Here is a 504,491-nt window from a genome sequence, read left to right on the forward strand (position 1 = left end):
AGGCTTGGCTGCTCAACCACAGCTACCTTTAGAGAGCCTGGCTTCTAAACACTGTCTACACTTCACTAAGAGCGGATACCTGAACCTGGTATAAGGTGTAAGTACAATAGGTACTCGCCACACACCGTCTTCTTACATCCACTTAAAGGTTACAGCTGTGAGAACAAGGGGCCCTATTCGTTCTCTTTTCGTTTCTGTAACACGCCAGCTGACTTTCGGTGACGTTTGTAACACAAAGTTGTATTTTTGGGGAAAGCACTGTACTTAAATATCCTGAGAACAAACACAACTGTGTTTTTCACTTAATACTCATGCTGTGACGTTTTTGTTACTAAATTGTAGTAATCGCGCATCCAATAAAATTAGGAGAGTTATCTCTTTGAAGAAAGTAGAAGTTTATTCATGACAAGACCCACGACCTTCTTCTTCTTCCAGCGCACCAGTCTGTCGTCAAATCAAACCCAAACATTCTCTCATGACCTAGTCAGAATTCTATACTCTACATTCCTTAAAGCAACAAACATTAAATAACACTTATGCCCCTATTTACATAAGAAATTCACTTCCACATATTACACATCCCCCTTTCCATAAATCAAATAAGAAATTGAAGCAATAACATAAAATATATATACAAATATACAATAAAAATGCACACAAAATACATCGACTCTAAAACTGATAAAGGAAAATCAAACAGAGGAAATATACATATTTACAAATCATTAATAATATACAAAGTCCCTTGAATGAGTAGGAGCAGATCTCATTCTAGCACTACTCCTGATTGAAGCATCTCCACCACCTGTAGACTGGAAACTAGATGGCGGAGAAGGAACAACTGTATTGTCACTGCTTGAATGAGTAGGAGCAGATCTCATTCCACCTGTAGACTGGAAACTAGATGGCGGAGAAGGAACAACTGTATTATCACTGCTCCCCATACCATCTCCTTGATTCAAATTATCATGCAACTCCCTACTGCGGCCCGCACATGTATGAGCATCTAAATCAAACCAATCCTGTCTTACCTTGCTACCATGTGCCTTCACCCTTTCAAAAATGATGCCAGCTTGCTTAGGAGTAATTTTGACTAAAACATTACAATTCCACCACCCCCTATCTTGCAATAGAACTGCTGTCCTGTTCATCCTTACAACTTTTACAGGTTCAGAGAATTTAGACTGCCCCTTACTAACCCTATGCGTTTTTTTGATAAGGACCCAATCTCCCACACACAACGTTCCCTCCTTAACATGCATCCTGGAATCATAGTTTTTTTTATAACAATCTTGTTTTTCACCGACATGTTCTCTGAGACTTTGTAAGTCTACTTTTTGATAACGTTCCACTTTATCCAATAACCAATTTGGACTAATGGCCGTAATAGGTTTCCTACCTCTCAACAAAATGAAAGGAGCAACATCTGTTGTACTCTGTGGTGTAATATTATAATTCCACACCTTGAACTGTAAGTAATCTCTGACATCAAGGTTATTAGCAATTGCCGTTTGAACACCATCCTTAATTAATCTATTTGCCCTTTCAACTAAACCATTGGAAGAGGGACTATATAAAGGTACCCTTATGTGTTTTACATCATTTTTAACCAGAAAACTGGTGAACAACTCAGAAATAAAATGGGAGCCATTATCCGTCACAATCTCCTTAACTCTCCCCTCTATGTAAAACAGATGTTTCAAAAATGTTATGACAGACGCAGAATCAGCAGACTTAACAAAAGAAAAGTACAACCATTTTGAAAAATAATCAATAGCCACAATCAAAAACTTTTTATCACAACCCAGCATGTTAATAGGGCCCGAAAAATCTAACCCAATTTTTTCCCAAGCATTGTTGGGCCAAGTAACCGGACATAAAGGAACTGTAGAAGTTTTTCAATGCTTGTCTGAACACAAGCATTCCGTGCAAGAATCAACAAACCTTCTAACTTGCCCATCAATACCTGGCCACCAATAGATTTGTTTTATTTTCTTTGACGTTGCCGAAATACCTAAATGTCCCTCATGTGCCAAAGCAATAATTTTCGGACGTAAAACACTGGGAGGAACAAACAAATCTTGTCGAACCAAGATATCATTAACAATCGACATTTCTGAAGCCACCTGATGAAAACATCTCAACTCCATTGACATAGATCTTTCATTGGGCCAACCATCAATTAAAAATTTCTTCACTTGAGTCATACACTCATCTTTATCACAATTCTCAACCCATTCTTTCTCAGAAATCCGAAATTGTTCATTTACATCTCCAATAGTAAACACGTACTCCAATCCTTCCCATTTTTTATCCTTGACATCCACCACCTCATCACATTCAACAGGTAGGCATGACAAACAGTCCGCTCTAACATTTTTCCCACAGGAATGTATTTTATGTCAAAGTTGAATTCCTGTAACCTAGCCAACAATCTAATCAGTCTAGATGAAGCTTTATTCGAACAACTATCTCCCAACATGTATATTAAGGGTTTATGATCCGTATGCAATTCAAATTTGTTCCCCCAAATGTACATTTTAAATTTTTCATAGGCCCAAGAGCACGCTAATGCTTCCCTTTCAATTGTACTATAGTTTTTCTCAGCCACATTCAAGGTACGTGAGGCAAATGCAATGGTACGTTCCTGACCATTAACCATTTGACTGAGGACTGCCCCTAAACCTCTTCCACTGGCATCAACTGTACTTATGCACTTCGCCCCATATATAAATGGCTTAATTGCAGAAGCAGACGTGATTAATTTTTTTACAGCCACAAACGCCTCCTGACAATCCTTGGACCATATGAATTTCTCATTTTTTTTCAAGAGATTCCTTAACGGCTGCACAACTACTGCATAACCTTGCACAAAACGTGCGTAGTACTCACTCAAGCCTAAAAACGCCCTAAGGGAATCTTTGTCACCCGGAACTGCCGCTTCATGTATACCTTTTAACAAAGATTCTTTGGGTCTGATACCATCACCTGAAATGTTGTGTCCTAAATAATTAACCTGTTGTGCTAAAAATTTACATTTTCCAAAATTTACTGTCATAACTCACGCACCCAATCTACCTAAGACCTCTTCTAAAAGTACAATGTGATCATCTAGGCTTTCCGTGTGAACTAAAATATCATCTTGGAAAGTTTGTACACCTCCAAGATCTCCAAACATTTGATCCATCAATCGTTGAAAAATGCTGGCAGCAGACGCCAAGCCAAATGGCATGCGCCTGTACATATATACACCAAAAGGTGTCACAAACGTAGTCAAATGTTGTGAATTTTTAGCCAATGGAATCTGATGGTACGCTGAGCGTAAATCAATTGTAGAAAAATATTTGCTACCACCTAATCTGGCAAGCATTTCATGAATACGTGGGAGGGGATGACAATCAACACGGATATTTCTATTAAGAACTCTTAGATCAGCACACAGGCGTATATCCCCGTTACCTTTTCGTGTGACAACTGCCGCAGAAACCCATTCTGATGCTTCCACACGTTTAATAATGCCTTGATTACACATATCATTAAGTAATTTCTTAAGATCATCTCTGGCTGACAAAGGAACAGGTCTTACTTTTTGTATCACTGGAACCGCATTACTTTTGAGTACAATCTGATGTTCAAAATTTTTAATAACTCCTATCTTGCTAGAAAACACTTGAGGAAATTTATCTTGTAGTATCTTAGTGAAATTGTCACATATGTTTTTTTCTTGAATCATTAAAATGGGCATGTCACCTAAAGTGACTGGCTCCTCATGACCTGGTCGTAACATAATGCCCAACTTAGCTTGGTCCTGCCAACCTAGAATATCCCGTCCGTTAACAGCTACATAAATTTTAGTAAAAATGTTCCTCCCCTTAAACAAAACACTATCCTCAAAGTATCCCCTCATGATTATGTCATACTCCCCAAAAGCCTTGGGATTAATAGTTGTAGATTTCAGTAATTTTTCAGACCAAAATTTGTGAAATGTGTTCTCCGCCAAAATTGTAATTGGAGATCCAGAATCCGCCATCACATTTAAGTCAATTGCTCCAATTTTAACGTCACACATAGGACCTTTACATATTTTTCCACATTCACCTATTGCACTAATTTCTAGTGATGACACCGATACATTGTGAATCGCTTCAGCCAATATGTAATTCTCAACATCAAGTTGACTAACCTTGACTCTTTATTTAACTAGCATGACATACATTATAGAAATGTCCAATTTTCTTGCAATTATTGCATCTCTTGCCTTGAGCTGGACAATTTTGAAAATTCCCTAAATGGAATCTCGACCCACATCTGTAGCATGCTCCACTCACCCTCTTGTCAACATTCCTTCTCACACTACCCTTATGTGTAACCAAATGTATATTAGCCTCATTACTAACAGGTGTGACCTCGACAGCGGAAACTTTAGCAATGTCAGAGGACACACTGATACTAGACTCCGATAAAAAAAATTATGAAACCACAGAACGCTCTATACTTCTTGCTATATCCATAACCTCATCTAAAGATGGATTCTTACACGTTAAGATGCGTTCTTGAATCTTTTTGTTAAAGCAGTTAAAAACTAATTGATCGCGTAAGGCAGTGTCAAGATAATTCCCCAAAACACATTTAGATGCTAATACACGCAAAACAGCCAAATAATCTTCAATAGATTCATCCGCAGATTGTTTGCGTTTAAAAAATGTGTGTCTTTCCACCATTACTGAAGGTTCATCCACGTACTGCCTTCCCATACGTGCCAGTGCTTCCTTATAAACATCCCAAGAGTCTTCTCGAGTAGGTGCAGAAACCACAGGTAAATTATCGTAGACATCTTGTCCCGCATTACCCAAAAGATTAAATAGAATGGCTTTTTAGCGAGCTGGTGAATATTTTAAACCATCAATGGCTTCCACATAATTCTCAAAAATTCTTAGCCATTTATGCCACGGTTTGCTAGGTTTCCCAGGAAGTTCCAAAAAAGGAGGTGGTTGCATGGCATTTGAATTACTATTAATGGCCATCCTTTAATATTTCTTGAACAAATAATAAGAAATGTTTTAAATCTCCTCCTCACTTGTGTGCTTTCTATCGTCTTGGATGCATGCGCGATGAAAAATCATGAAAACACAGTCACTTTCCGTGTACGATCTCCGTGTCTCACTCGCTTTAACTTGTTGCTAGGCAACCTGCACCAACACATCCAAAATGGAGACACGCAGCGTCAACCACCGTGATGACGTACCACGCTATGCACCAGAGCGAGATCGCATGCGTCATTCAGCGCGCTGTGATCCTCACGAAGAGCGTGTTACTGCCTGGAACTCTGCGCCCACTTCGAACAATGCTGCTCCCTTCGTTGATGGTGCAACCGTTGGAGGCCTTCAAGCCCTCACTGCAACACCACAGAGCAAACTGTAAGTCGAGATTTGCACAGAGTCACTGTACTCTCGAAGCAGTTCGCCCAAGCAATATTGCACACTTCCAAACTGAATTCCTCACTTTGACTCGTATATTATTCCGTTTCATCCCTATGTAGTTCCAGCACGAGTCCAACAGGTATACTGACCCCCAGCTGAAAAAACAACACCACGCAGTGCTCAGTGTCTTCAACTCGACACACAGGTCCCAAAACACATGCATGAACGGCGATCAGCACTCTTGACGAGGTTTAAATCTTCACTGTCGGTGGGTCTAAGTTTAAGATCGTCGCCATAAATTGTAGTAATCGCGCATCCAATAAAATTAGGAGAATTATCTCTTTGAAGAAAGTAGAAGTTTATTCATGACAAGACCCACGACCTTCTTCTTCTTCCAGCGCACCAGTCTGTCGTCAAATTAAACCCAAACATTCTCTCATGACCTAGTCAGAATTCTATACTCTACATTCCTTAAAGCAACAAACATTAAATAACACTTATGCCCCTACTTACATAAGAAATTCACTTCCACATATTACAGGACATTACATCATAAGCTTTTCTTTATTGACAATCTAGACACCTGTCACAAATACCCTCTACTGTACAGAGCTAAAGCGAAGGATGGTATGGAAATAGCCGGTAAGAACTTTTGAAGTCCGTTTATTTTAGGCGTCTCGGAAAGCGTAGTTTAAAGTTGGTTTGGCTGGCCAGTTCATTGGCTGTGGGTCTTCGGGTTTTGCACGTGCCACAAATTGAGCAAGCGATCGCAAGTCAGGGAATGTGCCTCAAGCAAGGGGAGCGTAGACAGGCCGATGCATCGTTGGGATAACAGCCGTTGCGTGTAGGTTTGTTTGTGTTTTTGTAAGGACATTACAGCTTTTTGCACGAGCATCCCATTACATGAGTTCAGATTCATTTTTTAGGTACGGGCGATTAAGTGATTTACCAATTATCACAGCATGCTGAGTTAACGCCGAGGTGCATACTGGGTCCCGCAGTTCCAAAGCCGGCCGCTCTGGCGTTTGGCCCCAAATATTTTGTACGATTCCTTTGCGACCCCACGACCGCAAAGCGGGTGTACTATGTCTCACTTAGGCACGCTGGCTTTCCTATAGGTAGGCGTAGACTGACGGGACTCCTCCCAGCAGCAGGTTCCGTAGCTCAGTTTACTGCCGCCAGCCACCCGGACCTTACATTATTGTGTGGTGCGTCACTTCCTGCTGTTTCTTTTGCTTCCTTTCCTGTTCCCGTGTGGGAAGATTTCGGGTTTTCGTACTGGTTGAGACAGTGTGTCTTACTCGCTGCCTTTACTGACTGGACGTTGTGTCCTCAGCCTCCCGACCTGCCATCTAGACAATCTGGTCTATACTCCTCTAACTTCCAATCCTATTTCTCTGCTGCCGCCTGGGTCTTTGAATGCGTTGAATGACTAACCTGCCGACGGGGACTGCCTTCAGCTTCTCGCCCCGCATCGAACTTTCTCTCAACAACATGAGATGTGGCGTGGCTGGTAATATCAGTAAATGCCTTTCGGAAGGCGGGGCAAAGCCTTCCAGTTTGTAACGACCAGGCTCCTGTGAGATTGCTGCTGTGGACATTGCGGTTAGTATTTATCTCTTAGCTAACTACTCTCCCTGGACACGTCACGGTCGCTGTTTTTTCTCATGTTGTGCTATAGGACATAGTTGATGTATGTTAAATGTTTACCTATCCAACCACAAAGGACTACTGAGTAAACAAGTGCATGGTATTTTTTGGGGTATTACAACCGCCTGTTACTTGCGAGCAGCCTTGGTTTCCGTTTTCATGTTTTTTCCTTGTGGAGAGTTGCATAGCGCTGTTTTATTCGCGCACGTGACCTTTCTGATGAAAATGTATCAAGAGAACAATTTGTTATATATTGTTAATTACCTTGTATGGTCAGTGACAGACCTAGACCGCTGCGCATATGTTTAGATTTTCTTATTATCTGTACCCATGTAAATGTCAGGGTACCAGATACGTGTACAGTTGGGCCATCAAGGAAGGGGGGCATTCCCCCTCTACTCCTTATGGGAATAGCATGCAGGGGCCCTTTCTTTCCCAGCACGTCCTACTTTAAACAAAGCACACGCCACGTTTAGCTGTGAATATGACAATGGTCAGATAAATTAACAAGGCAGTTACTTGTTATAAAACGGCTAACGTCACATTTTTTCTTTCTTGACTTGCACCAAAGTGAAATTCCCTTTCAGCATAGTATAACATACATTGATTCCTGATAGAGACGACACAGTGCTGCCCGTTGGTCTGGAATTCAGGTGTAATGTGATCAATGTATGCATATTGTTTAGAGATGTTTGACATTGTGACAGTGTTTTCTGACATAAGTGGTACATATGTCAACATTTTGCCTACACTGTCACTAAGGCCTACCTCTTTGTGCACTGACTGTTCCGACGCTCAGAATGTTACTGCTTTGCTCTCTCACTTGCAAACTGTCTCCCCAAAGCAAACACCCAGTGCCCTGAGACACTCATTCCTCTCCCTGTGGCTTGGCTGCAGAAACTGTCCTAGGATTTAACCAACCCGAAAAAGCGAGACTACCTCGCCATGCTCTCAGTTGTAGTTCTGTGGAAAGTCACCCTGTGGAATTGAAGACCTGAGCGCTGCTCTACTAGAACATCTGCATTGTCCGTCTGATTGGGCATGTAACTACCTCCGGTGCTAGTGACTGGCAGACACACATGCTGCAGACGGAGGTAAGGTGTGCTACCTCTTGGCACCTTAAGCTAGAGGTCATTAAGTTAGCCATTCACGAGCTTTGTTTAAAGGTGTAGTACAGTATGTTAGTACAATTGTTGGGACGCTTCTGTGCACAGTATTTGGTGATTGGTAGTGCTTTGTCTGCAAAAATGTAGTATAATCAGTTCAGTTGCGATGAGTCCCATGCAATACAACACTGGCAATTGACACTATATAGCAGGAGAATGGAGCACTGAAGCTGCGTACTACCAGGCCGACTTACGGCTACTCGCAAATGGCTGTAAAAACCCTCTTCATTGGCTGCATGTACCTACCCTCAAAGGGGAGTGTGAATTTCAGTACAGAGTTAAAACCTTCTTAAAGTATATGCTGTCAACTCTGCTAAGGCTCCATGTCTGAAAATCCCAACGTGGGCTCACTTACACTGGGTGTAACTCACTTAATGGAACTTACAGGACACTACTTGCATAGCTTCCACAAATTCAACATCCTCATACTGTCGCAGTGATCTGTTGTCAGAAGGATGCCCCTCATGTGCTCTTATTGGTCTGCCTTATGTTCTAATAGTCCTTCTATTCTTGCTCAGACCTGTGAGAACAGGAGCACATTCTGCTTTGAACAGTGGTAGCCGCTTCCCAAAGTAGTCTTCCTTCCTTCCATTGGCCTTTGAACATAAGGTTTCTTCAGATGATAATAACGGCAGCATTTGTCAGTGATAATTATGTCATATAATGTGGGGATGAACAACTATCTGAGTAGTCCTTTTCATCCAGTCCGTTCACTTCAACAAGAAAGGGCAAGTTTGAGCACTATTTTTTCTCTGTTGGTTACTCGGTTGCATCCTTCGGGATCCATCGTGTGATATCTTGGCTGGTGTGCAGGGTTGCAGAACACGAAAAGGCTGATCTGCTAATCTAAAGGTTTGAGCTTTTGCTGCCCAGGAATGTAGGTGAGGTCGAGACAAAATATATTTGATCTGCTGCTGGACAAATTATCGCCCCTAATATTTTTTCTATTTGTCCTCATTTGTTGTTTTTAATATTACTCTAGAAAACATTAATACCTTTTGATTTGTCGCTTGAGAGGCATTTTTAAACTCACTCTCGTTCATTACAAAAGATCTCCTTCTAGGAACCTCTTCACACTGTAAAATAAGCAGTGGTGGAGAAGCATCTCGATGATGAAACAGGCAACCTCGGTTGTGGGTTATGGATTGCATCCTTTTTGAGGACACACCACATTATTGGGTTTTTGAGAGGGTGGCCAGAAATGATCTTTAACTCCTTTACTGATTAAATCCAGTGTCCTACTTGGATCGGTACTAGTTACTCCCTCCTACAGTCGCAATATCTTTGTGGAAGTTCATTCTTATAAAGCTAGCTGATGTTTTATTTCCACCTAACTGCGGTCTTGTCTCTTGACAGGTGTACGCTATCGGGACAAGGAATTGGAGGTCTTGCACACAAGCCCTGTTATCTTCTTTCAGTAAACTCCATCAAAGACTTTTTTACAACAACATCAACAAACATCTGCTGCAGTATTGTCCCCTTCTGCCAGTGGCACCAAATTGCATCTCTCATCTCCTTCTACTGTCTGAATTCCCATCTATTTGGAGCAGCTACTTCTAGTAAGTACCTCTTTAGGCTAGTATTGGAGGTGGCAGCAGGTGCACTAAAGACCATCTTTGGGGTACTGCTCTGGTGATTCAAATCTGGTTCAAGATGCTCCCTTGTTTAATTTCTGTGCCTTCGAATGTCGATGTATCCTTTCATACACTTTACAGTTGCTGCAATAAACCATAATAGAGGTATAGGTGTCTTTAGGAAGGTCTGCCATACTACATTTCTAAACCTCAGTTTCTCAATTGTTTTAATTATTTGTAACTTATCACCTGGATACTGGCCTTATTGCATAGTTATCTAACCCCCCCTACTCTCCACTACCCACTCCTAGGACCAGTATACTCAACAACACAAGAGCTTACAAGGACATGATAAAACCCACTGTCTCTTTCTGGCTAATAAACGTGCTGAAGCACGCTGGTCATGCAGGGGCAAGAAGATCATTATTTTCTTCCATTTATCCTAGTTGTTTTTAATATTAACCTAGACCAGTGGTTCCCAACCTTTTGATTTCTGTGGACCCCCACTTTAACATTAATGGAACCCAGGGACCCCCACTGAATCATCATGGAAATCCGGGGACACCTTCCTGAGTCATTACTGGAATCTGGGGACCTAATTTGTCAATATTTGTTAATATGTTTTAATTTTCTAGGCTCTCCCGGACCCTATGAGAAGGCTTTGCGGACACCCAGGGGTCCCCGGACCACAGGTTGGGAACCACTGACCTAGACAACATTATTAAATTCTGATATGTCACTCGGGAGGTAGTTTTAAACTCTCTCCTGTTCAATACAAAATATCTCCCGCTAGGTGCTCCATAGTAGGAGTCACTTTAATCTATAAATTGATGAATGGTGAAAGAGGAGCATAGCTTGTGGGTGAGCACATGCATCTTTTTTTTGTGACACCCCACAGTATTAGGGTTTTTCGATGGAGTGGGCAGAATAGATTGTGCATCACTTTACTGATGAACTCCATTGTCCAAAGCGGACGAGTTGTAGTTACTCCTACCTTTAATCACATTGCCTTTGTGGTAATTAACTCTTATAAAGATATCTAATGGTGTTTTTTTCTTTCTTCCAGCTTTTCAGTTGACTTGTTCATCATTTATTGAACAAAGACATACCAGCTTCAGTCAATGAAGGAAAACAAAGAAAATTCCAGCCCTTCTGTACATACTAGCAACCTGGATCATGCTAAGCCTTGTTGGTACTGGGATAAGAAAGACTTGGCACATACTCCCTCACAGTTAGAGGGCCTTGAACCAGCTACAGAAGCAAGGTATCGTAGAGAAGGAGCACGGTTTATCTTTGACGTCGGAACTCGCTTGGGACTGTATCCTTTAAAAGTAGATTTCCCTACTTGACATATGGAAGCATATTTTTGCATGTCTCTAGATCTCTGTAGCTGGCCACCTTTCCTTCTTCGCTTGCAGCTTCTGAATGTCATCCTGGCCTGACACTTTTCCTCAATTTCCCTATTTCTCTTTGGACCCTGTCCAGATCCATTATTGCTGGGCAATCCGTGCATCTGGTTGGAGGTTCTAAAAATGAGATTTCATTCAGGTTTTATATGAATCGCACACCCTTTTTATTACATTTGATAACTGCAAGAGGCTTATTTTTATGCATCTGCATGGGTGTCATCCACAGAAATTCATTTTCAGGCATTGGCAGTTTCAGGGCAGGTTCTCCTCCCAGGATATAAGAAAATCTACTTTAGAGAGGTTGAAATGAAATATGGAACATTAAAAATAAAATGACAATTTGGCTTTACCTTTTGCCACATCTCTTCTTTTTGACATACTTTGAACACCTTTCAGAAACTGTTTTCTTCTTAGACCACAACAAGTTATATCTTAATCATTGGTATTAAATCCACCCATTCATCGCCTTACTTATCTCAGCAAAGTAATTCATATTTCTCTTAGCTTCTGCAGGCACATTGCTTGTTTTAATAGCTCAGTTTCTTTCACCGTTCTCCCATTGCAAGGTGTGATGCAAATTCTTTCTGGGTCTCGCTTTGACTTGTTTTTCTTGTTCCTACACCCTCTAGCTTAAAATGGTGTAGATGCGTTTCTTTGGGCCCTGAGAGATAGCCAGATGTTATTGGACATTTATTTTGTGATGCATCCTCTCTTACCACCGACATCCCAGGGCAGGTGTTATCCTGTTAGATATCCACATTTCACCATTTGGACATTTTCCTCTTCAAGGAAATCAGAGGAGTTGGTAGGTGGATCAAAGCTCTGCTACATCATGAGACAGAAGGTTACATGCACTAAACTTCTTGCCTTCTCAGAGTTTATCCTCTAAGTAAAGAAGAAGTATTTGTTATGGGTCATTTGTCACAGTCTGGGAAACCAAGTATACAGTTGGATATGGTCTTGGTGATAGCGATTACTGGGGAATAACTTAGCGGGTTTGAGCAAATTGAATGTATCAATATGTGCTTAAAAAAGTGGGAAAATTGTCAGTTGGGTTCCAGGAACAATTTTACAGAATGTTTTGCTGAATTTGTTTTTCTTGGCTTTAAGACTGTGCACTCTACCATTGCCAACCAGTTATGAAGTGCTTTGGCTCTCTCTTAAAACATGGCACAATTGGCTTACATCTAATTGGTCCATTTAATTTACTTGTAAGTCCATAGTAAAATGGTCTATGTGTACCCAAGTCTTGTAAATTAACTGCTACAATTTTACATAAGACGTTGACAGTGCATATCTTCCGTTCTTTTGATTGGATTTCTGCCGTTCAGGGGTTACTTAATTTATTAAAATTTACTTTATTTTTCTAGGTTGGAGGGTTGGTTGTTCTTATGTTGTTTTCACTTAATTACTGTTTGAGTGCTGCCTAAATATTTTGCACATTGCCTCTAAGTCAAGCCTGACTGCTTTTGTGCCAAGCTGTCAGAGGGTTACGCACTGGTTAATTTTGTGACTTCTTGTGTTTCACCCTGACGAGGATTGTGATTGTTGCATGAGAAGGGTTTCACCCTGACGAGGATTGTTGTTGTTCCATGAGAAGGGTTTCACCCCCCTCTGATTAGTTACAGGTATACATTCCCTAGTAGGGAATGTATACCTGTACCTGTATACTTGCAGGCATGTATTATAGGTTGTGGTCAGGAAATTCTAAGTGCACCGGTGTGGTGGTGCTCAAAGGCCCTTAAGCAACAAATGCGTCTGCTTGGTTATGGGTGGAAAATCGTTTTTCAGGGTTTGGGTCTAGGTGCACTCTGTATGCCCCATTCCCTAATGTAGAGCCAAAGTTCTCTTATTAAATGTTTTGTAAAATTACAGAGCATATCCAGTGAACTTACTCCAGTTGCTTAAAAACATAAGCCGGAACAGAATAAATCAAATTAACTGGTAAGGGAGGCACAAATTCTCTTTAACCATGCTAAGACTTATATCTTTACAAGAGATATCTTGAGGACAGTAATCCTTAGAAACGTACGGCCGAATACACAGTGTAGCATAGTGATGCCATATGCACTAGGACTCTTGTGGTTCTGGGCGGACTCTGACTATGAACTACATGATATGCAAGGGAGGTGTCAGGGTGTGCTTCAAGGTTCTGGGAAGTATGACGTAATGTTCATGTAGACATGCGCAACCACAGTTCCTGTGTATGGTGTAATCTAGTTGCCTGCACAAGTGGTGGGTAAAACTATACAACTGGTGATGAGTAGGTGATTTATACCTGTGGAAAACAAGATTGACCCTCTCCCCCCCCCCCCCCCCAACTGAGAGTTTGCAACCGTATGGCAAACTACTCATGCGTGCTGCATGTGCTCAGGGTCGATGCAGAAAGAACAGATGATGTACAGAATGCTGAACAATGCAATCATTCACCCCCAGTCGATAGATCTGGGTTTAATCCATAGTTTTTTTTGCCTACCATGTCACACCAGTTTGGAACTAGCCAGATGCAAATCAGTCTTGACCCTGCTTCCCATGGAAACATTCCAACCCGAACTGCCAGGCCAGGTCCTGCCTGGACTGTAAACAAGCACCCTGGGACCGGTTTTGTGGTATCGCTCATCAGTCAAGCTAGCTTGAATCCAGTGGCGCAGTGAGCATGGGACCCACGTCTGGGCATACCCTTCCCCCTTAGGGTGACAAAGACAAAAGGAACAGAAGGTGGATGGAATGTTAAACAATGTAAACGTTCATCCAGAGTCACAGATATCTGGTTTAATCCATCGTTTTTTGCCTACCATGTCGCACCAGTTTGGAACTAGCCATATGCAAATCAGTCTTGACCTTGCTCCCCATGGGAACAGTCCAGCCCGAGCCTTTTGCCCAGGTCGATGCTAAGCACTTTGCGACCAGCACACATGGAATCAAAGCCGTGCTCCAACTCATACACAGCCGCAGAAGCTATCAAAGGCCCTGCATAGGAGCATATTTGAAACACCAACCAATGCTGCTGGAGAAGTTGTCAGCGGAGACGCTGCACCCCGAACATAGAGCAACAATTCAGACGAAGGAAAACAACCATAACATCAACAAGGTAGAAGAAACGGAGAATGTCCTCACTTTCAGGGGCGATTGAAGCATATTGCGACATTGGCCTCTGCATGCAGCTGATGCTTGCAGAAGTTATTGGAGTCACCCTGCACAGCAAAATCAGTTAAGACATATGCTAATGCAATGGCAGCATGGAATGCAAAATGCAATGCAGCTGTGTTCTTGAAGCCTCCACCGCTGTTTGACACTTCCACAAAACAGAACATTGGTGCCAGGTGGACTGCGTGGATTGACACATGGAATGAGTTAATCGATGCGCTAGAGGAAGGAGATAAAAAAAAAAAAATCATCAAATATTCAAAAAATCTTCCAAATGATGGAGTGAAAGAACCACTGAAGAAAGTTTCACAGACTGACTCAACATCGCACCGAAATGTGAAGCGCTGGAAGCCAAATTCAGTCCGGTGCCAAATGTCCATTGGGAAAGATATCTTCAACAAAGCACAATAACCGACTGGTAAAAACAATGGATGAGTTTGTTGAAAGACATGATACGCTTACTAAACATTGCAAATTCTGTGCCTTAACCGATGAAGCCAGACACCTCAGAATTATCGATGTCTGCCTTTCAGATTCTATTAGAAGGAGCATATAGAGACCGACACTCAGTCTTGAGGAAATGCTGTTTCTACGAGATCAGAGAAAGAAGTAGAATGACAAGCTGCTCACTTGGAAGTAGAGACAGCGCACAGTAAGTCAGCGTTGACCATGAAAAGCAAGCATAGAACAGATGCATGTCAGTTGACGTCGTCGAAGAAAACAAAACTATGGTTTCATTGTGGATTGTCGTTTACACATGAAGGAAAATGTCCAGCCCTAGAATAAATCTGTAAGGGCCATGGGAAAGAGAGCCACTTCATAAGTGTGTGTCGAGCTAAGGAAAAATCGAGTGCGTCACAATGGAAAGAAAAGATGGATGTGAGAATGTACTGGAAACATTCACCCCACGTCCACAAAACCAAAAAGCAACATCAGCAACAACAAGTGGAGACCAAGAAAAATCGTTAGTCATACAAAGGTTCTTCCACGTCACTATTGAGTACCAGCGGAGACAATAGGTGGGTGCTGATGATGTCCACCAAAAGGCGGTGTTCACATGTGGGGTTAGCTGCTGGTGAAGAAGATGAAGTTCAAAAATAGCATGCCAAATAAAGCACAAAACTTCTTTAGAATACTGTCCCAGAATTACTTTGAAGGTAAACGGTCACCCCCATATCGTTCATCATCAACAGTGTCTATTAATATGCCAGTGGAAAAACGTAAGTTTCTCACCAGTGTCACGACTCACTCCTTCAGACAGGTAGATAAACATCTGGGCATCTTCTTAACCTGTGCAAAGCTACGGGTCCTTTGTAGCGGCAATGCAACAAAAAATGTCGTCCGTACGAGCCACCATTAATTTTCTTCAAGGAACCAAATCTAGAGCATGTTTACTCAGTTTTCCCAACGCTGCTAAGGGGTGAATATCTCTCAGTTGCAACCCCTGTGCTCAGCCTGAGATTATGAGCCGATTTCCATCCTTTCATTGTTTTGGAAAACTCCAGAAAATGAAAGCACAGCTTCATATCAACGAAGATGTTCACCCGGTGGCCCAGCGGCACCGCAGAGTTGCTCTTTGTCTACAAGAAGCTGTAGAAAAAGGGTTGGGAACATGTTTGAAAAATGACATCGTTGAACGTTGAATTGCCCCCACAGCATATGTTAGTCCCATAGTAGCTGTACCACAAAAAGGACAGTTGTGTATTGATATGCACCAGCCAAACAGAGCCTATGAGAGTAAGACACCCCCTCGTCCCCATATAACATATGATCATGCACCTGAACGGAGCAAAAGTTGTTTTCCCTCCTGAGCTGAACAAAGGGTATTGCCAGCTCGAGTTAGAAAAGAACTGCAGCTATATTATCACTTTTTCCACTCTTGTTGGTTTGTTCAGATGCAAGAGACTGCGTTTTGGAGTATCTTCTGCTGCCTCAATATTTCAGGATGTTATTCACGGAATAATCCAACCTGCTGCACATGCTTTCAGCCCTCACTCAAATGTGTCAGTTACTTGCTGAAGAAGGTCTCACTTTAAATGCAGCAAAATGTGAATTCCATAAAACCAAACCTGTTTTTGGGCACATATTCTCTGATTGTGGGTGAGGGTACGGTGACTCCAGGTCCACACAAGGTGCAGGCACTCATTACCATCTGCTCCTCCCCGACCTTCCTTGAATGTTCCTTTTCAGTAGTCTACTGAATGCTATCCGTTTCAAAGAAATAAAACCTGCAATTGAGGCTACAACTGCATACTGAGGCACTGGTAGGTGCAAGCCCTGTGGGGATGGAGACGATCCTTGCTCAACACAAAGGCCATCTGAATACTCAGACACCTTTGCCAGCTGCAGCCTGTCTGAAATAGAACATGCCTACTCTCAGCTGCAAAAAAAAGAGTCTGGCTGTGGTGTGGGCCTGTTAACATTTTCATGTATTCCTCTATGGGAAACAATGTATTTTTGTTATGAACCACCAGGCGATGCTTTCTTGTTTTGGAAACCCGAAGGCTAAGATGCCACCTTGCATAGAAAGGTGAGGGTTGAGGCTGCAAGAGTACGGATTCTAAGTTTACACAAACAGGGGAAGGGTTGGAACCTAGCAGATGACTTTTAGCGAGCACTGGTAGATCGTCCTAATTCGACCTCCAAGAAAGCTAAAGAATATCTCAAATTTATTGTAAGGTCCAGCGCACCAATAGCTCTGTCTGCGGACCAAATCATTGTATCAACTAACACAGACCAAGACATGACTATTGTCAAAGAACTCATTGAGACAAACTCATGGAGATGATGCTCACCGCCTTTGGCTGATGATAATGAATTCCAGCAGTTCAAAAACATACTGGATGACTTAGCAGTCACACAAGAAGGCATACATCTCAGAGGCTCGAGAATAGTCCTACCTGAGAGCATACGGCACCGGGTCATTGAGTTGGCCCATGAAGGATATCGTGGCATTGTTGCCACCAAAAGAGCTTTGAGAGACAGTGTGTGGTCCCTCAACTAGATGAGTAAGTAGAAAAGGAATTGAAAGCATGCAACATCTGCAGTTGCCTGCCCCTTAAGATGATGCACCACCTGGTGACTGTCTGTCCTTCTTGCCCATACCTGGAGGAGCGTGTCAGTTGACTTCTTTGGACCATTAGGAGATGCACAGCATCTCATGGTAGTCGTAGATCAATATTCCTGTTTTCCTTTGGTGGGTACACTGTCCTCGCCAATTCATGATTGTCATAGAAAGACTTGATGACATCTTTCCAACTTGGGGTATCCGGCCTTGAAAAATTGACTCGACCACTCGCTATGGCGAACCATTTTTTTTTGTTTTTGTTTTTTAGGACCTACTCGCCCTTTCTGGCAAGTTGACAAAGAACAGGTGTTCTGTTCAGTCAAAGTGAAAAAGATGCCTTTAAATCTTGTTCTTGTTACATTTGCTCTATGTTCAGTGAGAGAGATCAAAAGTCAGCTTGTCTTCTTCCATTCTGACGGCAGAGTTCTAGGATTTTGTTAGGTGATCCATCTGACCAGCTGTAAAAAGAGTGAACCGAAAGGCTGTATGGGTTTTTCTAACACACAACATTTGAATAACTAAGTCAACTGAACATTTCAAAATGCAAGTCAGTAGCTGTTAGTCCATTTTTTTTTGTTCTTCAGTGTGATGAAAAAATATTTAATAGGATGAAAACAAGTAAAAACACCTAGATGATAAATATGTTTACTGAAACCCAGTTTTTACAGATTACTAATACTCTACATAGTTTTAACAGTAAAGCTGCATGTTAGTGAGGAAGTTTAGGGTAATTTCTTGGGCATTTACTGTCTGCAAATAACAGTGTGCTACCACATCATGCTTTAGTAATATATTTAATAAATGTGAGTGTTCAAACATAAAGTGGAAAATACTTTTGCCCTGATGGCAATGCTGTTAGTCACCTAAGACAAGTCACGGATCATGTGTACCCTATATGTGGGCTAGATTCTTATTATACATGGAGCAAACATTTCTTCTAGTTAATCAAACAAGAGGTATTTTGTACAGCAGAAATGCTGAACTCGCATATTTGAAAGAATCGATTAGAGCCCAGATAAGTGGCAGACCCTCTGGGCCTATAGATCAACTCACTCTACAATGGGTGAGAGCCCTGCTACTTTTTTGAGAGAGCTATCAGAACAAAATTACCTCAGTGAACATCAGATCGATCGGTGCACGCTGACAAACTTTGTGACACAGATGCTACTCATAAGAGTAAAACAAAGGCGTCTGCTGATCAGCAACGACATGCCCAGGAAACCGTCTTCGGCAAAGGAGACCGAGTACTGGCAAAGCAGAGACAGAAACTAAAGACAGACACCCCTTTTGCCACTGACCTGTTACAGATGGTGGCTTGTAAGGGACACATGGTGACAGCACATCATCCAGGAAGGCTATCTCTCTGAACACATCACATTTAAACACCTATCTTGACACCTGCCAGCTCGTGCAACTTCGGTGGAGGTGACCCCTCACCCACAGGTCCGACTCCGTTGCCTTATGCAGGTGGACCTCTATCATTGTGGATCACCAGAAACTGGTAGACAAGTATGGGCTCCTCGCACACTGATTGAGATGTAATTTCAAATTATGCTGGCCATCTTTTATTTAACAAAGGTGGAGATGTAGCATATTGATGCTATATGCACTTGGACCCTTGTGGTTCTGGGTGGACTTGGAAATCAAACTATGTGATATCCGGGAGAGGTGTCAGGGTGTGGTCCTGGGAAGTATGACTTAATGCGCAGTGTGTGAATGGATGTTGGAGGGTAAAGACCTGCTTAGCCGCAGCTCCAGTACGTAGCGTAATGTACTTGCATGCTCCAGGAAGGGGGAAGGCGCTACACACAGCAGCCCTTTCAGAGTCTGTCGGGTATTGTTTATTTACATGTAAAGAAGCATATCTGTGTGTTGGGTGGCTTATGCCTTACTTGAACAATTTTCAAACTTGTTGAAATTTGTCTTTGGGTTGTGGCTGTAGCCATGTAATGATAAAATTGATAAATGTGCCGTTGCTGGGAATGGGGAATTTTCTTACAATGATTTGGTATGGAAACACAGGGCTTTATTATGGATTTTATTCAACATCAGGATTAGTGCTTCTTATTGCATAATTATTTTTGTTCTGGTAGGTATGTACACCTTACACATCCTACAGAAAGCTTTGTTGCTGATAAAGAACCTATTAAGGTTTGCTTTCTTTTTTTTAAATTTGAATTCACAACAAGCAAGGCATAATGATGAATCGTGCTTTGAGAAATTCCATGTGCAGTTCATAATACGCACTCTGGGGCTTCCTTCTTTGCTTTTGGAAATTATCTGTGTAAATCTTATTTTGTCATACTTAAAACCATTTTAAGGCAGAGTGTAAATAAATGGCTCCCTGTTGCAGCTACCCCCCACTTTTTGCCTGATACTGATGCTGGGACCCTGCTAACCAGGCCCCAGCACCAGTGTTCTTTCACCTAAAATGTACCATTGTCTCCACAATTGGCACAACCCTGGCATCCAGATAAGTCCCTTGTAACTGGTACCCCTGGTACCAAGGGCCCTGGTGCCAGGGAAGGTCTCTAAGGGCTGCAGCATGTCTTATGCCACCCTAGGGACCCCTCACTCAGCACAGACCCACTGCTTGCCAGCTTGTGTGTGCTGGTGGGGAGAAAATCACTAAGTTGACATTGCACTCCCCTCAGGGTGCCATGCCAACCTCACACTGCCTGTGGCATAGGTAAATCACCCCTCTAGCAGGCCTTACAGCCCTAAGGCAGGGTGCACTATACCACAGGTGAGGGCATATGTGCATGAGCACTATGCCCCTACAATGTCTAAGCAAAACCTTAGACATTGTAAGTGCCGGGTAGCCATAAGAGTATATGGTCTGGGAGTCTATCAACAACGAACTCCACAGCTCCATAATGGCTACACTGAATACTGGGAAGTTTGGTATCCACTGATGCCAGTGTTGTATTTATTAAAAAATGCACACAGAGGGCATCTTAGAGATGCCGCCTGTATTTTACCCAATTGTTCAGTGCAGGACTGACTGGTCTGTGCCAGCCTGCTGCTGAGAGACGAGTTTCTGACCCCATGTGGTGAGGGCCATTGTGCTCTCTGGGGACAGAAACAAAAGCCTGCTCTGGGTGGAGGTGCTTCACACCTCCCCCCTGCAGGAACTGTAACACCTAGCAGTGAGCCTCCAAGGCTCAGGCTTCGTGTTACAATGCCCCAGGGCACTCCAGCTAGTGGAGATGCCCGCCCCCTGGACACAGCCCCCACCTTTAGCGGCAAGTCCAGGAGAGATAATGAGAAAAACAAGGAGGAGTCACTGGCCAGTCAGGACAGCCCCTAAGGTGTCCTGAGGTGACTCTGACTTTTAGAAATCCTCCATCTTGATTTTGGAGGATTCCCTCAATAGGAATAGGGATGTGCCCCCCTCCCCTTGGGAGGAGGCACAAAGAGGGTGTAGCCACCCTCAGGGCTAGTAGCCATTGGCTACTGCCCTCCCAGACCTAAACACACCCCTAAATTCAGTGCTTAGGGGCTCCCCAGAACCTAGGAAACTAGATTCCTGTAACCTAAGAAGAAGAGGACTGCTAAGCTGAAAAACCCTGCAGAGAAGACGGAGACACTAACTGCTTTGGCCCCAGCTCTACCGGCCTGTCTCCCCCCTTCTAAAGACACTGCTCCAGCGACCTCTGAATCCTCAGAGGACTGCCCTGATCTAGAAGGACCAATTAACTCCCGAGGACAGCGGCCCTGTTCACCAAAGACTGCAACTTTGAAACAAAGCAGCAACTTTACAAACAACTTGCGTTTCCCGCCGGAAGCGTGAGACTTGGCACTCTGCACCTGACGCCCCCGGCTCAACTTGTGGAGAACAACCACTTCAGGGAGGACTCCCCGGCGACTGCGAGACCGTGAGTAGCCAGAGTTTCCCCCCTGCACCTCCACAGCGACGCCTACAGAGGGAATCCCGAGGCTCCCCCTGACAGCGACTGCCGGCTTCTAAGAACCCGACGCCTGGTAGGGACACTGCACCCGCAGCCCCCAGGACCTGAAGGATCCGACCTCCAGTGCAGGAGCGACCCCCAGGTGGCCCTCTCCCTTGCCCAGGTGGTGGCTACCCCGAGGAGCCCCCCCTTGCCTGCCTGCATCGCTGAAAACACCCTTTGGTCTCCCATTGCTTTCTATTACAAACCCGACGCTTGTTTGCACACTGCACCTGGCCGCCCCGTGCCGCTGAGGGTGTACTTTCTGTGTGGACTTGTGTCCCCCCGGTGCCCTACAAAACTCCCCTGGTCTGCCCTCCGAAGACGCAGGTACTTACCTGCTGGCAGACTGGAACCGGGGCACCCCCTTCTCCATTGAAGCCTATGCGTTTTGGGCACCACTTTGACCTCTGCACCTGACCAACCCTGAGCTGCTGGTGTGGTAACTTTGGGGTTGCTCTGAACCCCCAACGGTGGGCTACCTTGGACCCAAACTTGAACCCCGTAGGTGGTTTACTTACCTGCAAAACTAACAAACTCTTACTCCCCCTAGGAACTGTTGAAAATTGCACTGTCTAGTTTTAAAATAGCTATATGTCATTTATGTGAAAACTGTATATGCTATTTTGCTAATTCAAAGTTCCTAAAGTACCTACCTGCAATACCTTTCATTTAAAGTATTACATGCAAATCTTGAACCTGTGGTTCTTAAAATAAACTAAGAAAATATATTTTTCTATACAAAAACCTATTGGCCTGGAATTGTCTCTGAGTGTGTGTTCCTCATTTATTGCCTGTGTGTGTACAACAAATGCTTAACACTACTCCTTTGATAAGCCTACTGCTCGACCACACTACCACAAAATAGAGCATTAGTATTATCTCTTTTTGCCTCTATCTTACCTCTAGGGGGAACCCTTGGACTCTGTGCATACTATTCCTTACTTTGAAATAGTGCATACAGAGCCAACTTCCTACACAGAGTTTCACTTGGTTAGAAATCCCATGTTATAATTTTGGATTGTCTTAAAAAAAAGAAAAAAAAGGGGGGGGGGGAGGGGCTCAAAAATTACCTGTATTATATAAGTGGTGTCCAGAAAAATGAAAAGATTTATTAATTTTAAGCCAAACTACTGTGTGGTTTGCATGTGTAAGATTGGGAGAGTTACTTGAGAAGATAGTTGGATGACTTTGTTTTACTTGGTTGATCTTGGTTTTAAAAAATGTCATTGTGCTATTTGCATTGCAACTTTTGTTTTCTTGCTGGACTCTCCTCTTTACCAAACAAGCATGTTTGGTGTTTTTAAAGCTGCACAATGCAATGAAACAAATACCCCTGAATTCATTAAAACGTATTGGAATAAAAAGGATTTATCCACATTAGATGATGCCGTAAGCTCACTATGAACAAATAATATTTCTTGGCTTTTCGTTTGAGAAGTATGAACCTATTTAAGTTTCACCTGCACAGATCCTGCACTGTGCTTGTGAAATCTATTGTATTATTAAATATATCTTTAAAGGGGCTTACATCCTGCTGTCCCTTCTTATTGGTCTGTGTTCTTGTCAATTTTTTTTCTCCTTCTTTCTACTGGTTGTAGGCGTTCTTTTCCTAATGTTCCTTGTGGTTTTTTTTTTTCTCTTATCAGGCTCCGGTGGCCCTTGTACTCATTTGCATCCTCCGCTTGTCACTTTGATGGGTGGAACTTCTTCAATTTGCTTGCTGCACTGAGTTTGATTAACTTTTATTAGCCTTCATGGCTGAACGCAATGCTGGCTAAACTTATTTAAAGGATGCTTTTAAATAGCATTTTCTTTGCTTTGTTGAACGACTGCATGCATTTAAAGCGTCCTTAGTCACAGCATTTTGTTGCCTTTGTCTGATGACGATTGCACACATTTAAAGGATGATTTCACACAGTTGTGGCTCACCCCTTTCAACGAATATTTATCTGCTTTCTTTTGCAGGCGAGTTCTTGTAAATAATGTTCACTTAGTTGAACACATTTAAAGCATGCTTCTGTTTCAGCTACAATTCCTTCTATCTAATTTTATCCTCTCAGCACGCATTGTGAATGTTTTTTTTAGAGCTCTGTAGAATGCTGACTCTTTATGTGGTATGTCAATAACTAGATAAACAGTGTAAAGAGTCCAAGGGTTCCCAAGTGGGTGAACAGGAGCTTGCTATGCAAACCCAGAGTGCTCTATTTGGAGGTAATGTGGTCGAGCAGCCTTGAGCTTAACATAGAGGCGTGCAAGACGTCCACAATAGTCAATAAATGAAAGGAGATCCACACTAATCTATAAAAATAGCAAGTATCTTTATATATATTTTTTATTTTAGGCATCAGAGAAAAATCGTTCTGTTAAGTATGTTTTTAAATAAGAATCAATTATGGCAATATTATATTACAAGCAATTTATGAGTAATGCAATGTTATCCTATTGGTGGAAAACAAGTTCAGCAAACAGGTAGAGTACAGCGACTTACAAGACCAATCTCCAGAAGTTGTTGAGTGGTGGGCAAGGTCCAAGGCAGCACTAGCAATACAGGACCAGCGGCACGGGGGCAGCTGGGTGCACGGCGCAAAACAGAGTCCAGTGCCCAGTGTGTTCCAGTGGAGATCGGTCACTGCAAAAAGAGGATGCAGGCTCAGGCCAGCAAGCCAGTCTGGCTTAACCAACAGCGGGACTCACGATGCTTGGGCACAGGTGATCCTCGTCTCAACGGCTCAAGGGCGACTAGTGCAGAGCTGTCTTCAGGTATCGTGTTTTCCTTACTGGAGAGTTTGTGGTAGAGGGGGGGCTCCGTGCAGGGGCTACAAGTGTTGTTGGGGAGTCAAGGAGGGGTGAAAACACAATGGACTTGGACTCTGGAGGGCTGGGGAACCTTGTTGGCACTGGTAGCCCACTTCAACTCTGGGTAGAGGTGACTGGTGGCTTCAGGTGCAGTGGTGGATTCAGAGTCCTTTCTTGGAGTTTGAGGGAGAAGAGGTCTGCTGTTCATGGAGGTCTTGAGTTTTTATTTAACGCCAGCATTCCTCCCGGGTTTCTGGAGTCACATTTGCAGGGCGATTGCTTCCTCTCCTGTGAGGGGCATTCCAAAGGTAGCAGTTCTTTGAGGCATGCCGCCTTAGGAAGGCTAATCAACGGGCCGTCCTGTGGGAAGGGGTGCTACAGCATCTTCCCGGGCAGACTTTTGTTCTGGGCCTCCTGAGAGCAGAAGGCTTTCACCTTGGGGGTCCAGAATGGTGTCTCGGTGGCAGGCCGGCAGAAACTGGTCAGCGAGCACACCAGAGGCTAGTAGGGTTACGGGGGGCACCTCCTAAGGTGCCCTCTGGGTACATGTATTGGTAAATTCAACAATGACATCAGTGTGGGTTCACCAATGGGAGATGTTTGATACCAAACATCCCTATCGTCGGTGAAGCCTTCATCTAGCTGGGGAACTCATATTGATCAGTGTCCAGACCATACAATTAAAATGGTTTCTCTGGTTACTTAACTATGTCTGGAAATCAACAGACATAGCAGGGGCATACCTGTTTGTGCAGATATGCCCTCACATGTAATTTGTTGCACCCTGAATTAGGACTGTAAGGCCTGCTAGAGGGGTGACTTACATGTATTGTATGCAGTGTTACGGGACATGGCACACAGGCTGTGTGCCGTGTCATGTTTGCACTTAGGGTGGCACAATTTGTGTTGCAGCCCTCGGGCACCCTCCATTGTTCTATAGCAGGGCTATGCCCTAGCTATCTGTGGAACCATTTACTAGGGACTTGGAGAGGGTGCTAAAGATTTTGCCAATTGGGGAAACAACTGTGCTGTTTTGGACAAGAAATCTGGCTCTGGGGACCTGGTTAGCAGGAACCCAGTGCACCCTCAGTCGAAATCACATCAGACACTTGGCAAAATTAGGAAAGTAGCCATGTCAAAAAGAGGCACCTTCCTACAATAACTAATTGAATTTAAGGGATTTCCAAAAATGAATTTTGTAATTCTATGATTTACCAGTGGCAAGGTTTGAGGCCCTTATCTTTGGATCGAGTGTAGTGATTGGTTACTGGGTAATTATACAGGTGTCTTAGGGCCACCTGAACTATTGTACTCCATTTGATAAAGCTGTTACACATTTGGTGAGTTGTCAGTTGAGGGGATTTTGAAACTGAGCATTAAAGCCTTGATGTAGGATGTGGTCAGTATTGCAAGCTCATTTACAGAATATTTCAGTTAACACAATTAATATTTGTCTTGATAGAGGATACTATTTTGTGCTGAAGGTGTTTACATGGTTGCCTGTTTTATTTGTGACACTCGATTGATGGCAACTGGTAATGAGTATGGTGATGTTGCTGTTCCTGTGGCTTGTGATGAGACTGCCTGTGGTATATTGAATACGCGGGTGGGTAGTCACCATCGTGGCGTTCTGTTTTGTAGTTAATAGCACTCGTTGCTGATAAAAGATGCCTAAATATGAGGGTAGTGGCTGCACCCTTCACATTTGACCTGACCCTTCACCTTGGCTAGTTTTCTGGGAAGTCAGCTTCGAAAGTTATATTCTCAATTGTGTGCCATTCTATTCTACAGCACCATTGCTACAGTCACAAAACTGAGTTTTGTGCTGCTAACCCTGCCAACCAATGTAATGTTCTTTGCAGATGCACAAAGCTTAATTAAATACATTTGTATGATGTTAGCCTCCAGTTTTAATGAATCTCTACTAAGTTTTATATTGCTTGTTTCCCACATAGCAAATTTACTTGGTATACTGCTGAATTCCTTAACCGGAGAAAATAGACATTATGATACACTTGCTACTGGAATAATTTATTTCCATCGATTTTACATGTTTCATTCGTTTAAGCAATTTCCAAGATATGTAAGTATACTATGCATTCTTGTGTAAATGTTGAAATTTCTTAATCTAAACGTAATGTTAGGCATTAGTTGTAAACATTTAAATCATGGTTAATTTAATCTAAAAGTGAAATGTATGTTTGCAGATTGAAAGTAAGAGTTATTGTAGTAATTGAGTTGTTTATAAAGTGTCTTTTTTGTAGTATGGAATTTTTCCACATCTTAGCAAGTGATAATGAGAATAACTATGACTTTAGGTCTTGCCAAAGGACCGCTTTTAGTTGTCCGTTTCCCAGGAGACTTATTGTGAAACATACAAAAAACTCACAGTGGGCTTAGAGCTCGCCCTTTGCTTTCAGTCTGGGGACTACTTTTTTCTTTTTCAGTAATCCACAAGAGTGCACCTGTTTTCTGGCTCTTCCCCTTGTGTGCGGTTTCCCCATCTCAAATTTGCTTTGCGTTGCATCTCCTCCTACCAACTCACAGATCATCCATTGCTTTCCCACCCCTATTTTTTTTTTGCTGTTAATTATTTTGTTTTCCACCCCTTTCAGGTTCCTCTTCTGCTTGCCACCTGTCCTTAAAGAACATTTTTTTGTAATTACAATTTTTTCAATGTTCATCTTTCAGAGGGGCTTGCAGCTACCATTTGCTGCTGTCCAATCTACTTCCAAAAGTGGTCTCATGCACATTTAAATGTTTTTGTATTTTTTAATTTACTGCTTCAAATGGCATTCAGTCTTGAAATGGCAAATACAAATAGTGGTGCATCATGCGCATAGGTACATACGTTGTCATGCATGCACACATACACGTCCTACCAACTGTGTAATTTCTTTTTGCTTATGCAGATGGTACAAAAAGAATTGGCAAAGCCAATATAGTCGAAAAGTCAAGTCTCCCTGGCTTTTCCAAATTTTGTATTCTTTTCTCAACAATCTCTTAAAGCAAATACAGAAGCTGCAGCACTTAATCAATACTTTTTGTTTGGGACTACCCAGTGCGCGGTAAACCAAGCCTTTCTGCAGTGCATGTTGCGTATAGTATTCAAACTTTTTGCACAGTGAAGGTCCTATTAGAAAATAAAATGGAAAACATGTTGGAACACAGCACTGTTAACCTACTTTATTAGGAACACCATGTTGAAGACATTTAAAAATGCAGGACAATTCTGAGATTCTTCTAGCCATTTTTAACATATGTTTTCTTGCAAACCTAGTAAAGTACACTGAGTAGCGATAGTGTAAACATGTGACTACAGCATAGTAGATAAAAAACCTCTTTGTGATTGTCACTTGTAACTTTATTTTTTATTTTTTTGACGTAGTCCTAAAAACTCAAGTGCTACAAATTCTCACACAAATGACCACACTGTAAGGTAATTACCCCACTTTATTTCAATCACAAAGATTACCACCTTGTTACTCTTTTTAATCTCCATCCTTGACCAGTTGATTACCGGACTCAGATGAACTATTGAACATTAGAGGTAAGATAGTGGCAAAAAGAGATAATACTAATGCTCTATTTTGTGTTAGTGTGGTCGAGCAGTAGGCTTATCAAAGGAGTAGTGTTGAGTATTTGTTGTACATACACAAGCAATAAATGAGGAACACACACTCAAAGACAATTCCAGGCCAATAGGTTTTTGTATAGAAAAATATATTTTCTTAGTTTATTTTAAGAACCACATGTTCAAATTTTACATGTAATACTTCAAATGAAAGGTATTGCAGGTAAGTACTTTAGGAACTTTAAATAATCAAAATAGCATACACAGTTTTCAAATAAATCCCATATAGCTGTTTTAAAACTAGACAGTGCAATTTTCAACAGTTCCTGGGGGGAGTAAGAGTTAGTTAGTTTTTGCAGGTAAGTAAACCCCCTACCGGGGTTCAAGTTTGGGTCCAAGGTAGCCCACCGTTGGGGGTTCAGAGCAACCCCAAAGTTACCACACTAGCAGCTCAGGGCCAGTCGGGTGCAGAGTTCGAAGTGGTGCCCAAAACGCATAGGCTTCAATGGAGAAGGGGGGTGCCCTGGTTCCAGTCGGCCAGCAGGTAAGTACCCGCGTCTTCGGAGGGCAGACCAGGGGGGTTTTGTAGGGCACCGGGGGGGACACAAGTCAGCACAAAAAATACACCCTCAGCAGCACGGGGGCGGCCGGGTGCAGTGTGCAAACACGCGTCGGGTTTCCAATTGTTTTCAATGAGAGACCAAGGGGTCTCTTCAGCGGTGCAGGCAGGCAAGGGGGGGGGCTCCTCGGGGTAGCCACCACCTGGGCAAGGGAGAGGGCCTCCTGGGGGTCACTCCTGCACTGGAGTTCCGATCCTTCAGGTCCTGGGGGCTGCGGGTGCAGGGTCTTTTCCAGGTGTCGGGATTTCAGAGTCAGGCAGTCGCGGTCAGGGGGAGCCTCGGGATTCCCTCTGCAGGCGTCGCTGTGGGGGCTCAGGGGGGACAACTTTGGTTACTCAGAGTCGCCTGGGGGTCCTCCCTGTAGCGTTGTTTCTTCACCAGTCGAGTCGGGGTCGCCGGGTGCAGTGTTGCAAGTCTCACGCTTCTTGCGGGGATTGCAGGGGTCTTTAAATCTGCTCCTCTGGATACCAAGTTGCAGTCTTTTTTGAACAGGGCCGCTGTTCTCTGGAGTTTCTTGGTCTCTTGGAAGCAGGGCAGTCCTCTGAGGATTCAAAGGTCGCAGGTCCTGTGGAAAGCGTAGCTGGAGCAGGTTTCTTTGGAAGGCAGGAGACAGGCCGGTAGGACTGGGGCCAAAGCAGTTGGTGTCTTTTTTTCTTCTTCTGCAGGGGTTTTTCAGCTCAGCAGTCCTCTTCTTCTGTAAGTTGCAGGAATCTAAATTCTTAGGTTCAGGGGAGCCCTTAAATACTAAATTTAAGGGTGTGTTTAGGTCTGGGGGGTTAGTAGCCAATGGCTACTAGCCCTGAGGGTGGGTACACCCTCTTTGTGCCTCCTCCCAAGGGGAGGGGGTCACAATCCTATCCCTATTGGGGGAATCCTCCATCTGCAAGATGGAGGATTTCTAAAAGTTAGTCACTTCAGCTCAGGACACCTTAGGGGCTGTCCTGACTGGCCAGTGACTCCTCCTTGTTATTCTCATTATTTCCTCCGGCCTTGCCGCCTAAAGTGGGGCCGTGGCCGGAGGGGGCGGGCAACTCCACTAGCTGGAGTGCCCTGCGGTGCTGGAACAAAGGGGGTGAGCCTTTGAGGCTCACCGCCAGGTGTTACAGCTCCTGCCTGGGGGAGGTGTTAGCATCTCCACCCAGTGCAGGCTTTGTTACTGGCCTCATAGTGACAAAGGCACTCTCCCCATGGGGCCAGCAACATGTCTCGAGTGTGGCAGGCTGCTAAAACCAGTCAGCCTACACAGGTAGTTGGTTTAGGTTTCAGGGGGCACCTCTAAGGTGCCCTCTGGGGTGTATTTTACAATAAAATGTACACTGGCATCAGTGTGCATTTATTGTGCTGAGAAGTTTGATACCAAACTTCCCAGTTTTCAGTGTAGCCATTATGGTGCTGTGGAGTTCGTGTTTGACAGACTCCCAGACCATATACTCTTATGGCTACCCTGCACTTACAATGTCTAAGGTTTGGCTTAGACACTGTAGGGGCACAGTGCTCATGCACTGGTGCCCTCACCTATGGTATAGTGCACCCTGCCTTAGGGCTGTAAGGCCTGCTAGAGGGGTTACTTATCTATACTGCATAGGCAGTGTGAGGTTGGCATGGCACCCTGAGGGGAGTGCCATGTCGACTTACTTGTTTTGTCCTCACCAGCACACACAAGCTGGCAAGCAGTGTGTCTGTGCTGAGTGAGGGATCCCCAGGGTGGCATAAGATATGCTGCAGCCCTTAGAAACCTTCCCTGGCATCAGGGCCCTTGGTACCAGGGGTACCAGTTACAAGGGACTTACCTGGTTGCCAGGGTGTGCCAATTGTGGATACAAAAGTACAGGTTAGGGAAAGAACACTGGTGCTGGGGCCTGGTTAGCAGGGTGTAACCATGCCAAGGAGGCATTTCCTTACACTCACTGTAAAGAAATGGCTCCCTGTTGCAGTTACCCCCCACTTTTTGCCTGATACTGATACTGATGCTGACTTGACCGAGAAGAGTGCTGGGACCCTGCTAACCAGGCCCCAGCACCAGTGTTCCTTCACCTAAAATGTACCATTGTATCCACAATTGGCACACCCTGGCATTCAGATAAGTCCCTTGTAACTGGTACTTCTAGTACCAAGGGCCCTGATGCCAAGGAAGGTCTCTAAGGGCTGCAGCATGTCTTATGCCACCCTAGAGACCCCTCACTCAGCACAGACACACTGCTTACAAGCCTGTGTGTGCTAGTGAGAACAAAATGAGTAAGTCGACATGGCACTCCCCTCAGGGTGCCATGCCAGCCTCTCACTGCCTATGCAGTATAGGTAAGACACCCCTCTAGCAGGCCTTACAGCCCTAAGGCAGGGTGCACTATACCATAGGTGAGGGTACCAGTACATGAGCACTGTGCCCCTACAGTGTCTAAACAAAACCTTAGACATTGTAAGTGCAGGGTAGCCATAAGAGTATATGGTCTGGGAGTCTGTTTTACACGAACTCCACAGCACCATAATGGCTACACTGAAAACTGGGAAGTTTGGTATCAAACTTCTCAGCACAATAAATGCACACTGATGCCAGTGTGCATTTTATTGTAAAATACACCCCAGAGGGCACCTTAGAGGTGCCCCCTGAAACTTAACCGACTGTCTGTGTAGGCTGACTAGTTTTACCAGCCTGCCACAAACCGAGACATGTTGCTGGCCCCATGGGGAGAGTGCCTTTGTCACTCTGAGGCCAGTAACAAAGCCTGCACTGGGTGGAGATGCTAACACCTCCCCCAGGCAGGAATTGTCACACCTGGCGGTGCGCCTCAAAGGCTCACCTCCTTTGTGCCAACCCAGCAGGACACTCCAACTAGTGGAGTTGCCCGCCCCCTCCGGCCAGGCCCCACTTTTGGCGGCAAGGCCGGAGAAAATAATGAGAAAAACAAGGAGGAGTCACTGGCCAGTCAGGACAGCCCCTAAGGTGTCTTGAGCTGAAGTGACTCTAACTTTTAGAAATCCTCCATCTTGCAGATGGAGGATTCCCCCAATAGGGTTAGGATTGTGACCCCCTCCCCTTGGGAGGAGGCACAAAGAGGGTGTACCCACCCTCAGGGCTAGTAGCCATTGGCTACTAACCCCCCAGACCTAAACACGCCCTTAAATTTAGTATTTAAGGGCTACCCTGAACCCTAGAAAATTAGATTCCTGCAACTACAAGAAGAAGGACTGCCTAGCTGAAAACCCCTGCAGAGGGAGACCAGAAGACGACAACTGCCTTGGCTCCAGAAACTCACCGGCCTGTCTCCTGCCTTCCAAAGATCCTGCTCCAGCGACGCCTTCCAAAGGGACCAGCGACCTCGACATCCTCTGAGGACTGCCCCTGCTTCGAAAAGACAAGAAACTCCCGAGGACAGCGGACCTGCTCCAAGAAAAGCTGCAACTTTGTTTCCAGCAGCTTTAAAGAACCCTGCAAGCTCCCCGCAAGAAGCGTGAGACTTGCAACACTGCACCCGGCGACCCCGACTCGGCTGGTGGCGATCCAACACCTCAGGAGGGACCCCAGGACTACTCTAAGACTGTGAGTACAAAAACCTGTCCCCCCTGAACCCCCACAGTGCCGCCTGCAGAGGGAATCCCGAGGCTTCCCCTGACCGCGACTCTTTGAATCCTAAGTCCCGACACCTGGGAGAGACCCTGCACCCGCAGCCCCCAGGACCTGAAGGACCGGACTTTCACTGGAGGAGTGACCCCCAGGAGTCCCTCTCCCTTGATCAAGTGGAGGTTTCCCCGAGGAACCCCCCCCTTGCCTGCCTGCAGCGCTGAAGAGATCCCTAGATCTCCCATTGACTTCCATTACAAACCCGACGCTTGTTTCTACACTGCACCCGGCCGCCCCCGCGCTGCTGAGGGTGAAATTTCTGTGTGGGCTTGTGTCCCCCCCGGTGCCCTACAAAACCCCCCTGGTCTGCCCTCCGAAGACGCGGGTACTTACCTGCAAGCAGACCGGAACCGGGGCACCCCCTTCTCTCCATTCTAGCCTATGTGTTTTGGGCACCACTTTGAACTCTGCACCTGACCGGCCCTGAGCTGCTGGTGTGGTGACTTTGGGGTTGCTCTGAACCCCCAACGGTGGGCTACCTTGGACCAAGAACTAAGCCCTGTAAGTGTCTTACTTACCTGGTTAACCTAACAAATACTTACCTCCCCTAGGAACTGTGAAAATTGCACTAAGTGTCCACTTTTAAAACAGCTATTTGTCAATAACTTGAAAAGTATACATGCAATTTTGATGATTTGAAGTTCCTAAAGTACTTACCTGCAATACCTTTCGAATGAGATATTACATGTAGAATTTGAACCTGTGGTTCTTAAAATAAACTAAGAAAAGATATTTTTCTATATAAAAACCTATTGGCTGGATTTGTCTCTGAGTGTGTGTACCTCATTTATTGTCTATGTGTATGTACAACAAATGCTTAACACTACTCCTTGGATAAGCCTACTGCTCGACCACACTACCACAAAATAGAGCATTAGTATTATCTATTTTTACCACTATTTTACCTCTAAGGGGAACCCTTGGACTCTGTGCATGCTATTCCTTACTTTGAAATAGCACATACAGAGCCAACTTCCTACACTCACTATTAGGATTGTCAAATCAATCTAACACAATTTTTCACACATCTTCATTACATGAATACATCTTTGTAAAGTGAGTAATCAAACAATGTTCTGGAATGTAAACCTCAACTCCCTTGTTTGAGTCTGAGCTAATGAAGGGAGTGAATACTACTTTCCAAAATTGAGCTCATCGTTTACAGCTGTGGCAACCACTAATTTCTCCAAGGCCTTTTTTCTAATCCTCTTTTTTTCTTTTTTTTTTCTTTAATGAAATTGTTTTCTTGTACTGGGCTCTGCACCTTATAACATCTGCCTGACTCCTTGGAGTGGCCTTTAGGGCCTGGATAAGATTCACTTGGGCATGTGTACATGATTTATCAAACCATTTAACTGGTTTGATTCAATAATATTGAATTGGTAGAGTTAAATACACCTTTACAGATGCACGGATATCTGCAAAAACTCCCAGAACCTGGGCTCGGGGTGATTCAGTATTTGAACAGTATTCAATGTTTGTCAATTGTTTTGTCAACTACAGAGGATAAGAGAGCCTCGGAGTCCACTTTTTGCCATTTACATAGCATGCCTTTATTCCTATTATATTCAATAGTACATCCAGCTCCCTGCTCACTTCCTTTCTTAAATCCATTATGATTGTAAGAACCAGCAGGTTATGGTCGCTTAGACCACTGGTAGATACCTGAAAGGCACCCATTTTATTCAGCCACAACCTTGACAACATTATATGATTAGTAACTGAGCAACACTCTCTCCCAGTAAAAGTTCTATCAGGGGCAGTGTAATTAATTGAAATATAAATTGTCAATACTAGTTCATACGCTCTCATAAGGTTATTTAACTTATCCCCACAGGGATTATGAGTAAAGTGAGAATAATGCCTACAATCCTCTCAGAATACCCTACAGACCTTATCATCCCCTATAGTGTAGAGGGAAACATTAAAATCCCTGCTCCACACAATTATATAATCCTTATCCATAGAGCAAACCATCTCCTCAATAGCCTTAGTTTGGGACTATATAATCTCAACATTGGATCTCAAAAAATTATTATGATAGAAATTGACTACTAGCATTATCGGACTGCCTTTCAATGGTAATCCCACTAACTGGTAGTAAGGAGGATCAGTTTGATAGTTAATTACTTTATTGCCTGAAGAGAGATTATTCAGAATCAACAGACCCCCACTACTTCACCCTGCAGGCGTCGTCGTAATTGGAAACCATTAATATAAACATCTACATTAGCTCATGTTTCCTGTGGACTACCTGCTTATTTATTTTCATCAGATTATGCCAGTTACTATTTGCATATTTCCCCCAGATACCAGCTGCATTCCAAAATAACATCTGCCAGAGATGAAGATAAATCCCTCCAGCCTCTGCATATTGTGTAATAAAATCTAACCCTTGTATATCAGAGCTCCCACACCCTGATTTCTGCGGGGGTGGATCGACTCAATTTTCCAAGATTTTTTTTCTTCCCCTCCAAACCATCTTTCGTATAACCATTATGTGGGGAGCTACTACAACTAGGCCCATCCACTTTAACACTGGAGGTACAACTCAAATTTGTCAAGTAGGTTGGGGCGGAAAACCCACCCCTCTCCCCCAGTCAATCTACTTCTTCCAAAAGAGTGCCCAAATGGCCACAACGATTCTGAATAGGGATGGATAATTTGAGCATTTCCCCCAGCCGGGTATACTCCACATGATTGGGCTGATGAAAGTATCCCAAGGGAACAGCCTGTATGTTTAAATCTTGGTCCTGCAGGGTTCCAAACTGGTCCAGTATCCATGCTACCTGACAAAGGTTTCTAATATTAACCACCACACTATCACCAGGGAGACATTTCCTACTAGGGCCTACCCACTGGACCCTCCTCACTCCAGTGATGCCATTGCCTCCCCCTACTCATTCCATGTTATCTTTCCTTCCCTAGCCAGTAGGTAAAGACAGAATGGAATAGGATGTTTACAGTTTTAGCCATAGTCTGTAGTCCTGTGGCATTATACAGCCTGTTTCTCTAAACTCATTGGATGTTTTCAGTCCTAATTTGCAATGCCATTTTGTCTAATTTTTTTGAGGATGTTAATGCACTTGAGTCTGAGATACTACTGAAGCATTTCCCATGTGTTGCTTATGCAGTGCTTTTCATTTTTTTTAGGTTACTGGTGCTTGCTGTCTCTTTTTGGCAGGTAAAGTTGAAGAAACTCCCAAAAAATGCAAGGACATAATTAAAACTGCACGCAGTTTACTAACTGATGTGCAATTTGGGCAGTTTGGCGATGATCCCAAGGTAAGACTTTATAATTTGAAATGTATTGGGCTAAGCAATAGTGGATTTATTTGTCTAGCACCTTTCCTTTATCGTGCTGGTAATCTAATGGATCTTAAATAAACCTCTTGGGTATTGATTTGGTTTGTTTGCCTTAAATCATAAAAACTAGTTGCAACTGAGTCTTCCAATACAGTGTGGATAAATTCTTACTGATTTGGATACCTTATTTGTGTTGGGAGTTCCATACTCGAATTGTTTGGTTGGTTTATAGCGAAACATCTATAATTATAGTTGGTTTACCTGCCTTTTTATGGCTTTTCCCAGTAGTCTGCTTACCATGCATACTTCAGAAGAACAGTGTCTGCATAATTGAACTTTACATGATTGGACAATTTTGATCACCAGCACTCGGGATATTCATAAATATTTTGTACTTTTAATGTATTACCCATTGAAGAGTAAGCTTAAGCTGCTAAAGTACACATTATTAACGCTTAATGACTGATGTAGATTGAGAGATTTCCACTTCAGGTGGTAATCTAGGTTTTCTCAAAAAATGTAATGACTTGGACCTTCTAACTTGGGAAAGAGAAGGTTCTGGGTGATATTTTTTGATTCTCTTGTACTCTTTATGCCCTTGAGTTAAAGTAGGGAGCATCTTAATCAGTGTTCTAACTAATCACTTGAAGGAAAGCCCTTCTCTTAGCATAGTCGTCTTCAGACAACAAGAATATGACACGTGTCTTGTATTTGCAGCTATACAGCACTTCCTTCCCAGTTGCACTCTTAACTTGTGTTTTATTTATTTTTATATTTTTGCTATCAAGTTGATTATTTTCAGCAGTATTGATCTGGTGGCTGTTAAGTATTCAAGGAGAATAGGTGAGTTGCTCCTAATAGGTGCTGGAGGTAACCATGATACAGTTGAGTTGGACGGATCATCATCTGCTGAAATTTAAACTCGCCTCAAAGAATGTTGGGGCTGCTAACGTGGAAACGAACAAGGTAGCCAGGTTATGGAAACAGGTTAAAGTAGAGGAATTAGGCCCAGCTTTAGAAGCTGGTTGGGATAAGGCTAAAGCTATGGCCTTGCCCCTGATTGACAGCTTTCTGAAAGGAGTGGAAATGACCATGGAAGAAATGGTACCCCCTGTAATTAGAAGGCCCAATAGTCAGAAGAAACCAGGTCACCCTTGGTTTACAAAAGACCTCAAACTCCTTCAAAGAAAGTATCGACAGCAGGAAAGACCATGGAAACTTAAACCAGTACCTGAGGAAAGGGTGGCCCTTAAGTCCACTCTAAAGGCTTATAAAGCAGCACAAATTTGCGGCCAATAGAACGTCTCCTGTTTTTGGCAAAGATTCTAGAATTTTTTTTTTAACTCTGAATTGATCGAGTTTTTAACAAAAGCGGATGTTCTTGATATCTCCCAATACGGGTTCAGAAAAGGGCATAGTACTGAAACTGCCCTAATCTCATCCTCTGATACTATTCGAAGGATGGTTGATGAAGGCAAGGGGGCCGTTTTGGTTCTTTTAGATTTATCGGCTGCCTTCGACACTATCTCTCCCACACTATTAATGTCCCGTTTGCATCATGTGTTTTTGAGGGACAAGGCGCTTAAATTTTTGAAGTCTTTTCTTACAAATAGATGGACCACAGTTAGCTGTGGTGATTTCAAATCATATCATCATATTTTTAGTGGTGGTAAGTCACTAAAGTGCATAAATCTTGGGCATTGCCTGGCAGCTGGTAAAAAAAAAAAAAAAAATGTAGATCCTTTGTGATGCCTGTAAAGAAATGGCTACTCTGCCTGACAGAACTGCCCTGCTGACCTCTGCCCAGCTGCAGGAAACAAAAACTATCCTCCAGAGCGACTCCAGTGGCTTGCCTCGTTTTCCTCGAGGTTTCGGGGACATCAAAGACATTGAGTGGTGCTCATCCTAACCCCTATGCCGCTCTGCTGAATAATTTCGCTAAAGGAATACCACAATGAACATGGTGCCTAATTGTAGCCCTGTTCTGCTCTGCCAAGGTAGTGTTTGCTGTACAAGGATCCCCAGCCCCCCACGAGTGAGAACACTGACTCCACCCAAGCTTGCGGTGCTCTGCTGAAGTGGTGTTGGCTGTCAAGGAGGAGCCCAGTGTTGAACTTCACCTCAGGACTTCTCTGGGTAAGCGCAGAGCTCTCCTCGTGGTCCTGCCGAAGCGACGTTGGCTGCTGGGAGGCAGCTGCGACATGTGCGAAGGCTTCCCCATTGCCTCCCCCATTCCACCAGGGGGAGCTGTAAAGAAATAGCTCCCTGTTGCAGTTACCCCCCACTTTTTGCCTAAAACTGATGCTGACTTGACTGAGAAGTGTGCTGGGACCCTGCTAACCAGGCCCCAGCACCAGTGTTCTTTCACCTAAAATGTACCATTGTCTCCACAATTGGCACAACCCTGGCACCCAGGTAAGTCCCTTGTAACTGGTACCCCTGGTACCAAGGGCCCTGATGCCAGGGAAGGTCTCTAAGGGCTGCAGCATGTCTTATGCCACCCTAGGGATCCCTCACTCAGCACAGACACACTGCTTGCCAGCTTGTGTGTGCTGGTGGTGAGAAAATGACTAAGTCGACATGGCACTCCCCTCAGGGTGCCATGCCAACCTCACACTGCCTGTGGCATAGGTAAGTCACCCCTCTAGCAGGCCTCACAGCCCTAAGGCAGGGTGCACTATACCACAGGTGAGGGCCTAGGTGCATGAGCACTATGCCCCTACAGTGTCTAAGCAAAACCTTAGACATTGTAAGTGCAGGGTAGCCATAAGAGAATATGGTCTGGGAGTCTGTCAAAAACGAACTCCACAGCTCCATAATGGCTACACTGAATACTGGGAAGTTTGGTACCAAACTTCTCAGAATAATAAACCCACACTGATGCCAGTGTTGGATTTATTAAAAAATGCACGCAGAGGGCATCTTAGAGATGCCCCCTGTATTTTACCCAATTGTTTAGTGCAGGACTGACTGGTCTGTGCCAGCCTGCTGCTGAGAGACGAGTTTCTGACCCCATGCGGTGAGAGCCTTTGTGCTCTCTGAGGACAGAAACAAAGCCTGCTCTGGGTGGAGGTGCTTCACACCTCCCCCCTGCAGGAACTGTAACACCTAGCAGTGAGCTTCAAAGGCTCAAGCTTCGTGTTACAATGCCCCAGGGCACTCCAGCTAGTGGAGATGCCCGCCCCCTGGACACAGCCCCCACTTTTGGCGGCAAGTCCAGGAGAGATAATGAGAAAGTCCTACCGGCCTGTCTCCTGCCTTCTAAAGAAACCTGCTCCAGCGACGCTTTCCCCAGGACCAGCGACCTCTGAATCCTCAGAGAACTGCCCTGCTTCAAGAGGAACAAGAAACTCCCGAGGACAGCGGCCCTGTTCCAAAAAGACTGCAACTTTGTTTCAGAGGAGCAGATTTAAAGACCCCTGCAATCCCCGCAAGAAGCGTGAGACTTGCAACACTGCACCCGGCGACCCCGACTTGACTGGTGGAGAACCAACACCTCAGGGAGGACCCTCCGGCGACTCCGAGACCGTGAGTAACCAAAGTTGTCCCCCCTGAGCCCCCACAGCGACGCCTGCAGAGGGAATCCCGAGGCTCCCCCTGACCGCGACTGCCTGAGTCTAAAATCCCGACGGCTGGAAAAGACCCTGCACCCGCAGCCCCCAGCACCTGAAGGATCGGAACTCCAGTGCAGGAGTGACCCCCAGGAGGCCCTCTCCCTTACCCAGGTGGTGGCTACCCCGAGGAGCCCCCCCCCCCCTTGCCTACCTGCATCGCTAGAGAGACCCCTTGGTCTCCCATTGAAACCTATTGAAAACCCGACGCGTGTTTGCACACTGCACCCGGCCGCCCCAGTGCCGCTGAGGGTGTACTTTCTGTGCTGACTTGTGTCCCCCCCCCGGTACCCTACAAAACCCCCCCTGGTCTGCCCTCCGAAGACGCGGGTACTTACCTGCTGGCAGACCGGAACCGGGGCACCCCCTTCTCTCCATTGAAGCCTATGCGTTTTGGGCACCACTTTGAACTCTGCACCTGACCGGCCCTGAGCTGCTGGTGTGGTGACTTTGGGGTTGCTCTGAACCCCCAACGGTGGGCTACCTTGGACCCCAATTTGAACCCCGTAGGTGGATTACTTACCTGCAAGGACTAACATTACTTTACCTCCACCAGGAACTGTGAAAATTGCACTGTGTCCACTTTTAAAATAGCTATATGTGTTTTATGTAAAAAGTATATATGCTATTGTGATTATTCAAAGTTCCTAAAGTACTTACCTGCAATACCTTTCAAATGAGATATTACATGTAGAATTTGAACCTGTGGTTCTTAAAATAAACTAAGAAAAGATATTTTTCTATAACAAAAACCTATTGGCCTGGAATTGTTTCTGAGTGTGTGTTCCTCATTTATTGCCTGTGTGTAATCTACAACAAATGCTTAACACTACTCCTTTGATAAGCCTACTGCTCGACCACACTACCACAAAATAGAGCATTAGTATTATCTCTTTTTCCCACTATCTTACCTCTAAGGGGAACCCTTGGACTCGGTGCATACTATTCCTTACTTTGAAATAGTGCATACAGAGCCAACTTCCTACAATGCCTGTAGAGCTTGCTAAGATATGATTCTGCAACCAGGTTAAGTATCCATCACAGTATGTTCCCAATGGTGAAACGCACTTCTGAAGTTCAGCCTTTGAACTGGAGATTTTTATTCTATGGTTGTGAATTAGGGAAGAACGTAAAATTCCCTAGCGTGAAATAAGTTACAATTCTATTAGGTACACTGAGGTTTTGCTGCCTCAAGCCTGGAGGGACTTCAAGTCCCAGGCTCCTTTTCCTGCAGCCCCTCACCTGGGGCAACTTGAACGATAATGCGGGCGCTATTAAGCGCATCGCGCATCACAGCTCCTGTTTGCTGCCTCAAGCCTGGAGGGACTTCAAGTCCCAGGCTCCTTTTCCTGCAGCCCCTCACCTGGGGCAACTTGAATTATAACGCAGGCGCTATTAAGCGCACCGCGCATCACCGCCGCTCAGGACGCGCCCAGGCAAGGGCATGCCCGTCCGTGCCCGAAGGAGGCCGGGCTGGGCCAACCCTGGGCCCTAAGGTACGGCGCCAGGCTACTTAGTGCCGGAAATTATTCCAAAAACATTTTTTTTTATATTGTTCTGTAGTCTTATTCTTTAATGGGGAAGCGCACGGCGAAAGGCAGCCCTGCACTGGGCTCTGTCAAACCTAAAATACCTAAAACTAACAAGGCCATGCTACCCCACACCAGTTGTGTTGCTAAGGAAATTGATGACCTGATTGAAGAGGTGGAACAGATCTTAAACAAAAAGGAGATAGTTTGACGAAAGGAGCCGAAAACCGGTACTCTTATTCCGTTTCTAACTTCAGGATCGCCTTCTGCTTCCAATTCGCAAACCGCTCCTTCTCCTTACCAGGTGTTAGCCTCCCAAGGCTCTACTAAAATCGCCAGTTCTCCTACTCTTTGCATCTCATCTTGAATCTGAAGCATCAAAAGCCAATGCAACGAATTTCACAATTCCCTGCTCTAACCGTTTTTCCCCCTTGGCCCCTCAAGACCTGGAAAATCCTCGATTAACTCCCCAGACTTTGTCGCATACGGAGAGTGCTCCCCTGCAAGATGACTTGCTAGCACTGGTGTCTAGCCTCAAGAGCGAAGTAGGCGAGCTGAAATCTTTACTGGTTGAAATCACCACTCTTCTCAAAAGTAAACATCTCCTTACTTGCGAGCCTAAGCCAAATCCTGTGATAATTAAACATCCGCTTGTAAAAGGCGTTTTGTCAACCGGGCCCCTGCCAACGCCAGCAAGTGCAGCAGGCCCTATGGAAAGGCAGTGTCTCCATAGCCGGCATGTGTCCCCTTCTGAAAGTAACACTTCCCTTTATTCTAATCTCCATTTTAAATGGGACACCACAAAAGCTTCTTGTCGGAATCCATATTTAACCAATAATAACTATATATATATATATATATATATATATATATATGTTCGATGGCATGTGTAGCTGCAGATACACATGTATATATGTATATGTATATATATATATAATATAATATAATATAATGTTCCATCTTTGCCTCCAAACATACGGGAAGACAAAGCCTCACTCGTCAACAAGTTCTCTCACTGGTTGAGATACGTTAGAGGCTGTGGCTCAGTTATCCACGATGATATTCTATCTGCAGAACGAGTAATTGGCTTACTTTGTAGCTGGGATTTCATAAAACTTAATCTTAAAAATGCCCATTTGGTAACAGGTCTCCTAGATATGGAAGCACGTAACACAAATAGGAAGTCTTCTGCTATCTTTCTCAGTGATAGCCGCCCTTCTGCTGGTCACATGCAGTGGAATCCTTCCTCCATAACAGCCAATTTGGCCCGAGTCGTTCTGCAGACTATCAAGATTTCAGGCCATTAGGCCACCAGGTTTTCAAAGGCACACCATCCGATCCAGCTCCTACGACTAGCGCCGGTCCTTTTCTCATTGGCCAAACAGCATGCAAACTTGACTTCCAGGGGGCTGCCTCTGACATTGACTGACTGTCTTCCTAACTCTTGTATTTCCATCTTTAGCCCAGATCCACCGGTTACAGGTCCTTTACCTAATTTACCCAGTCCAGGTGTCATACCATCACTGAAATTACAATCTGATATTACTAATAATTTTACAAATTTACCTTCTGTGGAGCTCATTGATAGCCATGCCCCAGATGACATTCTTAGTAAAATTTAAGTTGTTCCACTGCTCAAGCGACATTAAAACTTCTGTCCTGGAACGTGGCTGGCATCAATTGCAAACTTGCTGACATTGAGTGGGGGGCATATGTTGAAAACTTTAATGTCTGTATGTTTCAGGAAACTTGGGCAACACACTGCATGTATAGACAGCGGTTTAGCTCTTTTTTTTTTTTAAACCAGCTAAGCCATCTTTAGCAGGTAGGGCAGCAGGGGGCTTATGTACCTGGGTAAAATCGACAGAGGTGGGAGGAATTAAGGAGGTATATGTAGATTCCCCTGATATCTTGGCCATTGCTATCCAACCAATCTCAGGCTCCCCTGTTCTTTGTATAAATATCTACAGTAGGCCGGGTCCTTCCAACCATTGTTCAATTACTATTAAGCTATTGAATACTTTAATCCCGAACTCCGTTTAAAATACCACATTATAATGGCAGGGGATTTTAATGTCAAACTCGAACTCACTACAGACCTCATAGAGGTTATGCAGCCTGAAGACAGCATATGGAATATTCCCCCCCATCCCATACAACAAACTTCATATAAACCTTGTGTTAGGGCCACGCAGATAATGGACCTTCTGATGCTTCATGGTCTCCGTCTTGGTAATGGCCGCTTTCCAGCTGACACTCCTGCCAGACCAACTTTTTTCAGGGGCTTATATAGTAACAAACTGGATTACATTTCCTTCGAACTAAGAGTTTGGCACCTCCATATCAGATGTGGAAGTGGGTAATCCACATACCAGTGACCACGCCCCCCTTCAGATTACGTATAAGAGATCTCTTTTAGTAGACGCTGTATTTTCTTCTGCTCCTTCTGGTGACATGGAGTTGTCTAGCAATAGGCGTACGGTAAGATGGGACTCCTTCCAGGGATCGAACAAGCTTTGAGATAAACTGTGTGTTTCAATTTCTACCCACCAGTTATTCGACAATAGCCTTATATTTGCCCCATCTGAAGTTACGTCTTTACATTTGGACCTCTTTGCAGTCTTGAAAGAGCTGTTTTCTAAATGTGTTAGGCCATCGACTAACTTTTGTGCCCAACCCTGCAAATGGTTTAACAAGAGGTGTAGAGAGGCTAAAAATACCTTGATAAAGGTGTTAAGGACAAAAGATAGACTAGGAATTATCAACGCTAGGCGCCATTCTGTTTCTACATGTAATAAGAGCAAACATGAGTATGAAGAGGGGCTTTGGAGCGAATTATCTGAGGCAGCTAGGTTCCACGACTCCAAATGGTTCTGGCTTCTGGTCTCTCGTAGCGACCAGAACCGAGCACCCAATCTGGAGTCTCATATTACTCCCGATGTCTGGCTTTCCCATTTCAAGGAACTGTATGGCTCCCCACTGGCCTGTGATGTACCAAGTTTAGGAGAGTTGACAGCATCTTACTCACCTATGTCCTCCCTGACTCCCTTTACATTGAATGAAACTGCGCTGGCCATCACTGCTCAAAAAGCAGCGAAGGCCCCAGGGTTGGATGGGATCCCCTCAGATATGTTCTAAGTGGACCAGAACATCTGGAGTCCGTATATCAATAGGCTTTCTAACGCTATTCTGATTACTAGATCCTACCCTGACTCATGGAAAGAGGCAATCATCGTGCCCATCTACAAGAAAGGAGCGAGGAATTCCCTGGGAAACTATAGACCTATCAGCCTTCTTGATAACCTCCCAAAAATATTTTGCCACCAATTGTTGAGCAGGCTGAGGAAATGGATAGTGGAAAATCAAATCCTAAGCCACCTCGAAGTGGGCTTCAGGGAAAAAGTCAGTACAATAGACCAGATTTTCCGTTTTATTTCCATTAAATGGAAAGTTGTTGATGTGGACTCAGGTCACCTATTCGTAGCATTTATCGAATTAAAATCAGTTTTTGATTTAGTACCCCGCTATAAATTGTGGGAGGTCTTGATCAAACTGGGAGTCCCCTGCTCTATTTTAAATATCATTAGAGATCTCTATACTGGTAATTATGCCAGAATTAGATGGGGTCCGCAAGGTGAATTAACTGAAGAATTTCCCACTGCCCGTGGCGTGAGACAAGGTTGCGTACTCGCCCCTACTTTATTCCTTCTATTTATAAATGCATGCATTCCCTATCTCATGGAGTGTTCCAATGATTCCCCCGGAATAGGAGGGTAGAAGATTCCTTGCCTCCTATTTGCTGATGACACCTTGCTGATATCCCAAACAGCTACAGGCCTTTCAACCCTTCTTTCGAGGTTTTTGGATTTCTGTAATGACCATGGCCTGGAAATCAGTCGATTAAAAACTAAATGTATGGTGTTTGGGGATAAAAAAAAGGCAGGATGCGGCGACCTATTTACCTGGAGGGTGCCACGCTGGAAAGAGTTGGTGATTTCGACTATCTAGGTCTGAAACTAGAAGATTCACATAAGTGGCACTCTCATCCCCAGAAAGCAAACCTCGGCTTGAAACAACGGGTGAGTGGTATCGTAAGATTTGCAGCTAGATCTTCTAGCTTCGCCATGACGCCTGCTATTGAAATATATAAATCACAAGCAAGGGGAGGGGATCCTTTATGGAGCTGAACTGTGGGGCCATTGCAATCTAGACGATTTGACAAGGGTGGAAAACTCTTTCTTAAGGATGTTGTTGAGTTCCCTTCAGTACCCCAACGCTTCCTATTCGAAAGGATCTAAATTTGCCTCCCATTAGCCAGATCGCTGCTCTCAGGCCTCTGTTGTTTTGGATTCGCCTATGGTCACTAGATTCTTACTCCCTACAGATGCGGGCTAGCTAACTTGATGGACAATACCACTAGTTTAAAAATCAAGTGGTGCGCGTATGTAGAACGGACCTTCGTACTACTTGGTTTGGGGTCATACTGGAAGGATCCGTTATCTATTCCAAAAAATGCGACACAGACTCTGAAGGATGCATTTTGGCTTAATGTCCAACTTACACAACTGTCTGCAGTCTCATCATCATCTATGACTGGCAGCTTTCTCAAAATCAAATGCCACTATGAATCTGAGCAATATATGGCACAGTACTTTCTCCACGTGCATTGTATACCAGATTTAGGATCGGTTCTCTTCCTCTGCGCAGCCTAACGTACAAATGGACTAATACTAGTTGCACCTCTAAGATGTGCCCGATGGGTTGTGCCATGGAAGAATCCATAACCCATGTCCTCCTTCAATGTTCTGCATACCATAAACAGAGGGCTCGTTGGATTATTCCATTATGTAGAAAAATGGGTTTTAGGAACTGTCTATTGGCTCTGAGAGGTTTTAAATCTGATTCATCTGTTTTAGTGGCTTGCTGCTTGGCAAAATATTTAGAATCTATTTGGTATTGCAGATTGAATATGCCCCCCAAAAAAGGGGAAAATTTAACAATAGACATTGGGAGTGGTCACTGATGAACTCACTTGTGTATTTCAATGTATGCATTTATCAATTTCTTATTGTTCAATGAATCTTTTATGTTTATATATTCTTATACCTTTTAAATAGAAATGTTTTATTCTTATCTTATTTATTGTGTCTAGCTAGGTATGCATTTGACTCCTGATACCTATCATGAAAATGTTTGCATTTCGCACGATCCCATAATATGGTATGAATTTTTAGAGGGAAAATGTTTATATGTAGTTCAACATTTTACTTCTGAGGATTTTTATACATAGCTTGTTCTTTTGTAAAATTATGAATTTGTGAATTGTGGTGTGCTTTTATGGTATTTATCTTTACCGAAATAAAGCGAACAAACGTTCACTGAGGTGAGTATTATGCATTTCTCCTTTGTTAGCTCAGCATCCCAATCCAACAACTTTAAACAAGGAAATAAAGACTACATTTCCCATGAGTGTTTAGAAAAATTCATAGTCCCATCCACTGATGGCCATGCACCAACAACTATATCAACATCATTATAGAAAAACACTTCCTCTGACTTCGTCTGAAGTGTAACACTCTCTCTCGTGGTTAGAATTCTTGCTTCTGTTCAGCTCCTAAATGAAAATAAACAAGGTTTTAATCCCCCCTTTTCATACCATAAGAGTTCATCAGCATTTTAACATTTGAACACAGTGGAACAGCAGTTTGGGAACGCACTGTAAGCATAACATATTTTAGGAATACTGAGAATTAGTGCTAAAGCGCATGGGCTTCTCCCCTAAACATGGTAACATTGGTATATGCCCAATTGGCACATCTAATTTACCTGTAAGTCCCCTGTAAAGTGGTATACCAGATACCCAGGACCTGGCAATTAAATGCTACTAATGGGCCTCCAGCACTGATTGTGCCACCCACTAAAGAAGACTTGTAAACATATCTCAGACCTGCCACTACAGAGCCTGTGTGTCTCACCGCCACCTCGTCTTGGCTTTCAAAACTTCTTTCCAAGCCTTAAACTCCCCTTATCTTATACATAAGCCACCCCTAAGGTAGGCCCCAGGTAGCCCATAGAGCAGGGTACCATGTAAGTAAAAGGCAGGGCGTGTACTTTTTATGTTTTACATGTCCTGGTAATGAAAAACTCCCAATGTAGTTTTTCATTACTGTCAAGCCTGCCCCTCTTATAGGCCAGCATTGGGGATTCCTTTAAATACTTTAAAGCTATAATTCCTGATCAGAGAGTACCTGCATCATGTTTAGTATAATTGGAATGGTAATGATAAATCCTCTTCACTGGTAAACTCAAATTTATTACTATTCTAGAAATGCCACTTTAAGGAGGTGGACATTTCTCTGCTCTCACTGCCCTGCGTGCCTACAGCCTGTCTCCATGACATATCTGACCTGGGATAGGTGACGGCTACACTTGTGCATTCCCTCCAGACACCCACAATACAGGATACTCAGCTGCATCTGCATTCATCTTCATACGGATGGGTCTTCCTAGGGGAGAGGTTCAGAAGGGCTCACACTTAGATTTCAAAGGGTAGTGGCCACTGTAGGAGGTTGGCTCTGTATGTGCTATTTCAAAGTAAGGAATAGCATGCACAGAGTCCAAGGGTTCCCCTTAGAGGTAAAATAGTGGTAAAAATAGATAATACTAATGCTCTATTTTGTGGTAGTGTGGTCGAGCAGTAGGCTTATCCAAGGAGTAGTGTTAAGCATTTGTTGTACATACACATAGACAATAAATGAGGTACACACACTCAGAGACAAATCCAGCCAATAGGTTTTTGTATAGAAAAATATCTTTTCTTAGTTTATTTTAAGAACCACAGGTTCAAATTCTACATGTAATATCTCATTCGAAAGGTATTGCAGGTAAGTACTTTAGGAACTTTAAATCATAAAAATTGCATGTATACTTTTCAAGTTATTGACAAATAGCTGTTTTAAAAGTGGACACTTAGTGCAATTTTCACAGTTCCTAGGGGAGGTAAGTATTTGTTAGGTTATCCAGGTAAGTAGGACACTTACAGGGCTTAGTTCTTGGTCCAAAGTAGCCCACCGTTGGGGGTTCAGAGCAACCCCAAAGTCACCACACCAGCAGCTCAGGGCCGGTCAGGTGCAGAGTTCAAAGTGGTGCCCAAAACACATAGGCTTCAATGGAGAAGGGGGTGCCCCGGTTCCAGTCTGCCAGCAGGTAAGTACCCGCGTCTTCGGAGGGCAGGCCAGGGGGGTTTTGTAGGGCACCGGGGGGGACACAAGCCCACACAGGAATTTCACCCTCAGCAGCGCGGGGGCGGCCGGGTGCAGTGTAGAAACAAGCGTCGGGTTTGTAGTGTTAGTCTATGAGAGATCAACGGATCTCTTCAGCGCTGCAGGCAGGCAAGGGGGGGGTTCCTCGGGGAAACCTCCACTTGGGCAAGGGAGAGGGACTCCTGGGGGTCACTTCTCCAGTGAAAGTCCGGTCCTTCAGGTCCTGGGGGCTGCGGGTGCAGGGTCTCTCCCAGGCGTCGGGACTTAGGATTCAAAGAGTCGCGGTCAGGGGAAGCCTCGGGATTCCCTCTGCAGGCGGCGCTGTGGGGGCTCAGGGGGGACAGATTTTGGTACTCACAGTATCAGAGTAGTCCTGGGGTCCCTCCTGAGGTGTTGGATCTCCACCAGCCGAGTCGGGGTCGCCGGGTGCAGTGTTGCAAGTCTCACGCTTCTTGCGGGGAGCTTGCAGGGTCGTTTCAAAGCTGCTGGAAACAAAGTTGCAGCCTTTCTTGGAGCAGGTCCGCTGTCCTCGGGAGTTTCTTGTCTTTTCGAAGCAGGGGCAGTCCTCAGAGGATGTCGAGGTCGCTGGTCCCTTTGGAAGGCGTCGCTGGAGCAGGATCTTTGGAAGGCAGGAGACAGGCCGGTGAGTTTCTGGGGCCAAGGCAGTTGTCGTCTTCTGGTCTTCCTCTGCAGGGGTTTTCAGCTAGGCAGTCCTTCTTCTTGTAGTTGCAGGAATCTAATTTTCTAGGGTTCAGGGTAGCCCTTAAATACTAAATTTAAGGGCGTGTTTAGGTCTGGGGGGGTTAGTAGCCAATGGCTACTAGCCCTGAGGGTGGGTACACCCTCTTTGTGCCTCCTCCCAAGGGGAGGGGGTCACAATCCTAACCCTATTGGGGGAATCCTCCATCTGCAAGATGGAGGATTTCTAAAAGTTAGAGTCACTTCAGCTCAGGACACCTTAGGGGCTGTCCTGACTGGTCAGTGGTGACTCCTTGTTGCTTTCTTTGTTCCCTCCAGCCTTGCCGCCAAAAGTGGGGGCCGTGGCCGGAGGGGGCGGGCAACTCCACTAAGCTGGAGTGCCCTGCTGGGCTGTGACAAAGGGGTGAGCCTTTGAGGCTCACCGCCAGGTGTCACAGCTCCTGCCTGGGGGAGGTGTTAGCATCTCCACCCAGTGCAGGCTTTGTTACTGGCCTCAGAGTGACAAAGGCACTCTCCCCATGGGGCCAGCAACATGTCTCTGGTGTGGCAGGCTGCTGGAACTAGTCAGCCTACACAGACAGTCGGTTAAGTTTCAGGGGGCACCTCTAAGGTGCCCTCTGTGGTGTATTTTACAATAAAATTTACACTGGCATCAGTGTGCATTTATTGTGCTGAGAAGTTTGATACCAAACTTCCCAGTTTTCAGTGTAGCCATTATGGTGCTGTGGAGTTCGTGTTTGACAGACTCCCAGACCATATACTCTTATGGCTACCCTGCACTTACAATGTCTAAGGTTTTCTTTAGACACTGTAGGGGTACCATGCTCATGCACTGGTACCCTCACCTATGGTATAGTGCACCCTGCCTTAGGGCTGTAAGGCCTGCTAGAGGGGTGTCTTACCTGTACTGCATAGGCAGTGAGAGGCTGGCATGGCACCCTGAGGGGAGTGCCATGTCGACTTACTCGTTTTGTCCTCACTAGCACACACAAGCTGGCAAGCAGTGTGTCTGTGCTGAGTGAGAGGTCTCCAGGGTGGCATAAGACATGCTGCAGCCCTTAGAGACCTTCCTTGGCATCAGGGCCCTTGGTACTAGAAGTACCAGTTACAAGGGACTTATCTGGATGCCAGGGTCTGCCAATTGTGGATACAAAAGTACAGGTTAGGGAAAGAACACTGGTGCTGGGGCCTGGTTAGCAGGCCTCAGCACACTTTCAATTGTAAACATAGCATCAGCAAAGGCAAAAAGTCAGGGGGCAACCATGCCAAGGAGGCATTTCCTTACAGCCACAGCCTACACAAAGTGGCTGATTACCCGCCACTGATAGTCTGGAGCCAGGGCTGGGCTATAAGGGGGTCCTGTGCACTTCAGAGAAACCTTTTGAAGTCATCCTCCTCATCAAAAGCACTTTCTAGTATAACTACTGGGTCTCTGACCTCCCAAAAAGTCAGTACCCTCTGGACTTAAAAGAATCCAAGCTGGAGTAAAGCCTGCTGTGCAGAAGGACTGCCATCTTGCTGGACTGGACTGTTCCATGGTGCTGCTACTCTGCCTGACAGAACTGCCCTGCTGACCTCTGCCCAGCTGCAGGAAACAAAAACTATCCTCCAGAGCGACTCCAGTGGCTTGCCTCGTTTTCCTCGAGGTTTCGGGGACATCAAAGACATTGAGTGGTGCTCATCCTAACCCCTATGCCGCTCTGCTGAATAATTTCGCTAAAGGAATACCACAATGAACATGGTGCCTAATTGTAGCCCTGTTCTGCTCTGCCAAGGTAGTGTTTGCTGTACAAGGATCCCCAGCCCCCCACGAGTGAGAACACTGACTCCACCCAAGCTTGCGGTGCTCTGCTGAAGTGGTGTTGGCTGTCAAGGAGGAGCCCAGTGTTGAACTTCACCTCAGGACTTCTCTGGGTAAGCGCAGAGCTCTCCTCGTGGTCCTGCCGAAGCGACGTTGGCTGCTGGGAGGCAGCTGCGACATGTGCGAAGGCTTCCCCATTGCCTCCCCCATTCCACCAGGGGGAGCTGTAAAGAAATAGCTCCCTGTTGCAGTTACCCCCCACTTTTTGCCTAAAACTGATGCTGACTTGACTGAGAAGTGTGCTGGGACCCTGCTAACCAGGCCCCAGCACCAGTGTTCTTTCACCTAAAATGTACCATTGTCTCCACAATTGGCACAACCCTGGCACCCAGGTAAGTCCCTTGTAACTGGTACCCCTGGTACCAAGGGCCCTGATGCCAGGGAAGGTCTCTAAGGGCTGCAGCATGTCTTATGCCACCCTAGGGACCCCTCACTCAGCACAGACACACTGCTTGCCAGCTTGTGTGTGCTGGTGGTGAGAAAATGACTAAGTCGACATGGCACTCCCCTCAGGGTGCCATGCCAACCTCACACTGCCTGTGGCATAGGTAAGTCACCCCTCTAGCAGGCCTCACAGCCCTAAGGCAGGGTGCACTATACCACAGGTGAGGGCATAGGTGCATGAGCACTATGCCCCTACAGTGTCTAAGCAAAACCTTAGACATTGTAAGTGCAGGGTAGCCATAAGAGTATATGGCCTGGGAGTCTGTCAAAAACGAACTCCACAGCTCCATAATGGCTACACTGAATACTGGGAAGTTTAGTATCAAACTTCTCAGAATAATAAACCCACACTGATGCCAGTGTTGGATTTATTAAAAAATGCACACAGAGGGCACCTTAGAGATACCCCCTGTATTTTACCCAATTGTTCAGTGCAGGACTGACTGGTCTGTGCCAGCCTGCTGCTGAGAGACGAGTTTCTGACCCCATGCGGTGAGAGCCTTTGTGCTCTCTGAGGACAGAAACAAAGCCTGCTCTGGGTGGAGATGCTTCACACCTCCCCCCTGCAGGAACTGTAACACCTAGCAGTGAGCTTCAAAGGCTCAAGCTTCGTGTTACAATGCCCCAGGGCACTCCAGCTAGTGGAGATGCCCGCCCCCTGGACACAGCCCCCACTTTTGGCGGCAGGTCCAGGAGAGATAATGAGAAAAACAAGGAGTCGTCACTGGCCAGTCAGGACAGCCCCTAAGGTGTCCTGAGCTGAGGTGACTCTGACTTTTAGAAATCCTCCATCTTGCAGATGGAGGATTCCCCCAATAGGGATAGGGATAGGGATGTGACCCCCTCCCCTTGGGAGGAGGCACAAAGAGGGTGTACCCACCCTCAGGGCTAGTAGCCATTGGCTACTAACCCCCCAGACCTAAAAACGCCCTTAAATTTTGTATTTAAGGGCTCCCCTGAACCTAAGAATTTAGATTCCTGAAACTACAAGAAGAAAAGGACTGCTGAGCTGAAAACCCCCTGCAGAAGAAGAACAGAAGACACCAACTGCTTTGGCCCCAGTCTTACCGGCCTGTCTCCTGCCTTCCAAAAAAAACCTGCTCCAGCGACGCTTTCCCCAGGACCAGTGACCTCTGAATCCTCAGAGGACTGCCCTGCTTCAAGAAAGACAAGAAACTCCCGAGGACAGCGGCACTGCTCCAAAAGAACTGCAACTTTGTTACAGAGGAGCAGATTTAAAGACCCCTGCAAATCCCCGCAAGAAGCGTGAGACTTGCAACACTGCACCCGGCGACCCCGACTCGACTGGTGGAGAACCAACACCTCAGGGAGGACCCTCCGGCGACTCCGAGACCATGAGTAACCAAAGTTGTCCCCCCTGAGCCCCCACAGCGACGCCTGCAGAGGGAATCCCGAGGCTCCCCCTGACCGCGACTGCCTGAACCTAAAGTCCCGACGGCTGGAAAAGACCCTGCACCACCCAGCACCTGAAGGAACGGAACTTCTGTGCAGGAGTGACCCCCAGGAGGCCCTCTAACTTGCCCAGGTGGTGGCTACCCCGAGGAGCCCCCCCCCCCCTTGCCTGCCTGCACCGCTGAAGAGACCCCTTGGTCTCCCATTGAAATCTACAGAGAACCCGACGCTTGTTTGCACACTGCACCCGGCCGCCCCCGCGCTGCTGAGGGTGTACTTTCTGTGTGGACTTGTGTCCCCCCCCGGTGCCCTACAAAACCCCCCTGGTCTGCCCTCCGAAGACGCGGGTACTTACCTGCTGGCAGACTGGAACCGGGGCACCCCCTTCTCTCCATTGAAGCCTATGTGTTTTGGGCACCTCTTTGACCTCTGCACCTGACCGGCCCTGAGCTGCTGGTGTGGTGACTGTAAAGAAATGGCTCCCTGTTGCAGTTACCCCCCACTTTTTGCCTGATACTGATGCTGACTTGACTGAGAAGTGTGCTGGGACCCTGCTAACCAGGCCCCAGCACCAGTGTTCCTTCACCTAAAATGTACCATTGTATCCACAATTGGCACACCCTGGCATTCAGATAAGTCCCTTGTAACTGGTACTTCTAGTACCAAGGGCCCTGATGCCAAGAAAGGTCTCTAAGGGCTGCAGCATGTCTTATGCCACCCTAGAGACCCCTCACTCAGCACAGACACACTGCTTACAAGCCTGTGTGTGCTAGTGAGAACAAAATGAGTAAGTCGACATGGCACTCCCCTCAGGGTGCCATGCCAGCCTCTCACTGCCTATGCAGTATAGGTAAGACACCCCTCTAGCAGGCCTTACAGCCCTAAGGCAGGGTGCACTATACATAGGTGAGGGTACCAGTGCATGAGCACTGTGCCCCTACAGTGTCTAAACAAAACCTTAGACATTGTAAGTGCAGGGTAGCCATAAGAGTATATGGTCTGGGAGTCTGTTTTACACGAACTCCACAGCACCATAATGGCTACACTGAAAACTGGGAAGTTTGGTATCAAACTTCTCAGCACAATAAATGCACACTGATGCCAGTGTACATTTTATTGTAAAATACACCACAGAGGGCACCTTAGAGGTGCCCCCTGAAACTTAACCAACTATCTGTGTAGGCTGACTGGTTCCAGCAGCCTGCCACACTAGAGACATGTTGCTGGCCCCATGGGGAGAGTGCCTTTGTCACTCTGAGGCCAGTAACAAAGCCTGCACTGGGTGGAGATGCTAACACCTCCCCCAGGCAGGAGCTGTGACACCTGGCGGTGAGCCTCAAAGGCTCACCCCTTTGTCACAGCCCAGCAGGGCACTCCAGCTTAGTGGAGTTGCCCGCCCCCTCCGGCCACGGCCCCCACTTTTGGCGGCAAGGCTGGAGGGAACAAAGAAAGCAACAAGGAGGAGTCACTGGCCAGTCAGGACAGCCCCTAAGGTGTCCTGAGCTGAAGTGACTCTAACTTTTAGAAATCCTCCATCTTGCAGATGGAGGATTCCCCCAATAGGGTTAGGATTGTGACCCCCTCCCCTTGGGAGGAGGCACAAAGAGGGTGTACCCACCCTCAGGGCTAGTAGCCATTGGCTACTAACCCCCCAGACCTAAACACGCCCTTAAATTTAGTATTTAAGGGCTACCCTGAACCCTAGAAAATTAGATTCCTGCAACAAGAAGAAGGACTGCCCAGCTGAAAACCCCTGCAGCGGAAGACCAGAAGACGACAACTGCCTTGGCTCCAGAAACTCACCGGCCTGTCTCCTGCCTTCCAAAGATCCTGCTCCAGCGACGCCTTCCGAAGGGACCAGCGACCTCGACATCCTCTGAGGACTGCCCCTGCTTCGAAAAGACAAGAAACTCCCGAGGACAGCGGACCTGCTCCAAGAAAAGCTGCAACTTTGTTTCCAGCAGCTTCAAAGAACCCTGCAAGCTCCCCGCAAGAAGCGTGAGACTTGCAACACTGCACCCGGCGACCCCGACTCGGCTGGTGGAGATCCGACACCTCAGGAGGGACCCCAGGACTACTCTGATACTGTGAGTACCAAAACCTGTCCCCCCTGAGCCCCCACAGCGCCGCCTGCAGAGGGAATCTCGAGGCTTCCCCTGACCGCGACTCTTTGAACCTAAAGTCCCGACGCCTGGGAGAGACCCTGCACCCGCAGCCCCCAGGACCTGAAGGACCGGACTTTCACTGGAGAAGTGACCCCCAGGAGTCCCTCTCCCTTGCCCAAGTGGAGGTTTCCCCGAGGAATCCCCCCCTTGCCTGCCTGCAGCGCTGAAGAGATCCCGAGATCTCTCATAGACTAACATTGCGAACCCGACGCTTGTTTCTACACTGCACCCGGCCACCCCCGCGCCGCTGAGGGTGAAATTTCTGTGTGGACTTGTGTCCCCCCCGGTGCCCTACAAAACCCCCCTGGTCTGCCCTCCGAAGACGCGGGTACTTACCTGCCAGCAGACCGGAACCGGGGCACCCCCTTCTATCCATTCTAGCCTATGCGTTTTGGGCACCACTTTGAACTCTGCACCTGACCGGCCCTGAGCTGCTGGTGTGGTGACTTTGGGGTTGCTCTGAACCCCCAACGGTGGGCTACCTTGGACCAAGAACTAAGCCCTGTAAGTGTCTTACTTACCTGGTTAACCTAACAAATACTTACCTCCCCTAGGAACTGTAAAAATTGCACTAAGTGTCCACTTTTAAAACAGCTATTTGTCAATAACTTGAAAAGTATACATGCAATTTTTATGATTTGAAGTTCCTAAAGTACTTACCTGCAATACCTTTCGAAGGAGCTATTACATGTAGAATTTGAACCTGTGGTTCTTAAAATAAACTAAGAAAAGATATTTTTCTATATAAAAACCTATTGGCTGGATTTGTCTCTGAGTGTGTGTACCTCATTTATTGTCTATGTGTATGTACAACAAATGCTTAACACTACTCCTTGGATAAGCCTACTGCTCGACCACACTACCACAAAATAGAGCATTAGTATTATCTATTTTTACCACTATTTTACCTCTAAGGGGAACCCTTGGACTCTGTGCATGCTATTCCTTACTTTGAAATAGCACATACAGAGCCAACTTCCTACAGTGACTTTGGGGTTGCTCTGAACCCCCAACTGTGGGCTACCTTGGACCCAAAACTGAGACCTGTTAGTGATTTACTTACCTGCTAAAAATAACAATACTTTACGTCCCCCGGGAACCGTGAAAATTGCACTGTGTCCACTTTTAAAACAGCTTATTGTGTTTTATGTAAAAAGTATATATGCTACTGTGATTATTCAAAGTTCCTAAAGTACTTACCTGCAATACCTTTCAAATGAGATATTACATGTAGAATTTGAACCTGTGGTTCTTAAAATAAACTAAGAAAATATATTTGTTTCTATAACAAAACCTATTGGCTGGATTTGTCTCTGAGTGCGTGTTCCTCATTTATTGCCAGTGTATATGTACAACAAATGCTTAACACTACTCCTTTGATAAGCCTACTGCTCGACCACACTACCACAAAATAGAGCATTAGTATTATCTCTTTTTGCCACTATCTTACCTCTAAGGGGAACCCTTGGACTCTGTGCATGCTATTCCTTACTTTGAAATAGCACATACAGAGCCAACTTCCTACAGGAGCCATCTTGTGGAACCTGCTTAACCCCCAAAAAGAGTGCTTTTCTCACCTTTTTGTCTCTAAGTGGAGTTGCTGCTGTATGTGCGTGGCAGCGTCTCCCCTTTGTCCACTCCAACAACTGGCATTAACCGGGTCCGTAGTGGCCCACAAAATACCCCAACCGGTTGTGACACCCTGGCCTCCTTTGAAATCGCAGAGGGCCGATGCAGAGCCAACTGGCACACACTGCACCTGTTAACAGACATTACCGTATTCAGAGCACGATTGATTCATACAACACTGCTTCTGAGGTTATTAACTTAATCAATACTGCATAATGTAGTGATTGTTTTTGTCATCTTGGTCTTGATTTACATAGACGAATAACCATTATTTTTCATAAACATGTGTGGAGTCTTTTGTGGTTTTCATTGTGTGTGTGTGTGTGTGTGTGTGTGTGTGTGTCTAACACAAATACTTAACACATTGCCTTTTAATCTAAGCCACACTGCTCTGTGCCAAGCTACCAGAGCGGTGAGCACAGGTTAATTCAGGTTGTGTATCTGACTTACCCTGACTAGGATTGTGGTCTCTACTTGGACACGGTGCATACCTCTACCAACTAGAAATCCAGTTTCTGGCGCTTACCGTTGGCTACTTCTGGGGCATTAGATGGTCCTCTGAAGGCACCCTTGTCGTCTCTACCGCACCTTGTACTGCGGAAGTGGAAAAATCCCCCTAGTCCTGCCACTGAATAGATCTCTTGGTGTGTAGTTTGTGGGGAGCTGTGTTGTAGGACCAGCCGGATGAATCTCCTGCCTCCCCTGGCCCCTCCCAAAATCTTCTGACCAAAGACCTTAAGCACAGATTGCTGCTCTTTGTCCAGGGAAGAGAACTTAATGAATTTTGAGAGTTCTTTAATAAAAGGTTCAGAACAGACTCCCATTTGCCACCTGGCCTTCTTCCGAGGTGGCTAGCTTCCCCAACTTGGAATCTATTTTGATCAAATGTGACCTCTTGCGCTCTGAGGAAAGGGCGCAAATGGCATTCCCAAGTAAGCACCAAGCACGTTGGGCCCACCCTGAGAAGATGGGGGGAGGGGTCAATGAGAATACCAGTTACCTATGCTTCCTCCTCTGTATCAAGTATTTTAGTAAGGGATCCCATGACATCCAGACCTTTCTCCTGACAGAACTTCTAAGAGCAGTCAAGGCCTTTCTTCGGGTCCTTAATGAATTTTGCTATGAATGTGGCCATCTTTGGGTAAGGGCTACCTTCTCCACCAAAGAGGGCCTATTCTCCCCACAAGTCTTGCCCAAACCTCTTTATATAGAGGTTTGCTAATGTGACTGTCCACATATTGAACTAACTTTCCCTCTGGGGTACAGTCCAACGAATGCAGCTGATAGATATTGTCAGGGTTGAACACGCCCAGGGGTGGGGAGGCAGTGCAATTGACACCTCCCTTCCCCACCCTCCCTGTGGTGACAGTTACCTGGAGATTCATACCTGGGATGCTTGGGGCCGCCTTCTGGCTTCCATGGTCTGCTTGATTCTGGTTCATCCTCAGGATCCGCATTGGCTGAGTCTTCCCTGGAATCATCTCCTGTAGGGAGGAAAGAGTTATCGCTTGGGTTAGTCCCAGTATTCTCACCTCCGGGACTATCTTGGGTCTCCACCAGTCTATTCAAGAAGGCTAAGTACACTCTTTGAATGGGTCAGATGGTGGAGGCTTCTCGGAATGATTTGTTTACAACTGGACAAGGGCCAGAGACTTTTTGGGTGCCCAGTGGGGAAAGGTACCCTCTCCTCCTTACTGTAGGTATTCACACTAGTCTTAGCCCCCAGCAACAGTGTTGTTGATTTAATAGGCTCTAGCACGGAAGATACGGCCCTTTGGAAAGAGGCGTCCAAGATTTCCACTAGCCCTTCATTAAGGGGCAAGTATACTTGGTCTTCCTCCATCGTCAGTATTTGCTCTTGGGAATTCTCCATGTTATACACAGGGCGAGTTAGGCCTGTAGGCGTATCTTGTATGGGATTGGCCATGCTTATTTGGTAAAGATCTGCCTCAAGGTAAAAATGGGCCATAATGAAGATTAATCATGGGAACTCCACTGTCTCAGAGAGTCGACAACTGGAGTTAATGAGCACTTACTCAGTAAGAATCTGCATAAGGGAGGAAGTGCAGACCTGCTCTCACTGCTCAGAATGCGTAAGTGCGTACCAGCAAGACGTGCGTCCTCCCCACACACGCCCTCATGTGATTTTCTGGTATCGCATCAGCAGCGCTGCTGTCCCCGGTGGGCTTCAGAGAAAATGCTAAGCAGCACCCCGAGGTAGTAAAACACACCTCCTGCCACACAGAGCTCTGCCTGAGGATACAGGGGTAGATCTCTGCTGTGGCCTGCGAGCTGCAGCCTATACAACATCACTCTTGTGCATAGAAGAGAGGTGCAGGGAGACATGAAAAACTATTGCACTGGTGGGTACAAGGCAATGACCGTTACCAAAATTTAAATCGGACAGCAATATCCTTGAAAGACCAATATCTATACAGTATGTAGGAAGTTGGCTCTGTATGCGCTATTTCAAAGTAAGGAATAGTATGCACAGAGTCCAAGGGTTCCCCTTAGAGGTAAGATAGTGGCAAAAAGAGATAATACTAATGCTCTATTTTGTGGTAGTGTGGTCGAGCAGTAGGCTTATCAAAGGAGTAGTGTTAAGCATTTGTTGTACATACACCCAGGCAATAAATGAGGAACACACACTCAGAAACAATTCCAGGCCAATAGGTTTTTGTTATAGAAAAATATATTTTCTTAGTTTATTTTAAGAACCACAGGTTCAAATTCTACATGTAATATCTCATTTGAAAGGTATTGCAGGTAAGTACTTTAGGAACGTTGAATAATTACAGTAGCATATATACTTTTTACATAAAACACATTTAGCTGTTTTAAAAGTGGACACACTGCAATTTTCACAGTTCCTGGGGGAGGTAAAGTAATGTTAGTTCTTGCAGGTAAGTAAACCACCTACGGGTTCAAATTGGGGTCCAAGGTAGCCCACCGTTGGGGGTTCAGAGCAACCCCAAAGTCACCACACCAGCAGCTCAGGGCCGGTCAGGTGCAGAGTTCAAAGTGGTGCCCAAAACGCATAGGCTTCAATGGAGAGAAGGGGGTGCCCCGGTTCCAGTCTGCCAGCAGGTAAGTACCCGTGTCTTCGGAGGGCAGACCAGGGGGGTTTTGTAGGGCACCGGGGGGGGGGGGGGGGGGACACAAGTCCACACAAAAAGTACACCCTCAGCAGCGCGGGGCGGCCGGGTGCAGTGTGCAAACAAGCGTTGGGTTTCCAATGTAAATCAATGGGAGACCAAGGGGTCTCTTCAGCGGTGCAGGCAAGGGGGGGGGCTCCTCGGGGTAGCCACCACCTGGGCAAGGGAGAGGGCCTCCTGGGGGGTCACTCCTGCACTGGAGTTCTGATCCTTCATGTGCTGGGGGCTGCGGGTGCAGGGTCTTTTCCAGCCTTCGGGATTTTAGTCAGGCAGTCTTGGTCAGGGGGAGCCTGGGGATTCCCTCTGCAGGCGTCGCTGTGGGGGCTCAGGGGGGACAACTTTGGTTACTCAGTCTTTGAGTCGCCTGGGGGTCCTCCATGTAGCGTTGTTTCTTCACCAGTCGAGTCGGGGTCGCCGGGTGCAGTGTTGCAAGTCTCACGCTTCTTGCGGGGATTGCAGGGGTCTTTAAATCTGCTCCTCTGGATACAAAGTTGCAGTCTTTGTTGAACAGGGCCGCTGTTCTCGGGAGTTTCTTGGTCTTTTGGAAGCAGGGCAGTCCTCTGAGGATTCAGAGGTTGCTGGTCCCAGGGAAAGCGTCGCTGGAGCAGTTTTCTTCTGAAGGAGGGAGACAGGCCGGTAGGGCTGGGGCCAAAGCAGTTGGTGTCTTCTTCTCTGCAGGGTTTTTCAGCTCAGCAGTCCTCTTCTTCTTTAAGTTGCAGGAATCTAATTCTTTAGGTTCAGGGAAGCCCTTAAATACTAAATTTAAGGGCGTGTTTAGGTCTGGGTGGTTAGTAGCCAATGGCTACTAGCCCTGAGGGTGGGTACACCCTCTTTGTGCCTCCTCCCAAGGGGAGGGGGTCACAATCCTATCCCTATTGGGGGAATCCTCCATCTGCAAGATGGAGGATTTCTAAAAGTTAGTCACTTCAGCTCAGGACACCTTAGGGGCTGTCCTGACTGGCCAGTGACTCCTCCTTGTTATTATCATTATTTCCTCCGGCCTTGCCGCCTAAAGTGGGGCCGTGGTCGGAGGGGGCGGGCAACTCCACTAGCTGGAGTGCCCTGCGGTGCTGGAACAAAGGGGGTGAGCCTTTGAGGCTCACCGCCAGGTGTTACAGCTCCTGCCTGGGGGAGGTGTTAGCATCTCCACCCAGTGCAGGCTTTGTTACTGGCCTCAGAGTGACAAAGGCACTCTCCCCATGGGGCCAGCAACATGTCTCTAGTGTGGCAGGCTGCTAGAACCAGTCAGCCTACACAGGTAGTTGGTTAAGGTTTCAGGGGGCACCTCTAAGGTGCCCTCTGGGGTGTAGTTTACAATAAAATGTACACTGGCATCAGTGTGCATTTATTGTGCTGAGAAGTTTGATACCAAACTTCCCAGTTTTCAGTGTAGCCATTATGGTGCTGTGGAGTTCGTGTTTGACAGACTCCCAGACCATATACTCTTATGGCTACCCTGCACTTACAATGTCTAAGGTTTGGCTTAGACACTGTAGGGGCGCAGTGCTCATGCACTGGTGCCCTCACCTATGGTATAGTGCACCCTGCCTTAGGGCTGTAAGGCCTGCTAGAGGGGTGACTTATCTATACTGCATAGGCAGTGTGAGGTTGGCATGGCACCCTGAGGGGAGTGCCATGTCGACTTACTTGTTTTGTTCTCACCAGCACACACAAGCTGGCTAGCAGTGTCTGTGCTGAGTGAGGGGTCCCCAGGGTGGCATAAGCTATGCTGCAGCCCTTGGAGACCTTCCCTGGCATCAGGGCCCTTGGTACCAGGGGTACCAGTTACAAGGGACGTACCTGGATGCCAGGGTGTGCCAATTGTGTAAAACAAAAGTACAGGTTAGGGAAAGAACTCTGGTGCTGGGGCCTGGTTAGCAGGCCTCAGCACACTTTCAATTCAAAACATAGCATCAGCAAAGGCAAAAAGTCAGGGGGTAACCATGCCAAGGAGGCATTTCCTTACACAGTACGAATTGACAATCAAGGAAAATCTGTGTTCGATGGCATATGTTGCTGCAGATACACATGTTTGGCACAGTCCGCTGCCTGGTGTTGGGCTCGGAGTATTACAAGTTGTTTTTCTTCGAAGAAGTCTTTTTTGGTCACGGGACCGAAGGACTCCTCCCTCTTCGGCTCCATTGCGCATGGGCGTCGACTCCATCTTAGATTGTTTTTTTCCGCTGTCTGGTTCGGACGTATTCCTTTTCGCTCCGTGTTTCGGTTCGGAAAGTTAGTCAGAATCTCGGAAGAAAGCGTCGGTATTGTTCCGTTCGGTATCGGGATAGTTAGGTACATCGACACCGATCATCGGAAGACTTTGGGGTAGCTTCGATTCCCCCATCGGGGCCTGGTCGGCCCGACCGCGTGCGACATCGAAGCCGATGGAACGGACCCCGTTCCGTTTCTGCCCAAAATGTCACAGTAAGTATCCTTATACAGATCAGCACTTGGTCTGTAACTTGTGCTTGTCCCCCGAGCACAAGGAGGATACCTGTGAGGCCTGTCGAGCCTTCCGGTCCAGAAAAACACTCCGGGACCGAAGAGCCAGGCGTCTACAAATGGCGTCCACGCCGACAAAACAACGTTTCGACGACGAAGAGGAAACATTCTCGGTTCCGGACTCAGAATCCGGAGACTCCGACGTCGAACAACAGCAACAAACTGTGAGTAAGACGTCGAAAAGTAAAACCATCGACAAAACGAAAGCCCAGGGGACGCCACTGCCAACAGGCCATGGCTCGACCCATAAAACAGGCGACCCGTCGAAGGCGCCGAAAAAGGACACGCCCATAGCGAAGACACCCGACTCCGGTCGAGGGACCGCCATGGAGCAACCTCGGAGCCGAGATAGCGGCTCCGAGAGTCAAAAACAAGATACCGGCACCGAAAAACATCGGCACCGAGAATCCATGCCGAAAGGAACAAAAATTCTGTCGGTGCCGAAACCGAAAAAAGATTCTCTCTCTGCGCCGAAAAATACCACACCTTCATCCTACTCAGAGGAACAAGGAATAAGTGGCCAGATGCACAGATTTGGACAAGAGCTCCAAAGTGTAGAATCAGACTACACACAAAAGAGACTGTACATCCAGCAAGACACAGGGAAGATATCAACCCTTCCCCCAATAATGAGGAAAAGAAGGATCAGTCTCCTCAAGGATGACGCACAACCACAAGCCAAAAGTGGTTAAAAAAGTCACGCCTCCGCCCTCTCCACTACAACAGGCATCGCCGGCACAAACACCGCCACAAATGCACTCACCAGCGCAAACTACCATAAGTCAAGATAATCAGGATCAAGACGCTTGAGACCTATACGACACCCCAGTGCCGGACAATGATCCAGATTCATACCCCACAAAGCCGTCACCGCCAGAGGACAGTACCTCATACTCCCAACTGGTGGCTAGAGCTGCAGAATTCCACAATGTCCAACTGCATTCCGATCCTATAGAGGATGATTTTTTATTTAACACCCTCTCGGCTACACATAGCCAATATCAATGTCTCCCAAAGCTACCAGGGATGTTACGGCACGCAAAACAAATTTTTGAAGAGCCCGTAAAATCAAGACCCATCACCCCAAGGGTGGATAAAAAATACAAACCACCACCCACAGATCCAGTGTTTATTACTTCGCAGTTACCACCTGACTCCGTAGTAGTAGGGGCAGCTCGCAAAAGAGCAAATTCCCATACATCTGGCGACGCCCCACCTCCGGACAAAGAAAGCAGAAAATTTGATGCGGCAGGAAAAAGAGTAGCATCACAGGCAGCCAACCAGTGGCGCATCGCAAATTCTCAAGCGCTGCTGGCCAGATATGACCGCGCACACTGGGATGAGATGCAACTTCTCGTAGACCATCTTCCCCAAGAATACCAAAAAAGGGCGCAGCAAATAGTTGAAGAGGGACAAACGATCTCAAACAATCAAATCCGCTCTTCACTGGGCGCAGCCGATACTGCAGCGAGAACAGTCAACACTGCTGTCACCATAAGGAGACACGCTTGGCTCCGCACTTCAGGCTTCAAACCTGAAATCCAGCAGGCTGTCCTTAATATGCCCTTCAACGAAAAACAACTTTTTGGCCCTGAAGTGGACACAGCCATTGAAAAACTTAAAAAGGACACAGACACGGCCAAGGCCATGGGCGCACTCTACTCCCCGCAGAGCAGAGGCTCTTTTAGAAAAACTCCATTTAGAGGGGGGTTTCGTGGCCAACCCACAGACACCACCAGCCAACAAACAAGAACCACACCATATCAGGGTTCCTTCCAAAGGGGAGGTTTCAGGGGATATAGAGGGGGTCAATTCCCAAGGAGTAGGGGAAGATTCCAGACTCCAAAAACACCTCCACCTAAACAGTGACTTTCAAGTCACGCAACCCCTTCACTCAACACCAGTGGGGGGAAGACTAAGCCAATTCTACCAATCTTGGCAACAGATTACAACAGACAATTGGGTATTAGCAATAATCCAACATGGCTATTGCATAGAATTCCACAAATTCCCACCAAACATCCCTCCCAAAACACGCAAAATGTCACCACAACATTTAGAACTTTTAGGACTAGAAGTTCAAGCACTACTGCAAAAGGATGCAATAGAGTTAGTACCAGTACAACAAAAAAACACAGGAGTTTACTCCCTGTACTTTCTAATTCCAAAAAAAGACAAAACATTAAGACCAATATTAGATCTCAGGACACTAAATACCTACATCATATCGGACCATTTTCACATGGTCACACTACAAGACATCATTCCACTGCTCAAACAGCAAGATTACATGACCACATTAGACCTAAAGGATGCGTACTTTCATATACCAATACACCGTTTTCACAGAAAGTACCTACGGTTCGTATTCAAAGGAATACATTACCAATTCAAAGTGTTGCCATTCGGAATAACAACTGCACCAAGATTGTTCACAAAATGTCTAGCAGTAGTAGCAGCACACATCAGGAGACAACAGATACATGTGTTCCCTTACCTAGACGATTGGCTAATCAAGACCAACACAGTAAAAAAATGCGCAAACGACACCACATGTGTCATACAAACCCTTCACAAACTGGGGTTTTCCATCAACTATACAAAATCACACCTAGAACCGTGTCAGACACAACAATATCTAGGAGCAACCATCAACACATCAAAGGGAATTGCCACTCCAAGTCCACAAAGAGTGCAGGCATTCCACAAGGTAATAAGTGCTATGTTTCCAAACCAAAAGATACAAGCAAAATTTGTGCTAAAACTTCTAGGCATGATGTCATCATGCATAGCCATTGTCCCAAACGCAAGACTACACATGCGACCCTTACAACAGTGCCTAGCATCACAATGGTCACAGGCACAGGGTCAACTTCAAGATCTGGTGTTGGTAGACCGCCAAACATACCTCTCGCTTCTATGGTGGAACAGCAAAAATTTAAACAAAGGGCGGACATTTCAGGACCCAGTGCCTCAATACGTTATAACAACAGATGCTTCCATGACAGGGTGGGGAGCACACCTCAATCACCACAGCATTCAAGGACAATGGGATATACACCAAACAAAATTTCATATCAATTACCTAGAACTGTTAGCAGTATTTCTAGCGTTAAAAGCCTTTCAACCCATAATAACACACAAATACATTCTTGTCAAAACAGACAACATGACAACAATGTATTATTTAAACAAACAAGGAGGAACACACTCAACACAATTGTGCCTCCTAACACAAAAAATTTGACAGTGGGCGATTCACAACAACATTCGCCTAATAGCACAATTTATTCCAGGAATACAAAACCAACTAGCAGACAACCTTTCGCGAGACCACCAACAAGTCCACGAATGGGAAATTCACCCCCAAGTTCTGAACAAGTACTTTCAAATTTGGGGAACACCCCAGATAGATTTGTTCGCAACAAAAGAAAACTCAAAATGCCAAAACTTCGCATCCAGGTACCCACACCGCGAATCACAAGGCAATGCTCTATGGATGAGTTGGTCAGGGATATTTGCATACGCTTTTCCCCCTCTCCCTCTCCTTCCATATCTAGTAAACAAGTTGAGTCAAAACCAACTCAAACTCATACTGATAGCACCCACATGGGCAAGACAACCTTGGTATACAACTCTACTAGACCTTTCACTAGTACCGCATGTCAAACTACCCAACAGACCAGATCTGTTAACACAACACAAACAACAGATCAGGCATCCAAACCCAGCATCATTGAATCTGGCAATTTGGCTCCTGAAATCCTAGAATTCGGACACTTAGACCTCACACAAGAATGCATGGAGGTCATAAAACAAGCTAGAAAATCTTCCACTAGACACTGCTATGCATCTAAGTGGAAAAGATTTGTTTACTACTGCCATGCCAATCAAATACAACCATTACATGCCTCTACGAAAGACATAGTAGGATACTTACTACATTTGCAAAAAGCAAATCTCGCTTTTTCATCTATAAAAATACACCTCGCAGCAATATCTGCTTACCTACAAACTACTCATTCATCGTCTCTATTTAGAATACCAGTTATTAAAGCATTCATGGAAGGGCTAAAAAGAATTATACCACCAAGAACACCACCAGTTCCTTCATGGAATCTTAACATCGTCTTAACAAGACTCATGGGTCCACCTTTCGAACCCATGCATTCCTGTGAAATGCAATATCTAACCTGGAAAGTCGCATTTCTCATTGCAATCACATCCCTCAGAAGAGTAAGTGAAATACAGGCATTTACCATACAAGAACCATTTATTCAAATACACAACAATAAAATAGTTCTAAGAACAAATCCAAAATTTCTGCCAAAAGTAATCTCACCATTCCATTTAAATCAAACAGTAGAATTGCCAGTGTTCTTCCCACAACCAAATTCCGTGGCTGAAAGGGCACTACATACATTAGACATCAAAAGAGCACTAATGTACTACATTGACAGAACAAAGCTAATCGGGAAAACAAAACAACTGTTCATAGCTTTTCAAAAACCACACATAGGAAATCCAATCTCTAAACAAGGCATTGCTAGATGGATAGTCAGATGTATTCAAACATGCTATCTTAAAGCCAAAAGAGAATTGCCTATTACACCAAAGGCACACTCAACCAGAAAGAAAGGTGCTACAATGGCCTTTCTAGGAAACATTCCTATGAGCGAAATATGTAAGGCTGCAACCTGGTCTACGCCTCATACGTTTACTAAACACTACTGTGTAGACGTACTAAATGCACAACAAGCTACAGTGGGCCAAGCTGTACTAAGAACATTATTCCAAACTACTTCAACTCCTACAGGCTAAACCACCGCTTTTAGGGGAGGTAACTGCTTTATAGTCTATGCCAAACATGTGTATCTGCAGCAACATATGCCATCGAACTGAAAATGTCACTTACCCAGTGTACATCTGTTCGTGGCATTAGTCGCTGCAGATTCACATGTACCCTCCCACCTCCCCGGGAAGCCTGTAGCCGTTTAGAAGTAGATCATAAATCTTAAACATCTGTACATTTGTAAATAATTATTATAAACTCTTAACGTACATACATATTCACTCCATTGCATGGGCACTATTTATAGCAAACAACTCCATCCTCCCCCCCCCCCCGCGGGAAAACAATCTAAGATGGAGTCGACGCCCATGCGCAATGGAGCCGAAGAGGGAGGAGTCCTTCGGTCCCGTGACCAAAAAAGACTTCTTCGAAGAAAAACAACTTGTAATACTCCGAGCCCAACACCAGGCAGCGGACTGTGCCAAACATGTGAATCTGCAGCGACTAATGCCACGAACAGATGTACACTGGGTAAGTGACATTTTCATTACCAGCTTTGAAGAAAAAGGAAGTGCTTTTCCTTAAGATGTCAATTTAGTTGTTGGTGTATGGCCATTGGTGGATTGGATTATGATTTCTTTTTTCTTTTTTTTTCCAAACACTCTTTGAAAATGTAGTCTTTATTCCTTTGTTTATAGTTGTTGGATGGTGCTGCTGAGCTAAAAAAAAAAAAAAAAAAGAGGAATGAATAATCTGATCCTGACCTAGAATTCTGTATTTGGAGACCGTTCCCTCTGGAGGAATAGTTTTTTACATTTGCTGATATCTTCAATGTAATTTCTAATTTAAAAAAAGTGTTTTCGGAGGAGCTTCAATTTTGCGTGACTGTCACTTTGAACAAGTTTTAGTTGTTTTGTAACTTTTACAGCAGCTGCAAGTGACCATTTTGTTTGAGAACGTGGTTGTGGCACTGTATAGAGCTTGAGTCCACAGCTTCAGGAGGGAATCCATTATAGGAGTTTTTATTAACATATACAGTTTTTTTGCCATAAGGATAAGATTAAAACATTGTATACTGCTTCCTGTTTAATACTAGGGTACATTACATTATTTTTATAATGTGGTTTCTGTAAGTTTCCTTTTGGACACAGATTATAAGAGTTTGTCTGTGAAAAGTAAACATTGATTTCTTTTGCTATGCAGGAAGAAGTTATGGTCCTGGAGAGAATATTATTACAGACAATAAAGTTTGATTTACAAGTTGAACATCCATACCAGTTTTTGCTGAAGTATGCAAAACAGCTTAAAGGTAAAGCAGATTTTCTAATCATGTTAAGTTTGTGTTTTACAGAATGGAAGACATGGTTTATTGTTATCCTTACTACTAACATGTTTAAATGATGGGCTTATGTACAGTCCTAGTTACATTTATGGGGCAAGTAGGATATTCTTCTTCTACTGCAAAGGTAACACGTGAGACGAGCTCAACTCAACATCCTAACATTTGCTAATCCAAAATATTACTTTTCAGTTTATTTATGTGGCCTCTTTTGGCAGTTAAGTACATACAGTGAATTGTTAAAAAAAACCTGTGTTTGAAGGGGCTGCTCCTTTCCATATCTTTGTGTCTGATTCAAATGTAAAATGTTGAAACGCGAATCTCTATATTCTGAAGCCTCGATTTACAGTCAGTAGCCAACGTCTGAAAATGGGAAGGTAATTCAGTATGGCCAAGGCAGGGCTTTTGTCTCTCTTCGGCATGAAGCTGATTTTTCTTTCATGGGGAATCACCATTGATTAACCACTGACACAAGCATGATCGTAGGTATCTATAGTTAGGACCTAGTTTCCATAGGAAACACATTTTTTGTTTTGCCTATAACTTTGGTGCCTTTTAGCTCACTTTAGCTGCTGTCTTAAGTTTCAGGATGATTCGTCAGGAAAAAAAGGGGGTCCTGAAACGTGTTTTCCCCCATGCAATTTCAGAGTAATTAAAGGATTAAAAAATATAGACATCAAAGGACGCAGATCCTTTGCTGACCAACTCGCAAGAGATCAGCAGATCCCGAAGGAGAAGCAATGCCCTGATTGGTTGGTGGCAACCTGACAGGAATTTTACAGCTGCCCTTTTGTTTCTTGGTCTGCACGAATGAGTGAAAAATAACTTGCATATAACCTGTGGTTTTATTTGCTTTCTTCACAGGGGACCCACCCAAGAAACAAAATGGTGGCCACAACTTTCCTCTGAGGTTATAGCCAGTCAATCAGGGCCTTGATTTTTTGCTTGGACCCATGGAAGTTACGCGTTTTTAGATAGCTGTAGTTTTTTTTCCCCCCCTTTAATACATCTAAAACTATCGAACCGATTTACACCACACAAAAAAAAAAATCTGCGAACCAAGATCTACCTTGCTGCCATATTTGGTGTAATTCCGTTCAGCGGTTTGGGCTATAGCCGTGTGCCTAAAGATTGGAACATCCCCTTAGACATAGAACGGAGGAAAACCCATTTTGGGACCCTGTAGGAAAGTCAGTTTTTTTGCATGGTTATCCCCTTATTTCGCCTTGTTTATCAATGTGCTTGGGCTGTTTTCACTAGGATCCAGCTAACCAGGACATCAGGGATTGTGCTCTCTCCTCTAAATTTGGTTGCTTTTGGTACCCTTTACACTCCACAATTGGCATACTGTTGTACCTCTGTAACTCCCAAGTATATGGTACTTGGATACCCAGAGCATTGGTACCCTTGGGCTGCAGCATGTATCATGCCACCCATGGGAGCCCACGCAAACTGTCTGAAAGCCTGCAATTGCAGCCTGCGTGAAAAGGTGCATGCTGGTCACTATACTAGATCACTGTAGGGTCACCCCTATGATAGCCCCTTTCTGCCCAACAGATAAGGGTGCAGGTTCCTGTGTGGGAGGTCATCCCTGCATGAGCAGAGGTGCCCCTTTGAACTCCAGTTCCAATGCACTGGACTTCGTAAGTGCCGGGAAGCCATTTTACCCATGTGCTGCCCACAGGTCGCTCACTACCCGTGTCCAGCTACATAATGGTAACTCTGAACCTATGCATGTTAGGTATCAAACATGTTGGAATCGGACCCGATACTAATGCCAGTACTGGTGGCATGATTCCATTCACTCTGGGGTCTCCTGAAAGGACCCCTCTACCGTCCCCGCCCCGTATTGCTCCCACCAGTCTTTCAGGGTTTGCTGGCAGCCCACGCTGCTGCAGCCCTTAAGACCGGTTTCTTCCCTATTGCTGCTTGACCAGCTCAAGCAGAGAAAGGCAGAACAAAGGATTCCCAGTAGTACAGGGGATGTGTAAGGAAATGCCTCCTTGGCATGGTTACCCCCTGACTTTTTGCCTTGCTGATGCTATGTTTTGATTTGAAAGTGTGCTGAGGCCTGCTAACCAGGCCCCAGCACCAGTGTTCTTTCCCTAACCTGTACTTTTGTTTTCACAATTGGCACACCCTGGCATCCAGGTAAGTCCCTTGTAACTGGTACCCCTGGTACCAAGGGCCCTGATGCCAGGGAAGGTCTATAAGGGCTGCAGCATATCTTATGCCACCCTGGGGACCCCTCACTCAGCACAGACACACTGCTTGCCAGCTTGTGTGTGCTGGTGAGGACAAAACGAGTAAGTCGACATGGCACTCCCCTCAGGGTGCCATGCCAACCTCACACTGCCTATGCAGTATAGATAAGTCACCCCTCTAGCAGGCCTTACAGCCCTAAGGCAGGGTGCACTATACCATAGGTGAGGGCACCAGTGCATGAGCACTGTGCTCCTACAGTGTTTAAGCCAAACCTTAGACATTGTAAGTGCAGGGTAGCCATAAGAGTATATGGTCTGGGAGTCTGTCATACACGAACTCCACAGCACCATAATGGCTACACTGAAAACTGGGAAGTTTGATATCAAACTTCTCAGCACAATAAATGCACACTGATGCCAGTGTACATTTTATTGTAAAATACACCCCAGAGGGCACCTTAGAGGTGCCCCCTGAAACTTTAACCAACTACCTGTGTAGGCTGACTGGTTCTAGCAGCCTGCCACACTCGAGACATGTTGCTGGCCCCATGGGGAGAGTGCCTTTGTCACTCTGAGGCCAGTAACAAAGCCTGCACTGGGTGGAGATGCTTATCACCTCCCCCTTGCAGGAGCTGTAACACCTGGCGGTGAGCCTCAAATTCTCACCCCCTTTGTTCCAGCACCACAGGGCATTCCAGCTAGTGGAGTTGCCCGCCCCCTCCGGCCACGGCCCCACTTTTGGCGGCAAGGCCGGAGGAGATAATGAGAAAAACAAGGAGGAGTCACTGGCCAGTCAGGACAGCCCCTAAGGCAACCTGAGCTGAAGTGACTCTGACTTTTAGGAATCCTCCATCTTGCAGATGGAGGATCCCCCCAATAGGGATAGGAATGTGACCCCCTCCCCTTGGGAGGAGGCACAAAGAGGGTGTAGCCACCCTCAGGGCTAGTAGCCATTGGCTACTGCCCTCCCTGACCTAAACACACCACTAAATTCTGTATTTAGGGGCTCCCCTGAACCTAGGAACTCAGATTCCTGCAACCTAAGAAGAAGAGGACTGCTAAGCTGAAAAACCCTGCAGAGAAGATGGAGACACCAACTGCTTTGGCCCCAGCTCTACCGGTCTGTCTCCCCCCTTCGGAAGAAAACTGCTCCAGCGACGCTTTCTCCAGGACCAGCGACCTCTAAATCCTCAGAGGACTGCCCTGCTCTAAAAGGACCAAGAAACTCCAGAGAACAGCGGCCCTGTTCATCCAAGACGGCAACTTTGTTTCCAAAGAAGCAACTTAAAGACAACAGCATTTCCCGCCAGAAGCGTGAGACTTGCAACACTGCACCTGGCGACCCCAACTCGACTGGTGGAGAAACAACGCTACAGGGAGGACCCCACGGCGACTCCGAGACTGTGAGTAACCAAAGTTGTCCCCCCTGAGTCCCCACAGCGACGCCTGCAGAGGGAATCCCGAGGCTCCCCCTGACCGCGACTGCCTGACTCTGAAATCCCGACGCCTGGAAAAGACCCTGCACACGCATCCCCCAGGACCTGAAGGATCGGAACTCCAGTGCAGGAGTGACCCCCAGGAGGCCCTCTCCCTTGCCCAGGTGGTGCAACGCTGTAGAGACCCCTTGGTCTCCCATTGATTTCTATTACAAACCCGACGCTTGTTTGAACACTGCAGCCGGCCGCCCCTGCGCTGCTGAGGGTGTACTTTTTTGTGGACTTGTGTCCCCCCCCCCCCCCCCCCCTGTGCCCTACAAAACCCCCCTGGTCTGCCCTCCGAAGACGCGGGTACTTACCTGCTGGCAGACTGGAACCGGGGCACCCCCTTCTCCATTGAAGCCTATGTGTTTTGGGCACCACTTTGAACTCTGCACCTGACCGGCCCTGAGCTGCTGGTGTGGTGACTTTGGGGTTGCTCTGAACCCCCAACGGTGGGCTACCTTGGACCCCAATTTGAACCCCGTAGGTGGTTTACTTACCTGCAAGAACTAACAATAACTTACCTCCCCCAGGAACTGTTGAAAATTGCACTGTGTCCACTTTTAAAATAGCTATATGTGTTTTATGTAAAAAGTATATATGCTATTGTGATTATTCAAAGTTCCTAAAGTACTTACCTGCAATACCTTTCAAATGAGATATTACATGTAAAATTTGAACCTGTGGTTCTTAAAATAAACTAAGAAAAGATATTTTTCTATAACAAAAACCTTTTGGCCTGGAATTGTCTCTGTGTGTGTTCCTCATTTATTGCTTGTGTGTGTACAACAAATGCTTAACACTACTCCTTTGATAAGCCTACTGCTCGACCACACTACCACAAAATAGAGCATTAGTATTATCTCTTTTTGCCACTATCTTACCTCTAAGGGGAACCCTTGAACTTTGTGCATACTATTCCTTACTTTGAAATAGTGCATACAGAGCCAACTTCCTACAGGATGTACAGGATGCAACACCCTCTTGATTATGCTATCTTGGAAACAAGGTGTGCAGAGGCCCCTGGGAACATCTGGTTGGTCAGGACAGTTGACTGACCCCTTCTGATAGGGGGTCACCCTGCAGAGTGACCAAGCCCCTTGTTATGGCTATTTACTGACTCCCTTGCGGGTAGGTCCCCAGAATCGGCATGCAAGACTCCACCAGGACTACTCTGCATCGACCTCTTCTGGTCCTGGCACCTGGAACCGCTGCTGGATTTCACAGGAACCAGACTAGCTGCAACTCCTGAGACGAACTTCCTTGCAACATTGTTTCTCCGGCTCCTTCCAGCAGCTACAACATTTCCATGGCTGTGCATCATCTGGTGTCTGCCAAACTTCAGCTGCACCAAAGAAGCAAGAAGGAATCTCCCTTGGAGTGAAGGAGTCACTCCCCTGCATACTCAAGCCTATGTGCTGACCGCTACTGGTAATCTGCTTTCCACTGGAACTGCTTGGTTCCTCCGACACAGGTGGTGGTTCTGAGTGGTCCTCTTAATTCTCTCCGCCTTCTGATCGGCTTGGGAGACAGTGAGCCCTTGCCTTTCCTTGAAGGACAGAACCCCTGTGCACTGTGACTCTTGCAGCAACCAAGGCTTGTTAACTCCTGCGCAAAGAGATCGTCAGGCTCCATGTAGCCCCGGCCTCCAGCACTACATCCTTGCAAGGACAGTCTCCTCTGCTGCTCCTGCGACGTGGGACTCCTATCCAGGTGTACTGACTGGGCCTCACTGCAACTTGCTGTGCCAGCTGCTTGTAGGTTGCCTGTGGGGGTTACATCTGCTAGCTCTCCTGACTGCTGAAGGCCAGGCTGGACTCCCCTCCAAGGGTTGAGTCCCCTGGAACTTTCTGGTCCTCTTTTCCTTTGCAAATCCTCTTCTGCCCAGCAAGGATTGTTGGTGGTCCTCCTGACCACTGACCCGACTGTGACCTGACGACCAGTGTGAGACATCTTTTGCACAACTCCAAGGACCTCTCTGCAGCTCCTGGTCTCCACCGCTGATCTTAATCTTCCATCTTTGACCCGGACCTTCATCCACAGAAGGGTGGGTAGTGGCTCCTGCCCCACCTTGGACACTCCTGCGTGGAGTGGACTCTGGCCCCTTCTTTTGCAGGTCCTCTTTATCCAGAATCTACCATTGTGTTCTCCTGGACTGGTCCTGTTCTTTCAATCTTCCTTCTCCAGATAACCTACCTCTGCTCTTCTGGTCGCTGGGGAGTCATCTAGGTACTTACCTTCAGGGGTCCTAAGGTCTCCCAGCTCCGTCCTAACTATTCCACATCCTTGGGTAGGGGCCTCACTTTGCATTCCACTATTTTAGTTTGTTTTGGCCCTCCTATAGGGCCCTAGCTATTTTCTATTTCTTGCTAATGCGCATGCGTGTACCTTTATTTTTACACTCCTCTTAGATAAGTGGTTGCTGCTCACCACAGCAACCACTAGAGAGCCCTGGCTTCCTAGCCACTGTCTCACTAACTAATAGGGGTTGCCTGGACCTTGTATAAGTTGCAAGCACCATAGGTGTCCACCACACACCAGACCAGCTTCTTACAGACCCTCCACCCTTTTTCTTGCCCCTGCTTGACGAATCACCACAACAATTTCCAGACAGCAGCTAAAGTAACTTGTACACTACTTTTGACAAGATTTGTCAAACAGCACCAAAGTTATTCATAAAACAAAAAGCTTGGTCTAAGGGAAAAGTTGGCCTTAACTATTACTACCTGTAGGAAGTTGGCTCTGTATGTGCTATTTCAAAGTAAGGAATAGCATGCACAGAGTCCAAGGGTTCCCCTTAGAGGTAAAATAGTGGTAAAAATAGATAATACTAATGCTCTATTTTGTGGTAGTGTGGTCGAGCAGTAGGCTTATCCAAGGAGTAGTGTTAAGCATTTGTTGTACATACACATAGACAATAAATGAGGTACACACACTCAGAGACAAATCCAGCCAATAGGTTTTGTTATAGAAAAATATCTTTTCTTAGTTTATTTTAAGAACCACAGGTTCAAATTCTACATGTAATATCTCATTCGAAAGGTATTGCAGGTAAGTACTTTAGGAACTTTAAATCATAAAAATTGCATGTATACTTTTCAAGTTATTGACAAATAGCTGTTTTAAAAGTGGACACTTAGTGCAATTTTCACAGTTCCTAGGGGAGGTAAGTTTTTGTTAGTTTTACCAGGTAAGTAAGACACTTACAAGGTTCAGTTCTTGGTCCAAGGTAGCCCACCGTTGGGGGTTCAGAGCAACCCCAAAGTCACCACACCAGCAGCTCAGGGCCGGTCAGGTGCAGAGTTCAAAGTGGTGCCCAAAACACATAGGCTAGAATGGAGAGAAGGGGGTGCCCCGGTTCCGGTCTGCTTGCAGGTAAGTACCCGCGTCTTCGGAGGGCAGACCAGGGGGGTTTTGTAGGGCACCGGGGGGGACACAAGCCCACACAGAAATTTCACCCTCAGCAGCACGGGGGCGGCCGGGTGCAGTGTAGAAACAAGCGTCGGGTTCGCAATGTTAGTCTATGAGAGATCTCGGGATCTCTTCAGCGCGACAGGCAGGCAAGGGGGGGATTCCACGGGGAAACCTCCACTTGGGCAAGGGAGAGGGACTCCTGGGGGTCACTTCTCCAGTGAAAGTCCGGTCCTTCAGGTCCTGGGGGCTGCGGGTGCAGGGTCTCTCCCAGGCGTCGGGACTTTGGATTCAAAGAGTCGCGGTCAGGGGAAGCCTCGGGATTCCCTCTGCAGGCGGCGCTGTGGGGGCTCAGGGGGGACAGGTTTTGGTACTCACAGTATCAGAGTAGTCCTGGGGTCCCTCCTGAGGTGTTGGATCTCCACCAGCCGAGTCGGGGTCGCCGGGTGCAGTGTTGCAAGTCTCACGCTTCTTGCGGGGAGCTTGCAGGGTTCTTTCAGGGCTGCTGGAAACAAAGTTGCAGCCTTTCTTGGAGCAGGTCCGCTGTCCTCGGGAGTTTCTTGTCTTTTCGAAGCAGGGGCAGTCCTCAGAGGAGGTCGAGGTCACTGGTCCCTTTGGATGGCGTCGCTGGAGCAGGATCTTTGGAAGGCAGGAGACAGGCCGGTGAGTTTCTGGAGCCAAGGCAGTTGTCGTCTTCTGGTCTTCCTCTGCAGGGGTTTTCAGCTAGGCAGTCCTTCTTCTTGTAGTTTGCAGGAATCTAGTTTTCTAGGGTTCAGGGTAGCCCTTAAATACTAAATTTAAGGGCGTGTTTAGGTCTGGGGGGTTAGTAGCCAATGGCTACTAGCCCTGAGGGTGGGTACACCCTCTTTGTGCCTCCTCCCAAGGGGAGGGGGTCACAATCCTAACCCTATTGGGGGAATCCTCCATCTGCAAGATGGAGGATTTCTAAAAGTCAGAGTCACTTCAGCTCAGGACACCTTAGGGGCTGTCCTGATTGGCCAGTGACTCCTCCTTGTTGCTTTCTCTGTTCCCTCCAGCCTTGCCGCCAAAAGTGGGGGCCGTGGCCGGAGGGGGCGGGCAACTCCACTAAGCTGGAGTGCCCTGCTGGGCTGTGACAAAGGGGTGAGCCTTTGAGGCTCGCCGCCAGGTGTTACAGCTCCTGCCTGGGGGAGGTGTTAGCATCTCCACCCAGTGCAGGCTTTGTTACTGGCCTCAGAGTGACAAAGGCACTCTCCCCATGGGGCCAGCAACATGTCTCTAGTGTGGCAGGCTGCTGGAACTAGTCAGCCTACACAGACAGTCGGTTAAGTTTCAGGGGGCACCTCTAAGGTGCCCTCTGGGGTGTATTTTGCAATAAAATGTACACTGGCATCAGTGTGCATTTATTGTGCTGAGAAGTTTGATACCAAACTTCCCAGTTTTCAGTGTAGCCATTATGGTGCTGTGGAGTTCGTGTTTGACAGACTCCCAGACCATATACTCTTATGGCTACCCTGCACTTACAATGTCTAAGGTTTTGTTTAGACACTGTAGGGGTACCATGCTCATGCACTGGTACCCTCACCTATGGTATAGTGCACCCTGCCTTAGGGCTGTGAGGCCTGCTAGAGGGGTGTCTTACCTATACTGCATAGGCAGTGAGAGGCTGGCATGGCACCCTGAGGGGAGTGCCATGTCGACTTACTCGTTTTGTCCTCCCTAGCACACACAAGCTGGCAAGCAGTGTGTCTGTGCTGAGTGAGAGGTCTCCAGGGTGGCATAAGACATGCTGCAGCCCATAGAGACCTTCCTTGGCATCAGGGCCCTTGGTACTAGAAGTACCAGTTACAAGGGACTTATCTGGATGCCAGGGTCTGCCAATTGTGGATACAAAAGTACAGGTTAGGGAAAGAACACTGGTGCTGGGGCCTGGTTAGCAGGCCTCAGCACACTTTCAATTGTAAACATAGCATCAGCAAAGGCAAAAAGTCAGGGGGCAACCATGCCAAGGAGGCATTTCCTTACACAACCCCCCCCCAAACGAAAGAGGATGAGACTAACCTTTCCCAAGAGAGTCTTCATTTTCTAAGTGGAAGAACCTGGAAAGGCCATCTGCATTGGCATGGGCAGTCCCAGGTCTGTGTTCCACTATAAAGTCCATTCCCTGTAGGGAGATGGACCACCTCAACAGTTTAGGATTTTCACCTTTCATTTGCATCAGCCATTTGAGAGGTCTGTGGTCAGTTTGAACTAGGAAGTGAGTCCCAAAGAGGTATGGTCTCAGCTTCTTCAGGGACCAAACCACAGCAAAGGCCTCCCTCTCAATGGCACTCCAACGCTGCTCCCTGGGGAGTAACCTCCTGCTAATGAAAGCAACAGGCTGGTCAAGGCCATCATCATTTGTTTGGGACAAAACTGCCCCTATCCCATGTTCAGAGGCATCTGTCTGCACAATGAACTGCTTAGAATAATCTGGAGCTTTTAGAACTGGTGCTGAGCACATTGCTTGTTTCAGGGTGTCAAAGGCCTGTTGGCATTCCACAGTCCAGTTCACTTTCTTGGGCATTTTCTTGGAGGTGAGTTCAGTGAGGGCTGTCACAATGGATCCATATCCCTTCACAAACCTCCTGTAATACCCAGTCAAGCCAAGGAATGCCCTGACTTGAGTCTGGGTTTTTGGAGCTACCCAGTCCAGAATAGTCTGGATCTTGGGTTGGAGTGGCTGAACTTGGCCTCCACCTACAAGGTGGCCCAAGTAAACCACAGTTCCCTGCCCTATCTGGCATTTGGATGCCTTGATAGAGAGGCCTGCAGATTGCAGAGCCTTCAAAACCTTCTTCAGGTGGACCAGGTGATCCTGCCAGGTGGAGCTAAAGACAGCAATATCATCAAGATAAGCTGTGCTAAAGGACTCCAAGCCAGCAAGGACTTGATTCACCAACCTTTGGAAGGTGGCAGGGGCATTCTTTAAACCAAAGGGCATAACAGTAAACTGATAATGCCCATCAGGTGTGGAGAATGCTGTTTTCTCTTTTGCTCCAGGTGCCATTTTTATTTGCCAGTACCCTGCTGTCAAGTCAAAGGTACTTAAGAATTTGGCAGCACCTAATTTATCTATGAGCTCATCAGCTCTTGGAATTGGATGAGCATCTGTCTTGGTGACAGAATTGAGCCCTCTGTAGTCCACACAAAACCTCATCTCTTTCTTTCCATCTTTGGTGTGAGGTTTGGGGACTAAGACCACTGGGCTAGCCCAGGGGCTGTCAGAGCGCTCAATTACTCCCAGTTCCAGCATCTTGTGGACTTCCACCTTGATGCTTTCCTTAACATGGTCAGACTGTCTAAAGATTTTGTTTTTGACAGGCATGCTGTCTCCTGTGTCCACATCATGGGTACACAGGTGTGTCTGACCAGGGGTTAAGGAGAAGAGTTCAGGAAACTGTTGTAGGACTCTCCTACAATCAGCTTGCTGTTGGCCAGAGAGGGTGTCTGAGTAGATCACTCCATCTACTGTGCCATCTTTTGGGTCTGATGACAGAAGATCAGGGAGAGGTTCACTCTCTGCCTCCTGATCCTCATCTGTTACCATCAACAGATTCACATCAGCCCTGTCATGGAAGAGTTTAAGGCGGTTCACATGGATCACCCTCTTGGGGCTCCTGCTTGTGCCCAGGTCCACCAGGTAGGTGACCTGACTCTTCCTTTCTAGCCCTGGGTAAGGGCCACTCCATTTGTCCTGGAGTGCCCTGGGAGCCACAGGCTCCAGAACCCAGACTTTCTGCCCTGGTTGGAACTCAACCAGTGCAGCCTTTTGGTCATACCAAAACTTCTGGAGCTGTTGGCTGGCCTCAAGGTTTTTGGTTGCCTTTTCCATGTACTCTGCCATTCTAGAGCGAAGGCCAAGTACATAGTCCACTATGTCTTGTTTAGGCTCATGAAGAGGTCTCTCCCAGCCTTCTTTAACAAGAGCAAGTGGTCCCCTTACAGGATGACCAAACAGAAGTTCAAAGGGTGAGAATCCTACTCCCTTCTGTGGCACCTCTCTGTAAGCGAAAAGCAGACATGGCAAGAGGACATCCCATCTCCTTTTGAGTTTTTCTGGGAGTCCCATGATCATGCCTTTTAATGTCTTGTTGAATCTCTCAACCAAGCCATTAGTTTGTGGATGGTAAGGTGTAGTGAATTTATAAGTCACTCCACACTCATTCCACATATGTTTCAGGTATGCTGACATGAAGTTGGTACCTCTGTCAGACACCACCTCCTTAGGGAAACCCACTCTGGTAAAGATACCAATGAGGGCCTTGGCTACTGCAGGGGCAGTAGTCGACCTAAGGGGAATAGCTTCAGGATACCTGGTAGCATGATCCACTACTACCAGGATATACATATTTCCTGAGGCTGTGGGAGGTTCCAGTGGACCAACTATGTCCACACCCACTCTTTCAAAGGGGACCCCCACCACTGGAAGTGGAATGAGGGGGGCCTTTGGGTGCCCACCTGTCTTACCACTGGCTTGACAGGTGGGGCAGGAGAGGCAAAACTCCTTAACCATGTTGGACATATTGGGCCAGTAGAAGTGGTTGACTAGCCTCTCCCACGTCTTGGTTTGTCCCAAATGTCCAGCAAGGGGAATGTCATGGGCCAATGTTAGGATGAACTCTCTGAACAGCTGAGGCACTACCACTCTCCTAGTGGCACCAGGTTTGGGGTCTCTGGCCTCAGTGTACAGGAGTCCATCTTCCCAATAGACCCTATGTGTTCCATTTTTCTTGCCCTTGGACTCTTCAGCAGCTTGCTGCCTAAGGCCTTCAAGAGAGGGACAGGTTTCTTGTCCCTTACACAGCTCCTCCCTTGAGGGTCCCCCTGGGCCTAAGAGCTCAACCTGATAAGGTTCAAGCTCCAAAGGCTCAGTTCCCTCAGAAGGCAGAACTTCTTCCTGAGAAGAGAGGTTCCCTTTCTTTTGCTGTGTTGCAGTTGGTTTCCCAACTGACTTTCCTTTTCTCTTGGTAGGCTGGGCCATTTTTCCAGACTCCAGCTCTACTTTTTCACCCTGTGCCTTGCATTGTGCTCTTGTTTTTACACACACCAGTTCAGGGATACCCAGCATGGCTGCATGGGTTTTTAGTTCTACCTCAGCCCATGCTGAGGACTCCAGGTCATTTCCAAGCAGACAGTCTACTGGGATTTTTGAGGAGACCACCACCTGTTTCAGGCCATTGACCCCTCCCCATTCTAAAGTAACCATTGCCATGGGATGTACTTTTCTCTGATTGTCAGCGTTGGTGACTGTGTAAGTTTTTCCAGTCAGGTATTGGCCAGGGGAAACCAGTTTCTCTGTCACCATGGTGACACTGGCACCTGTATCCCTCAGGCCCTCTATTCTAGTCCCATTAATTAAGAGTTGCTGTCTGTATTTTTGCATGTTAGGCGGCCAGACAGCTAGTGTGGCTAAATCCACCCCACCCTCAGAAACTAGAGTAGCTTCAGTGTGGACCCTGATTTGCTCTGGGCACACTGTTGATCCCACTTGGAGACTAGCCATACCAGTGTTACCTGGATGGGAGTTTGGAGTGGAACCTTTCTTGGGACAGGCCTTGTCTCCAGTTTGGTGTCCATGCTGTTTACAGCTATGACACCAGGCCTTTTTGGGATCAAAGTTTTTACCCTTGTACCCATTGTTTTGTGAAGAGTCTCTGGGCCCACCCTCCTGTGCAGGTTTTTGGGGGCCTGTAGAAGACTCTTTACTATTTTTAGTTTTGGTTGTCTCATCACCCTTCCCCTGGGGAGTCTTTGTGACCCCTTTCTTTTGGTCACCCCCTGTTGAAGTCTTGGACACCCTTGTCTTGACCCAATGGTCCGCCTTCTTTCCCAATTCTTGGGGAGAAATTGGTCCTAGGTCTACCAGATGCTGATGCAGTTTATCATTGAAACAATTACTCAATAGGTGTTCTTTCACAAATAAATTGTACAGCCCATCATAATTACTTACACCACTGCCTTGAATCCAACCATCTAGTGTTTTCACTGAGTAGTCTACAAAGTCAACCCAGGTCTGGCTCGAGGATTTTTGAGCCCCCCTGAATCTAATCCTATACTCCTCAGTGGAGAATCCAAAGCCCTCAATCAGGGTACCCTTCATGAGGTCATAAGATTCTGCATCTTGTCCAGAGAGTGTGAGGAGTCTATCCCTACACTTTCCTGTGAACATTTCCCAAAGGAGAGCACCCCAGTGAGATCTGTTCACTTTTCTGGTTACACAAGCCCTCTCAAAAGCTGTGAACCATTTGGTGATGTCATCACCATCTTCATATTTAGTTACAATCCCTTTAGGGATTTTCAACATGTCAGGAGAATCTCTGACCCTTTTTATGTTGCTGCCACCATTGATGGGTCCTAGGCCCATCTCTTGTCTTTCCCTCTCTATGGCTAGGATCTGTCTTTCCAAAGCCAATCTTTTGGCCATCCTGGCTAACTGGATGTCCTCTTCACTGGGGTTATCCTCAGTGATTTCAGAGGTGTTGGTCTCTCCTGTGAGGGAACCAGCATCTCTGACTATTATTTTTGGAGTCAGGGTTTGAGGGACCCTGTTCTCCCTAGATAGGACTGGTAGGGGGGAATTTTCCTCCAAGTCACTATCCTCTTCCTCTGAGTTGCCACCCTCAGAGGGGTTGGCCTTTTCAAACTCTGCCAAAAGCTCCTGGAGCTGTATTTTGGTAGGTTTGGGGCCCATTGTTATTTTCTTTATTTTACAGAGTGACCTTAGCTCCCTCATCTTAAGATGGAGGTAAGGTGTGGTGTCGAGTTCCACCACAGTCACATCTGTGCTAGACATTTTGCTTCTAAAAGTTGGAATACTTTTTAAGAATCTACAACTGGTTCTAGAATCTAATTCAAACTTTTACAAACTTTTAAACTCTAAAAGAAATGCTAAACAGGATCCAACACAAGGCCCTAGCAGGTCTTTTAAGAATTTAGAAAACTTTTCAAATTGCAAAAATCGATTTCTAATGACAATTTTGGAATTTGTCGTGTGATCAGGTATTGGCTGAGTAGTCCAGCAAATGCAAAGTCTTGTACACCACCGCTGATCCACCAATGTAGGAAGTTGGCTCTGTATGTGCTATTTCAAAGTAAGGAATAGCATGCACAGAGTCCAAGGGTTCCCCTTAGAGGTAAAATAGTGGTAAAAATAGATAATACTAATGCTCTATTTTGTGGTAGTGTGGTCGAGCAGTAGGCTTATCCAAGGAGTAGTGTTAAGCATTTGTTGTACATACACATAGACAATAAATGAGGTACACACACTCCGAGACAAATCCAGCCAATAGGTTTTGTTATAGAAAAATATCTTTTCTTAGTTTATTTTAAGAACCACAGGTTCAAATTCTACATGTAATATCTCATTCGAAAGGTATTGCAGGTAAGTACTTTAGGAACTTTAAATCATAAAAATTGCATGTATACTTTTCAAGTTATTGACAAATAGCTGTTTTAAAAGTGGACACAGTGCAATTTTCACAGTTCCTAGGGGAGGTAAGTTTTTGTTAGTTTTACCAGGTAAGACAGACACTTACAAGGTTCAGTTCTTGGTCCAAGGTAGCCCACCGTTGGGGGTTCAGAGCAACCCCAAAGTCACCACACCAGCAGCTCAGGGCCGGTCAGGTGCAGAGTTCAAAGTGGTGCCCAAAACACATAGGCTAGAATGGAGAGAAGGGGGTGCCCCGGTTCCGGTCTGCTTGCAGGTAAGTACCCGCGTCTTCGGAGGGCAGACCAGGGGGGTTTTGTAGGGCACCGGGGGGGACACAAGCCCACACAGAAATTTCACCCTCAGCAGCACGGGGGCGGCCGGGTGCAGTGTAGAAACAAGCGTCGGGTTCGCAATGTTAGTCTATGAGAGATCTCGGGATCTCTTCAGCGCGACAGGCAGGCAAGGGGGGGATTCCACGGGGAAACCTCCACTTGGGCAAGGGAGAGGGACTCCTGGGGGTCACTTCTCCAGTGAAAGTCCGGTCCTTCAGGTCCTGGGGGCTGCGGGTGCAGGGTCTCTCCCAGGCGTCGGGACTTTGGATTCAAAGAGTCGCGGTCAGGGGAAGCCTCGGGATTCCCTCTGCAGGCGGCGCTGTGGGGGCTCAGGGGGGACAGGTTTTGGTACTCACAGTATCAGAGTAGTCCTGGGGTCCCACCTGAGGTGTTGGATCTCCACCAGCCGAGTCGGGGTCGCCGGGTGCAGTGTTGCAAGTCTCACGCTTCTTGCGGGGAGCTTGCAGGGTTCTTTCAGGGCTGCTGGAAACAAAGTTGCAGCCTTTCTTGGAGCAGGTCCGCTGTCCTCGGGAGTTTCTTGTCTTTTCGAAGCAGGGGCAGTCCTCAGAGGAGGTCGAGGTCGCTGGTCCCTTTGGAAGGCGTCGCTGGAGCAGGATCTTTGGAAGCCAGGAGACAGGCCGGTGAGTTTCTGGAGCCAAGGCAGTTGTCGTCTTCTGGTCTTCCTCTGCAGGGGTTTTCAGCTAGGCAGTCCTTCTTCTTGTAGTTTGCAGGAATCTAGTTTTCTAGGGTTCAGGGTAGCCCTTAAATACTAAATTTAAGGGCGTGTTTAGGTCTGGGGGGTTAGTAGCCAATGGCTACTAGCCCTGAGGGTGGGTACACCCTCTTTGTGCCTCCTCCCAAGGGGAGGGGGTCACAATCCTAACCCTATTGGGGGAATCCTCCATCTGCAAGATGGAGGATTTCTAAAAGTTAGTCACTTCAGCTCAGGACACCTTAGGGGCTGTCCTGACTGGTCAGTGACTCCTCCTTGTTGCTTTCTCTGTTCCCTCCAGCCTTGCCGCCAAAAGTGGGGGCCGTGGCCGGAGGGGGCGGGCAACTCCACTAAGCTGGAGTGCCCTGCTGGGCTGTGACAAAGGGGTGAGCCTTTGAGGCTCACCGCCAGGTGTTACAGCTCCTGCCTGGGGGAGGTGTTAGCATCTCCACCCAGTGCAGGCTTTGTTACTGGCCTCAGAGTGACAAAGGCACTCTCCCCATGGGGCCAGCAACATGTCTCTAGTGTGGCAGGCTGCTGGAACTAGTCAGCCTACACAGACAGTCGGTTAATGTAAGGAAATGCCTCCTTGGCATGGTTGCCCCCTGACTTTTTGCCTTTGCTGATGCTATGTTTACAATTGAAAGTGTGCTGAGGCCTGCTAACCAGGCCCCAGCACCAGTGTTCTTTCCCTAACCTGTACTTTTGTATCCACAATTGACAGACCCTGGCATCCAGATAAGTCCCTTGTAACTGGTACTTCTAGTACCAAGGGCCCTGATGCCAAGGAAGGTCTCTAAGGGCTGCAGCATGTCTTATGCCACCCTGGAGACCTCTCACTCAGCACAGACACACTGCTTGCCAGCTTGTGTGTGCTAGGGAGGACAAAACGAGTAAGTCGACATGGCACTCCCCTCAGGGTGCCATGCCAGCCTCTCACTGCCTATGCAGTATAGGTAAGACACCCCTCTAGCAGGCCTTACAGCCCTAAGGCAGGGTGCACTATACCATAGGTGAGGGTACCAGTGCATGAGCATGGTACCCCTACAGTGTCTAAAGAAAACCTTAGACATTGTAAGTGCAGGGTAGCCATAAGAGTATATGGTCTGGGAGTCTGTCAAACACGAACTCCACAGCACCATAATGGCTACACTGAAAACTGGGAAGTTTGGTATCAAACTTCTCAGCACAATAAATGCACACTGATGCCAGTGTACATTTTATTGTAAAATACACCACAGAGGGCACCTTAGAGGTGCCCCCTGAAACTTAACCGACTGTCTGTGTAGGCTGACTAGTTCCAGCAGCCTGCCACACCAGAGACATGTTGCTGGCCCCATGGGGAGAGTGCCTTTGTCACTCTGAGGCCAGTAACAAAGCCTGCACTGGGTGGAGATGCTAACACCTCCCCCAGGCAGGAGCTGTGACACCTGGCGGTGAGCCTCAAAGGCTCCCCCCTTTGTCACAGCCCAGCAGGGCACTCCAGCTTAGTGGAGTTGCCCGCCCCCTCCGGCCACGGCCCCCACTTTTGGCGGCAAGGCTGGAGGGAACAAAGAAAGCAACAAGGAGGAGTCACTGACCAGTCAGGACAACCCCTAGGGTGTCCTGAGCTGAGGTGACTCTGACTTTTAGAAATCCTCCATCTTGCAGATGGAGGATTCCCCCAATAGGGTTAGGATTGTGACCCCCTCCCCTTGGGAGGAGGCACAAAGAGGGTGTACCCACCCTCAGGGCTAGTAGCCATTGGCTACTAACCCCCCAGACCTAAACACGCCCTTAAATTTAGTATTTAAGGGCTACCCTGAACCCTAGAAAATCAGATTCCTGCAACTACAAGAAGAAGGACTGCCTAGCTGAAAACCCCTGCAGAGGAAAACCAGAAGACGACAACTGCCTTGGCTCCAGAAACTCACCGGCCTGTCTCCTGCCTTCCAAAGATCCTGCTCCAGCGACGCCTTCCAAAGGGACCAGCGACCTCGACATCCTCTGAGGACTGCCCCTGCTTCGAAAAGACAAGAAACTCCCGAGGACAGCGGACCTGCTCCAAGAAAAGCTGCAACTTTGTTTCCAGCAGCTTTAAAGAACCCTGCAAGCTCCCCGCAAGAAGCGTGAGACTTGCAACACTGCACCCGGCGACCCCGACTCGGCTGGTGGCGATCCAACACCTCAGGAGGGACCCCAGGACTACTCTAAGACTGTGAGTACAAAAACCTGTCCCCCCTGAGCCCCCACAGCGCCGCCTGCAGAGGGAATCCCGAGGCTTCCCCTGACCGCGACTCTTTGAATCCTAAGTCCCGACACCTGGGAGAGACCCTGCACCCGCAGCCCCCAGGACCTGAAGGACCGGACTTTCACTGGAGGAGTGACCCCCAGGAGTCCCTCTCCCTTGATCAAGTGGAGGTTTCCCCGAGGAACCCCCCCCTTGCCTGCCTGCCGCGCTGAAGAGATCCCTAGATCTCCCATTGACTTCCATTACAAACCCGACGCTTGTTTCTACACTGCACCCGGCCGCCCCCCGCGCTGCTGAGGGTGAAATTTCTGTGTGGGCTTGTGTCCCCCCCGGTGCCCTACAAAACCCCCCTGGTCTGCCCTCCGAAGATGCGGGTACTTACCTGCAAGCAGACCGGAACCGGGGCACCCCCTTCTCTCCATTCTAGCCTATGTGTTTTGGGCACCACTTTGAACTCTGCACCTGACCGGCCCTGAGCTGCTGGTGTGGTGACTTTGGGGTTGCTCTGAACCCCCAACGGTGGGCTACCTTGGACCAAGAACTAAGCCCTGTAAGTGTCTTACTTACCTGGTTAACCTAACAAATACTTACCTCCCCTAGGAACTGTGAAAATTGCACTAAGTATCCACTTTTAAAACAGCTATTTGTGAATAACTTGAAAAGTATACATGCAATTTTGATGATTTGAAGTTCCTAAAGTACTTACCTGCAATACCTTTCGAATGGGATATTAGATGTAGAATCTGAACCTGTGGTTCTTAAAATAAACTAAGAAAATATATTTTTCTATACAAAAACCTATTGGCTGGATTTGTCTCTGAGTGTGTGTACCTCATTTATTGTCTATGTGTATGTGCAACAAATGCTTAACACTACTCCTTGGATAAGCCTACTGCTCGACCACACTACCACAAAATAGAGCATTAGTATTATCTATTTTTACCACTATTTTACCTCTAAGGGGAACCCTTGGACTCTGTGCATGCTATTCCTTACTTTGAAATAGCACATACAGAGCCAACTTCCTACAGTTAAGTTTCAGGGGGCACCTCTAAGGTGCCCTCTGGGGTGTATTTTGCAATAAAATGTACACTGGCATCAGTGTGCATTTATTGTGCTGAGAAGTTTGATACCAAACTTCCCAGTTTTCAGTGTAGCCATTATGGTGCTGTGGAGTTCGTGTTTGACAGACTCCCAGACCATATACTCTTATGGCTACCCTGCACTTACAATGTCTAAGGTTTTGTTTAGACACTGTAGGGGTACCATGCTCATGCACTGGTACCCTCACCTATGGTATAGTGCACCCTGCCTTAGGGCTGTAAGGCCTGCTAGAAAGGTGTCTTACCTATACTGCATAGGCAGTGAGAGGCTGGCATGGCACCCTGAGGGGAGTGCCATGTCGACTTACTCGTTTTGTCCTCCCTAGCACACACAAGCTGGCAAGCAGTGTGTCTGTGCTGAGTGAGAGGTCTCCAGGGTGGCATAAGACATGCTGCAGCCCTTAGAGACCTTCCTTGGCATCAGGGCCCTTGGTACTAGAAGTACCAGTTACAAGGGACTTATCTGGATGCCAGGGTCTGCCAATTGTGGATACAAAAGTACAGGTTAGGGAAAGAACACTGGTGCTGGGGCCTGGTTAGCAGGCCTCAGCACACTTTCAATTGTAAACATAGCATCAGCAAAGGCAAAAAGTCAGGGGGCAACCATGCCAAGGATGCATTTCCTTACACTACCTACTCGGCTATTGCCAGTAGGTAAAATACATTTCTACAAATATAGATAGACATATAGCTATAGATGGATGTAGATAGATGGATATAGATAGCTATAATATATAGTTATTGGGCAAATTTCCTTTGTTTTTCGGAAAAGGCGCCAATAAAAGAAACTTCAAATATTGTTTTAGAGACTGATAAAATGATACTTCTTAAACAAAACACACAACCTTCAGTAGTAGCACGCCATCGGCACAGCCAGCAGACAAATGTGCACAGGAACAACCCTAAGAAGACATGCTTGACTCGGAATATACTATTTCAAGCCCAAGTTACAGGCCTCCATCATAAACATGCCCTTCACTGCAGAGGCTTTATTTGTGAAGGAGGTGGATGAGTCCTTGCAGCAGATAAAAAATAATAATAATAATAATAAAATAACGAAACAGGGAAGGAAAGGGGGTAGGAAACACCATCAGAGGGCAGGGCGCAAGTATCAAATATGTTCGAATCATACCCCAATACTGTTGCCAGTATTGGTTGTTTGATTCCATGCACTTTGGGGGCTCCTTAGAGGACCCCCAGCATTCTTCTCTGTCTCTTGCATTTGCCAAGGCTTGTTGGTGGTTTTCCAGCACCACTAACCGACTGCATCTTGACCATCGAAGTGGGACATCACTTTCCTCACTCCTGGGACCCTTCTTCAGCTCCTGTGCTGCACTGCTGACCTTCTTTGTCCACCGTTGACCTGGTCCTGCATCCACAGAAGGCTGGGTAGTGGCTCCTGCCACAACCGGACACTCCAACTCGAACTGGACTTGGTCCCCTTCCTTTGCAGGTCCTCTTCTATCAGGATCCACCTTTAGGTTCTTCCAGTCTTGGCTGGGTCTTGCATAATCCTTTTCCAAAGTCCTCCTGTTGGTTTTGGGGAAAACCAGGTACTTACCTCTGCTCTCCTGTTCGCTGGGGTGGTCACTCTGGTACCCATCTCCCGGGTTTTCTAATTCCTCCAGTTCCCTTCTACCGATTCCACTTCCTTGGGTCAGCAACTGGCTTTTTTAGTCCACTTTTTTAGGTAGAGCGCAAGCGTTCGACCTCTTGTATACTTTTTAAGTATACTCGTGTATAGTTTTTAAGTACACTTAAACTCTTTCTCTTTGGGAGCAGTGACCCATTACTGTATAATTACTCTGTTTCCTGTTTATCTCCTTTGTAGGGGATTGATTTTTTTTTTTACACTTTTTGGGCTGTTCATCTTACACTGTTGGTGTGTGTTCCTGAGCAGCCCCACTTCCTCTTCAGGTAAATTATCCTGCCAACCCCCCCCCCCCCCCCCCCCCCCCCCACGGATATGAGGGGAAGGAAAGAAAAAGCATCTGTGCACCTCTGCCGGTCCTACAAAAACACTGCATCTTCGTTGGATAAAGAGCCCTATTTTTTAGTGGACCATCCAAAAACCTGCAGTGTAAAATGTGTAACAGGTGCTAAATTGGTGAATGCATGAGTTAAGGCGAGGTGGGATTCTTGTTTGTTGTGCATAGGGGAGAAAAGTTGAGACACAAGGTGGAGACTCATCCATGGGGGGAAAAGAAAATACATTAATTTCTTAATGCTTACAGATACATAGCACAGTTCTGTGAGGCAGCATGTAGCCAATGGGTACCCGGCAGAACCCATGGACTTGATGCTCCTGACCTGCTCTTAAAATCAGTGCATCTTTGGCACATTATTAGAGGAATTGTCTGAGATCACCCAGTGCACTTAAGAGACAGTGTAAAGAAATGGCTCCCTGTTGCAGTTACCCCCCACTTTTTGCCTGATACTGATGCTGACTTGACTGAGAAGAGTGCTGGGACCCTGCTAACCAGGCCCCAGCACCAGTGTTCCTTCACCTAAAATGTACTTTTGTATCCACAATTGGCAGACCCTGGCATCCAGATAAGTCCCTTGTAACTGGTACTTCTAGTACCAAGGGCCCTGATGCCAAGGAAGGTCTCTAAGGGCTGCAGCATGTCTTATGCCACCCTGGAGACCTCTCACTCAGCACAGACACACTGCTTGCCAGCTTGTGTGTGCTAGTGAGGACAAAACGAGTAAGTCGACATGGCACTCCCCTCAGGGTGCCATGCCAGCCTCTCACTGCCTATGCAGTATAGGTAAGACACCCCTCTAGCAGGCCTTACAGCCCTAAGGCAGGGTGCACTATACCATAGGTGAGGGTACCAGTGCATGAGCATGGTACCCCTACAGTGTCTAAACAAAAACCTTAGACATTGTAAGTACAGGGTAGCCATAAGAGTATATGGTCTGGGAGTCTGTTTTACACGAACTCCACAGCACCATAATGGCTACACTGAAAACTGGGAAGTTTGGTATCAAACTTCTCAGCACAATAAATGCACACTGATGCCAGTGTACATTTTATTGCAAAACACACCCCAGAGGGCACCTTAGAGGTGCCCCCTGAAACTTAACCGACTGTCTGTGTAGGCTGACTAGTTCCAGCAGCCTGCCACACCAGAGACATGTTGCTGGCCCCATGGGGAGAGTGCCTTTGTGTAAAGAAATGGCTCCCTGTTGCAGTTACCCCCCACTTTTTGCCTGATACTGATGCTGACTTGACTGAGAAGTGTGCTGGGACCCTGCTAACCAGGCCCCAGCACCAGTGTTCCTTCCCCTAAAATGTACCATTGTATCCACAATTGGCACACCCTGGCATTCAGATAAGTCCCTTGTAACTGGTACTTCTAGTACCAAGGGCCCTGATGCCAAGAAAGGTCTCCAAGGGCTGCAGCATGTCTTATGCCACCCTAGAGACCCCTCACTCAGCACAGCCACACTGCTTACAAGCCTGTGTGTGCTAGTGAGAACAAAATGAGTAAGTCGACATGGCACTCCCCTCAGGGTGCCATGCCAGCCTCTCACTGCCTATGCAGTATAGGTAGACACCCCTCTAGCAGGCCTTACAGCCCTAAGGCAGGGTGCACTATACCATAGGTGAGGGTACCAGTGCATGAGCACTGTGCCCCTACAGTGTCTAAGCAAAACCTTAGACATTGTAAGTGCAGGGTAGCCATAAGAGTATATGGTCTGGGAGTCTGTTTTACACGAACTCCACAGCACCATAATGGCTACACTGAAAACTGGGAAGTTTGGTATCAAACTTCTCAGCACAATAAATGCACACTGATGCCAGTGTACATTTTATTGCAAAATACACCCCAGAGGGCACCTTAGAGGTGCCCCCTGAAACTTAACCAACTAGCTGTGTAGGCTGACTGGTTCCAGCAGCCTGCCACACTAGAGACATGTTGCTGGCCCCATGGGGAGAGTGCCTTTGTCACTCTGAGGCCAGTAACAAAGCCTGCACTGGGTGGAGATGCTAACACCTCCCCCAGGCAGGAGCTGTGACACCTGGCGGTGAGCCTCAAAGGCTCACCCCTTTGTCACAGCCCAGCAGGGCACTCCAGCTTAGTGGAGTTGCCCGCCCCCTCCGGCCACGGCCCCCACTTTTGGCGGCAAGGCTGGAGGGAACAAAGAAAGCAACAAGGAGGAGTCACTGGCCAGTCAGGACAGCCCCTAAGGTGTCCTGAGCTGAAGTGACTCTAACTTTTAGAAATCCTCCATCTTGCAGATGGAGGATTCCCCCAATAGGGTTAGGATTGTGACCCCCTCCCCTTGGGAGGAGGCACAAAAAGGGTGTACCCACCCTCAGGGCTAGTAGCCATTGGCTACTAACCCCCCAGACCTAAACACGCCCTTAAATTTAGTATTTAAGGGCTACCCTGAACCCTAGAAAATTAGATTCCTGCAACTACAAGAAGAAGGACTGCCTAGCTGAAAAACCCCTGCAGAGGAAGACCAGAAGACGACAACTGCCTTGGCTCCAGAAACTCACCGGCCTGTCTCCTGCCTTCCAAAGATCCTGCTCCCGCGACGCCTTCCGAAGGGACCAGCGACCTCGACATCCTCGGAGGACTGCCCCTGCTTCGAAAAGACAAGAAACTCCCGAGGACAGCGGACCTGCTCCAAGAAAAGCTGCAACTTTGTTTCCAGCAGCTTTAAAGAACCCTGCAAGCTCCCCGCAAGAAGCGTGAGACTTGCAACACTGCACCCGGCGACCCCGACTCGGCTGGTGGAGATCCGACGCCTCAGGAGGGACCCCAGGACTACTCTGATACTGTGAGTACCAAAACCTGTCCCCCCTGAGCCCCCACAGCGCCGCCTGCAGAGGGAATCCCGAGGCTTCCCCTGACCGCGACTCCTTGAATCCAAAGTCCCGACACCTGGGAGAGACCCTGCACCCGCAGCCCCCAGGACCTGAAGGACCGGACTTTCACTGGAGGAGTGACCCCCAGGAGTCCCTCTCCCTTGACCAAGTGGAGGTTTCCCCGAGGAACCCCCCCCTTGCCTGCCTGCAGCGCTGAAGAGATCCCTAGATCTCCCATTGACTTCCATTACAAACCCGACGCTTGTTTCTACACTGCACCCGGCCGCCCCCGCGCCGCTGAGGGTGAAATTTCTGTGTGGACTTGTGTCCCCCCCGGTGCCCTACAAAACCCCCCTGGTCTGCCCTCCGAAGACGCGGGTACTTACCTGCAAGCAGACCGGAACCGGGGCACCCCCTTCTCTCCATTCTAGCCTATGTGTTTTGGGCACCACTTTGAACTCTGCACCTGACCGGCCCTGAGCTGCTGGTGTGGTGACTTTGGGGTTGCTCTGAACCCCCAACGGTGGGCTACCTTGGACCAAGAACTGAACCCTGTAAGTGTCTTACTTACCTGGTAAAACTAACAAATACTTACCTCCCCTAGGAACTGTGAAAATTGCACTAAGTGTCCACTTTTAAAACAGCTATTTGTGAATAACTTGAAAAGTATACATGCAATTTTGATGATTTGAAGTTCCTAAAGTACTTACCTGCAATACCTTTCGAATGAGCTATTACATGTAGAATTTGAACCTGTGGTTCTTAAAATAAACTAAGAAAAGATATTTTTCTATATAAAAACCTATTGGCTGGATTTGTCTCTGAGTGTGTGTACCTCATTTATTGTCTATGTGTATGTACAACAAATGCTTAACACTACTCCTTGGATAAGCCTACTGCTCGACCACACTACCACAAAATAGAGCATTAGTATTATCTATTTTTACCACTATTTTACCTCTAAGGGGAACCCTTGGACTCTGTGCATGCTATTCCTTACTTTGAAATAGCACATACAGAGCCAACTTCCTACATTGGTGGATCAGCGGTGGGGTACAAGACTTTGCATTTGCTGGACTACTCAGCCAATACCTGATCACACGACAAATTCCAAAATTGTCATTAGAAATTGATTTTTGCAATTTGAAAAGTTTTCTAAATTCTTAAAAGACCTGCTAGGGCCTTGTGTTAGATCCTGTTTAGCATTTCTTTTAGAGTTTAAAAGTTTGTAAAAGTTTGAATTAGATTCTAGAACCAGTTGTAGATTCTTAAAAAGTATTCCAACTTTTAGAAGCAAAATGTCTAGCACAGATGTGACTGTGGTGGAACTCGACACCACACCTTACCTCCATCTTAAGATGAGGGAGCTAAGGTCACTCTGTAAAATAAAGAAAATAACAATGGGCCCCAAACCTACCAAAATACAGCTCCAGGAGCTTTTGGCAGAGTTTGAAAAGGCCAACCCCTCTGAGGGTGGCAACTCAGAGGAAGAGGATAGTGACCAGGAGGAAAATTCCCCCCTACCAGTCCTATCTAGGGAGAACAGGGTCCCTCAAACCCTGACTCCAAAAATAATAGTCAGAGATGCTGGTTCCCTCACAGGAGAGACCAACACCTCTGAAATCACTGAGGATAACTCCAGTGAAGATGACCCCCTGTTAGCCAGGATGGTCAAAAGATTGGCTTTGGAAAAGCAGCTCCTAGCCATAGAAAGGGAAAGAAAAGAGATGGGCCTAGGTCCCATCGATGGTGGCAGCAACTTAAATAGGGTCAGAGATTCTCCTGACATCCTAAAAATCCCCAAAGGGATTGTAACAAAATATGAAGATGGTGATGACATCACCAAATGGTTCACAGCTTTTGAGAGGGCTTGTGTAACCAGAAAAGTAAACAGATCTCACTGGGGTGCTCTCCTTTGGGAAATGTTCACTGGAAAGTGTAGGGATAGACTCCTCACACTCTCTGGAAAAGATGCAGAATCTTATGACCTCATGAAGGGTACCCTGATTGAGGGCTTTGGATTCTCCACTGAGGAGTATAGAATTAGATTCAGGGGGGCTCAAAAATCCTCGAGCCAGACCTGGGTTGATTTTGTAGACTACTCAGTCAAAACACTGGATGGTTGGTTAACTGGAAATGAAGTGTGTAACTATGTTGGGCTTTATAATTTGTTTATGAAAGAACACATTTTAAGTAACTGCTTCAATGAAAAGTTGCATCAGTATCTGGTAGACCTAGGTCCAATTTCTCCCCAAGAATTGGGAAAGAAGGCAGACCACTGGGTCAAGACTAGGGTAACCAAAACTTCCACTGGGGGAGACCAAAAGAAAGGGGTTACAAAAACTCCCCAGGAGAAAGTGGGTGACACTAGAAACAAAGAAAAAGAGTCCTCTGTAGGCCCCCAAAAACCAGAACAGGTGGGTGGGCCCCAAGACACAACCCAAAACAAAGGTGGGTACCAGGGTAAGAACTGGGATGCCACTAAGGCATGGTGCCACAACTGTAAACAGTCTGGGCACCACACCAAGGACACTTCTTGTCCCAAAAACAAACCCCAGAACAAGATTCCAGGGGTAACCAGTATAGCCATGGGAGATGACTCTTCAGATGAGGAGGTCTTCATAGCCTTCAACTGGAAACAGGGCCCAACAGGTGAGTTGGAGATTCCAGAGGGAAGTAGACACTTCCACCACCTACTGGTGAATGGAATCCCAACCACTGCCCTGAGAGACACTTGTGCCAGTCACACTATTGTGCATGACAGGCTGGTGCTCTCAAACCAGTACATCCCAGGTGAGACTGCCAGGGTAAGAGTTAGCCTAGACAGGGTCACTAAGAGGCCTGTGGCTTTAGTGCCCATAGAAGTGGGTGGCACTCTTAGCTGGAGAAGGGTAGTAGTCAGTACAGACCTCCCCCTTGATTGTCTCCTTGGAAATGACTACCCAGAGGTTAGTCAGAGCCTAAGAGAAGAACTGGTCCAGGGCCAGTCCTCTCCCAAGGATTCTGGAGTGCCTGCCTCTGCAGTAAATGCAAGCAGACCCCAGAAGAAGAAGAAAAGAAAACAGAGTAGGAAGGGTGGACAACCTTTAGCCAAGGTTACAGCAAGCCAAGGAGATTCTGCTCCAGTAGGGGAGAACTCCAAAAATGGCCCTGATAAAGTCCAACCTGACCCACAAGAAGTCCTGGCCAGTCAGGCAACTGTTAAACCTGAGTGGGTGGCTCCTCAGCTAACAGAAGAAAGAGTGGAAGAAGGGTGTTTACTACAAGATGTGGTAACCCCCCACTCTAATACAGCAGACAGGCAACCTGAACCCAAAGAAGCCTGTAACTTAGCCCCTTCCCTTTTAGGTGAAGAGCTAAAGGTGTGGTTCTGGGCACTGACAGCTGTCAGTGGCCTCTACTGGGTGTTAGCCTTTATGGCTGCACTATCCTTGGCATGGTGGTCTGACCCCATGCCAAATAACAAGTTAGGCCCCCTGACCCTGTTGGTCATGGTGGGGTTACTCCAGCTCTGGGTAACCTCTTTGGGTAAGCTAGGGGTGACCCTGGCTAAGATAAGATTAGCAGAGGTGGATACCTCTGACCTCAAAATAGAGAGAATGGGTGAAGACATAAAAAGCACAGACAAGAGGCAGTTCAGACTAGGTCCTATCACTGTGGAAGTGGGTCAGTTCCCCAGAGGGAATGACCTGAACAGGAGGATGTAAGGCAGAGTAGGCCCTGCAACAAACCAGCCATTTCCTCTACTCTTCCTCGCCTGACAGACTAGGAAGACTCTTCCAGCGTTGGCTGAGTCTCCTGGCCTGTGGGCTGGGGGGGGCTTGTGTAAAGAAATGGCTCCCTGTTGCAGTTACCCCCCACTTTTTGCCTGATACTGATGCTGACTTGACTGAGAAGTGTGCTGGGACCCTGCTAACCAGGCCCCAGCACCAGTGTTCCTTCCCCTAAAATGTACCATTGTATCCACAATTGGCACACCCTGGCATTCAGATAAGTCCCTTGTAACTGGTACTTCTAGTACCAAGGGCCCTGATGCCAAGAAAGGTCTCCAAGGGCTGCAGCATGTCTTATGCCACCCTAGAGACCCCTCACTCAGCACAGCCACACTGCTTACAAGCCTGTGTGTGCTAGTGAGAACAAAATGAGTAAGTCGACATGGCACTCCCCTCAGGGTGCCATGCCAGCCTCTCACTGCCTATGCAGTATAGGTAGACACCCCTCTAGCAGGCCTTACAGCCCTAAGGCAGGGTGCACTATACCATAGGTGAGGGTACCAGTGCATGAGCACTGTGCCCCTACAGTGTCTAAGCAAAACCTTAGACATTGTAAGTGCAGGGTAGCCATAAGAGTATATGGTCTGGGAGTCTGTTTTACACGAACTCCACAGCACCATAATGGCTACACTGAAAACTGGGAAGTTTGGTATCAAACTTCTCAGCACAATAAATGCACACTGATGCCAGTGTACATTTTATTGCAAAATACACCCCAGAGGGCACCTTAGAGGTGCCCCCTGAAACTTAACCAACTAGCTGTGTAGGCTGACTGGTTCCAGCAGCCTGCCACACTAGAGACATGTTGCTGGCCCCATGGGGAGAGTGCCTTTGTCACTCTGAGGCCAGTAACAAAGCCTGCACTGGGTGGAGATGCTAACACCTCCCCCAGGCAGGAGCTGTGACACCTGGCGGTGAGCCTCAAAGGCTCACCCCTTTGTCACAGCCCAGCAGGGCACTCCAGCTTAGTGGAGTTGCCCGCCCCCTCCGGCCACGGCCCCCACTTTTGGCGGCAAGGCTGGAGGGAACAAAGAAAGCAACAAGGAGGAGTCACTGGCCAGTCAGGACAGCCCCTAAGGTGTCCTGAGCTGAAGTGACTCTAACTTTTAGAAATCCTCCATCTTGCAGATGGAGGATTCCCCCAATAGGGTTAGGATTGTGACCCCCTCCCCTTGGGAGGAGGCACAAAAAGGGTGTACCCACCCTCAGGGCTAGTAGCCATTGGCTACTAACCCCCCAGACCTAAACACGCCCTTAAATTTAGTATTTAAGGGCTACCCTGAACCCTAGAAAATTAGATTCCTGCAACTACAAGAAGAAGGACTGCCTAGCTGAAAAACCCCTGCAGAGGAAGACCAGAAGACGACAACTGCCTTGGCTCCAGAAACTCACCGGCCTGTCTCCTGCCTTCCAAAGATCCTGCTCCCGCGACGCCTTCCGAAGGGACCAGCGACCTCGACATCCTCGGAGGACTGCCCCTGCTTCGAAAAGACAAGAAACTCCCGAGGACAGCGGACCTGCTCCAAGAAAAGCTGCAACTTTGTTTCCAGCAGCTTTAAAGAACCCTGCAAGCTCCCCGCAAGAAGCGTGAGACTTGCAACACTGCACCCGGCGACCCCGACTCGGCTGGTGGAGATCCGACGCCTCAGGAGGGACCCCAGGACTACTCTGATACTGTGAGTACCAAAACCTGTCCCCCCTGAGCCCCCACAGCGCCGCCTGCAGAGGGAATCCCGAGGCTTCCCCTGACCGCGACTCCTTGAATCCAAAGTCCCGACACCTGGGAGAGACCCTGCACCCGCAGCCCCCAGGACCTGAAGGACCGGACTTTCACTGGAGGAGTGACCCCCAGGAGTCCCTCTCCCTTGACCAAGTGGAGGTTTCCCCGAGGAACCCCCCCCTTGCCTGCCTGCAGCGCTGAAGAGATCCCTAGATCTCCCATTGACTTCCATTACAAACCCGACGCTTGTTTCTACACTGCACCCGGCCGCCCCCGCGCCGCTGAGGGTGAAATTTCTGTGTGGACTTGTGTCCCCCCCGGTGCCCTACAAAACCCCCCTGGTCTGCCCTCCGAAGACGCGGGTACTTACCTGCAAGCAGACCGGAACCGGGGCACCCCCTTCTCTCCATTCTAGCCTATGTGTTTTGGGCACCACTTTGAACTCTGCACCTGACCGGCCCTGAGCTGCTGGTGTGGTGACTTTGGGGTTGCTCTGAACCCCCAACGGTGGGCTACCTTGGACCAAGAACTGAACCCTGTAAGTGTCTTACTTACCTGGTAAAACTAACAAATACTTACCTCCCCTAGGAACTGTGAAAATTGCACTAAGTGTCCACTTTTAAAACAGCTATTTGTGAATAACTTGAAAAGTATACATGCAATTTTGATGATTTGAAGTTCCTAAAGTACTTACCTGCAATACCTTTCGAATGAGCTATTACATGTAGAATTTGAACCTGTGGTTCTTAAAATAAACTAAGAAAAGATATTTTTCTATATAAAAACCTATTGGCTGGATTTGTCTCTGAGTGTGTGTACCTCATTTATTGTCTATGTGTATGTACAACAAATGCTTAACACTACTCCTTGGATAAGCCTACTGCTCGACCACACTACCACAAAATAGAGCATTAGTATTATCTATTTTTACCACTATTTTACCTCTAAGGGGAACCCTTGGACTCTGTGCATGCTATTCCTTACTTTGAAATAGCACATACAGAGCCAACTTCCTACACTTTGTCACTCTGAGGCCAGTAACAAAGCCTGCACTGGGTGGAGATGCTAACACCTCCCCCAGGCAGGAGCTGTGACACCTGGCGGTGAGCCTCAAAGGCTCACCCCTTTGTCACAGCCCAGCAGGGCACTCCAGCTTAGTGGAGTTGCCCGCCCCCTCCGGCCACGGCCCCCACTTTTGGCGGCAAGGCTGGAGGGAACAAAGAAAGCTACAAGGAGGAGTCACTGACCAGTCAGGACAGCCCCTAAGGTGTCCTGAGCTGAAGTGACTCTAACTTTTAGAAATCCTCCATCTTGCAGATGGAGGATTCCCCCAATAGGGTTAGGATTGTGACCCCCTCCCCTTGGGAGGAGGCACAAAGAGGGTGTACCCACCCTCAGGGCTAGTAGCCATTGGCTACTAACCCCCCAGACCTAAAACACGCCCTTAAATTTAGTATTTAAGGGCTACCCTGAACCCTAGAAAATTAGATTCCTGCAACTACAAGAAGAAGGACTGCCTAGCTGAAAACCCCTGCAGCGGAAGACCAGAAGACGACAACTGCCTTGGCTCCAGAAACTCACCGGCCTGTCTCCTGCCTTCCAAAGATCCTGCTCCAGCGACGCCTTCCAAAGGGACCAGCGACCTCGACATCCTCTGAGGACTGCCCCTGCTTCGAAAAGACAAGAAACTCCCGAGGACAGCGGACCTGCTCCAAGAAAAGCTGCAACTTTGTTTCCAGCAGCTTTAAAGAACCCTGCAAGCTCCCCGCAAGAAGCGTGAGACTTGCAACACTGCACCCGGCGACCCCGACTCGGCTGGTGGCGATCCAACACCTCAGGAGGGACCCCAGGACTACTCTAAGACTGTGAGTACAAAAACCTGTCCCCCCTGAGCCCCCACAGCGCCGCCTGCAGAGGGAATCCCGAGGCTTCCCCTGACCGCGACTCTTTGAATCCAAAGTCCCGACACCTGGGAGAGACCCTGCACCCGCAGCCCCCAGGACCTGAAGGACCGGACTTTCACTGGAGGAGTGACCCCCAGGAGTCCCTCTCCCTTGATCAAGTGGAGGTTTCCCCGAGGAACCCCCCCCTTGCCTGCCTGCAGCGCTGAAGAGATCCCGAGATCTCTCATAGTCTAACATTGCGAACCCGACGCTTGTTTCTACACTGCACCCGGCCGCCCCCGCGCCGCTGAGGGTGAAATTTCTGTGTGGGCTTGTGTCCCCCCCCGGTGCCCTACAAAACCCCCCTGGTCTGCCCTCCGAAGACGCGGGTACTTACCTGCAAGCAGACCGGAACCGGGGCACCCCCTTCTCTCCATTCTAGCCTATGCGTTTTGGGCACCACTTTGAACTCTGCACCTGACCGGCCCTGAGCTGCTGGTGTGGTGACTTTGGGGTTGCTCTGAACCCCCAACGGTGGGCTACCTTGGACCAAGAACTAAGCCTCTAAGTGTCTTACTTACCTGGTTAACCTAACAAATACTTACCTCCCCTAGGAACTGTGAAAATTGCACTAAGTGTCCACTTTTAAAACAGCTATTTGTGAATAACTTGAAAAGTATACATGCAATTTTGATGATTTGAAGTTCCTAAAGTACTTACTTGCAATACCTTTCGAATGAGATATTACATGTAGAATTTGAACCTGTGGTTCTTAAAATAAACTAAGAAAATATATTTTTCTATATAAAAACCTATTGGCTGGATTTGTCTCTGAGTGTGTGTACCTCATTTATTGTCTATGTGTATGTACAACAAATGCTTAACACTACTCCTTGGATAAGCCTACTGCTCGACCACACTACCACAAAATAGAGCATTAGTATTATCTATTTTTACCACTATTTTACCTCTAAGGGGAACCCTTGGACTCTGTGCATGCTATTCCTTACTTTGAAATAGCACATACAGAGCCAACTTCCTACAGACAGTCTTTATTTGTGCTCATTTCGCTTGGTGCCAATGTTGGGAATTTAGCAGCAATGTGTTTGCCACTGAGAAGGTTGCAGCGCTGACAAATGAAATAGTTCCTTTCGCACTGAGGCAGGTGTTTATATTGCATTGCCTTTGCATTTCAGTATCTCTTCATGCCCCTTACGAGGCGTTGAAGTGTATTAGTAGAGGGCTCGCACTTAACAAGATAAGAGCGTCCTTGCTTACCGCAAAAGGTAGTCGTGAAAACCCATCCCCTTCGTGCAGATAACTGATTCTTTGGGAAGGAACATGAAGTTTGTATGGTCTCTTTAAAGAGCTTTAGACCCAGAAGAACTGATGGAAACTGCCCCTTCAATAACGACGCAGGGCAGACATGTAGACCAGTGAACAGTCCTTCCTCTCCAACATGGGGCTCTATGGTTACCGCATTTTACAGGTGTCCGGTATTTCGAGTATGTCCAGTTTTCTTACATTAGTGTCACCCACTAGGTTCTAGAACAGCATGACCGTCCCAAGTCATAGTAACTAACCGTGTTTCTTTCATAATTCCCCTAGATCAGCACTTTCTGACACAGGGAGAACATGGACAGAGGAGTGAGGTGAGGGTAGTGGGTTGTAGCTACTGCCCTTTGGAAAGAATATGTGGCTGATGTGCACATCTGAGAGAGGAGGATTAAACTAGCAATGATGCCATATCCGCCCACTTTTGCCCCTATCCCTTCACCCAACCAGCCACAATATTTGGTGAGGGCACCCTAAAACATCACTTAAACTGGCTGCTTCCCTGGTATCCAGACATTTGGCCTAATGGGGACCCCTAAGTGTTCAGCCAGCAAAGGGAAAAAGATGTGGCGTAACGGCAATAGCTACCGACTTTGGAGCTGGGGAACCATGTTCGAGCCTCTGATTCGGCTCAACATCCTCTGATATTGGGCAAATCACTTAAGTTCCTTGTGCCTACCAAAAATGAATGTGTCATTGTGTAACGTAACTGGTGCTCATGTGAAGGGCTCCAATACCTTCAGGTCGAGTTCTCACTTTATATAATAGCAACAAAAAAAAAACATTACTGCGGAGCATTCCAACTGTGAAATCCCTGCATTTCAACCATAAATCACTGTTCGATGGCATCTGTCGCTGTAGATACGCATGTTCTGCAATAGCTCGCCATCTGGTGTTGGGCCGGAGTGTTACAAGTTGTTTTTCTTCGAAGAAGTCTTTCGAGTCACGGGACCGAGTGACTCCTCCTTTTGTGTCCATTGCGCATGGGCGTCGACTCTATCCTCGATTGTTTTTTTTTCCGCCATCGGGTTCGGACGTGTTCCTGTCGCTCCGAGTTTCGGAACGGAAAATTAGCTAATTTCGGAAGATTTTCGTCGGTATTGTTGCGTTCGGGATCGGCGTACTTAGATTCCACACCGCATCGAAGATCGAAGAGCTCCGGTGCCCTTCGGGGTAGTTTTTCGATCCTCCGTCGGGGCCTGGTCGGCCCGACCGCGTGCTGAAGAACGCCGATGGAACGGACCCCGTTCCGTTTCTGCCCCAAATGCCACAATAAGTACCCTTACACAGACCAACACTTGGTCTGCAACCTGTGCCTGTCACCTGAGCACAGCGAAGACACCTGCGAGGCCTGTCGTGCGTTCCGGTCCCGAAAAACACTCCGAGACCGTCGAGCCAGAAGACTTCAGATGGCGTCCGCACCGACAGCCCAACGGGAGTTCGAGGAACAGGAAGAGGAAGGTACCTTCTCGATCCAAGACTCAGACTCCGAAGGATTCGACGTTACACAAACCGTGAGTAAGACGTCGAAATCCACTCAGAAGAACATTTACAAGGCCCAGGGGACGCCACTGCCACCAGGCCATGGCTCCACCCATAAATTCGGTGACCGCCCGTCGGCACCGAAAAAGGCCCACACAGTGCCGAGATCGTCCGACTCCGGTCGAGACACCGGCACGCAGCCTTCTCGGGACCGAGAAAGTGCTGGAGACAAGCCTCGACACCGAGATGCCGGTGCCGACACGGCTCGACGCCGAGACAGCGGCACCGAAACAGATCGACGCCGAGAGGTTTCGGCCCCGAAAAAGAAAAGAGTCACCTCGGAGCCGAAAAAACACGCAGACAGGGTTTCGATGCCGAAACAAACTGCAAGCGACCCAGCTTCAGGCTCTTATACAGAAGAGCACTCGCTAACCTCCCAAATGCAAAAGCATAGGTTCGAGGAAGAGCTGCAAGCAACTGATGTGGACCATACGCAAAAGCGTATCTTCATTCAGCAGGGGACAGGAAAAATAAGCACCCTTCCCCCCATTAGGAGAAAGAGAAGGTTGGAGTTCCAGACGGAACAAACACCACAACCAAAAGTGGTGAAAAGAGTTACACCACCACCCTCTCCTCCGCCCGTGATTAACGTTTCACCAGCACAAACGCCATCACACTCCCCAGCTCACTCCACCATGAGCCAGGGTGACCAAGATCAGGACGCATGGGACCTATATGACGCCCCAGTGTCAGATAACAGTCCGGAGGCATACCCTACAAAGCCATCTCCACCAGAAGACAGCACCGCGTACTCTCAAGTGGTGGCTAGAGCAGCACAATTTCACCACGTCAGCCTCCACTCAGAACAGGTCGAGGATGATTTCTTATTCAACACACTCTCCTCCACCCACAGCTCATACCAAAGCCTGCCTATGCTCCCTGGTATGCTCCGGCACGCAAAAGACATCTTTAAGGAGCCGGTCAAAAGTAGGGCAATCACACCAAGGGTGGAAAAAAAGTATAAGCCGCCTCCTACGGACCCGGTTTTCATCACTACACAGCTGCCACCAGACTCTGTCGTTGTAGGAGCAGCTAGGAAAAGGGCCAACTCTCACACATCTGGAGATGCACCACCCCCAGATAAAGAGAGCCACAAGTTCGATGCAGCTGGTAAAAGAGTCGCAGCACAAGCTGCAAACCAATGGCGCATCGCGAACTCCCAGGCACTACTTGCGCGCTATGACAGAGCCCACTGGGACGAGATGCAACATCTCATTGAACATCTGCCCAAGGACTTACAAAATAGGGCAAAACAAGTGGTTGAAGAGGGACAGACCATCTCCAACAACCAGATACGCTCCTCCATGGACGCTGCAGATACAGCTGCACGGACAATTAATACATCTGTAACTATCAGAAGGCATGCATGGCTCCGAACGTCTGGATTTAAACCAGAGATTCAACAAGCAGTTCTCAATATGCCTTTTAATGAAAAAGAACTGTTCGGTCCAGAAGTGGACACAGCGATTGAGAAACTCAAAAAAGATACAGACACTGCCAAAGCCATGGGCGCACTCTACTCCCCGCAGAGCAGAGGGAATTACAGCACATTCCGTAAAACGCCCTTTCGAGGGGGGTTTCGGGGTCAAAGCACACAAGCCAGCACCTCACAAGCCACACCGTCCTGTTACCAGGGACAGTATAGAGGAGGTTTTCGGGGACAATATAGAGGAGGGCAATTCCCTAGAAATAGAGGGAGATTTCAAAGCCCCAAAACCCCTACTACTAAACAGTGACTCACATGTCACTCACCCCCTCCACACAACACCAGTGGGGGGAAGAATAGGTCATTATTACAAAGCATGGGAGAAAATCACTACAGACACTTGGGTTCTAGCAATTTTCCAACATGGTTATTGCATAGAATTTCTACAATTCCATCCAAACATACCACCAAAAGCACAAAATCTAACACACCATTCCAATCTCCTGGAGATAGAAGTGCAGGCACTATTGCAAAAGAATGCAATCGAATTAGTGCCAAACACACAAATAAACACAGGGGTTTACTCACTGTACTTTCTGATACCAAAGAAGGACAAAACACTGAGACCAATCCTAGACCTCAGAGTAGTGAACACTTTCATCAAATCAGACCACTTCCACATGGTCACACTACAAGAAGTATTGCCATTGCTAAAACTACACGACTACATGGCAACTTTAGACCTCAAGGATGCTTATTTCCATATACCAATACACCCATCGCACAGGAAATACCTAAGGTTTGTATTCAAAGGAATACATTACCAATTCAAGGTACTGCCTTTCGGATTAACAACCGCACCAAGAGTCTTTACCAAATGTCTAGCGGTAGTCGCTGCACACATAAGAAGGCAGCAAATACATGTGTTCCCATATTTGGACGACTGGCTAATCAAGGCCCATTCGTTCATACAGTGCTCAAATCACACAAATCAGATCATACAAACCCTCTTCAAACTCGGGTTCACCGTCAACTTTACAAAATCCAACATTCTGCCGCGCAAGGTACAACAATACCTAGGAGCCCTAATAGACACATCAAAGGGAGTAGCCACTCCAAGTCCACAAAGAATTCTAAATTTCAACACCATCATACAACGCATGTATCCAACACAAAAGATACAGGCAAGGATGGTATTACAACTCCTAGGCATGATGTCTTCATGCATAGCCATTGTCCCAAACGCAAGACTGCACATGAGGCCCTTACAACAATGCCTAGCATCACAGTGGTCTCAAGCACAGGGTCACCTTCTAGATCTGGTGTTAATAGACCGCCAAACTTACCTCTCGCTTCTGTGGTGGAACAACATAAATTTAAACAAGGGGCGGCCTTTCCAAGACCCAGTGCCACAATACGTAATAACAACAGATGCTTCCATGACAGGGTGGGGAGCACACCTCGATCAACACAGCATACAAGGACAATGGAACGTACATCAAACAAAACTGCATATCAATCACCTAGAACTTCTAGCAGTTTTTCAAGCACTAAAAGCCTTCCAACCAATAATAGTTCACAAATACTTTCTCGTCAAAACAGACAACATGACAACAATGTATTATCTAAACAAGCAGGGGGGGGACGCACTCCACGCAGTTAAGCCTGCTAGCACAAAAAATTTGGCATTGGGCAATTCACAACCAAATTCGCCTAATAGCACAGTTTATACCAGGGATCCAAAATCAACTCGCAGACAATCTCTCTCGAGATCATCAACAGGTCCACGAATGGGAAATTCACCCCCAAATTCTGAACACTTATTTCAAACTCTGGGGAACACCTCAGATAGACTTGTTTGCGACAAGGGAGAACGCAAAATGCCAAAACTTCGCATCCAGATACCCACACAAACAATCCCAAGGCAATGCCCTATGGATGAACTGGTCAGGGATATTTGCTTACGCTTTTCCTCCTCTCCCTCTCCTTCCTTACCTGGTAAACAAACTCAGTCAAAGCAAACTCAAACTCATATTGATAGCACCAACTTGGGCAAGGCAACCCTGGTACACAACGCTGCTAGACCTATCAGTGGTACCCTGCATCAAATTGCCCAACAGGCCAGATCTGTTGACACAGCACAACCAAAAGATCAGACACCCAGATCCAGCATCGCTGAATCTAGCAATCTGGCTCCTGAAATCCTAGAATTCGGGCACTTACATCTTACCCAAGAATGTATGGAAGTCATAAAACAGGCCAGAAGGCCATCCACCAGGCACTGTTATGCAAGTAAATGGAAAAGGTTTGTTTGCTACTGCCATATTAATCAAATAAAACCATTACACACAACTCCAGAACATGTAGTGGGTTACTTGCTTCACTTACAAAAATCTAACCTAGCTTTCTCTTCCATTAAAATACACCTTGCAGCAATTTCTGCATACCTGCAGACTACCTATTCAACTTCCCTATATAAGATACCAGTCATTAAAGCATTCATGGAGGGCCTTAGGAGAATTATACCACCAAGAACCCTACCTGTTCCTTCATGGAACCTAAATGTTGTCCTAACTAGACTTATGGGTCCACCTTTTGAACCCATGCACTCCTGCGACATACAGTTCCTAACCTGGAAGGTGGCATTTCTCATCGCCATTACTTCCCTAAGAAGAGTAAGCGAGATTCAGGCGTTTACAATACAGGAACCTTTTATACAACTACACAAAAATAAAGTCGTCTTAAGGACCAATCCTAAATTTTTGCCAAAGGTTATTTCACCGTTCCATCTAAATCAAACAGTGGAACTTCCAGTGTTCTTTCCACAGCCAGATACCGTAGCTGAAAGGGCGCTACATACATTGGATGTCAAAAGAGCATTGATGTATTACATTGACAGAACAAAAAACATCAGAAAGACTAAACAACTCTTTATTGCATTTCAAAAACCTCATGCAGGAAACCCAATTTCAAAACAAGGTATAGCCAGATGGATAGTTAAATGCATCCAAATCTGCTACCTTAAAGCTAAACGACAGCTGCCCATTACACCAAGGGCACACTCAACCAGAAAGAAAGGTGCTACCATGGCCTTTCTAGGAAACATCCCAATGCAAGAAATATGTAAGGCAGCCACATGGTCTACGCCTCACACATTCACCAAGCACTACTGTGTAGACGTGTTATCCGCACAACAAGCCACAGTAGGTCAAGCTGTATTAAGAACATTATTTCAGACTACTTCCACTCCTACAGGCTGATCCACCGCTTTTGGGGAAATAACTGCTTACTAGTCTATGCAGAACATGCGTATCTACAGCGACAGATGCCATCGAACTGAAAATGTCACTTACCCAGTGTACATCTGTTCGTGGCATCAGTCGCAGTAGATTCGCATGTGCCCACCCGCCTCCCCGGGAGCCTGTAGCAGTTTGGAAGTTACCTTCAATTATTTATATATGTATCATCTCAACCTTAAATAGGTGCATACTTAGTCACTCCATTGCATGGGCACTATTACTACAATACAACTCCTACCTCACCCTCTGCGGGGAAAAACAATCGAGGATAGAGTCGACGCCCATGCGCAATGGACACAAAAGGAGGAGTCACTCGGTCCCGTGACTCGAAAGACTTCTTCGAAGAAAAACAACTTGTAACACTCCGGCCCAACACCAGATGGCGAGCTATTGCAGAACATGCGAATCTACTGCGACTGATGCCACGAACAGATGTACAACTGGGTAAGTGACATTTTCATTATGGATCAAATCTGTTTATTATTCTTTTCAATTATAAACATCACATATGCATTATATCAAACTGGTACAGTTGCCGTAGAATAAGGCATGCTCCATGTATAGTGACAATAAACATAACATTGTTTCCCTGCTACTGGCACATCATACAGCCATCACTCAGACCCAAGCCTTGATCCAAAGTGATCTTGGTCCTACGTATAGATCTCTAATGCTCACTCACTCCCTTTCACTCAAGTCAACTCCAGCACCCTCAGATAGGCCGGACAGGTCAGTTCTGTGAACTCTGGGGATAGTAGTTGTAAGAATGGTTGCATGAGTTCCTTAAATTCGCCACTGCGTTGCTGTGAAGCTAAAGTGAGCTTTTCCATAGCGAGAATGAACCACAACTTGTGGAGCCATGAGGTTACTGTCGGGATCTTGTCAGTCCCCCACACGGCCAACAAAAGCTGCAGTGCCGCGTTCAAGGCCAAGGCCATCTGCCGCCCCTTCAGTGATCTCAGGGGAAAGATAAGCGGGTTAGGCAGGCCCAGCAAAGTATACGCAGGAAATCTGGGGATTTGAGTATCAAACGCCACATCAATAGCATCTATAATATTCTCTCAGTACCGGTGAAGCTTTGGGCTATGCCATAGAAAGTGCACAAGCTACCCTCAACCCCCGCAACCCATCCAGCAAAGGCTAGACTTAGTGGGATCCCAGGCATGAATCCTTGCTGGGGTGTAGTACCAATAGGAGGCCACCTTATAGGCTGTCTCTGTGCCTGCCACACTGTAGGCCGTGTGGTGAGTCCTGTAGAAAATACCCTCCCATTACTAATCAGAAAGCTCTCTCTCCAGTTCCCTCTCCCACCTCAGCTGACCCTTAGTTGAACGGGCTTCACCCGCTTATCGTCCTTTTTTACTAAGATCCATTTTTCAAACGGTGTTAGCGGCCTATCTATTAATGCTCTACTGGCTGGCAACATGGCCCAGTGCCGTATTTGGTAATACATCATCCTGTCTGCCTCCGTTAAGCCATATGCCTCCCTCATCTACTCGAAGAAGATCACCTCCTGCTTGTCGAAAAGGTAACCTACCCTTTTGCAGCCCCCTTCATACCAACGGCGTAGTGCCTCTCGTTGCAGGCCCGGGCCAAAATCAGGGTTCGCACCTAAGGGAGTCATTGGGGATGGGAATGTCGTCAAGCCCAGTCTGCTAGCTACCCCATCCCATACCCTCATCGACACCTCCAGGGACGCATACAACCCCCGTGCTCTGTGGCGGCGGCGGAGCCATGGCTCTTTCCACATATAGGAGCCCGCCACCGCTTGGTCCATGAAACACCAATGTTTCTCGAAAGACGGGCGACTCCATTCTAATAAAAAATGCAATTGTGCAGCCTGAAAGTATTGTAGAAGGCAGGGGACCGCCAGTCCTCCCTCCTGCTTAGGGCGATACAGCACCCAACGCGTTAACTGCGACGCCTTACCTTCCCAAATAAATTTTAGAACCGCTGTTTGGAGGGCTGCTATCGTCCGTGGCGGGGTCGCCACCGGAAGTGCCTGGAACACGTAGAGAACGCGTGGTAAGATAGTCATCTTCACTTCTGCCACCTTGCCTAGCCAAGACAGTTTAAGTCTCCCCCAGGTCTCTAGGTCGCGCTGTACCTCCTGGGTCAGTTTCGTGTAATTCAACGTCGCCGTACGGGCAACAGTAGACCCTAAGTCAATCCCCAAGTATGGGAGTTTTGAGGAAGACCATATAAAGTGAAATCAGGCCTTCAGATCTCTCATGTTCGACACTAATAAACCTGCTCATGGCCTAGGACTTTAACATGTTCATCCGGAATCCCGAGACCCGTCCAAATTCATCCAATATCTCCATTAGTGCAGGTAGTGAGGTCGCAGGCTCCGAGAGGGTAAGAATCACATCATCCGCGTACAATGAAATGATGTGCTCATCTCCCCCGAACTCCACTCCCTTGATCTGAGGGTTATCGCGAAGCCGCTGCGCCATGGGTTCCATATAAAGCGCAAACAGGAGAGGCGAAAGCGGGCACCCCTGCCGGGTCCCTCTTTGAATTGGGAACAGCAACAAAAGCGTCCCGTGGACCTGGATCGCCGCCCGAGGCGCCTGATAGATGCAACGGATCCATGCCATGAAACCTGGGCCCAGTCCAAATTGTTCAAGGACCCTGAACAGATATGGCCAATGAACCCTATCGAACGCCTTTTCGGCATCGATAGAGAGAAAGCGCGCCTCCCTGCGTGAGCGATCAGTTTTATCCAATAGATGGAGCAGTCTCTTAGTGTTATCACTACACTGTCTATGTGGTATAAATCCTGCTTGGTCGGGATCCACAAAGCCCAGCATGTAATAATTGAGACGGTGGGCGAGTACGCCAGTGAACAGTTTGGCATCAATATTCAAGAGGGAAATAGGCCTGTAGGAGGCGCACTCCTCGGGATCCTTCCACGGTTTTGGGATAACCACAATCGTGGCATCCAGCATGCTGGCTGTGAGAGCCCCCGTCTGCCGAAAGGAATTGAAGAGTCACACTAATATCGGTACAAGTTCAACACAAAAGGTCTTATAAAAAGTGCGGAAAACCCATCAGGGCCAGGTGACTTCCCGACCTGCAAACGTGAAATTGCTGATATGACCTCTTCCGCCCTTATGGGTTGATCTAATGAGGTCGCCTCTCTCTCGGTCAAAGAAGTAATTGCTATACCCTCTAGGAAGGCCTCCGGAGATGCATTACCGGGGTCCTCCGCCCCATATAGTCCCCAATAGAATTCCGCAAAGGCCTCCGCAATTTGGTCGCTCGTGCGCGCTTCCGCTCCCGAGGGGGAGCGAACATTTTTATCATTGACGCTGCGCTCGCAACCGATGTGCCAGTAGCCTACCACATCTGTTGCTCCCTATGTAATACTTATGCTTAAGGCGCACTACCGCATACTCTGCCCTGTCCCAATCCAACCACCTCAACTGCTTCCTCACTTTCTCAAGCTCTCGCCAGACTCTCGGAGCACCGGTATGCTTATGTGAACGCTCCAATACTCTCACTCTCTGTTCTAAATCCTCTCTAAGCAATCTCCTTGCTTTATTATCCCTAGCGGACAGCGACATCACCTCACCCCTGAATACCGCCTTCAGTGCCTCCCACAGCATCGCCAAACAAGTGGTCCCATCATCGTTATGGCTAAGGTAATCTATTGTTGCACTACGAATCACCTCTACTGTTGCACCGTTCTGAAGCATCGAGTCCCTGAATCGCCACTCCGATACGCCCACGCACTCCATACTGATGGCAACCTCAACCGTAACCGGAGCGTGATCAGACAGGGCTCGAGGCTCGATCACTGACTTCCTAACCGGGGCAGAAACTCCTGCGAGGCCAAGAAAAGATCAAGCCTAGCATATGTCTTGGTCGCTGCTGAGTAAAAGGAATAGTCCCTTAACGTGGGGTGCGCCCTCCTCCACACATCCTCCAGGCCACACTCATTCGGCTATTGACGACCCGCCGCTGTCATTGCCCCGTCTGCCCATACCGGTGACCTGAGCGATCCAAATCCCCATCCATCACCAGGTTAAAATCACCCCCCACCAGGATAGCAACGTTCGGAGATTGTAACAGCGGGGTCAAAGTCCGTTTTAGGAAGACATCCTGCTGAGAATTAGGCACATATATAGAATCAATAGTGAAGGAAAAAAAACCCAGTCTCAATCTCATGGCTAAAAGCCTACCTTGCAGCTCATGCAATTTTGTCACCACTTCCCCAGGGAATGAGCCCGCCAACAGTATCGCAACCCCTGCATGTTTCGTTGATGCCGAAGACCAGAACTGCCTAGGGAACCACTTAGAGCGCATGCAGTAAATATCTTTTTGGACGAGATGACATATGACTCCCCGACCTCTCTAAGGCAGATAGGATGGCTAGCCTCTTCGTAGGATTAATTTACCCTCGGACATTCAAGCTTGTACATTTAATAATCATACCCTATAATGAGAGAAGCATTCAAAAGGGAAGGGGCCCCACAGGAAGAACACCCCCCGGGGCCGAAGATGAACCATCTGAAACACCAAGACCTGAGGCTATCTCCACACAGAAGCCAGCTTCGCAGGGAAACACAACAACATTCAAACAATGCGCACAACAGGTACTCACAACCGAAAAGTCCTCGCACATCCAACTTCACGAGGAAATGTGTCCACAGGGCCATAGAACCATCCATGTTTGTTAAACCAGGTCCAACGCCCCGCCGCCCGACCCTCCTCAGCGGCCGACAAGCTGTCAGCATTAAGGCCATCCGCAGTTCGGGTATCTCTCAGGGAGGTAACCTCCTCGCAGCTCCTTCACCTCCTGGGATATGTCCCTCCGAAGTTCCTGGATGTCGCTCCGGAGCGAATCAAACGGGGGGGGGGGGGGGGGGGGGGGTCAGAAAGCCCTTCGTGACTGGGGAGCCCTCATCTGACTCCATCTCTGTCCGACTCTCCAGGGGTCTCGTCGCCAGTGCATCCTCCGCCTTTACCCCCGATGCCATGCGGGCCCCTGTCAACATTTATCTCTCTGAGGGTTTCCGCTTGGATTTGGACGCCGCCATGGCTCGCGGGCACGGACTCAGCTCGCTGGGTCACCCCCCCACCCCAAGTCTCTCCAAAAGCTCCGTCCGGAAATAAATCCCCAGGTGTCTCCGTGTCAAAGATTACGCCTGGCCTTCGCACTGTGTAGCCTCCTCCCACGGATCTTTGCCTTTTGTAGCCTCTGCCGCCTCGCACCAGGGCCCGCACTTACTTGTGGTCCATGCTGGTGAGTATGATGACCTCGGGACCAAACAAAGGCCTCTCCTCTATTTGCCCGCGCCTCCAGGTCCCTCCAAGGTCCTGGAGAGATCCAATGGGGAGGGGGGCTCCCCTCCAGCCCCCGACCAGGTCCTTCAAAGGGGGGGTGCCTTCCGCTCCAAGGGCGGCAACTACTCCCGGGGTCTAGGCCCCCTCCATGCCCCTGCAGCTCACGGGGCCCAACGAGATCCCTCTGAGGCTCAGGTGCCTCCAAAAGAGAGCCCAGACAGCCGCCGAAGAAAGGCGCCACCTCGCAGCCCAGTGCACTGCCCAAGCCGCTCCGCGGCTCCGAACACGTTTTGGGTCCGGCAGCTCCTCTTTCCCCAGGAGCAGCGTCGCGCGCTGCTCAGCCTCCATCGGGCTGCCCCCAGCCAAGAGCAGCGCCCGTCGCCTCGGGGTGGGGGGCCTCAGGACACCCCCCCCCTGTCAGGCCAGTCGTCGGTTTTCCGATCCAGGGTGGCGTAGCACGGGCAGGAACGTCCTAGCGCGCCTCTTGGGCCCCCCCCCCCCCCCAGTAAATCACTTTATATTAATTAGGTTGTTCCTTTGCTGCTTTCACTTTTATGTGGGCAGTTCATTTGAGGTATTAGTTTAATAAAAGCACTCATAGACTCTGACGGATGGCAGAACGCTGTACCAAGAAGGTGCCAGTTCAAGAGGTTTATGTGACGTTTTGGAAGAAGGGGAGGGTATGAGTAATTGGGCTGCTGCGATGCATTATCATTCCACTTCACAGCAGAGTGCAGCTAATGTTTAGAAGAGACTGTGCACTCTTCTCAGAAAGGGAATGTGGGACAGGATCACAGAAGTTTAAAACTACTCCAGGTACAGAAGAGCAAAACTGTGAATTAGTGTTTTACGATTTTGTGGATAGCCGACCATTCCAAAGGGAGCCCTAAAGTGTGCACCTCTTCATTTTAATGGAACATCTCTTTGCACTTGAGCGTGCAGATTCCTTCTTATTGGCGCCAAGACGCTGCATGGCTTTGACCACTGCTTTCAACACCACTTCCCCAAAGGCACAGTAATTGCCCCATTCCCCCCCACCCCCCTCCCCACCACCACCCTCCCCACTTCACACTGCATGTTTGGTAGATGGGAATTTGAAGGGTGGGTCTGTAGGTTCTGTTCTCAAGTGAGGAAGTTTCTAGGCAGGGCCTTTCCTTTTACTGCTACAGGAAGGCTGAATAACAGCTGGATGCCGAATCTCATACTTCATTGTGGCTGTGTTGTAGATGCTTCAGACTGGAGACATCCCTGTGCAACCTGCCCTGAGAAGTAATACTTTGGCACCAATTCACAAAAAAGGCTTTTTTAATCCCTTTATCCCATCCTACAGTCGGACGGAAAGGAGAAGAGCATCTCAAGCACAAACATTTAAAATACAACATTCCTGTTTTGTGGGGTTCTTTCATTGGTTTTATGGTAAAATCAACCCATATTCATTTAACTGAGTTTACTTGATGGACGGTGATGATTTGTGTGAAAGATGGGGTTCTCGTGGCGTTCGGTGTTAATGTAACACATGCCAATTTATGTTGTTTCCGTCTACAGTTTTTGTATAGTATCCTAAAAACCCTGCATGAGAAAACAGCCTTAACTTAAAACTTCTGATTGTCAACTCTCCTTTTTAGGTCGAGCGTGCAAGCGCTGTGGCCTGTTGTTATCTATCTGTGGGCTTTTGACCACGGCACGCCCATCCGTATCACTCATTCATAGGCTTGTCTTTCAAAATTCCTTTGTTATCATTAGTAAATTACCTTTGTCCCTCCTTGGGGCAGTTTTATTACCGCCTTGGCCATCGACCCTGTTACAAACATAATTGCACGTTTGCCAATACATTTGACTGCAAGCGAAATTCTTTTACCTTTTGTGTCTCTCCTTCGCGCTCATGGCACCCATGGCGCTTTGAATCGGCTTGCTTATGTCAACTGTTTTACTTTTCATTTTCAATTTATATGGCAAAAAAAGTCCAGCCAGGAATTTACAACTCTAATAGCTCTAACTCCAGCAAACGCAAGACCCATTGCATTGCAAAGGCTTGTTTAGTATATTATTTGGTCCCACCCATGTCCCTCACTATTTGCTATTGTTTCTACCAATGGCTAGTGCTTTCTATGCTATTTACTGATTGCTAATGTTTATATAATAGGGTGTTTACTTAGCTCCAGTTGGGGGATTACCTATTCCGTATTCTAGTATTGGTGTTACTATAATAAAGTACCTTTATTTTTTGTAACACTGTGTGATAGTGCTGTGTGACTATAGTGGTATTGCAAAGCTTTGCATGTCCCCTAGATAAGTCTTGGCTGCTCATCCACAGCTACCTCTAGAGAGCTCTGACACTGCCAACACTCCACTAATAGGGGATAACTGGACCTGGTATAAGATAACACCATAGGTGCTCACCGCACACCAGGCCAGCTTCCTACACTTACCACCACCAAGCCCTCAAAAAAACGAAAGAAATCAGAGAACAGAACTGGTACAACTGAAGAAAGAAGTGAAAACTTGTGCAAACACAAGCAATAGAAAGAGTTCCAAAGAAGGAACTAAACAAGGGAAACCTACTTCCTGGTACCAAAACAAGACCTTGCGCTGAGGCCAGTCCTGTACCTCAGGTTCATCCACACCTAACATTTAAAGATGACTACCCTACAGGTGGTAATTCCACTCCTGCAAACAGGAGACTACATGGCATCCATAGAGCTACAGGATGCCTATTTGCACATACCGAAGAACTAGGCACACAAAAGATACCTCGGATTCGTAGTCGAAGTGGTTCATTGGCAATTCAGAGTCTTGCCCTTTGGAATAACGCTGGCACCAAGGGTTTTCACAAAATGCTTGGCAACAGTCGCAGCATTCCTAAGAAGGAAGAGGATTCATGTATACCCCTTCCTGGATGACTGGTTAATAAAGGCACATACAAATGAAAAATGTCAAAGGTATACCCAAACAGTAATCACAACCCTACAGGGGTTAGGGTTCAGCTTAAATCACAGAAAATCATCCCCAAAACCACATGTAAGGAAATGCCTCCTTGGCATGGTTACCCCCTGACTTTTTGCCTTTGCTGATGCTATGTTTTGAATTGAAAGTGTGCTGAGGCCTGCTAACCAGGCCCCAGCACCAGTGTTCTTTCCCTAACCTGTACTTTTGATTCCACAATTGGCACACCCTGGCATCCAGATAAGTCCCTTGTAACTGGTACCTCTGGTACCAAGGGCCCTGATGCCAGGGAAGGTCTCTAAGGGCTGCAGCATGTATTATGCCACCCTAAGAGACCCCTCACTCAGCACAGACACACTGCTTACCAGCTTGTGTGTGCTAGTGAGAACAAAATGAGTAAGTCGACATGGCACTCCCCTCAGGGTGCCATGCCAGCCTCTCACTGCCTATGCAGTATAGGTAAGACACCCCTCTAGCAGGCCTTACAGCCCTAAGGCAGGGTGCACTATACCATAGGTGAGGGTACCAGTGCATGAGCACTGTGCCCCTACAGTGTCTAAGCAAAACCTTAGACATTGTAAGTGCAGGGTAGCCATAAGAGTATATGGTCTGGGATTCTGTTTTACACGAACTCCACAGCACCATAATGGCTACACTGAAAACTGGGAAGTTTGGTATCAAACTTCTCAGCACAATAAATGCACACTGATGCCAGTGTACATTTTATTGTAAAATACACCACAGAGGGCACCTTAGAGGTGCCCCCTGAAACTTAACCGACTATCTGTGTAGGCTGACTGGTTCCAGCAGCCTGCCACACTAGAGACATGTTGCTGGCCCCATGGGGAGAGTGCCTTTGTCACTCTGAGGCCAGTAACAAAGCCTGCACTGGGTGGAGATGCTAACACCTCCCCCAGGCAGGAGCTGTAACACCTGGCGGCGAGCCTCAAAGGCTCACCCCTTTGTCACAGCCCCGCAGGACACTCCAGCTAGTGGAGTTGCCCGCCCCCTCAGGCCCCGGCCCCCACTTTTGGCGGTAAGGCCGGAGAAAATAATGAGAATAACAAGGAGGAGTCACTGGCCAGTCAGGACAGCCCCTAAGGTGTCCTGAGCTGAGGTGACTCTAACTTTTAGAAATCCCCCAATAGGATTAGGGATGTGACCCCCTCCCCTTGGGAGGAGGCACAAAGAGGGTGTACCCACCCTCAGGGCTAGTAGCCATTGGCTACTAACTCCCCAGACCTAAACACGCCCTTAAATTTAGTATTTAAGGGCTTCCCTGAACCTAAAGATTTAGATTCCTGCAACTACAAGAAGATGGACTGCCGAGCTGAAAGACCCCTGCAGAGGAAGACCAGAAGACACCAACTGCCTTGGCCCCAGACTTACCGGCCTGTCTCCTGCCTTCCAAAGAACCTGCTCCAGCAACGCTTTCCAAGGGACCAGCGACCTCTGAATCCTCTGAGGACTGCCCTGCTTCGAAAAAGACAAGAAACTCCTGAGGACAGCGGCACTGCTCCAAAAGAACTGCAACTTTGTTACAAGGAGCAGATTTAAAGACCCCCTGCAATTCCCCGCAAGAAGCGTGAGACTTGCAACACTGCACCCGGCGACCCCGACTCGACTGGTGGAGAACAACCAACTCCGGGAGGACCCTCCGGCGACTCTACGACTGTGAGTAACCAAAGTTGTCCCCCCCTGAGCCCCCACAGCGACGCCTGCAGAGGGAATCCCCAGGCTCCCCCTGACCGCGACTGTCTGAACTCCATTTCCCGACGGCTGGAAAAGGCCCTGCACCCGCAGCCCCCAGCCCCTAAAGAAACGGAACTTCTGTGCAGGAGTGACCCCCATGAGGCCCTCTCCCTTGCCCAGGTGGTGGCTACCCCGAGGAGCCCCCCCCCTTGCCTGTCTGCATCGCTGAAGAGACCCCTTGGTCTTCCATTGAAACCTGAAGGAAACCCGACGCGTGTTTGCACACTGCACCCGGCCGCCCCCGCGCTGCTGAGGGTGTAATTTCTGTGCTACTTTGTGCCCCCCCCCCCCCCCCCCCCCCGGTGCCCTACAAAACCCCCCTGGTCTGCCCTCCGAAGACGCGGGTACTTACCTGCTGGCAGACTGGAACCGGGGCACCCCCTTCTCTCCATTATAGCCTATGTGTTTTGGGCACCTCTTTGACCTTTGCACCTGACCGGCCCTGAGCTGCTGGTGTGATAACTTTGGGGTTGCTCTGAACCCCCAACGGTGGGCTACCTTGGACCAAAAACTGAGAACTGTAAGTGACTTACTTACCTGTGAAAACTAACAATAACTTACCTCCCCCAGGAACTGTGAAAATTGCACTGTGTCCACTTTTAAAACAGCTTATTGTGTTTTATGACAAAAGTATTCATGCTAGTGTAATGATTCAAAGTTCCTAGAGTACTTACCTGCAATACCTTCCAAACAAGCTATTACATGTGAAATTTGAACCTGTGGTTCTTAAAATAAACTAAGAAAATATATTTTTTCTATAACAAAACCTATTGGCTGGATTTGTCTCGGAGTGTGTGTACCTCATTTATTGTCTATGTGTAGGTACAACAAATGCTTAACACTACTCCTTGGATAAGTCTACTGCTCGACCACACTACCACAAAATAGAGCATTAGTATTATCTCTTTTTGCCACTATCTTACCTCTAAGGGGAACCCTTGGACTCTGTGCATGCTATTCCTTACTTTGAAATAGCACATACAGAGCCAACTTCCTACACCACAGCAGGAGAAGATCTTCATTGGAGCCAGACTGGACCAAAGGAAAGCACACACATACCCTTCCCAGAGGAGAGTACAAGCAATCACAGAGCAAACTAGCTTTTACCAGAAGGGTCGATCTCGGACAGTGAGGACAGTCACTGAAGCTAATGGGCATGGTGACATCATGCATCCCCCTCAAAACCCATTCAAGACTCCACAGTCGACCATTCCAGCAATGGTTATGCAACAACTGGTCACAATCCACCAGGAGTTAGTAGGATCTAGTTGTTGTAACAGAGAAAATACAGAAAGAGACACAGTGGTGGACATCCAAAGACACAACCAGGAGGAAGACCTTCCAAGACAGCAACTCCCTCTGTCACAATAGATGTGTCTCACAAGGAATGGGGAGCACACACAGACAACTTAAGAATTTGAGGGTGTAAGGAAATGCCTCCTTGGCATGGTTACCCCCTGACTTTTTGCCTTTGCTGATGCTATGTTTTGAATTGAAAGTGTGCTGAGGCCTGCTAACCAGGCCCCAGCACCAGTGTTCTTTCCCTAACCTGTACTTTTGTATCCACAATTGGCACACCCTGGCATCCAGGTAAGTCCCTTGTAACTGGTACCCCTGGTACCAAGGGCCCTGATGCCAGGGAAGGTCTCTAAGGGCTGCAGCATATCTTATACCACCCTGGGGACCCCTCACTCAGCACAGACACACTGCTTGCCAGCTTGTGTGTGCTGGGAAGGACAAAACGAGTAAGTCGACATGGCACTCCCCTCTGGGTGCCATGCCAACCTCACACTGCCTATGCAGTATAGATAAGTCACCCCTCTAGCAGGCCTTACAGCCCTAAGGCAGGGTGCACTATACCATAGGTGAGGGCACCAGTGCATGAGCACTGTGCCCCTACAGTGTCTAAGCCAAACCTTAGACATTGTAAGTGCAGGGTAGCCATAAGAGTACATGGTCTGGGAGTCTGTCAAACACGAACTCCACAGCACCATAATGGCTACACTGAAAACTGGGAAGTTTGGTATCAAACTTCTCAGCACAATAAATGCACACTGATGCCAGTGTACATTTTATTGTAAAATACACCCCAGAGGGCACCTTAGAGGTTCCCCCTGAAACCTAAACCAACTACCTGTGTAGGTTGACTGGTTTTAGCAGCCTGCCACACTCGAGACATGTTGCTGGCCCCATGGGGAGAGTGCCTTTGCCACTCTGAGGCCAGTAACAAAGCCTGCACTGGATGGAGATGCCAACACCTCCCCCAGGCAGGAGCTGTAACACCTGGCGGTGAGCCTCAAAGGCTCACCCCCTTTGTTCCAGCACCACAGGGCACTCCAGCTAGTGGAGTTGCCCGCTCCCTCCAGCTAGTGGAGTTGCCCGCTCCCTCCGGCCACGGCCCCACTTTTGGCGGCAAGGCCGGAGGAAATAATGAGAATAACAAGGAGGAGTGACTGGCCAGTAAGGACAGCCCCTAAGGTGTCCTGAGCTGAAGTGGCTCTAACTTTTAGAAATCCTCCATCTTGCAGATGGAGGATTCCCCCAATAGGGATAGGAATGTGACCTCCTCCCCTTGGGAGGAGGCACAAAGAGGGTGTACCCACCCTCAGGGCTAGTAGCCATTGGCCACCGACTGGTGGAGAAACAACGCTACAGGGAGGACCCCACGGCGACTTCGAGACTGTCAGTAACCAAAGTTGTCCCCCCTGAGCCCACACAGCGATGCCTGCAGAGGGAATCCCGAGGCTCCCCCTGACCGCGACTGCTCGACTCTGAAATCCCGACGCCTGGAAAAGACCCTGCACCTGCAGCCCCCAGGACCTGAAGGATCGGAACTCCAGTGCAGGAGTGACCCCCAGGAGGCCCTCTCCCTTGCCCAGGTGGTGGCTACCCCGAGGAGCCCCCCCCTTGCCTGCCTGCACCGCTGAAGAGACCCCTTGGTCTCCCATTGAAACCTATTACAAACCTGACGCTTGTTTACACACTGCACCCGGCCGCCCCCGCGCTGCTGAGGGTGTACTTTTTGTGTGGACTTGTGTCCCCCCCGGTGCCCTACAAAACCCCCCCCTGGTCTGCCCTCCGAAGACGCAGGTACTTACCTGCTGGCAGACTGGAACCGGGGCACCCCCTTACCTCCATTGAAGCCTATGTGTTTTGGGCACCTCTTTGACCTCTGCACCTGACCGGCCCTGAGCTGCTGGTGTGGTGACTTTGGGATTGCTCTGAACCCCCAACGGTGGGCTACCTTGGACCCCAATTTGGACCCCGTAGGTGGTTTACTTACCTGCAAGAACTAACATTACTTTACCTCCCCCAGGAACTGTTGAAAATTGCACTGTCTCCACTTTTAAAATAGCTATATGTGTTTTATGTAAAAAGTATATATGCTATTGTGATTATTCAAAGTTCCTAAAGTACTTACCTGCAATACCTTTCAAATGAGATATTACATGTAGAATTTGAACCTGTGGTTCTTAAAATAAACTAAGAAAATATATTTTTCTATACAAAAACCTATTGGCCTGGAATTGTCTCTGAGTGTGTGTTCCTCATTTATTGCCTGTGTGTATGTACAACAAATGCTTAACACTACTCCTTTGATAAGCCTACTGCTCGACCACACTACCACAAAATAGAGCATTAGTATTATCTCTTTTTGCCACTATCTTACCTCTAAGGGGAACCCTTGGACTCTGTGCATACTATTCCTTACTTTGAAATAGTGCATTACAGAGCCAACTTCCTACAGAGGGCAATGGAACGAGACAAAAGCGATAAAGCACCTCAGTTTTCTAGAGATAAAAACCGTGTTACTGGCCCTGAAAGCTTTTCAAACACAAGTATCGGGGAAAACAGTTAAAAACCAAACACACAATACAACAGCAATGTTCTATCTGAACAAACAAGGGGGCACAAAATAGTTTTATCCTAAGGAAGCTAGCCCAAGAATTATGGAAGTAGGCGATACCACAAGGGATCAACTTACGAACAGTTCACCTACCAGGGAAGGACAACATAGAGGCAGACTGACTAAGCAGACAGGAAAGCAGCGAACACGAATCGGAGATAAAATAAAGGAGCCTAGAAACAATCTTCAAGATCTGGGGCAAACCCAACAATCAACTTATTGGCATCAGCAGAAAACAAAAATGCCAACTTTTTCCCTCCAGGTTTCCACACCACCTGTCAAAGGGTAATGCCTGGCAACAAAACTGGTCAGGGAGATTTGCCTACTCCTTTCTTCTTATTCCCCTGAGACCAAAGGTACTGAAAAAGGCCAGGGATGAACCTCCTACTAATAGCACCTCAGTGGACCAGACAAGCATGGTATTCAAACCTACTCAAACTGTCCAATGGGCAGATGATGAAGCGCAAGGTGGAATGGTAGCTACTCACAAGGCAAAATGGGTGAGTATTCCACTCAGAACCAGCAACACCCAATCTAGCATCATGGCGCCTGAATACATAGAATTCAGACACCTAAGCCTAACATCTAGCACCATGGAGATACTAAAGGAGGCTAAAAAAAAACAAGAAGAAAATGCTCTGAATCAAAATGAAAAAGGTACCACCTATGGTGCACAGTAAATAACACCCTAGATGCAATATCTAGACAAGAAACCGTAATAACCTATCTTACATAACCGCTGGACAGCGGGATCAACTACTCTTCTCTCAAGGTACACTTGGCGGCAATTGTGACCTTTACGGGGGGAGCGGTATGTAAAAGGTTTTTCACAGCACTGGTTATAAAGAGGTTCTTAGAGGGATCCGAAAGAATCACCCCTCCAAGAAGGGCACCAGCCACAATGTGGAGCCTAAACATAGTGTTGGTACAACTGATGACAAAACCATTTGAACCCATGCATAAAGCTGAACTCCAATTTACCACATTGAAAACTGACTTCCTGATAGCTATCACATCGCCACGAAGAAAAAGCGAGATTCAGTTGCTGACAATACAAGAACCATACATGCAAATCCACAAAGATAAGGTAGTTCTAAGAACAAACCCCCAATTCCTACCTAAAGTGATGAGCAAATTCCATGTCGACCAGGCCATCCAGTTTTCTTTAAGAACACTCAAACAGAATTAAAAAATGAAACCTATATACCTTGGATGGAAGGAGGGCACTGATATAATACCTGTAGGAGAACAAGCGGTTTCGTAAAGGGAACCAACTGTGTTTGTTTCACATGCCATATCCAATAAGGGATCACAAAAAGGACTATTGCACGTTGGATCGTGGAGACAATCCAAACATGCTGCGAATCAGCTGGCAAACACCTACGTCACCAACCAAACGCACACTCAACAAGGAGAAAGGGCTTAACACTAGCATTCATAGTATATGTACCCATAGACACTATCTGCTCAGCAGCAATATGGACATCCTCACACACATTCACAAAATGTTTGTGTGGACCTCCAAATGCGTAATGAAGTCCAAGAGGCACAGAAGGTACTACAGCATCTGTTTGCAGCTCATCATTTCACCCCAACCAACCCAAATAAACGAGAAACCACTGCACAGCATGTGAATCCAGAAAATAATTCATGTTGCAAAACAAAATGGGTACTTACTAGTAGGAGTAGTTTTGCAGCCTGAAGAGTTTTCTGGATTCACATGCGACCCACCCACCTCCCCAGAAATTAGAACAGGACAAATAGGTGGGGAAGAGTCTTATGTACAGAAAGCAAAATAAATAAAAAAAATACCAGGAGAAGGGAAAAAAAGAGAAAAGGACACAAGGAAAGAAAGAATCTGAAGACTGCTACTTCGCTCGGGAACTTCTGGTGCGCCGTCTGACGTCATGCAGGGGATGAACCAAACACCAAATGGTGGTTGACTATGCCAATTCCGGAACCAGCCACTAGATGGCAGAATAATGCACTTCATGTAATCCAGAGAACTCTTCAGGCTGCAATACTGCTCCTTCTGGTAAGTAACCATTTCGTTTTTTGCTTTGCTTATTAGTGCTTAGGCCTTGGCCTCAGGCTTAAAGATCCACAAAAGTTTCTCACACTTAACTTATGGGGCATCACACTTTTTGAAACCATGAAACAGTAAGGTGCTAATTACGAGTTCGGTGGTCAAACCACCCGAACTCCAATACGGTGGTGGTGAGGCGCTGTCAAGGCGGCAGCCTCACCACCGTCGTATTACGATGTTTCCACAGGGCTGACCTGTGGAAACGTATAGCAATGTTTCTGCCGGTCCACCCTGTAGAAACAGTGCAGTGGCACTGGCCTTGTCTCCATCAGGGAACCGAGACCAGTGCCGTTGCACATTGCACCCTCGGAATGCAGACTGTCTGCAATAGCAGACAGTGGTGATTCAGAGGCTGCTGGCAGGGTGGCCCCTTAACTCTGCCTTTGACCCAGCCTTTTCATGGCTGGGATCCAGCCATGAAAAGGCTAGCAGAATGGAAAGTCGTGATCAGCACGGATGTGTCAAACTCTTCAGTGCTGTGGCTGACCATGACTTTGACCACCGCCAACCCATCTGGATCCCTGATCCTGGCGATGGCGGTGGTCTCCTAGGGGGTCTGACCATCAGGATCGTACTTTTATGGTCAGATGGCCAAGATTGTGGCAGTCTGAGCACCACCAGGGTTTTGGCAGTCTAAGCACCACCAGGGGTTTGGCAGTCCTAGGACCACCAAACATTTAATGAGGACCCAAGAGTGGATGAAGTCTGAATTAGAGACTTTCCAATCAGTGGCCTTATTAAAAAAATAAATTTAAAAAACCCACTATTAGAAGTCTTACGTTTGCTGTTAAAAAACAGCGTTGTAAACCCCAGAAGCCTCAATAGTAGTGACACTCGCTGAGACAAGTATACCACTAACAGTATAAGCGAACTAGAGGGAGAGATGGTCAGCAACCAACCATGCAAAAGAAGCAGGAAAAAACCTCTACCAGGACACCAGCAGTGGCTCCTTTCTTCACATCTCCGGTTGGTGGTAGCATCACAGTACATCTAAAAGAGAGGCAAGCTATCAATATAATAACAGGGTGCTGAATACTGTAGAAAATAGCTGTTCTCTCAGGCTCAAGACTTCTCTACTGGCAATACATTTGGTTATGGAATTCAACCCAGTACCATCTGAACAGTCTGCAGGTCAACATTTTATTCAGAAGCAAGGTGTGGAATGTGTCCCACCTTCCCCTAGTAAGGAACTGAAATCTATTTCCAATTAGGATTGATTTGCAAGATGGGACCCACACAAGAATTTATGTGGTTTGTTACTGAAAGCAGCAAACAGTTCTATAAGTAGGAAAAAACTCAAGATGCTGGCCCCTCCGACGGATCTGCCCTCCATTGAGAGGATTGGATGTGTGTTCCTTGGCTCTGCTTATTTCCACATTCCGATTACAAGCAAGCACCTAGAGTTCCTGAAGTTTCTGGTGTGTCATAATACCATCATAAAGTTCTTCCCTTTTAATCAGCCTGAAAAGCATTTTCAAATGCATGATATTTAAGGTTGCATGGACACCACCTAACCGAGGATATTACCAAGTGCATCTGCAACTTACTACTGTGGGTGGGTACCTTCCTATAGTAGGTGTCTTTTTTTTTAATTTGTTTTGATAAGACATTTTTAGTTTTCTATAAGTAGCCACCCTTTTTAATCCACTGGAATGGACTACCTTTTAGGGGTGATATCTTATTATTCCTTCTCATTCTAAGGTAATACAGTGACTATTTCCCCATAGGTACCAGCTGTTTCACTATAGGTACCATTGGTCTAGTCTGTATGCTTGTTAATGAGCCCAGTATTATTGTTAAATATAGCACCATTCTTGAAGAGGCTAAAAACTTATAAGGCCATGTCTCATTTTAAGTGTACTATTTTACTTTTTATTTTTGAGTTCATTCAATAGCTGTCTGGGCATTTAAGTTATCTATTGTGTTTCTGTTCCCCTGTACCACATGTAAAAAGCCTTTACCGATTGCCTTCACTACTCTGAGAGATTGTGACATGCCTAAAGAGTATCATGTAGCTGATATGGATAGCAGCAGTAGTGTGGCCCTGGGAAACTAGCGGTCAACAACTTTACCTAGTAAATTTGACTCTTTAAGACCCCAAGAAAAGACCTTATGTGAATTGTTTGTTCCTTCATTATGATTAGTACTTGTGTGACCACATTGATGCCCAACTGTATGAAAGAGTGGTGTTTGGTGTGCTATCCTTGTTCTGTCGATTCTGTTCTTTTGGATGCAGTGTAGTAGTTTCCAGTGGAAGGTTTTGTGCAAAGCAAAAATAGGATGAGTTGAATTTTTGTGCTACAATACTAGTGTACACTTCCGTTGTACTCTTGAATTTGTGTGTTGTTTATTGCTTTGCCTGCTATTGTGATCTGGTTGTTGTGAAATCATAAGGAATAATAGTCTTAGATAAGTGTTTCAAACTACTGTCTGTCTTGTGCTTAATGTTTGATTTGTAGTTGCATTGAGGGCGGAGTGCTGTTCTGAGGAAGGTCAGGCGTATAAAATTATTTTAGAATCTGCTTGCCCGTTGGAGAAATCCATTTGTCTTACTTATTACCTACATTTTAAAAGGGACATCTTTATAGCTTTTTTATGATGACGAAGTCCTGTTTAGGTATGAAATTGTGTACTTTCAAGCTGACTCATTTTAACCCTTTGCTCTGCTGGAATAGAGCTACTTTATTAGGAATGCTAGTACTGATACACAGATAACACTGATCCTGTGTAGTATGTATTTAAACTCAATTATACAGGTGTACTATTGAAACCTGGGGCTAATAACTGAAAAATAATCTCTGCATTAATTATCTCACTAGAGTTGAATTTCGTGACCTACAGCCAAATAAACAAATTCCTCCATTAGGTACATATACACAGTTTTGCAGTGTGAATCTTTTCTGGATTCACATAATATGCATTATTCCACCATCTACTAATTGGGTCTGGAATGCTGCCCTTTTTTTTTTTTTTTTTGTTTCTTCTTATTTTTGTTTGAGTTGTGCTGTTGGCCATTTGCTTGTATGTCCCACCTTCATGATGTCAGACGTAACTCCCAGAATCCTTTATACGTATTAGCCATCTTAAAAATCATTTTTTCTGGCTGTTGGGTCCGAACAATGATGCAGCAAAAATATTACAATTCAGGGGAACCTCTGCCCGATGGAGAAGACCACCCATCAGGGGTGGCCCCCAGACTACATTAGGACACCCTTCCTCCACCCCCCCCCCCAAACAACTCAAAGGACCTCATCTAAATGGCAGTCTACTGACATGCAAAGGCAGCCCTTTAGAGGGGAGCAAGAGGCAGCGGAGGATCAGCCCCAAGAGGGGCAGGGCCCTCTAGCAATTGACTCTGCACTAGGGATCTCCCACATCTAACACAGGTGGGTTACAGGATTCCTCCAGCAGTGGAGTTCCATTTTTTTCAGACAAATGGATCTTAAACACTATTCATTATGGATGTTTAATAGAACTGCTAAAAGAATCTCCAAACATCAAATCAAGATGCAGGCCATTCAACTCCAAGGAACAAAGTTGCCTCAAGAAGGAGGACATATTGTGAAAACAAGCAAGAGAGAGGGTCCCAGAATAGAACAGAGGACAGGCTGTTTACTCTGCCTACTTCCTGGTACAAAAACCAGACCAAACTCTAAGGCCCATCTTAAACCTCAGTACCTTAAACAGATAACTCTCTTAAGAGTTCATACCACACCTGAGGAACAGAGTCTGTATGGCAACCATAGACCTCAAAGATGCACACCATAATTTTAATTAACTGCAAACACAACAGATTCCTGAGATTCATAGTAGACAAAGTTCTCTACCAGTTAAAGGTTCTACCCTTTGGCATAAAATCTGCACTAATAATATTTACAGAATGCCTAGCTGTAGTGGCAGGCTCACCTAAGTAAAAGGGGAATACACATTTATGATTTTATGTAGACGACCAGTTATTAAAAGCAGGATCAGTCAAAAAATGCCAGGGGAGCATAAGCACCATAGTACAAACCATACTTAACCTAGTGTTCTCCATAAATCAAGGAGGGTTAGAGCCATCTCCACAGAAGGAAAATACATTTCTGGCAGCACAAACAAACTCCAGACAAGCAAAAGTATTGCTCATTCAAAAGAGTGTTGACGTGTTTACAGGCCAAATTTGCCCTTCCCAGGAGTGGCAAGCACTGACAGAGAGGTAGCTGTTGGGCATGATGACCTCCTGTATTCCCCTCATTTCCCAACACAAAGCTACATATGAGACCACTACAGGAGTGGCTATAGAGACACAGGCGGCAAGGTTTGGAAAGATCAAGTGGTTGTAACAAAGTACACAAGTAGCTGCGGTAGTGAAACATATCAAACATCACAGTAGGCAAACCTTTTGAATCCAAACTCCTTCAGTCACAAGCACAGTGAATGCCTCTCACAGAGGCTGCAGTGCTCACATGAACAAGCTAAGGATCGGGGCGTATGGAACTCTTGGTGTGGGGTGAAGCACATAAACATTTTGCAACGCAATACCATTTTTCTGCCAATAAAGGCCTTTCAGACACAGACTGTGGCAAAAGTTGGTGAATTACCTCTTCCAATTACCTCTTCTTTTCACCAGAGTTGTGCAAGGCTGGCAGGGAGAGAATCCATCTGTACATAGATTCTGATTCCAGGTCTTTCTTGTCAGTCCCTTGGTGGCAGGGGCCCTCTGCTGTAACCCAGACCATAAGGGAAGGTGATGTCTAGCTCACTGTGGGCTCCTAGAGCTTCTGAAGGTTCATCCTCCCGCTCACCCTGGTGCTACTATATATTCCAACATGTAGTTCTGAGTACTTTAGGCATCCACATCCTGTGGCAAAGGACAGAGGTAAACTGGCCTCTAGGGAAATCAGGAGATACGCACCTCATGGCACCCTATGGTAGAGCTGGGCCATGGTCTGTTGCTTGTCAAATTTCTGCCTGCTGCTTGGCTGTGGTTGTTGAAGCCCCATCCACTTTTAAGAAGCACTGATGGCTTTTATTATATGCTTGACGTGTGAGACTTCTCCATTTCTTCTAAAGTTGTAGGGGCTCCAGTCTGACATGCGTCTCAAAAGCTCTGTGGCCATTCCTATTTTGAGTAATCTGCCTGTGTTTTCCTGATATGTGACTAGCTCTTCCTCAGCTCCGTCATTATGTTACCTTAGGAATCTCCAACGTGTTCATTTGTGAGAGCTACTTCTGATCATTACTACCCATTCTGAGCTAAATGCCTAATATATTGATTAGATAAGGGTGCATAACAGCCAAACAATTTACACTAGGGGTGGCTAACCTTTGCAATAGTGAGAGCTTTTTTGATCAGTGAATCCTACCCTGAAAGTAAGGGTATGAAACAGCTGGACACCTTAAACACTGCCCATTACTACACTTAATCCTGATTAATTGAGCACACATTATTTATGGCATAAGTGTATCTTGTTGCATCCTTGATGAGCTGTGTAACCTTTTACTTTTCTTTATGACTCACTCATGAGAGGTGAGCATCTCACTGCGTTTTGTGGGCTCTTAGTCATGAAATACGTGGGACGATGCAGATCTTGTGAGAGCTAGGGCTCAAAAGACTAATGTTATCTTACTAACTGCCTTAAAGTTCATTGGCCCTACCTCAGTGATTCAAGATTAAGAATGTTTACTAGGGGTTGGATTAATACAAGCATTCTAGACATGGCTGGCCTAAAGGTTTCCCTGCTTTAGGTTAAAAGTCCAAGAACTCCGAAATACCACTCTCATTCTCTAAAGCACTAAGTTATTTATCTGATGGATACTTCTAATCGCAGCTTTCTTACCTTTAGAATATCTCCAGGGACCCGACAGGATCCAGAAGATACTTCTTCAGTATACCAGTAGGTGACAACGTGCAGCACTGCATCAGCCTTTTCTCTCCTCTGAAGTGGCCGTAGGAGCCACATAAGTGTCAACCCAACTATTGATGTTGGCTTCTTGCTTGACACCTACATGCCCTCCGATGCAGAGCTAAATAAATTGTCTGTGAGAGTGTGCATATCTCCATTTTGGGAACCTTTTTAGAAGGAGAAGAGGCTTTTCCATAGAATGCGAGGTGGGTGAATGGTGAGGAATATGCAGTTGTTTGTGGTATCCACCAGCAAGAACATTACTGAAGGTAAGTAACTTGTACTTGTGATGAATACTTCCAATCACAGATTCCTTTCCTTTTAGGATAGATACCTAAGGTGTACCTCACACACTGGTTTGTCTGTGGAAGGCCTCCAATCAGAAAGTAATACAGGACCGTGTGGGCGAAACCATGTCAGACTTAGCTGTCAGAGCAGTATTACTTTGTGGATGTATACTCTGATACCATGTAGTGGTTGACAGATATCCAGGATGGGCACTCTGTGTTCCAACACACGGTAGCAGGCTTGGGCCACAAGGAATTGGGAGTTCAGTCCTTCTGGGGGCTACTTCTTGGCCAGCGAATAGCAGATCTTAATTCAGAGGACGAGCCACCAGGGCAGCATTCTTTGCTGCACTGTCTTCACTTTCTTGCCCAAGATAACCTCACAAAGAGCTGATCATCTGTCTGATCGTCTTTGGTGGGATTAGTGTAAACTCTTGATGCTCTGATGTGATTATACTGATCAGGAAGCCACATGACTACTGAAAAATTCTTGAAATCTAACCTGGTGGATGAGGATTGTCTAAAGGTGAGGAACCTGCAGTTACATTCTCTGCCAGAAAGAGCGTTAAAGAAGGCAAGTCATTTGTTCTTCACAAAAACGTTTCACCGTTAACTATGAACATTTGCAGTATGTATATGCAGACATAGTGCTCCACAGGTAAACATCTGTCTTTTCATTGGAGTATGTGAGGCAAAAATGAAATGTAAATTAATGAAGATTGCATGAGGAAATGAATGCTTCTGAAAGGAAAGAGAAAAAGAAAGTAAGCACAAGAAAGTAAGAAACCGAAGGAATGAAATAAAAAGAAGAATCAGTTGACAGAAAAGAAAGAGAAACGGAATAAATCCGACAAAGGAAGGGGCAGGGAAGAAGACAAAGAGCGAAAGAGGAAGAAAAGACACGATTGAAGGAGAGAAAGAAAAGAAGGAAGGCCAAAACCGAAAGAAGGAACAAAGTAAGAAGGAACAAGAATGATGGAGAGGGAAAGCTTCACTGAAGCTGAGGAGAAAAGAAAATGGGGGGATGAAAGGGGAAATGAGAAGGAAAGGAGAAATGAAGCAGGGATGGAAACTATGAAAAGGAATGCGCATCAGACAGACACAATGAAAGGAAGGCTAGAAAGAGCATGTGGGAGAAAGAAAAATAATTTAAAGCAATAAAGGAACAAAATAAGTTACCAAGGAGGGAAAGAAAAGCAAACACAAATGAGAGGCAATTGAGAGAGGCAGAAGGGAAAGAGGAGAGGAAAATAATATCGAGGAGATACATAAAGAAGAGAGAAATGAGAGCAAGAAGAGGAAAGAAAGAGCAAGAGAAGCAATGGGTAGTGAAAGAAAGGAGAGAAAAATTAGACTGAATAAAGGAAAGAAGTAAAAATATAGGTGAAAGATTGTACAGCTTAGCTAAAAACCATTTTCAAAGACAGCAAGTCCCAAAGTTGAAACCTATTGGCTTTGGCAATGCTTGTTGGTGACAGGGGCTGTAGGGACAGGGGTGTTCACCAGATGGGTACATTATTTATTTATGGTAGATTATTGCACACTGTAAGGAAATGCCTCCTTGGCATGGTTACCCCCTGACTTTTTGCCTTTGCTGATGCTAAGTTTTGATTTGAAAGTGTGCTGAGGCCTGCTAACCAGGCCCCAGCACCAGTGTTCTTTCCCTAAACTGTACTTCTGTTTCCACAATTGGCACACCCTGGCATCCAGGTAAGTCCCATGTAACTGGTACCCCTGGTACCAAGGGCCCTGATGCCAGGGAAGGTCTCTAAGGGTTGCAGCATATCTTATGCCACCCTAGGGACCCCTCACTCAGCACAGACACACTGCTTGCCAGCTTGTGTGTGCTGGTGAGGACAAAACGAGTAAATCGACATGGCACTCCTCTCAGGGTGCCATGCCAACCTCACACTGCCTATGCAGTATAGATATGTCACCCCTCTAGCAGGCCTTACAGCCCTAAGGCAGGGTGCACTATACCATAGGTGAGGGCACCAGTGCATGAGTACTGTGCCCCTACAGTGTCTAAGCAAAACCTTGGACATTGTAAGTGCAGGGTAGCCATAAGAGTATATGGTCTGGGAGTCTGTTTTGCACGAACTCCACAGCACCATAATGTAGGAAAGTACCATCTTGCCTGGCATGTTACCCCATATTTCACTGTAAATATGTTGTTTTAGTTGTATGTGTCACTGGGACCCTGCCAGCCAGGGCCCCAGTGCTCATAAGTGTGCCCTGTATGTGTTACCTGTGTTATGACTAACTGTCTCACTGAGGCTCTGCTATCCAGAACCTCAGTGGTTATGCTCTCTCGTTTTCTTTCCAAATTGTCACTAACAGGCTAGTGACCAATTTCACCAATTTACATTGGCATACTGGAACACCCTTATAATTCCCTAGTATATTGTACTGAGGTACCCAGGGTATTGGGGTTCCAGGAGATCCCTATGGGATGCAGCATTTCTTGTGCCACCCATAGGGAGATCTGATAATTCTTACACAGGCCTGCCAGTGCAGCCTGAGTGAAATAACGTCCACGTTATTTCACAGCCATTTACCACTGCACTTAAGTAACTTATAAGTCACCTATATGTCTAACCTTTACCTGGTAAAGGTTGGGTGCTAAGTTACTTAGTGTGTGGGCACCTTGGCACTAGCCAAGGTGCTCCCACATTGTTCAGGGCAAATTCCCCGGACTTTGTGAGTGCGGGGACACCATTACACGCGTGCACATATGTCCCGACATATGTATAGTGTCACAATGGTAACTCCGAACATGGCCATGTAAAATGTCTAAGATCATGGAATTGTCACACCAATGCCATTCTGGCATTGGGGGAGACAATTCCATGATCCCCCGAGTCTCTAGCTCAGACCCGGGTACTGCCAAACTATCTTTCCCGGTGTTTCACTGCAGCTGCTGCTGCTGCCAACCCCTCAGACAGGTTTCTGCCCTCCTGGGGTCCAGCCAGGCTTGGCCCAGGAAGGCAGAACAAAGGACTTCCTCAGAGAGAGGGTGTTACACCCTCTCCCTTTGGAAAAAGGTGTCGGGGCTGGGGAGGAGTAGCCTCCCCCAGCCTCTGGAAATGCTTTGATGGGCACAGATGGTGCCCATCTCTGCATAAGCCAGTCTACACCGGTTCAGGGATCCCCCAGCCCTGCTCTGGCGCGAAACTGGACAAAGGAAAGGGGAGTGACCACTCCCCTGACCTGCACCTCCCCTGGGAGGTGCCCAGAGCTCCTCCAGTGTGCTCCAGACCTCTGCCATCTTGGAAACAGAGGTGCTGCTGGCACACTGGACTGCTCTGAGTGGCCAGTGCCAGCAGGTGACGTCAGAGACTCCTTCTGATAGGCTATTCCAGGTGTTGCTAGCCTATCCTCTCTCCTAGATAGCCAAACCTCCTTTTCTGGCTATTTAGGGTCTCTGCTTTGGGGAATTCCTTAGATAACGAATGCAAGAGCTCATCAGAGTTCCTCTGCATCTCTCTCTTCACCTTCTGCCAAGGAATCGACTGCTGACTGCACTGGAAGCCTGCAAAACTGCAACAAAGTAGCAAAGACGACTACTGCGACCTTGTAATGCTGATCCTGCCGCCTTCTCAACTGTTTTCCTGGTGGTGCATGCTGTGGGGGTAGTCTGCCTCCTCTCTGCACTAGAAGCTCCGAAGAAATCTCCTGTGGGTCGACGGAATCTTCCCCCTGCAACCGCAGGCACCAAAGAACTGCATCACCGGTCCTCTGGGTCTCCTCTCAGCACGACGAGCGAGGTCACTTGAACTCAGCAACTCTGTCCAAGTGACTCCAACAGTCCAATGACTCGTCAGTCCAAGTTTGGTGGAAGTAAGTCCTTGCCTCCCCATGCTAGACTGGATTGCTGGGAACCGCGTGTTTTGCAGCTACTCCGGCTCCTGTGCACTCTTCCAGGATTTCCTTTGTGCACAGCCAAGCCTGGGTCCCCGGCACTCTAACCTGCAGTGCACGACTTCCTGAGTTGTCCTCCGGCGTCGTGGGACCCTCCTTTGTGACTTTGGGTGAGCTCCGGTTCACTCCACTTCGTAGTGCCTGTTCCGGCACTTCTGCAGGTGCTGCTTGCTTCTGAGTGGGCTCTTTGTCATGCTGGACGCCCCCTCTGTCTCCTCACACAATTGGCGACATCCTGGTCCCTCCTGGGCCACAGCAGCATCCAAAATCCCCTCACCGCGACCCTTGCAGCTCGCAAGGCTTGTTTGCGTTCTTTCTGCACGGAAACACCTCTGCACGACTCTTCACGACGTGAGACATCCATCCTCCAAAGGGGAAGTTTCTAGCCCTTGTCGTTCTTGCAGAATCCACAGCTTCTGCCATCTGATGGCAGCTTCTTTGCACCCACAGCTGGCATTTCCTGGGCATCTGCCCACTCCCGACTTGATCGTGACTCTTGGACTTGGTCCCCTTGTTCCACAGGTACTCTCGTCAGGAAATCCATTGTTGTTGCATTGCTGGTGTTGGTCTTCCTTGCAGAATTCCCCTATCACGACTTCTGTGCTCTTTGGGGAACTTAGGTGCACTTTGCACCCACTTTTCAGGGTCTTGGGTTGGGCTATTTTTCTAACCCTCACTGTTTTCTTACAGTCCCAGCAACCCTCTACAAGGTCACATAGGTTTGAGGTCCATTCGTGGTTCGCATTCCACTTCTAGAGTATATGGTTTGTGTTGCCCCTATCCCTGTGTGCCCCCATTGCATTCTATTGTGACTATACATTATTTGCACTGTTTTCTATTGCTATTACTGCATATTTTGGTATTGTGTACATATATCTTGTGTATATTTGCTATCCTCATACTGAGGGTACTAACTGAGATACTTTGGCATATTGTCATAAAAATAAAGTACCTTTATTTTTAGTATATCTGTGTATTGTGTTTTCTTATGATATTGTGCATATGACACTAGTGGTACTGTAGGAGCGTCACTCGTCTCCTAGTTCAGCTTAAGCTGCTCTGCTAAGCTACCTTTTCTATCAGCCTAAGCTGCTAGACACCCCTCTACACTAATAAGGGATACCTGGGCCTGGTGCAAGGTGTAAGTACCCCTTGGTACTCACTACAAGCCAGTCCAGCCTCCTACACATAATGGCTACACTGAAAACTGGGAAGTTTGGTATCAAACTTCTCAGCACAATAAATGCACACTGATGCCAGTGTACATTTTATTGTAACATACACCCCAGAGGGCACCTTAGAGGTGCCCCCTGAAACCTTAACCAACTACCCCTGTAGGCTGACGAGTTTTAGCAGCCTGCCACACTCGAGACATGTTGCTGGCCACATGGCGGGAGTGCCTTTGTCACTCTGTGGCTAGTAACAAAGCCTGTACTGGGTGGAGATGCTTATCACCTCCCCCTTGCAGGAACTGTAACACCTGGCGGTGAGCCTCAAAGGCTCACCCCCTTTGTTCCAGCACCACAGGGCATTCCAGCTAGTGTAGTTGCCCGCCCCCTCCGGCCATGGCCCCACTTTTGGCGGCAAGGCCGGAGGAGATAATGAGAAAAACAAGGAGTCACCACTGGCCAGTCAGGACAGCCCCTAAGGCAACTTGAGCTGAGGTGACTCTGACTTTTAGAAATCCTCCATCTTGCAATAGGGATAGGAATGTGACCCCCTCCCCTTGGGAGGAGGCACAAGGAGGGTGTAGCCACCCTCAGGGCTAGTAGCCATTGGTTACTGCCCTCCCTGACCTAAACGCACCCCTAAATTCTGTATTTAGGGGCTCCCCAGAACCTAGGAACTCAGATTCCTGCAACCTAAGAAGAAGAGGACTGCTAAGCTGAAAAACCCTGCAGAGAAGACGGAGACACCAACTGCTTTGGCCCCAGCCCTACCGGCCTGTCTCCCCCCCTTCTAAAGACACTGCTCCAGCGACGCTTTCCCCAGGGACCAGCGACCTCTGAATCCTCAGAGGACTGCCCTGCTCTAGAAGGACCAAGAAACTCCAGAGGACAGCGGCCCTGTTCACCAAAGACTGCAACTTTGTTTCAAAGGAGCAACTTTAAAACAACTTGCGTTTCCCGCCGGAAGCGTGAGACTTGCTACTCTGCACCCAACGCCCCCGGCTCGACTTGTGGAGAAACAACACTTCAGGGAGGACTCCCCGGCGACTGCGAGACCGTGAGTAGCCAGAGTTGCCCCCCCTGAGCCCCCACAGCGACACCTGCAGAGGGAATCCCGAGGCTCCCCCTGACCGCGACTGCCTGTCTCCCAGATCCCGACGCCTGGTAAAGACTCTGCACCTGCAGCCCCCAGGATCAGAAAGATCGGAACTCCAGTGTAGGAGTGACCCCCAGGAGGCCCTCTCCCTTGCCCAGGTGGTGGCTACCCCGAGGAGCGCCCCCCCCCTTGCCTGTCTGCATCGCTGAAGAGACCCCTTGGTCTCCCATTGATTTCCATTGAAAACCCGACGCGTGTTTGCACACTGCACCTGGCCGCCCCCGTGCTGCTGCGGGTGTACTTTCTGTGCTAACTTGTGTTTCCCCCCCCCCCCCCCCCCCCCCCCCGGTGCCCTACAAAACCCCCCTGGTCTGCCCTCCGAAGACGCGGGTACTTACCTGCTGGCAGACTGGAACCGGGGCACCCCCTTCTCCATTGAAGCCTATGCGTTTTGGGCACCACTTTGACCTCTGCACCTGACCGGCCCTGAGCTGCTGGTGTGGTAACTTTGAGGTTGCTCTGAACCCCCAACGGTGGCCTACTTTGGACCCAAACTTGAACCCCGTAGGTGGTTTACTTACCTGCAGGAACTAACAAACTCTTACTCCCCCTAGGAACTGTGAAAATTGCACTGTCTAGTTTTAAAATAGCTATGTGTGATTTATTTGAAAAGTGTGTATGCTATTTTGATTATTCCAAGTTCCTAAAGTACCTACCTGCAATACCTTTCATTTGAAGTATTACATGTAAAATTTGAACCTGTGGTTCTTAAAATAAACTAAGAAAAGATATTTTTCTATACAAAAACCTATTGGCCTGGAATTGTCTGAGTGTGTGTTCCTCATTTATTGCTTGTGTGTGTACAACAAATGCTTAACACTACTCCTTTGATAAGCATACTGCTCGACCACACTACCACAAAATAGAGCATTAGTATTATCTCTTTTTGCCACTATCTTACCTCTAAGGGGAACCCTTGGACTCTGTGCATACTATTCCTTACTTTGAAATAGTGCATACAGAGCCAACTTCCTACATCTGGCGTCAGCTTACCAGTACCCTGGGTATTGGTACGGTCTGGCCACCAGAGGGCGCGGTGCCACCAAACTTGGCCCAATTGCAGGGTTTGTCCTGGTGGTCGTAGGTATGTGATCTGGTCCAGTTTCGACTTCCCGTTCGGGAGGTATCATCCGGTCAGTGAAGTGATCCTCATTGGGTTGCTTGTTCTTTGTTGGTTGTAGAGTGGTACCTACACTCAGAAGGGAGATCTTGGGTGATTTGTGAGGTCTGGAGATTCTCTGGATTTCTTGAGGTCAGTCCAGTGTCCAGCTCTTATGCAGCGGCGACTGTTGGGTCCTGGGTGCAGCAGGTCCACAGTTCTCGCGCCTTGGATCTTCTTTGGGCTAGTCTTCTTTTTCCTTTCCAATCTTATTTTTTGGTCCAGGGATGTGCACTAAATACTAAATTTAGTGGCGTTTTAGGGGAAACTTGGTAGTGTCCAATGGGACACTTACCTTTTGGGTGGCTACACCCACTATTGTGACCACTTCCTGTGGCAAGGGTCACTGCCCTAAACCTAATTGGCTATTTTCCTTCCATCCAAGATGGAGGAAAATGAAGTAGAGGTTCCACCTCGCAGACGGCACCTTAGTGGTGGTGCATGCCAGGTGAGGCCACTCCTCCTACCCTTTGTTAGGTTTCCTGCCTTTGCTCCCACCAAAAGTGGGGGTTTGCAAAGGTGGATGCCAGTTTCAAGGGTGGTAAGTCCTTTGAAGCTCACCGCCAGGACAGTGCACATTCCTGATTTGGGGGTGGGGGGGGTTAGCTCCTCCACCCAGGAAGGGCATTATCTTATAAACTGGAGAGGCAGGGATCTCCCCCAAGCTTTGTATATTGGCTGTCTGGAGGTGGAAGCTGGATAGGACCAGTCAGCAACCATGCCAGGATAGTTAGCTTTTGCAGGGGGCACCTCAAAGGTACATTTAGGGATAAATCCAGGACTGGCACCAGTTTGGATTTATCATTCTGAGTTGTTTGAATCCTGGGTTGTTTGGTATCAGAATGGCCATTATGTAGCTGGGAAACTCATGTTGACCAGTGTCTAGCATATATATATGTATATATTAAAATGGCTGCTCTGTACACTCGCTGTGTCCCAGGTTTGGCAAGGACACAGTGGGGCCTGTTGCTCATGCAGCTATGCCCTCAAATAAAATATGGAGTACCCTGCCTTAGGGCTGTAAAGCCTGTCAGAGGGGTGTCTTACTCATAGTAAATGCAGTGTAGGGTACACAAGGCACACAAGTAGTGTGCCATGTCAAGTTTGTGTTTTAGGTTTGCACCAGAACACTCTGCCTGGAAGGGCATTGCTCGGTGCATCTGGATGCATTGCCCAAGAGGGTGGCACAATCAGTGTTGCTGCCCTTGAGGACCTACCCATAGTACCCCATGCCCTGGGCACACAGGTTCCCACTTACTAGGGACTTATAGTGGTATCTAAGGGTGTATCCAACTGTGCTAATGCATCACAACATATTTAGGTAAATAGATCTGTCCCAGGGAACCTGGTTAGCAGGGGCCCTGGGCACTACAATTTCTAGGACGCATCAACATCAGGAAAAAAGTGTGGGGGGGGGGGGAATAACCATGTCAAAAAGCGACCCTCTATCACAGGGTTAACACCCTCTCCCTTTGGAAATAGGTGTTACATGGCTTGGGAGGGGTAGCCTCCCAAAGCCACTGGTATGCTCTGAAGGGCACATTTGGTGCCCTCCTTGCATAAACCAGTCTGCATCGATTCAGGGATCTTCAGTCCCTGGTCTGGCGCAAAACTGGATAATGGAAAGGGGAGTGACCACTTCCCTGTCCATCACCACCCAGGGCTGGTACCCAGAGCTCCTCTAGAGGGTCCTTTGATTCTTCATCTTGAATCCAAGGTGGGCAGAGGCCTCTGGGGCATCTGAGTGACCATGTCTGACAGGGGACGTCAGATCCAGCTCCTGATAAGTTGTCACCTTGCTAGCTGACCAATCCCCCTTCCAGGGCTATGTACTGTCTCCCTTTTGGGTGGGTCCTCCGATTCGACGAGCAAGACTCCAGCAGGATTCCTCTGCATCGTTCACTTCAACTTCTGGCCACTGGAACTGCAACTGGACCCTCCAGGAACCGGCAATCTGCATTAGTGATGAAGACTCTGCATGCAGCATTGTTTCCATGGCTCCTTCCAGCTTCTGCCACATTTCCCCGGCTGTGTATCCTCTGAGGGAGGCAAGTCTTCAGCCTGCATGACAAGGCAGAAGGAATCTCCCTTGGAGTGAAGGAGTCGCTCCCCTGCATCTGCAGGCACCAACTGTAATGACAACTGGCTGTGTGGATATCCTCTGATCTTGAGCTGCATGGATCCTGCATCCCGGGTGATCGTCTGAGAGGTCCCCTTGGTCCTGTCTGTCAGCTATCCAACATTGGTCAAGGCAAGCTCCTGGGTCCTCTTCCAGTGGGTCTCGTGTGGGGACTGCGCCTGCCTCTTCATCTGTGGACTCTCTGCATTGCTGATGATCTCCTGGGACTCCCCTCCCGTGGGCTGAGTCCTCCTGGACCTTGCTGGTCCCTGGCAGCTCTACTTTTCGTCTACCGCGACTCTTGCCTTTCCCATTGCGACATGATTGTTGGTGGCTTTTCCACGCCACAGACAGACTGTAATCTTTCCGTCTGGTGTGGGATATCGACTGCATCCTCCAGGAACTCGTCACTGACTCCAGGGCTTCATTGGTGACCGTCGACCAACTCCTGAAACTACAGACAGGTGGTAGTTGGGAGTAAGTTACTGGTTTTCCATCAAAACACCAAAAGGACTGAAAAGAGGAGTAATGCACCACCAGACTGCAACTTCTGGACTTGATCCTCCTCTTTTTAAGGTTCTCCTCCTTCAGGATTCCATTGCTGGTTTCTTGCAGTCTTGTCTGGGTGGTGCATTACTCCTCTTGTCAGTCCTTTTGGTGGTTTGATGGAAAAACCAGTAACTTAGTCCTTTCTTCCTGGTCGCTGGGAGCCACTGTAGTACTTACTTTTTGTGGTTCCTAGTTCCTCCAGCTCTCCTGTCCAGATTCCCCTTACCTGGGTGGGGTCCTGCATTCACATTCCTTTTTTTCAGTGTATGGTTTGGGCTCCCCCTAGGGTCACTATTGGCTGTTGACATTACACTTACTAGTGTGCATATTTAGTGAGGATTGTCTATCTAGTACTTTTTGGTAATTGTCACTAAAATAAAGTACCTTTATTTTTTTGTAACACTGATTATTTTCTTTCATGCATGTAAGTGCTGTGTGACTACAGTGGTATTGCATGAGCTTTGCATGTCTCCTAGATAACACTTGGCTGCCCATCCACTGCTACCTCTTGAGAGCTGCATGGGGGGAGGTCCCTGTGGACACCAGGCTTCTAGACACTGTCTACACTACACTAATAGGGGATACCAAGACCTTGTATAAGTTGTAAGTACCTTAGGTACCCACCACACACCAAGCCAGCTCCCTATACAATGTGACATTGTAATTTATTGGTTATTTCTTTAGGTTACATATTATTTGTTAAGCTTCTGTATGTGACACTTATGGTTGCTTAACCTCTTAAATGGGGTCCACGCCTTACTCCCATTAGTATGTGTTAACTTTGCCTTGTAGGGCCCTGACCTTGAGACTTTAAAGGTCAGTCTAGTGCCCATTTCACTGCAGTCCTTGCCTTGGCCTCTCTCTCTCTCGCTTGGAGATTCAAGTTATCATGCACATCAAGTTGCTGGCCTCTCTCAGACTAGATCACACATGGGAGTGAGGTGGCACTGGCAGCTTAATTCATACTTATATCATATTTTCCAATCCTTCAGGAGTTTGAAGAGTGGATGCTGGTGGAAGTACTATTCATTCCTGCTGCAGTCGCCCTCACAGATCTGTTCTCTGAGCTGCTAAAATGCTTATGGCGGCTTTGTATTTGAGGATAAAGTTTCCTTACTAATATCTGGGTCGGACAGCCCTTTCAGCTCTTTTTTATTTTCCAATGTGGATACAGTTCCTTATTGCACCCTCTACTGTCCTTTCAGAGCAATCTGCCTGATAAGTGACTGACTCTGCCAGGGCTTAACATGCTTTAAAAGGACATGAGGGCATGACATATGTGTGACCCTGCTCATCCCTAAAAGCCTTTGAGCCATCTACCCGATATGTGCCGGGGTCAGTACTTATCTGCCTGGGACAGATAAGCTCTTGTGCCCCCTCATTTACCAAAGTCATCTAACATCTTATGTTTATTCCTTAGTAGAGGCTAGTCTTTGTTCCTACACTACAGTTGCCATTGGCTTCTTATCTCCACTGCCACCTCGTTACTAAAGTCTGCTGATCTTACCTTTTGTCAGGGCCTCAGATTCAGCCCATCTGTTTTTTTTACCTCTCTAGCGCTCCCTTCCCCTAAGCTTATGGTTGTTTGCATGTATAATTGTACAGTTTGCCTTGTGCGTGGCTGTTGAGCAGTGTGAATGTAGTATACTTCGTATGTCTGCCTCTGTAATTGTTGTTTGAGGGATATGCCTGTGTAAGTGGAGTTGGAGCATGAGATGTGTGCCTTTGTGCATGTGGATTGAGTGATGTACCTATGAGTGTAGGTTGAGCAGCTTGCCAATTCACATGTAGATTGTTGAGAGTTAGGTGAATGATGTACCTATGTGAGGGTAGGGTGAACATTGTGCCTACATGAGAATAGGGTGAGATGTGTGTACCTGTGTGGGATCTGTGCCACTATATGGTGAGCATGATAAGTTAACTAGATTTTTCTAAAAATGCAGAATTCAGTTTTCGACACCCCCTGGCATTAAGGACTCATTCAATGTGCCAACCCAAAGACAAAAAGCCAGTGGTGTTGCCGCCATTCCACAGCCCACTGAGCAATACGAATGACAAACTCAAGAACATATTGAACACAGGATGAATTTCTGAGATTTAAATTAAAATCAAAACTCTTTTGTAGGGCACGCAGTATGAATTGGAACTGCAATAAGGACAACCAAAATGCAACAACATAAGTGTGAATAAAAGGAGAAACTCCAACATGAATGCTGGTCTCCATTTTTAGCAATTCTACCCCCACACTGCTACTCTGATTGTAAGTCTAATTCTACCACACTATAAAATAAAAACCTGTTTTGAGATGGTTCACACCCACATATTTGTAATATAGGAAGGACCGCTATTCTGGTTCTGAGAGGTCAGCCTTGCTTCTAAATTGATTGAGCAAAATATAGGTGTCTCCTTTCCTAGTAGCCTTCAAATAGAATTGGTAAAATGATTCTCCACATCCTTTCCTGTTGCCACCTTGTGTGAAGGTTCCTCTCTAGCCCCTCACTCTCTGTACTCCGCTTTTCTAATACTATTTCATTCTTGTGAAAGCTCAGAATAAGCTATTTGCAAAATGTGCTCTTATGAATAACAATACATGAGGCTCATAGTTCAGTCTTCTAGAAGCTCTTCAGGATTTAATTGCAAATAATGTGAAACAGTCAGCGTTTGGATTAAATACTGTGAATATTTTCAAGCAAATTTCATTGTGTTGCAAAGCGGACTAACACATACTAAATGTGCTTTCTTTTAATTACACATATTCACTGTTGATTAGCACATGCATTTCAAGAAGGGAAATGCCCCGAAGAAAAAGGCCATAATATTCATGACTAGTAGCGTGTCTTTGTGATGGCAGAATGATTGGTGTTCAATGGAAGTGTAGGGTGAGGGGAGAGGCAGTTGCTGTCTATTGCCAGATTTCCACTAACTTGAATATTCACAGGTATTTTTTTATATTTTTTACAAAAGGTGTTTTTTTTTCTTTTTTTCTTTTAATTGAAATTCTTTTTGGAAAAATCCTAAAGCTCTATCATTAGCAGTTTGTGTTTGCAAATAGCTTAGGTTTTGGTTAACTTTTGTCACCAATTCTATAAAAGTCCTCTTGAGGTCGCTTTGGCTCTACCCAGAGGAATAATATTCCCACCACATACATTTGACTGTATTTATCCACCTCTTATTGAGTGCTTGTGTTGCCAACTCTGATGCTGTGCATGATGTACTTTTTGTTTAGTCTTTGCACTGCTGCAAGATTTTTTTTAAATGGCTTAGTCTTGACTCAGAATGCAAGTCAGTCTAATTGGCTTCATCTGGGCTTGTTGTTTTGTCTTTTTTTTTTTTTCAAATTGGAAGTTTGCTGAGTTTCATTTAGTTTCAGTGATTTCCTACAGAGTACATCCGATGTTGCCTAATGAGAGGAGCACACTTTACCTCGGCTAGTGATCTATTTAGGATTTGCACACTTACAATGTTTGAGTTATTCTGCCAATTTGTTCACAGAACGAGTCATAAATTTGGTGGTACTAGCATCAATTCTTGGTGTGACTGAATTCAATGCGATTGTTGCTATGCCATGGATATTAAAGGGCTCAATTTCTGACTTCAGACTTTAAATTACATCATCTATTCCGGTTTCTGACTTCTTGCACACTTTTGTTTGATTGGAAGTGATTATGAACAAGGTTTACTCACTAGCAGCAGAAGGACATGCCTCTGTAGGCACGAAAATTGTTAAGCATGGGGTATTGATTGATTTAGATTTGTGTGCTGAGGTCAGAGATGGAACTACCATCCACAACTGTTCATTTTATCCTTCACGTATATATGGGTACTGCACACTGTAAAAAATAAAAAAAAGTCAATAAAAAAAATGTAACATACAGAATAGAGGTAGAAAGCTACAAGCTTTCATGCACCTCGGGTAATGAGCACACACTGGAGACTGCCTTTTTTGTTTTTAGTAGCATCTGTTGATAGGCTCAACATATTACATTTTGTGTATATCCTGTTCTTAAATTCTCTTCACATATATGCAGGATCATATAGAGATATCGGTACTCTGCTTTAAAGCTTTGAAAATTGGAACTTCAAGTAGTTTTAGATCTCTTCAACTGCTTCTAAACACAGTGATTGATCTCTGCATGGTCATGTTTTTCCATTTCTATGTGGCGTAATGTCTTGCTTCCTGTTATTTTTGAAACCTTGCTTTGCAACTTATTTTTTTTCTTTTCAAGGTGATAAAAACAAAATTCAGAAACTTGTTCAGATGGCCTGGACGTTTGTAAATGACAGGTAAATATTTTTCAGATATGTTGAGTATTTTATTTCAGAAGTATGTGTCTGAGGCTGGCTCTTTATATAATGGACCAAAAAGATCTACACTGAGTAAGGATTCAAAGCAAATCCCAGAGGAATTATAGAGGCACAAATGACACCCCAAATGCTCTCTTTTGTGGAAGTATGGACGAGCAGTTAGTCATATCAGATGGTAGTTGTAAGCATCTATTGTACACTCAAAGGCACTAAGCGAGACACACACACTCTTAAAGAAATCTAACACCAATTTATAAAAATAACAAGTATTTTCATGTAAATGTTGATACTAAGATCATCCGAATCGGGTGAGTACGGTTTTGAACAGTTGACAGTGCAATTTTTGGAGCAGTAATGTTGTCCTATGGGGGAAAACATATACTGCATACGGGTACATAGCAGCGACTTACGGGACCATCTTGTGGAGTTAAGGTAAGTATTGAGCAAGGTCCAAGGTAGCATCAAAAGGTCAGTTCGGTAGGCACTTGGGCGTCTGTAAGCAGAGGTACTTTTCAGCGTTGACCTAATGATATCCTATGAGAAAATAAACATATACTGCATTTGGACACTAAACGACCTACCTCTAGAAGTCTACAGTGGGCGAACTCAAGGTGGGCTTCGTTTCTGGAGGGTCTGAGAACCAGATTGACATTGTTTGCACACTTCAGCTTGGGCTAGGCAGGTCGGGTGCAGTGCTGATGTCTGGCTTTGGTTTTTCGCAGTTCCTGGTCCTTACAGTTCTTCTTTGGTTGCCTGCAGATGTTGGAAAGCAGCTACTCTGTTCCAAGGGAGTTGTTCTTGGCGATTTGCGAAGCACTGGCAGCTCTCCCAGTTTCTTGGAGGCCGCTAAAGCAGCAGAACAAGTAATTTGCTCCCTTTGGGTCGGTGGCAGCAGGCAGGCAGGGTTGGTGCCAAGTCAGTCATGCTCCTCTTTGCTCTGGTCAGCAGGCTTCTTTGTCCACTCCATTTGTGTCCTGCGAAGATCTGAAGTCCTAGTATCAAGGGATCCCCCTAAATACTCAGGTTAGGGGGCGTTAAGGGGAGTAAAGGGTAGTGTCCAATGGGCTCCTTACACTTGGGGTCACTACAGCCGCTAGATGACCACTTCCTTTGGGGAGTGGGCATCACCTCTCCCAGAATTCCTAATTCCACCACACTCAAGATGGTGAAGTTCCTAAGGCTGTGTCCGTTTTGAGGCTGGTCACCCTAGGAGTGTGTCCAGCCTGAAAATGCAACATGCCTCATGCATAGCACATTTTCACTCCTCTCCAGGTGCTGTTGTGAGGGATGTGTCATACCCCTGCCAGAGCAGGCTTTATTTCTGACGTCCAGAGAGCAGAGGCTGTCACCCTTAGGGTTCAAAATCTCATCAGTTGGTGGCAGGCTGGCTAAATTGGTCAGTGAGCCCAACAGCAGTTGGAAGGTTTTCAGGAGGGCACCTCTAAGTATCCCTCTGGGTGCATGATTTAATAAATCCATCACTAGAATAATTTAGTGTTTATTAGTGCGAGATGTTTGACACTTAACATCTCTAGTTTCATTGAAGCCATCTTGTAGATGGGGAACTCGTGTTGACCAGTGTAGGAAGTTGGCTCTGTATGCACTATTTCAAAGTAAGAAATAGCATGCACAGAGTCCAAGGGTTCCCCTTAGAGGTAAGATAGTGGCAAAAAGAGATAATTCTAATGCTCTATTTTGTGGTAGTGTGGTCGAGCAGTAGGCTTATCAGAGGGTAGTGAGAAGCATTTGTTGTACACACACAGGCAATAAATGAGGAATACACACTCAAAGACAATTCCAGGCCAATAGGTTTTTATATAGAAAAATATATTTTCTTAGTTTATTTTAAGAACCACAGGTTCAAGATTTACAAACAATACTTTAAATGAAAGGTATTTCACTCGCGTATCGTAGGAACTTTGAATCATCACAATAGCATGTACAGTTTTGGCAAAAATAGCAATATGCTATTTTAAAATTGGACACAGTGCAAAATTCAACAGTTCCTGGGGGAGGTAAGTAAATGTTAAGTTCACATGTAAGTACAGCACTTACAGGGTTCAAAGTTGGGTCCAAGGTAGCCCACCGTTGGGGGTTCAGGGCAACCCCAAAATTACCACACCAGCAGCTCAGGGCCGGTCGGGTGCAGAGGTCAAAGTGGTGCCCAAAATGCATAGGTTTCAATGGAGAAGGGGGTGCCCCGGTTCCAGTCTGCCAGCAGGTAAGTACCTGCGACTTCGGAGGGCAGACCAGGGGGGTTTTGTAGAGCACCCGGGGGGACACAAGTCAGCACAAAAAGTACACCCTCAGCGGCACAGGGGCGGCCGGGTGCAGAGTTCAAACAGGCGTCGGGTTTGCAATTGATTTCAATGGGAGACCCAGTGGTCTCTTCAGCGAAGCAGACAGGCAAGGGGGAGGGCTCCTCTGGGTAGCCACCACCTGGGCAAGGGAGAGGGCCACCTGGGGGTCGCTCCTGTACTGGAGGTTGGATCCTTCAGGTCCTGGGGGCTGCGGGTGTAGTGTCTTTACCAGGCATCGTGTTCTTTGAAACAGGCAGTCGTGGTCAGGGGGAGCCTCTGGATTCCCTCTGCAGGCGTCGCTGGGGTGGACTCAGGGGGGTCAACTCTGGCTACTCACAGGGTCGCAGTCGCCGGGGAGTCCTCCCTGTAGTGTTTCTCCGCAGGTCGAGCCGGGGTCGTCGGGTGCAGAGTGGAAAGTCTTGGGCTTCCGGTGGGAAACGTGCAGTCCTTTAAAAGTTGTTTCTTTGTTGCAAAGTTGTTTCTTCTTTGGAGCAGAGCCGCTGTCCTCGGGAGTTCTTGGTCCTTTTAGATGCAGGGTAGTCCTCTGAGGCTTCAGAGGTCGCTGGACCCTGGGGAACGCGTCGCTGTTGCAGTTGTTCTTGAAGTGGGGAGACAGGCCGGTAGGGCTGGGGCCAAAGCAGTTGGTGTCTCCGTCTTCTCTGCAGGGCTTTCAGGTCAGCAGTCCTTCTTCGTCTTAGGTTGCAGGAATCTGTCTTCCTCGGTTCTGGGTGCCCCTAAACACTCAATTTAGGGGTGTGTTTAGGTCTGGTGGGTTAGTAGCCAATGGCTACTAGCCCGGAGGGTGGCTACACCCTCTTTGTGCCTCCTCCCTGAGGGGAGGGGGGCACATCCCTAATCCTATTGGGGAAATCCTCCATCTGCAAGATGGAGGATTTCTAAAAGTCAGTCACCTCAGCTCAGGACACCTTAGGGGTTGTCCTGACTGGCCAGTGACGACTCCTTGTTTTTCTTATCTCCCCTGGCCTTGCTGCCAAAAGTGGGGCTGTGGCCGGAGGGGGCGGGTATCTCCACTAGCTTGAGTGCCCTGTGGCGCTGTAACAAAGGGGGTGAGCCTTTGAGGCTCACAGGGGGAGGTGAGAAGCACCTCCACCCAGTACAGGCTTTGTTCCTGGCCTCCCCATGTGGCCAGCAACATGTCTGGTGTGTGGCAGGCTGGTAAAACTAGTCAGCCCACACTGGAAGTCGGGTATGTTTTCAGGGGGCATCTCTAAGATGCCCTCTGGGGTGTATTTCACAATAAAATGTACACTGGCATCAGTGTGCATTTATTGTGCTGAGAAGTTTGATACCAAACTTCCCAGTTTTCAGTGTAGCCATTATGGTGCTGTGGAGTTTGTGCATGACAGACTCCCAGACCATATACTCTTATGGCTACCCTGCACTTAAAATGTCTAAGGTTTTGCTTAGACACTGTAGGGGCATAGTGCTCATGCACCTATGCCCTCACCTATGGTATAGTGCACCCTGCCTTAGGGCTGTAAGGCCTGCTAGAGGCGTGACTTATCTATGCCATAGGCAGTGTGAGGTTGGCATGGCACCCTGAGGGGAGTGCCATGTCGACTTAGTCATTTTCTCCCCACCAGGACACACAAGCTGGCAAGCGTGGGGGCCGTGCTGAGTGAGGGGTCCCCAGGGTGGCATAAGACATGCTGCAGCCCTTAAAGACCTTCCCTGGCATCAGCGCCCTTGGTACCAGGGGTACCAGTTACAAGGGACTTACCTAGATGCCAGGGTGTGCCAATTGTGGAAACAAAGGTACAGGTTTAGGGAAAGGACACTGGTGCTGGGGCCTGGTTAGCAGGCCTCAGTACACTTTCAAATCATAACTTGGCATCAGCAAAGGCAAAAAGTCAGGGGGTAACCATGCCAAGGAGGCATTTCCTTACAACCAGTGTTCAGCACATGTATTTAAAATTGCTTCACTGCACACTTACTATGTCTAAGAATTTACAAAGACATAGCTCTTACAGAAATGCCCACACTCTGCCCTTAGTGCGTATGGGTGACTACAAATATTAAATGCAGTGGTTTAGGGAACATGGCACACAGGCTCTGTACTATGTTGTGTTTTCACTTTTGGGAGCACCTTGTCACGCAGCCTGCAATGGCAGTCTGCATGATGTTGGTGCTGGGTCCCTTAGAGTCCAGGAACAGAGGTTTGAGGAAGAATTATTGGCTCTCTACTTAGCAATGCTTGAAAATTGACAATAACTGTTGTACCAAACAGAAAATTTAATACGAGAAAAAAATCAGTAATCGGCATGTTGTTTTATATGCAAAAAATAGATTATTTTATAAAATCACTATCTAAATAAATTTGAAAGGCAGCCGTCACAGATAAATTATACACTTAAACACACTGGTGTCCACCGGCCCCTCCCCCACCCCCCCCACCCACTTTCACAGAGCATCCTAGCTGGTCAATATTCTCCTGATTAAAGAATATATACCACTGCCCCAATCTTTAGATCAACTCAAAATGTTGAAGGGTAGACTGAAGCAATTAAATGTAGTGAATTTTAGCAGAGGATCTATAGTCGACGTTTTAGTCTCAAACAGAAGTCAACGAGACCATCATCAGGACCCAGTGGCAAAATGGAATAAAACCTGCAAATACTTATGAAATACACTGTATTATCACCACTGCCCAGCATAGTATAAAGGCAAATAAAATGAAACAGCACGCCATCTATAATGTGCATCGCCTGCTCACAAACCACAAAAAGAAAAGATTCATAAACACCACCCCAACCATTTACAAAGTGATCAAGATTTATATGGTGCAAGATGTTCGAGTAAACATCAAAGTGCTCAACACACGTATAATAGAAATCTCAAAGTTGTGTTTGAGCTCTCATGCAAAGCACACCAAAGCTCCGTCCCATATCGGGTAAAAATACCTGCACACACCACTGCCAAACCAGTCATACCATTGAACATGTACAAGTGGCACGGATGTTGAAATATGAATCAGTGCAAATAAACTAAGACAAAAATCCCTGAGACTGCTGAACTCTTACCACTACTTGATGATATGAGGGACAGTTCAACATCAGAAGCTGCAATCTAAAAAATGTATAAAAATACCCTCAGCATTTTAAAATACTCACAATAATCTAAAGGGTCTGAACCACAAAGCTCCAACTTACTTCAATACTCCGTGTCTGAAAAAATCAGCTTGAAAACTTTTATAGAATCTCTTACTCGAGCAGGTAGGCGTCTCAACCCAGATAGAGCTCCTATACAAATATAGAACCCCGATGCACGACTCGAGCCCAGTCTGTAATGAACATGGTCACAGAACACTGATTTAAATAAACTGTGGGGCTCGGACAAGTATAGTGGAACATGCTGAAAAGTGGTGGCAATCTTAAAAGGAGTAAACTATAACGTTTTTACACAAAAATACTTTCATAAACTGATATTAAAGAGCGAGATCAAGGCAAACATCCCAAAATAGAGGAAAAATAAGAAGAATCTCATACTAATAGTTCATCTCATATGTAAACAGAGGCCACTAAAGCACATAAACACAAACCAATGGAATATAGCAAAGACAGCTGAATCCTTTAAAGCCCGATCCCTACTGACAAGTAAAATACAAAGAAGAAATGTGTGAACACTAACGCCACCAGACTCCTCGTAGTGCAATTTGGTACCAATAGAGAAGAAAAAATATGCAAATATCACCTCCCAATTTAACCAAGCATGCGCCAAAAACAACTTGTGTATCAGCCGTAGCACCATGGACCATGACTAATCTATGTACCAACAAAAAAATGAGAATTGGGTTGTACAGTTTCAGAGGAAAATGTATACTGTAAATTCACACTGATCTAAAAGGCACCTGAACCCACTGAGCTAGTAATCAAAAAACGTCATACAGGCTCATAAACTAGTCTGAAAGCTACTGTGTTCTCAATAGTCGCCGATGCTGATCAAGTCTATAGTGTTGCTAAAACGTGCCACTCAACCTGTTGATTCAGTCCCTTCCAAACTGAATTGCCTTGCCAGATACACCTATTGTCACAGCTTGTAAACAGGCAAGCCACATTGTGTCTGTGCTTTGAACGTTTTACTACTTCCAGAACAAACCATTTCATAGCCTGTGGTGTATGTGACATTTCTACATAATGTTCAACCAAAGGAGCATTCTGTACCTTACATTGGATACATGGTTGATGTGTAATTATTGTACGCACTTCTTGAGTCGTTTTAGCAATATACAAAAGAGCACATGGACATTCTATACAATACACTACATTCTAAGAACCACGATTAGAAAGATGTTGCAGGGTCTAACATTTGTTAATCGTGCAAGATCTAACTACTGTAGTAGAGGCACAGGCATTATAGCTACCAAATGGGTAATGTCCCAACACAGGTTCCGATACCCATAGATGTCTCAATGATGTAGACTCTGACTCATTGTGTGCTCTACTCAAATGGTTCCTCAAATTTCTTCCTCTCTTGAACGCAAACAAGGGTTTCTCCTCAGAATTTGTATTATGCAACCAATGCCAATTTTTTAAGATAATCCTTCTGATCCTATTCGATTTTGTACCAAAAGTGGTAACACAGGTTAGCCTATTTTAGGCCTTTCTCTCTTTTACCGTCAACAGGGAGTCATGATCATAGTACAAAACCCTTGTAAGGAAATGCCTCCTTGGCATGGTTACCCCCTGACTTTTTGCCTTTGCTGATGCTATGTTTACAATTGAAAGTGTGCTGAGGCCTGCTAACCAGGCCCCAGCACCAGTGTTCTTTCCCTAACCTGTACTTTTGTATCCACAATTGGCACACCCTGGCATCCAGATAAGTCCCTTGTAAATGGTACCCCTGGTACCAAGGGCCCTGATGCCAAGGAAGGTCTCTAAGGGCTGCAGCATGTCTTATGCCACCCTGGAGACCCCTCACTCAGCACAGACACACTGCTTGCCAGCTTGTGTGTGCTGGTGAGAACAAAACGAGTAAGTCGACATGGCACTCCCCTCAGGGTGCCATGCCAGCCTCTCACTGCCTATGCAGGTGTAGATAAGTCACCCCTCTAGTAGGCCTTACAGCCCTAAGGCAGGGTGCACTATACCATAGGTGAGGGCACCAGTGCATGAGCACTGTGCCCCTACAGTGTCTAAGCAATACCTTAGACATTGTAAGTGCAGGGTAGCCATAAGAGTATATGGTCTGGGATTCTGTTTTACACGAACTCCACAGCACCATAATGGCTACACTGAAAACTGGGAAGTTTGGTATCAAACTTCTCAGCACAATAAATGCACACTGATGCCAGTGTACATTTTATTGTAAAATACACCCCAGAGGGCACCTTAGAGGTGCCCCCTGAAACCTTAACCGACTATCTGTGTAGGCTGACTGGTTCCAGCAGCCTGCCACAACCGAGACATGTTGCTGGGCCCATGGGGAGAGTGCCTTTGTCACTCTGAGGCCAGTAACAAAGCCTGCACTGGGTGGAGATGCTAACACCTCCCCCAGGCAGGAGCTGTCACACCTGGCGGTGAGCCTCAAAGGCTCACCCCTTTGTGCCAGCACCGCAGGACACTCCAGCTAGTGGAGTTGCCCGCCCCCTCCGGCCACGGCCCCCACTTTTGGCGGCAAGGCCGGAGAAAATAATGAGAATAACAAGGAGGAGTCACTGGCCAGTCAGGACAGCCCCTAAGGTGTCCTGAGCTGAAGTGACTCTAACTTTTAGAAATCCTCCATCTTGCAGATGGAGGATTCCCCAATAGGATTAGGGATGTGACCCCCTCCCCTTGGGAGGAGGCACAAAGAGGGTGTATCCACCCTCAGGGCTAGTAACCTTTGGCTACTAACCCCCCAGACCTAAACACGCCCTTAAATTTAGTATTTAAGGGCTTCCCTGAACCTAAAACTTTAGATTCCTGAAACTACAAGAAGAAGAGGAATGCTGAGCTGAAAAACCCCTGCAGAGGAAGAACAGAAGACACCAACTGCTTTGGCCCCAGACTTACCGGCCTGTCTCCTGCCTTCCAAAGAAACCTGCTCCAGCGACGCTGTCCAAGGGACCAGCGACCTCTGAATCCTCTGAGGACTGCCCTGCTTCAAGAAAGACACGAAACTCCAGAGGACAGCGGCACTGCTCCAAAAGAACTGCAACTTTGTTTCAAGGAGCAGATTTAAAGACCCCTGCAACTCCCCGCAAGAAGCGTGAGACTTGCAACACTGCACCCGGCGACCCCGACTCGACTGGTGGAGAACCAACACCTCAGGGAGGACCCTCCGGCGACTCCGAGACCGTGAGTAACCAAAGTTGTCCCCCCTGAGTCCCCACAGCGACGCCTGCAGAGGGAATCCCGAGGCTCCCCCTGACCGCGACTGCCTGAACTCCATTTCCCGACGGCTGGAAAAGACCCTGCACCCGCAGCCCCCAGCACCTAAAGGAACGGAACTCCTGTGCAGGAGTGACCCCCCAGGAGGCCCTCTCTGGTGGCTACCCCGAGGAGCCCCCCCCTTGCCTGCCTGCAACGCTGAAGAGATCCCTTGGTCTCTCATTGATTTACATTGAAAACCCGACGCTTGTTTCTACACTGCACCCGGCCGCCCCAGTGCCGCTGAGGGTGTACTTTTTGTGTGAACTTATGTCCCCCCCGGTGCCCTACAAAACCCCCCTGGTCTGCCCTCCGAAGACGCGGGTACTTAACTGCTGGCAGACTGGAACCGGGGCACCCCCTTCTCTCCATTGAAGCCTATGTGGTTTGGGCACCTCTTTGACCTTTGCACCTGACCGGCCCTGAGCTGCTGGTGTGATAACTTTGGGGTTGCTCTGAACCCCCAACGGTGGGCTACCTTGGACCCAAAACTGAAACCTGTAAGTGACTTACTTACCTGTTAAAACTAACATTACTTTACCTCCCCCAGGAACTGTGAAAATTGCACTGTGTCCACTTTTAAAACAGCTTATTGTGTTTTATGTAAACGGTATACATGCTAATGTAATGATTCAAAGTTCCTAAAGTACTTACCTGCAATACCTTTCAAATGAGATATTACATGTAGAATTTGAACCTGTGGTTCTTAAAATAAACTAAGAAAATATATTTTTCTATAACAAAACCTATTGGCTGGATTTGTCTCTGAGTGTGTGTTCCTCATTTATTACCTGTGTGTATGTACAACAAATGCTTAACACTACTCCTTGGATAAGCCTACTGCTCGACCACACTACCACAAAATAGAGCATTAGTATTATCTCTTTTTGCCACTATCTTACCTCTAAGGGGAACCCTTGGACTCTGTGCATGCTATTCCTTACTTTGAAATAGCCCATACAGAGCCAACTTCCTACAACCCTCTTGAAGGAACACTTCAAAGTTGGTAAGGATGCCCTCTATTTACTAGCTTGGAACATAGGGCCTTCGCCTCAGTGAAATAATTCTCCTTTCTTGAACAGTTTGTGTTCAATAGGCAAAAACTGTCCAAAGGATAAGTTGTCTCTTACGTTTGTAGGACGGTGACTGGTGTATTTCAAAAGAGTATTCCAGGACGTAGGTTTAGTAAACCCTGAAGTACAAATGACCATCTTCATCAAAAATCTTTAAATCTAGGAAATTGATAGAATGACTGTTATACTCCATAGTGAACTGTAAATTGGTATCCTAAATATTCAACCAGTTATGAAATTCACCTAAACAAGTACTCGATCCATGCCAGTTCAAGAAGACGTCATCAATATAACTTAACCACTTTTTCACTTTGGCAAAAAATTAGTTTGTCATTGTAGGGAACCTTCTTCTCAAAATCAGCCTTATAAAGGTTCGCTATATCTGGATCAAAAATAGCGCACGTAGCAACCCCCAGGTTTGCTAAAAAACAAACAACAAAAAAACTCACCATTAAACATGAAATAGTTTCGTTCCAATGCAATTCTAGCACAATTGTATTCAGTCAGTACACAATGGGGTCCGGGCCTAAGATCTAAACTCTTAGTGATCACTTCTAATGCCCCTGACTGTGGGATGTTCGTGTAAGGACTTGTAATATCCATAGTCACTATAATATCAGTATTGGGATCAAACTTTAGGCCCTCAATTTGCGTAATAGCAGCAAGGCTATGTCCTGTATATGATCTAGTGTATGGAACAAAGGGCTTAGTCATGAAAAAATCAACCTACTCAACAAGCGGTTATAGGACCGGCTAAAACTCGCCACAATTGGTCTACCTGGTGGTTTGTTCTCATTTTCTTAATTTTATAGAGAACTGGAATGATTAGTCCTCTTTATTAACCTAGTCTTTACGACTTAACAAAAGACCATTCAGCCCTTTTGTGGTCAATTCCAGTATTTCTTTCCTAATTGACAGGGTAGGTCTACGGTATCATAAAGGATTATCCAACTGCCTCAAAACCTCTTTATCATAATTCTGTTTATTTTGCACAATAATGCAACCCTGGGAGATTGCTTCTTGCTTCTCATGCAGACTGAAGACTTGTCGCCCTCAGAGGATGCACAACTGGGGAAATGTTGCATTTGCTGGAAGGAGCCGTGGAAACAATGTTGCAAGCAGAGCCGTAGCTGTGGGTGCATATTGTCTGTTCCTGGAGGGTCCAGTTGTGGTTCCAGTGGCCAGAAGGTGAAGTAAATGATGCAGAGGAGTCCTGCTGAAATTTTGCATGTCGAATCTGAGGACCCACCCAAGAGGATGACCCTAAGTAGCCCAGGAAGGGGAATTGGTCACCTAGCAGGATGACCACCTATCAGGAGGAGGCTGTGATATCACCTGCATGAAAAGGCCACTCGGATGCTCCCAGGGGCCTCTGCCCACCTTGGATTCAGGATGGCAGAATCAAGTGGCCCCTTGGAGGAGCTCTCGGTACCACCCCTGGATGGTGATGGATAAGGGAGTCGTCACTCCCCTTTCCATTGTTCAGTTTCATGCCAGAGCAGGGACCGTAGGTCCTTGGACTGGTGCAAACCGGTTTATGCAGGGAGGGCACCAAATGTGCTCTTCAAAGCATACCAGTGGCTTAGGGAGGCTAACCCTCCCAAGCCATTTAAAACACCTATTTCTGGAGGGAGAAGATGTTGCCTCGCTCTCCCAAAGGAAATCCTTTGTTCTGCATTCCTGGGCTTAATCAAGCAGCATTCGGGCAGAAACCTGTCTGTAGGATGGCAGCGGCGTGGGCTGCCCGGGCAAATCCTGCAAACTGGTAGGAGCAAAACTGGAGGTCCTCTAAGGAGCCCCAAGAGTGCATAGGACCATACAACCAATAATGGCAACAGTATTTGGGTATGATTCCGAAATGTTTGATACCAAACATGCCCAGGTTTGGAGTTAACATTATGTAGCTGGACACAGGCAGTGAGCGACCTGTGTCAGTACACAGGGTAAAACGGCTTCACCGCACTTACGAAGTCCAGGAAAATGGAGTTGGAGTTTGTAGGGGCACCTCTGCTCATGCAAGGATGCCCTCACACCCAGGTACTTGCACGGTGCCCTCTGGGCTAGAAGGGCCCAGAGTGTAGTGAAAGGGTGCGTGCATCTTTTCACGCAGGCTGCAATGGCAGGCCTGCAGACATATTTTGCATGGGCTCCCAGGCGTGACATGATACATGCTGCAGCCCATGGGGAACCCCTGATGCCCCAGTGCCCTGTTACCATATGCTAGAGACTTACATGGGGGCACCAGTATGCCAGTTGTGGGGTGTACTTGGTCAGGGACCGCCAAATTTAGGTGGAGAGAACACAGTCACTGGGGTCCTGGTTAGCAGGATCCCAGTGAACACAGTCAGAACACAGTGACACCAGGCAAAAAGTGGGGGTACCATGCCAAAAAGAAGGTACTTTTCTACAGTATTGAACACCTTGTCTTAATAAATCCATACTGATGCCAGTATTGAAATTATGGCATGTACCCAGAGGGCACCTTAGAGGTGCCCCCTGAAACCTACCAGTCTTTGTGTGCTGGCTGTCTGGTCTCGGCCAGCCTGGTACCCCACACCTCCACCCCCGGCCCATTCCCTCCCTCCCTCTGACAGATGTGTTTCTGACCCCCTGTAGGTGAGAGAGCTAGAGCTCGCTGAGGTCGAGAAAGGATGCCTTCTCCGGAGAAGATGTTGTCACCTCCTCTAGCAGGATGGCTAGTGAATCTGCAAACCAAGCCCGGGGGCTTCAAAGCCCCTGCCACCTTTGATATACGGCCCTGGCTTCCTCCAGACCTGGAGAATGCCACCCCCTCCCTGAGGCCCATTTGGCACCTCAGCAGGGAGGAAATCAGTTATGTATTAGGTGTGTTGAACCTCCAGGTTAGTCACACTCCTAATGTTGGCTACCTGATGTGCTTCACAAAAGAAGGGGTTCGCCAAAAACTAGCAACTCCGGGTCATAAAAATGCCCACTTCCCACAGGAAGTGGTCATGTAGGGGGTGTAGTCACCCCACAGTTAAGTAGCCCACTGGCTACTACCCCTCACTCCCTTTAAAGTCCCTAAATGTAGTGTTTAGGTGACACCCTGACACCAGGAATTCAGATTTGTCTGACTACAAAAAGAAGAACAAAGAAGAGCCGAAGATGCGTGAACTGTGGACTAGCTCTGTACTTGGCACCAAACCCTGCCTGCTCCTGTCCCAACAGTCGCAAAGACCCGACTTGTCCTGCAGCTGTGCATCCTCCCAAAGCCTTGGAGGGTTTCCAGCCATTTTCCAACCAGCCAGCAACTCCCTTGGAGTGGAGGAGCCACTTCCCTGCACCAGCAGGCACCATCTGCAACTGCCTGGTCCCTTGTCCTGCTGACCATCGGCTCCACCGAAGGACCAGCTCGCCAGGATGAAGATAGTGAGTGTCCAGGAGGTCAGTCCCGTCGACTCGTCCAGTCCTTGTGGCAGTGATCCTGCCCAGAACCTCCCTGCACCAATACCTGGACCAAACACCTATGCACCCGAGCTCCCCAGCCCTAGTCCATTGAAACCAATGGTGTCTCTGTGGACCTGGGACGCTCAGGTGCCGAGCCCCCCTTTTGGGTTCTGCCTGCTGATTCCCCCCCACTCCCCCTTTGCAGCCTTTTTTTTTCTTATAGGTACTTCTCCACATTGGTGTAGAGTTGAAGGCTACCACCTCTAGAAGCACCTCTGCACCCGGACACACCAGGTAAACTTGAACAGTTGGTGCTTTCCAGGACCTTGACCCCCTACTAAACTGAAGTCCAGAAGAACAATCCTGTAAGGTGTTTGCAAGTGACCCTATAAAGTGTATGTTTTTCCCATAGAATAACATTATAGCTTTCAAGGCTCGTGCTTCTTATATGACAGCTTTATGTTCTATATTTTTTTCATAAATATCGCTAACTCAAAGTCCCTACCTGATCTTGGTGTCTAAATTAATATAAAAATCTGTTATTTTTCTAAATTGGTCTTGAGTTTCTTCTCAGTTATTGACTCCATGTGTTTAATAGATGCTTAACACCACCCACAGATAAGCCTAAACTGCTCGCCCACACTACCAGAAAGAGAACCTTTGGGATTATTGATATAAGCGCTATAAGCCAATTGGGCCTCCTGAACTATTTGCATAGTTTACCCTTACATTGGAACTCTACATAGATAGCCAGCTTCCTACAATGTGTGCCTTCTGACCATGACCTTCCATTCTTCAGGTATTGCTTGAAAATGTGGCCCTGGGTCGTATGGGAGTTTGTGGCTCAAGGGCACTAGTGGTGAATGACATGATCTACCGCCGAAACTGCTCACTATCTGTTTTTGTTAAAAATTAATAATCCACAAGTCAGCATTTAACACATTACAAATCTGCTCTTTTTCCCAGGAAAAAAAAGTTAATTTGCCTAGCACATTTAAGTGACCGACGGATCAATGGTGTTAAGGTATTTTACTTGTAGCAGTCCCGTTGGTTTTGTGATGTTAAACACTATCTCTTCTCTTATTTCTAGCCTCTGTACCACTCTGTCTTTGCAATGGGAACCGGAAATAATTGCAGTAGCAGTGATGTACCTTGCTGGTCGCTTGTGCAAGTTTGAGATTCAGGAATGGACATCAAAACCAATGTACAGACGGTGGTGGGAGCAGTTTGTTCAAGATGTGCCTGTTGATGTGCTTGAAGGTAATGTCCACAATTCATGTCAAAGTGTGTGCTTTTTTCCACTAAGGACTATCACATTAAAAAAGTTCGATGGCATCTGTCGCTGTAGATACACATGGTATGCATGAGCTCGCCATCTGGTGTTGGGTCGGAGTGTTACAAGTTGTTTTTCTTCGAAGAAGTGTTTTCGAGTCACGGGACCGAGTGACTCCTCCTTCTGTGCTCATTGCGCATGGGCGTCGACTCCATCTTCGATTGTTTTCTTTCCGCCATCGGGTTCGGACGTGTTCCTGTCGCTCCGGGTTTCGGAACGGAAAGATAGCTGAAAACGGAAGATTTTCGACGGTATCGTTGCGATCCGGTTCGAGATAGACACATACGACGACGCGTTGAACATCGAAGCGCTTCGGTGCCCTTCGGGGTAGATTTCGGCACCCCGTCGGGGCCTAGTCGGCCCGACCGCGTGGAGAACAACGCCGATGGAACGGACCCCGTTTCGATTCTGCCCCGAATGCCACAACAAATATCCTTATACAGACCTACACTCGGTCTGTAACCTGTGCCTGTCACCCGAGCACAGCGAAGAATCCTGTGAGGCCTGTCGGGCGTTCCGGTCCCGAAAAACTCTGCGCGACCGTCGAGCGAGAAGACTGCAGATGGCGTCCACGCCAAAGGAGCGTCGACAGTTCGAGACAGAAGAGGAACAGGAGGAATCCTTTTCCATCCAGGATTCAGACTCCGACGAGCTAGGCTCTACAAAAACTGTGAGTAAGACGTCGAGATCAGAACTTAAAAAAGGAAAGAAGGCCCAGGGGACGCCACTGCCAACCGGCCATGGCTCCACCAAAATTCACGGTGACCAACAATCGGCACCGAAAAAGGCCCATTCAGTGTCGACATCGTCCGACTTCGGTCGAGACACCGGCACGCAGCCTCCTCGGGACCGAGAGAGTGCTAAACAGAAGCATCGACACCGAGAGTTCGGTGTCGACACGGATCGACGCCGAGACAGTGGCGCCGAAGACCATAGAGGCCAAGAATTTTCGGCACAGAAAAAGAGGAAGGTTACCTCGGAGCCGAAAAAACAATCAACAGGGTTTTCGGAGCCGAAAAAAGCGACATCAGACCCTGTTTCAGGCTCCTATACTGAAGAGCATTCTATGTCTTCACAAATGAAGAAACATAGATTTGAACAAGAACTGCAATCCACTGACGTGGATCACACGCAAAAGCGTATCTTTATTCAGCAGGGGACTGGGAAGATCAGTACCCTTCCACCTGTCAAACGAAAGAGAACGCTTCAGTTTACTCCTCAGCAACAAACAGCACAAAAGGTAACACCTCCTCCCTCGCCTCCACCTGTAACTCCGGCTTCACCAACTTACACCCCGTCACATTCGCCAGCTCACACCGCCATGAGCCACGATGACCAAGATCAGGATGCGTGGGACTTGTACGACGCACCTGTGTCTGATAACAGCCCAGACACATACCCAACTAGGCCATCACCACCGGAAGACAGCACAGCCTACTCACAAGTGGTGGCTAGAGCAGCACTATTCCATAATGTGGAACTACACTCTGAACAAGTAGAGGATGATTTTTTATTTAACACCCTCTCTTCAACCCACAGCTCCTACCAAAGCCTGCCGATGCTCCCAGGCATGCTACGCCATGCAAAGGACATTTTCAAGGAGCCAGTTAAAAGTAGGGCAGTGACGCCTAGGGTGGACAAAAAGTATAAGGCGCCTCCTACGGACCCTGTATTCATCACCTCTCAGCTGCCACCAGATTCTGTGGTGGTAGGGGCTGCCAGAAAACGGGCAAATTCACACACTTCTGGGGATGCACCTCCCCCAGATAAAGAAAGCAGGAAGTTCGATGCAGCCGGGAAGAGGGTTGCGGTCCAAGCAGCAAACCAGTGGCGCATCGCAAATTCACAAGCGCTGCTAGCGCGATACGACAGAGCCCACTGGGATGAGATGCAGCATCTCATTGAACATCTCCCAAAAGATCTGCAAAAAAGAGCAAAACAGGTTGTTGAGGAGGGTCAAAACATTTCCAACAATCAAATACGCTCCTCCATGGATGCAGCAGACACGGCCGCAAGGACCATTAATACGTCGGTTACCATCCGTAGGCACGCATGGCTCAGAACGTCTGGATTCAAGCCAGAAATTCAGCAGGCAGTGCTTAACATGTCAGTAAACGAAAAACTTCTGTTCGGTCCGGAGGTCGACACAGCCATAGAAAAGCTCAAGAAGGACACTGACACTGCCAAGGCCATGGGCGCACTCTACTCCCCGCAGAGCAGAGGATCTTATAACTCCTTCCGCAAAACACCTTTTAGAGGAGGGTTTCGGGGTCCGGCCACACAAGCTAGCACCTCACAGTCCGCACCGCCCACCTACCAGGGACAGTACAGGGGAGGTTTTCGGGGCCAGTATAGAGGGGGGCAATTCCCTAGGAATAGGGGAAGATTTCAAAGCCCCAAAACCACTACCAACAAGCAGTGACTCACACGTCACTCACCCCTCCCACACAACACCAGTGGGGGGGAGGATACGTCAATATTACGAAGCATGGGACAAAATAACTACAGACACATGGGTGCTAGCAATTATCCAGCATGGTTATTGCATAGAATTCCTGCAATTCCCTCCAGACATACCACCAAAATCACAAAATTTATCAAAATACCATTCACAGCTTCTAGAGATAGAAGTTCAAGCACTACTGCAAAAAAATGCAATAGAATTAGTACCAAGCACACAAATAAACACAGGAGTTTATTCACTGTACTTCTTGATACCAAAAAAGGACGAAACACTGAGACCAATTCTAGACCTCAGAGTAGTAAACACATTCATCAAATCAGACCACTTTCACATGGTCACACTACAAGAAGTGTTACCATTGCTCAAAAAACACAACTACATGACAACCCTAGACCTCAAGGACGCATATTTCCATATACCAATACATCAATCACACAGGAAATATCTAAGGTTTGTATTCAAAGGAATACATTACCAATTCAAAGTATTGCCTTTTGGTTTAACAACCGCTCCAAGAGTATTCACAAAATGCCTAGCAGTAGTCGCTGCACACATCAGAAGGCAGCAAATACATGTGTTCCCGTATCTAGACGACTGGCTAATCAAAACCAGTTCGCTCACACAATGCTCAAACCACACAAATCAAGTCATACAAACCCTCTACAAACTAGGGTTCACCGTCAACTTTGCAAAATCAAACATTCTGCCAAGCAAAGTACAGCAATATCTAGGAGCCATAATAGACACGACAAAAGGAGTAGCAACGCCAACTCCACAAAGGATCCACAATTTCAACAGGGTCATTCAACACATGTCTCCAAACCAAACAATACAAGCAAGAACAATGCTACAGCTCCTAGGCATGATGTCCTCATGCATAGCCATTGTCCCAAACGCAAGACTGCACATGAGGCCCTTACAACAGTGCCTAGCCTCACAGTGGTCTCAAGCACAGGGTCACCTTCTAGATCTGGTGTTGCTAGACCGCCAAACTTACCTCTCGCTTCTATGGTGGAACAGTATAAATTTAAACATAGGGCGGCCTTTCCAAGACCCAGTGCCACAGTACGTAATAACAACAGATGCTTCCATGACAGGGTGGGGAGCACATCTCAATCAACACAACATAAGAGGACAATGGAACATACATCAAACAAAACTGCATATAAATCATCTAGAATTATTAGCAGTTTTTCAAGCACTAAAAGCTTTCCAACCAATCATAACCCACAAATACATCCTTGTCAAAACAGACAACATGACAACGATGTATTATCTAAACAAACAAGGAGGAACACATTCAACACAGTTAAGCTTGTTAGCTCAAAAAATATGGAAGTGGGCAATCCACCATCAGATTGGTCTAATAGCACAGTTTATTCCGGGGATCCAGAATCAGCTGGCAGACAATCTCTCTCGAGATCACCAGCAAGTCCACGAATGGGAAATCCACCCACAGATTCTGAACACCTACTTCACACTCTGGGGAACACCACAAATAGACTTATTTGCAACAAAAGAGAACGCAAAATGCCAAAACTTCGCGTCCAGATACCCACACAAGCAATCCCAAGGCAATTCCCTATGGATGAACTGGTCAGGAATATTTGCTTACGCTTTTCCTCCTCTCCCTCTCCTTCCTTACCTAGTAAACAAATTGAGTCAAAACAAACTCAAACTCATTTTAATAGCACCAACTTGGGCAAGACAACCCTGGTACACAACACTGCTAGATCTGTCTGTAGTACCACACATCAAACTGCCCAACAAACCAGATCTGTTAACGCAACACAACCAACAGATCAGACACCCGGACCCAGCATCGCTGAATCTAGCAATCTGGCTCCTGAAATCCTACAATTCGGACACTTACAACTTAGCCAAGAGTGTATGGAAGTCATAAAGCAGGCCAGAAGGCCATCCACTAGACACTGCTACGCAAGTAAGTGGAAAAGATTTGTTTGGTACTGCCATCATAATCAGATACAACCACTAGACGCAACTCCAAAACATATAGTAAATTACTTGCTCCATTTACAAAAAGCAAAGCTAGCCTTCTCTTCTATTAAAATACACCTTGCAGCAATATCTGCATACCTGCAAACTACCTATTCAACTTCCTTGTATAGGATACCAGTTATCAAAGCATTCATAGAAGGGCTTAAAAGAATTATACCACCAAGAACACCACCTGTTCCTTCATGGAACCTAAACGTGGTTCTAACAAGACTCATGGGCCCACCTTTCGAACCCATGCACTCTTGCGGAATACAATTCCTAACCTGGAAAGTTGCCTTTCTCATCGCCATTACATCTCTAAGAAGAGTAAGTGAAATTCAAGCGTTCACAACACAAGAGCCTTTTATACAAATACATAAAAATAAGGTCGTCCTACGACCTAATCCAAAATTTTTACCAAAAGTTATTTCACCATTCCATCTAAATCAAACGGTAGAACTACCAGTTTTTTTCCCACAGCCAGATTCTGTGGCTGAAAGAGCACTACATACATTAGATGTCAAGAGAGCATTAATGTACTACATTGACAGAACAAAAAACATCAGAAAAACTAAACCGCTATTGCATTCCAAAAACCTCATGCAGGTAACCCAATATCAAAACAAGGTATAGCCAGATGGATAGTTAAATGCATCCAAATCTGCTACCTTAAAGCAAAAAGACAACTGCCCATTACTCCCAGGGCACATTCAACAAGGAAAAAAGGTGCTTCAATGGCCTTTTTAGGAAACATCCCAATGCAGGAAATATGTAAGGCAGCCACTTGGTCTACGCCTCACACATTCACCAAACACTACTGTATAGATGTGCTATCCGCACAACAAGCTACAGTAGGTCAAGCTGTATTAAGAACTCTATTTCAGACAACTTCTACTCCTACAGGCTAAACCACCGCTTATGGGGAACTAACTGCTTACTAGTCTATGCATACCATGTGTATCTACAGCGACAGATGCCATCGAACTGAAAATGTCACTTACCCAGTGTACATCTGTTCGTGGCATCAGTCGCTGAGATTCACATGGACCCACCCACCTCCCCGGAAGCCTGTAGCAGTTCAGAAGTTACCTTCAATTTTGTACATTTGTATATATATTATTTAATCCTTTAATAGGTACATACTTACATTTTTCATTGCGCGGGCACTATTACTATAGTACAACTCCTACCTCACCCTCTGCGGGGAAAACAATCGAAGATGGAGTCAACGCCCATGCGCAATGAGCACAGAAGGAGGAGTCACTCGGTCCCGTGACTCGAAAACACTTCTTCGAAGAAAAACAACTTGTAACACTCCGACCCAACACCAGATGGCGAGCTCATGCATACCATGTGAATCTCAGCGACTGATGCCACGAACAGATGTACACTGGGTAAGTGACATTTTCATTTACTGTCATACAGCTGCTTACAAAAAATGAAAGCTTTCAAGAGTGGCAAAGAATCGTAACACATCAGTTGTCTTTGATGCTGGTGGACCCATGACCCTGCCACTGCAATCTCTTGAATTGGCATATCACGACAGACCCCCGAGCGGCACTCTTTGTTGAATCAAAAAAAGTGTATTTCTTTAACCTGCTGAAGCACTTTATTTTAGCATATCCAATTCAATTACTGAAATTAGACTATTAAAAGAGGGATTTTCGTAACATAAACTTATAAACATTCCTGTTCCTGCCCTGGTAAAAATGGCAATAGTGAACAAAGAGGCAAGTCAAGCGTCATGTGTAGCCTTTATGTGGGCTGGATTCTTATTATACATGGCTGTAGGAAAGTCACTCTTTTTGGCATCACCTGTCTGTGCATCCTCTGGGGTCGGTGAGACTTCAGCCTGCACCAAGAAGGAATCTCCCTTGGAGTGAGTGAGTGAGTCACTCCCCAGCACCTGCAGGCACCTACAGCAACGATGTTCAGCTGCATGGATCTGCTCTCCTCGGGAACTGTGTGTCTCCTGCATCACAGGTGGTGGTCTTGATCCTCTGTGCCAGCTGTCCAGCATGCGAGACAGTGAGCCCTTGCCTCTCCTTGCAGGACAGTACCCCTGTGCACCACGACTCTTGCAACTACCAAGGCCTGTTGTCTCCTTCTCCAAGGGATCTTCAAGCGCCGAGTAGCCCCGGCCCCCAGCACATCATCCTGCCAAGCAGAGTCTCCTCCCTGCTGCTCCAGCGACGTAGGACTCCTCTCCTTGTGTGCTGATTGTGCTTCACTGCAACTTACTGTGCCTGCTGCCAGTGGGTTGCCTGTGTGGGCTGCGCCTGCTTCTATTAGCTCTCCTGACTGCTGAGAGTCAGCCCGGACTCCCCTACAAGGGTCGAGTCCCCTGGACTTTGCTGGTTTCCTTAAGCCTTGCAACTTCTCTTTTGCTACTCCTTACATTTGCCAAGGCTTGTTGGTGGTTCTTCAAACCACTGACCATCTGCGACCCGACGACAGACATGGGACACCATCAGTAATGCTCAAAGCACTCCTTTTCAGCTCCTGGGCTCCACAACCGGTTGTCTTCTTCCCCCGTCGACCCGGATCTTCATCCACAGAAGGGTGGGTAAAAGCTCTTACCCCCACTGGACACCCCAACGTGGACTGGTCTCTGTCCCCTTGTTTTGCAGGTCCTCTACTTCTGGAATCCATCATTGTTTTTTTTTTCTAGACTGGTCGTGTTCTTGCTCAGTCCAATTTCTAAGTTCTCTTGTTAGTCCTTGAGAAGACCAGGTCCTTACATCTCCTCTCCTGGTTGCCTGGGGTCACTCAGGTACTCACATCTTGGGGTCCCTAGTTCTTCCAGTTCACTTCTAACGACTCCATATCCTTTGGTGGGGGACTTCACTTCTCATTCCACTAGTTTAGTTTATGGTTTGGTCCTCCCCTAGAGTCCTAACTATTTTTCACTAATTCTTGCCAAAGCTTGTTTTTTGTGCCAATTTGGAGGACTGCCTATAAGTAATCTAGTCTTGTGTTAGTATAATAAAGTACCTTTATTTTTGTAACACTGTGTGGTTCTTTCATGTGTGATAAGTTTCTGTGTGACTATTGTGGTATTGCATAAGCTTTGCTTGTCTCCTAGATTTGTCTTGGCTGCTCATCCACAGCTACCTCTAGAGAGACCTGGCTTCCTAGACACTGCCTACATTCACTAATGAGGGTCACCTGGACCTGGTATAAGGTGGCAACACCATAGGTGTCCACCACATACCAGGCCAAGTCCTACATTGGTGCTGCAGCAATGGTATAAGACACTTGCATTACCACTTTGCCACTAGTAACTTTCCACAGGAAAGTCCACTACTAGTCTTTAGGGCACCCTGCACATAGTGATTAGGGTCACTAGCCTCTTGGTTTGGGTAAGTTGGGGGCCTGGCATATCCCTTTCTTCAAACTTTGTAGGGAGTCCAGCTACTTAGAGTAGATAGGTGCACCCACACTACTCTAGGTAGAATGTTTTCAGTGGAAAAAACAACTCGGGTCCCAGACTCTCTTTATGAGAGCTGCACTTCTCAGGAGTTGAGGGAGATGTGTGCTTCCAGGAAGCTGAAGGCAGGGAGAGGTCCTGACAAGAATATACTTCTGGGATTACTACTCCAGGCTGCCAGGAAAACTCAGGCAGCCAGGAGAAAGAGAAGGTAGAGACTAAAACTCCAATCTTAGACAGTGTAGGTTTAGGCTACCTTGAGGAGGGTCTCGAAGAAACTGTGGAACACCACAGCCCTGTTAGGAGCACTGCAGGTAGTGAAAAGTGGGGTCATTCAAGCAGGCACACTTTTACTCCTAGAGGGTTGGTACAGAGTGTCTCCAGGAGGAGGGATAGGTTCTCCTCATCTGTCAACACCCATGTCTCATCAGTATCTAATGGGACCCACCAGTCTAATTCAGGGAGGGGGGGGGGGTGGAGAGTCCCTAGATAGGGGATTCCACAGATTGAAATTAGCCTGCAGCAAACTGAGACTGCAGCACTTTGCCCTAGAAAGGGAGGCTCTTGCAATGGAGAGGGAGATACAGGTTTTGGGGTTAGCTCCACATGGTGACAGCAACAATAACTTTAGGGACACCAGGGTCAGGGTGACTCCTATGACTTTAGGAACCCAAATAAGATAGTTCCACCTTAAAAGATGGGAGAAGACATCCACAATTGGGTCACTGCCTTGGTGACGGCCTGTGAAGTACAAAGGGTCCCTTAAAAACAGTAGGCAGCAATCTTGTGGCTCTCCTTCTCTGATAAAGGCAGAGACAAACTCCTCACTGTCAAAGAGGAAGATGCAGATGATTACAAAAAACTCAAGAATGCACTCTTTGATGGGTTTTGGCTAAACACAGAACAATACAGGATCAAGTTCAGGGAGACTAAAAAGGAGTCCTCCTAGGATTAGGTAGATTTTGTAGAATGTCCTGTTAAAGCTCTGGAAGGCTGTTTGCATGGAAGCAAAGTAGGTGACTATCATGCCTTCTACAATCTAATTTCAAGAGAGCACATTCTTAACAATTTCATTTCTCATCAGCTCCATCAGTACCCAGTGGACTCTGATCTGACCTCTCCCCAAAAATTGGGAAAGAAGGCAGATAAATGGGTCCACACCAGGGTGGGTAGTTAAGCTCCCACTCGGGATGACCACAAGAAGAAGGATTCTGGTAAGAATCAGGACAAGGGTGCAGACAAACATAAAGAAAAGTCTTCATCAGGCCCACAGATCTCTTCTGGGGTGGGTCTAAGTCCACTTCCATTGCCCACAAGAGACCTTGGTGCTACATATGTAGAGAAAAAGGCCATAGGGCAGGTAACTGCACCTGTCCTAAAAAGAGCGTCAAGCCTGCTAGCACTACCACTACTACCACTTCTACCCATATTGCCCCTAGCAGTAGCAACAATAGTGGTAGCAGCAGTTAGTCTAACAGTGTAGCTGGGCTCACCTTGGGGGCTGTAGTGGGCTCTGAGTTAGTCAGGGAGACTGCTGAGGCTGTCTTGGTCTCTGAGGGTGGTACTAACCTTGCCACCCTAGCTGATTGTCCCTTTAATTAGGATAAGTACCTCAATAAATGGTGTTGAGGCTGAAGCCTACAGGGACAGAGGTGGCAGTGTCACAATGGTGAATAAAAAAACTGGTGTCACCAGAACAATACCTACTTGGTCACACGTACCAAGTGACAGATGCTCACAACAACACTCAGTGCCTCCTCATGGCAGTTGCTGACTTTAGCTGTTCAGGCGGGGTGGGAGTTACGGGCCTAAAGAAAGTTGTAGTGTCCTCTGATCTACCTTTAGAGTGTCTGTTAGGTAATGGCTTGGAGACTTTGGCTTCGGCTGAGGTGGAGGCCTATGCAGCAATGCTGGGCATATCCTTGCCCTGACCAGAGCACAGGCTAAAACACAAAGGGAGCAAGGAGCACTGGAGCCTGGAACAATGGCCCTCGAGGCTCCTAAAAAGAGAGGCAGGCAGACTAAAAAGTTACCCCTGTTCAAACTGCTAGTGAGGATCTCACTCCTGAGGGGGAGGAACCTAATCCTTGGGTGGGACCTACACCAGAGGAACTTAAAGCTGACACAGCTGAGCTCTTGGGTGGTGGGAGGCCCACCTGGGAGGAACTCAGTTTAGAACAGCAAGCCTGCCCTACTCTGGAAAGTTGAGGCAGCACAGCAAGCATGGGATGTCATTGGATCCCATAGGGTCTACTGGGACAACAGCTGCCTCTATTCAGAAGCAAAGGACCCTAAACCTAGTGCCACCAGGAGATAGGTCATCCTTTTGAACTTTAGGGAGTTCCTGTAAAAATCGGCATATGACGTTCCCCTTGCAGGCCGCTTGGGGTAAAGCAAAACATAGGACAGACTTGTTCCTCAGTTTCACTGGCCTCTCATGTCTGAGGATACAAAGGAGTTTTGTTTCTCCTGTGTTACCTGTGAAGCCATTAGCAAGACAGGTGGCACTCCAAAGGCCCCCTACTTCTACTACCAGTGGTTGTGGTACTCTCTTTGAGAGAGTAGGGGTGGACATTGTTGGCCCCCTGGAGCCTCCAGCAGCCTCTGGGAACAGGTTTATTCTGGTGGTGGTGGACCATGCCACCAGTTACCTAGAAGCCATCCCTCTTAGGACCACTACAGCCCCTGCAGTGACTAAAGCTCCCCTGGGAATCTTCTCCAGGGTGTGTTTTCCTAAAGAGGTGGTATCAGACAGAGGTGCAAACTTCGTGTCTGCATACCTTAAAGCTATGTGGAAGCTGTGGTGTCACTTACAAATTCACCACCCCCTAACATCCAGAAACAAATGGGTTAGTTAAAAGGCTCAACAAAACCCTCAAAGGCATGGTCATGGGACTCTCAGAAGGAGGTGGGATGCCCTATTGCCTTGCCTTCTTTTCACCTACAGGAGGTTCCTCAAAAGGGAGTGGGCTACATCCCCTTTGAACTTTTGTTTGGGCACCCTGTTATGGGTCCCCTTGCCTTGTGAAAGAAGGCTGGGAGCAACATCTTAAGCCTCCCAAACAGGACATTGTGGATTATGTATTGGGCCTAAGATCCAGAATGGCTGAAAAATGTAGAGAGCATCAAAACTCCCCAAGCCAGCTAAGAACTGCAGAGGCAGTGGCATGACTAGAAGGCTTTACTGACTGTGTACTAGCCAGGAAAGAAGGTGTGGGTCATGGAGCCTGAGGCTTCCGTGGCACTCCAAGATAAATGAAGTGGTTCCCACACTATTGTAGAGCGAAAAGGTGAGGTCAACTACTTGGTTGACCTGGGCACTCCCAGAAACCCCCACAGGGTGCTTCATGTGAACTGCCTAAAACATTATTATGACCGGGCTGACATGACCCTGCTTATAGCTACTAATGAAGGTCTGGAGGAAGAGAGTGACCATCTACCTGACCTCTTCTCTCACAATATAGTGGATGGTTCAGTAGAGGAAGTTGTTTTTGCTGACTGCCTCTCTAACCAACAGAAGGATGATTGCAAAAACCTCCTGGGTCAGTTTGCGGAACTGTTCTCTTTGAGCCCTGATCAATCAACATGGTGTGAACACACCATTGACACAGGGGACAGCCTGCTTGTCAAAAGTAAAATATACAGGCAGCCTGATCATGTCGGGGAATGCATCAAGGCAGAAGTGCAGAAGATGCTTGACCTTGGTGTTATTGAGCCTTCAGACCACCCCTGGACTAGTCCTGTAGTCCTAGTACCAAAACCTCACTCTCCAAATGGTAAGAGATATGATGTTCTGTGTGGACTACAGAGGTCTCAATACAGTAATAAAACTGATGCTCATCAAATCCCTATGACAGGTGAGCTAATAGATACTCTGGCTGCTGCCAAGGATCTTAGCGCCTTTGATTTAACTGCTGGATACTGGCAGACCAAATTATCAGAGGATGCTAAACCCAAAACCGCATTCTCCACTCCTTGTGGGCACTATCACTTTACACTGATGCTCTTTGGATTGAAGAATGCCCCTGCCACATTTCAAAGGTTGGTGAACAAAGTTCTCCAAGACCCGGAAAGCTTCAGTGCAGTTTATCTTAATGACACAGCTGTCTTTAGCTCCATCTGGGATGATCACCTGTTCCTCCTTGAATATGTTTTAGAGGCCCTGCAAAAGGCAGGCCTCACTATCAAGGCATCAAAATGCCATATAGGGCAGGGCAAAGTGGTTTATCCAGACCATAAAGTGGACTGCCTCTACAACTCAGACCCAAATAGGAGCCTTTCTAGTCCTGACTGGGTACTATAGGAGGTTCATTAGCAACTATGGCTCCATTGTAGCCCCCTTATGTGACCTCACATCCAAAAGGATGCCCATATGTTTTATGGACAGCTAGGTGCCAAAAGGCTTTTGATGACTTGAAACAAGCCATGTGTTTTGCTCCCTTACTAAGAAGCCCTGACTACTGCAAGCAGTTCATTGTACAAACAAATGCTTCTGAGGTAGGGGTAGGTGCAGTACTCTTAGCTAAATGAGGGCCAGGACCAACGTGTAGCTTTCATAAGCAGAAGGCTGACCCCCCAGGGAAAAGCTTTGGTCAGCCATTGAGAGGGGGGCCTTTGCTGTTGTCTGGCCTTGAAGAAGCTGAGGCCATACTTGTTTGGCAGTCTCTTCCTTGTTCAGCCAGACCACAAGCCCCTCCTATGTCTTAAGCAGCTGAAAGATGAAAATCCTAAATTGTTGAGGTGGTCCATTTCCCTACAGGAAATGGACTATAAAATGGAACATAGACTTGGGAGTAACCACTCTAATACTGATGTAGTCTCCAGATATTTCCACTTAGACAATGAAGACTCAAGTGGGCAAGGTTAGTCTTATTGTCCTTCCTTTTGGGGAGGGATTTGTGTAGGAAAGTACCCTCTTTTTGGCACAGTTACCCCCACGGCTTGCCTACTATCTGTATACTTAGAGTGTCTTCACTGGGTTCTTGTTAACCAGACCCCCAGTGATTTGTGCTCTCTCCCTCTAAATTTGGTTTTCTAGGACTTTTTTACACTGCACAATTGGCATACTGGTGCCTCCTTATAAGTCCCAAATATATGGTAATTAGATGCCCAGGGCTTTGGGGCACCAGCATGTATTGTCACCCATGAGAGCCCATGCAAAATGTGTCTGTAAGCCTGCCATTGCAGCCTGCGTGAAAAGGTACATGCACCCTTTCACTATGGCTCACTGAACCAGTTCACTGTAAGTCACCCCTATGATGGGCCCTCCTAGCCCAGAGAGCAGGGTGCAGGTCTCTGTGTACGTGGGCACTCCTGAATGAGCAGAGGTGCCTCTATGAACTCCATTTCCATTACACTGGACTTTGTAAGTGTGGGGAAGCCAGTCTACCCATATACTGGACACAGGTCACTACCTCAAACTAAAGTGCATCACTGTAAAGTGATAATGCCTACTAGGTGTTGAAAATGCTGTTTTAGGTTTGGCATCTTCTGATAATTTGATCTGCCAGTATCCAGCAGTCAAATAAAATGTCCTGAAATACTTGGCAGCAGCCACAGTATCTATCAGCTCATCTTCCCTACGGATTGGATGAGCAGCAGTCCTGGTGACTGTATTGAGGCCTCTGAAGTCACACAGAACCTCATCTCTCTCTTACCATTCCGAGAGTGAGGCTTGGATACAAAGACTACAGGACTAGCCACAGGCCAGGGCAGTCTGAAGACTCAATGACACGCAAGTCAAGCATCTTGTGCACTTCAGCTTTGATGCATTCTCTGACATGGTCAGGCTGCCTATATATGTTTCTTTTTACAGGCAGACTATCACCCGTGTCAATGGTGTGTTCACACCATGTGGTTTGACCAGAGGTCAAGGAAAACAGTTCAGAGAACTGACCCACAAGATTTTTATAGTTATCCTTTTGCTGGTCAGAGAGGCAGCCAGCAAGAACTACTCCCTCTACTGAACCATCTACTGGATTGTGTGAGAAGAGGTCAGGGAGTGGATCACCCTCTTCTTACTGACCCTCATCAGTGGCCTTAACCAAATCATGTCAGCCCTGTCGTAGTAAAGCTTCAGGTGATTCACATAAAGTACCGGGAGGGGCTTCTGGTAGTGCCTAGGTCAACCAAGTAGGCAACCTCACCTTTCTTCTCCACTATAGTGTGAGGGCCACACCACTTATCATGGAGTGCCCTAGGAGCCAAAGGCTCCAGGGCCCACACTTTTTGTCCTAACTGGGAAACAGTCAGCACAGCCTTTTCGTCATGCCACGCCGTTTGTAGTTCTAGGCTGGCCTCAAGGTTTTTAGATGCCCTCTTAATGTACTCGGCCAATCTGGATCTTAAGCTTAGCACATAATCTACAATGTCATGGTTGGAGGTTTGAGAGGTTGCTCCCAACCTTCCCTCTCAAGGGCAAGAGGACCCCTAAGAGGATGTCCAAACAAAAGCTATAAGGGGCTGTAGCCCGCTCCCTTCTATGGAACTTCCCTGTAGGAGAAGAGGCGGCAAGGCAAAAGGACATCCCATCTCCTGAGTTTCCCTGAGAGTCCCATGATTGTGCCTTTTGAGTTTTTTTTTTTTTTTTTGCATGTTAAACCACACTTCTTCCGCATGGCTTTAAGGTATGCAGACATGAAGTTAGCATCTCTGTCTGACGCCACCTCCTTAGGATATCCATCCCTAGAAAAGATTCTCAGAAGGGCTGTGGCCACTGCAGGAGCTATAGTGGTCCTAACAGACATTCTAGAGGTAGATCAGAGGATACCACAACCCAGTAACTCCCCCTCCCACTACTGCTAAGGTCAGCAGCAGACATGGGGTGGCACTGAGTGCTTTTGTTCTTGTCAGTAACTTGGTAAGTGTGACCAAGTAGGTGTTCTTCAGGTGACACCAGTTTTTCAGTCCCCATTGTGACACTGGCACCTGTGTCCCTGTAGACCTCAGCACGATCTATATGGAATTCTGCCTGTACTTACCGATATTAAGGGGACAAGCAGCTAGGGTGGCAAGGTCAATGCCATCCTCGGAGACCAAAACTGCCTCAGTGGCCTTTCTGACTAACCCAGAGCCCACTACAGTTCCCAGGGTGAGCCCAGCTACACTCTTGGACTGACTACTACCACCATCGCTATTGCTGCTGCTAGGGGCACTAGAGGTAGAAGTGGTGGGGGTAGTAGCAGGCTTGGCGCTCTTATTAGGACAGATGCTGTCACCTGCCCTGTGGCCCTTTTGTCTACATATGTAGCACCAAGGTTTCTCGTGGGAAGAGGAAGAGGAAGAGGACTTAGACGCACCCCCAGAAGAGTTTTGTGGGCCTGATCAGGGCTCTTGTTTGATTTCTCCCCACCTTTGTCCTGATTCTTGGACGAATCCTTCTTCTTGGGGTACCTACCTGTGGACATTTTCCTGCCCACCCTGGTACGAACCTACTTGTCCGCCATCTTACCCAATTCTTGGGATGTAATGAGGTCGGAGTCCACCAGGTACTGATGCAGTTTATCAGATATGCAATTGTTAAAATGTGCGCTCTCACATGAAGATTGTACAAGCCCTGATAATCCTGCACATTGCTCTCATGCAACCAGCCTTCTGGTTATTTGACAAAGCTGTCCACAAAGTGTAGCCAATCCTGGGAGGACTCCTTCCAGGTCTCCCTGAATTTGATTCTTCATTCCTCTGTGATTAACCCAAAGCGATCAGTGAGTGCATTCTTAAGTGCTTGATAATTTTCTGCGTCTTTCTACCTAAAAGTGAGGGGTTTGTCCCTGCCTTTGTCAGAAAAGTCACAAGATGGCTACCCACTGTCTTTGAAGGACCCTCTGAATCTTACAGCCCCTCTCCAAGGCAGTGTACCACTTGTGAATGTCGCCCCCAACCTTGTAAGTTGGGACACTTTTACTTAAGTTCCTGGAGTCATAGGAGTCCTCCCTGACCCTGGTGTCCCTGAAGATGTTGCTGCCACCATGAGGTGTTAGCCCCAGATTCTGCCTTTTCCCTTTCCACTGCCAAGTCCTCCCTATCTAGGGCTAGCTATTGCTGCTGCTGCAGCCTCAGTCTGGCCTCCTCTAGCCTCAGTGTGCTGAAATCCCTATCTAGGGACTCCCCTTCTGAGCTAGAGTGGTTAGTCTCATCAGATGCATCTGAGACATGGGTATGGGCAGATGAGGAGGACCTACCTCTCCTCCTGGAGACTCTTGGCACTTTAACTCCTGGGAGTTAAAGTGGGCCTACTGGTGTGGCTCTGTTTTCACTGCCATGAGTGCTCCCTGCAAGACTAGTGTGTTCCCCAGTTTCTTCCTGACCCTCTCCAGTGAAATCTAGGTCTACCCCATCTAAGACTGGAGGGTCCATCTCTCCCTCCTGCTCTCCCTGGCCTGCAGTGCTCTGGCTATCAGCCTGGAGGACCAATCCTAGGAGGGGAGATTTGTTGGGATTTCTCCCTGTCTTCAGCTTCCTAGAAGCACACATCTCCCTCAATTCCTGAAAAGCAAGGCACTCCTACTGAAAGTCGGGGGACTGAGCTGTGTTTTCTACTGAATACATTTTCCCTAGAGTAGTGTGGGTGCACCTACCTAATCTAAGTAACTAGACGTTCTAAGAGTTTAGAGAAAGTGTTATTCCAGACCCCAACTTAACTAAATTAGAAGTCTAGTGATCCTATCTACCAAGTGTAGTGTAGCCTATAGACTAGTGATGGATTTCCTGTGGAAAGTTACCAGTGACAGAGTGGTAAGGCAAGTGCTAGTGCCTTACCCCACTGCTGCACCACAAAAGTAGGAAACTGGCCTGGTGTGTGGTGGACTCCTATGGCGTTTGCATCGTATACCAGGCGTAGGAAAGTGCCCCTTTTGGCATGGTTTACACCCCCCCCCCCTCCCCCCCAAACCTTTTTTCCTGATATTGATGCTGACTAGACTGACAGTTTGATTGGATCCTGCTAACCAGGCCCCAGCACCAGTGATCTTTCAAGTCAACATGGCACCCCTCTCACGGTGCCATGCCCAACAACCACTGCTTGTGGCATAGGTAAGTGCAGCGTTGGGGGGCACAGAAGCATCCAGGAAACTAAGTTGAAGAAAGAAGAAACGTTTATTTATCCCAGTAAACCCACAACACTGAGCCAAACGGAAAGCCATCCTTGTCCGGTCATCAGCTAAGCAGGAATGCCACTCACCATCATGACAACCCCAACCTTCCAGAATGCCCCCATGTCATGGAAAAAGATACAAAGAAGAGATACTGCCCTTGTAAACACCATGCTACACATTCAACACAACAAGTACAAACCTTTATGCCTGTAACATCCTAATGGATAACTCTAATACAATACTACACACCTTCCTTCTTTCACAAAAACAAAAGGAAAAATAACTTACTATTTACACACTAAGATCATAACTCAGTAACTAACGGCAATATAATAGGCCTTTGAAAGCGAGAAACTTTGATGGCTTTTGTTGCCTCCGCTGTTGAAGGATTACACGATGATAGGTGGTGATACAATCATTGCTTAGAACACTCATCTTATCTTCAAATAATGGTACATTTACATCTGTGCTTAACATAGAATCATACTCTTCCTCAGCATTAGAACACGTTTCTAAATAAATATTTGATTGCTGAGCAGTGATAGGTATAACTCCGTTCGTTCTTATTTCACCACCCCTTACCCGAGAGTGATACAACACTCTTCCCATATTTAATTATTCTAACAGGATTATAAAATGTAGACTCTCCTTTAAACACCCTTGTGGGTTTCTTTACTATCACCCAACCACATTCTTGGAATTCAATCCCTCTCACATGTTTTGTCAAAGAATTTCCTTTTTTGTAACAATTGTTTACCCTCAACTTTTTTCTTTGATTTCTTCCCTTGACAAAAAATCTATTTCCTTACTGTAGGAAGTTGGCTCTGTATGTGCTATTTCAAAGTAAGGAATAGCATGCACAGAGTCCAAGGGTTCCCCTTAGAGGTAAAATAGTGGTAAAAATAGATAATACTAATGCTCTATTTTGTGGTAGTGTGGTCGAGCAGTAGGCTTATCCAAGGAGTAGTGTTAAGCATTTGTTGTACATACACATAGACAATAAATGAGGTACACACACTCAGAGACAAATCCAGCCAATAGGTTTTGTATAGAAAAATATCTTTTCTTAGTTTATTTTAAGAACCACAGGTTCAAATTCTACATGTAATATCTCATTTGAAAGGTATTGCAGGTAAGTACTTTAGGAACTTTAAATCATAAAAATTGCATGTATACTTTTCAAGTTATTGACAAATAGCTGTTTTAAAAGTGGACACAGTGCAATTTTCACAGTTCCTGGGGGAGGTAAGTTTTTGTTAGTTTTACCAGGTAAGTAAGACACTTACAGGGTTCAGTTCTTGGTCCAAGGTAGCCCACCGTTGGGGGTTCAGAGCAACCCCAAAGTCACCACACCAGCAGCTCAGGGCCGGTCAGGTGCAGAGTTCAAAGTGGTGCCCAAAACACATAGGCTAGAATGGAGAGAAGGGGGTGTCCCGGTTCCGGTCTGCTGGCAGGTAAGTACCCGCGTCTTCGGAGGGCAGACCAGGGGGGTTTTGTAGGGCACCGGGGGGGACACAAGCCCACACAGAAATTTCACCCTCAGCAGCGCGGGGGCGGCCGGGTGCAGTGTAGAAACAAGCGTCGGGTTTGTAATGGAAGTCAATGGGAGATCTCGGGATCTCTTCAGCGCTGCAGGCAGGCAAGGGGGGGGTTCCTCGGGGAAACCTCCACTTGGTCAAGGGAGAGGGACTCCTGGGGGTCACTCCTCCAGTGAAAGTCCGGTCCTTCAGGTCCTGGGGGCTGTGGGTGCAGGGTCTCTCCCAGGCGTCGGGACTTTGGATTCAAAGAGTCGCGGTCAGGGGAAGCCTCGGGATTCCCCCTGCAGGCGGCGCTGTGGGGGCTCAGGGGGGACAGGTTTTGGTACTCACAGTATCAGAGTAGTCCTGGGGTCCCTCCTGAGGTGTTGGATCTCCACCAGCCGAGTCGGGGTCGCCGGGTGCAGTGTTGCAAGTCTCACGCCTTTTGCGGGGAGCTTGCAGGGTTCTTTAAAGCTGCTGGAAACAAAGTTGCAGCTTTTCTTGGAGCAGGTCCGCTGTCCTCGGGAGTTTCTTGTCTTTTCGAAGCAGGGGCAGTCCTCAGAGGATGTCGAGGTCGCTGGTCCCTTTGGAAGGCGTCGCTGGAGCAGGATCTTTGGAAGGCAGGAGACAGGCCGGTGAGTTTCTGGAGCCAAGGCAGTTGTCGTCTTCTGGTCTTCCTCTGCAGGGGTTTTCAGCTAGGCAGTCCTTCTTCTTGTAGTTGCAGGAATCTAATTTTCTAGGGTTCAGGGTAGCCCTTAAATACTAAATTTAAGGGCGTGTTTAGGTCTGGGGGGTTAGTAGCCAATGGCTACTAGCCCTGAGGGTGGGTACACCCTCTTTGTGCCTCCTCCCAAGGGGAGGGGGTCACAATCCTAACCCTATTGGGGGAATCCTCCATCTGCAAGATGGAGGATTTCTAAAAGTTAGAGTCACTTCAGCTCAGGACACCTTAGGGGCTGTCCTGACTGGCCAGTGACTCCTCCTTGTTTTTCTCATTATTTTCTCCGGCCTTGCCGCCAAAAGTGGGGCCTGGCCGGAGGGGGCGGGCAACTCCACTAGCTGGAGTGTCCTGCTGGGTTGGCACAAAGGAGGTGAGCCTTTGAGGCTCACCGCCAGGTGTGACAATTCCTGCCTGGGGGAGGTGTTAGCATCTCCACCCAGTGCAGGCTTTGTTACTGGCCTCAGAGTGACAAAGGCACTCTCCCCATGGGGCCAGCAACATGTCTCGGTTTGTGGCAGGCTGCTAAAACTAGTCAGCCTACACAGATAGTCGGTTAAGTTTCAGGGGGCACCTCTAAGGTGCCCTCTGGGGTGTATTTTACAATAAAATGTACACTGGCATCAGTGTGCATTTATTGTGCTGAGAAGTTTGATACCAAACTTCCCAGTTTTCAGTGTAGCCATTATGGTGCTGTGGAGTTCGTGTTTGACAGGCTCCCAGACCATATACTCTTATGGCTACCCTGCACTTACAATGTCTAAGGTTTTGTTTAGACACTGTAGGGGTACCATGCTCATGCACTGGTACCCTCACCTATGGTATAGTGCACCCTGCCTTAGGGCTGTAAGGCCTGCTAGAGGGGTGTCTTACCTATACTGCATAGGCAGTGAGAGGCTGGCATGGCACCCTGAGGGGAGTGCCATGTCGACTTACTCATTTTGTTCTCACTAGCACACACAGGCTTGTAAGCAGTGTGTCTGTGCTGAGTGAGGGGTCTCTAGGGTGGCATAAGACATGCTGCAGCCCTTAGAGACCTTCCTTGGCATCAGGGCCCTTGGTACTAGAAGTACCAGTTACAAGGGACTTATCTGAATGCCAGGGTGTGCCAATTGTGGATACAATGGTACATTTTAGGTGAAGGAACACTGGTGCTGGGGCCTGGTTAGCAGGGTCCCAGCACTCTTCTCAGTCAAGTCAGCATCAGTATCAGGCAAAAAGTGGGGGGTAACTACAACAGGGAGCCATTTCTTTACACAAGCCCCCCCCAGCCCACAGGCCAGGAGACTCAGCCCAAGCTGGGAGAGTCTTCCTAGTCTGTCAGGCGAGGAAGAGTAGGAGAAATAGGCTGGTTAGTTGCAGGGCCTACTCTGCCTTACATCCTTCTGTTCAGGTCATTCCCTTTGGGGAACTGACCTACTTCCACAGTGATAGGACCTAGTCTGAATTGCCTCTTGTCTGCCTCTTCAATGTCTCCACCCATTCTTTCTATCTTGGTCTTAGAGGTATCCACCTCTGCTAACCTTATCTTGGCCAGGGTTACCCCTAGCTTACCCAGAGAGGTTACCCAGAGCTGGAGTAACCCCACCATGACCAATAGGGTCAGGGGGCCTAACTTGCTATTTGGCATGGGGTCAGACCACCATGCTAAGGATAGTGCAGCCATAAAGGCTAACACCCAGCAGAGGCCACTGACAGCTGTCAGTGCCCAGAACCACACCTTTAGCTCTTCACCTAAAAGGGAAGGGGCTAAGTTACAGGCTTCTTTGGGTTCAGGTTGCCTGTCTGCTGTATTGGAGTGGGGGGTTACCACATCTTGTAGTAAACACCCTTCTTCCACTCTTTCTTCTGTTAGCTGAGGAGCCACCCACTCAGGTTTAACAGTTGCCTGACTAGCCAGGACTTCTTGTGGGTCAGGTTGGACTTTATCAGGGCCATTTTTGGAGTTCTCCCCTACTGGAGCAGAATCTCCTTGGCTTGCTGTAACCTTGGCTAAAGGTTGTCCACCCTTCCTACTCTGTTTTCTTTTCTTCTTCTTCTGGGGCCTGCTTGCATTTACTGCAGAGGCAGGACTTCCAGAATCCTTGGGAGAGGACTGGCACTGGACCAGTTCCTCTCTTGAGCTCTGACTAACCTCTGGGTAGTCATTTCCAAGGAGACAATCAAGGGGGAGGTCTGTACTGACTACTACCCTTCTCCAGCTAAGAGTGCCACCCACTTCTATGGGCACTAAAGCCACAGGCCTCTTAGTGACCCTGTCTAGGCTAACTCTTACCCTGGCAGTCTCACCTGGGATGTACTGGTTTGAGAGCACCAGCCTGTCATGCACAATAGTGTGACTGGCACAAGTGTCTCTCAGGGCAGTGGTTGGGATTCCATTCACCAGTAGGTGGTGGAAGTGTCTACTTCCCTCTGGAATCTCCAACTCGCCTGTTGGGCCCTGTTTCCAGTTGAAGGCTAGGAAGACCTCCTCATCTGAGGAGTCATCTCCCATGGCTACACTGGTTACCCCAGGAATTTTGTTCTGGGGTTTGTTTTTGGGACAAGAAGTGTCCTTGGTGTGGTGCCCAGACTGTTTACAGTTGTGGCACCATGCCTTAGTGGCATCCCAGTTCTTACCCTGGTACCCACCTTTGTTTTGGGTTGTGTCTTGGGGCCCACCCACCTGTTCTGGTTTTTGGGGGCCTACAGAGGACTCTTTTTCTTTGTTTCTAGTGTCACCCACTGTAGGAAGTTGGCTCTGTATGTGCTATTTCAAAGTAAGGAATAGCATGCACAGAGTCCAAGGGTTCCCCTTAGAGGTAAAATAGTGGTAAAAATAGATAATACTAATGCTCTATTTTGTGGTAGTGTGGTCGAGCAGTAGGCTTATCCAAGGAGTAGTGTTAAGCATTTGTTGCACATACACATAGACAATAAATGAGGTACACACACTCAGAGACAAATCCAGCCAATAGGTTTTTATATAGAAAAATATCTTTTCTTAGTTTATTTTAAGAACCACAGGTTCAAATTTTACATGTAATATCTCATTCGAAAGGTATTGCAGGTAAGTACTTTAGGAACTTCAAATCATCAAAATTGCATGTATACTTTTCAAGTTATTGACAAATAGCTGTTTTAAAAGTGGACACTTAGTGCAATTTTCACAGTTCCTAGGGGAGGTAAGTATTTGTTAGGTTAACCAGGTAAGTAAGACACTTACAGGGCTTAGTTCTTGGTCCAAGGTAGCCCACCGTTGGGGGTTCAGAGCAACCCCAAAGTCACCACACCAGCAGCTCAGGGCCGGTCAGGTGCAGAGTTCAAAGTGGTGCCCAAAACGCATAGGCTAGAATGGAGAGAAGGGGGTGCCCCGGTTCCGGTCTGCTTGCAGGTAAGTACCCGCGTCTTCGGAGGGCAGACCAGGGGGGTTTTGTAGGGCACCGGGGGGGACACAAGCCCACACAGAAATTTCACCCTCAGCAGCGCGGGGGCGGCCGGGTGCAGTGTAGAAACAGGCGTCGGGTTCGCAATGTTAGTCTATGAGAGATCTCGGGATCTCTTCAGCGCTGCAGGCAGGCAAGGGGGGGATTCCTCGGGGAAACCTCCTCTTGGGCAAGGGAGAGGGACTCCTGGGGGTCACTTCTCCAGTGAAAGTCCGGTCCTTCAGGTCCTGGGGGCTGCGGGTGCAGGGTCTCTCCCAGGCGTCGGGACTTTAGGTTCAAAGAGTCGCGGTCAGGGGAAGCCTCGGGATTCCCTCTGCAGGCGGCGCTGTGGGGGCTCAGGGGGGACAGGTTTTGGTACTCACAGTATCAGAGTAGTCCTGGGGTCCCTCCTGAGGTGTTGGATCGCCACCAGCCGAGTCGGGGTCGCCGGGTGCAGTGTTGCAAGTCTCACGCTTCTTGCGGGGAGCTTGCAGGGTTCTTTAAAGCTGCTGGAAACAAAGTTGCAGCTTTTCTTGGAGCAGGTCCGCTGTCCTCGGGAGTTTCTTGTCTTTTCGAAGCAGGGGCAGTCCTCAGAGGATGTCGAGGTCGCTGGTCCCTTCGGAAGGCGTCGCTGGAGCAGGATCTTTGGAAGGCAGGAGACAGGCCGGTGAGTTTCTGGAGCCAAGGCAGTTGTCGTCTTCTGGTCTTCCGCTGCAGGGGTTTTCAGCTGGGCAGTCCTTCTTCTTGTTGCAGGAATCTAATTTTCTAGGGTTCAGGGTAGCCCTTAAATACTAAATTTAAGGGCGTGTTTAGGTCTGGGGGGTTAGTAGCCAATGGCTACTAGCCCTGAGGGTGGGTACACCCTCTTTGTGCCTCCTCCCAAGGGGAGGGGGTCACAATCCTAACCCTATTGGGGGAATCCTCCATCTGCAAGATGGAGGATTTCTAAAAGTTAGAGTCACCTCAGCTCAGGACACCTTAGGGGCTGTCCTGACTGGCCAGTGACTCCTCCTTGTTATTCTCATTATTTTCTCCGGCCTTGCCGCCAAAAGTGGGGCCTGGCCGGAGGGGGCGGGCAACTCCACTAGCTGGAGTGTCCTGCTGGGTTGGCACAAAGGAGGTGAGCCTTTGAGGCTCACCGCCAGGTGTGACAATTCCTGCCTGGGAGAGGTGTTAGCATCTCCACCCAGTGCAGGCTTTGTTACTGGCCTCAGAGTGACAAAGGCACTCTCCCCATGGGGCCAGCAACATGTCTCGGTTTGTGGCAGGCTGCTAAAACTAGTCAGCCTACACAGATAGTCGGTTAAGTTTCAGGGGGCACCTCTAAGGTGCCCTCTGTGGTGTATTTTACAATAAAATGTACACTGGCATCAGTGTGCATTTATTGTGCTGAGAAGTTTGATACCAAACTTCCCAGTTTTCAGTGTAGCCATTATGGTGCTGTGGAGTTCGTGTTTGACAGACTCCCAGACCATATACTCTTATGGCTACCCTGCACTTACAATGTCTAAGGTTTTGTTTAGACACTGTAGGGGTACCATGCTCATGCACTGGTACCCTCACCTATGGTATAGTGCACCCTGCCTTAGGGCTGTAAGGCCTGCTAGAGGGGTGTCTTACCTATACTGCATAGGCAGTGAGAGGCTGGCATGGCACCCTGAGGGGAGTGCCATGTCGACTTACTCGTTTTGTCCTCACTAGCACACACAAGCTGGTAAGCAGTGTGTCTGTGCTGAGTGAGAGGTCTCCAGGGTGGCATAAGACATGCTGCAGCCCTTAGAGACCTTCCTTGGCATCAGGGCCCTTGGTACTAGAAGTACCAGTTACAAGGGACTTATCTGGATGCCAGGGTCTGCCAATTGTGGATACAAAAGTACAGGTTAGGGAAAGAACCCTGGTGCTGGGGCCTGGTTAGCAGGCCTCAGCACACTTTCAATTGTAAACATAGCATCAGCAAAGGCAAAAAGTCAGGGGGCAACCATGCCAAGGAGGCATTTCCTTACACAACCCCCCCCCAAACGAAAGAGGATGAGACTAACCTTTCCCAAGAGAGTCTTCATTTTCTAAGTGGAAGAACCTGGAAAGGCCATCTGCATTGGCATGGGCAGTCCCAGGTCTGTGTTCCACTATAAAGTCCATTCCCTGTAGGGAGATGGACCACCTCAACAGTTTAGGATTTTCACCTTTCATTTGCATCAGCCATTTGAGAGGTCTGTGGTCAGTTTGAACTAGGAAGTGAGTCCCAAAGAGGTATGGTCTCAGCTTCTTCAGGGACCAAACCACAGCAAAGGCCTCCCTCTCAATGGCACTCCAACGCTGCTCCCTGGGGAGTAACCTCCTGCTAATGAAAGCAACAGGCTGGTCAAGGCCATCATCATTTGTTTGGGACAAAACTGCCCCTATCCCATGTTCAGAGGCATCAGTCTGCACAATGAACTGCTTAGAATAATCTGGAGCTTTGAGAACTGGTGCTGAGCACATTGCCTGTTTCAGGGTGTCAAAGGCCTGTTGGCAGTCCACAGTCCAGTTCACTTTCTTGGGCATTTTCTTGGAGGTGAGCTCAGTGAGGGCTGTCACAATGGATCCATATCCCTTCACAAACCTCCTGTAGTACCCAGTCAAGCCAAGGAATGCCCTGACTTGAGTCTGGGTTTTTGGAGCTACCCAGTCCAGAATAGTCTGGATCTTGGGTTGGAGTGGCTGAACTTGGCCTCCACCTACAAGGTGTCCCAAGTAAACCACAGTTCCCTGCCCTATCTGGCATTTGGATGCCTTGATAGAGAGGCCTGCAGATTGCAGAGCCTTCAAAACCTTCCTCAGGTGGACCAGGTGATCCTGCCAGGTGGAGCTAAAGACAGCAATATCATCAAGATAAGCTGTGCTAAAGGACTCCAAGCCAGCAAGGACTTGATTCACCAACCTTTGGAAGGTGGCAGGGGCATTCTTTAAACCAAAGGGCATAACAGTAAACTGATAATGCCCATCAGGTGTGGAGAATGCTGTCTTTTCTTTTGCTCCAGGTGCCATTTTTATTTGCCAGTACCCTGCTGTCAAGTCAAAGGTACTTAGGAATTTGGCAGCACCTAATTTATCAATGAGCTCATCAGCTCTTGGAATTGGATGAGCATCTGTCTTGGTGACAGAATTGAGCCCTCTGTAGTCCACACAAAACCTCATCTCTTTCTTTCCATCTGTGGTGTGAGGTTTGGGGACTAAGACCACTGGGCTAGCCCAGGGGCTGTCAGAGCGCTCAATGACTCCCAATTCCAGCATCTTGTGGACTTCCACCTTGATGCTTTCCTTAACATGGTCAGACTGTCTAAAGATTTTGTTCTTGACAGGCATGCTGTCTCCTGTGTCCACATCATGGGTACACAGGTGTGTCTGACCAGGGGTTAAGGAGAAGAGTTCAGGAAACTGTTGTAGGACTCTCCTACAATCAGCTTGCTGTTGGCCAGAGAGGGTGTCTGAGTAGATCACTCCATCTACTGTACCATCCTTTGGGTCTGATGACAGAAGATCAGGGAGAGGTTCACTCTCTGCCTCCTGATCCTCATCTGTTACCATCAACAGATTGACATCAGCCCTGTCGTGGAAGAGCTTAAGGCGGTTTACATGGATCACCCTTTTGGGGCTCCTGCTTGTGCCCAGGTCCACCAAGTAGGTGACCTGACTCTTCCTCTCTAGTACTGGGTAAGGGCCACTCCATTTGTCCTGGAGTGCCCTGGGAGCCACAGGCTCCAGAACCCAGACCTTCTGCCCTGGTTGGAACTCAACCAGTGCAGCCTTTTGGTCATACCAAAACTTCTGGAGTTGTTGGCTGGCCTCAAGGTTTTTGGTTGCCTTTTCCATGTACTCTGCCATTCTAGAGCGAAGGCCAAGTACATAGTCCACTATGTCCTGTTTAGGCTCATGGAGAGGTCTCTCCCAGCCTTCTTTAACAAGGGCAAGTGGTCCCCTTACAGGATGACCAAACAGAAGTTCAAAGGGTGAGAACCCTACTCCCTTCTGTGGTACCTCCCTGTAAGCGAAAAGCAGACATGGCAGGAGGACATCCCATCTCCTTTTGAGTTTTTCTGGGAGCCCCATGATCATGCCCTTTAATGTCTTGTTGAATCTCTCAACCAAGCCATTAGTTTGTGGATGGTATGGTGTAGTGAATTTATAAGTCACTCCACACTCATTCCACATGTGCTTTAGGTATGCTGACATGAAGTTGGTACCTCTGTCAGACACCACCTCCTTAGGGAAACCCACTCTGGTAAAGATGCCAATGAGGGCCTTGGCTACTGCAGGGGCAGTAGTCGACCTAAGGGGAATAGCTTCAGGATACCTGGTAGCATGATCCACTACTACCAGGATATACATATTTCCTGAGGCTGTGGGAGGTTCCAGTGGACCAACTATGTCCACACCCACTCTTTCAAAGGGCACCCCCACCACTGGAAGTGGAATGAGGGGGGCCTTTGGATGCCCACCTGTCTTACCACTGGCTTGACAGGTGGGGCAGGAGAGGCAAAACTCCTTAACCATGTTGGACATATTGGGCCAGTAGAAGTGGTTGACTAACCTCTCCCACGTCTTGGTTTGTCCCAAATGTCCAGCAAGGGGAATGTCATGGGCCAATGTTAGGATGAACTCTCTGAACAGCTGAGGCACTACCACTCTCCTAGTGGCACCAGGTTTGGGGTCTCTGGCCTCAGTGTACAGGAGCCCATCTTCCCAATAGACCCTATGCGTTCCATTTTTCTTGCCTTTGGACTCTTCAGCAGCTTGCTGCCTAAGGCCTTCAAGAGAGGGACAGGTTTCTTGTCCCTTACACAGCTCTTCCCTTGAGGGTCCCCCTGGGCCTAAGAGCTCAACCTGATAAGGTTCAAGCTCCAAAGGCTCAGTTCCCTCAGAGGGCAGAACTTCTTCCTGAGAAGAGAGGTTCCCTTTCTTTTGCTGTGTTGCAGTTGGTTTCCCAACTGACTTTCCTGTTCTCTTGGTAGGCTGGGCCATTTTTCCAGACTCCAGCTCTACTTGTTCACCCTGTGCCTTGCACTGTGCTCTTGTTTTCACACACACCAGTTCAGGGATACCCAGCATTGCTGCATGGGTTTTTAGCTCTACCTCAGCCCATGCTGAGGACTCCAGGTCATTTCCAAGCAGACAGTCCACTGGGATATTTGAGGAGACCACCACCTGTTTCAGGCCATTGACCCCTCCCCATCCTAAAGTAACCATTGCCATGGGATGTACTTTTCTCTGATTGTCAGCGTTGGTGACTGTGTAAGTTTTTCCAGTCAGGTATTGGCCAGGGGAAACCAGTTTCTCTGTCACCATGGTGACACTGGCACCTGTATCCCTCAGGCCCTCTATTCTAGTCCCATTAATTAAGAGTTGCTGTCTGTATTTTTGCATGTTAGGCGGCCAGACAGCTAGTGTGGCTAAATCCACCCCACCCTCAGAAACTAGAGTAGCTTCAGTGTGGACCCTGATTTGCTCTGGGCACACTGTTGATCCCACTTGGAGACTAGCCATACCAGTGTTACCTGGATGGGAGTTTGGAGTGGAACCTTTCTTGGGACAGGCCTTGTCTCCAGTTTGGTGTCCATGCTGTTTACAGCTATGACACCAGGCCTTTTTGGGATCAAAGTTTTTACCCTTGTACCCATTGTTTTGTGAAGAGGCTCTGGGCCCACCCTCCTGTGCAGGTTTTTGGGGGCCTGTAGAAGACTCTTTACTATTTTTAGTTTTGGTTGTCTCATCACCCTTCTGCTGGGGAGTCTTTGTGACCCCTTTCTTTTGGTCACCCCCTGTTGAAGTCTTGGACACCCTTGTCTTGACCCAATGGTCCGCCTTCTTTCCCAATTCTTGGGGAGAAATTGGTCCTAGGTCTACCAGATGCTGATGCAGTTTATCATTGAAACAATTACTTAACAGGTGTTCTTTCACAAATAAATTGTACAGCCCATCATAATTACTTACACCACTGCCTTGAATCCAACCATCTAGTGTTTTCACTGAGTAGTCAACAAAGTCAACCCAGGTCTGGCTCGAGGATTTTTGAGCCCCCCTGAACCTAATCCTGTACTCCTCAGTGGAGAATCCAAAGCCCTCAATCAGGGTACCCTTCATGAGGTCATAAGATTCTGCATCTTGTCCAGAGAGTGTGAGGAGTCTATCCCTACACTTTCCTGTGAACATTTCCCAAAGGAGAGCACCCCAGTGAGATCTGTTCACTTTTCTGGTTACACAAGCCCTCTCAAAAGCTGTGAACCATTTGGTGATGTCATCACCATCTTCATATTTAGTTACAATCCCTTTGGGGATTTTCAACATGTCAGGAGAATCTCTGACCCTATTTATGTTGCTGCCACCATTGATGGGTCCTAGGCCCATCTCTTGTCTTTCCCTCTCTATGGCTAGGATCTGTCTTTCCAAAGCCAACCTTTTGGCCATCCTGGCTAACTGGATGTCCTCTTCACTGGAGTTATCCTCAGTGATTTCAGAGTTGTTGGTCCCTCCTGTGAGGGAACCAGCATCCCTGACTATTATTTGTGGAGTCAGGGCTTGAGAAGCCCTGCTCTCCCTAAGTAGGACTGGAGGGGGGGAATTCCCCTCCAAGTCACTATCTTCATCCTCTGAGTTGCCATCCTCAGAGGGGTTGGCCTTTTCAAACTCTGCCAAAAGCTCCTGGAGCTGTACTTTGATAGGTTTGGGGCCCATTGCTATTTTCTTTAGTTTACAGAGTGACCTTAGCTCTCTCATCTGTAGATGGAGGTAAGGTGTGGTGTCGAGTTCCACCACATTCACATCTGTGCTAGACATTATGCTTCTAAAAGTTGGAATACTTTTTAAGAAACTAAAACTGGTTCTAGAATCTAATTCAAACTTTTACAAACTCTTAAACTCTAAAAGAAATGCTAAACAGGATCTAACACAAGGCCCTAGCAGGTCTTTTAAGAATTTAGAAAACTTTTCAAATTGCAAAAATCAATTTCTAATGACAATTTTGGAATTTGTCGTGTGATCAGGTATTGGCTGAGTAGTCCAGCAAATGCAAAGTCTTGTACCCCACCGCTGATCCACCAATGTAGGAAGTTGGCTCTGTATGTGCTATTTCAAAGTAAGGAATAGCATGCACAGAGTCCAAGGGTTCCCCTTAGAGGTAAAATAGTGGTAAAAATAGATAATACTAATGCTCTATTTTGTGGTAGTGTGGTCGAGCAGTAGGCTTATCCAAGGAGTAGTGTTAAGCATTTGTTGCACATACACATAGACAATAAATGAGGTACACACACTCAGAGACAAATCCAGCCAATAGGTTTTTATATAGAAAAATATCTTTTCTTAGTTTATTTTAAGAACCACAGGTTCAAATTTTACATGTAATATCTCATTCGAAAGGTATTGCAGGTAAGTACTTTAGGAACTTCAAATCATCAAAATTGCATGTATACTTTTCAAGTTATTGACAAATAGCTGTTTTAAAAGTGGACACTTAGTGCAATTTTCACAGTTCCTAGGGGAGGTAAGTATTTGTTAGGTTAACCAGGTAAGTAAGACACTTACAGGGCTTAGTTCTTGGTCCAAGGTAGCCCACCGTTGGGGGTTCAGAGCAACCCCAAAGTCACCACACCAGCAGCTCAGGGCCGGTCAGGTGCAGAGTTCAAAGTGGTGCCCAAAACGCATAGGCTAGAATGGAGAGAAGGGGGTGCCCCGGTTCCGGTCTGCTTGCAGGTAAGTACCCGCGTCTTCGGAGGGCAGACCAGGGGGGTTTTGTAGGGCACCGGGGGGGACACAAGCCCACACAGAAATTTCACCCTCAGCAGCGCGGGGGCGGCCGGGTGCAGTGTAGAAACAGGCGTCGGGTTCGCAATGTTAGTCTATGAGAGATCTCGGGATCTCTTCAGCGCTGCAGGCAGGCAAGGGGGGGATTCCTCGGGGAAACCTCCTCTTGGGCAAGGGAGAGGGACTCCTGGGGGTCACTTCTCCAGTGAAAGTCCGGTCCTTCAGGTCCTGGGGGCTGCGGGTGCAGGGTCTCTCCCAGGCGTCGGGACTTTAGGTTCAAAGAGTCGCGGTCAGGGGAAGCCTCGGGATTCCCTCTGCAGGCGGCGCTGTGGGGGCTCAGGGGGGACAGGTTTTGGTACTCACAGTATCAGAGTAGTCCTGGGGTCCCTCCTGAGGTGTTGGATCGCCACCAGCCGAGTCGGGGTCGCCGGGTGCAGTGTTGCAAGTCTCACGCTTCTTGCGGGGAGCTTGCAGGGTTCTTTAAAGCTGCTGGAAACAAAGTTGCAGCTTTTCTTGGAGCAGGTCCGCTGTCCTCGGGAGTTTCTTGTCTTTTCGAAGCAGGGGCAGTCCTCAGAGGATGTCGAGGTCGCTGGTCCCTTCGGAAGGCGTCGCTGGAGCAGGATCTTTGGAAGGCAGGAGACAGGCCGGTGAGTTTCTGGAGCCAAGGCAGTTGTCGTCTTCTGGTCTTCCGCTGCAGGGGTTTTCAGCTGGGCAGTCCTTCTTCTTGTTGCAGGAATCTAATTTTCTAGGGTTCAGGGTAGCCCTTAAATACTAAATTTAAGGGCGTGTTTAGGTCTGGGGGGTTAGTAGCCAATGGCTACTAGCCCTGAGGGTGGGTACACCCTCTTTGTGCCTCCTCCCAAGGGGAGGGGGTCACAATCCTAACCCTATTGGGGGAATCCTCCATCTGCAAGATGGAGGATTTCTAAAAGTTAGAGTCACCTCAGCTCAGGACACCTTAGGGGCTGTCCTGACTGGCCAGTGACTCCTCCTTGTTATTCTCATTATTTTCTCCGGCCTTGCCGCCAAAAGTGGGGCCTGGCCGGAGGGGGCGGGCAACTCCACTAGCTGGAGTGTCCTGCTGGGTTGGCACAAAGGAGGTGAGCCTTTGAGGCTCACCGCCAGGTGTGACAATTCCTGCCTGGGAGAGGTGTTAGCATCTCCACCCAGTGCAGGCTTTGTTACTGGCCTCAGAGTGACAAAGGCACTCTCCCCATGGGGCCAGCAACATGTCTCGGTTTGTGGCAGGCTGCTAAAACTAGTCAGCCTACACAGATAGTCGGTTAAGTTTCAGGGGGCACCTCTAAGGTGCCCTCTGTGGTGTATTTTACAATAAAATGTACACTGGCATCAGTGTGCATTTATTGTGCTGAGAAGTTTGATACCAAACTTCCCAGTTTTCAGTGTAGCCATTATGGTGCTGTGGAGTTCGTGTTTGACAGACTCCCAGACCATATACTCTTATGGCTACCCTGCACTTACAATGTCTAAGGTTTTGTTTAGACACTGTAGGGGTACCATGCTCATGCACTGGTACCCTCACCTATGGTATAGTGCACCCTGCCTTAGGGCTGTAAGGCCTGCTAGAGGGGTGTCTTACCTATACTGCATAGGCAGTGAGAGGCTGGCATGGCACCCTGAGGGGAGTGCCATGTCGACTTACTCGTTTTGTCCTCACTAGCACACACAAGCTGGTAAGCAGTGTGTCTGTGCTGAGTGAGAGGTCTCCAGGGTGGCATAAGACATGCTGCAGCCCTTAGAGACCTTCCTTGGCATCAGGGCCCTTGGTACTAGAAGTACCAGTTACAAGGGACTTATCTGGATGCCAGGGTCTGCCAATTGTGGATACAAAAGTACAGGTTAGGGAAAGAACCCTGGTGCTGGGGCCTGGTTAGCAGGCCTCAGCACACTTTCAATTGTAAACATAGCATCAGCAAAGGCAAAAAGTCAGGGGGCAACCATGCCAAGGAGGCATTTCCTTACACCCACTTTCTCCTGGGGAGTTTTTGTAACCCCTTTCTTTTGGTCACCCCCAGTGGAAGTTTTGGTTACCCTAGTCTTGACCCAGTGGTCTGCCTTCTTTCCCAATTCTTGGGGAGAAATTGGACCTAGGTCTACCAGATACTGATGCAACTTTTCATTGAAGCAGTTACTTAAAATGTGTTCTTTCATAAACAAATTATAAAGCCCAACATAGTCACACACTTCATTTCCAGTTAACCAACCATCCAGTGTTTTTACTGAGTAGTCTACAAAATCAACCCAGGTCTGGCTCGAGGATTTTTGAGCCCCCCTGAATCTAATTCTATACTCCTCAGTGGAGAATCCAAAGCCCTCAATCAGGGTACCCTTCATGAGGTCATAAGATTCTGCATCTTTTCCAGAGAGTGTGAGGAGTCTATCCCTACACTTTCCAGTGAACATTTCCCAAAGGAGAGCACCCCAGTGAGATCTGTTCACTTTTCTGGTTACACAAGCCCTCTCAAAAGCTGTGAACCATTTGGTGATGTCATCACCAGCTTCATATTTTGTTACAATCCCTTTGGGGATTTTTAGGATGTCAGGAGAATCTCTGACCCTATTTAAGTTGCTGCCACCATCGATGGGACCTAGGCCCATCTCTTTTCTTTCCCTTTCTATGGCTAGGAGCTGCTTTTCCAAAGCCAATCTTTTGACCATCCTGGCTAACAGGGGGTCATCTTCACTGAGAGCATCCTCAGTGATTTCAGAAATGCTGGACCCTCCTGTGAGGGAAGCAACATTTCTGACTATCATTTTTGGAGACAGGGCTTGAGAGGCCCTGGTCTCCCTATTTAGGACTGGAAGGGGGGAATTGCCCTCCAAGTCACTAATTTCTTCCTCTGTGAAGTCATCCTCAGAGGGGTTGGCTTTTTCAAACTCTGCCAACAGCTCCTGGAGCTGAATTTTGGTAGGTCTGGAGCCAATGGTTATTTTTTTGATATTACAGAGAGACCTTAGCTCCCTCATCTTAAGATGGAGGTAAGGTGTGGTGTCGAGTTCCACCACATTCATCTCTGTATCAGACATTATTTTGCTAAAAGTTGGAAGACTTTTTAAAGAATCTAAAACTGTTTCTAGAATTTAATTTCAAACTTTTAACAAACTTTCAAACTCTAAAAGACAATGCTAAACAGGGACTTAACACACAAGGCCCTAGCAGGACTTTTAAGAATTTAGAAAAATTTCAAATTGCAAAAATGAATTTCTAATGACAATTTTGGAATTTGTCGTGTGATCAGGTATTGGCTGAGTAGTCCAGCAAATGCAAAGTCTTGTACCCCACCGCTGATCCACCAATGTAGGAAGTTGGCTCTGTATGTGCTATTTCAAAGTAAGGAATAGCATGCACAGAGTCCAAGGGTTCCCCTTAGAGGTAAAATAGTGGTAAAAATAGATAATACTAATGCTCTATTTTGTGGTAGTGTGGTCGAGCAGTAGGCTTATCCAAGGAGTAGTGTTAAGCATTTGTTGTACATACACATAGACAATAAATGAGGTACACACACTCAGAGACAAATCCAGCCAATAGGTTTTGTATAGAAAAATATCTTTTCTTAGTTTATTTTAAGAACCACAGGTTCAAATTCTACATGTAATATCTCATTTGAAAGGTATTGCAGGTAAGTACTTTAGGAACTTTAAATCATAAAAATTGCATGTATACTTTTCAAGTTATTGACAAATAGCTGTTTTAAAAGTGGACACAGTGCAATTTTCACAGTTCCTGGGGGAGGTAAGTTTTTGTTAGTTTTACCAGGTAAGTAAGACACTTACAGGGTTCAGTTCTTGGTCCAAGGTAGCCCACCGTTGGGGGTTCAGAGCAACCCCAAAGTCACCACACCAGCAGCTCAGGGCCGGTCAGGTGCAGAGTTCAAAGTGGTGCCCAAAACACATAGGCTAGAATGGAGAGAAGGGGGTGTCCCGGTTCCGGTCTGCTGGCAGGTAAGTACCCGCGTCTTCGGAGGGCAGACCAGGGGGGTTTTGTAGGGCACCGGGGGGGACACAAGCCCACACAGAAATTTCACCCTCAGCAGCGCGGGGGCGGCCGGGTGCAGTGTAGAAACAAGCGTCGGGTTTGTAATGGAAGTCAATGGGAGATCTCGGGATCTCTTCAGCGCTGCAGGCAGGCAAGGGGGGGGTTCCTCGGGGAAACCTCCACTTGGTCAAGGGAGAGGGACTCCTGGGGGTCACTCCTCCAGTGAAAGTCCGGTCCTTCAGGTCCTGGGGGCTGCGGGTGCAGGGTCTCTCCCAGGCGTCGGGACTTTGGATTCAAAGAGTCGCGGTCAGGGGAAGCCTCGGGATTCCCCCTGCAGGCGGCGCTGTGGGGGCTCAGGGGGGACAGGTTTTGGTACTCACAGTATCAGAGTAGTCCTGGGGTCCCTCCTGAGGTGTTGGATCTCCACCAGCCGAGTCGGGGTCGCCGGGTGCAGTGTTGCAAGTCTCACGCCTTTTGCGGGGAGCTTGCAGGGTTCTTTAAAGCTGCTGGAAACAAAGTTGCAGCTTTTCTTGGAGCAGGTCCGCTGTCCTCGGGAGTTTCTTGTCTTTTCGAAGCAGGGGCAGTCCTCAGAGGATGTCGAGGTCGCTGGTCCCTTTGGAAGGCGTCGCTGGAGCAGGATCTTTGGAAGGCAGGAGACAGGCCGGTGAGTTTCTGGAGCCAAGGCAGTTGTCGTCTTCTGGTCTTCCTCTGCAGGGGTTTTCAGCTAGGCAGTCCTTCTTCTTGTAGTTGCAGGAATCTAATTTTCTAGGGTTCAGGGTAGCCCTTAAATACTAAATTTAAGGGCGTGTTTAGGTCTGGGGGGTTAGTAGCCAATGGCTACTAGCCCTGAGGGTGGGTACACCCTCTTTGTGCCTCCTCCCAAGGGGAGGGGGTCACAATCCTAACCCTATTGGGGGAATCCTCCATCTGCAAGATGGAGGATTTCTAAAAGTTAGAGTCACTTCAGCTCAGGACACCTTAGGGGCTGTCCTGACTGGCCAGTGACTCCTCCTTGTTTTTCTCATTATTTTCTCCGGCCTTGCCGCCAAAAGTGGGGCCTGGCCGGAGGGGGCGGGCAACTCCACTAGCTGGAGTGTCCTGCTGGGTTGGCACAAAGGAGGTGAGCCTTTGAGGCTCACCGCCAGGTGTGACAATTCCTGCCTGGGGGAGGTGTTAGCATCTCCACCCATTGCAGGCTTTGTTACTGGCCTCAGAGTGACAAAGGCACTCTCCCCATGGGGCCAGCAACATGTCTCGGTTTGTGGCAGGCTGCTAAAACTAGTCAGCCTACACAGATAGTCGGTTAAGTTTCAGGGGGCACCTCTAAGGTGCCCTCTGGGGTGTATTTTACAATAAAATGTACACTGGCATCAGTGTGCATTTATTGTGCTGAGAAGTTTGATACCAAACTTCCCAGTTTTCAGTGTAGCCATTATGGTGCTGTGGAGTTCGTGTTTGACAGGCTCCCAGACCATATACTCTTATGGCTACCCTGCACTTACAATGTCTAAGGTTTTGTTTAGACACTGTAGGGGTACCATGCTCATGCACTGGTACCCTCACCTATGGTATAGTGCACCCTGCCTTAGGGCTGTAAGGCCTGCTAGAGGGGTGTCTTACCTATACTGCATAGGCAGTGAGAGGCTGGCATGGCACCCTGAGGGGAGTGCCATGTCGACTTACTCATTTTGTTCTCACTAGCACACACAGGCTTGTAAGCAGTGTGTCTGTGCTGAGTGAGGGGTCTCTAGGGTGGCATAAGACATGCTGCAGCCCTTAGAGACCTTCCTTGGCATCAGGGCCCTTGGTACTAGAAGTACCAGTTACAAGGGACTTATCTGAATGCCAGGGTGTGCCAATTGTGGATACAATGGTACATTTTAGGTGAAGGAACACTGGTGCTGGGGCCTGGTTAGCAGGGTCCCAGCACTCTTCTCAGTCAAGTCAGCATCAGTATCAGGCAAAAAGTGGGGGGTAACTGCAACAGGGAGCCATTTCTTTACACTTACCCAGACATAACCAATTAGGGATAAATTTCACATTTGGCTTGCAACCTCTGATTAAAGAAAAAGATGAAACATCCGTATTTGTATGAGGTGTGGTTTGATGAGCTCATACCTTTTCTTTTAAATAACTCAAACATCCATACTTGATGGTATTGCAGTCTGAATTCCTTCTTTCAAAAATACGATTTACCCTTTCTACTAGTCCATTAGCTGCAGGACTTTATAAAGCTACCTGAATATGTTTAACATTGTATGATTGTTTAAATTGTTGCATGTCCTTTTGATTAAAAAACAAACAAACAAATGAGCCATTATCTGTGGCAGTTCCTTTGATGCACCTTCCAAGAAAAAATACCTTTTTAAAAAAGGTAATCTCATTTTTAGATTGTGTAGAATCCACAAAATCTAAAGAAATCCATTTAGAACAATAATCAATTAGGATTAACATATACCGACTTCCATAAGGTAACAATTGGGACGGCCCGAGAAATCTATCGCCAGTATGTGCCAAGGACCTTTTGGTAATGTTACTGGTGTTAAAGGTTTCTCTCTGGTTACCCAACGTTTGTCAGAAACCATGCATTGAGGGCAAACATAAACAAAAGATCTCGCTTCTGAATCCATTTTTGTCCACCAGTAAAACTGTCTCAACTTCTTACAAGTGGCTGAAACCCCTAGATGACCCATATGTGAAGTTTACAATCTTACACCTAGGTGCAACAAATAATCCACCTTGCTTACAAATATTTCCCTCACACGTAGATTCTGATTATACTTGTTCAAAACTTTGCACCCTCCTTGGCCATCCTCTTTTATGTACTTCAGAACGTTTCCTAATACAACATCTTCTTCCATGGCCTTTTCCAATCTATTTCAGAAAGTTGCCAATCAGCCCCTTGTAAAGCATCAGCCATCCCCACAACACATTCAGTATCCTCATCAACTGAGATACATTCAGTATCCTCATCAACTGAGATACATTCAGTATTTACTGGTAACCATGACAGACAATCCACCCTAAAGTTTTTTCCTCCCTGAATATATTTTACACGCATGTCATATTCTTGTAATTTGGCTAAAATACGAACCAAACGAGCAGCTTTTCCCAAACCATCCCCTGAAAGTAAGAATGCTAACTGCTTATGATCAGTAAATAGTTTGAATGATTTGCCCCACACATATACTTTAAATTGTTGTAGAGCCCAAACACAAGCCAGTGCCTCCGGTTCAATAGTGCTATAGTTCCTTTCTGCATTTGAAAGTGTCCTTGACGCAAAAGCTACAGTTGTCTCACAACCACGCACAAACTGTCCTAAAACTGCTCCCAGTCTTTTTAAACTAGCATCAATGTGCTTTTGGGTTAAACAGGTTCAAATCTGGAGCTTTTATCACCATTTCTTTTACTTTTTCAAAGGCATCATTTACTTCTCGTTTCTAAATACATTTCTCCCCTTTATGAAACATTTCCCTTAGAGGTTGATCAATGGTAGCATAGCCCGGCAAAAAACGAGCACAATACTTTCAAAGGCCTAAGAATGATCTTAGCGTATCCTTATCCGTAGGTGCTGGTGCCTTTTGAATTGCTTCCAAATTACTAAACTTTGGTTTAATGCCTGTCTCATAAGTCATATGTCAAAGATGATCAACCTTTTTAACTAGAATTTTACATTTCTCAGGTCTTACGGTCATGCATCTTTCTCTCAAAATACCAAACACTCTTTCTAATTGTGTTATGTGTTCTTGTTTTTCTTTGGTGTGAATATCAAAATACCATCCTGGAAGGCTTGTACACAATCTAAATCTCCAAACAAATAATCCATCATCCTTTGAAAAACACTAGTTGCAGCGCAAGCCTGTAGTGTGGTCAGTTTTATGTATCCTTTGCGTGTTAGCTTCAGGCGTTAGGCCTTTGTGCACTTTGCCCTGGATGTCTTTTATTCCTTTGCTCGCAGCAAAGAGCCTCTGTGCACTTTGCTCTAAATGCTTTTTATTCAGCTTCGTACTGTTATTTTTCAAATAGCCAGTTCTATGGTCTTGTTTTATTTTTTATATCACACTGTTTAGCCTACTTCGGCACTGGAGTTTTCAATAACACATTCTTGTTCACTCTGTGCTTCAGTCAAGGATACAGTCTGGTACATTGCCGATAGACATGGTAGGAGTTTAGTCTTTGGCATTCTTGCGTAGGGACATTTTGTGATCACACTGACATGTTAGTTATAAAAAAACTTCCTTGTCCTAATACACGCAAAAGGGAGATTCCGACCAGGGAACCACAACTAGACGCTGACTGCCTCGTTGCAGATGCTGAACCCGATCACAGGCCTTTGCTCAGGTATGAGGGTTGATGGCTTCCCGGGGAATCTGAAAGACAAGCTAGTAGCTTAACATGCGGTGCTCGAAACAGAACTAACAGAGAGAGAGTACACCTCTCACCATGACAGCGTTATTCTTATGTTTATCTCTCCTCGTGACTATATCAATCCTAATGTGTTGTATGGTTCTGGTTATTGCGGCTCGCGCCTTATTATCTAAAATGCAGTCGTTTTATTAAAAACAATTTATAAAACTTAAACTGCGTTTGTCATTTGTATATGAGATCATACTGTAAATGAGAGAGCCGGTTGGGACCTGAGTGACCACGACTTCCCTGAGAAGTTCCCAAGATGTCATGCGCTCGGCTGCCCAATCATCCCTTCCCCATGGGAGAGATGAGGCACTGCTAGTTAGCCGGAGCAAAACCGGATTTAGGGTGACAGAGGTCCTTCCAAGTGGGTCAGACTCAGTCCCCCACACCAGGAACGATCCTGCTACCTAGAAATCCAGTAGTCTCATTTAGGATAATGAGAGCCCACGCGACAAGCCCAAATGGCAATCTTAAATATTTGTGGGCTACATGAGGTGTCACAAACGTGGTAAGCTCCTGTAAACATTCATCTAACGGAATCTGATAATACGTTTAATGTAAATCAGTTATAAAGAAATAGTTTACTTCACTAATATTGCCAACATATCCTGTATATGAGGTAGGGTGATGGCAATCCACCACTAAGTTTTTATTAAGTAACCTTAAATCAACACATGGTCTCAACTCGCCTGATCTTTTCTTTGTAATGACAATCGGAGAAACCCACTCCAAAGCCCCAGCAGGCTGTATCACTCCTTCTTTGCACAAGTTGTCCAGTTTCACTTTCAGTTCAGAGGGAAGACTTAATAGTATAGTATGGACTTTGTGAACTACAGGACAGACCTTAAACTTTAATCTGATATGATGTTCAAAACCTATCACGTTCCCTATGTCTTTTTTTAACAACTTCTGGAAACTTGTCCATAATGTGACTCAACATATTTTCACCATCCTCAATAAAATTCACTGTCAAATCCCCTAACCTAACCAGTTCATCATGACCAGGTCTCACTACTAATCCAAGTTTAGCCAGATCTTTCCAACCTACAATGTCGCGTCCCCTGACAGCTATATACATTTTTATTGAAATGTTCCTACCTAAACACTCTAAAGCACCAACAAAGTAGCCCATCATTTCAGTGTCTAGTTTCTCGAAAGCTTTATGGTTGATGTCCATGTGCTCTAATCGAAATCCCTGTGGCCACATTTTCATAAATGTATGATCTGCTATAATAGTAACAGCCATGACTAGGATATGGCTGTTGTCTATATTTGCTTGAACAATAGGACCTTTAATTTTTTACATGTCTGTTACTCTCAACTGTTAGTAATACATTCTCAAACTTCTGTGCACATATGTCCTCATCACTCATTTCCACACTTCTAATTTTGATTCTATTGTTAACCCCTTTATACATCTGATTTCCTGCTCTGCACATGGTATTAAAGTGTCCCAACTTTCTACAAGCCTTACACTTTTTATTAATAGCTGGACAAATCATTGAATTCCTAACATGTTTGTTTCCCACAACAAAAACATACAATTTGACCCCCCCCCCCCCTTTTTTTCGTTTGAACTTCGTGTTCATTGTGCATTCAACTTTCTCTTGCACAGAAGTAATTGATGAATTATTCTCACTTCCTGCAAAAGCTCCTGAAGAAAGAATAGAACGTTCAATACTCTTTGCAACATCAATAACCTCAAAGTGTTGGATTTCTGCAAGTCAACAATCTTTCTTGATTTTTTTTTTTGTTGTTGTTGTTTTTTAGAAAAGCAGTTGAAGACAAACTGATCGCGAATGTGAATATCCACGCTGTTTTCAAATTTGCATGTTGAAACAAACACGAAGTTCTGCAATGTATTCTTCCTCAGATTAGTCACTACCTTGTTTCCTTTTAGCAAAATTGTCTCTCTTCAATAATACACTTGTCACTTCAGAGCACTGTTTTTAAAAAATTTCTTTCGCTTCCTCATATGTATCCCACCTAACACCTTCTGCACCAGGTGTAGGCACAATTGGCAAATTGTCAAACACTTTTTGGCCAGCTGCGCCCAAATTATTAAACCGTAATGCATTTTTACATTCTGATTCATATCTGGCCGCTCCAATGGCCACCAAATAATTTTCAAAAATACATAACCACTGTCTCCACTTTATTGTAGGTCTTCCAGGACATTTTGAAAAAGGGTGGTGGCTGAATAACATTGTTGTTTGAAGCCATAGTTAATAGAGAATTATATTTTCCTCTTTGAATAAACTGTTGCACTTAACGAAATTAACAGCAGTGCAATCAAACATTTCAAATTGCACTATCTCTGGTGTTCAAACTGTGGCCCGGATTATGAATAAAAGACTGCCAACTCTCCGCTTTCCTTTAAACAATGCCAACACGTTTCGTTTTCGTTGCGTGCTCACAAAGCATATAACTCTTACTGTAAACAGATGCTCATGTTGCCCCTAGCAACAAGGACTCCACTCACGTTTGTGCATGCTCACAAAGCGCTTAACTCTTCCTGTGAACAGACGCTCATGTTGCCCCTAGCATAAAGGACTCCACTCATGTGAATCGTCAGATGTAGACATTGTAAGGAAATGCCTCCTTGGCATGGTTACCCCCTGACTTTTTGCCTTTGCTGATGCTATGTTTTGAATTGAAAGTGTGCTGAGGCCTGCTAACCAGGCCCCAGCACCAGTGTTCTTTCCCTAACCTGTACTTTTGATTCCACAATTGGCACACCCTGGCATCCAGATAAGTCCCTTGTAACTGGTACCTCTGGTACCAAGGGCCCTGATGCCAGGGAAGGTCTCTATGGGCTGCAGCATGTATTATGCCACCCTAAGAGACCCCTCACTCAGCACAGACACACTGCTTACCAGCTTGTGTGTGCTAGTGAGAACAAAATGAGTAAGTCGACATGGCACTCCCCTCAGGGTGCCATGCCAGCCTCTCACTGCCTATGCAGTATAGGTAAGACACCCCTCTAGCAGGCCTTACAGCCCTAAGGCAGGGTGCACTATACCATAGGTGAGGGTACCAGTGCATGAGCACTGTGCCCCTACAGTGTCTAAGCAAAACCTTAGACATTGTAAGTGCAGGGTAGCCATAAGAGTATATGGTCTGGGAGTCTGTTTTACACGAACTCCACAGCACCATAATGGCTACACTGAAAACTGGGAAGTTTGGTATCAAACTTCTCAGCACAATAAATGCACACTGATGCCAGTGTACATTTTATTGTAAAATACACCACAGAGGGCACCTTAGAGGTGCCCCCTGAAACTTATCCGACTATCTGTGTAGGCTGACTGGTTCCAGCAGCCTGCCACACTAGAGACATGTTGCTGGCCCCATGGGGAGAGTGCCTTTGTCACTCTGAGGCCAGTAACAAAGCCTGCACTGGGTGGAGATGCTAACACCTCCCCCAGGCAGGAGCTGTAACACCTGGCGGTGAGCCTCAAAGGCTCACCCCTTTGTCACAGCCCCGCAGGACACTCCAGCTAGTGGAGTTGCCCGCCCCCTCCGGCCCCGGCCCCCACTTTTGGCGGCAAGGCCGGAGAAAATAATGAGAATAACAAGGAGGAGTCACTGGCCAGTCAGGACAGCCCCTAAGGTGTCCTGAGCTGAGGTGACTCTAACTTTTAGAAATCCTCCATCTTGCAGATGGAGGATTCCCCCAATAGGATTAGGGATGTGACCCCCTCCCCTTGGGAGGAGGCACAAAGAGGGTGTACCCACCCTCAGGGCTAGTAGCCATTGGCTACTAACCCCCCAGACCTAAACACGCCCTTAAATTTAGTATTTAAGGGCTTCCCTGAACCTAAAGATTTAGATTCCTGCAACTACAAGAAGAAGGACTGCCGAGCTGAAAGACCCCTGCAGAGGAAGACCAGAAGACACCAACTGCCTTGGCCCCAGACTTACCGGCCTGTCTCCTGCCTTCCAAAGAACCTGCTCCAGCGACGCTTTCCAAGGGACCAGCGACCTCTGAATCCTCTGAGGACTGCCCTGCTTCGAAAAAGACAAGAAACTCACGAGGACAGCGGCACTGCTCCAAAAGAACTGCAACTTTGTTACAAGGAGCAGATTTAAAGACCCCTGCAATTCCCCGCAAGAAGCGTGAGACTTGCAACACTGCACCCAGCGACCCCGACTCGACTGGTGGAGAACAACCAACTCAGGGAGGACCCTCCGGCGACTCTACGACTGTGAGTAACCAAAGTTGTCCCCCCTGAGCCCCCACAGCGACGCCTGCAGAGGGAATCCCCAGGCTCCCCCTGACCGCGACTGTCTGAACTCCATTTCCCGACGGCTGGAAAAGGCCCTGCACCCGCAGCCCCCAGCCCCTAAAGAAACGGAACTTCTGTGCAGGAGTGACCCCCAGGAGGCCCTCTCCCTTGCCCAGGTGGTGGCTACCCCGAGGAGCCCCCCCCTTGCCTGCCTGCATCGCTGAAGAGACCCCTTGGTCTCCCATTGAAACCTGAAGGAAACCCGACGCGTGTTTGCGCACTGCACCCGGCCGCCCCCGCGCTGCTGAGGGTGTACTTTCTGTGCTACTTTGTGTCCCCCCCGGTGCCCTACAAAACCCCCCTGGTCTGCCCTCCGAAGACGCGGGTACTTACCTGCTGGCAGACTGGAACCGGGGCACCCCCTTCTCTCCATTATAGCCTATGTGTTTTGGGCACCTCTTTGACCTTTGCACCTGACCGGCCCTGAGCTGCTGGTGTGATAACTTTGGGGTTGCTCTGAACCCCCAACGGTGGGCTACCTTGGACCAAAAACTGAGAACTGTAAGTGACTTACTTACCTGTGAAAACTAACAATAACTTACCTCCCCCAGGAACTGTGAAAATTGCACTAAGTGTCCACTTTTAAAACAGCTTATTGTGTTTTATGACAAAAGTATTCATGCTAATGTAATGATTCAAAGTTCCTAGAGTACTTACCTGCAATACCTTCCAAACAAGCTATTACATGTGAAATTTGAACCTGTGGTTCTTAAAATAAACTAAGAAAAGATATTTTTCTATAACAAAACCTATTGGCTGGATTTGTCTCTGAGTGTGTGTACCTCATTTATTGTCTATGTGTATGTACAACAAATGCTTAACACTACTCCTTGGATAAGTCTACTGCTCGACCACACTACCACAAAATAGAGCATTAGTATTATCTCTTTTTACCACTATTTTACCTCTAAGGGGAACCCTTGGACTCTGTGCATGCTATTCCTTACTTTGAAATAGCACATACAGAGCCAACTTCCTACATTGGTGGATCAGCGGTGGGGTACAAGACTTTGCATTTGCTGGACTACTCAGCCAATACCTGATCACACGACAAATACCAAAATTGTCATTAGAAATTGTTTTTTGAAATTTGAAAAGTTTTCTAAATTCTTAAAAGTCCTGCTAGGGCCTTGTGTTAGTCCCTGTTAGCATTTCTTTTAGAGTTTAAAAGTTTGTAAAAGTTTGAATTAGATTCTAGAACTAGTTTTAGATTCTTAAAAGCATTCCAACTTTTAGAAGAATAATGTCTAGTACAGAGATGAATGTGGTGGAACTCGACACCACACCTTACCTCCATCTCCAGATGAAAGAGCTAAGGTCACTCTGTAACATAAGAAAAATAACAATGGGCTCCAGACCTACCAAAGTACAGCTCCAGGAGCTGTTGGCAGAGTATGATAGAGCCAACCCCTCTGTGGATAACACAGAGGAGGATGATAGTGAACTGGAGGAAGAATCCCCTCCACCAGTCCTATCTAGGGAGAACAGGGCTTCTCAAGCCCTGACTCCAAAAATAATAGTCAGAGATGCTGGCTCCCTCACAGGAGGGTCCAGCCTCTCTGAAATCACTGAGGATAACCCCAGTGAAGAGGACATCCAGTTAGCCAGGATGGCCAAAAGATTGGCTTTGGAAAAACAGATCCTAGCCATAGAAAGGGAAAGACAAGAGATGGGCCTAGGACCCATCAATGGTGGCAGCAACATAACTAGGGTCAGAGATTCTCCTGACATGTTGAAAATCCCCAAAGGGATTGTAACTAAATATGAAGATGGTGATGACATCACCAAATGGTTCACAGCTTTTGAGAGGGCTTGTGAAACCAGAAAAGTGAACAAATCTCACTGGGGTGCTCTCCTTTGGGAAATGTTCACAGGAAAGTGTAGGGATAGACTCCTCACACTCTCTAAAAAAGATGCAGAATCTTATGACCTCATGAAGGGTACCCTGATTGAGGGCTTTGGATTCTCCACTGAGGAGTATAGGATTAGATTCAGGGGGGCTCAAAAATCCTCGAGCCAGACCTGGGTTGACTTTGTAGACTACTCAGTAAAAACACTAGATGGTTGGATTCAAGGCAATGGTGTAAATGATTATGATGGGCTGTACAATTTATTTGTGAAAGAACACCTATTAAGTAATTGTTTCAATGATAAACTGCATCAGCATCTGGTGGACCTAGGACCAATTTCTCCCCAAGAATTGGGAAAGAAGGCGGACCATTGGGTCAAGACTAGGGTGTCCAACTTCCACAGGGGGTGACCAAAAGAAAGGGGTCACAAAACCTCCCCAGGGGAAAGGTGGTGAGACAGCCAAAAACAAAGATAGTAAAGAGTCTTCTACAGGCCCCCAAAAACCTGCACAGGAGGGTGGGCCCAGAGCCTCTTCACCAAACAATTGTGGGTACAAGGGTAAAAACTTTGATCCCAAAAAGGCCTGGTGTCGTAACTGTAGTCAGTCTGGACACCAAACTGGAGACAAGGCCTGTCCCAAGAAAGATACCACTTCTAACTCCCATCCAGCTAAAACTGGAATGGCCAGTCTCCAAGTGGGATCAACAGTGTGCCCAGAGCAAATCAGGTGTCACACTGAAGCTACATTAGTCTCTGAGGGTGGGGTGGATTTAGCCACACTGGCTGCCTGGCCCCCTAACATGCAAAAATACAGGCAGCAGCTCTTAATTAATGGGACAAGTGTAGAGGGCCTGAGGGATACAGGTGCCAGTGTCACCATGGTGACAGAGAAACTGGTTTCCCCTGGCCAATACCTGGCTGGACAAACTTACCCAGTCACCAACGCTGACAATCAGACTAAAGTACATCCCATGGCTATGGTAACTTTAGAGTGGGGAGGGGTCAAAGGCCTGAAACAGGTGGTGGTCTCCTCAAATATCCCAGTAGACTGTTTGCTTGGAAATGACCTGGAGTCCTCAGCATGGGCTGAGGTAGAACTGAAAACCCATGCAGCCATGCTGGGTATCCCTGAACTGGTGTGTGTCAAGACTAGGGCACAGTGCAAGGCACAGGGTGAAAAAGTAGAGCTGGAGTCTGGAAAAATGGCCCAGCCTACCAAGAGAAAAGGAAAGTCAGCTGGGAAACCAGCTGCAACACAACACCAAAAAGAGAACCTCTCTTCTCAGGAAGAAGTTCTGCCCTCTGAGGGAACTGAGCCTATGGAGCTGGAACCTTATCAGGTTGAGCTCTTGGGCCCAGGGGGACCCTCAAGGGAAGAGTTGTGTAAGGGACAAGAAACCTGTCCCTCTCTTGAAGGCCTTAGGCAGCAAGCTGCTGAAGAGTCCAAAGGCAAGAAAAATGGAACACATAGGGTCTATTGGGAAGATGGACTCCTGTACACTGAGGCAAGAGATCCCAAACCTGGTGCCACTAGGAGAGTGGTAGTGCCTCAGGGTTTCAGAGAGTTTATTCTGACCTTAGCCCATGATATTCCCCTTGCTGGGCATTTGGGACAAACCAAGACGTGGGAGAGGTTAGTCAACCACTTCAACTGGCCCAATATGTCCCAGAAGGTTAAGGAGTTTTGCCTCTCCTGCCCCACCTGTCAATCCAGTGGTAAGACAGGTGGGCATCCAAAGGCCCCCCTCATTCCACTTCCAGTGGTGGGGGTCCCCTTTGAAAGAGTGGGTGTGGACATAGTTGGTCCACTAGAACCTCCCACAGCCTCAGGAAATACAGGGAGTGCAGAATTATTAGGCAAATGAGTATTTTGACCACATCATCCTCTTTATGCATGTTGTCTTACTCCAAGCTGTATAGGCTCGAAAGCCTACTACCAATTAAGCATATTAGGTGATGTGCATCTCTGTAATGAGAAGGGGTGTGGTCTAATGACATCAACACCCTATATCAGGTGTGCATAATTATTAGGCAACTTCCTTTCCTTTGGCAAAATGGGTCAAAAGAAGGACTTGACAGGCTCAGAAAAGTCAAAAATAGTGAGATATCTTGCAGAGGGATGCAGCACTCTTAAAATTGCAAAGCTTCTGAAGCGTGATCATCGAACAATCAAGCGTTTCATTCAAAATAGTCAACAGGGTCGCAAGAAGCGTGTGGAAAAACCAAGGCGCAAAATAACTGCCCATGAACTGAGAAAAGTCAAGCGTGCAGCTGCCACGATGCCACTTGCCACCAGTTTGGCCATATTTCAGAGCTGCAACATCACTGGAGTGCCCAAAAGCACAAGGTGTGCAATACTCAGAGACATGGCCAAGGTAAGAAAGGCTGAAAGACGACCACCACTGAACAAGACACACAAGCTGAAACGTCAAGACTGGGCCAAGAAATATCTCAAGACTGATTTTTCTAAGGTTTTATGGACTGATGAAATGAGAGTGAGTCTTGATGGGCCAGATGGATGGGCCCGTGGCTGGATTGGTAAAGGGCAGAGAGCTCCAGTCCGACTCAGACGCCAGCAAGGTGGAAGTGGAGTACTGGTTTGGGCTGGTATCATTAAAGATGAGCTTGTGGGGCCTTTTCGGGTTGAGGATGGAGTCAAGCTCAACTCCCAGTCCTACTGCCAGTTCCTGGAAGACACCTTCTTCAAGCAGTGGTACAGGAAGAAGTCTGCATCCTTCAAGAAAAACATGATTTTCATGCAGGACAATGCTCCATCACACGCGTCCAAGTACTCCACAGCGTGGCTGGCAAGAAAGGGTATAAAAGAAGGAAATCTAATGACATGGCCTCCTTGTTCACCTGATCTGAACCCCATTGAGAACCTGTGGTCCATCATCAAATGTGAGATTTACAAGGAGGGAAAACAGTACACCTCTCTGAACAGTGTCTGGGAGGCTGTGGTTGCTGCTGCACGCAATGTTGATGGTGAACAGATCAAAACACTGACAGAATCCATGGATGGCAGGCTTTTGAGTGTCCTTGCAAAGAAAGGTGGCTATATTGGTCACTGATTTGTTTTTGTTTTGTTTTTGAATGTCAGAAATGTATATTTGTGAATGTTGAGATGTTATATTGGTTTCACTGGTAATAATAAATAATTGAAATGGGTATATATTTGTTTTTTGTTAAGTTGCCTAATAATTATGCACACCTGATATAGGGTGTTGATGTCATTAGACCACACCCCTTCTCATTACAGAGATGCACATCACCTAATATGCTTAATTGGTAGTAGGCTTTCGAGCCTATACAGCTTGGAGTAAGACAACATGCATAAAGAGGATGATGTGGTCAAAATACTAATTTGCCTAATAATTCTGCACTCCCTGTATGTACATCCTAGTAGTAGTGGATCATGCTACTAGGTATCCTGAAGCTATTCCCCTTAGGTCGACTACTGCCCCTGCAGTAGCCAAGGCCCTCATTGGTATCTTTACCAGAGTGGGTTTCCCTAAGGAGGTGGTGTCTGACAGAGGTACCAACTTCATGTCAGCATACCTAAAACACATGTGGAATGAGTGTGGAGGGACTTACAAATTCACTACACCATATCATCCACAAACTAATGGCCTTGTTGAGAGATTCAACAAGACATTAAAGGGCATGATCATGGGGCTCCCAGAAAAACTCAAAAGGAGATGGGATGTCCTCCTGCCATGTCTGCTTTTCGCTTACAGAGAGGTGCCTCAGAAGGGAGTAGGATTCTCACCCTTTGAACTTCTGTTTGGCCACCCTGTAAGGGGACCACTTGCTCTTGTTAAAGAAGGCTGGGAGAGACCTCTTCATGAGCCTAAACAAGACATAGTGGACTATGTACTTGGCCTTCGCTCAAGGATGGCAGAGTACATGGAAAAGGCAAGTGAAAACCTTGAGGCCAGCCAACAACTCCAGAAGTTGTGGTATGACCAAAAGGCTGCACTGGTTGAATTTCAACCAGGGCAGAAAGTCTGGGTTCTGGAGCCTGTGGCTCCCAGGGCACTTCAGGACAAATGGAGTGGCCCTTACCCAGTACTAGAGAGGAAGAGTCAGGTCACCTACCTGGTGGACCTGGGCACAAGCAGGAGCCCCAAGAGGGTGATCCATGTGAACCGCCTTAAGCTCTTCCATGACAGGGCTGATGTAAATCTGTTGATGGTAACAGATGAGGACCAGGAAGCTGAGAGTGAACCTCTCCCTGATCTCCTCTCATCAGACCCTAAAGATGGCTCAGTAGATGGAGTGATCTACTCAGACACCCTCTCTAGCCAACAACAGTCTGACTGCAGGAAGGTCCTGCAGCAGTTTGCTGAACTCTTTTCCCTAACCCCTGGTCAGACACACCTGTGTACCCATGATGTGGACACAGGAGACAGCATGCCTGTCAAAAACAAAATATTTAGACAGTCTGACCAAGTTAAGGAAAGCATCAAGGTGGAAGTCCACAAGATGCTGGAATTGGGAGTAATTGAGTACTCTGACAGCCCCTGGGCTAGCCCAGTGGTCTTAGTCCCCAAACCTCACACCAAAGAAGGAAAGAGAGAGATGAGGTTTTGTGTGGACTACAGAGGTCTCAACTCTGTCACCAAGACAGATGCTCATCCCATTCCTAGAGCTGATGAGCTAATAGACAAATTAGGGGCTGCCAAATTCTTAAGTACCTTTGACTTAACAGCAGGGTACTGGCAAATCAAAATGGCCCCTGGAGCAAAAGAAAAGACAGCATTCTCCACACTGGATGGGCATTATCAGTTCACTGTAATGCCCTTTGGTTTAAAGAATGCCCCTGCCACCTTCCAAAGGTTGGTGAATCAAGTCCTTGCTGGGTTGGAATCCTTTAGTGCAGCTTATCTGGATGATATTGCTGTCTTCAGCTCCACCTGGCAGGATCACCTGGTCCACCTGAAGAAGGTTTTGAAGGCCCTGCAATCTGCAGGCCTCTCTATCAAGGCATCCAAATGCCAGATAGGGTAGGGAACTGTGGTTTACTTGGGACACCTTGTAGGTGGAGGCCAAGTTCAGCCACTCCAGCCTAAGATCCAGACTATCCTGGACTGGGCTGCTCCAAAAACCCAGACTCAAGTCAGGGCATTCCTTGGCTTGACTGGGTACTATAGGAGGTTTGTGAAGGGATATGGATCCATTGTGACAGCCCTCACAGAACTCACCTCCAAGAAAATGCCCAAGAAAGTAAACTGGACTGTAGAATGCCAACAGGCCTTTGACACCCTGAAGCAAGCTATGTGCACAGCACCAGTTCTAAAAGCTCCAGATTACTCCAAGCAATTCATTGTGCAAACCGATGCCTCTGAACATGGGATAGGGGCAGTTTTGTCCCAAACAAATGATGATGGCCTTGACCAGCCTGTTGCTTTCATTAGCAGGAGGTTACTCCCCAGGGAGCAGCGTTGGAGTGCCATTGAGAGGGAGGCCTTTGCTGTGGTTTGGTCCCTGAAGAAGCTGAGACCATACCTCTTTGGTACTCACTTCCTAGTTCAGACTGACCACAGACCTCTCAGATGGCTGATGCAAATGAAAGGTGAAAATCCAAAACTGTTGAGGTGGTCCATCTCCCTACAGGGAATGGACTTTATAGTGGAACACAGACCTGGGACTGCCCATGCCAATGCAGATGGCCTTTCCAGGTTCTTCCACTTAGAAAATGAAGACTCTCTTGGGAAAGGTTAGTCTCATCCTCTTTCGTTTGGGGGGGGGTTGTGTAAGGAAATGCCTCCTTGGCATGATTACCCCCTGACTTTTTGCCTTTGCTGATGCTATGTTTTGAATTGAAAGTGTGCTGAGGCCTGTTAACCAGGCCCCAGCACCAGTGTTCTTTCCCTAACCTGTACTTTTGATTCCACAATTGGCACACCCTGGCATCCAGATAAGTCCCTTGTAACTGGTACCTCTGGTACCAAGGGCCCTGATGCCAGGGAAGGTCTCTAAGGGCTGCAGCATGTATTATGCCACCCTAAGAGACCCCTCACTCAGCACAGACACACTGCTTACCAGCTTGTGTGTGCTAGTGAGAACAAAATGAGTAAGTCGACATGGCACTCCCCTCAGGGTGCCATGCCAGCCTCTCACTGCCTATGCAGTATAGGTAAGACACCCCTCTAGCAGGCCTTACAGCCCTAAGGCAGGGTGCACTATACCATAGGTGAGGGTACCAGTGCATGAGCACTGTGCCCCTACAGTGTCTAAGCAAAACCTTAGACATTGTAAGTGCAGGGTAGCCATAAGAGTATATGGTCTGGGAGTCTGTTTTACACGAACTCCACAGCACCATAATGGCTATACTGAAAACTGGGAAGTTTGGTATCAAACTTCTCAGCACAATAAATGCACACTGATGCCAGTGTACATTTTATTGTAAAATACACCACAGAGGGCACCTTAGAGGTGCCCCCTGAAACTTAACCGACTATCTGTGTAGGCTGACTGGTTCCAGCAGCCTGCCACACTAGAGACATGTTGCTACACTAGGTGTTACAGTTCCTGCAGGGGGGAGGTGTGAAGCACCTCCACCCAGAGCAGGCTTTGTTTCTGTCCTCAGAGAGCACAAAGGCTCTCCCCGCATGGGGTTAGAAACTCGTCTCTCAGCAGCAGGCTGGCACAGACCAGTCAGTCCTGCACTGAACAATTGGGTAAAATACAGGGGGCATCTCTAAGGTGCCCTCTGTGTGCATTTTTTAATAAATCCAACACTGGCATCAGTGTGGGTTTATTATTCTGAGAAGTTTGGTACCAAACTTCCCAGTATTCAGTGTAGCCATTATGGAGCTGTGGAGTTCGTTTTTGACAGACTCCCAGACCATATTCTCTTATGGCTACCCTGCACTTACAATGTCTAAGGTTTTGCTTAGACACTGTAGGGGCATAGTGCTCATGCACCTATGCCCTCACCTGTGGTATAGTGCACCCTGCCTTAGGGCTGTAAGGCCTGCTAGAGGAGTGACTTACCTATGCCACAGGCAGTGTGAGGTTGGCATGGCACCCTGAGGGGAGTGCCATGTCGACTTAGTCATTTTCTCACCACCAGCACACACAAGCTGGCAAGCAGTGTGTCTGTGCTGAGTGAGGGGTCCCGAGGGTGGCATAAGACATGCTGCAGCCCTTAGAGACCTTCCCTGGCATCAGGGCCCTTGGTACCAGGGGTACCAGTTACAAGGGACTTACCTAGGTGCCAGGGTTGTGCCAATTGTGGAAACAATGGTACATTTTAGGTGAAAGAACACTGGTGCTGGGTCCTGGTTAGCAGGGTCCCAGCACACTTCTCAGTCAAGTCAGCGTCAGTATCAGGCAAAAAGTGGGGGGTAACTGCAACAGGGAGCCATTTCTTTACAGTGCATTTCTCAATAAACCCAACACTGTTATCAGTGTGAGTTTAGTGTGCTGTGAAGTTTGACACCAAACTTCCCAGACTTCAGTGAAGCCATAATGGAGCTGTTGAACTGGTAATGACAGACTCCCAGCCCATGTACTCAGTATGGTTACACTAGACTTACAATGTCTGAGAACAGACTCGGACACTGTAGGGGCATATTGCTCATGAAGCAATGCCCTCACCTGTAGTAGAGTGCACCCTGCCTTAAGGCTGTAAGGCCTGCTAGAGGGGTGGCGTAATGTAGTATTATATTAGAGTTATCCATTAGTATGTTACAGGCATAAAGGTTTGTACTTGTTGTGCTGAATGTGTAGTATAGTTTTTAACAAGGGCAGTATTCTTCTTTGTATCATCTTCCATCACACAGGGGCATTCTGGAAGGTTGGGGTTGTCATGCTGGCGAGCGGCATTCCTGCTTAGCTGACGACCGGACAAGGCTGGCTTTCCATTTGGCTCAGTGTCATGGGTTTATTTGAATAAATAAACGTTTCTTCTTTCTCCGACTTCATTTCCTGGACGCTTGTGTGCGCCCCCACACTACATTACAAACAAACAAAAAAACACAGAAGCTGGAGTCGGACTCGCTGCGAAGTAAGGAAATTTGTTTCTGATTTTCTTAGATTCAAATAGAAAAAAAAACAACAACAAAAATTACTTTTGTTGATGCCTTCAAACGTAACATTTTAAAGCCAAACACAGGTGCTTCCACATCTAATGTTAAGGAAATCATGGTTACGCTGCATTGTTGGATACGGCGTGAGACGCAGGTGAGACTTTGCAGCCCGTGAAGCACAGTGGGATTGTTGATGTCTGTAGGAAGTTGGCTCTGTATGTGCTATTTCAAAGTAAGGAATAGCATGCACAGAGTCCAAGGGTTCCCCTTCGAGGTAAGATAGTGGCAAAAAGAGATAATACTAATGCTCTATTTTGTGGTAGTGTGGTCGAGCAGTAGGCTTATCAAAGGAGTAGTGTTAAGCATTTGTTGTACATACACACAGGCAATAAATGAGGAACACACACTCAGAGACAAATCCAGCCAATAGGTTTTGTTATAGAAAAATATCTTTTCTTAGTTTATTTTAAGAACCACAGGTTCAAATTCTACATGTAATATCTCATTTGAAAGGTATTGCAGGTAAGTACTTTAGGAACTTTGAATAGTTACAGTAGCATATATACTTTTCACATAAAACACAAATAGCTGTTTTAAAAGTGGACACAGTGCAATTTTCACAGTTCCTGGGGGAGGTAAAGTATTGTTATTTTTAGCAGGTAAGTAAATCACTTACAGGTCTCAGTTTTGGGTCCCAGGTAGCCCACCGTTGGGGGTTCAGAGCAACCCCAAAGTTACCACACCAGCAGCTCAGGGCCGGTCAGGTGCAGAGGTCAAAGAGGTGCCCAAAACACATAGGCTTCAATGGAGAGCAGGGGGTGCCCCGGTTCCAGTCTGCCAGCAGGTAAGTACCCGCGTCTTCGGAGGGCAGACCAGGGGGGTTTTGTAGGGCACCGGGGAGGGGGACACAAAGTAGCACAGAAAGTACACCCTCAGCAGCGCGGGGGCGGCCGGGTGCAGTGCGCAAACACGCGTCGGGTTTCCTTCAGGTTTCAATGGGAGACCAAGGGGTCTCTTCAGCGATGCAGGCAGGCAAGGGGGGGGGCTCCTCGGGGTAGCCACCACCTGGGCAAGGGAGCGGGCCTCCTGGGGGTCACTCCTGCACAGAAGTTCCGTTTCTTTAGGGGCTGGGGGCTGCGGGTGCAGGGCCTTTTCCAGCCGTCGGGAAATGGAGTTCAGACAGTCGCGGTCAGGGGGAGCCTGGGGATTCCCTCTGCAGGCGTCGCTGTGGGGGTTCAGGGGGGACAACTTTGGTTACTCACAGTCGAAAAACTCTGAGGACTGCCCTGCTTCAAGAAAGACACGAAACTCCAGAGGACAGCGGCACTGCTCCAAAAGAACTGCAACTTTGTTTCAAAGAGCAGATTTAAAGACCCCTGCAACTCCCCGCAAGAAGCGTGAGACTTGCAACACTGCACCCGGCGACCCCGACTCGACTGGTGGAGAACCAACACCTCAGGGAGGACCCTCCGGCGACTCCGAGACCGTGAGTAACCAAAGTTGTCCCCCCTGAGTCCCCACAGCGACGCCTGCAGAGGGAATCCCGAGGCTCCCCCTGACCGCGACTGCCTGAACTCCATTTCCCGACGGCTGGAAAAGACCCTGCACCCGCAGCCCCCAGCACCTAAAGGAACGGAACTCCTGTGCAGGAGTGACCCCCAGGAGGCCCTCTCCCTTGCCCAGGTGGTGGCTACCCCGAGGAGCCCCCCCCTTGCCTGCCTGCAACGCTGAAGAGATCCCTTGGTCTCACATTGATTTACATTGAAAACCCGACGCTTGTTTCTACACTGCACCGGGCCGCCCCAGTGCCGCTGAGGGTGTACTTTTTGTGTGAACTTGTGTCCCCCCCGGTGCCCTACAAAACCCCCCTGGTCTGCCCTCCGAAGACGCGGGTACTTACCTGCTGGCAGACTGGAACCGGGGCACCCCCTTCTCCATTGAAGCATGTGTGTTTTGGGCACCACTTTGAACTCTGCACCTGACCGGCCCTGAGCTGCTGGTGTGGTGACTTTGGGGTTGCTCTGAACCCCCAACAGTGGGCTACCTTGGACCCCAATTTGAACCCCGTAGGTGGTTTACTTACCTGCAAGAACTAACAATAACTTACCTCCCCCAGGAACTGTTGAAAATTGCACTGTGTTCACTTTTAAAATAGCTATATGTGTTTTATGTAAAATGTATATATCCTATTGTGATTATTCAAAGTTCCTAAAGTACTTACCTGCAATACCTTTCAAATGAGATAGTACATGTAGAATTTGAACCTGTGGTTCTTAAAATAAACTAAGAAAATATATTTTTCTATACAAAAACCTATTGGCCTGGAATTGTTTCTGAGTGTGTGTTCCTCATTTATTGCCTGGGTGTATGTACAACAAATGCTTAACACTACTCCTTTGATAAGCCTACTGCTCGACCACACTACCACAAAATAGAGCATTAGTATTATCTCTTTTTGCCACTATCTTACCTCTAAGGGGAACCCTTGGACTCTGTGCATACTATTCCTTACTTTGAAATAGTGCATACAGAGCCAACTTCCTACATGCACCCAGAGGGCCCTCTTAGCCAAACTTCTAGTGCAGGACTGACCAGTCTGTGCCAGCCTGCTACTTCAAGACAAGTTTTTCACCACATGGGCTGGGACCCTTTGTGCTCCCTGTGACCAGAAACAAAGCCTGTGCTGGATGAAGGTGCTTCACACCTACCCCCTGCAGGAAGTGTAACACCTAGCGTTGAGCCCCAAAGGCTCAGACCTCTTGTTACAGTGCCCCAGGGCCCTCCATCTAGTAAAGATGCCTGCCACCCAGAATAAGGTAGAACCCACCCCTAAGGTGTCCAGAGCTGAAGTGACCCCGTTCTTGCAGAATCCTCCATATTGGTTTGGAGGACAGGGACCCAATCGGGTTAGACTTGTGCCCCCCCCCCCCCCCCCCCCCCACACACACACACACACACACCCCACCTCAAAGGGAGTGGAAACCAGAAGGGTGTAGTCACCTTCAGGGACAGTAGCCATTAACTACTGCTCCCTGACCCCAGTAATGTCCCTAAATCTAGGATTTAAGGGCCTCCCTGAACACAGATCACCAGATTCCTGGCAACCACAAGAAGAGAAGAAGAAAGGACTGCTAAGCTTGACCCCCACCAGAGAAGATTGAAGACACCAACTGATTTTAGCTCCAGCCATACCGGCCTGTATCCAGCTTCTGAAGCCCCTGCTACCAAAAGGCACCGTTGTCTGCAGGACCACAACCTCTTAAAAACCCCAAGAAGATCTCCAGAACTGCCCCGGATAGCGAGATTTGCCTACTTTGCACCCAACGCCCACAGCCCGTGTCCAGGTGGCCCACCGGTTCAAGAGCAGGTCCACAGAAGATTCTGACCGCGAGCTGACCCCTCCTGGCTAACACGGTGACACATGCAGCCTAAACCTGGAGCCCCCCTGACCTAAGGGAACCGGACAAAGATTCCTGATGCCTAAAGTTGCTCAGCAGCCTAGAGGGATTTGGATAAACCGATCACTGATCCAGCAACGTTCAGCAGGCGGCCCTCTCCCTTGTCCAGTCTGTTGTTTCCCAGAATCGACCCCCCTGGATCTAGCGTGCAGCATCTTTGTGACCCCAGGTTCCCCCTATTGAAAACTAATGGAAGCCCGAGGCTGTATTTGCACCATGTACCCAGCTGCCGCTGAGGGTGCATGCTTGTTGCCCACCTCTCTGTGGGTGAAGATGTGGGTTGATAGTGGAAGATGAAGATCAGCTTTGGAGTCCAGGAGCTGCAGAGAGGTCCCTGGAGTTGTGTAGAAGATGTCTCACGCAGGTCGCTGGGTTGTAGATGGGACAGTAGTCGGGAGCCTTGCCAACGAGCCTTGCCAGTTGCAAATCTGGACAGAAGAGGATTTGCAGAGCTGAAGAGGACCAGCAAGGTCCAGAGGACTTGACCCTTGGGGGGGAGTCTGGGCTGACCTTCAGCAGTCAGGAGTGCCAGCAGAAGCAGTTATAACCCCCACAAGCAACCCACTGGTCAGCAGGCACAGTAAGTTGCAGTGAGACCTAGTCAGCACACCTGAAGAGGAGTCCCACGTCGCTGGAGCAGCAGAGAGGAGACTGTCCTTGCAAGGATGAAGTGCTGGGGGCCGGGGCTACTTGGAGCCTGAAGATCACTCGGAGCAGGAGTCAACAAGCCTTGGTTGCTCCAAGAGTCGCTGTGCACAGGGATTCTGTCCTGCAAGGAGAGGCAAGGACCCACCATCTCAAAGTGGGAGAAAAGGCAGAGAGGACCAAGAGGACCACTCTGAACCACCACCCGTGTTGGAGGATCCACGTAGTTCCTGTGGAAAGCAGATCCCCACAGCTGAACGTTATTGCCTTAGGTGCCTGCAAATGCAGGGGAGTAACTCCTTCGATCCAAGGGAGATTCCTTATTGCTTCTTTGGTGCAGCTGAAGTCTTGTCGACTCAGGAGGATGCACAGCCGTGGAAATGTTGCAGTCGCTGAAAGGAGCCAGAGAAACAATGTTGCAAGGTGAAAGCGTCTCTGGAGTTTCAGGTTTGGTTGGTTCCTGTGAAGTCCAGCAGCAGTTCCAGTGGCCAGGACCAGACTAGCAGAAGAGCTCATTGCAGAAGAGTCCTGGTGGAGTCTTGCAGGCTGAATCTGGGGACCCACCTTCAGCTTGATCAGGCTGCAGGGTGACCGCCTATCAGAAGGGGTCACTGACATCAGTCACCTGTCCTGACCAACCAGATGCTCCCAGAAACCTCTGCCCATCTTGTTTTCAAGATGGCAGAATCAAGTGGCCACCTGGAGGAGCTCTTGGCACTACCCCTGGGTTGGTGATGGACAGGAGAGTGGTCACTCCCCTTTCGTTTGTGTGGTTTCGTGCCAGAGCAGGGACTGGGGTCCCTGGACTGGTGCACACATGATTATACAGTGAGGGCACCAAATGTCCCCCTAAAAGCAATCCGGTGGTGTGGGGAGGCATCCCCTCCCCAGCTGTGTAACTCCTACTTCAAAAGGAGAGGGTGTTGCATCCCTTCTCCCACAGGAAATCCTTTGTTCTCCCTTTGTTCTGCCTTCCCCGGTTATAGGAATTCCACACCCCTGAGGCAGGAGGGATTCTGGGGTGACAAAAGGCTGGGGTCAGGATCCTCTGTATGTGCTGCAGGCAAGTCATTTGAAGTGTAAATGCCCCATCCTGCCTACACCAAGTTCCATTTTGCTTCACTGTCTGGCAGGAAAACATAAACCACAGCAGTAGAGCCATTCACAGTCATGTGACCCAGTATACTGATAAATGTTAGACAAGAAAATGCCAGCTTTTTAAAAGTTGCATTTTCAGAATTAAAATAGAACTTTACATTAAAGAGGACTTTAAATTACAGTTCATTTGAGTGTAAACACGATATCTCTACCTGATCCAAAAGTATCACTTATTAAATGGAAGAAGGTAACCTATTGTTAGTCAGTGGGAGAGATAAGCCTTGCAGAAGTGAAAAACGACTTAGGAGTTGTTCACTAAAACCCAAATGTACTCCTTTTTAGGTGGAGCGAACATGTGCTTTGACCTATTGTAAGTATTGTGGGCTTTTCAAAACCACTTTCATTCGTTCCTAGGCTTGCCTTTCAAAAATCACTTGAAGTCCTTGGTAAATGGTTTATGTTTGTCCTGCTTTGAGGCTGTTTTTGTCACGACATGCAGACTGCCCCTGTTACGTGGATTATTGCACGATTGCCAATATACTTCAGCGTGGGTGAACTATTTAATGCTTTTGTCTCTCCCCTTCATGCTACATGGTGGCTATGGCACTCACAGCATGAACTCGAACCTCGGTATTGGAGCGCTGGTTACATTGTTTACAGTTACTTAATCAGAGTCATTTCTTGTGGCTCTCCCTTTAAAACATGTGAAATTGGTAAATGCTTTAGGTAAAACAGAAATACTCAAAGCAGCTCTTACGGCACAGCGGGAGAGCCAGTACTATAATATTCACTGCACTCTGGAAAAGCGCCCATTAATGCTATGCAGGGCATTACTTTTACGAAACATTTTTGCCCAGAACTCAGCCTCAGGTGGTCCTAGGACAATGGCTAGGTCATCTCTATGTCCCCACACTAGGTTAGTGGGGATCCCAAAATAATAACCCCTCCCACCAGTCAGTGTCTTAGTCTTTTTAAGCTCTCATGGCTGGAAGTTTTTGTTTTACAGCTGAGAATAGTTAATGTTTGTAATATTGTTGCAGTAGGCCTACTAGCCCTGAAAATGTGTAATGCACTGTGCCCTCCAAGGGGCTACATATATGGTTACATTGCACTACTTTCTTCTATTTTTTCATGCGGTTATGCTCTCTAAGGGCTAACTGTATGGTTACATGGCCATGTTTATTCCAAATGCTATTTTTATTGTGGTGTCCTCTATGGGCTGTTCGGAGCATTGTAGTGAACATAGTATAATATTCGCGGCACGAAAACTCGCTCCATAATGCCGTGCAGGGCATTATTTTTATAGAACATTTTTGGCTCATAACTCAGCCTGTGATGGTCCAAGGACAGTGGGGCCACCTTCAAAACGCTCTTTCTGTCTACCTCATCTCTGGGTCCCTACACTGTTATTTGGGACCCCAAAATAATAACCCCTCCCACCATTCAGTGTCTTTTAGGCTTTCTCATGGCTAGAACTTCTGTTTTACAGCTAGGAGAAGTTTTGTTTTAAAGGCCTTTTTTGTAATATCATTGCAATAGGCCTGCTGGCCCTAAAAACGCCCTCTAGGGGCAAAGTATATGGTTACTCTGCATTACTTCCTCCTGTTTTTTCCATGGGGTTATGCCCTCTAGGGGCTAACAATATGGTTACAAGACCATGTTTCTCACAAATGCTATTTTTGTTATGGTTCCCTTTAGGGGATATTTAGGGCATTACAGTCTAATGCCAAAAGTTTACTTCTGATAAAACATATAAAGTTATCAAATAAACCTTTAATAATCTTTCCTTATTACAAATATGACCATATTTCAGGCCAAGTTAACATCCTTATTTTACGATGACTGAACACTCTTGATATGTTTGGGTGACCCTTCTAATATATTTCTCCTCTGTGGCTATCTTGTGTCTTTTTTTGGGGTGTTGTGTTGGCCAGCCAGCAACTCTGATGGTGAGGTGGTGAAAGTAGTATTCTATTGGAATTAGCATGGCATATATAAATTAGGTTGCTAAATGGCAACATTTACATTTTTTGCTGCAGATGGTAAATGGAAGTGCTTCAGTTATATGCAGGGCCACTGAAATTTTATGACAGGAAAAGACAAAATTATAAGGTAGGGTTGCCCAATTTATGTGGCAAGAACAGTCCTGTTATAACTTTACAATGCCAATAGCTCTAACTAAGCAAATATAAGACCTATTACATTGCAAATGCTTGTTAAATGCAGTGCACCCTGCCCTATGAGCATTTGGGGCCTACCTTAGGGATGACTTTTATGTATTAAAAAGATTTAGACCTGTCCCAAAGGTTTATTTTGCCAATCTGTATTTGCAGTTTACAACTGCATTGCAGGCTGTTTTGGGAGGCCTGAGACATATTTTAAAAGGCTACTTCAGTTTGTGGTACAGTCAGTGCTGCAGGTCCACTGGTAGAATTTCATGTACAGGCCCTGGGCACATGCACTACCTTTTATTAGAGGCTTACAAGAAAATTAAATGTGCCACGAGGGTGTAAGCTATTTGTACTACGTTGTGGGAGAGAGCACAAGCACATTAGCAGTGGTAAAGTGTGCAGAATCCGAAGGCCAACAAAAACTAATTTAGCAAAACCTGATGAGGGAGACAAAAGGTTTAGGGGAATATCGTGCCAAGGATGTTTAGTCTAACACACGCCTTTTATGCTAATGACTTCTTGTGACTCCTTATCTGAAAAGTTTCCTTTGTATGAACTATTGCCTCTTCTGAAGGGTTAGTAGGCTTACCCATGTTCCAAAGTGCTGTAAGTCTTAACACTTACTTTTTTCAATACCTATCTCTTCATAATTGAATATGAACCATTAAATAATTGTTAGTGTTTTCAAGCCCTAGTCCTTGCCCTTTTGACTAACCAAACCTTGGGCTCTGGAAACATCTAGGTTATGGAGAGTTCATCTGTAAAATAATAGTTCCTTAACAGTGTGTTGCCTTAAGTTCATTAGTTATGGAGGACTGCAGGCAAGGATAAAGCAGCTTAGGTCATCACTCATAACAACCAGTCTTCTAAATATCAGATCATTTTACAAAGCATGGAATTTCAGTTTTACAGATTTTCTTTGAGCTCATTTAGTCAAAGGAAAGGCGGCTAGCATGGTTCATAGCGCTGTTGGCCCTTAAGGTAAGCCAATTTAGCTTGGCCTATTGAGATAAGATAGTTACTAAGACCTTTCTCCTGATGTATTAAAACTTTCAGATGAGCATTTTCAGCACCCTCTTTGGTTAAACAATTTGCTTCAAGGTTGCACAAGTTCATGTTTGCTGCTCAGCACCCAATATTCATACAGGGACACTAACCTGTTTAGTGCTTGATTACAGGTGGAAAGTGCATAACCACTTTGAAGTTCCCACTGCCCCAGTGGTCAGACAAAGAAATGAGAGATAAAATCTTAGACAGAGCAATATACCACAAATGTACCTGGTATTAGGACATCTAATTCTTCTCAAACAAATGAGAGGAAATTGATATTGTAGGTGCTAGAGATAGTATGCAATAGATACACTGATCAATGAGGGGAGCAGTCAATATTGATGGTGACAAAAATGTAAATGTAGAGTACTGCACATCTGCATTTATTTAGAGGAAGTGAGGGAATTCGGTAGCAAGCAATGCCCTGGAGAACTGTCTGTCTTCTTAAAGTGGCACAATGCTTATTTTAAATTGAAGTTGTATGGCTACCATTGTAGAATTTGACGATGGTGATCTTGCAAGATATTTGCTTCATATAAGTTACTTCGGGATTACCTTAAACCCGAAGGAAGCACACCTTCACTTCACTGTCAGGGTGTTCAGGAATTATTTTTAAAACATCTGATTGGTTAATCATATTTCTTTTTTGCCTTCTTACATGTAAACTATTTTATAAATGTTGTCCGTTTGTTATTTATTGGGACAAACCCTGTTACTTTATGATACTTTTCTTACTGCACAATGTGAATGTGTAACAAGGAGACTGAAGATGTTGGATTCCGCTGATAGACCTTTGCCAGTATAGGCAACAATAGATTATCTTTCATCTGCGTACTTTTCACCATGTGTATTTTACTCTGGTTATTTTATTTCAGATATTTGCCACCAGATCCTGGATTTGTACTCTCAAGGAAAACAGCAGATGCCACACCATTCTCATCATACACCTCCACTCCTCCAGACTCAACAGGTTCCTCCCATTCAATCTCAGCAGTCAGCGCAGGTTTCGGAGCCCCAGCAGCCTCAGCAAAAGGAGTCACAGCAAATGTCTCAGCAACAACAGCAAGCACCGTTGCAAGCCCAGACAACAAAAAAACCTTCTCCTCAATCCAGTCCTCCCCAGTCCACAAAGCGACCAGTGGTGCGTTGTTCTTGAGTACTTCATACTATATCATTATAACCTTCACTTTGATAGATAAATTATTCATTTGAGTTTTTAAGTTGGTCTTACTCTTTCTTTCAAGACAATTTTGGAATAAACACACTTCACACTCATTGTAAAGTATACATTTCAAGCCTCTTTCTGCTCCTCTACCTGCATGGTGGGACTTGCCCAGATCCCTTCTGCCAGACTACATGTCCCAGCAGCCTCCCCTGCTGGGACGAGATTGGAGCTTCGTCTTCCCGCCAAGGCACCCTCAGAAGCCTGTGCCGCCTGGGCCCATCCGCGCCCTTCGGAACCCGGAGGAAGCTGGGCCACCTCTCTTTCGCCTGACCCCTGCTTAAGGTACTGTGCCCACCCTGCTTTCTTTCCCTGCGCTGCCCTCTGTCCCTACCCCTGTGCTGACTGCTGTCCTTATGTTGTCCCTTCGCTGCCTGCTGTTCCTACCCCTGTGTTGTCCTTGTCCCTGCCCCTGGGCTGCCTTTTGTCCCTGCCCCTGGGCTGCCTTTTGTCCCTGCCCCTGGGCTGCCTTTTGTCCCTGCCCCTGGGCTGCCTTTTGTCCCTGCCCCTGGGCTGCCTTTTGTCCCTGCCCCTGGGCTGCCTTTTGTCCCTGCCCCTGGGCTGCCTTTTGTCCCTGCCCCTGGGCTGCCTTTTGTCCCTGCCCCTGGGCTGCCTTTTGTCCCTGGCCCTGGGCTGCCTTTTGTCCCTGGCCCTGGGCTGCCTTTTGTCCCTGGCCCTGCGCTGCCTGCTTTCCCTGTCCCTGGCCCTGCGCTGCCTGCTTTCCCTGTCCCTGGCCCTGCGCTGCCTGCTTTCCCTGTCCCTGGCCCTGCGCTGCCTGCTTTCCCTGTCCCTGGCCCTGCGCTGCCTGCTTTCCCTGTCCCTGGCCCTGCGCTGCCTGCTTTCCCTGTCCCTGGCCCTGCGCTGCCTGCTTTCCCTGTCCCTGGCCCTGCGCTGCCTGCTTTCCCTGTCCCTGGCCCTGCGCTGCCTGCTGTCCCTGTCCCTGTGCTGCCTGCTGTCCCTGTCCCTGCCCCTGTGCTGCCTGCTGTCCCTGCTCTGCCTGCTTTCCCTGCCCCCAGGACGCCAAAACAACTGTGTCTCCTCCTCCCCAAGATCCACCAAAGCACCCTTCACCTGTCGACACTGCCACTTCTCCTGCAACAGAACCTACGAAAGATCCTGCACCACTCCTGCCCACAAGAGCAAAATCACCTCGCAACTGCTCCATTGCATCCTGCTGAAGGCCCATTCACTCTGGGGACACCATTCTCTCTACTGATGTTGCCTTCATCACTGAAATGTGTCTCAACCCCTCCTCGAACCCTGACATCACCACCACCAGTCCCAAAGGCTACAAGATGATACACCAAGACCTCAGCAACGGACAAAGCGGAGGCACCGCCATCATCGTCAAGGAAACCATCGGATGCCCCACCACCACCACCACCACCGACAACCCTACGCCTCTCCTAGAACACCTCAACTTCCTACTTCAGGCTGATGCCAAGACCACAATAGGAGGCAACCTCGCCTACAGACCCCCAGGACCCTGAGCAACATTCTGGGATGCCATCCCCACCCTCATCACAATCCCCCCACCCCAGGCATTCGAGACTCAACACTACATCTTATTTGGCGAACTCAACTTCCACATTGACGACCCGAACTCCACTGCCTTCCTGGTTAACCTAAAAAACATAGACCTCACCCAAGTGGTCACTGAACCCACACACAAAGCCCGGACACACACTTGACCCCATTTTCCCCTTCAGCAACAGAATCAAATTCAGACACGCCACAGATCTCACCTGGACAGATCACACCATTGTACACTTAACCAACGCCCAGCACATAATCGCCAGGCGTCAGGTCTCCTCCCACCGCAGTTGGAGCAAGGTCATGGAAACTCAGTGGTCACAGACCCTCACCACCTCCCAAACAAAGGCCTCAACAAACCTCGACCAGGCCATCCAGAACTTTGCTGCCTAGATCACAGACAGTGCCGACATTCGCCCCACTGACACCTACAAAATACAACACTAGCTCCAAGCATGCCATGTGGTGCACCCCAGAACTCAGGACTATCAAACGCAACTGCCGCCAAATGGAGAAATGATGGTGGGCCACCGAGAACCCCGCTGACAGAGCAGCTCACTAAACAGCCCTCGGCAACTATCACAGGCACATGAAAGCAGCCATCAACACCCGCATCGACTCTGCGGCCAACCACACAAAGGAACTCTTCCAAATAGTCAAAGAATTCTCCAACCTCACTGCCATAGAGAACCCATCCACCCTTCACAAGAACTTCGAAACACCCTCTCCGACTACTTCCACAGGAATTCAACCTCCACGCCAACGACCTCAACCAACCACCAAACATCAGCCAAACATTACCACCTGGTCTCCGCTTACCACACTGACCACCTCTGACATAAAGTCTTCCATTCACCCCAGGGTTCCCACCGAACCCTGCCACCACCACCTCTATAGCCTGGCAACAAACCCAATCGGCATGCATCTCACCAGCATAAACAACTCCACAGCAATCTTCCTGCATAGATGGAAACACGCTGTCATCAGACCCCCTTTTAAAGAAAACCTTTGCTGACCCCAGCGTTCCCAAAGTCTTTTGTCTGATCTCTCTCCTCCCCTACCCAGTCAAAGTACTCCAGAAAGAAATCAACCAGCACCTTACTGAATTCCTGGACAACAACAACACCTACTGGACACCTGACAATTAGGATTTTGTGAAAACAGCACAGAGACTGCACTGATCGCCACCACAGACGACCTCAGAACGCTCCTAGACCATGGAGAAACTGGAGCCCTGATCCCCCCCGTGACCGCTCCGTCAAATTCAACACCGTTTCCCACAACACCCTCATCAACAGCCTCTACAACATAGACATGCAGTGAGAGGCCCTCAGGTGGATCGCATCCTTCATTACAGGACTCGCCCAGAGCATCCAACTACTTCCTTTCACCTCCGCACCCAAAGACATCAGATGCGGCGCACCACAAGGATCATCCCTCAGCCCTATCCTGTTCATGTACATGACCCCGCTCGCAGACGTCGTCCAATCCCATGGACTCAATCTAAACTCCTACTTAGACGACACTGAACTGATCCTCTCACTTACCAAGGGCCCCTCCAGCACCAAATCCAACTTCCGTGACACCTTTATCAACGGAGCCAAATGGATGAGACAGTTGCTTCCAGCTCAGTACCGACAAAACCTAAGTACTTATCATTGAGAAGAAGACCTCCGCATGGGACCACAGCTGGTGGACTGCAGAACTCTGACCTACACTCATACCTACCAATCATGCACGCAACCTTGGCATCATCCTTGACAGCCAATTGACCATGAATCAACAAGTCAACACAGTCACCTCCTCCTGCTTCCACCCACTTTGCTTGCTACGCAGAATCTTCAGATGGATCACAACAAACACCAGAAAGACCGTCACTGAGGCCCTCATCACCAGCCACCTCGACTATGGCAACGCCCTCTACGCCGGCATTGCCAGCCAGCTCCTCAGAAGACTCCAGACCATACAGAACGCTGCTGCCAGACTCATTCTGGACCTCCCCAGACTATCCCACATCACCTCCCACCTGAGAGATCTCCACTGGTTGCCCATCCAGAAGAGATACCAGTTAAAGATCCTTATGAACACCTACAAAGCCCTCCACGACCTAGGACCGGCCTATATTTTCCATCGACTGAACTTCCACCAACCCTCCAGACACCTGCCCTGCTCTTCACTTGCCCTCGCACACTCGCCTTGCATCCGTCTCAGCTGCAGCGGTGGCTGCTCCTCATACATTGCTGCCAAGACCGGAACAAACTTCACCTCCAGCTCTGTTCAGCCCCCTTGCTGCCAGAGAGACTCAAGACCTGGCTCTTTGATGGAGACTCATCACCCAGATACCCCCTGGGGTGACAGTGTTGCCCTTAACAAATAAAGATTGATTGATTGCTGTCACCTATATGATTTCTGCATGTCTGTTTGTATCTTGTGTACCTACAACAGAGCACCAACTCATGGCAGATAGAAAGAAAACAAGAGAGCTAGGGATTACATTGCACTAACTGCAAAGATAAAAAAAATATGTTCGCTATCATCTATTCTGCCCAGCTCTGTATAATGACCATCCCCTTTAAGAAGTAAGTAGATATTTTGCACAGCAGAGAAAACATTTAGGAAGCCAGCTCGTGCACTGCCTTAGTTTACCAGGGTCTTCCAAATAACAATAATCTGTTTCGCTAATACCAGTGTCTTTTTCTTGTCTTATTTTAAGGTCTCGCCTACAGTGCGCATGCGTTTCTCTGCAAGACAATTTGATCACATACAGTTGGCTTACATTCCGCCCATTGATTACCATTGGTTGGCAGCTTTGTCACCATTATTTGCTTTCTTCTATGTGCTCTGTGCTTGATAACGTCAATTTTTTTATTTTTCTGCTTGACCCTTCCATGGAGCATGGCCCAAGTACTTGTTTCCATTCACTGCTTTTCTTCTGAGGGCTACTTTTTTCTTTCTTTGAACCATCCTTGCGAGTGCACATTTCGCCAGCCTGCTGTGTTTTGTTGGCGTTCGAACCTTTCTTCGGCGGTTATCAGATTGTCAGAGTTCATGGGGTTTAGAGTGGAGCAATCAGAAGTAATGCCTTCTTTCAACATTCCCGCTGTTACTGTTTGGAACATCTGCTCCAGCTGGCCATGGGTTCTAATTCATTGCCTGTTCCTGAGCAATATTAGTACTTTCACTCCCAGCTTCGTGGTTGTTTGCGTTTGGAATTTTGCATGTTAATGCTGAAAGGGCAGGTAGTCACTGCAAATTAGTTCACATCTCTGAGATGTGCAAGTGATTTGGCCTAATGGCAGGAGCTGCTGCCATTCTAATTAAGGAACCATTTGGGAATCCCAGTCTCCGCTCATGATACGAGATACAGTGCTAGACAATTTAGGAGATGTTTAAAAAGTAATGTTTGGTGCTCGTGTGATAAGTATTGTTGTGTCGCGAAGCACTGAAATCCCCCCCCCCCCATACAGAGTTTGCGCTATGTGAGACTGCATATGAAATCCACAAGCATCCAATGTGGCATTTTTTTTTTTTTTTTTTTTTTAAAGCCACAGTTTTTTGGACCAAGCTCTCATTACAGTATGGAGTTGAACAAGAAAAGTATAAAGTAATTCAGCATTCATCCATAGAAATTTGTCCCAGGCATCTTATCTACTTGCTGATCGGCATGAAACATTGGCGCAAAACTCACAATGGTAATTTTGGTCACCCTTGTTTTGAGCCAGTGGTCTGCCCACAGAGGACCTAGGTCTACCAGGTGTACTGTTGCAACTTCTCTTGAACTCACTTAACAGATTCTGTTTGACTATTAAATTATAAAGCCCTTCATTATTATGCACATTGTTACCCTTTAGCAGCCACCCTGTGTTTTAACTGAAGTCCACAAAATCTACCCAAGTCTGACTCTGGGTTTTCGGGTTGCCCTGAACCTGATCTTGTACTCAGTGGTGAGGCCAAAGCCCTCAATCAGGGTATCCTTCATTTGGTCATATGACTCAGCATCTACCTCATTCAGTATCTAGTGTCTATCCTTGCATTTACCAGAGTTTTCAAAGGAGACAACCCCAATAATTCTGGCTGACCTCCCTGGCTGTACAAGCTCTCTCCAAGGCTATGAACCATTTGGTGGTACCATCACCTTCTGCGTATTTTGGGACAATCCCTTTGGGGATTTTGGGCTCACAAGTGTCCTCCCTAGTTATAAGTTTCCTGCCATCAGAGATGGGTCCTAGGCCCATCTCTTTCCTTTTATATAGCCAAACGTTTAGCCTCTAATGCTGTCCTCCTTGCTAGCTTGCATCTTCAGTATGTATATTTTTTGAGGCATTATTAGTAGTGTTCTCAGTGGATGTATTATTTGAAGGGGTAGAGATGGAGTCATTGCTGATCTCATCCACCTCTGCATTTTCCTCCTCTTCCCTAGGGGGTACATTTTTACTTGCCAAGACCTCATCATTACTCCAGTATTGGAACTTTCATAGATTCAAATGCTTGAATACTTCCCCGTTGTCGAGATGGGAGTCCCTGGTGGAATATACAAAACAGGCCTAAAATGTACATCTACATTACATGCCTTAGGCCTCAATTCAACAACCTATCACAGTCATTTTGTAAAATAGACCCAAACTAAAATTTTAACCAATCAGATTGCCTCACCCCATAGAACATCCTGTGAGGAGCTGCCTTACCTCAGATTTTCCAAGCATAAGTGCTACAATAATGAGAACACTGAGGAAAGAGAGAAGGTGAGCTCATCCGGGGAGGCGGATGGGTCGCATGTGAATCTATAAAAGCTCTGTTAAGAGGTAGTGTGGTCGAGCAGCCTTCGTTTTAACACAGAGGAGTGCAGGACATTTACAAATAAACACAACACTCAAAAAGGAGATCCTCCTCAATCTAGAAAACAAAAGTAGCAGGTATGTTTATATATGTTTGGACATCAAATAAAAATTGTTCAGGGAAGTACATTTCAAAATAGGAATTCTTTTCACGTTAAAAAGTAGACACAGTGCAATTTCTGAGTTCTGCAGTGTTATCCTTTGGGGGGGAAAACCAGTTCTGCAATCCGGTACTGTATGTCAACTTACAGGACTAGCCTCAGAGACTTAAAGTGAGTATTGGGCAAGGGTCCTGACCACACCAACAGGTCACCTCGGGTGGCACTGGGTCGTCGGGTGCCTAGTGTATTTCAATGGAGATCGGTCTCCCTGGGAAAAGTCTGCAGACCTTGGCTTGGAGGCCAGTTGAGTTCAACCAACAGGTAGGTAACAAACGTGGGGTGTTTGGGTACGTAGGTGCACATTTGGTTTTCTTCTCCATGGGTCAGGGGCGACCGGAGCAGAGGTGTCCTTTGGTGTTAGGTTTCTGTGACTGGGAGCACTCTTGGTTGAGGGGTCCTGTAGTCTGAGGCTGCAGGTGTTGTCGGAGTCCAGAAGTGAATTCTAGCTCAGGAGAGCGGCGGGGTCTTTGTTGCCATCCGGGGCTGACTTCAGCTCAGGCCAGAGGCAACGGGTGCAGTGGTTGCTTTAGGCTTTTGGTTTCTCTTACCACTGAAGCGGTGGGAGAGTGGGCCTGTGTGCGGAGGTTGTAAGTGCCTTTGGGGTGTCCAGGAGGGGTGATACCACAATGGACCTCTACTCTGGGGAGCTGGGGAACCTTGTTGGGACCGGTGGTCCACTTCAACTCCGGTCAGAGACTGCAGGTGCAGTGGTGACTTCAGGTGCCTGCTTTTGGCAGTTACAGAGGCTTCAGAGTCCCTTCTTTGGAGTTTTTTTGGAGGACAGGACTGCTGTTCACTAGAGGTCTTGAGTCTTTCTTGAAGGCAGACAGTCCTCCCAGGTTTCTAAAATCACAGCTTAAGGACGAGTCTACTTAGGGACAGATTTTGTTGAGGGATGCAGACAGGCCGGCTGGGTTGGTACCAGGTCAGCTGCTTCTTTTCTCCTCTTCTACTGTTGTGGCTCGTCAGTGCCCTTGGTCTTCTTAGGTCATCAGGATCCCCTTCTGTGTTGCCAAGGGCGCCCCTAAATACTGAATTTAGGGATGTTAGCAATGTGTAGGATAGTAGCCAATGGGCTACTGACCTTACTTGGGGTGACTACGCTTCCTTTATGGCCACTTCCTGTGGGAAGTGGGCATAACTCTGTCCCATCACCAAGACGGCTACTTATGAAATTCGTGCCCACCACGCCTAACTGACTACATATTCTTTCCACCTGTCCAAGTGCCAAATGGGTTCTGGATGGGGTGGGGTGTTGTTTCCTCTCCTGTGAGGGGAGCCAGATTTGCTTTTCAAAAGCAGCAGCCCTTTGAGGCTTGCCACCTTAGGAAGGCTAATCAGCAGGTCATCCGGTGGGAGGGGGTGAATAGGCCTTTGTTCTGGACCTCCTGAGAGCCCAGCGGTCCAGAATGGTGTCTTGGGTGGCAGGCAGGCAGAAACTGGTCAGCTAGCACACCTGGGGGTAGTAGGATTTCAGCGGGCCTTTGGGTGTACGTATTGGTAAATCCAACACTGAGATCAGTGTGGGTTCAGCAATATGAGATGTTTGATACCAAACATCCCTATCTTCAGTGAAGCCATCATGTAGCTTGGAAGCTTGTATTGATCAGTGTCTGCACATGTATTTAAAATGGCTTCACTGGTCATTTACTGTCTGAGAATCGACAGACATAGCAGGGCCATATCTGGTTGTGCACATATGCCCTCACATGAAATATAATGCACTCTGCCTTAGGACTGTAAGGCATGCTAGGGGGGCTTACATATATTGCATGCAGTGTTAGGAGATGTGGCACACAGACTGTGGTCCATATCGTGTTTTCACTTTTGTCTCCACCTAGACATGCAGCCTGGAATGGCAGCCTGTCTTGTATGGTGAGGGGTCCCTTAGAGTGGCACAATTCGTGATGCAGCATTCAGGGACCCTCTTCAATACCCCAGGCACCAGGGGTACCATTTACTTGGGACTTCGAAAGGGTGCTAAAGGTTTTGGCAATTGGTAAACAGCTGTGCAGCTTTAGGAAAGAAATGTGGCACGAGGGACCTGGTTAACACGAACCTTTCAGTCGAAATTGCATCACATACCAGGCAAAAAGTGGGAGGGGGTAACCATAATCAAGAGGCTCTTTCCTATATCCTCCAAGGGAAAGATGGTGACCAAGCAAAGAATAAAAGCAAAGAGTCTACTGAAGCCCCTTAAAAATCCTCTCAGGAAGGTGGGCCCAGAGATTCTTCCCAATCCAAGGGTGGGTACAAAGGTAAAAGTTTGGATTCCAGAAAAAGCTTAGTGTCATGAGTGCAAGGCTCTTTGACACCGAACTGGAGACCCTACCTGTCCTCAGAAAAGAATGCCTATAGTGCACCTGCAGGAAATGCAGTAGTAACTCTCCAGATGGGATTCCAAGTGGGTCTTGATCATGTCAGTGAACCCACCGAGGCATCTCTAGTCTCAGAGGGTGGGGTGGATGTATCTGTTCAGCCTGTCTGTCCCAGTAACCTGGAGAGATACAGACAACAGCCACATATCAATGGGGTTAGGGCTGAAGCCCTGAGAGCGACATGCCAGTGTCACCATGGTGACTGAGCAACTGATGTCTTCAGACTAGTACTTGACTGGCGAGACATATAAAGACCTTTGTGCTGATAATCAGGCCAAAGTACATCCCATGGTAATGGTATTCCTAGAATGGGGAGGGGTTACTGGCCAAAAGAATGTGCAATCCATAAACAGTGTCTGTTAGGCAATGATCTGGAGTACTCCGCATGGGCTGAGGTCGAAAGAAAGACCCATGCAGCTATGCTGCATATACCAGAATGGGTGTGTGTAAAAACAAGAGCACAGTGCAAAGCCCAGGGTGAAAAAGTAGAGTACGAGTCTGGAATAATGTCCCACCCTACCAAGAGAAAGGGCAACAAGTCTGGGAAACTAGCTTCTATATGTCCCTTCGCCTCAGGGAGAAGATCTCTCCGCCCTATCGGGAACTGAGTCTCATGAACCTTGTCCTTACACAGAGAGCTGTTAGGCCCAAGGTGACCCTGTAGGGAAGATCTGTGCCGGGGCAGAGGACCTATCCCACGCTTGAAGGTCTGAGACAGCAAGGCAAGCTGCTGATCAAGAAAAGAGTGATGTCAGTGACTCCCACAGGACCTATTGGGAGAAGGGACTTCATTACCCTGAGGCCAGGGGCCCCAAACCTGCTGCTACTAGGAGTGTGGTTAAGAGAATTTCTCTTCACGTTGGCCCAGGACCTGCCTCCAGCTGGGCATCTTGGCCAGGCTAAAACTTGGAGTAGGTTAGTGAACCTGTCCTTCTGACCAGGTATGTCCCAGAAGGTGTAGGAGTTCTTAAACTGCTGAGCCGCCTGTCAAGCCAGTGACAAGACAGGTGGCCACCTATAGTCTGCCTTAATTTTACTTCCAGTGGTTGTGGTTCCGCTTGAGAGGGTGTGGATTGGCATTGTTGGTCACCTAGACCCTCCAACAGCATCAGGAAGCCGATTTATACTGGTTGTAGTGGATCATGCAACCAGATTTATTGAGGCATTTCCCCTAAGGACTACTACTGCCACTGGAGTTGCTAGAGTAGGCTTTTCAAAGGAGGTGGTGTCTGGCAGAGGTGCAAACTTCATGTCTGGCTACTTGAAACACGTGCGGCTTGAGTGTGGTGTGGCATGTAAGTTGACTACCCCAAATCATCCCCATACCAATGGCCTTGTGGACAGATTCAACAAGCCGTTGAAAGGTATGATTGATGGACTACCTGAAAAACTCAGGAGATGGGATGTCTTACTTCCAACCCTGCCTTTCGCTTACAGGGAAGTTTCACAGAAGGGAGAAAGATTTTTCCCCTTTGAACGTCTGTTTGGGCATCCTGTTAGTGAACCCATTTGTCTTGTGAAGGTATGATGGGAGAGACCTCTCAGAGAACCTAAACAGGATATTGTGGACTATGTGCTTGGCCTTCGCTTTTGAATGGCTGAGTACATGGAAAAAGCTTCCATAAACCTCAAGGCCACCCAAGAGCTGCATAAGCTCTGGTGTGATCAAAAAGCTAAACTCTTGTAGTTTGAACCAGGGCAGAAGGTGTGGGTTTTGGCGCTTGTGGCTCCTAGGGTCCTCCAAGACCAATTGAGTGGGCCTTACCCTAACCTAGGAAGAAAAGGGAAAATCACCTACCTGGTGGACTTCGGCTCTTGCAGTAACACCAAAAGGGTTATCCATGTTAGTCTCCTTCATTCCTATCATGACAGAGCTGAGATGACCATGTCCATGGTCACTGATGAGGGACAGGAACCTGAGAATGATCTCCTCTCCAGCGACCCTAAGCTTGCTCAGGTGAAGGAGTGGTCTTTTCAGACACCCTCACTGACTAACAGTAGACTGACTGCAAGCAAGTCTTGCATCAGTATGCTCAGCTCTTCTCTTTGACCCCTGGCCAGATTACCTTGTGTACACATGATGTAGACACTGGGGACAGTTAACCTGTCCAAAATAAAATATACAGACAGTCTGATCACGTCAAAGAGTGCATCAAAGCCGAAGTGAGCAAGATGATGGCATTACTCTGAGAGCCCCTGGGCCAGTCCAGTTGTTTCAGTCCCCAAGCCTATTCCCAGGGTGGAAAGAGAGAAATGTGTGGACTATAGGGGGCCTCAATGCAGTGACCAAAACAGATGCATACTCAATTCCTAGGGCTTATGAACTGATTGACAGGTTAAGGGCAGCCAAATATCTCAGTACTTTTAATCTCACATCTGGGTACTGGCAGACAGTTCTGACCCATGGAGCAAAAGAGAAATCAGCATTCTTCAATCCTGATGGGCCTTAACAGTTTACTGTTAGGCCCTTTGGACTGAAGAAGGCCCCTGTCACCTTCCAAGGGTTGGTAAGTAAAGTCCTGGCTTGGTTAGACTACTTTATTGCAGCATATCTCAATGCTTTTGCTGACTTCAGCTCTTCCTGTTAGGATCATCTGATCCACCTTGGCAGGGTCCTAGAGGCTCTGAAAAGTGCAGGCCTCACTATCAAGGCAAGCAAGTGCCAGATAGTTCAGGGTCAGGTTGTATATTTGGGTCACCTTGTAGGTGGAGACCAAGTTCAACCACTAAAACCCAAGATCTGCACAATTCTGGACTTGGGTAGCTCCAACCACCCAGACCCAGGTCATGGCATTCCTTGGCTTGACTGTGTACTACAGTAAATTTGTGAAAAGATATTGCACTGTTGTGGCACCTCTCACAGAACTGACCTCCAAAAAGATGCCCAAGAAAGTGAACTTGATGGTGAGCTGTCAAAAGGCCTTTTACACTCTGACGGAAGCAATGTTCTCAGCACCTATTCTAAAAAGTCCAGTTTATACCAAGCATTTCCTAGTGCAGACAGATGCCTCTGAACATGGGATAGGAGCAGTCCTGTCCCAAATCATTGATGATGGCCATGACCAACCTGTTCCTTTCATTAGCCGGAGGTTACAACGGCAGCAGAGAGCAGCGTTGGAGTACCACTGAGAGGAAAGCCCTTGCTGTGTTTTGGTCCCTGAAGAAGCTGAGGCCATACTTGTTTGGCTCTCACTACCTTATTTAAAGTGACCACGTGCCTCTCAGATGGCTAATGCAAATGAGGTGAAAATCCTAATGTAGGAAGCTGGCCTTGTGTGTGGTGGGTACCTATGGTACTTACACCTTATACCAGGTATCCCTTCTTAGTGAAGTATAGGCAGTGTCTAGATGCCAGGTTCTTTAGAGGTAGCTGTGGATGGGCGGCCAAGGCTTATCTAGGAGACATGCAAAGCTCATGCAATACCACTGTAGTCACACAGCACAGTGCAAATAGCCATAACCATTAGTGACCGTATGGGGAAATAATGGAATGCTAATAAGGTACCCTCCACCTAGGTAAAATGTGTAGAGGGGAGCTGGGAGTAATAGAAAACCACAGAGGTAAGTAACACAGTAAACCCCCGCCGCCCCCCCAGGAATGCAGGAGTAAAACCCTGGATTTTCCACAGACCACCCAAAAAGAGGAAAAGAAGAAAAATAAGACACTCAGACAAGACTGCAAGAAAACCAGCAGTGGATTCCTGAAGAAAGAAGACTTGTGGAGAGAGGGGACCATGTCCAAGGGTGACAGTGGAGTCCAGGAGGAGTAGGAGCTACTAACCACCCAGCTGTGGATGCAGGATGTGGTTGATGGTGATAAAGAACAGGTCTGCACTGCAGCCCTGGAGCCGGAGAAGAGTTCCTGATGGATGTAGATGAAGTCCCACACTGGAAGGAAGATTGCAGGCGGGTGTTGGTGCAGAAATTCCACCAACAAGCCTTCACAAAGGCAACCTCGTGTAAATGGAAAAGAGGTGCTGCCAGGGACCAGCAAGGCCCAGGAGGACTCAACCCAGAAGGGGAGTCACAGGAGACCCTCCGCATCCCCATGAGTCCTCAGGAGCAGAGGCAGCACCCACAGGAGTCCCACTGGACAGGGACACCGTAGTCGCAGAAGAAGCCCACGCAGCAATACAAAAGAGGATCCCACGCCGCAGAAGAACCACTCGGAAGGCTGTGCTTTGCAGGCTGGAGTGCTGGGGGCTGGAGCTACACGTCGCCTGAAGATCCCTTGGAGGAGATGCAAACAAGCCTTGGCAGCTGCAAGAGACTCAGTGCATGGGGGTACTGTCCTGCGTGGAAAGCCAAAGGCTTACCTCCACCAAAGTTGGACAGCTGTCAGAGAGGACCCAAGATGAGTACTCTGGACCACCACCCGTGATGCAGGATCCACGCAGCTCAAGATGAGGGGAGATCCACGCAGCCGGTTGTCTCTTGTTGTAGGTGCCTGCTGTTACAGGGCAGTGACTCCTACACTCCAAGGGAGATTCTTTTTTTCTTCTTGTGAAGGCTGAAGAGTTGCAGTCTTCTGAGGATGCGCGGCCGGGGAAATGTTGCAAAGCTGGCAGGAGACATGGAAACAAAGTTGCAGAAGAGTTATCTTCATTATAGCAACGTTGTCGGTTCCTGGTGGGTCTAGTTGTGGTTCCAGTGGCCAGAAGTCGAAGCGGAGTTTGCAGAGAAGTCCTGCTGGAATTCTGAAAGCTGAATCTGAGGACACACCCAAGAGAGAGACCCGGAATAGCCCTGAAAGGGGTGATTGGTCACCTAACCAGATAAGCACCTCTCAGGAGGAGGCTCTGACATCACCTGCTTGGCCTGGCCACTCAGATGCTGGGGTGGTGATGGACAGGGGAGTGGACACTCCCCTTTCCGTTGTCCAGTTTTGCGCCAGAGCAGGTACTGGGGGTCCCTGAACCAGTGTGGACTGGTTTATGCACGGAGGGTACCAAATGTGCCCTTCAAAGCAAACCAATGGCTTGGGGAGGCTGCCCCTCCCAAGCCAGTCACACCTGTTTCCAAAGGGAAATTGTAGTACCTCCCTCTCCCAAAGGAAATCCTTTGTTCTTCCTTCCTGTGCTTGATCAGATGAAGCAGCAGGAGGGCAGAAACCTGTCTGAGGGGTGGCAGCAGCTGGGCTGCCCGGAAAACCCTGTAAGAATGGTGGTAGCAATGTGGGGGCCTCTAAGGAGCCCCTTGAGTGCATGGAATCATTCCAGACATGCCCAGGTTTGGAGTTAACATCATGCAGCTGGATATAGGTAGTGATCTATGTCTAGCTCATACGTCAAATGGAGTCCCTGCACTCCCAAAATCCAGGAAAATGGATCTGGAGTTTGTTGGGGCACCTCTGCTAGTGCAGTGGGTGCCCTCCCACACAGGTACCTGCACCCTGCCCTCTGGGCTGAGAGGGCCTACCATAAGGATGACCTAGTGACCTGGTGTAGTGACTTGTGGTGGAAGTGGGTGCATGTACCCGTTTCACTCAGGCTGCAATGGCAGGCTTGCAGAACCCTTTGCATGGGCTCCCTATGGGTGGCAGAATAACGTCTGCAACCCATATTGATCCCCTATAACCCCAGTGCCCTGGGTACCTAGGCACCATATACTAGGGACTTTCTTGGGGGGACCAGTATGCCAATTGTAGGAAGCAAAGGGTACAATTTAGATGAGAGGGCAAAACTTCTGGGGTCCTGGTTACCAGGATCTCAATAGACACAGTCAAAAATACGGACAACAGGCAGAAAATGGGAGTAACCATGCCAAGAAAGAGGGTACTTTCCTACACCCAAACTATTAAGATGGTCCATCTACCTACAGTGAATGGACTTTACAGAGGAACACAGGCCTGGGACTGACCATGCCAATGCAGATGGCCTTTCCAGGTTCTTCCACTTAGAAGATGAATACTCTCTTGGGAAAGGTTAATTTCATCCTCTTTCGTTTGGGAGGGGTCATGTTGGAAAGTGTCTCTTTTTGACATGGTTACCCTCACTTTTTACCTGGCATAAGATGCAGGTTTGACTGCAAGTATACTGGGTTCCTGCTAGCCAGGTCCCCAGTTCCAGATTTCTTTCCCCAAACTGCACAGTTGTTTCCTCAATTGGCAAAACCTTTAGCACCCTCTCCAAGTCCATAGTAAATGGTACCTATGGTACATAGGGCCTTGGGGTACTAAAGAGGGTACCTAAGTGCTGCAGCACAAATTGTGCCACTCTAAGGCACCCCTCACCAAGCACATGCAGACTGCCATTGCAGTCTGCATGTCCTGGTGCAGATAAAAGTTAAAACACAACATGGTACACAGCCTATGTCAGCTCCCCTAAAAGTGCACATCAGTTATGTCAGTCACCTCTCTAGCAGGCCTTACCAACCTAAGCTTGGGTGCATTATATTACTTGTGAGGGCATAGCTGCACAAGCTGATATACCCCTGCTATGTCTTTGTTGATTCTCAGACATAGTAAGTGAACAGGGAAGCCATTTTAAACTCATGTGCTGAACACTGATCAACATGAGTTCCCCAGCAACGTGATCGTTTCACTGAGGGATAGAGTTATTGGGTATCAAAGATCCTGCATTGGTGAACACTGAAATCAGTGTTGGATTTACCAAATCATGCACCCAGAGCGTACCTCTGGTGTGCTCGCTGACTAGTTTCTGCCATCCTGCCACCCGATACACCGTTCTGGACCCCTACGGTGAGAGCCTTCTGCTCTCAGGAGGCGCAGAGCAAGATCCTGTCCGGGAAGAGGATGTAACACCGCCTCCTCCAGGATGACCTGCTGATTAGCCTTCTTAAGGCGGCAAGCCTCAAAGAGCTCCTCCCTATCCATAGCCCATTTGGCCCCTGAACAGGCGGGAAAATTAGCTAGTCAGGTAGGCGAGCCACCCCCAGGCTAGTACCACACCTAATGTGGACTGGTGCGAGGTGAACACAATTTTTCAGAAGTAGCCATCTTGGTGATGGCATACATAGGAATTCTGGGACAGGCGTATGCCCACTTACCATAGGAAGTAGTCATATGGGGTTATAGTGACCCCCAAGGGTCAGTAGCCTATTGGCTACTACCATACACACTTCTAATGCCCCTAAATTCATTGTTTACGGGAGCCCCTGGCACCAGAGAAGCAGATCCTGATGATCCAAGAAGAACAGGGACACGGAAGAAACACAACAGCAGAAGAGGCGAAAATAAACAACTGACCTGGTACCAATCCCGCCGACCTTTTTGGTGCAGGTTTCGACGAGGGATGCAAAGTAGACTCCAGAAAACGGAGGAGAACTGCCTGCTTTCAATAAAGACTTGAGACCTCCAGAGAACAGCAGACCTGTTTCCTCTAAACTCCAAAGAAGAGAGCCTGAAGCCTCTGGAACTGCCAAAACTCGACACCTAAAGTCACCACTGCACCCAAAGTCTCCGGCACGAGTTGAATTGAACTAATGGTGCCACCAAGGTTGCTCAGCCCTCCAGAGACCAAGTCCATTGTGGTTTCACCCCTCCTGGACTCCCCAACAATGCCTGCAGCATCTGTACTCAGCCCCGCTCTACTGCGACCACTCATGTAAAAAAAAACAGACACCTAAGGACACCTCTGCACCTGTCACCCCTGAGCTGTGGAGAAGAGGACAAAAGGTGCCTACCTGTGCAAGAGCATTGTGAAGCTGAGCCCAGCTGTTGGTTCAGTTCGACTGGCCTCCTGACCAGAGCCTGCAGCCTTTTTCTGCAGTGACCAGTCTCCATGGGAGCACATTGGGCACCCAAAGCTGTTTTGCACTCTGCACCCAGCCATCCATGTGCCTCTGAGGTTGTACTGTGGGTTCTGCCTTGGACCTTGCCCACTACTCACTTTAAACCCCAGGAGATTGGTTAGGTAAGTTGCTGTACTCTACCTGTTTGCAGAACTTGTTTTTCCTCCCATAGGATAACATTGCAGAACTCAGAAATCGCAGTGTCCACTTTTTAATGTGAAAAGAATTCCTATTTAACAACATACTTACCTAACCGATTTTTCTCTGATACCTCAACATATATAAGGATACCTGCCTTTTCATAAATTGGTGTGGATATCCTTCTTGAGTCGTGTGGCTCATTTATTAACTACTGTATGCATTTGTAGATGTCTTTGCACTCTTCTGTGTTAAGCCTAAGGCTGCTCGACCACACTACCCCTGAATAGAGCACTTTAGGATTGCCTAGCAAGCCCTGCCCACTCACAGGGGAACCCCTGGACCCTTTACATGGTACTCGCATACCTCATAAAGGGCTAGCTTCCTACATACGTCAAAGAGCTTTGTACCATAGAGGTCAGTGCATGCCTAGTGCCTCCAAGGCTCTAAATCCTACACATCCGGCCAGGGTTCGGGGAGGCCACAGTGTATACAGCAAACAAAAGCACAATATTTGTGTCTAGTTCTGCATGTTTGAAAGTTAACAGAAGAAACTGGGCACTGTTATTCTTTGTGTCCCAATTTCAGCTTCTAATACAGGTGCACTGGGGCATGCAGAAAGGGTCTTGAGTAACTTGCGAATGAAAGGAAGAGACCCAACGTGGGCACACAGTTGGGTTGTTAACACATCGCAGAAGAAGGTATGGTTTATGTAGGAGGCTTGCTCAGTTTATGGTTTACTCCTATAGTGTGTGTAAGGAAATGCCTCCTTGGCATGGCTACCCCCTGACTGTTTGCCTTTTGTTGATGCCAGTTATGAATGAAAGTGTGCTGGGACCCTGCTAACCAGGCCCCAGCCCGAGAGCTCTTTCCCTAAACGGTACCTTTGTTCCCACAATTGGCACAGCCCTGGCACCCAGATAAGTCCCTTATAAATGGCACCCCTGGTACCAAGGGCCCTGATGCCAGGGAAGGTCTCTAAGGGCTGCAGCATGTCTTATGCCAACCTGGGGACCCCTCACTCAGCACATGCACACTGCCTCACAGCTTGTGTGTGCTGGTGGGGAGAAAAAGACTAAGTCGACATGGCACTCCCCTCCGAGTGCCATGCCCACCTCTCCCTGCCTATGGCATAGGTAAGTCACCCCTCTAGCAGGCCTTACAGCCCTAAGGCAGGGTGCACTATACCACAGGTGAGGGCATATGTGCATGAGCACTATGCCCCTACAGTGTCTAAGCAAAACCTTAGACATTGTAAGTGCAGGGTAGCCATAAATAGTATATGGTTTGGGAGTTTGTCAAACACAAACTCCACAATTCCATGATGGCTACACTGAAATCTGGGAAGGTTGGTATCAAACTTGCACACTGATGCCAGTGTGGGATTTATTGTAAAATGCACCCAGAGGGCATCTTAGAAATGCCCCCTGAATACCTGTCCGACTCCTAGTGTTCGGCTGACCAGTTTCTGCCAGCCTGCTACAACCAGACGAGTTTCTGCCCACATGGGGAGAGTGCCTTTGTCACTCTGTGGCCAGGAACAAAGCCTGTACTGGGTGGAGGTGCTTCTCCCCTCCCCCTGCAGGAACTGTAACACCTGGCTCAAAGGCTCATGCCTTTTGTTACAGCACCCCGGGCATCCCAGCTAGTGGTGATGCCCGCCCCTCTGGTCACTGCCACCACTTTTGGCGGCAAGGCATAATGAGAAAAACAAGGAGGAGTCACCCACCAGTCAGGACAGCCCCTAAGGTGTCCTGAGCTGAGATGACCCCTGCATTTAGAAATCCTCCATCTTGAGTTTGGGAGGATTCCCCCAATAGGATTAGGAATGTGCCCCCCTCCCCTTAGGGAGGAGGCGCAAAGAGGGTGTAGCCACCCTCCAGGACAGTAGCCATTGGCTACTGCCCTCCTGACCTAAACAAACACCTAAATTTAGTATTTAGGGGCGACCCTGAACCCAGGAAATCAGATTCCTGCAACCTACAACAAGAAGGACTGCTGACCTGAAAGCACTGCAGAGACAGCGGAGACGACAACTGACTTGGCCCTAGCCGTACAGGCCTGTCTCCAAACCCAAAGAACCAGCACAGCGACGCAGCCGACAGGGACCAGCGACCTCTGAGGACTGCCCTGAACCGAAGGACCAAGAAACTCCAGATAACAGCGGCACTGTTCACCAACAGCAACATTTTGCAACTTTTAAAAAACTCTCTTTTCCCGCCGATGCCCCCGGCTCGAGCTCCAGAGGACCAACTCTGCAGAGAGGTCTCCTAGGCGACTACGACCTCGTGAGTAACCTGAGACGACCCCCCATGCACCCCCACAGTGCACTTTCAAACTTTTACCTGAACATCTGACACTGCTCAAACAGGAAGTTCAGGCTGTCTTAGTCAAAGGAACTATAGAACCTGTCCCTACACAAAATCAAGGGTCAGGAGTATACTCCCTAATCCCCAGGAAGGACAGGTCTTTACGGCCAAACTTAGATGTACAACATTAAATCACTGCATCCTGTCAGAGCATTTTCATATGTTTACACTCCAAGAGATGATCCCACTTCTCCAACAAGGCGATTTCCTGTCAGCGCTAGACTTACAGGATGCCTGTTCTCACATTTCCATACACCAAGCACATAGCAAATACCTCAGATTTGTGATAGCAGACAACCATTACCAGATCCAAGTCCTTCCATTCGGGGTCACTAATGCACCTCGCTTATTCATAAAGTGCCTAGTGGTACTAGCAGCACATTTGCGCAGACAAAAACATCCATGTCTTTCTATATCTAGACGACTGGCTCATCAAAGCCAGCGTTCTCCCACTATGTCTCCATCACACCCAAACTACCAAAGACTTACTATGTCAACTAGACTTCACCAATTTACAAAAATCTCACCTTCAGCCTCTGCAGACTCACCCGTATCCAGGGGCTGTTCTAAACCCAACTGAGATTAGCATCTCCCAATCTGGTACAAATGCAGAATTTTTCAAAACAAGATATTCTGTTTTCAAGCCAATCAATAAGTCACTTAGAACAATCATGAGACTTATGGGTATGATGGCTTTGTGCATCGCCATAGTGCCGAATACATGACTACACATGTGTCCACTGCAGCAATGTCTGGCACATCAATGGTCTCAGTCAAAGGGTCAGTTGGAGGATCTAGTGTTGGTAGACAGCCGCACTCCTCACTCTCTGCAGTGGTGGAACAAAAGCAACCTTTTAAAGGGGAGGCCTTTCTCTATGCCCTATTCTTCAAACCTTACTGATAACAGACTGAGTGGGGTGCTGACCTTCACAATCTCACAGTCTAGCGTCTCAGGGAAAACAAACACCAGGGACTCCAGTTCAGCTGCCTACAGTTTCCAACTGTTCACCTAGCGTTGAAAGCACGGATTCTTCACCTAATCGCTAGAGCTGTCTTAATCCGGACTGACAGTATGATACCAAAGTACCATTTACCAAAACAAGGGGTGACACATTTTCTACAGTTACCTCGCCTACCACAATCTGGTGTTGGGCTCTACGTCCCAACATCCATCTGTTAGCTGAACATCTTACAGGAACACACAACAATTTTGCTGACCTTCTCAGCAGGGTGCAGCAACCAGCCCACATGTGGGAATTTCACCCACAAGTCCTACTTACAAAAGTGGGGTTTCCAGTCAATGATCTCTTGACAACTGCGGTGAATGCAAAATGCCCAAACTAAGCCTCCAGGTTTCCACACCCCCAATCCAAAGATGATGCTCTATGGATGAACTGGTCAGGGATATTTGCCTGGCTTTTCCGCCTCTAGTTCGGAAACTCAGACAAGCATCCCACACACTAATACTAGTGGCTCCCACATGGGCCCGACAGCCCTAGTTCAAAACCCTTCTTGAACTATCAGTAGTTCCTCACGAGAAGCTTCCAGTCTACCGCGACCATCTCACTCAGAACTATGGTGAAATCAGGCACCCACATCCCAAGGAAGTAAATGTAGCAATATGGCTTCTGAGATCATAGAGTTTGGCTAAGTTAGCACAGGAATGTAGGGATATTCTTAAAGAAGCACGCAAACCCACCACTAGAGCATTTTATGCAGCAAAATGGAAACATTTTATTTGCTATTGCCATTCAAAACAAATTGACCCTTTCAGAGCCATAATGCAGGTCATTGTCTCCTTCCTACTTCACTTAAAGAAGACAAACGTTGCATACACTTCTATACGATTGCATTTTGCCACAATAGCTGCTTACCTATAAAAAAGGCAACTTCTTTCTCTTTCAAAATTCCGGTCATTAAAGCCTTCATGGTAGGGCTTAAGAGTGATTCCTCCTGCGCCTTCTTGGAATCTTAATGTAGTACTTACAAAACTTATGGGTCCCCCATTTGAACCTCTGCACTAATGCCCTCTTCAGTTTTTAACTTTGAAAGTGTCATTCGTAGTTGCTATCACTTCACTTAGTGAGTTATAGGCTTAACCTTACAAGAACCCTTCTTCCGAATACACAGAGATAAGGTGGTGTATCTCAATTCCATCACAACCAATCCATCAAATTGCCAGTTTTTTTTCCCCCTCAACCAGACTATGTTGCGGAGAGAGCTCTTCATGCACTATATGCTAGGATTGCTTATCTTCTACATTGATAGAACTAAAACTTTTAGAAAATCGAAACAATTTTTTGTTGCCTTTTCACCAACCCACAAAGGCAACCTCATCCAAATCAGGCATAGCCAGATGGAATAGTAAAGTGTATCCAAACCTGTTATGGTAAGGCCAGAAGACTTTACCTATTCCTCCTAGAACGCGTACAAAAAGCGAGCAGCTATGACCGTTTTTAGGAAATACTCCCATAGCTGAACATTGTAAAGCAACTACATGGTCCACACCCCACATCTTCACCAAACCTTAATGTGTGGATGTTTTAGCACACCCACAAGCCAATGTAGACACGCAGTGGTAAGTACACCTTCTCAAACAACTGCTTTTAGAAGGCACTGTTTTACATTCTATGTAGAGCATGTGTATCTACCGCCACACATGCCATCAAATGGAAAATGTTACTTACAACCAGTAATCATCTGTTTGCAGCATGTAGTGCTGTAGATTTTCATGTGCCTGCCCTCCTCCCTGGACACCTGTGGCCGCTTCAGTTCGTTTGTTTTCTGTTTACATTGTCCTTTCCATGGACATTTTTCTTTACTCTTATACTACATTCACACCCACCTGTGGGAAAACAATCTATCAATGGAGTTGATGCCCATGTGCATTACCAACAAGAGAAGGAGTCACTATACCTCACGACTTGAAAGACTTTTTGAAGAAAATCAACTTGCACAGTTCTTGACCCAACACTAGATGGCAGGAGTAGGCAGAAAATATAAATCTACATCTGTAGTCCAACCAATGATTCTGACCTGTATTTCCTGTTCTTTTCTATAGTTTGCCTTGTGGCGGGATTGCAAACTGGCAGTTTTACACTGAACTGGAAACCTTGTGTCGGCATTGTTGATGCAAGTATGCTGGGAACATTTGCTGAATGGTTGTAACCACTGTTCAGATGCAAAGAATGTGTATTTGTATCAGACATGGTAACATTTTAAGTACATCACAGTATCTAGCAATGTTAGCTTTAAGTATTCAGACACATTTTCACATAATTAAGTTACAGGGTGTGAAGAAAATGAAGCATCACATTACCTTTTTTGTTTCACAGAAGACGCCCCTTAACAAAGGTCGTTGGAAGGTCCAAAATGATTTGGGGACTAATTTGAACATATCAGGAGGGGAAATAATGTTTAGAACGTCAGGATTATGTCAAAGGTGAATTTTGATTTATAAAAGCATGCATAAAATGGAACAGAAGTCTTGGAATATTTTCAATCTGTTTAAAAAGTGATAATCAATAACTTACTCCAGAAAAGAACGCCAAATACAGGTCAGAACCCATTGGTAGGACTACAATTAGAGCTGAGGGAAGACACTATCCTGGAAAAGGTATAGTGCTAATACATTTAGCAGATGCACCTATGATCTGGAGGTGACACCCCCCCCCCCCCCCCCCCCCAGCACGCCAAGCATATGAAGGATTCATTTTAAAATTAGGAATTATCAAGGAGGTCGAGTGCACTGATTATTTATCTTTTGAAAGGTAAATATCACATGCAAACTTATATGCATGAAATATCCCGATGGTTCCTGCATGTTAATTGCTCCACCTAAACCCCCAGTATAGCATCAATCCACCAAACTGGTGGGCATACTTGTCATTGTCACCTTTGACATGCACTATTAGCCTCTAGCATGCCTAAAACATCTGACCCTCACATACCAGGAGGTTTGTGATGCTGTGCCGTACACACTGTTGGAATAGATTTTAATTATTTTAAATGCTCGGTTTGTTTTATCACAAAATCACTTTCATTTTTTGTGCACAGGAGATAGTGATATTCCCAGAATCACAGAATGTTCAACCGAGCCTCAATGCTACTTCACCAGTACCAAAGCCTGCAGCTCTGCCCATAATCACATTTTCCTTCTTCATCCTCTGAGCCAAAGCCCTTGGGACAAATAACACCATATGCTGTTTTAGGTCTCCTTTGAAGCTAAAACAAACACCAAGTAAACTCAGTGAGCTGCTTTCTGTTAGTCATTCTGCGAGCTGCAAACAATGCCACTTAGAATAATTTCAGCATCTCTGATGATAATCCAAAACACCACACTGCTACGTTCACACAAAAAAATTGTAAAGGAAGGATGTCATCTTTGTTTAAAAACAAAGTCACACAACTAAAAATAATTCACAAAGCCAGTAGCTCTTGCATAGGCAAGACCTATTGACTTTGCAAATGCTAGTTTGCAGAATAGCTGTTTAGAGCATCTCCGTTTGCAGACCTATCCCATATTTTTCTGTATCTTTTTTCTGTTTTTCTACCTTCTCATATGTTCTTGACTTCTCTACCTATAAATAAAATTCAAAAAAATAATTAGGATCTAAAACAAAGCAGTTAAATGCTACCACATTTGGTAAGCAGGTGGTTTTGAAATGCTTCTTGGAAAGTATACTGTGTTCTACAATGGGCTGCAAGGTTGCGGTAACTTTCTTACTTGTGGCCAGATTTTGAAAGAGGGGCAAAGAATACCACAGGATTATTTTTTTCTGATGAGTTCTGAAAACCTCAGCCCCTAAACCAGGAAGAACTTAATGGTTCAAATAGAGGCCCTTAAACTTTATCCTATGGATTAGCCTTAGCGAGTGCAATTTACCCCTAGCTTCTGAAATATGGTCACATTTCTGCAATCCGCTATGTAGATAGAGTGCAGTGGAATGTGAAACCAAATTTAGGTTTAATATAGTTTCTGAAGATGGCCTCCTCGCATCATTTAAAAAAGATCCGGGTTTCGCAGTGACCAGTTGTGACTATCAATTCAAAGCCCTACCAAATGGCCTCAGATCAGACCCAAGGATATTCACAAAGTAATGTAATGTAATTCGAGATTTATAAAGCGCGTTCCTACTCAAAGAGCATCGAAGCGCTGGGAAGAAAGCACGTAGTAAAAAACAGACCGAGGATAAGAAAAATAACAGAAATAATGAAGATAGAAAAACATCCAATAGAAGAAACTGAAACAAACTAAATCAAAGACCATGATCTTGATGTCCCAAAAAATTAACGAGGAAAGAGACCAGTTTTCACCATTTTCCTAAATTTCATATAACCTGATTCTTGCCTAATATTCTGTGGGAGAGAGTTCCATCCCCTGGCTGCAGCTACTGTAAAAGCTTTGTCTCCCCATTTGGCTTTGTGTGCGAGGGACCTGAATCACGTGAGCTTGGGAAGACCTCAAGCTTCTTTTAGGTACATGCAGGAGGAGTCTGGAAGTCAGGTACTGTGGTCCTATTCCATGAACTGCCTTAAAAGTAAGACAGAGCGACTTAAACTGGATACGCTGCGCCACTGGTAACCAATGTAATTTCCTAAGACTCTCTCTAACTGATATACATCGTGGGAGATTAAGAACCGCTCTGACAGCGGAATTCTGAACTAATTGGAGTCTTTATCAGCCCCTTATCCAGATTAAGGAACAGTGCATTACAGTAGTCTATCTTGGACATTACCAATGCCAGGATAGCAGATACTCTCCATTCATGTAACAGATAGGGGAAGATTTTTCTGAGCATATTAATTGACCATAAACTGATGTTTACCACATGATTCATCTGTTTTTTAAAAGACAGATGTTCGTCGAACAAGATGCCTAGGTTTCTAGTAACAGTCGTGGGCACAGAGCAGTTACCACATTCAGAGGGCCACCACTGTGAGTTCCATAAATTCTTTCCAGGTCCAAAACATAAAACTTCAGTTTTGGTGGCATTCATTTTTAGCCAATTGGTCTTCATCCATTTACTCACTTCCACCATACAATTACTGAACTGATCTGCAACCTCCTCCTATGGCAGATTAATAGGAATAATAAGCTGGGAGTCTTCAGCATAGGAAGATGGAATGAAACCAAAAGTGCATGGATCCAGTAGCAGCACATCTGAGAAAGCTAGGCCATTGAGTTTTCCCATAACTAGACAAGTGGCTAGTCAAAGCAAATCCCTTCCCCACCCAGGAAAGCAGCAAGTACAGATTGTTCAAATTTTTCAAATGGCGCTTTCTCTAAACAATGACAAAGCTTGCGTAAAAGGATCCAATTTCTTTGGAGTGATACTAGACATCTTTGTGCAAATGGCTTTTCCATCAAAGGGAAGAGTAAAGCACCTTGCTACGTTGGCTAGGAATTTACAGAAAAAAAATCGGTCACTGCCTGGCTCTTCAAATCCTTTTTAGGAATGATGCCCTCCTGCATTGCCTTGGTCCCATATTGCTGTCTTCACTTGAGGCTCTTTCAAGAAAAGCACTGCAAACATTGGCTAGAAATAGAAGGATCATTCGATATTATAGAAGTGACGATCCTAATGAGAAGCCTTATCGTGGTCAATGGAAACCAAACACCAGCATCGGATTATCTTTTCTTCAGGAGAAAGCTCAGTTTGTTATGGCAACATCCCAAGAGAGCTGGTGTGTACGCTTGCAGGAGCTAATAATCTGCGGCAGGTGGTCACCCAAAGAAACACTGCATATTAATATCCCAGAATTGAGAGCCATAACACTGGGCCTACACTTATTTCTCCCAAGTAAAATTAAATAAATGAAAAAACAAAACAAAAGAAAACATCAGTATTGATTTTTTTTCCACCTGTTGTACAGGGAAGCACAAGATATATAACACTGGGCCATAGAGAATGATATTCAAATACAGATGGAACTGTACAGAGCATAAACGGTTCCTGGGCGGACAACCTCAGTAGAACATGAACAGGTTGGATAAAACGTAGCAAAACCAAATCTGGATTTGTTTGTAACCAGTCTGAACCGTAAATGGCAGTATTTTGCTCGCAGGCACACCCTTCCTATAGCTCCAGTCAGATGGTTTCTAACTTATGTGTACGCTTTACCACCTCAAGGTCTAGACAACAAATTAAAGGGGGGGGCATGTCACCTGATTCTAAAAGCCGAAATGGTGGCCCAGACAGTACTGTTTCACAGAGCTGCTTCTCCTTTCACAATAGTTTCAAATCCGCTGACACGAACACTGCTAACACAGTGCAGTGACTAGATTGTCCATCTCGATCCACATGCTGAGCTTGTTGGCTTGGCTCTTGAAAACAATTAATTCCAATTCCTAGATATCCTGGAGGACTTCAGAGACGTACTGTCTATGGTCAGAGCAGCTTCAACAGCCAGAACTCAAGAAGTAAAATGGAAACTGTCCTGTTCCTGCTGTGGCAGTCACAGTTTGTACCCAATGTCAACAACTCCTCCACAAGTATAGCTGTATCTGCCTTTATTTACCAAAACCTGGTTTAAGTCACTCATCAGTCAAAGTCCATTTGGCTGCCATTTCATGCTACATAGAAGCAACCTTTTGGATAAATTAACAAGGCAGAATAAAAACTCCTTTCTTAGAAGAAGGCGGTGCTTATATTGGCACTAACTTCCTTGAGGAAGGTTAGCGAAATTAAAGCCTTTACAATCAAAGAACCTTTTTTCAATTCAGAGATGTCAGTCATACTGCAAACTAATCAGTGTTTCACTCCTAAAGTACCCTCTCACTTTCATTTGAACAAGCCAGTAGTCCTAAAAACACATCAGAATCCAACCATTGCATCAAAAGGTGCCCTTCATACCTTGGAGTTCAAGAAGTGTTTAAAGTTATATGTTGACAGATTTAAATCTTTTGATGAACTGGTCAGCTCTTAGTGTCCTGTGGTCACATTCAGGAAAATGTTTGTCAAAGCAAGGTAAAGCTTTTTGGGTGTCTGCATCCATAGTCTTTTGCCATAATAAAGCGGGCTGTCCTCTCCAAGAAAGTGTTACAGCATATTCCACAAGAAGTGTAACTAGGCCCACAGCCTTATTTGCAGGAGTGCCCATAGCAGACAGCTTCAGAGCAGCAACTTGGAAGAATAGCCACACCATCGGAATTGCTGTAGAGTCAACAGTTAAGAGATGTGGTTGTGGCATAGGTTGTGCTGAGTCACCTCTTTTTAAAAAAAGTGACTTATCTTTTTAGTTTCCATATTGTTTCTCACCATCCACTAGCAAATGGATGCTGTAAATTTACTGCTTGTTACTCTGATTCAAGCATGTAAATCTATGAAAGATCTAACATTGGCAAAATAAAATATTACTTAGCTGTAACTGTGGTCCCCCAATACTGGTATTCTAAATTCACAAGTGACCCACTCCTCCTCCTCCCCCTCGTTCTTCTTCAACAATTGTACTGAGAAATCTGAGCATTGTGGCATAAGTAGGGAAGGTTGAAGACTGCAGTGTGCTGAGTGGCTAAATTTCAAATCATTATAAAAAGATTAGAATAGGGTGTGCCTATGCCAAACATTTTCTACATTTGTTAAACATTGCACTGTTTGCTGTGTGTGCACTGCAGTACTCCTAGCTTAATAACTGGGATGATTCAAGCATGTGAATCTATGAAAAATACCAATATTGGAGAACTACAGTTATAGGTAAATTACTTAGTCTTTCTCAGAGTTGAATTGTAACCTCCTCTTAATCATTCATGGCTGGATAGACCGTATATGCCTTGAGAAAACTTTAAATTACTTTTTTGGGGTGGCCAGTTCTGAAGAGAAGCAGAGTATCATCAGCTTAGAATATGCAGTCTTGATCAAAGAAGCAAATAAAGTGAATTGGGGTTGTGTGTGTGTATATGTGTGTTTGTATGTGTGAGTGGGTATATATGTATGTGTATTTGTGTATGTGTGTGTGTGTGTGTATATATGTATGTTCAATGGCATGTGTAGCTACAGATACACATGCTGTGCATTATCCTGCCATCTAGTGCTGGGCTCGGAGTGTTACAAGTTGTTTTTATTCGAAGAAGTCTTTTCGAGTCACAAGACCAAGGGACTCCTCCCTTTCGGCTCCATTGCGCATGGGCGTCGACTCCCTCGTAGATTGTCTTCTTTCCGCCATCGGGTTCGGACATGTTCCTCTTCGCTCCATATTTTCGATTTGGAAAAGTTAGTTAGTTATTGGAAAATTCGACGGTATTGTTCGCGCTCGGTACCGGTTTAGTGTTAGCACATCGACACCGAAGAAAGAAGCGCTCCGGCGGCCCTTCGGGGCTTCTACTCTCCAGCGGGGCCTGGTCGGCCAGACCGCGTCCATCTCCAAACCTCATGGACCGGACCTCCTTCTGCTTCTGCCCCAACTGCCACGCAAAGTATCCTTATCTGTAATCTGTGTTTGTCTCCAGAACACAGGAAGGATACTTGCAAGGCCTGTCGGGCGTTTCGATCCAAGAAAACACTACGAGATCGAAGAGCTCGAAGACTCCAGATGGCGTCGACACCGGCCGAGCAGATCGACGTCGAAGAAGAGGAGAGATTCTCCATTCGAGATTCGGACGAGTCTGAAAGTGAGCAGCCGAAGACGCAGCAACAAACTGAGTAAACCAGCCCCGGCAAAGACTCACTCAAAAATAATAAAGGCCAAGGGGATGCCACTGCCAACAGGCCATGGCTTAACACGAAAACACGGTGACCAAACATCGGCACCGAAAAAGGCCTCCCAGCAGCCGAAGACATCCGACTCCGGTCGGGATACCAGCTCCAAACAATCTCGGCACCGAGAGTTCGGCACACCAAAAGTCAAGAAGGTTTCCTCGGACCCGAAAAAGACTGTACAAAAAGCTTTGGTGCCGAAACATGCAACCTTGGAGCCGAAACCAGGCTCCTATACAGAAAAGCAAGGCCTTTCAAGTCAGCTTCAAGGGCACAGATTTGAACAAGAACTGGGCATGGGAGAGCCAGACCATACCCAGAGGAGGCTGCACATACAGAAGGACACAGGGGAAAATCCAAACTCTTCCTCCACTAAAAATCAAGCGAAAGCTAGCATTCCAGGAGACGGAAATGCAGCCAAAAGCGAAAGTGGCTAAAGACAAAACACCACCAAGGTTCTTGCCACAGCAATCTCCATTGCATTCGCCACACCTGTCCTCGGTAGCAACACCCCCAATGATGCAGTCGCCGACACACACGGGGATGTCACAAGATGACCCGGATGCATGGGACTTGTATGATGCTCTGGTCTCTGACAATAGTCCCGATTGCAACCTGGCAAGGCCGTCACCACCTGAGGACAGCACTGCATATATGCAGGTGGTTTCAGGGGCAGCTACATTCCATAATGTAGCAATGCATGCAGAGCCCATAGAGGACGACTTTTTGTTTAATACCTTGTCATCCACCCACAGCGCATACCAAAGTTTGCCAATGCTGCCAGGCATGTTAAAACACGCCAAACAAGTGTTCCAGGACCCAGTAAAAAGCAGAGCCATCACGCCTAGGGTGGAGAAGAAATATAAACCTCCCCCAACTGAACCTGTGTTTATCACACAACAATTAACTCCTGATTCGGCGGTAGTAGGAGCAGCCCGAAAGAGGGCAAACTCCCAATCCTCAGGGGACGCACCACCGCCTGACAAGGAAAGTCAGAAATTTGATGCAGCAGGCAAGAGGGTATCAGCACAGGCAGCCAATCAATGGCGGATTGCCAATTCTTAGGCTCTACTGGCTCGATACGACAGGGCACATTGGGATGAAATGCAACATCTCATTCAGCACCTTCCCAAAGAGTACCAAAAGCGTGCCCAAGAGGTTGTTGAGGAAGGTCAAACTATTTCGAACAACCAAATAAGGTCAGCTATGGACTCAGCAGACACGGCGGCAAGGACAGTGAACACTGCAGTAACCATTCGTAGGCACGCATGGTTACGGAGTTACGGATTTAAGCCAGAAATCCAGCAGGCTGTGCTGAATATGCCGTTCAACCAAGAACAATTGTTTTGGGCCGGAGGTGGATACGGCAATAGAAAAACTCAAAAAAGACGCGGACACGGCCAAAGCCATGGGCACGCTCTACTCCCCACAGAGCAGAGGCACTTTTAGAAAGCCGCACTTTAGAGGGGGGTTTCGTTCCCAAACCACAGAGCCTTCCACCTCACAAGTCAGACCCACATATCAGGGCCAGTATCAGAGAGGAGGTTTTCGAGGAACATATAGGGGTGGACAATTCCCAAAGACAAAGGAAATTCCAGAGCCCAAAAACCCCTCAAACCAAACAGTGACTTCAATGTCACAAACCCCCACCACTCAACACCAGTGGGGGGGGGGGCTTACCGCATATTACCACAACTGGGAAAACATAACTACGGACACATGGGTCCTAGCCATTATCCAACATAGTTATTGCATAGAATTCCTACAATTGCCACCAGATGTGCCTCCAAGAGCACACAATGTCCAAACAACACTTAGACCTGTTACAACTAGAAGTCCAAGCATTGTTACAAAAACAAGCAATAGAACTAGTACCCAATTATCAAAAAGGAACAGGTGTCTACTCCCTGTATTTCCTAATTCCAAAGAAAGACAAAACACTGAGACCCATATTAGACCTCAGAACACTGAATCTTTACATCAAATCAGATCACTTTCACATGGTAACACTTCAAGACGTGATTCCCTTGCTCAGAAAACAGGACTACATGTCAACATTAGATCTCAAGGATGCATATTTCCACATACCCATACATCCTTCCCACAGGAAATACTTAAGGTTTGTAATCCAAGGCGTGCATTACCAATTCAAAGTGCTACCATTCGGGATAACAACAGCCCCAAGGGTATTCACAAAATGCCTTGCAGTAGTAGCTGCTCACATCAGGAGACAGCACATGCACGTATTCCCTTACTTGGACAAATGGTTAATAAAAACCAGCACTCAGCAACAGTGTCTTCTACACACACAATACGTCATAGAAACCCTACACAAACTAGGGTTCTCTCTAAACTACAAAAAATCACATTTACAACCGTGCCAAATACAACAATATTTGGGAGCAACAATCGACACACAAAGCGATTGTCACTCCAAGTCCACAAAGAGCACAAGCATTCCAAACTATAATATTAAACATGTACCCAAACCAGCACTATCAAGTGAGGTTTGTAATGAAACTTCTAGGCATGATGTCTTCATGCATAGCCATTGTCCCAAACGCAAGTCTACACATGCGGCCCTTACAACAGTGCCTAGCAACACAATGGACACAAGCACAGGGTCAACTTCAGGATCTAGTGTTGATAGACCGCCAGACACACCTCTCGCTTCAGTGGTGGAATCCTATAAATTTAAAACAAGGGTGGCCATTTCAAGACCGAGTGCCTCAATACATAATCACAACAGATGCTTCTATGATGGGGTGGGGAGCACACCTCAACCAGCACAGTATACAGGGACAATGGGATGTTCAGCAAAAACAACTGCATATAAATCATTTAGAACTGTTAGCAGTGTTTCAAGCATTGAAAGCATTTCAACCACTAATAGCCCACAAACACATACTTGTCAAAACAGACAACATGACAACAATGTATTACCTAAACAAACATGGACGGACACACTCATCACAACTGTGTCTCTTAGCACAAAACATTTGGCAATTCACAATCACATTCGCCTAATAGCACAATACATCCCAGGGATTCAAAACCAGTTGGCCGACAATCTCAGTCGAGCTCATCAACAAACACACGAATGGGAAATTCATCCCCAGATACTACAAAATTACTTTCTACGCTGGGGAACACCAGAAATAGACCTATTCGCAACAAAAGAAAACACAAAATGCCAAGAGTTCGCGTCCAGGTATCCACACCCTCAGTCCAAGGGCAATGCGTTATGGATGAGTTGGTCAGGGATATTTGCTTACGCTTTTCCCCCTCTCCCACTCTTTCCTTATCTGGTAAACAAATGGAGTCAAAACAGACAAGCTAATACTAATAGCACCAACCTGGGCTCGCCAACCATGGTACACAACACTACTAGACCTGTCAGTAGTACCTCATATCAAACTACCAAACAGACCAGATCTGTTAACTCAACACAAACAACAGATCAGACACCCGAATCCAGCATCGCTCAAGACCTTACCCAAGAATGTCTGGAGGTCATTAAACAAGCTAGAAAACCTACTACAAGACATTGTTACGCAAACAAATGGAAAAGATTTGTTTATTACTGCCATAATAATCAAATTCAACCACTACATGCTTCCTCAAAAAACATTGTATGCTACTTATTACACTTACAAAAATCTAAACTAGCATTTTCTTCTATTAAAATACATCTCACAGCAATATCTGCAGATTACACATTCAACATCACTTTTTAGAATCCCAGTTATCAAAAGCATTTATGGAGGGTTTAAAAAGAATCATACCCCCGAGATCACCACCAGTCCCCTCGTGGAACCTCAATATTGTATTAACACGACTCATGGGTCCACCATTTGAACCCATGCACTCCTTAACCTGGAAAGTAGCCTTCCTAATAGCTATCACATCTCTTAGAAGAGTAAGTGAAATACAAACATTTACTATACAAGAACCCTTTATACAAATAGATAAACATAAAGTGTTTCTCCGTACAAATCCAAATTCTTACCAAAAGTTATATCACCGTTCCACCTAAACCAAACAGTGGAACTCCCAGTCTTTTTTCCTCAACCAGACTCAGTAGCCGAAAGAGCCTTACATACGTTAGACATTATAGGAGCACTAATGTATTACATTGATAGAACAAAACAGTTTCGCAAAACAATTGTTTGTAGCCTTCCAAAAACCTCATGCAGGAAATCCAATATCCAAACAAGGCATTGCCAGATGGATAGTGAAATGTATTCAGACCTGCTATATCAAAGCAAAAAGAGATCTACCTATTAAGCCAAAGGCGCACTCCTCTAGGAAGAAGGGCGCCACAATGGCTTTTCTGGGAAATATACCTATGACAGAAATCTGTAAGGCAGCCACATGGTCTACGCCTCATACATTCACAAAACATTACTGTGTAGATGTGTTAACAACACAACATGCCACAGTAGGAAAGGCTGTACTACGAACATTGTTTCAAACAACTTCAACTCCTACAGGCTAAGCCACCGCTTTTGGGGAGATAACTGCTTACTAGTCTATGCACAGCATGTGTATCTGCAGCTACACATGCCATCGAACGGAAAATGTCACTTACCCAGTGTACATCTGTTCGTGGCATGAGACGCTGCAGGTTCACATGCGCCCTCCCCGGGAGCCTGTAGCCGTTTTAAGTTGAATAAAACTTTTTTGTAAATACTTACTAGTTTTATACACATTATGTACATACATACTTACTCCATTGCATGGGCACCTTTACTATATACACAACTCCTACCTCACCCTCTGCGGGGAAAATAATCTAAGATGGAGTCGACGCCCATGCGCAATGGAGCCGAAAGGGAGGAGTCCCTCTGTCTCAAGACTCGAAAAGACTTCTTCGAAGAAAAACAACTTGTAACACTCCGAGCCCAACACTAGATGGCAGGATAATGCACAGCATGTGAATCTGCAGCGTCTCATGCCACGAACAGATGTACACTGGATAAGTGACATTTTCCATATGTGTGTGTGTATGTATGTATATGTATGTATATATATATATATATATATATATGTTCGATGGCATGTATAGCTGCAGATACACATGCTATGCGTATCTCTTCCGACATCTAGTGTTGTGCTTGGAGTGTTACAAGTTGTTTTCCTTCGAAAAAGTATTTTCGGAGTCACGGGATCGAGTGGTGACTCCTCTCAGTTACAGTGCGCATGGGCATCGACTCCATTGTTAGATTGTTTTCTTTTTGCTGTCTGGTTCGGACGAGTTTCCTCTTGCTCCGTGATTTTGAATCGGAAAAACCTTAGACAACCTAGTTAATTGTCGGAATTGTTTCAATCGTGTTTTTCATCTAGCATCGAACCAGTAGTACCGTCGGAATCTAAATTTCGTCCTTCGGGGTGCATGTGCCCGACTTTGGCCTATTCAGGCCTACCGCGTGGAAAGCTTGATGGATCTGACTCCATTTCGAATCTGCCCTCTGTGCCACGCGAAGTTCCCATATACAGATCAACATCTGGTTTGTAATTTGTGCCTTTCTCCGGACCATCGAGAAGAAGATTGCAAAGCCTGTCAATCATTTCGATTGAAGAAGACCTTGAGAGATCACAGGGCCCGAAGACTAGAAATGGTGTCGAAAAGCACTGAACATATCGACGTCACGGAGGAAGAGCAGGCGCTGACAGCAGTCTCCATCCTAGACACCGACTCAGAGCAAGAAGTGGAAGATGATAGACCCATCACTGCTGGCCAGCACATGAGTACGTCGGCCCTTATGCCCATATATAAAAAACAGTCGAAGGCCTTGGGTACATCACTGCAGGAAGGCCATGGTTCAGCCCGAAAAAGACTGTCGGCGACCGACCTTTGAGCTCTGTGCTGAAAAAGGCCACTCCTCCGTCCACTTCGGAGTCGAGCAAGTCTGTTAGAACTTCCACCTCAGACTCTAGTAAGTGCCCTCACTCTTCGGAGTCGAAGATTCGACAACCTGCTTCGGAGCCAAAACAGCCGACTTCATTTTCGTGACCGAAAAAGATTTCAAACTTCAGAACCAAAAAAATCCTCATACACAGAGGAACAAGGACTTTTGAGTAAACTTAAGCAAATCTCGAAGCCGATGCAAGAATCTCACAAAGCTTCTGAAGAAAAGACTGAGATTGAGACAATATGAGAGGTTATGGATGAAAGGCAATCAAGAATCCATATACATAAAGAGACTGGCAGAATTCTGACTGTACCTCCTTTAAAGACCAAAAGAAAGCTGGCCTTTCAAGAGGAATTAGACTGCTCAACCACAAGCGAATGTTCAGAAACAGAAGGAGAAACCAGCACCTCTCCCTACTTCTCCTCACTCTCCACAGCTTTCTTTTTCATCTCCTCACAATAGTCCACCACCATTGCCTTCTCCAACACACTCAATATACTTGCATGGAGATACAGTGGACCCTTGGGATCTGTATGGTCCTGATCCCATTCCAGACAATGATCCTAACCTATTCCCTTCCAAACCTTCTCCGGCAGAGGACACTAATGCCTACATTCATAGTTTCTAGGGCAGCGGCTTACCATGGGGTGCTTATGCACTCTGAACCCCTGGAGGAAGATTTTTTATTCAGCACTCGGTCTTCTGCTCACTCTAGGTACCAGTGTCCACCAATGTTGCCTGGAATGGTCAAACAAGCAAACAAACATTTTTAATGAGCCTGTCCAAGCTAGAGTGATTACCCCTAGAATTGGCAAAAAAATATAAACCTGCCCCTACAGACCTAGACTACATCACACATCAGGTCCCTCCGGATTCAGCAGTAGTTAGTGCGGCTAGAAAGAGTTAACAGCCAGTCATCAGGAGACACTCCTCCTCCTGATAAAGAAAGTAGAAAGTTTGATGCTGCTGGCAAGAGAGTAGCCACTCAAGCGGCCAACCAATGGCGAATTGCAAATTTGCAAGCACTTCTTGCCAGATATGATAGAGCCCATTGGGATGAGATGCAAGAATTCATACAGCACCTCCCAAAAGAGCATAAACAAAGGGCACAGCAGGTTGTAGAAGAGGGAAATGCTATAAGTAATAATCAGATAAGGTCTGCCCTCGATGCTGCTGATACAGCCGCAAGGAGTGTCAATACTGCCATTACAATTAGAAGGCATGCATGGCTACGCTCCTCTGGTTTTAAACCAGAAATTAACATGCCTGTTGATAAAAAAACATTTATTTGGGCCTGAAGTGAACACCACTATACAACAACTGAGAAAAACTCAGATACTGCAAAGGCAATGGGGGCATTATATACCACACCATATAGAGGCTCCTTTCGCAGGCCACAATTTAGAGGAGGATTTAAGCCACAATCCTCTGAACCTTCTACCTTCCAAGCCTCAAAGCAAGCCACTACACCATCCAAGCAGTAACTTCCTTCCCACCCCTCCACTCCACACATCTCCTGTGGGGGGGAAGACTACAGCAATTCCACTCTCTTTGGAAAAATATCACCACAGACAGTTGGGTGTTATCAATAATCCGCAATGGCTATTGCCTAGAATTAATCTCCACCCCTCCAAACATTCCAACCATGTTACCACAAATTGTCCCCAGATTCACAACGTTCTGTTACAACAAGAGGTACAATCTCTACTATTAAAACAAGCAATAGAATTGGTCCTACATTCTCAACAGGGAACAGGAGTATACTCACTATACTTCCTCATTCCCAAAAAAGACGGTACCCTCAGGCCCATCTTGGACCTCAGACGTCCCAATCTATACATCCTGTCAGAACATTTTCGTAACTCTGCAGGATGTCATCCACTACTACAAGTACAAGATTACATGACTGCTTTAGATCTCAAAGATGCATATTTCCATATACCCATCCATCCAGCTCACAGAAAATACCTCAGGTTTGTCATTGCAGGAAAACATTACCAGTTCAAAGTTTTGCCATTCAGCATAACAGCAGCTCCAAGGGTGTTCACAAAATGTCTATCAGTAGTGGCAGTCTACTTAAGAAGACCACACATTCACGTCTTTCTATACCTAGACGATTGGCTAATAAAATTAAGCAATTTTACATAATGCCAACAACACACTCAGTATGTGCCACAAACCCTGCATACACTAGGGTTCACTCTCAATTACCAAAAATCATACCTTCAACCAGCACAAGTACAACCTTACCTAGGTACTATTCTAAATACTCAAAAAGCCCTAGCATATCCAAATACACAAAGGATACAAGCTTTCAAAAATCGCATCCCACCCATGTAGTCAAATCAACAATATACTGTAAGATTCATCATGAAACTTCTAGGGATGATGGCATCTTGCATAGCCATAGTTCCACATGCAACACTAAACATGAGGCCCTTACAACAGTGCCTCTCACAACAGTGGTCCCAGGCACACGGTCAACTTCAAGATCTAGTGTTGATGGACCACCAAACACATGTTCCTTCAATGGTGCAATCTCAGAAATCTAATGAAGGGGCGGTCGTTTCAAGACCCTGTGCCTCACACCATAATCACAACAGACACATCAATGATAGGTTGGGGAGCTCATCTCAACAATCATACCATTCAAGGGAACTGGGATCCCAAACAGAAACAACTTCACATAAACCACCTAGAATTATTAGCTCTATTTCTTGCCCTAAAATTGTTTTAACACCTTCTCAAACAGAAGACTGTTCTAATAAAAACAGACAACATGACAACCATGTATTATCGCAACAAACAGGGCGGGACACATTCATCTCAATGATCCCTTCTAGCCCAAACAATTTGGAAATGGGCAATTCACAATCAAATTCACCTAATAGCACAGTACATTCCAAGAATAGACAATCAGTTGGCAGATGTCCTCAGCAGAAATCACCAACAAACACATGAATGGGATATTCACCCCCAAGTACTTCAAAAGTACTTTCAAAAGTGGGGAACACCAGACATAGAATTATTCGCAACAAGCGAAAAACATAAAATGCCAAAACTTCGCATCCAGACACCCACATCCCCTATCCAGAGGCAATGCTCTATGGATCAATTGGTCAGGGATATTTGCTTACGCTTTTCCCCCCTCTTCCACCCATTCCATTTGTAGTCCACAAATTGCATCAAAACACACTCAATATGATACTCATAGCGCCAACGTGGGCCTGTCAACCGTGGTTCACAACATTATTAGACCTATCAGTAGTACCACACTCCAAACTCCCAAACAGACCAAATCCCAACAGACTCAATCTAGCGATTTGGCTCCTGAGGACATAGAGTTTGGGTATTTACAACTACCATCAGAATGGATGGAAGTGATTAAACAAGCAAGAAAACCCACTACTAGACAGTGCTTTGGAAAAGATTTGTATATTATTGTCAATCTAAACAGATTGCCCTTCTTACAGCATCAATACAAGATATTGTATGCAATTTACTTCATTTGCAAAAATCAAATTTATCTTTCTCTTCTATAAAAATGCATCTTACTGCAGTTTCAGCATATTTGCAAAATGTACAGCACAGCTCTTTATTTATCGTCCCTGTTATTAAAGCCTTCATGGAAGGCTTAAAACGCATCATTCCACCGAGGATACCCCCAGTTCCTTCTTGGAATTTAAACATAGTGCTTACGCGACTTGCGGGTCCACCATTTGAACCTATGCACTCATGTCATATGCAATTCTTAACATGGAAAGTTTCCATCCTAGTTGCAATTACATCATTGCGAAGAGTCAGTGAAATTCAAGCTTTTACTATTGTCAACTGTTCATACAAGTACACACACATAAAGTTGTACTATGAACTAACCCCAAATTTCTTCCAAAAGTAGTATCACCTTTTCATATCAATCAAACGGTAGAACTGCCAGTCTTCTTCCCACAGCCAGATTCTGCGGCAGAAAGAGCTCTACATACATTAGACATTAAAAGAGCACTAATGTACTATATAAACAGAACAAAACCGTTCAGAAAAACTAAACAGCTGTTTGTAGCTTTTCAATACAGGTAACCCCATTTCAAAACCAGGACTAGCAAGATGGATAGTAAGATGCATCCAAACATGCTACGTTAAAGCCAAAAGTTACTCCTAAAGCACATTCCACAAGGAAGAAAGGTGCTACAATGGCTTCTTTAGGGAACATACCAATGGCTGAAATATGTAAAGCAGCTACTTGGTCAACACCACATACATTTAGTAAACACTATTGTGTAGATGTTTTAGCAACACAGCAAGCCACAATGAGTCAAGCTGTACTCAGAACATTAATTCAAACAGCTCCAACTCCCACAGGCTAACCACCGCTTTTATGGCAGGACTAACTGCTTTGTAGTCTATGCACCGCATGTGTATCTGCAGCTACACATGCCATAGAACGGAAAATGCACTTACCCAGTGTACATCTGTTTGTGGCATGTTCCGCTGCATATTCACATGCACCCTCCCACCTCCCCGGCAGCCTGTAGTAGTTTGAGTTAACAACATTTGTACATATGTAGATATATATATTTTTAACATTCCATTAGCATGGACATCTCTTTTCTTTATATTCTGTTTTCCCGCAGAGGGTAAGGTAGGAGTGACAATCTTACATGGAGTTGATGCCCATGCGCAATAGAGCCGAAGAGGAGGAGTCACTCTATCCTGTGACTTGAAAACACTTCTTTGAAGAAACACAACTTGGAACACTCCGAGCCCAACACAAGATGGCAGAAGTATATGCACATCATGTAAGTAACATGCCACAAACAGATGCATTTTCCATATATATATATATATCCCGACAAAGTGCTCCTCCTAAAGAAGAAACCTGCGTCACTCCCAGCATGTGTGCTTCAAGTTAGTTTATTTGGCTGTTACCAACCTGCACGTTTCGGTCCTCACAGGACCTTTTCGCGGTTGAAAGTGCCATGTTCTTTAAAATGTTTTTTAAAGCAATACAAACAAAACTAAAGATGAACCAGGTCATTTCAAATGAGCACAAATTTTGGCAGCCATTTTAGTGTTAACAGGCATTCATTCAATTTCAGAATATACAAAAACTATTCTCAACGCAACTAGAATTTGCAATGACATACCTGCAGCCCCTACTAACAGTCAATCTCAAGATTTGTCTCAAAAATAAAAACGGGAAGAAAAATATATAATCCTACAATTTTAGCACTCCTTGAACAAATGACAACATCCCAAAACAAAAAAAACCATATCATTTGTGATACCTATAGCCCTCAAAAGAGATAGATAAAGAAAAAACATGAACATTCTCATTACTAATGTTCTTCTTTTACCATGCCTGGTACCAATCCTGCCCAAGTGGGCTTTCACTAACATAGGTCACGTATACTCCTTCCAGACGATTATGCAGAAACCATTTTGTTTTCAATGTCACTCGCTCAATGGAATCCATTACGGGGCATCTATCAAATCTACTTGACTTTCTGTAACTGGTCATGTTGTAACTGTAAAGAAAAAAAGCTATTAAAATTTAGTATAGCTATCTCGCAAAGGGAGGGAGACAGACAGCAGAGACATATATCATATAAACACATGCAATTCAGTGTCAACATTCAAACCTTTTGGTTCTAATGAATCCAGCCTCAAAATGTATTGTGCTTCCAATCTTCATAATGCGTTTTCACTGTCCCTTTCTCTACGGTTTCTAGGAATAGTATAAATTGCGGAATACTGCCACCAATCAGTATCCCCCTGATGTTTATTCCAAAAGTGTTGTCTCTGTTTTTGATCGCCCTTATATGTTGCAAAATTCGCTTGTATGCCTTTAAAATGGTACTCCCTGTATATAACATGTCACAATCGCATCTCAACATATAGACTGCAAACTCTGTGTTGCACGTCAGATATTTGTTAATCATTAAATCCTGTCCCAAAGGTGTCTTTCCCGAAGTACTTCTTTGTGTATGTATATATAAATGTGTGTGTATGCTTGTATGAAGATATAAGTGTGTGTGTGTGTGTGTGTGTGTGTGTTCAGAAAGGCTCTCACTTCAGATGAAGAGATGGCACTCCTGCAGCTGTTGAAATAGCGAAAAGTATTTAGCTGAGGAACTCACTATGTGTTTTGGCAAAAAGGCTTGATCACGGCGGTAGTGCCACTTGCCTTTACTCATTTAATTATACCACACCCACCATTACTTCAAAAACCCATACGCGCATTGAAATAAAGGATGGACAACATAATGTTTACCAAACAGTCCCACCATCTTGGAATGTTTCAGTTCACGTTTTACCACATGGAAAGCAGTTACTAATATAGCACATATTCTTTCTGGTCACAACACACTTATATTTGATGTTAACTCTTGCCATCATAGGTTACATTATTACGATTTCAAATATAGTACTTTTTAAAATGCAGCATGATTTACACATATATTTACCAATGCATTGTTTATATATAGTTGACTCTTCTCCCGTCCACTGACTACTCCCCATGTAATATTACATTTACACTCTTCAGCCGATAAATTCAGAAGATTCCATATTGCAGCTGCATTTGTATTAGTTTTCAGCCTTCACTGTGCCAACATACAATGTAGAAATCAAGTAGCTCTGCATACAGGACATAGTTTTAAACAAGCCAAACGCTTATCAGATCTGTAGAAGTGTCTGAGCATTCGTGTATTATTTAACAGTGATGATGAACATCAAAACCCTATCCCAACCTCCCTACCCAGTTTCCAAAAATGAATTAAACTATATGGGTCGCAATTAATATTGAGTTTTATGGGAGTACATCTCATTGTATGTAGGGCCGACATATGTAATCTTCTTAAAAGCCATACCAATCCCAGCAAGTCATATGTGAGAAAGGGCAGGATGTGAATCCCTTAGGTCAAAATATGGTGAAGTCTCATGTTTTCTACACAGATACATCTCCAGTATCTTTAAAGGGATGCCACTAGCCCAAGTGCAGTGAACTCTGTGTCTCGGTCTGTGCCCTAAACGCTTCTACCAGTGTGTCCCACTCTAGAGATATTGTTTTTTTTTCCTCAGGCCTCTATATTCTTCTCTTCTGAGAGCCGAACTTTCAGCCTGGCTCCATCATAATACCTCTTCCCTCCAGGAGAGGAGAGATGGGGCATGGGGAGACTTCCAGCGCCTCGTTGTAGGAAGTTGGCTCTGTATGTACTATTTCAAAGTAAGAAATAGCATGCACAGAGTCCAAGGGTTCCCCTTAGAGGTAAGATAGTGGTGAAAAGAGATAAGTTCGATGGCATCTGTCGCTGTAGATACACATGTTCTGCATAGCTCGCCATCTGGTGTTGGGTCGGAGTGTTACAAGTTGTTTTTCTTCGAAGAAGTCTTTCGAGTCACGGGACCGAGTGACTCCTCCTTCTGTCTCCATTGCGCATGGGCGTCGACTCCATCTTCGATTGTTTTTTTTCCGCCATCGGGTTCGGACGTGTTCCTGTCGCTCCGAGTTTCGGAACGGAAAGTTAGTAAATTTCGGAAGATCTTCGTCGGTATTGTTGCGTTCGGGATCGGCGTAGTTAGATTCAACACCGCATCGAAGATCGACGCGCTCCGGTGCCCTTCGGGGTACTTTTCGATCCCCCGTCGGGGCCTGGTCGGCCCGACCGCGTGTCCAACACCGCCGATGGAACGAACCCCGTTCCGTTTTTGTCCCAAATGCCACAACAAATACCTGTATACAGACCAACATTTGGTCTGTAACCTGTGCCTGTCACCTGAGCACAGTGAGGAGACTTGCGAAGCCTGTCGCGCGTTCCGGTCCCGAAAGACACTCCGTGACCGTCGAGCCAGGAGACTTCAGATGGCGTCCACACCGACAGCGCACCGAGAGTTCGAGGAACAAGAGGAAGAAGAAACCTTTTCGATCCACGAATCGGACTCCGAGGAATTCGACGATCAAAGAACCGTGAGTAAGACGGCGAAAACAACACATAAGAAAAGTGACCATGCGCAGGGGACGCCACTGCCACCAGGCCATGGCTCCACCCATAAATTCGGTGAGCGACCATCGGCACCGAAAAAGGCCCAAACAGTGCCGAGATCGTCCGACTCCGGTCGAGACACCGGCACGCAGCCTTCTCGGGATCGAGAAAGTGCTGGAGAGAAGCAACGACACCGAGATAGCGGTGTAGAAACGGCTCGACGCCGAGACAGCGGCACCGACGAAGATCGACGCCGAGAGGTTTCGACTCTAAAAAAGAAAAAAGCCACCTCGGAGCCGAAAAAAGATACAGGCAGGGTTTCGGTGCCTAAACAACCCGTAACCGACCCAGGTCCAGGCTCTTATACAGAGGAGCAATCACTGTCCTCTCAGATGCGAAAGCATAGGTTTGAGGAAGAGCTGCAATCCACCGAAGTGGACCATACGCAAAAATGTATTTTCATACAGCAGGGAACAGGAAAAATAAGTACCCTTCCCCCTATTAGGAGAAAAAGGAGACTGGAGTTTCAAACAGACCAGGCGCCACAAACAAAGATGGTGAAAAAGGTGACTCCGCCACCCTCTCCTCCACCTGTAATTAACTTCTCACCGACGCAAACTCCGTCACATTCACCGGCTCACACCACCATGAGCCAAGGTGACCAGGATCAAGACGCTTGGGACTTATATGACGCCCCAGTGTCGGACAACAGTCCGGAGGCATATCCAACAAAGCCCTCACCACCTGAAGACAGCACAGCATATTCTCAAGTGGTGGCTAGAGCAGCACAATTCCACAACGTAAACCTCCACTCAGAACAAGTCGAGGATGACTTTTTATTCAACACCCTCTCCTCCACCCACAGCTCCTACCAAAGCCTGCCTATGCTGCCAGGTATGCTTCGGCACGCAAAGGAAATCTTCAAGGAGCCGGTCAAAAGTAGGGCAATAACGCCAAGGGTGGAAAAGAAATATAAAGCACCTCCTACAGACCCTGTTTTCATCACCACACAGCTGCCACCAGATTCCGTCGTAGTGGGAGCAGCTCGGAAGAGAGCCAACTCCCACACATCTGGGGATGCACCACCCCCAGATAAAGAGAGCCGCAAGTTCGATGCAGCTGGGAAAAGAGTCGCAGTACAAGCTGCAAACCAGTGGCGCATCGCTAACTCTCAAGCACTACTTGCGCGCTACGACAGAGCCCATTGGGATGAGATGCAACACCTCATCGAGCATCTACCCAAGGAACTTCAAAAAAGGGCAAAGCAGGTGGTTGAGGAAGGACAGAACATATCAAATAACCAGATACGATCTTCTATGGACGCAGCAGACACAGCTGCAAGAACAATTAATACATCTGTGACCATTAGAAGGCACGCATGGCTAAGAACGTCTGGGTTCAAACCAGAGATACAGCAGGCAGTGCTCAATATGCCATTCAACGAAAAACAACTGTTCGGACCAGAAGTGGACACGGCAATCGAAAAACCTAAAAAAGACAGACACTGCTAAAGCCATGGGCGCACTCTACTCCCCGCAGAGCAGAGGAACCTACAGCACCTTCCGCAAGACACCCTTTAGAGGGGGGTTTCAGGGTCAGGCCACACAAGCCAGCACCTCGCAGGCAACACCGTCCAGCTACCAGGGACAGTACAGGGGAGGCTTTCGGGGCCAATACAGAGGAGGGCAATTCCCTAGGAATAGAGGAAAATTTCAAAGCCCCAAAACCCCTACAACCAAGCAGTGACTCAGATGTCACTCACCCCCTCCACACAACACCAGTGGGGGGAAGAATAGGTCATTATTACAAAGCATGGGAGGAAATAACTACAGACACTTGGGTCTTAGCAATTATCCAACATGGTTATTGCATAGAATTCCTACAATTCCCTCCAAACATACCACCAAAAGCACAGAAATTGTCAAAACAACATTACGACCTTCTGGAAATAGAAGTTCAAGCACTATTGCAAAAGAATGCAATCGAATTAGTACCAAACACACAAACAAACACAGGAGTCTATTCACTGTACTTCTTAATACCAAAAAAGGACAAAACACTGAGACCAATCCTAGACCTCAGAATACTAAACACCTACATCAAATCAGACCACTTTCACATGGTCACGCTACAAGAGGTGTTACCATTGCTAAAACTACAGGACTACATGACAACCTTAGACCTCAAAGACGCGTATTTCCATATACCAATACATCCATCTCACAGAAAATACCTACGGTTCGTATTCAAAGGAATACATTACCAATTCAAAGTATTGCCTTTTGGTTTAACAACCGCACCAAGAGTCTTTACAAAATGTCTAGCAGTAGTGGCTGCACACATCAGAAGGCAGCAAATACATGTATTCCCGTATCTAGACGATTGGCTAATCAAAACCAATTCACTAACAAAGTGCTTACAACACACAAATCAAATCATACAAACCCTCTACAAACTAGGTTTCACCGTCAACTTTGCAAAATCCAACATTTTGCCGTGCAAAGTACAACAATACCTGGGAGCCATAATAGACACAACAAAAGGAGTAGCCACTCCAAGTCCACAAAGAATTCAAAATTTCAACAAGATCATACAACGCATGTATCCAACACAAACGATACAAGCAAAGATGATATTACAACTCCTAGGCATGATGTCTTCATGCATAGCCATTGTCCCGGACGCAAGACTACACATGAGGCCCTTACAACAGTGCCTAGCATCACAATGGTCACAAGCACAGGGTCACCTTCTAGATCTGGTGTTGATAGACCGCCAAACTTACCTCTCGCTTCTATGGTGGAACAGTATAAATTTAAACCAAGGGCGGCCATTCCAAGACCCAGTGCCACAATACGTAATAACAACAGATGCTTCCATGACAGGGTGGGGAGCACACCTCGATCAACACAGCATACAAGGACAATGGAACGTACATCAAACACAACTGCACTTAAATCACCTAGAAATGCTAGCAGTTTTTCACGCATTACGGGCTTTCCAACCAATTATAACTCACAAATACATTCTTGTCAAAACAGACAACATGACAACTATGTATTATCTAAACAAACAGGGGGGGACACACTCAACGCAGTTGAGTCTTCTAGCACAGAAAATATGGCGATGGGCAATTCACAACCACGTTCGCCTAATAGCGCAGTTTATTCCAGGGATCCAGAATCAACTTGCAGACAATCTCTCTCGAGATCACCAACAAGTCCACAAATGGGAAATTCACCCCCAAGTTCTAAACACTTACTTCATACTCTGGGGAACACCTCAAATAGACTTGTTTGCAACAAGAGAGAACGCAAAATGCCAAAACTTCGCATCTAGATACCCACACAGGCAGTCCCAAGGCAATGCCCTATGGATGAACTGGTCAGGGATATTTGCCTACGCTTTTCCTCCTCTCCCTCTCCTTCCTTATCTGGTAAACAAATTGAGTCAAAACAAACTCAAACTCATTTTAATAGCACCAACTTGGGCAAGGCAACCCTGGTACACAACACTGCTAGACCTATCAGTAGTACCCCACATCAAATTGCCCAACAGGCCGGATCTGTTAACACAACACAACCAACAGATCAGACATCCAGATCCAGCATCGCTGAATCTAGCAATCTGGCTCCTGAAATCCTAGAATTCGGACACTTACAACTTACCCAAGAATGTATGGAAGTCATAAAGCAAGCCAGAAGGCCGTCCACTAGGCACTGCTATGCAAGTAAATGGAAGAGGTTTGTCTGCTACTGCCATCATAATCAGATCCAACCTATACACGCAACTCCAAAGGATGTAGTGGGTTACTTGCTTCACTTACAAAAATCTAGCCTAGCCTTCTCTTCCATTAAAATACACCTTGCGGCAATATCTGCATACCTGCAGACTACCTATTCAACTTCCCTATATAGGATACCAGTCATTAAAGCATTCATGGAAGGGCTTAAAAGAATTATACCACCAAGAACACCACCTGTTCCTTCATGGAACTTAAATGTTGTCTTAACAAGACTCATGGGTCCACCTTTTGAACCCATGCACTCTTGCGAAATACAGTTCCTAACCTGGAAGGTTGCATTTCTCATTGCCATCACATCTCTAAGAAGAGTAAGCGAAATTCAGGCGTTTACAATACAAGAACCTTTTATACAACTACACAAAAATAAAGTCGTCCTAAGGACTAATCCTAAATTTTTACCAAAGGTTATTTCACCGTTCCACCTAAATCAAACAGTGGAACTACCAGTGTTCTTTCCACAGCCAGATTCCGTAGCTGAGAGGGCACTACATACATTAGATGTCAAAAGAGCATTAATGTACTACATTGACAGAACGAAAAACATCAGAAAGACTAAACAACTATTTATTGCATTCCAAAAACCTCATGCAGGAAACCCAATATCAAAACAAGGTATAGCCAGATGGATAGTTAAATGCATCCAAATCTGCTACCTTAAAGCAAAACGACAACTGCCCATTACACCAAGGGCACACTCAACCAGAAAAAAAGGTGCTACCATGGCCTTTCTAGGAAACATCCCAATGCAAGAAATATGTAAGGCAGCCACATGGTCTACGCCACACACGTTCACCAAGCACTACTGTGTAGACGTGCTATCCGCACAGCAAGCCACAGTAGGTCAAGCCGTGTTAAGAACGTTATTTCAAACCACTTCCATTCCTACAGGCTGAACCACCGCTTTTGGGGAGATAACTGCTTACTAGTCTATGCAGAACATGTGTATCTACAGCGACAGATGCCATCGAACTGAAAATGTCACTTACCCAGTGTACATCTGTTCGTGGCATCAGTCGCTGGAGATTCACATGTGCCCACCCACCTCCCCGGGAGCCTGTAGCAATTCGGAAGTTAGCTTCAACTTTGTATATTTGTATATATATTATTTTAGCCTTAAATAGGTACATACTTAGTCACTCCATTGCATGGGCACTATTACAACAACACAACTCCTACCTCACCCTCTGCGGGGAAAACAATCGAAGATGGAGTCGACGCCCATGCGCAATAGAGACAGAAGGAGGAGTCACTCGGTCCCGTGACTCGAAAGACTTCTTCGAAGAAAAACAACTTGTAACACTCCGACCCAACACCAGATGGCGAGCTATGCAGAACATGTGAATCTCCAGCGACTGATGCCACGAACAGATGTACACTGGGTAAGTGACATTTTCATTCTAATGCTCTATTTTGTGGTAGTGTGGTCGAGCAGTAGGCTTATCAGAGGGTAGTGTTAAGCATTTGTTGTATACACACAGGCAATAAATGAGGAACACACACTCGAAGACAATTCCAGGCCAATAGGTTTTTATATAGAAAAATATATTTTCTTAATTTATTTTAAGAACCACAGGTTCAAGATTTACAAACAATACTTTAAATGAAAGGTATTTCACTCAGGTATCTTAGGAACCTTGAATCATCACAATAGAATGTACAGTTTTGGCAAAAATGGCAATAAGCTATTTTAAAATTGGGCACTTAGTGCAAAAATCAACAGTTCCTGGGGAAGGTAAGTATTTGTTAGGTTCACAGGTAAGTAAAGCACTTACAGGGTTCAAAGTTGGGTCCAAGGTAGCCCACCGTTGGGGGTTCAGGGCAACCCCAAAGTTACCACACCAGCAGCTCAGGGCCGGTCATGTGCAGAGGTCAAAGAGGTGCCCAAAACACACAGGCTTCAATGGAGATAGGGGTGCCCCGGTTCCAGTCTGCCAGCAGGTAAGTACCTGCGACTTCGGAGGGCAGACTAGGGGGGGTTTTGTAGGGCACCGGGGGGGGACACAAGTCAGCACAGAAAGTACACCCTCAGCGGCACAGGGGCGGCCGGGTGCAGAGTGCCAACAGGCGTCGGGTTTGCAATAGGTTTCAGTGGGAGACCCAGGGGTCTCTTCAGCGATGCAGGCAAGGGGGGGGTCAGATCCTTCAGGTCCTGGGGGCTGCGGGTGCAGTGTGTTTCCCAGGCGTCGGGTTCTTTGAAGCAGGCAGTCACGTCAGGGGGAGCCTCTGGATTCCCTCTGCAGGTGTCGCTGTGGGGGCTCAGGGGGTTCAACTCTGGCTACTCACGGGCTCGCAGTCGCCGGGGAGTCCTCCCTGTAGTGTTGGTTTTCCGCAGGTCGAGCCGAGGGCGTCAGGTGCAGAGTGGAAAGTCTCACGCTTCCAGCGGGAAACGTGTGGTCTTTAAAAGTTGCTTCTTTGTTACAAAGTTGCAGTTTCTTTGGAACAGGGCCGCTGTCCTCGGGAGTTCTTGGTCCTTTTAGATGCAGGGTAGTCCTCTGAGGCTTCAGAGGTCGCTGGACCCTGGGGGACGCGTCACTGTTGCAGTTGTTCTTGAAGTGGGAAACCAGGCCGGTAGGGCTGGGGCCAAAGCAGTTGGTGTCTCCGTCTTCTCTGCAGGGCTTCAGGTCAGCAGTACTTCTTCATCTTCAGGTTGCAGGAATCTATCTTCCTTGGTTATGGGCGGCCCCTAAATACTCAATTTAGGGGTGTGTTTAGGTCTGGGAGGTTAGTAGCCAATGGCTACTAGCCCTGAGGGTGGCTACACCTTCTTTGTGCCTCCTCCCGGTGGGGAGGGGGTCACATCCCTAATCCTATTGGGGGAATCCTCCATCTGCAAGATGGAGGATTTCTAAAAGTCAGAGTCACCTCATCTCAGGACACCTTAGGGGTTGTCCTGACTGGCCAGTGACTCCTCCTCGTTTTTTTGATTATCTCCTCCGGCCTTGCCGCCAAAAGTGGGGGCTGTGGCCAGAGGGGTGGGCATCTCCACTAGCTGGGATGCCCTGTGGCGCTGTAACAAAGGGGGTGAGCCTTTGAGGCTCACCGCCAGATGTTAAAGTTCCTGCAGGGGGAGGTGAGAAGCACTTCCACCCAGTACAGGCTTTGTTACTTGCCACAGAGTGACAAAGGCACTCTCCCCATGTGGCCAGCAACATGTCTGGTGTGTGGCAGGCTGGCAAAAACTAGTCAGCCCACACTGGAAGTCTGGTATGTTTTCAGGGGGCATCTCTAAGATTATGGTGCTGTGGAGTTCGTGTATGCCAGACTCCCAGACCATATACTCTTATGGCTACCCTACACTTACAATGTCTAAGGTTTTGCTTAGACACTGTAGGTGCATAGTGCTCATGCACCTATGCCATCACCTGTGGTATAGTGCACCCTGCCTTAGGGCTGTAAGTCCTGCTAGAGGGGTGACTTATCTATGTCATAGGCAGTGTGAGGTTGGCATGGCACTCTGAGGGGAGTGCCATGTCGACTTAGTCATTTTCTCCCACCAGCACACACAAGCTGGCAAGCAGTGTGCATGTGCTGAGTGAGGGGTCCCCAGGGTGGCATAAGTCATGCTGCAGCCCTTAGAGACCTTCCCTGGCATCAGGGCCCTTGGTACCAGGGGTAGCAGGTACAAGGGACTTACCTGGGTGCCAGGGTGTGCCAATTGTGGAGCCAAAGGTACAGGTTAGGGAAAGAACACTGGTGCTGGGGCCTTGTTAGCAGGCCTCAGCACACTTTCAAATCATAACTTGGCATCAGTAAAGGCAAAAATTCAGGGGGTAAACATGCCAAGGAGGCATTTCCTTACACTCGTCAACTGTCTTTTGGCCAAAAGCATGGCCAAGTCCATGAAGGTGTAAGTACCTTAGGGCTACGTTTTCTATGATGTAGTCCCAGTAGGACATAAGCAGGCATCAGTTCCACTTTCACCTCAGCAGTCTGTCAAAGTGTCTCCTATTGCAGTCCAGTAGTGATAGGGATGGACATGTCCAAATCATATAGAGAAGGTCGGCATCAGTGGTCTGACACCGAGGACATTGCGCCATTGTAGTGTTGTAGATCCTATTGAGCATATGCGGAGTGAGGTACCCTCGATGGAAAAGGTAAAACTGTATCAGCTTAAACCTAGTGTTACGCAACACTTTTTTAGCATATTGTAATAGGAAAGCCCACTCTTTGGAATTAATGTCTCTACCTATATCAGTTGCCTACGTGGCCTTCAGCGTTTCCAAGAATGTGTGGGAATGTGCCGGATCCCGCGATATAGCCATCTAATAAGATGCCTACCTTGTCCCATTGTATGAAGACCCTGAAGAGCTTTGTGTGACCAGTTCAATACCCTGTGGTGCCCAACGAATGCATACATATGACAGTATTTTAGCATGGGTTAAAAAGAGTGTCTCCGATAATCCATGTATTTGCACAAAGTCGGAGAGCGGCATTACCATGCCAACCTCAAGCAAGTCTCCTAAAGTAAGTGAACCCCACTGTTCCCAAACCCAGAGTATAGCTGCCGTGATAGTTCCTGTGGGGGTAGGGAGCCCGCATAATAGTATGTTAGTCTCATAGGGGGCTGCAGAGGTTGTGTAGAATGTAGTTAGTTTCCAAAAAGCCAAAACCGTACGGAATTGCAAAGTAGCCCCAATGGGTAATTTTGGGGACCCAGGACATAGCAAACGGTGAAGGAAGCCCTTCTACATCACAGCTGTACAATTGATGTCTTCCAGATTATTTCCAGCTAGCCAGTAGGACAACCATGGAAGTAGGCCCTGAAGTCTGGCGCGCCCAAGCCACCCATGTCGGGGGGTAACTGTAGTTTTGTCAGGCCGACATGGCGGTGACCTCTCCCCTATTTTAAACCGATCAGTAAGAAGTTCAATGTCCGCAATATGCAGGGTGGTAAAATAATTGTCAAGTTCACAAATTGGTATAAGACACACGTTTACAGTACCATTTTCGCCAGTGCCACCCTCCCAGTTACTGAAAGGGGTAGAGTGATCCAGAAGTTAAATTTGGATCAGAGCGATCTAATCGCCCAGCTTAAGTTACCTTCTAGCAGATCCTCTTGGTCCCAGTATATTTGAATACCAAGGTACCGGAAAGAGACAGATTGGACCGTAGGTTCCGAATTGGTTCGCCGGAAGGAGTATGCATATGATTTATCGGGATTAATTTGGAGCCCTGAAAGGAGTGCAAATCGATGTTAAAAAAAAAAAAAAAAAAAAACTGCGACGTCCTCCCTGTTCCTTGCCACAAATCCCTATAATAAAGTATCATATCATCTGCACATAAGGAGCAAGCATTGGTAGTGGCATTGAGCACAAGTCCGCAATCATTCGCGCTGTGGCGAAGGTGCTGTGCCAGGGGCTCCAGTGCCTATACAAACAAGAGGGGGGGGACAGAGGACAACCCTGCCTAGTTCCATGGTGAATAGTGTAAGAGGTGGGTATATGCGCTCCTGTCCTGGCAGTCGGAGCCATGTACAAAAGCTTCACCCACTGTATAAAATCTGCGGGTATTCCTTAGGCTTCCAGAGATGCCAACAGATATTGCCAGCGGAAAGTATCGAATGCTTGCCGCATATCTAAGGAGATTAAGCCAGCATGCGGGAATTGGTGTTTTGACTCATCCATCAACTGAAATACTCAGCGGATATTCATCGATGTATCACGGCTTGGAACAATTCCACATTGGTCCATGTGCAGCAGACGTGAGAGTAGTGGGAGTAGTCTGCGCGCTAATACTTTACTAAGGAGTTTATATTCTGTATTTAGAATAGGCAGGGGTCTATAAGAGGACATCTGTGTGGGAGGTATACCGGTTTAAGAAGCAAGGTCACCACCACTTCTCAAGTAGTAGCTGGAAGCATTCCTTCTTCGTGGGATCTCTTATACAACTTCTGTAGATGGGGAGGCAGGTGATTAGGGTATGTGGGGGAAAAAAATTCCACCGGCAATCCATCAGAACTGTTTTTTTTTTTTTTTTTTTACGTGCCATCTCTTTTAGTTCTTCGTGGTTCTCTGTAGTCATGGTTGAAGCTCGCAGCACCTCTCCTTCTAATGGTGTCACCTGTGGAAGCAGGTGTTGGTGTAGAAACCTATATATGGAGTGATGGTCTGCAGGCAGCGGTGCAGCGTTTATATCAGCGTAGTGGAGACGAAAGGCGTCATTAATGCTAGTTTGATTATTTACTATACCCATCTGTGGAGATTGTATCATTGATATATGCGTGGGAGATTGTTGTGGTCTGATTAGTTTGGCAAGAAGGGCGCCTGGTTTGGCCACTTGTACATTTGTCCTGTGGGTGCAAGATCTGTAATCTACCACTCGCAAGCATTCTAGGAGTTCACCATGACGGATCCATGCTGTTTGTAATTGTGCTGTCCTGATGTCGTCTAGGGGTCGCCTTTCTCTAGAGCACCCAAATTATTTTCTAGGTGTGTGAGGTCTCTCAGAATTTCAGCCTGCGCTCCCACCCACACACAAATGGAGGATGCCCGTATTATCACTTTAAGGGCCTCCCATTCAATCAGTAGGGAGGTGGCAGTGTCTGTGTTTTCTGAAAAATGTGTCTACAGTAGTAGCTAGTGTATCCCTATAGACCGTGTCTTCAAAGAGTGTGGGCTGTAGACGCCATGTTGCTATCGGGGTGGGTATCCTTCCCAAGGTCAGTTGGCTCTCGAGCGGGTTATGGTCAGACAGCGTCTTACCTAAATATGTAGCAAGGGTTATGTGGGATTGTAAGCTGGAGGTACACAAGAATCGGTCTAAGCTGGAATGGAGCAAATGTGGGTAGGAAAAAAAACTCCTGTTGCTAGTCACTCTGCGTTCCTTGGAAATTCTGGTCTGGCCATTCTCTGGCTGCTGTTGGAGAATCAAAGAAATTAGAACGATCATGTATAACTTTAAATTTTGCAGGAAAGATCAATGCATATACAAGGCCATGTGCTCTGAGGTGCTTCTTAAACTCTTGGAAGGAAGCCCGGCGACGTTGCACCAACATCGTGTAATCTGGATAGAGAGATACTCTAGAGCCGCTCACAGTGATTGGCGCGCGTTCCCGCGCAGCCCGAAGTAGCATGTCTCTGTCTCTATAGTTCAGTATTGTTGCCACTATTTCCCTAGGTGGGGCCCCTGTGATGGGTCTCTTGGCAGGCATACAATGCGCCCGTTCTACTATGATGAGACCAGACAGACCCTCAGGCTCCACCTTTAATTTTAGCCAGGTCTCTATGTATTGTGTAGGACATTTTACCTGTGTACCTTCAGGAATGCCCCCTATTCGGATGTTATTCCTGCGCGCTCTGCCTTCGACATTCTTGGCTTGATCTTGAAGCTGCTCCACTTGTTTGCGCAGTTGCTTCATCGTGGAGTCATGCTCTGCTGGTTCAATGCAGCCAATGTTTGTTCTGATGATTTTAATCTGTCAGCTAATTTGTGCTGGTCATCTTTCGGCAAGTTGAGGTCTGTGGTAATAGCGCCAAGTTTCTGTAACGTGATTTCTCTGGAGTAATGTATTTCCCGTAAGATAAGATCTAGCTTGTCCTCTGATGTTTATGCTCTCGTGAGGGCAACACATCCAGGGGGCTTAGTTTTGTTGCGTCCCATCTTGACGAAGATTTGTCACCTTAGGGTCAGGGAGCCACACATAATACTCCAGATGTTTACCCCTTGGAGGTGCACGTGGGACCTATCACCCTAGCCCAGTTTCAGGTGGCGTAGGATGGTTCTCAGTGTATTCTTAGTCCCCCTCAGGGTGTGGATGGACTCAGTCAGTCAGTCATAGCCTGGCTGGGCTCTTTGGGACAGGCAGATTAGTATTGACTGGCCTCCCTCTACTCTACACCTACTGCCACCATGTCCAGTGTCTCTTTTCCGGAGCTAACCTGTGGCCAGTCCTCAGGCCATTCAGATCCTCTTGGTCCCAGTCGCTGCTTCTGATCTCCGCCACCGGGCCTCCTCGCAAATCAGTGCTTTATCACTTTCAGCCCTACATCTCGTAGGGTGACCAGCATATCCTACCTCAATAGCACCGCCAGTCCAATCACAGATCGCACTCACGTATCCACTTCTCTGGGTGCCAGCCTCAGATTCATTGCTGTATTCAGGCTTCTTTGCAATTTCCGCCTCGTCCCCAGCATGCCGCTCTAGGCCTGCGGCCAGGCACTAGTCATCACCAATCGCCGGTAGCAGCGCCAGGCCCACCACTCACGCCGGTTTTGGAGCAGGCAGCCGCTGACATCCCCAGGGAGCAACAAAATGCTGCTGCACAACACGCCTGGAGACCCGTGGGTCTCCAGCACGGCAGGCTCACGCGGACTCCCTGAGGGGCGCAACTGCCGTCCTTTAGCGTGTTGCAGCTAACAGGCACCACGCCCAGCTGCTATCTGGGACGGCCGCTCCCTGCCCACCCTCAGTCCACTCCCGCCGTCCTCACCCCAGCACTGGGCTGCTCGGCTGCAGAGAGAAGGAAGTATTGGGTGGGTGGTAGGCCTTGTCACGGGCCACCGCCGTCCGCTGCCCTCACCACACAGGTGACGCTGCTCTGTTATCCAGGCCCCACCGCATACCCGGCACCTCTCCGATCCTCCCCAGTGTGTTGTGCGACTTCACTATGTGGGGGACGGATCTCGGGTGGATGTTATGACCCGGGTCCTGAGCTGCTGAATTGGGCATCTGCCATGTTGGACGCTTGGCCACACCCCCCTCCATGTTGCAGCTGCATATACATCTTCCCCAGTGGGTATTATGGCCATCCTGACCCTCACCAATTCTAAAATCAATATGAAAAACTTTTGTTAAAATTCTTATCCAAGCTCAGAATATCACAAACTTATGAGGGAACATTTCTAAATTGATGTCATACGAAAACATTATCTATTAACTCATACTTAGTCCATTAGGTTCCTGACTATTCATCTCCAAAATAAATCTTGCCTCTAATCTCCGAAGAGTTAATTCCCTAGTTCCACCACTAATGGGTTTCGGTATATGTATCAGACTACAGTATTTCAACAATGTTGCATCACCAGCATGCTCTCTGGAAAAATGTTTCATTACTGAATAGGGCATATCCATATTCATATTCCTGATCACCCTTAGATGTTGTAAAATCCTTGTGTGTAGTGGGACAGTTGTACTGCCTATGGATTATTTTTGACATGGGCAAAGTAACATATACACAACATGGCTGGTTTTATATGTTATTATCTCTTTTATAGGAATATTATGTCTGCAAGCTGTCATTATTTTCCATATTCATATCCTGCTTAATGTGATAAATTCTCGACATAGAGAGTCTGAAAAACCTTTGTTGTCTGTGTGAACACCCTTCTGAGACTAAACCTACTAATAGAGTCTCTGGATACCATGGCCCTTGTGCTCTTCTCGGGGGTCAAGAGCCTTTTTTCCATAGACAACAGAGAATGCAGATCCTCACAGGTTTCTTGATTAGGTGCCCTTACAGTACTTATCCCAGTTTTACACATAGTGCCTGTGGTCTGATTAGCACGAGATGTGCAACCTCTACCTCTCCCCTGAGCACAATGCCTCACCTTCTGACCGAAGAAAACCTTAGGCTACTGAAAGAAGGGGGCACTGGGGGCACTTAAAGATGCATCAGCATTCTGTTGCAGACAAACTATCATCTCACCTGGTCTGGACCCCATCAGTGTTGAAGAAAATGATGACACCAGCCATTCCAGCATTCCGCCACACTAGCCTTCACCCAGCTCACAAGCCATCTTCTTCAGCATCTTTGTAAGGAAGAAGAGGGGCGTCCAGGACTAGTGTCCCTCAACTGAAGACCTCGACCAGGGTCGTAAGTATGGTTGGCTCGGATACCCACGCCAAGCCTCCCAAGTGGCTTCAAACTGAGGAAGAGCACCACTTCTAAGGGAGTCTAGTGTTAAGCTCCACTCACACCATCACAGCCTTCAGGGCCTCTGTAACACTTGGGCTCCAGTCTGCACTAAACAGAAGCCTCAATTCCAAAGAAGGACCCATTCAAGGGCCTCAACACCTTTCTGCATTCTAACGCTGCCATTCTCATTGGCCCCATGGACAAGAACACACCTCAATTCTTCTTTAAGCTGAAGGCTTCATCTGAGGGCCCCTTTGACTACTCGCTCCGAGGTTTTGGAGCAGCCGATCCTACAGGGCTTCTGACAGGCTTGACGTGGGGCAGAGGTGCCGTACACCCCCTCATTGGAAAGATTTCAGCTAATGACCTGCACCTGAAGCCTACGGAGACTGTGCATCGAAACAGAATGCTTGCACTTGAGGAGGACTTCAAAAGCTTAGAGACTGGCGCACCTGCTGTTGCCACTCATGCTCCCACCACAGCCTCCTCCACCACCACCACCAATGCCCTCACCATATGTGCTACACTAATCCACAATACCTCAACTGCCTCCACTTGAGTCACTAGAGGGACCACAGACTCCTCGTACAACCCAAGTAGTCCATTTGACCTTCCTGATCCTCACAATACACCTTGCGAACAAGATAACTTTTGAGATAACTTTGCCCCCACCTAGAGCATTATCCCATTAGGGAATAGCCACCTGGCAATTCCACGGCCTTCCTTAATGTAGATATGAACACCCTCCTTGACGAAGACTGTTTTCTTAATGAGACTTTCTCCAAAATGAAGCTGAAAGTGCAGTTTCTTCTATAGTGAAGGCCATGCTCATCTTTGCCCCTAAGGAGTTCAGAGAACCCGTAAAAGTTTAGGTAGTAAAACAGAGTAGAAAATAAGCTTATGCCCTTCCTAGGGGGACAGTCTATCCGAGGCCATGTCCTTCCTGATCTTTTGGTTGTGTATACCGGCCACGTGCAGGCCTCTGCTCAAGCCACAGGTGACATACTGCTGCCCAGCAAAGGAAGTGAAAATCTAGACTCAAGGGGCTGGCCATAGGAGCTGTTACACACTGCTGCATAGCCAACTCTTTGGGGCTCCTCTCCCGCTGTGATAGATCCCAGTGTGAGCTTTTAGCCAGCCAACTCTTATCGTAGCTCTTATTTCTTTTCCCTTTGGATAGAATAGACAACTTTTCCTCTAGGACCTTTTTCCCCTGTCCAAGGTGCTTTTATTCAGTCTAAATAAAATATGTTTCTAATGGAGTACCTTCCTTTCATTCATTCCGTATTTTTAAAATACCTTCTATCTAGGACTTTTAACTGGAAATCTTTGCATAACTATCACATGCTCTTGGGACAATTTCTTCAACCGTGCCCCTTGCAAATTACATAGATTAATGCCAAAGCAGTGATGTTTCTAGATAAATCACACCTTCCTTTTACAATGTCCCTTTGTCCTTTAAGTACATTCTGGTTTCTTTTTAAAATGTTTCACCATTGCCATTCTAAGAACTTTTTCGACCCAATTTGGCAGTATGCAACTATTTTTCCTTGAACAATGCTAGGCATTAAGTTTGTGGAGAATGGGAAAGCCTGATGTCCAAGGCAGAAAAGTACAGTCAATGCCTTCGTGCCTGGGACAGATATTACAATTGCGTTTGTTCTCCTTGCTAGTTGATGTAGCAAAACAGTGTCAGGGATGGGAACAGTTATCTTTTTTCTTTCATATTACTCACTGATTAAAGCGTTGCGTTCCCCTTGCTAGAGGTGCCCCTCTCATTGCCCTATGTACAAGTCTCCACATCCTGTCTTCTCTTCAAGAGAAGTCTTGCTGCCAGTGAATGAGGGTCTTCTTGCCAAAAACACCGGCCCATCTGCATCCAAAATTAAGTGCAATTGATGTCTACTGCCACACTGGTCTCCAGGTTTGTGCTTGGATGATGTACGGGGACCCCACCTTAAAAGCTTTTGCTTTGAATTTTTCTTTTATTTGAAACATAGCCCAATTTGAAGATTTTTGCCTGGACATTTGCCTTTTCCCAAAAAACAAAGAAGTTCATGTTCCTTCTGATGTGCTTTTCTGCTTCTCTATATGGTGCCGTGACCCTCCTTCCTATCTTCCTTAAGCCTATAATGCCAGTGTCCCTTACTTGCCTCCTACACATCTGATCTTTAGCTCCTTCTCTCAGCTCCAGTCCCTCATATCTCCAGTTTTACTTGGCTTTTTTACAGGTTACCCACCATTTTTAGGTATGTTTCTGAACAGACCCTCTAGATTTGTTTCATATCAAGTATGGTGAGAATGGTTAACACAGGAATAAGCTCATTTGTCCAGCGTATTTGGATCCATCCTTTCAAAGTTCAATATCACGTGGATCTCTACGCTGCAAATGGTGAAACTCTCCTTTGTAGCTGGATTTTCCTGTGATTTATGCGGGTGTTCAAATGAGTTTACCTCTTTTATAGTGATGATGGCTGATATTTCTGATTGGCTCTGTCTTTGTATCCTGGTGGTAATGAAGGCTAACAATCTGTTCTTGTCAGTGCTCCTAGTTTCTTTTAGCATAACCAGCAGCACTTAAAAAGTAGAAATATTTGTTTCTCTATAGGGCCATCGTGAAGCTGAACTATAGCTCCGTAACTTGGTCCCCTCAGGGAACCTGACTTGAGACCCTTTCTGTGCTTTTCAGACATTTGTAAAGACTAATGGACTACAATGAGGATATCAAACTTTGTCTAGCAGCTGAACCGCTTACTTTAAACATGTTGCTTGTTTTGTCGGGGTATAGTTGCCCATTCCTCTGAGGATATTTCCCAACTCCCTCACTCTTGACGCATTCAGTCCAGGGTTTAGTGACTTTTTTTTAAAGGATGCATCCCTGCATGGATCAGACCTGCTAGCCTGTCGGACTTTTGATTAGTGAATTCAAACTCCACACAGTCCTTTGCGATTAAAGGACATCACACAAGTGCCTTTCTTATGTTAACCTCAAAGTGTGGTTTAAGTAATGTTGTAAAGCTCTTGACATGGACTGCAAGAGTGTTGGAGTAGGCTTGTTTTACTGCCTCCTCCCTCCTTTCTCTTTAGCCACGAAAGGAGGGAATGCTGATTGGTCCTATGTTGTCTATTGTGTTGACCCAATCACTGTTGCTCCTCTGGCAGGAAAAGAAAATGTACTTTGAGTTCTTATTTGGCAACAGTCACTTTCCCATGTATCATTGTCACATTTGGAGGTTGTGGGTTACTCTTTCGGGTCAAAGAGTTCAAGGAGAGTGTCTTTTTCCTTTTCGTATGGACAGCGATGTCAGAGATTTCTTTTCTCGATGGTGGCTGGTTGGCCAGCCTGCCGCTACATATCTACAGCACATGAAGTAGCAGGATTATTATTCATTCATTGAGTTTCTCTAGTGCAGCAGAGTTTTTAGGTTCTTGGCTTCAAAGTGAACTGGGTACTTTAGGTCATGTTCAATATGTGCTGGGTGTGGCTTGCTCCCTGAGGAATTGGCAACACAAGTCTATGGGTGAAGATATGTTGGTAAAAGAACTCTACATTGATTTATCAGTTGTGCCTCCCTACCCTTGTTCGATTTGATGTAGGCATTTGTGGGGTTCCCAGTAAAAATGACAAGCTAATTGGTGATCTTCCCTTTGTTTACATTTTTTTTTTCTTCTATAAAATGAGTGCCATTTTACAGAGGTGGCACTAGCATTACCTTATATTTCATGTCATAACAAATTTGTGGATTCAACATTTATACAGGAAGAGAAATAAGTTTAAGAAAGCCTAACAGTGCCTAGCATATTCAATCCCAAGGGGCATAATATGACCAGGAGCTCTAAATTGTATTTTACTTAGCATTTAAGTCTGAGTTCTCTTACAGTTCCTCAGATCCATCCAGTCCTCCCAGGGTTATAGTTTTTCTTGACAAATTCTAATTTGGAGAGAAGCCCACTGGGTGCCACTATTTGGTGACAGTGGAAGCTTAACTCTACCCATGCTATGTGGTAGCTATGATTGCTTCTAGTAGGGTGCCATAGGCTTTTTCCCCAAACTCTGTCCATATGTGAAGACTGCCTACTGCCTCATCCCTCTCTTCCTCAGAGAGGGAGGTGGTGTAGCAGAGGAAAATGGTGTGTGAGGGGTGAAGAGGAAAGGGAGACTGGTGGATACACAACATGATGGTTGTCTTTATGCTAGGCTGGTGACTAGTCTTGTACATCCCAGCCTGTACCTACATATTTTCCTGTCCCTACCTCCAAATTCTAATATTAATGTACTTTGTGGAGAGATTTTCACGATCTGAGCATAATCCAACTCCCCAGTTTCTTGTGTTGTGGTCATCTCACAGGAGCTCTCAGGACAAAGGGTCAATATACATCACCACTGAGCCAGCTCGATCAGATTGTAGTATGAACTCTGGCCAGACAGCCCCAACATTTGGCCAGTAACTGGAGGTAAAATGCTCCTTCAAGACTGAATGAGCTGTAGGACTTTTGACAACTGCAAAACCTCTGGTCATCTCTGACATTTTGTAAATTGCCACCTCTCGACAGAACGGCCTGTCCCGGAAAATGTGGAAGTCTCCCCTGTTTCCATGGGGAGGTTGACAGCAACTGTTGAAGAGACCTTTTTCCAAGGAAGGTGGAACAATTGTGTTCCTGGTTCATTGACAATGGTGGTGAGTGGGGCACCCATTAATTAGTGGGATAATAGACAGAATTCACTGAATCTCTGCTGATAAACCAATAATTGAGTAGCAGCTCTGGGCATTTAATGTAGAAATACATTCAACATTAATGGTAGGGGCCTTTGGTGCAAGAGATCGTCTAAAGGTTATGAATAAAGGAACTCATTACCTTACTGTAAGGAAATGCCTCCTTGGCATGGTTGCCCCCTGACTTTTTGCCTTTGCTGATGCTATGTTTACAATTGAAAGTGTGCTGAGGCCTGCTAACCAGGCCCCAGCACCAGTGTTCTTTCCCTAACCTGTACTTTTGTATCCACAATTGGCAGACCCTGGCATCCAGATAAGTCCCTTGTAACTGGTACTTCTAGTACCAAGGGCCCTGATGCCAAGGAAGGTCTCTAAGGGCTGCAGCATGTCTTATGCCACCCTGGAGACCTCTCACTCAGCACAGACACACTGCTTACCAGCTTGTGTGTGCTAGTGAGGACAAAACGAGTAAGTCGACATGGCACTCCCCTCAGGGTGCCATGCCAGCCTCTCACTGCCTATGCAGTATAGGTAAGACACCCCTCTAGCAGGCCTTACAGCCCTAAGGCAGGGTGCACTATACCATAGGTGAGGGTACCAGTGCATGAGCATGGTACCCCTACAGTGTCTAAACAAAACCTTAGACATTGTAAGTGCAGGGTAGCCATAAGAGTATATGGTCTGGGAGTCTGTCAAACACGAACTCCACAGCACCATAATGGCTACACTGAAAACTGGGAAGTTTGGTATCAAACTTCTCAGCACAATAAATGCACACTGATGCCAGTGTACATTTTATTGTAAAATACACCACAGAGGGCACCTTAGAGGTGCCCCCTGAAACTTAACCGACTATCTGTGTAGGCTGACTAGTTTTAGCAGCCTGCCACAAACCGAGACATGTTGCTGGCCCCATGGGGAGAGTGCCTTTGTCACTCTGAGGCCAGTAACAAAGCCTGCACTGGGTGGAGATGCTAACACCTCTCCCAGGCAGGAATTGTCACACCTGGCGGTGAGCCTCAAAGGCTCACCTCCTTTGTGCCAACCCAGCAGGACACTCCAGCTAGTGGAGTTGCCCGCCCCCTCCGGCCAGGCCCCACTTTTGGCGGCAAGGCCGGAGAAAATAATGAGAATAACAAGGAGGAGTCACTGGCCAGTCAGGACAGCCCCTAAGGTGTCCTGAGCTGAGGTGACTCTAACTTTTAGAAATCCTCCATCTTGCAGATGGAGGATTCCCCCAATAGGGTTAGGATTGTGACCCCCTCCCCTTGGGAGGAGGCACAAAGAGGGTGTACCCACCCTCAGGGCTAGTAGCCATTGGCTACTAACCCCCCAGACCTAAACACGCCCTTAAATTTAGTATTTAAGGGCTACCCTGAACCCTAGAAAATTAGATTCCTGCAACAAGAAGAAGGACTGCCCAGCTGAAAACCCCTGCAGCGGAAGACCAGAAGACGACAACTGCCTTGGCTCCAGAAACTCACCGGCCTGTCTCCTGCCTTCCAAAGATCCTGCTCCAGCGACGCTTTCCGAAGGGACCAGCGACCTCGACATCCTCTGAGGACTGCCCCTGCTTCGAAAAGACAAGAAACTCCCGAGGACAGCGGACCTGCTCCAAGAAAAGCTGCAACTTTGTTTCCAGCAACTTTAAAGAACCCTGCAAGCTCCCCGCAAGAAGCGTGAGACTTGCAACACTGCACCCGGCGACCCCGACTCGGCTGGTGGCGATCCGACACCTCAGGAGGGACCCCAGGACTACTCTGATTCTGTGAGTACCAAAACCTGTCCCCCCTGAGCCCCCACAGCGCCGCCTGCAGAGGGAATCCCGAGGCTTCCCCTGACCGCGACTCTTTGAACCTAAAGTCCCGACGCCTGGGAGAGACCCTGCACCCGCAGCCCCCAGGACCTGAAGGACCGGACTTTCACTGGAGAAGTGACCCCCAGGAGTCCCTCTCCCTTGCCCAAGTGGAGGTTTCCCCGAGGAACCCCCCCCTTGCCTGCCTGCAGCGCTGAAGAGATCCCGAGATCTCTCGTAGACTAACATTGCGAACCCGACGCTTGTTTCTACACTGCACCCGGCCGCCCCCGCGCCGCTGAGGGTGAAATTTCTGTGTGGACTCGTGTCCCCCCCGGTGCCCTACAAAACCCCCCTGGTCTGCCCTCCGAAGACGCGGGTACTTACCTGCAAACAGACCGGAACCGGGGCACCCCCTTCTCTCCATTCTAGCCTATGTGTTTTGGGCACCACTTTGAACTCTGCACCTGACCGGCCCTGAGCTGCTGGTGTGGTGACTTTGGGGTTGCTCTGAACCCCCAACGGTGGGCTACCTTGGACCAAGAACTGAACCCTGTAAGTGTCTTACTTGCCTGGTAAAACTAATCAAAACTTACCTCCCCTAGGAACTGTGAAAATTGCACTAAGTGTCCACTTTTAAAACAGCTATTTGTCAATAACTTGAAAAGTATACATGCAATTTTGATGATTTGAAGTTCCTAAAGTACTTACCTGCAATACCTTTCGAATGAGATATTACATGTAGAATTTGAACCTGTGGTTCGTAAAATAAACTAAGAAAAGATATTTTTCTATATAAAAACCTATTGGCTGGATTTGTCTCTGAGTGTGTGTACCTCATTTATTGTCTATGTGTATGTACAACAAATGCTTAACACTACTCCTTGGATAAGCCTACTGCTCGACCACACTACCACAAAATAGAGCATTAGTATTATCTATTTTTACCACTATTTTACCTCTAAGGGGAACCCTTGGACTCTGTGCATGCTATTCCTTACTTTGAAATAGCACATACAGAGCCAACTTCCTACATTGGTGGATCAGCGGTGGGGTACAAGACTTTGCATTTGCTGGACTACTCAGCCAATACCTGATCACACGACAAATTCCAAAATTGTCATTAGAAATTGATTTTTGCAATTTGAAAAGTTTTCTAAATTCTTAGAAGACCTGCTAGGGCCTTGTGTTAGATCCTGTTTAGCATTTCTTTTAGAGTTTAAAAGTTTGTAAAAGTTTGAATTAGATTCTAGAACCAGTTTTAGTTTCTTAAAAAGTATTCCAACTTTTAGAAGCATAATGTCTAGCACAGATGTGAATGTGGTGGAACTCGACACCACACCTTACCTCCATCTACAGATGAGAGAGCTAAGGTCACTCTGTAAACTAAAGAAAATAGCAATGGGCCCCAAACCTACCAAAGTACAGCTCCAGGAGCTTTTGGCAGAGTTTGAAAAGGCCAACCCCTCTGAGGATGGCAACTCAGAGGATGAAGATAGTGACTTGGAGGGAAATTCCCCCCCTCCAGTCCTACTTAGGGAGAGCAGGGCTTCTCAAGCCCTGACTCCACAAATAATAGTCAGAGATGCTGGTTCCCTCACAGGAGGGACCAACAACTCTGAAATCACTGAGGATAACTCCAGTGAAGAGGACATCCAGTTAGCCAGGATGGCCAAAAGATTGGCTTTGGAAAGACAGATCCTAGCCATAGAGAGGGAAAGACAAGAGATGGGCCTAGGACCCATCAATGGTGGCAGCAACATAAATAGGGTCAGAGATTCTCCTGACATGTTGAAAATCCCCAAAGGGATTGTAACTAAATATGAAGATGGTGATGACATCACCAAATGGTTCACAGCTTTTGAGAGGGCTTGTGTAACCAGAAAAGTGAACAGATCTCACTGGGGTGCTCTCCTTTGGGAAATGTTCACAGGAAAGTGTAGGGATAGACTCCTCACACTCTCTGGACAAGATGCAGAATCTTATGACCTCATGAAGGGTACCCTGATTGAGGGCTTTGGATTCTCCACTGAGGAGTACAGGATTAGGTTCAGGGGGGCTCAAAAATCCTCGAGCCAGACCTGGGTTGACTTTGTTGACTACTCAGTGAAAACACTAGATGGTTGGATTCAAGGCAGTGGTGTAAGTAATTATGATGGGCTGTACAATTTATTTGTGAAAGAACACCTGTTAAGTAATTGTTTCAATGATAAACTGCATCAGCATCTGGTAGACCTAGGACCAATTTCTCCCCAAGAATTGGGAAAGAAGGCGGACCATTGGGTCAAGACAAGGGTGTCCAAAACTTCAACAGGGGGTGACCAAAAGAAAGGGGTCACAAAGACTCCCCAGCAGAAGGGTGATGAGACAACCAAAACTAAAAATAGTAAAGAGTCTTCTACAGGCCCCCAAAAACCTGCACAGGAGGGTGGGCCCAGAGCCTCTTCACAAAACAATGGGTACAAGGGTAAAAACTTTGATCCCAAAAAGGCCTGGTGTCATAGCTGTAAACAGCATGGACACCAAACTGGAGACAAGGCCTGTCCCAAGAAAGGTTCCACTCCAAACTCCCATCCAGGTAACACTGGTATGGCTAGTCTCCAAGTGGGATCAACAGTGTGCCCAGAGCAAATCAGGGTCCACACTGAAGCTACTCTAGTTTCTGAGGGTGGGGTGGATTTAGCCACACTAGCTGTCTGGCCGCCTAACATGCAAAAATACAGACAGCAACTCTTAATTAATGGGACTAGGATAGAGGGCCTGAGGGATACAGGTGCCAGTGTCACCATGGTGACAGAGAAACTGGTTTCCCCTGGCCAATACCTGACTGGAAAAACTTACACAGTCACCAACGCTGACAATCAGAGAAAAGTACATCCCATGGCAATGGTTACTTTAGAATGGGGAGGGGTCAATGGCCTGAAACAGGTGGTGGTCTCCTCAAATATCCCAGTGGACTGTCTGCTTGGAAATGACCTGGAGTCCTCAGCATGGGCTGAGGTAGAACTAAAAACCCATGCAGCAATGCTGGGTATCCCTGAACTGGTGTGTGTGAAAACGAGAGCACAGTGCAAGGCACAGGGTGAAAAAGTAGAGCTGGAGTCTGGAAAAATGGCCCAGCCTACCAAGAGAACAGGAAAGTCAGTTGGGAAACCAACTGCAACACAGCAAAAGAAAGGGAACCTCTCTTCTCAGGAAGAAGTTCTGCCCTCTGAGGGAACTGAGCCTTTGGAACTTGAACCTTATCAGGTTGAGCTCTTAGGCCCAGGGGGACCCTCAAGGGAAGAGCTGTGTAAGGGACAAGAAACCTGTCCCTCTCTTGAAGGCCTTAGGCAGCAAGCTGCTGAAGAGTCCAAAGGCAAGAAAAATGGAACACATAGGGTCTATTGGGAAGATGGGCTCCTGTACACTGAGGCCAGAGACCCCAAACCTGGTGCCACTAGGAGAGTGGTAGTGCCTCAGCTGTTCAGAGAGTTCATCCTAACATTGGCCCATGACATTCCCCTTGCTGGACATTTGGGACAAACCAAGACGTGGGAGAGGTTAGTCAACCACTTCTACTGGCCCAATATGTCCAGCATGGTTAAGGAGTTTTGCCTCTCCTGCCCCACCTGTCAAGCCAGTGGTAAGACAGGTGGGCATCCAAAGGCCCCCCTCATTCCACTTCCAGTGGTGGGGGTGCCCTTTGAAAGAGTGGGTGTGGACATAGTTGGTCCACTGGAACCTCCCACAGCCTCAGGAAATATGTATATCCTGGTAGTAGTGGATCATGCTACCAGGTATCCTGAAGCTATTCCCCTTAGGTCAACTACTGCCCCTGCAGTAGCCAAGGCCCTCATTGGTATCTTTACCAGAGTGGGTTTCCCTAAGGAGGTGGTGTCTGACCGAGGTACCAACTTCATGTCAGCATACCTAAAGCACATGTGGAATGAGTGTGGAGTGACTTATAAATTCACTACACCATACCATCCACAAACTAATGGCTTGGTTGAGAGATTCAACAAGACATTAAAGGGCATGATCATGGGGCTCCCAGAAAAACTCAAAAGGAGATGGGATGTCCTCCTGCCATGTCTGCTTTTCGCTTACAGGGAGGTACCACAGAAGGGAGTAGGGTTCTCACCCTTTGAACTTCTGTTTGGTCATCCTGTAAGGGGACCACTTGCCCTTGTTAAAGAAGGCTGGGAGAGACCTCTCCATGAGCCTAAACAGGACATAGTGGACTATGTACTTGGCCTTCGCTCTAGAATGGCAGAGTACATGGAAAAGGCAACCAAAAACCTTGAGGCCAGCCAACAGCTCCAGAAGTTTTGGTATGACCAAAAGGCTGCACTGGTTGAGTTCCAACCAGGGCAGAAGGTCTGGGTTCTGGAGCCTGTGGCTCCCAGGGCACTCCAGGACAAATGGAGTGGCCCTTACCCAGTACTAGAGAGGAAGAGTCAGGTCACCTACTTGGTGGACCTGGGCACAAGCAGGAGCCCCAAAAGGGTGATCCATGTAAACCGCCTTAAGCTCTTCCACGACAGGGCTGATGTCAATCTGTTGATGGTAACAGATGAGGATCAGGAGGCCGAGAGTGAACCTCTCCCTGATCTTCTGTCATCAGACCCAAAGGATGGTACAGTAGATGGAGTGATCTACTCAGACACCCTCTCTGGCCAACAGCAAGCTGATTGTAGGAGAGTCCTACAACAGTTTCCTGAACTCTTCTCCTTAACCCCTGGTCAGACACACCTGTGTACCCATGATGTGGACACAGGAGACAGCATGCCTGTCAAGAACAAAATCTTTAGACAATCTGACCATGTTAAGGAAAGCATCAAGGTGGAAGTCCACAAGATGCTGGAATTGGGAGTCATTGAGCGCTCTGACAGCCCCTGGGCTAGCCCAGTGGTCTTAGTCCCCAAACCTCACACCACAGATGGAAAGAAAGAGATGAGGTTTTGTGTGGACTACAGAGGGCTCAATTCTGTCACCAAGACAGATGCTCATCCAATTCCAAGAGCTGATGAGCTCATTGATAAATTAGGTGCTGCCAAATTCCTAAGTACCTTTGACTTGACAGCAGGGTACTGGCAAATAAAAATGGCACCTGGAGCAAAAGAAAAGACAGCATTCTCCACACCTGATGGGCATTATCAGTTTACTGTTATGCCCTTTGGTTTAAAGAATGCCCCTGCCACCTTCCAAAGGTTGGTGAATCAAGTCCTTGCTGGCTTGGAGTCCTTTAGCACAGCTTATCTTGATGATATTGCTGTCTTTAGCTCCACCTGGCAGGATCACCTGGTCCACCTGAGGAAGGTTTTGAAGGCTCTGCAATCTGCAGGCCTCTCTATCAAGGCATCCAAATGCCAGATAGGGCAGGGAACTGTGGTTTACTTGGGACACCTTGTAGGTGGAGGCCAAGTTCAGCCACTCCAACCCAAGATCCAGACTATTCTGGACTGGGTAGCTCCAAAAACCCAGACTCAAGTCAGGGCATTCCTTGGCTTGACTGGGTACTACAGGAGGTTTGTGAAGGGATATGGATCCATTGTGACAGCCCTCACTGAGCTCACCTCCAAGAAAATGCCCAAGAAAGTGAACTGGACTGTGGACTGCCAACAGGCCTTTGACACCCTGAAACAGGCAATGTGCTCAGCACCAGTTCTCAAAGCTCCAGATTATTCTAAGCAGTTCATTGTGCAGACTGATGCCTCTGAACATGGGATAGGGGCAGTTTTGTCCCAAACAAACGATGATGGCCTTGACCAGCCTGTTGCTTTCATTAGCAGGAGGTTACTCCCCAGGGAGCAGCGTTGGAGTGCCATTGAGAGGGAGGCCTTTGCTGTGGTTTGGTCCCTGAAGAAGCTGAGACCATACCTCTTTGGGACTCACTTCCTAGTTCAAACTGACCACAGACCTCTCAAATGGCTGATGCAAATGAAAGGTGAAAATCCTAAACTGTTGAGGTGGTCCATCTCCCTACAGGGAATGGACTTTATAGTGGAACACAGACCTGGGACTGCCCACGCCAATGCAGATGGCCTTTCCAGGTTCTTCCACTTAGAAAATGAAGACTCTCTTGGGAAAGGTTAGTCTCATCCTCTTTCGTTTGGGGGGGGGTTGTGTAAGGAAATGCCTCCTTGGCATGGTTGCCCCCTGACTTTTTGCCTTTGCTGATGCTATGTTTACAATTGAAAGTGTGCTGAGGCCTGCTAACCAGGCCCCAGCACCAGTGTTCTTTCCCTAACCTGTACTTTTGTATCCACAATTGGCAGACCCTGGCATCCAGATAAGTCCCTTGTAACTGGTACTTCTAGTACCAAGGGCCCTGATGCCAAGGAAGGTCTCTAAGGGCTGCAGCATGTCTTATGCCACCCTGGAGACCTCTCACTCAGCACAGACACACTGCTTACCAGCTTGTGTGTGCTAGTGAGGACAAAACGAGTAAGTCGACATGGCACTCCCCTCAGGGTGCCATGCCAGCCTCTCACTGCCTATGCAGTATAGGTAAGACACCCCTCTAGCAGGCCTTACAGCCCTAAGGCAGGGTGCACTATACCATAGGTGAGGGTACCAGTGCATGAGCATGGTACCCCTACAGTGTCTAAACAAAACCTTAGACATTGTAAGTGCAGGGTAGCCATAAGAGTATATGGTCTGGGAGTCTGTCAAACACGAACTCCACAGCACCATAATGGCTACACTGAAAACTGGGAAGTTTGGTATCAAACTTCTCAGCACAATAAATGCACACTGATGCCAGTGTACATTTTATTGTAAAATACACCACAGAGGGCACCTTAGAGGTGCCCCCTGAAACTTAACCGACTATCTGTGTAGGCTGACTAGTTTTAGCAGCCTGCCACAAACCGAGACATGTTGCTGGCCCCATGGGGAGAGTGCCTTTGTCACTCTGAGGCCAGTAACAAAGCCTGCACTGGGTGGAGATGCTAACACCTCTCCCAGGCAGGAATTGTCACACCTGGCGGTGAGCCTCAAAGGCTCACCTCCTTTGTGCCAACCCAGCAGGACACTCCAGCTAGTGGAGTTGCCCGCCCCCTCCGGCCAGGCCCCACTTTTGGCGGCAAGGCCGGAGAAAATAATGAGAATAACAAGGAGGAGTCACTGGCCAGTCAGGACAGCCCCTAAGGTGTCCTGAGCTGAGGTGACTCTAACTTTTAGAAATCCTCCATCTTGCAGATGGAGGATTCCCCCAATAGGGTTAGGATTGTGACCCCCTCCCCTTGGGAGGAGGCACAAAGAGGGTGTACCCACCCTCAGGGCTAGTAGCCATTGGCTACTAACCCCCCAGACCTAAACACGCCCTTAAATTTAGTATTTAAGGGCTACCCTGAACCCTAGAAAATTAGATTCCTGCAACAAGAAGAAGGACTGCCCAGCTGAAAACCCCTGCAGCGGAAGACCAGAAGACGACAACTGCCTTGGCTCCAGAAACTCACCGGCCTGTCTCCTGCCTTCCAAAGATCCTGCTCCAGCGACGCTTTCCGAAGGGACCAGCGACCTCGACATCCTCTGAGGACTGCCCCTGCTTCGAAAAGACAAGAAACTCCCGAGGACAGCGGACCTGCTCCAAGAAAAGCTGCAACTTTGTTTCCAGCAACTTTAAAGAACCCTGCAAGCTCCCCGCAAGAAGCGTGAGACTTGCAACACTGCACCCGGCGACCCCGACTCGGCTGGTGGCGATCCGACACCTCAGGAGGGACCCCAGGACTACTCTGATTCTGTGAGTACCAAAACCTGTCCCCCCTGAGCCCCCACAGCGCCGCCTGCAGAGGGAATCCCGAGGCTTCCCCTGACCGCGACTCTTTGAACCTAAAGTCCCGACGCCTGGGAGAGACCCTGCACCCGCAGCCCCCAGGACCTGAAGGACCGGACTTTCACTGGAGAAGTGACCCCCAGGAGTCCCTCTCCCTTGCCCAAGTGGAGGTTTCCCCGAGGAACCCCCCCCTTGCCTGCCTGCAGCGCTGAAGAGATCCCGAGATCTCTCGTAGACTAACATTGCGAACCCGACGCTTGTTTCTACACTGCACCCGGCCGCCCCCGCGCCGCTGAGGGTGAAATTTCTGTGTGGACTCGTGTCCCCCCCGGTGCCCTACAAAACCCCCCTGGTCTGCCCTCCGAAGACGCGGGTACTTACCTGCAAACAGACCGGAACCGGGGCACCCCCTTCTCTCCATTCTAGCCTATGTGTTTTGGGCACCACTTTGAACTCTGCACCTGACCGGCCCTGAGCTGCTGGTGTGGTGACTTTGGGGTTGCTCTGAACCCCCAACGGTGGGCTACCTTGGACCAAGAACTGAACCCTGTAAGTGTCTTACTTGCCTGGTAAAACTAATCAAAACTTACCTCCCCTAGGAACTGTGAAAATTGCACTAAGTGTCCACTTTTAAAACAGCTATTTGTCAATAACTTGAAAAGTATACATGCAATTTTGATGATTTGAAGTTCCTAAAGTACTTACCTGCAATACCTTTCGAATGAGATATTACATGTAGAATTTGAACCTGTGGTTCGTAAAATAAACTAAGAAAAGATATTTTTCTATATAAAAACCTATTGGCTGGATTTGTCTCTGAGTGTGTGTACCTCATTTATTGTCTATGTGTATGTACAACAAATGCTTAACACTACTCCTTGGATAAGCCTACTGCTCGACCACACTACCACAAAATAGAGCATTAGTATTATCTATTTTTACCACTATTTTACCTCTAAGGGGAACCCTTGGACTCTGTGCATGCTATTCCTTACTTTGAAATAGCACATACAGAGCCAACTTCCTACACTTACTGTGGAGCAGAGCATCAGTCCTTGAGCATCATTGTGAGCAATATGGTGAAGGGACTGACAGCCTGAAAAAGTCATCTCCACCAACTTAGAAATCCATCTTGATTTGATGACTACATGACTAATGTGCTAACCTGGCAGTAAACCATAAAGGAAGCTTCCAACTATGTTCTTATGTAGAACTGTTCAATTTCTGTTTGTTGTGGTAGTATTTATTTATTCTGTAATGCGATTCTACACTATTTGCATTTCTTTCTATTTGTTATTTATTTATATTTCTGGTGTTATCTAAGACCTTTTTATTTTTCTAAAACTAGATGTAAAACCTATTTACTTACAAGATATTTCAGCCAGCCCTCTTTATCTATCGCTCTGTCATGATCATTCACATGTTTCTTCTGTCTACTACAGTATTCAGCAGTGAGTCAGACCTTTAGATATTGACTAACGTCAGTGTGAGTGACGGCAAGCGCCTTTTACAAAGAGCACCTCTTCACTCAAAGTAGTTACCTTACGTGCCAGGTACCCTGTGGCAATGTCTGCTTGGTGACAAAGAAAAATGTTGTTTCTTAGGAACCATTTTGTTTTGTTGATTGATTGATGAGGGTCCGCCAACAATAAAGCTTTGACAAAACCACCACAAAGCAAGCATTGACAAAGCCAAAGACTGTTGGGCAACACCAGTCCTATTGGCGTAGCCACTGGTCACTTCCTCAGGGTTTTTACATTTTCATTACCATAAAGGGCTTTCTATATTTTCATGTCATCTTACTAAATTTGTGGAAATGTATCCAGAAAGACAAAAAAATACATTCCTGTTTTGAAAATAGTGATAAGCATGAAAATTATATTTCGAAGGATTTTATATTGGGAGGCTCTTGCAAAAATAAGAAAGTGCTTCATAAATCTCCTATTAGGACTTTTCCAAAACATTTGTTGTTTTCTAACTCAAAATAGTGTGTGCAATTTACACCGATATCAACTGAGAAATTGTTTTCAAATTTTTGATTTAGCATGTTGTTGGATTGATCACTCTTCTGGTTGAATCTGAAAGCAAGGTTAAATGGTTCTCTTGCACTTTTCAAAAATGTGTTTATATTGTGTTTGATTTTTCAGATTACATCCCCAAAGGAAGAAAGTAAAGCATGTGGTGAGTTAGTCTTTTTTCAAGATGGTTTGCAAGTAAACATGAACTGGTGAATTGAATACAGTATTGGTACTTAACAATTCATTCAGTAATGCATGTGGTGATTTATTCTCTTTAAATTCATGAATAATGGAATGTTTCCGCATGAGGAATCCCAGAACACCCTTAAAAATGATTAAAAAGACTCTGAAAAGAGCATGAGGAGGCAACATTTGCTTTATAGCTTTTACCTTTCACAAATCAAATGCATATACAACTTAAAAAGGTAAACAAATCATTGCCGCTCAGCTTTGTTTTCCTTTTCCTAATTTTAAAATTGAACATTTAAAGGAAAATGTTTTCCTCAACATGCAGCCTAGCAAAGAAAAAACACTTGCAGTTTCTATTTAGTCCCACCATGCTCTGTAATGAAAATTAACCTGTGAACAAAGATTACAGAACATAAGACTCTGCCTTTTCCTTGTTTTAAAGATTTTACACGTTATTTAACTCTTTCTAACATTTGATCTATTCATCCATTTTCAGGTAAGTGTCACTTTTTTCTCTTTTCCTCTGTGACCATGAAACCACAACATTGACATGATTCTTTCAGAGGGAAAATTCAGTGTGGAGATTTAGGCATTCCCCTTTATTTCTTCAGTTTGCGCAGTTTCTAGGCTTAAAAAGTGGGAGTTTTGCATGTTTCTCAGCTATAAAAATGGAGATAAGGTAATTGCTGGATTGTGACATACATTTTAACTGATTTGTGGTCCAGTTTACCAAAGGATTGGCCCATCACCTGAAACCATTGATAGTCTGTCAGATTCTTACAGTAACCTCTCCACTGCCGCCACACTCCTTGCTCATGTCTAGGAAAGTCATGATCCCAGGCAGTCTTAGATAGAATAGAATACATGCATTAGGCTGAGATGCAGTGGCCAGATGCTGTCAATGTCAAAGTGGTCTTTGATGTTAAAGATGAGCACTAAAACACCAAATTTCAACATTGTGTTCACATTTGATGTTGAGGGATTCTCCATGATGTTGGGTCACGCATCCATGGCTTCAAGAAGCCTCCATGACCTTAAAATAGTCAATCCTCCATGATAGGACCGTCTCATTGATGTTGAGTGTCTGTCTTAGAGCACTTTGTCCTTTGTGTTTTCAAGAGGCCAGGTTTAAAATTCCTATTCCTGTGACTTTGGTGGCAGTGATCTTCTTTTTAAAAAGCACGTTTTTTTAAATTGGTGTTCAAGTATATTTATTTGCATCCAAACAAGTTAAAATAATCAAAGTTTCATGTGCATTGTTAGATTTCTACATTGCTTTAAAATTCATATAACTCATAAATGAAGTTTCACACATCCAATGACATTTGGGCACATAAACTTGAACAAAGAACTGAGAAATAAGTTTGACTTAATATTCAAAGTTTGTCAATTTAGCTGGATGCAAGCCAACACAAACGTGGTGCTGTGAATACATTTTTATCAAACAAGGCATTCTTCACATGAAAGGTATAGTGGCCAGAAGACCCCACATTGATTCTTAACGTATGGGGCACTCCATTGTAGCATTATACTTCAGGCTCAACTTAAAACATGGATTAGATTTTAAAACTACATTTCCTAAAGGTACACTTCTCAGTACCAATTTGTTAGTCTAGTCTTACAGGCACTCATCTACACGTAATCTCAGGTCACCAAGTTTTATTTTTTTAACAGAAAAGAAAATACTGCTATACTTTTAAATTAAAAAAGCGCTGCATACATAGTTCAGATAACAAATACGCTTTAGTATCAAATAAACACAAAAATATTGTTGCCATATCTGCATAAGAAATTTGCCATTAGCTGAAGATGCTGGACCAAGCAACGCTTTGAGGCATTTGCTTCACAATTCCACATTAGAGGGAGCATCACAAAGTAGACTGTGACCCATTTCAGTTCAACACCAATACATAGCACCAAAGTCTGTGTACTCCTGCAAACCTTGATGGGGCCTCTCTAGTCAGGTCTCTATCAACCCATTTAATGTGATATGGCCCCTGAAAGGTGAAGGCAGCATCCTCCAGTGTTTAAAAAGGACCCTCCTAAGATCCAGGGACGATACCAGGGACATGTATGGACGATGCAACAACTAGCACTGACCTGGGATCCTGAAGCAAGACTGAATGTCACACTCGATTCCTTATTGTTTGCTCTGGCCGTCTCACCCTACGCCCTCTCCTATAGACATAAAGAAAACAAATTGCTTTACATACAAAAATGTTCAGATGGGTCCAGCTGTAGAAAAAAATATCTGGCCCGAGCTGCAACCCCATCCATTCACATGTTGTTTGACTTGCTCACTACTTGTGTTTGAAGCAATGATCAGCCTGCACGAGGAAAACAGCTGCACTGTTCGGGACAGCTGGACTTTGGGGGCTTCTGAGCTGGTGGCGCTAGAGGTGGGCCACGGTGCAGTGCACCATAGGCTCCAGATTGATTTGCAGGATGAGGGCAGTGCCTGGCGCTGTGCAACCACCAGACTGGCCTCTTGTAACCTGTCCTTCACGCAGATGCTGGGGAAACTGGTGGGGGGCGTGTAGCACCTGCCTCTCAGATCTCTTCCTGTAAGGTAATCTAATTAACAATAGGCCCTGATGAAAGCCATGTGCCCTGAGTGGCCATGTCAACTTTAATTTTAGTTGTATAGGATTCATTGCTGATCCCCACATCGCCACCTGTTTTTAATCTTACCCTTTTCCTTTTTATGGACACTAATAAATAAGAATTTAGGGTACGAGGTAATTTTAACTTGCATTCTTTCACTTACTGAGATATTCTTCTGTTCATTTGGATAACGGGATACTGAATTGATTGGAAGACTCCATGACGATGATACCCCCAAAATCACCCCACTGTGGTAACATTCACTGTTGAGGGTAGAATCTGCGGTTGACAATCTGTTGAGAAAGATCTCAGTGGACCTGGAACGATATGAGAGTTCACTTCTTTTAGTTATTAGTGTTTGGACAAAGGAAGCTGAGTGAACCTTAGAGACAGCTTAATTCTCCTTCCTTCGCTGGTTTATATGCACACTTGCAGTAGCCACATTTCCTCTTGGTGGGTCCCTAGGACAGCCCAGTGGGCCAGTCTGGAGGCTTGTCTGGTCTGGTGCACAGCACAGCACAGCACAGAACAACGAATAGCCATAGATGGCGTTGTTGCACAAGATAACCTTCGAGAACTCATGCCCCCCAGACTGCAGAGGAAGTTCCAGCATTCCGTGTCAAGACTCAAGAAGACCTTGAAGACGCTTTCCAGGGTGGGCTTGGTGTACAGCAGCTGTGAGTGCGAGGACACAACCTTTTCGGCCTCCATGTCAATGCAGCGCAGTCACTGGGTGGTGCGTATTCACCACTCCTGCGTTCTTCTATTGATGGACTACCAGCCTGCTGGTGTGTGGCCGACGGTGAGGTCTGGCCTATATGTGCAGGTGTCTTCAGTGACTGATCTGCTCCTTGCACATCCATTATGAGTATTTGTGTACTGTACTTCTCTCGTGCAGCATTATAAGGTCAACATTACAGGTGTTTTGCAGCTTTAAAGCAGTGTGCTTGTTTACAAAAAGGCACCATTTCTCTTTGTAGTTTCTCCACGTTTAGTACAAGGAAACAAGGTGTCTTGAATGATAGAAGGCAAGACTACAAACTTTGTGAACAGTCTAAGTGTTTTGCCATGTATGAAGTAATACCACATCCATTAATGCACAGTTCGGATAACTGTAGATAAAGCACAGTGTTTATCTGAGTTAAAACACCCACCTTGATAGATTCATACATGTTCTGGCTATGCATTAAGTTTATTTTCTATGGTTCAATATACTTTTGAACTCTAGTGAGTATTGGCAGACTGAACTATGAACATTTTTCGTAATATGGGTGGACTTTCTTTTTTCTACCTCACACTGACACTCTAATGCCATAGTATATTTTTGAGCTAGACTCGTATAGCCACCAAATTCCTAGAAAGCTAGGGTAACCTCATGAGGAGGTGAATCTAGTCTGGATTTTGCACTTCATGGTGCAAGTCATATTTTGCTGTCCTAGCAAGTGCCTCAGGCGATTAATTTGGGTATTAATAACGTGTCTATATTACTTAGAATATGAAGCACAGTATATACTGAGGCACTGAAATATTCTTAACTTTATTTCTTGATCTGGCCAAAAAGTTAGTTACTTCAAGGCAAATATCAGATCTTCCCCATTACTGTTTGCAATTTTAGTGTACAGTTAGGATCTTTGGACCCTATGTGTTTTTCGTGTTGCCATCTATCTTTCTCCTTGAGAAAGGAATCTATTGATTCCTCAGACTCCTTATGAAAATCATACAGACACCATGTGCTTCATTCTATAAATATTGTGTATGTCCAATACGGCAAGAAGTTGTTCATTGTTAGAATATTATTTTTTAATATCCTCTTTAATGGTTTGCAGTGTGAAGTCCGAGCAAATTCAGTAAGACCAGGCTTTGTGCAATCCCTAAGGGTAATTAGACAATTATTGCAAGATACAATGTTGCTTATGAATTCCTACCTTTTCAGTTTTCTGATACAAGTAGTTCACAGAATCTTTTCTTAGTACTTACTTTTAGCTCACCCATCAAACCAAAAAAACTTTATTAACTTTTCTAGTTTTATAATTGAGTTTGTTTTTTACTTGTGCATTTTGTCTTTGAAAAGATTAAGAATGTAAAGTAAATGTTGCCTTTATATAGGCTGTTGACGTCTACTGTATTTGCAGAGATTTCAACTCTCTAATAAAGGTGTTCTGCAATCCAGCTTGTAGGTTGTCTGTTCAGTATTGTTGGGTTTATACCTCTGATAAATAACTGGTTAAAAACTGGTTTCCTTCACTAATCGCAACTTTGACAAAAATTAACCACAATTTCATTTGTGAAATTGAGACCAATAACTTTCACGTGAGATATTCCGTGCACTAATAGTTATTTAAAGACTGAAGGAGTTTGACTTTGCAAAATATTACTGATGCATTTTTAAATACTAAAAGTTCAACAATGGCTGCTGGGATCATTGTTGCCCATTTTAAACAGAAAGATGAAAGTAAGGCATCAAACCTTGTTATTTCAGTGAAGCGGATATTGAAAAACTGCAAGCTTTGATGTAAGGATTGCATTTATTCAGTTACCCCAAACAACCTTGACTGAAACTATGTTGCGCGTATTGCAGAGAAGTGCCTTTTGAATGTGTGACACTACAAGCCACTGCTAAGTTCTAAATAGCACATAAATTGTGCTGGCTTGTTTGACTTTTTATTTGCTTCAGTCTGTGCAGCATACAGAGGGTAACCTCTTGCATCTCTTCCCTGATGTAGTAAAAAAAGAAAAAAGAAAAAGAAAATGTGCAGACAACACCATGCATGCTGAAGTGACCCTGCCCCTTCCAGCACCTGCCATCGAAGGGAGTGAGCATATTGTGATGAGCCCAAATACTGTCATGATTGAATACATTTTCAACTCTCAAATATATTTTCTCTCTACTCTAATGTACAGTCTGTCAATTTGAGAAAACAATTTGAAGCAAGTACAGACCTATGAAAATGTATATGCTCATCATTCAGTGCTGATGAGACTCTGATAGTCTAAATGCCCTCCAATGATTAAGCTGTTTAGACTGATTACCTAATGGTTGTTGGTGAAGCAGCAAACTTAGTAATGGAATCTTATGTTGGGAAATGTGCATTTGTATAGGTTATTTCGCCATTTGTATGGTCTCAGAGGGCTTCGAAGGTTTAGTTATCTTTAACGGTTCTAGAATTAGCTTCGATCAGTCAAGGCGATCTATTGAAATTATGCTTATGTACATTTTCCTATAGGTTTAGTGGTCTGGCATATTGTATACTACCTGTAAATGGTTATGCCGATTAGTGTACTATTTATGGCTTGATAAAGTGACCACTTAGATCCTGTGTAAATGACCGTGAATGGATGTTTTTGTTCTGCTGGGGACTGTACAATTGTCTTGCCTCATGGGATGGTGATATTTATGTGGCTTCAGTGCCATTCCATATGTATTTGAGTTACTTAGTTAGCTTCTACACAGTGCTTATTATTATGTATACCATTGAGGTGACCAAAGCTCTACTAGCTCTGTAGCTTGGTGTTCGTGAAGGTTCCCTGGCTGTCGAACGTGTACCATTGGTGAAGGGTGTGATACATGTTATTTGATCTGATGTGCCTTTGAGGTGGCAAAGCTTATCCAGCTAAGTGGCTTGGACCGTATTGTGAGGCTGAGGATGCGAGGAGTTACCTTCAAGGCACAAGTTTGTAGTACGGCTAAATGATGCATGTGGGTTGATCTGTGTATGCATGCCATTGAGGTGGCAATTTTTCAGCAATTTATGGCTTGAGCAGTGTTGTGTGCATGAAGGCTAGTAATTGTCTAAACAATTACTGTTGGTGTTTCCTATTTGTTTTGCTCATCTATGCCTATTGGTTGGGGGTAGGCAGTTAGACTCAAGATGTTATAAGGCATTGATACAGCTTTAATGTGTAAATATCTTGGTAAAATATTGCTATCCTTATGTCAGAGGTGCATTCAAAGCACAGAAATCTGGCATGAAGGACACTGTGCTGGGCTGGTGTGGACAAGACTTTACCAGAAATATCGCATCCCTGTAGTAACCATTCTGTTTCTTTTTGTCATATTGTGGTACCAGTTGTTAGCCAGATGGGTCTGGCTTTAGTTTCATTTCAAGAACCCTGGCAATTCTGGCGAAGGAGTTGCAGAGCAGAGAGCAGCAAGGGACTGCAGCATAAGATGAAAGAGGGACAATGGTTCGCCAGAAGTCTCAGAAGGAAATTGTCATAGGATCCTCCTCAACAAATCGTAGGTCTAGCCAAACAGGAAATTATGATGAATTCCGGCTCTATGGGAGCTCTGCCCTTGAAAACAATCTGTTAACAATGCAGTGGCAACAAAGAGATCCTGTAATGCTGAGAAATTGGAATCAAAGGAGCCTTAATAGGGTCTGCTGCCATAAGGCTCTGTGGATTCTATTCTATCATATGTACAGTGCAAGAATGGCAGCAAAACTCATTCAGTGGCTGTGGTCCTTCTCTTCTTGTATCTCTGCTATATACTATTTGTTGCAGTATTTCTCCTCGTATATGGTACACCTGGTCTGAGGGACCAGTCAACATCAGGCAGCCTCAAAAGCACTTGGAAACATGGGGGCTAGCAATAGTAAGAAAGAGGCAGTGAGCATAGGTAAAATATCATGATGACAAGGCAGCCACCTGATCGGACTCTCCAGAGTCTGGAGGATAAGTCAGGGTAATAAGGAATAACTATACATAAATCAGTCACATTGCTATAACTAACTTGATTGAAACCAGGGCCTGTATTAATCTTACGGAGCAGCACATTTTGGCTGATGAGTCTTCTCTCCCAGCATGCATAATCATGGCCTCAAAAGCATTATTGAACAAGCTATTAAGAATCACAAAATAATTGCTCCAACCTCCACACCTGGATTTCTGTGCTCCCTTACCAGGCCGGCCCCCAAAGTCACCCCTTCCTCCCACCCTCCCTTCCTAAACCCCAGCTGTCCTCTGACAGACCACTGTGCCACAACAGTCCCAACTGGACCAGACCCCATCCTCCTGCATCAGACCAGTGGCAATCATGTCTGGATCTGACCAGCTCCAGTGACGTGTATCTCTTTTTCCCGTTGAATGGGGAGAAGTTTCAAAGAGTATTTCCCTATTTTTTCCAACACATATTAACGTAAGTGAAAGATGCCATATATATAAAATCGTCAACTGATTGCTCGCTGGGCACTGGAGCAAGTGCTAACTTTTTCTGGGCCCCTTTCACTCATCTATTTAGATATTGCCTAAGAAAGCACATACACTGATGCTTGCAAGACATTTTATTACCTTACGGTGAACTTAGAGGCCACCTAGTGCTTCCCATTAGTTAGTTTCATCATCTTACAGGATTGCTTGCTTCGCTTTGTTCAGCGCGCACCTGCTTCGGTTTGTTGTTTTGTGTTTAGCCCTTCCCTGGACCATGGCCCAAGTTAGTGTGTCCTCCTGCTGCTTAATCTTTCGGAGGTATTTTTCTGTTTTTGTTGAAGCATTCCATAAGAGTGCCTAGGCAGGCCCTCCTCTTTGTGCTTTACTGCACATCTGCTGCCACTCTTTTATCTTGATGCTTTTGTTCCCATCCATGTTGTTGCATGCCGCCCACCTGCTGTCTGCGCTATTGCTGCCCCCCACCTCACTATCTGAGGTGTTCTTTGCCCCCATCCCCACAGTCTGCGGTGTTGCTTGTCCCCATCCCCGCTGTCCAGGGTGTTGCTTACCCCTACCCGCTGTCCGGGATGTTGCTTGCTCCCTCCAACAACCCCTCCTGCTGTCCGTGGTGTTGCTTGCCCCCCTTCCCCCCAAGGTTTCGGGGGTGTTGCTTGCCCCCCCACCCGCTGTCCGTGGTGTTGCTTGCACCCCCCCACACCCGCTGTCCGTGGTGTTGCTTGCACCCCCCACACCCGCTGTCCGTGGTGTTGCTTGCACCCCCCACACCCGCTGTCCGTGGTGTTGCTTGCACCCCCCACACCCGCTGTCCGTGGTGTTGCTTGCACCCCCCCCACACCCGCTGTCCGTGGTGTTGCTTGCGCCCCCCACACCCGCTGTCCGTGGTGTTGCTTGCGCCCCCCACACCCGCTGTCCGTGGTGTTGCTTGCGCCCCCCCCACACCCGCTGTCCGTGGTGTTGCTTGCGCCCCCCACACCCGCTGTCCGTGGTGTTGCGTGCCCCCTCATCTGTCCGGGGTGTTGCTCGGCCTTCCACCTGCTGTCCGGGGATTTGCTTGCCCCCCACCTGCTGTCCGGGGTGTTGATAGCTCAGCTGCTCTTTAACATTGCCTTAAACAATTATTTGTTACACTGTAGCACTATAGCAAGGCTGAGTGCATAGCTGCCAAGTTTTCAGGGCGCATATTTTTGACATTTAATGCCTTAAGTGTGTCAAGTTCATGAAACTAGATACATTTTAAGTGTAGGGATAGACTCCTCACACTCTCTGGAAAAGATGCAGAATCTTATGACCTCATGAAGGGAACCCTGATTGAGGGCTTTGGATTCTCCACTGAGGAGTACAGGATTAGGTTCAGGGGGGCTCAAAAATCCTCGAGCCAGACCTGGGTTGATTTTGTAGACTACTCAGTGAAAACACTGGATGGTTGGGTAACTGGAAATGAAGTGCATGACTATGTTGGGCTTTATAATTTGTTTATGAAAGAACACATTTTAAGTAACTGCTTCAATGAAAAGTTGCATCAGTATCTGGTAGACCTAGGTCCAATTTCTCCCCAAGAATTGGGAAAGAAGGCAGACCACTGGGTCAAGACTAGGGTAACCAAAACTTCCACTGGGGGTGACCAAAAGAAAGGGGTTACAAAGCCTCCCCAGGAGAAAGTGGGTGACACTAGAAACAAAGAGAAAGAGTCCTCTGTAGGCCCCCAAAAACCAGACCAGGTGGGTGGGCCCGAGACACAATCCAAAACAAAGGTGGGTACCAGGGTAAGAACTGGGATGCCACTAAGGCATGGTGCCAAAACTGTAGACAGACAGGGCACCACACCAAGGACACTCCTTGTCCCAAAAACAAACCCCCTAGCAAATTCCCAGGGGTGACCAGTTTAGCCATTGGGGATGACTCCTCAGATGAGGAGGTCTTCATAGCCTTCAACTGGAAATAGGGCCCAACAGGTGAGTTGGAGATTCCAGAGGGAAGTAGACACTTCCACCACCTACTGGTGAATGGAATCCCAGCCACTGCCCTGAGAGACACTTGTGCCAGTCACACTATTGTGCATGACAGGCTGGTGTTCTCAAACCAGTACATCCCAGGTGAGATGGCCAGAGTAAGAGTTAGCCCAGACAGGGTCACTGATAGGCCTGTGGCTTTTGTGCCCATAGAAGTGGGTGGGACTTTTAGCTGGAGAAGGGTGGTAGTCAGTACAGACCTCCCCCTTGATTGGGTAGTCATTTCCAAGGAGACAGAGGTTAGTCAGAGCCCAAGAGAGGAACTGGTCCAGTGCCAGTCCTCTCCCAAGGATTCTGAAGGTGCTACCCCTGCAGTAACTGCAAGTAGGCCCCAGAAGAAAAAGAAAGGAAAACAGAGTAGGAAAGGTGGACAACCTTTAGCCAAGGTTCCAGCAAGCCAGGGAGATTCTGCTCCAGTAGGGGAGAACTCCAAAAATGGCACTGTTAAAGTCCAACCTGACCCACAAGAAGTCCTGGCTAGTCAGGCAACTGTTAAGCCTGAGTGGGTGGCTCCTCAGCTAACAGAAGAAAGAGTGGAAGAAGGGTGTTTACTACAAGATGTGGTAACCCCCCACTCTTATACAGCAGACAGGCACCCTGAACCCAAAGAAGCCTGTAACTTAGCCCCTTCCCTTGTAGGTGAAGAGCTAAAGGTGTGGTTCTGGGCACTGACAGCTGTCAGTGGCCTCTGCTGGGTGTTAGCCTTTATGGCTGCACTATCCTTGGCATGGTGGTCTGACCCCATGCCAAATAGCAAGTTAGGCCCCCTGACCCTGTTGGTCATGGTGGGGTTACTCCAGCTCTGGGTAACCTCTTTGGGTAAGCTAGGGGTGACCCTGGCTAAGATAAGATTAGCAGAGGTGGATACCTCTAACCCCAAAATAGAGAGAATGGGTGGAGACATTAAAGACACAGACAAGAGGCAATTCAGTCTCCTGGGCTGGGGGGGGGGGGGGGGCCTTGTGTAAAGAAATGGCTCCCTGTTGCAGTTACCCCCCACTTTTTGCCTGATACTGATGCTGACTTGACTGAGAAGTGTGCTGGGACCCTGCTAACCAGGCCCCAGCACCAGTGTTCTTTCACCTAAAATGTACCATTGTCTCCACAATTGGCACAACCCTGGCACCCAGGTAAGTCCCTTGTAACTGGTACCCCTGGTACCAAGGGCCCTGATGCCAGGGAAGGTCTCTAAGGGCTGCAGCATGTCTTATGCCACCCTAGGGACCCCTCACTCAGCACAGACACACTGCTTGCCAGCTTGTGTGTGCTGGTGGGGAGAAAATGACTAAGTCGACATGGCACTCCCCTCAGGGTGCCATGCCAACCTCACACTGCCTATGGCATAGGTAAGTCACCCCTCTAACAGGCCTTACAGCCCTAAGGCAGGGTGCACTATACCACAGGTGAGGGCATAGGTGCATGAGCACTATGCCCCTACAGTGTCTAAGCAAAACCTTAGACATTGTAAGTGCAGGGTAGCCATAAGAGTATATGGTCTTGGAGTCTGTCAAAAACGAACTCCACAGCTCCATAATGGCTACACTGAATACTGGGAAGTTTAGTATCAAACTTCTCAGAATAATAAACCCACACTGATGCCAGTGTTGGATTTATTAAAAAATACACACAGAGTGCATCTTAGAGATGCCCCCTGTATTTTACCCAATTGTTCTGTGCAGGACTGACTGGTCTGTGCCAGCCTGCTGCTGAGAGACGAGTTTCTGACCCCATGCGGTGAGAGCCTTTGTGCTCTCTGAGGACAGAAACAAAGTCTGCTCTGGGTGGAGGTGCTTCACACCTCCCCCCTGCAGGAACTGTAACACCTAGCAGTGAGCTTCAAAGGCTCAAGCTTCGTGTTACAATGCCCCAGGGCACTCCAGCTAGTGGAGATGCCCGCCCCCTGGACCCAGCCCCCACTTTTGGCAGCAAGTCCAGGAGAGATAATGAGAAAAACAAGGAGGAGTCACTGGCCAGTCAGGACAGCCCCTAAGGTGTCCTGATCTGAGGTGACTCTGACTTTTAGAAATCCTCCATCTTGTAGAAGTAGGATTCCACCAATAGGATTAGGGATGTGCCCCCTCCCCTCAGGGAGGAGGCACAAAGAGGGTGTACCCACCCTCAGGGCTAGTAGCCATTGGCTACTAACCCACCAGACCTAAACACGCCCTTAAATTTAGTATTTAAGGCCTCCCCAGAACCTAGGAACTCAGATTCCTGCAACCTAAAGAAGAAGAGGACTGCTGAGCTGAAAAACCCTGCAGAGAAGAAGACACCAACTGCTTTGGCCCCAGCCCTACCGGCCTGTCACCCTCCTTCAGAAGAAAACTGCTCCAGCGACGCCTTCCCCAGGACCAGCGACCTCTGTATCCTCAGAGGACTGCCCTGCTTCCAAAAGACCAAGAAACTCCCGAGGACAGCGGCCCTGTTCAACAAAGACTGCAACTTTGTTTCCAGAGGAGCAGATTCAAAGACCCCTGCAATCCCCGCAAGAAGCGTGAGACTTGCAACACTGCACCCGGCGACCCCGACTCGACTGGTGAAGAAACAACGCTACAGGGAGGACCCCCCGGCGACTCCAAGACTGTGAGTAGCCAAAGTTGTCCCCCCTGAGCCCCCACAGCGACGCCTGCAGAGGGAATCCCGAGGCTCCCCCTGACCACAACTGCCTGACTCTGAAAACCCGACGCCTGGAAAAGACCCTGCACCCGCAGCCCCCAGGACCTGAAGGATCGAAACTCCAGTGCAGGAGTGACCCCCAGGAGGCCCTCTCCCTTGCCCAGGTGGTGGCTACCCTGAGGATCCCCCCCTTGCCTGCCTGCACCGCTGAAGAGACCCCTTGGTCTCCCATTGATTTCAATTACAAACCCGACGCTTGTTTGCACACTGCACCCGGCCGCCCCTGCGCTGCTGAGGGTGTACTTTCTGTGTGGACTTGTGTCCCCCCCCGGTGCCCTACAAAACCCCCCTGGTCTGCCCTCCGAAGACGCGGACACTTACCTGCTGGCAGACTGGAACCGGGGCACCCCCTTCTCCATTGAAGCCTCTGTGTTTTGGGCACCACTTTGAACTCTGCACCTGACCGGCCCTGAGCTGCTGGTGTGGTGACTTTGGGGTTTCTCTGAACCCCCAACAGTGGGCTACTTTGGACCCCAATCTGAACCCCGTAGGTGGTTTACTTACCTGCAAGAACTAACATTACTTTACCTCCCCCAGGAACTGTGACAATTGCACTGTGTCCACTTTTGAAATAGCTATATGTGTTTTATGTAAAAAGTATATATGCTATTGTGATTATTCAAAGTTCCTAAAGTACTTACCTGCAATACCTTTCAAATGGGATATTACATGTAGAATTTGAACTTGTGGTTCTTAAAATAAACTAAGAAAATATATTTTTCTATGACAAAACCTATTGGCCTGGAATTGTCTTTGAGTGTGTGTTCCTCATTTATTGCTTGTGTATGTAAAACAAATGCTTAACACTACTCCTTTGATAAGCCTACTGCTCGACCACACTACAACAAAATAGAGCATTAGTATTATCTCTTTTTGCCACTATCTTACCTCTAAGGGGAACCCTTGGACTCTGTGCATACTATTCCTTACTTTGAAATAGTGCATACAGAGCCAACTTCCTACACCCCACATTTTTACAACGTAATCATTTAAGAATATCCTTAAACGAGCACTCGTGTTCCTGAAATGTGTGTACCAGAGGGGCATCAGTTTGTGTCTGTTCGGTTTCTTAATTAGTTTTATTTGACTCAAGTATGGATGGGTTTCAAACAGTTGAGGCTTGTCCAATAGTTAGTAGCTAGTAAAGCAGCAATCTTTGCCCTTAGTAGAATCGGGTTAAAAAATTAAGGAGGCATAGTCCAGTTATGAGGCATAGTTATGTGTGTGTGTGTGTGTGTGTGTGTGTGTGTGTGTGTGTGTGTGTGTGTGTGTGTATATATATATATATATATATATATATATATGTGTGTGATCGATGGCATGTGTAGCTGTAGATACTCATGCTGTGCACTGTTCCTGCCATCTAGTGTTGGGCTCGGAGTGTTACAAGTTGTTTTTCTTCGAAGAAGTCATTTTGAGTCACGGGACCGAGTGACTCCTCCCTTTCGACTCCATTGCGCATGGGCGTCGACTCCGTCTTAGATTGTTTTCTTCCCGCCATCGGGTTCGGACGTGTTCCTCTTCGCTCTGTATTTCGAATCAGGAAAGTTAGCTAAGTATTGAAAATTCAGCGGTATTGTTCTTGTTCGGTACCGGTTTAGTTCTAGGGTATCAGCACTGACATCAAGACCGCTTCGGCGGCCCTTTGGGGCTTCCACTTTTCATTGAGGCCGGGTCGGCCCGACCACACCTGTCGTCCAAGCCTAATGGACCGGACCCCCTTCCGTTTCTGTCCTAAGTGTCACGCAAAGTATCCTTATACGGACCAGCACCAGGTCTGTAACCTGTGTTTGTCGCCGAACACAGAGAGGATACTTGTGAAGCTTGTCGAGCTTTTCGATCGAAGAAAACCTTGAGAGAGCGACACGCAAGAAGACTGCAAATGGCGTCCCAGCTGAAACAAGATCTCGGCGTCGAGGAGGAAGAAAGAGTTTCCATCCAAGAAACGGACTCGGATAAATCCGACGGTGAACGACGCTCAACGGCGCAACAAACTGTGAGTAAACCTGCCCCGTCCAAAACCCAGGGTCACACCAAAAAATTCAAGGCCATGGGGACGCCACCGCCAGCAGGCCATGGCTCAAACCACAGAAGGGAAGGTGACCAGATTACATTGGCACCGAAAAAGGCCAAAGAGTTGCCGAAGACTTCCGACTCTGTAGAGATTCCGGCACTGAAAAATTTCGGCATTGAGTTGTCGAATCAAGCAAGCCCCAAAAAAGCTCCTCGGAACCAAAAAAGACAATTACACCAGGAATTTCGGTACCGAAAAAAACAGCTTCGGAGCTGAAACGATAATCATACACTGAGGAGCAAGGGCTTTCGATGCAACTCAAAGAAAGGCATAGATTTGAGCAAGATCTGGATGTTGAAGACCGAGCGCAACAAAGGTTACAAATCCAGAAGGATACAGGGAAGATACAGACCATCCCTCCACTCAAACCTAAAAGAAAACTAGCCTTTCAAGAATAAGAAATGCAACCAAAAGCCAAAGTCACCACCACCCCAGGTCTCACCACAACCATCCCCAATGCATTCACCGCACTTGTCACCAGTGGGTACACCGATAACGCAGTCACCCACACATACTGGGATGACCCAAGATGATGCTGATGTATGGGATCTATACGATCCACCTATATCGGACAACAGCCCAGAGTGTTATCCCACTAAGCCTTCACCACCAGAGGACAGTACAGCATATATGCAAGTACTAGCCAGGGCAGCTACGTTCCACAACGTAACGATGCACTCTGAACCAGTGGAGGATGACTCCTTTTCAACACTCTGGCATCCACCCACGCATCCTATCAAAGCCTGCCAATGCTACCAGGCATGCTCAAGCATGCACAACAAGTCTTCCAAGAGCCTGTAAAGGGAAGAGCTATCACACCGAGGGTCGAAAGGAAATATAAACCACCCCCGACAGACCCAGTGTTTATAATGCAACAGCTCACCCCGGACTCAGTGGTTGTGGGGGCTGCAAGAAAGAGGGCGAACTCAAAATCATCAGGGGATGCTCCACCACCTGACAGAGTCGAAAGTTCGACGCTGCGGGCAAGAGAGTGGCATCACAAGCAGCCAATCAATGGCGAATTGCAAATTCGCAAGCCATACTTGCACGCTATGACGGGGCACACTGGGACGAGATGCAAGACATCATCCAGCACTTGCCCAAGGAACACCAAAAACGTGCCCAGCAAGTAGTTGAAGAGGGACAGGCCATATCAAACAATCCGAAAGGTCTGCATTAGACTCTACAGATACAGCAGCACGAACTGTCAACACGGCTGTAACCATTCGAAGGCATGCATGGCTGCAAAGTTCTGGATTCAAACCAGAAATACAACAAGCGGTACTAAATATGCCGTTTAACCAACATCAGTTGTTTGGGCCGGAAGTCGATACAGCAATCAAAGATTAAAAAAGACACAGACACGGCCAAAGCCATAGGCGCGCTCTACTCCCCACAAATTAGAGGCACTTTTAGGAAACCACAATTTAGAGGGGGTGTTTCGGCAACAGACATCTGAACCAGCCACCTCTCAACCAAAACCCACCTACCAGTCACAATACCAAGTTGGGGGAGGGGGAGTTGTTCGTGGTTCCTATAGAGGACAATTCCCAAGAGGAAGAGGTAAATTCCAGCCCCCCAAACCAAGCCCTAGCAAACAGTGCCTTCAATGTCACACTACTCCAACACTTGTCACCAGTGGGGGGGAGGCTAACCAAATACTACCACAATTGGAAACATATTACTACAAACATGTGGGTCCTATCAATTATCCAACATTGTTATTGCATAGAATTCACAACTTTCCCTCCCAGATGTTCCACCAAAACCGCACAGATTGTCTCCACAGCACTTAGACCTATTACATATAGAGTGTAAGGAAATTCCTCCTTGGCATTGTTACCCCCTGACTTTTTGCCGTTGCTGATGCCAAATTATGATTTGAAAGTGTGCTGAGGCCTGCTAACCAGGCCCCAGCACCAGTGTTCTTTCCCTAACCTGTACCTTTGTTTCCACAATTGGCGTACCCTGGCATCCAGGTAAGTCCCTTGTAACTGGTACCCCTGGTACCAAGGGCCCTGATGCCAGGGAAGGTCTCTAAGGGCTGCAGTATGTCTTATGCCACCCTGGAGACACCTCACTCAGCACAGACACACTGCTTGCCAGCTTGTGTGTGCTGGTGGGGATAAAATGACTAAGTCGACATGGCACTCCCCTCAGGGTGCCATGCCAACCTCACACTGCCTATAGGTATAGATAAGTCACCCCTCTAGCAGGCCTTAGAGCCCTAAGGCAGGGTGCACTATACCATAGGTGAGGGCATAAGTGCATGAGCACTATTCCCCTACAGTGTCTAAGCAAAACCTTAGACATTGCAAGTGCAGGGTAGCCATAAGAGTATATGGTCTGGGAGTCTGTCATGCACGAACTCCACAGCACCATAATGGCTACACTGAAAACTGGGAAAACTTCTCAGCACAATAAATGCACACTGATGCCAGTGTACATTTTATTGTAACATACACCCCAGAGGGCATCTTAGAGATGCCCCCTGAAACCATACCGACTACCAGTGTGGGCTGACTAGTTTTAGCAGCCTGACACACACCAGACATGTTGCTGGCCACATGGGGAGAGTGCCTTTGTCACTCTGTGGCTAGTAACAAAGCCTGTACTGGGTGGAGGTGCCTCTCCCCTCCCCCTGCAGGAACTGTAACACCTGGCAGTGAGCCTCAAAGTCTACAGGTACAGGTACAGACTCTACTACTAAAACAAGCAATGGAATTGGTCCCACATTCTCAGCAAGGAACAGGAATATACTCACTATACTTCCTCATTCCCAAAAAAGATGGCACTCTAAGGCCTATCCTAGACCTCAGGCCTCTCAATCTATATATACATCCTGTCAGAACATTTTCACATGGTAACTCTGCAGGATGTAATTCCACTGCTATAGAATCAAGATTACATGACTACTTTAGTTCTCAAAGATGCGTATTTCCGTATACCCATCCATCCAGCTCACAGAAAATACCTCAGGTTTGTCATAGCAGGAAAACACTACCAGTTCAAAGTTTTGCCATTCGGCATTACAGCTCCAAGAGTGTTCACCAATGTTTAGCAGTAGTAGCAGCCTACTTAAGAAGGCAGCACATTCATGTCTTTCCATATCTAAACGATTGGCTAATAAAATCAAACGACTTTACACAATGCCAACAACACACTCAGTATGTAATAGAAACCCTACATATTCTAGGGTTCACTCTAAATTACCAAACATCTCACCTTCACCCAGCACAGGTACAACCTGACCAAGGTGCTGTAGGAAGTTGGCTCTGTATGTACTATTTCAAGGTAAGAAATAGCATGCACAGAGTCCAAGGGTTCCCCTTAGAGGTAAGATAGTGTCAAAAAGAGATAATTCTAATGCTCTATTTTGTGGAAGTGTGGTCGAACAGTAGGCTTATCAGAGGGTAGTGTTAAGCATTTGTTGTACACACACAGGCAATAAATGGGAAACATGCACTCAAAGACAATTCCAGGCCAATAGGTTTTTATATAGAAAAATATCTTTTCTTAGTTTATTTTAAGAACCACAGGTTCAAGATTTACAAACAATACTTTAAATGAAAGGTATTGCACTCACGTATCTTAGGAACTTTGAATTATCACAATAGCATGTACAGTTTTGGCAAAAATGGCAATATGCTATTTTAAAATTGGACACAGTGCAAAATTCAACAGTTCCTGGGGGAGGTAAGTAAATGTTAAGTTCACAGGTAAGTACAACACTTACAGGGTTCAAAGTTGGGTCCAAGGTAGCCCACCATTGGGGGTTCAGGGCAACCCCAAAATTACCACACCAGCAGCTCAGGGCCGGTCAGGTGCAGAGTTCAAAGTGGTGCCCAAAACGCATAGGCTTCAATGGAGAAGGGGGTGCCCCGGTTCCAGTCTGCCAGAAGGTAAGTACCCGCGACTTCGGAGGGCAGACCAGGGGGTTTTGTAGCGCACCCGGGGGGACAAAAGTCAGCACAAAAAGTACACCCTCAGCGGCACAGGGGCGGCCGGGTGCAGAGTGCAAACAGGCGTCGGGTTTGCAATGGAGTTCAAATGGGAGACCCAGGGGCCTCTTCAGCGAAGCAGGCAGGCAAGGGGGGGGCTCCTCGGGGTAGCCACCTCGGGGGCAAGGGAGAGGGCCACCTGGGGGTCGCTACTGCACTGGAGGTCGGATCCTTCAGGTCCTGGGGGCTGCGGGTGTAGTGTCTTTACCAGGCATCGTGTTCTTTTGAGCAGGCAGTCACGGTCAGGGGGAGCCTCTGGATTCCCTCTGCAGGCGTCGCTGGGGGGGACTCAGGGGCGTCAACTGTGGATACTCACAGGATCGCAGTCGCCGGGGAGTCCTCCCTGTAGTGTTGGTGCTCCAAAGCGGGTCGAGCCGGGGGCGTCGGGTGCAGAGTGGAAAGTCTCAGGCTTCCGGCAGGAAACGTGTGGTCTTTAAAAGTTGCTTCTTTGTTGCAAAGTTGCAGTTTCTCTGGAACAGGGCCCCTGTCCTTGGGAGTTCTTGGTCCTTTTAGATGCAGGGTAGTCCTCTGAGGCTTCAGAGGTCGCTGGACCCTGGGGGACGTGTCGCTGTTGCTGTTTTTCTTGAAGTGGGGAGACAGGCCGGTAGGGCTGGGGCCAAAGCAGTTGGTGTCTCCGTCTTCTCTGCAGGGCTTCAGGTCAGCAGTCCTTCTTTGTCTTCAGGTTGCAGGAATCTATCTTCCTTGGTTCTGGGAGCCCCTAAATACTCAATTTAGGGGGTGTCTTTAGGTCTGGGGGGGGTTAGTAGCCAATGGCTACTAGCCCTGAGGGTGGCTACACCCTCTTTGTGCCTCTTTCCTGAGGGGAGGGGGGCACATCCCTAATCCTATCGGGGGAATCCTCCATCTGCAAGATGGAGGATTTCTAAAAGTCAGTCACCTCAGTTCAGGACACCTTAGGGGTTGTCCTGACTGGCCAGTGACTCCTCCTTGTTTTTCTCATTATCTCCTCCGGCCTTGCCGCCAAAAGTGGGGCTGTGGCCCAAGGGGGCGGGCAACTCCACTAGCTGGAGTGCCCTTGGGTGCTGTAACAAAGGGGTGAGCCTTTGAGGCTCACCGCCAGGTGTTACAGTTCCTGCAGGGTGAGGTGAGAAGCACCTCCACCAGTACAGGCTTTACTAGCCACAGAGTGACAAAGGCACTCTCCCCATGTGGCCAGCAACATGTCTGGTGTGTGGCAGGCTGCTAAAACTAGTCAGCCCACACTGGAAGTCGGGTATGGTTTCAGGGGGCATCTCTAAGATGCTCTCTGTGGTGTATTTCACAATAAAATGTACACTGGCATCAGTGTGCATTTATTGTGCTGAGACGTTTGATACCAAACTTCCCAGTTTTCAGTGTAGCCATTATGATGCTTTGGAGTTTGTGCATGACAGACTCCCAGACCATATACTCTTATGGCTACCCTGCACTTACAATGTCTAAGGTTTTGCTTAGACACTGTAGGGGAACAGTGCTCATGCACTTATGCCCTCACCTACGGTATAGTGCACCCTGCCTTAGGGCTGTAAGGCCTGCTAGAGGGGTGACCTATCTATACCTATAGGCAGTGTGAGGTTGGCATGGCACCCTGAGGGGAGTGCCATGTCGACTTAGTCATTTTCTCCCCACCAGCACACACAAGCTGGCAAGCAGTGTGTCTGTGCTGAGTGAGGTGTCCCCAGGGTGGCATAAGACATGCTGCAGCCCTTAGAGACCTTCCCTGGCATCAGGGCCCTTGGTACCAGGGGTACCAGTTACAAGGGACTTACCTGGATGCCAGGGTATGCCAATTGTGGAAACAAAGGTACAGGTTAGGGAAAGAACACTGGTGCTGGGGCCTGGTTAGCAGGCCTCAGCACACTTTCAAATCATAACTTGGCATCAACAAAGGCAAAAAGTCAGGGGGTAACCATGCCAAGGAGGCCTTTCCTTACAATGTTACTTTCTTAACTTCAGTAACGCTTTATCAGGTAGAGACTCAAGCAAGCCACAGATTCTTTACGGATGCTACCATTCTCCACATTTTGTGAACTGGACTCCTCACCTCAGGGATCCCACTAGATGCTGCACACTGGTCAAACTTTCATTCTAATGTGACTCCGCATTGTTGGCGAAGAAGTAGTCATGAATGGAATTGATGTCCTCGCTGGGGTGGGACATATATGTGCACCGTAGTGTTGCATGGAGCAGCCACCCAATGCAACCTACTTTGATGCAAAGGTACTGCTCAGCAGTTATGTTAGAAATGGGGTCTCTACCCGGCACTCAGCTTACACCGTGCACGAGTAAGGATCCTCACTGTAGTTAGGGTAGGAAAAATCACACACCCAATATAACCCTTGTTCCCCCCCCTTGATAGCTTGCCACAACCAGTCAGGCTTATCCCAGAGGCAATATGTAATGTCTTTGTACCACACACAGTAACACAGTGAAAAAACACAAACGTACTCAACACCAGTTTAAACAAATAGCCAATATTTATCTGAGTAAAATAAGACCAAACTAAAAAATCCAACATACACAAATAAAGTTATCACTTTTTAAAGGTTTATAGGGATCTTAATCCTGAAAAATCAGTGGCTGTTTCCTTATAACACACAGTACCTTGGATGTGTCAAAAACAAAGATGTGGGCTGCAAAGGATGTGATATGTCGTAAAGGGAAGCGATGTGTTGATTATTTTCCCCTGCTGCATTGGTGATGCGTGGATTCCTTTCTCACTGGGTTTTGTGATGCGTCTATTCTTTCCGTACGGGACGGGTGATGCAAGGATTTTTTATCCGCCAGCCTGGCGATGTGTCGCTTCCTTAATATGGTGCAGCATCGATGAAGAAAATTACACCATTGGATGATGCATGGAAAATCCAGAGGCGCAGCAATAATGGTTCTGCCCTGAAGCATGCGACACATCGATTTTGCATCTGCAAGACAGGTTTTTTTTTTTTTCAAGCCACGGTGCAGGTGCTAGGTCGATTTTTTCTGCTGCAATGACTTAGATGCATGGATTTCACTTCAGGTCACCAGCTTCCACTTCCAAGAGCCCGGCACTGGATTTGGCACCACTTAGCAAACCAGAACTCTCTGCAGAAGAGCCCAGGCACTGGCAGTTGAAGTCTGATGTCTGAGACTTCTTAACAGGAGGAAAGCTTAGTTCAAGGACTTGGAGAACCTTGGAAAGCCAGATGCAGAAAGCCAAGTCCAATCCTTTCACTCCCAGGTCAGAAGTAGCAGATCAGCACATCAAAGCAACAGGCAGAGTGGCAGTTCCTCCTACAGCATCCAGCTCTTCTTCCTGGCAGAATATCCTCGGTCCAGAAGTGTTCTGAAGATGTGGGGTCCGCAGTCCAATACATATACTAATTTCTGCCTTTAAAGTAGGCAAACTTCAATGGAAAGTCCTTATAGTACACAAGAACCTGCCTCTCCCTGTCCTGGCCCCAGACTCACACTAGGGGGTTTGGAGACTGCTCTGTTTCAAGGCAGGCACAGCCCTTGTTGTGTAGCCAGTTTAGCCATAGCTCCATGCACGTTATTTTAACATAATCGGCCTGCCGCTGTGCACTTTAAACCTATATATATTTTATTCGGTTTCGCTTTATTACTGTTACAATAGCCACTTTTACGGTCTTGTTTTATTTTTCTGTATTTAACTGTTTTTGCCTAGGCCAGCTCTCTGTTCTCAAACAAGACATTCTTGCTCACTCTGTGCTCCTTCCAAGGCTGCAGCAAGATAGGTTGCCGGTGAACGTGGTATAAGTTTAGTCTCTGACATTCAGAGAAAATACACATCCTTACATAGGGACATTTTCTCAGAACATCTGCTGTTTTATTATAAAAACACTTCCCTGTCCCTTACACGTTAGAGGGAGATTGAGAACCACCACTGAATGCTGATTGCTTCGCTACAGCTGCTTATGCAGACTTCAGGCCTTTGCTCAGGTATGGGGGATGATGTCTTCCCAGGGGAGCCTGAAGGGCAGAATTAGAGCTTAACACGCTGTGCTCTATTACAGCCTATATAGAAATTAGTCTATTGACTGTAGTGACAATACGGTAGCGCTATTTTTATGCTTTACTCTCCTTGTCACAATTTTAATCTTGTCCCGCTGTATCGTCCTGGTTATTGCAGCCCAGGCTTTGCTATCTAAGATGCAGTTGCTTCATTAAAAGCATTACTGAAAGATATACTGCATCTGTCTGTCATTGTATATATGAGACTAATGTAACTGAGAGAAACGGATGAGACCTGAGTAACCACGGCTTCCCTGAGAAACCATTTATGTCATGTGCTCGGCAGCCCAATTATCCCTGCCCCGGGTAGAGATGAGGCACTGGTAGTTGGCCAGAGCAGAACCTGGATTGGAGCGACAAATGTCATCTGTAGTGGGTTAGACTCCATCTCCCACACTGCAGGCGATTCTGCCGCTCAAAATCCAGTAGTCTCATTAGAATAATGAGAGCCTACGGGACACCCTATTCATGTGCGTATGTCAGCTCCTCCCTCCACTCTAGCCCACGAAGACCCATCAGGATATGCAGGACACACCTCAGCTCCCTTTGTGTGACTGTTTAGAGTGAATTCACAAACAGCTCAACTGTCAGTCTTATGCAGATGTGTATTCAGCAGCCCGGCAGAGAGACAGAATGATTAAGCAAGAAAATGCCCACTTTCTAAAGGTGGCATTTTCAAACTTAAAATCTAAAAAACAACTTTCCCAAAAGGTGTATTTTTATATTGTGAGTTCAAAGACCCCAAACTACATTCTTCTGTCTGCTCCCATTGGTAAACTGCACTTAAAAGATAATTCAAGGCAATCCCCTTGTTAGCCTATGAGGGAGATAGGCCTTGCAATAGTGAACACCGAATTTAGTAGTATTTCACTATTAGAACGTCTAAAACACAGCAGAACATGTCTTTCCTTTGACTTACTCTGCACCCGACCCATGGGGCTGCTTTGGGCCTACATTAGGAGTGGCTGACATGTAGAAAAAAAGAAGGTTTGGCCTGGTAAGTGGGTACATTTGCCAGATTGAACTGGCTGTTCAAATCTGAACACAGACACTGCAGTGACAGGTCTGAGACATGTTTATAGGGTTTCTCATGTGAGTGGCACAGTGAGTGCTGCATGCCCAGCACTGATTGTGCCACTCACATGATTTACACATTTGGTTTACGGGCACTTTACTAGGGGGTTACTAGTAAATCAAATATGCCAATTGCCGAAAAACCAATTAAAAACCCTATTTTGAAAGAGAGTACTTGCACTTTAGCACTGGTCAGCAGTGGTACAGTGCCCATAGTTCTAAAGCCAGCAAAAGCTAAATGGAGCACAGGACCAAAAACAGGAGGTCAGAAGCCGAAAAGACAGGGGACACTGTGCCAAGAGCTGACAGATCTAACATTTTTCCAGATCCAGTCTGAAGCCTGGGGAATAAGCTAAGGATCGAATAGTAAATAAATCCAGGATTTAATCAATGAACTAGCCCTTCCATGTGTTGCAAAAAAAAAAAAAAAAAAGGATAAAACAAAAGAGCAAATAGCAGCATTCCCAAGTAAATAGTCCTTGGGTGTTAAGTTATATGGAGCTTTTTTTTTGTTTTTTGTTTTTTTTTTGCTATTTTCTGCGTTAATGTATTTACTGACCTTATTGGACCACTTGTTGAAAAAAGAGATTAACTGCTTTCTCATGAATCAGCAACCTATACACCCTGCCTCTCAATCCCTTTTTATCACTACTCCCAAGGAATTTGACGTGTGGGATTCCGGACAACCTGAAATTCTCTCAGATTGATGTGTAAAATTCTGTCTCATCTGACTACATTTGACAATGCGTGTAGAAGGGTTGGTGAACTTGGGTACTAAGTTATTCAAACAACCTAGTTGGATGCCCTTGTATTCCAACAAAAAGGAGCCTGGATTTGGACTGAGCAGTCATAAAGTGACCATATGAATAGGCAGGAAAACTTGCATTGCCCCCAGTGACATATGGAAGCACTAGCAGTGGATAACTTTTCTGCCACGATTTCCATATCGCAGCTAATGCTGGTAACATCTTGAAGCGTGTATGATTAAAATACGATGAATCAAAGAAGCCAGCTAGGGATACTTTGTCTGGATATATAGGCTGTAAATATCAAGCAGCTCGAGTAGACAAAGCTTTTGATAGTGGATCACTAAAGGCAGCCCAATAATTAGGTCATAGAATAGGAAGGGCCCAACCACCTTTATCTAACCTAAGTTGTAGAAAAAGTGCTTGGACTGGTGACTGTACTGCCAGATAAGCCTGTTACATAAGTGTAGGAAGTAGAGTTCTGGTTGTAGTATACCCCTCTCCCCCCACACCCCCCCTTTTCAAAACAGACTTTTTGGCTGGCTTTTGATGCAACTTTTACCGGAGTGCACTGGGTTCCTGTTAACCATGGTCCCCAGTGTTGGTGTTCCTTCCCAAAAAACAAAGGCACCTGGTCACTTGATCCCCAAGTGGCCCAAGCCCTTCAGCACCTCTGTACGTCCCTAGTAAATGGTACCTCTGGTACCTAGATAATAAATAGGGTCCCTAAGAGCTGCAGCATAACTTGTGCCACTCTAAGGACACTGCATGTAATATTTGTAAGTTACTACTACAGCAGGCCTTACGGCCCTAAGGCAGGGTGCATTATATTACATGTGTGGGCATAGCTGCAAGAGCAAATATGCCCCTGTTATGTCTTTCTCGATTCTTAGACATAGTAAGTGTGCAGGGAAGCCATTTTATGTTCATGTACTGGGCACTGGTCAGTAAGAGTTCCCCAATTACATGATGGCTTCACTGCAACTAGGGATGTTTTGTATCAAACATCTCCTGTTATTAAACCCTGGCTTATTGCAGTGATGGATGTATTAATACATGCATCCAGAAATCCTACCGACTGCTTGTGGGCTCACTGACTAGTTCTATTCAGCCTGCCACCTTCTGAATTAAATTCTGACCCCCAAGGGTGAGAACCTTTACTCTCTGGCGGTCCGAAACTAAACCTGCTCTGGTACCCCTCCCAACAGGTTGATCTGCAAATCTGCATCCCGAAGCAGGAGGCTTCAAAGAAGCCCACTGCCTTTGGGATGCAGATCTGGGTGTCCCTAAGAGGAGGATGCCTAACCACTCCGCCCCGCCTCAGGGCTCATCTGGCACCACGACAGCCGGGAAAACTAGCTATGCAAAGGGAGCTGTTACATTTTCACGCTGGACACACCCTTCGGACCTGAAATGAACACAGCCTTAGATATTTTATTTTGTTATATTGTTGGAAATAGGAATTCTGGGACAGGTGATGCCTACTCCACAAAGGGAAGTGGTCAGGTAGGGGGTGTAGTGACGCAAAGGGTAAGGAGCCCATTTGCTACTCCCCTTCACTCCCCTTAAAACCCCCTAAATTGAATCTTTAGGGGACCCCCGGGTACTAGGACCTCAGATCTTTGTTGGGCACAAAAGGAGTGGACAAGAATCCTACTGACCTGAGGACCACGACTCACTTGGCGCCAACCTGCTTGCTGCAACCGACCCTTGAGGAACAACTGACCTGTCCTGCTGCTGCAGCCTCCAAGAAACTGAGAGAGCTGCCAGTGCTTCTCAAATCGGCAAGAGCAACTCCCTTGGAGCAAAAAAGCTGCTTCCCTGCATCTGAAGGCAAACAAAGAAGAACTGTGGGGTCCTAGACTGCTACAACCCGATGCCAGACATCACCACTTCACCACAGCCATCTGGCCAAAGCTGAAGTGGGCCAACAGTGTCAACATGGTTCCCAGGCCCTCCAGAGATGAAACACACCTTGAGTGTGCCCACTGTGGACTTCCTCAGAGTGCTTGCAGCCTCTTTCTGCAGGCCCCCCTTCAACTGCGAGTATTCCTGTAACAGGGTCTGCACAACCCTGTCTCATGATGATACCTTCGGGACCCGTAAAACGGTACCCCGGGGCACCATCGAAAGCCCGGAAGTAGTGACGTCCTTCGAAACCCAGACATCTGGGTTAAAGGGACAATAAACAGTGACAATGGCGCGACCAAGGGAGAGAGGAGGAAGAGAGGAGAGGAAGAGAGGAGAGGCGACAAGGAGATGGACGCCAGCAACGGGACGCCGGAGACATGAGGAGACGGATCCAGGAAACCAGAGTCCCTGCTCCTGGAGACATTGCTGCAGAAAACCGGGAAGGAAAGCAACAGCGCCAGCCATGTCCCTGGAGGGACTTGGCTTACGCAGGCAACCCTAAAACAGAGAAGAAAAGGAAACAAAGGAAAGAAGATCAACAAACCTTAAGAAAGAGAAACACAACAAGATAAGAATGAAGGAAAAGGAAGAAGGGAAAACACCTAAATAGACTGAGACATTATATTTGGAAAAGAAAACCTGAATCTATTAGAATCCTCAATAAAACCATATATAAAACATTACAGTGACCCAGTTGGTATTTTTGTCTTCCATAGCCTGATACGGAGAGCCCCTACAATCCCCTACATAGGAACCAGATGCCAAAAGACACCACTGCACCCGACCCCCCAGCCCAAGGAGAAGCGGGCCAAGGGGGTTCCTATGTGCTAGAGTATCTCAAGGGTCAAGCCCCCTCTGTAGGTTTCCCTGGACTGGCCACCCAGTCCCTGCTTGCAGCCTCTTTCTGACCATACCGATCTCCATTGAATTGCATGGGACACCCAACACCGTAACACACCTCTGCATCCAGACACCTCTGAGCCCCATCCAAGGTGAACTGTAGGTGTAGCCTTGAACCTGACCCCTTATTCACCTGAAGGCCAGAAGAACAGTCCTGCAAGTCGTTACTTATTACCCATATGCAATGTCTGTTCCTGTCCCATACGATAACATTAGGGCACCTGAGACTGAAAAGCACCTCTGCACCTGGATGCCTCAGTACCTCCCGAAGTGACCTTTTGGTGCTGCCTTGGACCTGGCCCCATACTTAACTCAACTCCAGAGGATGAGTCCTGTAAGTCGCTGCTAAGTACTCGTATGCAGTATATGTTTTTCCTCCGTAGGACAGCATTACCACTCCAAAAAGTGCACTCTTGAAAACTGTGCACATTCAAAACTCAAAGTATTCACCCAGTTCTGATGATCTTGGTATAAAAATGTGGTTAAAAGTATGTGGTATTTGTATAAATTGGTGTCCGATTTCTTTGTGTCTCTCTCACTGCCTTTCTGTGTGCAATACTTGTTTAGCACTACCCTCTGATATGCCTAGCTGTTTGCCTACACTACCACAAAAGAGAGCATTTGGGGTGTCATCTGTGACTCCGGAATTCCTCTGTGGTTTGCTTGGCCTCTTTACACAGTATACCTCTTTTTGGTCCACTATATAAAGAGCCACGTTCATACAATAAGCTTTCTACATGACAAAAAAGGAAACTGATAAGTATAAAGATATTGCTCCAAAAAGCTATAGAAACGGGGCAATATAATAATCTTAATTCAGTTGAACCGTCCTTGATCTTGTTAATCATTAGCTTGTAATTTAGCACTATTATTGTATCTATAGTAGTTGGTGCCAGAATACTCAGACATATAGTGCAATTGACATAATGTCAGTCCCTCTGAATTTTAGATTCATTATATGAGAAGACTTTGATATATCTAATTTGTGTACTGACACAATTCAGAAATTATAGACTTCTGCATTTAAAGCATAAATAGCCTGCGTCTGGTCAGAGGAAAAGACAAGCATGCCATCCGCACATGCAGCTAATTGTTTCTGTGTTAACTGTTAGTGGATAAAGAGAAGCGGATCTTAAGATGCCTCAAGAGAGGCTCTTGTTACAGTACAACTATCAGAGGAGTTAGTGGGCACCCCTCGAGGTTCCTCTCATTATGGGGACAGTGTCAGAGGTGTCCCCCATACAGATCATTTTAGCAGAGAGGCATGTGTACAGTGTTGGTATACAAGCAAGTATATGAGGGCTGAATCCCATAGTGTGTGTGTCCTATTAAAATGGCCAAGAAGCCATGTTAAATGGTTTTCGGCATCTAGCAGGTGTCATCCCAACCTACATACCCAAAGTTCCTGCAAATCAAAAACGGAGGAGATTTGTGTGATAGAGTCCTTCTGAGGGATGAAAATATGCTGTATTGCATCAAACCAGTTGACTATTATAGGAACAAGCAGATTTAGGTACAATTTAGAGTAAATATTATCACAATTGATTAATGATCTTATTCAGTACGATCAGCATACCTCCAGGTCCTTACCTTTTTGTTAAAAAAAAAAGAAATTGATAAACTTCTGCCACCATGATACGGGTGCAGCACAAGCATCAATTGGCCACTTTGCCAGCTGCCAAGGACTCCAGAGGTTTGATAACTTCTTGTAATGTAATGGAGTACATGTGATCAATCTGCATAATGTTTGTTGATCCTTTTTGTCTTTGTCTACTAGAATCTATAATTGAGGTAATGCAACCCTTGTCTTCTTTTTCTCTAATTTGCAAACCTAAGACCTGCCACATTTCCTTGCTCTTCTGAAAGTATTTGAGACGGATATTATGTGATAGTTTAACCTCTTTTTTACGAGACTAAGCTCAGAAGTTACATTTTAGCCTTCACAGTATCAAAACAGGGAGGGAAGCAGACCCCCTTGGTTTCAGCAAAAAAACATGGCTAAATATAAGCCATGTGTTCAAAGTAATGGGGGTTTTGAAGTAGAGATCTATCAAAAGTCCATCTGTACCAGTTGCCTTGAACATTTCAACATTTTTGAGCGACAGAGAAGGCTATAGCGTTATGGTCACATAAAATACAAGGGAGCTACGTTTTGGAAACATCTGTAGTACTTGAGCTACACATATTAAATCTGCTGTGGAATACTGCTTATGTAGTGCAGAATCCCTTCCTCATACTGACCCCCAATAGAGAAGAGAGTAGAGGAAAAACCAGGCTAAAAGATGACTGGTTAGTGCATAAATGATCTAATTCATGCTTTTTCAGATAAAGTGCTTGTGGTCTACTTATTTAGAAGAACTTGGGCTTGAGCCTTAGTGTTGCAGCTATACGTACAGTCTATTAAATAAAATGTTTAGATTGGCAGGTACCTGCTGGTAGACTTGTCCACTGGCATCCTGAAAAGTGATGTTGTGAAGTTGCCTTTGTCCCTGTAGCTCGGTAAAAACCATGCCTGTCACAGGCTGCGTCGTTTATTATGATGAGCAGTTTGATAGAGAAGTTGCCTAAAGATAAAGTTGCTTACGTTGATCAAGATAGTTCTAGGACATGAATCTCCTTTCTTTGGCTTTACAAAAGGGAAATAATGGTCCCTCTGCATTTGGTAGTTAATGTTCCATTTGCCAAGACTTGACAAGCTTTTTGAACCTAGTGAACTATGAACCCCAGCGGTGTGTGGCCTCCGTGCCTTCAGGAATACCAAGGGCAACCAAATTATTTGTGCATGTTTGATTCTCAGAATCCTCCATTTTCCAGTAGAGGTTCTTTCCAGTTTTTTGTGTTTTTCTTGTTCCGTTATATGTGCCTTGTAAATTTGATACACACCGTACAGCCTCCGACACTCTAGATCCCATCGTGGACAGGTTTTTTTTAGACATTTTGCAGATTGCTATCTCGTTCTTAAGGTGGGACGTTTTAAGTGCAGCAGAGTCTTTTTCATTTATAATCTTCCCTATACATGCAAAGAAATTTACATATTGAATAAAGAGTGAATGTTCATATTGCTTTTGGATACATAAGTAATTTGTTTCAACAAAGTTATGGGATTGTTGTGCATGTTGGAGGACTTTTTTTTTTTTTTTTGGTAAGTTGTTGACAGAAAGATCCAATTGGAAGATGTTGTGCTTGAGCTTCCTAATTATTTTCCTTTGTCTGATCAGATCGGGGTCCTGCTAAATTTGTCATCTAATGAATTCATTCCATAGTGCCCCTTCCCACCTCCAGTCCTGTGTCTGCGTCAACCTGAGCTATTGTTGGTGTCAAAGTTCATGTCCAAGTAATCAGACAAGGAAAAACATTTCTGGTGTTTGTCTGTTAAATACTGTATCTAGGATAGAAGCCACTGTGTTCATCTCAGTAGTCCCCACATTTCTGGTGGCAAGCCCATTGTCAGAGCTCAGTAGGAATTTTGGAGACCGTGCTTACTGCTTGAAGTGATAGCCGAATTGTTAATACGACTGCTGTTACCTATTGTTAGATTCATATACAGGATTTTTATCTAGTTCCGATTCTAAAAATCACTGTCCAGAGAGAAATTAGGTATTTGGTGGCTTAATTACATTAAAAGCCCCATTGTCCATGCTTCAGCTAATAAAATATTTCCCTCCACGAGATTACTTTGGACATTCGAAGACTAACTTCACTCAGGGGGATATTAGACATCTTATCTCTTACCTCCCTGCTGGGAGTGTCTCTTGTAGCCAGCAAAATACCACAGGAATGGGCTGGTTTTGCTGCATCGCCCGTACTACCTTCTCCAGTATTTCTGCAGCTTGCCAAATCCTTCTCTGGCTGTGTCTGCTTCCCGACAGGAGACAGTGTGACCCGCTGTACCAGGTTCCATTGAGCCGATCTGATCCCCAGAAGCTAAGGATGCTGGATAACATGCGCCTCACATTAATATTGTCCCTAGCCCAGCTTCGAATGTCCAAAAAGGTCCTACTTGAGAGCAAACCTGACAGAGCATCACAGGACACGGGAGCAGTCTTGACATCCCGCCATTAAGGTAGTGTTTGTAGAGAAAAGTTTACACGCATTATGCAGTCTTGGAATTCTGAACTGACGGATCGCAGCACTGTGGTGGTTAGCAAAGTTAATAAGCTCACCTAAAAACTGCAGCTGAGACTCCCAAAAAATAATGCCATAAATGTTTTGGTGGAAAGGGGGCAGTATCCATATGGCATTGACCGTTGGTTCTGCAAGCTGGGCTCCTCTACCAGCGCATCGCTGACTCCTCAATCATCATCTCAGGGATTCTCAGAAATGGATGCCTTGTTTTTGAATCTGATAGATTCAAATGCCTTAAGAGCTCCAGCTTAAATTGACCACTTGGATATTGGGGTCTGCATGGAGGCTTAAGTTAACCGTGCACGTGTTTAAAAAAATAAATAAATAAAAATAACTCCAGGAAAGCCCTGAGTTGGGCTGGGTGTTTTTGTCAGAGTAATACTTTGAACATGAAGATGTTTTTATTTTCTTTGAAAGTGTTACATGATCCACGTGTAGGCAAGACCATTTCTGAATTTAATAACATTTATCGTAATGGACAATTAACATAAGTAAGAATCTGTTTGATGGCATGTGTGGCTGTAGATGCAGATGCTCTGCATACTTCTGTCATCTAGTGTTGGGTCTGGATGTATGCAAGTTGTTTTTATTCAAAGAAGCTGTTGGAGTCATGAAGTAAAGTGACCCCTTCTCTTGGTGATGTTGCGCATAGTCATCGATTCCATTGTTAGATTGTTTTCTTTCCGCCATTGCGTTCGGATGTGTTCTTTGGCGCTCCGGTTCGAGACAGTTTTGGGCTCCCTTTGGATCATTACACATCTCCATACTCGTCGTCTGTATTGTTTTCATTTGCGTTCCATTCACTTACATTAAGAACTGGAAGAAAATCCCTCTTTGTCGGTTCGAGTTTCGCTCCCAGCCTTCGGGGCTTGCCCGGTCAGGTTTCTCTTTATTTTCACAGTATCAGTACAGGTAAAGAATTTGCTGCTGCCGGAACGAACACTATTTCTTTTTTGTCCTAACTACCACGCTAAGGGCCAGATGTAGGAACAATGGAAATTGCGACTTGGAATTTGCGAGTCCCTGCGACTCGCAAATTGCAACTCGCAATTTGCCATGCAGAAAGGTGTCTCAGACACCTTCTGCGACTCGCAATGGGGTCGCAAAGACCCACCTCATTAATATTAATGAGGTGGGTCACAGTTTGCGACCCCATTGAGAGTATGGGCACTCACGGGGATGGTGGCCTGCTGGAGACAGCAGACCACCATGTCCGTGACTGCTTTTTAATAAAGCAGTTTTTTTTTTTCCTATCTGCAGCCCGTTTTCCTTAAAGGAAAACGAGCTGCACTTAGAAAAAAAAAAACGAAACCTTTTGTTTCGGTATTTTTCAGAGCAGGCAGTGGTCCATAGGACCACTGCCTGCTCTGAATTTTTTTTTTGTGATCATTCACAAAGGGGAAGGGGTCCCATGGGGACCCCTTCCCGTTTGCGAATTAGTTACCATCCACTTCAAGTGGATGGTAACTGCGAGTTCATTTGCGACCGCTTTCGCGGTCGCAAATGAACTTGCATAGCGTTGCGAGTCGCAAATAGGAAGGGAACACCCCTTCCTATTTGCGAGTCGGAAACGCATTTTGCGAGTTTGATCCGACTCGCAAAATGCATTTCTGCATCGCGGAGAGGCTTTTGCGCCTCGCAAAATGCGTTTTTCGCCATTTGCGAGTAGCAAAACCCTTGCTACATCTGGCCCTAAGTATCCGCACGCAGACCTCCATTCGGTTTAAAACTTCTGTTTAGCTCCTGACCTCAGCAAGGAGAGCTGTGAGGCCTGTCAATCGCCTGGATTGAATAAAACATTGCAGGATAGTTGGGCGCATAGAAAAGAAGTGAAGCGCAAGGAATCGGAAGAGACACCTGGACATCTTTGATCTCCAATATATTGAACCTCAGGAAGAGCTCCATGAGGCTTCCGCAGTGGAGGAAGACCCTTTCCCATTCCAGACTCCAATTTGGACTCCGAGGCTGAGATAAGCTTGCACATGCAGGAGATTCCATCAGCGCAGCACGCAGTGAGTACTACGGCCCCTATCCTGCCTATCAAAAAATATTCGGCCCGTCTGAACATAAGGCTGCTGGGCCACTACTGCCAACAGCCCATGTAGGCACCGAACAGTTGCTAAGGATGCCCTCGGGCTCAGCACCAAAGGCTAAGCCAAAAGCTCCTGCCACTCCTGAAACTCCAACGGTTTCGGCACCAAGCCAACCATTGACATCTTCGATCCTGATGACATGGGCACCCACCATTTCAGCACTGAAACACAAGGCTTCTTCGCCATAGAAAAATGAGATTGGCAGAGCCTATTTTACAGACTATGGCAGAAAAACTCAATGCGAAACAAAAGACAATGCATATTCAGCCTAATACTGGTCAGTACATTGCAAAATCAGTGAAGCTGACACCAGCTCAAACCAAGCGTCATTCTTCATTCGAGAAGGCCATTGATTTACAGCCACCCCCTAAGAAAAAAAAGGACATTGCCTTCAGTCCTATTCCTCATCTTCAGCACCTCCACCTTCGCCACCACACCATTCACAATCAGATGTAGAGGCCATAATTGGGGGAACTCCACTCAACTCTCCACAATCCTATTTAGAAGATCAAGGTGGGGATGATGACACACAATAGCCACCATTATATCCCTGGGACACACATTATATTGATACACCAGGTGATCTGGACCCAGACATATATCCAGCTAAACCACCTTTTCCAGATGACACCTCATCTTTTAATGAGCTGTTAGCCAGAGCTGCTACATATCATCAGGGTCCCTTACACAAACTGCCTGTAAAAGATAATTTTCTGTATGAAACCCTTTTCTCCACCACTAGGGCTTGTCAATACCTGCCCAGGTTAAAAGGCATGACCCGTCATGCGGACAACATTTTTAAGTACCCCTCCATGCCAGAATAATTACACCTAGAGTCAATAAAAAAATTAAGGCAGCTCCTTCTGATCCTGCTTATATTAGAGGTCATATTCCATCAGACTCCTTGGTAGAATCAAACGTTTGTAAACCAGCTAATTCACAAAATACAGCAGATGCACCTCCCTCCAGATAAGGAATCTAAATTGATTGATGCGTTGGGCAAAAGGGTGGGGGTTCACGCAGTCAATCACTGGTGAATCGCTAACAACAAAGGACTGTTAGCAAGATATGATAGAGCACATCTAGGATGAAATGGAGGAACTCATTCAACATCTTCCAGACAAATTTAGAAAAAGGGAGAACAACTTGTGCGGGAATGCAAGTTCATTTCAAATAATTCTATCAGATGTGCTCTTGATGCAGCAAATACAGCTGCTAGGGTTATAAACACTAGCATTTTACTCTGCAGACTTGCCTGGTTGCGTATATCAGGTTTTTGATGTGCAGCAAACATTGCTAAGTATTCCTTTTTATGATCAACACCTTTTTGTCCCTGAGGTCGACCAAACACTGGAGAAAATGAAGACGGACACTGAGTTAGCCAACTCTGTGTGGATACTTCAAACTCCCACTAATCGTGGTTCTTTTCCTAGGCCTATATTCAAGCAGGGCAATATATAGTCAATCTCTGATCCCTCTGAGGCAACACTATTCAACATCCCTTTCTAGAGGATTTTATAGAAGCGAATATAGGGGAAATAATTCGAAAGGTTGAGGAAAGGTGGTCTCCAATTGTGCTTCCACATCAAAGCAGTGACTCTCTTCTCATTCCCCGATCATTCAACACCTGTCTGAGGTGCCCACAATACTTTTTTCCAAATTGGCAAAACATAACAGATCAGTGGGTGTTGGATATTATCCAACATGGTTATTTCCTGGAGCTCATCAACACACCTCCAAACATACCACTCCGCTAACACAAACTCTCTGTAGAACACTTACAATTGTTAAATCACATTGTGCAGGTTCTCCTTCAGAAAGTAGCAATAGAACTTGTCCCTGTTTATCAGAGAGGAACAGGAGTATATTCACTATACTTCCTTATTCCCAAAAAGGACAGTTTACTTTGACCGATTCTGGATCTCAGACCATTAAATCACTACATCCTATTAGAGCACTTTCATACGGTGACTCTCCAAGAGGTAATACCTCTGTTGCAGCAAAGGAGACTTTGTCTGCATTAGATCTAAAAGAGGCATATTTCCACAACCCAACACATCCAGTACACAGGAAATACCTCAGATTCGTAATACAAGGAATGAATTATCAGTTCAAAGTACTTCCTTTTGGAATAACAACTGCACCTTGAGTCTAAAATGTCTAGCTGTAGTTGCATAACATTCACGCAGGCAGAGTATTCATGTCTTCCCGTATCTGGACGATTGGCTCATCAAGTCCAATTCACTTCTGCTATGCATACAGCATATCCAAACGACACTTCATCTCCTTCACCAGTTAGGACTTGCATAACATACAAAAATCCCACCTTCAACCATCTCTGATACAGCGATATCTAGGAGCTGTTCTAAACACAGTTAGCCTATCCAAATGCACTCAAGACTCGAAATGTAACAACCCTGCTGCAAAAGGTACAACCCAACCAACAGAACAGTTCAGAGAATTCTAGGTATGATGGCGTCTTGTATTGTAATAGTGCCACATGCACAACTTCACATGCGTTCACTCCAGGAGTGTCTGGAAAATCAATGGTCTCAGTCTACGGGTCAGCTACAAGATCTAGGTAGACAGCCGCACTCATTACCCTCTGCAATGGTGGAACACCCAAAATCTGACAAAAGGCCATTTCTAGACCCTATTCCCCCAGGTCACTCTCACAGTGGACACAACCCTCACGGGCTGGGTTGCTCACCTACACATCCTCTCAATACAAGGACTGTGGGACTCCAAACACCAAGCCCTACTCATTAATTACTTGGAACTCCAAGCCATTCTTCTAGCACTGAAAGCTTTTCCTGTTCACTTGCAAGGTCTTGGAGCAGACAGACAACGCAGCAAGTTTATTTACAGGAAAGGGGGGGGCACACTCTCTACAGTTGTCACACCTATCTCAGACAGTCTAGCATTGGGCAGTTCGGCATCACATTCACTTGTTAGTGGAACACCTCCCGGGGATGGACAACTACTTTGCCGACCTGCTCAGCAGGATGCAGCAACAAGTCCACAAATAGGAATTCCACCCCCAAGTCATTAAAACATATTTAATCGGTGGGGGTTTCCACAGACAGCACAAAATGCCCAAACTTTCCCTCCAGGTTCCCACATCCACTATCCAAGGGCAATGCTCTATGGATAAACTGGTCAAGGTTCTTTGCCTATGCTTTTCCACCTCTCCATCTTCTTCTGTTTGTGGTAAGGAAGGTCAGGCAGACCTCTCTCACTCTCATTCTAGTAGCTCCCACTTGAGCTTGTCAGCCATGGTTCACAACACTACTCAGAACCATGAAGAAATCAGGCACCCAAATGTCAAAGAACTCAATCTAGCGATTTGTCTCCTGAGATCATAGAGTTTGGATATTTAAAGTTACCTCCAAAATGCATGACCATTCTTAAGGAAGCATGTAAACCCACAACAAAAGCATGCTATGATGCTAAATGGAAAAGGTTCATTTTCTATTGTCAAAACAAACAGATTGATCCTTTTAATGCAACTGTTCAAAATATTGTTTGGTGTTTACTTCATTTACAAACGTATGGTTTAGTGTACACTTCAGCACGGGTACACCTTGCAACAGTAGCTGCATATCTGAAAAACAGGCAACACTTAACATTTTTCAAAATACTTGTAATTAAGGCATTTTTTGGAAGGCCTCAAAAGTATTCCACTTAGGGTGCCACCAGCACCAATATGGAACCTTAGCATTGTGCTTACTAGACTTATGAGACCACAATTTGAGCCATTACAAAACTGTCCACTCCAATTTCTATCTAGGATAGTAACATTTCTAGTAGCAATCATATGGCTAAGACATGTGAGTGAGAGTCAGGCACTGACCTTGGAGGAACCTTCTTTCCAAATACATAAAGATAGGGTAGTCCTCAGTAGCAACCCAAAATCTCTTCCAAAGGTTGTTTTCATGTTCCACTTAAAACAATCAGTTGAATTACTGGTTTTCTTTCCACAACCCGCATCAGTAGCAGAAAGAGCTCTACACACCTTCGATGTAAAAAGAGAATTAGATAGAACTAAGGATTTTCACAAAACTAAACAACTCTTTGTTGCTTTTTCACCACCACACACGGGGAAAGCTGTATCTAAAGCATGTATCTCAGGGTGGATAATTAAATGTATTCAAACCTGTTATGCCACTGCTAAAAGAGTTTTACCCACACCTCCTAGAGCACACTTGACTCATAAAATAATTGCATCTGTAGTTTTTTTTGGTAATATTCCAATAGTTGACATTTGTAAAGCAGCCACATGGTCAAATTTGCACACCTTTACTGAACACTATTGTGTGGACGTACTAGCATGACAACAAGCAAATGTTGGACAGGCCGAGCTTCACCTTTTTTGCAGTCAACTGCAGCACCCAGGGGTTAGAAACTGCTTTTTGTAGGACATGTTTATCTACAGCCACACGTCATCGAACGGATTGTTACTTACCCTATATACATCTGTTTGTGGCATGTAGTGCTGTAGATTATTCAGTATTGGATCTTTCATAAATTCACATGCTTGAATCATCCCCGTCGTCGAAGTGGGAGTCCCACGGTACATAAAATAGCAATAATTAACAAATCATTTTTTTTTGCCATAGGCTATAATGGAGACAGCAGTTGCTCATATAGCCTATCCATGTCCTTTTGTGAAAGGACCCAAACCTGCCTGTTGTCCAATCAGGCACCAGCACCCTCTAGAACCTTCTCCAGACAACCTCCCTTCCCTAGATTTTCTACCGCACGTCGTATGAAGGGAGTCTCCCTGAGCTCTGCTCAGTTTTTCTTCTACTTCAGAATATTTTCTCTCAAAACAATTGAAAATATGTCTGATACTTCTAGAAAAGGCCTTTTCCGCCCTTGCAAGACCTGTGGAAAGAAAAGGCTCCATGTGGATGATCCACATAAAGACTGCTTGTATTGTCTCTACCCACAACACCAGGTTAAGGACTGCAAGATATGTCGCACCCTCAGAGATCGTGAGGGTAGGCTCCTGACATGGTTAGAGGCTAAATCCTGTTCTTCAGGTGAGGAGAGTGGGTCAGAGAGGCCACATAAAAGGTCCAAATCTGAGGACCTGGGCCACACAGAACAATCTAGGAAGAGGCAGAAATTACACCATGGGAAGGGCTTTCAGACTTCAGTCTCCTCTGAGCCTTCCTCTCCTCTTCAGAAGGAGGAGCCCTACTGTCTCTCTCCTTCAGAGCCTTCTACGTCTGGAAAAGTGACTCTAAAAATCAGATTGACGACGACACCACCGTCGACAACCGTGACGACGGTACTAACAACTACCGTCTCCACTGCATCGTCGACGAGACCTTCGTCAGCGTCGACTACTCTAACATCGACGGTAAGGGCTCCTATCCCCTCACTCAAACCTCCGTCGACGAGTACGCCATCGACAAGTACATCGTCGATTATAACACCGTCGACGACTGCCCCGTCGACTATGATGTCCGAGACGCCAAGGTCATCGGCTGTTTCACCGTCGACGGGGACACCGTCAAAGAAGTCGACGAAGACACCACTGTCGACGCTACCGCCGATGACGTCGACGAGACCATCGTCAAGGGAAAAATCAGTCCCGTCCACGGCTCCGTCAACTTTCACGCCATCGACGACTGCACTGGTGCCTATTTGGCAGATAGAGGCAACTCTACCTCTTCCAGGTCTCCAGATCTCCGAGCCATGGTCAGGATCACATCTCTGCCCACACCAGACGTTTATCCAATAGACACATCTCCAAGTAAAGTGTCAACTTTAGTACCCAGTCTTCTTCTTGACTGGGAGGAATCTGATGAAGGTCCATTCGGAGATGCACACAGCCCCTCACAGCTCCACGGCAAGTATCAAGAGGAAGATGACGAGGATGAGTATAACCAGTACCAGCCATACTACTCATCAGGAACACTTTTACCAACCAAGAGAGCCTCAGCATAGAGACTCTATACAGATGCCTTCCTCCTTAATCCAGGATTTAAAATCTATGCTACAGGAATATAGGAGAAGGTTCCCACTGGCAGCAGAAGATCAGCCACCAGCGCCAGTTTCTCCGGTGACACCAATCAATGTCCCTCCTCCTCCAGCTACTCCAAGAATGACATCCCACTCGGTGCTAGCTGCACCCCCTAGAGATGAAGGTTCCACTTCAGGGGGAGAAGAAGAAGAGGAAGGAGAAATTTCTACCCCGCAACATCCTACTGAGGAATGGGATGATTACTTAGCCCCCACTCCTTCTCCACCACCTCCTCACCCCTCTGATTCTCCACCCGAGGACATAGGTGGTTTCCATAATCTTATGGACAGAGCTGCTGTACGCTTTCACCTTCCAACATCTGTCTCCCAGTCGGAATGTTTCCTACATGATTTTAAGGAGCAATCACGGAAGTCTGTACGGTCCATTCCGATTATTGATTTCATATGGAGCGAAGGTACAAAGATTATGCGCAACCCGGCTACAGTTCCTCCAGTCCCGCAAAAACTAGACAAGAAATACAAGGCAACCCAAGACTCTCAGGCATGTCTTACTGGCCAACCAAAGCCTGACTCAGTTATCTCACAGGCTGCTCAAAGGCGCTCCAAAAACCCAACAACGCCTATCTCTACTCCTCCAGACAAAGAAGGACGGAGATTGGATAATATAGGCAAAAGATTCTCCTCCATGTCAGCAGTCACTGTCAGAGCAGCAAATTCTTTGGCAATTCTAGGTCATTATGACCGCCAAATGTGGTCGGACATGCAACCTTTCTTGGACCTCATCCCTGAAAGTAAGCAAGCAGAGGCACGGAAGATCCTCCAAGAGGGTGAGCGTACGTCGGAAGAAATAATAGACTGCGCTCTTGATATTGCCTCTACTGGTTTTCGTCAACTACCAGGTGCCGCTGTCCTACGCCGCCAAGGTTGGCTCAAAGCCACATCTTTCAGGCCGGAAGTGCAGTCCCGGGTCCTAGACATGCCTTACGATGGCGAATCTCTATTTGGAAAACACGTAGATAACGCGCTCCAAGCCATCAAGACTGACACGAACACTGCCAAGTCCCTGGGTACCCTGCAATACCACAAACAGCCCTTTCGGGGTGCTAGAGGAAGAGGTTTCACCTCATTTCGAGGTTCCTTCCACAGGCAATACCAACAATCCCAGTATAGGCCTTCCTACCACCAACAGTACAGACAATCATCTACTGCTTCCTATACCAGAAAAGAAGGTAAACGAAGACAAGCTTCACAATCCAGAGATCAACCCAGAAAACAATGATCTTCTACAGGCACCGGCTATGCTCCCCAATGCCCGCACCATCAGCAAATAGGAGCAAATATTTACAACTACATCCAAGAGTGGAAGAAAATAACATCAGACAGATGGGTGCTGGATATAGTGACAAGAGGTCATACCCTGGAATTCACACAAAAGCCACCGCATCATCCACCAACATCAAGCAGATCTCTCCATCTTCGTCTGCTTCAAAGGGAGCTATTCAGCATGCTTGCCAAAGGAGCTATAGAGGCAGTTCCAGTACAACAACGAGGTCTCGGATTCTACTCCCGTTTTTTCCTCATAAGGAAGAAGTCAGGGGAATGGTGTCCTATACTAGACCTCAGGAAACGCAACAAGTTCCTTCGGAAGCAATCTTTCCGGATGATCACACTATCGGATATCCTGCACCTCCTCAATCCTGGAGATTTTATGACAACTCTAGATCTCCAGGACGCCTACTTCCACATACCAATACATTGAAAACATCGCAAATATTTCCGCTTTACGGTAGCCGGTGCCCATTATCAGTTCAAAGTCCTACCATTTGGTCTCAGATCAGCTCCAAGAATCTTCATGAAATGCCTTGCCCCAGTCGCAGGTTTCCTCCGAAGCAAGGGTTTCCAGGTGTTCCCATACCTGGACGACAGGCTCATAAAAGCTCCGTCATCTCTACTAGCTTCCAAAGCGACAAACGCCTGCTTAAAACTATTCCACAGTTTGGGTCTAACAGTGAACCTACAGAAGTTAGTCGTGCTTCCCTCATGCAGAAGAGTTTTCCTGGGAGCAGAATTAGACACTATCCAAAACAAGGCATATCTCACTCCAGCAAGGCAGCAGAAGCTAACCCTCTTGGCTGTCAGAATCTCCACAAATGAGTTTGTTTCAGTACGACTGTTCAAGACGCTCCTGGGCATGATTTCCTCAGCCGTAGTCCTAGTACGGCTAGCAAGACTCAAAATGAGGCCGCTGCAAGAAGAACTGCAACTTCAATGGACCCAGTCGCAAGGGTCCTTCGACGACTTGATAACTATCACACCGAAAATTCAGCAGGTGTTGAAATGGTGGTCTCACACCAACCACCTCTCCCAAGGTCTTACTTTTCAAGCACCAATAACAGACTTTGTCATCACCACAGACGCCTCCTTGGAGGGGTGGGGAGGCCATTTGCAGGACATGCGCATTCAGGGCAGATGGTCCAAGCTCCAAAAAGAAATGCACATAAACCTGTTAGAGCTGAAAGCGATCCATCTCACGCTCAAGGCTTTTCTGCCACACATCGCAGGATCCTCAGTGTTAGTCAGAAGGGACAACACAAGTATGTTTTACATCAACAAGCAGGGAGGAACAAGATCCCTCTCCCTCTCAAGAAAAGCTCAGTCTCTTTGGGACTGGCTCACACTGAACAACGTCCGCCTCAGGGTGGGGCACCTGCCTGGGGTCAACAACGCCCTAGCGGACTCTCTCAGCAGGACGGACGACAACTGCCACAAGTGGGAACTCAACCAGAACATACTCGACGGCATCTTCCAATGATGGGGTCGGTCAATCCTAGTCTTGTTTGCCACCAACCTGAACGCCAAATGCCAGTTTTACGCCAGTCGATACCCACTCCCGGGGTCGTGGGGAAATGCTCTTTTGATGAGATGGTCCGGGATCTTTGCATATGATTTCCCCCCCCCATCCCACTGATTCCCAGGCTCCTCAGGAAAATGAAGTCCGAATGCTGCAGGATCATTCTTATAGCCCCCAAATGGCCCAGACAGTACTGGTACACGGAGCTCCTACTCCGGTCCGTGGCCAATCCAGTCCGCCTTCCTTGCAACCACAATCTTCTAACGAAGAATCAGGGTCTCATCCTACATCCCGACCCAGCTTCACTACAATTGCATGCTTGGCTCCTGAGTACAGAGAGTTTCACGATATGAACATCGATCAGGAATGTAGACTTATATGTAGGAGGCTGGACTGGCTTGTAGTGAGTACCAAGGGGTACTTGCACCTTGCACCAGGCCCAGTTATCCCTTATTAGTGTATAGGGTGTCTAGCAGCTTAGGCTGATAGATAATGGTAGCTTAGCAGAGCAGCTTAGGCTGAACTAGGAGACGTGTGAAGCTACTACAGTACCACTTAGTGTCATGCACAATATCATAAGAAAACACAATACTCAGTTATACTAAAAATAAAGGTACTTTATTTTTATGACAATATGCCAAAGTATCTTCGAGTGTACCCTCAGTGAGAGGATAGGAAATATACACAAGATATATATACACAATAGCAAAAATATGCAGTATAGTCTTAGAAAACAGTGCAAACAATGTATAGTTACAATAGGATGCAATGGGGAAACATAGGGATAGGGGCAACACAAACCATATACTCCAAAAGTGGAATGCGAACCACGAATGGACCCCAAACCTATGTGACCTTGTAGAGGGTCGCTGGGACTATTAGAAAATAGTGAGTTAGAAAAATAACCCTCCCCAAGACCCTGAAAAGTGAGTGCAAAGTGCACTAAAGTTCCCCTAAGGACAAAGAAGTCGTGTTAGAGGAATAATGCAGGAAAGACACAAACCAACAAAGCAACAACTGTGGATTTCCAATCTAGGGTACCTGTGGAACACGGGGACCAAGTCCAAAAGTCACAAGCAAGTCGGAGATGGGCAGATGCCCAGGAAATGCCAGCTGCGGGTGCAAAGAAGCTTCTACTGGACAGAAGAAGCTGAGGTTTCTGCAGGAACGAAAAGGGCTAGAGACTTCCCCTTTGGTGGACGGATCCCTCTCGCCGTGTAGAGTCGTGCAGAAGTGTTTTCCCGCCGAAAGAACGCCAACAAGCCTTGCTAGCTGCAAATCGTGCGGTTAGCGTTTTTGGACGCTGCTGAGGCCCAGGAGGGACCAGGAGGTCGCAAATTGGACCAGCCGAGAGAGGGGACGTCGAGGAAGACAAGGAGCCCTCTCTGAAGCCGGTAGCACCCAGAGAAGTGCCAGAAACAGGCACTACGAGGATGCGTGAAACGGTGCTCGCCGAAGTTGCACAAAGGAGTCCCACGTCGCCGGAGACCAACTTAGAAAGTCGTACAATGCAGGTTAGAGTGCTGTGGACCCAGGCTTGGCTGTGCACGGAGGATTTCCGCCGGAAGTGCACAGGGGCCGGAGTAGCTGCAAAAGTCGCGGTTCCCAGCAATGCAGCCCAGCGAGGTGAGGCAAGGACTTACCTCCACCAAACTTGGACTGAAGAGTCACTGGACTGTGGGGGTCACTTGGACAGAGTTGCTGGATTCGAGGGACCTCGCTCGTCGTGCTGAGAGGAGACCCAAGGGACCGGTAATGCAGCTTTTTGGTGCCTGCGGTTGCAGGGGGAAGATTCCGTCGACCCACGGGAGATTTCTAAGGAGCTTCTGGTGCAGAGAGGAGGCAGACTACCCCCACAGCATGCACAAGCAGGAAAACAGTCGAGAAGGCGGCAGGATCAGCGTTACAGAGTTGCAGTAGTCGTCTTTGCTACTATGTTGCAGGTTTGCAGGCTTCCAGCGCGGTCAGCAGTCGATTCCTTGGCAGAAGGTGAAGAGAGAGATGCAGAGGAACTCGGATGAGCTCTTGCATTCGTTATCTAAAGTTTCCCCAGAGACAGAGACCCTAAATAGCCAGAAAAGAGGGTTTGGCTACCTAGGAGAGAGGATAGGCTAGCAACACCTGAAGGAGCCTATCACAAGGAGTCTCTGACGTCACCTGGTGGCACTGGCCACTCAGAGCAGTCCAGTGTGCCAGCAGCACCTCTGTTTCCAAGATGGCAGAGGTCTGGAGCACACTGGAGGAGCTCTGGACACCTCCCAGGGGAGGTGCAGGTCAGAGGAGTGGTCACTCCCCTTTCCTTTGTCCAGTTTCGCGCCAGAGCAGGGCTAAGGGATCCCCTGAACCGGTGTAGACTGGCTTATGCAGAATTGGGCACCTCTGTGCCCAACAAAGCATTTCCAGAGGCTGGGGGAGGCTACTCCTCCCCTGCCTTCACACCATTTTCCAAAGGGAGAGGGTGTCACACCCTCTCTCAGAGGAAGTTCTTTGTTCTGCCATCCTGGGCCAGGCCTGGCTGGACCCCAGGAGGGCAGATGCCTGTCTGAGGGGTTGGCAGCAGCTGCAGTGAAACCCCAGGAAGGGCAGTTTGGCAGTACCAGGGTCTGTGCTACAGACCACTGGGATCATGGGATTGTGCCAACTATGCCAGGATGGCATAGAGGGGGCAATTCCATGATCATAGACATGTTACATGGCCATATTCGGAGTTACCATTGTGAAGCTACATATAGGTAGTGACCTATATGTAGTGCACGCGTGTAATGGTGTCCCCGCACTCACAAAGTTCAGGGAATTGGCTCTGAACAATGTGGGGGCACCTTGGCTAGTGCCAGGGTGCCCTCACACTAAGTAACTTTGCACCTAACCTTTACCAGGTAAAGGTTAGACATATAGGTGACTTATAAGTTACTTAAGTGCAGTGTAAAATGGCTGTGAAATAACGTGGACGTTATTTCACTCAGGCTGTAATGGCAGGCCTGTGTAAGAAGTGGGTGGCAAAAGAAATGCTGCAGCCCATAGGGATCTCCTGGAACCCCAATACCCTGGGTACCTCAGTACCATATACTAGGGAATTATAAGGGTGTTCCAGTAAGCCAATGTAAATTGGTAAAATTGGTCACTAGCCTGTTAGTGACAATTTGAAATAAATGAGAGAGCATAACCACTGAGGTTCTGGTTAGCAGAGCCTCAGTGAGACAGTTGGGCACCACACAGGGAACACATACATGTAGTCCACAAACTTATGAGCACTGGGGTCCTGACTAGCAGGGTCCCAGTGACACATAACAAACATACTGAAAACATAGGGTTTTCACTATGAGCACTGGGCCCTGGCTAGCAGGATCCCAGTGAGACAGTGAAAACACCCTGACATACACTCACAAACAGGCCAAAAGTGGGGGTAACAAGGCTAGAAAGAGGCTACTTTCTCACATTATATTATCTAGGGCACGAGCAGAGAGCACAAATAAGTCGTACAAACTCAAATGGAAGAGATTTTGTGTTTGGTGCTCTCACAACAATTTTCACCCATTTCAAATTAACCCTGAGCAAATTCTTTCTTACCTGCTCTCTCTCTCCAAAGCAGGTCTTTGCCATGCATCAGTCAAGATTCACCTAGCAGCTATAGCCTCATACAGACGATCGGCTGACATGCCATCTATTGGCTCATCGAGAATCATTAAGCAGTTTATGAAAGGGCTTTTCCGCACGTTTTCCCCCGGTGCGGCTACCTCCGCCAGAGTGGCACCTTAATAATGTCCTTTCCCAGCTCATGAAAGCTCCTTTCGAGCCCATTCATAGGGCAGAACTCAAGTACATCACTTGGAAAGTGGCAACCTTGCTCGCTCTCACCTCTACCAGGAGAGTCAGTGATATACAGGTGTTCACTACTAAAGAACCCTTTTTAGTTTTCTCTGAAGACTTTGTTATGCTCAGAACCAACCCCAAATACATTCCCAAGGTACCATCTTCTTTCCATCCCCACGAACCTGTAATTCTACGAACCTTTTTTCCAGATCCTACTACGATTGCAGAGAAAACTCTACACTCTGGACATCAAACGATGCCTCAAATTTTATCTTCAAAGTACCAAGCAAATCAGAAAATCAGACCAACTCCGAGTATCTTATTCTCTTGGACGACAGGGAACAGGAGTAACCAAGGCCACTATAGCCCGATGAATTTCCTCGACAATCCAATTCTGTCACACCAAGGCAGGAAGACCACTGACTAGGCGCCCGAGAGCCCACTCCACGAGAGCAGTCTCCACATCGGCTGCTTTGTTTCAAGGCATTGCCCTTGATAAGATATGCCAAGCTGCGACATGGAAAACTACGCACTCCTTTACGCAGCACTATTGTTTGGAGTCATCACAAAGAACTGACTCTCTAGTAGGACAAGCTGTTCTACGCCATCTCTTTCATTAAGGTGAGACCTTTTTCCTGAGTTATATAGACATGGTTTGAGATGCAAATAACTGTGATTTCTATTATACTTCTGCATATAGATATATGTATGTGTATATGTATATATGTATATATATATCTGTATATCGGCATTTACAATATGAATGTTTCAGTATATGTGTACATGTACTTGGAAGTATCTATATTCCTTTGAAGCTCACTATGAAAAATGTATGAGTTAACTATTTATATTGGAGATAGAGGGTCTTCATGCTCGCACCCTCCATCCGCGTTGGATATAATGTTTTATCAACAGTACTGCTGACTATTCAGATTCAAGCATGTGAATTTATGAAAGATCCAATACTGGATAAGAAAACAAGTTACTTACCTGTCACTGCAGTTATCCAGTATTGGTATATTTCATAAATTCACATGCGACCCACCCTCCTCCCCTTTGATGCTCGCATTTCCTCCCAGGTTATAATTTTTCACTCTCGTGCTGGAAAATCTGAGGAAGGGAGCTTCTCTGGAGAAGGTTCTAGAGGGTGCTGGTGCCTGATTGGACAACAGGCAGGTTTGTGTCCTTTCACAAAAGGACATGGATAGGCTATGTGAGCAATTGCTGTCTCCATTATAGCCTATGGCAAAAAAAAAAAAAATCTTAATTATTGCTATTTTATGTACCATGGGACTCCCACTTCGACGGGGATGATTCAAGCATGTGAATTTATGAAAGATACCAATACTGGATAACTGTAGCTACAGGTAAGTAACTTGTTTTCTTCATATGCACCTGCCCTCTTCCCCAGACACGAGTGGCCGTTGCAGTATTATCTTGCCCTTCATATGCGTGGACATCTCTTTCTAACACAGTACTCAAACTCCATTCTCACCTCACTGCGGGAAAACAATCCAACAATGGAGTCAATGACCGTGCGCAGTATCACCAAGAGGGAGGAGTCACTTCGCCTCTTGACTCCAAACAACTTCTTTGAAGACACAAGAGGGCAGAAGTATGCAAAGCACTTGAATCTACAGTACTACATGCCACGAACAGATGCTTACAGGGTAAATAACATAATCCTTTCCTTCTCCCCTTTTCATTCTGACCCTCTCACAGCATTTCCAGTGCCTTTAGCTGCATAACACAAAATCAAAATGTTTGCCTCACCAATTGTCAGACATACTAGGAAACATTTTAATGGGGGAAAAAAAAGTATTATAACCTAAGTGATAATTTACTTGCTAGCAAACTACCCTTCATATTTTCAGTTCTGTCCCAGATGGCTAAATTGGTTCTAGTCAGCAGTTGTCTTTCAACTATGGACAAGGTATGGAGGAGGGTAAATGTACAAGGTTTTGGTTTGAGCATTGGGAACCCTCATACAAACCCTGATTTCACTTTTTATTGCCAGGTCCAACTCTGATTCCTAGTAAAAAGTACTCAACAAACATGTTCTCAGTGGGAGACTATGGTCCACATTGTATGTCTTTGGTGTTTACGTTAAGTCTTTCTCTGCTGTGTGCTTTATTCTAGAGTACTGAAGATATTATATTTCCCGTTGTTCGTGTTGATCATGTTGATTTGTGTAAAAAAAAAAAAAAGTCCATATATATTTATTGGTTTATTTTCAGAGCAACCACCTGCTAAAATACCAAAACTGGAGTCAGCTCATCAACAAATTTTGCCGGTGCATTCTCAGTCAGGTGAGATTTATTGCAGTTGGGATGATTTGGTATTTAGTTTCACTGTTATATACCACATTGTTTAATGCAGTGCTATAAGGGAATACAGCAAAAAATAGTTTTGGAGTTTAATCTATTATATTAGATATTTTAAAGGTGATGGCAATTATTCCTTGGAAAAACAAGATCTACTTGGAGTACAGCAAGAGGGCTGTAAAGTCCATAAGCATGCCAGTCACAAATGCACCTTTGCACAGAATCTTCAGTCGTTCAAGAACAATTCCCGATCATCAGACAGTATTACCACACTTTGTTGCAGAATCCCTGTTTTTTTTTTTTTTTTTAGTAAATGGCAGTGGCAAAATACGGTTACTGGTATATTTCACTAAGCTGCTGTTCTTAGTACTTGAGATCTTTGGAAAAGGAGCATTGAAACTAGCATTTTCATGTCTTTATAATACAATTATCTGCAGTGGGAATTGGTTTCATGTTTTGAACTGCTGCTACACCTATGTTTATTTATTTTTAATACTGATTCAACTTGTCCAATTGGTGCATATTCATAACTGGCACTGCGTAATTTCCCAAACATGAATCTTGAAAGTTACGGAACTGCATAAAAATGCTCTCACCCTCACCACATCGTCTCATGAGTTCTTTCTCACCCTTAGCATCAACATGCTCTTTCCCGTGAAGGAAAAGGAGGGAGGTAGGAAAGCTCAATGTATTTAAAAGGTATTTTTGGTGCTCAAACCCTGAAGTACAGGTGTAGACAATGTTGCAAAATGAGCAACAAACATTATTTACAGTACATAGCTACGGTTCCAGTGCACTTCTTGGTTTTCGCAAGACAAGGATTCCATGTCGATTTTTGGGGACTGCGTATAATGTGCGTGCGTCTTCTACTATTAACATTAGCCAACAGCCCTCTATATTTTAATCCATTGTATCACAGAGAGGATCTTTCAATTTTATTTCCATTCTTAATACTTTGTTTTTCGCTTCTCTATTGAATTCGGTTGTTGGTGGGTTAAAAAAACACATTGAATCTAGAATTCTGGCGTTTGACCTGATAAAAACATCCCATTTTGTGGACCAGAAAATGTCTTTCACTTTGGTTTCAATTAATCTGTTTAGAAATATTTTGCATACTCACCAATGAAAAGAGTGTATTTACTGCTACAGAAGTTGACCAAAAAATTGAGCCAAACTGTTCATCTTGATGCAACTGTCTTGTTAAATGAGAAAATGCAGCCTCATGTTTGAGAAACTAAGGCTAAACCTCCAGCTTTGTTTTAATTAAACTTATTTTTCTACAATACCGGTACACTTGTTATTTTTCTACACTTAACGCATATTACTTCAGGAGACGCCAAATGCTAAAAGAGGAATTTTCCTATTGGTGTTGCAGTGATCTCTGGATCACGGTTAAACTGCCCTAATGAAAATGATTAAATCCAAAAATGCTATGTCTTCTCGAGTATTCTTACAGTAACAAAGACAAGCGATCTGGCAAGCTGCTGCATGACTGTGATCCTGGAGCCAGGTGTGTAATCTGCTTCTCAAAGAAAGGGTAGTACTTTATCAGTCTTCAGTGGTTTTTCTCCCTGCAGTGATGGGTCTGGGCAATACAAGCTGTAATTAGAGAATCAGAAATTGAGCTTTGCAAACACTTTTGTATGCATAGCCTGTGCATTTGCCTCTGGACCACATTTTTTTACTCCTGTATTGAGATGTTTACAGATCTTAGACAGAAGTAGGTCTGTATTTTTTTGTTTGCCAGTTGCTCCACAATTATTGGTGACTGTACCGCCACACGTGAACATTGCTAGGTGGGATGGTTACCAAGGCAGGATATGTTTGCCATGTTTATTGCTTTTAAAAAAACCCTTGTCATCTGAATCCCTTGGTTAGGACTAAAATGAATTTGAATCAGCAAGTTGTACGTTTTGTAAAGACACCTTTTGAATTTGTAAGAGAACCAACTTTATGTAATCAGAAGGTCCCCAAATCTCTAGTGTTGCACATTCCGGGGGAAGAAAAGGATGGCAGTTCGTTTGTGTGTTTTTTTTATTTTTTTATTTTTTTTAATATTCATTCTGAGATCAAAACTGTGTTTGTGTTTCTCTTCCTGATATTAAATCAATATTAGGTGCAACTGTTATCCTACAGATTGTGTCGGCATATTTGCCTCTTTTATGTAAAATATTTTCTTTTGTTTAACATTAATGGGTCGTTTTTGTAGGCATACTGGCATTGTGGCTGTGTGGATGGGTGCATGTAGATCAGGGTACCTGTTCAGTGTAGTAGAATTATTTCTTCCAGATGACCAAGTATGATGTTACTGAAGGCCATTTAAACATGCCTAATGATACTCAGCATTGTGTGTTAATTGTCACAATGGACACCAACCTTTCCTTAGTTCATTCAGAAGTTGAAACACTAATTTCTTTGAGAGATCTGTGAGGGTTATACGGATAGGCTGGTTCACTAAAGTGCCCAATAAGAAAGCTGTGGAACTTTATTTGTTCTTTCATACCTTACTGAGGTTCTAGATACCAGTTACAGGTATGGATTTCTAGTAACAGGATAGTAACATCAAATCCCTGTATATTCTACCCTGATCCCCTTCCCCCAATATTGTGACACCCAACCTCACTGCTTTTCCACCTTGCTGATTTCTATTCTTGTAACTGGTGCTTTATGGTTTTCTATTGTGATAGGCTTCATGTTGAGTTACTGCTGACTGGTGCTGATGTTCTGTGGGGCATTTTTAAATGTATAAAGAAACCAAAATACTGCTTCTTTTACCTATTGGAAGAGTCACTAAAGAACTACCTGCACCAACAGCAGTTTTCAGAGTCCTTGACCTAGTACTGGAAGATCCCTCGCTATTCCTTTCAATATGTATTTTTTTCATATAGCGTTCCAAGGGATATTTTATCCACAGATTCCCCACCTTAGTGATATCCTGAGTGGCTAGACTTTATCCACTTCTGTTCTGTTTTCTTTTTCCCCAACATGCATTTTTTATGCTTTTTGGCGTTACTCCTAATCTATTTTATATGCTGCCAAGTGCAGTTCACTGGTATGCCAAGTCTGTATCTTTCTTCCTCCAGAGTCGTTGGATGACATGACTGCAGGGCAAGTGACCAAAATATCCTTAGTACAAGAAATGGTACAGGAAATAATAACATGGTATGGGACGTCTTTGCATGTGCGGTCTGCTTCCTTTTCATTTCTGCCAAACACTTCATACAGTAGTCCTTTTCTTCTGATGCTTCCAGTTCTTCAGCACATTTACTACTTTATCTACTGCCATCTTTCACTCTTGGTACCTCCTACCATCTATGTCTCTTTTAATTGGCTTTAAGCGATGTCTTGCCTTTTGGTCTCTGTTTTCCTAGAATACCTGCACTGTTTTTGTTTGCAGTGCCTGGTACTCTCGCAGTTCAGGCAAATTCTGAAACTAGGTTTATATCCAGTCTTTGAGCAACTGGCTTATTTGTTGTTACTGGTAGTTTATCCATGTTTTTCTTAGGGTGTGCCACACCCTGCACATTAAAAGAATTGTCTGCAGGGCATGCTTACAAAACTTGCGCTTTACACAGGACCAGATTGCCGTGTGATCTGTTTTGCTCAGCCGATATGTCCACCAGTTGGTGCAGGGCTTCTTCATCCAGTAGTCACTCTGGACTAATCATCACATCCTTTACATGTAAACATTTTAATAATGATCCTTTAAGGATTCCGGCAGCTCTGCTGGTCCAGAATTGACAAGTGTTAAGAAGATCAATTTGACTGGGAATTTGGGGTTAGAAATCAATTTGGATCCATGGTTGTTTATTGTGAAGGAAGCAGGATTTTTTTTCTTTGATTGCAAAACCTGTATTACAAATTGTAAATGTTCTTTAGCCATCACAAAATATTGCTTGATACTCTGAAATAGTGATCTAGAATAGTACGTTTACCACCAACTCAGATGTTGGTAATTTATTATCCTGGAGAGGGAAAGGTTATAATTTCACTGTATAGGCAAGTTGGGCGAAACACCTGACCCAGCAGTCTGTTCTGGAGTGAGTACATGCTGTAAATTAGGCTAAGAACATATGCTAGATAGCCACTCTGCAAAACTCAGATCAGGACATTTGTCATGAATGCAGCAGTGGCTGGTTTTACTCTTTGTGAAATAAGCCTTGAGCTTAGCTAGGAGAGGCATGTTGGCATTTTATCTACCAGTAATGTATGGCTCTATTGCTTTGAGGGTGCTGATTCACAGTTTAAAAGCAACTGTTCTGATTGTTCGTTCTTAGTCTTTGTTAGGGTAACAGATACTTCTGGGTTCTTTTGTCGTTCATGGTCTCTTGGCAGAGCTAAGAGGGGGGGCACTTTTTCGACAAATACAGGCAAGCAAGTTATCTGATTAATTAGAAAAATTGTATTTTGGTAACCCATGTTCAAACCCCCTTAGGCCACTAATGTGACTGCAGAAACTTTTCTTATTGGAGTCTTTCCTCTGACAATGTGGCAACTGCTAGTGAGTGGCTTTAAAATGGCCTGACTTTCTATGGATGCCAAAAATAAGGGAGTTTTTTCAATGCTGCCTAAACCTCAAACATGAAGGAGTTTGTAAGTTGGGTTATGAACTTTGCCAGAATCAAGTACCTATGTCCTGTGATGTAGCTTTTGGTTCTTGTGTTTCATCATCTCAAACTGTGATTTTTAGGTGAAAGAACAAACCCAAAGTGGGGGGCCTCTTTTTCACAAGCTGCTGCAAATAAAACAATTTGGCTTAACAATAAATATTCTTTCCATACTACATTCATCATGTTTGTGCTGTGCAATCTTTGTTTCTTTAGCCCATAATTAATGGGATCCATCGACATCTGCTTTGGATTGAGGTGTTGATAACATAAGCCTCAAGAGCAGCTGCAGGAAATCGAGTTGGTAGAAACTGATGCTTTTTCAATAATCTTCTTTCCTGGCTCCCTGTTTTGGATGCAGTCTTGTCTAGGCCCCATAGTTCCGATCTATTTGCAATTTGGCTTACTGTCTTTCCCATAAAAACCTTGTCTATATTAACGGAGAAACAATGAAAGAATGCCTTTGCTATCCTTAAGATTGCTTTGTAAAATGGCTCTGATTTCTCAATCTCCCTATTACCGTTCTCATTCTACCGATTATTGTTTGAAATATCTAGGCCCAGCTATGTAAATATACTAAAAATGTTTGTTTCTCAGTGTAGAAGGTTACGGTCTCATTTCTGGGAAATCCTAATTTTTGTTTTTCACATACTTATTTTCAGGCTATTTGTTTTGCGACAGTGTGTCAGTTCATGGAGTTGGCCTGGACGGCCTTTAGGTGTTCTTGCGATCATGATAGAAGCATCTGCCTACAGTTTACCGTTGTAATTTTCTTACTTAGGATGCCTTTCTCGTTGAGACTAACTTGTGTTGTGGTATCAGACTAGAACATCCATATCCGTGATAGTAACACCGGTTCCTGGCCCATATCCCTGTTTTTCACCTAGTCTTGGCCTTGCCGTCAAACTAAAGGAGGCTGTAAAGTCCAGGATGGTTATATAAATAGGCTGTGCTGAAAGTAAATACAGTGGGTGTAAAATTAGTTATCTTGCCTATTGTAGAGAGGTTATCGCTAAAGTCGCCTTTTATCATGTTCAGGATATTCTCTTGCTTAATCCATTCCTCTAGAGCGTTGAGTATCAATTTGAATAGATTTTATAGTTTGTCAATTAGACTGATGGATCTATAGAATTTTGTATCTCCTTTTCCTTCCCTTTTATATTTTGGGATACTTTTAGAAACCTTGCTAACAATCTGATGGTAGGAGAATAACTGGACATCTTAGTTCTCTTCCAGGGGATCCTCATCAATAGTCATAAACATTGAATATTCCCGCCCTTGTGCGGGGACCCCGGAGCATATATAAAATATATACACATTATACATGTGTAACAAACAGTCATGCAGGCTATCATGTTAAAAACAGGCTAAAATGCTTTATTTCTATGAAGTTTTTTTTTTTTTTTTTTTTTAATACTACAATAGAGCATAAATAAGTACCCAAGCTCCTAAAACTAGGCTTGGGGAAGTAAGCAGTAGCAAACTCTAGTGAAAAAATAGAGAAAACTGCATTGAAAAACAATGAAGCATTCTTAGCCAATAGGCTGCATGTAGGTTAACACAGGAGAACCATAAAAACTTTGGCACTGTGCCTTTAAGACCCTGAGCACCTCCAGTATCCCACCATGCCTCGGGGTGAAGGAAAGGTGACAGTTGGTTCACAGTTAGGTCAGTTCTTTTTTCCGGCTCCTTCTGAGAGGATCCTGGAGCATTGAGCTCTCAGTTTTTCTGAGTTTTCCTCAGAAAAATTCTTTAAAAAAGCGTTTTTTCACTTTTCACTCGACAAATAACATCTTTGTCTGAGCTGGGAAGGTTTTTTCTGACAGAAAAATGCCTTCTCTTTTTGTCAAATGCCCTGCTTGTGGGAAGAAGAAGGCCCAGTCAGATCCCCACTCTCTGTGCATAGTGTGCCTGCCTCAGAGTCACTGCCCTGACACTTGTCAGTACTGTAAGAACATGTCTAGGAGGACTCTGAAAGACAGAGAGAAGATCCGACTTCATGGGCTTCAGGAGAGGAAAAGAACATCGTCCTCCTCGCTCCCCAGGCATCCAGAAGGCCATTCTCAGGAGAGAATGGCCCGGTCGACGTCGACAGGTAGGAAAATACCTGCTTGTTCACCGTCGACGTCGTCGCTACCACCGTCCCACCGGCATAGATCGCCGTCGACGGCGACGCACCCGACGTCGAAGGGAACGGCGTCGAGGGAACATCAGAGTAGGGGCAGGTCTCCGTCGACGGCAGCCCGCCGATCGACGTCGAGCCACCGCCGGCATGCCCGGTCGCCGTCAAAGGCTGTGCGCCCCCCGACGTCAGGACACACGACGTCGAGATCTCCACGACGGCACGGCAAACATCCGCCGTCAACCTCCCATCGCTCCACGTCGAGGCACACGACGGCGAGCAGGTCGAGGTCCAAGGAACGCCGTTCGACGCCAAGGCACTCAACGTCGAGGCAATCAACGTCGAGGCAGGACCAACCGACTGGGCGTCCTTCGACGTCGAAACAGCCATCGACGTCGAAGCAGGTCTTACCTGTCCAACAGGGAGCAGAACATCGCCCCTCGCCAGACAAGGCTCAGTCTCCAGTGGTCTCCATACCGAGCGACTCTTCTCGGTCAAGAGCATCTCCTGGGCATGTCTCGCCCATCAACCTATCTCCGAGATGGCTGGAGAGCCTCAACAGACCAGCGGCCTCCCCAGATTCGCAATATTCGCGAATGTATTCACCCACTGCCTCCCCGCCAAGAACGCCATCGCCGACAGCCAAGGCAGAACGGGCTCGTTCAGCTCCTCGACAGCCGACCGCGAGGACTAGGCGCTCGGCTACAGCGTCCCGCAGCAGATCTCGCTCTCAACGGAGATCCAGGTCGCGCTCAAGAAGATCACCCTCTTGGTCTTCATCAGGTTCTTCTGTCAGGCGTTACTCACCTACTCTTACAGATTCACCACCTGCTAGAGTCTCACCAGTGGATGACATAACCACTTTCAACGAGGTGTTACTAAGAGGAGCACAGAAACTCAATATAGAGGTTCCAGAACCATCTACCTCCTCATCAATCATATTTGAGACACTACAACAGAGGTCAGCGTCGAAAAAGTTGCTGCCTCTAGTGCCTGGTTTGTTGCAGCCGACCATGGACACTTTTCTGGCCCCAGCCTCGCTTAAGTCTGCCCCGGCTCGGATTCTTAAAAAGTACAAGGCTCCAGAGCAAGACCCTTTATTCCTTAGGAAGGATCCGCCACCAGACTCAGTGATCATAGCTGCCGCCCGAAAGACCCACTCGGTGGCATCTTCATCCACAGTACCCCCGGATAAAGAGAGCAGGCATTTAGACTCTCTGGGAAGAAAGATGTGCGGGACAGCGGCTTCAGCAATGAAGGTCTCTAGTGCGTCTGCGCTCCTGGGCAGGTACGATCGTTCTCTGTGGGATTCCCTCAGTAGATTTACGGAAAAACTGCCCAGAGAAGACAGGCAAGATTTCCAAGAGATTCTACAGGAAGGATGCCTGGTATCTAACCAAGTTATCAGCGCGGCAGCGGATGGGGCGGATTTGGCGGCTCATGGGTACGCACATGGTATCTGTGCGAGGAGATCTTCCTGGCTGAGGCTCACTGGCTTGAAACAGGAGGCACAACAACGTATCCTGAATCTCCCATTTGCCGGGAATTCTCTATTCGGTGCCCATGCAGACGAAGAGATGGCCCGCATGAAGACCGAGGTGGATACCATGAAGGCGGTAGGCCTCGAAAGAAGGAAAGATTTCAGGCGGAGGTACAGACCGTACGATAGACGCCCTTTCCAATAGAGGGTTCAAACCCCTCATTGGTCGCAAAGGTCTCAGCAACGACAGGGGCGCCCTCTGTTTCAGCGAAGAAACACAAGGGAGCGAGGGTCAAGCAGACCTCAACAGTCCACTCCAAAAGCACCCACTAAACAATGAAGTCTCGCTTCCCTCGACACTGTACACCACTCCGGTGGGGGGAAGTATTATTGCTCATCTTCACGAGTGGCACTCTATCACAAGAGACAAATGGGTGCTCAATATTGTCGAACATGGCTATTCTCTTCTTTTCAAGCAGCCTCCACCACACTTGCCACCAACCAAACACAATCCGGCTCATCTCACCTTGCTACGCAAGGAGGCTCTCGCCCTCCTAAGAAAGAATGCCATAGAAAGGGTTCCACCTGCCCACAGAGGAAAGGGGGTCTACTCCCGTTATTTTCTAGTAACAAAGAAGGGTCAAGAGGGAGTTTTCAGGCCAATCCTGGATCTAAGACTGCTGAACAAATACATAAGAAAACAGAAGTTCAGAATGCTAGCGCTTCATCAAATTTTCCCTCAACTGCATCAGGGAGACTGGATGTGCTCCATCGACCTGCAGGATGCGTATTTCCACATCCCAATAGCTCCAAAGCATCGAAAATTCCTGCGCTTTCGAGTAGCGTTACAGCATTACCAGTTCAGGGTTCTACCCTTTGGCCTGAAATCTGCTCCAAGAGTTTTCTCGAAATGTATGGCAGTGGTGGCAGCGCATCTACGAAGACAAAGGATATACATATATCCATACCTAGACGACTGGCTACTAAAGGCTTCTTCTCCGGAGCAGGCGAGAAGCCATCGGGACATTGTACTAGGAGTTTGCGAAGCTCTAGGTCTTCAGGTCAATTACCAGAAGTCAACCTTGACTCCAACGCAGAGTCTTCACTACCTAGGAGCTATCATAAACACAAAACTACAAAAAGTGTATCCTTCGGAGGAACGACTGTCCTCAATAAACATGAAGTGCCAGGACCTGTTGAGAGCCAGCGCACCTACGGCACGTCAAGTGACATCACTACTGGGCTCCATGGCATCGTGCATCTTTATTGTCCCAAATGCCAGACTCCACATGAGACCCCTCCAAGAGGCATTGGAGGCCAATTGGAGCCAAAGAACAGGTCGCTGGGAAGACACAATGCAGCTACCGGAGGTAGCACTGCAGTCATTGAGATGGTGGATGCACAGACCTCACCTGTCAGTGGGCGCTCCGTTTCACCAGGTACTTCCATCCGACACTCTGGTAACGGATGCGTCTCTTCAGGGATGGGGGGCTCATCTGGGTCCTTTTCAAGCGCAGGGTCTGTGGTCAGACAAGGAGAAGCAGTACCACATCAATCTGCTAGAACTCAGAGCGGTCCATCTGGCTCTCAAGTCTTTCACACCGCTAATTCAGGGGAAAACTCTATTGATACAGACGGACAATACAACCACGATGTATTACTTGAACAAACAAGGGGGAACGAGATCCCTACCCCTTTCACGAGAGTCCCAAGCGATATGGCATTGGCTCCTGGCCAGAGGAATGTCAATCACAGCAGTTCACCTGCCAGGTCAGCAGAACGTAGAAGCAGACTTTCTAAGCAGACACCTGGAGGACGTTCACGATTGGGTCCTGCACGACGAAGTCGCAGAATACATCTTCGCGCAATGGGGTCGGCCTCAACTGGACCTCTTCGCAGACGATGTAAACAGGAAATGCCCAGACTTCGCATCCAGGCTCTACCGTCCAGGATCTCGAGGGAATGCCCTGTTGATCGACTGGTCAGGGACATTTCTTTACGCTTTTCCTCCGATTCCCCTCATTCCGGCAGTGATCAGCAAACTTTACGGATCCAGGACCAGAATGATTCTTATAGCGCCACAATGGCCTCGACAATTCTGGTACACGGATCTCCTCAACCTGTCGGAAAAACCTCACAGGAGGTTGCCGTGCAGACCGGATCTTCTGAGCAGAATGGAGGGCAGGATTCTGCATCCCAACCTACCCTCTCTGAGCTTAACAGCATGGCTCCTGAATTCCTGCAGTATGGGCACCTAGGACTCTCGCAGGAGTGCATGAACATTTTGAAAGAGTCCAAACGGCCTTCCACGCGGCGTTCCTACGCTTTTAAGTGGAAGAGATTCTACATATGGTGCTGTCAGCAAGGGCATAATCCCATACGGGCGCAGGAGGACGTCATACTGTCCTATTTGCTTCACCTAGCGAAATCCGGTCTGCAGGTATCATCTATTAAGGTACATTTGTCTGCTATTACTGCCTATCGCAAGTCACCTTCTCAGGAATCCTTCTTTACGAAACCTGTAGTCAAGGATTTCTTAGAAGGTTTGAAGAAAGTTTTTCCTCCAATTCGGAGGCCTTCTCCTCCGTGGGAACTGAACATAGTCCTAGCAAAACTTATGGGCCCTCCTTTCGAGCCTATCCATAAGGCTTCCTTACAACACCTTACGTGGAAAACGGCTTTCCTGGTGGCCATTACTTCAGCGAGGAGGGTCAGTGAGATCCAGGCCTTGTCTGCAAAAGAACCGTACACGGTTTTTCATGACAATAGAGTAGTTCTGCGAACTCACCCATCTTTCCTTCAGAAGGTGGTGTCAGAATTCCATATTAATCAGACCATAACTTTACCGACGTTCTTTCCCAATCCGGAAACTCCGGCTGAGAAAGCATTGCACTCATTAGACTTGAAAAGAGTGCTGAAATTTTATCTGGACAAGACAAAATCGATTAGAAATTCTAACCGCTTGTTTGTGAACTATGGTCATTTAAGGACAGGAGAAGCAGCATCTAAGCGAACAATATCAAGATGGATAGTCTCTTGTATTGTTAATACTTACCAGCTAGCTAATAAACAATTGCTAGCCCGGCCTAGAGCGCATTCCACAAGGGGAAAAGCGGCTACAGCTGCTCTCCTTAACAATGTTCCTATATCTGAGATTTGTAAGGCTGCTACATAGAAGTCTGTACATACTTTTACAAGACATTATTGTTTAGACTCAGATGCAAGAGCGGATGCCCAAGTAGGGCAGGCCTCTCTAAGGAATTTATTTGCGTAAGTCATGTCTATTCCTGCACTTCTATCGGACAGTCCGCTGGGTTTAGGGATGGGCTTGCTAATCTATTCAATGTTTATGACTATTGATGAGGATCCCCTGGAAGAGAAGGATAAGTTACTTACCTGTAAATCCTAGTTCTCTTCCAGGGGTATCCTCATCAAAGTCATAAACAACCCACCCTCCTCCCCGGACACACGTCTACTGGAAGTGCAGGACAGACAGTATTTTGATTCAATTATACAAATTGTCACCGTAAAAAGAACTGACCTAACTGTGAACCAACTGTCACCTTTCCTTCACCCCTGAGGCATGGTGGGATACTGGAGGTGCTCAGGGTCTTAAAGGCACAGTGCCAAAGTTTTTATGGTTCTCCTGTGTTAACCTACATGCAGCCTATTGGCTAAGAATGCTTCATTGTTTTTCAATGCAGTTTTCTCTATTTTTTCACTAGAGTTTGCTACTGCTTACTTCCCCAAGCCTAGTTTTAGGAGCTTGGGTACTTATTTATGCTCTATTGTAGTATTAAAAAAAAAAAAAAAAAAAAACTTCATAGAAATAAAGCATTTTAGCCTGTTTTTAACATGATAGCCTGCATGACTGTTTGTTACACATGTATAATGTGTATATATTTTATATATGCTCCGGGGTCCCCGCACAAGGGCGGGAATATTCAATGTTTATGACTTTGATGAGGATACCCCTGGAAGAGAACTAGGATTTACAGGTAAGTAACTTATCCTTATTCTGCATTCCTCAACAGTCCTAGTTCATTTCATGAAGGGAGACTGAAGAAGGTGCACCTTTTTGTCTGGTGGTTTCATGGGCTAAACTATCCTTTATGATTTCCTCGTTAGTCTTCTGATGTTCCGGTCATAATTCTAAGTGGTCCCATATGCTAGGATTTTTGCTATATATGCCATGATTATTGGCTCATTCTACATTAACGTTTTTATTTGCTGTCTACCACAATGGTGCCAGGATTTTAGCGAGGCTAGTAGTGTACCAAAGTGATAATGAAAACAAGTTGAGCTTGAATAGGCTGGCCTAATGGCAATTGGTGACCAAATGTTATTGATGTTTATTTGCCTTTCCTTTTCAGTTATACTTAAGAAAAGCTGCATACCTTTTGACTGGAATGTGTAAAGAAAGTTCTCTGAATGGCTTAGAAAAGCTGTTTCAGGTTGCCTTGAGCTGTTTCATCTTTCCTCATGTTTTTTTCTTATCCGCCCTACGTTTTTCATCCAATGTCTTAGGCAGTCTAGATGGGCTACAGTCCTTTTTCTTTGCTGCACTCTGCTAAAAGGGAACACCCAAGATTAATCCCTATTTAAATGCTAGTGGTTACCTGCCAACTCTTTTTGTGCTATGAGGTGACTGGTGCTAGTGGCAGTGTTACTCTGGCCCTGCAGTGTTCAACTTATAACATACATCTTTGCAGAGAGAATGTGCCTTTCAGCTCTACCCTGTAAATGTCTACCTAGCTTCCCACTATGAAGTCCCTGATCGCTCTTCAAACTTGGGTAGTTTTATATAATATATGTGGGTGTTTTCATCGGGTAAGATTTAATTGTGCTGCCTATGTGAGACATCTGGCACCTCTATCACTGTGCAATATTGCCTTTGTTTTACATAATTTACAAAGTAGGTGCTCTTTTCCTGTTATCCTCACTCTGAAACTGGTGTAACCAGGGTGTGGAGAAGGGCTTACTTTGTTTTTCACAGTAGTGTTGCCCTCCACTAAACTGCTAAATATCCCTGATCTTATGGTGTTTGCTGTTGCTTAGCAATGGTGACTTGCAAGAGATCAAGATCACATTTTAACTCCATGAAAAGTGTGGAACTTTATGTGGGCATCACTAAATCCCACATGGCTTTCACTCCTTAGTACTTATTTTTTCTCTCTCTGAGATTCAGAACCTGATCAGCTCCTTAAAGAATTTGCAAATCCCTCTCCTACATAGCCTCTTTAGCTGCGGTTTTGGTCAGGAGCTGCATAAATCGTCTTTATCAAAGCCACAATATTCTGATTACCTGGTTTGGGTCCTTCTGCATAGTTTACATGAAAGGCCCTTATAGAGTCCATATATTGCCATCCTGGTCATAGAAAGCAACGTTTTAACCAAACTCCTATTGAGCATATTTGAGGATTGGTTATCTTGAGACAAGATGCGTTGATCTGGGCCATATGGAATCCAGAGCCTGTCCCAGCATTGTCTTATAGTTATGACCGTCATTTATGAAAGGGGTAACACAAGATAATGATTCTGTCTATTGTTGCTTCATTTACTTTATCAACACCTTCAGTAGGTTAGACAGTGCAAGATTATTCAATTTACTAAACTTAATGCAAAAACTGTATGCATCCACAAGGGCACATGTTCAATTTGGGAACTGATTAGAGTTCACCAGGCACTTGCTAACCATAACAGGCGTAAAACAATGTTACATTTTCACCTCCACCTTATTACATATTTATTTAGCAGATCCATTTATCCTAATAAGTAAGGTCAGCTGCTACTTCCCAGCTTGGGTGGTTAAACTTGTCACTGTCTATGACTTACATTTCTTATGCCCTTTTAGGTCTTTAATGTTCCCAGGACTTCACGTCCCAAAACTGTAACAAGAATGGTTTAAAGCTGCACTTAAGTTTAAAAAAAAAAAAAAAAAAAAAAAAAATCATCACGATTTTGTTTTGTGATGAGTCCTTTCAAAAGTTCACATGGAAGCTAGGTTGTTCCTGTCTAGAGAACATCGCAACCTATAACTACTTCAGAATCAATATTTGCAAGTGTATTTTGGTCTTCCCGACAGCTATAGATAAGCCTTAAGGCAATTGCTGAGGTTTCTTCCAGTCTACTAGGAAAATCAGCCATATTTCTCAAACAGAATATTAACCTGATGAACTTTGATAACAAGCAAAAATAGCCCATATAGGTCTAAAAGAAACCTTATATTTAATATAAATTGTAATTATTATTGTGTATTAGCAAGTTTTATGTAGCGCTCAGCTGTCCACACAGGGTTTCCCTCTGCTTTGGCAACAAGTCAGGTTCGACAGGTCTCACCGACTCAGAACATCCAGGTCTTGAACTGTTTTCAAAAGTGGTCAAAGAAGTGCAGCTTCTAAGCGATTCAGGTAGGGCATTTCACAGCTTGGAGCCCTGATATGCAAAAGATCGACCTCCCACTCGTGTTCATCTAACTTTAGGAACTGTGCACAAGGACAGGCAACTTGAGTGCTAGGTACGAATCGGTTGATGAGGACTCACCAGCTCTTGAAGATATCGTGGTCTGACACCTGTCCTTGCTTTTTGCATAGAGCACAAGGCTTTAAATTGAATTCTCTGCCGTGATCCAGTGAAGCTCATAGAGGCAAGTAGCTGTTGATGTACTGTCAGGGACTTTATAAAGTAACGTAGTGGCTGAGTTCTGCCATTTTCTCACCATTCCATAGTGAATGCTTCCAATTGTGACAGAACCTTCGCCCCTGTTAGTTGTTTGCTGCGTTTCATTACCTAGTCCCAGAATTCTTGTATAAGTGGTCTCTTCTGGAGGATTTTAGATACGGCACTTCTCTACCCTCATTCTCCAGCAGAGCTAAGATCTAACACTGTTGTTTATAGCCTGACTCAAGTGAGATGCCACTTGAAGGACTGAGTATAATTTTCCTTCCTTGTGCATGTATAACCTAACTGTTACCCTTTCTTTGCAAATGTCCCCACCGATCTTCTACCTAAATAATCCACAACTCTTTCGAAGGCAAATAGGAAGCTTCATTTGGTGTTTCTCTGAGTCTAATAATAGTTTGTGAACTAAAGCTGTTGTGTGTGTGTGCATCATCACTATTTGCTTGCAGGAATTTTTCACAAAAGATTAATTCCCTGGTTGCTCCCACACTGACTAAATGGATGGATGCTCTGTTGCCTGTATTGTATGTAGTTAAATGTAGTGTCCTCTTTTACACTATAATCTAATTTCGCCTGGGTAAATGATTGTACCTGCACCTCATCAAACATGTCTCTTTTTATGTACACTCCTACCTTCTGTCCCTAGAATACAGCCCTATACAGAACCGTAAATTTCTACTGCATAATATGTATGTGGGCAAGGATGGGCAGGTAGATAAGCAACGTTTTACAGCCACATTAATTAAAATTTCCATAGTAGTACCAGTAAGCCATGAGACATACATCAACTTTGCCTTACCCAAGAAACCTCATAAAGCAGCACAACGCAGGAATTTTTATTTTGTGTTTTTCTTAGTGCATTCTAAGAGGACTTGTAGGTGAGCCTCATTGACAAGGTGTAATTGCCCCCATGTCCCTCGACTTATGGTAAAAAAGAAAAAAAAGATGCCCCTCGCCTAGTCCCTGACACTTTCCCTTTCTTTATAATATTGTCACACATGCACTTAACTTAGTCTACGATTTTCTTTTTGATATCAAAAGTCAGTGTCTGAAACAAATATCGGACTCAAGTTAGCCATGACTTTTTGGTTGCATTAGCTGTTCTACCCAAAAATGGTCAGAATGCGCCAGCAAAACAATACTATCTTGTTTGTAATAAATTAATCTTCAGAATGCTGCCAATTGTTAATGCAGGGCCTGCGTTAATCAGTTGTGGCCACAGAGACATCAGCCATGGGCAAGCTTGTTTGACTGTCAGTTTACGATCTGGCTCTGACCTGATCCCAGTGTTCAAAACGTCTAAGACCTGGATATGGTGCAGATAATTTGTTCTTATCTGTTCATTTCATGGGCAGGTGCAGTCTGGTACTGCATAAAATAAACTTTGTACCACTGTTCCTCACAGTGATGCACAACCCTTAAATCTTCTGTTTTCAGAATTTTTTCTACACTCCGGGCTTTGCCTCGATCCATCTGTGAAGAGAGAGAATCTTGAAGCCCATGCATGTGTGGAACCCCCAGAAAGGTCACCAGTTCTATTCTCCAGGCATTGGATGGCCTGTTATATCTGTGCCCAGTCTTCATGTCAGAAAGTATCATGCCATTTCGGAGGGGGTGCCAAATTAGTTCTAGACAAATTATTCAAAAGAGTCGTGTAGACCTTCTCTGTCATAAGGGCTCTAGCTGATTGACATTGGTATTTTAGAAAGTAGAGCTTCTCCTTGTACCAGTTTGTGAATGTGTCAGACAGTGTTTCTTTTGGGCTCCCCACACCCTATCATATAAGCATGAGTGTATCAGAAACTGGTAGCTTACAAGCGATTGATTCACAAGATTGCCTTTCTATCCACCTGGACGTTTTATCTGACTTAACTGCATATAGAATATCCAATCACACTTCTGATGCCTTCAATGTCATCTATAATTTTTACCATTGTAAGATGCGATCTAGAGAAAAATCACTTACAGGGTCCTCTAGAACATTAGTACTTGGATTCCTTTAGGTGTCAGTTGCCTTTTAAGAAACGGGGACCTCCTCTCACTTTACAAAACATTCCAAAGCAAGGACCAGGTGCTAATGAATTACCCAGAGGTTGCACCATCAACATAATTTGTATCTCAAAATCTTTAAGGTACAGAGCACCACAACAAACATCAGCATGGTGGATGTTTGCCCCTCTTCATGTTTTTTCCTTCAAAATTAAGAGCTTTTTCAAAGACCAGTTTCAGATACGTAACCAAATAAAAACCTTTCCTCGCCTCCCGCAAATCCGCCTTTTGACCTCCAGGCATAATCCTAGTTCTTAAAAAGTCAACATGTAGGATTTCTTTTCCTCCAGTGCTAAACAAAGATAGATTTTTGAAATACTCTTAAACCCATGGGTTGCCTAGAGAAAGATCTATAATTTCAAACATTTTATGTTTGTCACATATGTATCTCAGGATTTGAAGTCCTGAAGTGTTGCCTTGCTCCCCTCGATACCTTTTGTGAACAATGAGCTTTTGGACTATTGAGTACTTTTTTTCCATGGCCCAAATGTTTCCTGTCCACTAGCTTCTTATTGCTTCTATCTCAGCTCCTCTACATACTGTAAGAATGCACAGACTGCTGGCGGTCTTGGGACGATCTTTGTTGTGTGACGACTTTGGCAGTCCAGCCCTTCCTTGACCACCTGGCCCAAAAGCATGTGGAGATGGTGGATTTGTTTAGTTGTAATAGAAACACATTTTTTAATGACTTGAGTGCAATGTGCAGCCAACCTGTACAGCCAGCCTGTACAGCCAGCCTTGCCGAGCCCATGTGCTGCCTGTTTGTATTTCCATCTGAGGAAAGTATCAGTTTTCGATAACATCAGAGACCTTTCCAGTTCATGCCAAATTAGTAACTAACGCAAAGGACATGGTCCTTTGAACATACCATCATGTGTATTGCAGTGCTGTGAACACTGTTATGTACTCACTAAATACAGGAGTGGCTAAGCAATCAAAGGACGGTGGCCAGGTGAATAGGAGGGATAGCATTATGCACAGTGAACAATATGTAGAGACCAATCTTTCCGTGCAGTTGAGAAATACTTCAATTGACTGGATTGGATGATGCTCATAGGATCTAATGAAAATGGATTCCTGGAGCAAGGTATAGGGCTGGTCTTCATTTGAATTTCCTGTAGATGGTGCCCATAGTATTGACCCCGGTGATTGCACGCTGTTTAGTACTACAGTGTAGAAGTTTCGGAAGGGGCGTGGTACCACGCCAGCCATAGGTTAGCCACCGTCCTCCAGCTTCACAGCATCCCGTGCGAGGACGAGGTCTGGTCAGAGGTCGGCCACCACACAGCCTCTCCCCCCCACCCCCCAACCCACCCCACCCACCCACCCATTCCACAGCGCCCAAGCCCTCCTAGTATGGGTCTGCAAGACCATGTCCATCCAGTTTGGAAGGAGGATTCAATTTCATCTCCCTCACTGGTAGTCCATCACATCGGACAAATGCAGATCATACAGAATGGCTATTCCCTCCCCTTCCAGTTTTTCCCTCCCTCCATCCCTCCAGTAAAAGGCTGGTTGGGGCTCATTTGGTCTTTCTCCGCGAGGAAGTTACGGCTCTCTTGGCCAAGGGAGCAGTAGAAAGGGTCCTGATATCAGAAGTAGGCAGTGGTTGTTATTTCTGCTACTCTGATTCCCAAAAAGAAGGGCCTTTGCCCTATCTTGGATTTAAGGGACATCAATCTCTTCCTCAAAAAGGAAAAATTCAAGATACTCACTCTTGCTCAGGTCTAGTTTGCCCTAGACCAAGGAGACTGGATGGTAGCATTGGACTAGCAGGATGCGTATTTTCACATCTCCATCCTGCCCGCCCAAAGGCATTACTTGCGGTTCAAGATGGGCCATGAGCAATTTCAGTTTACCGTGCTCCCTTTTGGTCTCACCAGTGCCCCTTGGGTGTTCATGAAAGTGATGGCAGTGGTGGCAGCTCTTCTCCCCAGGTTAGGGATTTCAGTCTTCCCCCTACCTGGACGACTGGCTGTTGAAGGCTCTGACGCCCCAGGCTCTCGTCACCCACCTCCAGACTACAGCGAACCTCTTGCACTTGCTGGGGTTCACTATAAACTTGCCAAAGTCACACCTGATTCCGTCCCCAAAGCTCACTTTCTTCTGAGCTATTCTGGACACAGTGCAGTTTCGGGCCTATCCTCCCGAGCAGCGAGTCCAGGATATTCAGGTTATGATACCGATGTTTCGGCCTCTATCCTGGATTTCGGTGAGACAGACTCTGAGGCTGTTGGGACTCATGGCTTCCTGCATCCTATTAGTCAAGCATGCCAGATGGCATATGAGGACACTGCAGTGGGACCTGAAGTTCCAGTGGGCACAGCATCAGGGAAATCTTACCGACATGGTTCAGATCTCGGAGGGAACTGCAAAGGATCTGCAGTGGCAGTTAGTGAACTGCGATTGGGTCAAAGGCAGACTCCTCTCCCTTCTCCCAACCAGATTTTACAGTAGTGACAGATGTGTCACTTCTGGGATGGGGCAGCCATCTGGGAGAGGTGGAAATCCGGGTTCTCCGGTGGAATCCATATCAACTTGCTGAACCTTTGGGCGATCCGGCTAGCATTAAAGGCATTTCTTCCTGTTGTGAAAGGGAAGGTAGTGCAGGTGTTCATGGACAACACTACCGCATTGTGGTACTGCAACAAGCAGGGCGGTGTGGGCTCGTGGACCCTTTGTCAAGAGGCTCTACGTCTCTGGTCATGGCTGGAACACCAGGACATAACCCCGGTGGTTTAACACCTGGCAGGTTCTTTGAACGCCAGAGCGGGCGAACTCAGCCGGCGATGCTTAGCTGATCATGAATGGTGTCTCCATTCGGAGGTGGCGCAAGGACTCTTTCAGCAATGGGGAGAGCCTTGGTTAGATCTGTTCGCCTCCGAAGAGAACGAGCAATGTCAGCAGTATTGTACGTTGGAGTTTCCAAGGCGGCTGTTGCTAGGCGACGCTTTTCGTCGTGAGTGGAGCTCAGGCCTCCTGTATGCCCCCCCCAATACCACTTCTGCCCAGAGTTCTCAGGAAAATCAAGAACAACCCAGCCCAAGTAATCCTAGTGGCTCCGGATTGGGCACGAAGAGTCTGGTATCAAGAGCTTCTCAAAATGAGCATCAGTCCTCCAATCAGGTTGGCTCTTTGGGAGGATCATCTGTCGCAGCAGCAGAGGAAGGTTTTCCACCCAAACCTGTCAACTCTGAGGCTTCATGCGTGGAGATTGAGCAGCGGCAGTTGATGGTTTATGACCTCCCTTCCGAAGTCTGTGATGTCATTCTGGCAGCCAGGCATCCCTCTACTAAGACGGTTTACGCCTGCTGTTTGAAACGTTTTATATTATATTGTACAAAGAGGTCTATTGATCCTCTTTCTTCTTCTCTTTCTAATATCCTTCTGTCCATTCTGTCACTCACCCAACAGAGTTCCTTCTTAGGAACTCTTAAGGGCAATCTTTCTGCCTTATCGGATTTTTTTTGCTTGCCTGATTAACAGTCTTTGTTTAAGTCCCCTATTGTACAGAGATTCATAAAATGGCTTGTATATATATTTCCACCTACGCCTTTTGTTGTGCCCTAGTGGGACCTTAATCTAGTGCTTACTTTTCTAATGTATGCTCCTTTTGAGCCTTTACGTATTTGTCCTCTCTGGCTGCTCACTATCAAGACAGCCCTCTTAGTGGTGATCACATCTGCCAGGAGAGTGAGTGAGATGCAGGCTTCATCATCAAGACTGACATATCTCACATATATCCTGTTAAGGTAGTCCTCAGAACTCGTGCCTCTTTCCTGCTCAAGGTGGTGACCCCTTTCCATCTGGGTCAAAATATCACCCTTCCCACCTTCTTTGCTCCACTGTATCCCTCTAAAGAAGAGGAGCGTCTCCATTGTCTGGACCCAAAAAGAGTGTTATCGTTCTACCTTGACCGCACAAAAGAGCTCCCAGGTGGACAACCAACTCTTTGTGGGTTAGGTTGGTGCAATGAAGGGACGGGCAGTCCAGAAACTAACCATTTCGTGCTGGGTCATTCTCTGCATTAAAATCTGCTACGATTTGGCTAAGAAGCAGCCTCCTGAGGGCTTGAGCGCTCACTCTACAAGAGGGAAAGCTGCTACCACAGTGTTAGCTTGAGGCGTGCCGGTACTAGACATCTGCCAGGCGGCAACATGGGCTTCTTTTCACCTGTTTGCAAGGCACTACTGCCTGGATAGCCAGGTGAGAAGAGGGTCATTTTGCTCGCTCAGTCCTGCAGGACTTCCTTGTGTGAAGTAAATCTTTGCAACCCACTGCCAGGAGTTATAGCTTGGGTATCTATTCTAAGGTAAGGAATCCGCAGCTAGAAGTCTGTCAGATGAACACGATACTTACCCTCGAAAATAAATTATCTAGTAGAGACTCTATCTAGCTGGAGATTCCTTACACCCACCCAGGCCTCCCCACTCTGCAGATATACGCATATACTGTATTTTTTCCGATTTTTACCCTTCTCCTGGGCATTTCATTTTGCTCAAACATTGAGGAAGAAAAAAACAAAAAATGTGGTTCTTCCATGACTCTGTGCTTTCTGCCATTGGAAGTTGTGGAAAACAACTGACATACATGCGCCGGGAGAGTGTCTGTATAGGATTCTGTGACATCACAGACTACTCCAACGAATCTGACGGCACCAAGTGGATCCGGATGACACACGCGGATCCGAACTACGCCACCCGACGGCGCGCGCAGATTACTGCTCAGCAGAAAAATTCTTAATTCGATGCAGACGCCCAGGAATTCTAAGGTAAGGAATCTGCAGCTAGATAGTCTCTACCAGATAATTTGTTACCGAAGGTAAGTAACTTGTTCATTAGTGCTGTGAAAGTATTGTGGCGAGGCAATGATTTTTGTTTTGACATTTCAGGACATATTTCAGTTTTTTTTCTTGTTATTCAGAAGCATATCATTACAATACTCATATAGTTCTTCGCTTTATAGTTACTTATTCTATATTGGTCAGACAAATGATATGAACCCCACTCTATTCATTATATTCTCATGGTTAAATGGCATTGAGGATGAACTAGTTTTGTGGTCCTGTGTAGTGGTACATTACACCAGTTTGGAAAAATAATGAAATCTTTTGTTTCATTCAGATCGCAAGCCGCCTCAGGTAACAGCTGTTCCAGTTGGAGATGGAGATCAAACGGGTACTGGCGATGCTGGAGATATCACAAAAATCCAGATTCCTCCTCTGTCACACACTGCCCCTGTACATCAACCTTTGTCTCTTACTCACCGGCCTCCACCCCCTCCTAGCAGTTACATAACTGGAATGTCTACTACCAATTCCTATATGTCTGGTGAGGGTTATCAGAGTCTCCAGTCATTGATGAAAACTGAAGGTCCATCCTACGGATCTTTGCCACCGTCGTATGGTCCACCATCCCATCATAACATGCCATACCATCCACATGTATATCCTCCTAATCCCCCTCCTCCAGTTCCTCCGCCTTCTAATTTCCCTCCTCCCAATATTCCACCTCCTAATCCTGGATATCCTCCTCCACCCTCATACAACCCTAACTTCCCTCCTCCTCGAATGCCTCCAACACATTCAGTTCCTCAGCATCCACCACCTGGAATGGGAATGCCTCCAGCCAACTATCCGCCTCCTTCTGTTCCCACTGGAGGACAACCTCCAGTACCTCCCCAGATACCACCACCTGGCATGCCACCAGTGGGAGGAATGGGTCGTTCCTCATGGATGAGATAGCACATGATGGACGGTTGTAAATATTTATTAACTAGTAGCAATTTACAGTTCAAAGCAGTTTGTCTTTGAAGACTGAGACGGAACATATGTATGACGCCATGTGCTTTGCTACATTAAGAAAAGCATACAGTATTCAGAAATATTTTGAAATGAGATGATATTCTGGTGAAATACTTTCATTGTGTGCTGTATATGGCAGAGTTTGAAAAGTGTACAGAGTTGATGTAGGATTATCTCAGCACTTGATTCACTGTATGCTATTATAGCCATATTGGCTTAAAGTATTCCTTCAAATTCTACTTTCCTACGAAACATTGCCATGAAGATTAATTTAAAATATTATGATGGGTTTTTTGTTCCTGTTTGTTAATAAATATACAAATTATTTTTCATTTTTGATTCCCTGCATATTAAAAAGACATCACTTCAAAAAGTATTTTTTTACTTTCCTGATCACTTTCGTGGTAATGCCGTTTTGGGGAAATGTTTTACCCTATTTTTCAAATCTCTGTACATAAAGTTTGTCTTTTTTTAGTGTCAGAATCTGAATGTAAACTTGTAACGCTGTAACGTTGCCTACACGGGTGTAAATACATGGGCAGTTCTTTTGAAACCAAATAAATACTGGTTCTGAATCATGTTTGTTTTTTTCTTCTATGTGGGTTACTTTCCCAGACTATACACAAGGACTTGAACAATCAACAAATTGCCACTAGTTTCACAGGTCTCCTCTCAACATAGTTTTCTTAAAAAAGTTAAATATATATTTCTGATATTTCTAAAGCCTGCATCGATCTTGAGATTACTCGCATGATGAATATGCCCCAAATATTGGACTGAAACTGAAAATATTTTCCACTGCTGTCGCTTTTCAGGGCTGCTAAGTGTTTCTACACAGCCCCGGGCCACTATTGGCCTGCAGCTGTTCTTTCCATTTTTAAATTCCTCACAATATTTCCGCAATAGTTTAGGTCAGAGGTCACCTTATAAGCATTATTTCAACTGGCAAGGTGAAGTGAGCTCTTGGTCCCTGTGCCGGAAGTCTTTGCACTGGTAAAATCTAATTTTCCCAGTGGCAGCTTATCTGGCAGACTCTGAATGTGAAGGCTAAAGCTTTGAGTTGCCTGTTTCTGGAGGACACAAATGGGAGTTCCATCCTGTTGTGACATGCATGATCTCAGCTGGGACCATTCTGCATCAAATATTTCGCCATGATCTAAACTTAAAATTCCCTCAGTTCTGCACTTTCTACTGCGCAGTTCCCTAAATAGGTGCCTTCTGCCTGAACTTGTTGCATGCACTGGCATCACCATTCAGACTAATGGATATTTGTTTAGTTTCTCATGACCCTAAGCATTGTATTTGTGATGGTGAATAATTTGGCACTTTTAACTTCTTTGTAGACTTTCCTTTATGCATGAAACACAGAGCTGTGTACTGTCTCATGTTGGGTCACTTTTTGCATTAAGTTCTTCAATGCCTTGGCTACTATAGACTCCCCAGCCGACATTCATGTTCATTTTGGGGGACCCGGTAGTATGCCCTGGTCTCACAGTGGGCATACCAGAGTCTGATATTCACTGGGTTTCGGACCGCATGCCTTTGCCAAACATTACTATTGGACCACTCTGGTGCAAAGTGATGGATTCTTATTGAGGACTGTTTTTCATTATTTCTTTGGTTAACTTGTGCTACTCGCCACCCAAACACTCCTCCCTTGGATAGCCCTTCGCCTGCTGCCCCCTGACCATGATCCCCGGTGTGGAACTCATTATTTAGGTGTGTCATTTACAAGCAGTAGTATCCATCAGAAGTTGATTAGCTTCTGTAAAATATGTTTGAGGCAGGCGAGGCTATGATTACACATGCTTAACATAATCTCGCCATCTAGTGTTGGGCTTAAAAGTTTGCAGGTTTTTCTTCAAAGAAAGTCTTTTGAGGCACGAGGTGGCGTGGTGACTCCACTTGCTGGTAAAGCGCATGGGAATGGACTCCATTGTTAGATTGTTTTCTTCCGTAGTCAGATTTGGATGTGTGCTCCCCTGCACAGTTTCAACACAGTTGTTGTCTATTCCATACCCTTCCATCTGTATTGTTTTCAATTGTGATTCTTTTCAATCCCCCTCATCTCTCCATCGACATTTACTTCGGCGGGGCTACTCAAATAGACTGCAGCCCTGGTGGGCCTTCACCTGTTGGGGCGGAATTTGTCTTCCACGTTTCCTCCACACCATGTGTGCCTGGGGATAGAACAGACTCATTCAGATCCTGCCCTCAATGCCATGCCAAGTACCCACGCACTGATCTCCATCAGGTGTGTAACTTGTACCTCAGGACCATCAGGAAGCCACCTGCGAGGCCTATAAGTCCGTTTGGTCCCTAAAGGCGCAGCGGGATAGCTTCACAACTTGAGATGTCCCACCGCAGGTCCGTCAACCCGCCAGACCATTTTGGAGCTGTATACCCTCAGAAGGAGGCCTGGGTGTCACTAGCATACTTGGGCTCCTTTTCGCCTGGACACAGCTCAGGGTTTGTGCTCGAAATGCAGAATACTATGCTGGCATAACCTGTGAGTACAGTGCCACCTTCATTCCAGCCCCAACACCAGCAGACCATTCCACAAACTGTGTACGATCAAAATCTTCACTTGGGCCACGGTCAGCACCAAGCAGCTGTGTCAGATACATCCAGTCCCGGCTTGGTGCCAAAAATAAAATAAAAAATCAGCAGACGCATGCTCTCAAATAAACTTATGTTCGATGGCATCTGTCGCTGTAGATACGCATGTTTTGCAATAGCTCGCCATCTGGTGTTGGGCCGGAGTGTTACAAGTTGTTTTTCTTCGAAGAAGTCTTTCAAGTCACGGGACCGAGTGACTCCTCCTTTTGTCTCCATTGCGCATGGGCGTCGACTCCATCTTCGATTGTTTTTTTTCCGCCATCGGGTTCAGACGTGTTCCTGTCGCTCCGAGTTTTGGAACGGAAAGTTAGCTAATTTCGGAAGATTTTCGTCGGTATTGTTGCGTTCGGGATCGGCGTACTTAGATTCAACACCGCATCGAAGATCGAAGAGCTCCGGTGCCCTTCGGGGGTAGTTTTTCGATCCCCCGTCGGGGCCTGGTCGGCCCGACCGCGTGCTGAAGAACGCCGATGGAACGGACCCCGTTCCGTTTCTGCCCCAAATGCCACAATAAATACCCCTATACAGACCAACACTTGGTCTGTAACCTGTGCCTGTCACCTGAGCACAGTGAAGACACCTGCGAGGCCTGTCGTGCGTTCCGGTCCCGAAAGACACTCCGAGACCGTCGAGCCAGAAGACTTCAGATGGCGTCCGCGCCGACAGCCCACCGAGAGTTCGAGGAACAGGAAGAGGAAGGTACCTTCTCGATCCAAGAATCGGACTCCGAAGGATTCGACGATACACAAACCGTGAGTAAGACGTCGAAAACCACACAGAGGAAGATTTACAAGGCCCAGGGGACGCCACTGCCATCAGGCCATGGCTCCACCCATAAATTCGGTGACCGACCGTCGGCACCGAAAAAGGCCCAAACAGTGCCGAGATCGTCCGACTCCGGTCGAGACACCGGCACGCAGCCTTCTCGGGACCGAGAAAGTGCTGGAGACAAGCCTCGATGCCGGTGTGGACACGGCTCGACGCCGAGACAGCGGCACCGAAGAAGATCGATGCCGAGAGGTTTCGGCCCCGAAAAAGAAAAAAGTCACCTCGGAGCCGAAAAAACACGCAGACAGGGTTTCGGTGCCGAAACAAACTGCAAGCGACCCAGCTTCAGGCTCTTATACAGAAGAGCACTCGCTAACCTCACAAATGCAAAAGCATAGGTTTGAGGAAGAGCTACAATCAACTGATGTGGACCATACGCAAAAGCGTATTTTCATACAGCAGGGGACAGGAAAAATAAGCACCCTTCCCCCCATTAGAAGAAAGAGAAGGTTGGAGTTCCAAACTGAACAGACACCACAACCAAAAGTGGTGAAAAGAGTTACCCCACCACCCTCTCCTCCGCCCGTGATTAACGTCTCACCAGCACGAACTCCATCACACTCCCCAGCTCACACCACCATGAGCCAGGGTGACCAAGATCAAGACGCATGGGACCTATACGACGCCCCAGTGTCAGATAACAGTCCGGAGGCATACCCTACGAAGCCATCTCCACCAGAGGACAGCACCGCGTATTCTCAAGTGGTGGCTAGAGCAGCACAATTTCACAACGTAAGCCTCCACTCAGAACAGGTCGAGGATGATTTTTTATTCAACACACTCTCCTCCACCCACAGCTCATACCAAAGCCTGCCTATGCTCCCTGGTATGCTCCGGCACGCAAAAGAAATCTTTAAGGAGCCGGTCAAAAGTAGGGCAATCACACCAAGGGTGGAAAAAAAGTATAAGGCGCCTCCTACAGACCCGGTTTTCATCACTACACAGCTGCCACCAGACTCTGTCGTTGTAGGAGCAGCTAGGAAAAGGGCCAACTCTCACACATCTGGAGATGCACCACCCCCAGATAAAGAAAGCCGCAAGTTCGATGCAGCTGGTAAGAGAGTCGCAGCACAAGCTGCAAACCAGTGGCGCATCGCGAACTCCCAGGCACTACTTGCGCGCTATGACAGAGCCCACTGGGACGAGATGCAACATCTCATTGAACATCTGCCCAAGGACTTACAAAATAGGGCCAAACAAGTGGTTGAGGAGGGACAGACCATTTCCAACAACCAGATCCGCTCCTCCATGGACGCTGCAGATACAGCTGCACGGACAATTAATACATCTGTAACTATCAGAAGGCATGCATGGCTCCGAACGTCTGGATTTAAACCAGAGATTCAACAAGCAGTTCTCAATATGCCTTTTAACGAAAAAGAACTGTTCGGTCCAGAAGTGGACACAGCGATTGAGAAACTCAAAAAAGATACGGACACTGCCAAAGCCATGGGCGCACTCTACTCCCCGCAGAGCAGAGGGAATTACAGCACATTCCGTAAAACACCCTTTCGAGGGGGGTTTTGGGGTTTGAGCACACAAGCCAGCACCTCACAAGCAACACCGTCCAGTTACCAGGGACAGTATAGAGGAGGTTTTCGGGGACAATATAGAGGAGGGCAATTCCCTAGAAATAGAGGAAAATTTCAGAGCCCCAAAACCCCTACTACTAAACAGTGACTCACATGTCACTCACCCCCTCCACACAACACCAGTGGGGGGAAGAATAAGTCATTATTACAAAGCATGGGAGGAAATCACTACAGACACTTGGGTTCTAGCAATTATCCAACATGGTTATTGCATAGAATTTCTACAATTCCCTCCAAACATACCACCAAAAGCACAAAATTTGACAACACACCACTCCAATCTCCTGGAGATAGAAGTGCAGGCACTATTGCAAAAGAATGCAATCGAATTAGTGCCAAACACACAAATAAACACAGGAGTTTACTCACTGTACTTTCTGATACCAAAGAAGGACAAAACGCTGAGACCAATCCTAGACCTCAGAGTAGTGAACACTTTCATCAAATCAGACCACTTTCACCAAATCAGACCACTTTCACATGGTCACACTACAAGAAGTATTGCCATTGCTAAAACTACACGACTACATGGCAACTTTAGACCTCAAGGATGCTTATTTCCATATACCAATACACCCATCGCACAGGAAATACCTAAGGTTTGTATTCAAGGGAATACATTACCAATTCAAGGTACTGCCTTTCGGATTAACAACCGCACCAAGAGTCTTTACCAAATGTCTAGCGGTAGTCGCTGCACACATAAGAAGGCAGCAAATACATGTGTTCCCATATCTAGACGACTGGCTAATCAAGGCCCATTCGTTAATAGAGTGCTCAAATCACACAAATCATATCATACAAACCCTCTTCAAACTAGGGTTCACCGTCAATTTCACAAAATCCAAAATTCTGCCGCGCAAGGTACAACAATACCTGGGAGCCATAATAGACACATCAAAAGGAGTAGCCACTCCAAGTCCACAAAGAATTCGAAATTTCAACACCATCATACAACGCATGTATCCAACACAAAGGATACAAGCAAAGATGGTACTACAACTCCTAGGCATGATGTCTTCATGCATAGCCATTGTCCCGAACGCAAGACTGCACATAAGGCCCTTACAACAGTGCCTAGCATCACAATGGTCACAAGCACAGGGTCACCTTCTAGATCTGGTGTTAATAGACCGCCAAACTTACCTCTCGCTTCTGTGGTGGAACAACATAAATTTAAACAAAGGGCGGCCTTTCCAAGACCCAGTGCCACAATACGTAATAACAACAGATGCTTCCATGACAGGGTGGGGAGCACACCTCGATCAACACAGCATACAAGGACAATGGAACGTACATCAAACAAAACTGCATATAAATCACCTAGAACTTCTAGCAGTTTTTCAAGCACTAAAAGCTTTCCAACCAATAATAGTTCACAAATACATTCTCGTCAAAACAGACAACATGACAACAATGTATTATCTAAACAAGCAAGGGGGGACGCACTCCACGCAGTTAAGCCTGCTAGCACAAAAGATTTGGCGTTGGGCAATTCACAACCAAATTCGCCTAATAGCACAATTTATACCAGGGATCCAAAATCAACTCGCAGACAATCTCTCTCGAGATCACCAACAGGTCCACGAATGGGAAATTCACCCCCAAATTCTGAACACTTATTTCAAACTCTGGGGAACACCTCAGATAGACTTGTTTGCGACAAAGGAGAATGCAAAATGCCAAAACTTCGCATCCAGATACCCACACAAACAGTCCCAAGGCAATGCCCTATGGATGAACTGGTCAGGGATATTTGCTTACGCTTTTCCTCCTCTCCCTCTCCTTCCTTACCTGGTAAACAAACTCAGTCAAAACAAACTCAAACTCATATTAATAGCACCAACTTGGGCAAGGCAACCCTGGTACACAACGCTGCTAGACCTATCAGTAGTACCCTGCATCAAATTGCCCAACAGGCCAGATCTGTTGACACAGCACAACCAAAAGATCAGACACCCAGATCCAGCATCGCTCAATCTAGCAATCTGGCTCCTGAAATCCTAGAATTCGGGCACTTACAACTTACCCAAGAATGTATGGAAGTCATAAAACAAGCCAGAAGGCCATCCACCAGGCACTGCTATGCAAGTAAATGGAAGAGGTTTGTTTGCTACTGCCATATTAATCAAATACAACCATTACACACAACTCCAGAACATGTAGTGGGTTACTTGCTTCACTTACAAAAATCTAACCTGGCTTTCTCTTCCATTAAAATACACCTTGCAGCAATATCTGCATACCTGCAGACTACCTATTCAACTTCCCTATATAAGATACCAGTCATTAAAGCATTCATGGAGGGCCTTAGGAGAATTATACCACCAAGAACACCACCTGTTCCTTCATGGAACCTAAATGTTGTCCTAACTAGACTTATGGGTCCACCTTTTGATCCCATGCACTCCTGCGAAATACAGTTCCTAACCTGGAAGGTGGCATTTCTCATCGCCATTACTTCCCTAAGAAGAGTAAGCGAGATTCAGGCGTTTACAATACAGGAACCTTTTATACAACTACACAAGAATAAGGTCGTCCTAAGGACCAATCCTAAATTTTTGCCAAAGGTTATTTCACCGTTCCATCTAAATCAAACAGTGGAACTTCCAGTGTTCTTTCCACAGCCAGATAACGTAGCTGAAAGGGCACTACATACATTAGATGTCAAAAGAGCATTGATGTATTACATTGACAGAACAAAAAACATCAGAAAGACTAAACAACTATTTATTGCATTTCAAAAACCTCATGCAGGAAACCCAATATCAAAACAAGGTATAGCCAGATGGATAGTTAAATGCATCCAAATCTGCTACCTTAAAGCTAAACGACAGCTGCCCATTACACCAAGGGCACACTCAACCAGAAAGAAAGGTGCTACCATGGCCTTTCTAGGAAACATCCCAATGCAAGAAATATGTAAGGCAGCCACATGGTCTACGCCTCACACATTCACCAAGCACTACTGTGTAGACGTGTTATCCGCACAACAAGCCACAGTAGGTCAAGCCGTATTAAGAACATTATTTCAGACTACTTCCACTCCTACAGGCTGATCCACCGCTTTTGGGGAGATAACTGCTTACTAGTCTATGCAAAACATGCGTATCTACAGCGACAGATGCCATCGAACTGAAAATGTCACTTACCCAGTGTACATCTGTTCGTGGCATCAGTCGCAGTAGATTCGCATGTGCCCACCCGCCTCCACGGGAGCCTGTAGCAGTTTGGAAGTTACCTTCAATTATTTATATATGTATCATCTCAACCTTAAATAGGTGCATACTTAGTCACTCCATTGCATGGGCACTATTACTACAATTCAACTCCTACCTCACCCTCTGCGGGGAAAAACAATCGAAGATGGAGTCGACGCCCATGCGCAATGGAGACAAAAGGAGGAGTCACTCGGTCCCGTGACTCGAAAGACTTCTTCGAAGAAAAACAACTTGTAACACTCCGGCCCAACACCAGATGGCGAGCTATTGCAAAACATGCGAATCTACTGCGACTGATGCCACGAACAGATGTACACTGGGTAAGTGACATTTTCATTACCATTAGAGTTGAGCAGTTCATTGGACTCCAGAGTGTCCGCGCCGAAACACCACTCCACCTCGGCATTGAAATTGTCCATCAACCCAAGACCCTCTGCAACGAAAGCCTTGGAGTCCCAAGGCGCTTGACATCAAAGGTTCCATCAGAGCTGAAATTATACCATTCGCAAAGCACACGGTCGAATCCAAAACAGGGGAACTTGTGCTTCTACGTAGGCAGAAGAAAATAGACTTACGCCAAACACATCTGGTTGTTTGCCCAGACACTGACAGTATCCTGGCTAGGCCTCCTCATGCTGGTGCACAACCAGCAAAGAGACAACTTACTTTTGAGTAGGCTTTGGACATACCTATACCACCAGCTCAAGAAAAAGGCTGACAAGGCAACTAGCCCTGGGCATACAATAACACCACCACCTGCTGCACCACCTTCATCTCCTCCTACACCAACATCTTATTCCCCGAGTGTTCTATTCATTTTTTTGAGGATGGCGGTTAGTGGGTAAAGGGCAGTAGGAAGTTGGAAGCAGGGATGATGGAGATCAGTACTCCATTCCACCTCAGTATGACCCGTGGGATACTTATGACATGGACCCACCTAGTGACACGGACCCAACTCTTTACCGGCAAGGCCACCTCCCCCCAGGTAGGGCAACTACATATAAGTTTCAGCTTCACACAGCACCACTAGAAGACGGGTTAGTGTTTAAGGCCCTCTTCTCTAGCCAACGCTTGGCATAGTGTGCTGATGCTTAAAAAGTATGCTTAGCCACACATGCCATTAATCCAAGGGTTGATAAAAAGTATAAACCTTCCGCAACTGACCCTACATACATTAGAGGCCAGCCCCTTCCTGACTTTCTGGTGGTTGCTACAGCGAGAAAAAGGGAAAACTCATGAGGTGCCCCCACCAGAAAAAGTAAAAAGATAGATGCAGTGGGGAAGGGGGTGGCTGCTCAGGCTGCCATCTAATGGAGAATTGCCTTTGGGCTCCTCTCCCGTCATGGCATAGCTCATTAGGACAAGATGGAGGAGCTTCACCCTGTCCCCCCCACCACCACCATAACACCACCAAACAACACCTGTCGTGGAGCGAACACAAGGGTTCTTTCCCACCTGGTAGAACATCACCTCCAACCAGTAGGTGTTGGATATTATCCAACATGTTTATTGTCTGGAGCTCATTTTGACCACTCCAAACGTTCGACTGTGCAAACTGCTAGAACATCAACAGTTGCTCAAGTAGGAAGTTAGACACTTCTGTAAAAAAAAAAAAGGGGCCATAGAACCAGTGCAAACACAAGAGCAAGGAACAGAAATCTATTTACTCTACTTCCTTATTCTCAAAAAGGACAGGTCCTTGATGCCAGTTCTGGACCTCGGACTCCTAAACCAATATATCCTCTCAGAGCACTTTCACATGGTCACTCTTCAAGATGTCATCCCATTACTTTAACAAGGCAACTTCACGGCAGCACTCAACATGAAGGACACCTATTTTCACATTCCTATTCACCCGCTGCATCACTTATACCTCCGGTTCCTTATAAACTCCATTTCCAATTCAAGGTTCTCTCATTCAGGGTCACAAGTGCCCCCAGGGTTTTCACCAAATGTCTCTCAGTAGTAGCAGCCAATCTGTATAGACAAAACATACACTTTTTTTGCTATTTATACAGTTGGCTCATCAAAAGCGTTACTCGTCAACAATGCATCCAGCACACTCAGGCCACCATAAACATAATTCATCTAGTAGGATTTACCATCAATGCAATGACATCCCATCTCCAGCCTCTCCAAATACAACCCTACTAGGGAGTTATCCTCCATTCACAAAGAGCGATAGCCTACCCCAAAGCCGTCCGGATTCTATCATTTCAGATGCTTTAGTCTTATGTTCCAGCCTCATCAGCCAATAATGGTACGGACAGTCGTGCACCTCCTTGTTATGATTGCTTCATGCATAGCCATAGTACCTCATGCCAGACTCAACATGCGTCCATTGCAAGAGTGCTTTGAATGCCAGTGGTCTCAAGCAGAGGGTCTATTGAAGGATCTAGTGTTTGTCGGCCATCAAACTTGCCACACTGTGCAGCGGTGGAACACTAGCAATCTCCTAAAAGGACAACCTTTCCTGGATCCAGTTCCGCAGAGGACCATAACAACAGATGCCTCCCTCACAGGCTTGGAGCGTATTCACAAGATCTCATAGTTTAGGGACGCTGGACACTCAGCCAGATTGATTTCCATATGAATTACGTGGATTTGCTATCTGTTCATCTAGCGCTCATATTCTTCCTTCCCCACCTGATTGGCATGGTAGTCTTGATCAAAACAGACAACATGACTAGCATGCTCTCTACAAAAGCAGAGAGGCACCAGGTCCTTTTGGCTCTCTCACCTAGGCCAACCCATTTGGAAATGGGCTCTCTGATGCAGCATTCACCTGTTAGCGGAGTACCTGCCGGGAGCTGACATCAGCTTTGTAGATCTCCTCAGCAAGAGGCATCGACAAGTCCACAAATGTGAGCTCCTCCTCCCATACGCGGCATTTGGGTCACCCAGAAATAGACCTTTTCGCCACAGCAGAAAATTCAAAATGCCTAAACTTCGCCTCCAGGTTCCCTCTTTCCAAGGGCAAAGCAGTCCAGATGAGTTGGACAGGGATATTTACTTACGCTTTCCACCTCTCACACTGCTTCTGTTTGTGGTTTGCAAACTTGAGCAGACATCTCATCCTAGTAGCTCCCATGTGGGCACCGCAACCATGGTTCACCACACTGCTAGAACTCTCAGTAGTCTCCCATGAGGTACTGCTGAACAGGCAGGACCTTCTCTCACAGAACCATGGAGAAATCAGACCCCAGATCCCTCAACCTTGCGGTCTGGCTCCTGAGTTTTTTTTTTTTTTTTTAACCTACCCCAACCCTGTGTCGACATCCTTAAAGAAGCACACAGACCCATGCTTGTTATGATGCAAAGTAGAAAATATTTGTCAACTACTGTCATTCCAAACCAATTGATCCTTTAAAACCCAGTGTTGAAGACATTCTGTTATCTGTTGCATTTGCCTATTGTGGGTCTAGCCTTTACATCTAGAAGGCTACACCTAGTGGCAGTGGCTGCATATATACAAAACAGATAACACACTTCTCTATTCAGGATTCCTGTCATTACATCCTTCTTAGAGGGTCTTAGTCATTCCTCCTCGGGTGCCACCTGTCCCCACTTAGAATCTCAGTACTGTACTAAAAGTATTGATAATCCCTCTAGAGCCTAAATTTCTTCCAAAGGTAGTGTCTCAATTCCACCTTAACCTATTGAATTGCCAGTATTTTCCCCCAACCTAAATCAGTTGCAGTAAGAGCCATACAGACCCTAGATGTAAATCAAGCCCTTAAGCATTCTATTGATTAGAGACACGTCATTTAGAAAAACACAACAACTCTTTGTTGATTTTTCAAAACCACACAAAGGAAACGCCATCTCTAATTCAGGCATTGCATGTTGGATTGTCAAATTCATTCAAAAGTGCTATGCTAAAGCTAAAAGAACTTTACTTATCCCTCCTAGAGCTCACTCCGCTCGTAAAAATGGAGCCTCAATGGCCTCCCAAGAAAATATTCCTATAGCAGACATATTTAAGAAGCTCCATGGTCTACACCACATATATTTACCGAACATTGCTGTGTAGATGTGCTGGCCCATCAACAACCCATTGTTGGCCAAGCGGTTCTACATACACTATTTCAAACAACTATAAACCCCACAGGTTAGCCACTGCTTATTGAGGACTCCATTCTATGCTAAGCATGTGTATCTACAGCCACACATGCCTTGAATGGAAAATGTTACTTACCCAGTAAGCATCTGTTTGTGGTATGTAGTGCTGTAGATTCACATGCGCCCAGCGGACACCTGTGTTTTACATTTACTTTTGTACGTTTATTAAACTTTAGTTTAGCATGGGCTTCTTACTATACAACGCTGTGCTTCACATTCCTTCATAATCTTCCTCACGGAAAATCAATCAAACAGTGAAGTCGATGCCCATGCACACTACCAGCAAGAGGAGGAGTCACTCTACCTTGTGACTCCAAAGACTTTCTTTGAAGATAGACAACTTGCACACTTCAGAGCCCAAACCTAGATGGCAGGATTATGCTAAGTATGTGTCCCTACAGCACTACATGCCTCAAGCAGATGTTTATTGTGTAAGAAACATGTTCATTCTGGTGGATACTCTTCTCTCATTAATCAGAAACAATTCCCTCTAAGTTACTGCTGTTAATAATAATGCTCCAAGGTAAGTTCTTTCCCCTTATTGTCATCTGTAGGTAAGTTATTTGGCTCCTAAGTTCTTCTGTTCATGGAAAAAATGTTGGATATGGACACCAGTGTGTAACTGGTGCCATAGATTCATGGTTGGGCGGAGCCACAAGTAGACTTGTGTGGGACCCACTAGCTGTGCTAGAAAGCTATTGGCAAGAAAATGTTTTACAACTCGGTCTGGTTCCAGGGGAGAATTTATATGGTGAAGATTCTGTGGGCTGTTACAGTACTCTCCAGAAGGGGTCTGTATGTACTATTTCAAAGTAGGAAATAGCATGCACAGAGTCCAAGGGTTCCCCTTAGAGGTAAGATAGTGGCAAAAAGATATAATTCTAATGCTCTATTTTGTGGTAGTGTGGTCGAGGAGTAGGCTTATCAAAGGAGTAGTGTTAAGCATTTGTTGTACACACACAAGCAATAAATGAGGAACACACACTCAGAGACAATTCCAGGCCAATAGGTTTTTGTATAGAAAAATATATTCTCTTAGTTTATTTTAAGAACTACAGGTTCAAGATTCACAAACAATACTTTAAAAGAAAGGTACTTCATTTAGGAACTTTAGGAACTTTGAATTAGCAAAATAGCATATACAGTTTTCACACAAATGGCATATAGCTATTTTAAAACTAGACAGTGCAATTTTCAACAGATCCTGGGGGAGGTAAGTGTTTGTTAGTTTTGCAGGTAAGTAAACCACCTACGGGGTTCAAAGTTGGGTCCAAGGTAGCCCACCGTTGGTGGTTCAGGGCAACCCGAAAGTTACCACACCAGCAGCTCGGGGCCGGTCAGGTGCAGAGGTCAAAGTGGTGCCCAAAACGCATAGGCTTCAATGGAGAAGGGGGTGCCCCGGTTCCAGTCTGCCAGCAGGTAAGTACCTGCGTCTTCGGAGGGCAGACCAGGGGGGTTTTGTAGGGCACTGGGGGGGACACAAGTCAGCACAAAAAGTACACCCTCAGCGGGCGGGTGCAGTGTGCAAACAGGCGTGGGGTTCGCAATAGGTTTCAATGGGAGACCAAGAGTCTCTTCAGCGATGCAGGCAAGGGGGGGGGGGGCTCCTCGGGGTAGCCACCACCTGGGCAAGGGAGAGGGCCAGCTGGGGGTCGCTCCTGCACTGGAGGTCGGATCCTTCAAGTCCTGGGGGCTGCGGATGCAGAGTCTTTACCAGGTGTCAGGTCTTTGAAGCAGGCAGTCGCGGTCAGGGGGAGCCTCGGGATTCCCTCTTCAGGCGTCGCTGTGGGGGCTCAGGGGGGTCAACTCTGGCTACTCACGGTCTCGTAGTCGCCGGGGAGTCCTCCCTGTGGTGTTTGTTCTCCACAAGTCGAGCCGGGTGTGTCGGGTGCAGAGTGCAAAGTCTCACGCTTCCGACGGGAAACGTGTGTTTTTTCAAGTTGCTTCTTTGTTGCAAAGTTGCAGTCTTTGTGGAACAGAGCCGCTGTCCTCAGGAGTTCTTGGTTCTTCTAGATGCAGGGCAGTCCTCTGAGGCTTCAGAGGTCGCTGGTCCCTGTGGAACGCGTCGCTTGAGCAGTGTCTTTAGAAGTGGGGGACAGGCCGGTAGAGCTGGGGCCAAAGCAGTTGGTGTCTCCGTCTTCTCTGCAGGGTTTTTCAGCTCAGCAGTCCTTCTTCGTCTTAGGTTGCAGGAATCTAGTTTCCTAGGTTCTGGGGAGCCCCTAAATACTGAATTTAGGGGTGTGTTTAGGTCTGGGAGGGCAGTAGCCAATGGCTACTGTTCTTGAGGGTGGCTACACCCTCTTTGTGCCTCCTCCCTGAGGGGAGGGGGCACATCCCTAATCCTATTGGGGGAATCCCCCATCTGCAAGATGGAGGATTTCTAAAAGTCAGAGTCACCTCAGCTCAGGACACCTTAGGGCTTTCCTGACTGGCCAGTGACTCCTCCTTGTTTTTCTCATTATCTCCCCTGGACTTGCTGCCAAAAGTGGGGGCTGTGTCCAGGGGGCGGGCATCTCCACTAGCTGGAGTGCCCTGGGGCATTGTAACACGAAGCCTGAACCTTTGAGGCTCACTGCTAGGTGTTTCAGTTCCTGCAGGGGGGAGGTGTGAAGCACCTCCACCCAGAGCAGGCTTTTGTTTCTGTCCTCAGAGAGCACAAAGGCCCTCACCACATGGGGTCAGAAACTCGTCTCTCAGCAGCAGGCTGGCACAGACCAGTCAGTCCTGCACTGAACAATTGGGTAAAATACAGGGAGCATCTCTAAGATGCCCTCTGTGTGCATTTTTTAATAAATCCAACACTGGCATCAGTGTGGGTTTATTATTCTGAGAAGTTTGATACCAAACTTCCCAATATTCAGTGTAGCCATTATGGAGCTGTGGAGTTCGTTTTTGACAGGCTCCCAGACCATATACTCTTAAGGCTACCCTGCACTTACAATGTCTAAGGTTTTGCTTAGACACTGTAGGGGCATAGTGCTCATACACCTATGCCCTCACCTGTGGTATAGTGCACCCTGCCTTAGGGCCGTAAGGCCTGCTAGAGGGGTGACTTACCTATGCCACAGGCAGTGTGAGGTTGGCATGGCACCCTGAGGGGAGTGCCATGTCGATCTAGTCATTTTCTCCCCACAAGCTGGCAAGCAGTGTGTCTGTGCTGAGTGAGGGGTCCCTACAGTGGCATAAGACATGCTGCATCCCTTGGAGACCTTCCCTGGCATCAGGGCCCTTGGTACCAGGGGTACCAGTTACAAGGGACTTACCTGGGTGCCAGGGTTGTGCCAATTGTGGAGACAATGGTACATTTTAGGTGAAAGAACACTGGTGCTGGGGTCTGGTTAGCAGGGTCCCAGCACACTTCTCAGTCAAGCCAGCATCAGTATCAGGCAAAAAGTGGGGGGGGGTAATTGCAACAGGTAGCCATTTCCTTACAATACATCACTAAGCAAGGTCTCTCAGCCCCCCCAAGTCACTTGATGTGGAAGATTTAGATGATGGCCTGTTTGTAAGGGCTCATAGCCCTTCTGAACTCGCTCAAGTATCAGGGCGAGGATGGGAAACAGTATTAGGAGGACTATACAGATGCAATACTCTTAAATGCCTAAGCAATATGGGGAGCGTTTCCAGAACTAAAGCCTCTCTGAAGGCATGGTTCAGGTTCCTTCAGCCCTATTCCACGAGCTTCAAGGCATGCTGCAAGATTATTCTAAAAGATTCACAGAACCCACTAAGACATTATCTCCAACAGAACCTATGTGTGCACCTCTGTCTCCAAGAACACCTCCACCTTTGACACCTAGAATGACACCCTCTTCCACCAGTGCGGTACCTTCTAGAGATGACGCATCCTAGGATGATAAGGGTAGATAGCCGACTACTGATGGAATGAGCATTTACATCCATCCTCACCCACACTGCAACTGGTGAACTCTCCACCGGATGATGGCATTGAAGGTTTCCATTATCTCATGGAAATGGCTGTGAAACGATTCCAGCTACCATTGACAGTTAAGCAATTGAATTGCTTTTGTATGATGTTAAGGATCCAGCCAAGAAATCTGTTAGTGATCCCAATGATATATTGCATTTGGGAAGAAAGCACAAAAATAATGAAAAATTGAGCTGCAATAGCTGCTGTCCTGCCACAGATTGACAAACAATGTAAGGCACTGGAGGATTTGCCTGCATGTTTGGTAGGACATCCTAAACCAGATTCCGTGTTCAGGCAGCTCAGCGCCGGTCCAGTAATCCCTCGACACCCATCTCAACTCCATCAGATAGAGAAGGCAGACACCTTGAGAATATTTGTTAGAGATTCTCCTCAATGTCTGCAATTACAGTCAGTGCTGTCAACTCATTGGTCATATTGGGCTGGTCCTACCGACAAATATGGTCAGATATCAGTACATTTATAGGATTTTTGCCTCAGGACAAAAATGGACAAGCAAAGAAAATACTACAGGAGGGTGAAAGAACCTCTTCCAAAATAGAAGATTGTGCTATGGGTATACCGTCACCTGGATTTAGACAACTAGCAGGAGCTGAGGTTCTAAAGTCACAGAAATAGCTGAAGGCCACATTTAGGCTGAGGTTCAGAGAAAAATTCTGGATATTTCTTATGATGGGGAAGCATTATTTGGCAAGCATGTCATTGATGTCTTACAGGCAATTAAGGCATATAAAGATACCACAAGATCTTTGGGCACCTTGAAATTCAGAAAAGTGCCCTTTCGGGGACCACAAGGGAGAGGTTCGTTCTCATATATAGGCGGTTGCCAGAAGTACCAACAGTATTAATCCTTCCAATAACCATATTGACCATCCTACCAACAACAGTCGTTTTGATCATCACAAGCAGCAGTTTACACAAAACAAGTGCCTAAAAGAAAGCAGACCTTACAGGGAAGGAACATTGGCTGTGTCGATTATACCCAGAACAAATCACCAAACTGTGGGTAAGAGTTTCCAGCTTCTCCCCATCAATGATGGCAAATAACATCCGACAAAGGGGTGTAAGACCTTATCACTTACTGTCATACTTTAAAATTAATGCAAAAGCTCCTAAACACTCACTAAATGAAGTGCATCCCACTTACCTCCATTTACTCCGAAAGGAAGCCCTCACTATGTTACACAAAGGAACAATAGAAAAAGTTCATAACTCCCAAAAAGGAATGGGATTCTACTCCTGTTTTTTTATTAATAAAGAAATTGAGAATGGCAAACCATTTTGGATCTATGAAAATTAAAGATCTATGGATGTTTTATTTTTGCATAGTAACCCTTCAAGACATCCTACATATCCTCAAGACAAGAGATTACATTACAACCATAGATCTACAGGATACTTATTTTCATAACCCCATTCATCCCAGACATTGCACATTTCTTTTAGATTCAGTGTAGCTGCCAGTCAGTATCAGTTCAAAATCCTCCCTTTCAGGCTCAAATCAGCTCCCCCACATCTGTCCAAAATGCCTTGCTCTAGTGGCAGCCTCCCTAAGGCAAAAGGGTTTCCAGGTATACTCATACTTATATGATTGGCTAATTAAAGCACCAACGGCCCATCAAGCAAGGAAAGCCACAAAGGCTTGTCTAGCACTATTCAAAAGTGTTGGTCTGATTATCAATCACCATAAATCATCTAGTCTTCCGTCAAAGAGGATAATAATCCCGAGAGCAGTTTTGGATTCAAAACAATACAAAGCATTGTTTTCTAAGGATAGGAAAAAAAAGGCTCAATCAGCTAGCACCCAGCCTTTTGAGAGGAAAGTCCGTTTCATTACATCTATTTCAAATCGCTATGAGAGATGATGTCCTTGGCCATCCCACTAGTACCTCATTTCTGTCTGAAAATTAGGGCTTTACAGGAGGAATTAGACAGATAGTGGATTCGGACGGAGGGATAATTCGACAATCTGATCAAGATCACTCCAGGCTTGACAGAGTCTCTAACCCGGTGGCCAAAAGCCAACAATGTCTCAGAGGAACAATCTTTCTTACCCCACATAACCCAATTACGTGATTACCACAAATGCTTCTCAAGAGGGTTGGGGTTGTCATTTGCAAGAACTTCAAATAAGTTGAAAATAGTCTCTGGACCAAAAAGAATATGCACATAAATTGGGTACAACTCAAAGCAATTTCTTTAAACCTCCAAGCTTTCCTGCCAAGGATAGCGGACTTGTCAGTGTTAATTTGCACAGACAATACCCCCAGCATGCACTGTTGGAACAAACAAGGGGGCACAAGATCGCAGGCTCTTTACAAAGAAGCACAAGGAATCTAAAACTGGGTTATGACACACAGAATAACACTACAGGCAGAAAAACTACCTGCTGCAAGCAACATCTTGGCAACTACATTGAGCAGAACAAGGAACAGCTGCCATAAATGGGAGCTTGATCAATCAACTCTGAACAAGATCTTCTCCCTATGTGGCAAGCCGACACTGGATGTCTTTGCAATGCAGAGAACCAGAAATGGCAGTTTTATGCAAGTTGGTACCCACAACAGGGGTAATGGGGGAACGCCTTTTTGATCAGAAGGTCAGGTATCTTTGTATATGCTTTTCCCCTAATACCTCTTACATTTGGGCATCTCAGCAAAATGAAGAGAGAACAGTTTCATAATCTTGATTGCCCCAAGATGGCCCAGACAGTTCTGGTTCACCGAGCTGTTACTGTTATCCGAGACAAACCACATTCAGTTCAAACCTTTCAGGACACTTTTGAGGATGAACCAAGGCCCATGTACTTTATCCAACCCGGACTTCTCTGCACTTATCCGCCTGGTTCCTGAATACCAAGAGTTCGCAGATCTAGACCTTGTTAAAGAGTACAGAGAAAATATTGGAAAAGCTAGAGCTGACACCACTATAAAACAAATAGTTTAAAGTGGAAGCGTCACTGTTTATAGTGCCAGAAATTGAACTTTCAGCCTTTTCGAGCGCCACCAGAACAACTACTGCCTTACCTTTTATCATCGGGCTTGGTTCACACATAATTTAAAGTACAAGTATTAAGGTGTAGACTTAAATAGTTCCTTAAAGGTCTATTCAGAGTTTTCCTCAAATAAGGCCTTCTCTTCTTGGGTGGCAGCTTAATACAGTACTCGCACTTTTAATGAAGGATTCATTTAAACCGATGCACAGAGTAGAGTTCAAATTTATGACATGGAAAGTGGCTTTGCAATGGGCCCTTACATCAGCCAGGAGAGTTAGCGAAATACAAACCCTTATGACTAATGAGCCTTTCTTGCGGTTCAAAGACGACTCTCTTATACTCAGAAACAATTTTAAATTCATCACTAAAGTCCCTTCGGGTTTTCATCTTAATGAACCTACTGTACTGAAGACTTTCTTTTGAAAACCAAAGTCAGCAGCAGAAAATTAATTGCATACTCTGCATGTCAAAAGATGTCTAAAATCTTATGTTTGATGGCATGTGCGGCTGTAGAGACACATGCTTTGCATGAGCCCACCATCTAGTGTTGGGTTCAGAGTGTTGCAAGTGGTTTTTTTTAGAAGAATCTTTTCGAGTCACGAGATCGAGTGACTCCTCCTCTCGGTGATACTACGCATGGGCTTCGACTCCTTTGTTAGATTGTTTTCTTTCCACCATCTGGTTCAGACATGTTCCCTCTCACTCCAGGATTTTCAGTTCGGTACTTCTCTGAACTTTCCATCCTTTCTCTTACCGTCTGTATAGTTTTGAACACGGTTTCCCACTACACTCAATCCGATCGTACCATTTGGATCGGTTAAGCTCCCTTTCGGGTGCCCTTCTCGGGCCTCTTCGGGCCTACTGCGTCATAGGTTCATGGATTGGACTCCATTCAGATTCTGTCCTCAGTGCCACGCCGAGCTTCAATACACAGACTTGCACTTGGTGTGTAATCTCTGCCTTTCTCCAGACCTTCGGGAAGAAAGCTGTGAGGCCGGTGAGTCTTTTCCATCAAAGAAAATGTTACGTGATGGAAGAGCAAGAAGATTGGAGATGGCGTAGAAATTCACAGAGCCCTCCACTGATATCCTTGGCAAAGAACAGGCACAAACGGCAGTATCCTTTCCAAATTCGGGCTTCGAGTGAGATTTGGAAGAGGACAGCCAGGCATTATCTGCGGCGCAGTAAGTGAGTACACCAGCTCCAACCCCAGCAAGTGAAAAAATATCGCAAGGCCTTGGGTGCACCACTGCTTCTTAGCCATGGTTCCACCTGAAAACAAAAAATCGTTGACCGACCCTCTGGTTCAGCACCAAAAAAGGCTAAGACAGTCCGCCAACAGGCTACCACACCTGTTTCGGAGTTGAGCTGAAAGATACAGGCTTCCACCTCCGAGCCGAGTCGGTGCCTTGCTACATCGGAGCCGAAACAACCTCGCTCCCCTTTTTAGCCGAAGCATCAGAGTCCACCTTGGGAGCCGAAAATATCTTCCTATACAGAGGAATCTGGACTTTCAACTCAAATGAAGCATGCTGCCAGGTAACTTACAGAGCATTCTTTTAAATGCACAAAAGATGCTTTAAAAAAACAAGGGGATGAATCAGACATTCAACCCATTCTGAAAGGTTATGGACAATAAACAAAGGAGAATTCAAATCCAGAAAGAGACTGGAAAAATTATTGTTTCTCTGCCTCCGCTTACCAAAAGGAAGTTATCATTCCAGGAAACTCTGGATACTGCCCAGTCACCGGCAACAATTTATAAACAAAAGGAAAAGCCAAAAACTGTTGAGCTTTCTCCAACACAACCTCTTACTCCATCACCACCTTTACCCACACACTCATACTTCCTCACAGGACAAATATAGAGGTGATACTAGTTATACCATAGATGTGTCCTGCAAGACCATCTCCACCCTACAGCGTACAATCAGGTTATCTCCAGGGCAGCCGCATATCATGGGTTGCAAATGCATTGCTGAACTATTAGAGGAAAATTTCCTTTTCAACACCCTATCCTCAACTCACAAGCAGTAACAGTGTTTACCAATGCTCCCTGGCATGGTCAAACATGCAGATGATATTTTTAAAGAGCCTGTTAAAGCTAGTTTTAACACCCAGAATTGATGATAAATATAAGTCTGCACCAACGGACCCAATTAATATTTCTCAGCAGTCACCACCAGACTCCATTGTAGTCAGTGCAGCCAAGAGGCATGCAAACAGCCAGTCCTCTGGGGATACTCCACCCCTGACAAAGGGAGCCGCAAATTTGATGTGGCAGGTAAAAGGGTAGCAACACAAGCAACCAACCAATGGCGTATTGCTAATTCCCAAGCCCCTTTAACTTGGTACAACAGCCCACATTGGGATGAGATGCAAGAATTCTTGCATTATCTCCCCAAAGTACATTAAATAAAAAGAGCGCATCAAATAGTGGAGGAAGGGCAAGCTATCACAAACAATCAGATTAGGTCTGCTTTAGATGCAGCTGATACTGCTGTTAGAGGAATAAACAACATCATTACCATCAGGAGACCTGCTTGGTTAAGGTCCTCATGTTTTAAACCTGAGCTACAGCAGGCGGTCTTTTTAAATGCCATTCAATAAACAGCAGCTTTTTGGACCAGAGGTGGACACAACCATTGATAAACTCAAAAAGGACTTGGAAAAAGCAAAGGCCATGGGAGCCCTTCATACTACACCGTTTCAGGGCTCCTCTCATAAACCTCAATTTAGAGGTGGATTTAACCCCTTCGCTGCCAGGCCTTTCCCCCCTCCTGTGCCGAGCCTTTTTTTGGCTATTTGGAGCAGTTCATGCTTATGCCCTCATAACTTTTTGTTCACATAAGCTACCCACGACAAATTTGCGTCCTTTTTTTCCAACATCCTAGGGATTCTAGAGGTACCCAGACTTTGTGGGTTCCCCAGAAGGAGGCCAAGAAATTAGCCAAAATACAGTGAAAATTTCGTTTTTTTAAAAAGAAAATGGGAAAAAGGGGCTGCAAAACAAGGCTTGTGGTTTTTTCCCTGAAAAGGGCATCAACAAAGGGTTTGCGGTGCTAAAATCACCAGCTTCTCAGCTTTCAGGAACAGGCAGACTTGAATCAGAAAACCCAATTTTTCAACATAAGTTTGGCATTTTACTGGGGCATGCCCCATTTTTACGATTTTTTTATGCTTTCAGCCTCCTTCCAGTCAGTGACAGAAATGGGCATGAAACCAACGCCGGATCCCAGAAACCGCAACATTTCTGAAAAGTAGACAAAATTCTGAATTCAGCAAGGGGTAATTTGTGTAGATCCTACAAGGGTTTCCTACAGAATACAACAGCTGAAAAAGAAAAATATTGAAATTGAGGTGAAAAAAAATAAATTTTTCTCTAAGTTTTACTCTGTAATTTTTTCCTGCAATGTCATATTTTCGAAAGCAATATACCGTTACGTCTGCTGGACTCTTCTGGTTGCGGGGATATATATAGGGCTTGTAGGTTCATCAAGGACTCTAGGTACCCAGAGCCAATAAATGACCTGCACCCTGCAGTGGGTTTTCATTCTATACCGGGTATACAGCAATTCATTTGCTGAAATATAAAGAGTAAAAAATTGCTGTCAAGAAAACCTTTGTATTTCCAAAATGGGCACAAGATAAGGTGTTGAGAAGCAGTGGTTATTTGCACATCTCTGAATTCCGGGGTGCCCATACTAGCATGTGAATTACAGGGCATTTCTCAAATAGACGTCTTTTTTACACACTGTCTTACATTTGGAAGGGAAAAATTTAGAGAAAGACAAGGGGCAATAACACTTGTTTTGCTATTCTATGTTCCCCCCAAGTCTCCCGATAAAAATGATACCTCACTTGTGTGGGTAGGCCTAGCGCCCGCGACAGGATATGCCCCAAAACACAACGTGGACACATCACTGAAAACAGAGCTGTTTTTAGCAAAGTGCTGACCTGTAGATTTGGGCCTCTAGCTCAGCCGGCACCTAGGGAAACCTACCAAACCTGTGCATTTGTGAAAACTAGAGACCTAGGAGAATCCAAGATGGGGTGACCTGTGGGGCTCGGACCAGGTTCTGTTACCCAGAATCCTTTGCAAACCTCAAATTTTGGCTAAAAAAACACATTTTCCTCACATTTCGGTGACAGAAAGTTCTGGAATCTGAGAGGAGCCACAAATTTCCTTCCACCCAGCGCTCCCCCCAAGTCTTCCGATAAAAATGGTACCTCACTTGTGTGGGTAGGCCTAGCGCCCGCGACAGGATATGCCCCAAAACACAACATGGACACATCACAGAAAACAGCTGTTTTTTAGCAAAGTGCCTACCTGTAGATTTTGGCCTCTAGCTCAGCCGGCACCGAGGGAAACCTACCAAACCTGTGCATTTTATAAAACTAGAGACCTAGGGGAATCCAAGATGGGGTGACTTGTGGGGCTCTGACCAGGTTCTGTTACCCAGAATCCTTTGCAAACCTCAAATTTTGGCTAAAAAAACGCATTTTCATCACATTTCGGTGACAGAAAGTTCTGGAATCTGAGAGGAGCCACAAATTTCCTTCCACCCAGCGTTCCCCCAAGTCTCCCGATAAAAATGATACCTCACTTGTGTGGGTAGGCCTAGCGGCCGCGACAGGAGACACCCCAAAACACAACGTGGACACATCCCATTTTTTGAAAGAAAACAGAGGTGTTTTTTTGCAAAGTGCCTACCTGTAGATTTTGGCCTCTAGCTCAGCCGGCACCTAGGGAAACCTACCAAACCTGTGCATTTCTGAAAACTAGAGACCTAGGGGAATCCAAGATGGGGTGACTTGTGGGGCTGGGACCAGGTTCTGTTACCCAGAATCCTTTGCAAACCTCAAAATTTGGCTAAAAAAACACATGTTCCTCACATTTCTGTGGCAGAAAGTTCTGGAATCTGAGAGGAGCCACAAATTTCCTTCCACCCAGCGTTCCCCCAAGTCTCCCGATAAAAAATGATACCTCACTTGTGTGGGTAGGCCTAGCGCCCGCGACAGGAAATGCCCCAAAGCGCAATGTGGACACGTCCAATTTTTTTTAAAGAAAACAGAGGTGTTTTTTGCAAAGTGCCTACCTGTAGATTTCGGCCTCTAGCTCAGCCGGCACCTAGGGAAACCTACCAAACCTGTGCATTTCTGAAAACTAGAGACCTAGGGGAATCCAGGATGGGGTGACTTGTGGGGCTCGGACCAGGTTCTGTTACCCAGAATCCTTTGCAAACCTCATAATCATGATCAGACTGTGACTCAAAAAGCATACCCAACCACCTGCTGAGCGGTCATCCTGCGGCTAGCCATGATCTCTCCTGCTAAAATTAACTGGACAAATTCACCACCAACAACCAGCACTGTGTAAGACAAGTAACAAAGTGTAGCTTTGTTAGTAAGAGTTATAAACTCAAAAACTATACCGCTCACTTGCCTGAAAAAGCTTGATTCACCAGCAACTACTCTGCACAGACACAGCAATCACCAATGATATCCCACTAAAAAGAAAGAAAGGCAAATTAGAAATAAGACAACACAAATATCATTGTGCACAAATCTAAGGACAATTTCACACACAATCCTGCATTTAGTACACCCCCTACAAACATGTCATTCATGCATGGCAACAATACTCCTTTGGAGTAAATTTTTTTTACTTACCTAAAACATGCAACTGTGCAAACTGCAGGTCAACCACCGCCAAAACCGCAAGGAGCCATAGCAAATAAAGCAAAAGCTTTGAACTAGAACAAAAAGGAGGAAAATTTTTTTTATCGCAAATACTTCATCAGTTGACAAACACCCCACCATCAAACATTTAGAAATTAGTGCCTAAGTGGATTCTGCCATAGGGGCAGATGGGCCTACTAAAAAAATAGGCCTGTCTGCCCCAAGGAGGCCAGAAAATACCTTTAGTAGTGTGTCCCCATGGAGAGCGAACCTTGCCAAAGGGGACAGCCCTCAAACAAAAAAACACACACAACACTATCCCTGGTGCCTAAGTGGCTTCTGCCCCCCTTGGGGGCAGGTGGGCCTAACAAAATAGGCCCATCTGCCCCCAGGGTGGGGCAGAAATGGCCAACAGGTCAATGCCCCCCTTGGGGGGCGCCCCGTGACCAAGTGGACGCCCCCTCCCACAAAAATAAATAAATAAAATAAATCCCTGGCATTCTAGTGGTTTCTGCCCCCCTTGGGGGCAGATCAGCCTAAAAATAATAGGCTGATCTGTCTCCAAGGGGTGCAGAAATGGCCTCGGTACATGTGCCCCCAAAGTGGGGGACGACCCTTGCCCAAGGCCCCCCCCCCCATCCACTAACACACACACACACACTATCCCTGGTGTCTAAGTGGCTTCTGCCCCCCTTGGGGGCAGGTGGGCCTAAAAAAACAGGCCCATCTGCCCACAGGGGGGCAGAAATGGCCAACAGGTCAATGCCCCACAAAAATAAACACACAAAAAAAAATCTCTGGCATTCTAGTGGTTTCTGCCCCCCTTGGGGCAGATCAGCCTAAAAATAATAGGCTGATCTGCCCCCAAGGGGGGCAGAAATGGCCCTAAAAGACATGCCCCCCAAAGGGGAGCGATCCTTGCCCAAGGGGCCGCCCCCCCATCCACTACACACACAATCCCTGGTGCCTAAGTGGCTTCTGCCCCGTTGGGGGCAGATGGATCTAAAAAAAATAGGCCGAACTGCCCCCAAGGGGGGCAGAAAAGGCCAACAGTTCTATGCCCCCTTGGGGGGGGGCGCCCCTTGCCCAAGGGGGCACCCCCCACATAAATACACAAATAAACATCCCTGGTGATCCAGTGTTTTCTGCCCCCCTTGGGGGCAGGTCCGCCTAAAAAGTAGGCCAATCTGCCCCCAAGGGGGGCAGAAATGGCCATAAGTAATTGCCCCCTAAAGGGGAGCGACCCTTGCCCAAGGGGCCCTCCCCGCAAGCCAGAAACACGAAGGAAATACAAAAAAAAAAATCCCTGGTGTCTAGTGGGCATTCCTGCTGCCCGCTAGCCTTTCCTTTCCCCCGGTGCCTCTTTGGCCCAAACCCCCCCACCTACCGGGAAGAGGAACTCACCTCTTCTCCTCTCGCCGCACAGGAAGCAAATGGCTTCCTGTGCGGCGAGAACCCCATAATGACGTCAGCGCGCGATCGCGTGCTGACGTCATTATGGGGTGGTGGGGGGGTCGGGGTGGAAGGGGAAGGGCTTCCCCGTCCATCCCTGACTTTGGGGGGGTGGGGGGAAGCACACAGAGGGAGCGAGAGTGCTCCCTCTGGGCTGTGTGCCGAGGACGTAATGGTTACGTCCTCGGCACAGCAGCACTGTGCCGCAGGACGTAACCATTACGTCTGCGGCACAGAACGGGTTAAATTACAAGCTACAGAGGCTTTCATGTCCCACTCAAAACAGGGACAACGGTATTACACTAGGGTTTTTTTCAGGGGCTCTTACAGAGGACAACATTTCAGGTCCAGATGTAAATTCTCTGCCTCAAAGGGTGCTTCTAACTCCTCAAAACAATGACTTTCCATACAATCCAAAGCAACATGCATCTCCTGTGGGAGGAAGACTGCAACATTTCCATTCTCAATGGCATGTCAATTATCCGTAATGGTTATTGTAAGGAAATGCCTCCTTGGCATGGTTACCCCCTGACTTTTTGCCTTTGCTGATGCTAAGTTTTGATTTGAAAGTGTGCTGAGGCCTGCTAACCAGGCCCCAGCACCAGTGTTCTTTCCCTAACCTGTACTTTTGTCTGCACAATTGGCACACCCTGGCATCCAGGTAAGTCCCTTGTAACTGGTACCCCTGGTACCAAGGGCCCTGATGCCAGGGAAGGTCTCTAAGGGCTGCAGCATAACTTATGCCACCCTGGGGACCCCTCACTCAGCACAGACACACTGCTTGCCAGCTTGTGTGTGCTGGTGAGGACAAAATGAGTAAGTCGACATGACACTCCCCTCAGGGTGCCATGCCAACCTCACACTGCCTATGCAGTATAGATAAGTCACCCCTCTAGCAGGCCTTACAGCCCTAAGGCAGGGTGCACTATACCATAGGTGAGGGCACAAGTGCATGAGCACTGTGCCCCTAGAGTGTCTAAGCAAAACCTTGGACATTGTAAGTGCAGAGTAGCCATAAGACTATATGGTCTGGGAGTCTGTCATACACGAACTCCACAGCACTATAATGGCTACACTGAAAACTGGGAAGTTTGGTATCAAACTTCTCAGAACAATAAATGCACACTGATGCCAGTGTACATTTTATTGTAAAATGCACCCCAGAGGGCACCTTAGAGGTGCCCCCTGAAACCTTAACCAACTACCCGTGTAGGCTGACTGGTTTTAGCAGCCTGCCACACTCGAGACATGTTGCTGGCCACATAGGGAGAGTGCCTTTGTCACTCTGTGGCTAGTAACAAAGCCTGTACTGGGTGGAGATGCTTATCACCTCCCCCTTGCAGGAACTGTAACACCTGGCGGTGAGCCTCAAAGGCTCACCCCCTTTGTTACAGCACCCCAGGGCATTCCAGCTAGTGGAGTTGCCCGCCCCCCACTTTTGGCGGCAAGGCCGGAGAAGATAATGAGAAAAACAAGGAGGAGTCACTGGCCAGTCAGGACAGCCCTTAGGGCAACATGAGCTGAGGTGACTCTGACTTTTAGAAATCCTCCATCTTGCAGATGGAGGATTCCCCCAATAGGGATAGGAATGTGACCCCCACCCCTTGGGAGAAGGCACAAAGAGGGTGTAGCTACCCTCGGGGCTAGTAGCCATTGGCTACTGTCCTCCCTGACCTAAACACACCCCTAAATTCTGTATTTAGGGGCTCCCCTGAACCTAGGAACTCAGATTCCTGCAACCTAAGAAGAAGAGGACTGCTAACTCGAAAAAACCCTGCAGAGAAGACGGAGACACTAACTGCTTTGGCCCCAGCTCTACCGGCCTTTCTCCCCACTTCTAAAGACACTGCTCCAGCTACGCTTTCCACAGGGACCAGCGACCTCTGAATCCTCAGAGGACTGCCCTGCATCTAGAAGGACCAAGAACTCCCGAGGACAGCGGCTCTGTTCACCCAAGACTGCGACTTTGCAACAAAGAAGCAACTTTGAAACAACTTGCGTTTCCCGCCGGAAGCGTGAGACTTGACACTCTGCACCCGACGCCCCCGGCTCGACTTGTGGAGAACACACACTTCAGGGAGGACTCCCCGGCGGCTGCGAGACCGTGAGTAGCCAGAGTTGCCCCCCCTGAGCCCCCACAGCGACGCCTGCAGAGGGAATCCCGAGGCTCCCCCTGACCGCGACTGCCTGCTTCTAAGATCCGACGCCTGGTAAAGACTATGCATCCGCAGCCCCCAGGACTTGAAGGATCCAACCTCCAGTGCAGGAGCACCCCCAGGTGGCCCTCTCCCTTGCCCAGGTGGTGGCTACCCCGAGGACCCCCCCCCTTGCCTGCCTGCATCGCTGAAGAGACCCCTTGGTCTCCCATTGATTTACATTGGAAACCCGACGCGTGTTTGCACACTGCACCCGGCCGCCCCCGTGCTGCTGAGGGTGTACTTTCTGTGCTAACTTGTGCCCCCCCCCGATGCCCTACAAAACCCCCCTGGTCTGCCCTCCGAAGACGCGGGTACCTACCTGCTGGCAGACTGGAACTGGGGCACCCCCTTCTCCATTGAAGCCTATGCGTTTTGGGCACCACTTTGACCTCTGCACCTGACCGGCCCTGAGCTGCTGGTGTGGTAACTTTGGGGTTGCTCTGAACCCCCAACAGTGGGCTACTTTGGACCCAAACTTGAACCCCCTAGGTAGTTTACTTACCTGCAAAAACTAACTAACTCTTAATCCCCCCAGGAACTGTTGAAAATTGCACTGTCTACTTTTAAAATAGCTATATGTGATTTATTTGAAAACTGTGTATGCTATTTGGATTATTCAAAGTTCCTAAAGTACTTACCTGCAATACCTTTCATTTGAAGTATTACATGTAAAATTTGAGCCTGTGGTTCTTAAAATAAACTAAGAAAATATATTTTTCTATACAAAAACCTATTGGCCTGGAATTGTCTTTGAGTGTGTGTTCCTCATTTATTGCTTGTGTGTGTACAACAAATGCTTAACACTACTCCTTTGATAAGCCTACTGCTCGGCCACACTACCACAAAATAGAGCATTAGTATTATCTCTTTTTGCCACTATCTTACCTCTAAGGGGAACCCTTGGACTCTGTGCATACTATTCCTTACTTTGAAATAGTGCATACAGAGCCAACTTCCTACACTTATTGCCTAGAACTCTTCTCTACTCCACCAAACATTCCACCACGTTTTCGCAGGCTCTCTCTCGAACGCACTGCTTTCCTGAAACAAGGGGTACAGTCTCTACTTCTAAAAGAGGCAATGGAAATAGTTCCCATCAGTTAGCAAGGGACAGGAGTATATTCTCTCTATGTCCTCTTACCAAAAAATGATGGTACTTTCAGACCTGTTCTCGATCTCAGACCTCTAAATCACTATATCCAGTTAGAGCATTTTCACATGGTCACGCTACTGGATGTCATTCCCTTGTTACAAAAACAAGATTACATGACAACATTAGACCTAAAGGACGCTTACTTCCACATTCCTATACACCCAGCCCACCCCGAGTACCTAAGGTTTGTAATAGCAGGCAAGCACTATCATTTCAAATTACTACCCTTTGGGGGTAACAACAGCACCAAGAGTATTGTCTAGCTGTAGTCACAGCATACTTCAGAAGACAGCACATACATGTCTTCCCTTATCTAGATGTCTGGTTAATAAAAGCCAGCACCATTCTAAACTGTCAACAGCGCACACAATACAAACTGTACACAAATTAGGGTTCACAATCAATTATGAGAAATCTCACCTTCAGCCAGAACAAATTCAACCTTACCTAAGAACAATTCTGAATGGCATTAGCCTACCCAAATCCACAACGAATACAAGTGTTTCACACTAATTTCCCAATTGCAGGTCAATCAAACTTACACAGTAAGGTTTGTCATGAGGCTATTAGGAATGATGGCGTCATGAATAGCATTAGCGCCAAATGCACGTCTAAACATGAGACCACTGCAACAGTGTCTTTCACAACAATGGTCTCAGGCACAGGGTCAACTACAGGATCTAGTGTTGTTGGGCCGCCAAACTTCCAAATCTCTTCAATGGTGGAATCACACCAACTTATCAAAAGGGCGGCCATTTCAGAATCCTGTGCCACAGACCATAATCACAACAGATGCATCCATGACTGGTGTGGGGAGCCCATCTCAACAACCTTACAATACTGGGGGAATGGGACTCAATCCGTAAACCACTTGGAAATGCTGGCAGTGTTTTTAGCCATCAAATCATTCCAACCACAGATCATACACAAAACAGTCTTAATAAGGACAGACAACATGACGACAATGTATTTTCTGCAAAAACAGGGGGACACACGCTCATCCCAATTGTCCCTTCTAGCACCAACAATTTGGAAATGGGCAATTCACAATCACATTCACCTGGTAGCAGAATGCATCCCAGGGATACACAACCAACTATCGGACCTCTTAAGCAGGATGCCACAACAAATACACAAGTGGGAGATTTACCCATGAGTAATTCAATATTACTTTCAGATGTGGGGAACACCAAACATAGAAATTTTCGCAACCAGCGAAAACTAAAAATGCCAAACCTTTGCGTCCAGATACCCACATACTTGATCAAGGGCAATGCTCTATGGATCAATTGGTCAGGGATATTTGCTTACGCTTTTCCCCCTCTCCCAATAATTCAGTTTCTGGTCAACACGATGCGTCACACTTCCCTCACTATGATACTCATAGCTCCCACGTTGGCATGTCAACACTGGTACACAACACTATTGGATCTGTCAATAGTACCACATCAGAAGCTCCCAAATAGACCAGATCTATTAACTCAAAACAAGGGTCAGATAAGGCATCCCAATCCCAGTATGCTCAACCTGGCAATTTGGCTCCTGAGGTAATAGAATTTGGATACCCACAGCTTCCATCAGAATGGATGGACATTCTAAACACGTAAGCCTACAACCAGGCAGTGCTACACAAATAAATGGAAACATTTTGTATATTACTGCCACCCTAAAAACATTGATCCCCTTAAAGCATCAGTACAGGATATTGTATGTTATTTGCTTCATTTACAGAAAGCAAATCTTGCATATTAATCCATTAATATTCATTTTACAGCAACATCAGCCTACCTCCAAAACAGACAACATACATCTCTGTTTAGAATTCCTGACATAAAAGCTTTTATGGAAGGGCTTAAAAGAGTTATTCCACCTACAGCTTCACGAGCTCCTGCTTGGAACCTTAACATTGTGCTCACAAGACTTATGGGACCACCATTTGAACCCATGCCTTCTTGCACTCTTCAATTTCTCTCATGAAAAGTTGCTTTCCTGGTAGCAATTACTTCCTTAAGAAGAGTAAGTGAAAATCAAGCATTCACTTTAGAAGAACCCTTCTTCCAAGTACACAAACAAAATGGTACTTGGGACAAATCCAAACCTTTTACCCAAAGCGGTTTCACCATTTCACTGCATGCCACAAACAGATGTACACTGGGTAAGTGACATTTTCCATGTATAGATAGTTCAGAAAAAAAGGATGCCTATGCAGTGTACACATACATACACGCACACACACATATACACACAATATTTGTAAAATAATTCTACTACAACAACCATAGGCTTCCGGGGATGATGGAGGGCACATGTGAATCTACTGGGTAAGAAACATTTTCCTTACTTCGCACCAGACAGTTCAGAAAGAGAGACCAACTGTTGATAGCATATGGGAATCATTGTAGTGGAGGCCCAGTCTCAAAGACAAGCAAATCTCAATGGATCTCAGCTGCTATCCATTCTGTCCTTGCAGAAAAGCTCCCTTTCATGCCACCTCCACTACCATTGCCCACATATGAAGCACATTTATCACTACACACATCCTCATTATTACCACACAGGGATGACTTTAGTGATGACCAGCAGGACTAAGATCCATGGGATACATATGACCCTGATCCCATTCTGCTAAGTGACCCAGACTTATATCCTGCTAGACCTTCACCACCAGAAGACAATACCTCATACAATCAAGTAGTGGCCGGAGCTGAGGCCTGTCGTAATGTGCAGATGCATACAGATCAGATAGAACAAGATTTACTTTTCAACACACTAGCGTCTACGCATAAACGATATCAATATCTTCCAGTGCTTCTAGGAATTCTTAGGCATGCTTCTAATATTTTCCAGGAATGGTAAAGGCCAGAATTATCACTCCTAAAGTAGATAAAAAATATAAACCTGCACCCTCAGACCCAGTGTTTATAAAAACTCAATTACCACCTGACTCAATTGTAGTTTGCGCTGCAAGAAAAAGGGCCAACAGTCAGTCCACAGTTTATGCCCCTCCCCCAGACAGGGAGAGTAAGAAAATAGATGCAGCAGGTAAAATAGTAGCTTCACAGGCTGCAAATCATTGGAGTATAGCCAACTCACAGGCTCCTTTGGCTAGGTATGAAAGGGCCCACTGTGATGAAGAACTATTACAGTACCTCCTGTTGTCCCCTCTTCCAGAACACCAGAAGAGGGGACCACAGATAGTAGTTGAAGGGCAAGCAATATCTAAGAATGCTGTTAGATCAGCTATGGATGCAGCTGATTCATCAGCTAGATCAATCAACACCAGTGTGCTTATTAGAAGACATTCCTGATATTCAGGGTTCAAACCTGAAATACAACAGGTGGTGTTAAATATGCCCAAATATGACAACATCTATTTGGCCCTGAGGTTGACACAACTATAGATAAACTTAAATATGATTCTGAAACAGCCAATCAGAGGTACTTTTTGTAGACCACAGTTTAGAGGGGGGTTTCAAACCATCAGCTTCAGAAACAGCAACTTCCCAACAAAAACAATCCTCACAATTCTACACTAAAAGAGCGCTTGGAGGCTCCTTTAGAGGATCCAACAATAGAGGAAGAGGTAAACCATCCACTTCCAGAGGTTCGTCTCAGTCAAATAAACAGTGACTTTCTCACCATTCCCACAGAGCACACATCTCCTGTGGAAGGAAGACTGGTAAAATGCTATCCACAATGGCACAACATCACTAGAGATCAGTGGGTTATCTCAATTATCCAACATGGTTACTGTCTAGAACTCATTTCCATGCCACCAAACATTCCTCCTCGTTCACACAAACTTACTCAGGAGCATCTCATTCTATTAAAAGAAGCGGTACAGTCACTACAGCTCAAAGAAGCCATAGAAACAGTACCTATGTTCCAACAAGGATCTGGAGTATACTCACTACACTTCTTCATACCAAAGAAAGATGGTGCTCTCAGACAAATCTTAGAACTCAGACCCCTAAATCTATACATACTATCAAAACACTTCCATATGGTAATTCTACAGGACGTCATTTCCCTATTACAAAAACAGGATTACATGACAGCATAAGACCTCAAGGATGCTTATTTCCACATTCCCATACATCCAGCACATCAAAAGTATCTAAGATTGGTTGTAGCAGGAAAGCGCTATCAGTTCAAAGTGATACCATTTGGGGTAACAACAGCACCAAGGGTGTTCACCAAATGTTTAGCAATAGTTGCAGAATTCCTCAGGAGACAACACATACATGTCTTCCGATATCTCGACGACTGGCTTATAAAAGCCAGTACACTTCAAATTTGTCAACAACATACTCAATACACCATAAACATCCTACACAATCTAGGATTCACCATCAATTACCAAAAATCTCACCTGCAATCATCACAGATACAATTGTATTTAGGGGCAATTCGGAACACTCAGTCAGCATTGGCAAATCCAAACCCAGTCAGGAGTCAAGCATTTCACAATCTCATATTGCAACTGCAGTAGAACCACACTTATACAGTAGAGTTGGTAATTAAACTATTAGGGATTATGGCTTTATGCATAGCAATAGTAAGACTCCACATGAGACCACTACAACAATTTCTCTCTCAACAGTGGACTCAGGCACACGGTCAAATTCAGGATGTAGTGTTTTTGGACCGCCAAACTCACCACTCTCCTCAATGGTGGAATTCCACCAACCTACCAAAAGGATGTCCTTTTCAGGACCCTGTGCATCAGACCATAATCACAACAGGAGCATCAGGGATAAGTTGGGGAGCTCATTTTAACAGCCTCTATATTCAGGGGGATGGAACTCAATCCAACAAATTTATCACATAAACCACTTGGAATTACTAGCAGTATTCCTAGCACTCAAAGCTTTTCAAACACAAAACACACACAAAATAGTATTAATAAGGACAGACAATATGACCACAATGTATTATCTGCAAACACTTGGGGGTGGCGGGAGACATTCATCACAACTGTCCCTTCTAGCACAGACAATTTGTAAATGGGCAATTCATTCAATCAGTGGCAGAGTATATCCCAGGGATACACAATCAACTAGTGGACCTCTTAAGCAGGACGCAACAAGTACACAAATAGGAGATTCACCCACAGGTGATTCAACAATACTTCCAAATGTGGGGAACACCAGAAATAGACCTTGTCTCCACAAAAGAAAACGCAAAATGCCAAAGCTTCTCATCCAGGTACCCACACCCTCAATCTAAGGGCACTGCTCTATGGATGAATTGGTCAGGGATATTTGCTTACGCTTTTCCACTTTTCCCACTAATTCCATTGCTGATCAAAAAGATGAAACAAACCTCACTCACCATGATAATCATAGCTCCCACTTGGGCACGTCAGCATTGTTACACAACACTATTGGACATGTCTATAGTACCACATCAGAAACTACCAAACAGCCTAGACCTATTGACTCAAAGGAGAGGTCAAATCAAACATCCAAATCCCAGTATACTCAACCTGGCAATTTGGCTCCTGAAGTCATAGAGTTTGGCTACTTACAACTTCCCTCAGAATGTATGGATATTTTAAAGAAGCACGCAAACCCACAACTAGACAATGTTATCCAGCAAAATAGAAGCGTTTTGTTTACTATTGTCAGCCTAAAAACATTGACCTACTTAAAGCATCAGTACGGGATATAGTTTGCTATTTGTTACACTTACAAAGCGCAAACCTCGCATATTCCTCTATTAGAATCCATTTAACGGCAATAACTGAATACCTCCAAAACAGACAACGTACTTACCTGTTTAGGATTCCTGTTTTAAAAGCTTTTATGAAGGGTCTTAAAAGGATTATTCCACCTAGAGCGCCACCAGCCCTGGTGTGAAATCTTAATATCTTAACAGTAATCTAAATAATCCAGACTTATGAGGCCACCTTTTGAATCCATGCATTCTTGTCCTCTTCAAATTTAAAAAATTTTACCATGGAAGGTTGCCTATTTGATAGAGATCACTTCTTTAAGAAGAGTTAGTGAAATTCAAGCGTTCACGTTAGAGGAACTTTTCTCTCAAATTCACAAAAACAAAATAGTTCTTAGGACAAACCCAAAATTCCTACTAAAGGTTGTTTACCCTTTTCATATCAATCAGTCAGTGAAATTGCCAGTCTTCTTTCCACAGCCAGATTCAGTTGCTAAAAGAGCTCTTCACATCCTTGATGTCAAAGGAGCTCTCATGTACTATACAGATAAAACAAAAGATTTCAGAAAATTCAAGCAACATTTTGTTCTCTTTTTAACAACCTCACAAAGGCAATTCCATTTTAAAAAAATGGATTAGCACGATGGAAATACAAACCTGCCTTCTTAAAGCTAAAAGACAGTTACCAGTAACTCCTAAAGCTAATTCCAGTAAGAAAAACGTGGCTTCAATGGCATTCTTAAGCAATATACCAATGGCAGACATATTTAACACTGCCACAAGGTCTACACCACACACATTTACTAAACCCTACTGTGTGGCTGTATTATCTCGCTAACGAGCAAATGTTGGACAAGCAGTGCTTAGAACACTATTTCAAACTACTACAACCCCTACAGGCTAGCCACCTCTTATTCTGGAGAGGGGCATGTGTATCTACAGCTACACATGCCATTGAATGGAAAATGTTACCCAGTAGACATCTGTTTGTGGCATGTAGTGCTGTAGATTCACATACACACTGCCTCATCCCTGGAAGCCTGTGGCCATTGTAGTATTATATTTTGTATATATGTATATACTTTGCTTGTAAATCTTTTTTCTTTACTACATATGTATGTATACACTTGTACACTCTTTACTTCACCCTCCTGCGGGAAAACAATCTAATAAAGGACTCGATGCCTGTGCGTACTATCACCGAGAGGGGGAGTCATTTGATCTCGTAACTCGAAAACCTTCTTCGAAGAAAAACAACTTGTAACACTCAGCCCAACACTAGATGGTGGACTTATGCAAAGCATGTGAATCTACAGCACTACATGTTGCAAACTGATGTCTACTGGGTAAGTAACATTTTCCATTTGTACCCACCATCTGCTATTGTGAAATTATTATTGCAATTGTGGTAATACCGCAACTGCTATCATGCATGTGAACTCATGAAAGGTCTAATACTATAAAAGAAAATAAGTTACCTGTAACTGTGGTTACCCAGTATTGGCATCTTTTACGTACAACCCATTGTTCTCCCTGTAATGGCTCACCTTATTGTTGCAGGATTACCTTTTCCGCTAGTGCTTGAATATCTGAGGGAGTATTCTAGAGGGTGCTGTCATCTGACTGGCTGGAGTTTGGTTCCTTTCAAATGATATGGATAAGTTATTAGTGAAAATGGTTGTCATTGTATGCTATGGTAATATTTTATACTGCTTTGTTACGGTACTGTGGGATTCGCACTGACGATGGGGAATGATTCAAGCATGTTAATCTATAAAACATGTCAATACTGGAGAACCACATGTACTGGTAAGTAACTTATTTTCTTTGTCAAAGTAATGCACAGATTACTAACATTATGCACAAATATGGGGCTGACTTCTTGTATAGTAATCTCTTGTTCGGTGGCATGTGTAGCTGCAGATACACATCCTCTCTTGTTTTTTTTATTTATTTTTATTTCGTTTGGGCATCGACTGTCCTCACCATTTGGTGCTTGTTTCAGCCTCTCCTGACATCGAACCTCCTCCCCAGAGGCCATCATGTTCAAATTCTGTTTCCTGCCTTTGGGTCTAGAAGCATTGCGGAAGCCTCTAACCGTAGAAAGAAGAATGCAACAAAGGTTTATCGAAAGCAGAGTCGAAGTTCAGTAGGGAAAAGTATCAATATAGTAATGGAAAAGAGGTGCGGCTTGGAAAAAACCCAGGGCTTAATCCCAGTTGGTGGAGTACATGGATAACTGGCAAAAGAAGGCCAGAGAATGTGCTGGCAAGGGGCTCCATGCTCTGATTGGAGAATCCACCCTTCCATTTCTGCCTGGACTGTCACCACAGGTTTGCCCAGAAGGACAATCACCAAGTGTGCAATCTTTGTGTACCACGAGATGACTACACCGAGGACTGTGCAGAGTTCAAATCCAAAATACTGACAGTAACGGAGGATCAAAACCATGCACTCACTGAGAGACCTCAGATTGTCTAGCGAGGAGGAGGACTACTTTGTTGAAGGAGCTGAGGAAGAGGGATCAGATGTCAATAAGGAAATCATCAGTATTGAGCAGGAGCACAAGTACACAGAGATAAGCGGTTGTAGGTAGCACTAAAGAAGCAGGGTTCAAGCAAGTTTGGAACATTGGACTCCAGAGCCCCAAAGTTCTCACCAACCAAAGGCAAGTTGAAGGAGCCCCTCGGGTCCCATACAATGGACCCCGCAGACAGACGAACCTCAGAAAAGGCACCAGGGACAAATGATGACCAAAGTCGAGAGAAAACTAAGAAGGGGGAGCCGAATCACCCACAGCCGAGACATCAGTGTTGAAAAAGTTTGACAGTTGCACTCATCACTGAAGAATGTGTGATCAAGCTGAAGAAAAGACATATCGAAATGGCCACGATCCTTCAGAAACAGGAGAATGTCAGTGCATCCGTCCGAGAATAGAAGAAAGACCTGGGGAAATTGGAACCCCAAATGACTCTACAGCCTCAGGAGGAAGAGGAACAGAAGAACTTCTACAAGATCCCAAGGCCTGTTTATGGAAACCGAAGGATCATGGATAGCGATGCGGAATGGCAGGACCTTGATGCTGAATCACCTGAGGAGGGAATAGATACATACTCATAGAGGTCTTCGCTCCCGGATGACCTTGCCATGTACAACCAGACACTGAGAGCAGCAGACAAATATGGAGTCCATTTGGAGATGTCCCAGATATGCTTTGTACCGGAGACATTGCTACCCTCACAATGTAAGGGCCAGTACTTACCCATGCTCCTGAGCATCCTACACCAAGGGAGATATGACTTCAAGAACCAGCGACCTGCAGATCAGTAACACCCAGGGCTGAAAAGAAATACATTAATCAAAGCATCCTGCCTATGTCAGAGGCAATGTGCCAGCGATTCCATCATTGTGGCCATCGCCAGGAAAAAGGCAAATGTACCAACAACCTCTGGACCACTGCTACGTAAAGTTTGAAAGGGGAGCTGCATCACAATAGTGCATCACCAACTCTAATGTCCTGGTTCATAGATATGCTTACCAACACTGGGAGGAGATGGCAGAGCTAGTGAAACACCTGCGAGAGAGTGTATCTGAACAAACAAACCTAACTTACAGAGGAAGGGAAGAACATCGCTAACACTTGTCTAAAATCTGCACTGGAAACTATGACAAACAAATGATGGCAGGGGCATCCCTGAGAAGGCACCCCTGGCTGTGAGTTCCAGGCTTCAAGAATGAAGTCCAGGCCAATATTATGAACAACCTCCTTCAACGGGGAGCACCTTTTTGGAAGCTTTGTAGATGACACAGTACAAAAACTAAAAAAATAAAAAAAAGACAATGACAGCAAATTTGATGGAAGCCATACAGTTCAGATGGGAACAAAGAAGAGGGACTACACCCAAGAGAAGGAGGTCAGGAAGAGGGAGCTTCCAAAGCACCAAAGTTCACCAGGGCTTCCAAAACACAAGACACGTGCAGACACTGACACAATAATGGCAATACCAAGGGGGAGCCCTTATGCGAATGAGCGAGAGGCAGAGGGCAGTCACTGAGATGTGCAGCTGCATCAACAATCAAGTGACTTGAAAAGCCAGAGCCCCCAACCACACACAATGCCCACACAAAAGAAAGAAAAGACCTTTCTATAATGGGAAATGAGAGAACTATGTCCGAAGAAAGCAATGATAGAGTACCTCTGAATGGAATCAGACCGGGAAACTACTCAACATACTTCCTGGTACTACAACCAGACAAGTTGTTATGGCATAAACTAGACCTCCGCATATTAAACAAATTCATAAAGACACAGAAGTTCAAAATGAAAATGCTGCAAGATGTTGTGCCACAACTCCGACAGAGAGGTTACATGGTGACAATTACCTTGAGGCTGCATACCTACACATGCCAATCAAGCATAAGAAGTTTGTGACCTTCGTAAAAGACAAGGCACACTACCAAATCAGGGTGCTACCATTTGAAATAAAATCCGCACCCAGAGTGTTCACAAAGTGCTTAGTGGTGAAGTGCCACATCTTTGAAGAAAGAGGATACAGGTGTACCCCTACCTAGACAACTGGTTCATTAAGGCATACTTATTTTGCAGGTGCCGAAACAGCATAAAGACAGTGATGATGCCACTTAACAGACTGGGTTTCGCCATAAACATGGAAAAATCATTGGCCACATCATAACAAGAAGCTGTTCCTGAGGACAAAAATAAGCAAGAGCGTACCCTTGCAAAAAGAGTACGCTGGTGAAACTGCTCAAAGCTCGCCAATAACGGAAGGGTCAGTCTCTTCCACTTGTGGGGAAGTTGCTGGAAATGATTCCTTCCTGCATACCACTACCACCATATGCAAGGTTTCACATGAGACCAATCCAAGAATGGGTCTAGAGCCAATGGTCACAAGCAACTGGGAGTTGGGAAGATCTAGTGTTTGTCACACCAAAAGTTAATGAGGAAATGACATGATGGAAAAAGACAAATATAAATATAGGAAGACCCTTCATGCTACCAACTCCAACAGTGACCATCACTATGGATGCCTCACGTATGAGATGGGGCGCTCATATGGAGCAGCTCAAGATCAGAGGAGTCTGGAAACCAAAGGAGGTGGTACAGCCCATAAACCTGTGGGCCACTAAAGGTACATATTGCTTCAGTAGTGGCCTACACAAGGGGATACATAAGAAGATTCACTACTCCAGCGGCAAAAATATTTCTGGAAGGGGTAAAAAGGAGAGCCCCACCAAGGAATGTTCCAACACCTACATGAAACCAAAAATTTATGCTGACCCAACTGATGAAAGAACCATTCGAACCACTCCACAGAGCCACCTTAAAATTCATCATGCCTAAACCAGCATTTCTAATTGTAGTGGCATCACTCTGCAGAGTAGGTGAACTACAAGCACTCACCATATAGAAGCCATACATGCAAATACACAAGAACTGGGTAGTCATGAAGGCAGCCCATGCTTTCTTCCAGAGGTCATATCTCACTTCCACATAGATCAGACAAATACTGGGGTTTTTCCTAGAGCCAAAGATACAGACAGAAAGGGCATTGCATATACTGGATACCTGCAGAACATTTAATTATATGGAGAGAACAAAGTCAATCAGAAAGGGGAAGCAGCTCTTTGTATAATTTGCTGAAAATAACAAAGGAAAACTGGTCACCAAGAACACCATTGCAAGGTGGATAACTCGGACAATTCGAATGTACCACAAAATAGCTGGCGTACAGCTAGAGACAAGAACCAAATTCGATATTAAAGGAGCTACAAAAGCCTTCCTGGCAAATGTTCCATCAAATGACATATGTATGGCAGCCACATGGTCGTCATTAGACACGTTCACAAAACACCACTGCATCAATGTACAGGTGAACAGAGTAGCACAAGTTGGACAGAGCGTACTGAAGCATTTGTTTACAAGTGTAACCTCATCTCCTATCCAGCCACCACAGTGAAAGAACTCCAGTGAACTGAATGCAAGGCATGTGAATCCAAAAAGGATTCTTGTTGAAAAAACAAAATGGTTGTTTACTTGTAGTAGTAGTTTTGCAGCTTGAAGACTTTTCTAGATTCCCATACAACCCACCTGCCTCCCCAGGAAATTTGGCGAGACAAAGTAAACAAGGGACATAAAAAAGACAGCAAGAGGAAGCCCACAGGACATTTAGTAGGCAAAATGTTGCCGGGTAAAAAAAGAAATCTGAAGATGGCCACACATTGAAACTTCTGGGGTAGGTGGCTGGCATCAGGAAAGACTGGTCTAAGCACCAAATGATGAGGCCAGACAATGCCCAACACCAGCAAAAAAGAAAGAGAGGGAAAATAAGAGACTTTAAAATAATACAAAATAGAGTCAGGGGTAGCAGTGTAGCTCTTGAGGATTACAAGTTTCAAGTTGTCATGACTACCAGAATTTAGTGTCATTAATGGATCAGCAGGAAGCCTTCCTTTGTTGCCTCAGGACTAAGCATAACTTATAACTACCTTATGCACCCAAGGGACACAAATTCAAACCTGATGTTGCTGAGCACAAGAGGAGGGGTTAGTCCCACTCAAACTTTGGAAGTCTTTCCACACCTTCTAGTAAGTCCTATGACAAGTCAAGGCGTAATCATAAAACGTCCAGCAGGGTTCAAACTCCCTTACCCCACTCACCTCCCCAACCCATCCCAAATTTCACAGAGAAGTCTCACAGTCTCCACGCAACTGTGTCTTTTGACTTGGAAAGGACTCCAGTTCTTGAATCAATGCTCCTTGAGTATGCAGTGCCTTTTTCTGCAACAGAAGCATTCAAAGGGGCTATGCAGCAGTTATGCCATGTGGTTTTGGGTCCCTCTGCCATACCGAATGCCACCATAGAGGTTTTGGGGACTCCATTTGGAAAGAATTCTGCCTATGGGTGCATCAGTAACTCCATCAGAACCCATCTCACTTCATAGCATGCTTCAATGCCTTTGCGGCAGAGGCCAACCAGTTGTCACATGCTCAGTGCCATCCTTGGCTCTGGTGGCATCAAGTTTAAACTCCACACTGGTTCTGATATCTGATCAGGAGCCATCATAAGCTTGATCCTGTCCTGTTTTACGCTATAAAAATATCAAAAGTACTGCTTGTGGCTCTGGCTAACTCCCCTGCTAATCCTTTTTCTCAACCACAATATTACCAGAGACTGCAAGGCATGTCTGGCTCAGACTCTGACATGATCCATGTGTTTTTCCTGGTCTCCACGATAGTGAGGTTGATTAGTTACTCCCCCCAAAGCCCTCCATTACTTGAAGGCCTGTATGTGGATTGGTAAAATGTTAGTGGACTAGGCATTTCTCCTGAGACCGACCTGAATTCCACTTTGAGGGCCCTCCCCCCACCTTTGATTTGTACCCATGGCCACAAGAACTTGGATTCGGTTACATTGGAGTCTAAGGGTAATTTATTGATGGAAATTCTCCACACTTGGTCATCTAACGTTGAGCCTTTTTTTGCTGATTAATGAGGCACTTCCGTACTGCCTTCTTGTGGCATTGTGCCTTTTGGGGTGTTAATCGCATGACCTTTGGGACATCGTGAGTGAAATTTTGACTGTATTACCTGAGAATTTAAAGAATTCCTACAGACAGGCTGAACGTGACAGCCAGCCTGTGGCCAAATGTGATTCACTCTGACCGAGCCACAACATAATGTGTCGCTTGTGCCATAGGCACCACCGTTGGTATTCATCCCCACACCTCGATGCACACCACTATCTTTTTTGGTGATATTCAGGCTTTGTTAATGAATATGCATTTCGTAAAGCCAGGTACTTTGGTGCAAGGCAGTCTCTGCTCCGGAGCACTTTAAAGACAGCAGGGCTATGGCATGCTCTCTGGGGCTGTTATCTACCAAATATCCTTTCTACCAGTAGTAACAAATGCGCTGGAACGATTCGTGTGACCCTGCCTATCGAGATAGGCAGACCTCACAACCTGATCATCCTTTTTGGCTCCTAATGAAAGGATGTTGGCAGAAGCTGCCATGCTGCTTTCTTTCACCCTTCAGTCATTTGGTGCCGGAAGGGGGTCAGAAGCTAATTGCTCTGCCCAGCTGGGCTGCAGTCCAGTGGGTCTGTTAGGGTTTCTGCAGTTGTTTACACTCTCCCCTTTGTGCCTGCACCTCCCACGTTGTCTTGATTGGCTGTTTCTGCTTGTCAAGATTGCAATCGAGGTGGTACCCGAGGTGGAGGGGTGATAGGGTGTTACTCCCAGCACTTCCTCTTTCCTGAAAAAGATGCAGGGTTGAAGCTGATTACTGAACTCTTTGAGTTAGAACAAATTCATAATGCTGATGTGGGTTTGTGTTCTGCCGGCCTTCGATCTTGGAGACTTAATTTTATCCTTGAATTTTCATGGTGCTTACTTTCATGTGCTGATTTTGCAGTTCTTATGCATTACCTCTGGTTTGTGGTCGGCATTACAGAATTCATCTTCCTGCCCTTTGATCTTACCTCAGCCCTATGGGTGTTCACGAAAGTAATGTTTTAATCACAGTCCGATTTAACAGGTCAGTGATGTATGTATTTCTGTATCTCGACTACTGACTCCTGGAGGCAGCAAATAGCAAGTTAGAAACGAAGGCTTGCAAATAGAGTGAAACACTGGCACTCGCTGTGTAACATTCCACCCAAACCTTTTCCTCCCACTTTTCAGGGATACATGTATTTCTGTATCCAGACTACTGGCTCCTGAAGGTAGCAAACACATAGGAGAGGAATGCTTGCACATAGTGTAAAGCACTGGCAATCATTCTGTGTATTATTCCACCTAATCTTTTTTTCTCCTACTGTGTCAGTCCAGACAGAGGCCCGCCTCAGACAAATCATTACTGACCATGCTCCTCAAGGAAATAGTTCATCCCAAACTGCCAGGCAAGTTCTCTTCCAGAAGTGATCCATCCGTGAACCAATATCCCTTCTTTCAACAGATTTCCCTCATTTAAGTCCATCACCCTCACCCCCTCCCCGAACAGCAAACTTGGACCATTTCATATATGATCCTGATGTTTCAGGCTCATGTCTTTTTTTCCCTCCTTGGTGTTTGTGTGGTTTCTTATTCTCCTGTTCTAATTTTTCCCACTGTAGTGCATCATACAGGCTGTACAGTGGAACCTTTGGTTACAGTCTCCCCAGCACTAGGGGTGCCTGTCCAACAACAGTTGCATATCATAAGAGATGGAAAAAGCCTTCAGTAGTGGCTAAAGGATGCCAGTCTGACATGTCAGATCATTCTCCTTACACTTTCAGACATTATTGTTTCGGCATATGACTAAGCCCTAGGTTTAGGGAAACCTCTTTCAGCACATGAAGATCAGAAGGCTAATATCCAATGGAACAGCAACATCATCAGTCTTCTAGAGCTGCTTGCCACCTGTCTTACCTTCAAGACCCTTTTGCCTTCCATTAAGGGCAGCTGACTCCATTTCATCATATTTAGAGGCAGTCCAGCGTGATATGGGAAATTACTACCACATTTTCGTGTGCTCAAGCAATTGCAGAGGTTTTCATATGTAGTCTTGTGCCTAGGAAGATTCAAGAGGTGAGGAATTTGTTTTTAGATTGAGTATTAGCAAAGGTAACTTGCCTCTGTGGTCCACAAATAGAGCTTGTCCTGTTCATTAAGTGCTTACATATGTACACCTGCCTCATGCCTTTTTATTATAGTCACATGACAATACTGGATACTGTTTCAGAAACGATGACCACAGTAAGTAAAAAATAGCAGTCCTTACCCTTCGAGGGCCCCCTGTTATTATTACGGAGGTGACCACGATCAAACCAAAGATGCAAACGTTGATATTAATGTTATTGTTCTGGACATGTATTTGGTACTTACCGTGAAAAGTTATTTCTGTTCTAACATGGCTAGACACTATAATGCCACAAATCCACAGTATGTGAAAAATGGCCATCAAGAGGCCAGCAGTGACCACAGTATGGCCTGTTGATGCATGCACTAGGTCGAGGATGGCCATCTTGCTCATGGACTAAGGCGGTAGGGCACAATTATGCCTAGGTTTCCGAAGATACCTAGACAGAAAAGCCTTATACCATCATTGTTCCAGAAATGCCCTGTCCATGGAAAGATGCTGTATAGCTGTTGCACATGAATGCACACTTAACACAGGGGTGCATAAATGTGCAGAGGCACATGCCTCCCCCAGTCAGGGATTTAGAAGTTTATATGTTCCTCATCAACTGACTCAACCACTTCCAATTCAGCTTCCAGGGTCTCTCTGCTTCTGCTACCGCTAGCACTCCTTTTTTAGATTGAGCATAGCAGTGCGCATGCGCTGCTTTTCCTACTTGTTGGTATGTGTCTGGGCTTTTAACAACACCCACATCCCTATCACTCGTTCGTAGACTTGCCCTTCAAAAATCCTCTGATGATATTGGTAAATGGTTTACGTTTGTCCCTCCTGGGGGAGGTTTTGTTACCACATTGGCTATCGACCCTGTTACATGGCTAATTTCACTTTTGCCGATAAGTTTGACTGCGAGCAAACTTTTTTCCTTTTGTGTCTCTCCTTATTGCTGATGCTCATGGCGGCCGTGGCTCTGTGAATTGGCTTGCTTATGTGAAAGTATTTTTCTTTTGATTTTCAAGTTATGTGACAAGAAAAGTCCGGTTAGGAATTTACAACGCTAATAGCTCTAACTCCAGCAAATGTGAGACCCATTGCATTGCAAATGCTTGTTCAACATAGTATGCCTGGCAACATATGGCCAGTGACATGACCACTCATAAGGTTATTGCTCGTGTTGCAGCAATTTGCCGTTGCTTACCCTGTGTTTTTGTTTTTTAGGTCTGCCATTGGTTTGTCTCACTTCGACTCCCAAGGTTCAGATTATTTATAAATGCTGGCTCCTGCAGTTTGCAGAAGGTGGGGCTGATCCTGTGTTCCGATTGAGGGTTTGGGCATGCTATTTGTCGCCAAGAAGCTACATATTGGGCACTCCTAATCTGTAAATTCCCATGCATGTAGTATCTAGTAACATTAATGAACCTGCAGAACTGTTCTTAGTTTTATTAGCTATATTGTTTTGCAAGCTCTTTTTATTTTGGCTTCTGAAACAAAAGAAAGCCATTAAAAGACATTGTTTAGTTTCCCCTACTTTGATGTACATTTCTACCTACAGCAAGCCCTAAAAAAGGTTCAAATTGTTAAATCAGCCATCCGTTAGTTTCCCTTATACATGGCCTTTCCGTAGATTCATTGTGGACTCCTCAATTCCTGTATCTTTATAAGGGGTTAGAAGCTGAACTCCTCTCGTTTTGAGAATCGCCTTTCTCAACATTTACTTAAAGGTTTGTTTTTGCCATGTGAATCTTATAGATCTACATACTTTGCAAGATTAGTCTATCCATCTAGTGGGCTGATTTGGAATGGTAGCTGTTTTTAAATTTATTTTTAATTATGAATTATGGCATTGAAATTGCACTGACCTTAAGCCCGCAGTGTTGCACACCTCAAGGGCCAATTCAGATTTTCTTTTGGTCATCTTTTTTGGGAAATACCAGTGGCATGAGGAGAAAACAGTAGTAAGAACAGAATCAGCAATTCGAAGACTGAAATTAATCTGCTAAGGAGCTTTTGGTTTCCTTGGAGTCGTGGAATACAGAGAGTGATGCACACATTTTGTTAGTTTTTTTTTTCCCTAGGCATCAGTTGCTAGAAAAGGGAAACACCGATGTAGGTTTTACCATGTATATACTTCTGAAACATGTGTAATCTTAATCATACCCTTGATCTTAAGTTTGTGTGCCCCTCTAGCACAAAAATCCAAAGTCTTAAAAAAAATTTAAAAAAACTCTTGAACTGCATATTGTGATTTCTGATGGATACATCTACCTGTGGATTCCTCACCTTTTGAATACTCCAAATGTGGCAGGATTCAACGGAAATCTTTTGTTTCTAGCTCTCCATGTCGATGAAGACGTCACAATGGAACGGCTCCGCACCCGATTCCGTCTGACATCATTGGTGCCATACAAAGTCCTCACTAGCATGCTGACATCAGTTACCTTTTTTCCGTGCTTTTGACGGTAACATTTTTTCTACCTCACCAGATCTTACACTGTGTCTTTGTCAATTTTTTTTTGTGCGACAATGTCTCTGCTAAAGAAGTATGATTTTAAGCCTTGTAAGGAGTGTGTGGGTTTGGGGTCATATATTTGTTACTGACCCTCACAAGAATTGTCTTTGGTGCCTGAGTTCTGCCCACAAAGTCGAGGGATGCTCTTCACGCCAGAGTATGAAGCCGAAGGCACTTAGAGAAGTTAAGCTATTCCTGTTGAAGGCCAAGAAGGAAAAGTGAGGCCGTCAAACATTCAAACCTCAAGAGGAGTCTTCAAGATCCAGGACTAAAGAAGAATCTTCATCTCATAAGTCCTCTCATTCTCATAAAAAGTGGTGTCGCCCGTTTCAAGATGTCATCCCGAGGTTCTTGTCATTGGCCTCCAAGTCTCCACGCCCTTAAACTTGGGAGATGAGCCGTACCCTTTCACCTCTGCAACCGAAGTTAGCAGAGACATCACCAGTGCCTTCTTTGGCAGTGATCTCAGCATTGCCCTCTAGTGCTGTAGCGTAGGTCTCTACTGTTACTCCATCAGAGTAGAAGTTTGAGGAGAGGAAACCAAGTGGGGTCCAAGTGGGGGCCTCAAGCGCATTGTCCAGCCTTTCCAGCTCTTGGTGCAGATCCATCTGCATTTTTGAATGCTATGTTTAGCATTTTTAACAGGGCCATGACCTCTGCTGCTGTGCCTGTGGGCCCCTTGGGTCCCTTAGCCTTCAATCTAGACTTCCTGGTGCCTTATAAACAGGCTCCTCTTATGCCCTTTTAGCCCACGGCGCCATCACCTTCAGGCATGACAGTGGATAATGTTCATCCGGCATGGAGTCATTCAAGCCCTACCAGGGGAAAGGTGCAGGCTTCGGCTTCACCGGTGCCGCAACGTACATCCTCCTTGTCAGTTCATTCTTTGATGCCGAGATTGGAGCCTAGGATAAGGTCAAGAGGAGAGACATTGAGACTCTTAGAAGAACAGCAATATCAGGAGGAGCATCAGGTTTTGGAGGAAGGAGAAATCCCTTTCATGCTTATGGTTTTGAAGGGATTGAGGTGGCAAGTGGTCCAGACACTTCCTTGAAGTGGAAATTGCTATCTTCTGGAGGTATTCCGCCTCCAGAAGTAACTTCTTATCACAGTGTGATCAGGAAAGCTGCTGACCTTTCGGATTTACCATTGCCAACATTGGAGCTAAAGTCCAACATGTTGACTGAGGTTCTCCACTCCTCTGCTACATCAGAACCTTTGCCTCCGTTTAATGAGAGCTTGTCGGAGCTGGTTCACGATTTGTGGCGGAAGCCTGTGTCTACTCATCTGACACCTGAAAGCCTGGTGGTCCAGGCTTCTTGTTCTGCTGAATAGGCTCTTGGCTCCTTCTCTACAACTCCTGCGGACAGGGAGTCGAAACGCATTGAACAGTCTGCAAAAAAGGTGTTTTCTTCATGTAGCGTGGGTTAAAATCTGTTAAACGCCACATGAGTCTCAGGCAGATACATCCATGCACTGATGGACTCTGTTAAGGAGGTGGTTCCTAATCTACGGCAAGAGCATTTTAAAGAGTTGTTTCAAGACAGGCAGCAGCTATGAAGGTCATCCAATCTGGTCTGGACACTGCAGACTCTGTTGCCAGGGCCAAAAGTATATCAGTGTCCAGTAGAAGGCATGCATGGTTAAGGGGATCGGGGTCTTCCCCTGATGTTCAGTCCACCTTAATAGATCTCCATTTTGATGGGTTGAGTCTATTTGAAGAGAAGGCTGACTCAGCACTAGAGATTCAAGGAGAGTAAGGCCACATCTAAGTCTCTGGGTCTCCAATCTCTCTCCTTGGCCGAAAGACCTTTCAGAAGATTTAGGGGGTTTGGGCGCAGCTTCTCCTTTCATGGGAAGTTCCAGTTCCAGGAACAACAATCTGCCAACCTCCTCTACAGGTCCTTCAGGGGATGGGGAATACTTAGACAATGTGGTGCCACCAAGCAGCTTTCCTCCTCCTCCACTTCATCTTCCGCTGAGAACCTGTCTGGAAAGCAGCCCTAGTTAACTCCCCTTTCAGCCCCTCCTTTTCCCGTATAGGGAAGGTTGATTGATTTTCTTCAAGAGTGGCAGTCAATAACATCAGACTCATAGGTGTTGAGCATTGTAGGAAATGGGTATGCCCTTCCCTTTCAGGAGTTTCCCCCTCCCTCTCCAACATACTTTTTGTTCAGAGAATCACCTGCTATTGCTTCAGCAGGAGGTACAAAATCTTTTGTTAAGGGGCAAAGTGGAGTTGGTTCCGGAGCAGGAAAGGGGTCAGGGATGTTATTCAAGATATTTCCTGGGACCTAAGAAAGATGGTCGTTTAAGGCCCATCCTAGACCTGAGGATTTTAAAGTGGTACCTCAAACAGGAGAAGCTCAAAATGCTTACCCTACCTCAGGTGCTTCTGGTGCTGGACAAGGAAGACTAGATGGTTTCTATCAACTTGCATGATGTATATTTTCACATCCCCATTCTGTAGTCACACAGGATGTATCTCCAGTTCATGGTAGGGTCTCAGCACTACCAGTTTGTGGTCCTTCCTTTTGGTCTTACTTCTGCACCTTGAGTCTTCACGAAGGTGATGGAAGTGGTCGCAGCGCATCTCAGAAGGAGGGGAGTATCGGTATTCCCTTACCTGGATGATTGACTGCTCAGAGCCAACTTTTCCAGAGTTGATGCTGCACCTTTTGCAGGTGCCACCTGGGCTTTTCATTAAATGTGCCCAAATCTCATCTGACACCCTCTCCGCGCCTCCTGTTCATAGGGACAGTACTGGACACAGCATTTGAATCATGCCTCCCCTATTCTCCCCCCCTCATAGTATTAGGGGCATTCAGGCTATGTTTCAGGATGGAGCAGTTGTTCCGGTTCTAAAGGTCCTAAGCCTGCTTGTTCTGTTCACTTCCTGTATTCTGCTGGTTACTCATGCCCTTGGCACATGAGGGCTCGCCAGTGGTGCCTTCATAGGCACTGGTTTCAGCACAATGGAGATCTCAAGGAATCTATAACAGTCTCCAGAGGCACAACAGTGGATCTTCGATGGTGGAGTGTGGACGGCAACCTGTCGCAAAGGAGCCCGTTTTGTCTTCCACCTCCGGTGACCACTGTCATAATGGATGCTTCCACTATAGGGTAGGGGGCGCATTTGGGGGATCTGGAGATCAAAATGTCGTGGTCTACAGTGGGACAGATGTTTAACATCAATCTGTTGGAGTTACAGGCTATACGTTTGGCTCTCAAGGTCTTCCTCCCTTCCATCTGTGGTCAGTTGGTTCAAGTCTTAACAGATGGGAGCTACCGCGATGTGGTACATCAACAGGCAGGGGGAAGTGGGGACGTATCTTCTCTGCAGAGTGGCTCTACAACTCTGGTTCTGCGCTGAAGACCACCTGATTTACATAGTAGCAAACAATTTGTCCGGAGTTCTCAACATACCTGCGGACAGTCTCAGCCGGCACTTTTCAGCTGACCACGAGTGGTGTCGCCATCCGGAGGTCATTCTACATGTCTTCCTGTTATGGGGGACACATCAGATAGACCTGTTTGCCACTCGTGAGAATGCGCACTGCCTGAACCTCCAGTTTCCGATGCAGGGAGCAATGGGGGGCGCTTTTCAGTTGAGCTGGAGCAACAGGCTGCTTTACACCTTTCCTCCCATACCCTTAATTCCTCAGGTTCTTAGGAAGATTCGCCAAGTCATTTTAATAGCCCCGAATTGGCCAAGAAGGGTGTGGTACACAGACCACTTTCACCGTTCACACTGCCCTCCGCTCCGTCTCCCTCACAGGGCAGACTTCCTCTTGCAGTCGCAGGGGCAGGTTCTACACCCCACTTCCAGGGCCTGAACCTTCATGCCTGGAGATTAAGCAGGGCAATCTAAATTTCTTTTCTCTTCCCCCTGAAGTGGTGGATGTTATTTTATCGGCCAGGTAACACTCCACGAAAAAAAGTCTATGCTGGTAGGTGGGCCAAGTTTGTTAAATGGTGTGAGGAGAGGCAGGTTGATCATTTAAAGGTTCATTTATCCAATGTTTTACAATTTGCTCTCTCTCCTTGGCACAACAAGGTTGTGCAGTTGCAACAATGAAGGGCTATCTGTCTGCAGTGTCTGCATTTATTTGTTTACCTGACCAATCCTATTTATTTAAGTCCCTTATAGTTCTAAGGTTTCTGAAGTGTTTGACTAATAGGTTTCCTCCTAATTTGTTTATAATGGCTCAGTGGGATTTAAATTTAGTTTTACCATACTTGATGGGTACATAGTTTAAACCATTGCATAGCTGCCCGTTGAGGCTCCTTATGTTTAAAATGGTGTTTCTCATAGTGATCACGTCAGCTAGGGGCGTTAGTGAGCTGAATGCTCTAAGTGGTAAATCCCTGTTTACCACTTTCCATGCTAGCAAGGTGATTTTGAGAATCAGGGTGGCTTTCCTGCCAAAGGTGGTAACTCCTTTTCATTTAGGGCAGTCCATCACCCTTCCATCCTTTCACCCTCCACCCCATCCCTCTAAAGAGGAGGAAAGGCTGCACCGTCTGGATCCATGAGCTTCTATGTGGGCAGGACAAGAGAGTTCAGGACAGATGATCAGCTTTTCGTTGGCTACATGGGCAAGATGCAGGGCAAAGCCGTCCACAAATAAACGCTATCAAGGTGGGGGCATTCTTGCATTAAAATGTTATTTACTGGCAAAGAAGGATCCTCTCAAGGGCATTAGAGCTCGTTCTACCAAAGCTAAGTCTACTACTTCTGCTTTGGCTAGAGGTGTACCTGTTGAGGGTATTTGCAAAACAGCAACTTGGGCTTCCCTCCACACTTTCACAAAGCATTACTGCTGCGACTTATGAGTGAGTGGGGATGGTAATTTTGCCCGTTCAGTTCTGCAGGATTTCTTAGTATAGCCAGACAGACAAACACACATCTGTGGGGCTGTTTTAGGATTCTATTCAAAAGGTGAGGAATCCACAGGTAGATATATCCATCAGAAGAACTAGTTACGTATCTTCACTAACACTTTTTCTGATGGATACAGTATCTAACTGTGGATTCCTCACGGTTCCACCTGCCTCCCCGTAGCCTGTCTGGTCATGCCAAGAAAGATATGCTTTGTATATATTGTGTATATGTAATTCTGGCAAGTTGTATGTACAGAATGTATATTCATATATAGATGTGTGTGTGTATATATATAAAAATTTGTGTGTTGAGTTTGCACATGTTGTACTTGTGATGTTGTGGTTTACCTGTTTGCCTCAAAGGCACGGTAAAAAAAAAAGTGGGTGAAACTGACATCAGCATGCCTGTGAGGACTTCTTATGGCTCCGATGACGTCAGATGGGGTCACGTGCGGAGCCATTCTATTGTGACGTCCTCATCGATGTGGAGAGCTAGAAAGAAAGGATTTCTGTTGAATGCTGACACATTGGGAGGCTGACCACTTGTTTGCAATAAGGTTTGCCATTATATTTCAAAATAATGCAATATGAAAATATACTTTTCTGCACCCGTTCAAGGAATCTTCTTTGATAGTCATAAGTACAGAATAGTTCCTCGCATGCTTGGGATCCTAGAACACTTGTTATGAAATACATATAAATAAATACGTTTCAAAAGACATTTTTAAAAAAAAAGATGGTAACTTCTCTGCAGACTGTATTTGCTAGATGTAGTTTAGTTTGACATTAAATGAAACTTGTATAATTAAAAAGGTTACAAACGTGACTGCAAATGCCTTCTACAAGCAGTTCCGAAGAGAATAATGAAAAGTCAGTTACTATGTAGTCTCAGACAGCAGCATGCAGAAACTTTAAACTGAACCTGCTTTGTTGAGCAATCCAAATTGTTATGCCTATCGGATATCTGAGTACTTTCTTTTGGCTTCTGTAAGCAGGATCCTGGTGCATTGAGCTGTACATTTTATCCCAATTTGCAGTGTTAATTGTTTCTAAGAGCTTTAGATACAGTTGTCGCTTGACATGTATTGTGTCCAAAGGTGTTTTTCCCGCATTTCCTGAAAGAAAATCTTTATTCTTCATAAAACTGCCCTTTTTAGTAAGCTGTCACTGAGCTTAGACCTACTCTTGCTTTAATCTACCACAAAGTGGATACAGAGGAAACATTGAGGATGGTGGCCCTCCACCAATGTTATACTTGCCTCCATCTGAAAAATTGTATGTGCCCAATTGATTTTCTGGACATACGTCTTCATTTCAACTGCAACACAGCATTGATAGGTCCTTTGGATCTTGGGAGGAGAGGATCATTTCCAGTACAAAGTGGCTTCTTCTCAGACTGAAATTAGCTGCACTAACCAGCTCAAAGTGCATAACTTTGGTTGCTTCACTCCTTAGTATTTGTTCAGCCTTACCTTAAAGGCTGGCTCAACAGTGCTTCAAAACCCACTCATCGTCTTCTTAAAATGGTTATGCAACCCATACAAATGATAGGCATTGCGGGTGCAGACTGGAGACTATCAGTTAACCATGCCAAGTCAATGTTGATCGCAGTTCATTCCATTTACTTGGGATGTGTATTTGTGAGGGTGGGGGTTTACCCACACCACCACTAACACTACTCCTCCTACTACTACTACTCCTACTACTCCTCCTCCTCCACCTCTTCACCCCCTCATCCTCTTTCCCCCCTCCTCCTCATCCTCCTCCTCGTGTCCCCCCTCCTCCTCCTCCTCCTCCTCCTCCTCCCAAGTCTATCCTTTGGCTGAGAGTCTTTTTTTCCTGCTAACTGAAATGAAGAAATCTTCAGAGGACTCATCCAGGCGCCCACCATATTGCTGCCAGATAACCTTGGCTTCTGGCATTTTGTATTTACCTAAAGTTAAATGCGATCATCAGCATGATGCAGCTTCAGAAGTGCCTGAAGGATGACCAATACCTAGACAGCTGTGCAGTCAAGTTCATAATTATGCTCCAAAGTGTTTACTTCAGTCAGAAAGCCATCTCCTCTTCGAACTGAATCTAGTTCTCTTGATGCTTATATATCCATTCTTTGAGCCTTTCCATAAAACTTCATAACAACACATATTTGGCAGGCAGTCTTTCAGTTGGCTACCACATAGGCATGGGGATTTTGTGAAATACAAGCAGTGGACCTTGATGTACTTTACACTGTATTCTACAAGAGCAGGGTGTCCTAAGAGTTCACTGATAGTTCCTTCACCAGAAACCATCTGTAGATCAATTGATTACTTTACTGACTCTATCTTAAAATTCCACATCTCCAGCTAAACGTTTCTTATAATGGATGTCCTAAGATTCTATCTAGAAACAAATCAAATTCCTTAGAAAATCCAAATGGGTGTGTATCAGCTCGGGGGTGTTTTGCACACATGTAGCCACTTCAAACCTATCCATTTCAAGATAGTCTCATGTTTTATGGTATATTAGTAAAAATCTGCCATGACCCTCACTAGTATTGTATTGGTCTCTGCATAGTGCTTTCTTAACTCTTATCAGACTGAAATAACTTTACATCTTATTAAGTAAGTAGGTTTGTTATGCAGAGTTGATTTTATGGCGTGGTCTGTGTGGAAAGATTTGATGTAACAAAGTTGTTTTGGTGAATCTGCAGCTATGTCTAAACCTCAGGTGAAATGTAGAAGTGTGTGAGTAATAGTCACAGTTGCAGATACCTACCATAATAACCATGTAATATTTGCCTTCTGATAAAAGAATATGTTGCTATAAGAAAATACTAGGTTCATTAACAGTGGCAGCATAGCATAGCACTGCCAGGATAACCACAGACACCACAGTAGTTGGGTTGTGGAATTCATCCGGAAACAGAGATAGTACAAATCAAGGACAACCACCGATACCAAACAAATGGGTCTGTGGGGTACTTCCAGAAGCAGAGGTGCTATCTGCCATGAATAGCCAGTCACCACAGTAGTCAATGGTAGTTGACCCAGACGCAGAGATGGTGTAACCCAAGATGCAACTATAAAACCAGAATGGAGGGTCTATGTGGTGTACCTAGCAGCAAAGAAAGTGTGGTACAAGGATCAATTACAGGAGAAGCCAAACCTACAAATGTAGTGGGTCTTTAGTAGGCCAAAGGCACTCTATAACAAGAAAGGCAGCAACAATTGAAATAGTCTAGTTGCTGAAATTTGCAACTCAACCACTTGGAGAGATAGTCATACCTTAACAAGGCATTATTGGAAAAGGAAGAAGGGAAGAGAGTTCAAAACGTGATGGTCACTCTGTAAACCTTAAAAGTTGACCCTAAGCATGGAAACACCAATAAACTAAACATAGGTCACCCTAGGGGGAGGAAACTTGATCACAAGCAATCTGCAAGTAAAGCCTTGACATGAAGTAATCCGGAGAGACTAAGGGGCATATTTGTACTCTGCATGCGCCGGATTTGCGTCATTTTTTTCACGCAAATTCAGTGCAAACCTAACCCCATATTTATACTCGGACGCTAGACCCCGCTAACGTCAAAATATCTCAGTGTGCGTCATTTTCTGGATGCGTGAAACCGCCTTGCGTTAATGACATGCAAGGTAGGCATTCCCGTCCAAAAAATGACTTAAACACCTGTGCGCCATATTTATCCAACCGCTCAAAAATCCTGCACGGCTGGGAGGCGGAGTCAAAAAATGGTGTACAGCCCGATTTGCGTCAAAAATTAACACCTGGGTCAGGGCAGGTGTTAAAATAGGGCATACACACCAGTACTTAAGGAAAACACACAGAAGCAACATCAGAGCTCCAAAAGGAAGACATGGAGGTGCTATTCATTCAGCATGCACGAAGATGTAGAGCACAGGACCAACAGCAGCAGCTTCCACCACACCAGCAGGGACCCCAAAGGCAGCGCAGAAGGCAGGAGAGGATATCCCGGACCAGGACAACCCTTCTGGGCCTCAGGGAACATCATCCAGAGGTACAGATTAAACTGGAAAGCCATACAACAGCTGCTGCGCAACATTGAGCCACAGTTGGCACCCAGCTTGCAGACACCCCACATCATTCCACCAGAGACCAAGCTGCTAGCTGTCCTCCACATGTTGGCAAGTGGCTCTTTTCACCCCACTGGTGCCCTGGTTGCCGAGATCTCACAGCCCTCATTCTCTGCCTTCCTACCTAAGGTACTGGATGCCATCATCTCCCTCACACCCGCCACATCAGCTTCCCCAACACACAGCTGAAGCAACAGGAGCCCAAACAGTGCCTCTACCAAATCAACGGCTTCCCACACGTGCTTGGTGCCATTGACTGCATACATGTACGGATTGTGCCACCTGCTGCAACCGAGCATTTATACCGCAACAGGAAACAAACACACTCCATCAATGTGCAGGCCATTGTGGATCACCGGGGATTGGTCACCAACATTGTGGCTAAGTATCCTGGGAGTGTACATGATATATTCATCTTCCGCCACTGCACCATCAATCAACGCTTCCAGGATGGACGATATGGAAATGTCCTACTTGTTGGTAAGTACAGATACCTAGTTACATACACACTGCACAGCAACCCTGTAGGGCACACAACACATACATCACTACATTGACACGTGGCCAGGAAGACACTGAGGTTGTGACACTGCTAGTCATGTTTGATATTCTGACCCAATGGGATACACACCTATGGACAAATGACAGATGCAAATAACAACAGATGCCACTCCAGTGCCACAAGGGACCAATTTAAAACCACACAGTGACAATGACATGGCCTTAACTGGCAGTACAACTTGGAAGATGAATCTTACCATATCACATAAGGCTACAGTCAATCCCACACCCTTCCAAGCAATACGTACTGTGTAAGGGGTGTGTAATGTGTTTCGCTGCAGGTCAAACACCATGAGACACAAAGCATGATGTTGATGACTCTAATGAAGGTGAATTGGAATCATTGAGGCAATACCAACATCTCACATCGCACCTGCAGTGACATTGCCAGCTAGCAATAAGGAAGTGGACTGTGCTATGAACACATATTGATGTGACACTAATGCAAAGTGCACATTGCTACACATACAGATTGAGACAATTACACATATACACAACAGATGTACAGGCATATGGACCTTCTGACACTTAAACCTTCATCCTCACAACCAAGTTAGCCAGCTTACCTGGACCAGGTTCAGTAGTGTAGGTACACGTTTGCACATGAGCCAAATCGGTGAGGGCACAAAAATAGGTTTGCATAGAACTTGTCATACATGGGATATTTGTGCATTGTCAATTGTCAACACTTCAGTGCTGCAAACTTATGGAAATCTGTTGTAGATCGTCACCTAGCTAAATCAGAAGGCCTCACTGTTGTTTTTCACATGCTATTACATATGTTGAATTGGATGGGGTGTTCAGGCCACATAGTGCAACCGTGTTACCACTACAGTGGAATCAATTCTGTGTGTGAAAGTATCATGTCACCTCCAGTGAAGACACATGGACACTCCTTTCACAGGACATAATGCATGGGAGATACACAGTGTACTGCAAGTTTACAAATATACCGCTGATATCCGGTCAATCAGCCAACACCAGTTCAGATAAATAAACAACCCAATGCTGATAAAACATCCTAGAAGCTTAGGATTCCACACAATAACACAAACACAGATGAGTCACAGACGACACAAGATAACAACTGCCATGCAAAGTGATAATCAAGGTGCAAGCAACATCCAAATATTTACACTCATTTTCTCTTTCAGCTGTTCAGGGGTATGGGATCCAGCCATGGATCATGACCCCATTTACAAACCCAAGCACTGCAGCAGAGCGTGCCTATAATGAGGCACATCGGACGACACGCATCATAGTAGAGAGGACTTTTGGCATCCTGAAGTCAAGATTCAGGTGCCTCGACATCACTGGAGGCAGACTCTTATATTCACCTGAAATGGTCTGCAAGATCATGTTGACCTGTGCCATTTTGCACAACATTTGTGTAAGGAGGGACCATCCAAACACTGCAGCAGGATTGCATCGGAGATAACACATTGTACAAAACTTCTTTTAACTCTAGTCACCATCACCACTTTCTTACCATATGTCATTAACCACCTCACTTCATCACTCAATCATGGTCTGGGTAATTATTTATGCATCACATGATCCCTAGGAATCATAATCAGTGTTTAGCCTCATGGAGCATTTCAGAAATACAGATTTGGATACTGAAAAAGCCACATCACATTTGACGGGTATGAATGTACACCCAACATCACACACACTGTTAATGACATATATGCTGTCTATTTCACATTTGAAGGGCAATATCAGAGGACCACAGCTATGAGACACATCCCTGTTGCCAACAAGGTCCATTGCAGCATATGACGCACAACTAAGACACCATCAATCATAAGGTAAAAAAGTGCTTCATACATGAGGCAGTGGATGTGCAATTTTATTGTTAACAGGAATGTATGACCAGATCCTTGACAGCAGTAAGTGTGACATCAGCTATCTCTGCAAAGAGCATGTGTGACAAGAAGGCCATCTAAGCTGAAAATGGATAGCATGAGTGTCCCAGGTATGACAAGCATTGTTCACAAGACATGCCCTGCGCATGCCATCCCAGGTAATAAGTCCTGCTACTGCCATGTTTTCAGTCTCTCCCCACCCTTCTCTAGGGGGCCCTGTAAATTGACCATTTGTACCCTGATAACCTTCATCTACACATTCTGACTCCTGTGTGCTTCCCTCTTTAGTATGGCATGCCGTAGTCATAGTTCATCTGTCCGCATGGACTCCAGGTCCGATAATGCACTGCCTGATAGTCGGTAGGACCTGTAATCACCTGTCCATTGCTTCCCATGTAAAAGGTACTGTTAGTCCTTTGAACTTGATTCTCACCTACAGGACTTGTGAGAGACTGAAGCTGCACACACCTGTGAGCACTTCCATGCAGACCAGTCATTTGAACCTACACTGACATTGCTGCTGCCTGGAACTGCTTAGAAACTGCCATTTTCTGAATATCCTTGTTGTGCATTGCCGCATAAATCACTTGTGTAACACAGGCCTTGGGGTATTGTGTAAAATTGAAGCCCACAGCACAAGTACAGTTTTTAGTTCCCACAGTGTTGTTCCAGCTTTTCACAGTCAGAGTCTGCTCACTGTGTATTTGCCTTGTTCATTTTTGTTCCTGACTGACCCTGCATCCTGTTAGCCTGACTGGTTCCTGTCTTTGCCTTACCATAGAGGTTCCCTGTGGCTACATTTGTCTCATAGTTGCTTTCCATGCCCTCTCTTTCCTCCTGGTAGGTCTACGATGAATCCTCGAATGTATAGTATCGTTTAATCAGTTTACTTATTGTATTATGGGCTGGGGCATGTATTCAAATTGCCTAATCCAGCCCCCATCCCTTGTCTGGGTTTCATGTATTCATGGGTGACAAACAGCGAGAGTGTACTATGGCTGTATGCATGGATTTGGTACGGTTCCTCCAGCACAACAAACAACGTTTGCTAATGTGTATGAAAAGGACAAAACATGTTTGTTCCCTGACGGCCCACACACAGATTCACATTGGCCGCAACCTATTGATGGTGCTTGCGTGGTAACTAGCTGTGAGATTAATCAGCACAGAGGCACTGATGTTCCCTGTTGCAGTGGGAATTTTAGAGGCTACCCTGTGTACAAATGTTGTGATGAAAGCTGCCTATTTCCTATTACTGTTCCATAACGTTTTTAAGCACACCACGGTTGCCCTGTTGTCAACCTTATAAAAGTTCGGCAGTGCTATAGCTGGACTATCCCCGTGTGTGTTGTCAATTTATCTTTGCCTTTAGGTCAATTCTGCCTTGAAGGATACTCTGTTCATGCAGGGAATGGCTCCACAGACTCATGACTAGACCTGCATGTAACTGTGACAACATGGAGGACAATACTGACAAAGGGTACACATGGCCACACACTTGAACTGGACACCTTGGTGCAATGAACCACTGGAAATATGTGAACACGTGCAGCATGGTCTGCTGGTCCCCCACTGCCACAGGAGAAACATAGGTCATTTATATGACTCAAACTGTGGTGTACCATAACTTTTTTGGATTGGTGTTGGGACTCTGTGTCACACTGTACCTACCTAGCATGTTCAAATGCCTGACTCATGGGTAGTATACAAACAAGTGACCAGGAAGTGGTATCCAACATTCAAGTACATGTGATGGCTTACCCTTGTAACATTGCCATTATCAACCGTCCACTAGCTATCCTGTGCATAGTTTGTCATGGGAGATGTTTTGTCCCTCAAGTCAGGGAAGTTCACTCAGCATTAGACGCCACGGGTATGAGAAACACATATCCTGACTGATGTAACACAATGAATGGCATCTGATGGTTATCCACATTTACAGCACATGCATACAAGCACATAATGCAAAACACGTCTTGTGACGTTCACACAGAGGCACAACAACAATTGAAATAGCCAATTCACAGACATATACACACAGTCCATGAGTGAATGTGTCAAGTTGCATAGCCTTGCTATCCTCTATTGACGCACCACCTGCTCAAACTAGGGAATACCAATTTTTATTCCAAATGTTTGGGTTGCCATTGCGTCAGTCAAGAGTACTTATCCGGCACAACAACATGAGTATTATGGTACACAGTAGTGTGGTCTGCCACATGTGCCCAAACACTGGAACACACACAGCAGGCCCTAACAGCCTATTGCTGTATAGTTACAGCTTTTCTGCACGTTAAAAATGAGAAAAATGACACAAACACAGTTAAAGACAGATATTTTGACGCAAACGTGTCAAAATAGACGCATATGCGTCAAAATTTGCCACATATACATTGAAAAATGACGCTCACAGCCATTATACATCTATTGGTCTCTAGCGCAAATTCCAACACTGCACCCCATGAAATTGGTTATCCATGAAAGATATATTGATCTTTGAATGCGAGGCAATTTTTAAGCATTTGCGTCAAAATATTTTGACGTAAAGCCCGTAAGCATCATAAAAGTTTCATGCATCAGATTATAAACGCACCGCATTTGGGCAGGAAGTGATGTAATAGGATATCCTGTTTCAGAAATGGTACAGTGGCTGTACTTTCACTTTCACTTTGCAGTCTGTGATTCTTCTAGACTGTGTGGCTGTGCTGAGAGTTTTGTCTGTCCAAATTGTGATTTTGTCTCCTGTGTGCCATTCTAATTTTCATCTGTTGTTTTTGTAATTGTCTCAGTGAATCAGTGTAAGTGTGTATTTTTCATTTATTGTTTCTGACTTTGCCTTTGTACTATTGGGAGTGTGTAGTGGGTATTGTTAGTTGGGGTATTGTTGGGCTGTTTGTGGGTTATTTAAGTTTCATTTTCCTCCCTCCTTTCCCTGCATTTTCCTCCTTACCCTTTCCTATCCCTATTATTTTTGTCATGTTGGGAAGGCCACGTATGGGGAGGATGGGTGAGGAGGAGCTAGGGGCATTCATTTGGCTGGTGTGCCACTTCCTCCCCCTGATGTTAGAGGCTGGTGGCTGGGTGATACAGGGATATCACACGAAGGCGAAGAAGCTCAGGTGGTCCAAGGTGCTGTACCATCTGAAGAGAATATTCAACACACAGCGCAACGACCACCAACTCAAGCGTCGCTAGGCTGACCTTGTTGCCAGAGAGCAAGACCTGCTGGACCACCTGGGTGTGGTGTTTGGTAGCCCTGTTGGTGAGTACAATTCAGACTAATGTGCACATTTAAATGCTCTGTAGTGACAGTAGCAGATTTGTTGGCATGCTGCATGCAATGTTTGGGGACATGTGGAATGCAAGTTAAATATACAGTGGCCCTGATTTATACAATATTTGCTACACATTACCGTCATTTGTTGACGCAAAAGCTGCACAAACTTACAAAAAACAACTTGATCTTGTCAATTAGTGCTGCTTTGAAGTCAATAGATGATGGTATTGCGGCTCATTTCACACGCTAAAGCAAGGAATGAATGTAGTCCCCAATTATTTGGAATACATGTCTGAACTGTATTCATGCCCATACGTACAAAGTTCTTCCTAACCTCTGGTAATATCTTAGGCTGATACTTTGACTTGGTTTGTGCAGCATTTAAATTAGAAATGGATGCCAAAGTAATGCACACAGTATAACATCTAAATGTTTGGTGCTACTTTCCATAGCTGTAGCGTAAAACATGAAGCAAATGCTACACATTGAAGAAAAAAAAAATATCTGGCCCCCTGTTCATTGTTCCTGTGTGTTTTAATTTGCCTTGGGCACAATTTCTGGAACAGAGCTGATGCATTTGCCATCTGTGTCAATTTATAGCCATGCAATTCTCATAAGTTAATTGGTCATCATGGGATACCTGAACTTGGTGAATGCATGGTCACAAATTATCACTTGCATGATGTTGTGCAAGGGACCCTTGACCGCTCCATCATACATATAAAGTGACAAAATAGTTTGCTAGTTTACGTTTGGTACACCCCCTGCTGATTTAGTGCAGCATATGTTCAATAGTGAACGTCTTAGTTTGAAGGCTATCACAGACATGGGTGTATGCCAAGATCAGCAGACCAGGATTCCTATGACTGCTGCCATTCCCAAGGTGCATACAAATTGAGACCTACCTGATCAAGATTGCCACAGTAGGAAATTTGGTAAACCATGTTTCAATTAGGGGACAGTGTCAGTTCGTTGTATACCCACAGATCACCCAACTTTGGCAAATGCAAGATGATGAATGTGGCTAACTGTGATTTACAATACCTGATATAGGTACAAAGGGCAATGAGTAACACATTTCAGGTGCAATGACTACACCGGCGCCCATGCATTCTGTCACGGATGATCAAAATAGACACTGTCAGCATATATTTCTTTGTTGTTTTGATTTAGATAAATGGCCAATCCATGTTTAGCGTAAGATTGTCATCAAGTAACACACAGGATCCCTGCCATCATGGTGTCGTAGGGGTAATGTACGGCTCTGGGTACACTGGCAATGTGGCATATGTAACCTTCAGACAACACAGGCACACTTATAATGGACCATAGAAAGCATAATAATTCATGGGCTAAACTCAACCCAAATGAGCATCACACAGTAACTGAGTGTCCCTTGATGCACAAGCCACAATACCTGAGTGACTGGTATTGCAGTGCACCAGGAATGTGGCTTTGCATTGCTCTCATAACAACAAATGAAGAAATGGAGTACTCTCTATAAATGAATTTGCACCCAACTGAGAAATCATGTTTGTCACCACATGATTGTTAGGGTCACTCACTGCATGTGTGCATATGTGTGTGTATTACTCACTGGAGTGACAGGGTCAATACATGTTTGCAGTGGTATGTCTGGTGAGGTGTCTACATGCCTGAGGTGCTGGTCTATCATATATAATGTCACACACAGTGAGTTTTTGTTCCAAGTGTTGTACAGTGCGCAGACATTGAGCACATTTCACCCTTCCACTTTTTTTTACAAGTGGACCAGCCCCCAACACAATTGGAGAAGTGGCTCGATTTGCAGACCCAGACATATCAAGTAAGTGTTGATATGTTAGTTCTGTGTTGTGTTTGCAGCTGTTGTGTGATTGACTCCTGTGTGTCAGACACATAACAAGGTATGATGTACTGGCACATGATCTGATATGTGACTTGACTGGAGTTTGACTTGTTTTTCCATATTTGAGTTGGACAATCAGTGGCGTAGAGTCATATTTTGTGAATCTAGTGCTGCGCTGTAGGCATGGACAGGTTGATATTTGTTGCTACAGTTATTCCACTGAAAATTTTAGAGGTAGCCATTTTCAAGATTTAGTCAGCAAGTCATACCCTGAATCACACAGAGCAGTGATGCCGAAGTATTACCCAGAGACTTGAGCCTCCCTGTTAACTAATGAACATGTAGGACTGTTTGTTTGACTTCCTAGCAGCATCTAGCTCCACATGTTGTTCTACGTGTATGTGGCACTTGAGTAGAATGTCATAGGTGTGGATGCAGCTCAAGCCCAGATGGGTGCTTGCATCTATGTGCTTCTTTTTGGAAAGCTATTAGTGATAGCAAATGATGTGGACAATTGTTCGCAATTAGGAACATAAATGTGGAAGTGATTGTCCAATGTTTGTGCCTATCCTAGTTGGAAGCCCTCCTTACCTATGGTGGACTGATTAAACCTATGGACAGCTGTCCACAGCTTCATGGCTGTCCTTGATGTTTGAAAGTATGTGTTGCATGTCCATCCCCCCCTGAGGCACAGGGTTAGGTTTATGAAATATGTGTACCTAGGTGTGAGGATCCCAGTGTAGAAGACAGACATGTAATTAATTTGTTCCAACCTAGGATACCCCCTCATGATTAGCAACTGCATACCATCTTGGCAATTCCATTTACAAACCACCGATCTTGTGGCCCTTGGTTGTCACCCAGAAGATAGTCATTAGTTGGCTTGTCACATGTGGACTACTTGCAGCATTTGTTATGTAACTAATGACAGAACAATGATGCATAGATCATTTAAGTAGGTACACACCTTTTTGAGCATTGCTGTGCTGTTAGATAGGAGATGTGTAGGCTGTGTTGGCATGTAATTCCTCAGGTACAATGTATGATCTGTACTGTGATTTGGGCTGTTTAAGCTAATTTTGAGGAAGTGTTTGAATATCATCAGTAGATGTATTACACAATGATGTAACTAATGTTTGGCTTTCTCTTTTTTTAACAGCTGCCAACATGAATGCCAATCAGATCCGAGAATTCCAGAGGAAGGTGATGCGTTACCGACACATTCTGGATGTGGAGTCTGGGTTCTGCAACATGGCACGGCGTTATCGCCATGAGAGAGCCACAGGGGTCTGGAGGGCATTTGCCCAAGGTGGGCCATCCGTGGCCACAACATCTGCCACCACCAGCATCACCACTCCGCCCCAAGTGGCACCAAGGATGACAGCCACCGTTGCAGGTCCCTCTACATCATCCGCTCCTGGCCCACTAACAGCAGCTCCTGCACCTCCCCCTCCAAGCATGGCACCAGCACCAGCACAACCATCCACTAGTGGCACACAGACCACCCCTGCTGCAGACATAGACAATGCGGAATTTATGAACACGCGACGTGACATGCAACAGATGTTGTGGAGGATGGACAGGCTGCAGCAGAAGGTGTCCTGCAATAGAGGGAGACTGCGTGGGAGAAAGAAGATCCTGCGGAGGGCAAACTTGTAACTGTTGGACACTCAGCCATGATTCCCTCCCCTCCCTCCTCTTTCCTGGTTCTTAGGTGTTTTAGGGGGCTTAGTGTTAGGTAGAATAGTTTAGTTAGTATAAGTAGGTTGGGGGGTGGAGGGGATTATATTTTTACATGTGTTTTTTTGTGGGTGGGTGGGAATTATGATGTTGGGGTTTTTGTGTATTAAAAAAACATTTACAAACAATTCAACAAAGATATATTTGTTTAGCATAAGATAGTATGCGTTTAGGTTAGTATATGTTGTCCTACATGTGTCCCGTCACATAAGTGGGGTGGGGTGTTGATGTTTAGAGTGTTTAGTTAAATGTGAAAAGTAAGTTTAGCTTAGGGTAGTTAGGGCCAGTTGTAGGTAATGTGTAGTTAGGATAGGTTAGGTTAGTTAAGGTGTTTCCCCTATTTTTAGTATCCCTTTTTTACTGTTAAATAAATATTTAGGTACTCCTTTACAGTATGTGTCATATGCTTGGGGATCAGGGCCTTGGCATTGGTGAACAGTGTCAATTTAGTATTTGCATTTGTGTACCATCCTGCATCCAGATCCCATTATTGACATGGTTATTCCCAATTCCTATTGAGCTGTCACATTGGCAGCTACACCAAAGCGACTTCTCTGTGCATCTGCCATCCATTGCACCCACCACTCAAGGTTACTATGGTTTTCAATGTGTTGTTAAGTTTGGATGTGTGTTTTCTATCTGCCATCGTTTGAGACCTGATTTGGAATCTTGGGCACTGTGGTACGTCTGCCTGCAGCCTGATGTTCATGTGAACCCTGATAAGGTGAGTGATGGTATAATCTTATGTAGTATTGTATACTTACTATAAACATTCATCACACACACACACACCATACACCATTCCTGCTGTATGGTGTGTGTGTGTGTGTGATGAATGTTTATAGTCAGATGTCACATACATAAAGATTGTCTAGAAGGGAATTTTGAACACATTGATTTTCAGCTTAAACATCCCTTGAAGCTGACTTTTTTAGTCCAACACAACATTATACTGTTAGTTGTCTATTTACTACAGAAATAACCTTCCTGAAGTGCAGATGATGATACAATCCAGACCCCAGTGCATAGTTATCTGCCCACATTCTTTCAACACTGTTGCATTGACATTCTATGCCCCTTGACATGTGACATACATCACTAATCTCCTACACAGTTGATGTGTCACATTAAACAGAGACAAAGTGGTTGTGTAAGCGCTATTTACTTTAAAGTGCTGTAATGCAATATTTACATAGTCCAGGATTGTGAGTCCATTAGAGTGACGCATTTGATTGTGATACTACACAGGTGCAATGGGACATGTCTTTGGACATGCTGGGGTGAAGTATCATACAGTGCAGAGGAACATTAATTGCCAATGAGGTAGTGAGAGACAATCACAGAGCATAGTGTCAAGGTAAACAGTAGGCGAAGGACAGTGCATGTGAGCAGCTGTTGAAAGACTGGCATGTTAACAAGCACAGGACCTAGGATTTAATTGCCCATTTGGCATGGACTTCTGCTACCGGGTACTCTTATGGGTGAAGGTGATCTGTTCCACGTCTTCTTCTTCTTCTGATGTGTGTGTTGCCTCCTCTGCCCTTGTTGGTGGTGGGCTTGAAGGGGCAACACACACTTCAGTGTTTAAAGAAGTGGAGTCAGAAATCCCGGTAGCTGCCAACTGTAGGGCTATTAAGGGCAGTACTGTAGCAAGGAGAAGCTGCTGGTTCTTAAGTATAGCAGCTACATCACTGTGGTAGGCAGCCAGGTCGGCCCTGAGGGGATCATGATTGCATTCGTGCACGCAGTGAAACGTTTGGTGTGTGAGGTGTTGTGGCAATTCCCTTACTGCAGTGCTGATTTTCTTTACACTTTGTTGAAGTCCTTCCAGGATAGATGTTTGCGCTTGCATGGCTGCTGCCTGTTCTGCATATGACATCACGCACGAACGCACCCCCTCAAGGCTGGCTGCCATATTTTGCATCTCCACCCACACCTCCTTGGCCAGATCACGCTGTACTCCAACTACAGTCCTCTTAAAGCTGGTGCCAGTGTCCTCAGAGTCCTCATCTGGGTTTGAGCTGGCAGGTCGTACAATTGGGGTGGTAGGTGGGTCCACTGTGATGGCTGCTACTTCTGTGCTCCTCCTTGTGAGTGAAGGTAGTGTATGGAGGGTTCCAAGGACATCTTGGAGGGTCTGATGGCTAATGTTTGTCAGCTCGTCATCCATGTCATCAGGGAAATCCAGGACAGGCATATCCCCAGGAGAGCCATTGTCCTCTGCAATGAGATATTGTACAATTAGTGTGTCTGTGTTGCGGCATTTGTAATGTGACGTTCCTGACTTCCTATTAGTTGCACATTGTGATCTTGGTTCCTGTTCATTGTTCCTGTCATTAAGATTACAAGTCTACCAGGCCTATGCCCCACCTGCATGTCACATGTAGTGTGAGCAGTTTGGGGAAATGTCTGCCTCCCATCCTCTAGGTGTATGTTCTGTCCAAATTGTATGTTGCCTCCTTCTTGTCCTACTCAACCCTCCGTCTCCTTCCATTATCATGCTGGGGCCTTGCAATGGCTGTGGGTGTTCTGATGGCAGTTGCACCACACTTAACAATCTGGAACTCTCCCCGTCTCTGATATTTCACATCCACTTATATGTTGCTGAGAGCTAGCATATACTATGTATAGCATTGGCATGGCACAATACAGGTGTCAGCATTGGTAGTGTGTACTGCTGATGTTGGGCAATGTGTGCTACATTGGATTGCACTGATGGTCCTAGCAGTGTTCCAATTCCTCTTATGACTGTGCGGGTGTGTTTGACTAGCTGGAAACATATGTCCTCCCCCTCAATGCTGTTGTCTTAGCACTATGACACTTGAGATGTTGCATGGTGGCATTGCAGCTATTGTGACACAGGCACATGGTAGTCCCTGACATGTGCAGCGTGGGTGCGACATTACTGCTGTGTACCTCATAATGTTACATACAATACCTGATGTTTTTAGCGCCTATAGACATGAGCATTTGACAGGAATTGCTCATTTTTATTAATTACAGGGGATTGGTAACGTTGTCCTCCTGAACCCTCTATTTTGGGTGTGTTTGATCCATGGGCACGTAACTGCCATTAGCTACTTGACCTGCACACACAGCAGAGGTGGTAATGGCAACTGTTGTCATTGGTAAACACCACTTGCAGATATGGCCTGAAACTGGAAATTGAGCCCTAGTTCATGTAGCGACAATACCAGCTTGCATGTGACAGCAGAGCTGTTTTACGTTGTACCCTACCCTCCTGCACTGGCTTTGCTTTTCCAACATCCTTGGCATAGCAGAGTACCCCCATGCAAAGCCCATGCCCCCGTGCCGTGCCCCTTTGCCTTTTCCACTACCTGATTATCATGGCTGACAGGCATTGTGTAGGAGGTATGCCCCCTGCTTGCAATTAACAAATAGTCATTTTTGTTACCCATGCCATTTACCCTGCATCTGTGTTGTATCCTGGTAGTCTGCACTGTCCTGTCCTTGAATCCCTGTGACGATCTCCTCTGGGATGACGGTTGTCACCATCTCCTCCATGTGGTCCAGGGCCTCTTGCGGTGCTGGACTTCCACCTCCAGTCTGCAGTGCTGCCTTCCTGTTCCTTGCCATCTTTTCCTTGGTCCTGCGCTTGCAGTCATGCCAGCGTTTCTTGCACTCAGTGACTGTTCTCCATACTTCTGCCACACTGTTGATCTTATCGACAATTTGTTGTCAAATTGCCTCTCTCCTCCCAATTGGCAATTTAGAGGTGACAAATAGTTGGTGCTGGTGTTCCGTCACCTCTTTTACCAGTATTTCATGCTCCTCTGCACTGAACCAACACTTCCTTTTCTTCTTCTCCCTCTGCTGGGTCTTGTGTGGGTCCTCCTGGCTGGTTCCTGGTCGGTTGTCATCTTCCTGGGGTCTCTCATGGCACCTGGGATCCATTTTGGGGCTCCTTTGCATATTTTGCTGTGTTTGTGCCGCTTTTTGGCGCTATTGCGGCAAAAAATGGCATGTATCGGGTTTGCGAAGTCGTAAACCGGATTAAAGTCATTTTCGCTGCATTAACATTGTTTTTCTTTACAACGTGTCCCATTGGTTTGAGTAAAAAAAAAATGACTCTAACCAGTGGTTTGCACCGGCGAGCGTCGAAGTATAAATTTGACGCCCGGGTGGCGCAAGGAAATGACGTTAAAAATGTTTACGCAAAACTGCGTTGGAGCAGTTTTGCATCAAAAAGTATAAATATGGCCCTAAGAAAGTTATTTCTGTATTTTGTTTTTGTCTGTTTCCACTTTTGAGGGTTGGTCATTCTCAGTCTTCCCTGGTTGAATCAAAGTCCTACGGGTGGGGTGAGAACCAAACACCAGGTTTGTTTAACTACCCAAGAGATTTAGGGAAACCCAAGTAAACCAAGGTCCCAAAAGCTTAAAAACGAGCGAGACTTCATTTTTTAACACAATGTGCAAACCTTGCTTACATCTCTCTATGTTATAATGTGCAGCTCTCAAAAGCTACATTAACACATCTACACCTCCCCAAACAGCTTTTTACTCTGTAAATATGGCGTAGAATAAGTTTACCAACATTAGTACATTTACTGACACTTCACAACAAAGTTCATAAAATATGTTATTAAATACCTGAAATTTAAGTTATTTTGTAAATGCAAATAAAGACACCAGTCTCTTTCAGCTGCACATAAATTCACTTCTGCTGAGCACAAGTCAACAAACCTTCTTCTCCAAAGCACCAACAACATACTGAGCTATCTCTGGTTCGGCAGCCAATCGTATCAAAGTATTTCTTTAACCTTTTACTAAGAATGGTTACTATTGGCATGGGCTTTGCATGGGGGTACTCTGCCATGCCAAGGATGTTGGTCCTTTTTTTTTTTGCTTCTCCCCATACAATCTTGTGAACCTCTTGCAAGATTGTAAAACACCTCATGGCAAGGCCAGCAATTTTCCATGCGGGTCTCACGAGAGACTTGCAGGGTTGTAGAACACTTTGTGGCAGGCTCAGTAATTTTCCACACGAATTTTGCAATATGCTCACAAGATCAAACGAACCCCATGCAGCAAGCTTCAATCCCTGAAGCTTGCACGCTACTCTTGCTGGATTGCAACACAATTGTATAAAAATAATAATATATAGGAGGGACTAGCCTCTCCACTGAGAACACTCTTGAATAATAGTTCTGCATGCTGCAGTCTAATAATGGACTACCCTCTCCTTTCAAAGCTCTCTCTTGAATTGCAAATATGCATAATAGTTTGAAGTGACACACTGCCCTCTCCTGTCAGACCTCTCTCTCTCGAATGATGGGTGTATGTAGTAGGCTATCTAAAGAGACTGGCCTTTCCTTTGAGACCTCTTTGTCCAATGACAGCTGTACATAGTAGTTTGTGTAGATGGACTGGCCTCGCCTGTCAGACCTCTCTCTCAATTGATGGGTGTGTGGAGAGACACTGGACTCTCTGCTGACACCTCTCACTCAGATGACAGATGTGCAAGGTAGGATGTGTGGATGGACTGGCCTCTCCTTTAAGACCTCTGAGATGATGAATGTGTGTAGTAGTGAGACGAGAGGGACTCACCTTTCCTCTCAGACTGCTCTCTAACATGACGTGCGTATTACAGTGTGTACATAAACTGGTATCTCCTGACAGACCTCTCCATGAGATGACTGGTGTGCATGGTAGGGTGTGTGGAGAGGTACTGGCCTCTCCACTGAGACCTTTCTCTAAGATGACAGTTTTGCATATTAAAGTCTGTGGATAGACCAGCCTCCCCTTTCAGACTTTTCAGATGACAAATGTGTGTAGTAGGGTGTGTGGATGGACTGGCCTCCCTCGGTTGACAAGTGTCCATAGTAGGGTTTGTGCATGGACTTTCTTCCCCCAATCAGAACTCTCTCTCAGATGATGGATGTGCGTAGGAGGGTGTGTGGAAAGACTGGCCTCTCCACTAAGACCTCTCTCTGAGATGGCAAATGTGCATAGTAGTGAATCGAGAGGGACTGCCATTTCCTCTCAGACCACTCCCTGACATGACACGTGTGCGTATTACGGTGTGTACATGGACTAACCTCTCCTGTCAGAACTCTCTCTCACATGACATGCCTGTTTTGGCAGAAGAAACAAACCTATAACACATTTCAACCACAACAGCTCTTGGTCACCTGACCTGTAGTCTGATTCCGTTACTTTTATCTACATCCTCAAGTGCAATAAACAGAATAGTAAGACTATACGCTGGATGTTTATTTAAATCATGCAATCCAATATGTTTAATTTTGCATTTAGCATTCTACATTAAGTATTTCAATCATAGTAGCCACTTCCAAGTTTACACTTTGCATTTAGTATTCAACCTTATGTACTTTATTCTAACAAATGTAAACATTCTGTTTACGATCATTGTTAGATAAAAAATAAAAAAAAAGTATATGACCATATTGTTCATCACAATATTGTCATGGCTCCAAGTAGCCAATGTATCCATTTCATAGTATAATTAGTGCAATACAAATTCGAATCAACACTTGACTAGCACCTACATAATTAATCTGTATATCATTAAAGTGCTGTTGGGAGGATATATTTATATGTTCGATGGCATGTGTAGCTGCAGATACACATGCTGTGCATATCCCGCCATGTAGTGTTGGGCTCGGAGTGTTACAAGTTGTTTTTCTTCGAAGAAGTCTTTTCGAGTCACGAGATCGAGGGATTCCTCCCATTTCGGCTCCATTGCACATGGGCGTCGACTTCATCTTAGATTGTTTTCTTTCCGCCATCGGGTTCGGACGTGTTCCTCTGCCCTCCGTGTTTCGGTTCGGAAAGTTAGTTAAATCTCAGAAAATTCGACGGTATTGTTTGCGTTCGGTATCGGGTTAGTTAACGCAGATCGACACCGATTTAAAGAAGAGCTCCGGTAGCCCTTCGGGGCTTCTATCCCCCGGCGGGGCCTGGTCGGCCCGACCGCGTGCGTCTTCAAGGCTCATGGAACGGACCCCATTCCGCTTCTGCCCCGAATGCCACAATAAGTATCCTTACACAGATCAGCATATGGTCTGTAATTTGTGTTTGTCCCCCGAACACAAAGAGGATACTTGCGAGGCCTGTCGGGCATTTCGGTCGAAGAAAACGCTACGGGACCGGACAGCACGAAGGCTTCAAATGGCATCAGCGCCGTCAGGACACCACGACGTCGAAGAAGAGGAGACTTTCTCCATTGCTGACTCGGACGAGCCCGAAACGGAGCAGCCGGCGAAAACCGTGAGTAAACCAGCCCCGGCCAAAACTCACGCCAAAATCATGAAGACCCAGGGGACGCCACCCCCAGCAGGCCATGGCTTAACCCGTAAAATCGGTGACCAAACATCAGCACCGAAAAAGGGCACACACGTGTCGAAGTCATCCGACTCCGGTCGAGATACCGGCACAGAGTATACTCAACACCGAGAACATGGCTCCGACCAAACTCGACATCGAGATACCGGCTCCGACCAAAGTCGACACCGAGAGATCGGCACCCCGAAACCGAAAAAAGTGGCATCGGAGCAGAAAAAGACTGTTGAAAAAGTTTCAGTGCCGAAACACCCAGCTTCGGAGCCGAAAACAAGCTCCTACTCCGAAGAACAAGGCCTTTCAGCACAACTACAAGGCCATAAATTTGGACAAGAGCTAGAAGTGGGGGAGCCAGATTATACACAAATAAGGCTCCATATTCAAAAGGAAACAGGGAAAATAAGAACTCTCCCTCCTATTATGATGAAAAGGAAACTTGCTTTCCAAGACACAGAAAGACAACCAAAAGCAAAGGTGGCAAAAGAAGTAACTCCACCTCGTTCTTCGCCACAACCATCACCACACCACTCACTGCAACCATCACCAATTGCGACCCCCCCTATAATGCAATCTCCAACGCACACAGGGATGAGCCAGGATGACCCAGATGCATGGGATCTATATGATGCACTAGTATCTGACAATAGTCCAGGCTGCTACCTAGCAAGGCCTTCACCACCTGAAGACAGTACTGCTTACACGCAGGTGGTGTCCAGAGCTGCTGCTTTTCACAATGTGCAACTGCACGCTGAACCGATTGAGGATGACTTTTTATTTAATACTTTGTCGTCAACTCACAGTCAGTACCAAAGTCTTCCAATGTTACCAGGGATGTTGAAACACGCGAAACAAGTATTTCAAGAGCCCGTCAAAGACAGAGCCATCACACCTATGGTGGAGAAAAAGTACAAGCCTCCCCCTACAGACCCTGTGTACATCACGCAACAACTGACACCTGACTCGGTAGTAGTAGGGGCAGCACGTAAAAGGGCTTATTCACACACCTCTGGAGATGCACCACCACCCGACAAAGAAAGTCGAAAGTTTGATGCAGCGGGGAAAAGAGTTGCACCACAGGCAGCCAATCAATGGCGCATTGCCAATTCACAGGCTTTATTGTAAAGATATGACAGAGCTCATTGGGATGAAATGCAGCACTTTATAGAACATCTTCCCAAGGAGTTTCAAAAGCGTGCACAACAAGTGATGGAGGAGGGCCAAAGTATCTCCAACAACCAGATACGATCGGCAATGGACGCAGCGGACACAGCCGCAAGAACTGTGAATACAGCGGTCACTATTCGGAGACACGCATGGCTACGCACCTCCGGATTTAAGCCAGAGATCCAACAGGCTGTGCTTAATATGCCTTTTAATGGACAGCAGTTGTTTGGGCCGGAGGTGGATACAGCTATAGAAAAGCTGAAGAAGGACACTGATACGGCCAAGGCCATGGGCGCGCTCTACTCCCCACAGAGCAGAGGCACATTTGGGAAGACACAATTTAGAGGGGGGTTTCAGGCCCAAAGCACAGAACCCTCAACCTCACAAGGCATACCCACATACCAGGGCCAGTATCAAAGAGGAGGCTTTCGGGGACAATACAGAGGTGGACAGTTCCCTAAAACCAGAGGAAAGTTCCTAAGCCCAAAGACACCTCAAACTAAACAGTGACTTCAGTGTCACAAATCCCCAACACATAACACCAGTGGGGGGGAGACTCACAGATTATTACAAAAATTGGGAGGAAATAACAACAGACTTGTGGGTCCTAGCCATTATCCAACATGGTTATTGCATAGAATTCATACAATCACCACCAAATGTGCCTCCAAGGACACACAACATGTCCAAACAACACTTGGATCTATTACAACTAGAAGTCCAAGCGTTATTACAAAAAGAGGCAATAGAACTAGTACCCAAACATCAGAAAGGAACAGGTGTCTACTCCCTGTATTTTCTAATACCAAAAAAGGACAAAACTCTGAGGCCCACATTAGATCTCAGAACATTAAATATTTACATCAAATCAGATCACTTTCACATGGTGACACTTCAAGACGTAATTCCATTGCTCAAACAACAAAACTACATGTCAACATTAGACCTAAAAGATGCTTACTTCCATATACCTATACATCCTTCCTACAGGAAATACTTAAGGTTTGTAATCCAAGGAGTACATTACCAATTCAAAGTGTTACCATCTTGGATAACAACAGCACCAAGGGTATTTACAAAATGCCTTGCAGTAGTAGCTGCACATATCAGAAGACAACACATACACGTATTCCCGTACCTAGACGATTGGTTAATCAAAACCAGCACTCAGAAACAGTGTCTTCAACACACAAAATACATCATAGAAACCCTTCACAAACTAGGGTTCTCACTAAACTACCAAAAACATGTCAAATACAACATGTCAAATACAACAATACTTAGGAGCAACAATCAACACAAAAAAAGGATTGCCACTCCAAGTCCACAAAGGGTACAAGCATTCCAAAACGTAATACAAAGCATGCACCCAAACCAAAAGTATCAGGTAAAATTAGTGATGAAACTACTAGGCATGATGTCCTCATGCATAGCCATTGTCCCAAACGCAAGATTACACATGCAGCCCTTACAACAGTGCCTAGCAACACAATGGACACAAGCACAGGGTCAACTTCAAGATCTAGTGTTGATAGACCGCCAAACACACACCTCACTTCAATGGTGGAATCCTGTCAATTTAAACCAAGGGCGGCCTTTCCAAGATCCAGTGCCTCAATATGTGATCACAACAGATGCTTCCATGGTAGGGTGGGGAGCACACCTCAACCAACACAGCATCCAGGGACAATGGGACACTCAGCAGAAACAACTTCATATAAATCATCTAGAATTACTAGCATTGTTTCTAGCGTTGAAAGCATTTCAACCACTAATAGCCCACAAACACATTCTTGTCAAAACAGACAACATGACAACAATGTATTACTTAAACAAACAGGGAGGGACACACTCATCACAACTGTGTCTCTTAGCACAGAAGATTTGGCATTGGGCGATTCACAATCACATTCGCCTAATAGCGCAATACATCCCAGGAATTCAAAACCAGTTGGCAGACAATCTCAGTCGAGATCAACAACAAATCCACGAATGGGAAATTCATCCCCAGATACTACAGACCTACTTCCAAAACTGGGGAACACCGCAAATAGACCTATTTGCAACAAAAGAAAACGCAAAATGCCAAAACTTCGCATCCAGGTACCCACAGCCTCACTCCAAGGGCAATGCGTTATGAATGAGTTGGTCAGGGATATTTGCTTACGCTTTTCCCCCTCTCCCACTCCTTCCGTATCTAGTAAACAAATTAGGTCAAAACAAACTCAAACTAATACTAATAGCACCAACTTGGGCACGACAACATTGGTACACAACACTACTAGACCTGTCAGTAGTGCCTCATATCAAACTACCAAACAAACCAGATCTGTTAACTAAACACAAACAACAGATCAGACACCCAAATCCAGCATCGCTCAATCTAGCAATCTGGCTCCTGAAGTTTTAGAATTCGGACATCTAAACCTTACACAAGAATGTATGGAGGTCATCAAACAGGCTAGAAAACCTACTACAAGACATTGCTACGCAAATAAATGGAAACAATTAGTTTATTACTGTCATAATAATCAAATTCAACCATTACACGCGTCCGCGAAAAACATTGTAAGCTACTTACTACACTTACAAAAGTCTAAATTAGCTTTTTCATCCATTAAAATACATCTCACAGCAATTTCTGCATATCTGCAAATTACACATTCAACTTCACTATTTAGAATCCCAATCATAAAAGCATTTATGGAGGGTCTAAAAAGGATAATTCCACCAAGAACACCGCCAGTTCCTTCGTGGAACCTCAATATTATATTAACACGACTCATGGGTCCACCATTCGAACCCATGCACTCGTGTGAAATGCAATACTTAACCTGGAAAGTAGCCTTCCTAATAGCTATCACATCTCTCAGAAGAGTAAGTGAAATACAAGCTTTTACCATACAGGAACCCTTTATACAAATACACAAGCATAAAGTGGTTTTACGCACAAATCCAAAAATGTTGCCAAAAGTTATATCACCGTTCCACTTAAACCAAACAGTGGAACTCCCTGTGTTTTTTCCAGAACCAGACTCTGTAGCTGAAAGACCATTACATACATTAGACATAAAGAGAGCACTAATGTATTACATTGATAGAACCAAACAATTTCGCAAAACAAAACAATTGTTTGTAGCTTTCCAAAAACCTCATGCAGGAAATCCTATATCCAAACAAGGCATTGCTAGATGGATAGTTAAGTGTATTCAAACCTGTTATGTTAAAGCAAAAAGAGAACTGCCTATTACACCAAAGGCACACTCCACTAGAAAGAAAGGCACCACCATGGCCTTTCTAGGGAATATACCAATGACAGAAATCTGTAAGGCAGACACATGGTCTACACCTCATACATTCACTAAACATTACTGTGTGGATGTGTTAACAACACAACAAGCCACAGTAGGACAGGCAGTACTACGAACATTATTTCAAACAACTTCAACTCCTACAGGCTAAACCACCGCTTTTGGGGAGATAACTGCTTACTAGTCTATGCACAGCATGTGTATCTGCAGCTACACATGCCATTGAACGGAAAATGTCACTTACCCAGTGTACATCTGTTCGTGGCATGAGACGCTGCAGATTCACATGCGCCCTCCCACCTCCCTGGGTGCCTGTAGCCGTTATAAGTTGATAAGAATAAACTTGTACATGTGTAAATTTGTAAATATATCACTTTTAATCACACTATGTACATACATACTTACTCCATTGCATGGGCACTATTACTATATACACAACTCCTACCTCACCCTCTGAGGGGAAAACAATCTAAGATGGAGTCGACTCCCATGCGCAATGGAGCCGAAATGGGAGGAGTCCCTCGATCTCGTGACTCGAAAAGACTTCTTCGAAGAAAAACAACTTGTAACACTCCGAGCCGAACACTAGATGGCGGGATATGCACAGCATGTGACTCTGCAGCGTCTCATGCCACGAACAGATGTACACTGGGTAAGTAACATTTTCCATATCATTCACAAGAAACACAACAATTGCTAACAAAAATGGAAAAAGTATAAAGAAAAAAGAAGATGAAATCAAAATGTGCAAGGCTCATAAATTCAATAGAGATAAAAAAGACTATGAACTTGGAAGGATTTATATCTTTGCTCGCAAATAGAATGCAAGATAAGATAAATCCAGTAGAAGATACAAATTTACAATCTAACTCTGTAGATGAAAGCTCGGATTTAAGCTCATCGGCTGATGAAGCTTCCAACAAACTGGATTTTCACGGTGAAATGCGACTCATGCAAATGGTCACGCCACAGTCTAGCAGGAACAGAGGACGAGGTCGGGGAGGCACAAGACACGGAGGGGGAAGAGGGAGAATCAACAAACCAGAGAGTTGCTCCACCTTTGACAATTCCAACATCATTGTCAATATTTCTAAATTCAATTTGACGCATAATCAAGAACGTATTCTTAATTTGGGTCTCAGTTTCTGTCCAACTGTGCATTGGGATTATGTTAACACTAGAATTGAATTATATAAATTCACCCGCAAATTACGCCTAATGAAGTATTTTTCTAGCAAAGTGCTGGTGAAACAGCCTGTACATAATAATAATGTAGTTGGATTTTCTGGGTTCAATATTGATGATATTCCTGAGTTGATTGAGATTGGTGATCTAATTAATACTGATAATGCAATGAGTGAAAACACCTGTACTGATATAGAAACTTTGAAGAATATGGGCTTTACAGTTGATCATACTACCACTAGTTCCTTGAAACCCTCCAATAGATTTAATCCTCAGCTACCCACCGGCAATTTAATCGATACATTCTATGAGCTGGTAGTTGGTGATATTGATAAATACCGTAGTAACTGGAAATCTAAGAAATCTAGTGGATCAATTTCTCTGCATCAGATTGGAATGACTTAAATGCTTTGAAATCTAATACCGCTATCGTGCTAAAGCCCTCTGATAAAGGTGGCAATATTGTGATCATGGATGTAGCGAGTTATATAAAGAAGGCACAGCATCAATTTTCCAACAGGGAGCATTATGAGAAATTACATGTAAATCCGACTTCTCAATACCAGCTGGGTTATTGGGAGATGTTGGACAATTGGCGTGTGGATTGCCTTATTGATCAAGAAGAATATGCATATTTGAAAGTTAAATTTCCAAAAATTCCTTGTATTTACTTCCTACCCAAAATTCATAAAAACAAAAAAAGTCCTCCGGGTCAACCCACTGTAAGTATGAACTCATCCCTGTTAGAAAATACCTCACGTTATTTGGATCTTTTCCTGTATCTGTATGTGACTGCATTGCCATCTTACTTGTGGGATACTAATGATTTTTTTATCCAAAATACATAATATCCTCAGGCAATCTAGTTATCGTTTGGTCATCATGGATGTGGCCTCTTTATACACCTCCATCATGCATGATTATGGTATTCAGGCCTGTAGATACTTTCTAGGGACTCGCCAGATAAACTTTTTGCAACATACTAATATGCTTTTAGCTATGTTAAGATTCTGCCTTACCCATAATGTCTTCCTGTTTGATAATGAGTATTATCTCCAAAAACAGGGGGCAGCCATTGGAGCTTCTTTTGCACCCACATATGTCAATATTTATATGGGTTGGTGGGAAAAGGAAGTCGCCTGGTCGGATACTCATAAAAACTATATGGAACGAGCCATACTGTGGGTCAGATACATTGATGACCTTTTTCTCATTTGGGATGGTGGTGAACAGTCTCTTTTTGAATATATCAGTGCACTCAATGATAATGAGTTCCATATTCATTTATATTTGAAGTATAGTACACATACTATTGAAGTTCTAGATGTTTTGCTAACTGTAAATAATGATACTTTGCAGACGACTATTTATGCCAAACCGACCACTTGTAATTCTATATTACAGGGAATAGTGGTCACCCGAAAGCTTTGAAATGGGGCATTCCTTACAGTCAATTCTTGCGGGCTCGCAGAATTTGTTCTGACACTGTAAGTTTTAAAAACGAAATTGCCACCATGACTAAAAGATTTTTGAATAGAGGATATCCTTTGAAGATTTTAAATGATGCCCAGAATAGAGTGATTAACATGTCTGCAGTCAGAGAGGAAAATTCACAAGAACACAGATCACCACCTAGACTGTTTTTTTAATTTAATCAACAACACACAGAACTTAAAAATATTATACAGAAGAATTGGCATGTTTTACAACGTGATCATCATCATTGGGATTCATCCCAGATTACATACCGCAAAACACATTCGCTGGGGGATCATCTAACTAGAAGCTTGTTCTGTTCTAAGAATAATCTGTCATGGCTATCCAAGAAGAGTTTGAGTTTTTGAGAATGTGGTCGTTGTAAATCTTGCAAATTTGCATACAATACACACAACTACACTACATTTGATGGCAACATTTGTGAGATCACTGACCACAGTTTTGGCCAGCATCAGTATAGCTAGTTTTACTATTTATGAATTTGATTTTTAATTGTCTATGTTTGCACATTCTTTTTTCCACTTTACAGATTCAATATGACTGCACTTTTTGACACTGAGCACTTTACGAACATAAGCGATTCAATTTTTTGAAAATAGATTTGTTCCCTTTCAGATGGATAGGTACATGGATTGATATAATGTTTAACATATTTTTACATGAGGTTATTTTATTTTGTTTCCCAATGAATTAAAATTTACTAATTGATAGTTGAGAGATAATTTGCTGATTTATTTTGTATGTGCTTATTATGGCGTTGATTTAGACTATAAATGGATTATATTATCCCTGTGCATGTAGTATAATTATTGGGTCTCCTTTTGGTATAAATTTGATTGAAATTGGTGTGGAAACCTATATTGGAAATGTTCTTAATATTAGATTTGTTACCCATGTATATTTATTTAAGCATTGATATTTATAAATATTTATTATATTTAAATTGTATTTAATATAGTTGTCCAACAATGGTTATCCATATACTTGAGATTCATACTGAATTATGAATGGTAATGTATTAGTATGAGGATGCTTTGTTTACAAATATAATGTTCTCTGATTTATTGTGGTAAAAACCAATCATATTTAAAGATGACCACCACCGTTTCAGATGTGCAGTGTGTCATTGAAATCAAAGAAGGACTGTATTGGATAAATTGATGTGTGCAATAATGTCTGCCAATGTCCAGTTGAAGGCGTTTGCCGAAACGCGTAGACATTTGGTCAGGACAGCGTGATTATAATTTTTTTCTGAACATTCAATTTTTATTATATTAAATAGCGGACAAATGAGTTCCATTTGAGACTCTTTGGATATTTTCATCTACTTCTCAGCTTAATGCGATCCCTGGGACATTGTGCAGCTGTCCGGTGACCTTCTTTCTCACTGGGTTTTGAACTATGTATATATATATTATATATGTATGTGTGTGTGTGTGTGAGAAGTGGGGGAATGGGGAGGGTGGGGGGCAGAGGTGAAGATGGAGAAGCAAAAGGAAGAGGAGGTGGTGGTTGTGATGGAAAAGGCCTGCGTGGAGGGCTGGTAGCCTTGTCCTGGGTTTACTTCTTAGAAGGGATAGGGACGTCCAAAGTCTCCTGAAAAGACAGTTTTCACTTGGGGAGTGCAGGACAGGAAGGAGTGGCAATGATCCAGCCTGTGCCCTCTTGTATCTGGAGTCTGCACTGCAGAGCATCCATTGTCTCCAATATTGGCGTGACTGGAGATGGGCTGGTGGAAGACTGACCCGAGTCTTCTCTCAGAGGTTTTCAGCTCTGAAGATCTTGGTGCCGAAGGTTTTGGTCCCTGTGGTTTGGCCTGCACTGAAGTCGAGGCTGGATGCTGCCAGGTGGTTCCCGAGATTCGGATCATTACTGAAATGATCTCTCATTCTGGAGGTCCCAACGACGTGACCTTGGCCTTAGTGCCTGTTTCCGGTGCCAAGCCGAAGGTGGGGCATCGAAACAGTTTTTTGGAACCGACCATGGCATGGTGGCTGTGACGGACCAGCGACCTCAATGAGGGCTGGGCAGAAGGGACCACAGTACTCATGAGCTGGGCATAAGTGATTTTGTGACTTTCAATCTCAGATTGGAGATCTGAGCTGTCCTGAACAGAGTGCTTCCTCTTCCTGCGCAAGTTCCTTCTGAGCATGGTCCTCTCCAAAGATGTCTGGGGTGTTATCCGTTAAAGTTTGGAACTTTAAAAACAAAAACACAGAAATTCAGCATCTATAACTTTTGCCTCCACTGTGCACTGCTTATGACGCTACATATATCACTGGTGACATCTCGAATTACATCATTGATGACATCACCGATAACATCATCCAATCTTCGTTTTCCTGCACACAGGTTTATAATATCCTACAGCATTAGAGGTCTGACAATAAGTAGGTATAAATTATTATGCTGGCACAGTTATCTCTAATAAGTCACGGATGCTTACAGAAGTTACTATCTACTATTTAGAGTGTTTTTCCTGTCTGAAAGTTTTCTGCAGAACCAAAAAGCTGTGGAGACCATAATAAATACAGCTCAGCTGTGCCTTGCACACATAGTTACTCTTTGATGCAAAGATTTATAAAGTCTTTAATACCTCTACACATCTATGGAGAATTAGGTGCACATGCACTTTGTGCACACTTACAACCATAAGCTGGACCTAGGCTGTACAAAATTAGGTAGAAAAGTACTATTGTAGACATCTGCCACTATGTAAACTGTAAAGCAAACTAGGACGCTCATTGGATGGTGTCCTTTGGATGATGTCATCAGTGCTGCTAACTATAACTGGTGAATTTCTGTGGTTCTTTTTGTTCAAAACTTAACGTTATCACTGAGAAATTCAACTAATGTTACTTTACCTTTTTTTTTCAGTGTTGTGTAGGTATAGTTAGGCCATAGTTTTTGTAGCCATTTGATGAAGCTGCATGAAACATTCCTAAAAAAAAAAGTTCAGCCGCTTTGGCTCCCTCATGGATCATTGCGTGCGGATCTGTCAGGAGTGCAAAGAAAAAGAGGAGGCCACAAAAGTCTGGTTTCCCATTTTACTTCTCATTGGCAGCTTTGCTCTCCTATACATAAAAGCTGGTGGAATGGAGCTGCACCAAATTTGGCAAGAGGATAGATCTTTTCTTAGAAAGCGTACTTGCAGATTTGGTGTAAATCCATTTAGATGTTTGTCAGACAGCATTCAAATTGGGGCTTGGTTGGGCGTGAAGGAGTTAATGCCCCTTTTACCAAAGGGGTCTCTGGTTGGCAGTTAGTTTTGCACTCTGTCCAAGCAGGGATCCTCACTGTAGTCAAGGCAAGAGAGATACACACTTAAGATAACCCCTGCTCACCCCCTTGTTAGCTTGGCACAAGCAGTGAGGCTTATCTCAAAGGTAATGTGAAAAGTATTTGTACTAAGACACACAGTAATACAGTGAAAACACCACAAAATGGACACCACGCCAGTTTAGAAAAATAGGCAAAATTTATCGAAATCAAACAAAACCAAAATGATAGAAATCCAACATCCAAAAGTCAAGTTGTGAAATTTTAAAATAAAGAGTCTTACTCCGTAGAAAACAATGGAAACCTTGTTTTTACACAAAGTACCTGGTTTGCGTCAAAAATAAAATCCCACGGGTGAATGTGCTTCGGAAAAGTCAGCGCTGTTGATTCCTTACTTGCAATTGAGGCCGTGCGCTATTTCTTCTCCCAGCAAGAGAGCGATGCATCGATTTCCGGATGGGCCACCTCGGATCCATGCAGGCCCACATTGATTTTGACGCCCAGCGATGATGCATGCAAAATCCGTCTGCAAGGTGATGAAAAACCGTGCTGCGAGGGGTTTGCATTGTTTTGAGCAGCCGCAAGCAGGTGCTGCATCCTTTCTCCAGCCGTGATGTAGGTGATGTAACGATTTCCCAGCCGCGATGCTGTTGATGCATCTATTTCAGCCACAAGGCGGGTGGCATGTCGTTTTTAAAGCAGTGTTGCAGGTGGTGTGTAGAAATTTTCTCTGTACGGATCCCTGTGTGTGGATTTCAGTCCTTGATCTACCAGTTCCACTTTTCAAGGGCCCAGGGACTGGATAGGGTACCACGTGGCAGGGCAGGGGTCTCAGCAGAGTCCAGATGCTGGCAGAGGAAGTCTTTGATTGCCCTGAGACTTCAAAATGGGAGGCAAGATCAGTCCAAGCCCTTGGAGATTCTTCACAAGCAGGAATATACCACAAGGTCCAGTCTTTGTCCTCTTTCAGGCAGAAGCAGCAACTGCAGGCCAACCCAGCAAAGCAGTCACAGGCAAATGGGTAGTACTCCTCCTCCAACTCTTCAGCTCTTCTCCTTGGCAGAGGTTCTTCTTGGTTCCAGAACTAAATATGGGGTTTGGGGTCCACTACTTATACCCCTTTCTGCCTTCGAAGTAGGCAAACTTCAAAGGAAAGTCTCTGTTGTTCGCAAGATCCTGCCCAGGCCTGGCTCCAGACACAGACCAGGGGGTTGGAGACTGCATTGAGTGAGGGCAGGCACAGTCCATTCAGGTTTAAGTGACCACTCTTCCCTCCACTCTAGCCCAGATGGCCCATCAGGATATGTAGGCTACACCCCAGCTCTTTGTGTTACTGTCTAGTGGAGAATCATAAACTGCCCAACTGTCAGTCTGACCAAGACAGGGAATATACAAATGTACAGAGTCACAGAATGGTTTAAGCAAGAAAATGCCCACTTTCTAAAAGTGACATTTTCAAACTGACAATTTAAAAACCAAATTTACCAAAAGATGTGTTTTTATATTGTGAGTTCAGAGACCCCAAACTTCATCTCTATCTGCTCCCAAAGGGAAACTGCACCTAAAAGGTATTTAAAGGCAGCCCCCGTGGTAACCTATGGGAGGGATAGGCCTTGTAACAGTGAAAACCGAATTTGGCAGTATTTCACTGTTAGGACATGTAAAACACATCAGTACATGTCCACCGTTAACATACACTGCACCCTGCCCATGGGGCTACCTAGGGCCTACCTTAGGGGTGCCTTACATGTTTAAAAAGGGAAGGTTTGGGCCTGGCAAGTGGGTACACTCGGTAGGTCGAACTGGCAGGTTAAAACTGTACCCCAAAACAATGCACTGGCAGGTCTGAGCCATGTTTACAGGGCTACTCGTGGGGTGGCACTGGCAGTGCTGCAGGCCCACTGGTAGCATTTGATTTATAGGCTCTGGGCACCTCTAGTTCACTTTACTAGGGACTCGCTAATAAATCAAATATGACAATCAGGGATAAACCAATCACCAATGCAATTTACACAGAGAACATATGCACTTTAGCATTGGTTAGCAGTGGAAAAGTGTCCAGAGTCCTAAAGCAAAACAAAAACTGGTCAGAAAAAATAGGAGGAAGGAGGCAAAAGGTTTGGAGATGACCCTGCAAAAAGGGCCAGGTCCAACAGCTTTGAAAAAGATAGGTATATGAGGATGGTTGGTCCTGTGATGCAAAAAATAAAATAGGCCATTCTTATTGGCCGAGGGATCTTTTTCTTTTAATTGTCCTTTCGGTACCTCAGAGCTAAATCGTCTAATTGGCTGGCCGTAACACTGAAGTAAATGTTCATGTTGTCATTACAGCACTTGGGGTCTCATTGCCAGAGTGCTGAAAAATGAAATTTGAAAAACCACATGGGGGAATAGGCAGGGTGGAAACACCATGACCCCGAGTGCTTAGTGGGAGAGGGGGGCTCCAGGGAACCCTCCCTTAAGTCCAATTGAAAAAAACATTTCCAATCTCTTGTACCGCTCTACCCACCGTTGTAGACTGTGGAAGTGGGGAATTGTGCTCAGGGCCAAAGGCCGTGCACAGTGGGGGTTGGCCAAACCCAAGAGGTTGGGTGCGGGCCTTGCTGCAATCCTTACAGTGCATAGCTATAGGCCTTGTGCAGCCGTTGTGGGGCTCTCACAGTGGATTAACTGCCAACTCTTACAGTGCATGGCTGAAGGTCATGTACAATGGTGGGGGTTTGCTTATCCGCAGGGGGGTTAAGCACAGGTTGCTAGGGGGTATTGGGCGTATGCTCAACATTGAATATGATCAAAACCACCCAGAAATTCAATGAAAAAACGAAGGTTTAGGTAAAGGTGTAGTTGGGTGTGGGAATTAGATAAGAGATAATGTATAAAAAGTAAATAAAAAAAACAATAAATAAATTTGTTTGTTTTTAAACATAACTGCACTTTAACCCTGTTGCTGCTAAGTCCCCCCTCCGCCCTCCCTCAATGTGCAAAGCCTTTTTTGGCTATTTGGGGTAGTTTGTGCTCAGACTCCCATAACTTTTTCTCTTTATAGGCTTTACATGCCAAATTTGTCTCCTCTTTTCCTTTTTTCCAATGTCCTGGGTATTCTAAAAGTACCCAGGTTTTGTGGATTCCCCTGGAGGGGACTGATAAATTAGCTACATTTTGTTTTTGTGGGGCAAAATGGGAAAAAGTGCTGCAGAAGAAAGAAACTTTTTTTTCCCTGCAAATGGCATCAACAAAGTGCTCTGAGTGGAGCAAAAAAATTCCTACCACTCAGAGTTCCCCTTGGTCTCCCGATTAAAAATTATACCTCACCTGTGTGGGTGGGCCAAATGCCCGCAATAGGGAAGGGCCAAGAACATGTAGAAATTGATGGGGCACAAAAGTGTGTTCATAAATGCAGTTTTTTTTTTATTATGTTTTCTGGGTGACTGCTTTGGGCACTCAAACAAGTGAAGTATCATTTTTATCAGGAAACTAAAGGGTACGCTTGGTGGTAGCATTTTGTGGTTTATTTCTTTTTCTGGAAGAATATGGCACAGACATTGCAGGAAAATGTGTGATTTTAGTCACATTTTGAGGTTTACAGGGAATTCTGGGTAAGAAAACCTGTTGGGATCCACAAGATGCACACCACCCTGCACTCCCCTGGGTCTCTAGGTTTCGAACAGATCTAGAGTTGGTAGATTTTCTCTACCCAAAACGCGAGCACACTATTAAGCCTCTTACTTCTGTGATGTCCCAAACACCCTTAGGTTTTGTTAAAAGGACCGCTCACTTACCAGCCTAATTGGTGGCATGCTTCATCATTGGGGTCACACCCGAGACACCTATCATGTCAGCGGTGTGTTTTGACATCGGATTACAGCGGAGCAGGATTTTTCTGGAGTTGAATTCCCAACTGAGAGAATAAGTGCAATAAAAACGTCTTGTGGCTACCCACCATTATTTTTACACATACATACTGGTTGGATTTGGCACAAGTCCGAGTGATGGTGCAATATATAACATTTTATGAACAGTAAATTTCACAAAAATGAAAATACTTCCCAAAAATGAAGGGTTCCTAATTCAAAGTGAGAAAGCCAGAATGATGTATGGTGTTAATATAATCTTAAAATCTTAGCCAATTATTTAAGAGCTGGGAGGATTTGTTCTTATATTAAGACACTTAGAAGTATAAAAGGTGATATTGTCACAAAGGATGAAACAATATTGTAATTCTTAAAGTGTGTTATAATGATCTAATTACTTCAACAGTTAACCAATTAAAAACACATTTCTTGATTTCATTAAACTCCTAAAAGTGGCAGAAGGGAAGTTGCAGTTGGTGATCCACCTCACTGCATATGAGATAATGAAATGCCATGCATTCACTTCCATCAGGGAAAACACTTGGTCCTAATGGCCTATATAACTATTTCTATAACAACAAAAAAATAGTTCGACTGACCGTAATCTTGAAAAGCTATTTTGCACATTTTCGGAAAGTGGGCAAATCAAGGGCATGGCAGCTGAGACTTCTTTAACATTAATCCCTAAAAGTACAAAAATCACCTTTACCAGCTAGTTATGGATCTATATCTTTAATGAATACTGATTGTAAAATGTATGCTAACCTTCTTGCTAACGGTTTTCTAAAACTAATTTGCTAACTCATTCTCACCTTACAATCTGGGGTTGTTTAACATAGTTCATCTATTGACAACACCAGATATATGGGCATATATTGAATGTGGTGGGATCCCCCCTCCTCCCAGGTCAGGGCTGGAAGGGGAGTTGCTTCCCCTTCCTCCCCCGACCCCCCCCCCCAACTGACGTCTGATGACGTCAGCACGCAAGAGCGTGCTGACCTCATCAGAGGTCGCCTCCCATCACGCTGGAAGCATGCTTCCAGCGCGATTGCGGAAGAGAAATGCTCAGCATTTCTCTTCCGCTCAGGAGGAGGGGTCCAGCAGAGGCAGGAAAGGAAAGGAAAGGCATTTCCTTTCCTTTCATGTCTATGCAAGCATTTCTGCTGCCCGATTGCGATGCAATTGGGCAGCAGAAATGCCCACTAAACACCAGGGAATTTATTTTTTGGGGGAAAAGGACATGAGGGGAGTGGCCCCTTAGGCAAGGGCTGCTCCCCAGCGGGCTAAATAATTTTTAGGCCATTTCTCTAGATACCAGGGATTTTTTTATTTTATTATTCCTATGCATAACTGGAGTGGCCCCTTGGGCAAGGGCCACTCCCCGGGGGGCCAAATTATTATTAGGCCATTTCTGCCCCCCCGGGGGAGGATTGGCCTAATATACTTAGGCTGATCTGTCCCGGGGGAGTGGGGGGGGGCAAAAAACCCCAAATACACCAGGAATATATCTTTTTTTTTTTTAATATGTGTGGAACGACCCCTTAGGCAAGAGTCTCTCCCGGGGGGGGGGGAATAATTTTTTAGGCCATTTCTGCCCCCCCGGGGGTAGAAACCACTAGACACCAGGGATTTTTTTTTTGGTTTTGTACTTACGCATAAGGGGAGTGGCCCCTTGGGCAAGGGCAGCTCCCTGGAGGGGGTGGGCAAAATATTTTTAGGCCATATCTGCCCCCTGGGGACAGATCGGCGTAATATAATTAGGCCGATCTGCCCCCATAGGGGGCAGAAAACCCCTAGACACCAGGGCTAAAATAAATGTTTTTTTTTAAAAAAAAAATATTTGGGGAGCGACCCCTTGGACAAGGGCGTCTCCCCAGGGGTGGCAAAATATTTTTAGGCATTTTCTGCCCCTCTTGGAGACAGATCAGCCTAATGCAATTAGGCGGATTGCCCCCGGGGGGGAAGAAACCTCTAGACATCAGGGATATATATATTTTTTTATTTACTTTGTTTTTATGTATGGGGAGCGACTCCTTAGGCAAGGGTCGCTCCCTTGGGGGAAAATTGTATTTAGGCCATTTCTGCCCCCCTTCGGGGCTGATCGGCCTATTTTTGTTAGGCCAATCTGTCCCCAAGGGGGGCAGAAAACACTAGACACCAGGGATTGGTGTGTGTGCCTATGTGTGTTTTGTTTGGGGGGGCAGCCCCTTGGGCAAGAGTCGCTCCCCATGGGGGCACATTACTGTTGGTCATATCTGCCCCCCTTGGGGGCAGATCAGCCTATTTTTGGGAGGCCCATCTGCCCCCAAGGGGGGCAGAAAACCCACCAGAGACCAGAGGGCCGATGGGGCAATTGGCCGATGGGGCAATTGGCCGATGGGGCAATTAACCCCAATCCACATCCCAGGGGGCAGAAAGTCTACTAGATGCAATGGAATTGAAAAAAAAACAGTGGGGTGGTGGCTACCAATCAGGATGAGCCTGGTTATGCCCTCCACCCCAACTGAAGGGGTAACAGTCTTTCAGCTCTCCCCCGCACACTAAAACATCTTATCCCACGGCAAGCAAGAGGACATTTGATTATTTTAAGTTTTGGTTTTACATTTGGGCCATGAGAGCTTGGTAACTCTTAAAATCGTCCCATTTGGAATGGTGAGGGCTGCACGTTTTTGACTTTGGGACGCTGCCATGTAGAAAAATCCACAACACCTAGACACATCTTAAAACTAAACTTCTGGTTGATTCCAGGGTGGGGGCTCAAATGCACCCCACACCATTTTCTTACACACAATGCCCTGCAAACCTCCAACTTTGCTGGAAATCACACATTTTTCCCACTTTTTTGTGATGGAACCTTCCGGAATCTGTAGGACTCCACAAAATTCCTACCACCCAACATTGTCTCATCTATACCGATAAAAATTCTGCTGCATTTGTCAGCCTAATTTTTTTTTTTTTCAACCTACCCTTTTGGACCCCGCTTTGGTTCCCCCTCAATTTTGACATGTTTTTGGCTCTTCCCTGTCACAGGCACCTGGCCCACCTACGCAAGTGAGGTATAATTTTTACCGGTAGACAGAGGTGAACGTTTGGTGGTAGGAAATTTGTCCCGCTGTGGTGATCCCAAACAGAAATGTGGGAAAAATTTGATTTTTTAGCAGAATTTGAGGTTCGCTGAGGATTCTGGGTAAGAAAACATTGAGAGTTCCACGCAAGTCACACCTCCCTGGACACCCTCGGGTGTCTAGTTTTCAGAAATGTCTGGGTTTGGTAGGTTTTTATAGATGGCTGCTGAGCCCATGACCAAACACGCAGGTGCCCCCCGCAAAAACAGGTAGTTTTGTATTTGATAATTTTGATGTGTCCAGATAGGGTTTTGGGGCATTTCCTTTCGCGAGCACTAGGCCTACCCACACAAGTGAGGTACCATTTTTATTGGGAGACTTGGGGGAACGCTGGGTGGAAGGAAATTTATGGATCCTCTCAGATTCCAGAACTTTCTGTCACCGAAATAAGAGGAAAAAGTGTTTTTTGGCCAAATTTTGAGGTTTGCAAAGGATTCTGGGTAACAGAACCTGGTAAGAGCCCCACAAGTCACCCCATCTTGGATTCCCCTAGGTGTCTTGTTTTCAAAACGGCACAGGTTTGGTAGGTTTCCCTAGGTGCCGGCTGAGCTAGAGGCCAAAATCCACAGCTAGACACTTGTTTTCTTTGGGAAAATGTGATGTGTTCACGTTGTGTTTTGGGGCATTTCCTGTCGAGAGCACTAGAAGTGAGGTACCATTTTTATCTGGACACTTGGGGGAACGCTGTGTGGAAGGAAATTTGTGGCTCCTCTCAGATTCCAGAATTTTATGTCACCGAAATTAGAGGAAAAAGTGTTTTTTTGGGCCAACTTTTAAGGTTTGCAAAGGATTCTGGGTAACAGAACCTGGTGAGAGCCCCACAAGTCCACAAGTCACCCCATCTTGGATTCCCCTAGGTGTCTAGTTTTAAAAAATGCGCAGGTTTGGTAGGTTTTCCTGGATGCCGGCTGAGCTAGAGGCCAAAATCTACAGCTAGGCACTGATTTCAATGTAAAAATTGTGATGTGTCCATGTTGTGTTTCCTGTTGCGAGCATTAGGCCTACCCACGCAAGAGAGGTACAGTTTTTATCGGAAGACTCAGGGGAACACAGAATAGTAAAACAAGTGTTATTGCCCCTTGTCTTTCTCTAAATTTTTGCCTTCCAAATGTAAGAGTGTGTGTAAAAAATAAGTCTATTTGAGAAATGTCCTGTAATTCACATGCTAGTTTGGGCACCCCAGAACTCAGAGATGTGCAAATAACCACTGCTTCTCATCATTTTATCTTGTGCCCATTTTGGAAATACAGAGGTTCTCTTGACACCTATTTTTCACTTTTTATATATCAGCAAATTAATTGCTTTATACCCGGTATAGAATGAAAACCCATTGCAAGGTGCTGCTCATTTATTGGCTCTGGGTACCTAGGGTTCTTGATGAACCTACATGCCCTATATATCCCCGCAACCAGAAGAGTCCAGCAGCCGTAACGGTATATTGCTTTCAAAAATCTGACATTGCAGGAAAAAGTTACATAGTAAAACGTGGAGAAAAATTGCTGTTTTGTTTACCTCAATTTCAATATTTTTTTTATTTCAGCTGTTATTTTCTGTAGGAAACCCTTGTAAGATCTGCACAAATTACCCCTTGCTGAATTCAGCTTTTGAATTTGTCTACTTTTCGGAAATGTTTGGCTTTCTGGGATCCAGCAATGGTTTCACACCCATTTCTGTCACTAACTGGAAGGAGGCTGAAAGCACAAAAAATAGTAATAATGGAGTATGTCCCAGTAAAATGACAAAATTGTGTTGAAAAATGGGGTTTTCTGATTCAAGTCTGCCTGTTCCCGAAAGCTGGGAAGATGGTGATTTAAGCACTGCAAACCCGTTGTTGATGCCATTTTCAGGGAAAAAACCACAAGCCTTCTTCTGCAGCTCTTTTTTCCCATTTAAAAAAAAAAGAAAACGACATTTTTGCTGTATTTTGGCTACTTTCTAAGTCTGGGTACCTCTAGGATCCCTAGGATGTTGGAAAAAAGGATGCAAATTTGGCGTGGGAAGCTTATGTGGACAAAAAGTTATAAGGGCCCAAGCGCGAACTGCCCCAAATAGCCACAAAAAAGGCTTGGCACCTGAGGGGGGAAAAGGCCTGGCAGCGAAGGGGTTAATGTGGATGCTCATCCAATACAAAGGTGTGATATGTGATGGTAAGTGATGCAAATGACAGCGTCGATCAACTTTTGCACACAAACGTTTTTGGGGGGCTTAAAGGTGATGTAAGTGAAGTGCTGTAAGAGCATTCCATTGTTGAGAGGGATCTCCATGATAATCTATGCAGAAATGTACAGTAGCAGCAAAAAAAAAACAAGGATTCCATGCTAAACCAGTTCAACAATAGCGTGACCGTGCTTTTTGTGGAATCCTGACAAATGAATCCAGCGACAAACAGTGGGTAAGCATTTCAAGTGCAATTTCGGCAGAAATACACATTTTGCAAGGCTTGCCTTTGGGTTTTAGTCTTTGCCTAGACATTTGTACTGAAGGTTGCGCCTGGAGTATAGATGTTACACAATATACCTCTCGCTCACCTTTGCGCTGTGGTACACAGTCCCCTGGTTACACAGCTGTGTGCATTTTCACTCTGAGCAGTCCAATTTTAGGAAATCTGGGCACAATGCTACAATAGGCAAATCTCTGGAGTAACTGCAATTCAAACGTTTGCCACATAAATTATTGGGTATTGCTTCAAAGCGATTCTCCTCTCAATCAGTATTTCAAAGGGACAATATAAAAACGATTGTGTAAAAGATAAATTAAAATACGCATTTTGCTGCATTTAAATGGAATTAAAAGACGCAATGATTACCAAATGCTATTATTCCCATGAAAACAAAAAAAATCAAATAATAATTCGGAGGCTGAAGTTGTGCTATGAAAAATAAAAAAAACAATATGTTTTTTATTTAAATTTAATAAAAGTAGGAAGGATAAATGTGTTACTAATCATGAAAATTAAACATTTCACTGCATCAAAACTGCTCAGGCCAAAAGGCTTTCTTGCTTTAAAAGTTCAATGACATCAGGTGTATTGCTTTGTTTGTGTTTAGTAAAATATCATCAATAAGATACAATATGTAATGCAATTACACACAGAGACCGAATTGAATAAACTAACTTGATTCATAGAGCCCCAAAACAGAATTACATACAACAAGTGGCGTGTGACTGTGCGATCTCAGGGGATAATCCCCAGACCATTGTTCCCATACTAAATGATATATTAGCGGAGGTCAGAGCACAGGCCCTAAGTACAAGTGAAAGACTCTGGCCCATATTTATACTTTTTAAGCGCTGCATTTGCGCCGCTTTTTGATGCAAAAATGGCGCAAATTTACAAAATACAATTGTTTTTTGCAAGTTTGCGCCGTTTTTGCGTCAAAAAATGACGCAAATGCGGGGCTAAAAAGGTATAAATATGGGCCTCTGTGTTTTAGAATTTGAAGAATCAGGAAAAAGTAAAAAAAGAAAATAATATCATGGAAAATTTGTTAAGAGAACCCTTTAATGCATCATCCCTACAAGTTACGACACAAATAGAGCCCGGAAACTCACATAGCAGTTCACATAAAGGGGCCCACCAATTAGGGAACCATTGTAAGAATTTAAGTATCCATAGAGAAATTGGGGTGAATACTCCCCATACTGACTCACAAAGCCCAGTACACTCAAGGTCAAAAAGGGAAAAGAAGAAGCAAAGGAAAGCAAGGAAAAAAACAAAACTAGTTAAACAGAAAAATATATGTCAATTTTTTACACATTACAAACAGCCAGTTGTTATCCGCAACACTCGAGGAATGTCCCGGTTCATGCCCAAGTTCTCTAAGTGTTTTTGTATCTTTAGAAACAGAGGACCAAAGACACAAGGAGCAAAGCCATCTTTTTGGTCAATCAATGGCTGAAAAAAATATGGCCAAAGTGTAATATACTACAAGTAAACCGATTAATAAAAGACCAGTACCCAGGGTATGCACGCTAGTAAATTCTCAAATAAAGACCATAGTCTAACGACATAGTAGACCATCAGCATTTAACATCAGAGGATATCAATCAGGAACAGGAAAAGGTGGGAAAGGCCCAAAGACGGAATGAAAGGATTCCATCCAGTTCCAGCACACTGTCAAAATATCTGTTGCAGCATCAATCGGATACAGGTTATAAACATTCGATCAGAACAAAGAAACCTCCACAAATGGCTCATTGATGGCAGCGCCCACAGAGGAACATAAACTACTTCTTATTCCCCATTTTAAATCAGAGGGAAATTTTGATACCCTTAATAGGGGAAACATTCTTAAATTAATTGGGGAAATAAGAAGCCTATCTCACATCTCATCAGTGGATCTGCTCTCTGTTGAGTTTAAACCCCACCCACTTGGGCACGATTGAGAAGCCACACTCACAACTTGGTCCACAGCAGGCCATGTGCATCAATTAATATCACACACTGACGCTTTTTTGTTATGGGGCATCGAATTATATCAAATAGACCGCCCTTGATACCCAGGCCCACTGCGGGCCCCCACGAATTGTAATAAATCTGTGTTAAGAGGGGCGACAGGGGCAGATATAATCCCTTTGGCAAGGGGAAACTTATCAGCCGTGAAACACGATGGTGAAACAGGAATAGGCCACATATTTTGGGACTCCATAGAATCTCACCCATTTATTCTACAAAAAAATCCCTGACAGTAGTAAAAAAATCAGGAATTAGGGTGTAGTTAATCCATATGTTAAAATGTGTTAATGGAACGTCCATGGTATCCAAACACTTCTATATGATCAAGAAGTCCAAGCCTTTCTTCAGGAATATGATATAATTTTACTTCAAGAAACGTGGTGCACAGAGCTTATTGCAGTGTCTGGGTACGACACCTCATGCATTTCAGCAAGGTCTAACAGCAAACATGGCCATGCAAAAGGAGGCCTGGCGATCTTGATTTCCACGGCCCTCATATGCCATAAAATCCCAATTGCTATAGAATCAAATTGGATCCAAGCAACCAAGATCACATTAGGCAGACCACAGTTCAGCCAATTAGATCTAATCCTTATAAATGTGTACATCCACCCAAAAAAAGCTCTTAAGGGGGGGAATCTGGAAACCCTGTGTGAATTTATTAAAACCATACTGAGACAATACCAGGAGTCCACACTTATTATTAGTGGTGATTTCAATTGTAATTTATTGTCCCCAAAAGGAGGAAACGCAAAAAAAGCAAGGGGTATGCGCCCAAAGATATCAGCTTGAAAAATTAGGTCTAACCTTACTAAATGGAAACAGCGAAAAGGATTCTCTGGCATCTGTTACCCTTGTAAGTGGGAAAAGAAGTTCAACCATCGATTACACCTTTATACATTTATCTGCAAGAGCACTGGTAAGGAACTTTCAAATCAAATGCAGAATGGAGAGTGAGCATCTCCCACAATCATTGGAATTAGCATATAAACCCGAGTTGCTGCAGCCCTTGAATGATTTAATAAACCCTCCAGAGTTGTTTAATCTTAAGAGATTGAAATGGTGTGAGAAGGAAATGGCATCAGTGAAGAAGGAGGTGTTCCAGATGGCTGGTGCCCTGGGTGAAAGAAAAACACTTGCAGATATGCAACAAAAGGAGCTGATCCTCAATGTAGATTGGAATAAAGACTGGGCCGTGCTATGTCGCGACCTGCTGGTAAAATTCCCAGCCACCTCCAACTCAAACCTGCTGGGGCCATCCCACGTACACAAAAGGGACTGTGTTAATCAACCTTGGTTCAACAAAGCTTTACGCAATCAGAAATCACAAATTGCGCATCAAATCAGGAAAATGGTAAAAGCAATCCAACGTGGAAGAGACTAAGAAAAACATATTTTATGGTCTCTTAAAAAAAAGTATTGTCTTGATTGTTGGGTCGTAAAAAGAACCTATCAGGAACATGCATGGTCCAAATTATTATGGGCAAGCCGACTGTCAAACAGTAAGCTCTTTTGGGGGCTGGTGAACGATCTGGCAGTGGGGAAAAGCAGACATCATAATTGTGGGATATCCCAAGCAGCCTGGGTGAGTCATGTTAGTAGTCTGTACGGGCTGGCAACCAAGTCGTCAAAAGGTGGAGCCAGACGTCTTCCCACAGTGATGGGGTGCAAACTATCAATAATTAATAATCAACCACTAAATCCCCTAGTTAAGGGTAAGAACTTAGACATTGCCGAAAAGGATGATCAAATGCAAGTTTGGAAGCTAGAGCAACTAGTCGGTCTGATTAAGAAATTGAAGTCGGAAGGGGCAGCCGGACCAAATGGACTTCCAAATGCAATTTTTAAAGTTGACCCAGTATATTGGGCACAATATTTTCTGCCACTCTTTAACGCTATTGCTCACTCTAATCAGGTCCCAGAATCTTGGAGAGGAAGTATAATACACACCATCTATAAAAATGGAAATCCCACTCTTCCTTCAAATTATAGGCTGATAGCCCTCACTGACGTAGAGGCCAAGCTATACGGCTCATGTTTGCTGCAACATCTTCAAGCCTGGGTAAACGAAAATAAGTTACTCCCAAGGTTTCAAACAGGCTTCAGGGCAGGCATGGGAACGTCATCAAATCTAATTGCACTTTCCTTTATAGTGGAAAAAGCCAGGCACAAGAGGTTTGGCCTCTATACATGTTTTATTGACCTTAAATCAGCCTTTGACCGGGTTCCACAGGAAAGATTATGGGCTAAGCTGGCTAAATGGGGCATCCCCAACAACCTACTGAGGGCCATTATGGATCTCTACACTGATACCTGGGTCCAGATTAAAATCGGAGATGGTTCAAGATTAAGAAATAGAATACCTACAAAATCAGGCTTAAAGCAAGGTTGTGTTCTGACACCAATTCTTTTTAATTTATACCTGGCAGACCTCGCTGGCATGTTAGCACAAGTGAATAGTCTCCCCCGACATTGGGTGCAGAGAAAATTGGGTGCTTACAATATGCAGACGAAATCGTCCTGCTGAGCCATACTCCCCAAGGATTGCAACGAGTCAACATCTTCATGGCCAAGCAAGGCCTGGAAATTAATCTGGATAAAACTAAACTGATAAGGTTCCTAGGGGCAAATTATAAGCAATTCAATTGGTACCTGGGAGATTAAAAAAAGTGGAGATGGTGCATTCGTACAAATATTTAGGTGTTCACCTTGAACCAGGCCTGAAATGGAAACGCCAATTACAGTCGATCAAGGCAAAGGCCAATTCATTAACATATAGCTTTATGCTCAAAAAGAAGCTGGACTGCTCAAACTGGTCCCATTTATTAAAAATTATGTCTGCTCAGTTGCTTCCAGCCATCTCCTATGGGACTGAAATATTGAAAGGTCATGAGATCATGGCTCTGAATACCAGTCAGGTTAAAACATATAAGGACGTTTTTAACACCCTGAAAAGTGCCTCCCCGGCACAGGTCAGACTGGAGATGGGCCTTAAAAAACAAAGTTTCCAGCAACAGGGCGCCTTCCTTAAATCATCATGGAAGTTACGTGCGGCAGAGGATTCTTCCATTCTCTACTCCTGCTGGCAAGAAGTGCAGGCGCAGCAGATTGGTAAAGTGAAAGGAACATGGGGAAGCTACCTAACCCAGGTTATTATTAGCCTGGGAATGGAAGAAGCCTGGAAATGTAACATTGGGAAGGCTGAATTTAACAGATTAGTTAATAAGACGGTTTGCTTACTTTCGCTTATCACAGACAAAGCCATCCTGTCCAAAAGACGACATGCTTGGGCCGTCCTGGGGTCCTATTAGCAATTGTCCCCACAGGGGTACTTGGCCGACCATTTTTCTGTTTACATCAAACATCAATTCCTGCTATACCGTATGGGTTTCTTTGATACTAAAGAAGATCGCCGTTCCTGGAAAGGCCAGTACATCGATCAAAATTGCCGCTTATGCGGCTATAAACAAGAACCTTTGCTGCATGTTTTTTGTATTTGTCCCGCTTTAGGTCTGGAAAGGAGAAAACTGCTAAAACATGATTTTATAGTTAATAATATCCGTTCATGTAGATCGGCGGTAATATTCTGGATCAAGGGTGAGTCAATTTCATTTTGCTGTAAAGGGGTACCATTTTTACAACTGCTCCATAAGAAACTGAACGAAGCGGACTTGGGAAAACTGCTGTAGGTTAGTTCTGAAAAGGTTGACCTTATAATTTTATTTTGGTTAGAAAGGTTTTTAGCTGTCAAGCTTTTTTTTAAACTTTCTTTCCTTTTTAATAGTGTTATTTCTACTGCGTAATGTGTTTGTTTTATATTGCAATGGTTTTTATTAATCAAGCAATAAATCTAATCTGTGATGTGAATAAACTAATAGTTAAGTAATGAAAACGAAGAAACTATTACTAGTGATAGAAAGGGTGAATATTTATTTACCTTTTTTGTTTCCAGCGGAAAATGAAAATTGGGCTTAAATTGCGTGATTAAAGAGAAGAAATGTAAATTCATAATGCAAAGCATTTCATGAAAGAGAAATGTGAAGTTGAACTACGAAAAAAAAAACCGAAAAAGTAAAATTTTACTTGTTTTATTGGTGAGCCAGTGCCTGGAATACCTATCAACAAGGAGCACATGAAACATATTATTCATGTTTTCAACATATTTTATTTGTATTATGTTTCTTACCTTTATTATCATTCTATTTTGTAAAACCTTTACGTTGCAATACAGAAATCATAGAGTAGGCCCACAATTACAAAACCTAACTTTCTTTAGTTTAGTTAATTGAGCTTTATGACTTCGTGTTTCTAAACTAAAATAATAATTAGATTAGAAAACCAGAAGCCCCAAAGCACTAACGTCCAGAATACATTTCCTCTCAACATAAAATGTCAGAAGTGAATGAAATATACGATTTTTTATCCACTCCAGGAATTGAAATATACCCAGAGTCCGATGATGTTGGAATTATTTTTCTTTATTTACTTTAATTAAATTTCTGGTTGGGAATTCGGACTCCTTGTTCCGTGGCATAACCACCAGGTGGCACCCGATACATAAGAAACAGTGTAATCCCCAGTAGTCTGTCAAAGTTTAAACTGGTACAGTATGAATTGTGCCCGTATTTATACTTTTTTTTAGCGCCGCATTTGCGCCGCTTTTTGACCCAAAACGGCGCAAACGTACAAAATACAATGGCATTTTGCAAGTTTGCGCCGTTTTTGCGTCAAAAAACGACGCAAATGCGGCGCAAAAAAAGTATAAATACGGGCTGGAGTCCGTCCATGTTAGCACCTAAGGCCCGTATTTATACTCCGTTTGCGCCGAATTTGCGTCGTTTTTTTCGACGCAAATTCGACGCAGAACTAACGCCAACTAACGCCATATTTATACTCTGGCGTTAGACGCTTCGGGCGCCAAAGTGCCCGGAGTGTGCGTAATTTTTTAGCGTGAACCCCTTCCTTGCGTTAATGATATGCAAGGGAGGCGTTCCCGTCTTAAAAAATGACTCCCAGGCCTTTACGTGGTATTTATACTCCCGGGCAAAAATGACGCCCGGGAGTGGGCGTGGCCAAAAACGGCGCTTTTGCGCCGCTTTTTAACGCCTGGGTCAGGGATGGCGTTAAGGGACAAGTGGGCTCAAAATGAGCCCAGAGTGCCCTCCCCTGCCCCCAGGGACCCCCCCTGCCACCCTTGCCCACCCCAGGAGGACACCCAAGGACGGAGGGACCCATCCCATGGACATTAAGGTAAGTTCAGGTAAGTATTTTTTTTTTTTTTTTTTGTGGCATAGGGGGGCCTGATTTGTGCCCCCCTACATGCCACTATGCCCAATGACCATGCCCAGGGGACAGAAGTCCCCTGGGCATGGCCATTGGGCAAGGGGGCATGACTCCTATCTTTACAATGATAGGAGTCATGTTGATGGGGGATGGGCGTCGAAAATAAATGGCGCAAGTCGGGTTACGATGATTTTTTCGACGTAACCTGACTTGCCCCATTTTAAGACGCCCATGCGCCATTTTCCCCCTACGCCGGCGCTGCCTGGTGTACGTGGTTTTTCTCGCGCACACCAGGCAGCGCCGGTCTGCTTGCGCCGGCTAACGCCATTCAATAAATACGGCGCCCGCATGGCGCTTCAGAATGGCGTTAGCCGGCGCAAAACTTTTTGACGCAAAACTGCGTTAGCGCAGTTTTGCGTCAAAAAGTATAAATACGGCCCTTAATGAGAAAGAAACCTGGCGATCTCCATATATCTGTAACCACCGTGCTTCTTTCTGATCAGAACCTGCAGTCATTTTTTCCTAAAAGAGGCGATGAACTCAATTTTAATTCGACCTGATTGAGTACATCACATGTAGTAACTAATTCATTTCAAAGCGTTGCTCGGCCTGCTGTTGTCCGTTTATCTTCTATTATGTCAGACTCAATTTGAGGAAACTGTAGGAGGAAATGAAAAGCTCATGGACCCCGGAAATTAAAAGGTCATATATACTACACCAAAACAGGTGTATTTTTAGAGTGTACGTGTCTCTTGGCGTTACTAACAGGAAACAGATGTTTCATACATGCCAACATTTTAGAGGAGGAATGTGGGAGATTTTCAAAAAAAATAAGCGGGAGAATATTTTCCCCATTGACTTGTATTGAAACAGAAGCAATTTCAGGCGGGAGACAGCCAAAGGTCAGCTATTTGTGGCATCAAAAATCGGGAACCTCCAGCCTGAATTGGGTCCATTGGCATGTATGGTATTTATTATTATACCACTCCATGGTATTGTAAACTATATATATATATATATATATATATATATATATATATATATATATATATTGATTACTATCCCTAATTGGGCACTGAAGCACTTTAGCACTTTATGGGTAGCACGCTGAGCTATAAGAAACCAGCGTTTGTGAATTAGAGCCTGATTCAGATTTCAGCGGACGGGTTACATTGTCACAGTGGTGGCGGATATCCCATCTGCCGAAATATACATTCCATTATTTCCTATGGGATTAATATTTCGGTGGAAGGTTATCAGTCACCATTGTGACAGAGTAACCCTTCCGCCGAAATCTAAATCAGGTCTTAAGTCATGAAGAAGGATTACAGTTTTTTATGCAGTTGCCTCGCAGCTAGTAACAGCCGTCTTATACAAATTTACCTCGCAACTCCCCCTTAAATGGACATTCGAAGTTGTCATGCATTTGAAGTTATATGGGATGCTTCACCCCATTAGTGACACTATCATCCATACGGAGAATACAATTGTCATGCTGTTTGTTTCATGGTAGTCATTTTATTCATAAACAATACATCAGTCTAATAATATCTCAGTTTAATAGTGGAAAGTTTATGTTCTAATTTTGTCGATCTTGGAAAAATGAAAGGCAACCTAGACCCACCTTGACCTTACCTCCAACACGTGACTACTGGGGAGGTAAGGAGATGAAACAAAGATCTTTGCACTGGTTGTATTAGTCCATGGATCCATGGACATGGTAAGCAATAAGGACTCGTCTTTGGACATAAAGACTGTTAATATTCTCTGACAATAATATAATCTAGCAGCCTACTGGAAAGAGTCAATAGATAACGTCATTAAACCAGCCTGAAAACAATCCTGCACATGAGGACATTTTTCATTACACCATCTGGTATTCTGAAGAGAAAATAACTCACAATCCCTGAGTATCCGAAATGCCCTGCTCTTGTCTTCTGGTCCCCAAAAAAGGGGAATGGGGAAGGAGTTTTAGTCAGATGGAGAAGTGATCTTGTTATTCTTCCAACCTCTTCCACTGATCAAACTTGTAATAGCCAAGTTGAGAAGATTGCAGTGCCTGATGATCCTGGAGGAGCCGAGATACGTGAAGCAAGCAGTGTTCCAACTACTGGTTCACCCTTGTGGATTCTCTCTATTTCCACTTTAATTTGGATAAGAAGGGGCACAGCACTCAAAAGTAGAATTTGCAGTTTTGCCTCTCCCTAGTAGAATGCCTTGGTCACAAAATTGCAGCTGGTAAATGCCATCTGCCATCTCAGTGAATTGAAGCATCTGAAGCATAGTGACCATCTCCCAAGTATAAATATTCTTGTATATGGCTGGGTACTGTAGAAAATGGCCCTGTTTTATGTCAGTACAGGAAGCCCTTGAAGGAATATGTGAGAAAAACCAACCCAGAGCCCTTGCAGTGGTCTAAAGAGACAGACAAGGCATTTTATTTTACAAATAAAACAAGTATTAACGTCTATGCCGTCTCTGGGCCTCCCTGATTTTGCTAAACATTTTATTCTCTATTGTCATTAATGGAAAGGGTTCACCCTTGTGGCACTGCTCCAAGTCCTTTGATCAGAAAAAGCTGTAGCCTAATATTACTCGGCTCTGAACCAAGTCACGGCTAGGCTTCCACCACGTTTCCTCTCTTTAGCCATTGCTACCCATCTTGTTGCAGCCTCTGAAAAGATTACATTGATCACCACTCTGATATTTGCTGTGCTCTTCTTCTCACTACCAAACCGCAACACCTTTCTACTGCCACCTTGTCCAGAAAATACGGGCCAGATGTCTGTAAAAAGTGGTTTGCCTTTCCCTAATAGTTAATCTTTGCGATTCGCTATTAGGAAATCACAAACTTGGATGTAGTACAGGGTGTTTGACACTGTTTGCTATTCCTTATTGGGTCACAAGAGATCTGCCTCATGAATATTAATGAGGCAGGTCAGAGTTTGCGACCCATGTGTGAATGGCCACAATCACAGGGATGGTGGCCTGCAGGGGCAGCAGATCACCATTTCTGTGATTCCTTTTTAATAAAGCAGTTTTTCTCTGTAATGCAGCCCGTTTTCCTTAAGGAAAACGGTTTGCATTACAAAAAAAAACCTAAAATGTTTTCTTTTAATTTTTGAAGAGTTAGCAGGGGTCCATGGGTTCCTGCTCTTCAAAAATGTTTGAACCCCTATTCGCAAAGGGGAAGACAACCCAATTCCTGGTCGCAAAACATTCTTACATGGCCCGCGACTCGCTGTTAGGAAGAGATGCCCTTGGCACGCCGCTTCCTAATAGCGACTTGCAATCCCTATTTTGCAAGTCAGTAACAAGTTACCAACTTTCAAAATAGGGATGGTACATGGCCAGAAGCTTTTTACTGATCGCAAATGGCCCGCAGGCCCTATATTCTGCTACTGTCTCCTTCTCACATTATTCTTGTGAACTCTCCCACTTGAACTCCACATCTGTCATGCCCCGCCCTAAGAGGGAGAACTTGATGATTGTCACTACCCATGCCACCAAGCCCTCTATTGATCTGACTGACATTCCCCAGTGAATTTGTATATTTTCAGGATGATCATGTCTCAGAAAAGATGCAGGTGCCCTTGTTGCATGTTACGCAGTAGGTACTGTATATCAAATTGTTGAAACGTGTTTGCACAATGTTAAGTATGCTCAAGTTTCTGAACTCATTGCACTCACTCCAGTCTGTATCGTAACTGAGAAAATGATTTGAACCTTGTACACAAACTCAAAGTATGTGTTTGGAGTGCCACATGATGTTAGGCTCCTTCAAATGCAGAGTGAATATCTGACAACTGCTGGTACACCATTAACGTGCATTCAGTAGGTACAAAAAAAATGTTATGCTCTGTTATTGCCCCAACAAGCTTCCATGCCACAAACAGCTGATGCCACCATATATATATTGTACACAATGATTTGTTTCCTGTACCTTTTCCTATAAGATTTGCTTCCATTGTAGAAGTGAGCCTCCGAGGATGAGAAACAGTATTTGATCAAGCAGGAGCGCACAGGGGAGTGTGGAGACACCTTTGGGAGTGTGGTTGCACCACACATTTTACTCCCCAACTTTGCACAGTTGTATCATGGAGAGTTCCATGTCAGTACGATTGGCATGATACATGGACAGCAACCCACTGATCTGCACCCTTTTGTTATGTACCAAAATCATTACCAGTCCTATAATGCTGGGAAAGGGTTCAAGGTTATCTCTTCTACTTACTCTTCTCCTTCACTCACCTCCAGATGAAATTTACCCAGATACGCTTCACGTTCATATGTGATGATGATAAAATGCATTTTCCACTGGGTGGATGAAAGCTTACCGCTGCACAACAGCAGATGCCATTGAAGTTGCAAAGTGCTTGCTGAGGGACTTTATCCCACGGTATGGAACTCTGAGTTGAGGAACACACTTTATCTTCCCTCTTGTGCAGGACATTTGTAAGTGTTAGAACTAGATCAACACTTCCACTGCTTATCACCCCGAATCAGCAGGAAAGTTACAGCAGAACAATGACACCCTCAAAAATAAGATAGTAAAGTTATGCTCCGAGGCCCAGTTGAAATTTTGGATACCTCATCCCTAACTTTGTTGTCCATCTGGACTCTACCAACACAGAAAACCAAGCTGAGCCCATACAAGCTACTTATGGGATGCCGGATGATGTTACCTGTGAAACCTCCCATCTATGCTGTAAAGGTAGACTTGCAACTGAATGAAGTTGCAGGCCTACAATATTGCAGAAAGCTTATGTGCTGTCTTTACAGTTTCCATTCTCAGGTTCAAGCTGCCTTGCCTGAGTGTCAGTCTGAAGTCTTCAATACCCTCCAGTCTTTCTTTGGATCCTCATATGTCTTCATCAAAGGAAAACATCTCTGGAGCCCTGCTGGTGTAGTCCTGACCCCGTTTTGCTCATCATCAAACATGACCATCTCGCCAAGATGACTGACCACCTTTGCCTGCTTCTGGTCCTTCATGAAGCACCAATCCAGTGATTTCTGCCAGAGATGTTCCTGTTGCTGCTGTGCCACCTGCTGGTAGGTTGTGACTCTAGTGTCTCCCCTCCTCATTTGCTCCCCCACAGCCACACAATGGTGCACCCATCACCCCTCATCATTATTATCTCCTCTTGAGATGAGCAGCCATCTACACTATACAGGATTCCAGTGTAGGTCAGGCTTGCTACCTTTGCTACTGCCTCATTCTTTGACTATTCGTGCAATACACCATTGGTGTTGAATAGAAGTTATCAAGAAACCTAACTGAACTGATCCTGCCCTAGCGCAGAGCTACAGCTCTGTGTGTGAAAGCAATGCCTACATGCTGTTGCTTGAGAAATATGATCAAATGATGAATGATGGGGGAAGTATGCCTTTGATCGGAGTGCCCATCAGCAAAAAACTGACTTTGGACTGCTCTGTCATAGACTCAGTGTTGGAAATGGCCTTTCTGCCAGGTCACCCCCAAAGCTTTTGCCTTCCTCCTCCTCTTTTTCTGACCTCATTTTTGCTGGCTTTAGGACTCTGCACACTTTACCACTGCTAATCAGTGCTAAAGTGCATATGCTCTCTCCTTAAAACATGGTGACACACCTAATTGGCTTATTTAATTGACTTATAAGTGCCTAGTCAAGTGCACTACATATGCCCAGGGCCTGTAAATTCAATGCTACTAGTGGGCTGCAGCACTGGTTGTGCCACCCACATAAGTAGCCCCCTAACCATGTCTCAGGCCTGCCTCTGCAGTGCCTGCATGTGCAGTTTCACTGCCACTTCGACTTGGCATTTAAAAGTACTTGCCAAGCCTTAAAATCCCCAACTCCCCTTTTTATGCATATAAGTCACCCCTAAGGTGGGCCCTACTGGGACCCTGGCAGATAGGATGGAACTGAAAGGGGACCTTGTGCACTTCTAAGCCACTTTTTGAAGTCTCCCTACTTGAAAGGCACATTTGGGTATTTAAGCAGGGTCTCTGACCGTACCAACTTAGACACTTCTTGACAAGACACTCTTGTCACAGACACTTCTGAAGTTAGACACTTCTGAGGTAGACACTTCTACTTCATCAGACACTTCCTGGAGAAGATAACCTGAGCCAGAACCTGCAACCTGCCAAGAAGAACTGCCTGGCTGCCCAAAGGACTCACCTGACTGCTTTCTGTGAAGGACTGCTGCCTTGCTGTTGCCCTGCTGTGTTGCTGCTCTCTGGCTGTGCTGAGAAGTGCTCTCCAAGGGCTTGGATAGATTTTGCCTCCTGTTCCCTGAAGTCTCAGGACCAAAAGGCTTCATTTCTGCAAGAAGAACTCCCTGTGTGGCAGGAATCGACGCACAGCTGGCAGAAAACAATGCACATACTGCAATTCACCGCACACCGAACAGGAATGACGCAGCCCTACTTTGCAAGGAGAAGATCGATGCAGCGACAGCGTAGCGACTGGAAATTTGACGCACAGCCCACTGGATCGATGCACAGCTGAGCCGGAACGACACAGCCCGACTTCCTGAGAGCAATCGACGCAGTGCCTGCCGTGCGGTAGAAATTTCCACGCAATGCCCACCGGATCGAAGCAGACCCTGTGACTTCGTCCTGTCAGCGCCGAATTTCAACGCTTCGTCCCCGGAGTGTCCGAAACCCCCACAACCCGAAGAGGATCCAAGACCGAGCACCGGAAATCGGCACAAAGCCTTCCCTGCATGGAAAATAAACGACGCATCACCGGGTGCGGCTCGAGAAATTGACGCACACCCCCCTGTTTTCCATGCATCTCCTCCTCTGCGGTTCCTTTCGGAGATTTTTAATGCAAACCAGGTACTTTGGTCTTGCAAGAGACATATGTTGCTTTTAAGAGACTAAAGACACTTAATATCATTTTTACAGCGATATTCCAAAATATACTTATTGCGTTTGAATCGTTTTGACCTGCATCGTATCAGATAAATATTACATATTTTTCTAAACATCTATGTAACTTTACCAAAAGAGGATGGCCAGATGGAATCTGTGCAAGTCAGAGCGCTACCTCTTTAGAAAAAAAAAATCCATCTTTCCTCTGTTAAGTTTGAGATAGTTATGCACCATCTAGCATTACAATTCAAGGAGGCAGTTCTTAATGGGCATCACCGAGTCAGTTAGCACGTGACTGAATATAAAAGGAAACTGGATGTCATCATAAAATGTTAAAAAGCAACTCTTAAGAGACTCCACATTCAGAGTTCATTCTTTGGAGTGATATAGAAGCTTGGAGACAAACTACCTGACAGGAATGTAATGGACCAGTTGGGCACTCATTCTCTGAGATCGATATCTTTCAAGTGGTCAACCATGTCAAAGATCAAATAACAAGAGACAGGCAGGAAGTTGGATATTCAAATCAACTCCCAAGAATGTCTCGGAACTGTGGCCTGCATGAAATCCTATCTGAGTAACCCCTATAACTGGTACTTTCAAGTCTGGTCAAAGCCACATGGCAAGGAATTGTTCCATGATAAGGCAAAGGCATGAGGTAGTGGGATAGGGCTGTATGTTTTAGAATCCTCATGGTATGCACCTGCCTTTTAAGCAACTTTGGGATAATGCCCTTTTTACAAAAATCAGGGACTATTTGTGTGCTTAGGGATCCCTTTCCAGAGCAAGCTACGAGGCCAGGAATTTCAGAATGGCTGGTGGACATTGGTCTTTTGAGAACCAGATTTCAGCTTGTATAGGACTATGGATACCTCCTTTTGTGACATAATAGGGATCTAGGCAACAATGTCTGGTAGAGAAGCATCAGATTTAGTGGTGGGCGCAGTGCTCTTAGTGTGTCAGACTAATGTCATAATGGATACTTGATATGATCGCAGAAGGAAGAAGCCAGGTCATTGTACATTGCTTGTGAATATGCAGTAGGCATTTTAAACAGTTAGGAGCAGAGGGCTATTTAACCACCACTAAGAGATCCTGGGACCAATTAGCAGAAGATGCCAAGAGGGATCTGATAAATGAAGTGTTAGCAGCATGTAAATGCATTTTGTAAAGGCTCAGTTGACAGTTTAAAGACTCTCATGTGTCTTTCAGCTGGTTTAGTCAGGCGTAACTGTTTAAGTTTGGAGGTAACCCATCTGTTTGGCATATTTGCTTGATGACGAGGGTATAGGGTTTAAGCTGAATGGGGCGGGGACACCTAATTAGGCTATCGTTCAGCTGGAGAGGCTGTTGTTATCAGTTACCAAGGAGAAGCTTGTGAGGTTCTCAGCTGCCTCAGTGACTTTAAATTGCTTCCTTTTTCTAAATGTGCCCTTCTGATGCTGGTATGACCTGAGGAATTCCAGACATCTCAGGACTTGTCCCACATATATAAGCTGGTGGTGGTGGGACCAAATCACAGGGGAGATTGCACAATTATGGATAGATTCGACCTAGGAGACAAAATGAGCTCCAAAGTGAGCCTTGCAGAATGCATAGAGTCAGTGACGGTTTGGCAGAATCCTAATGGTAAAAGGAAATTAGCTAGTGTGGAAAAGATGGCATCCTCCTGGGATTCAACATGAAATCTGAACTCATGAAATTAATACAGGAGGCGGACACAGCAACACCTCTGAGCATTTCAATCAGCCCACTCAGTCTGAACATCAGGTGGTCAATGTCAAAATAAACATACAAGTGGGGAGAAGGAAACTTAAAACGGATGGTTTCAGGAAATGTGTCTGAAAGAAGAGGGCAGTTAAACAGATTCAGAGAAAATGTAAGCACAATAGCCATCCATCTCTCTTCTACCTGCTCTGTTATTCCTTAAGATACTGTATACCTCTGGCAGGGTGATATGTAGATCTGGGTTGGAGGTGTCAGTAAGTTACATCTCAGTCATAAATAAAAAGGTCTATGCCCGAGTTCACTATTCTCACAGGAGAGGTGGTGCTGGGCTCAGGAAAGAATCCCAGGACAGCCTAGGCCCAAAGGAAGGTGGCAAGGGTCTAGAAGCAAGAGCGGTGAAAAACAGTGCCTTGTAGCATGTATCAGCAGACCTTGACTTGCAGAGAAGCTGAAACCAATAGAGGTGAACTATGTCTGCACAGTGGAAGAAAATGTAACGGTTCTATTTCCAGCCTTGCCATTCACTGTTTCCTTTAAGGAAATCTCCATAAAAGTGCAGGCACCGGAAATCACTTGAGGAGGACTGTCTTCAAGTTTTTACCACAAAATCCTAATCACAGTACAAGCAATAGTGATGTACTGTTTACCACTCTTGAAAAATGAGAACGTTTTCAAGTTTGATGAAAATGCTCTGAAAGTGCTCTTCAAAGAAATCAATTATTGCATATTCTCAATATGCTTCCTAGCACAAAAACAGGGTTTACCATCTATTCTTGATTTTCATTTCGTCATCAAGCAAAAAAAGACATTCAGATAGCTTGCTCTTCATCAGATGAGTTCGGCCACTGAGAAGTGAGTCTATTGTCCTTACAACTTAGAATCGAAGGAGCAAACTTACCATCAAGACTTCTAGGAATGTACTCGTGAGCAAGTAGATATGTACCCATCCTCTGCTATATAGCACGCCAAGCATTCAAACACACTGCTTTGTGCGGTCATTGAAGCATCCATCCGACTTACAGGGTCGGGCAATACAAGCGACATCGGCAACTAAACAAATAAACCTTAGCTGACTTGTCATCCCATTTAGAAAGTCTCAGATCAGCTTTTGACACTTAGATCTTGTAGCAATAAAAATATACAACACCCTTTCTTGCACTCCCTGCTTGGCATCAGTCAATCATCAGCGCAGAATACTGAAGATTTTTCATGTTAAAAAAAAAAACACACATACACAGAGTATCAAGATGGAACATATAAAACCTCAAGTACATTTTTCAAAGAACTAAACAAAAATAATACAGATTCTAGAATAGACTGCAGTAGAATAGAATGGAGAGAGGAGGATTGAAGGGAGGCTGGATGCTGTAAAGTGGATAAAGTTTCCTTATGTGAAGATGAATCTGAATAAATACATCTGAATATTTCAAGAATCTCCTTGGCTCCTTGGTTCCTGCGTTCTACATACCCTACACTACATAACCTTTTCATCCTCAAGACTTCTCCTCTAGGGTCAAACTGACATCCAAAAGGGACAAATAAATATATACCTCAGCCTATCCATAATCTACCCACAGGAATCTATCATGTAAGGTCTGGCAGTGGGCTCCACCGTCCACCCACCAATGAAGGCTTTTCTTCTGTTGATGACTGTTGATTGTTTGCACTATGGCAGTCATGTTCTTCTGGGTGTTGATGGCATGGGTTCGCCTTGTGCAACCCAACCCTCAACAAAATAGGCCATCCAACATTTGAACCAATAAGCACAATATAAGACTTGTAATATGCCACGTCGGAGGCCATGTTATAGTAAGGCTACTGAATTACTGAACAATAGCGAAATAGGAACGCTTCTCATTCTTATTCGACCAGCTTTGAGGCAAGAAACTCTAACCAATAGATACTCCTTCTAGGTTACAAGGACAGGGCCAGCTACGGCTTATGAAGTTGTGCCTTTCCTTCCCGTAAACTTGCCAAGGCTCCATCATTTGCTCCTGTTTTTCGCAGGCATCACTATCTCCGAAGCCAACCACTCAAGTTACAAACTGTATGTACCAAGATGTATTAGGATCATCCATGTAGCTCTTCCAATCATAAAACACAACTGTGTAGCAGCACACACAAACATGAACACCAAAATTATACATTTGCTGATATGTGCTCCACTCAATCTTTACAACTAAGTTCGCTACTGTTGCTACTGTACAGCAACCACCACTATCCAAAGTCACACATGGCATTATTTCTCATCCTCAACAAATTACAAAAAAAACTGACTTTTCCCCTCACTACTACTCCTACAGCCAGCCAAACCAGTAAATACAGTCACAATCTTATATGCTTTCTTGACTTACACTGTAGAAACATTATCTGAAAGGAGCTGCCTGCAAAAAATAACACTGATTGCCATCCTTATCTCTGCAATTTTATGGCAAGACCGGAGGCTCCTATTATGCTTTTCTAACTTGCTTTATTACGAATAGCAGCAGATAAGAAAACTACAATTCCCATGAGGCTAAAGGAGACAGAAGCCAATGGGAAAAAAAACGTATCGGGATATGTACCAATGGGGACAGAGAACGTAGTATAATCACTATACTTGACTGCGACCAGACCTCTTTCTTGCTGCTCGCAGTCAAGACAAGTGTTCAGTTCCTTTTTTCTCCACATTGTTTGTATAAATTACATATTTGATTTAATGCCAGCTAATACATTGTTTTTCATCTCGCAGCTCCCCGCAGCAATTCTCCTTCTGTCCTTCGGCGCCTCCCGCACCTTTTTCTAACATTATACGAGCGCCCGCTCCATTGGAATAATTCTATTGGCGCCTTTCTTACGGTGCGCTCGCGCCTACTGCGCTCGCATTGTTCTATCGGCGTTCCCTTCTCACCATTGCGCGAGTTCCTCTCCTCACAACCGCCGCAACGGTCGCAACGCCAGTCTTCTTCTTTTGCGGCCATTCCTTCTTCACCACTGCCTCCGATTCTCACCACGAGTTCACCGGACTACCTCTCGTGACTGACAGACGTCCTAATCTCCGACTTCTTGGCTCCGGTAACGCCCCGTTGGGCGTGTACTGTTTTCTCTTCAGCTCTCCATTCCTATTTAACCCTTTCTTTGCCAACTCGATCTAATCCTTATTTTTTCCTGAATGAATGAATAATGATAACTCCCCTGGCCATTCCATGAATGACAATGATGTTCTTAACCAAGATTTTGGTAATCTTATTAATGAGGCTGTGGCAAAAGCCATTTCAATATATATGGGCAAAATGACAAGAAACCTTGAATCCTCTGTTCAGTGTATGGTGTCTAAATCCTTACTGGCCCATTCTGCGGGGATAGCAGAAAACGTAAGATTAAGGATTTATCTGCACTAAAAGCCCATATTAAGGTCACCCCTGATGGCGCTGAACTTACTGGTGAAGCCTCTTCACCCCAGGCTGAGGACGAGTCCCCTCCCAGGCCTTCTTTGAAGGAGGGGAAATTAAAGTTTTCTCACCAGAAGTGTACGAATATAAAAACAAAACATATTTCGAACGCGCCAAAAAAGGATTTGATTTCTCACATCTCTGACACTGATGATGATATGGGTGACATGGATGATATGGACGATGATCCAGACATATGGGGCTCCCAATCTTAGGCCTCTCCTCCTCCAAAGAAACCTAAAATAGACCTTTCCTCCAACCCTTTCGCAGCCAAATTGATTCTGGATACTGATGGTAATCCCATGTTTGACCCTTCCCTCCTTCACCACCCCAATTCCACCGAATGGTTTCCTTCTTCTCATGTAGGAGACTACATTGCCTCCAGATTGAGACTTCCTCTAGATAAATCCACAAGGGCTAAATTAAGATCAGAATGTCCCAGACCATCCCTTTGCTCCAACATTACCTCCACTCCTATCAACCAACCCTTTCTTACCTTCTTTTCAAAATTCGGAAAAGAACCCCGCAAAGGAGTCGACAAGGCCTGGTCGAACTGCCAGGACAAACTCTTAGACCTGGTGGGCGAGTTGGCCTGTATCTTCGATATCGCAGAAGCGGCCAGAATTGAAAATACTGACATTGGCACTGGAGCACTGGAAAACTCTCATTGTGGATTCAGAGAGCCTTTTGCCTCTTAGGCAACGCAAATGCTGCCATTACTCACAAGAGGAGAAAAGGCCTTTTTTTAAAGTTGGATCCCAAATTGGCTAACCTGGCCTCTATTGATCCGGGTATCAAAGCAGACGGACTCCTTTTCGGTGATTCATTTATTAAAGACTTGGGAAAATTTGTCTCTACCTTTGCCTCCATAGACAAGGCACAACAATCCATCAAAAAAGTTTTTACCCAACGGGTTTTTGCAAAGGGCCGGTACAGGCAGGAGCCGCTTTACCAGCCATCCAGAGGCTCCTTCAGCTCCACTTATGAGAATCAATCCTTCAAACCCCAGTTCTACCCCCAACGTGGCAGTGGTTACCGGGGTCATGGACAACGTGGTTCCAGACACAACTATCAACAAGGTAAGCTCCACTTCAGGCCTTCCTCCTGTAGGAGGTCGCCTTCATTTGTTTGTAACAAAATGGTACACTATCAAAATGGCACAGATCCATGGGTTCTCAATGGAATCCAAGGTTATTCAATAGAACTTTACTCAACCCCTCACCAAACTTTCCGCCCCCTCCCCTTTGTTTTTCCTCAGAAATGTCCTCTCTCATCTCAGAAGAGATTTACTCCCTTCTTTCCAAACAAGCCATTCAAATTTCCCATCCTGACCCTTCAGGCTTTCTAAGCACTCTTTTCTTAGTTCAAAAGAAGAACAAAAAGTTTAGACCGGTCATCAACCTCAGAGCTTTTAATCGCTTCATCGTATACAGACACTTCAAAATGGAAACTATCGTCCATTTAAGAGATATTCTTCTACCTTACGATTACATGGTTCGTCTGGATCTTCAGGACGCATACTTATCCGTTCCTATCCACGTGGATCATTGAAAATATCTCCAATTCCAGTGGCAGGTCCAAACTTACCAGTTTTCTTCCCTTCCGTTTGGCCTTTCGTCAGCACCCTGGTGCTTCACGAAAATAATGAAACTGGTAACAGCTCATCTCAGATCCCTAGGCATCAGACTATTGATGCATTAGGAGGATGTCGTCTAGGTAGATATCTCAACTAGGTTTTCTCATCAACAAGGAGAAATCTATCACAGCTCCTTCCCAAAAAATAGAATTCTTGGGGTTCATAATCGATTCTTCTTCCGCTACTCTACATCTCCCGCAGAATCAGAGATTCTGAAACTTCTCCACAGCTCCCAAATTTTTCTCAGATCCCTAGCCAGAATCGTGGGTCTTCTCGCCTCTTCAATTCAAGCCATTTTTCCCGGTCCCCTCCATTACCGGGCTCTTCAAAGACTCAAAATTCGCCATCTCAGAAAAGGGCTTTCATACTCAGAAACAAACAATCTGGACCAAGAGTCTCGTTCAGAACTTCAATGGTGGATAGACCATTTAGATGCCTGGAACAGCAGGACTATCTTTGCATCAGCCCCAGATCTTGTGTTAGAATCAGATGCAAGCCTAACGGGCTGGGGCGCCTGTTGTGGCGCAATCTTGACTGGAGGTTCCTGGTCTTCAGAGGAGTCCAAATTTCATAGCAATTATTTAGAGATGCTTGTGAGCTCCTTTGCAATCAAAAGCCTCGCAAAAGACATGGTCCAATGTGCCATCCTCCTCTGTATGGACAATTGATCAGCTGTCCGCTACATAAACCATTTAGGAGGCACCAGGTCAAAACCTATAGCAGATCTGGCAAGAAGCCTTTGGGAATATTGTCTTCGCAACAAAATCTCACTCTCTGCAGAATACCTACCAGGTTGCCAATTGGCACTCTCTCTTCCTCAGAGATTCCAGCGACTGGAAGCTCCACTCCTCAGTTTTCCAATCTCTTCTCCACAAATGGGGACCCTTCAAGATAGATCTATTCGCCTCCCGCCTAAAACCTCAACTTCCCCTGTTCTTCAGTTGGCGACCGGATCCTTCAGCACTAGCTTCTGATGCTTTTCTTCAGGACTGGTCCTCTTCTCTCAATTACGCTTTTCCTCTATTCATAATGATTACCAGAGTTCGCGCTCAAGTCAGACACCAAAAAGCAATGCTAATAATCGTTGTTCCCAGGTTTGGTTTCCCCCTCTCCTCGAACTGACAACCGACTTTCCGGTCCTCCTCCCGAATTTTCCTTCCCTCCTACGGAACTCCCTAGGTTATCTACATCCCCTCATTCACAACAATACTCTCACTCTTTCGGCCTGGAAGGTATCGGGTCTTTCCAATCTTCCATTCCTACTTCGGCACAAGCTTTTTGACTTTATTAACAAAGCCTGGGCTCCTGGTACCAGGAAAGCCTACAGTTCTGCCTTGTATCTTTGGACAAGCTGGTGTGTGGGAAGGGACCTCGATCCCTTTTCAGCTGATATAACTTATGCAATCAACTTCCTAGCTGCCCAAGCCAGCGCAAGTAAGTCTTGCAGAACAATCAACCTGTATAGATCAGCTATTTCACTGCAGCACACTTACATCAACGGAAACCCTATGGGAGAACATCCTCTGCTCTGTCGCCTTCTCAAGGGAGTAAAGTTTTCTTTCCCTCCTTTACCTAAGTATTCAAAACTATGAGATGTTAATGTTGTTTTACATTTGTTTCTCTCCTGGCAAGACAATTCTGAATTATCGTTGAAAATGCTTTCAGCCAAACTCACTAGTTACTCTGTTTAGTTTCTATTAAACGTTTATCAGATGTGAGAGCCTTAGACATTTCCTTTTGTTAATTCTCCCCTACAGGTGTTTGGTTTTGGTACGCTTGTTGATGGAGAACAAATCTGCGCTCAGTGTTTTACCCTTACTTCCCTAACCAACCTAAATTATGTGTAGGACAATTTCTTAAAGTGTACGAAGATTGCACAGCCAATCTCAGAACGTCTTCATTTTCCTGGCTCCTTATTTCATTTCGCAAACCTCACAAGCCCGTAACCTCGGCTTCCTTAGCCAGATGGGTTCGTTGGGTCATGTCTTAGCGGGTATAGACACTTCAGTTTTTGGCGCTCACTCTTCCAGAGGAGCTATGGCTTCCAAAGCCTTTTGGGTGGGTTCTAGACTACAGGACATTTTGAGATCGGCTGACTGGTCTAATGACAATGTTTTTAGAACGTTTTACTGTAAACCAGCTCATACAGCAACTTCTGTTATAATTAACATGCTTTAAACATGCATAATAGGAGCCTCTGGTCTTGCCATAAAATGTAGATTTTCCTAGTAACCTATGACGGAAAGTCTTAATTTTCTTAAAGACACGGAGGCGAGTATTATCCCGCCACAGATTCACTCTAACGATTGTCTTGTCGATTCTTTTCCCTCCCTACAGCATCGTCTAATCAACCTCAGAACTCATCCTGATCGTCAGATGGTTTTTCCAACGCCAGCAATCTCGGCCAGCATTCCTCCTCATGGTTTACAGGATCTTATTCCTGCACCTTGGATTTCCCCTCTCTACCAGTCTTGGATGAACTTTTTTCAAGAACTTTGCTCTCTACTGTTGTCAGTTGCCATTGTTGTTACTATATTTCCTTTGTTCTCTCACACAGACTAGCCTTCTTGCATCAAGAAAGAGGGCTGGTCGCAGTCAAGTATAGTGATTATACTACGTTCTCTGTCCCCATTGGTACATATCCCGATACGTTTTTTCTTCCCATTGGCTTCTGTCTCCTTTAGCCTTATGGGAATTGTACTTCTCTTGACTGCTGCTAATCGTAATAAAGCAAGTTAGAGAAGCATAATACTCGCCTCTGTGTCTTTAATAAAATTAAGACTTTCCGTCATAGGTTACTAGGAAAATCTACATTAACATCGGCATCCTCTGCATTACCGAAACATGGCTGCCCAATATCCCTTATAGACTACTCAATGACCTAGTCTCCCCCTGCCACCTCACCTTCGGCCATAACTGGGTGAGAAGAACTGCAGTTGGTATTTCCCACTATTCACCTGAAACATGTCTAGTCCACTGACCTTAGATTATCTCTGCATGCATCATTTCATCAAGGCTCTAATTACAAATTCAGGGCTAAATTCGAACTGTTGTCCAAACATGTGTGCACAGGGATCAGAATTGCAAGTTGTGTGATAATTATCACACCCTTGCAGTTTTCCCCAGACAGTTGCAGGCAGGTGAACCCTGCCTAAACTTTCTCAAGGGTAAAGGCCTGTTAAAAAAGCAAAACATGCGGAAATTGGTGTGTTAAAAACGATTCAGGATGTTGTACCACATTTTCAAGAGAAAAACGTGGAATAGGATCTATTTACCACATCTGGGAAATACATATCAATGGGGATGCCTATCTCTCTTCTTGTCACTTCTGTCTCTCTTTCTGCCCCTTTTGTTTTTCCTTCTGCTTCTTCTGTCCTATATCTTCTTTTCTGATGGACCTCTCTGGCTTCCTGGAAAAATTAGCTTCCTTTGCTAAGGCTATTCTCATCCTGTGAGATTTTCAACTGTAGCTGGCAGATCCAGATAGTACGGGTGGTACAAAACTCTCCTGATATTGACTGAGGACTCGCCAGGAACCGCATCTCCTTTTAACATACTCTTTAAAGAGGATCATAAAGTGAAATATGTTACAATGGATCACAAAACTCCAGCTGACATCATAAAAAAACATTAAATTTTGCCGGTTGTTGGTGATTGTTAGAGATGCAGTACTGCTCAAAACAAATTATTATTATTAGTTTTTTTTTTTTTTTTTTTTACATATTATGGCTTCTCTCTCTCTAAATTCCTTATCATCAGTGAGGCAGCAACCACCAGAGAAATTGATGAAGGAGGCTGCCTGGCCCTGCCTAGTCCTTTCTTTGAGTAGTGCTCCAGAGCCCCCAAAACCCTCTGTCCTGTGACCAAGACCTTTGGCCCTTTTGAACCTGAAACGTCACTTCTGTCTCTCTCCTTGCTACCTCTTTCTCTCTTTTTGCCACTTTGATCCCTCTTTTTGCCACTTCTGTCTTGTACTCTGCCAATTATGTCTCTTTCTGCCACTTGTCTTTCCTTTTGCCACTTCTGCCTCTCTTTTTGCCACTTCTGTTTCACTTCCTACGCTCCTGTCCTCCTTCCTTGCTTTTCCTGCTTTTCTCCTCCTGTGTGCCCAGCTCCGCTTTCCTGCCCTTATGATCTATCCTCAATGCCTCACTGTCTACAACACATTCCAGATTCCTGGAAACACTCCACCTTTGCCACCACTCCTCAAAAAACCATCAGCGGACCCCCTGACCTTGACCAGTTACTGGCCCATCTTCTTCATCTCCAACCCAACCAAGGTCCCGGAGAAGCTTCTCAATGCCAAACTGGCCAATTATCTCTGTGTGAACAACTGTTTGGTCCCCTCCCAATCCAGATTCAGATCCAACCACAGCACAGCAATGAGCCTCGCTGCTGCCACTGACAACATCTACCTCATCATGGACAATGGAGAGCTGGTGGCACCTATACTACTAGATCTTTCAACAGCTTTCAACTTTGACTTCCATCCTACTCTCATCCAACACCTCTAGAGGACTGAGGTATCAGCTCTTTCCTCTCAGGACACACCCAAACAGTCAGGATGATCCCCTACTTGTTCAACACCTCCAACCTGACCTGCAGGGGTCCCACAAGGCTCCTCCCGGAGCCTCGCCTTCTTCAACATCTTCATGACCCACCTCTCCAACATAAAACATAATTCGCTCCCACGGATTCAACATCATCTCATCACCAGCCAGTGTGGCAAAAGTGTCTACATCGGCATCACAGCCCAACTCACCAAAGGCAAGCTCATCTGTGCCCAGCCACTATCACCACCCAGCAATACTCCGCAGCACTTCTTAGATCACTAGACCTCGGATACTGATCCTGCAACTGCTACTGTGTCGCTCCTCACACCACAGTAGGAGCTTCCACCTGCACACACTGCTTGTTCTCCAGCAGCCACACACCCACACTGCCCCACCCAAATACTAACAATGCCATCAACACCCCCTCCCACCACACACGTACCAACAACACCTTCACCCTACCCTACCCTACAACCCAAGCCACAGCAAACCCACACATCAACACCCACTCACATGCATGCTTCTCAAGACATGATCACTCAGCAAACATACAAATATGGGACCTGTGACACACCTGACATCCTCTTCATCACAGAAGCCTGGCTCAACCCCTCATTGGCTCCCAACATCGCCTTGGCAATCCCAGCGAGCTACAAGACCGCTCAGCAGGACTGCCTGTACAGGTCAGGAGGAGGACTAGCTATCATCTACAAGGAATCCATCAAATGCACAACATCCACAGAGAACGCCACCTCATTCATTAAACACCTGTACTTCTAGCTGCCAATCTGAGAACTTGAACGGAATCCTTGCCTACCGACCATCCAGACCAAAAGCCACCTTTACCAACCTCATCATCAACTTCTTTGCTCTGCTCACCTTCGACTCCACAGTCTACATTCTCCTTGGTGACCTCAACTTTCACCTGTGAGACCAAAAAGACCTCTGCTCCACAAAACTCCATGAAAGTTTGAGCAACATCGGACTCACCCAGCTCGTCCCAAAACCAACACACAACACAGGACACGGGACACACTGGACCTCATCTTCACCACAGGCAGCAGCATCAAATACAACTTCACTACACCGCTCATCTATATCGACCACTCCATCATCCACTTCTAAATCAACACACCGCAAGTAAAAGCACATACCAGGTTCCGTATTCTAAGCTGCAGCTTGGGCAAAATCACAGAACAGATTGGCTCAGCTCCAACCTAGCCCCACAGACAACCTCGACAAGGACATCAACAAGTTCAACAACTGGATCAAGAACTTCACAGACTCCCTTGCAGCCGTCAAACCCAACAAGCATAGTAGATCATAAACGCCGCCAGCTGGTACACAGAAGACCTTTGAGACACCAAACAATACTGAATTCAGCTCGGAAGGAAATGATCAGTCAACCACAATACCATCAACAGAACTACCCACAAGTCTGCACTCGGATGCTGTCATCAACAAAACAAGAGACTCCAAGACAAAAAGCCCTAGTGGACCGAATCGAACTATGCTCCAACAACTGCAAGGAGATCTTCTTGATCATTAAGGATTTCACCTCACCCTCACCTACTGCCATCAACATCGCTGCCTCCCAGCAACTCTACAACAACCTCTTCCACAGCAAAAATGCAAACATGAACACCAACTTCACACAACAACCTAAACCCACAGAACTTGTTGCTACCTTAACCAACACCAACCAAGATGAGTACCGGGCAGAATAGACAACCTTCACCAGAAACACCACAGTGGCAATCATGCAGACCATCCACTGAGGGACTCCAAGGCCCCCACCACATCTACAACCTGGGAACATCACCAATCAGCATCACCATGACCCACATCATCAACACCTCCATCACGCCTGCTACTTTCCCAGATGAATGGAAACTTGCAGAAATCAACAACCTCCTCAAGAAGCGGACTGGAATTAACTGGGCTACTTCCAAACCATCTCTCTACTTCCCTATCCAGCCAAAGTGATTGAGAAAGCCATCATCGAGCAACTCACAACCCACCTCAAACTTCACCATCTTCTAGACAACACTCAATCAGGATTCAGAAAGAACCACAGCACCAAAACAGCACTCATTGTGGCCACTGATGACATTTGAATCATCTTCGCCTGAGAGAAACAGTGGCCTCATCCTGCTCGACCCCTCTGCAGCCACACTGCCTCCCATAGCACCCTCATTAAAGGAGTCACGAGATAGGCATACAAGGATCTACTCTCAAATGGATCTGTTCCTTCCTCACGGGAAGAACCAAAAGAGTCAGGCTGCCACCTTTCACATCAGAGGCCAAGAAATCGATATGTTGAGTCCCACAGGGATCGGCCCTCAGTCCCACCCTTTTCAACATATACGTTGACACCCCTCGCCAACATCATTCAATCACAAGACATCACCGTCATCTCCTACACCGGTTACACCCAACTCATCCTCTCCCTGATGGACAAAACAACCACCGCCAGAACCAACTTCACCAACTGCTAGACGATAGTAGCAGACTGGATGCAAATCAACTGCCTGCAGCTCAACTTCGACAAGACGTAAGTACTGGTCTTCGGCAACAAGACCTCCCTGTGGGACTTCACCTGGCGGCCGATCGACCTAGAAGCAACACCCACAGACCACACAAGAAATATAGAGATCATCCTGGATGATTAGCTCAACATGAAGATTCAAGTCAACACAGTTTGCACTTCCTACTTCCACATTCTACGCATGCTGCAAAAATCTTTAAATAGTTGCCTCAGAACACCAGACAGACCATCATGCAAGCACTTATCACCAGCAGGCTGGCCTATGGCAATACTTTCTATGCCAGAATCTCCAAACAACTCCTACACAGACCAGAAAACACCGCTGCACAACACATACTCGACCTCCCATGGCTCACCTACATCATACAGCACCTCAGGAAGCTTCACTGCCCCCCCATTCACAAGTCTAGCCAATTCAAACTTTTCACACACACACACATTCAAAACCCTACACAACACAGGACCAGAATACCTGAACAGACCTACACTTTCACCAACCCATCAGACACCTATGCTCTGCCTCACTCTCATTGGCACACATTACCCGCATCTCCAAAAGCAAAACTGGAGGTTGCTCATTCTCCTGCATCACACCCAAGACATGAACGACCTCCCTCAACCCATCAGAGCCTCCTCCTTACTTCCTGAGTTCCGCAAGCAGCTGAAGAACTGGCTCTTCGTATATGCACCTTGGGGACCGCAGACCTCCACGTCTACCGAAGCACCTGGATGCCCTCTTGGGTGATTAGTGTGCTATACAAATCAATATACCATAACATAACAATAGGCTCGAAGTAATACTGAACAAAACTACTAGATTGAGACTCCCATATATCATCCACATATCTAAACACCTCAAAGAACTCCACTGGATCCCAATCATCAAACGTGCCCTTTTCAAACTCCCTACACTCACCTACAAGACATTTCACAACAAAGGCCCAGTTTACTTCAACAATGGCATCCAGCCCTACTCCATTGCACGGCACCTCCTCTCTGCCAGCCTTCTCCTCATCCTTGCCCCACATCCATTGAACCTTCTACTACGTCGACCCCAAAGCCTGAAAGAAACTCTCCCACCTAATCAGAGCCTCCAGCTCTGCCCTTGAATTCAGGAGGAATCTGAAGACCTCACTCTTCCACTAGACCCAAGATAGGCCAGTACTTCCCCCTCCACAGGCACCCCCTAAGTAAACTCTATACATATCACAACAAACATTACTCTCCACTGCTAGAGATACATTAGAAAAACAAATTCCTGCTTTTAAAAATCTTGATGAACTACAGAAAATCCTGCTGAAATGTAGAGCATAGCTGGGAAGACCTGAGAAGAACTGCAGCAACATAACTTGCAGAAAATCTCAAAGGGTTATTGCAATGGTGTGTTCAGGACCAGGAAAGTCATCTCCTGCAACTTTATAGAGAGCACTCATAACAACATTGAGATGTTTGTTGAAGAATAGACCAAACTGCAAAGCATAGGGAGAGGATTTCCACCTATGCAGCAACTGGCAGACGCACTTCGAAAAAATCTTTGACATCTGGGCTGGAATCCCATGTCGCCATCAAATAGTTCTGAATTTATGCTCCTCCTCATCACTTGTGGATGCTTGCGTTGCTGAAATCACAAAAAATATTCTCAAACCATCTGACAGACACCATTAACAGTTACTTCTCTGAAGTGCCACTTTAATTGAAGCAAGTAGTCATTAACCCCCACAATAAAAGCACAAATCTAACCTACAAACCCTCACAACTTCTATCTCAGGTCCAAGCTCCACTTTCTCAGCACAATCATGGAAAGAATATTAGTCAAACAAATGTTGAACAAGATTGTATGGCAAGACAGGAGGCTAGAATTATGCATTACCTTTTATTTACTCTTTCTGAGCAGAAATTGAAACATGGCTATTATAAAGGATTTCATTCTTATATATATTAAGCTACAAACGTATGTAAATCAATAAGCATATTGTTTTAATATCTTAAAACTACTCACTCCTCCTCATAACCCTAAACAAGCATGGGAGGGAGGGATAATGTTAGCCTCCTTGTCTTTAATAAAATTGTTATTCTCTATATGGTAAACCTGTGAGAATTGACATTTTATGGCAAGGATGGAGGCTAGCATTATGCATGTTTACAGCTCTTTACTGCTAAGCTAGCAACATGCTCTATTGGTTTGAAATTAATTTTCCTAAACACCTCATCATTTGACCAGTCTGTCACCTTCATTATATCCTCAAATTTCCCATCTTCAAAATGAGACTTTGATGCCATTGCTCCTGTTATTGAATGTGCCTTGAACAAATCCAAATTCACTTCAGCTTCTTTCTTTGCACTCTTCACCCACCTAGCAATTGTAGGTGATGAAAACTGCTGTCTATAGTCTCACATTAGAAATCAATAATTGATCTACTCCTGCACTCCTATGTTCACTCATTCTCATATATTCCTTTATACATCGCATTACACAGTTTTGGAAGTTCATCAAATCTTGAACAAAACACAGATTCTGTCATAGTTTTAGTTATTTTCCTAATTTCAAATAAAACACAAATGGTTGGTAAAATCTACTTGTCAGATCTAATGCTTTCGCATCTGACACTCTTTCAAAAGAAATTATACAAAGTAAAGTTGTTAACTTCCATGACAGATGTTTGTTGCTCAAGAAATTATTGTTTGGCAATTTCTCAAATAACGTGAAAACTAATCCCAAAGAGTGTTATATCTTGGCCTCTGAGGTTTTCTGATTCTTGTCCCCTTCATTATGTGCTGAGGTAAAAAATAGTCCTCACACAACTCTTACATGCCTTAGTTTAAAGCCCTTTATTAGCCTTTGCCTTGCTAAATCTGTCTACTGCTATTGACACCATTGATTACAAGGCCCCCCTACAGCATTTACAAGCCTAGGCTGTATTTACTCAAAAAGTGCCTTACTGAATCTCCTTCATTATCGTGGAGCTTTCAAAACTAGTGAAACAATCCCCTCTTTGATACATCAAGGCTCACAGCCCTCAGAGAATTTCAAGTTCGACATGATCCCACTTCTTGCAACAATCATATGTGAATTTGACATCAAGTTTCAAATGTGCCCTGAAACTACTAAGCTGTTTCTGTTTATAAAGCTGGATAGGGAATCATGTCTCTCAATTTATTTATGTACACAAGCCATATGCATTTAGCATTAAACAGAAAAAACACATAAATCCTAGGTGTGGGTTCCTTTTCGACATCCCAGCTTCAGGTGACCTACTCTTCTGGGATTTCTGTGAACCCTCTGCAATGTTGTCATGAATCTCAGTAAATTTCAAATGAAAAAATCTTGTTCTGTATGCCAATTATTGGCCAAATCTCCACTACTTCTAACCATCACCTCTGACTCACCCAAAGCATCTGCTGTATCATCCTACCAAACAAAGAACATTCCTCATCAGGACTATCATTCTGTTGTGCCTTGCTTATCCAAACACCATCTAAACCACGCTCCAAGCAAAGCCCATCATGAAACTCCAGTCCATGCAAAAAAAAAAGCAGGTGCCCTTATTTTTAACCTGGGACCACATCCAACTGGCATTGAGAAGCCTCCGCTTACTGCCTCTCATACCTCACATTCACAAGACCGTGCCTCATCTGCGAAGTTAGTGTGAAATCCTATTTCACTTTTAAATTGCATGTGTGCTACCCATTTGGAAGCCTGTAATCCAGCAGAGTAATCTTCTGGAAACATCAATAAAAAGAATTGCTGTCCTAACCCCAAAGCCATAGATTTCTTTATCTACCAGTTTCAAAGCCATTGAAGATCACCTCATTTTCCAGAGCAGACTAAATACACATTTTTCTCAAGGGTGCCTGCCGTATGATTGACCCCTTTTCAACTACTCTGCATACTTTTCACCACCCTCTTATTAGAGTGCAAAACAAAACATTTAATTCTATGTTTGGAGTATGTATTTCTTATTTTGTTACCTGCTGTCTCAAGATATCACCTGGGCCTCTCTCTTTTTGTAGAGCAAAGAAGCTGCTAGCCTTAACTCTGTTTCAAATAGAACTAAAGGGACCTGGGTAGTTGTTTGTTTAACGGGGAGAAGTTTTATTTCACCAAGTACAGTGATGCCTACATCTTTGTTAAATATATTAAAAATCTTGGAAACCATTGTGTGTCTCATATTGTACATTAAAGATACTCTGGGATGACCGGCCCACAGGCATTATTCTATTGTTAAGAATGTGGTGAAGATACCAACAATCAATAATTATGATATTGCAACTTTTCCTTGTTATGGGAAAGGACCCAGGGATGACAATGATTCGCTGATACCCATCCTTTACAAGTTGACCAGAGTATGGAAATCATTCCCATTTACTTGCATATTTATCTTATGTTAATATCTGCCATGATTCGGGGTCTCAAGAACTCTCAAGGCACACTGCTTCCAATAGTTGACAAAAATTCCAGAAGTTTTTAAAAAACAAAACATTAGTTCATATGTTTGTATGGATGCATTTGAGTTTGGGTTCTGCAATGCAAAAATCAATGTTTCTTAGAATTAAAATCGCCAGGTGGCTGCCCAGTACCTGAAGATTTTGTTTGAAATATCGGATCCTTGGAAGTTCTGTATGGTGAGCAGATGCTTCCTTACTGTGTTGAAACAAGTTCTTGGGTGCTTGCACCACTTGCATCTGCTTCACTAGCTCTTGCTGACTCCAAGCCATGAGAGGTATTCCGGAATGCCTCCATTCACAAGTGTTTATTAAGTTCAAGGTATTTTGAGAACCAAAGCCCTCCTCTCTTCTTCATATCATTAGTTAACTTGTCGCCTGGTGGCTGAAAGAGAAATTGCTTCACATCATTCCACAGGTCAATTTCATTTTAGCCTGTATAGGAAGCATTAACAGGCAAATGCAAGACGTTGAGCCTTGACTCTTAATGCAAAACATCCTGTCCAGCAACTCTCAGGAAGAGGTAACCTACTTGGTTGAGAGGAACAGTTGATAGTAACATTTGGGATAGTAAAAATGCTGGGCTTCTTCCAGTAGCAGTTGCATTGGCTAATCTAATTTTAAAGTCACTAAGATCTACAGAGGAGGCGTTTCTTATCTAAAGATTAAGGTGTTTTGGGACTAGAAGATTTCTCAGCTTAGCAAAATATGTTGCGCCATCATGTGATGCCTAACTCCCCATTAGGGTATTGTGGTCCTAGTTAGACTTTACAGCACGGTCCAGTGGTACTAGCTGACTGCACTTTAATGTACAAGACTCTCCTCTCTGTCAATGCATTGCTGCAGGCCAAGCTGCTCCATGCTGTGGTGACTCAGAAAAATTGGCTGTGGGATTTACTTCTTAGAGAAAATTCACCTGAACAAATGCCACAAGGAGAAATCAAATTCCGACCTGCTTCAGATTCTTCTTCTTTATGGATTCCCACTTTCACCTTAGAGTGAACACTGAGGAGAAAAGCCGCCACCTATACTTTGAATAAAGGAGCAGCCTGTAAAAAGAAACATAAAAGGATAAGCTCCTCTATGTCTTTGGTACTGCCTCCCAATGTGGTGATGGGGAGAAGTCATGAGGTGAAGCACAGCAGCAGCAAACACTTAATGAGCACTTCTGGTGTTCAGCAGCAGTTACACAGCACAACTCCTTCTACACAAAGTAATGCAGTCACATGCCCGGGTCTAGGTTACCCCTGTTTCTCCTTACTCCAGCATAATCAGAAGTGGGAGTACTAAACTATAGGTGCATCTTCCTGAGTTCAGAATAGGAGTTTCAGACTCCTCCAGAGTTCTTCAGTTCAGAAATCCGAACTGATGTTTCCTTCTAAGGAAGGATACACATCATGGAGATGCAAACCTTGAATCTCGAAATGCCTACCTGGATGATCCATTTTATGACTATTATTGTTCTGAACTTTCCCCTAATGTTGGATTCCTTCATGTATGCCTAGTGTGTTTTAATGACATCTTAGAACTTGATCTAGTTTCAATGTTGCTCTACAACGCTGAAAGCGTACTGGTCAATACCTCCCCAAGCCCTCCTTGTTTGAGTCTGTCAGCTAGCCCACAGCCTCAATACTGCATATGGTTATATTTAAATATTGATGCAGGGAGGATGAATGAACAACTTATTGCACTTTTTAATATTTCAGACACAGAATTTTTTTTTTTTTATACAAATGTAATTACAGCTTGAGTGAGAGTCATTTAGCCCATACAACTCTGTTTACACAATACCCGTTGTTCAACAAATAGTATAAACAAGGATTTAAATGCAGGTGAGCAACTAGAGCCACTACTGGCAAAGAAACTAAGCACTCAAAAACTCAAATGAGACCTTGACACCAAAACCAATGTAATAAGGATTCCATTGGTCAATACCACTGCTCTGGCTTAAATCTGGAAACAAACTGGCACACACTCCTCTCCACTCTCCTACCTGGCAAGGTAAATCTGATCGTCAGCCACCTCCCTAGACATTTTCCTTCTTACATCCCATAATTACGTAGTGCTCCACCTGAACAGTGATAGAACAGACATAGATTACTTCACTCTTCATCTGAACACAACGTGCATGAGATTCATCTTCTAGCTGTTCAAGGGTTTCAATTCCACCTCTTTCTACATTTAATCAGGAGTGGATGCTTTCATAGGATCAAGACCAAGTAGCATTCAAGAAGCAAATGGTTGAAGTGCTGCAATGGAAATAAGCTCTCATACCTTGTCTTTCACATCTTTTTCTAAATATCTGAATGGATCTTGTTTCCAGGTTGGCACATGTAGAACTGTTTCACTAGCCAATGGTCCTAAGTAGGCCAGGAAAAGGGAGGTTACATTGTTTTCCATCTCTGAGCCTATTATATGTGCTCTTACACCTTTTTGCAATCTTACACAGAAGCCATTTGAATCCTTGCATCTTCTGACATTGGGTTACTTCCTGGAAAACAGAATTTCTTGTTTCCATTACCTCATTTCATTGTAGTGAGCACATAAGCCAAAAGTCATGTGATCATTGCGAAACAATGATGTTTGTAGAACCACTCGTCTTCTTTCTAAAAGCTATGTCTGAATTGCATCTCCTTGTATGGGCCCTCTCCTGCCATGAATTGTTGTGCACAATCTACAGAAGTGAAGGTGGCTTCAGTTGCATTCTCAAAGAACATCCTATTGTCAAGTCAAGAACATAGTGCTTCCCCACACACCTTTGAGCTAACACTCTCGTAATGATTATTCTTAATGATGTGCATAATTGGGCCACACACTCTCATGAAACCCATTTGCTTAAGATATAGATTAACTGAGTGCTTCCTTTTTCTTATCATTTCCATCTTCACCTTGACAGGGAATCTAAGTAGTGGTTTGTAACAGAACAAAGCCAGGAGATAGACTATGCTAAAGTTATTTTTTTAGGATATCTCTGTTATTACTACTGCAGGGATCTCTTCTATTGCCAACGGTGACCCACCTACTCTTCTGCCATCTGATAAGAGTAATACACCTAATCCTCATTTTTAAAGGACTTACTAAAGGTACATAGCAATGTTTCTGATGGGTTACAAGGTGTTATACATTTCCTACGGATCAAGTAGGACTGTGTTTCTAGTCATCGTTAAAGTCAGGGTGTAGAGACGCAGTCCACATATGCCATCAGGAAATGTTGACATGGTTCCTAGATAGCTCACAGTGCCCCGTCTGAACTCCCTTAACACACCAGGGACCAGATAGGTTTGGCAACCTTGAACATGACTACTCAGAGTCCCAAGGAAATCATGGAAACAGATCTACCCTTTCGTTGTAACTTAAGGGTACCCAAGATTAGAAAAAAGAAAGAAGAGAAAATGTATTTTAGAGCATTTATTGAAACAATCTTATTCTTGTGTAAAGAACATGGGCTGCGATTATTATTAAACAGAGAAGGCAAAGCATGGTAACCAGCATTACAAAGATTGTGAAAAAGATAAACAATTAAACCATGGTTTCGTGATTGTGTTGGGTCACAGCTATCTGTAACTATCACCCTCTAACAGATCTATTAGAAAAACCCGACCCCACTCGCCTCCCCTCCCCATACTTGGGTAAAATGTACCAGGAAGCCAGTCTGATGGGGTGCACGCTATTGGGCCTGTGGCGGGTAGAGGTCAGATTCAGGATCAGCATCCGAGTCAGCCAAGCTGGATCTCAGGCGTTGCGTGCCATGTTCCAGGTTAATCCCAGCAGAATTGCTCCTCTATCACATATGGCGCAGAGGCAGTTGTCATAATACAAGTACCGTCTGTGCCATGCAGTGTCAGAGGTCGAAGGTCAACGCTGCGGAGCTGTCTCCACGGACAATCAGAATGTTTAGGCATTGCGTTCTGTGTGCTCTGCTTTGGACAGAGCGAACAGACTAGATGGCACCAACACTTACTAGGCACAAGCAACATGTACAAGGATCCCTCAGTACATTATTATCACATAAACAAAAAGCCATGTAAAAGGTTGCAGACAGAAAAGAAATGCTATTATATAATGAATCGAAACTATAACTCCATTACCTGAGAATATACTGGTGATCACTGGTTTATTCTGGTTGCGTTGTTCACTGTTCTTTACTGCCTTCTGTAGCTAAGTATTCAAAAGAGAGAACAGCTTGTCTCCAAGGTCACAAATACTGTCCTCCATTTTGCGACTTATCTTACCATTACCAAACATTTCAAAAGTACTGACATCCGAAAAGGAATCCACTTTTGGCCTGAACCTAACTTTCTCAAAGCTTGACATAGAACCAATATTGTCTGTACTAGAGGTGAAATTTGTTCCCCTATTAACGGGCCTAGTTGCTTAATTCGTGCATGTGTTGGCACTAGTATTCATTTTTGGGGAACCCCCCCCCCCCCCACCCCCCCCAACCCCCCCACAACATATTTTTCATCATAAATCCTGAAAAAATTAGCAAGAGAGAGAGAAAGGCAGATGAGAACAATAGTGGCAAAAGGAGACCTTATGAATGAAAAAGAACCTGCAAGAGTGAGATTAAGATACAACAAGAGTAGGGTGGTTGAAGAAAGAGACATCAGGTGGAATCAAAACTGGAATGCCTTGGTATTCTGCAATCCCTGCTTTTGGCTGTGCATAAAAAAAGGTTTTGGTGTAGGCACTTATTGTTTTTCACACATTAGGTACTGGCCTATGTGAATCAAGTGTCGGAGTTGCTGATACGGCAATCTGGCACTGCCAGATATATCAGCTTAAAAAGGATGCAAGTGTAGGCTTTCATTGGTCCCTTGGACTGTGACAGGACCAGAAATGCAGCGTCCTCACTATAGCTTTCAAGCTGGCCAATCTAACAGTGCTACAGTGCCTGACAGGCCAGTTATACGCTGTGAATCCAGAAGTTCAGAGCACATGTAGGTTTAAAAGAGATAGTTTGAAAAGTTTCAGATATTGCACAACCTTTTGGGTAAATTAGGCAAAAGATAAAAATCCTGGAGGCAAAGGAAAGGACGCCCTAAGGTGGGCAAACCTACTCTGAACAATTGACTTTCCAGACAAGGAGCTGACCTGAGCTGTGAAGAGTGTCGAGCGTTTAATGAATATTTAAAGTAGGACAGTGGTACAGTAAGCAGTGCTTTGTATATATTAAAACACACCCTGAGTAATGTGCGAGCTGGAAGCAGAAGCTACAAAGCAAAAAAGACAAAGGCTGTAGTTCTTTGTGACCACAATCTGGCGAGGTGTTCTGTCCAATGCTGCTTGTATACTGAGTGCCGTAGTAAACCACAAGCATTCATACAACATACATTTAAATCATTTTTACTTACCATAGCTGCCATCTTAGGTCCTAAGTATGCTCTATTTTTTGGATAACACTAATAGTGAATAACAGAATATTTCTCAATATTAGTATAATGAAAAATAGGCAGACAATAAGGAATGCAGAGGCTGACCCATTTTTTTGGCAATGATGTTTCCACCCCTAAGGCCAGGGGTTGCAAAGGTAGAGTCAGGGGTCACAAGGGGCAAGGCAGGGGTCGCAGCTGCGATCCCTGGAGACCCTTATATGATGTCCATGGGGTTGGTACTTATGAAACAAGACGTGTATAATCCTCTCTTTGCTTTAATAATATTTTATACATCAGTTGGACTGCTCAAAACTACTATAGGAGTGATGTCTTTTTATATTTATTGTTTTACCTATATGCTTTAACGAGTAAACATTCAAGCAACTCTCACTTGCTTTCCCCACCGTTTCCACTTACATTGACCTAAAAATGCAGGCCAAGCCGCTAACATAATGACTAGGGTAATGTAACATGTGGTTTCCTACTGTGTAGGGGGAATAGTATTCCTTGAAGAAATGAGTTTTTAGATTATTAGGTCTGGGATTTGACAATGCAGCTCTCAAAGAGAGTGATTGCAATAAATATACATACAATGTCCATTGGGACCGCCCCTTTCAATCATTGACTTTCTCAGACCAGCCTCTTTCAGTTGTTGGTTCCAAACTTTGTCACTCGCGTCTTGACTCAGCAGTATTCATCTCTTACCTAATGCTACAGATTGTTTGAGAATATCCTACCACTTCCTCTGGAGTGCTTCCATAATAAAAACTTCTGCTCCTGCTGGCTCCCTCCCCGGGCCCCTTCTCTAATGTACGAACACTGTATGCATTACCATATTAAACCCAAACATATTGGCATTGCCTCTGCTTGTTCGGAATTACTGGAACACTTCTGATGTCAGTATTGCTATGGTTCCCTATTCCCCATCAGCAAGTTCTCAGGAGGCAGTGGGAGTCAATATGATCCCCCAATTCATATATATTTTTCATGTTTTTCTTGTCATATAAATGCAAAAACATTTTACATTGTTTCAATAGAACAGTTCCTCTTCTCCTCTGTAAGGTGGCGGTATGGTAAAGTGAAAAAACTGTATATTTCAAATAAAGTCCTGTGTGGCAGTTTCAGTGATCTACGTTCACGTAGGTGTCACTAATGATAACAAAGTTCACTTTCTAAATTTCCTTTCTATCCAGGTAGGAGGAACAAGGATCTTTTGTGTGTTAACTGGACAGGCGGACTATTAATAATATGGTAAAATCAATACCTGCAATTGTGTCCCACTTGCTGTCCTATGGGAGACCGTCCAAGGCAGGTGTGCGATCGTGAGGGAACCCCTCAGTAAGGGTCACTCTGTAACGTGGGTTGAAATGTAAATGACCCGTAAGCGAGGAGAAACGAAGATGAAGATATAGTTAAGGGTAGGGAAAGAGGGAAGGGAGGGGAAATGGCAGAAGTTCCGGGTGGCAGAGGTAGCATGAGTCCTGGGGTGTGTTGAAGAGGGAGGTAGGGGAATTTCGTTTCATTGGTGTCTTGTAGCGTCGCAGTATGTATTTAGGTAGTGGCCTGTCCCAGCTACCAACAATATTCGTATGGAGGGGCCCGCGGAGATGAGACGCTCTAGTCTCCGAGGACATTTTCTGGACGTTGGAAGTGACTCAAGGACGTAGGACAGGATGTTAGGTAAGCGGGGGAGGGTCTAGGTTAGGGTATAAAAAGGGGCGCAGGGGAGGGATCGGCCTCTTTCCGCGCCAAACGAGTTGAGGTGCGGAGTTTGGTGCGGAATTTGGCCGGAGGGGGTTTTCTGCTTTGGATAGTGTTTGCGCTGTAAGCGGAGCGCCTCAGGCTTGCGCGGGGCGGCTCCTTTTTGGTTTCCTTTTTTCGTTTCTTGGAAATAGCGGCTTTGCCGCTGTCGCTTCAGCGCCATGGCAACAAGCCACGACGATGAGGCCGTCAGGGCCGCGCTTCGCCTGCTAGGCGAAAAGCCGGCCGTGCCGATCTCCTCAGGCCTGGTGTGCTCGACCAGGCCTAGGTCGGCATGGTGCAGCTGACGCGCTTGGCGTCGAGCCGGGTAGCGGCTGTAGTTGCCGCGTGTGAATCTCCTGCAACATCCCCAGAGAGGGGGGGGCACAAAAGGCCGAAAAAAGCAGCGGGAGGACGGGCGCGCAGAGCGTCCAGCCCAGCCCATAGACAGCATGATGAAGGTGGGGAGCAGCCAGGAGATGAGGCTGCACACATGGCGGCCACAGAAGAGATTAGGGAGCAGGCCCCTGGGGACCCCTTGGTTTTGCTAAATGTTGCAGGGCCCGTTCTGGCTAGTGCAGAGGGACTGGGCCCCTTTGACCTTTCATGTCAGGCTGGGGGGATAGCGCACAACATGGGCCCTGGGCCCCGAATCAAAAAAGGGGGCAAGGTGAAAGCCAGGGCTATAGGAGTGCAGAGTAGGGCAAAATTGGTGGGCAGGCAGGCAAAAAGGGTCAAGGTGGGAGCCAAGCAGGGGCTGGCTGGGCAGGGCAAAAAAGGAGGGGTCAAGCAGGCCAGGTGGGACCAGAGCGAAGTGGAGGAGTTAGAGGCCAGAATTAAAGAGCAGCGCCGCGTTGTGGCGGAAACAGAGGAACAATGGGCTCAATTGCGTAGGGACACGAGGTAGGCAGTGGGAGGGGACAGTTGAAGTTAAGGAGGGCAGGGGCCACCCGCCTACAGGTATGGGGCCTGGCAGTTGGGTTTGGGTGCTGCAGGAAGAGGAAGGGAAGGGTCAGGAGGCTAGTGCGGCCACAGGGCGTTTTGGCACGGAAGGTCCCAGTGGCACACACGGTCACCGCGGGCAAGGACATTCAATGCCAGCGGCAGAGGCTGGTGGGAAGTCAGGGATGCCAACGGGGTGCAACACGGCCCTACCACGTTGGTCTGAAGCACTAGAGGGGTCACCGGCGGCCTTCTCTACACCGCAGGAGCGCGGGGCATGCAGAGGTGGTATGCGCCACGAGGGCCAGGAGGAGTTTTTGGCGAACAAGATGCGAACGAAAGGATGTGCGGGCTATGTGAGGGAGATGAATGAAGATGAGGTACTTGACCTTGATTATGAGGAAGACATGGATGAATGGGAAGAGGGAGAGATCTGTGAAGCGGAGGTGAGCGGAGTACAAGGGAGGGGACAGGGGCACAAGTGCGGTGCAACCCCTTCTTCGGCTTTTGTTTTGCAGGATCATACGTCAGTTTCCAGGCCGCTGGAGGTGCAGCGCGGCTCGGCACAAGGTCGGGGGGCAAGAAAAGTGGCACGGCTCCTGGCGGGTCAAGGCAGAGGTAAGGGGCAATGGTGGACGGTTTGGGGAGAAAATGCTGAGAATAGTGGGACATGCACAAGCAAGTCCATAGGGGTAGGGAATGTTCAGTGCACAAACTAGATACAGAGGCAAGGACACATGGGGGCGAAGCGGGTCAGGTTAAAGCAACCCCGACAACGGCAACAAAGGAGACAGGTAATCAGACGGCAGGGGAGGCCACTGGGGCGGAGGCAAGGAAGGGGGGGGGGACACAATAAGAGGCTCTCTTACATGGGTCTGGCAATGCCTTTGGGTTCGCACATAGCGGAGAAAACTAAAGCTAGGATCTGGAAACATGAATGCGTGGATGTTTTTAAGCTGTTACATAGAGACATACAGGCTAAAGAGGGCTCCAAGGAGGAGGAATGGGAGCTAGCGCGCAGACCTAGGGTGCCGATCACGATGGATAACTGGACATTGGCCTTTTTTATTTTCGCCAGCATATACTGTGAAAAGTTCCCGGACAGGGCCATCGCACTTTTCAAGTATATGGATATCATAAGGAAAGCTCAGTTGCATTTTGGGGGTTTCGCTTGGCTGAGCTATGACGAGGAATTCAGGGCCAGGGTGAGCGTCATTCCTGACAAATCCTGGGGGGATGTAGACCCCGAATTATGGATGCAGTGGATGGCGTCAGCGCAGTCCACAGCATCTACGCACACCGCAAGTGGTTTGCTGGTAATCTACAAGCCTTTTCAGGCACGTCCCGCTCAGGGTGGGGGACAGCGGCCCCCGGTGTCTACAACTGGAGCATGCTGGAACTTTAATAAAGGCTTCTGTTCCAGGCAGCCCTGTAAATTCAAACATGACTGCTCCAAGTGCGGGGTCGTCATCCAGTCACTCAATGTTTTACGCTGCCCAGCTGAGCAATGGAGGGCGTCCAAAAGGAGAAGCATGCAGGGCGCTTCTGCGCCAAAGGGCTCCTACGCCAATTAGGTTGAGGACCCTTCTGCCCTGGTTACGTAGCTATCCGGATAGTGACACAGCCCACAAGTTAGAGTGGGGTTTCAGGGAGGGTTTTCGGGTGGGTTACCAGGGCCCCCGAATAAGGAGATGGGCTGATAACCTACGGTCCGCAAAAGAAATGCCACAAGTGGTGCGTACGAAAATGGATAAGTAGGTGTCATTAGGAAGAATTGCGGGGCCTTACTATGAGTGGTCAAGCGAGCGATTGATGATATCCGCTTTGGGGGTAGTGCCCAAAAAAGGCCCCAGGGGAATTTCGCTTGATTCGTCATTTGTCTTGGCCGGAGGGTACCTCTGTTAATGACTTCATTGCACCCGAGGACACGAGAGTGGTTTACGCATCTGTTGATGATGCCATCAAGCTGGTCAGGGGGTGTGGCAAGCATGCCGAACTGGCAAAGTGCGACATTCAAGCGGCTTTCAGGTTACTGCCAATACACCCGGATGATTTTGATCTGCTAGGAATGCAATTTGAGGGCGCCATTTATGTAGACAGGGTGCTTCCGATGGGCTGCGCCGTGTCATGCGCACTTTTCGAAGCTTTCAGTACTTTTATTCAGTGGGTTTTTGTCAAACAGAGTGGTCATCAAACGGTGACGCACTATTTGGATGATTTCCTTTTCATAGGAAACGCCTCTTCAGGAGACTGCGGAAGGGCGCTGACCTTATTCCAAGACCTAGCACAGAATTTTGGGGTGCCGTTGGCTCCAGAAAAGACAGAAAGGCCACAGTCAGTATTAACCTTTTTAGGCATAGAACTGGACACAAACACCATGGTGGTGAGACTGCCGAGACCTAAGGTGAAAGAGATGCTGGAATTTCTGGGCACAATAAAGGTACTCTGCAGGATTGACCTGCGGGCAGCACAGAAGCTTTTAGGCTATCTCAACTTCGCGTGCAGGGTAGTAAGGGAGGGTAGGACTTTCTGTAGGTGGTTAGGGCTAGCCATGTCGGGAGCTGTGCTGCCACACCATAGGAAACGTGTTTCAGTAGGTATGAGGGAGGACATCAAGGTGTGGGAAACATTTTTGGCAGATTTCAATGGAGTGTCCATGTTTTTCTGTGAAACCAACATAGTCTGGCAAGTGCAACTTTTTTCGGATGCCGCAGGGTCTGCAGGTTTCGGACTTTTCTGGGATGGTAGATGGTGTGCGGAAACATGGCCAACACAGTGGCTGCAACAAGGGAGGAGCATTGCATTCCTGGAGTTTTTTCCCCTCTTGGTAGCATTGGCAGTGTGGGGGCACAAGTTAGCAAACAGAACAGTGGTTTTTCATGTGGACAACATGACAGTAGTCGACCTAGTTAACAGACAGAGAGCGAGAAATCTCAGGGTTTTGCGCTTGTTGCGACAATTTATGCTTCGTCGTCATTAAATGTGATTTTCAAAGCTGCACACATACCTGGGGTATACAATGAGATTGCAGATTCCCTGTCTCGTTCACAGTGGCAACGTTTTCGCACCTTGGCGCCAGGAGCAGAGCGGAACAAGACCATGGTCCCGGCAGACATTTGGGAGTGGGGGGGGCGTGATGATCACGGGGCTGGTGGAGATGTCCCTAGCGGAATCCACTCGGCAGAGTTACAGGCTGGCATGGTTGGATTTTCAATCCTTTGAGTCCTGTCAGGGAGAATTTTGGTCACAAGGAGCTGATGAGTTATAGTTATGCGCTTTGCGTTTTGTGCTATCCCTGATTGAGAACGGTTTGTCGCCGGCAACCATTGGTGGCAAGCTGGCAGGGGTATCCTTTTACGGGAACCTCTTTTTTGGGTGTGATCCAGCACGCAATGATTTGCTACGGAAGATGCCAAAAGGCTGGGGCAGAGTTAAGGCGAGTTCAGCAAGATCAGTTAGAGAGCCAATTACTTTTGAATTGTTGCTGGAGCTTTTACATGTTTTGCCAGTCTGCTGTGTTGACGAATGGGAGCTGGCTTTATTTAGACTATGCATGGTATGGATGTTCTTTGGGGCTTTTCGGGTTTCAGAATTGTTAGGGGTTGGCAAAGGGGTTGGGTTAAAGGTTAATGAAGTTTGCTTGCATGGGTATCGCTTAGGGATTTGGCTCAGGCGTTCAAAGACAGATCAGTTGGGGAAGGGGAAATGGGTGTGGCTGGACAGAGGTGGCAATGAGGCGGCGTGTCCGGTAGAGAAATGGACAAGTTTTCAAAGGAAGAGGTGCTTGAAGGGGGAGAACTGAGTTTTTGTGCACAAGTCAGGGGTAAAGCTTACTAGTTTTCAGCTGCTACAGGTTTTACGTATGGCATTGAGGCGAACGGGATGGCAGGCCATGGATTTTGGCACTCACTCTTTTAGGATTGGGGCGACTACTGTGGCGGCGCATTTGGGTTGCGACTGGGCAAAGATTAAGGCTATAGGGAGATGGAAGTCTAGATGCTGCGAGCGTTATGTGAGGCCATAGCAAGTGGTTGAGGAAGGGTTGCATGGTGGGGGTCAAGCTGCGGTAGTGGGTTGGAGGTTTAGGTTTAAAGTTAGCAACTGTTGTTACAGCTCTTTTTCTTTGCAGGATGTGTATATGGACCACAGAAAGACAAGACGACCACATGGCTGGTCGGCCATTCTTTTATCCACTGGGCGGCAAAGTTTGCAGAAAAGCAGGTTTACGGACGGGCCTTGGGGCTCTCTAGCGACCAACACGAAGTCCTCTGGTGGGGTAAAAGCAGCATGAGGTGGGGAAACCTGCTTCCATTTATTACTGCAAATTTGCCGAACTGGGGCTGTCCAGACTTATTGTTGATTCACCTTGGGGAAAATGACCTTGTGAAACTGTCAGGGCTCACTTTACTGCAACACATGCAGAGAGATCTGGAGCTCCTTAAACGGAAGTTACATGGTACTTGTCTGGTTTGGACTGAATTTGTGCCTCGACGGGCATGGAGAGAGGCAGTTAGGCACGGAGCAATAGAACGGGCTCGCAAGAAACTCAATCGGGCTATGAGGGTTTTCTGCTGGTCGCAAGGGATAAAGGTCTTGAAACATGAGGATATTAAAGAACAGGACGAGGCACTTTTACGGGATGACGGAGTGCATCTGTCACAGTTGGGGAAAGCATACTATTTGACAGAGTTGAGGCTGTTGGTAGGAGATTTGTGGGGGGGAGATGTGGCTTAGAAGGCAAAGGAAGAAATAAGGTGCAAACAGCATTTTAAAAAAAAAAAAAAAAAAAAAAAAAAAGGGGGAATTTTGCTTGGTGGGGCAGCAAAACGCCAAGGGGGTTTATGCTGGTTGGTAGTAGATAAGGGAGGGTGGAGTCAGATGCGGGCTTGGCCACCTTTCCAGGAGAAAAATAAGCAGGCAAAGGATCACAGCGTGGGGGATGCACAAAGCAACTAGGGAATGAAAGGAAAAGGGGAGTGTTTAGCGGAAAAGGCGGTGGTTTTGAAGTAAAAAGATGAGCGGGGAAAGGTTAAAGGGTGGGACCTGTTAAAGTTGGGGTGTAAGCGTTTAAAGTTTAAATATGTATTATTGTTACAATCCTGTCCTAATAAATGACCTTTTACACTAACGACTGGTGTCACTGAAGTATGTCCCGATGGAGGGGCCTGCGGAGATGAGACACGCTCTAGTCTCCGCGGGCATTTTCGGGACGGGGGCAGTGACTCAAGGGCGTAGGGCAGGATGTTAGGTAAGCAGGGGAGGGTCTAGGTTAGGGTATAAAAAGGGGCGCGGGGAGGGATCGGCCTCTTTCCGCGCCAAACGAGTTGAGGTGCGGAGTTTGGCCACCCACCCACCCGGCAATAATCATTAAGTGTAGTTAGGGCATAGTCCGTTTGGGGTGATTGTTGTAGGCTAGTAGGGAGATTTTGAAGAACATCAGTTAGGGCAGGTTTGTAAGACAGTAGTGGGACGGTAGATAAGGGAGGGTGGAGAGTCAGATGTGGGCTTGGCCACCTTTGCAGGAGAAAAATAAGCAGGCAAAGTATCACAGCGTGGGGGATGCACGAAGCAACTAGGGCATGAAAGGAAAAGGGGAGTGTTTAGCGGAAAAGGTGGGGGTTTTGAAGTAAAAAGATGAGCGGGGAAAGGTTAAAGGGTGGGACCTGTTAAAGTTGGGGTGTAAGCGTTTAAAGTTTAAATATTTATTATTGTTACAATCCTGTTCTAATAAATTACCTTTTACACTAACGACTGGTGTCACTGAAGTATGTCCCGATGCATGTGAGGGATCTCACATGGGCACTCCCTCGACTGGCTACATATGCAGATCGAGTAGAGTTAGAGACAACTTGAAGTGCTGGGAATATAATAATTTAATCATTACATAACCGAGGAGGGCATGGGACGATTTGGTCTCGTAGTTAGGTGGTCAGAGATTCCTCTGAGACCAACAAAAAGGTGCTATAATATAAGCAAAAAGAGCCCCGTTAATAGCATGAAGTATCACTCAATCATGAGCTTGAAATACTTGGTAAATGGAATCATTGCTACACAATTTAGGAGTAGTATTTTTTGTAAATAACTGCTTGTGTCCACAATCTAAACAGCAGCATGTAATTTACAGAAAATACATGCATTCTTGACTATTTAACTTCTAGCAAATAAACATATTTTGTCCCCAACCACTGCCGTAATATTTTCTTAAAATATGTCAATTTTGTCCCCATATACTAGCTTTTTATTTTCAGGTTATGCGTCGTGCTCTCTATTTTACTAAATAAATATACCAGTCATTGCCATCATTTTCCCGGGTAAGTCCAACATATTGCATTTATTGCCCTGGTGTTTACAGTCATTCGAATCACACACAAATCCTTGCCACCATGCACCCAGGTTTCCCCATCCTACTCCAGTCATTACAACTATGGAATTGTCATTATCACTGGTGATTGCTGTTGTATGCCCATTTAACCACAATCATATGTAAGGCAATGCCATCATATGCCAAACTGACTAACCCCTGCTATCTTGTGCACAGGTATCCCTGTCACAACCCATCTTTGCTATTGTATTCGCTGGTTTCTCCAATCACATGCTACTCAATGTCGATGTGTGTGTCCTGGTAAACCAATCATGTGCTAATCAGTCCCACTTTAAGTCCTCGTGTGTACCATCATATTCAGGTTACGTGCATATTTACAAATGTGCACAAACGCACACAGCCAGAGAGACACAGTCTGGGTGGCACGCTCTCTTAATGCCCCATTGTTAGGCTGGCTCAGCCGC

At 45.9% G+C, this 504,491-nt stretch overlaps 1 protein-coding gene across 3 annotated transcripts; it reads left to right on the plus strand.

Moving 5' to 3' along the window:
- Positions 1 to 6,666: 6,666 nt before the first annotated feature.
- Positions 6,667 to 364,653, plus strand: CCNK (cyclin K). Of its 3 annotated transcripts, none has more exons than XM_069208291.1 (12): positions 6,667 to 7,025; positions 9,593 to 9,795; positions 10,877 to 11,128; positions 26,184 to 26,265; positions 35,149 to 35,280; positions 67,567 to 67,672; positions 142,877 to 142,934; positions 157,195 to 157,364; positions 219,720 to 219,985; positions 292,902 to 292,935; positions 341,247 to 341,318; positions 363,396 to 364,653. In XM_069208291.1, the coding sequence occupies exons 3-12, from the start codon at positions 10,932 to 10,934 to the stop codon at positions 364,013 to 364,015; spliced, it is 1,737 nt and encodes a 578-aa protein (XP_069064392.1). In that variant the 5' UTR covers positions 6,667 to 7,025; positions 9,593 to 9,795; positions 10,877 to 10,931; the 3' UTR covers positions 364,016 to 364,653. The 3 variants fall into 3 exon arrangements, with proteins under 3 accessions (XP_069064392.1, XP_069064391.1, XP_069064390.1); XM_069208290.1 differs by lacking the exon at positions 9,593 to 9,795 and adding an exon at positions 298,289 to 298,378 and having other exon boundaries at positions 6,934 to 7,025; XM_069208289.1 differs by lacking the exon at positions 6,667 to 7,025 and adding an exon at positions 298,289 to 298,378 and having other exon boundaries at positions 9,659 to 9,795.
- Positions 364,654 to 504,491: the final 139,838 nt, after the last annotated feature.

This window comes from Pleurodeles waltl, chromosome 9 (assembly GCF_031143425.1).
Source record: "Pleurodeles waltl isolate 20211129_DDA chromosome 9, aPleWal1.hap1.20221129, whole genome shotgun sequence".
NCBI lineage: Eukaryota > Metazoa > Chordata > Amphibia > Caudata > Salamandridae > Pleurodeles > Pleurodeles waltl.

Excerpts from the sequence above, each read along its gene's own strand:
- CCNK (XM_069208290.1), top strand. The coding sequence starts at position 10,932 with ATGAAGGAAAACAAAGAAAATTCCAGCCCTTCTGTACATACTAGCAAC. Across the intron at positions 11,129-26,183 it reads GTCGGAACTCGCTTGGGACT|ACATTATGATACACTTGCTA; the intron begins GTATCCTTTAAA and ends CGGAGAAAATAG. Across the intron at positions 219,986-292,901 it reads AGTCCACAAAGCGACCAGTG|ATTACATCCCCAAAGGAAGA; the intron begins GTGCGTTGTTCT and ends TTGATTTTTCAG.